General features: G+C 40.0%; 4 protein-coding genes across 6 annotated transcripts; 1 reads left to right on the top strand and 3 right to left on the bottom strand.

Moving 5' to 3' along the window:
* The first annotated feature begins 8,641 nt into the window (after positions 1-8,641).
* On the top strand, positions 8,642-73,320 carry elp2 (elongator acetyltransferase complex subunit 2). Of its 2 annotated transcripts, none has more exons than XM_041809732.1 (22): positions 8,642-8,786; positions 8,925-9,003; positions 10,281-10,351; positions 10,436-10,580; positions 14,336-14,413; positions 14,698-14,762; positions 15,309-15,375; positions 22,174-22,320; positions 22,601-22,696; positions 24,936-25,036; positions 41,249-41,380; positions 41,506-41,655; positions 42,091-42,282; positions 42,503-42,572; positions 42,756-42,848; positions 49,154-49,211; positions 50,699-50,771; positions 52,340-52,532; positions 65,010-65,131; positions 65,284-65,426; positions 67,353-67,466; positions 72,398-73,320. In XM_041809732.1, the coding sequence occupies exons 1-22, from the start codon at positions 8,655-8,657 to the stop codon at positions 72,591-72,593; spliced, it is 2,517 nt and encodes an 838-aa protein (XP_041665666.1). In that variant the 5' UTR covers positions 8,642-8,654; the 3' UTR covers positions 72,594-73,320. The 2 variants fall into 2 exon arrangements, with proteins under 2 accessions (XP_041665666.1, XP_041665667.1); XM_041809733.1 differs by having other exon boundaries at positions 65,369-65,426; positions 72,398-72,569.
* Positions 73,321-84,283: 10,963 nt separating this feature from the next.
* On the bottom strand, positions 84,284-400,289 carry gabbr2 (gamma-aminobutyric acid (GABA) B receptor, 2). Of its 2 annotated transcripts, XM_041807934.1 has the most exons (20): positions 400,223-400,289; positions 393,830-393,925; positions 308,826-308,963; positions 238,520-238,690; positions 218,243-218,344; positions 206,881-206,946; positions 204,921-205,109; positions 202,547-202,789; positions 191,734-191,794; positions 180,846-180,926; positions 179,854-180,004; positions 179,447-179,579; positions 176,312-176,419; positions 167,119-167,241; positions 107,924-108,034; positions 101,186-101,410; positions 100,848-101,030; positions 99,794-99,923; positions 91,803-91,920; positions 84,284-87,800 (listed from the first exon to the last, which is right to left on the bottom strand). In XM_041807934.1, the coding sequence occupies exons 3-20, from the start codon at positions 308,898-308,900 to the stop codon at positions 87,635-87,637; spliced, it is 2,436 nt and encodes an 811-aa protein (XP_041663868.1). In that variant the 5' UTR covers positions 308,901-308,963; positions 393,830-393,925; positions 400,223-400,289; the 3' UTR covers positions 84,284-87,634. The 2 variants fall into 2 exon arrangements, with proteins under 2 accessions (XP_041663868.1, XP_041663867.1); XM_041807933.1 differs by lacking the exons at positions 393,830-393,925; positions 400,223-400,289 and adding an exon at positions 387,224-388,228.
* A 33,835-nt stretch (positions 400,290-434,124) lies between these two features.
* On the bottom strand, positions 434,125-461,659 carry galnt12 (UDP-N-acetyl-alpha-D-galactosamine:polypeptide N-acetylgalactosaminyltransferase 12). Its single transcript, XM_041809970.1, has 10 exons — positions 460,708-461,659; positions 458,557-458,726; positions 454,998-455,187; positions 454,561-454,746; positions 449,090-449,207; positions 448,453-448,629; positions 444,793-444,924; positions 444,544-444,663; positions 441,870-442,025; positions 434,125-436,796 (listed from the first exon to the last, which is right to left on the bottom strand). The coding sequence occupies exons 1-10, from the start codon at positions 461,061-461,063 to the stop codon at positions 436,659-436,661; spliced, it is 1,743 nt and encodes a 580-aa protein (XP_041665904.1). The 5' UTR covers positions 461,064-461,659; the 3' UTR covers positions 434,125-436,658.
* A 7,275-nt stretch (positions 461,660-468,934) lies between these two features.
* On the bottom strand, positions 468,935-499,378 carry poc1bl (POC1 centriolar protein homolog B (Chlamydomonas), like). Its single transcript, XM_041809215.1, has 11 exons — positions 499,241-499,378; positions 492,085-492,540; positions 487,410-487,579; positions 484,984-485,173; positions 484,125-484,310; positions 482,028-482,145; positions 480,459-480,635; positions 479,254-479,385; positions 477,185-477,295; positions 472,713-472,865; positions 468,935-470,534 (listed from the first exon to the last, which is right to left on the bottom strand). The coding sequence occupies exons 2-11, from the start codon at positions 492,474-492,476 to the stop codon at positions 470,403-470,405; spliced, it is 1,761 nt and encodes a 586-aa protein (XP_041665149.1). The 5' UTR covers positions 492,477-492,540; positions 499,241-499,378; the 3' UTR covers positions 468,935-470,402.
* Between the last annotated feature and the right edge of the window lie 10,757 nt (positions 499,379-510,135).

Raw genomic sequence — 510,135 nt, 5'->3', positions numbered from 1 at the left:
CAGAAACCTGCAAATTATTTTTCACTTAAAGAAGTTTTTAAATAGTGGTGAAATAGATTTGAATTAAAATGCATGTCCCTACATGACCCACAACAGCAAATAAAAGCATCAGCGACAAGCCTGATCAGTGATGTTTTGTAGTTTTTTTATGATTTTTATCACTGCTACGGGGGTTGATGTCAGTCGAGATGATTTACTGCCTTTTTCTAACATTTTAAAAACAGCAAATTTTCACAATAACACATCAATGTGACCATTTAAAGAAAGCAAAATCCCTAAACCACTTCTCTGTTGTCTTGGCTGTGTGCTTAGGGTCACTGTCATGGTGGAAGGTGAACCTTCAGCCCAGTCTGAGATCCTGAGTGCTGTGGAACAGGTTTTCATCTCTGTACTTTGCTCCCTCTAACCAGTCCCTGCTGTTGAAAGCACCCCCACAGCATGATGCTGCCACCACCGTGCTTCACAGTTGGGATGGTATTAGGCAGGTGATGAGCTTTGCCTGGTTTCCTCCGGACATAATGTTTAGAACTGAGGCCTAAAAGTTCAATCTTGGTTTCATCAGACCAGAGAATCTTGTTTCTTAATGTCTGAGAGTCCTTAAAGTGCTTTTTGCAAACTCCAAGCAGACTTTCATGTGTTTTTCACTGAGGACAGGCTTCAGTCTAGCCACTCTGCCATAAAGCCCAGATCAGCGGAGGGCTGCAGTGATGGTTGTCCTTCTAGAACTTTGTCCCATCTCCACACAGGATCTCTGGCGCTCCTCTCCTCTGGTCTCCTCTCTTACTAAGGCCCGTCTCCCCTGATTGCTCAGTGTGGCCAGGCAACAAGCTCTTGAATGAGTCCTGGTTGTGCCATACCTTCAAGTGCAGCAGAAATGTTTTGTAGCCTTTCCCAGATCTGTGCCTGTCAACGATCCTGTCTCTGACCTCTGCAGGTAGTTCCTTTGACCTCATGGCTTGGTTTTTACTCTGATATGCATTGTCAGCTGTGAGGCCTTCCATAGAGAGGCATGTACCTTTCCAAATCAAGTCCTATCAATTTAATTTACCACAGGTGGACTCCAGTCAAGGTGTAGAAACATCTCAGCAATGATCCAGAGAAATGGGGGAAACCTGAGCTAAATTTCAACATAACAAAACCGGAAAAAAGTAAAGGGGGGCTGAATACTTACTGAAAGCACTGTACAAACTTATAATTAACCCTGATTATGAAATATCATGAAACAGTCTATCTGGCATGTCAGATTAATCCACAGTCAAGTGGTAAGAGATAAGGGATATCACATTGTCCACAGGGGGCGCCAAAGTCAACATAACCCCAAAGTTCCTCAAAGGAGCCTTAAACTTATAAAATGACTCCAAAGGCCTCTGTTTCTTGAAGGAGGTCATCTAGAGGTAATCTGTCTTCTCTGGACGTCTTTTACAGCCTGATTCTAAATAGTTAAAAATTTTAAACCTTCAGGAGTTGTTTGAAATGCTAAATCTGTTTAATCCTGGCTGGCTCACAGGTTTTATGCTAATATAGGCACTGGTGAGAAGGAACAATACAGCTGCATTTTAAAAATTATGCAAAGAATTGGAAACAGGATACAAATCAGACATTTCAATATGTTCAAATAAGAGGGAAAACTGCAGCGGTGCTAACAAGGCCCAGGTCATCTGTCAACTACCGCTCTCCTCCTGCCAAGCAGCCACCCTCAGGGACAAGGCTAATTTAATTGCCTGTAAACAAAACCAGGCGGCAGCAAAGTGCCATGTGGACAGCCGTCCCAGTAATCTTGGCATTTTTTTTTTACAACTCTGTCTCTGCTGTTACATAATCACAGACACCTTGCATTCACTCATTTTCATTCAGTTTTCATCCGGAGCTGCTTTGTCGGAGCGCTTCCTCATTGTCAGAGATGCAGGCTCTGCAGATTGAAATAAAAGCGCATAAAAACAGACAGAATATGTTGAGTGGACACATTATGTAAGAGCTGCTTTGCATGGTTAATCCAAAACATTGTGATGCTACCAAACAAATCAATGCACATAAAAATATAAAAACAATGTGTAAAGTTAAAGCTTGTGCATTCATATCAAACACATTAAAAGTGGAAAATTAAACATAAGCTATATTAAATAGGGGAGTTTTAATAGGTTGTTTGAAATCAGACATTTGTAATCAACCTAAGAATTGACCTGAATGTGATTTAAATCACTTTAAAGTGGATAAACTACTCATCCACATATCATATGTGCATCTTGAGTCCTAATCAACAAACCATCTTATTAAATCGTGTTCAGTTTTTATACTTGCAGGCCTACATGTATTACTTTTCAGCAGTTATTTCCACCCTCAACCTTTACTGAAAGATCAGAGAAATGTAGACTGCTGTAAAATCACTGCTGCTAGCCGAGATCTTAGACCCTAATGGTATAATTATGTCTTCATTACATGCACCAAAGAACCGTGACTAAATTATGCTTGTTTATAAGTGAGAAAAGGAATGATATGAGGAGGAAATGTTCAGCTTCTAAGGAATGCTTTAAAAGATAATAAAAATGTCTTTATATCTTCAGTAAGTCCCTAAATACAAAGCTCATGAAGTTATTTGGCTTCTCGGGCACATTAAGTTATTGTTGGAGTGTTTTCTAGAAAATTAATGATGAATGAAAAATAATTAAAGGACATCTGTAAAATATTTCTTATTCTGTTTTCATTAATTTTTAATGCATTCAGCAATTATAAGGAGAAGTCGGGGAATTTTCAGTTTCATGGTCAGGGTATTATTTTGCTCTCTTAATTATATGAAGAAGGAACTGGAAATACATAATATTTGAGGTGCATGCAGTGCTGTGAAAAAGTATTCTCCCCTTCCTGATTTATTGTTATTGCATATTTGTCAAACTTGTTTCAGATCATCAAACAAATATAATTACCTGCTTAACCACATTTTTTGAAAGGCTGAGCTCAATTTCACAATCCACACCCATTCCTGTTTACTCCCAGAAGCTGTCTGACAAAGTGAAGTAGGCTAAAAGATCTGAAAGAGCAACACATCATGGCACCATCTAAAGAAATTAAAGAACACATGAGAAACAAAGTCACTGACATCTATCAGTCTGGAAAGGTTACAAAGACATTTCTGAAGCTTTGGGACTCCAACCAGCCACGGTGAAAGCCATTATCCACAAATGGGGAAAACTTGGAACAGTGGTGGGCCTTTCCAGGAGTGGCTGGCCTACTAAAATGGCTCCAAGAGTGCACTGGTGACTCATCCAGGAGGTCCCAAAAGAACCCAGAACATCTAAAGACCTGCAGGACTCACTTGACTCAGTTCAGGTCAGTGTTCATGATTCAACTGTAAGAAAGAGACCGGGCAAAAATGGCATCATGGGAGAGTTCCAAGGCCAAAACCACTGCAGACCAAAAAAAGAACACAAACACTTGTCTCACATTTGACAAAAACGTCTTGATGATCCCTTTTGGGAAAACATTCTGTGGATTGACCAGCCAAAAGTTGAACTTTCTGGCAGATGTGTGTCCTGTGTGCTGTGGCATGACCGTAAACAGACCGTTCATGCTGAAAACCCTCCAATGTGGCTGAAATGAAACAATTCTTCAAAAAGGAGTGGGTCAAAATTCCACCACAGCAATGTGAAAGACATGTAAAAAGTGCTTGCAGTTGTTGCTGCCAAGGGTTGCATAGCCAATTACTAGGTTTAGGGGGCAAAGACTTTTCATAAAGGACCAGTTAGGTTTCATCATTTTAAAAAAGGAATTTTGTATTACTCAGGTAATTATTGTCTAATATTAAAATTCATTATACCAGCAGTCAAAAGTGTTCGGCTGCCTGCCTATTGCATCAACAGCGACTATAATGACTTTGAATTCAAATCCAGGTACTTTAATATGGAGTTGGCCCCCCTTTGGCAGGCACAACGGCCTCCACTCTTCTTTGAAGGCTTTCCACAGGAGTGTTTCTCCAAATCTGAGGCCATGGTCATCAGTCGGAAAAGGGTGGAATGCCTTCTCCAGGTTGGGAATGAGATCCTGCCCCAAGCAGAGGAGTTCAACAGTATCTCCAGTATCCAGTATCTTGGGGTCTTGTTCACGAGTGAGGGAAGAATGGAGCGGGAGATTGACAGGTGGATCGGTGCGGCGCCGGAAGTGATGCGGTCTCTGCATCGGTCTGTCATGGTGAAGAAAGAGCTGAGTCCACAGGCGAAGCTCTCGATTTACTGGTCGATCTACGTTCGTACCTTCACCTATGGTCACAAGCTGTGGGTTGTGACTGAAAGAACGAGATTGCGGATACAGGCGGCTGAAATGAGTTTCCTCTGCAGGGTGTCTGGGCTCTCCCTTAGAGATAGGGTGAGAAGCTCAGCCATCCGGGAGAGACTCGGAGTAGAGCCACTGCTCCTCCACGTTGAGAGGAGCCAGATGAGGTGGCTCGGGCATCTGGTCTGGATGCCTCCTGGACGCCTACCTGGTGAGGTGTTCCGGGCAGGTCCCACCGGGAGGAGGCCCAGAACACGCTGGAGAGACTATGTCTCCCGGCTGGCCTGGGAACGCCTTGGGATCCCCTGGGAAGAGCTGGACGAAGTGGCTGGGGAGGGGGAAGTCTGGGCTTCCCTGTTAGGTTGCTGCCTCTGCGACCTGACCTCGGATAAACAGAAGAAGATGGATGGATGTTTCTGTAGGAATTTGAGCCCATTCATTCTGGAGAGCATTTACGAGGTCAGGCACTGATGTTGAACCACAAGGCCTGGCTCACAGTCTCCATTCCAGTTCATCCCAAAGATGCTCCATGGGGTTGAGGTCAGGGTTTTTCACCAAGCTCATCAAGCCATGTCTTCATAGTCCTTGTTTTGTGCACTGTGGCATAGTCATGTTGGAATAGAAAAGGGCCTTCCACAAATGGTTGCCACAAAGCTGGAAACCTAGCAATGTCCAAAATGTCCTGGTATGCTTGAAGCATTAAGATTTGCTTTCACTGGGGATATAAGGGGCCAAGCCAAAACACTGAAAACAGCCCCATGCAGTGCTACAGTTGGCACAATGCTGTCAGGCAGGGGACATTCTAGTGACAACTAGAACCAAAGACACTTAGAACCAAACCCAGACTCAGCCATCTGACTGCCAAACAGAGAAGCATTATTCTGCACTCCGCAGAACATGTTTCCACTGCTCTACAGTCCAAATACTTTTGACCATATAATGTGTATGTATGAGTGCAGAAACATTTTAAAGATGATGCATAGAGTATGAACTAAAGCTTTGCTAATTCATGCTCACAGTTCTCAAAACACAACAAACACAAAAATGTGGCCTCACATGCTTTAGAGAAGATCATAGATCAGGATATGGCCCATGAAAACATTCTCTCTCTTCACTTCTCCTGCAGTGACCTGTTACTTTGATTAAACTAATCCTGGGTGTTGTAAGAAAGCTCACAGGATGATGAATCTGTTGTCAAAGCAGAGCAAAGATAATAGAGATGTTTTTTCAGACACAGCTGTTTGGCTACATTCCAGCTATCACCTAACCATGGCTACTGAAAACAGAGCAAAAGATGCATGAGTATCCTTAACTGAGAGGTCGTCACACCCCGTCAAATCTGTCTGAGTCCCATCTCCTCCAGACTGACAGAAGAGGGACAACAATAGAAAATGGTCACGATCTATTTTTACTCCAGTGTAGGTGACAGTGCGTCTGTTTCGTCTTGGTCACGCACATACACCACAAGTCAGCACAGTCAGCAGCTGGCCAAAAACAGAGAAAGAAAAAAGCCCCAGACAGCCTCCTCGGTTTCTTCTCACTTCCTGGTATTATTTGGCTCCATCCCTAGCTGTCTTTGCTACGTTGTCATCTATCATATCGTCTCAAGGGTTCACAGATGCCATCACATTTTCCTCCTGATCATGTCAAGAGGGGGCCCGGAAACTCTTTGTGACAAAAGCGTCTCCTCAACCTTTCAAATCCAAAAGGCCCAGGGGCTTTTTTTTTTAAACAAGCAGAGCTGTCGGGCTGGCAGCTAGCTCAGCTGTGACCAGTCACCCTCAATCACCCTTGTCAAGGAGGTAATCCCGTCTGACACTGCAGTGTGTGTGCACCGCGGCATCTTGATTGTTGACTCATGCCAAAATGTCATGACTGAGTGGGTTAATGTGCAGTGTAATTTAACAGGTTTTCTTTGAGACTGAACCTTATCTTTACTTACACAAGCTTGAATTACGGTGCAGTCTCTTGAACACAGGTAGGTACATCAGACACTTGTGTCAGAAATGTTTCCAACATGAATGATGTCTCCTATTTCTGAAAATGGATGAGTTATGCCCAGTGTAGTTTCTCCATGCGGAACTTATGGACCACGTTTGCTGAATAAAAGTTGGAGCCAACGACTTTCTGCTAAAATAAATATGTTAAAGTCTTCAACATCCAACTGAAAAGACACCTGCTGCAAGTGAGCCAAACTATTTAGAGCTCCCCCTGCTGGCTGGCTGCAGTTTAGAAATGGGTCATTGGTCAAGTTTAAGTGCTCAGTGAAGTAATCCCTTAACCCAATTATGCCCTTAATATTGACCCCCTAAAGTCAACTGTGCAGACCAGTGGGCACTGGGCGGCAAAAAGCATGGGTTTCTCCAGTGAAGAACCCACCATTTGCCAATGTTCCCTTTAGCTGGACCTCTCAGGAAGCCTTAACAGTGGACTCTGGTTTTCTTATAAATGGATCACTGCAAAAGACATCACTTTAGATGATGCACACTGGTCTTGTATGCATGTGTGTATTCAATTTTATTTATATGTTTTTACGACTTTGTTATAGATTTGTCATCTTTAACTATTAAATTTTACTATTAGAATTGGATTATGCTTATATAAGTGCACTTTTATAGTTACTTAATCGTATACATTCTTTTTTAACGTGTTATCATGACTATGTGTGTTTTATGTACTTTAGTTCCTTTTAATAATTTAATTCATTAAATTCTTGATATCAGTATTACTATCAATTTCCTTTTTCCTCTTACATGTTTACCCTTTTATTTATTTTTTATTTATTTTATTATTCTTAAATTTCATTTTATTATTTATATTTTTTATTATGTTTGTATTTATTTATTTATTTGTTTGTTTATTTATTCATTCATTCTTTGAACCATGCAAAAACTGTATATGTCATCAATGGATTTTGTATTTTGCAATTGCTAATAAAACAATCTTTAAAAAAAAACGACAACATTGGACTCTACCCCCTCCCCCATCCTCCATGCAAACTCTTTCTGCCAAAAAAGAAAAAAAAAAAAAAAAAACCCAGAGAGGGACCCAAAAAAGGAGCGCACTGCAACAGTAAACTTCTTAAGGTGCATGATAAAGACTTACAAAGCTAAGGAGTCAGCACTCAGAAGTTGTTCTTTTAAGCAGTTTTGTTTCCAGGCAAGGCAGTGGCCACAACCACAGGTTGTTCTGTTAGTTGTGGCCACTGCCTTGCCTTGAAATAAAACTACTTAAAATGACATTTTCTGAGTGCTGACTCCTCAGATTTGTGAAACTCTTGCTGCCTCCAAACCTGCATGCAGATGTGGACTTTACCATTAAGCAACAGTAGGCAATCACCAGGGGCTCCGCACTACTAGGGGTCCTATGAAGACATGATTAACACCCTTTCTCCTGCACCATCAGAGATTCTGGCTGTTTGAAATTTGAGGGCTTAATATAAATAAATATCACATTGACATAAGTATTCAGACTTATGCAACATCATTGTAAATTTAGCCCAGGTTCATCCTATTTCTCTGAATCTTTGCTGGGATATTTCTACACCTTGATTGGAGTCCACTTGTTGTAAATTAAATTGACATGACATGATTTGGACACCTTTCTATAGAAGGCCTCACAGCTGACAATGTATAACAGAGCAAAAAACAAGCCCTGAGGTCAAAGGAACTGCTGACATGATTTGGAAATAATCCAGTGTGAGGATTATTACCTGTGTTGAGGTGGGACAAAGTTCCAGAAGGACAACCATCACTGCAGTCCTCCACCAGTCAAGGCTTTATGGCAGATTGCTCAGTTTGGCCAGGCAAACAGCTCTTGGAAGAGTCCTGATTGTACCAAACTTCTTTCATTTGAGAATTATGGAGGCCACTGTGCTCTTGGGAACATGAGCTACAATTACAGTGATGTTGCAAAGGGACTGAATACTTATGTCAATGTGATATTTCATGTTTTTCTTTTCAATACATTTGCAGGAATGTTTAAAATTCTGTTTTCACTTTGTCATTATCGGATACTGCGTGTAGATAAACGTGAATAAAGATGAATTTAAACAATTGCAGCATCAGAAATACTTCCTGAATCAATGCAATGGACTTTGTGGTTAAGGAAACCTGTGTGGATTTAGTGATGGTTTGACTCCCTCTAGTGGACGTTACGCAGTCGTACACCCCAGTGATAAAAAAGCTGCTATTTTTCCGTATTATAGATTTTAAACCACTTAAAATACTTAAAAAAAACAATATAGAATTATATTAAAAATTTATTTTAAAAAAATCCTGTTTAATTTTCTGTCGTAAATGTGTCAAATGTGTAAAGGCGGAACTGTCACGAACACGGTGCGTTTTAGCTACAACTACATTTACTGCAACAACACAACTAGAGCATCAAAGATGGCGGCGCCCGTAATGGAAACATGCCATGTAGCTTGCTCTGCCAACAGGACTCCAAATGTGGTTTCTTGGAGTCGTGGAGGGATCATTGCTTTTGGGACGTGTAACTCCGTGGCTCTTTACGAACCTCAGGTAGAAGATTCAGGGTTATTTCCTCCATGAAAGGAGCTGCTGTGTCATTGCTAACGACAGCCGAGCAACCCACAACCGTAATCATGGGTATATTTTAATCACTGTCGAAGTTAACGCAGCTTTTTTCTCTTGCCTTAGGAGAGGAGAGTTGTTGATGTACTGAATGGACACACAGGCAGAGTGAATACAGTCCAGTGGGTTCACAGAGAGGACTGTGGTGAGTGAGGAACCTGATGGACCTGTCAAACACCTGATTATTTTACCTGTCTCCAACATTACATGAAGATTATAAAGTTACAGAAGTGTATGTGTAAGACAACAAGAGAGATGTCTGATCAAAATTTGATTTACTTTGATCTAAAATTAAATCTACAGTGTTAATGTTTGGACTTTAAACGTGTTCAGATTTGATCTGAGGGAAAAGGAGAAGTCCCACAGTGCTAGATCAGGTGAACAGGGAGGGTGATCAAGCACTGTGATTTATTTGGGGTCCAGAAACTGCTTTACTGAGAGGACAGTGTGAGCTGGAGCGTGATCTTGATGAAGAATGAGACAGTATTTCCACAGCTGTGGTCTCTTTCTTCTGACTTTGTCTCTCAGTTGTACTAGAACCTATTTGGAACCCACTCCTCCAAAATGATACTCTAAATGTCAACCAAAACAATTGACATGTCCTTTAATTCGGACTTGCTTTGTGGTGCTTTCATCATCCTTGGTGGCGATGGTGTTTTCCAATGCATTAACTGCTGTTTTGTGTCAGGATCGTATTGGAAGATACTAGGGCTTGGCAATTAATTGGATTTTAGATTAGTTCGCAGCATGTCCTACTGCAATTTTCAATCGCAAAAGGTGCAATATTACTTTGACCTAAAGTGTGTGTTAAAATACCAGTTTAATTAAGTTTCTGTGCAGCAGAGATATGGTCCACCCATCATGCAGTCATTAAAGTGTCATTTTTTTTAGAATAGTTTGTAGAAACCCTACTTTCCTTATTTTTAAAAGTTCTTTCTTATTCAAAATAAGAGTTGCATAAAAATGATCATTCCCTTTAATGCAACATTTAATATAGAATTTTCAATATAAGTCAAAATAGTTGCAAATTAGAAATTTTTACAAAATTGTTCTGCTCCAGTTTAATCTATTTAATATTGTTCTGGTCAAAATAAAGAATGATTTATTGCTTGTGTTGGAGGAAAAGCATTGGATGAGGAACTTAAAAATAATTGCACATTAAATGTAACCTCAATATTGGAAAAAATAATTGCAATTAGATTATTTTCTTAAATCGTTCAGCCCTAGAAGATGCAAGTTTCATCGCATATAATCAATCCTTCTAGAAAATGTGCATTGTTTTAATCTTATGATTGCATAACATGTAGTTAAAGACCATGGTAATTATGATGCTAAAACACAGACACCCCACTTCCTACCAAACATGCTAAAATCACTGTAATTTTTTTGTGTCTTTATCTTTCTGTGATTTTATTGCTGCAGCTCCAGAGCGCCATCTCGTCTCAGGAGCCTCAGACAATCAGATCATCATCTGGGAGGCCCAGGATGAGAAGGTAAGCCTCCACTTTGAAAGGGTTCTCTCTCATTTTCCATCTCTTGCCGTCGGCACAATCTAAAACATGGTCTGCTGTTTCTAGTTCTGTCAGTCAGTGCAGTGTAAGGGCCACACTGGTCCAGTCTGTGCTGTGGATGCTATTTATGAAGAGGACACAAAGATCCTGGTGGCCTCTGCAGCATCAGACTCTACAGTCAGGCTGTGGCTCTGCAATGACACCAAGGAAGGTGAGTGACTAAATAACACATGGAACAGGCAAAATCTGTTTTCAATGTTCGTCTGTGGAGTTGTTTTCATAGATAGACTGACTGATTGATGGGTTGATACTTTATTTATCCCAAGGGATATTCAGGCATTCAGCTTACAAGACACATGGCATTTAACTTCTGTCAAAGCTAAATACACAAGCTATTGCTTCTCTTTAAGTAAATGTTAACCTCTAAATTTTGATGAAGATTATAACTATACAAAAAAACTGAATCAGGAGAAATAGAAACTTTTGACAGAATAAAAATCAAATTAAATTTAGAAACCTGCTGTTTGCCATTAAGCTGTGGAGGAGCTTTTCTCATACTGTTATTGGCTGCCAAAACAAAACTGTCAATATGATAAAATAATGTGTATTTCAGTGAGTTAACTGTGTAGGATTGGTTAATCTTAACTTGGGAAATACTTAATACCTGTACCTGTACAGAGAGCTTTATAGGGTCAGGTGCTCAAAATGTAACTCTAACTACAACAAGTCAATTAATGGATAAGCCGATCAATAAATTGGTTGTTGCTGGTGTTTATGCATAAAGAAATCAGAAGGTGTCATTTTGTGCTCTTAGAAATTGCAATTGCATTTCCTAGTTTCATGTTCTTTTTTTGCTGCCATCAATCAAAGTAATATTCAGTCATTAAAACCAGATGGGGCACTAAATAGCTCTTATACTCTGGTATGTTGTTAAGGGTGGATTTTTAAAAAATGGGGTAAATCCTACAGAGCATGAGTGCTACACACACACACACACGCACACACACACACACACACACACACAGAGTAATGACGTCATTGTTTTCCATTAAAGATGCAGTGAGTCAAATGGGCATAATTGCCACATTGATTCTAGATTGCATTGTTCGCTGCTTGTGGTAACTGTGGCAATCAGTGGTATTAAGAGAAAACACGTGTCTGTTATTTGCTCCCTTCTGTAGTTCTATAGGAACATGCAAGATGCAGAGATCCAAGATGGTAGAGAAGGACCCTCTCTATGTATGAAGAAAAGCCTATCTAAAGTTGATAAAATAACTGTTTTTATTTAGGAGATTGAACACCTAAATGCTACTAAGTTAAATATTACATACTGCACCTTTAAGTCTGCTCTGTATTGCTCATCTAGAATATTTTCTTTCCTGTTAGTTTCTTTTTTATCTCTGGTGTTAAAACGACATTAAAGAAAAGCCATCATTCTAAGCTTTTCAGTGTTTGATCATCTCTGATGGGGGAAGGTGCAGAGCAGAGTCCTGCACAGGTTTTGCAAACCTGCATCCGTATGCTCAGAACTGAGACCCAACCTATTACCTGCAATTTTTCCCCCATAAACCTGGATCAATAATAGAGTGTGGCCTGGCCATAGATTAAACACACTGTACACATGCAGCCACTCACTTTCGATTAAAGTGCTTAATTCTTGAGCTGTTAAATCACTGTTCTAACAACGGGACAATATTCGTACTCTTGTGCATGTTACCCACGCAGATAGGCAGTGGTCAGTATGCCTGTTGCAGCACCTTTTCTTTCTCTCACACATAAATACGCACTCACATGCATACATCAATGAGTACATGCTTCTGTTAAAACAACTCAGTATAGTATAACCAAAGACCGTGAAAGAATAAAACTAAAAACTCGGGCTCCTACAATGCGTTTGCCAAAGAACACGTCCGCATATGAGTTAATAGAGAAGTAACACAGAGGGGAAATGGAACTAAAAGCTTCAAGGAGCTAACTGTGGTAATACTTAACAGTATTTGCTTATTTAGATGTAAAAGTAATGGTAATCATTGTCCTAAAGCCTATGATTTTTTCTTTTTCTCTTTTCTTTTTGTTTTTGCAAAATGCGTTTTTATGTCTACCCATGCCCACAAAGTTATAGAATAGTATTTTCTACCCATAAGTGAACATTTTCAGCATGTACCTGACGGGAACCCAACCTGGTGCAGGACTCTAGTGCAGCATGTCGCCCTCTCCTCTCTCTTTATATATTTTTCCTTTCTTTCCCTTCTTTCTTTACTTTTTCTCCAAACGGTAAAAAAGTAAAAAAATAACAAGAGGAAAGGAGTAAAAGTGGTAAATGGATTAACGAGGTTGGAGTTCATGCATAAAGGCAGTTTAATGCTTTACAGAATGCTTTAGGTGAGTGTTTGGCCACTAGAACAGAAGCTGTACTTCAAACTAAACGGCCCTGCTTCAACTATTTTAATTTTAGAACATCAAATGAGGAAACATAGCTGCTCTTCTGCAGCCTGGTTGTTATGAGTCAAAATCTTTCCTGCTGTGAGGAGGCAGGAGGGCGCTGCATTTTTAGAAAAGTTATAAACAAATAAAAATCATCGGTAAAGCTGCAAATACTTTAGAAACTCCCTATCACATAAAAACCCTCATCCATGTGTCAAACCTATCCCCAGTACACCAGATTACCTCATGTGAAACGTTATCTACCAACCTCTAGCTTGTTTTTATAGCTTTCTTTCTTTAAATCGATTTTCATTTTTTTGTTTTTCTTGTTTGGCTTTACTACCTGCCTTTTAAACTTAAAATCAATTTCAATTTAAAGAGAAGATCTATTGAGGGATAGGGACAAAGGGGCAGATGCCCAAGCACTCATGGCTCCCCCTGTGCACGTGTGTTGTCTACTTGAGACCCCTACTGTGCCTTCTCTGTGAGTTTGGAGCCTTTCAGTCCAGGATTTCCTTTCACAGACTTTTATTATTATTGTTTAAATCATTTAATAGAGGTGAAGAAGTAGAATGATCCACTATCTCTCTAGTGAACTGGAACAAAGGAAATTGGTTCTTCTTGTTCACTTCCCAACCTCATAAACTACTGACGATTTCAATGTTATCTACTGCAAAGTAATCTCATTGCTTTTTTGAAATATCTGCCTTACACAGCATATCAAACCACATTCATCCTCATGAGGTACATTAGTTTTGTTCCAGCACATGAAGCCACATCTATAAAAGAGCCTGCACTTCCATACCTCTTTGAAAAATGAATGTTTGTTGTTTTTCAGGCTCTTGCATTAAGAATAGCTGCTCTCTAGTGGTGGCTAGAGGGTATCACAATGTTTGCAAACAACATGATAATTCTCCTCACTTCTGCAGTGCTTCATAACTGCTTAGGTTTTATATCAACAGTAATTTTAAACACACTCACAGCTAATTCTGATTGTTTAAAATCAACCAGATTGTAAAGGGTGCTGCTGCTACAGTAAAAAGTCTCTCCTAACAGTGTTGACAGAATAACAGCTGTGTAATATTTCTTTTGTCCCTTCACATAAATAAATATATCAACGTAGTTTCAAGCAGAAATGATCTATTTCTTTTTTAAGCTATCAAAAATAACAGCTTCACTTTGTGGAAAGTTTTTGTCCATGTCAGTGCAGATGATCACTGATGCTGCTTGACAGTCATGCGTGTCTGCGTCTGTTAAGAGTGGGCATAACCTCGGGGTGAATTCCAAGACAAAAATAATATCTGTATTATTTTGGAGCTTGTATGTAGATTTCAGCAGCTTTAAATACCCTTGGCTTCCATGCATAACTAGAGGCAAAAAAAAACATGACACAGGATCAGTGAAGAGAAGAATTGGACTCGTTACTGAGTTCACACAAAAACCACTAGCCGTATTAAACATAAGATTTATTGTTCTTTATATGTGAAGCCGTATTACTAGAGCGTGAAGGTTTAATTCCATGTGCATGTGTGTGTTTCTCAGCCAAGTGCCTCCATACCTTGTCATTTGGGAGCCGTTTCATGATGGATGTCTCTCTGGCTCTGTTGCCAGGCAGCAGAGGTAAGCCTAAGCTGTTTCTACACAGACGTTATTTAAGTTGTGCTCCACACACACTTGCACACACAGATATTATTCCCCCTTATGTCATCTATCTCCGTTTGCACAGCTTGGGTTTGAAGTGTCTCACGTCATTTTGGCTCTTTAGCCTCCATGCCTATTGTGTGTTTGATGCTGTTCTTCATCTTTCTCTTCATGCCTCTAATCCCAAATATTTATGCAAGAATTGTGCCATTTGTGAGTGTTCTTCCTTAACTATGTGAGAAAGTGACCTCCTTTTCTTACAGTTCCCATACTGGCCTGTGGGGGGGACGACTCCCGAATTCATCTGTATGTGCAGTCCAGTGGAGAGGTGAGCCGACATTAATGCTTTATCTGGGGAAGCTTACTGTGTGCTTCTTACTTTTTGACTTACTGTGATGTGCAGAATTTTCAGGCATGTTTGGGCCAATGAACCAGTGAACAAAATGACCTCTAAAGTTACGTTTTTTTGTTTGAAAAAGACTATTTTGCATCTATACATGGTGTGCCTTGAGATTTTGGCTTGCTCTAAGGTGTGCCTTGGGTAAATAAAGTATGAAAACCACTGCTTTAGGGCAGAGTAAGGGGTGGATGTGGTGAGTAAGCAGGACCTTGGGTACCCTCTCGGTGGGTAGAAGGCTTGCCGCGCCCCCCAGTCATGCTTTGAATGTCCCAAGGCCCAAAAACCACCAGCGGGTGACAAGGCCCAAGCTTGACCTAGCAATACATGTGTGCAAATGTGCCAAGCTTGACTCTGGCCACCCTCTCCAGTAATGAATTCTTTGCACCCTACATGCCTTAAACGTATACACATGACTGTTTATCTCTATTTATGAAGTCTGATTGCAACTTTTTACATTTTGAAACTGTTCAACAGATGCAGAAAGCAATGTCACTGCAAGGGCACGAGGACTGGGTACGCAGTGTGGCATGGGCATCTTTAGGTGAGTGCTGCTGTTATAGTATCAGCATATTTGTACAAATAATTTAACTTAAAATCAGTTAAAAGCAGTGTCCTCAATAGAGAGAATGCTCTAACATAAAAAAGTCCCTTATCTAAGCCAAGCCAAGTCAAATCGATTGTAAAACAACAGGGGTTGCCCATGGTGCTTTACAGGCAGAGGTGAAATTAAGCTGTCTTCAAAGACAAAATACATAATGATGATCACCGCCACACATCATATAGCACATACATACTTAAAATACATGTAAGAAACACCTTAATAACTTTTAAAAGCTAAATAAAAGACATGAGGTTATCTTGAGGCAAAACCAAAAGTGGTGCAAAGTCTGAAAAACCCTCAGCATTCCTGAGCTATCAGATTGTCAAGCAAGGACCCTGACCTTTAACCTCTGAGCTCCAAAATCTAATCAGAGTGGGCATTTGTGCATCCCTCTGAGAGTTCATGAGATACTGGGTTCATAAGAATGACCTATGCTGACAACCCTAAAAGTGTTCCTGAATTTTTTCACCAGTCCAGCTTGTTCAACCTGCGTGCTTTTTCTGGGATTGGATCGCACATGGCATTGCATGGATTCAGTCCAAGCTCACTAATTGTGTAACCCTCTTGGAGAGCACTTCATTACGCACTATTCTGACTGTGTAAAAGCCATTTCATCTCCTCAACCAGCCCTCTCCACCAGAGTCTCCATCCCACTCACAGTGGATGACCCACTCCACGCTGCAGAGCTGCGAGCTAGCAAAGAGACAGAGAGAAGTTTGTTAGTGTGAAATATAGAAAAGACAAAAACTCTCTCCCTGTGATGTGACAGCAGTTAAATAAATCAGTCTTCTCTTTATGACTCAGCAGATGGAAAATAGCATCATTAGAGGTGGAGTTTATCATTCAAAGCAGGATGCTGGCTTTTGGCTTTCTGTCTTTGTTCTTTTTTCCAAATCATTCTGACAATCACTCTAGTGGCATAAAACTGACAGCAATATAAAATCAGCTGGTCATATTTGGTTTTGACGAGACCAGATTTTAAACCTTAGTACATTTTTTTTAATGTAAGGGGACATTGCCTATGAAAGGTATTCACCCCTTTGGATTTTTTTTTACCCTTTTATTGATTTTTTAAAATCAATTATGTTCAATGTAATTGAGATTTTTTATTTTTTTTTTACCAAAAAAAAAAAGCTTTTTAATGTCCAAGTGAAAACAGATTTCTACAAAGTAATGCCAGTTGAATAAAATATGTCAGTGTTTAGTAGAGTCACCTTTTGCTGCAATCACAGCATGGAGTCTGTGTGGATATGTCTCAATCAGGCTTGCAAATATGGAAACTGATATTTTACTTCATTCTTCTCTGCAAAACTGCTCAAGCTCTGTCAGCCCTTTTCAAGTTAGGCCACAAATTGTCTATTGGATTGAGGTCTGGGGTTTGACTCAGTCTTTAAGCCATTTCTGTGTAGCTTTCTCTGCATGCTTCGGCTCATTGTCTTGCTGGAAAGTAAATCTGCTCCCAAGCTGTAGTTCTCTTGCAGGCTGAAAACATTCTCCTCCGAGATTTCCCTATATTTTGCCGCGTTCATTTTGCCCTCTACCTTTACAAGGGGCCGGCTACCAAGAAGCATCCCCACAGCATGATGCTGCTACCACTGTGCTTCACATTGAGAATGGTGTGTTTATGGTGTCTGATGGCCAAAAAGCCCCATTTTGATCTCATCAAACCAAAGAACTTTCTCCCTCTTGACAATGGAGTCTCCCACATGCCTTTTGGTGAACTCTAGTCTAGATTTAATCTGAGTTTTCTTCAACAGTGGCTTTCTGTTTGCCACTCTCCCATAAAGCTTTGACTGGTGAAGAACCCGGCCAACAGTTGTTGTATGCAGAGTCTCTCCCATCTCAGCTGCTGAAACTTGTAACTCCTACAGAGTAGTCATAGGTGTCTTGGTGGCCTCTCGCACTAGTCTCCTTGCACGCTCACTCAGTTTGTGAGGACGATCTGATCTAGGCAAATTTACACCTGTGCCATATTCCTTCCATTTTTTGATGTTGGATTTAACTGAACTCTGGTGGATGTTCAGTGCTTTGGACATGTTTTTGTATGCATCCCCAGAGTTTGAGTGTTTTTTAAAGATTCAGTACTTTTTAATATACTGGTCTTTAAAATAAAAGAGATTTCATTATTTGAAGCACAAAAGGATCAACTCTGAACACTTTGACAGCCTTGGATCATATATTTTCACCTATGCATTTACTCAGTTTATAGCCCTTTTTGCACAGGATTTAGTATTGCCTGAGGACCCATGATGATTTTTAATAACTGGAGGGACGTCTATGAAATATAAAGTGTAAAGAATAAATCACGTTTCGAATTGAGTTCTAACTTCAGCGCTAGCATATGGGTTCTTTATTTAGTCCAAAGTATCAACAGGAGTGTTATCTAAAATAAATCTGAAAGGTTTTTTCAGGCCAACAGAAAAAGTTTAGTCTGTAGAACAAATCCCCATCACAGATGATATTAAAACATTAAAAATTCACAGCATATTGAGCCCAATAATTGGCTCTCTTCTCCCCCTCCCAGTTTTCAGGAGGCCCGAGGTGGCAGCAACATTATGTCTGTTTATCTTGGCAGGGGCCAAACTGGGCCAATGGCCATTGGACTAAACCTGAAACACATTAGGTGACAGCCAGGAGCTCTCAGAGGGTGGAATGTGTTTTGTTTTATACCTGTCTGTTTGTATATTTAGACTGGATCCCCGCTGTGCAACTGGCCGTGTGACCATATGCAGCTTTCATCAACAATGCCTTGTTATCCATTCAAACCAATAACTGGAGAAAATAATCCACTGAATATGGAGATAAGCTCCTGTTTTAAAGCCTGGACAGAAGTGATTGTACAGTAACCTATGAAGGATAAAGCTTTATATAACTGTTCTTAAAATACTGACAAATAATAAAAAATGTGATAAAATATATTTGAGAAAAACTTACTCTGAAAAACAAGTACAGAACACCTAAGTGGATGCATATGAGGAGGAAGTTTTTAGCCTCCCTATGAATTTTGGCTTTTAAGTATTTTCAAAGTGCTGTTAAACAGAGAAAGGAATTTTTAGCACAGCTTTACCAAATAGCCTAGTTTTTTTGGATAGTGCTAACATTATTTTACTTTGACAGTAGAGATGTTTATGTTTCGGGAAAGAAGGGAGAGGAGTATCACCAAAAGAACACCATCCCCACAGTGAAACACAGCAGTGGGAGTATTATGTATGCAGTGGGGAGGCTTCAATGTCTTCAATCTAGAACTGGGAATCTCATAAAGGTGGAAGGAATCATGAAGAAAGAGGGATATGTGAAGATTTAGAAAGAAAACCTCAAGCAGTCAGCAGCAAAACTGAGTCTGGGTCGTCTCTTTGTCTTCCAACACAACAACGACCCAAAACGTTTGTGGCTCCTGGTGAAGAACTACCTTCAGAAGACCAAAGTGAACCTTACTGACTGACCAAAGCTCTGACTTGAATCCCATTGAAAATCTGTGAGACTGGAGAAGAAGGTCCATGCCAGAAGACCATCAGGTCTGGAGGAGCTTGAGAGATTTGCCAAAGAAGAATGGCTTGGGATTCCTCAGGAGACGTGTCTGAGACTAGTTGAAAACTACAACAAATGACTGCAGGCTGTCATCCAGCAAGAAGGAGACACAGTTGACTATTAGCTTCAGGGAAATCATCATTTAGACTCTGGTAGCTTTTGGTTTTTGAGAGATAATTTTTTTGTGTGTGCAAAGTTGAATAATGTTAGCATCCAAAATAAACTAGGATGTTTGGAAAAGCTGTGTTAAAATTTCTTGCTTTGTTTAATAGCACTAAATAACTGAAATTTTCATGGGGGAGCTGATGATTTTGTCTAAATCTTTATGTTTTCCCATGATAAGAGTTAATTTCCTGGTTCTTATCAAGAGAACTGGACTTTTTTTCCCTTCATAATAACACATTAATTTCTCTTATTTTCTTAAGACAACACGTCTTTTTTTCTCATTAATAGATCTATTCATGCCATTGTTTCAGAATAACAAAACTTTTACCCTGTAATTACATAGTTATCTCATTATCTTGACATGACAACACTTTTCCCATATTACAGATTGATGCTACTCATTATATCATGATAACAGAGGTTTCATTTCCATAATAAAAGATATAATTTTCAAAGCTAATTAGATCTGTTATCTGGAGATAAAGCATCTTTTACCATAAAATTGATACATTTGCATTTTCATCTCAAAGTAAAGAAGCTTGTTTGATAAAACAGCTGATTATTTATGTCAATGTTTAGGATAGCAAAGCTTGTTTTCCTCATAGTTTCTCATAAGAACATAGTTCTCATGTCGTTATCTAAACATAATAAAGATTGGTTTCTCATAACAGATCAGCTTACGTATTTATCTCAACAGAATCAAGCTTGTGATCACAATAACAACCTACACTCCTGTAAAAACGTATTAGCTCCCTTCCTGGTTCCTTTTTTTGGCGTGTTTTCACACTTAAATGTTTTAGATCCTCAAAGAAATTTTAATGTAAGACAAAGATAAACCCAGTAAATACAAAATGCAGTTGCTGAATGAAGATTACATTTATTAGAGTTGTTAAATATCAGCATTTTAGTGTGTTGTTTAACAGCAAGGCTACCACGAGACGCGTCTTCACATTATAGACTAATAAAGAAACACGGTATATCAATAACTGAATGGCAGAAATAAGTCAAATTATCTGAAAAACTAAAAAGTCAGTCACTGATGCAGGGAGAGAGAGACAGGAAGAGTTACCATGCTTCAGTCAGAGTTAGGTTTTAAAACTTTTGAAGGTCTTTCTGGGTCTTTGGGGAAATTTGTGGATTATGCTGAATTTATGTAAGGTTAGCTGTAGATAGTCTTTACTTTTTAGGTGTTAAAGCAGTAAGCAGGGCTCTCTCGTGTGATTTATGTTTAATGTGAAACTAAGTAGTTTTAAAATGTTAAAAATTGCAAATTTACATTAACTTTAAAATGAGCTCTATAAAAAAATAGTGTTCTTATTGATTGATAACCTGTGTTTTTTCTATTTCTAACTGAATTTCCTCCTCAAGTTGTTGCATAAATATTCTCCAGATTTTAGTGAATTCAGTGTTAGAAGCTGTAAGTTTCCAGGGGGGAAGACCCCTCTACCCCTCTCTTATTTACTGTAACTTGGGGTCTTAGAGTAACCTTGTACTATCATGTTGCAGCTTAAACACTAGTGCAGCCCACCCTTAGTCTAACTCAGTGTTTCCTAGCCATTTTTCCTTGGAGCCCCCACCCCCCACATGTACCTAAGAGAAGCAGAGCCCCCCCAGGACCCAGGAGAGAAGAAAAAGTGACACACTGCCACCAAAAATCAACGCAGATTTTAATTGTTCCACTGATAAAACCCTAAAAAGGGCCTAAGCATGCTTTTCTTATCAAAAGACCTTTGTATAAACTACTTAATAACTGCTTTATCATGGTTTTAGTCAATATTTGCACATCTAGTTTTGGCAGCCTCAGAGCAGACAAAGCCTCGTACCCCCCCTAAGATCTTTGGCACCCCCCCGAGGGGTCCCAGACCCCAGGTTGGGAACCAATGTTCTAACTGGTCATCTTTGACAAGAAATGTCAATCTCCCCTTTGACAGTTTAATTGTTTCGAATCAAATTATAACAGCTGCTAAAATTAATGATGCATATCACCATATGGCAAAATGATAAAATAAAGGCATTTAAAGTGCCAGAAATCATCAAATTTGGGCATTTATCGAGAAAATATTTCTTTGCTCAGTCCATTAAATCAGAAAATTCAGGCCTGGTCTGTTGTTCCTAGAAATCTCATGTGCCTTTCATTTGTGACTGTTTGCCATGTAAAAAGTGGTTAAAAAATTCTCAATTCAGATCTTAAAAAGCCTTGAATTTGATTTTTTTTTTAAAGTGTGTAGGACCCCTTTAGACTGGTTCTATTTGTAAATGATTCATTTGGTTTTAAGTCTTTACAATGGGCAAGTACACCACTGTCTAACTCATGAATAAAAAGGCAGTCTTCTTACTTTGGAAGAAACTGTCTGTCTCAAAACCCTGGTGTAGAGCAGAGGGAATCCTAATTCCTAAGGAGAAGGGGTCCTCTGATCTTAGCCTGTTTTGTACCATCTCATTCCTGAGTGTAGAGGGGAAGATTTTCTTTAATATCATGACACAGAGGTTATCCAGTTATTTAGAGATGAACAGACTAATAAACGCAACAGTACAGAAAGCAGGGCTCCTAGGTTTTGCAGGGTGCAAAGTCTGTCGGTCTGCACTGTTGACTTATGAAGACGAATGGTAAAAGGATAGGTGTTTCTTTGCTACCTTGTGCTTTTTAAGAATCTAAAAAGTCATCACTGACTCTGTGATGACTAAAAAGTCATCACAGAGTTTCACTTTAAAACACCTCGTGAATTGAATACAACAGAGAAACTGGCACAGTTTAAACCTTAGTTTGATGACATTCTTAGTCCAGACTGAAGCCAGCTGGTGCAACAGTCCTCTCTTAAAATAAGGCTGCTGTGTGCCATTTCATGTATCTGCAGAGCATGGCTCCTCACATAAACAAATCAATCTAAAGAATTCAAACTTGATTGTAAATAAAGATTAAAGCTTCAAATTTGATATATGCATGTCTGAAAAGTGATTATCCTAACAGTAGCGTTGATAAATTGAGTGAGGTAGTTGTCTTTGAGTCCGTCAGGTTGTCAGGCTGTCCCTCTCTGCCTTGTTCAGGTGGCGAGCTGTTATTAGCCAGCTGTTCACAGGACTGTCTCATCCGAGTATGGAGGCTGTGCGCCAAGTCTGGGACGGACGCCCACGCAGAGGGCGATCACGGCATCATCAAAATGAAAGAGGACGTTTTTGAAGTGAAGGAGAGAGGTGAGAGGGCTGTTCAGGCTTCATAATATAAAGGGTGATAATTAACCAAATGAAGAGGCATGCTTTTTCATGGTTTAATGACATAGTGGTCCTAAACCTCCATAAAAAAACAACTCTTTACCTTTTATGGTTGTAACACGTATGTGATTGATTTTCTATTGCATGTTGTTGTCAGCCAAAGATATTTTTAGTTGCTCAGTTAATTAGCGTGCATCTTGTTCAAAGCATAAAACTGGTGTTTTGCCAGTCCTCATCTGGTCTCCTCTTCTCCCTGCTACAGATGTGTCCTCGGTGTTTGCTGTCTCTCTTGAGACAGTTTTGGCAGGCCATGAGAACTGGGTCTACGGAGTCCACTGGCAGCCTCCTTTCTACAAAGGTACCTTGATTAAAAACCTCTAAAGTGACAAGTCACTTATTTTGATAATTAGCAGCAGGTTTCACTCTTCAGATATCAGTGGTTTTTCTGTCTGCATCCTGTGAAAGTTAATGGATTGACTTTGGTGCTTAGATACACCATTCCCCTTACTTTGTCTTACAGTTTCCTGCAAAAAAGGCAGCTCAAGACGATAACAGTTTCAAAGAAGGAGGAAAAAATGGTGTTAAAGTTATTGGCTTAATTAGTACTCAGGAGAAAAGCTGATGGAGGTGCTAAACCTTCTCTTAAACTCTGCTATCCTCAAAAGCTTAGAACATCAAGATCACTTCACACCCAGCCCGGCTTTTGTGTACATCACAAGGCTATGTTTAGACGTACTGTAAGGAAAGTTTCCCACTTATTATACAGTTTAAAGCCACAGTAGTTGCTATCATTATTTTCAGTATAAAGATCACACTTTGAGATATATCTTCATCTTCTTTGCCCACTTCTCTTCATTATCTTAAGGTTTAAATGGTTATCATTTAGGATACAGTTTATCCTTATAGGTATATATATCCCCAAAGAAGCTTCAGTCTGAGCAGACCAGATGGTCAGACCAAAACAGATGTAGTTAAGGCTGACAAACTTCTGTGCTCAAGGCTTCTCTCTGTGCAAAACAAAGAATTTAATGGGTAAATTAGTACTTTATTCTTATTTTTAACCATCAGCCATTTAAGAAAACAACTTAATAACGGCACTTCAAACACATATTAGAGCCCAGGACAAAGACTAGGATAAGGAGACAAATGTGCCTCTGAAGGAGATGCAAATGGTTCAGATAAGAATGGATAATACTGAAAAACAGCTAACCAGCATGGAGAATAAGCTTTGTAGGTTACAAGAAAGGATCTGGAAAGGGCAACATCTGAAATGAGTTTTTGTTTATCTTTTGAATACAGCCTATAGCTCACAAAAATCCACTATTACAATATACTAGAATATTACAAAGCACTGAACCGAAATGATTTATAACACAGATATGTTGACCCTCTGGAACGTTATGTTAATTATACACTAAGTACTTGGTCGGGGCTCCTTTTGTATGAAATGCATCAATGCAATGTAGCATGGAGCTAATCAGCCTGTGGTCCTGCTAGGGTGTTATGAAGCCCAGGTTGCTCTGATAGCAGCATTCAGCTCATCTGGATTGTTGAGTCTGGTGTCTCATCTTCCCCTTGACATTTCCCCAGAGATTATCTGGGGCAGTGTTTCCCAAACTTTTTTCTGGTGACTCCCTTTTTTGAATGCAGAAGCTATAGTTACCCAACAATTTTGTATGTTATTGCTGATCAAGTCTTCCCTCCGTACTATCCCCTGCTGGTTGGTTGAGCTGATGGCCAGTGCCAGCTTGGATGACGTTTATTCTGGACCTAATCTGGTTCTGACCTGGCTCTTTCAGTTTTATGAGCCTGGAAGGGGCCACTACCTCCTTCACATAGGCTGTCTTTGAACTTACTACTTCCACAACTGTCTAGTCTGGAACAATCCAAACATCTATGACTCTCTTCCAATAAACACTGTTAAAAAAGCATTCTGAAAACTCAATTGATGACCCCAAAAAAAATCTCCTGTCAAATCCCGACCCAGGCTTTGGGAAAGAGTGCTATATAGGGTTCAGGTCAGACCAGTTGGCTGGCCAATCAAACAGAAATACCATGGTCAGCAAACCAGTTTCTGGTAGTTTTGGCTTCGCTGTGGACAGTAAAGCCATAAATCTTATTAGCAAATGGAAGCATGAAGGGCTCTAAAATCTCCTTGTAGACAGCTGACAGTGTTGACTTTGGACTTGATAAAGACTAGTGGACCAACAGCAGCAGATGACATGGCACCCCAAACCATCACTGACTATGGAAACTGGAAACACTGGACTTCAAGTTCCTCCACTGACTCCAGCCTCAGTCTACTCTTTGTGAAGCTCCCCAAAGTTCTTGAACCTGCTGAGCTCATCCCACACTTTTCCCTTCCAGTCGACTTTCCATGAATATGCTTTGATTTAGCTTTTGAGAACAGCTGAATACTTATGTCAGTGTGATGTTTCACTCATTTTACCTTCACAGGTATTAAATGAAACTAAAAAAAAAAAACTAATCATGGATGTACTTTTTCAGTAGCTGTAAAAGTTGAAAAAACATTGATTGTTGACTGTGTCTGCTGCACCTGTAAGGGTTATTTATCGTCTCTCTGTCTCCCCCTGCAGGTGGCGAGCTGCAACAACCACTGAGTCTGCTCTCTGCATCCATGGACAAAACTATGATCCTGTGGACTCCTGAGGAGGGTTCTGGAGTCTGGGTGGAGCAGGTGAGTGTTAGGAGAAGTGTGCATACAGACCAAGAGACTACACTGTATACGGTTTCAGTCTTTCTCCAAAGACTTTGCACAAATACCTAGCCATACTCCAATTTTCCCACTCCATTTCTGCGGGCTCTCCTTTGAGCTGCTCTTGACATGATCAGGAGCTCGAATCCTCCTCTAGTATTCTCTCTCCCGCTGTCAGTGCCCCTCTTGCTGACATTGAAGTGTCAGGAATAGAAGTGATGGACAGTGATGAAGAGCCGCCAAGCCCAGCACACCACTGTGAGTTTAGACAAGCCCAGGTTGTCCTCCCCCATCTTACCCTCTATCACTCACTCACACTGAACCCTCTTATTTTTTTAAGCTCATTCCCCCACAGAGGCTGGTGGAAGACTTGTCATAGCCTCTGCCTGTACTACCTTTCTCCTTATTGTATTTTTCCCTCTCCGTGATCTCTCTCCCTCACACTCCCCACTCCTGCCTTCTGTCATTTTCTGTCCTCCACCTCCTTTTTTTTCTACACTTGCCTCCTTTTTTTCCTCTCCCCTCTCCTACATTATCTCCCTCCTCCTCCTCCTCTTCTTTCTCAGCTCCCAACAGCTGTTGTTGTGCCAGAATGGGGCTAAATTTAAACACAAGTGTGGAAGGCGAAGAAAAAGCAGTTCTCTGCCCATCTGCCCCACAGCTCTTTCTTTTTTATTTTTTTTATTTTTTCTAAATAAGTCTGGCTAATTCTCAGGTGGTTCAGGACTACCTCGGATTAACTTCCCTGGTACCCTGCAGAAACACATGCGCAGAGCTGCAGACACAAACTACAAACACAGACAGGCTCACAAAGAGAATGTACCAACACACGCACGCATTCCTCTGCTCAAAGACGGCTTGCTTCACCACACCTGATCCTGCCGAGATGAGACAGATTCCACACTCGATCAGTTACATTCCTGCACCTTTGATCTCGTCATTTACATCCACAGCGATGAGCAGCAGAGACCAAAGCAAGGAGCAACCATGAAAGTGTTGATTCTCCTCTCACAAAGGGACGATGATTAATGCCTGAAGCCAGTACCGGTGTCACGTATTCTTCGTGTTAGACAAAAGGTGGTCAGTGGAAAAGAAAGCGGCGTTTGAAATCTAGTTTGGTGTCTCTCTGCAGCCCGAGCTTTTCTTCTTGATCCTCCCCTCAAAAAATAAGTGAACCTCCTACCTGAAATAACCTTCTTGCTGAAAGTGTATGCATAAAGCATGAGTCTTCTTTTCATTTCTTCCCCCTTCTATTTCTATTCTATCTGACCTTTTATATTTCAGACTTGAGAGCCAAAGCCTTTGAACTGAGAGCCGCCCCGCCAGCAAAGGAAGCTTATCCTTATACTCAGACGCATACGTGCAAAGAAGGAATCTCTGTGAATTATTAAGTATTTTTGATACTTTCATTATGTCATGCTTACAGACAATACTGTGTCTGCTGTATTTACAAAAGATTTAATCTGCAGCACACTGGATACAGCATGTGCAGCGTATTCATTCTCATCCATTTGTATGTTCCTGCAGATAACAGGTGCCTCAGTACATACAGTAGGGATGCTGTGCACAGAGAGTCCTGTTTATCATTTTATTTATCTGTTATACTGTATTTACACTTGATAACTCTGAGAACCAACTAAGTTATGAAAGAAGAAACTGATGCACAGTCATATTTAGACCCTTAGCTGCCGAGGAAAGGTTGTTGAGCAGGCACCACCAGTGACAACATGGTGATCCAGGGAACTGAAATGTGATTTTCCTGATACTGGTTTCACAGAGATTACACTCTAAGACATTAGACAACTTGACTCCTCTGCACAAATGTGCAGGAAAGGGAAGGATTTTGTTTGACTGCTGCTGAAGTCTCACTTCTTTCTGCCTGCTGCATGTGCCTCTTCTCCACCCTCCATCAGACACTGCTTACTGTTTTATTCACTAGTCAGTGCCCCATGTGCAGAGGCTCATGTGAAGCAGTTGACCTGGTTTCCATTTTTGCCATTTGACTCCTTTCCTACATGTCATTCCCTGTATGCTCTCCCTGGTTTTAGACTGTCCTGTCAAGTAAAGGAATGAAAACTATGGATGCACAATATTATTATATGGGTGTTGACAGATAGGAGAGATAGGATGCCACACCCTCAAGCAGGGAACTTGGGTCCTGAACTTTTTCAGTGAAGCCCCAAATGTAAAAAACCTACCAGAGTGCGTACAAGAGTTTCCGCTTGACTTTTTGTCCTCTGCCAAAATGACCCACAGTCCTCAACTATCTACTGGATATTTACTTTAGATGGCCATGTAACCAGTAACTCACATTTAACAGCAATAAAACTGTGAACCCAATTAATTATTAACCTGTCACTACAGCCTGCTTGTTTGTACATAGTACACAGGACCAGACCTTAGAAATGACTGCAAAGACATGCTTTTAGTTGGCTTTGTGTAAGACACCAGCTCTTGGCTTCACATTGGCACCGTTAGTTCTAAGTTAGTCTGTTAGCATGTTAGCTGCTACCATAACTTAACAGTCAAATACCATCCTGCACTGACAACACCAATAAACCGTCTAAACCGGCTCGCCAACCAGGGGGATCTTTATTGGACAAAAGCTTTTCAACCAAACGGTCGGCCAACTGAATGGAGGCTGTCAGCCCTAAAATACACTGCCTGGCCAAAAGAAAAGTCGCCACCTTGATTTAACTAAGCAAATAGGTATGAGCCTCCTATTGGATAATTACTGCATGGGTGATTATCTTTCAGCTGGCAACAAGTTATTTAACCCCAGCTAATGCACTGAGTAACTTCTCATTTCTTAAACAATGGATTTTTTCTTCCCTAATGGCACGGGCATATTCCAAGATGACAATGCCAGGATTCATCGGGCTCAAATTGTGAAAGAGTGGTTTAGGGAGCATGAGACATCATTTTCACGCATAGATTGGCCACCACAGAGTGCAGACCTTAACCCCATTGAGAATCTTTGGGATGTGCTGGAGAAGGCTTTGTGCAGTGGTCAGACTCTCCCATCATCAATATTAAAAATTAATGCAACACTGGATGGAAATAAATCTTGTGATATTGCAGAAGCTTATTGAAGCAATGCCACAGCAAATACGTGCTGTAATCAAAGCTACAGGCAGTCCAACAAAATATTTGAGTGTGTGACCTGTTTTTTTGGTGGCGACTTTTTTTTTGGCCAGGCACTGTATATACTAGTGCTACACTAACTAGCCACATTAAAACTCTGCATATCAAATGAAAATTAAGTCTCACCGTCATTGTCCCATATTAGTTCTCATAGACTGATGATCTCAACTGTAACCTCTGCCAGAACAGTAAAAGCCAACCGTCGTGATTTATTTGAAGTTGTCTTGATGAAAGAAAAAGACGTCCACTGTGGATAGTTCAGTACAGTCTCATTGATGACTTTTCCCACACTGCTGATGCTGATGAGCCAGGACAAACTCAGCTCCACCAATCCACGCCTTTCTGATGACATGATTCTGTGGTTAATACAGTTCCACTTCATCCTAGAGTTGTTAATAGGTAGAATTACCCTCATCGAAGTCCACTTCAACTCTGCTCTTGTCCCTGCCGCAGCATTGGCGTTCATACTGCTCAGTTATTTGCAGTTCTCTTTGTTTCAGCTTCTTTGTAATCAGAAGTCACAACTAATTCAAAATCCTTCCATAATGATTATTTCCTCTATAGTTTTCAGTAGCTCTAAAGTCCCCCAGATAGGCTTTATTTGACGTCATCCACACTGATCTCATGAATTAGTATCACTAATTAATCCTTGTTATGATGGTGTAGAAAAAGGCTGTTTCTGCATTGTGCTGCCTGTTTATGTGATCCCCATCTCACAGCAGTGTTCTCACAAGTTTAAGATAAATAAGACAATCAATCTTCAGCCTGTTTGGCTGGTTTGCTTTTGTATCAGCAACAATTTCAGTCTATTTCATAAGCACCTAAAAACTTTTTACAGTAGCTTTAATCTGAATTCGATTCAGTTCCTAACTTTAAAAGTTGGACAGGATTACAGGCCTTTATTAGTTCTGTCTGAGTGTTTTCCATGATCTGAACAGGCCTCACAAAGCCTCTTTCTACTGGATGATGAAATTTTTGGCAGAGCACATCCTGCATTGCTAAATGACCAGCCGTGTGTGTCTTAATTAGCTGATTTTTTACAAAGAAGTGCTTCACTTCTTCACGCTGATTAGAGTAATTGGTGAGATTTAAGAGAGAAGGGTTAGCAGTGGGGTGGCCGGGGCTCACTGCTGCGTAAAGCACATCTTTATAACGAGACGCATTGGTAATTAACATCTCAGACTGACCGCAGCGGGCCACTACCAAGCCTGGGGGGACTGTTGGTTTATGTTAGATAACCTGTTTTCTGACACCCTGGCTTGTGTACTGTCCTGAAGTTACATCTGACCTGATGATAAAAGAAAAAAAAAGCTTCTATAAACACCAACAGCGAGTAAATGTTTTTGAAAATGTGTTTACTCCTGTTTCAGTGGCTGTCATCAACGCTGTGTGGAGTGTTCAGCCCGAGTACTTGCTCTTGTAAACAGAAATGGTGCTGTGTTCAGCCCCCTACAGTGTATGGGCTTATTAACACACAGCTACTAATTGTCTAAAGTCTCTGATACAAGCCTTACACAAAATAAAACACATATCAAAGCCCTTTGAACATCAGGCAGGTTAGCAAAGACGAGATTTAAAGGGGATGTGAATTCACTCTTCAAATATGTAGTCTCACATAAAAAGATGGATTCTATACTGTGCTAAAATGAATGACTACAACCTGTTCTACATAATTTTCAGCATTTTCATATTGACTGAAGAACTTGCTTGATGCTGTTGGAGTATGACCAATCAGACCTTTACTAAGGTAGAGATGGAAAAAAAAGATTGATTTTATTTCTTCAAATGTTTGATAAGTTATCAGCTACTATATCAAAAGAGAGTCAGTGTCCTTTCTTGGGTTTATACTAGAGATGCACTGATTGTGAAAATCAGGGCAGACGTCGATACCCATGGTTTCTTTTTATTAACTGTTGTAACTTGTTTGATTTTTGTGACTTGGCTTCATCACCTTCATGAATTAATTTTTATTGTTGAACATCAGTTTAATTCTGTTCTTCATGACTTTACAGGGGGCAAATTGAATGATTGAATGCTTTATTTCGGTTTAAAAACAAAAATTAAATCATTTTATACATAAGAATTTACCAGACAGCAACCGAAAAAGGAATAGGCTGAAGCCCAGAGTTCCTGCAGATCAGTGAAGTCCTATATAGTCTTGAATTGCAAATTTGAAATTTAAAGGTCCCATATTTTACCATTTTAAGACAAGTTTGTATTGGTCTCAGAGGACTCCAAAACATGCCTGTGACGTTTGTTGCTGAAAAAACACTCCAGTATTGGATGTTTGTATGTCTGGAAAACCCTCTGTTTCAGTCCTGCTCAGCACGAGATGTTTCTGTGTCTGTAGCTTTAAATGTTAATGAGCTGTCTGACTCCACCCCTGACTCTGCCCCTCTCAGGAAATGGATGTGGCTTAATAGATGTGGCTTAGCTGAGAGGAAGATCAGGAACGGAGGGCAGACCATTTTTCCAACTGGTGAGGGGGCGGGGCTAACTCCTCACATGACATCATGAGGGGAATTCTGAGAATGGCTTGGAAAATGGTATTTTTCATAATATGTGACCTTTAAGGCCATAAAAAGTCTGATTTTTACCAGTGAGAGGTCTTAACTTTTAGGAGGTGCTTTAACTATGACATGTCTTTATCTTATATTTGTTGTCCAGCCAACCTTGTATGATTTTATAATCTTCCTACACAAATTGTTGCAAAAATATTCTCCATAATTCAGGGAATTCAGTTTTCGATGTTCTAAATTTCCTTGGGGAGCACCCCAGACCCTTCTTTGATTTTATATGACTTACTGTGATTTGATAAACTCTGTACTGTTGTGAAACTCTCGTCCAGTTCTCTAACTTCTGGGCTGCCAGGTGTCCCATTTAAAAATCAGCACAGGCCAACCATATTTTAACTGGTCTTCCCTGAAAAGACATTAATCTAACAGTTAAACTGTTTAGAATCAGGTTAGCATGCCATCAAAAATGTTATGATAGATATCAGTATGCCATATGATTGTGGTATAGAGGAATTAAATGTGCCAAAATTGATCAAATTCTGACGGTTATGACCAAAAAAATGGTTTTGCTAAATACACTTTAACAGTTCAGAAACAGTTCATTGAATCAGAAAAATCAGCCCTGGTCCGATGTACCAAGAAATCTCATGCCTTTCACTTTTGACCGTTTCCCGTGCAAAAAGTGGTTTTAATTTTTCTTAGTTCAGGTCTTTTAAAAGTCTTAAAACGTCTTTTATTCGATTATTTTAAATGTGTGTAGGGACCCTGCACAACCAATTCCAAAATATAGTGATATTATAATTAAAAAAAACAATATATATATATACACTTCCCAGCCCTACCTCATAGCTTAATTCTTGGTAAGGACCAATCAGCGACAAGGGGCAGTACTTTCGGGTGCGGCAGAGTCGTTATGTATGCAAGCAGCGAGAAGAGGCCGGCGCAAGTACTTGAGCAACTTGAGGACATTTCTTCAATAAAGGAAGAACAAAGAACAGCAGTGAGGCTTTTCTTTCAAAAACAACAACAGTTGTGTAATGACATGTCTGCAGTCACCATGGTTCGCGTTACGCTGCTCTCTACAGAGTTTAGCCTACTCGTTGGTGGGGGCACAGCTCGGTTTGGGGTTACGACGTCATGTGTTTTGTTGCTCTGATTGGCCCGTAAAGATGTGACAGAATGTTTATCCATTCAACCTCCAAGTTTTGTTTTGTTTTTTTAAAGGCTCTGCCCGTTTTCAAACGCTGTTTATGGAAGGTTTCCCAGATGGATCTGTGTAACAAATCCATTTGAAGTGTTTCTCTATTTTTTCTGTCAAATCCAAGAATGCCTCGCACCTCAAACCTGGCTGATCTGGACAGACAGCTGGAGGGTATGTGCAGTAAAAACTTGTCGGACACCTGTCTGTCATTGCTTTTTATCATATTTTAGCATTTTCTCTCACAGCAGCATGCATTAGACCCGTCTATTTTCCATGCTTGGCACACATCGTCTACTGCAATCATATTTTGCATATTTTGCGTCATTACTTTTGGGCCCATCTGAATTGATGTGCAGGTATCTCCTCTGCAATTTTTTAGATTTTCCTTCTGTACCTACACATCCAACAGTGACTTTTTGATGCCCCAAGTAGGCGAAGTTTCACAGCATCTTGAAATAGATGTAATGAACCAAGAAATGATGCCATTTACCATGTCAACATATTTGTAGTCACCATTTTTCCTTCTCTTAAATTGAACACACAGTTCCTTTTCAAGGTTGCTAAGCAGACTGTAAAAATGCAGCACTAAAGCTGGAAGGGGCAAACTGCTGGTTGTATCAAAATCACCAGGTAACTGGCCGCTGCTCCCAGAAGCATATCATCATCTGATATTATACCATAGCAAACCAGAACTTCAACAAGAAGTTTGCCTTTATTCAAAGAGAGCCTTTAATGCTTGTCACTGCTGCACCCTGCATTCCTTTGAGAGTGTTTAAAGCATTCAGAGAGGACTAGTCTGTTTACCTTGCCTTTATTTACAGCAAACTTTCACAGGGAGTTGTATATAAGTAGATTAAAAGAAAGCTGAGGCACATTTAGCATTCTGCAAAACAGGAAGGGATCAGAGGAGGAATAAAAGCTCCAGGTTTTTCCACGTGGGGCTGCCGAAAATGGACATCAAATTAAGAACCTCTCAGTGACCTTTTAATGACACTAATAAGCAGAATGTGGTATGAATTTTGCATTCAATCTTTCATTTGATGAAAAACTCAAGGGGACTATTAAATTCTGTAAAGCTTTTTGCACCTTTTAGCTCATTTCTTTGGAAACGAGAGCACATTTAACAATCTCTCTGTGTCAACCTTTGATAGTGATTATGTGTCTGTCTTGTCAATCCCTTTTCACAGTTTTTGCTCTATGTTGCACATTCAAAATACGAAGAATTAAAAGTGAAACAATCTCAGTTTGTGCTCCAATATTTGAGCCTGGAAAGTTGTTTAAAAAAGCAGCACTCTAAACTGTAAGGGTTTTCCCAACTAAACTAATCCCATTCAGCCCTCATCACCCTCTTCCTCGCCTTCTAAGAATGATATATGCCTCCTCTTCTTTGCTGCCCTTGTTTTATTCCTCCCCCACACTCCCGCCGGCCAGCGATAAGGCATGCCGTTCATCCGTATTGTTCGCCCCTCTCGTAAACAAGACAGATGACGGCTTTTCGCCCCTGTGAGTTTTTGCATGATTTACGGTCGGCTCTTATGAGCAGAATTTGAAAATTAATCTGCTTGATGTTGGATCTCGTTCTCTCTCAATCTCGCTATCTGTGTTTCTAGTTGACCATCTCTCTGTCCTCACTCCCTCTCCTCCGCTCTCTGTATGGCTGCAGGAGTGTGCCATTCAAAGGGAAGGCATGCCTTTATTGCTGTCATTAGTTCCGCTGTGTTTCAGCCTGCAGATAGATGTGATTTTGAAGGTCATTGACAACCAACACAAGCTAGGAGGCCCCATGATTGAGGACACCACTTAACTACAAAATGCAGCAGAGACATTGCATAAAGATGTGTTCCTGTGTAGTCTTATAGGATTTTTATTCAACTTTTAATTGATGCATGCACATTCATTTGTATGTTTCTCTGCAGGAATGGCTACAGAGAGACCTGCTCTATGAAATAATAACAAGCTAAGCAATACATTTTCCAGATTTTAATCATTCCAATATGAATTAGGCTCTTCTCATATTTCCTGTAGTCCTTATTATTTAATGCTCAAGCTAATTAAAGATGGAGCAGATATTCTGTGGCTGTGTATGTTAACAGAGGATGATGCTTCTTTTGGAGGAGTGTAGACTTCCCTCAGGATTATTCTATTCTGCTGTTATCGATTTGAATAGATCTTCCCTCTGGGCACCTGCAGGGCTTCAAGGCCTGATAAAGCTTTTAATTGTTGGAATTCCTCACAGCAGGGAGATGTTAGCCTGGCCAGCAGACGACTCGCAGAGCCCCGGAGTTTCTCTAGACTGGCTGTGTGTGGGATTTAAAAAGCCTGGTTGATGACAATAAATAATTCTGACTAGACTTTATAGGACATTTGTGAATCAGTATCCATGCAGTACAAGTACATATTGAGCTGTGTTATTACTGAGTAAAACACAAGATACTTGTGCCCTATAAACAGGATCAGCGCCCAGTGAAGAAATCCCTAATCCATTACTATTTGCCTCCAAAAGTCCACTGTGCAGACCGATGGGTAGTAACAAACCAGCACTTTACAAGTGTTGTCAAGTGGGAATTGATTTATAAAGTAGCGGAGACGTGAACCCCAGACCCCTGAGTGGTAGTCCACTACTTCACCTCTGAGCTAATAGATAAGCTGATGACATAGTCGAAGTTTACGTACAAAGCAAAACACGTATGTGTACAAAACAACACAACATCTACTACTGCACTGACAAATAAACCTGTTTAATCAATAGTTTGATTTAATAAAGCATCAGTGATTCAGTCAAACGGATTCAAAAATGATATCCTGCTGGTTTCCTTAAATTTCCCAGACATGAGCTGAACAACAACTTCCGGAGCATATGGAGTGACTGAGCCATCGCTCAAAAACTCATTGGCCAATAGGATACGCCCCAGGAAAGCCCGCCCACACGTGACATTTGTGTCAGAACTGAGAGCAAAAACTCAAGAAACTCAAACAAAGGATCAGGCAGCGCAAACGCAAAACTGAGAAGTGAGAGCAAAAGTCTGATCACTGAGAGAGAAAAACAGGAACTGTAAATGAAAAGATGTTCAAAATTAAAAGACATAATTTGGTTGCTATTTCAAATTTGTTCTCTTGATGTGAAGATTTTTTTTTGCTTGGATCACATTTTTTTGTTCTCAAATGCTAACTTTTGTTTGATACTGAAAAAGTTTGTTTGAGTCTTTTTGACACAAATTTCATTCCATTCAACGGCCAAGGCCACTCCACTGGACCACATTTTACCCCTTACTTTTGAATAGGATGTCTCATGAACCTTGAGGAATTACCTTTAACCTTTACAAACATCAGCTCTAATCAGGATGGACTGATTAGTGGCTGGTGGCCAAAGGTCAAGGTCACTGGGCTTCATGTTTCTCCCTTGCTTATAATGTTAAAAGCCCAATGTTAAAATGAATCACAATATCACAAAATCACCCCAGCCCTTCCTCTGGACCCACCAGTGTCACCTGACTGTTTGGCACTGTTTTTTTTTTTACCTCAGACATGTAACTGCCAGGTGAAAGTTTTTGTTCTTATACTAGCTGTAGTTTCTACATTTACTATAATATCTGTCCCATCCCATCCCGTCCCATTCGAGGCAGTGGCAGCAGGCCAAATACGTTGACCCAGACGTCCCTCTCCCCAGCAACATTTTCCTGTTCCTCCTGAAGGATTCCCAGGCATTCCCAGGCTAGATTGGATGTATAATCCCTCCAGTGAGTTCTGGGGTCTTCCCCCAGCTGGACACGTCCAGATAACCTCCACAGGGAGGTGACCAGGAGGCATCCTGAATCAGATGCCTGAACCACCTCAGCTTGCTCTTGTCGATGTGAAGGAGCAGCAGCTCCACTTCAAGATCCCCCCGGATGTCCGAGGTCCTCACCTTATCTCTAAGGCTCAGCCCAGACACCCTCCTGGGAAATTTCATCTCAACTGCTTGAACCCACGATTTCATTCCCTCAGTCACTACCCAGAGTTCATGACCGTGGGTCAGAGCACAACTAGAGATCAACTAGAAAACCGAGAGCCTTGCCGCCCAGCTCAGCCCCCTCAACAGTGCCTGCAAAAGTGCAGACACTGCACCAATCAGCCTGTCAATCCTGCGGTCCACTCCACCCCCACTCAGAAACAAGACCCCAAGACACCTGAACTCTACCACTTGGGGCAAAGACTCACTTCCCACCTGGAGGGAGCGACCATTCCCTGGCAAAGGACCATGGCCTCATACTTGGAGGTGCTTATTCTCATACCAGTTGTTTTGCCCTCAGGCACAAACCGTCCTAGTGCTTGCTGGAGGTCTCCAGCAGAGGAAGCCAATATCTTCTTTACTAAAAAGCAAAAACAGTAAAAAGATTACCTCATTGCTGTTTGAGTGATGTAACTTCCTCTAAGAGTTCCTGAGAGAAGATTTCATAGAGCGAGAGAATCCACAGATATCTGTAGGATACTCAGGGGCTTCCACTCCGATACTTGGTGCTCCTTATTTCAGTAAAAGTTGAAATGATCCACAGCTCATGGTTGGGAACTCTCACTATTGCAGAGGCATGCCCTCCTGTTCTTTCAGACTTTAAATATTAGGATTAATTTCTTCATTGTTTGAAGTTATTTCTGTCGGGTGCCATAATCCTGCATTGAATCCTCCCTGTTATGTAAGCCACAGGATGGGATATTAATGTTTTTACTGTATTTCAGCATGTAATTTCTGTTCTCTATGGTTATTAATGTCTGTTAAATATGAATGAAAACAGATCATAATTCAATGTTTACATTTTTAGAATTAATTAAAAGCCTTTTCTTTGACATTCAGGCTGAATTTTAAACATTTTTGGATATAATCCTCCTCTTTGCCTCCCACACTCTTATTCACATTTAAGCATTTCTTGCCTTTTTGTCCTCTGCTTAGAAAACACTTTAAAACTTATTTGTAGTTAGAATGACCTCAAATGGACTTTAAAAAGTCATTTGTAAATGTAATGTGTTGCTGCGCTTCAATCAAAATGGGTTTTCCGCCCTAGGTAGTGATTTGACTCTCCAAATATCACTACAGATTGTCCTGACACAAAAGCAAATTGCCTGAGATTAGACAGGTGGTAAGAATGTGTAAGGAGCTATTTTTGTTTATCATTTGGGCTGTTTTGACAGACAGTAATTGCAGATGAATTTAAATTGGAAGGTTTTCTTTTTTTTTTTTTGGGTGGAGTCTGATGCTCCTGCATCCTCCTCTGTGTGTTCTGCTGTATGATCATGACTCAGAGGTCACAGGCTCTCACCACAATCAAATTTCTGTGAATATTCTCTGTTTCCAAGCTTTGGCTTTTTTCATAATTAGCTGTTGATTTGATATGCTGCGCTGCAATCGCTCTCACTTTGCATTAGACAAATGTCTTTTGTCAGATAAAACACAACACAGTTTATTCAGCTCTAATAAGTCCCATTTTCCCTAATTTCTCATCTGACTTGTCAACTTAATTTGCTGTTTTTTTCTGCTTCTGTCATCCAAAATGGGAGCTGGAAGTTAATAAGACTTTGAGGGTGACTGGGAACAGTTTCTAATAACTTGTTGGCCCTTATTCTTCTGTCTTTTAAATCTGATCTTTTATCCTGTAGGTTTAAATTCAGATATTTGTCACAACAGTTTGACAAAAGGTCCAAATACACCACTTGCCTCTGCGTCTACAGTGCCTATAAAAAACAGTCACCCCCTTAGATGTTTTACCTTTTTATTGATTTTATGATTCAATCATGTTCAATATCATTTGGCTTTTTTTCAAAGTGAAAACCAGAATTCTACAAAGAAATGTCAAATAAATAGAAATATGTAAGGTTTAGTGAAATGGGGACCACTTGAGTTCAGTGAATGTCTCAGTGATTGTAATATAAAGACACCTGTGTCTGGAAGGCCCAGTCACTGGTTAATCAGTATTCCTGGCTACCATGACAACATGAAGACAAAAGAACACTCCAAGCAACTCTGAGAAAAAGTTATTGACAAGTATAAGTCAGGGGATGGACACACCTGATACCTGTGCAACCTGACAGAGCTTGAGCAGTTTAGCAAAGAAGAATGGAGTAAAATTCTAATGTTCTGCTATGGGTTGCACCAGCTGTGCGTAAGTTCAAACGTAGCCTAGTTTGAACACAAGTTCTTACTTACACCAGAGTTTACGCTCTCCTGACATTTAAGGTGTTGCTCCAGCCGTGATAGTTTCAATGCAGTTGCAGCTTAAATCTTACACCTACCCTGTACTAGTTGGGAAGTCCTCTGGAGAATATGGTTGTCATAGTGATAGTGCTTAGAGACGGGTTAAACCGGAGGGTGATGAGGAGTTGAGGATTTTACCAGCATTTTGGTGTCAACACTGCGTTTTCCATGATCAGTAATACTGTTGTTTTCACTGAGCGGAGATAATTTCCGCCGTCCACCGTTATATTATCTCACGTTATTAGCGATTTCACCTCCCAGTGTCAGTGTTGTTATTTTATACTGACTCAAGAGGTCATACTCACATATGCAAAATGCCTTGTCATATTTTTCGTCCACACTAGATGCTGTTTGAGGATTAATGGCAGTTAGCCTGCGTTATTTTTAGCTGTTTGTGTCTGTAGCAAATAGGGGGTTAAAAAAAAGCTTTCCAGTGATTGGTTAAAGCAAGAGAAAATGTCATATCTCAACAATATTTTGGTTAGTTTGGGCGTAAATCTCTACTAGTTAAGATCAACCTTCTGTCTCTGTGGTGCAACTGAACAATGGCACAACTTAAGTTAGAACTTGACTAGTTTCAGCGTAGGGTATAGTGTGGACTTTACACCATAACTTAAGGCAGAACTTACGTATAGCTGGTGGAATGGGCTGCTGATGTGCAAACCTGAGTGAGACCTATCCACACAGACTCAGTGCTTTGATTGCAGCCAAAGGTGACTCTACTAAACACTGACTTGAAGGGGTTTAATATTTATGCAGTCTCATATTTTATATATTTTTGTTTAATTGACATTACTTTGTAGAAATCTGTTTTTACTTGGACAAAGAGTTTTAAAACCATAATATATTGAACATGATTGATTTTATAAAATCAATAAAAGGGTAAAACATAGTGTTTTTGGTATACATCTAGAGATATGGTGTTCTAATTCTTGTGGTATGGAGGGCACAGTGAAGTGCCAGGGGTAAATGACCCTTCCCTCTGAGACTTTCCAAAAGCACACTACCCATTGACAATCTTATATCTTGATTTTCAAACACTGAAAAAATGTTATTGTGTCTATTTACTTAGATGCTGTCATTGACTACCAGTGGTGGGTAGAGTACACAGTTGCAGTACTCAAGTTAAAGTACTGTTACCCAACAATAATAATTACTCAAGGAGAAGTAAAAGTACTCATGAAAATAAGTACTTGAGTAAGAGTAAAAAAGTACCCTATTAAAAAACTACTCATGTAGTGAGTAACTTCATTTTGTGCAATTTATTAAAAAACATTATTCAGGGGTAGTAATGTAAACTGCACATTGTCATTAATAAAGTAGCATAACTTTCCAAAGTTAAAAAAAAAGAAAACTTAATAAAAAAAAGTAGCAGTCAAGTTATATCTGTTAATCACAATTATGGGATGAAAAAATTCAGTATAATGAGAAAAAAACACACTTTCTCTCTGATCTTATTTCTACATGATGATTTTAATCTCACATACATGAAATTATACCTTGTAGTTCTTACTTTTTAATCACATTATATTCATTTTATCATGTGTTAACGATTTTTGGCTCATATTTATGAAATTAATCTTATGAACTGGCCTCATTTCTGACTTTTTGCCCTTTTTAATTAATTTTTTTTAGCTTCAATTTATGAATTTTTATCCTGATTATCACTCAACAAATTTGGCCCACTAGCCCCACGTTATAACCCTGTTAGGTATAATCACTGATAGAAGAGATACGACACACACACATTATAATAGTATCACCTACAATGTAATGTTAAATGGTGTGTAAAATCACATTTGTGGCAGAGTTACATAGGTGGTTGGACACGTGACATCATTTATCATTGACACAAGGTGTCTTTGCAGTCTGCAAGTTAAAACAGAGATTTGAACTTATATGTTTAGCTGACTAGCAGTGCAGTCGTTAGCTTGTTTAGCTTACTTACCATAACATGCATTCTTAGACTTGACGTGCTATTTTTGAAGCTTGAGGTTTCCACCGTTTTAGGCAGACACAGTTGAGAAGGCATTATGTGGCTGTTGTTCCTCATCGTTTGAAAAGCAGAGTCTTGATGTTGGACCAAGGATAAACATGCTCCTCTGAAGGAGACACAGGTATTACATCTTCAGCCATTATCTCCAACTGTTGATAGTTAAGGGGGAGGAGCCACTCCTCTGTTTACTCTGTGGTGCTGAGGATTTTACCTCACTCTGATGTGAGAGCTCAGCTGAGTGTAAAAAAAATAGTTAATGAAAATAGATTATAGACAAGTGAAAGTAGCGACCAGTGCATGCCCAATGTAACGGAGTAGAGGTATCGTTTTTTTAATCACAAATATAACGGAGTAGGAGTAAAAAGTACTCTGCTCAAAAACTATTCTCAGAAGTAGGATTTTTCAAAAAACTACTCAAGTACATGTAACAGAGTAAATTTAACGTGTTACTAGGCAAGGCAAGGCAAGTTTATTTGTATAGCACATTTCAGCAACAAGGCAATTCAAAGTGCTTCACACAGGTCATTAAAATACATTGACAAAGGGAAAAAGAAACACAATGAAAACATTTTAAACAAAGCATGTAAAAGGTGATTAAAAACAGTAAATAAGACCCACACAAGATAGACACATCCCTAGTGTCATTTGTCTGAACTTTATATGTATAAAATCCAAAAAAGATAAAAACACACATAAAAAGTTTTTTAAAACACTGATGATATTTCAGGGACCTAAAGTTCTGCAAAGGAAGGTTTCATGCTAGCCCTTTATAAGTCAGTTTAGAGTGGCCAGGGGGAACTCAAAAACAAATAGTAAGGTTAAGGTAAAACTTGAAACAGTAATTGGACTGTCCTACTTGTTTTACATTATATTTACTGAGAGGTAACATTCACAGCATTTTATTAAAATAATCCCCTACTATACTAATTTCTATGCATACAAGAGCTGATGCACTTTGATGCTGGCACTTTTATCTTTGTGTGCAGAGAGTCAATGACTCTAACCCACAAATCCAAATGTACTTCAGCCATCTGATGTCATTAACAACAATGTTAAAAAAGCAAATAAGTGGACTCTTCCTCACCACTGTGCTTTTTTTAACTTTTCACACCAGGTGCGTGTAGGGGAGGTTGGTGGCAACACTCTGGGCTTCTACGGCTGCCAGATGAGTCCAGACGGCTCCATGATCATGGCTCACGCTTTCCATGGAGCGCTGCATCTCTGGCGCAAAGACCAGGAAGAGGAAGTGAGAGTTATGGCCTCAGTTACCCTTTAACATCCACACTAGTGGACCTTGTTTTAGGTTTTACTATCCTGTCACATGGATTTAAGTTGACTGATGTGCTTAAGATCACCCTCCTGCCTGTTTAGGGAGAGTGGAGGCCTGGGGTTGTGATCTCAGGTCACTTTAATGCTGTCCAGGACCTGAGCTGGGATCCTGAGGGTGAGTTTATTATAAGTGTGGGCTCAGACCAGACCGCCAGGCTCTTTACTCCATGGAGGAAACAGGATGCAAAACAGGTAAGATATGGCTAGGAACTGATTGATCAGCTACTGCAGGACTGCAGAAAACTCTTTTTTTCTTAAGGTTAATTGTTGAAAAGGTATATGGAGGAAAAACATAATCAAATTCTAAGTCTTGATTACATAATTTAAGATACTTTGGGTTGAGTATTTCCACCTCATGCTGATGCCAAAAGGAGTCCAGTTGCTGTGGCAGAGCTCTCGTGAAATCACTTTGCATCTTAAGCTTGAAATCTTTCATTTAGATTGGTGGTTCAGTGTTGCATTTGGCCAGGTTTCAGACTATGAGATGTAACGCCAAGAAATCAAATTCACTGACATCATAGATCTATTTAAACGCTGGCAGTTTCCTCCTGGCAACAACATGAGGCTGGTAGGGATCCCAGAGATCTCCATCTTTACGATATCCTTCAATGCTCCCACCCCCTGCAGACAACCTGGCATGAAATCTCCCGGCCTCAGATTCACGGATACGACATGCAGTGTCTGGCAATGGTGGGCAGGTTTCAGTTTGTGTCTGGAGCAGATGAGAAGGTGCTGCGGGTGTTTCAGGCACCTCGTAATTTTGTGGAGAACTTTGCAAACATCTCTGGGACCTCCAGGGAGATGCTGCTGACGTCTAGTGTGAGTAACTGAACACTTCACCAACTGGAAAAAAAGCCAAGTGATTAAATCCATGACCTTTGGAATAATAGGTTTGCCCTCTGATCCAGAGATCAGATATCACAAACTTTTGTTTTTAGTTTTTCTTTCACTTTATTTTCCAACCATCAAGTGTGTGGATTTGACTGCCAACATTGTTATTAATGTGTGTGAGTTCATTTATTTTTTATGCGTCTTGCAGGACTCTGCCAACCTTCCAGAAGGAGCCAGCACACCTGCCTTGGGGCTGTCCAACAAGGCTGTATTTCAAGGTATTCTGGCTGGCAAGACTATATTTCACATTCATGCTCGTCTCCTCTTTTGAGTGTTTCTGCACTCAAAGTTTGGGCCAAGTTTTGTTTGATATCAACTTCTATTGGATCAGGAAAGTTTTAATACATTTTTTAATATATACTGAAGTATACATCAATGAAAAGGATTTTTTTCTCTTACAGGTGATCTTGTCCCGAAAACCAAAGAAGAGGAGCAGTTCAACAGCGTTTCTGATCAGTACCAGGAGTCTTACTTTCACCCACTCATCATGAACGGTAATTACAAAATTAATAAAAGAAGCAATTTGTGTACAAATGGTTAACCTTAAGTAAACTAATGATAGACTATTGGTTAAGACTATTGATAAGTGTGTATAACCTAGAGTTAAAGTAATAAACAAATACTATCAAACTAGAGGTAAACTATTAGTTAACTAGTACTGTACTAATGGTAAAGATGTAGTAATCTAATCATAAACTAGAGTTAGAATTATGTCAAATTATTGGTGGCCTGATTTAACCTTGCAGAGCAGATAGATTTGCCAGTCTGTCATCAGGCAAATCCATCTTGAAAAGCTCCAGTTTACACTGTTTGTGCTGCATGGTTCCAGCCAATCAGCATCATTTGGGGTGAATGAGGCAGGTTGGTCAGGGGCTCATATTTTTGTTAGAAAAGCCTGAAAAGGGATTTTTGCATAATATGTCCCCTTTAAATAGAAATGTTTCCCTCTCAGTAAATTTCCAACTTTCGCACATTAAATTCTGCTGTTGTGAAAAATAGCCACTTACTTTGACCTTTAACAGTCAGTGGAAAATATATATACCTCATTCTGGTTCTGGCTTGAGTAATTGATGTCACTCCCCATCCCACAGTCGAGGTCCCCCCACTGTGGAGGTCTGTAGCTGAGTGTCCCACCATAGTGGTCTGCAGCCAGATTCTCTTAACATTATTTCATGAATGTAAGAGCAAAGAACCACACTGAAAGCTTTTTATGGCGGAAAATGTGCTTTTGCTCTTTTCCCAACCTGCTTCAGCAAGAGTTTGCGATCGTTGGGGAGATTGTATTCTACTGTAAACTGGTGTATACAATAGCTGCTACCACTGAAGTGAATAGCAGTAGAAAAGTAGAAGTTTTATCAGAATTGTGCTATATTTCTTCATTAAAACAAGAGTAAAGGGATACATCATAAGCTTTTCTTGGTGGAGAAGAAGTTTTTCACTCTTCTCCTGCAGCTTCAGCAGAAGTTTTATCCACATCGTTCGTAACTGTTTAAGCACTACAGCAGAGTTTGCCTCAAACTAATGTCACTCATGCAGCTGGGCGTATGTACAACCTTATTTTATCTTTCCACCCTGATTGGCCTGTCATGAATGTGACCAACAGAACATCTGTCCAAACAACTTCTGAGGTTTTTTTAAAGTCCTGCCTTTCCCAAACGTTCTCTTTAAGACTTTTCCCAGATGAATGTGAAATACGTCCATGTCTGTCTTGCTTGTCAGGTTAGGACTGATGAGTTTTTCTACATCTTTCGTTGAGATGAGGGATATTTCTGGGCTGGTAAAATAGGACTTGACTTTCTTTTTAGCATGCAGTTCAAAACATAAGTCCTGATTAAAATCACACCAAGATTTTTGCCAGAGGGCTTCAAATAATGACAGTAGTTGTCTAGCTGTGAGGCTATTTGATTTCTGGATGAGGGACCAGTGACATTGACTTCAGTTTTTGCTTTTTTAATAGTGGAAATTGTCTGACATTCAGGCTTTAGTTATGATAATAATGGTAAACTTACGGTTGAATTTGTGGTTAACTTAAAATATACTAATGGAAAGCCTGGGGTTATAAATCTTGTAAAATAAATCTGAGAAATAAAGGACATTTTAAATCAAACCAAAGAAAAATATACAATCAGCAACTTGTAGAAAAAAATATTCAAGAGATTAAGAGAATAAATCAATGATCTGAGAGGTATCAACAGAAAGGAGGATGATAACTTAAGGAAATTAATTTGTTAAAACAATCATTATAGAAAAGGAATTAAATGAGATAAAGACAAAAAGGATTAAGGAGGTATCACAAAGATTTTAGAGTGAGTTTAGAGGTGATCCTGTATGCCTTATCTCCACATTAAGGTAGATTAAAAGTTCTAGTTTTATTTCTAACAATACAATATTTTACTGCACACAGAAACAAAAATATTTAGCAAAAACAACCAAGATCTAAATTATTAGCCCCTTTTAGAACTGACCTTTTTGTTGAGCTGTAGCACAAGCCACTTTTGTTCAGTAATGGTCTTTAACTCTGTAATGCTCAAAGCTTGTAAAATCAAGTTAAACTGAAGGTTATTTTCACATTTACACACAGTCTTCAAACTTCAGTAAGGGTTTGAGCTGTCACTGGAGAAAGCATCATGGCAAAAACCAAAGAAACTAGTTTAGACTTGAGAAAAAGAATTGCTGATCCCCACAAAGCCGGAGAAGGATCTACAAAGTTATCATGGCGTTTCCAAGAGTAAAGAACTGGAGAGAGAAGTATCATCAAGAAATTCAAAGAGAGCTTGGCGATCCAGAACAAGCCTAGCAGAGGTAAAAAGAGAAAGACTTCGAAAGAAAACTAGTGAGAGATGTGTCTGAAGAGCCCAGAAAAAAACTGCCAAGTCATTAGTGAATGACTTAGAGGAGTCAGGAGTTTTAGTCTCAAAGAAGACCTTCACTAGTGCCCTGCACAGGAATGGGCCAAGAGCAAGTCCACTTCTGCAGAAGAGACACCTTCAAGCCAGACTGAAGTCTGCTAAGGACAACCTGGAGAAAGATTCTGATACTGGAAGCATGTCCTTTGGTCAGATGTGACCAAACTAGAGCTCTTTGGCCATAGAGACGTTTATGTTTGGAGAAAGAAGGGAGAGGTGTATAACCCGAAGTACACTGTCCCCACAGTGAAACAGCAGTGGGAATATTATGCTGTGGGGAGGCTTCAGTGAGTCTGGAGCTGGGAATCTCATAAAGGTGGAAGGAATCAGGGAAAAAGGTGGATATAAGAAGATTTAGAAAGAAAACCTCAAGCAGTCAGCAGCAAAACTGGGTCGTGGTCGTCTCTTGGTCTTCAACACGACCATGACCCCAAATATCCATGGCACTTGAAGATCTACCTTCAGAAGACCAAAGTGAACCTTAATTACTGGCCTGCACAAAGCCCAAGGTCCATGTCAGAAGACTATCAAATGTGGAGGAGCTTGAGAGATTGGCCAGAGAAGAATGGGAACGACTGAACGACTGCAGGCTGTTATCCAGCATAAAGGCGACACAACTGACTATTAGCATCAGGGGAGATCATCATTTAGACCCGGGCAGTTTTGTTTTCCAAAATAAAACTAGGATGTTTGGAAAAGCTGTGTTAAAAGTCCTTTCTTTGTTTAACAGCACCTGGGAAATACTTCAAAAATGAAATTTTCATAGGGCGGCTAATAATTTTGTCCCTATCGGTATACTGCTTTGGGCTTTTTCATAGAGAGTCAGTTGTTCTGTGAAGTACCTTGGATTTAGAACCATACAGGCTAAAAAGTGACCAGTGAAGTTTTAAAATTGGTTCTAAAATGATCTGGAAGCCTGTGTAGTGAAGTCAGTACTGATAGGATATGTATGGCTGCTGCTCTTTGGAGGTGAGAGAGCGCTTTGTAGTTAATTTTAGAAAGGAGGGAGGTGCATTTTAACCAACAAAACAACACTTTTAAGTAGTTCTCCAATACAAAATGCTCAAACCGAAAATTACAATGAGCCATTTAAACCTTCATTCAATTAATCCGCTGCCTGATAGAATAAAATTAGAGTCTAAATGCATCTCTGTCTCCTCTACAGTCTGAAAGCCTGATTCATATTCCTCATTGCGATCCACTCAGCAGCCTCGCTGCACATTTAAGAGTTCCTGTCTGCCCGTCGCTGAGTGTTCTTACAAGAGACGATGATATGTCGCCAGACGGACAGTTAGTTATTACCGCTCCTGACATGCTCTACACCCACGGTGCCTGAGGTCTGCTGGAGGCTGATGGTGTTACAGCAGGAAGGGGTGGTGGGTGACAGAAGAGGAGGAAGAAGAGGTGTCAGGAAGCAGAGAAGTCAGCAGAGGGAAAAAAGGACGGCAAACTTGGAGGCTCACTTTATAAGAAGAGACGAACATTTATGAAAATCTGAAATGTAAGCTGAGATTGATGGGTTTTTAGGCGGAAATATCATTGAGTTAATGTTTAGAGAGGCAACAGAGGTACACAGAAGAAGAAAACAGAGCGACTAATTGTAGAAAATTGTGCAGATGGGAAATGGATGCTAGTCAAATGAATACAAGTTAGCACCGAGCTCTGAAAGCTTGAGGCTAGAGGGCGTCAAGGGCTGTCATCAGCATGATTGAAGCCACTCCTTAATCTGCAATGCTAATTAGAAAGCAGGCTTATGTGATTGCCAAGTTTAAGTATCAATGACCCGGGGCTATGCAGGGAGCAACCAAGTGTGGAGACTGCTGTTAACAATGCATTTTCACTCATTTGATCGGCTCACATGCAAGTGGAGAGAGTAGAGAACAATTAAGAAAAACTAGAAGACGATGACCAATAAAAGACACATGAGAAGTGTAGCTTTCAGTAACATGCAGCTCGAAGACTTTGCAGGCTTTGATAGAGTCTGGAAAGAAAGCAAAAGGATCGTCATGGACTAGATGTGATCCCTCTTTAAGCCAGAAGCTGTTAAGAATCAGAGCTGAAAACTGCAGTTGTTTTGAAATAGCAGTTTTTAGGGGAAAGCTGGGAAGTTTTCAGACTTCTATGAAGCTTTGTCGCCTTCTCCGTCTCTCCTTATGGCACTCATCTTTTTATGTTTAGACTTGTATTCATTGCACATATACACAAGCACACTCATTATCTGTTGTTGTTTGGATTAATAGGCAAGGATTTAAAAAGAGAAATGATCCAGCACCTTGGTTGGAATTGTTATTAAAGCTCCTATGAGCTACTTTTGGTTTATGTTGATTATGGCGCTCTATGTCGACAGTTCATTGTATCTCTTTGTTAATTTTGTCCTGTACGTGAAAGCGCTTTTAATGAAAGTATCCTGCTGTTTTTGGGCAGTCAAATTATCCCTCAAGTTTTCAACCAAACAAAAGGTGACTCAGTCATCTGCCTTTTTAAGCCACAGAGGATTTATTTTCAGATTGGTTATCACTTGGTTTCTCCCTACACACTCTTCTAGTGTTCACTCTTTAAGTGCTCAGATACTATGTCCTTATTTAGATGTAAATAAAGGCAATAATTGTCATATAGCCCATGATTTTCTATGTTCTTATTTTTACAGGACAACTGCCTTCATTTTGTTTATTTTTATCTGTGATGAGAAGCTATAGAATTATATTTTCTTCACTTAGTTGAGAGTTTCTGGTCACCCGTCGACTCTACATGGGGGATCACAGACGTAAGAACAGTTTCAACCAATTTCTGACATTATAATACTCAAAAAGCACACACTTGATTATTCAGCTAAATCACACTCTTACTGTAGTTGTTATTTCAGGCTTGCGTAATCAGAAGCTACTTCGGAAGAAAACCAAATATGGGGGATCAGTCGTCAGCTGGCTTCTGGCTAAAACTATGGGTAAAATACTGGCTGAGAACATGGTATAGTCCTGTGTATGTTCTCTTGTTCTGTTCAAGGATGTAACATCCAGTTGTTCTTCTTGTTTTCATTGGCTATTTCAGGCTTTTGGCTTGAGGCAGCCTGATCTTCCAGATTAGGGAGGCCCCGACTCACGATACTTTGCAGCACACAGATATGCACAAAATACTTGATAACAAAAAACTTTCTCTTCAATTTAAAAGTAAAGCCACTGTTTATAAGACTATGTCTGCAGTTTGTGTAATGTGCTCACCGCTTAATCCCTCTGTGATGTGCTCAGCCACTTACTGCACTGTCAGCATGGGGACCAACACACTTTCTTTAATCTACAGTGTCAAACTCAGTGATGGAGCCCACAGGCCATGAGATTTTTTATAGATTTAATAACATCCTTGATAGGCCATGTGTGCAAAAACGAAAAGGTATGTACGGTTGTTTCCCATCCCCATCGTACACCCCTCAATTCTTTGGTGGGGGCTAAAAGCCAGGCTTTAAAATCATCTAGTGTGTGGCCAGTCTCAGTTGTATTGTTGCAGTGTTGGTACTCCTTAAAGGGCTGAAGGTTGGAGGGTAGGGATATACATGAAAAAACCTGTTTATGATATGATTGATCCATAAGTGACACATAAACAAGCTGAATTTCAGAAATGAGTCCTTGATCTTAGGGTTGTGAACAGAGAGCTGATAAGAACAAACCCAAAGGGAGTTTAACTTTACTGTCATAACTCCAAAGTATATTTACATAAATGAATTTAATATTTGCTCGATAAATATCTAGGATGCAGATTAAAACTTGAAGGAATTAGGGGACTTGTTGTATTTGAATCAGACAACAATTGTTGCTCAGTCCCCTACAAATTAAAACCGACATAAACAAAGATTTAAAAGTTGATGTTAAACTGTTTGTATGTTTTGTGTGTGAATATAGAGCCCCCACCAGAGGATCATCTCCTCCAGAACACACTCTGGCCTGAGGTCCAGAAACTGTGAGTATCCAAATCTTCTTTTCCTGTCTTCTGTTTTAACTTTCTCACTCATGTAAACAAAATCCAGAGTCCTACGTATTGATCAGTCACATTTGATACACCTCCTGTCCCCAGAAAGACTCTAGAGCAGGCCTATTCAATTAGTGGCCCGGGGGCAATATGCGGCCCAGAACCAGCCCTCAAGTAGCCCACCCTGTGGTAATGCCAGAGATGCAGAGGGCAACATGTTTCGCAAGTTTTTAAAAATTCCCACAGTATTTCAGACCATGAACTCAACATGCCGACAGAAGTAGCCCCAAAACACTCAGTATAAAACATGTCCTTTTCAACTGTAGCTACAACTGTACAAATTAAGTTTTTATGCACTTTAAATTTGCCTGGGTAAGATGTGAACAAAATTATTATTTACAGAATTTCATTTTATTTTTTCATTCTATTTATTTGATTTTTATTCAAGTGAATAAAACATTTCTACTACCTCAGGTTATGTTCAAATACAGCTCTGTTGTTGTTTTTTATGCACTTTTTGATGTGCTTTTGTCATGTTGCCAAATTTAAAAGAACTATGAATAAAAAAATGCATATTTTTCATCAAATTGATCTATATTGGTTTGAAATTTGACATTACCAGCTGCTTACTGGGTGCCAAACATGTCTGGCCCAGCTACATTTCTTGATTTTAAAATTTGTCTCAGTTGAATTTGTTAAAGAATAGCCCTGCTCTGGAGTTTCTATATTTCTCTTGATGAAGCAACATGCCATTGGAGGGTTTATGGTGTCTGAAATTGATGGACTCCCCAAAGCTGTGGTTGCCTCCCTTCTATGTGGTCATCAACCAATCAGGATCCAGCTTCCTGCCCGCCCATGAGACTCCTCTGCAGGCTGAATATATTGTCTCCATTTGCAGCCAATGTTAAATCCATTTACCTGTCAATCGGCCGTAAATATGACGTATGGCATTGTGTGTTTGAAAAGCGTTTTTCTAGCTCTGTTTGGCTTCCCTCCCCCTTTGAATCATTTAGTGCATAATAGAAACATTAAAATGAGTAAGTGGCCAAATTATTTTTGTGGCATAAATAATTCTCTGACTGTTGAAGCCAAATGGCAGCGGCGTTTGAAAGCTTCCTGGTAGGAGATGAATTTCTCTCCTTTTACTTTTTCTGACTCGTTTTTTGAACAACCAGGTGAGCGCTGGCGAGCGAGCAGTAATTAAGCTGTGAGTGATTAGCGGGAGCATCATCATTGTTTATCTCTGTCAGCGGGAGACGGACCAGTCATCACAGATCAGTGTTTTAATTTCACACTCTGTCTGCTTATTTACCTGGAAGCTTGTCTGGGTGACACTTTAGAAAAACAGACTACTTAATTTACTGTAGCACTGCCTTTGTCCCTGTCCACCCCCTTTACCTGTCTGTCTGTCCACATCATCGACACGGCTGTAATCTTGAGTCATCATGACTCATATCTGTGGGTTTGTTCTCCTCCAGGTATGGCCACGGCTTTGAGATGTTCTGCCTCGCTTCGGACAGCAGGAGGACGGTGGTGGCGTCTGCATGCAAGGTCAGTATGATGAGACCAAGTCATAGTTTGGTCGACAAAGGGCTTTAAAGCAGGCAGGAGTGGGCATCATGGCTTCTTACTGTGCATGCACATATTGAAATCAGAAGGGACTAATTCTTAAGTTTTTCAGACGGTGATATTTCTCTTTTTGAAGCATGTAATCACAGGTTATTACACATTTACTGAGGGTCAGGACTTTTTAAATCACCAAAACATCCAGTCATGTGCTCCAATAAGTCACTGGGGTGTCAATTTAGCTTCATAGTTGAAGTGTGCACTCCATGTGCAGAGGCAATAGTCCACATGACCCCTGGGTTAGTGTCTGACCTTTGACATTTTCTGCATTTCCCCCTTTCTACCTTCCTACCAACTTGATACCTGAGCTTTAGTTATATACCAACGCTGACACTCTCTGAAGTATGCAGGTTTGTTAATGTTGCAGCCTGATTCTACATTTGTTTACATTCATTATTTCTCTCATTGATCTACTCTCAGTAACCCATCCTGACAAAATGTTGATGTTTCCACACCTTGATTGGAGTCCACCGGTGGTAAATTAAATTGATTGGACATTATTTGGAAATGTATACACCCCTCTATTGCAGACAATGCATATCAGGGCAAAAACCAAGCCAAACCAAGGTCACAGATCTGGGGAAGGCTACAACAACACCTCTGCTGCACTGAAGGTTCCCAAGAGCACAGTGGCCTCCATATTTCTCAGATTAAAGAAGTTTGGCACAACCAGGACTCTTTCAAGAGGTGATGGCCAAGCCACACTGAGCTATTGGAGGTGAAAGGCCTTAGCAAGAGCGTTGACCAAGAACCTGATCGTCATACTGACTGAGTTCCAGAGATCCTGTGAGGAGATGGGACAAAGTTCCAGAAGGACAACCATCACTGCAGCCCTCCACTGATCTGGGTTTTAGATGGAAGCCTCTCCGCCGTGCAAAACAAAAGAAAGTCACCTGAAGGACTCTGACTGTGAGAAACAAGATTCTCTGGTCTGATGAAACCAAGACTGAACTGTTTGGCCTCAACTTTAAACATAATGACGTGAGGAAACCAGTCATGGCTTATCAGATGTTCAATACCATCCCTACAGTAAAGCATAGTGGTGGCAGCATCATGCTGTTGGGTTGTTTTTCAGCAGCAGGGATTTGGAGACTGGTCAGGGTTGGGGGAAAGCTGAATGGAGTAATGTAAAGAAATATCCCCAATGAAAACCTGTTCTGCAGCTCTCAGGACCTCAGACTGGGCTGAAGGTTCACCTTCCAACATGACAATGACCCTAAGCATACAGCCAAGACAACACAGGAGTGACTTAGGGATGACTCAGTGAATGTGCTAGAGTGGCCTAGCCAGAGTTATCCTCCTATCTATTCTCCTCCATTCATCTTGTGCTTTTCCCACTTTCCCTCTATTTTTTCCATACCTCTTTGTCCACATTCTTCTGAGTTATATTCCCTTATGTTCCATAACCCATCTCTCACCACCTCTCCATTCACATGCATTTAAGCTGGCTTTCTGTAGCATTTCTGTAAATAAAATAATTGTTTGTTTTTCAGGCATCTAAAGCAGAGCATGCAGGGATTCTGTTGTGGAATACAGCATCATGGCGTCAGCTGCAGACGCTGTCATGCCACACCCTCACCGTCACACAGATGGCCTTCTCCCCTGACTCACAGCTCCTTTTGGCCGTTTCCCGCGACCGCACGTGGTCTCTGTGGAGGCGAGACATTCCAACTCCAGAAAGTCCAGGTGAGAATAGGGGAAATGTTAGTTACTTGGATCCATTTGAAAGGATTGTTTTTTTCAGGTTGTCATTTATTAGTTTTCTGCTGCAGGATGAGTCACAGTCCTTCACGGTGCTTCACAAATAAATTAAGCTTAATTAAAATCAGGTTTGACTGAATTTTAAGACCAAAGAAGGGTATTTGAGCTTTACTGGCAGATTGCGCGAGATCCTCAAATTCAAATTAGTTTAAATTAGATAAATCCACAGAGCAGATTTGTTCCAAGTCAGGCTGGCCTGAAAGAAAGGACTCCCCTAATTAATACTGGGAACAGCCAAACAAGTGGTGCAGTGACTGAAACTTGTCCAAAATCAGCTTATAAAAGAGAGATTATTTATCAGTTCTTTTAATTAAAATAAAGCACATTTGCTCTGCATATTTGTCCAAATTTGACTTTCTACCACTAACTTCCTTTCCCATTTAATAAAAACCTTAATATTTCTGCTTCAGGTAATGCATAGGGGCCGCAGAGCTTTGATCTACCATAGAGCTTTGACAAAACAACACATTTTCAACACTTTGTACAAGAACTTTGCCAGAGTTGTACATGGTTTAACATTCATTCGAATCATTCCAGTATCAGGATGAGGAACTGAACTTTAAGTGCTCAAAAACATTGATCTGTGGAATCTAGAGCTGTCTTGTTTCTTGGCACATTTTGGTTGTTTCCACCAAGCGGTCGTGTTCAGTTTGGAAAGGGTCCCAGGTAACTGACCTATACGGTCCATGCCAAAATTGTGGCACTAAATACACAAAATGGGTTTTGCACTGACGTCACTTTCAGCATGCGACACGACTGCTCAGCTTGGCTGCAAAACAATGCTGTCTGCTCTACGAGGAGCGGGTGATAACAGGAGAATAACAGACAAATATTCACTTAAATTAGGGATACAGAAGCTCTATGCATTACCGTTACCGTCCACTCCCAGCCACATCCACAACAGGTGTTTCAAATCCTGCAAAGATTCTGACAATCCATGTTAAATATTCAGAATAACAGACAGTGTGTTTAGTTAATAGCAATACTGATCAGTGTTAATTTTGTCAACAAAAACTATGTTGAAAAATGTTTGTTTACAAACTTTTTCAACAAAGAAGATGGGCAAGGACAGGCTATAAATAGATTACTGATGATAAAAACTCTGATGAAAAGTTGATTACTTTTTGTAACAAAGACGAGACAAGACTACAAAGTCTGTAGCGTGACAGAGAGAGAGGCTGATAGGTAGATTAAACATGTAGCTCTTTGTGTTCTAGTGGTAGTCTTACAAGACATAACTAAAATGTAGCCAGCCTATTTTTGAATCGTTGAAAAACTCCATCAGCTGTTTAGTAGCATAGACTCCTAATATTAGCTTCTGTTGCTGCTGTACAGTAATTCTCCTCAGTCTTGGTCAGAGTAGCAGTGATTAAAAAAAAAACAAAAAAAACTCAAATACCTTGTACTAGGCCCCGTTAGTCAAAAATATCAATCCAAAATTGAAATATGCGTTAAAATCAACAAGACAAATGCTAATTAGCGAGTCAAAGAAAGCAATGTGCAGTTACATTTCGTTGTGTTGAAGACGGCTCAGACTTTTGGCAATTCCAGGAGAATAAAATTAACTTGTTGTGAAGTCACAGGAAGGGATTGAAATTTTAGTATTTAGTGATGAAATCTGAATAAATGTGATCCTTTAAAGGAGAAATGTTTAATGAGTAATCTAAAATAGATAAAAAGCACAAGTTCAGTTAAAAACATATTGTCTCGGGGAGCAGGTGGCCTAGTGGTTAAAGGCGCTCCCCATGTACGCAGGCGGCCCGGGTTCGAATCTAGCCTGAGGCCGTTTACTGCATGTCTCTCCCCCACTCTTGATCCTGTTTCTGACTCTATCCACTGTCCTCCTCTATCTAATAAAGACACAAAAATGCCCAAAAATAAATCTTAAAAAAAAACAAAAACAAAAAAAAAAATTGTCTCATTTGTCCACCCCAAATGCACCAATATTCCTATTAATATTACTGATATTATCAATTAAGAGTTTGATAATTAAGGTGCATTAGTAAGAACACCATTATGAATAAAAATCAATGACTCTCATCACAAAAGTCCATTATCCAATGTTTGTTAGTATTTTTATCAGTTTATTTAAGATTATTACATGTATTCTGTTGATTGTATGAAATAGGTGTTTATTTTTTTTACAATTTGGCTACATTTTTAAGAGAGAAAATATGATGTGACTTAAAGTAAAGACTAATATGTAAGGACTTTTTGTCAACTGACCAGGACTAAAATGTGACTAAAAAGTGTGTAACTATTTTTGTCTAAAGACTAAAACTACGACTTAATCCAAAATGGGCTTCCAAAATTAACACTGATATTGATGTGTTCCCATAAGCACCACCCTGATTAAGGGTGCTTTCACATTAGGGGCCCTGTACCGGATCCAAGTGCACTTGAGCCCAAAGTCTGGTTCGTTTTGGTAGTGTGAATGCAAATGAACCACACCAGGGCATCTGGCCCGGGCCCACTTGGGGAGCTGGTCTCGGGCGCGATTCAAGTGGACTCTGGCACGGTTCGGTAGAGATGTGAATGCAACTGCGCTCGGATACGGGACAAAGTGTCGTATGAGCTTTTTGACGTCATCGTAAAAACTAAAATTCTTTCAACAGCACAGCAACTTGTTCACATTTTTCCTCAATAAAGGGCGGAAATCATCAGAATCCAGTCAATAAATGGTCTGTTATGACTCACCTTACAGATGAATACTAGTTGGTGTAAGTGAGAGGAGGTGCAAAGGCGATAAAAATCTCCTGTCACCTCAAAAACTGATGTATCTGCGCAGCGTGAGCCCATTTAATCCTCTAAGCTGCACGTAGATGTACAGGTACAAAGAACGAAGTTGCTGGCATCTTGGAAGTTGCTGGTTGTAAGCCAGCTACGTACATACCGCCACCTACTGTTTCAGAATGAGTAAATACGCAAGTGAGCCTGGGCGCGGTTTGATTTTGCTAGTGTGAAAGCAAGCCAGCGGGGGAAGGGGAAGGGGGAGGAATCGCACCACGGTTTGAAACAACTGGGCGTAATGTGAAAGCACCCTAAGTTTCCTCTCTAAATGAAGGAAACGCTGAACTACATCCTTATCATTTGTAACGATGCCACATGGATTAATTGAGCAGCTGAGAGTCTCAGACTGACTTAACTCCTGGTTATGGCTTATTAATAGCAACCTTATTTACACATCATTTATCTTCACTTATTTTTCAGTCATTCAAAGGTGGAATTGTTTCCTGATCCCTGGAAAGTTCATGTGTCATGAAAAATGCAGAGTACTTCCATCAGCTCTAGCATCCGTCATCATCATTACATGCTCAATGCACTAAGGCCAGTTTGCATAGAAAGGGGTGTTTTTTCCCCCAAATAACTGTACCTCAACTCTTAGGCCCTTGGATGCTGTCTATAACTCCGACCTTAGATTTATAACTGGTGACGGATACAGTACTCATCATTGCATCCTGTATGAGAAGGTTGGTTGGCCCTCCCTTGAAAAGAGGCACAACAGACAGGTTTTTCTGTATTTTTAAGGCCCTCATTGGTACACTGCCACCTTACATCTCAAACTTGTTGCAATGAAGTTCAAGCACTCATATGACCTGCGCTCCAGATCGGTTAGTTCTTAAAGTCCCTGAGCTTGCACCAAACTAAGTAAAGCTCATGGAATGGAGTTCTTCCCTCTCGTGTAGAGTTTAGGACCTTTGTTTCTAGTCATTTTGTTTACATTTGTTCCTGATTGATTTTTAACTGGTTGATTTTGATTATTGTTTTGTCTTGCTTGTCCTAATGCACTTGTCCCATCAACGGCATTGGAAATGAGGGAAACCAGAATTTCCTTCCAAGAACAATAAAGGTTTGAACGGAGTTGAATATTAATCACTGACTAAAAGCTTGTTGTATCTACTGTAATAGCCGAGCTTTTTGTGGCTTTATTAACGTACCATTACACCTCCAAACATTTCTATGAACCTATTCCATCAGTTGAGGATCTGTACTGACCACAGTGAACAATATTAAGATGTAGTTATGAAAATGACGGCACTTTTCAGCTGAAATAATGCTGTTTACTGCTTATTCCCTCCTGAGCTCATGTGTTGTGTTGTCTGTGACGTCACAGGAAAACCCTCCACAGTCCACCCACAACATCTGTGGAAACGTAAACTGTTTTGGGTTTTACCACACCAAACCGTACCAATTAAACTGGACCTCCCGATGGAAACAATTAGTAGTGGTGTTTGGGCTTGTGCTTGCTTGGTTTGATTTCTGGCCTCCACAACAAAGCAACCTTTTTTTTATTTTGGCATATTGTAAACATGGATCTAAAAACTTCCTTTATATATCTTTATCATCTATTTTATCAGTTTTTTATTGACCTTGACATCTCTCCAGCTCCAATTGGTGCTGCTGACATTAACAGTTAGAGAAACATTTGTTTCTTAAAGGTCAGTGCTGTCAGTACTGTCCAAGTGATGACAGTGATGATTAAGCAGCGAGAAATATTCTCTGGACCTCGGTTCAAAATTCTCTAGTGTGAGTAAGCTCAGAAAGGAATGGAGTATAGTGGAGATGTTGTTTAAGAGAATGAAACCATAGCAGGGTGAGTAAGGCCCTGACCAGCTTCTCACACTGATAATTAAGGAGTATTTCATTGATTTCAAAATGATTTCAAAATCAGTATGTAGTAATCCAGGAGAATCTACTATTAATGTGTCTAGAGCAACAACTAAAAGGATATTTCTGTGTTTTTGAAGTTGGGTCATATGAGGTATTTGGCAGTAGTAGTGGCATTAGCCTCCCATGATTTCAGAACCAGTGGTTCTCGACCAAACTAGCCAAACTAGAAAAATCCATCCCCTCCCCGTCTCTCTTTCTCCACCTTTCAGAAAATGTGTGCTGAAACAAGCCATTCTCAGATTTTCCCTTCATGATGTTGTGTGGGGAGTTAGCACTGCCCCCGGTTCAGTTGGCCCTCCCCGCTTGGTAGAAAGTTCTGCCCTCCTCTCCTGATCCTCCTCTCAGCTGCCAGCTGTCAGACAGCTCATCATAGATTAAAGGACGGCTGAAACAGAGGGTTTTTTTAGACATGCAAAAATCCAATACTGGAGTGTTTTTTCAGCAACAAACTTATAGGCATGTTTCGAGGACCTCTGAGACCAATATAAACTTGTCTTAAAGGGGTAAAATATGTGACCTTTACTGTACTTGTTATCATGGAAGTAAAATAAAATGAATGGATGTGTTTTGGTTTTGGCCTTCCATACATCACACTTAGCTACAATGTTTTTTTTTTTTTCCACAAACGCCTTCATGACCACTGAGAACAGCTCTGAGACCCACTTTTGGTTCCCAATCCACCAGTTGATAACCACAGCCTTATGCACGGAATACAGAAATGTACCTTTAACTCTGTAATGGTCTTATATTTAACTACATATTTGCAGTAAATACATTCATAAGCAAGGAAAGTCGAGCTATGGCTATAGCTTAACTTTCTCCTTTTTTCCCCGGTAGCATAATTTCTCTCTGCTCTAGATTGTTTTAACCTTTTCACCCATGTCCTGGCAATTTCTGTCACATTTTATTTATCCTATGTTCATTTTCAAAACTAGAATAGATTGTCAGGTTTTTATGTATTTTTGCTTAGAAATTCAACATATCATACAGGCTAATGATAGCTTGTCAAAGTAATATGAACAGCATTAAAAATGAGGTAAAATTCAGGTTAACCCTGATTGGTTTTCACATCACTTGAAGTGAAACCTTCCCGAATGAGTAAAGGTGTGCGGTATCTTGGCACTCCTCTTGTTTTTCTGTCTTTAGAGCATCTTCAGTGAGATTCTTAAAAAGTTAGATTAATTCTCGTCCTGATCAGTTGTTAGTCAGCCGAAGAAGTCAACACTTACATCAAATCATTGTAGTCCTGACTCAGGAGAGAAAATACAGAGCAAGATCTGTGCTCCCCTCCTGCGGGGCCTCTGTGGTTGTAAACAAGCGTGTGCTCCTGCAGAGTTTGTTTATATGAGAGAATCTGAGCACCTCGACTCAGACAAATAACCTGATCCTGCATCCAAGGTGAGCAGAACATGACATTTAAGCCCAGAGGATTATCTCCGCCCTGCACCCGGTTACGCATCTCGTGGCTCTTTTGGCGGCTCAGTGTGGCCTTAAATGACTCTGACAGAGTTTAACCAGCCCTGCTCTCTCCCTCCTCTGTGTCTGTGTGTGGACTGCACACAGGCATGCAGGGAGGGAGGGAGGGTGTACGTACGAGAGAGGGGGGGCAGGGACTGAGGGAGGGGGGTCCCGTCTGTTCCGGTTGGCTGCTGAATCACTCAAGGTGATTGTGAAGAACGCACACATGCAGTCTCACAGGCCAGAGCGGAGAAGGTTAAACGAAGTCGAGGCTGATCAAACAAACTCACTCGCTCCATCCTCACCTTTTTGTGTCTCTCATTGTCCTCTTACCTGTTTTGTCCTCCCTCCTCCCTCCCTCCCAGACAGCTTCATTAAGGAGACACCCTTGTCTTTCTTCCTTTTTCATCTGTGCATACCTGATGTTTTTCCTTGCATCGCTTTTTTAACTTCGTCCAGTGCTGTTTGGTCCTCACACATCCTCAGAGAAGAGCCTTAATGGAAGAAAGTGAAACACACCTGCGCGTCCTAAACACACCCTCAAATATGTGTTTGTAGCTAGATTGCATGTTGTAAGGACACAGACACGACATGGTGGTTAACTCAGACTTCAGTGGCTATGCTGCGGTTTTACGCCAGTGTGTACATGCCAGCTCGGTTATTTGTGTGTGTGTGTGGGTGGGTGTGTGTGTGTGTGTGTGTCAGCGTGCAGACAGGCGGCTGCCAGCAGCATACAAACAAGCTCTCAGGGGAAAACCAATCTGGGCTCTGAAATGACTTAGGCCGGGGAAATAAACAGCAGCAGGTCAAAAAGCAAAGCTTAGTGAAACGGGGCTGTGATAAGGCGTGCTGTGTTGTTTGTTCATCACTCAGGAGACGTGTGGATCCAAACACGTTGATGACATGCATCTATGATCTTGACACAAAGCTCATCCGTCATCTGAGAGGAAGTGTCAGTTTGCTATAAAAACTTAGTCACAATGTAAGATGAACAGGGACTATGGTTATCACGGTACCAGAATTATAAACTTGGATTTTATATGTTCATGGTCTAAACTGCACAAATACAAGGTAGCATAGTCCTTTAATGCTGTGGACAGTTCACCGGAGTTTGCCTGCAGTTTTTGGAAGGACTCATTCCTCTCTAAGTCACTTTTCATATGCAGTGGACCTTGTATTTGTAAGACTTCTATCCTAGGTTTTGGATTTTTTTGATGGTGTCAATTATTTAAAAAATCATGACATTTTTAAAACATGTGCCATTGAAAGTATCAAAGTATTCATGGGTCAACTTGAGCTTCTCATCCAGAAGGCTTAGGTAAAATCCCCAGCTCCTGCAGTGCATGATGATGTGTCCTTCGGTAAGAATCTTAACCCTAAAATTCTCCCACTTCTGCATCAGTAGCATGTGAATTGTACATGGATTAAGGATGCATGGTATTGGACTTTTGTAGATATTCAATATGCCAATATTTTCACATTAGTTTTAATCAATACAGATACTGATACCAGTACTGTTATGTACCAGGGGTGATGCAGTGTTTGAGCACACGTAGTCGCACAATGAATTCCTTCTATAGTCTATGGTCGGAATAGAGAAAAACAGCAATCACACTTGACAATATTACCCACCAGTCTAGGTGGTAGTAACACTTGTAACTGTTTGCTTGCTTTTTTAAACCATCAACAAAGAAGAGGAAGAAGCAGGCATTAAAAAACATACAAAGATAAAAAGTTAGCTCTGCATGCAGTAGCATTAGAGCGGAGAAACCCACTGGCTTCTTCCCTTCATCAACTTCTCTGCACTGTTTTAAAAAAGCCCCTGGATAAAGAAGCAGAGAGCGTTGAGGACTAATGCTAATACATTTTAAAGGCCAAACACTGACGTGCAGAAGTAGAAAACAGAAGCTACAAGTTTCTATTAACGTCCCATCCTGTTTTTACAGCTATTTTGCAGTCGTTTACCGACAAACATGCCATGCTATTGCACAAGTAATACACACTTTAGCTGGTCTTCTCTACCTCTGTATATAGCCTTTAATATACTGTTTACTAACAACTGTATGACGGCATCAAGGCACATGACATAAATCATTATTAATATGATACCTTAAAAAGGCTCAAATACACACGTGGACAAAATTGTTGGTACCCCTCTGTTAATGAAAGAAGAACCCACAATGGTCACAGAAATAACTTGAATCTGACAAAAGTGATAATAAATAAAAATTCAATGAAAATTAACCAATGAAAATCAGACATTGCTTTTGAATTGTGGTTCAACAGAATTATTTTAAAAAACAAACTCCTGAAACAGGCCTGGACAAAAATGATGTTACCCCTAGAAAAGATTGAAAATAATGTGACCATAGGGACATGTTCAACCAAGGTGTGTCCTCTAATTAGCATCACAGGCGTCTACAAACTTGTAATCAGTCAGTTGGCCTATTTAAAGGGTGACAAGTAGTCACTGTGCTGTTTGGTGACATGGTGTGTACCACACCAAACATGGACCAGAGGAAGCGAAGGAGAGAGTTGTCTCAAGAGTTTAGAAAGAAAATTATAGACAAGCATGTTAAAGGTAAAGACTATAAGGCCATCTGCAAGCAGCTTGATGTTCCTGTGACTACAGTTGCACATATTATTCAGAAATTTAAGATCCACGGGACTCCCTGGACGTGGCCGCAGGAGGAAAATTGATGACAAATCAAAGAGACGGATAATACTAATAGTAACAAAAGAGCCCAGAACAACCTCCAAAGACATTAAAGGTGAACTCCAAGGTCAAGGTACATCAGTGTCAGATCGCACCATCGTCGTTGTGTGAGCCAAAGTGGACTTCATGGGAGACGACCAAGGAGGACACCGCTGTTGAAAACAAATCATAAAAAAGCGAGACTGGAATTAGCAAAACTGCATGTTGACAAGCCACAAAGCTTCTGGGAGAATGTCCTATGGACAGACAAAACAAAACTGGAACTTTTTGGCAAGGCACATCAGCTCTATGTTCACAGACACAAAAATGAAGCATACCAAGAAAAGAACACTGTCCCTACTGTGAAACATGGAGGAGGCTCTGTTATGTTCTGGAGCTGCTTTGCTGCATCTGGCACAGGGTGTCTTGAATCTGTGCAGGGTACAATGAAATCTCTAGACTATAAAGGTATTCTTGAGAGAAATGTGCAGCCCAGTGTCAGAAAGCTTGGTCTCAGTCGCAGGTCATGGATCTTGCAACAGGATAATGACCCAAAACACACAGCTAAAAACACCCAAGAGTGGCTAAGAGCAAAACATTGGACTATTCTGAAATGGCCTTCTATGAGCCCTGATCTAAATCCTGTTGAACATCAGTTCATGAGGAGTGGGCCAAAATACCTGCTGAGAGGTGCAGAAGTCTCATTGAAAGGTACAGAAATCGTTTGATTGCAGTGATTGCCTCAAAGAGTTGTGAAACAAAAAAATAAGTTAAGGGTACCATCATTTTTGTCCAGGCGTGTTTCGGGAGTTTGTTTTTTTAAATAATTCTGTTGAACCACAATTCAAAAGCAATGTCTGATTTTCATTGGTTAATTTTCATTGAATTTTTATTTATTATCACTTTTGTCAGATTCAAGTTATTTCTGTGACCATTGTGGGTTTTTCTTTCATTAACAGAGGGGTACCAACAATTTTGTCCACGTGTGTACATGCATTTTTATAGTCATCATTACATTGTTATCATTTTATCATTTTCAGGAGAGAATGGACTTCATTTCTGTATTGTTGTTTTCTTGCATCTTTTCTCATCGGTGTTCCTCTTTTTTCATGTTTAATACACCATAGGCTGTACCAACTATCACAGGTTGTTCTCAATAACATTAGAAGGATCATACAGAAGTTGTGCTGTTGTCAGATTGAAAGGAGTAAATGCGGGAAATTGTGAATTAGGGTTATAAATTTGGGACTTCATCCTTCTTTTTTATCGCTTAACTGAACCTGTACCAAACCTTGACTCCAAAACCAAAGTATGAACTGAACCGTGACCTTTGTGAATCATTACAACCCTTATACTATATATACACAACATTTTTATTGTCAAACACTTACCAGGTGTCTCTTTTGCAAAGAAAGGGTGAGTCAAGCAGAGGTGAGAGAGGATTGGGGAAGTAGACACTCTAGTAGTTTTTGGGGCTTCAATCAAGATGTTCAGGCCTCATGATGGGCCAAGAGGCAACCACCTACAGCAGAGGGTGCATTCATAAATTTTGCTGATATTTAAGGCTAATATATGATTTATTTTGCTGATTTACAACCAATATACAGGTGCTGTGGAAAAAGTATGTGCTCCCTTTCTGATTCCTGAGTTTTGCATATTTATCACACTTAAATATTTTGGATCATCAAACCAATTTTTATGTTTCACAAAGACAACCCAAGTAAATACAAAATGCAATGTTAGAATGATAATTTAATTTTTAAGGGGTAACTGCCACCCTTGTTAAATCATGAGTTAACTGTGATTAACCGCAGTTCTTGGAAAGCTGAGTTCAGTTTGACTGGCCTCACCCAGGCCTGATTACCACCAGATTTGTTGAATCAAGAAATCATTTAAATAGAAGCTGTCAGACAAAGTGAAGTAGGCTACAAGATCTCAGAAAGAAACGCATCATGTCACGACGGTCACAATCAGAGCCATTATCCACAAATGGAGAAAACTAGGAACAGTGATGAACCTGCCCAGGAGTGGTCGGCCTACCAAAATGACTCCAAGAGTGCAACAACGACTCATCCAGGAGGACACGAGAACCCAGAATGACATGCGAAGACATGTAGGCCACACTGGCCTCAGTTAAGGTCAGAGTTCATGACTCAACCATAAGAAAGACACTGGGCAAAAATGGCATCCATGGGAGAAATCCAAGGCCAAAACCACTGCTGACAAAAAAGAACACAAAGACTCATCTGAAGGCAACAGCATCAATAACTGCAGCACACATTTAACTTAATTAAACATCACAGATCTTTCAGGTCCCTCGTAGTTAAGGAAAGTCATATTGTTAGTTTTCTGAATGTTTTCCTTTTTTTCCTCCGCTACCAAGTTAATCCATTCAAGAAAACTGCAAGAAGCATCACTTATCAAAATTATCATCATTAAGCATAACGTTACATGAGATCTTGATTTTGGGGATAGACAATGATGGAATTTTGCTAATATTTACAAATTAATATTAACCAAAACCAATATTTAAATGTAGGTCAGACCTTAAACTTCAGTCCTTTAACCCTCAGCCTCCCCTTTAAAAAATCACACCTATCCTCTTGAGGCCCTTTAAGGCCACTGAATATATCTAAAAGTATTAAACATGAGAAAGAAAATTGTCATTAACTTCAGTCCTCATAATACATAGCAAATGTTAATTCATTATCATAATTTTAACCATCTAAATGCCAGTTTATTTACATAATGCCATTATTTTGTGTGGGGATTTTCAGTCTGGGATATGTCGATGATTAGCAAAAACACTGATTTTGATAGATTATTACTTTTTTGCAATTACAAAAATACAATAAAACCCCACACATGCACTTCCCCCCTGCAGCCCTAAAAAGGATACCTTAATTAAATAGCTGCTGCCAAGCCACGTTGATCAGAAAGCTTCAAACAGGAAGTCACAAGTGTAGACTATCCGGTTCATTCAAAATACAACACAATGCACGCACTCCTGATGGTAAATCATCACTGTATCAACATTATGTCTCATCCTGCAGCAAGAGCAAATGGTCACTGAGAGGTCAGTGGGTCACAGAGCTACAACGGCGCCATTGACGAGGAAAAGTTAATTTTTGAGGAAATTTAGCCAAAAAATATACATAAAACCACAGATCCTTTAAACAAACATTAATTGTTTAACTTCCTAATGTACTTACCCAATGGCATAGGCATCATGGACTTATACCAGAAAAGATGACAGTTAACCCCAAAAGGTAAAATAGTCTGCTGTTGACATACTATTCCTTTGTGAACTCGCATTTCTCCCGTGATCTCTGCCCGCTGATCAGGGCTGTGCGCCATAGTGCTCACAGCGCTCTAGCCCCGCTTGCAGTGGGCAAGGTCGCTCCTCTTCAGTTGTAGCAAACCCGCTGCGCTTCGGTGTGCTGCGCAGTTGTCATATGTGGATATTGCAGGTAAGGGTTTGAAAAAAAGAGTATTGCAGTGTGATTTCGAAAAATCAATTAAAAAATGTCCCTATCTTTATTGAATTTTTAAGTATACTGTTTGTGTTTATGTTGCAGAGCCGCAGTTCTCACTGCACACACACACAGGGAAGGAAACAGCCATACACACGCGCATCATCTGGTCATGTGACTGGAGCCCAGACAGCAAATACTTTGTGACATCTAGTCGGGACAAGAAGGTAATTCTGTGATGTCAGATGATGACTAACAAATATAAAGCAGTTCTTAGAGATAAGGTACCTCTTAGAAACATTTGGGGATAGTTATGTGATGAATGCATTTTCACAGCCGTCATGCCTTCTTTTCTGTGTTTGTGGATTTGTGTTTGTAGGTGATCGTGTGGGGTCCGTGCAGATTAGAGGTCTCTGGAGACATGGCACTTTCTCCTGAGATTAAACCGAGTTCTTCTGTCTTAGATGTTGGAGATTCGGCGACAGCTGTGGCTTTTTGTCCTGCGCTCTCCTCTGAAAACAGGTACAAGCACGCAAAGACAAACTCTGTCCTTTAAGGTATAATAGGTTTGTTTTGGTGGGAAATTTCTACATTACTTAAAAAATGACTACTCCTATGTTATATTTTAGTTGAGAAATAAAACCACTTCAAATATTTCCAAGGACTTCATTGTTATAGTTGTAGCAGCCATTGCTGCCACTATGACAGAGCTGCAGGGACATTAATGACATTTAATCATCACAGTGATGTTACACTAAGGACTGCTACAGAAGAAGGCATGAACTGCTACTGGAAGCTATCGTTCTGTTGCTGTATCTCATTTGTGTTTTTTGCTGCTTATTGTGATAGACCATGATTATTCTCTATCATATGCTGAGTGTCCTGTCACTCAAGACTCCAACCAAGTCCCCCCATCCACTAGACATTTCCAAGCCAAGTAGAGACACGCTGCTCAACTCAGCACAGCTAGGTCACCTATTTTTTATTCAGAATTGAGGACTCAGTAAAAAAAGACTGAAACCACCATTTGCATTTCCTGGATGAATTTTAGGGTGAAAATCTCATAAAAGTGGACTTCCTGGTTTCTGCTGAGAGTAATCCCAGAATGCAGCTCACAGCGCGAACATGGAAGGCAACTTTAAGCACCTTGTCTCGCTCGTTAATGTCAGATTTAATCACAAAACAACAAACTATTTAGTAAATATGTCCTACAGAGAGCAGTTTACTGTAAAGAGTCCTTAACTAAAAAAAGTAAGCAGCAGTTTGACTGAGTGGTGGAACTTCCACACTGTGTCCTGAAACCCGCAGACATTAATATAAATTTTAAAAAATGATGATTTGGTCATGACATCAATTTTAAGCAGGAAACAATGTACAGTACAAGATTAAAAAAACCTAGGTACACCTTTGTCCACAGGGGGCGCCAGAACTGACAGCTCCTCACAGGAGAAAATGAAACTGAGACTTTTTAGCTCTACTGTCTGTCTGTCTGTCTAACCTGACATGTCAGATGGATAAACCTCTCATACACAGCATTTGGGAAAGGGCAGAGGCATTGAAAAAAATCCTCGGATGGATTGGATGAACATTCTGTCTGTCACATCTTTACGGGCCAATCAGAGCAACAAAACACGTGACGTAGCCACTACCGAGGAGTAAATCCATGGAGAACTGCATAACGCGAATCATGGGGACTGTACATGTCAGTACACGACTTTTGTCGCGTTTGAAAGGAAAACAACTCAATGCTGTTCTTTGTTCTTCCTTTAATGAAGAAATGTCATCAAGTTCTGGTGAAACTTATGTTTTAGCAGCATCCACGCTAATGCCTTCTGTCATATCTGCAACTGCCTTTTGTTGCTGCTTGCTTACGTCACGACTCCGCCGTACCTGAAAGTACCCGAAAGTACTGCCCCTCGTCGCTGATTGGTCCTGTCACTTTATAACCGGGCCCAAATGGTTCAGACGGGAGCTTTGTGAGATGGATTCACCAGTGAGAAAAACTGGCGTATTCATCTGCTTTGCAAATTACTGTCTGTCATGACATACAAAAGATTTTTCTCTAGCAGTTTAAAATACAGTTATAGCATGACAGTTTTGCACAAAGATTCAGGATGAAGCTTAAAGCTCCAAGAGGTTCAAATTTTTGTGAGTGGATGTCGCTTTGGCGCATTCAACCGACACTCCCACACCATCCTAGAGCAGATTTTATTGCCTCATTTTTCATTAATTTGAGGCTTAATTTTATAAATCTAAGAGATGTTGTTCATGACTAAAACTTGGCCTGGTGGTTCATTACAGCTGCCTGTCTTAGGAAAAAACTAAAATAAAGGTTTTATTATCTCTTTACAGAGACTTTAAGGTACAAGCTGTAGAAATAGATGTGAACCGTCACTTTAATCTGCTTTAATACAAATGTGTGTGCGTGTGTGTTGTTGCCCTCCACAGTTACCTGCTTGCAGTGGGCCTGGAGTGCGGCAGGATCTTGTTGTACAGGTGGAGCCCCGGTCAGGAGCCTGCTGGAGGACACGACTGGAGCAGATGTGGAGAAACAGACCTATCGTATCCTTAAAAACTCTAACACTCACACGCACAGTCTATGGCCAGCAGCAGTAAAGATGGTGTGTCACAGTTCCATTAGTATGGCTCCAGTACGATGGCAGATGAGAGACAGACGCTCTCTGTTCCCTGTTACAGAACAACGCACCAGGCTGTGTGATTCACATGGCTGCACTTCTCTAACAGGGAGGAGGGAGGGATAGACTTTGGCTTGTGTGTATTTAAGGGTGTATCCAGCATATGAGTCAGCATCTATAGAGTCAAGGAAGTGAAGATATTTTTGAGTTAATGTAGAAAGCCTTTGAGTGCTGCTAATAAACTTAAATGTCAGTTTAGCAGCTATTGAAATCAAGTTTTTAAAGCTTTATGTACTTGTAAGCTCAATGTTCTGTGTTTATGATGGCATTGTTGAGTGTAGAATATTCAGGATGCAAAGTTTGTTTACTATTTTGTCTTGGATAGAAGATGGAAAAATCTTTTAATTAGGGTCATCTTATATTTTTTGAAACAGGGTTAACAGCACCCTTGAAGAGCAGATGTCACGTAATGCAACTTTAAAAAGGAAAAAGAGAAATTGTTAATAAAATATTAAATACAGACAGTCACATTAAAGCAGACATATTTAACAAAGGCAATTCAAAATGCTTTACAGAGTCAAAAATAGGGCATATGCAGGTGCATCTCAATAAATCATCATGTAAAAGTTCCTTTTTTACCATGATTTACTTCAGTAAGTAAAACATTTTTAAATTGTAGATGTGTTTTTATCTTGATGAATACTGCTTACAGCTCATGAAAATCAAATTCCAGTACCTCAAAATATTAGAATATTGTGGAAAGTCCAATCTGCAAAGGTTTCCTGAGCCTTCATTCTTTCTTTCTGGTTCAGTACACACAACCACAATCATGGGTAGGACTGCTGCCTTGACTATTGTCCAGAGGACAATTATTGACACCCTCCGCAACAGGGTCATGACCTCCATTTGCACAAGGGCCAGATTTCTCTTAACAGACACTGGGTGGTGCTGATGTTAAAGTAAACTACAATGAAATCAATATTTTGGTCTTTTAGCCTTTTGAGGTCAGCCCTTATCACCTATACTGCAGCCAGCCACAAGGGGGCGATTGAAATATTTTAGCTACATATTTCTGGGGCCTTCTTGATGTCAATGACTACGTTTGATAGTAATATACTATTTTGTGATTGGCCAAAACCGCACAGGGAAACAGGAAATTGCACTTTTAAAGAGACTAATGTGAGATTGTGAAAAACCACAACTTTGATCAACACTTACAATCATGGACGAAAGTATTGACACCCTTGGAATTTTTCCAGAAAATACACCATTTCTCCCAGAAATTGTTGCAATTACAAATGTTTTTGGTATACACATGTTTATTGCCTTTATGTGCATTGGAACAACACAGAAAATCAGAAGAAAAAAGCCAAAATTGACATAATTTTACACAAAACTCAAAAATGGGCTGGACAAAATTGTTGGCACCCTCAACTTAATATTTGGTTGCACACTCTTGGGAAAAAATAATTTAAACCAATCTCTTCCTATAACCAACAAGCTTCCTACACCTCTCAACTGGAATTTTGGACCACTCTCCTTTTGCAAACTGCTCCAGGTCTCTCAGATTTAAAGGGTGCTTCTTGCAACAGCAATTTTAAGATCTCTCCATAGGTGGTCAATGGGATTTAGATCTGGACTCATTGCTGACCACTTCAGAACTCTCCAGCGCTTTGTCTCCAACCATTTCTTGGTGCTTTTTTAGGTATGTTTGGGGTCATTGTCCTGCTGAAACACCCATGACCTCTGACACAGACCCAGCTTTCTGACACTAGGCCCTACATTGTGGCCCAAAATCTTTTGATAGTCTCCAGATTTCATGATTCCTTGCACACAGTCAAGGCTCCCTGTGCCAAAGGCAGCAAAACAATCCCAAAACATCTTTGAACTTCCACCATGTTTGACTGTAGGTTCTGTGTTCTTTTCTTTGTAGGCCTCATTCTGTTTTCTGTAAACAGTAGAATGACGTGCTTTTCCATAAAGCTCTAACTTAGTCTCATCTGTCCACAAAATGTTCTCCCAAGTACAAACTTCAGTCTGGCTTTTTTATGTCTCTCTGTCAGCAGTGGGGTTCTCCTCGGTCTCCTGCCATAGCGCTTCATCTCATTCAGATGACGACGTATGGTCCGAGCTGACACTTTTGCACCCTGAGTCTGCAGGACAGCCTGTATTTGTGTGGAAGTTGACTGAGGATGTTTATCCACCATTCCAACTATCCTGCGTTGCATTCTTTTGTCAATTTTTCTCTTCCATCCACGTCCAGGGAGATTAGCCATAGTGCCATGGGTTATAAACTAAAAATTATATTATGCACAGTGGACAAAGGAATTTCAGGATCTCTGGAGATGGTCTTGTAACCTTGAGACTGTTCATATTTTTCCACAATTTTGCTTCTTAAGTCCTCAGACAATTCTGGGCTCTTCTTTCTCTTCTCCATGCTTGCTGTGACACACACAGGCACACAACACAAAGGCTGAGTCAACTTTTATACATTCTAACTGGCTCAGGTGTGATTTCTGTCTTGCCAGCACCTGTTACTGCCACAGGTGAGTTTAAATGAGCATCACAAGCTTGAAATAAAATGATTTACCCACAGTTTTGAAAGGGTGCCAACAATTTTGTCCAGCCCATTTTGGATTTTTGTGTAAGATTATGTCAATTTTGGCTTTTTTCTTCTGATTTTTTTGTGTTGTTCCAATGTACATAAAGGAAAAAGACGTGTATACCAAAAACATTTGTAATTGCAACAATTTTTGGGAGAAATGGTGTATTTCCTGGAAAATTTCAGGGGTGCAAAGACTTTCATCCATGACTGTAAATATATTCAAGGAAATTCAAAAATATGTCTTAAAAAAATTGTATTTTATCCTCTTAAAATTTTTGAATTTTAGAATCTTCCAAGGGCTGGATTGGAAGCTGTGGGGAGCCTGATGTGGCCCCCTGGGCTGCCAGTTCATAATCTCTGCTCTACAAGGAGGGTAAGCCACAGAAAGACATTGTTAAAAGGCCTGGCTGTTCTCAGAGGCTGTATCAAAGCATATACATGGAAAGTTGACTGAAGCAAAAAGTGTGGTAAGAAAAGGAGTACAACCAACAGGGATTAGCTCAACCTTCAGAGGATTGTCAAACAAAACAGGTTCAAGAACTTAGGGGACCTTCAAGAGGAGTGGACTGAGGCTGGAGTCACAGACACACAGACAGGTCCAGGAAATGGACTATAAGTGTGGTGTTCTTAGAGTTAAGCCACTGCTGAACCAGAGATGTCAGAAGTGTGGAGATATGGAACTGGTTAGTTGCTCAGTGGTTCAGAGTCCTGTTTTCAGATGAAAGTCAATTTTGAATTTCATTTGGAAACCAAGGTCCCAGAGTCTGGGGAAAGATCAGAGAGACACAGATTTAAGATGTTTGAAGTCCAGTGTTTTCAGTTTCCACAGTAAAGGCTTGGTTATGCATTTCACATGGACGGCCACAAGGACACAATCTGGCACGGAACCTTGACACTGAAACTTCTGGTGCATTTATACCTGGTGCCGGCTTCCTCCTCGCCATAAACTGATATTTTTCTAATGATTCTTTCTTCAGAAAGAATCATTGTTTACAATATGGAGAACCATGAAGAGGAGCTGCTGTGTTTACTCTTGTTGCTAAAACAAAAAAGGAAGAGGAGATGGTCCATATGGCCACTGAGTAATGAGAGGTGGGACGATGGGTAATGTGAGAGATAGATAATGAAATACACAATTTTTCTTCCTACTGAGTGCAGTATTTTAGGACAGGAATGTTTAATCATCTGGGTGTCTCTGTGATCCTCCTAGGATGAATCGATCAGATGTTTGATTCTTCCTCAGAGGATCACAGAGACACCCAGATGATTAAACATTTCTATCTTGGAATACCACAATCAGTAACTTAAAGTTTTTCAAAATCAGCCATCTTGACATCTAGCGCGTCTGTGTCTATTACGGTTTTGGATATGCGTGAGGCCAGGCGAAAATTTGTCGAACATGGACCCCCCTGAAGGTCAGCTGTGCTTTATCAAGTCCAGGGTCAACACTGTCAGCTGTTAACCTAGAGATTTTAGAGCCCTTCATGCTTCCATCTGCAGACAAGCTTTATAAAGGTGCTGATTTCCTTTTTCAAGCAGGACTTGGCACCTGCCCACACTGCCAAAAGTGCCAAAAGTTGGTTAAATGACCATGATTTTCCTGTGCTTGATTGGCCAGCAAACTTGGTGGACCTGAAACCCACAGAGAATCTCTGGAGTATTGTTAAGAGGAAAATGAGAGACACCAGACCTAAAAACACAGCTGTAGGCTGCTATCAGAGTAACCTGGACTTCGGAACACCTCAGCAGTGCCACAGGCTGATTGCCTCCATGCACTGATGCAGTAATTCATGCAAAAGGAGCCCAGACCAAGTATAGAGTGCATATAAATGCAACATTTCTGTGTTAACATTGTGGGGGGGTTTGTCTTATGTAATATTCTAATTTTTGAGATATTGAAATTTTGGGTTTTCATTAACTGTAAGCCATAATCATCAAAATCTAAAGACAAAACACTTTTTTTAAACTCTGTGAGTAATGAATCTGTGTGAGTTTCACTTTTTGATTGAACCTTTTCATGATATTCTAAATTATTGAGATGCACCAATATAACATTAAGAAGTTGAAACAAATGGGTCCTTAGGTGCTTTTTAAATTGTCCCATTTTCAGTTTCATTGAGACATTTCTAAAATGTGAGAGCTTTGACCTCAAAGGCCCAGACTCCTTTTATATAGGCTAAAGGATGCTGAGGCTGTGTTTTTACCCAGACAGGTATAATGTTTTTTTGCCTTCATCATGCACGCTCTCTCAGACAAAGCCACTCTCTGGCAGTAAAGAGGCTCCGCTGGAGGCCCCGCGCTGGTCGAGCAGGTCGAGAGAATAACAGGAAGGACGGACGGACCGAGGGAGAGAGTGAGACCAAAGAGGAGAGCTCCTGGCTCCAGCTTGCCAGCGCCAGCGCAGACCACTCTGTCAAAATCTTCAACATCAACCGAGGGGCTCTTTAGCACCACCAACACTGACACTATGATGTCTGTGTGACACAGACAGACACTCGGACTGAGGGCCACAGGCCGCTCTGTGCCACCGAGGCCACAGCTGCTCGCTGGCAAGCCATCCCCTGTGTGTGACAGGCAGTTAAGTCACGGGTCAGTCTCAGGACAGACCCACAGCACTGTGCCCTGCAGTCTGTGTGAGCACAGCTGAACCGATGTGAAGGGTGGAGGAAAGATACTGAAAACATCACCACCCCGGGGAGGAGCTCTTCTTCGACACTTCAGAGTGTTTTAGATTCAGAGAAGACAGCACTGCTGGACATCTGCACACATCACACATTCAGCCTGAATATCCAAGTAAACATCACAGTGACGGATGCTTTTTAGTAACTAAACTGGTATAAAAACTCTCATGCTTTTTTTCTATTTAGGAATGTCAATTTACATTTGTATAATATGGATTTCTTTTATCAAAAATGTATTAAATTCTTTTGTATATCCAAAACTCGCTGTCACTGATTACTCAGAAGATTCATTACGATATAAGTAAGCTTTTAGCATATTTTAAATATAGTTTATTTGTTTCTGTATAAAAATTATTCTTCAGAATACACCAGTCAATCTTACAGGACTTGAAAGCTGTATTTTTTACTTTGTCTTAATTTTACTGTGCATGATCCACTATTTCTAAATGTAACTGATGATGGATAGGAACCTGTATTAATGTACTGCAGCAACCAATGAGAAATATACCTGATGTAAGTCTGTATGTAATGGATAATGGTAATGGATATAAGCATTGTAGGAGTTTCTTCTTAGGGGTAAAAGTCATCCTGTATAGAGTATGCTCAGGAAGTATTCAGACTCCCTAACTTTTTCAGTTTTATGTTGCAGCCTTAGGCTACAGTCGATTATTATTCTTTATTTTATCCCATCAGGACAAAGTGAAAACAGGATTTGAGATTTTTTGCAAATTTTGAAATAAGGGAAAATTGAAATAGCATGTCGACCTAAGTATTCAGACCCTTTACAACAAAACTGTGAATTTAGCTCAGGTTCCTCTAATTTCTCTAGATCGTTGATGAGATGTTTCTACACCTTGATTAGAGTCCACTTGTGCTAAATTAAATTGACTGGACATGATCTACAAAGGCGCACACATCCCTGTAGAAGGCCTTACAGCTGACAATGCAGATCAGAGCAGAAACCAAGCCATGAGGTCCAAGGAACTGCCTGCAGAGCTCAGAGACAGGATTGTTGACAGGTTTGGCACAACCAGGACTCTTCCAAGAGCTGGTCGCCCAGCCAAACTGAGCAATCAGGGCCTTAGAAAGAGAGGTGGGCAAGAACCTGGTGGTCACTGACTGAGCTCCAGAAACCCTGTGAGGAGATGGGACAAAGTTCACAAAGGGCAACCATCACTTCAGCCCCCCACTCATTTGGGCTTTATGGCAGAGTGGCTAGATGGAGACACTTCTGAGTGCAAAACACATGAAAGCCTGCTTAGAGTCTGCAAAAAATATTCTTTTGTGTTGGCTTCTTTTTCCAACATTGGAAGCTGCTGAAAATGTCAAGATACATAAGGAGCATACATTTAGTCAGTTTAGCAGTTATGCATACATTTATTCTGAGAAATCAAACCAACAGGAGCACTGCTATCTTTCTCTACAGGCAGCACTTGAAGCATTACAGAGGAGAAGGATCAATAAGCTCTGAACTGTCCAGTTATTGAACTCTGCAGCTTTAGATTAACGTTCACATGCTTTAGAAAAAGAGTGGGACCTTTACAGAATTCTCAAGGACAGGAGTCTATATGGTGGATTTACTTCAGTGTGGCTGCCATCGTTATATGTCGGCCATAAATTTCTCTGTAGGAGATTGTAACTAGTGTCCATAACTCTGGCTCTAATCACGTATCCTGGTATGTATGGAGGCATCAGTCTTCTCCCGCCCACACGCTCCTCCAGGAAACAGCTGTTTTTCAAACAGTTAAATGAGGCTTTGGGGACAGTACGCCCATACATCAGGGGATTTTCAACATCACACGTTACATAATGTAATTATTGAGTCATTATCAGTGATGTTTCAATTTAAACATGAATGATCATCCTGCTGTTGGATTTTCATCAACACATCAGTGAGAGGAGCTCTCTCTGCTCTTAGCTCTGACTAGCATACTAATACATGGAGCATATGCTCCTTTCTAAGACGCCCTCTCTGGTGTGTCCTTGACCGCTCATCCTGATGAGGTGAGACCGCCATAATGTGGTACTGAGGAGGGATTAGAAGCTCCGTCTAAAAATCCTTGAATGCTGCAGCTGAATGAGAAAAATGGGGACCAGTGGCACAGGTAATAACCCACTAACAAAGGTCACTGGGACCTCAGAGAGCAGCTGGAGAAAGGATTAAAAGGAGGGATACTGAATGTGAATGGATCGTTGGGCTGTTGTGTCAGTGTTTGATTTCCCTGCTGAACAGTAACAGGTTTAATAGAAAACAAAAGCCCCTTTTTTTCTGGCGTTAACATGCTGAAATTTCAGCGCTTGTTAAGCAGACAAAGACAAATGAAGTGTCAAAAACATGGCTTTGACTGATAGATTGTTGTTGCTTTACTGTGGATTGTGAATGAGTCATAACATCAGTGGGAGTTATTTTAGTCTGAGGGGGTGTATGTATTTCTCCGCAGTGTATAAAGACCTTTATGTTACAAATATTACTGGTGAGCCAACTTGGAATTAGGCCTCGCTGTTTAGGCAGGTATGAATGCAAATAAGGATCAGAGAAAAGTTCATAAACACTTCTGTTACTCCAGGCAGTTTATAACAAAACATTATTAATCACTAAACCCCATTAACAATGATCTAACAGATTAAAATCTGAGAGTGACTTCACATTATAAAGTGACTTTAAGCAGTAAAGTAATGCTTCATACTAGAGAAAGGTTGGGTTTAAAGTGATGACCGAGAAGGAAAAGTGATGAATGTTCAAGTAGCTTAGTTTGACACCACCTACATTCACACCTCCATACTTTATGACATCCTCTTCAGGGGAATGATCAAAATTCATACTATCCACATTTGTGTATGTGAGAAATTCTCAAATGTATACAGGCCTGAGCAGAAAATTTTGAAACAGGAACACACTAGTTACAATAAAAGGCCCCATAATGCATTGCAGCTCTCAGCAGATCTTGTCAGCAATAAAATTGTAAAACTATGTAGCTTAAATGAAAATGAATTGTTGATGAAGTCTGCTCACAGACCAAAGGTTGCACTAGCTTGATGCTAGCTTCGCAATGAAGCACAAATAGGAAATATAATTTAACAGGGTCTTCCATTTTTTTCAAAGGCTTCAGTCCCAAAGGTCAATTACCCGTTCAAAATCCTCCTAAAATATAAACAATATTTGATGCAGCACAAAGAGATACATGGCTGTGGACATATATGAGGCATACCAGCCAATACTCCTGTTTTTCCCGGGTTTCTACCACATTTTTGGGTCATCTCCCACCCACCTCCCATTTTGTCATTTCTCCCAGGAAACTGCCATAATTTTCATGGCTCAACTATAAATAGCCTAATCCATCAACACAGTTGTACCTTTTATACATTTGTCTGAGGACACCAGAGTTGCCAAATCGCGTATAAATTGCGTAACATACACACAATCCACATCAACATAAGACCTCAACTCCTCTGTCCCTGTAACCTGGCAACTCAAGACCTGAAACACCCCATCCTTTTCCCCTCCCTCCCTCTTCTCAGTACCAAACTGCCAATTTTTTGTGCATTTTTCAAAAATCTGAAGAGGGCAGAGTTAGCTCCGACCCGGAGGTTTACTTACACTTTAAAGTGCTAATGAACAAAAAAACAAACAAACAAAAGAAACAAATCAGTGAAAAAAATGAACAAGAAAAAAATGAATGACAAAAAAAAAGATTGAAAAAAACAAAAGAAAAAACGATAAACAAACCAAAAAAATGAACGGAAAAACAAACAAGAAAAAGAATAAAAAAGAAAGAAAAGATGATCGAAAAAGTAACAATGAAAAAATAATTTAAAAAACAACTGGAAAAAATGAACAAAAAAAATGGAAGAAAAAATGACCGAAAAACGAACGATAAAAAAGATAGAAAAACGCTAAAAAAAATGAACGAAAAAACGATCGAAAACAAATGATGAATAAACGATCGAAAAACTGGACAAAAACATGACCGTAAAAACAGACAAAAAGTCAAACGAAAAAGAGAGAACAAACAATCGAAAAAAAAAAACTTCGAAAAGAAACGATCGAAAAAACAACAAAAAACAAACAAAAAAAAAACGAACCAAAAAACGACAAAAAATGAAAAACGAACCAAAAAACGACCGAAAAAATGATTTAACATACGAAAGACAAAAACACTTTCAATGTTAAAAAATGACTGAAAAATTTACGACAAAAAACAATGAAAAAATGACCAAAAAAAAAAAAAAACTAAAGAAAAAGGAACGATAAAACAATTGAAAAAACGATTGAAAATTAAACAACAAGAAAACCAGTACCAAACTGCCCTTTTTTTGTGCATTCAATTTTCAAAAATCTGAAGTGGGTGGAGTTAGCTCTGAGGTGGGGGTTTACTTACAGTTTTAAGGGTTAAGAGTGGTCTCGGTGCTCTGTCAAATTACTGCTACTCAAACCAAACATCCTCTACACAGAGGAAATGCCTGGGTTTAGCATTTAAGTGCTCATCAAAAAGCATCTGGGCTACAGTGAAAACAGTGCACGTTTTAAGACAGTGGATCAATTAGAAATAAGTTGGGGAATTTTTAATCAGTCAGTAGTGTAACAAAAAAAAGCTCTTTATTATAAAAATCGGGGGCATTTCTGGGGATGGCACAAGCCATAGACAGGTCTCTCAAAACTGTGACTTTCCCTGTAAATCAGGGACATCAAAAGTCAGTAAAAAGGCTCTGTTTTAGGGTTTAGTTAACATTCATTTACAAGATACAACCTGTCTACCCCAGTGAAGACATAGCAAACGTGTATCCAAATCTGGACACTTCTGGTTCAAAGGAAATGAGATGTGACAGCCAACTTTAAAAAGAAGAGAGCCAGTAAGATTTGTCCTATGGACTCTGAATGTCTACATGTGAACTGCTAGTATGGCATTGAAGCCATTTGTTCAAACTGAAACTTCCACTTTACTGGATGAATTAAGATTAAATTCTACAAAGACATTCACAGATCTCAGAGGATGAATTATGAATGTCTGAGTGGAAACATCAAAAATGCTGTAAGTTCAGTTTTCATGGTGTGGCTGTGGCTCAGAGGAAGGTCAGGAAGTCCAGGACAGAGCGCAGAGGTTCAGTTCCCAGGGCTTCCATGTCAAAGTGTCCTCAAGTCAAGCTCCTGTTGGCATCTCGAGACTGTGTTAATAAAAATGCTGGATTTAAATGGCAGTATTAAATGCTGTGAGTGGCTGGCAAACTAGAAGGGCACTTTTTAAGTGGGACCATTTAACATGTGATGTTTTTAAGAGCCTCTCAGTAAAACTATGTCACTGTACTTATAGGTTAAGGCACCATCATAAAATTAAATTAGTGTTACATTAAAATGTCAAATAAAATTCATGTGTTTGTGTTCCTCTGTACCTCAGTCCTCAGATGAATGCAGGTTAATAACTACATGTGCTTGGGTTGGATAAACTGCATATAGAACCGTCTCCTGTGCTTCATTTCTCAGATGAAGCTTCACATGTGAAGGAGGATACACGGAGGCTTCCCTTCTTCTGACATCCAGGTCAGCTTAATCAACCCTCCTCCCATTTGCACAGCATGATCCTGCTGAGACGAGGGAGAAGGTCACGAAGCATTTACACACACTGAGGCTTTTCTTCCTGGGGAAACCTCCCTGCCAAATCTGTGGTGACTTTGAAACTGCAAGCATTAACAGAGGAGGAATCAGTTTACTTACTGAAGTGTGTAGGCCCAGACTGAGCAGAGAAGCCAAGTCTTCTCTCTTTCTTGTAAATTTCCTGATTTCTTTTCTTTTTTTTAGCATATTTGTCACGCTTAAATATTTCAGATCATCAAGCAAATTTTAATATTAGACAAAAATAACCTAGGTAAATACACAATGCAGTTTTAAAATAATGATTTTTATTTATTAAGGGAAAAAAGCCATCCAAACCTACCTGGTCCTGTGAGAAAAAGTCTTTGAGTCTTTTGCAGCACTGTGGAGGAATTTTGGCCCACTCTTCTTTGGAGGGTTTTCCAGCATGAACGGCTTGTTTAAGGTCATGCCACAGCATCATAACTGTGGACTTGCTGGTGTGTCTGGATCATTGTCCTGCTGCATAACCCAAGTGTGCCTGAGCTTGAGGGCATAAACTGATGGCCTCACATTGTCCTTCAGGATTTTCTGGTAGAGAGCAGAATTCATGATTCCATCAATTACAGCGTGTAGTCCAGGTCAGCAGCGAAGCAACCCCAGACCATCACACTAGCATCACCATGTTTAACTCTTAGAATGATGCTTTTTTGATGAAATGATGTGTTAGCTTTACTCAAGATGGAACTGGATGCACAACTTACAAAAAGTTCAACTTCTGTCTGGTCAGTCCACAGAATAATTTCCCAAAAGTCTTGGGGATCATCAGGATAGTTTAAGTAGTGAAATGTGAGACGAACCTTTTTGTTGTTTTTGGTCAGCAGTGGTTTTGGCCTTGGAACTCTCCCATGGATGCCATTTTTGCCCAGCGTTTTATTGTTGACACTGAACTTAACTGAGTCAAATGAGGCCTGCGGGTCTTTAGATGTTGTTCTGGGTTCTTTTGGGACCTCCTGGATGAGTCATCAATGCGCTCTTGGAGTCATTTTGGTAGGCCGGCTACTCCTGGGAAGGTTCACCACTGTTCCAAGTTTTCTCTATTTGTGGATAATGGCTCTCACTATAGATTGCTTTAGTCTTAAAGTCTTTAAAATGGCTTTGTAACCCTTTCCGGCCTGAAAGATGTCAGTGACTTTGTTTCTCATCTGTTCTTGAATTTCTTTCTAGATGGTGCCATGATGTGTTGATTTTTTTTAGATCATTTAGCCTACTTCACTTTGTCAGACAGGTTCTATTTAAGGGATTTCTGGATTCTACAGGTCTGGCAGTAATCAGGCCTGAATGTGGCTAGTGAAACTAAACCAAAAAAAGTGGTTAATCACACTATATTCATGGTGTAACAAAGAGGGGCAATAACATTTTCACATAGGACCAGGTAGGTTTGGATGTCTTTTTCCCTTAATAAATGAAATCATCATTTGAAAATGCATTTTGTATTTACTTTGGTTATTTTTCTCTAATATGTTGGGGCAGAGATAGCCTACTGCTTTGTTCCCAAACTTAAGTAGATTGCGGCCTAGTTTGAGGGCTGAATATCTTCTGGGGCCCACATAAATACCCTTGTACAACTGTAACATGAGACTTAAGGATTTACCTCTAATTTACAATATTTTTGCTCAGTGAACAGGAAATTTCAATGCAAATACTTTGCTTTCAGAGACATTAATGTTACTCAGAAAGCGTTTGCAGTGTCACAAAGCAAATTAATGAGTCTCTACCACTGATGTTTTAATCAGACATCTGCAAAGACACTTACCTTTTTTTTTTCTTAATATTCATTTCTTTAGACGTACGTTGTTGCACTGCTTTCCAAGAAGCATTAATGCCATCAAGGACACTGTTAAATTCTTAAAACCGGGGGGTGCTACGGTAGAATCTTAAAGTGTCACCTGTTAAACCAACACAAGTTAAACCACAACACTGACCAAATAAAAGATTGAAAGGTGACTAGAGTTAAAACCTCTGACAGTGTTTTGTGACTTCTGAAACTTTAGTAATGATATGCAATAAAGTATTTTATGATAACTTATTTTTATAATTAATTGTTTTGTATTTCTATGATTCTTAGTTTTTGTAAATTATCTCTAGTGGCTCACCTACAGTTCCTTTGTGACCCCCTGGTGGACCCCGGCCCATAGTTTAAGAAGCACTGGTCTAGCGGTTAGGTTGTGCCCCGTGTACGTGGGCTGATCTGAAACATTTAAGTGTGACAAGTATGCAAAACAATATAAAATCAGGGAGGGGGAAAACTGGGTTTCAAAAGGCCGTATATGAAATGAAGCCCACCTCGGGGTAGGAAAAATAAAAGGTGTGAGATTGTCTATGAGTCATCAAAAAAATGGCTTTGGACATTGAAAAGTGATCTGATGGACATAAAAATAAAGTTGTGAACTCTCGACTTTTGAAAAAGTTGTGGCGGGGAACTTTTAAGGTCAGATTTTTACGACCGTTTGCTCAGCTCTTTGATGTGTTAAATAGACCTCCCATCCTCACCTTCAATGTTTGCTTATTTCCTCTGTAAGTTTGTCTTTGTACCAAATATCTCCACCATAAGATATTTAACTGTTTACTTCATTAAGTGTATGGCCATGTTTGTCTTTATAAACAGAACAAGACATGGATAAAGGAGATACTTTGTAGTTTTTTAACTACATATTTAAAGAATCGTTTTAGGATGTTTTCGCCATGTCTGTCTCTCAGCCCAAAGACTGTTGAAGGTGTGGTTGTCCAGAGTTTCAGTAAACTGCTGACAGCTTCAAACTCAGTCCACAACCAAGTCTGGTTTCCACCAGCTAAATATTTGAAAGTGAGAACAAAGACAGGAAACCTGTACACACATATAAACGTCACAGACAGTAACACACTCAAACATACACTCATCCTGCCTGTCCTGTTTGCCACTGGGCTCCTCCTCACAGTTCAATTATTTATCCCCGTCCACATACAAGACTTTTCATTACACATTTATTTTTGCTTCCCAGTGACTGTCAGTGTGAGGTCTTCAGGCAGCCACAGCTCTGGATGTGTCTTTTGGTATAAAAGCCATAATGTTGACTGGCTGCACTTCATTGCTGTTTTACTTGGTAAACTTTGTTGATTCTAAATGTGCTTTATAAATATAGATTGGAATGGAAGGTTTTCTTTTAAAGTCCTGTTTTTATGTTTTTAAGATTTATCTTTTGCTTGGATATGATACCGAAAAGAAGCTCTTGCTGTCTCGCATTTGCACACTCACAAACACAGCATCTCAGTGACTATTCCCCATCAGCTATAGTGATTGGGATTTAAGCTCTTTTTAGTGACTAAGCTAAGAAAGAATCAGTTATTTCAGCTCACACTGCTCTTCATCTGGTGGCTACCATTTAAGCTTTTATTAAATCAACCAAATTCAGCAATGCTTTGACCCATGATCGATGTACATGCATTTATTGTAGTGAAATTGGTGGCGTGTCTGTGTTGATTTCTATGCTACACCTTTGCTCCAATTTTCCTTGGTACCTCTTAGAAGACTTCTTGAGTGGACTGGTTTGAAACTGGTGCCATGGAAAATCATAAATAGGTACAGATTTTAATAAAATCCCAAATTATTGCACAAAGTCAACATTCAAGAATTCTGCTGCATTTCATTTATCTCAGAAGTCAGTGCCAGGAATGATGTCCCAACTATTTTGTCAGCTGTAGTCGCTGGTGCAGCGTAAACATGATGCTTTGTTAAAGCTCCACATTAAAGTGCATGCACTAAAACTTTGTAAACAAGTCAAACAGCACAGCTTTAATGCTCCCATTATTGAGTTGTTCTATCACTGCACCAGCTTGCAGAGAAGCTGAGCCATTATGCAGTTATTTGGTGAAGAAACACCCCTCTTCATGCAAAATGGCCTTATTGCATTAAGCATTAAATGATGAGGATGCCAACAGCACAGCATTAAAAGAGTAAGGATCACTCTACTGTCCATGAGAGCTGATGGAAGTGTGCTGCAGTGTACATGGCACCTGAACTTTCCAGAGATCAGAAAACTCCATGACTCCATGACTGTAAATAAATGATGATGTGATGTTTAAATAAGGCTGGTAAATATTTCTTTGACATTGCTATAACTAAGATATAACCAAATATTCGGAATATTTAACATGGATTAAATTTGTTGCAGTTGTGAGCAGGGAAGTCTGGGAAAAGTTTCCCGTACAGAAAGACATGTGCATATTAGCACCAAACCATTCAAAACAACTGAAAACGGTGTAGCTTGAATGCCAACCATGTAAGTGGCGCTGTAACCCTGCCACGGAAATGCACCAGGCACAGAGAAGAAGATTATGAAGCAAGCATACCCAAAACTTTTCTCTTGTCCAAAACTTTCTTCTGGTTGCCTCTCTGGTTGCAGTTTGCAGTGGATCTAAGAACATGTCGTGTATGCTGTTCTCCATGACCATTTGTTGCTCACAGTGGTTGTAGAGGAGCAGAAGACGCATCCTGTGCTCTGCCATTATTGTTGTTGTTGGCCGGGATTGCGCATGCGGGTTAAGTGGGCTATGATGTAATCATTTCAAGAAAGATGCGCTTGGTTGTAGACATGGAGACGAAACAGTTGCTGTATAAAGATTAGGTCATTCTGGGATCCAGTTTCACAATGCTGATTTGATAAAAATTCTTTTGTGGATACTCCTAAACTCATCTCCATTAGGGGTGGGCGAAACCACATTTTTTGAATTCGATACAATACAGATACATTTTGATGTAATTTTATTGATAGTGATACCGGTATAGATACTTTTAAAGAAAGAATAAAATATTGGACTTTCAAACTTTCAAAAGGTACACATTTCAGGCAAATACACTGACGTATCCAGGTCATTCAGATCTTTCATTAAATTGAATTTTATAACTCAACTTTAAATTACTTCAATTTAAAATCTTCAATTACATTGAAATGTTTGTGCAAGCAGGTAAAAAAACTAAACAGATGAAAATGAATAATTATAACACAAAATTAAAAATAAAATTTAAATATCTACAACGTAAAAAATGCCCCATTTCTTTTCTTTTTTTAAAATTCAGGTACAGTAAATTACAGAATTTGAGAAATACAAGTCATCAATGATTTTCATAGAAATATTTATGTTTTTGTTTATGCGATTTGGTCTTCATACATTTTGTGGTCTTTACATGTGGCCCCAGATTAGTTTTAGTGATATTTTCTTATAATTTTGAAAGTGGAGCTGCTGAGATTTGTTACTTGTGTATGATCGGTCCCCAAATTCATATGACCTGGACAAGCAGAGAAGCCAACACAGTCTGGAGGAGAGAGACAGAGGCACTCGGGGTGAAGCAATGGCAAGACGTATTTTAAAGTACTCGTTTGGTATCGATACTCTGTTAGAGTAATAGAGTAATCGATACAACAACAAGTACTTTGTACTAAGTATCGATATATCGATACTTTAGAATCGATACTCCCACCATTAATCTCCATGTGGACAGCCCCTAAGCCAAGATCGGTCATTGCGTCCCCACAACCACTTAAAAATCAGGTCAGAATACGCTTGAAATTGCACAGTGTAGACCCCTCCCCAACACCCTGTCTCCAAGTAACAGTCAGTGACTCTGTGCTGATTTCTGTCTCTCTTTTGTAGGACTTAAGCTTCGAACTAGTGCTTTTTAAGGAGATAATTGTTAAGCATCTTAAAAAGCCTTGACAGTGGACCCTCTTGAGTCGCTGCCTTTAAATAAGAATCTAAACCCAAACATACTTGAGAGAAACTGTTAAATGATTCTACTACACCAGAGAGCTCGGTGAAGATGAAACAGACGGAGCCGTTTTTTCAGTCTCACTTTATTTAACGATGATGTGAAAAGTAAAGGCTGTCCATAACATTCAGACAATAAAAGAAGAATGTTATTCAAATCCCCCCCTTCCCCAATAACAACTAATGGCTTCAAAAATGTTCAGGTGTTCCAAGTGTGATACTTATTTATACAACTTTTTCATATCTATACCTCATCTGTACATAACATAGTTACAGATACTGTAAATTAAAAAAATGACTTCCAAGTATCCTTGTGGCGCATTTGTGAAATATCTCCTATGTAAAAATGAATGTACGTAAAGATCTTTTACATATACATATATATAGTTCTCTATTCTTTCTGTAATAAGAAAACAAGTTATTGCCCCTCTTGAAGATGTTGCATTTAACATAGGTTTTTTGTTCACCGTTTAAACTCTTAATTGAACTGAACTCCATGTGATACCACATATCAAACTGACAAAACAGTAACAGTATGGACCTGTGTGTGTTTTTCCACTAAATATATACGTCATATTGTTATACTTTTGGACATGTATGTTTCGTGTTCTCCAGAAACCCTGATGATGACACATACAAAGATATAATGTCACTTTTGATCTTTGAACAGAAAAGGTAGAAAGACCTGTGGCATGTACAAACCATCAGCGTGGAAATAATGAGCCCTTGACCCATCACAATTGCATTTAGACAACTTTTCATCCATGTTGGAACTCAAACGAGTTTAAAAGAAAGACAAATCAGGGCACATTTAAAAGAACAGAACCATACCTGATGATCTGCATTTGGCATTTTTGATGGACGAATAAAAAAAGTCATTTTTTAAATTTGGTAAATGCCACGCGCGGGTTGTTAGGATTGATCGTTTGCTACTACTTTCACTTTATTGCCCTCAGTGAAGAACTGCTAAACCAGTAGCATAGTTGATATGATGATGTTTGTCCACTGAGAATCTTGGCATTGACATGTGTGAGCTGATCAACAGGTTAAAAAAAATCTGTGTAAAGAAACAGAAACCAAATCGTAGTTGAGAATGACATGACGGAGTGGATTTGTCACGACAGTTGCAAAAACAGAGGTAACTCTGTGAATTATACATTTCATATCATGCCGTCTTGAGAAAGCCAAATACCAAATATCCATACATGGACACCATCATCAGGGTATCAGCAAATTGTACACAATCACATAGAATGTAATATATAAAATGTGCAGTTGGTTTTTTCTGTTCTCCTGAAGGAAGAACCAACCCTCTGACAAAGTCTCTCACTCACTTTGTTGGAGTGACCGTGATTCTCTGGTTGGCAAAAAAGGTGCGGGAGACGCCGTGACTCCTCGGAGGTCTGTGCTCAGGGTTTCCCTGCTCCTGTGTCCTCTGCAGGGGCTGGAAGGGGAGGAGCTCTCACAGGAAGTCCCCCCTGATATGTCCGATAGCAGGTGGACCTCTGCTAGTTAGTTTTCCAGTATCCTTGACTGGCCTTTAAACTGACAGTTTTTATGATAGGCGAAGAGGAAGTCCGTGCCTCTCCGAGTTCTCCCACACTTTCCCATGCATTGAGGCGTTAAATTGAAAAAAATCTATGACACGTTGTACAATATACAGATGTGTGGCCGATGTTTGTTTCAGTGCCATTTTCACCCTACGTTATGTACTGTGGCTCCTGCAGGCTACAATATAAGACAACAGGCACAGCGCTCAACAAACGCCTTAAAAACTAAAAACCAAGACACCAATGGTGAAACATATGCTGAGAACAAACTCTCTCACTCTATTTAAAGTCCAGTTTTCAGTCCAGAGTTATTCTTTTCTCCCACATGAGGACGGTTTTACAAAAAACACACGATGACACTGTGCTGATGACCGTTTAGCCCAGTGCGGCCTTCTCAGACTCAGTTCACAGCCCGTTTTCATTAGCAAGTGAGGTATGTTCCCCGCTGCTAAGTGTGGAGTGATTTCATTATGAAAGAAAGCCCTGTGTCTGTGCTTTATGATCTATCTCCGTGTATTAGAACTGAAAGCTACAGCCGGTTGGGGGCTCATGTGTGCATCGCCTTCATGGAAATTCAGGTCCACCATTTCAGCTGTGGATTTAGTAGGACCTACATCCTTTCCAAGCTCACTGCTTTTTATTCAGTTTCATTTTAAGCGTGACTTTTGTGCCCTTTTTTGCGCAACTCAGTCCTTTCTTGTCTGTGCTGGTTAGCTGTGAGGGCTAAAAACGGACATCTTAACAGTCTACGAAGACCACTCAGTGAGAAGCACAAGGTGCCCTCTTATGTGTACATCTGAATGTGTGCATTCTTGGCATTAAACACACATAACCTTGGAACACTCTTGTGGTGTCTTTTTAGCTCTATTTTCTAAAATATGCAGCCTTGGCGACCTGTTTAAAGGCATAGCATCAATATTCTGTATATCATGCTTTCTGAGCGCAAATTGTAAATTATGAAAGCCGGATGTGAAGTCTCTAAAGAAACCAGTGCTGCAAAATTTAGCAAAGTGGTACAAGAGCCATGTGCATCCCTCTCTTAGCATCTTATCTGCCAAACAATAAAACAAACCACTTTCGATCTCCTTCATATGTCTAATTCTCACAAGGGTGCCATGTTTTATAAACTTCAATTGGAAATTTTCCCACTTTACCTGCCTCTGTATCAAGCGCCGCACTTTAACCCCTTTACCTGTCCATTCACAGCATATACAAAGCTTACAGTACATCAAAGTCAGAAATGAAGATATTTACACGTCTCCATAAGTACGAGAAGGGGACAGGAGTAATTTCCATGATTTCCTTTGTTGGTTTTTGTAAATCCCTTGTCCCCACACTGGTATCCAGTCACCGAAGCAGTAAAATACTCAAGTTAGATGACAAGCTCACGTGTAGCAGCAAGCTGAACATATAACAGATAAAGAACAGTAAAAGACAACCCCGCCCCCCCGTTTGAAGCAGATAAGGCTACACGTCAGGTCAGGGCTGCTCCATCGCTGCTCTGCTATAGGGGTGTCACTGTGTTTGTGCATGTGTGTGTATTTGTGTACGTTCGTTTGTACCGTGCATATGTGTATATGCAAGGGGAGCAGCTAAACAAGGGGATGTTTGCTGTGAATCATGGGAGTTTCTATGGGTCATCCAGTGCCCACTCTATCTCCTCCCACCCCTTCCTGACTGAGGATGTCAGTTCTCAAGAGAAGCCGGGGTGAAGAGGTGTGAAGAGTGAAACTTTGCCCCTCCCCCCTCCCTCTCTCCTCTCCCCCTTGTCCTCCTTGTTCTGAGACAAAATACACACATACGCTGATGATATCAGTCTATTCGCAGTAGAAAAAAGGACCATATATGTCTCCTCTGCAAAGAGCCACGTGGGGGAGAGAATGAAGCTCACAGGCCAGAGACCATGACCCGGTAGGAGGGGGGCATGTGTCTGTGCCGGGGGCTGGAACCAGGGCTTCCGTTGGGGCTGGTGCAGCTGGCGTCGACCCCTCCTATGGAAGGTAAGTAGGCGTGATGCAGGATGGGCAGTTGCAAGGACAGTCGACGCTGTATGCTGCAGAGAGGGGAGAAAAATAATGTAAGACACAAAAGCTGAGAACGTACGTAACTATGCTAACATTCTTAAATTTTATAAAATTCCTTTTTTTTTATCTTAATTCAGTGTTAATCTTCAAAATGAGAAATGCTGAATCATCTCAGTTACAACTGGTGAGGTTTTTGGGTTTAATTCAGATTGGTTTAGCCACCATGGCATCCCTGCGGGAGGTTTCCAGGGCAGCTTAGGGCTGTGTCTGACACAGACGGAGCAAACTTTAAGCATAAATCTTTGGAGAGACATTCTAAGGTGGACTGTTATAGAGACTGAGGCAAGACCAGGAGGGTAGGACTCTGTGGTCAGGGACTTCAGAGCACTATAACACTGACAGGTACTCAGAGCAGATAACTTCATTTTATTCATATTTATTCTTATATCTAATGCCATATTTCTGCTTTATTTGATATGTGACTCCCAGTATGTCAGTATTTGTTAGAATCCAATATCTTATTTTGCTCAATGTAATGTCTTTTAAAGCTCATAGTGAAAAAATGTTTTGTTTTAATCCTCGAAAGCACTTTGAATAGCTCTATAACTGAACGATTCTCAATACTGTACATCATCTCATCTTTGGTACAACTCATCCTTTTATCTGAAAACATTTATTCACTATTACTATTTACATATTTAACCAACCCAGGTGACAAAACACAGCCTTCTGCTCTATTACAAATGGGTGAAAACAGGAGAAAAACAGACTCATTTCTGCTTAAATTAGGGACATTTGGACTCAACAGAGATCCATACCGTTCCTTAAACTGTTGACTACAAATCAGGTTTCCTGACATTTATGTGGACTTGAGAGCCTGGACTTCTAGAGCCTGGAGGTTCACATCAGCCTGGCTCATCACTGATGGATGTGAAACTGAATTAAAGTCCAAATTTTGTAATTACATAGCTTTAGATCATCTGTTTCTCAGTACTGCAGTACTGCTAATCCATATATAGATCGTTCTGTGGTTGTTAAATCTGTTTGCAAAACTTCAGGGTGTACTTTAAAACGAGGTTGACATACCCCAGTTGTCATACTATGTCTAGTCCAATTTTTAAAAATGTTGTAACAAATTCACACGGTACAACTCTCAACTTTTATTTCATGTCCTACAAACTTTTAAAGCGTTGGATATGTTCATGTCATGAAGCATTAACTGACATAACATTACTATCTTACCAAATATATAAATATATATTGGGGGGGGTTGTGCCTTTATTAATAGAGGTGGACAGTGGATAGAGTTTGAAACAAGGACAAGAGAGTGGGGAGAGACATGCGAGAAAAGGCCATAGGCTGGGTTTTAACCCAGGCCACCTGTGTACATGGGGCACACTTTAAACCATTAGGCCATCTGCGCCCCTCACTTCATATATTAAATAAAAAGGAATGTGGAATTAATCTAAACTCAGCACAAAATATTACAGAAGTTAGTGTTTGGTAGGATATGTCTTAGTTGTAACAATACTTCTTGGCAATACATTTTATACTACTGGAAAGCCAGTTAACTTCCCTTCTAAATGGTGACGTGTGAGGAACAAGGTTATAATAGTTTTGGATTTTTCATTAGTTTTTATTTTTATTTAGTTTTTAACCTTTTGTTTTAGATTTCAGTTTAGTTTTGATTTTGAAAAAAATGCTTTGTTTTAGTTCAGTTTTTATTAGTTTCATACCAGACAGTCTGCTGCTGTCAAAGACTAAAACTAAGAAGATTTTGTCTCCACTTTTATTTCATTTTAGTTAGCTTTGTCAGCACATAATTTAGGTTTAGTTAGTTTTTGTTTTTCCTATAAACCTTAGTTTTTATTTAGTTTAGTTAACTAAAATAATTTTTACCTTTGAGTTTTAATTAGTTTTAGTAAACTATAATAACCGTGGTGAGGAACATGCGTTTGCAGGATGAGAAGCAGAGCTCAGTATGTGGGTTGTGCCCATGAAAAATTTGCCAAATCTTTTCTGCCAGTGTCAAACAGCTTATTTTGCCACCGCTACTAACTCTTGTTTTAAGCTTCAGTAGTAAGTGGAAGAACTGCAAATAAGTAGAAGACAGCCTACGGTTCCTAAGTGCTGACAGGGTGAGGAATTGGTCACCTTGGGGTGCCATCTTCTTGGGATGCCCACTGTCCAGCCTGTCTTTAACATCCCCTGTTAGATGGAACTTGGCCTTTAGTTTGGACATGGTACTAGGCCTCCAAACAATGCCACAACTTTGTTTTGTAGAACAGTAGCTTGAAGTTGCCCTATGACACGGGTCCTATCCAGATCAGTCAAACATAACTGTGGGTACCAGAAGCTCAAAACAAGAGTCAGTAGTGATGGTAGAATAAGCTGTTTGACACTGGCAGAGAAGATTTGGGAAATTTTTTTATGGGCACAACCCACATACTCAGCTCTGCTGCTCATCCCACAAATACATGACCCTTACAAATATGACACCATTTAAAAGGGAAATAAACAGGCTTTCCATCAGTAAAAGATTATTGTCAAGAGGCATCGTTACAATAAATAAATGTAACAAAAATGTTCACATTTACAACATGAGATAAAATCCTAAAAAGGATAATGTGTTGCTATGAATTATAAAACCCTCTCTACTGTATGTAAAGTCAGTCCCAACCCCTGTGCATCCCTGGTTATCAACACTTAAACCCACCTTCTGTGTATTTATTTCAATGGAAAGTGCTAAGAAGGACAGCAGGGACAGTGATTGGTCGGTGCCAATGTATCACTCTCAAGAGGGGGCACATGTGGTGCACGCACTCATAATCCCGACTCACTGATGTAACTGAGAACTAACAGAATCTGGATCCTAACAAACAAAGTTCACATAAGCCCTGAGCGGTTCTTCTTATTGTCTCATTCCTCATTCCCCCCTTTCCTTCTCCTTCCTAAAGCCCTGATCCAGCGTGCCTCCCATCTTCTGGGATCATCTGACAAAAAGAACATTTCATGCTTCCCCCTGCTGCGACAGTTTCCACCCTACCTCGCCAGTGCTCGCGCCACTTCCAGCCGTTTGCAAGCGAATTACATAACCAAATGCCAGTTATGTAAAAAATTAAGAGGTGGGGAATAAAACTCAAGCTCATTCAGACATAGACCTAGAAAATGTCTTAATTAGGTGAACTCTGAAATATTAATCAGGCTGCTCTGTTTGTGATGGAAGCATTTTCCGATATTACACAGACACATTTAAAAGTAACTTGTGGCTTAACCTTCATCATGTCACAAACCATCTGCCATTTACCTCTTCTTCCTCTTCTTTATCTCCTCTGCCTCTTCATCTCTCTTCCCTTCATGTGATCAAACATTCATGCAGCATGGGAATAGCTCCGAGTGTTCCTTTACTTCTGTTCTCCTCCCTGTCTATTTTCAGAGCTGCTTCCCAATGCGAGCTGTAAATCACCGGTTACATAAGCCTCTGTGAGTCTCTACCTCCTTCCTTCTTTCTCTCTCTCCTTAATCTATGTTCTCTTTGTATCCAACTTCTTTTTAATATTTACCCCCTTTGTCTGCTGTCCCTTCCCTCTCCATCCCTCTGCGCTGCTCATTCCCTGCTGAGATCTTCAAATGATGCATGAGGTGTCCCCCCATTAATGAGGTCCCTCAGCTTTGCAGCCTTCTGTATAGCGATTGTGGGCCTGCATGAGAGTTTTGATCAACAAATCAACTAGCTGCATGTCCGCATGTGCAACATGTTTGTGTTGACATGTGCGGGTATATGACGAGAGACGCACATGTACTCTCTGTGGTTAAATGTGTGTTGGAGTGCGTGGGAGAGGAAAAAGTAGAGGGCTGGTCCATTCTTTCACAGAGCTCTGTTGCCAGAGCAACCGCCTGTGAGCTGCTGGTGGTTGTGATACATGTGACGTGTAGTCTGATGAGGAAGCTGACAAGACAGAGGGGAGGGGAGGGGAGAGGGAAAGGGAAAGGAAAAGGAAACAGGGGTGGAAGGAAATGGGAATTCTCACTGTTCAGGTGAGTTGATATCCTCGAGGGGACCTCTGTTTATTCTGGAAGGATCCATGGAACCCCATTGTGCCTGGGGCTTCTGCTCCAGATGGTTCTTTAGTATTGACTTCTCTCCATCTGTATCAGAAAAACACCAAAGCATCATAAAAATATGATCAGATCTGTCAGATGGGCAGTCACGTCACCTGTCTGGCACATGAGACGAGACATAAAGAGAGTTTTTTGCTCAGATTTAGATCCTAACTCCTCAGAATGAGTCCACATCCTTTTCCCTAGCAGCAGTTATGAGCATGAAAAACTCCTTCCTTGTCTTTCAAGGATGTGAATTCACTTCATATTTCCTTTATTTCAGGGGTGTCAAACTCAACCACAGCAGGGGCCGGATTCTGGATTCAGGTCAAACCTGAGGGCCTAACAGGGTCACCTTTAAAACCATAAACTGTCAACCTTATTTCACCAGAAATAAAATATGAAAAGAAACTTAGCACTGATGATAAATGATTTTGAAATGAAAAAAGTTAAAAAAGATAAATTTAAAGGCTCACAATCTGAAAAAGTGAATTTATTAGTTCAAAAAAGTCAAAACATGAAATTGAAATTGAAAAATAATGTTTTTAAAGGCAAATATATTAGAAATAAAGTAAAAACCATGAGTTTAAAAGGTCAAAATATAAAATAAATGTTTTAATCATTAAATTAAAAGTCAAAATATGATTCAAACTTTAAAATTGTGAGTCTAAAAAGTCAAACTATGGGATTATGAAGTCAGAGTCAGAAGTTGAAAATATGGTATAAAATACAAAATAATTAGTTAAAAAGGTCAAAATATGACTTAAATTTTAAAATTATGAATCTAAACACTTAAATATTATACAAGAAATCAAAATTATGACTTGAAATTGCTCAAAGTATAAAATAAGAAATATGAAATTAAAACACAAATTAATTTATTTTCCTGACTTTTTATCTAATTATTTTTGCTGACTAAAAAGGTTCTTTAGATCATCAAGGTAAAATTTACATTTTTATACTTGAGGAAATCTGCAGACCTCATATTGATGGGCCAGTTATAACAGAAATATCATATAATTTCGCAGGCTGGATTTAGTAACTGTTCCACGGGCCAGATTTAGCCCCCTGGCCTTGAGTTTGACAGCCCTGGACTAACATGTTTACATGTATTTTAAGAGCACAATAAATTCTCTACCAAAGTAAATGTCTGGAGTGTGACATTACAGAGTGTTTTGTAAATTCCCTTTTAAAGCTGTGATTTTGACATCAATGCCATCCCAGTCTTGTTTTTTGATGGGGGGTGGTCATGTTTGGATGACAGGGTGTACAATTATTCTACAGACAAAACACTTTTTGTTTTTTTCCCATAAACTTTTTGTTTTGTTTTTGGTGGATTTCACTCTGAAAAGGAATATTTTTAAAACCTGAAGTCAACCTTAAACTATGAAAGCCATCAACTAACAGGAAAAATGTTTACTGGGTGATCAACAGAGAAGTTTCATCTGGTTTAAAATAATAAACCTCTGCTTCGTTAGTTAAAATCTCATGAAGGTTTCAGACATTTCAGAGAGACTATGTCTGTCTGTTGTCAGTCTGTGGTTCAAGGAGAAAGCTGCTGCTGGTTACAGAAACAGAGACCTTTATAACTATGCTAAAAGTAAAAACCCATGAGGTCGACTCTTAGTCATAACCAGATCTGACAGTATGTCAACTGTGTCTGTCAACTGCCTGTTAACTAGTCAGTTATTATATTGCACAGATTGCATAATTGAATGCCGTCACATATTCATGGTAATATTTAAAGCAGCTGTGTGGGATAAATTCACAAAGTGGAGGCAGACACATGGAGGAAATAAGAAGTTAATAATGTAAGAACAAATGGTTCTCAGTCCATCCCAAGATAATACCAGCATACTCCAGCTGTGGAGAGTGAGGCGAGGCAGATGTTTATATAGAGGGAGAACTGCAGTAAATAAATGCAGAAGTGCTCAGTACTCCTCCATGAAGTGTACTGTGGTTTCCCTCTTTTGTCCCAGATTCCCCCCAAACTCTCTGACCTGATTCCCTAATCACAGCTCTGGCTGCCCTGATTGGACACCTGAGCTCACTGAACTCTTCAGGAGCAGAGAAGCTGTCTTTGTGTTCTGAAAAAGTCAAACCTTATAGCTTTCAGAGCACAGATATTTATACAGCACATTATGGATTCAGAATGTGAGTTCAAGCCAAGAAGTTGCTGGCGAGGTTAGTCCAAATGTCACTAGCTGCTAGGTAGGGCAAGTTTAAGAAAGTTTCAGAGCTGTTTCTACACTCCATATGCAAACTAGCCAAAGTGTAATCAATCATGTAAACGCACTGTACAGACAGTGAATACTATAACTGATTTACTCCAGTTCAATTTAGCAGCGAACCCAAAAAGGTTCAAAGTTTACCTGTTTAATGGGCTGATTATGACTTGTTGATCTGCATTAAAGCTTTAGAAATATGCATTCATTTTACCCTCTACCTTGCAAGCCTTCCAGGGCCGGCTGCTGAAAAGCATCCCCACAGCATGATGCTGCCACCACCATGCTTCGCAGTGTGTTTGTGGTGATGTGCAGTGTTTGATGTCTTGTCTGATGGCCAAAAGCTCCATTTTGGTCTCATCTTCCACTTGACCATGGAGTCTCCCACATGCCTTTTAGTGAACTGTAGTCCAGATTTAATCTGCAATCCATTACATATTTTTGTGACATTACTTTGTAGAAATCTATTTAACTTTGACATTAAAGAGGTTTTTTGGTCAAAAAGGCCAAATCATATTGACCATGACTCATTTATAGAATCAACAAAAGAGTAAAACATCCAAGGGAGTGAAAACTTTTTATAGTCACTGTATAAATAATATGGATTTGATTTATTAATGGCACAGTTTCAGTATATTTATTAATTCTGCTGCAGAGAATCAAGCGATGTGAGGTATGCGAACACACCTGACGAAAAGATTTCAAATGAGTCAAACAGCAATATAAGCAATGATGGACTCATTACTGCTGAGGAGGTCAAAGGTCGAGAGATTTCAATAGCACATCAGACACATTAAGACTGACTTCTGCGTGGTGTTAAAAGAGAGCTCAGACAGACTCTAACATAATATGAAATGCTGTTAATTAACAACCTCTGACTCCTCAGCCTAAAGTCAGGTCTCAGAGGCCGCAGTGTCAGAAATCCACACCTCATCTGTCATCCTGTGGTTGTTCTCCATGTGCTGGTGCATATTCATGAAGACAGGCAGAGAGATCAACACTCAGACTGTGTGAGTGAGCGTAATCGCTGTTGACACGGCGTTCTACTCTTATAACAGCCTCTCATTCACGGGCCCCCAACACATTAAGACCTGCTCTCCAATGAATACTGATGACTACAGTGTGGAGCCGGCCACAATGATGATGGTGATGATGATGATGACTGTCAAGCAGAGGCAGATTGAGGCTGGGAAGAGTTTATATGCTGGTGATCTTTAAAGGAGCTTTAACGACCTGTGATTTGATTTCCATAATGTGCGTCAGATTGACGTTTGTCAGCAGCACCTAATGATCTGTCTGAACTCTTTTTCTGCCTCCCTCCTCGCACCATCATTATCACGAACATCCGGACTACCTAGAGACTCATAAACTTCTCTCAGCATTAAAAAAGTATTAGCCAGGTCAGACTTTTGTTTAATGTGATACAAGCCTCTGATGATTTCCAAACTAAACTTAATGCATATGCAGCAGATACAAGAAGATTAATTTTTTTAACTTGAGTCATTCTCTAAAAACAGTTCTTGATGCCAGGATTGGGAATATGCCTGAAATATAACAGCCCATTTGTGATGCCTCTTCAATATAACACTTAAAAACTGGGTTATCTTACAAGTTAAACTCATAAAGAAGGATGATTTTATTACAGAAGCAGTATATGTTGTTCTTGTTTAGGGAAATATGATAAAAAAGACACTATTTCTAACAGAAAAATGTCTCAGTTTTGTATATTACACAGAAATATGACCTTTGGCTGCTTATACAAAATGTTGGCCACAGAAAGGTGCAGCTGTTCCTAACAAAGGTTTATAACTCTTACTGTTTACAGGGATCAGACACTTCATTATAGAGGAGGGATGCAATTTGTTGGTCTCGTTTTATTTCGTCTTTATAAATAAAGCTCAAAATGAATGTTAAAATGAGGCTGTATTTGTCGTTTTGTTGTTTGGATAAATTGCACTATTCAGGAAGAGTCATGCAAAGATTCAGCCTGGAAAGATTTATTGTCATGAGCCCACGCTTTTAGAATCTACTCCTCAAAGAGAGTCTGAAACCAGCTTCCAGTATCAGCCTGGACTTTACAGAGGTTACCCTTGTTAAAATGGAAAATTAGAATGTGGTTAACTTAAATATACTATATAAACTATATGAACAAAAGTATTGGCAGCATGCATTTATTATGGAGTTCAAGTGTTTTAATCAGACCTGTTGCCACAGGTGTATAAATCATCACCTAGCCATGCATCCATTTATGAACACTTGTGATCCTAAATGGGTCGTTCTGAAGAGCTCAGTGAGTTCAAGTGTGTTACTGTGATGGAGGCCACCTTTGCAATAATAGGTTTGGTGAAATTTTGCCCCCTGCTGGATATTACAAAGTCAACTGTAAGTGATATTATTAGAAAGTAGAAGCGTTTAGGAAAACAGCAACTCAGCCACACAGCGGAAAATCACACGTAAAATCACAGAAAGGGATCAACGACTGCTAAGATGTATGGTACGTCAAAGTCTCAAACGCTCTGCTGAATCTATAGCTGAAGAGTTCTGAACTTCCACTGGCACTAATGTAAGCACAAATACTATGCTGCAGGAGCTTCTGTGAACTTTGGTAGAGGAGGGATAATGGTATGGGGCTGTTTTTCAGGGTTTGGGCTAGGCCCCTTATCTCCAGTAAAGCCAATCTTAATGCTTCAGAATCCAAGACATTTTGGACAATGCTACGCTTCCAACTTTGTGGCAATAGTTTGGGGAAGGCTCTTTTCTACTTTAACATGACTGTGCCCCACATTAGATTAAGGAGTTGGTTGTGGAAGAACTTGACTGACCTGCACAGAGCTCTGACCTCAACCCCATCAAGCACCTTTGGGATGAACTGGAACGGAGGTTGCGAGCCAGGCCTTCCCGCCCTACATCAGCACCTGACCTGATGAGTTGCTGTTGTTCCTAAATGCTTCCACTTTCTAATATCGTTTACAGCTGACTGTGGAATATCCGGCATGAATTGTCTTATTGCAAAAGCGGCATCCATCACAGAATGACCCATTTAAGATCACAAATGTTTGTAAATGGAGACTGATTGGAGCACCTGAACTCAATAATTAACAGGTGTGGCCAATTACTTTTGTCCATATTGTGTATATATACTGATGACTATGATCTTAAGAGGCAAATATGTCACAAAAACATAGAAGTTCCTCAAAGGAGCTTTAAATAACAAAGATTCACAGTAGAATTCTACTTGTGCTTCTTCAAGAAAACAATAGATGGCAGCTGATTTTCCCCTAATGTGAGAGAAAAACACCTTTTACAGAGAAAGACTGCAGTAATTTCCCAATCAATCAAAATCTGGTGTTCCATAAAGACAGCAATAAGCTCTCCCATCAACAAACTATGTATAAAACTGGAAATGTTTTCATGCCTGTATGATTTCAAGTTTTCCTTGCAAAATTGCCATAACATAATATCTACCTCGTATCATTTAAAAGACAAATACTTCTCAGGTTTTCACAGGAGAGTGTGTCTGCAACGGCAGAGAAGGGGAGAAAAAGAAACAAAACAACAACAAACAAAACACTTTAGACACGTTGCTCTGTGAATGTACCCCCTAACTGCCATGCATTTGTTGTGTAACTGTGAACTTTCACAGATGAGGAAATTTCTCAAACAATCCCAGCACGCTCTGTTCCCAATCCGCCAAACGAGTGCAGCTGTTTTACTCCTTTACCGTCCCCAAATCAGACAGATCCATTAGACGCCCCTGAGAGCCGCTTTGTGCTGCCGTGTGCGTCAGAATGTGGCTGCTATACGTTCCCGTCACCCTGTGTCTATTAAAACAACAGTTAATATGAAGTGATGCTGCTGGAGTGGAACCATTCGCCAATTCAATTTTGAGAAACCCAGCTTTCATTATGTTTGAGGTACTGCTGTATCAATTTGAACTTTTGTATTGAGCAAATGTTGGGCGAGTAAACAGAAAAAGATGGATATAAAATGTATCTTTACCTTCCTTTTTCCATTTTTTTAAAAATCTTTTCTTAACTGTTTTCCGAAGTATACTGTTCAGAAAAACACAAAACACATCAGAAATCAGTGCAAAGTGAAGTCTTGACCTGCTTGGCTTCAACAATAAAGTTGTGAGCATTATTAAAAGTGTGATTACAATGTGTTGAACTTGCTAAGCAGCAGTGAAGTATGCAGGTACTGCAGCTCATCGTATGACTCATTCTCTGAGACGTCACAGACTGCCTGTCAGACAGATTGCTCTCGATTCCCTACTTCACCTGCAGCTGACAGGAGCTCCAGCAGTGAGAAAAAGCATCAAGATATTCCAGCAAGCTGCTGCTCTGTATGCAGCAAAAAATTCCTTGGCTGAAGATGCTACATATGCAAACGCATTAAATGCAAAGCAGAGAGTTAATTTACCCCCTTGAATGTTTTACCCTTTCATTGATTTTAGAAATCAGACATGGTCAATATAATTTGGCTTTTTCAATCAAAAGAATAGCAATAAAAACCTCTTTAATGTCAACGTAAAAATTGATTTCTACAAAGTAATGCCAATTAAATAAAAATATAAAAAATTACATGGTTGGATAATATGTCCTTTATATGGCTGAAAGTCATAATTGCAAAGCATTCAGGTCTATTCAGAAATGTTTAAACTGATCCTCTTGTACTGGATAGGCTATTAACGCTCACACACAGTTTATCTTATCTAACTCTGACTCAAACTGTACATTTTAATGCTTTTCAAATCAAAACTTTTATTTCAACAGTCTACTTAATCCTTGATTTACTGCACAATGCACCCACTGCTACAATTACAATGATAATAATAAAAGCATTTAGATTATTATGAAAGTACTTTAAGTACTTTTTTAACTAAATAAACACTATGCTCCCTTCACGAAGACTGCACAGTTTTCCAGCAGCAGCATTTCATCATTTTGGACCGTTACGATGAACTTATTATGCATTCGCGGATCATGTGCGGCCCAGAGTAGCACACGTGGAGGAGGAGGGGAGGGTTGCAGTGATCTTAATCGGTCACGGATCAGCTCTGTTACTTCATTAGCACTCTCACCAACAGTTTTAAAGAGTCAAGGGCATCTTTGTAATCTTTTATAATTTCCAGTTTGGATTTTTCCTCGATGAGAAATCTTGTGGCATTTTGATCTCGTCACACCCCTAGTAGCCAGGAATACTCATTAACCAGTGACTGGACCTTCCACACAAAGGTGTCTTTATACTAAAATAGCTTGAGACACATTCACTACACTCAGGTAATACCCATTTCAATAACTGTGAGACTACTAGCACCAATTAGCTGGACCTCTGTTTAATTAGGTCAGCCCCTTTAAAAGGGGTTGAATATTTATGAAGTCACCTATTTTACTCTACATAGTTGTCTACCTGGCATTACTCTGTAGAAATCTGATTTCTCGTTGAAATCAGTCAAAAAGCCAAATTATGTTGACCATCACTGATTTATAAAATCAACAAAAGAGTAAACCATCTAAGGGGTAAATAATTTTTATAGGCACTGTATGTCTGTATTAATTCAACCATTTTCCATGTGGCATTTTTAAATACTGAAAGCGTCAGATTAGTGGAGTTATGAAAATAACCATAGATGTCAGAAATAAAAAAACAATAAAAATAGACAGATTCACAGTAAAATACAGCTCTGAATGTCTCACCTTTTCCGTCCGTGAAGTTGCGTATGCTGAGAATGTTGTTGGCGTCTGGGTAATGGTTCTGTTTGATGTAGGGTGTTTTCTCGGGGGTATCCTGCAGCTGCATGGTCACCTCCTCTAGTTCCTTGTCCAACTTTATAGCAGAAAAACAAAGAGGCAAAAACATTAGTTATTGATTACGGCAAATGATGTAGAAGAGGGGTAAATTTAAACTCCCAAACTCTCAGAACAGCCTCCTAATCTATGCCAATATGCTCATGAATGCCCATCAGTGCCAGTCTACTAAGACGTTTTTCTATCATCATACTCCTTAAATGTTTTTAATTGACATCAGCAGCCGAAGGAGTGCTGAGTACTGGATACAGGCTGTAAAACCTGACAGGTGTCACTAATGGCAGTTCTATGTGTAGACTATTCTGCTGTCTCTAAAGTTCAGCATCCACATTGTGGTGTTGACATTGGGCATTAAAGCCACATATTCCACCTTTATGTAACACAGAGTGAAGTAAAGCTTCTCATCCTCCAGAATTTCATGTTTGACCCTGCTCAGTCATTTTACGTGGCCTACCACTTCGCGGCTGAGTTGCTGTCGTTCCCAATCGCTTCCTCTTTGCTTTAATACCACTGACATTTGACTGTGGAATATTTAGGAGCGAGGAAAGTTCACGACTGGACTTGTTGCACAGGTGGCATCCTATCACAGTACAACGCTGGAATTCACTGAGCTCCTGAGAGTGACCCATCCTTCACAAATGTTTGTAGAAACAGTCTGCAAGCCTAGGTGCTTGATTTTATACACCTGTGGCCATGGAAGTGATTGGAACATCTGATTTCAATTATTTTTATTGGTGAGTGTATACTTTTGCCATTACAGTGTATTTTAACATTTGTTAGATCTGTAGCAGGCTGTCCATGACTAATGAACTAGTGAAAAATCTCCCCTAATTCTTCTGTCATAGATCAAGGTTGCGTGAGTCATCTGTGAGCATCTGCAGCATCTTTGACTTCTGATTAACAGTAGACAGAGTTTTTAAATAACCGTGCCCTCCTCTGTTACCTCTGTTATCCTCATGCGGAGACGGTGGTTATCAGTTTGGAGCCCGTCTAGTCGGGATGTGTTGGCCTGGTTCACACTGGTGACTGAGGTGGATGTCTTGGAGTCTTCCTTCTTCTGGTTCTGGGTGAACTTTAGCCTTCGGTTCTGTGTGGCAGCATCAGGATTGGTCCTCATCGTGATAAACTGGAAGATGGGAGAATGAGCATTAGTCTCTACTGCAGACAGGAGTAAAACAATTTTGGCTTGATAGGCTACACATCATCTTAAAGACTTAGTGTGGGTGTTGTAATCAAGTTCTTGACTATACAAATGTTTTCCTTTCTCACGTAGAAACTGACCTTAGGAACAAAGACCAGACACAGAGTGATGGTGCTGCAAAAGATGATCACCAGTGCCACAATGCAGAACTGGACATTTGGCTGGTCCCTTGTTAGGAAAGAGACCGCAGCGCCGATGATGCACATGATGCCCACATTGTACACACTCATCCCAATGTATTTGCTGTCGTTGAGAGCGGGGATGCTCACATTCCTCGTCTCCCATGCCAGGAAACAACCGAATAACTGTCAGGGAAAAAATACAAATTTGAGCTTGTGTTAGCACTGATGGAAGGATTATACTGTGGTTACAAAAAGGACAGACAGTCAATGTAATATCAGTCTCTATGTGAAATCATTCTTTTGTTTTCTTCTTTCCCTTTAGATTTTTCAGACAAAGCAGGACTGATAAAATCTCACTGTTTTTGTTCTCACTGTTTTTCACACATCTTAATAAATGAAATCAAAGTGCAGGATATGATGAAACATTTAAATGTATTTAGCTTTAGCAATGATAATAAAAATGTTGAAGCGGTTTCATTCCTGTCAAATGTATATTTAGAGTGGACTGTTTGCAGGAGCATTAAAGTTGCAGTAGCAGCCGCCTGCTGAATAATTCACTGTGTGCTGGATCTGCTTATTGTAAAGCCTACATGAGTGTCCATGGAATGACAAGCTGCAGAATCATAAGAGCAGTCCTCAAGGATTAGTGAGCCTCAGGTGTGCGAGTTTGTGTAAATGAAAGTGAGTTGATGGTGATGTATGTACATGTTCATTCATATGCATGCCTCAATGCTTCCTTCTGCTGTGCTGAGCTTCTGAATACCACATTCATTTTTCCCTTTTTGCTCAACATTGAAATGCACACATATCTTAAATCACAGTTCTTCTAGCTTTACTCCTTTTGTCCATTACATTTTTTTCTCAGAGATCTCTTACAGCTCTGTCTCACTGCTCTTTCAATCCCATCACATATTGACAAACTGACACTCCAGGTTGACTGTGACTATTTCATATCCACTGCATGGATATATGTCACATTCATCTGGGAAAGCTCCCATATAAAATGTTTGTGAAGGGCGGAAATTTTCAAAAGAAATCTCATAAGGTGATTGGACAAATATTCTGTCACATTTATTACAAGCCAATCAAAGCATAAAGATAAAATGAGGTAGACATGTGAAGCTCCAGTACTAACCTGAGCTCTACAGGCTAGTGACATGCAAAAACATCACTGCTAAAGCCTCATATAGACCATGTGTTGTTTGCAATCTTATAAGTTTCTGACATGCTACACATGTATCTAATTCGACATCAAGTTTGATGTGTGCACTCTGTACGATGAGCACTCCCTCTAAATGTGGCTGGATCGCTACGATGTACACCGGTATGCAAGAAATAAAAGATGAAGCGATGTAACAACAATGCTGGTATGACTGTGCTGTTCATATCCTTATAAAAACATCTGAGATCAAGGTTATCCTCCTTGTTGAAATCCCACAAACTTCTGCTTTTTTAGATCTCCATTCTAATGCTAACTTGCTTGTTTGTTGGCACCAGTGTTGTGTTTATTGTTACATAATTTCTTTCTGCAATCATTGGTTACTTGGCATAGATTGCAGCAGCAGTCACATTGTGAAATGGTCATCCTAAATTTCTAACACTGTCGAAATTTTATCCCAGGCTATCTTTGCTAACAAGACCACGATGTCAGCCTGTCTCACACTGCAATGTAAGACCACCGTTTTAGAGCCGTGACCAAAGATATCGCCAAGGTTGGTCATCTTTCAACTGGTACATCCCAAAATCACACAGTGTATACCAGGTTTAAGAGAAGCTTTTGATGTGGCTCTTTACTCTTGTTTAAATAAAGAAATGTGGTTGAGGTTTGATTAAACCAATGCTTTTTACAGCTACATCAAAGCTTACCGCTACCCTGGCAGCAGCCATTGTAAACTCCAGTTTACAGTACTATTCAACCCTACATGTAATGATTGCAAACTCATGCTGAAGCAGGTAGGAGAGCAAAAACATATTTTTTTTTTTTTTTGGGGGTATGAAAAGCTTTAAGTGTGGCTGTTTGGTCCTTTTTAAATAAAGATGTGTGGTCCAGCTCTGACAAAACTGCCGCTGTGGCAACATACAAGCTAACTACTACATCAGTAGCCATTGTAAATGCCAACTCATGAACAACCCCCCAAGGAACTCTTGTAAAGTCATGCTAAAGCATGTCAGCAGAGGAGTGAAAACACATTCCTTGTCATGAAAAGCTTTTAGTGGGGCTCAGATATGTTAAAACTGCCACTATACTAAAGCTATATCCAAGCTAATCACTACACCAGCAACACCCATTGCTAAACTCCACCCGTAGCTGCCGCCTTATTTTCTTCAAAAGACGCGGATCAATTAGAGCCATTTTTGATTTGACACACGTTGTAGGTTGGAGCTTTGCACTATACATTTACCTGATAACAAAAAAGGAGTCTGTAAAATCCAGCTGCTTTGCTAGGTTAACATATTGAGGTGAGATGGAAAAAGGCTCTATACATATTGAGGTTTATAGTCAGTTTTCTAAATGAAGGTTTAAAACACTATGTGGTGGGTGAGTGGTTGATTTGAATGTATCTTGTAGTTTTTTTTAGAACCCTGCATTTCCTAGCCAAAGCCTCCTATGGGCTTTAGTCCTCAGATGCCCTTGTTAAATATGAATGAAATGAAGTAGACATATAGGTGAAAGTTAAATACCAACCTTAAGTACCATCCCTGCTACATATAAAAGTCTAAATAATGAATAACGTGCAAACAGTAAATGAGAACCACTGACCTAATTAGAAAAAAAGGCAAGCAGTTCATCGTAACTGTAAAAGCAGGTCATTCATTTTTAATTTGCAAGAAATTTGAGGGAATCAGAGCTTCAGCTCCTGTGAGGAACTTTGGGTTTGTATTGATGTGGCCTTCCATGTGGACAAAACCCCCTCTCGCTGTTTTCAACCTGTCATGTCCTGATAATGCACAATGGTTAGATGAGGGGCAGGAAGGGAAGAGCAGCTGTAGTGTTTTACCCGCGTGATGACTGATTGATGAAACAGGCTTTTAACAGAATCAATATTAACCAAATTAACCTTTGAGGAAAAGCAACAGAGTAATAATGTGTTGCTCACAAACAAAACAGTTCTATGAGCAGGCTCTTTTGTAAGAATGTCAGGAGCTGGTTCCCATTTTAGAGCCAGCCTCAAGCAGACCGTCTCTTCTTACTGGGCTGAGCAAAATGATTCTGATCTCTCTAAAGAATCTGCTTTTACGTCACAGCAAGGAAGCTGGACATCAGCTGTGCAAACACTGGCAAGATCAGGGTATACCATGACAAACCATGACAAACTGTGCTGAACCAAACCAGATGGCTTTGGTGAAATGGATCATAGATGACTATTGTCTGGCTCCGCCCCTCCATACAGGCTAGGCCTGTAATACACACCTCCTGCTGTTTCTCTGTGAGCTTCTTCCTGCCACCCATCTGGAGTTCACTGCTGTGACATGATGCCATCTGCAAACAACCTATTGTTCTTCAACAATGTCTGTCCTGGCCCAGCCTGGATGGCAATGGGAACATGTGTATTGGATGCCAGTGCTTAATAAATAGTCTTATTGTCCACAAATTCCCATTTTGTACGCATGTAGTTTAGAAGGATTGAAGGGTCAGTGTTAGATACCTGTAAACAGCATATACCTTAGATGTGCCACATTTGAAGCAAAGGCACTGAATGTGCTAACTCAGCAAACCCTTGTGTTATGGTTGAAAACATGACCCTTGTGACTTACAACTGAATGCTATTTTGAGGACAGAAAGAGTACTCACAAATGCCTCTTTTTCCTGTTAAATATATTTTAACATTTCAATGAAAAACTCGACAAAAGCTATTCAGCAGGACAGCTATGTGGACTAAAGGCTTTTGTATGCTGTGAGATGACTGTGTATAGAGAGACGCCTCATTTTGTTTGGTCTTCACAACTTTCTCTGTTTGTGAGCTTCCTTGAGGCGCCTCACTTAATTTAATAGTCACTGACATTTGTGCTAAGTAGGCTGATTCTATTCTGTTACTTCCTGCTACTTTTATGGCTCCTAAATAAGCATTAAACATAATTAGCAAGTTCATTTAAATGCAGAGCAGCCTAATGTTAACACTGGTACACCCATGTCCACTGTAGTGTGATATAATGGTCGTTATGAAGGCGGAAATAGTCAGTCTTTGGTGGTCTAGTTTGCTTAGTATCTCATAAAGAGGCATCAATATTCATTTTAGTTTGTTTAATAACCAGCTATAATCTTCTACTTCTTGAATTAGTATGAAGTGCACACGACAGCAAACATGATAATGTCATATCTATCTGTTAAATAATAAGCTAAAGGGAGGACCTGTTAGCTTTGCATTGCATGGCAAGTATCCTTGAATCTACAGTCCCCTCCAAAAGTATTGGAACAGTGAGGTGACTTCCTTTATTTTTGCTGTAGACTGAAAATATTTGGGTTGGACATCAAAAGATGAATATGTGACATGAGGTCAACATTTCAGCTTTTATTTTCAGGTATTTACATCTGGATCTGATACGCAACTTAGAAGATAGCGCCTTTTGTTTGAACCAACCCATTTTTCATGTGAGCAAAAGTATTGGAACATGTGACTGACAGGTGTGTTTGTTGCCCAGGTGTATCCTGTTACATTGATTATTCAAACAATAAGTAGCACTGAATGTCTACCCTCAGCTTCAGATTTGAGTTTTGCCTGTGTAGACTGCATTTATACTTAGAACATGAAAACCAGAGAGCTGTCTATGGATGAAAAACAAGCAACTGTGAAGCTGAGAGAAGATGGAAAATCAATCAGAGCCATTGCACAAACATTGGCTAAAGCCAGTACAACAATATGTAAAGTCCTAAAGACGAAAGAAAACACTGGTGTATTAAGTAACAGATGTTGAATGGGTAGACCAAGGAAAACATCAGCGGTTGAAGACAGAAACATTGTGAGAGCCGTAAAGAAAGACCTTAAACAACTGTTAGTGACATCAGCAACAACCTCCAGAGGACAGGAGTGAAGGTATCACCATCTACTGATCACAGAAGACTTCATAAACAATGGTACAGAGGCTACACCAGAAGATGCAAACTACTTATTAGCAAGAAGAACAGGAAGGCTAGGCTGGAGTTTACCAATAAGTACAAGCTCAACTGTGAAACACAGTGGAGGTAATGTCATGGCTTGGGCTGTCATGGTTTCTTCTGGGACAGGCTCATTAATCTTCATTGATGATGTAACACATGATGACAGCAGAAATGAACTCAGAAGTCTACAGAATCATTTAGTCTGCCAATTACAAGAAAGCTGCAACCACACTGATTGGAAGATCCTTCATCATGCAGCGAGATAATGACCCAAAACACACTGCCAAAACAACAAAGGAGTTCATCTGGGGCAAGAAGTGGAAGGTTTCAGACTGGCCAAGTCAGTCTCCAGATTTAAACCCTATAAAGCATGCATTTTATCTGCTAAAGAGGAGATTGAAGGGAGAAAACCCCAAAAACAAACAACAACTGAAAGAGGCTGGGGTGAAAGCCTGGAAAAGCATCATAAAAGAAGAATGTAAAAGTTTGATGATGTCAGAGGGTCAAAGTCTTGATGCAGTTACTGCAAGAAAAAGATTTGTAACTAAATATGAAGTCTTATTCACTTTAATCTGTTTAAAGTCTATCTGTCCCAATACATTTGCTTGCGTAAAAATTGTTGTGTTTCATTACAAATAATGCTATCTTCTAAGTTGTGTATCAGATCCAGATGTAAATACCTGGAAATAGCTGAAATGTTGTCTCATGTTCATCTTTTGATGTCAACCCCCAAGTGTTTCAGTCCATAGCAGAAAATAAAGGAATTTGCCTCACTGTTCCAATACTTTTTGAGGAAATTGTACATTTTTTAGTAGATAAAGTTTATTATTTGTGATTAATGAAAGCCCTGACAGTGCACACGTCTGTAGCGAATGTCATATGCACCACTGGACATTAATGTACCAGCCTCTGTTAGGGTGAAAACGATAAAAGTGTGCTGTTTTTTTTAATACAAGTATGATATATATGGTATCTTTATGTTTACACAGATCAGTCAAGACATTAGAATTCAAATCAGGATGGTGAAAAAGAGAGAGACATTATCAAGGTTTAGTTTGAAGGGACATTTAAATCAAATGCTACAGATTTTATTAGCTCCTTCAAAGCATGCATTGCTGATCATATTCTGCATGAAACGCAGCAGGAGGGAGATTTACAAGTGTGGGGCTGCAGGACTGTTGGCCTCCAGACGTCAAGCAGGTCTCTGATACACCAGCAAATGGCCAAGTGTTGTATTATATGATGGGCAGTGTGAGCTCACATCTTATGGGATGAGTTTATGGAAGCATCCCTGAGTTCAAGACAAGTAATAAAACTGTTTTATGTGTGGTAGCTTGTGTTTTACAAGGAGATAGAAAAGAGGAATTGTTATTAGAAAATAAACAGTGAATTCCTAATTAAGACAGGGGTATAGATCTGTCTTTGAATTAGTTTCTTGAGGAACACATGTTTCAAAATTATTGTTAGAGGGTTAGAGTAACGGGTTTAGAGATTGAGCGTTCCTGCACATTAATATGACTATAAAGAGTATTTTCAGCACATTTAATTGTACAGTACACGTGTAGAGTACATAACGAAAACTGCGTCTCTCCTCTTACCATCAGCAGTCCCTTGTACGCATAGACGATGCCCAGCCAAATGGTCATGTGGGTGTTCTCACAGTGCTCCAGGAAGGGGCGGATGGCAATGTCTCGACCTTGGGGGTCCGCCTGTTTACAACACAAAATCAGAGAGAAGAAAATTAAGTATTATACCCCCTGAAAGTACTTTTATTCTTTTTGGAAAACAAAATAAAAGATGGATGAACAAATCATCTAAATGTGCAGTACCATTGCAGCAGGTTTAATTTCCTTTAGGAACAATAAAATCCAAAGAGGAAACAAGAGAACCAGGCAAAAGAGGAAGAAATGAGCAAAAGTTTCTCTTTGCAGAGGCTCTAATTTCACATTCAGGGACAAAGGTACACAGTCTTTCTGCTGCTAATCAGAATAAAGGGTGTCAGCGATCAAACATCCAGGTGTGTAATCAAACTGCGTCCCATCATGGCCGCCGGGCCTCTCCAAAGTCGGCTGAAGTTAAATTAATCCGTGCTTAGGACGCTAATGGGCATGACTAATGAAGCTTATTCATTAATGTGATTTACACCTCCTCCTTTTCTTTCCTTTTTTCTCCTCCACGCCATCTCTCCATCCTCTCCCCATCCCTGGGTTTTTCTTCATCCCTCCTCTCGTTTCCACTTGTCTTTTGCCGCAGCTGGCGACACAGGTGACTTCCAGGGCAAATTAGCACCTGAGGTGGATATTAATACGCTCAAACACGTCAACTCTCCCTCTCTCGCACTTGCTCTATCCGTTAGCTGTGCTCAAAAAAAAAAAGAAAAAAAAAAAAAAGGCTGTTAATAAGAGCGTTAGCTCGGTCTGCCTCGATTCATCAGAGGCCAGGGCGATGCATCAACTCTGAGACACCTGAGGGCAAGGCTGGGCGTAGCGCCATCCTGCTCGCTAGGTGTGTCTCAAGGCTTGTTTACAGAGAGATATTTGAAATAGGACAGCTGACAGAGAGTGTGTAGATGCTGATAGTTGGATTCTGGTTTATAAACAAAATTCTTTAAGGCAAAACAGAAGAAAATGCAGAAATATCTTCCTTGTTTTTTCCTCTTATATCTATGCACACATTGAGTGTTTAGTGTGTTTCACATGCATGAGCTAAGCATGCATTCATCCCAAGGTGCTGCAAAACTCCTCCTTGACTAGTCATTTTGACCCTACTGTTCTCTATTCAGCTCCCATTATGGGAAATTGCAGCTACTCATGCTTTCCTCAATGGCCTTGATGGATTTACATTAATGGTTCTTTATAGAGAGATCACTTAGAGAGGAAAATAGGTGCTTAAAGTAGAGCACTGATTCACCCAGCAGAGAAGATCAGAGACGGTTATATCATTGAGCTTCAGCTGCATGTTAGTTACATTTTCTGGCTTGGATTTCTACGTATGGCAAATAAATACAGCTTACAGAAAGACAGAGCAACACCAAAGCAGGAGACAGCACCAATAACTGTACAAAATGTTCCTCCAGCTGCAAACGATCCCCCCTAACCTCTAATGTCTGCAAACGGAAACATTTCAAACAGCGAGGATCGCTCCGGTGGCAGTGAGTTCACACACTTTGTCAAAAGCACTCTGCCAACCCCTCCTGAGAGCTGCCGTGGCGAGTGTGTGGCTCACGTCACTCATATCTGTGAATATTGTAGGACTTGAATATTGGATTCTCCTTAACTTTAAGTGAACTGCCGGTAGAAGCCGGTTTCTGCTCTAAAAGCCTTCAAGGAGGTGGAAACAGAATGTGGGGCAGCTGGAGATGACGCACACACAGGCTGTTTTTTTTTCACTAAGAATCACGATGAGCTGGCACAGAACAGAGGAGAGATCCTGAGACTCCAGCATGACATTTTCACCACACAGCTACAGGTAAACTCTTCATGAAAAAAATACTTTAACCTATTTTCAGTCTCAGAAATGTGTTGGGGCTGAGGGAGGAGAAAATCATGTGTTATTCATGAGATGTCCCGGTTTGGATGAGTCTCTGGGCACCTGCCAGTGGCAGGAATCCTCTCTTGTCCCAGGAAGTGACACAGTTTTGTATTTCATGTAAACAGTAAAGGCAAATGTTCTGCAAGCTGATCACAACATTGGACTCTGACATTACCAGCTCCAGTCTGCTAAGATCACAGATTTTTTTAAAAGAGAGTCCCAGTGGACACTATCAAAAACCTATTTTACCATAGCAAAAATAGCAGGAACTTATAAGGGGAGTCGCACAATTTTATTCCCATTGATCTACACTCAATAATGACAAAGTAGAAACAGAATTTTAGTCATTTTTGCAAATCTTTAAAAAAGAAAAACCTTAAATATCATATTGAAGTATTCAGACATTTTTCAAAAACACTGTAAATTTAGCTCAGGTTCCTCCCATTTCTCTGGACCTTTGATGAGATGTTTCTACGCCTTGGTTGGAGTCAACATGTGGAAAATTAAATTGATTGGACATGATTTGCAAAGGCACACACCTCTCTATAGAAAGCCTCAGCTGACAATGCATATCAGAGCAGAACCCAAGGCATTAAGTCAAAGGAACTGCCTGCAGAGCTCAGAGACAGGATTGTTGACCGGCACAGATCTGGGGAAGGCTACAAAAAAAGTCGACTGCACTGATGGTTCCCAAGAGTACAGTGGCCTCCAGATACTCAAACGAAGAATTTCTTGCAAGAGCTGGTCACCTGGTCAAACTGAGCAATCAAGGGAGAACAGCCTTAGTAAAGGAGGTGACCAAGAACCTGATGGCTCTGACTGAGCTCCAGAGATCCTGTGTGGAGATGGGACAAAGTTCCAGAAGGACAACCATCACTGCAGCCCTTAACCGATGTAGACATTATGGCACACGGGCTAAACAGAAGCCTCTACTTGGTGCAAAACACATGAAAGTGCACCTGGAGTTTGCAAAAAAAAGCACCTGATGGATTATTTTCCGGGATGAAACCAGGATTAAACTGTTTGGCCTCAATTCTAAACATTATGTCTGGAGGAAACAAGGCACCACTCATCATCTGCCCAACACCATCCCACCAGTGAAGCACGGTGGTGGCACCATCATGCTGTGGGGATGGTTTTGCAGCAGCAGGGACTGGGAGACTGGTCAGGGTTTAGGAAAAGCTGAATGGAGCAGAGATATCCTCAATAAAAGCCTGCTCTGCAGTGTTCAGGACCTCAGACTGGTCTAAAGGTTCACCTTCCGTCATGGCAGTTACCCTAAGACCACAGCCAACACAACACAGGAGTGACTTACAGGTGTGGAAACGTCTTAGCAACGATCTGGAGAAATGGGAGGCACCTGAGCTAAATTTCAAGGGTTGTTGCAGATCACTTTTACCATCACCCTAGCCAAATCTGGCGAGATATTCTTAAGAAAGACTCAAAATAGGGACTTGACTAAGTTACATTAGAAGGGGTGAGTTAGGCCCAGTTATCTTGTCACCCTTACGTCACCTTAACTGTCCGTTCCTATAGCCTGAGGGAAAATGACCATCTGCTAGACTGTGTGTATATGTTGTACATTATTTATTCAGTGTAACTTCTGTGTTCACGACAAACAACAGAGGGTCAGAATGTCTTTCCGCTGAACAGCCAGTTCTTTGCACTGAGTTCAAACATCACTGCTCTACAAAGTCACACTTGTTGCGAATCATTTCGTTCGTTCAATATGAGAGACACATTCTGCATCAGTGCTCTTTGCTTGGTCGCAGCTGCAAGCAAACTTGTGTCACTAGCAACAAAATGATAAGACAAAATGAGATACAGTGCTTATTAGGCTCAGGACTCTATCACAGCGGAGCAGACAGGAGCTCTTGCCTTTCTCAGGGAAACTGTCTGGGGAGTTGCCAGGCAACAGGGATACAGGCAGCAGGCGGTCCCCAAAGCGGCGGTGGGATGGCGGGAAAAGTGTCGGTTCACTGTCATTTTTCACAGCATTAACCCTCTAACGGGATAACTGTGGGAGGGCCGGAGCAGAAACGTGACTGGCAGACTGTCCATGGAGAAGAGAGATGGAGGAAACAGGAGAAGAAATGGGTGGTGAGATGTAGAAAGACAGACGCTACAAATAAGGATGGACTCATGGAAGTTGATTTGAATGGTGATAAAAAAAGGATGTGGAGATAGATGTAAGGAAAGCACCGATGATATCAAGGGAAGGGGAGAAAAATGCACAGTGCCAGTCAAGTTTCCTCGAAGGAATCAGTGAAAAGTAACAAAAAGTGAAGGGAAGACGAATTTCTAAAAAGAAAAGAAAACTTGAGCAGTGAGGAGGAGATGTGAATAATTCAGGATGAGCTTTGGAGCATCCAGAGATGGAGGTAAAGATTGTGGAGAGGCAGACAGTACGTTCAAACTTTTCCTGTCTTTATGATGTATTCGTAGATACAGCTGCTGTCTGATCAGTTTAAATACTCAGAATGAGACAGATCTGTCCACACAGATAAACACAGGCATGGCTTAAGCAGACATACATGATAACAGAATAGTTGGTAATGTTGTTTTTGCGATGAGTACAGAGTAGAGTGACACACGGAGGGCAGAAGCAGCATCACTTCAGCAGCTATTACAACACATCAATACCTGCTATGCAGGTATTGATGTGTTGTTGAGATTTTTAGATTGTAACTGTGGTGGTATGGTTTCCATATTCTCATGCTGATTATGGGAAGTTCATATTTTATTGTACAACTCCTCACATAAACCAGTACCTTTACTTTTACTTAAGTAAAATGTAACCAGAGTAACTGCACTTTTACTTGTATAGTCATGCACTTTTTCCAGCCCTGGTCTTGGGAGTGCTTTCTTGTTCAAAGTAAGAATACAATGACTCTGCTGCAGCTGCCTAATATTTGTCTGCTTTGGTTATCCAAAATGTATGATTACATCACCAGCCTGTTGTTGTTTGTATTAACTTATTCATCTAAAATGACCCTACATGGGGTGCAGGTGGCCTAATGGTCTAAGGCGCACCCCATGTACACAGTCGGATTCGAATACTGCCTGTGACACTTTCCCGCATGTCTCTACCCGGCTCGCTCATCCCTGTTTCTGATTCTGTCCACTGTCCTCCACTGCCAATAAAGGCATGAAAAGCCAAAAAACAAATCTTTAAAATGACCCTACTGTGTCTGTTGATGATATTTTTGTTGAATGAATCAAAACTTTAAAAAGACAAAATGAGAAACAGTCATTCAGAGCCTTCTATTTTCCCACATCCACAGCTGGAGGCCCTTGTTACTGGATATGGATCTCACTCCGACCATATGACGGCCTCTGGCCTGCAGGAGAGACGAGCCAGGTGAGCAACAGGTGAGAGAGGAAATGAAGAGCTCACTCATTGTCACCCAGGGCTATTTTACTCAGAGGGGTGCCAGAGTTTGCACACTGTGTGAGCACGTGTGGTAGTAGTCCTGGGCCTGAGTGTGTATTTGTGATTGTGTGTGTGTTTGTGTGTGTATAGATGAGCTATCAGGCGATCTTTGACAGAAACACTCCATCACTCATGCTGGCTATTACAGCAGAGGAGATTCCAGCATGGTGGAGCGATGAGGACAAAAGATAGGTGCTGTGGGTGCTGTGGGTGGAGCTTTGGACTGTGTGGCAGCAATTTATGTTGGTGTAATGTTTCGGAAAAGCAGAGAAAATGACTGTGATGAAAAATGACGGAGGGTAGGCCTCTGAGAATATTGCAGAGGGGGAGAAAATGGAAAACACTCCACAATAGATTTTGGTCCAGAAGGAAGATCATAAAGTTTTATGATATAAACACTGCATAAAATTACCGTGTTGTGATTACTCCTGAGATTCCCTAATTTACATTTATGTGTGCTGAGGCTGTCTCTCACAACAGTAAGCAATAACATATGTTTTAAATCAAATTTAGATTCTTCTGATTGGTGTTTCAAATGTCAGCAGGCGGCTTCATGTTTGGTTGATGCCCAGGGTATCGGTCCCCGCCAACTGTTTTCCTGGGCATGGAAACAGGCAGAGAAAACACACAGAGCTGTCTGACTGATAGAGATGTCACACAAACACAAACTCATTATCCTGTGTGGCACCAACTGTTTTCATACATGCAAATAGAGATGGCTTTAGCATTTATGATATCCTTTTGGTCATTTTCAGCCTGTCGCCACTGCCTCAAGGCAATAACTGCTTTTAGGGCTGTATAGAAAATGAACTTTTGGAGGATCTTACGCGCACATTTCACAGTTTACTATCTTTAATCTTATTTTTCTTTAGGATGTAGGGAAAAATGAATGAGCAATGCTACAAGGCTGTAGTTATTTAAATTACTAAAGAGATTTGGAGAGGAAAGGGGGAGAAAAACACATCCAGATCTCAGAGGACACAGAGGTGGTTAGCTGAAAAGCATCCTGGTGCAGCTGCAATTTGTAGGAAAATCATTTGAAAAAGCAGCTTCTGAACGGCAGTAATGGCCTTTGGATGAGCAGATAGGAGAAGTGCATGGTGGGGGATTAGCTCAGCTGGCTAGACAGAGAGGTTGATGCCAAAAAAAGAAAGTGTTCACACCCTTTTAAAGCTCACTATAACAATCCTGATCATAAACAGCTAGAACCCAGGTAGTATTATTTAGAATTTAAAGCACTGTAATTAACACTTTTCTAGAATGCAGCCAATTTCCCCCTCAAATCCTTTATTTCAGCTGCAGCCAATAATGAGCCTTTGACACAGAGCAGTAAGGTCGGACAGTGCTGTCACACTGGCAGCAAGCAACTTCAATTTTTATTTTTGAATCACTGATTTAAAAAATGTACTCAAATTACTGTAATTGAGTTTTTTGGCACTTGAACTTTAGTAAATACATTTTGAAATCAGTACTTTTACTTCAGTAAGTTTTACCCTGTGTAACTGTCCTTTTACTTGAGTACTACCCTCATTTTTTTTCTACCTCTGTTGACTACACAGTAGCACACATTTAGAAAATGATTCCACATCACAACCCCAAAACAGCTTGAGTGTTGATATCTCAGGGTAAAACATTTCTGAATTGATTTTGACTCTCGAAGTGTCATTTTAACTCCACTCTAAGTAAAATGGTCTTCAGTGATGGAGTTATTCGACAGTGTTGATCCACCGCTCTATACAGAGTCAATTTATCTAAGCTCCGCCCACTGTGACTTCAAATCTGGGGGAACATGTTGGCTGAGTTTCCCATCATGCCAAAGGGTAGAGTTAAGATATGTTTCATAAATGTTTAGCTACGTTTTGGTGTTGCCTGGAGCACAGTGATCCCTGCTGGGGTTCTTTTACTCATGTTTCAAGTGGATTGATGTTTTTGTTGTAAGGCACATTTGCACCATGAGTGAAGTTATCCACTGAGTTAGAGAGCTCACCTGTGATGTTAGGTGTACCTAAAGGATGCATAGTGTGTATTCCTCATTACTTTGCAACGATATCAACTTCATTTACTAAAACTAAGACTAAAGTTGGTGGTTGATCACCTATTTTCCATGACAAAGACTGGCCAAAAATAGATCTTTGATGACTAAAACTGACTAAAAGTAAGTTCACTTTTCATCAAGATGACTAAAACTAGACTAAAATGTAATTTAGCTTTTGTCTGACATTAGAAATTCATCAAATAATGCATGTGTATCTCTTCTGCCTCTCTGCTGTAGAAAGGAAGGACCCCGGGTTTAGCAGGGTGCATAAAACACACTACCATGACTTGGTTCCAGATTTAGGAGGATAAATGTTTGGACTAAAAGTTAAGACTAAAATCAGAGGACTTGTTATGGACTAAAACTAGACCAAAATGTTTTTGAGTTTTCGTCTACTTAAACTATAACCAGTAGAAATGACTAAAATGTGACTAATACTAAAAGGCATTTAATTGACAGAAAACTGAGACTAAAATTAGAAATAGTTGTTCACATTAACACTGGTATGCACTGACTCTGCTTTGTTCTTGCCAGAGGAGATCCACCTTACCACAGATTTTCAAGAGTTTACTGCAGCTGTCATATTACAAAATATTGAACACTTTCAAAAGTGTAGTTTAAGTACATACAGTGTTGAACAATATATACAAATTTTAAGTGTTAAATCAAACTATATATGACGTGAATTAACATTGCCAATTTTGCTGTGTATTTGGTGTGACTTTACCTGAAAAACCTGATTGAAGATTTATTCTCTTGTTGTTCTTGCCACCAAGAACATTTTCATATTCAACTGTACAACCTTCCTCTGTTGCAACTCAGAAGTAAACTTTAACTTAAATACTTTTTAGTTTTACCTTACAGACCAGTACTTTTATTTCAGTAAATTTCAAGTAAATTTACTTCAGTAAATTTTCAAGTAATTTTAACCATAGTAAAATAATCCTGTACGTTTTCCAACTCTATGCTGAAGGCTGGATAGGCAAGACTTTAAGATTTAAAATAGCAATGGATAAAAAATGAAATACGTATAAACATTTAGTGGGCTGTTTTCAGAGTCCAGTTTTAATAAATGTTTTTTGGAAATCTAAATAAGCCATGGAGGGGTGAGTCAAAGCTTTTCTTGATGGGTGTCTTAGTGGAACAATAAAACAGCACCCAAGAGCACCATCATAAGATTTTACACAGTGATCTATTCATTAAAGGCCTGTCTGCCCTGAAATAATGCATAAAAGTGCAAGCGTCATGTTGGTCAAACACAGCGGGTAGCAGCAAGAAATGACTTTTATACAGAATGAATCATAAGTACAGGGGAGGCAGGTAGCGACTTTAGACTGTTGTGATTAAGCAAATTGCGTCATTCTCACTCATTGCATGCAGTCACCCACCTCTCACCTGCTGCAATAAATAGACTTGAACAATTTTCAGAGCCAGCTCTGGCTCCCAGTTTGACAACCACAGCCTAACAAGTGATGTGTGTGCAATAACAGCAAAGCAGCTGACAACATCACCTGACAAGGTGCAGATTATTACGCACACTGCAGTTCCAAGAGTCATATAAAGTTACATTTTAAAAAAGCAACGAGAACTTTCCGATTAAGAATACAATTTCTTAACATTTTAAATGACGCAGTGCGATTTCTATTCCTGCTCTCCACAGTGGCCGTGCCCCCTTTGAGTGATTACAAACAGACTGGCAATAGATCAGGAAAAAGTGGTAACAATGCAGAAACACTATTGTGTTGAGTTTTTTATGCTGCAAACCAGCGGTGAAGTGGATGTACTGCCACATTTATTAACGATAATTCTCTCTATTTCATTACCATCCTAGCTGCTAATGCTAATACTAATACTGTGTTGTTCTGTTTTCTGTCTGTCATAGGTGTTACTGCTATTTCAACCATCATTAATAAAGTTTTAGCAATTTCCTACAAAATGGGACATAATTTTATGGTCACAATTGCCACAAATTTGTCCTTTATTTGTCGTTTTGTTGTTTCTCTTGTCCTTCTCCTCTTCCTGCTTCTCTCCATCCCTAACCCTCTTTCTTGCCCTTTCCAACCCAGTGCTGTTTTGGCATAGAGGTGTTCAACATGAGTCTAGTCCATTGGCTCCCAACCTGGGGGGGCGCCAAAGATCTTAGGGAGGGTGCAAGGCTTTGTCTGCTCTGAGGCTGAGATTTGCATATATTGACTAAAATCAGGGTTGTCCCAATCCCGATCGTATTTATCGAATCGGAGCCGATATAAGCATTTTTAATTGATTGGAGATCTGCAATTTGATCCAATCAGCTCAGCCGATCATTTACATCAGCTGTTGTAGACGGAGCACAATTTAGGACAGGCCGTAAATGCACCAGTAGCGGTAGCAACATTAGCATTCCTGTGTTTAAAATGTCAGCAGTTATAAAATTGTTTATACAAAGGTCTTTTGATAAGAAAAGCATGAATAGGCCTGTTATACGGTATATAAGTGAAATGATTAAAATCTATGTTAATTTTTGACAACAGTGTCACTTTTTCTCTCTCTTGGGTCCTGGGCAGGCTCCACCTTTCTTAGGTACAAGTAGGGGGGGCTCCAAGGAAAAACTGTGGGGAAACACTGGTCTAGTCTGTTCCACAGTCCTGCCCAATAGTTAGGGAAGGTTTATACCACCATTTATAATATTAATGATTAATGCTGGTCTATTAAAGGCCACAACAGAGATTACGGTCTAGAACTGTCCTCTTTGTAAAGTGTCGTGAGATAACTTCAGTTATGAATTGGTGCTTTACAAACACTGATTGATTGATCAAAACAATACCAGTGTTGGTTCCGATAAATGTTTAGAAAATCAGCTTTTATATATTCATTTCTAACACTTTTATTTAATGAAGCTTGGCATAAGTTCAGTCAGGAAGACTATATTCTCCACTATTAATGCACTCCCTCACTCCTGCTCTCTCAAAGTCACGTCATAATCAGCTGTCCACATCACCTGCCCACGTCTACCCAATAGCACTGCTCCACTCCCTCACTGTGAGCCTGTCATACTGCTGCTGACCCTTTCAAATGTGGCGCTCTCCTCCACCACTTCATTCATGGCAGGGTCCCAAGCGACCCTCCACCTCCACTGCCAAATCTACAAGATACCATCATCATCAGCCATCAACTCTAGTATTGTCAGCCTTTTTACTCCAAGATCCTCAGACATCATGTCTTCAACTTCGGTCTTTATATGACCAATGTCCATCCAAGCAGCCTCAGATGACTTCATCAGCCAACACCACCGCCACTAGTGTCTGGACCCTACGGGGAGACAGATCTCGCCACTTAGGGCAGACACCCTTTGATCACGCTATGTCCTTGTGGAGTTCATGCCAAAGAGACTGACAATTTTCAACACATCTATGTTAGTAAATTTAGTTCAGTATCACATGTATGAAAAATAATCAGTCACTTGTTTCCTGATTGAAATAGATTTACAGGCAAGTTTCTGAAAGAATCATATTTCCTTGCAAGGCAGCTGGATTTACAGGATCACATTTGAGAATCAGAAGATTGCACACAACACAAGCCCTGTTTGCAGCATTGCGCCAAATATCTCCTAGATTGAAGCAGTACTGCTAAATCTCTATGGCAGCACTTGTTTCTATACTGTCTCAGCAGCTAATGGCCCTCATGAGCTGATAAAACTTTTCCTAAAAAGTTGTAAGATTCAGTCTTCTCCTTTCTATTTTTGAAAGCCAAATAAAGGCATGGTAAAAACAACGTATGGCAGCTTTAAAATTCACTTTACACATATGCTGAATGGTGGATTGACATTGATGGGTGTCAGGACGTATGCCATCCTAATTCTTAACCACTAAAAGAGAAAAATGATGAGATGAAGGAGAAGAAAAAGAGGCCCAGCAGGAATGATTGGAGGACATGAGGGAGGGAAGGAGCTGAGGAAGTGGGGGGGTGAAGGAGCGAGGGTAAGGGTGTTGTGCCCCTGGCTGAGGCTGACCTACATGCAGAGGGGCCATGGTGGCAAAGCAGCAAGACGCCGCTGGCACTGCGAGCCATGTGGGACTCAGACATGCTGCATACAGTGTGTGTGTGTATGAAAGACTTCCATCTCTATGCATGTATGTTTGTGTATGTATATGTGCGTGATGATGTGAGAGAGCTTGTGTGCATTTTACTGTAGCGACCAATTCACAGCGGATGGGTGACCAGGATATTCCACTCCAGTGAATCTCCACAGATATTATTATGGCTCTTTTTAAAGAGGGGGAATGAGGAAGAGATGGAAATGAAGAGAAAAACTACCAATCCTCTATAAAGAAGGATAATTCCTTAATGCCATTTCTCCATATACATTGACTCCTACAAATCTTTAAATCATCTTTAAATCATGCTCATTAAATGACATGATCCACATCTCACTATGCACTGTCCCTGTCTCTGTATAGATTCTCCTCCTTCCTTCCTAATGATGCTTAAACAATCACTACACTTAAATGTTTCTGTCTGCATTTGCTGCACTTGCTTCCTTTTTTAATACGAGCCTGTAATCCCATTTGAGTGCTAATCCGTCTGATAGGTCCACGGCCCAACGACCTTCCAGCCACCACTGGGCCAAACTGGCAGTGACGTGATGAAATTGCGAAAGGCTTCTTTTCTGTTACTCCTCTCCTCTCTGCAAGGAACTGGCACATGAAAGATTAGACAAAGGGTTGCCTTCATGTTGTTCAGATAACTGGCTGACCTTTCGGTGCTCAAAGACTGGAAACAAAGCAGAGCTTCATGCAGAGAAATTAACAACTGGCTTAGAGCCGGGTTTTGGCTTGTTTCACTTATGTTCGCCCGGCGGTTATCCTTTTCTGTTCTAATTTGAAGCTCCTGAAGAAACTTCCAGATTGTGCTAGTTTGATCACCCTTGTGGACAAAACAACACCTTCAACACTCTGCTGATTTTGTCCTGAACATGAAGACGCTATAATAGTGACAGAAGGTTATAGGTTATATTGAGGTACTGATTTTCTTGCATTTTATAACCAGCCAAAACATTCCTCAGAGGAGCTTTACTGTGAAACATGCAAATGTTCATGATGTTTCAGTATTTGTATAAGGCTGGCTACAAATTAGATTATTTAAAGCCTGAATTTAGTCCACATTCATCAAGTATTTGGAGTCAATGTGACTATTTTAATGCTCCCAATCAAGTCAGAGAGCCTTTGGGGAATGCTGCTGATGCCAATGAGAGCAGGCAGACAAAGCAGTGCCACTAACTGGGTATCATGTATTTTTAGAACTCACAAATGTAAACACAACTATACCTGTTTTCTTATGTTTTGCATATTTGCCTAACTTAAATGTTTATATTAGACAAAGATACCCCAAGTAAACTCAACATGCCATTTTCTAAGGCATTTCTAAGATTTTTGGACTCCAGGAGCCACGGTGAGAGCCATTAACCACAAATGGAGAAAACTTGGAACAGTGGTGAACCTTCCCAGGAGTTGCCGGCCTACCAAAATGACTCCAAGAGCGCATTGATGACACATCCAGCAGGTCACAAAAGAACCCAGAAGAACATCTAAAGACCTACAGGTCTCACTTGACTCAGTTAAGGTTAGTGTTCATGATTCAACAATGAGAAAGAGACTGGGCAAAAATGGCATCTTGAGAGAGTTCCAAGGCCAAAACCACTGCTGACCAAAGAGAACACAAAGGCTCGTCTCACATTTGACTAAAAAAAATCCAGATGATCCCCAAGACTTTTGGGAAAACATTCTTTGGCCTAATGAGATAAACATTGGAAGGTGGTGGTAGTGTGATAATCTTGGGCTTCTTTGCTGCTTCAGGACCTGAACCACTTGCTGTAATTAATGGAACCATCAATTCTGAAAGTAGTCTACCAGGAAATCTACCGGGAAATCCTGAAAGAGAATGTCCGGCCATCAGTTTGTGATGTCGAGCTCAAGCACACTTGGGTTATGGAGTAGGACAATGATCCAAAACACACCAGCAGGTCCACCTCTGAATGGCTGAAAAAAAAAAAAAAAAAAAAGGTTTTGGAGTGCCCCAGTCAGACTCTAACCTTGCAAAGCAGATGGATACACCCGTTTTTGGGTCACTGGGGTGTCTCACTGACGAATCCATCTTGCAAAGCTCCCGTCTGAATCGTTTGGGCCCAGTTAGAAAGTGACAGGAGCAATCAGCAACAAGGGGTAGTACTTTCAGGCGCGGTGGAGTCGTGACATAAGCAAGCAGCAAGAATAGGCCGGTGCAGTTATGGTGAAAGCATTAGTGTGGATGCTTCTAAAGCGCCAGTTTTATCAGAACTTGACGACATTTTTTTGTTAAAAGAAGAACAAAGAACAGCATTGTCTTGTTTTCAAAAACGACAAAAGTTGTGTACTGACATGTCTACAGTTGCCATCGTTCACGTTATGCAGTTCTCTATGGATTTACTCCTTCGGTAGCGGCTATGTCACATATATTGCTGCTATGATTGGCCTGAAAGATGTGACAGACAGAACGTTCATCCAATCACCCTCCGAGGTTTATTCAAAGCCTCTGCCCTTTCCAAAATGCTGTGTATGAGTGGTTTTCCAGATAGAGTATGAAACAAATCCATCTGGCGTGTCAGGTTAGTCAAATTCTAAAGTTACATCCGGTTAAGATGCTGTGATATGACCTTAAATCAGCCATTCATGCTGGAAAACCCTCTAATGTAGCTGAATTGAAACAATTCAGCAAAGAAGAGTGGGTCAACATTCCTCCACTGTGATGTGAAAGACTCATTGGGAAACGCTTGCCTGCAGTTGTTGCCGTCCAGGGTTTAACAACCAGCTATAAGGTTTAGGGGGCAATGACTTTCTCACATAGGGGCAAGTAGGTTTGGATGGCATTTTTCCCTTCATAAATGAAACCATCTTTTAAAAAGTGCCTGTTTCTAATAACTCAGGTTATATTTGTCTAATGTTAAAATGCGTTTGATGATCTGAAACATGCAAGTTTGATAAATACGCACAAAAAGGGAAGTCAGGAAACCAGTTGAAGGTGGTGATGCTCCTTTATGACTGATTTTCCCCTCAAGTCATGTTTTAATATTCTAGTTTCTGTCAGGTCTCAAGTGTGCAGATTGTCCATTCTAGAACTGTTAATGCAAACAGCAGGTGCATGGTCACACATTCTTCCTGAATCATCTAGACCAGTGGTTCTCAACTTGTTGGGTTGCAACCCAAATTCTGTAGCTTTTTTGGTCAATCAGATGCATTTAATAAAAAATAATAGAGCTTGTGCCTAAGACAGTGCAAAAGGCGTAACAAAACAATGAAACAGGACAAAATATGCATGTTTTATAGAGTCTCATATACAATTTGAAGCAATTTTTTTCCCAGGCCCACATCGGCAACTCACTTTTGGGTCCCAGCCCACCAGTTGAGAACCACTGGTCTAGACTCTTGTAAGGGTGTAAATCATCTGTTTTGGATAAAAATGCAGCAAGGTCGGCAAATCTGTCCACACAACCAATAGATGAATCTCTCAGATGCAAACTGCTAGCTTGTTGAGGACACTGCTGCTAGGTGGAAACTGTAAACGGACATGCGGGGGGACTTTCAAAATGAAAGCGTAGCTTAAAGGAGACTGTGTAGACTGATGTTTTGACTTTCTGTGGAACTGATTGGATCATTAATCAACCAATTAATGTATTGATACACATCAAGGGATCGTTACACCCCTAGACTCTAGTGTGTATGCATATCGAGAGATTTCCCAGGATCTTCTTCATCTCTTCAGGCATCTAAGTGTTGTCAAGCAAATGTTTCTGAAACTGTCAGAAAACAGCGGGTAATTCCCAGTTTAGAGATGAAATGTTAGCATGCTGCACCTATCAGCATAGTCAGCAAAGGTAGAAACCGCACAGGTCAGCAGAAAGAAGGGATTGAGTTATTTTCATAGTCAGATAATTCGTTTGAAACTTTCTGCCCTATATGTCAGTTGGGGCACAATACGAGAGTAATCAGTCAAAGACGTGACAAAATGAAACGTAAGAAACTCATACAATACATATAAGGATTTTATTTTCAGTACTAAAGGTGCAGAAACACTAAATGCTTTAGCTGTAGAAGTGTTTATACCACAACTTCAAAAGGAGAAACTTCAAAGTAACATAAGAACAGAAGCTAAGATCCCTTCTACATGTGCAAAACCACACAAAAGACCCAACAATCCATGCACACAACTGAAACACACACACACAGACACGCCAGCACCACCACTAAGATAGAAATGAGCAGATAAGCGCTTACAAACTTACTTATGCATTCCCACAAAATTACAGCATAATGACACACAAATACACAGAGCTACATTATAATGAAGTATGCACACAGAAAAACACACACCCCCACACACACACACATGCAGGAGGGTGCAGCTCCCTAGGCTCCAGCGGGGAGCTGCCTTAACTGATTTATTAAGAGCTAAACGCGTCATTAGTGTAAGCGGCTAACCCTGAACATGGGGCTCATTAGAATATGCTAATGCTGCCGTGTAGCCTGGCACTGAATGAGACTATGAGCCCAGCTTTCCTTATCATTCGCCCAAACTGCTTTTATAGCTGCTATTCTTTAGCATAACTCCCTGTCATGGCTTCATCAAAGCTCCCATCTGCTCGCTGTATAGCTCTGGGCCGTATACGGGCTGTAACAGTAACTGCCTTATGTCATTGTTGCCACAGATGCAGAGGGGGTGGGGGCATCATTATGGAACAATGTACAGTGCTGGAGGACAAGGTATATGTCTTGGGAGGTATTACAATGCAGGAGAAGTGAGAATACAGTTAATGAGATCCTGCTGGGAGGAGGGGGATTTCTTTAAAGAAGAGTCGTTGCAGAGGATGGCAAAGAAGTTTCTGTTCTGTTTGTACACAGCTGTGGGTTTCATTGGATGATTCAACTACGGGGCAATGCAAGTCTTTGAAGGAATGTCACAGACAGTCAATTAACTTTGATGGAAAGAGCGCTGACTAGTGCAAACTTCCATTGTCAAGAAACTCAAAAAATGTGGACTTAACTTGATTTTTGATTAGTAACCAACAGGAATGACTTAGTCATCTATAACAAGGATCTCAGATTTTAGGATGCCAGCGAGCCACAGTGAGGGCCATTATCCACAAATGGAGAAAACTACAAACAGGGGTGTGGCCAGCTTTCAAAAATGACTCCGACCCATCCAATAGGTCAGGAAACTCAAAATATGCAGACTCTACTTGATTTTTGATCAATTACCAACAGGAATGACTTAGTAGGAGGGGGGTGATACTGTATCTTTGTCCCAAAAAGGGGTTCGGGTTTTAGGAATCCAGCTAGCCACAGTGAGGACCATTATCCACAAACGGGGAAAATTTGGAACAATAGTGACCCTTCCCAGGATTGGCCAGCCTTTAGAAATGACTCCAAGAGTGCATCTGTGACACATCCAGGAGGTCAAGAAACTCAAAATATGCAACTTTACTTGATTTTTGATCAGTTACCAACAGGAATGACTTAGTGGGGGAATGATAATGTAACTTTGGCCCAACAAGGATTTCAGATTTAAGACCTCAGCGAGCCACAGTGAGTGCCATTATAAACAAATGGAGAAAACTTGGAACAGTGGTGAGCCTTCACAGGATTGGCCAGCCTTTAGAAATTACTCCAAGAGCGCATCTGTGACTCATCCAAAAGGTCAAGAACCTCAAAATATGCAGACTCTATTTGATTTTTGATCAGTTACCAACAGGAAGTACTTAGTGGGAGTGCTGATCGTTGGCCCAACAAGGATTTCAGGTTTTAGGACCCCTCAAGCTGGCCACAGTGAGGGCCATTACTCACAAATGGAGAAAACTTGGAACAGTGGTGAACCTTCACAGGATTGCCGAGCCTTTAGAAATGACTCCAAGAGCGTTTCTTGGACTCATCCAGGAGGTCATGAAACTCAAAATATGCAGACTTGATTTTTGATCATTAACCAACAGGAATGATTCAGTGGGGGATTATACTGTATCTTTGGCCCAACAAGAATTTCTGGTTTGAGACTCCAGCAAGCCACAGTGAGGGCCATTATCCACAAATGGAGAAAACCTGAAGCAGTGGTGAACCTCCCCACCTTCTACTGTAGAAAAAAAGGGAAAGCTTACTGGTTATTCTGCTTAATCTACCAGAGACATAGTGTATCAGCCCTGCAAGCCTAAATCTTACAATAATCCAGAGTTACAAGTCATCCTTATAGCATGAACTATGCACAAGTGAAAGAAGCAAAACAAACAGTTTATCTTCATTGACTTCTGTTGGCTGACCTCATCATTTAAGTGTATACAACATTCCTGTCTTGGTTTGAATGTCCTAAAACTCTTATCTGAACCATCCCTGGCTAAACTAGAAGCCTCATAAATATGCAGCTGCTCCTTGAAGCCACACTGGTGTCATATTTTTTGTTCCAGATTGCATTGTATTTCCATTCCTTTGCTGTTTACAAGTAGCTATTGCTTTGCCCAGTTTGCTAGTGCAGCCAGAAACTTTATTAAATGAATATCTTTCAAACAAACTCTTGCCACTACATTTATAATACAGTGATAGTAATGTTGCTTACTCACTAAAAACTAAGCAAATGAGAGGAGTAAGTCCATACAGAATATGAGGAACGGTACTAAAATCCCCACCCATTACTTGAGGAAAATTAAACCATCCATACCACACAAGCACCGTTCCTTAAGCACCTGACTGTCATTCTTTATCTGAAGGACCATAATCAGGATTTGTCGCTGTGAAAAAAGCTCATAAATCCTGGTTGACTCAGTGACAAATGGAAGGCACCAAGAAGCGGGGATAAGCCATCAGATATGACGAGTTACTCTCACACATCACCTCACCCTTAGCTATTTCTAACCCCTTTTTCTCTTTTCTCTATCTTTCTCACTCTGATTTTCCCTTGCAGCTATGTCTCTCTTAGCTGGTTGGCCTCCTCTTTGAGGGATTAAACAGGCCTTTTTCTGGTCCATTAGCAAGGTTCCAGACAGGCTGGAGGTTGATGACTCTGGAGCTCATCTGCAGGTGGATAGACAGCAGACTTCATGACAGTTGGACACCTGTGATGGAAATCTACCAAGTGGTTTGATTTGGTTTAGAACAGTTTGGTGCGTGCAGCCAATGTCCATCCGTCCTCTTTTGTAGTGACAGACTTCATCTCTTTCTTCTTCATTTGGCTCAGCTCGGTCATACCAGACATTTTTTAACTATTTATTTGGTACCTTGTTTTTGGCTTTTTATATTCCTCCAACAACAAAGATGGAAAAAATTACTCCAGCTATCAGACGGGAGCTAGCTCTTACTGTTCACATTTGTCTTGAATTGGATTGTCACTACAGCTCAAGGTTAATTTCCTAAATAATATATCACTGCCTCCTTAAGAAGCATTTTTATGACAGAATAAGGGAGAAAAACTGTTCAGCTCTGTATAAAACTAGGGTCGGGTGTTGTTTGTTTTTTTTTTTTCTTTACAATACCTGTGCTAAATCAGTATTTTTTTCAGGATAACCTGGACTTTAAGAATATGTGTGCTGCAGTAATGTAACTGGATTTTTTTTAAGTTATTGGACTATAAAACAAAAACAACTAAAACAAAAAACCTAAAAGGACATTAAAAGCTTTTCATGTATTGCACACAACAATAATAACTAAGACTTTTTCCACAAACTTGTTGTCCCATCTCATGGGGACTAAAAATGTAAAAAAAAAAATCATTCTGTGCTGGACAGTATGTCAGCTGACCACTATGTTACTTGACATAGAGTAAGATGTCAATTTGACATTAAAAGTGATATAATAACCATTTATGAGTGGACATGTAGGCCTATGTTTATGTCAGGTGTAACGTAATGTGTATGTAGGTGTTATGAATGCTTATGTATACACTCTTCAAATGAAGTGTTACTGAAAGTTGTTTTATTGGATTATGGTTGTTTTCATGAGGTAGTGATTTGTTGGAAATCTGTGAAGTGAAGAGGCATGTTTAGGGAAGAGTTACCTGGAGCCTCCAGTGCTGCACAGAAGCTTATCCGAGCTGGAATTCTGGTCTCCCAAGGAGGTAAGTCCATCACCCACTCAGTAAGACCAGGATGTAGTTGCATGTCCCTGAGTATTTGCACATGTGCATATGGCTGGATGGTACTCAAGGTCTGCAATTTACCCCAGTAGTCATTCTGTTGTTTCAAATCCAGTGTATATAACATTCTTAGATTCTTAAAACACAAAATGTAGAACTCTGAACTGAAAATGAACATATATATTACATTATCTGTGAAGTATTACATTATCAGTTTTAAAAAAAATGTTATTGCAATATCAGTCAGGATATTTTATTAGATTATTGGTGAATTTTTTACATTATTGGGTTTTATTACATTTTCAACTGAGTTAAGTGCAAATTTTATTACATTTTCAGGCGTTATTACATTTTCGGGAAATTATTACATTATAGGGTGCTACAGGCCTACATAAATGACTTTGATTCCACAAGGTATGTTTTGCTTTCAGTAGGACTGGCAGGGGTCACATTGGAGAGGTAGTGGAACAGTACCGAAATGTGTTATCAAAATCTTTGTTTTCATTTGGCTTGGTTGGTATTGGACATGTTGGCACCTTGGCTGCTGATTTTCTTACTCATCTCTATACAAAATACGACGTGTTTTTGTGCTTGTCCATTGTTACCGCAGTTGCAAGGGAAGTGAAGATTCTTCTAACTAATAAACAGGCAGCTGTGAGTCTGGCTCCACTCCTCAGGGTCGTAGCCCCATTAGAAGGGTGCCAAAAAAGGAGGATGGTATGGATCAGTTATTTTGGCACCATTCTCAGCTTTTGACTTGGCCAAACTGAACCAGACAGCTTGATGGAAGTGCAGCTTCATGTTCTCCTCTAAATAAAGTCACAGACATTCTGAGGACGGAAAAATCCTCAAAGAGCGCTGGGTTGATCACACACCTCCATGTCATCATCTCAGATCAGATATTATGCATGAATCTCATTTGAATTCCTCTCCAGCTTCTCAGAGAAGAGCTGAGGTGAACTTTCATCGATGACCTTTCTCATTTCATCATTCCTCTTGTGACACCCCCCCTACAACCCACTCTTTCCTCCACCTCTTTTCTCCTCCAGGTGATAATTTTCGATTTGGTTCAATACCAGAACGGCCTTTGGTGCCACTTTCCTTTATTACAAACCAGTCATTGTAATTATGGAGCACAAAGAGCCGAAACAAAAGACCGCTGTCATTATCTGTGATAGCTCTTTGAATTGTACCTGCTTCACTACATTTCCCATCATCCTTTGTCATACAAACAGTGCTGGAAATAAAGAAATATTTCAATTAATTTTGTCCTTTTGTCTGTTTACACTCTGATACAAGATCATCCTTTTATCAGAGAATATCTTCCTCAGGAAATTACCGGAAATGATCCGTCATGCTAAACATTAATTGAACAGGAAGACCTCCTGTATTTAAACCCGCCCTGAGCGAGTGCAATATGCTCACACAATGAATTAATTTGCTTGCAGACACTTCTCGCCTCACTACCTAATGACATCAAATGCTACAGTGATCCAACACAATAAGAATGCAGACTATGAATGACCTATTTCAACCCGTAAATATTAATCTTTCTCCTTTACGCAGGGAGGAAATAAGCAGAGGAAATCCCTGAAAGGCACAAAACAAATATCCTTACAGCATTATTCACTGGAAAACATGCTGCCATCATGATATTTGATTAGCCCTGTTGTTTTTGGACAGCATTAAGAATCAGTGCTTCAAGCAGAGGGAAACCATGCTATCCTCTTCTGAGAAATATTTCTCTGTGTGTCTCTTCGCCTCCACCTCTCCCTCTGTCCCTGCAAACCAAGAGCAGTAATTGAGTCCTTTGAGGCTGCTGGGTTGCCATGAGTCCAGTGTTGTGGATGCTTAATTGGCTCTGTTATTCACAAGCAAACCACTGTGTAGTGTACTGTGTTAGTGACACGGGCCTCTGAGTACTGTTTGTCTTCTTCTCTGTGGGACTACAAGGCAATATTTACCCTGACTGAGAGTCTGCATCTTACTATACATATATAATATGAATGTTGTGCTGTGTTTGAAAATGGGCCTTCTACAGGGCTTTATTTTTGTTATATAACATTCTTCTTGTACTCTACACCATTTTTAGCTCTCACAGCTCATCATCTAGCCTTAAAACTTCACAGTCCTCCTCTGTCCTTACCTTTTTTTATTAATTTCTTACATTTCAGTCAGGAACAGTATTGTCACATTTTGCCATTTTTGGGGGAAAATGGATTAACAGTTTTACTTGGCAGAGAAGGCTCTGCTCAGAAGAGGCTCCCTGGGTTAGCCAAGCAGCATGGTTTGACTCTCCAGGGAGCGCATGACCAGAATCCCTCATATAGATGGATAAATTTATGTCAATGCGTACAATTACAATTAAATTAGTTTAACAGCAATTCATCCATAGTAGCATGAATTTGAATATGGGGATACAACTAGCTTTATGCTATAAAGGAGGAGGCTGGGGTGGAGGAAGTGAAGCTTTGCCAGCAGCAGTAGTGTGGTACATCAGTATTAATGCAAACAGGGATTAGTGAGAAGTACTTTATCTTTAAATGCAGCTGTGAGAAAGAGCTGTGATTGGCTTTGGGAGCTGAGAGTCAATAACCATGCCCTGCATGAACTAACAAATTATCGACCCTTGCTCATACCTCATATTCATTCTCAAACCTTACTTTTTTGAGTGAAAATCCACCAAAGGGGGAAAAAGGTCCTGTTTCATCCTTTCATACTTAAAAAAAAGACTTAAAGCTCATATGAGGATGTTTTAGAAGGTTATGTAACAGACTGAAATCGATACTGATGTCTCTATGAGCTACATAAGCTAAGATGATTATCAGACTGAATGTCAATGTAACTTTCAATGCCTGTAAATGCTGCTGAGGGCAGGTGTCAGACAAGGTAACATTGTCAAAAGCCATTTTTTTTTACCTTTGGCAAAGATTCATGCTGCGTTGAGTTTATCTCACTTTAAAAATACAGCATCAGATGAGCCCTAAACTTTACTTACACATGTACAAAACAAAATCTGGACACTCTGCGTGAGTTAAAATTGGTTCTGGGTAGTTTCTTAAAAATACCATAGATTCTTGATTGGTAATTATTTGACTTTAAAGCTTCATATAGAGCAACTTCTAAAAAGTTAAAGTTGCAGCTGGGTTTTTTTTTTTCAGAAATAAGTCTTGTTTTCTTTTACTGCTAATAAAAGACTTGTTGCTGTCATGTTTATGCCCCTGATTGATTGTGGGGACATTTCTGGACAAAGTGCCAGAAGGGCAAACATCACTTCATGCATCCCTTCACCAATCTAGACTTACGGCGGAGAAGCCTCTTCTCAGTGCAACACACATGAAAGCCCACTTGGCTTTCATGTGGCCTGGCTCACAATCTCCATTCCAGTTCATCCTAAAAGTTCTCTTCTGAGGTCAGGGCTCTGTGCAGGCCGGTCAAATTCCTCAACATCAAACCATGTCTATATAGTCCTTGCTTTTTGCACTGAGGCACACTCATGTTGGAATAGAAAAGGGCCTTCACCAAACTGTGCAAATCAGTTGGAAGCATAGCATTGTCCAAAATGTCTTGGTATGCTGAAGCATCAAGACTGGCCTTCTCTGGAGATAAGGGGCCTAGCCCAAACCCTGAAAAACAGCCTAATACCATTGTACCTCCTCCACCAAACTTCACAGTTGGCACAATGCAGTTAGGCAGGTAACACTCTTTCAGCAGCAGCCAAACGGCTTGGCCTAACAGAGAAGTGTGATTGGTCACTCCATAGATCACATTTCCACTGCTCCACAGTCCAGTGTCAGTGTGCTATACACCACTCCATCCGATGCTTGGCATTGTACTTGGTGATGTGAGGCTTGCATGCAGCTGCTCTGCCATGGAAACCCATTCATGAAGCTCCCGCTGCACAGTTTTAGTGCTTATATTAATGCCAATGGAAGTTCAGAACTCTTCAGCTATGGAGTCAGCTGAGTGATGGTGACTTTTACACACCACAAGCCTTAGCAGTTTTATGTGGTCATACGATTGGTGGCTGAGTTGCTGCTGTTCCTAAATGCTTCAGCTTTATAATAATATCACTTACAGTTGACTGTGGAATAATATCCAGCAGGGACAAACAGTCTTATTGCAAAGGTGGCATCCATCACAGTCCCATGCTTGAAGTCTCTGGGCTCTTTAAAACAACCAAAATGGAGATTGCATGGCTGGGTGATGATTTTATACACTTATGGCAATGGCTCTGATTGAAACACTTGAACTCAATAATTAACAAAGGTAAACAACTACTTTTGTCCACATGATTTATATGGTGATGACTTTTTTGTACCTGTGTTGCTTTATGAGCTGGTTAATACAATATAAAAAAGTTCCTCTCTTGCTTGATCCAGGTAATATTTTTGCAGAATCATGGCAGATGCTCCATTTAGAATAGAGGGGGCTGTGTTAAAAGGATAAACAGGGGTATGGGAATGTTTTGGGCCATTTCTCTTCCCCAGTGTAAAGGCAGGACTGAGAGGTAAAAACAAGTACATCTTTGAGCCTCTGAGAGAGCCTCTCATTGATATAAACAGAGAGCTGAGAACAATAAATCCAGGTGGAGTTTGACTTCTTTTTAAGAGTCATTACTTAAATATACTTGAGTAAGTACATGCTATTTTGTTTAAAAAAGTCATGTTTTAAGTTTTAAACATGAATATATGGATATATCACAGTTCCTCACAGCTGCTGTAATTCAGTTGTTTGGGTACAGGCTTCAGTTCTCTGGTAGCTGACCTCAGCTGCAGGACTCTTATGTTTGGACGGCTACACCATCTGAAAAAATGTCAAATTGCCCCACATGCCTTTTGCCAGAATTAAGTAACACCATCATGACAACATCCTCTGTGGTCACTTGCTTCTTTAAAGGTCTCTCAGCATGTGAAAGGGCCATTAAACCTAATGAGATTATTCCACCTCACTGGCAGTTCAGTTGTTTTAGAAGGCTACATTTCGCAAGCGTAGATTAGATTAAAAGACTCATAAACAGAGTTTTTTTGCAGTATTAATAGGACCTCCTCTGGGCATTGCACTTTATTCTTTCTCAATTTTGCTCCTTGTTTGTCTTTCTCACCATGTACTTTTCATCTTTCATTCTGTTTCACACTTTGACTGACCGTTTCTCCGTACTCCTCTCATCTTTCTCCATGTGCTCCTTCAGTTAGTCCATCTCCATTTTCTTATCCCACCCAAATCTCTCTACTTTTATGAGCTCTCACTTTTCTTCCCAGTTAGCCATATTTCAGACCTCTCCTGGTTTCATCTTTAAGTCCTTAATTCACTATCTTGTTTAACTTCCTGCTTCACTCTTATCCTCTCTCTCTACACTTTTTGCTCTCTGGTCCCAGTCCATTGCTTGCTGGATTCCAGCTCCTCGTTCGACCCTAGGGAGAGACCTAATGATGCAGAAGTGCAGCAGGACTCTGTAGGAGTTTCTTGACATGCTGTGAGAGCAGGAAGGAAATGGAGACGCATGCACAAAAACCTGCACAATCAGACACAGCTGCAAAGGTGCAATTGCAAATGTACCGTGAAATGTACATGTCAGGAGTGAGCAGTGACAAGATTCTGGCCAGTGTGCCACTGAGGGCAAGGAAAGAGAGAGTTATATGATAGCAGCATCAATGGCAGCCTGCAGGAGCTGACACAATGAGTTCAACGCCAATGGCTTAATATGACAAGTCTGCCAACACCTCGCCGCCTCTGCATAGACGGCACAAACACACACAAACGCACGTATGCACATTTCCACACAAGCTGGGTGGGTGAGTCAGACACTCCCAGGGGCATCTCTCCACCTAGCTAAAGCTTGGCTCAGACAAACACAACACCTTATGTTTGGCTACTGATGCCTAAGGCAAAACAGCGACACAGACACCTTCCTAAATACATCCCTGTGATATATCTAACAGTAACACAACAGTATCCTAATGCACGGACTGCACAACAAACCAACAATGAAGTGGGCTCCAACTTAAGCCGGCTGAAGATTCACACCTTGCATTGTTTGTGTTTCTCACCATCTAAATGTGTCTAAGAGTGTGTTTAAACACCCCTGTGTTGGTGTGTGAGTGTACAGTACAGGCTGATCAGCCCTCTGCTACATCAGCAGCAGGCAGGAAATCCATACCAGCTTAACAGTCAATTACTTCAACTGTCACTGGTCTGGCATCACCTGCCTCCCCAAGGACAGCAACCAATCACAGCTGGGAATGATGCAGAGCCACCAATCACAGTGGAGTAGGATCCCACCTGAGTCATGGAGGTAAGGGAGGGGAAGAGAGGTCGGAAAGTTGCAGCCAACTGAAAACTGCAAAAGTACAATAGATGTTCTAGGAACAAAGACTTAAATAGACATCAAAATGGTCAGTGAATAACAAGGATGTACAAGCTCAACTGAAGATGCTACTTCTCCAAAAATTTGTGTTGGATGGAGATAACTTACATTCTTTCAGGAACACTTTTGTTATACATTTAAACATTTGATTTCAAAATGGATAAACAGTTTCCTTTACGGAGAAGACTATGCTCAAAAGATGCTCTTTGGGTTAGTTGCCAGCATGCTTTGACTTTTCAGAGAGTGCATAGTGAGAACCCCCATTTGCATAGATACATTTATGACAATGCACATTCAAAACAATAAAATTAGTTCAGAAGCAATTAATCAAAAGCATAATATGAAGGTGCAACAGCTTTGTGCTATAAAAGAGGAGACTGGGGTGGAGGAATTGAAGCTTTGCCAGAAGCAGCAGCAGCAGCAGCAGCGGAGTGCATCAGCACTGATGTAATAGGTATAGCTAAAAATCAATTAATTCATAGTTGCATAGAAACTTTGCCAGCAGCAGCAATCTGGTGCATCAGCACTGATACAATAAGATTAGTTCAGAAGCAATTCATCCATAGTAGCATGAATCTGAATATAAAGATGCAACAAGCTTTATGCTGTAAAAGAGGAGGCTGGGGTGGAGGAAGTGAAACTTTGCCAGCAGTAGCAGCAGCAGTGTGGTGCATCAGCATTAACACAAGCAGGGAAGTACATCAGCAATGAGAAGTACGTCATATTCAAATGGACTGCTGTGCTGAAAGAAAGAGCTGTGATTGGTTGTGTGAGCTGGGAGGTGATAATTGGGATTAGCTGGCTGCTAGCTGATTGTCGCTGGACGTATGACATCCGTGTCCTACATGAACTAACGCTGAGCTTCATTTTATGTGTGGCCTCATCTTCAAGCACCTTCCTGGTTGTTACAGTTTCTTGTTTTTGGTAATTTATTTGCTGTTTAAGTTTGGTCTGAGATCTCCTGTAGTTATTCTAGTTCAAATTGAAACATCAAGAATGTGGTTAATTTTTGTTTAAGTGAAGAGGCGGAAGCCTTGTTAAGAAGTTGGCTAAACTAAAAAAGAGCGGAACAGGCCAGGAAGGTCCAGTCACCGGTTAATCAGTATTCCTGGCAACCATTACACCATGACGACAAAAAACACTCCTAGCAAATCAGATAAAAGGTTATTTCAAAATATGAGTCAGAGGATTGGTACAAAAAAATATCCAAAGCACTGAACATCCCCCGGAGTTCAGTGTAATCCATCATCAAAACAAGGAAGGAACATGACACGTGTAAATCTGCCTAGATCAGGCCATCCTCACAAATTTAGTGAGCTGCAAGGAGACTAGTAAGAGAGGCCATCAAAACACCTATGACTACTCTGAAGAAGTTACAAGCTTCAGCAGCTGAAATGGGAGAGACTCCACAGATATCAACTGTTGGCCGGGTTTTTCACCAGTCAAAGCTTTAAGGAAAGACAAAGCCACTGTTGAAGAAAGCTCAGATGAAATCTGATGAGAAATGGAGTGTTTTGGCCATCAGACAAAACACCAAACACTGCACATCACCACAAGCATTGTGGTGGCAGCATCATGCTGTGGTAGTGCTTCTCAGCAGTCGGCCTTGAAAGGCTTGTATAGGTAGAGGGTAAAACAAATGTGGGAATCCTGGAGGACAATCTTATTCAGTCTGAAAGAGAATTACGGTTTAGGAGAAGATTTATTTTCCAGCAAGACAATGAGATGAAGCATACTGCGAAAGCTACACAGAAATGGTAGACAACAAGGTGAATGTTCTGGAGTAGGCGTGTCAAAGCCCAGAATTCAAATTCCCTGTCATTGTGTTTTTGAACCGTGTTTTCACACATTGCACATTCTCATATTTTGCAGGCCTGGACCACAATGGATATAACGTGCACTGTGGCCCAACAGGACCTCTCTGCTATAGCACATGATTGTCCAATCACAGACCCCTATTTGAAAATTTTAATTTAAAAATCAACCACAAACTAGACTGTAGATGTGAATTAGGTTCTGTGACTATACTCTTATTGAACGTTTATAGGAAAGCACTTTAGTAATATACAGATGTATTATTTAAGAGACAGCTGTTCTGTGCCCTGTATTAAATAGAGCTATTATATAGGAGACTGAGGCAGATATGATATGATAATGGAGGTAGATGAGGTCACATACATGTTCCGCTGAAGTGTGCTTGAAGATGAAATCATTGAAAAATGCCCAGTGTTTCATTTTCAAGTGATATGTGCTTTAGGCTGAGGCTGGTGAATTGAGCTACTTTTAGTCTTTGTTAAGTATGTCACACGCACACAACTCAGTGGTGGCCTCTGAAGCACAAAGGCTCTTTCTTGCACTCACAGACACGCAAACATTTTCCTTTTCATCCAATTTCAGCCCATTTCCTCACAAATACAATCTATGTGCTATAGCTCAGAAAAACAAGCCCATTGGATCTCTTTCAGTAATGGCCACCTTCCCTCCGGTGACGTTAAAAGGGTTAAAAGGATGCCAAGAAAGTGGCTCTTTAGAAAGCAGATCAAAGCATGGGACAAATGCTTTTTTGGACAAACAGTGCCTCATTTTGTTCCTGTTTTTAGCCAGAACATATGCTTTTCACAGTGATGGCTTGGATGCTGTTAAGAGTAACACAATATCTGTGTAGTGAGGTACAAGCTGTCAACACTGTGTCATCAGCTGTTTTGTAAGACGGATTCAAAGCATTGAAACAACACACGTTACTATCTGATGCACAAGGGGAAAAACTTTATCTCGCTCACAGTCGATGTTCACACAGGCCTGGCAGATTGTTTTGAACGCATATAAAACAATCAAGTCATGGAAACTTCAGCGCTGCTCAGTTATGCATGTCATTGCCGTTCTGATTACTGTCATGTGCCATCCGGATCCATCACAGAGAGAGACTCATGAAAAATTCAGGGATTCAGGTTGTGCTGGATGATAATCAGAGGTGGCTGAGAGGTCAGCTTGCTGTTGTTGCTTTTTGTGCATAAATTAGGAATTTTGGGGGTAATTTACTTTCCGTTTCTGTGCAGAGATTCTGGGCTGTATAGACATCTGGCAGTCATGGATATTTTTTCAAGTAGGGCAACTAATATGATAACAAAGCAGGGTTTAAACCGCTCCCTTGTTAAGCATTGTGGCTCACAGTTCAGCAGTGATTCTGCTTGGTAGGCAGCTCTATTGTGTGATTGACAGAACTGTAAAGATAGGGCTAGATGCAAGAAAAATGAAAAAAAAAAAAAAAAAGATGTGTTTGTTTCTTTTGTCACTTGTCAGGATAAGGTGGAAAATGGAGACTGCAGTTAAGTAAAGGTAGTAGATGCTATTTATACAAATTATTACGGTATTTATTTATTCATCAAACCCAAAGCAAACATCTACATGATGGGGTTGGGGACCGTTGGTGGACAGCATTTTCAGGTCTCTCCAGAGATATTCGATTGGGTTCTAGTCAGGGCTCTGGCTTGGTCACTCTTGGACATTCACAGAGTTGTCCTTAAGCCACTCCTGTGCTGTCTTGGCTGTGTGCTTAGGGCAGGGGTGTCCAAACTATGGCCTGGGGGCCAAATGCAGCCTGTGGCCCATTTTAGATTGGCCCACAGCAAATTTTTAATAGAAAATATGGCCCACATAAGAACATGAAGCTTTTGCCTGGCTGTTCCAGCACAAGGAAGTGCTACCATGCTAATTCTATGAACAAACACTATGACCAAGAATTTATTGATGTTTTTAACAATTTGTGACTACACTAAGATGACACCATAAATGGTAAACATATTGGCAACCAAAGTAATAATGTTATCTTGATTTATAATGCCCTAATTGATTACCCCACTAAATAGCAGCCCCAGTAGTGTTACAGGTGCGTAGCCAGTGGTAGGCAGCGTCAACTAGGTCCCCCTGAAACCTGACTGGCTCCCCAAATCCTTAAATTGATTGGCTATTTGCCTTGTCAACCACTAACTAGCCACGTGAGCACACTCAATCACTAAGAATATCTTAATGCACATTAGATTGTTTTATAACTTTAGAATCCTCAAGATGCAGAATATGAACGTGGCCCCACTGCTCTAATATATTTCAATATGTGGCCTTCAGTAGAAAAAGTTTGGACACCCTTGGGTTAGGGTCATGTTGGGAGGTGATCCCTCTGCCCAGTCTGAGGTCCTGAGCACTGTGGAACAGGTTGTCATTGAGGATAACCCTGTACTTTGCTATACTTAGCTTCCCCTCAACCCTGACCAGTCTCCCAGTCCCTGCTGCTGTACAACACCCCCACAGCATGATGCTGCCACCACCATGTGGTGCCTGGTTTCCTTCATACATAATGTTTAGAATTGATGACAACCAGTTCAGTCTTGGTTTCATCAGACCAGAGAATCTTGTTTCTCACAGTCTGAGTGACCTGCAGGTACTTTCATCTAATGTCCAAACTTCTACATTTTCCACTAAGTAACTGGAAATTTGGGTTGCCATTTCTCATTAAGGGGATGATGTTGGGTCCTGCAACTAGACCAGTTGGTGACTGTGACAGACTAAATCTTTTAATCCTTTTTTTTTTTTTTAATCTTTGAAAGCTTTCTTAAGAGCCGCTGAGGACAATATCCAAAATATCACACTCCTTGTGTGCAAACAGGCTCCCTTAAATCCAAATCCTTTTAATTCTTTACTCTAGTAGCTATTTTTCCCTACATTTTTCTTCTAGCTTTACTGTATTTCAAATAGAGACATAACATGATGATCAGACAGGAGAAAACCCTCTACATCTGCATCTACATCTTGAACTGGTAATTACTGAGAATAAAAGTAAACACCAGTAAAACAGTAACAGCTCTTCTAGCCTCATGGCGCTGGCAGACCGACAGAGAGATGATTATAATCGTCAGATGGTCAGATGGCTGTTCTCTGAGCTCAGCTGGATGACCACTGGGATCATCCCCAGGTGCTGCCACGTCCTCCCTGGGCACAGACCCACCATTGGAGGGCACTGCAGGGTTAGTGCATTCTCATCCTGCAAGGTTGTGCCTAGAATAATGCTGCAAACGCGGGACACTGCTGTTTTTATTCCTCTGTGCACTATAAAGAGGATGCCAGATTTAGATCATATCAGAGAAATGAAGAAAAGGAAGAAAAACACCTGGACAAGCAGAAGGGAATGTAAGGAGAACAAAGGGAAGAGACAGAGAAGAGTGCACAGCTTGAGCGTGCGTCCTTGAATCCATTTAGTCCAAAATGTAAGAATAGAATTTGTTCTCTGATTGAGGCAGATTAATTAAAAAAGCAAAGCCTTGTTAATTACACCCAGCTATCTGAGACAGATGAGCCCGATGCGTCGTCTGTCTCTCTCTGTGACGCTCACCTCAGCTCCTCTGGTGCTGTCTCACTTTATTTGCAGCTCCTGTGCTGCAAGAGCGTATATCCCTGATGTATAAATGTGCCAAAGACGGATAAAATCAACGGCACTTTGCCCTCTGTTGATCACTATTCCCACCTTACACGTACGCAGGTGGTGAGCAGTAGTGATTTGTACATTTCTACACATTTTTATTTGATTTCTCTCCTGCGTTGTAGGTGCAGAAGCAGGCGTTATGCAAAGTACTTCAGTGTTGAGTTGGGACTGCCACAAAATGCTACTACTCCCTCGCTGCCACTTCTCATTTTTTTCCTTTTATAGGTGTAATGAAGAACAGCAAATACATCTCTCTCCCTTGCTCTCTTGTCTCTCCATTTCTCTGCCACCTTATCGATCCCCCCCGATCCAATCAGGCTCTTGAGGCTACGTGAATCTCATTCTGAGGACGTGGCAGCACATTTAATCTGAGCACAAATCAATAGCACAGTGTCTTGTGGAAGAAGGGAAAGTGTATATGTATTTAGATGTTGGTAATGATTTAATGTTTGTGGGTGAAAAGGCTGTAAATCAAGGCAGACATGGCTGTATGCACAGTGGCAATATATCAGGTCAAATTAAAATTGGAGTTGTGCCTTTAATGAGACCTGAAGTGTTGTCACAAGCGTATTCTTTTAATTCATGCTTAAACTAGTTATAAAGGCCCTTCTCTGCAACATGCAGGTTAAAACCCTTCCTCTAAGTCATGCAAAGGAGATTTTTTAATTTGATAATCATGCAATACATGGTAAACACATGAAATGATGCAAATAAGGTAACAAGAAATGAATCTTTTCCATAAGAGCCTGCAACCTGACACCTCACTGCAGATGCACTACTCTCTATAGAAGAAATGCTGCACTGCTGTTATTGCTATTTTGAAACTGCAGAGCAACTCCTCCATCACTCATTCATGCATACACACACACATACACATGCTTTACGCCCCTCCCAAAGGTTTATAAGGTGCAGCGCAGGGTGAGTCTGCATTTCTGCGATCACTGAGAATGAAATATCGCTGTGCTGATGTCAGGTAGAGGCCAATATTGCTGTTTCACACCTTCAGTAGTAGAAAACAATCTTGCTCTTGTAGTTTCTCTCTGCATCGCTCTTTGTAACTGAATCCAGCTGTTGTTTTTTTTCATTGCTCCTGTCTACTTATAATGACTAATGCATGATTAAGCAGCCTCTTAAAGATGCATTTCCCCCCCATCCTGCACCAGAAATAAACACAAACACTCAGAGTTGCACATGGAGAGAAAATCCATGCACTAGGTGGATCAGAGTGCACACAGAGCAGTGAGATTTAAAGGCAGGTGGACAAAGACAGAAGAGCACACAGTGATTTGGTGAAGGGCAGTGGATGCTGCACAGTGTGTCAGCAGGTTAATTACAGGACAGATGGCTGTCAGTGTCATCAGGTGGGTGTGGTAGTGAGGTGGATGGGGGTGACATGTCTGTTATATAATGTCATCTCCTCTGTAAACATACATTGGTTTACATAGGCAGATGATCTGCACATACACACCCAGGCAAAGCCACATGCTAGGAATCTCCTGACTGCTTTCTAATCATCTCCCAGCTATTCTCTCTCTCTGCCATCACCTCTCTTTGCTCTTTCTCTTCCTGTCCCTTCCTCCCCAACACCTCTCTTTTCTGCACTGTGACACGTCTCGCCGTTCAGGCCTCATGCAGAGAGCGCATCCCTTACTGCAGCTGATAATGTGCAATGTGCTGCAGAGAAGCCATCAGACAATTTAACACTGAAATAAACAAGCGGTTCACACATGACAGGTAATTCATCATTAACGGCTGTTACTGCTTCTAATTCTTGTAATGTTACAGTTAAAGGCTTGTCAGCTACGGCTGCAGTGGGAAAATCATGCAGTATGTTAAAGCCAAAAGTGCTCAGACTCCATTTTTAGCATTATAAAATTAAATGAAGCAATAAAATGTTTGGTGCTCAATTATGGCAAAAATCCTAATCACGATTATTCTGATTGAAATTGAAATCACAATCATTAACCTCCTGAGACCTGAACTTTTGTTTCTAATGCATTTTTAGTTTTTCTCATTTATTTGTGAACAGTAGGAGCTGATAAGTTTAAAAGCTCAACCTTGTCTTTGAACAGGAAGTATGTTTTACCAAAAATAATATCCACTAATCTGCTGAAGGTCCCGTTTCTGCAGAAAACACAGACCTGGATTCGTTTCAGAGCAGAGGTTTTGGCTGAGTGTCGGCCAGTTTGTCAGTTATTGTCAGTCTGAAATGCTGTCTGTCATTTTGAGGTTGTTTTGATGATGGACCACAAGGACTTGTGAAGGCCAAGCATGACCAAATTTTTCACTAAAAGTTCTGAATTTATCGGAAATTTCCCTCTCCAAAATGAACAAGCATGCCCTAAAATTTCAACATTTTGAATAAATTTCTTGAAACATACTCTAAAATACTCCATGTAAAGAAGTCCTATGAAAGAAATATTTCAGTGAAACTTGATCTTAAAGCCTAAACGTTTCATCAATATGTCCCAAAAAAATCCCATTTAATTTTCTGAAAAATTTCAAGCAAATGCCCCAAAATTTCAAATCAAATTTCCCCTTAGATTACCTTAAAAAAAATTACAAGTACATCCCCCAAACTCCTATGAAACTGACAAAAAGAAGAAATGCCTAAAATTTTTAAACAAATCCCCCCAAAATGTCCCTAAAATGGAAAAAAATCCAATGAAAATAACAAAAAAATTCAAACCAAATTTTCCCAAATTTCCAACGAACTCTCCAAAATGGACAAGCATGCCCCCAAAGTTTTCAGGAAATGAATAAAAATTTTTATGTATATGCCCATAAAATATCCAAACAAGTACCCAAAAATGTCTCGTTTTAAAGTACCCCAATATATCCTCAAAAAAGCAAATACTTCAGTGAAACCTTATCATAAAGCAAAACAATCCATCAAAATGTCCCCCCAAAAAAATCCCATGTAAATTAAAAAATTTCCAGCAAAATCACCAAAATGTCTTTTCAAACTCCCAAAAACTCTATGAAATTCCCAGAAGATTCCCCCGAATAAACTCCAAGAAACTCTTGAATTTGAAATTCCTGAAAATTTCAGATCCCCACCCCCTCCAGAAATAACGAAAACGAGACTAAAAACGAGAATATACCCAAAATTTCCAAGCAATTCCACCAAAGTATCAAAATAGATTTGCTAACTGATGACAAGTCCTGAAATTTCATAGCAAATTCTCCAAGCAAATTACTCTGACTTCAAAGGACATCCTGGACAATTACCTCAAAAATTCTAACAGCTAATTCTAACTATTACCACGTCTCAGGAAAACCAAAATATAACTTCCTTGCAAGTACATGCAAGAATAAATGAATAGAAATCAGTGAAAAAAACATAAATGATATACAAATACAATAACTAAAGAAAGAGAATTACTTTCAAGGCCAAAATACCACAACAAACATTTACCTGATGACAGAACATCTGGACCAAACAAGAGTTATCATGATGATCTTGTTTTCATAATCGTTGGAAGTTAAAATTGTAATTGAATTAAAACTTGATTAAACGCCCAACACTAGTATGGTGTGCTTCTTTTTTGAGATTATACTAACAAATATCACTCATTCTCTCATGTGTAGCATGTGGCAAAACTCTCATCCTAATGCAGAAAGACACTGAATACCGTTGACCTCTGTCTGCCAAAAAAACTTAGGACATATTTTTAAAACAAGGAGACAGCATGTTTGCAAGTAGCTCTGCAAGAAAGGATATCAGAGCTAAGTGGATAGGGTGTAGTTCAAGTAGTGCCATATGGTTTACATCCTCCTCCTCCTGTGATGCACTTTCTGGAGTATTGATCCAGGACCTGCATAATCTGCCTCTGCTCTTTGTGTTTCCGGAGGTTTGCGGGTGGCAGAGGTGGCTGCAGACACCAGAGGGGGCAGCGAGGGGAGGGAGGGGAAATACGAGAGCCCAAGAACAGCTTGTTACAATCACTGGAGTGTAAAGAGGATCACAAATATGGGACATTTATAGGGACATTAAGAAACGATAACTATCACTTGTAATTTGATGATGTTGGGCACAGAGTTCTTGGCTGCACTGGTACATTAAAAGAAGCCAGGAGGAAATTATCAGCTGTGAAATATCCTGCAGATCTTCACCAGGATGAGGAGTTTCCTTAAAAATCAAGATATTGATGTCTTAACACGGTAACCTGTACTGTTATCCTGCCGTTAGCACTTAATTTGAACTATTTCCCCCTCTGAATGTTTTGTTCCCTTCACCTGCACCAACCCTTCTTTCTACTTAAAGAGCATTATTAATAAAGCCTGCAGCTACAGTCATGATTTTACTGCCAAGCCGACAGCAGAGAGTGTGCAGGCTGGCTTTAAAAAAGATTCAAGCTAGGATCAATCTATGAAGAAAAATCACAGGGGTCAAATCAAATCTCTCTGTGCTCCACTCTCGGTGCCAATAAAAACTCCTCCAGGGTCTTCATTTGGAAATGACAGAAGAAACAGATCCCTGATTGAACAGGAAGAACAGAGAGTTTAAACTGAGGGGAAATTCTCTGGCACATAAACACTTAACTACATCTGTCACATCACATCGTCAGACAGAAGAGAGGAAGGCGAGCACTCAACAGGTACTGTACAACTAAACATTTTTTATCCACATCCATCTGATATTTGCTCATCCCCTTCAAGGTCTCATGGGGCTAGAGCTGATCCCAGCTGTCACTGGGTGTGAGGCAGGTACATCCTGGACTGATTGCCAGTCAATCACAGAGCTGACCTATAGAAACAGACAACCAGCCAAACTCAACAACAGTCAATTTAGAGTCGCCAATTAACCTAACGATGGTGTGAACTGGAGGGAAGCCAGAGTAAACCTGGAAACTTGGAAAAAATGTCATGGAGAGCTGGGTTATACTTGTCTCCCTTCCCCCACTCTATTTTCCTGCTCTGGTAATCAGCTTGTATGGGTCTCTACTCACCTAAAGGGATATTTCTGATTTTTTTAAGTTGGATTGTATGAGGCAATTGGTGATAGTAGTGCCGTTAGCTTCTTTAATAAGAAATATGTGAGAAGTAAGCTTATACAGCGTCATTCATGGGTATAATTTCTTAGCGTAATCAATCAAATTTAAGGTAAAAATGGGCCAAAAAACAATGCTGGCTCAACTATACGCTATATATGGCATTTCTGTAGCGTAACGACTTACTTCAGCTCAGCTTTGCACTTCTGACACAAGTACTTTCTGGGTTTCATTTTTACCATTAACTGAATGTCAGTCAAATAGTCTACTTTGTAATGTCTTTATGAACATGGGAGTCTACAGACTGTGGTGGTGATGAAAGGAGTAGAGAAAGATGAGGAATGGACTTCTTAGGAGGTTGAACCAAACACTGATGAGATGCCTTGGAGGTGGCTGGGGTGGAGGAGGGTTGCAGCGATCATACTAAAATGACAGACTTACTGTGTAGGAGAGGAGAACAGATTTTTAAAACCCACTAAATTATGTGGATAAAATAAACCCATGAACAGCGCTATATAGCCTAGCTTCTCACTGCAATTTCTTATTAAAGGGAAACGCACACTGAAATCTCTGGAGGCTAATGGCCCTACCATCACTAAGTACCTCATAAAACCCAGCTTCAAAAAATTTGAACACAACATGTGCTTTTTTTCTGGAATTATTGCTACAACTCAATGCATGCTCAAGCTCTCACAATGATATATGCTCCTTGAATGATGGAACACTTCTCTGTAATCCTAGTGCAGCAAACAGTTAGACACTTCCCCTGCACATCCATCTTGCAAAGCTTGAACCTGAAAAGTTTATGCCTGGCCTGAGAATATACAGACTAATCAGTGCCATTTAAAGGGACAAAGCAGTGACTAAAGGTAAGGTTTAGTTAAGCTGCAAGTCGGTGAACAATGACTGCTAGTAAAGCTATTAGCTCAGATGTAGCAGCAAAACGGAGCAGGGTTTTTATCAGAACAAGAGAACATTTCTGTATCAAAAAACTCCTCTTCTCATGACCAATGGGGTTGAAATGAGCCAAAAAATAGTGTGACACTTTAATCCTTCTCTCTTTGCTTCCTCACGTGTGCAGGCTGTGCAGGTGCAGTTCGGAATGAAGCTAAAATGAATCCAGCAGGACGTCAGTATCGGTATCTGCATCTGTATTGACAAGAATGTTATTCTTAACATGGGCCCCGATTTTCACAATCAATGAATCGTTACTATCCATACAGACAAATGCTCCCACTTGTACATGACTGATGAACACTACTTCGGCTACAAATGGAAGCCAAAACACTTCTCACCCTAAAGTCTGGTCCCAATTGTACAGATTCAACATAGATAAATGCCTGCATGATCAGCAAAATCCCCCACATTAAGATTGTCTACTAGGTTTTCTGTCTGATGTGTGCTTTATCATCTCCATGTAAACTTTTACACACCTGCAAACACATCAGCATGTTTCAGTACAAAGGGCGTAAGCCAGAAACAAACATCAACAGTTTGTCCCATCCGACTCAGAAGATTTATGGGTGGAGGCACGACAGGCGTTGTGCCAGCTTTTTGCAGCAGCGTTGGGTTTAATTATCTGACCTTCCTGTCGACTCTCGCACAGGCGTCCTGCCGATGGTGAGTACTAATCAATGTCACCCTTGGCAGTGTGATGATAAGTAGCCATGACACCCCTTATTCTCCCCTTCTCCCTCGTCAGATATCTTCAGCTTCATCTCCTGTAACGGCTCTATCTCAGGAGTTAAAGATGCCTCTTTTCCTCCTGTAGCTTTCCTCTTTCCCTTGTCACCTCTTTTTCTTCCCTTGCCTCCCTCAAGTTTCCTCCAGTCCCCTATCACTCCTCCTTCCCTGTCCTCCTATCTCCAGCCCTCTGTACTGTAAGTGTGAAGTCTGCAGTGTGCCCGAGGCTCAAGGTCTTGTGTAAAAGAACTCTTCCACTTAGCTGGATGTATTTGTATTCCCGGGCTCAGAGTGCTGAGGCAGCGCCGGTACTTTGTTCAAGCAGTGGAGGCGAAGTGCTCTCATCTCCCCATTGCTGCACGACCTTGGTGGTCTCCTGTACCTGACGCTGAGGAGCTGTGCTGTGTGCGTGCTTACACTGTTTCTATATATGTGAGTGTATATGTGTGAGGTATCTGCTGTTAATCTTGCCCCCTCCCCTCGCACGTGTCATTGAAGTCTGGAGGTGATGTGCTCCTGTCCTTGAGGTGAATTCAGCTCTGCAGACTGTGGATTCACATAAATAGTGATTAATATGAGACTGAAATATCAATAGACGTCACATTAAAATGATCCTTTGCTCACATGGCTGCTCATCTATTTATGAATCCAGCATTCTTTGTGCTGTTTTAGGCTAAATATCTTCCCAAATCCCCCGCCAAAAGATCTGTACCTATGATCCATCACAGGATTTAAGATTGCACCCCTAACTGATAAAAAGTTGCAAAGTTTTCCTTATAGTTAAAGGCACAATTTTCTGCTGAGTCTGCACTAAACTCAGTCAACTTATCATTGATTGAGGCTCTTGTTTCCAAGAAAGAAAAGTCCACCTGGTTCAATCCCTGGCATCAGAACGTTCAGCTTTGCCAAGCGCTGCGTGCCAGGCCAGCAAAGGTCGTTCAGTCTGCTTGGCTCAGCACTGCTGACTACTTCTCGTTTCTGTCTACACAAACAGCAGTGATTAACAGCGATCAGGAAGGTGGTGGTTGGCCAGTAAGACTTGGAAGAGAATGAGAAAACAGTCTACAAGTCAATGGAAACTACTTTGCTAAAAGAAAAAAATGTCAAAGTGTTGTGGTTGTGCCATGATATGAATGGCTCCATGTTTTCTATTGTAGAACTAGTTACAGAGCTGGCTGGGAGATGCATGATGCCTGTTGCAAAAGATGTGAACACAAAGACTGGAACTATAATGTATCTGTTCTCTTCAACTGTCCTGTCCAAGTGTAAGTCATACAATTCTTTTGACAGTCAAATATCACCTATTGTGAATATTTACTGTGCAAAAATGTGCAAAAAAGGTTATTTCTTCAAATTGTCTCATCTTAACGGCTCATGTAAAGGAAATGCAGATCTATTCAGAAATGTCTGAACTAATCTTCTTGAACTGATTATCACTAATATATACTTTGTCTTGTCTAACTCTGACTTGGGCTGAAAAATACAGGAAAAACAGAGACTGCAAGAGTTTTTTCTCTATGTGATACATATATTGCCATTTTTAAAATAAAAAATGAAATAAAATCAGATGGATCAAGTGCCTTTTATGTCCATTTTTCAAATTTAATAAAATAAATTCTTATTTGGTCTTTATATCATACTGGGTTTCCAAATATCACACAGGCAGACTGAGACTAAGTATGTTCTGTAAATGTCATCAACAATTTCTAACGACTTTCAAAGTTAAGTTTAGTCGACATGATCAGGCCCACAAGTGCAACTGATGGTTAAATGAGTACCTGCACGGTGGATCTGTTGTGACTTTCAAGCCACAGTGCACACTGAAGCTCAAAAGCAAACGGTATTTTATTTTAATCGCTACGTCCGTGCCGTAAATGGTCCGGTTATTAGCGAGCACTGCAACATGATGCTTTTAACAGCGCGAATCAACTGACCTAGGATCAGCCTTGCGTAACTCATCTACATCTGCATGAAGCTTTATGCAGTGACGGCAGCAGCATCACCTGTTGCTTGACATAAGAGGAGACTCACAGATTTAGCTGCACTTTTCTGACTTCTGAAGGTGGTTTCAAGCAGACTTTAATGCACGTTCATCACAGCAACAAGAAAACATGCAATTCTGGCTGAAATCCAAAAGCACAAAAGAGGCAGCAGAATTTGCACCAGGTCCCCTGAATATCACACATCGGTGCAATGCCATTAAAGGGCATGCACATAACGCCATTGGGATAGAAATATGATACATCCCTCAGCCCTAACTCTGACTCATTTTAAAAGTGTGTAGGTTGTGGCTTAAAACCTGAGGTGACAGAGTGTTTGCGGAGGCCTGAGACTGTGGAACAGTTCAACTGAAAACGTGTTTTCTTTAAGCTCAATTTGAGCTTTGGCATCTTGACATTGTCTGTCCTTATTTGTACTTTTTTCTCTTGCAATTTGAATATTTTGTTATTTGTTTAGCACTTTACTGCCTTCTATGTCTAAAGCCTGTGTAGCACTTTGGTCAACTGTGTTTGTTTTATACGTGCTATAGAAATACATTTTGACTTGACTCTACCAGAGTGCCACATCTTTGATTTACTACGTTGCGCACTCATTGCTACAATTACAATAAAAATAGAAGCTTTTAGATTTTGGCTGTATCTTAGGGCAACCAATGCACTCTAGGGCGCTCAAACAGAGTTTGTTTTCTTAAGTTTAGAGCTGCTTTACATTCGTGAATTTTCTGACTGATGTTACATCCAACAGCTGATGGATGAGTGTCTGAGATAAGAATATGAGATAAGAACAAATCACATCGAAGCAGCAATTGAATCAAAGCATTCAAAGCTTTGCATGCTTCCGTGTTTGTGCAAGCATGCACAAACTAAATAAACTATTCTCCTGAAGAGAGTCCGCACAGGTATTTAGCAGTGTTATGATGAACTTCCTACGCATTTGCCATCATTAGCAGCTCCAAGGGGTGCACATGGAGGAGGAGGGGCCTGGGAGCAGTGATCCAAATGGGTGACAGCTCCATTTCTTCACTAGCTGCAACACCAACAGTTTAAAGCGTCAGCAGCATCTGTGATATTTGTAATTTCCAGTTTGGTATTTTTTCTGTAATGACAGCAGTAGGTCCTGTGGCATACAGATTTTCCGAGACAGATTTCACCTTGACAAAAAAAATCTTGTGACATGTTGATCTCGTGAGATCTTGTGGCACGAGACCTGTCACAGCCCCACTTCTTAATGTATTTGTACAAATAACTTGGGTTAGATAACTTTCTGCACCAGGTGGAGCTGTACAACATGAGACAGTGATGACACTGATGCATGCAGCCAAATGTTAAAACTCAGTCTAGTAAGAATCACAGTATATCTGCAGGTGTGTGCTTCAACTGTCTTCATCCTCTTAACTCTCTTTGTCTCAAAAGTTTCAAACAGAACTACTATGGCCTAACTGGCTTCTTTTTAGCTGACGGCTGGTGTTTGGACTGGTGTCACAGAGCCATGTACACTTCATGAGACAGAAACATGGCCCACTGCCAAAGAAAGTACATAGGAATGAAAGCAGGCTGAAATGGGATGGATGCTATTCTCCCTGATGAAAATTTATTTAGAAATTTAGATATTTATACTAGAACCATAGGGTCTAACCTTCACCCGCTCTCTTGAGTATTCCTAATTAGGCTCCATTTTTAAAAGATGAAAGAGGAAAATAAAACCTCAAGAAATAGTTTATGTGGGCTGCACTGGGACATCTAGCAGCTAGGAGGAAGCTGATTAGGTGTTGTCTGAGGTCTTGAGGTCAAGGGTCGCTGACTCACACATTCTTGTGAAATCAAGCAGCTTTCTGAATGTTAACAAGGTTAATGACGGTCAAATGGGAGGCTGGGCCGACAATAGTTTGAAACATTTCTGTCTAAGTGTACCTCATCACCACCTCGCTGCCTCTGGGAGCACTGTCATCATCATCATTATCATCGTTGTCATCGTCACTAGCAGTCATTGCCGTCATCAAGAGCTGCATCACTATTTCTAGTTTCTAACTAATCGTGCCCCAGCCTGCAGCTAGATGAGATAGAGCAGCCTTTGTGTAAACTGTGTGCGTGTTGAGCTGTAATGGAATCCTCTGGGCTGTGGATGAGCAGGGGAGGAGGATCATTGATGGATGTGTCTGGTCACTGATGGAGGGTGTCTCTAGTATGATAGGGGGACAAGGAAGGAGATGAAGGGAGGAAGAGGCCAAATTAATGAAGAAATGTGAGGATAGGAATAATGGAAAGATGGGGAGGAACAGAGGAATGCACAAAATGAAGGGGAGAAAATCACAGTCATTGAGACAAATTTCAGTACTACACTGTTTCTTATCACTTCCCAAAACAAAACCAAAAAAACATTTTATTTAATACTTTTTTTGTATTAATGTGTCCATGGGGCTGTTGGCACTCACCATGATGAGTCCTTATGTTTGGTCTGATGACAAAATTCAAGGAAACAAAGGAGGTCAGACATAAAGCTGATTTAAAAAGGAACATAAAAGAAGAAAAAAAATGAAATCAGGATAATGTTGAACAGCAATGAAGTTATGAGCTTGGTCATGATATGAAGGAACATTTGCACAAAAACTGCTGTTAATAAATGTCGGTTCTTTGAATATGACGTCGTGTAGTGGCTGAAAACTCCCCATGGGGGGCAAGAGGTGATTTCTGCATAGAAATGCTACTAAAAGGCCAGGTTCTGTGTTGTTTGAAAATAAAAACATGTTTCATTCTTAAGCTACTTTTGTGATCTGGAAGTAGTGAAATAATCAGTCAAAACAAAGTTTTAAAAACTTTACTGAGAAACGGCAATACACTGCTCTGGATGAGCAGTGTCACACAATGCTCGTGTACAGTCTATTTGTACAAAGCAGTCCAGTTTTGTCATGGTTTAATTCATTGAACTCTGATCTTACCCATGCTCCCTCAGCTGATGTCAGTCCAGTCTCTCTCGTTACGTCTCTCCAGATCATTTGGCACACCTCAGAGCTGGTTGTTTGGCTCCCAAATGGCTCTTCATTTGGTACCAGTTTGACTTTTTAAATGTGGATTCAATAGCAACAAAGGATGGAGGAAAGGAAACTGGCACTCAAATGGGAACTGGCTACCGTGACTCACATAAAAGAGCCGTTTCTAGAACAGGCTTATTTGTGAATGCCACATCATTACTCAGCCACTCATCCCACAACATTTATTTGGTTAATAGTACATCTATGTTACATGAAAAGTATGTTTGTGACAAAATTAAGATTTTTTAAAAAATATGTTAAAGGGTCTCCACTAGCCTTTTAGCTCAGTACAAGACTCCTTTAGACTCTTGTCTCCCTTTATTTGACTACATTTGAAGCCAGAAGGTCTGCAGGACTGAGACACTGGTTGCCTCAATGCCAGGTAGGTCTTGGGGAAAAGGGAAAAACACTTTTTCTGGAAAGTGCAGAGATCGTACTCAATGTATGTAGAAATTTCCTGATGATAGATGCAGTGTATGGGTCCATTTAGATTTTTAAGCACTAATTTTCCTTTTTTCTCATTCATACCTACTGGACACAGTTTAGACAGAATCAATGAAACCATAAAGTCATGTCAGCTAACTGTTATTCTGGAACAATCCACTCACTTTAAACTATCAGGAACTGAACAAACTTAAACTAAACAAATTCCTTGTGTGTTTAGGATCATGTTTGCTTGTATGTTTGAATACATTAAACACAGCCCATTATCTGGTGTCCACTCACTGCATATGTTAAATGTATGAGACCTTAGCTGTTACTGTGGGAACTCTTGACACCACTTTTCATTTGAAGACTTGTAATTGGTCAATTGCATACCCCTCAAGCTCAATCAGCTGTTGCCTAGCAACTGCAGTTAGGGGGAGCAGTTGGCAGAGGAGCAGGGGAACATGAGCAGAGTAAAAAATGTGAGAGAGGAGCAAAAAGGGAGGTGAGGGTGACGGTGGAGGTCTGGGATAATTTGGTGTGTTTGGGTTTATTTTGTTAGAGAGAAAAAGAGACGGAAAGATATACAGAGGAAAAAGTAAGGGAGGGAGGAATCAAACTGTGCAAAGAGATGAAGAGAAAGTAAATATTGCCACCCAATGCCGTTTTTGGACAGATTCACTTGTAGAGGCTCAGCCATGCACAGCCGCACGTCCAATTTACCCGCCAAAGTGCCAACAAACGGTGCACCTCTGCAGCAGTCCTCAGAGCCCCTTCCTGCAGGATTCACGGATAACACTGTCAGATACACATATCACTGCTGCCCCACACAAAGACAAATACAAGAGGGCTGCGAAAGCAGGGCAGAAATGATGAAATCATGTGCAAAATGAATCCTCTGCTGACTCGGCAGGTACAACTCATCTTCCCCTCTAAAAATGATGCATGCAGAAATGAGAACAAGATAAAACAAAACATGAAAATGCTTTCAGTGTTTTAACAACATTGAACACACTAGGTTGTTGAACCTTTGCTGGGGTAAAACACTACTTAACTGACTTAACACTAGACAAGTGTAGATACATCCAACTTTATTAGAAGAGGGGGCTGGACCACTCTGCTTCTGCTGTTGGCTTCAGTTATGATTGGATACATTTTTGAATCAGTAGCCATAAAGATGTACTCAAAACTCTAAAGGGCAAGTTAGTGACTGCTGGGACCTGCAGAGTAGAACACCACACAGAGAAAACCAAGAGTTTTAGGCCAGATTTGAATGTAAGTGGTTCAGTTTGACCATGAAAACAAAGATGACAACTGGTTGTTATCATTTAACCATAAAAAAGTCACTACATTTCTGTTTTGACCAGTATACCAATTAAATCAAAATGAAACAACAGAAGATGTATTTTACAAGCTGATTAACTGCTTTTGTGAGCCCACAGTAATTTTACTAACAAAAATGTGAGAAAACCTGCCAGTAGCACATTTCCTGAAGTAGCTCCTAAATATCCTCTGCTGTTGCCTGTGATGGTGCCCACAACCATGTTTGTCTTTCTCTTAGATGATTTGTCAGAGTTTGGCATTTCAGAAGAACAAAGAAAGATTATACTCTGCTGGTTTAACTGCTGCTAAAGAAATGATTTTGTTCTTCTTGGAAGTCTCCTCATTCTCTCGCCATCTGGTGCTGAATTCTGTCTTATCTCAGAGCGATTTGAAAGCTCACGCTGATGCTGCCATGGTAAACTCCCTATACTTTTTAAAGGCCTTCTTTATGTCAGCAAAGTAGACTTAGTTTCAACTAATTGCTAATGCAGCAGTTTTCTATGTAGGTCGAGTTATTTTGTCCTGTCCAGGTGGAGGGGAGTCACGACTCTTCGTGCTGGGCTGGGCATGTAAAAATAATGACAGGTCTTTGGGACAGCAGCGGTGATTCCCAGGGTAAAACCTGTGACACATTTACTGAGAGGAGCTCTGAGGACTTTATAAAAAGCAGGTCAATGTGACATCAGAGGCCACCATAATGGTTTGTCCTCATGGTAAGGTAAAGGAGAACCATGACAATGAAGGATAGTTAACTTATAGAGAAATATGAAACCATCAGGCTGTGATATAAACTATGGTTTCAAGGAAGCAAACTTTCTTATCTATTTTTATGTTTTTTATGCAAATCTTGAGCGAGAATATGCACCATATGTTGTGTATTTTCCAATAGTCTTTACTGGTTCTCGCCTCTGTTCGTATATGTATGATTATCTACTATTACTGTTTGTATATTTAACTATGTAGGGAGCTTAATATGTGGAGTCTGAGTTAAAAAAAAACAATTATAATAATCATAATGTATTATACTGCATTGCTTGTATCATTTTTTTGTCTCAGTGTATCTCATCATATTGTATCATACCTTAAAAGAGTTTACTTTAATGCAGGCTTTTGAAATTATCTAGAGTTTTATTTTACCATATTATCTCTCAACTCAACTGCATTGAATCATATCATGCCTTCAAACACAGAGTCTTCTTTTACGAAAGCTTCTAGTATTTGGAAGGAGTTTCTTTATCAAAGTATCATGTCTCACTCAGTCATATCCTATTGTATTATATTGTATCACATCATATCATATCTTGCAGTATATTTTATTGTTTTTTTATTGTTTTGTTTATTGTCTTACCGTATTGTATTGTACCCCCCCCCCCCCAAAAAAAAACAGTCTACTTTCATGCATGCTTTTAGAATTTGGAAGGGGTTTATTTACCAAAGTATCATGCCTCACTCAACCGTATCATATCTTAATGTATTCTGTACCTTGAGAACAGTCTACTTCAATGCGGGTTTTTAGAACTGGAAGGGGTTTATGTAGCAGAGTATCACATCTCACTCCATTGTATCGCATTGCATTCCATCATATCTTACATCGTACCGTACAGTCTTGTATCGTATCGTATTGTCTCTTAAGCAGTCTACCTTTATGAAGAATTCTAGCACTTCAGTTAGCATAATATCATGCCTTAACTCAGTTGGATTTTATTGTATCTTATATCTTACCATAAAAAAACCCAAAAACAAACAAACAAACAAACAAAAAAAACAATCTACCTTCATGCAGGCTTTTAGAACTTGGAAGGAGTTTATTTACAAAGTATCATGTCTCACTCAGTGGTATCCTATTGTGTTTTCATGCTGGCCTCCAAGATCTTGAAGGCGTTTATTGATCAAAATATCACCTAGCATGGGATAAGTGGTACAATTAATGGATAGATGAATGGTATTTGACCATGTCTTATTTTAATGTACTGCAATGCAAGTCTGTATCAGAAAGTACCCAACAGTACTATATGGTATTGTATTGCTTAGTATAGTATGATATTCTGTCTTGCAGTTTGTTTAGTATCATATCTCTTTGTATAATATTGTTCTGAACCAGGCTACTATTCTTCTATATAATTTTATATTACACTCAAATTACATGGTACCATATTGAAACTCTATTGTAAAGTCAGCCTAATGTGTGCAGAACTTAAGTCCAATACAGTTTTTCTCAGGGGGATATTAAATATCATAAAAAATAAACTGAATAGGTATCATATATTGTATTTGCTCAGATCCTCTCTTAATCTTTAATCTTTTCTTGTGCAGAAATTTAGATTTTGGGAAGGTTCGCCCGTCTTAGCAGAAGAGTTTGATGCAATGCATAACCATCCTTTTCTAAGATTCTCACTCAGCCACACAAATGACCAAGAAATGTGTGAGCTTTATGCACCGTTCCCTTTTGTTCCCTCTCGCTTCTTTCCTTCTTCCCTTCAGAGGTGGTCGATGAGAAGAGGCCTAGGTGGGAGGTGGTTATCCCTTAATGACCCAGTTTACTTTGAAATGGCATTGATCTTAGCCAGTGCTCAACTCAGTGCTAAGAAAAGAGCCTCAACATCCACATTAGCAGCACCTTATAACCATCAGTGCTGCATAGGACATTGTTCTTGGGTCGACAGAATAAATACTTAATGATTCTCAGTTCTTGTCGTGTCACATCTTCGTCTCTGTCATCAGGAATAAGATTACTCCAGGATAAATCTGCATTATTCAATTCAGGCTTTGCTAAATCTACCCAAATCTGGGATGAGATGTAAAAGGCTGGGGTGAATCTAATTTAAATGTTGTTTTTTTCCATAGAAAAACATCTATGTTTAATCTCCCTCAGAATGTAATGTTGGGGATGGAGAGCTAACAAGATTAAATGAAATGTAAAAAGGACTATCCTCTCCGCCTGCTTTCACAGAGCGCGGTGATAGTGAAACAGGAGCATTGTGTCCTTCAGATAACATTCACACAATCAAACTGTTGACTGCAGTGGAGATCCTGAGCAGGAGGGCGGGAGGAGGGGGAGCAACAACAATGAGGGCAGGTGAACGTGTGTGTAGGTGTATAACTGCAGCATGCTTAAGGATCAGAGGATAACCTAAATATCAGTGCAGTAGTGTTACCAAATACATAGAATTTGCACAGATTTGTTAAGAAGACGTTAACATATTTCACTGTTTTTGTCTTAGCAAAGCAAGTTATGGGTTAAACTGTAGAATGAGATAAAATTAAATGTGCTATCTTTAAGAGCTGTTTTCCCCCTGCAGTAAATCAAGAGCATACCATATTTACACACCACTACACCACAGGACATCCCAAATCAAGAGTGGAAGTATTCAGTGTGCGTTGCACTGTCTGCTTGCCCTGTAGCTTTGTTTCCCTTTCAGGAGAGCCACATAAAGTAAAAACTGGATCTTACCCCACTTTCTCCTATTGTATCCACTCATTATGCTACGTGAAGACAGCTGGCTACAGCCTTGCCTTACTGTAAAGAAGCAAAAAGGGATCACACTTATTTGGGATGAGTAAGCCCAGACAGGTATGAAGCCGCAGTCTTGTCTCTGAATAGGAACTAATTTTTACAAAAATAATGTCCACAAATCTCCTAAAGGTCCGGTTCCTGCAGGAAATACAGAACTAGACAGGTTTTTGATTAGATGTTTTGGGTTGGTGGTCTGCAGTCAGTCAGAAATGGTGTCAGCCAATCAGAGAGGGATGGTGGAGTCATTTTCTCACTATTTTGATGATGGACCACAAGGGCTTATTAAGGCTAAGTGGAAATAAAGTTTCAGCAAAAGTTCTAAATTTCATAGAAAATTTTCCTTCCCAAATTCCACCTAGAATTTCAAATTCCAGCATAAAAACTAAATATTCTAGTACAAAACTGCCCAAAAATTACACCTAAAAGTCCAGAAAATTTCCTCCTGATGGCTGTCCTCCAGGCCTGCACCAGGCCCTATCTCCCAGCTGACCCCTCTGTACATCTGGACCAGCCCACTGGGTCCTGGGCACCCAGTATGCAGTGAGCTGGATCAGGCCTGGGAATAAAGTGCCCATAAAAGCGCAGTTGCCGGTCACATTCAGGCAGCTTACCCTTCCCATCCTTGCTCTCCTGTCAGTATTAGACTCACGGTCTTGCCCATGTTACCTAAAGATGTGCGAAGAGAACTTGTCACAAAACAGTCCAGGCAGCATCTCTGGCCATCAGTCAACCAGGCTTCACAAGAGTATAGTAAGACTGGGAGGACCAAGGAATGGAAGGCTCTGACTTTCATCCACATGCTCAGATACCGGGAACACCAGACTGTCTTGCCTAGCAAACCCATCGCCCTGTGCACGGGTCAGAGTCTGTGGCTGATCTTAACCTTTGCGGTCAATGGATCAATGGTTTACACTGCCAAGGTAGTTGACCTGCTCTACAACGTCTACACTCACCATTTACAGACACAGATTCTTGGAAGCATGCAACAATTGCCTGGATCTTTGTTGTCAGTCAATGCAATCAGCAACTCAAATCAGCAACTTACAGGGATTAATACGATGGGTGAAACTGGGGTCTTGACAGCAGTAAAGAGGTCAGGTCTGGTTTGAGAGCTGTGGTGGTGAGGCGCAGTATGTCACACAGGTGAGAATCAGTGAATCTGGACCTCAAGCGGTTCTTGTTCAGGTTCATAAGAGAGAAGGTCTGCTCACACTGTAAGCGGACCCAAACAAGCTCAGCATTTTCTTTGCAAGTGCTCGTATTTCGGGGAAATGTTCTTTATCCAGCTGCTGCAAGAAGTCCACAAGACAGAGCTGCTGGTGTCAGCTGCGCAGCTCATCGTGACACTGCAGCTCAATCAGCTCCGGCTGCAGATGATGCCGAGCATCATCGGGGTCCACGGAGAAAGGAGATGAGAAAAGGGGCATCATCCATTGGTTGTTTCTTTTCAACCAAAAAACTGTTGAATCTCTCTCCTAAGAGAGAAAAACAGCGCAGAGCTGATCCGTGATTGAGCCAACTCACATCGTTGTGGTAAATCACATCTCCATACTCCGCCCCATCTCCAGCAGAAACATTTGAAACTGTTGGTGATACAGCGCCTTAGCGCAAATGTAGTTGATAACGTTCATGAATGGTTTCACAACATGTTCAAATTTAGAACATTTAGGGCACAGGACCTGTTGATGAATAATACAGTGGAGCTGAGCGGCACTGCCTCCTTGCTCGCTGACCTTGCTGCATATTAGTGAGGCTAATCCACGTCACTCACCAATTATTGCGGGAGCGCCGTCTGTTGCTATCCCTCTTAGTTTTCTCCATGGCAGGTTCACGTGCTCCACCACTGAGGCGACGGACTGAAATAAATCCACCCCACCCGTCTGGCCCTCAAGACTCTTGAGGTCAAGAAGTTCTTCAGTAATGTTCATTTTAGCATCAACTCCTTGCAAAAAAATCAGTAACTGAGCAGTGTCATCAGTGCTTTCATCGCAGGCAAGTGAAAAAAAGGCAAACATTTGCAAATTCTGTTTTTTTGTCAGGGCAGATGTTATCCACCATCTTCAGAAAACAGTCTTTAATAAATTCGCCCTCTGCAAAAGGTTTTCCATGTTTTGCAATAAGCATAGCCACTTTGTAACTAGCCCAGGTAGTGTGTTCCTTTGACACCTTCGCCCGCGTAAAAAGCCGCTGCTGTGAGGCCAGACTTGACTCAGCCTGCTTCACTTTTTCCTCCTGTTCACTGTAGGACAGCCGCTGGTACAAAGTATGCTTTGTCTCAATGTGTCTCTTAATATTAAACTCTTTCATAACAGCAACCATCTCTGACAAATGAGACAAACGCAGCTACTCCTGCTTTCAGTAAAAAAGTAGTCAGCTTTCCACTGCTCCTGAAAACGGCGACCCTTGCTATCAACTTTCTGCTTCTTTACAGTAGCCATGTTTGTTGTTGTTATCCTGCCGCTATCAAAGATGCTCTAACCTTGTCGGTCATGGGCACATTAGTTCTACCTGAAAGGTTCCTACTTGGTGCATAATAGCGCCGAATTCTTGAGGTGAAATGAAAAATTGCACACACAAAATAAAATACCTTGTTCAATAGACCAAGAATGTGTGGCAAGCCGCAAATAATATATTTTGAGAGACAAGCTGCGGGCTGTTTAAAATCAGCCCCTGGGCCGGAATTGGCCCATGGGCCGGACTTTGGGCATGCCTGACCTAGAGTAATTTAGCCGGCATGTTTCTCTCCCTCTGGCTGCATCTGCAACTTCTCCAAACAAACCCTCCATATAGCCAATCTTGAGTGGAACTGTGGACACTGCTGGGTCTCTATCCCACCCTTTGAACATTGAAACAGATAATTTACAAAGGGGGACAGGGTAAATTAGTAAAACAGGATAGCGTGAGGAAAGGAAAATGAGGCTGAAGTACAGAGAAAAAGCGGAGAGAACAAAAAGGTAAAGTTTCAGGTCAGCCTGAGTGTTGTGCACCTGTACTGCCATCACAAGCTTGTTTTTCAATTTTTTCTGCTTTTTCAGCGCTCCAAGGAGAGCCAGCTGGCCAAATGAGAAAAAGCAGGAGAAAATGGGTGCAAAGACTACAGTTCTGCAAATAGAAATGAAGACAGGCAGATGTATACATCAGTCCAGCATTGATCTCAGTCTTTAGCATGTTTACAGCAACTTTATCCCAACATTTATTTGGTGACAAATACATAACCTCATATGTGACCATAAAAATCTGTGATCATGCCATCACCTTGCCCTCGTCTTAACATCCCATAAAGAGGAATATTTCCCCATTAAATGCCACTAGAGAGAAACACATCTGCTTGCTACTGCAGGGATATGATAATGGGCAGAGATCACAGCACTGCTAAAGCACTGAGATAAACCTTCCCTCCCTCCTTTCTCTCTACTTGCCTCACTGCGGACAGGTGTTTACGTCAGAGGCAGGGAGGCAAAGGGAAATCTCTCCTGAACGTGCACAGAAATTCACACGAGTTTGTGCGTGTGTTTGCACACCTTGGTGCTTGAATTCCTTCATGGATGTTGCAGATCTTCTCTGCATGTGTCACCATGCAAAAGTGGGTGCCCTAACCTGCTATTTCTGTCTCACGGATCAACAGTGCCGCTCTCCGCGTTATGGATGTCAGAAAACCGTGGCCGTTACCATGGCGATGCCACACTGCAATATTCTTTTTTTTTTTTTGCAGGCTGCCTCCCTGCCGACGCTTGCAGCAGCTTCCAAGCTGGGATAAACGACAATGAAGGGAGGGGAGGGAAGAGGAGACAAGAGGACAGACCGGAGTAGAGGGGGTCTGCGGCAGGATCCAACTGAATGCTAATCACGCTTTCTTGACGGTTTGTCCTTCATTATGCAGGAGACAATGCAAAGGACAACAAGGGAGTGTGTTAATGTGTATGTAAACACAGGCATGCTTACTAAAATGCATCCATGCATGAGTGGGAGTGCACATTCTACATACACACGCAAGATCACACTTGTAAACACAATACAACAAACATAAAAAAGAACAATTCACACATATATCATGCTCTCATGCTCCTGCACACGTGTGGAAATTGACACGGCAGCATATGTCAGAACTTCAGAGCTTAATCTGATGTCAACCCTCAGTCTGCTCTGCAGCTCAAACATTCACGCCATTAACAAACGCTCAACTATTAATGAGCCACAAAATGGATCTAATTGCTCACTGCAGCCCAACGTCTCCATCAGCATTCCCAAGATGTTCCTGGATCAACCAGTTATTCCTGCTCTCATTGAGCTCTCAGGGAAAAAGGAGACACTGATACACAGAATACTTCCTGTGCTGTAGGGATTCAGGGACTGAGAAGGGGTTGCCAAGCTGCTTGAATCGTATCTGTGTTTTTAGTCAGCATATGCGGTTTTCGTTTTATGTGCAGTACATTAAAAAGTGCAGCTCAGAGGCCAGGCTTAGAGGTCGGCGACAACGTCAAGGTCGCAAACCCGCATATCATCAGAGTCGACTAATTAAAATAAGACTCTGGGGTCACTCTCCTCTCACTGAAGACACTCAAAGACTTCACTCTCCCATGTTCTCTGGCCCTTTCTCACTTGTATTTGGCAGGATATTAAATCAGTCATGTTTTATGAAGCCTTCCACAAGGATCTATTGTCAGCCCCTTCACGGTTTCATTTCCATGCTAATGTTAATAAAGGATGCAAAGGGGGATGCCCTAGTTTTGCTAATAGTGCCTCATTAAGCTTAGCTTGCTGGATTGGGAGCAGTGGGTGAGGCGGAGTGATGACTCCGTCCATGCTCAGACTGGGAAAATCCTGGTACCCAGAAATCTCTACTGTAGTCATTTTTAAACCAACAGTATTTACACCGATCAGTAAGGGTGGAAAATGCTTCACTTCACTTTCTCCTCCAAGCACACAATTGCACTGATGATCCTTCCGGAGTGTTTTCACCTTTTTCGCTACTCAAAAAAGCAACCACAGTACCATCCCTGCAAACAATGTGTGAGTGACCTTGTTGCTTCTGAGTCAGTAGGGAATCCCTCCCGTGTGATGGCTCAAACAACAACTGCGCTGGACTACCAAGCACTGTGGCAGTTCAATAACACCAAGTTGTCATGCTGCATACTCCTGGGTACAGCAGGTAGATACAGCCTTGTGAACCCAAGGTCAACATTACTACCAATCCTCCACAGGAAGAGTGGGGGGGCTGGTGGAGGTGGGGTGATTCTGACACATGGAAGGGGGAAAAAATAAAAAGACAACAGACAGAGGAGAGTCACAAGGGAGGGATGGCCCAGAATAATGTGGGCGCTCACAGGAAACTTGGCGACTAATGGGCCTTCTCCTTTCCCCAATTACTGTAAGTCAGTCAAAGCTGATCTCTGTGGCTTCTGAGGCCTGTGGAGGCGAGCCAACATGGTGCAATTCCCCACATACGAGTGGGTGTTGAGACCAAAAATAGACCTGGTTCAAAGGGGAAACAAGAAGGGACTATGGTGTAGACACTTTGTTACAGGTACTGGAAAGAATATGAGGTGTGACCTAAAGTCAGCTAATTGAGGCCTAGCCTTTTGGTGCAGTTTATTCCAATACTCTTTGATTTCAGGTCTTAAATACACAGTTTCCATACTAATTTTCCTTTATAAAAATCTCAAATGCACTGTGCAATGAGGCAGAAAAGCTGCAAAGCTGCTGATATTTTTACTAAAACATTAACTTGTAGTTTAAAACTTCAGATCTCAGAATAAAGATAATGGTGCTGTTTTGTTTGGCCCATGGGTTTGCATGATATTTAAAATAATGTGCTCCTGCTGTCCTAATTTTATGGCACCCTTCTGTATGGGTGCCAAGCTTACCTATCCATGCCGATAGAGGGTTTGCACTGACGTCACTTTCAGCACACAACACAACTACTAATCTGGGCTGCATAACACAGCTGTGTGGGTGAGAACGAGAGAAAAACAGACTAATCATAGACCTTGAGCTCATCATAGTGAACACATTAATGCTGACAGCTAGTGGTGGTCTGTTAACCGGTATCAATTCAGTCACCGGTGACATTTCTGCCACAGTACGGAGTTTTGCAATACTGTCATCACCGGTTTAAAGTTATCTTGTGTTGTGATGCATAAACGTAGTAGACAACTCAGTCTGAGTCCAGTCATCAGCATGTTTCCCTCTGACACTAAAAAGCAGTCAGACAGCAAGCCAAGTTTCAACCATTTGTGTTCATGTGATAATTATATAGCAAAGTAATGAAGTAAAATGTGTGGTCTCTCCTCCTGAAGTTTGATGTCTGTAATAGCAGCAACATGAAGTGAGTGTTCGCTTTGCACGGCGTCACTATCGTCCTGTCTGGGGCTTTAAAGCCAGCTTGGTTTTAAGATGGTTTGTTTGTATCCCAGCACTGCAGCAATTTTTATTACAACAGCTTAAAAAACTGTTTAAAGGTCTGTTTTAACTGATGATTTGTTTGTTTAAAGTCCATGATGACTCGAAGAAGTGGACTGTGGTGATAAATAAGGTCAAAGAAGCAGCTGTAGACTCTGCAATGTAAATTTTAACTGCAAATTTAACACCTTCAGGTTGAAATTTACACTCTGCCAGAGTTTTTATGGGAACCACTGATAAAGTGTTAATATTGCAATACTAGAAAAGTGTTAACTATCAATTCGTCAAGTGTAAAATATTAACTCTATCATAGCAAAATCATCAGTGTTAATTCAACCTTCATGGTGTTAATTTTTGACACTAAAAGTGTTGATTTTACATATTAAAGTGTTCTTTAAGCACAATTTTGTAATTTTTACTTCTTCCTGCGAAATGCTAACCTGACACGTCAGATGGATGTGTTTCACACATCCATCTGGGAAAGTTTCAATAGGAAACATCTGAGAAAAGGCAGAGGATTTGAAAAAAACTCTGAGTGTGACTGGGTGAACGTTCTGTCTGTCACATCTCTACGGGCCAATCAGAGCAACAAAACATGTGACGTAGCAGCTATCGAGCTGCGCGTGCGCAGCTACTGAGGAATAATGCAAAACATGGCGACTATAGACATGTAAGTACTCGACTTTTGTCGTTTTTGAAAAGAAAACAACTCACTGCTGTTGTGTTTTCTTCTTTTAACGAAGAAATGTCAAGTTCTGATAAAACTGGCGCTATAGCAGGATTCACCCTGATCACTTCCTCCATAACTGCACCAGCTCTTGCTGCTGCTTGTTTACGTCACGACTCTGCTGTGCCTGAAAGTACTGCCCCTCGTCGCTGATTGGTCCTGTCACTTTCTAACAAGGCCCAAACGGTTCAGATGGGAGCTTTGTAGGATGGATTCGCCAGTGAGAAACAAGGAAACGGGTGTATCCATCTGCTTTGCAAGGTTAGCGAAGTGCGAGTGCTGTCCCAATTCTCCCGTGAGTTGAGTTGAGGGGTTCCATTGGTATTGAGGGTTATCACTCAAAGAAAGATGGCGGCAAATGCGGGGAAGAAATCGAGCTACAAATGTAAGTATTTGTTAGTAGAGATCTAAAAATTACGAAAACCACTCCAGTATCTTACTTCAATGTTATTTTAAGGATTATTTGCCTTTTTGTAGCATAACATTTAGGCTACTTTTATTTTTACGTGCCGTCTCATTCTTCTTCTTCTTCCTCTGAATCGACAGACTACACAGTTTTGGAACGCTACTGCTCTCTACAGACTGAAATCGTAACTGCTATTAAGGGGTGTCCCATTTCTAAGTCATGAGATGGCCCTTACACTTGGTTTTGAGAGGCGAGTTAGGACTGAGGGTTGAGCTTGAGGGTAAGATTGAGGGTTAAGGGGAGAATTAGGAATCAGCCTTTGTCTGTGATCTTATGCTCTGACATGACTGCAGAATGCCATCACAGGTTTGTTTCACCTCTTTTGTGTTATATCTTTTGATTCTCTAATACTCTCATATAATACCATTACAAGAGAAGGCAACAAAATGATTTTAAGGCTATATCGCCCAGGCCTACTTATAGCTCTATTTCAGACCTGTTAATGCAAACATGTATGATAAGATCTTCATCTGTGTGTTCTAAAAACCAAACTGAGGTTTGCTGAGAGGGACAAAATCCTTCAATGTAGCTCAGAGATCTTTTAAATCAATTTCACATCTTTTAATGTACATGTTTTGTCAGGATTCTTGCTGAGCTCTTGTTCCTGTTATATTTTGTTGTTCTCTTATAACAGTTTGCAACTTGGATTTTGAAAAGTGTTCTATTAATAAAGATATTGAATAAAGATACATTGAGTCTGAAGGTGTTAAGAGCATAAGAGCCTGAGGGCTTTGACAAACACAACGCTGCAGGGAAACTGTCTCCAAGGTTGGAATTTTGGTGAATTTGACTCTGTTTTTTGTGTTTCTGCAGGATTGCTGCTATACTAACATACTAGACTGATTAAATAAATAAGTAGGTTGTATTATTGTATGCAGTGATTATAAAGGTCTAAACCAGGCCTCCTGTTCTCTGTCTGCAGTGCCTATGAAATGGCTCAGATCCTTTATTATTATAAACACTGTGTTTGTCCTTGCTGTGATTTTCCCTTGCCTCTCTCTCTCTCTCTCTCACCCCTTTTCTGGGTATTTGGGTTGCCTTCTGGTTTCTGGTCCCACTTGACAAGCCCCTGGGCTTCTGAGCACAGAGGAGCTCCGGGCTGCCTCTCCCCCAGCTGAACTCCCAGGGGCCACTGCTGCTGGTGCCTGAAATCTGGCAGAGCTGGGGTGGACATGTGGAGCCTCTGCCTCAGCGCAGGCATGCATATCTCCATCCCCAGGGAGGATGCAGACTCCCACACTGAGTGGGTAATACGTTCACACAAACACTCCCCAAGCCGGGGGCTTACAGACTGAGAATACTCCACGAGGACCCGACTGCACACACTGACAACATTCACAAATGAATATGTTAAGCATGGCTTTGCAACACCCTTTAGGCAGGCTTAAATATATAAGTGGCTATCATCACAAAGGAAATGGGACTTTGTCTAGAGTCTACAAATGTGCTAAGCATACCTTCAGAGAACGCCAAAAGCAGCACAAGAATGTAAATAAGTCTGGCAAGATATCATGCGACACATAACTGGTTTCTTCTCCCACAGGAATCTTTTCATCAAGGAATGAATAGGAAAAAAATCTGAGCCTGACCTGCTCCCGGTACTCTTAGATAAGTGCTATTTATTACATCACAGGGTTTTTTTATTTTATGGAAACATAAAAAAAGTCAGAACTGGGTGCAAAACAGTGTCAGCCTCCTTACCGTCGCCCCCGCAGAACCTTTGCAACAAGCAAGCAAAAAACATGAAAATCTATTTAACACGATCAAAGAAGCCGCCATAAAAACCCTTGGTTAGCCGTGCCTTTCACTGCCCTCACCTTCTGATAACCTCGGTTTAGTACAAGGGTCAACGAGGATCCAACCAATGGCATCAATTTAGAAGAACATGGTAGTCGTAAACAGTCTAGCTGACATACAGGACTAAAGAGAACTCATTAGGGAGAAAGCTCCTCTTAGCAGCATCCACGCTCCGTGGTCTTCAAAGATAAATGATTCAATCGGAGCTGCAGAGGAATAATTGCTCCTGTTGTTCTGTTGTTCAGCAACAGTGAAGTAATATAATGTCCCCTGTTTCATACAAATACTGCCAGCAAATAAAAGGAACCACATAAAGTCATGTAAAAGATTTTAAAACAATCACGCTAACATGTTCACTGAAACAGACAAATGTGGAAAAAGGCTGATTTAAATGTGCTATCAGACTGAACATCATTGCTGCCTCTCTTGAGGTTTTCTCTGTCGTGCACTGATCAGATTTAATGAGCTGTAACAATTCAGCTTAAAACACTGATACAGTAGCCACCCCAGTAGTACAGTATCCCATAATGCACCAGCTCTATAACCCATTTACCACTACACAGCATTAGCTGCCCCTCGGCTTAATGCGAGCCCATCTTTTTGTGCAACAACTTATTAGATTGAGGAACAAATGAATGCCGCAGCCTCTTGTGTTTAACCAGTGGAACACTGAAGCGTCAATTTACCGGCATGAGCTGATATCCTTAAAAACCAAACCAGAAAAAAAAAAGCCTTGACTTGAAGCTTTTTAATGTATGCAGCACAAAATCTCCTGATTCAAGAATTCAAGCAGCAGTCTGCTGAACACAGGAGTGTAAGGCTGCAAAGAAAGACAGGCATAAGACATACTGCATATTTTAGACTTCAAAATATGGAAACTCAATCTGGCATTTTAACCAAAGTGAGTAAATCATCTGAGAAAATAAATATGCTGCTGTGTCTTGGCTTTTCACCGTCTGCATTCCCTTAAAGCTGCTGACAGTTGTGTGCTAATAAGTCATGCCTTACCAACAAAACACAATTCACACACATCAAACTCTCACGCCAAGGCAGTAGTTAATTTATCTGAGCCAATTTGGTGCACAGCTATACTAATCCTGAACCAATCACAGAGAATCTAAGTCTGCTCTAGCCAATCACAGCGGAGCAGAGCTCATTACTATCCACACCCTGTCGTCTCTCCAGCAAAGCCATGCCAGGAGCCTCTTTCCCAACAAGCTTTGCCAATGTCTTGCATCCAAGCTGGCAAATATCCGGCCATGGGATGAGCGCAGGAGGCGGCGATGGCTCACTTCCTGACCCAAAAATAACTAACACAACAAAGATGCTCGAGCAGCAGCCTGAGGCCAAAATTTTGTTTGCCTAAACTCAGATAACACAGGAGTTGGGAATCTACCAGCTGAGGCACATCAAGATAAACACAATCAAGGCCAACTCAAGATGAGTTGTGAAGACGATGAGAAAATTCAGACTGACCTCCAAGCTGTACTCCTCCACCGTCCTCTTAAGCGGGTCGACGATCTGCCAGGTGATGAGGATGCACAGGTCGATTAGCAGCATCCCGCCGACGATAATCAACAACTTCTGGTCCTTTATGATCTGGAGAGGGAAAAGAAGATGAGATGCTTTTGTTAGCCCCATAGCAAACACCTGTTAGCATTATCTATTAGTGTGTGCGTCTGTGGAGCGGTGTTAAACAACATTCTTCACTGGCCGGTGTAATTAAGTGATTTTTATCCCATCTGAGGACAGAGAGCCCTGTTGGTTTATTCTAACTATCTAATCAACAATGCATTTGGATACAATTAACAGCCTATGAGGAGAGAACACCAGGAAAGGCTCCAAAACTGTGATGTGTTGTCAAAACCAAATGTGCTCCAGGCCGGCTCCTGTAGGGGAAAGGTTTTTAGTTTGACTCAGTTTGTAAAGTGAGACGTGACAGAATTCAAATCAGGAACAGTGATGCACACTGGGAAGTAGCACAGGGGTGTGTGGCAGGAGTGGACATGCAGTAATCAATATACCAGTTTAAAAACCAGTCAAAAATGCTGAGACATGTCCTGTCACTATGGCAAGTGCAGCTGTCATCTTCATGCAATGCTTGTGGCCTGACTCTGTCAAAAATTGGCTCCATAGCTCTTCATCAGGCTATTCATGCTGTTTTGTTTGCCATTCAAGGTAACAGACACGGTATTACAAAATTAAAAGAGTAATGTCTTTAAATGCATATTCAGGGGATTAAGCCCCAGTCTCCTCCTAAAAACAAACCTGTGATGACTTACTAAAGTCCCATCTGAGCCTAGGATCAGAGATCTTAAGGTTTTTATTGAACTTTTATTGAACTGTAGTTTTACACTGCAAGTGAAAACACCACATTTCCTGATGTGGGCCATCACAATAAAATCACTCAGGGAAAACCACACCTGCAGACTTTTATTGTGAAGGATTTGTCTGTGAAACCATGTCTACCATTGATTTGACTCAAAACAGCAGTGCCAGCGAGTTTAAGCTGCTACAGAGTCCACAGCTGCTTTTCTGACCTTATTCATTGCCACGGCTCACTTCTTTGAATCATCATGGACTCAAGACAAACAAATCACCAGTTTAACCTCCTGAGACCTGGGCCTTTTTTGGAATACAATTTTAGTTTCTCCAACTTATTTGGAATAAGTGGAACCTGATAAATCCTAAGCCTTGACTTTGAAAAGAAAGTAGTTTCCACAAAAAAAGAAGATGTTATCTGATGATGGACCAAAATATAATAATTATACTAAATGTCCACTAAATCCATATTTAATTCTTTGAATTAAATATGGATTAAAAGGCAAAAAAAATCTAAGACATTAAATGAAACTCAACTAAAAAATAAATAAATAAATAAATCTCATAAAACACTCCAAAATTAACTATCCCCAGACATTTCAGTGAAACTTTCTGCCTTAAGATAACTTCACTTTTTCCCCAAGTAAATCACTTGAATTTCAAAGTAAATTTCATCTAAAATTTCCAAATTCCCAAAAATGTATGAATTTCCCCCAATTTCTATGGATGATTATGAAGAATTCCCAAAGAAATTCCCTCAAACATCCAAAAAAATTCCTTCAAATTTCCATTAGAAAATCAGGAAATTTTCACAGGGAACTCCCCACGGAGTTTTAATTTAAATACCCAAAAAGTTGCAAATAAATCCCCAAATTCTCATTAAAGTAGCTGAAAATTTTGAAGCATCTCCTTATACCTTAAAATTAAACTCTCCAAAATATACAAGCATATCCTCAAGAACTTTCAGGAACATTTCAAAGCAAATTCTCCCATTTTTTTTTATCTGATTAATTAAAAATGCAAGGGAAACTTGAGACAAGGGTGGCAGTAGCTCAGCCTGTAAAGACTTTGACAGGGAATTGAACGGTCATACCCTGGTTGGACTATATCTGGACTTTGGCCTGGTAGTTGGAGAGGTGCCAGTTCACTTCCCAAGTACTGTCAAAGTGCCCTTGAGCAAGGCAGGAGCCTCCAACAGCTCCTGGAAGTGCTTAAGCGAGAGCAGCAAAGCAATCAAAATCAAAATCATGTGCAAGCAGGGTCTCAGGAGGTTAAACACACCTTTTAACAGTTGTTTAAGTCATTGTAATATGAGCCGCTGCAGTGCTGGTCCACAGATTAACTTAAATGAGCCCAGCTTGTATCAAAGCCCCAGATAGGCTGACTGAAATACTCCCTTTATGTTGCTGTTGTAACAGACATCAAACTTTGTCTGATTTAAGCGACCTCACTAATGCTCCACAGAGTAAATGGGCAAAAAAAATCCCACAGAACCACTCCAAAATCTCAGAAAGCCTTCCAAAAAGAGCGGAGGCTGTTACAGCAGCAAAAGGAGGCCAACTCCATATCAAAGTACATGGATTTGAATACAATGTCAGTACAGTCACTGTTGGTGTAATGGTCAGGCGGCTAAAAACGTTAGTCCATATACAGAGTATCTTGTATTACAGGTGGAACATCCTACTGCTTTGGGAGCTTTGGCCCTTATCTATTAATATCCTGTAACATTTTTCTGTGAATATGATCTGAAGAGATCTTACTTTATTAACATTAAAGAGTGTAGCTTTGTCAGACGTCTCTATGCTCTACAGGCTGCTAGGATACAACATTTAGTTCAATAAAATATGTTTGATGTTTTTACATTTCTTGACCTTGAAAATGATATTAAGTATATAATTATTAAGTTATAGACATTCGGTTAGTTTCCTGTTAAATTTGACTGAATTTAAAGCTGGAAACAGTCTTAATGAAACGCTCAAAAGCTGTTGAATTTCCAGTCACTCCTCATAAAGATCAACACCTGTTTTTGTAGGAACATTTTTTCATACTGTGGCACAAGTAGAATATTTGTCATATTTCCTCAGTGCCCTGTGCATAAAGATCCACTGGTAGGCATTCAGGGATGATTTTGTCAGAGAACGTTTAAAGATCCACTAAGCAGGATCCTATGCTGTGGATCACTAAAGCTCCTCTTTTGTACTGTGAACTTTAGAGGGATGAAAGCCGTGGCCCGTTTGTGATCTTTATTTTTAATAGCGTTTGACTGGCTGCAACGACACATCAAAGGAAAGGTCAGGCCGGTCTGTGTTTGGAGAGTATCACATGGTCCAGATGCAGCACAGTGGTCTCCATCCTCTGGTGGGCTCTAGACCAGATGCATGATTGGATTGTTTCTTTTTTGTTTTGTTATGTTTTTTGATGTACGGTCTTTGATGGTGTTAGTCCAGAGCAAATATAAGCAAGGCAAGAAGCGGGACACAGCGTTTCCAAATGCTGAGACGTTTCAGGGCAGTTTAGAGGAAGGCAGAAGAAGACAGGATCAAATGCTGGGTTCTGATAAAATGAAAGAAAGAAAAGATCCATAGATGAACATAAGTGAAAAATGCACGTTTAAAAAAAAGGCTGCAGTTATCCAAGAAAAAAATAACTTCTACCAAGATGCAAAATGTGTGATATTTTACTGAGCCTGCTAAACCAACAACTATATTATGACTCTAAATCACCTTAGTATTGTGTGCTATTATAACATGATATTATTGGTACTTATGTATTAGTTTGCTTCTTGAGTCTCTGTCTGCTGATGAGTTTGATTGAGGAAAACAGTGCTCAGGTAACCTAGATAGGACTGTGAACATTAAAGAAATTCTCTCTGGCTTTCTGTAACTAAGCTTAGCAAGCCCTACATGTGCACCAATTTATAGAAAATGTCAAGGCAGCCAGCCACCAAGTGGGGAGGACCAACCAATCCTGGGGGCGGGGCTGACTCCCCACATGATATCATGAGGGTAAAATCTGAGAATGGCTTGTTTCAGGACACCTTTTCTGTAAGGGGGAGAAAGAGAGTGGGGGAGGTAATGGATTTTTCTGGAACTTGGGGAGTTGTGGACAGGCCTGGGCCACATATTTTTATTTAAAATGCCTGAAAAGTATATTTTGCATAATATGTGACCTTTAATACATCTGTGAGGTAAAAGTAAAGAGGGTCTGAATACTTTCTAAATGCACTGTTTATACATCGCTTATCTAAATAAGAACAAGGAGACAAAAGTTTTTAGTATTCTACGTTTATATAAAATCTACTATCTAATTTAGACAGTAAATCTCAATCAAAAATTGTCTCAAGTTAGTGTAATTGGATACTTTTGACAAGAATCAGAGAAATACGTCTGCCTAGATTATGGTTGTTGCAGTATTCATACATACAGCATGTAAAGAGTCTGGTTGAAAAATTTGAAAGTCTGCGCACAAAAATGCAGCTCAATTGGACATTTTCAGGAAAGTTCTCGGAGTGAAGGGTCCATGTGAAAGGGGCTGATGAGATTTGGTGAGAATTGCTGAAAAACTTCAAAATAAAACAAGATAAAAGAATGGTTTTGTCAAGGTCAAAAATGACTGTCATCTCTTAGATCAAAGTTGCAAGAAGTAGTGTTGCACTGAACAGCTTGCTCATTATTTCATGACAATTTCAGCTGATGTAAACGTGTGCATATAATCCTTATCTGTGTGCAATCTTTGTATGCGTGCAAGTGTAATGAGCTTGTGTTTGTTAAGCTTCAGCCTCATGTGTGTTTGTGTTTGCATGCATGCATATCTTAACAATGTGTCATTAGGGAGTGCTCAGTAGATAGAGAGACGGACAAGTATCTGCTACAGAGGCTGGAGGGTGAGAGGGGTTATGTAAGGGTGGATTTTTAGTAAGTGTACATCTGTGGTGTGTGGTTGAGTGATTTTAGAGGCGGACATTGATTGACGGCACCCCCCTCCACCCACACATCCTCAGTGTATGTGAGCTCTTAAAGAAGTGAAGAAGTGCGAGTCGTTGTCCACTGAGAGGAACCGTTATTGAACCCCACCTCTGATTTACAATCTGCTCTCTCCTGGTGTGTACAGGGGGGAAAAGGAGGGAGGACGGGGGAGGGAGAGATAAATGAAGGGGCAACGCTGCAGTTTGAAGGAAAGATGGCTTACACTTGTGCTTTTCCTGTCAATGAAGGTGGTCGAAGGAATTTTAGGGCTTGAGAAGCAACTTTTTCTCTCCTGTACTCACTTTTGTGTGGAGTGGGTGTTCAGGTTTGTAAGAGGGCTTTTGTCGCTACAACTTTTAAATCATATCAGAGAGTTGGTGTTTAAGCATGGTTATAATTTCATCGCTCAGACAAGAAATTGATGTTTGTGACTGTTCACATTTACATTAATGGATCCAAAATATCCTGCGGTCTGTGTAGACATGGGAAAAATTCTAGCACCTATGCTTTGAGTAATTACAAAGTTCCTCAGACAAAAGAAGGGATGTTTTTATACTTAGAAAACCAGAGAAATACGCCTCCTGTCTGAGATGTCCCCTAGCCAGAGATAAATGGAAAGTCACACAGAGTCCGGCAGTACTACTGCCTCATAGCAATCTTTTGAGGTGGAGGATTCTTCTTCTTCCTCCAAAGTCCCCTGAAGCAGGCAGTAGTGTTGTGGCGGACTGTGGTGGTCCAGAGCACTACATGTTTGAGCCACTGGCTCAAGCACCAGCGTTACTAAAGTTGGAGCCGAGGTGCAGGAGAGGAAGGCAGTCTCTGAATGGTAACATAATTTTAGAGGTGATAAACATTCTACCTTTTATATAAAGTTTGTGACATAGAGCACTACCATCGGTGCCTTTTCAGAAATGATTTTACATTGCAGATGTCTGTTTGAGCTCTTTTCAAGCCATATAATGCAGATTTTTATCAGCTTGATTCAAATGTTAGAAATAACATCAGCACTGATGTGACTAAACTAAGGGGCTCTTTAATTTTGTGATATTATTAACAAGCAGCAACCTCCAGTCCTCAAAAAATGAAGCAAAAAAATTGCAATACCGTGAGTGTCCACTTGAGGCTGGCTGCAGGAGCACCAAAAGTTCCTGTATGCAACACTAGTTAAACAGCTGTTTTTTACACTAGAAATAAGCTGGTTTACAGCCTGGCTCAAAAAACATGCATGTCTCATTAGCTAGTGTCTTCATGTGCTCTCACTGTACGGGGGGTGAATTTTTTTGTCCCACAGTTGTTTGATTATATTAATGTAAAACCTCACTGTGAACTGATTGGTGCATCTCATTTGATTGACAGAGCAGGCAGAAGAGTTTCTGTCAACCAGAATGCTATCTAGCTAGCTGACAGGAAGCTGACTTAGTGGGCGGGCTGTTCGGTTGATTGAAGTTCAGTTGAGAGAACAATTTCAATATGGTAGCCTCTGCGGACTGGCTTCAAGAGCTGTTTGAGTCCGCCTGTTTTAAGCTGACATACTCACATACAGTCTGTGGTTATTAACCACGACATATTTATATAGTCACAAGTTAACATGGTCACTCGTTAAACCATAACACCAGGCTTTGATGTGTAAAGACGATACATCCTGTTATCTTTGTCGTCTGTATATCAGTCAGCAGCTGTCGACTGATGTTCCCTCCAAGTTGAACTTGTCTGTATGATGAGAATTCGAGCGTATGAATCGTTCCTGAAGTAGGCTTTATTAGGTCAGCACAGTAAGCAGATTCGACAGAATCAATGTAGAATCAATGAGTCTTAAAATCTTTTCTTTTGGGAAAGCAGGACAGCCTGAGTAACTCATGGCTCCACAGACAGTTCAGGCAGTATATAAGTATGTCAGACACAGTATTGTAAACATTACTGACACTAAAAGCTAGCACTGCTAATGCTAACAGCACAGATAACAGGCTCTACACCTCCTGCACCATCAGTGTCTGAGATGGCACACGGAGGAACATACTTGCAGAGGGTCTGCAGTCAAAAATACACTCAGGATGTAGCACAGTATGTTTGAAAATACTGTTTCTGTTACTGGTCTTTGAGGTTGTAGAACTGAAATATGCAGAAGGGGGAGACCTTAGTTCTTGAGAACCAAAAAGAAAAGATTGCAAGATAATTGGATAGGAAGGTTGAGAGAAATGCTACTGAGCTTGGAGTGACAGAAACATCCTGTTTTCCTTGAATAAATACACTGAAAAATACAAGAAATCAAAAGAAGTGTCACTCATTTTAGATGATGTCACGGGTAAGTAATGCAGAGAAACTCAAACAGTTCTGCCTCTTAACCTGTAATCTAGATCTTTCTGTCCTCTTTCCCAACTTGCTTTCACAGTGTCCAACCTACTTTCTCTGCCGTTCGTGCCACACAGTTTGTCTAGTCCCTTTTTCTCTGCCCTGCTTTGCCTTCCTCCTTCTGCCATCCCAACCCTCCCTTCTGCCACTACAGCCCTACACCCTTTCCAAACTCTTTGATCCGTCCCTCTCTTCCTGCTCTCTGTCTCTCTGGCAGGCCACCCACTCTTCCTCCAATATGCAAGAGGGTAAGAAAGAGAGACAAAGAGGGGTAGAGAGAGAGAGAGAGAGATCTATAAATACAAAAAAGGCTGAGTACCGTTACAACACTTGGTGTGCCCGGCACCACTTTATATAACTGTGCCAGTGAAACAGATTGTGTCAGATGTTTAAAAAGCCATTTCTGAATCTTTATTTTTTCTCATAGAGGAGGTTCCATGAGCAGGTGCCAGGATCTGCCAGTCTTTCAGTGTTCGTTAAAAAGCACGAGTGTGAATACAAGCACCCACACACCAGTGTTTGGCTCTCAAACGGCACATGTGAGGCTTCCTGGATACAACTGCTAGGTTTACATGACTTTTAATAGAGATTCTTTGGCTTATATGGACTTGTAGTCATAATATCTGACAGATGTACACAGAAGAAGAAGAAATGAGAGGTCATTGAGCAGATTATTACCAAAAAACATAATATAGGACTAAATTATTGGCCCCTCCTACAGAAATTTCATTTTTAAGTATTTCCTAAGTGCTGTTAAACAGAGCATAGAATTTTTACAGTTTTTCCAAACATCCTAGTTTTACTTTGGATGCTAACATTATTTTACTTTACACATAGAAACAAAATTATTTGACAAAAACCAGAAACTACCAGGGTCTAAATGATGATCCCTCTTTAGAACTGACCTTTATCTTGAGCCATAACACAAACCACTGTTGTTCAATGATGGTCTTAAACTTTGTCATGCTCAAAGCTTGTAAAATCAAGTTAAAATGAGGGTTATCTCCACATTTGCACAGTCTGAGAACTTCAATAAGGGTTTGAGCTGTCCCTGAAGAAAGCATCAGTTTAGACTGGAGAAAAAGAATTGTTGATGCTCACAAACCAGGAGAAGGATCTACAGGTATCACAGCGTTTCCAAGAGTTGAGAACTGGGGTGAGAAGGAACTACACCTCTCTGGCTATAGAGATGTTTTGAGAAAGAAGGGAGAGGAGTATCTCCCAAAGAACATCGTCCCCACAGTGAAAGATGGCAGTGGGAGTTATATGTTTTGGGGATGCAGCAGGAGTGACGTAAAGGTGGAAGGAAATATGAAGAAGGAAGGATATGTGAGGATTTGGAAAGAAACCTCAAGCAGTCAGCAGCTGGATATGGGTCGTCTCTTTGTCTTCCAACACGACAATGACCCAAATCATCCATAGCTCCTACTGAAGTATTACCTCCAGAAGACCAAAGTGAACTTTTTTGACTGGTCTGACCAAAGCCCTGACTTGAATCCCATTGAAAATCTGCGGGGTAAACTGAAGACCAAGTTCCATGCCAGAAGACATGATCCGGAGGAGCTTGAAGGATTGGCCAAAGGAGAATGGGCTGGGATTCCAGGAGTTGCGTCTGAAAAACTCCAACAAACCACTGCAGGCCGTTATCCAGCAAAAAGGAGGCACAACTGACTATCAGCATCAGGGGGATCATCATTTAGACCCTGGTAGTTTTTGTTTTTTGAGAAATAATTTTCTTTCTGAGTGCAAAGTAAAGTAATGTTAGCCTCCAAATAAAACTGGGATCTTTGACAGCTGTTAAAACTTTGTTGCTCAATTCAATACCACAGTTTTCATAGGCGGGCTTATAATTTTGTCCCCATCTCGAACATGTGTTCAACAAAAAAGTGCTAATTGTTGCAGCACACGTTTTATGTTATCAATCAGTGTATTAGAAAAGTGAATTTCTCTGTTACCTGTTAACCTCAGATATGGAAATTACATCTCCTACATCTCTCATGTGCTTGTAATGAATCATGCAATATTTTTCTTACCTTCTTCTTCATCTTCACATTTTTGAAGATGGCATGCACCCTCCAGGTCTTGGCGAACATGGCGCCGAAAGCCGTCGTGTATCCAACAATGAGGATCCATGTTCGAACCTATCAGAACAACAACAACACACATAACAGTGTCACGCCTTAAACTGGTGATCAAGGCTTGAAACAACATCACATCTGGCAGGTATTTGCATATTTCTCTCCAGAAGTTCATTGAAATAGCACCGCGAGGATATCTAAAATAAGACGCTGTCAGATTTATTCTTGATCTCAAAGTGTGGACTTCTGGGAGAATGGCGTTGACTGTTAGAGGCTGTCACACTCCTGAGAGCGTTTCATCTTAATGAGAGACAAAAAGAAGACCTCTTACCGCTGTGGCACAAAGGACACTGCTGATGTGTTTTAGAAGTGTACAATTTGAATATAGATGATAAATTCCAAAAATAGCCACACAGTGCTTTTATTCTGACTGCTAGCTTTGTTTTTATGTGTAACCACCCCTGCAGTACACTTACACACAGCTTACTCTCAGTCAAATCTAGAGAGCAGTAAAGCCAGGCAGGCAAAAAAACAATTACACCATCTATTCTGTAGGAAAGCAGCACATATTGATTGGTGATGAATGCATCAACCTCTGTGCCCCTCTGCTGTAGAGTCTCATCTGAAGCTTGGTTTCAGTCAGGTGGTGGCAGCTTGAGACGTGCCCTGCTTCACATTATTCTGCTGTGTGTGTCTCTGTGTCTGGGAGGGCGCTATCTCAGTGGAAAGTGGTTATCACTGTAATCAAAACTCTTTAATTAATCCAGCATCTACATAGTCACACAGTAATGCTACCTGAGGGGAGACACTTAATGTGCTCTATGTTAGCGAGAGAACCAGAGAGAGAGATTCAATCAGTCTTTCAGAGATCTCAGAGTGCATGTGAATAGCGTTCCTGCAGCGATCTCCATATTTTTGAGTCAATTAGAATTTACATAGTTAGAAAAAAACAGAACGCAAAATTAAACCAGAAGTTTGTATACAAATTTAATCCAAACATTTGACTCATACTGTCTGAATTGTTTTTAGATGACTTAAGAAGGCCTCAGCTACATCTTTACTCCAGCTCTCTTTTACATTTCAAGCCTTTAACAGATACATAAATAAGCTCTGCTGTCATTACAGTACAGGTATTTTACATTCAGCTTCAAATAAAGTTATATTTGATGTTTTTTCAGTGTTTCTCAACATTTTTCTGTAAAAGCACCCTTTAAAAACGTACAAAATCTCAAGTCATCCCAGTCAAATGCACACTCATCCCTATGACTTCCATGGGCTTTAATGTAGTGATAAGATAACAAGATAAATCCCCAAAATCCCAACAAAATGTCTATATGCTCATAAAATGGTTGTGTAGACCTTACTACAATTTGAGCCGATTTAGCACACCTGTTGAACTAAAAAATATACAAAGCATGATTCTTGTACCACTTGTGTGGATAAGCCACATAATTATTTTAATTATTGGATGATTTTAAAGCATTTTGAAGGCAAACTTGACAATGCCACAAAGTGTACCACAGCACCCTGGTTGAGAATGGCTGACTTAGTTTAACAGTGGCATAACAGAAGTATGAGAAGAAGAAGTTAATATTTTTCTTGATTTCAAGTTCAAAAACTTTGCAATCTAAAAAGGTTTTTTAACTTCTTTGACCATTTGATTTCCTCTTAAAGTCAGGTGGAAAGAGTACAGGTCGACTGTACTCAAGTAAAAGTTCAGTTACTTTGGTGAAAAAAGAACACTTAAGTGAAAGTCAAATTATTGGTCTATAAATCTAATCAAATAAAAGTAAAATGTATTAAATTTGAAGTTTACTTTAAGTAAATACTAAGGCTTGGCAATTTAAATTCATATTACATCGCAAAGTGCCAGACTACCCACATTTTTGCAAGTTAATTATAAATAAAAACTTAAGTATCACACTGACAGCAATATTCACACTCTTTGCAAAAACACTGTAAATTTATCTCAAGTAGCTCCCATTTCTCTTGATCACCTTGATTGGAGCCCACATGTGGTAAAATAAATTGACTGTACTTGATATGAACACACACCTCTCTATAGAAGGCCTCACAGCTGACAGTGCATATCAGAGCAAAAACCAAGCCATGAGGTCAAAAGAACTGGCCTTTGTAAGAGAGGTGACCAAGAATCCAGTGGTCACTGTGATTGAACTCCAGAGATCATGTGTTGAGATGCGACAAAGTTCCAGGAGGACAAACCTCACTGCATTATAATGTGGCTTGTCTGACAAGAAAAAAATTACAAATAACCTGCTTTAAATTTCAATATGAAAACCGATTTCTACAAAGTAATGTCAATTAAATAAATGTATGTAAGGTATAGTAAGTGACTGCGTAAAGATTCACCTCCTTCAAGTCAGTATTTAGTAGATTCACCTTTAGCTGCAATGACAGCACTGAGTCTGTGTGGATAGGTCTCAATCAGGCTTGCATATCTGGACACTGCAATTTTACTTCATTCTTCTTTCCAAAACTGTTCAACATCTGTCAGGTTGCACAGAGATCAGGTGTGATCAGCCCTTTTCAACTCCAGCCACAAATTCACTATTGGATTGAGGTCTTGGCTTTGACTCCAGAACATTCATGGTGTTGTCTTTAAACCATTTCTGTGTAGTTTTCTCTGTATACTTTAGCTCATTGTCTTGCTGGAAAAAAAATCTTCTCCCAAGCCATAGTTCTCTTGCAGACTAAATAAGATTGTCCTCCAGGATTTTCCTAGATTTTGCATTAAAATGCTTTTTTGGTGCAGGCTTCTACACACCTTCCAGGTCCGGTTGCCGAGAAGTATCCCAACAGCATGATGCTGCCACCATGCTTCACAATGGGGATGTTGTGTTTGCGTTGATGGGGCAGTGTCTTATGGCTAAAAAAGCAACATTTGGTCTCATCAGCCAAAATAACTTTCTTCCACTTGACCATGGAGTCTCCCACATGGCTTTTGGTGAACTCTAGTCAATATTCGATCTGAGTTTTCTTCAACAGTGGCCTTCTCAAACATGTCAGGCTTTCAACCTGACCTTCTAATCTCTACATAATGTTTTAGAAAGAACAGTTGAAAGGACTTACAGTGCAGAGGGTCTCAAATTCTTTGTCAGAGACAAATCCTCCATCCAGACCAAACAGGAAGATTGAGGCATAGGAGAGCAGACCCCCGAGGATAATCAGGTTGTTCATGTAGGGACTGGACATCTTGATAAGTCTGGAAAAAAAATGGAAAAATATTTTACTTTGGAATGAGGAAGACTGAAAGGGTGAAATAATAAAGTATCTGCAGATGTTTTAAGGTTAATCATTGCTCTTTCCTCTGCTTTTTCCAGGCTTTCATTTATCTCTCTCACTTCCTTCTCCTTGAACAGCGACTCATTTACTTTCACAGCACACCTTACATTTATCTAGTTCACCTTCACCACATCGCCTTCATCTAATCCCTTCATCCAGCCTCCTCTCCTCTAAGATGAATGCTGAATACTGACCTGTGGTTGCGGTTCTTGATGTTGAAGAAAAGGAAGGCTCCTGCCATGAGCATGCCCAGTATAGTGATGGTGGACAGGATGCTGTAGAGGGGCACGTTGATGTGACGTCGCTGCAGACGCACGAACGTTCGATCTTTTGGGGGCTCCACACCTGAGAGGAAAAGGAAGAAAAATAAGTCAGCCTCAAACCAACATATGCTTTATAAAATGTTGTTTTCACAGTGTACTTTGTCGTCTGAAATTACAGAGAATTTGAACAGCACTGGGTTTTTTAGTGCACTCAGAGAGGTTTTCTCTTTCTTACAGTTCAAGCCTGCCTCCTTCAAATCTTTACCTCCAACCAGACAAAAATAGTGACAATGCAGCATGCAGACATTCAGCTATTTGAGAGCCATTTCCTGGTCTGCAGCTTCCCCAGCTTGAGTGCAGGTCTCTCTCTCTATGCACCACAGTCAAGTTCTTGTGGTCAGATGCTGCACTTTCTTATCTTTTGCTCTATTTTTCTCCTGCCAGTGTGCCAATCAATAGCAATGGCATCATCTTACGCGTCTCCACTTACTGTGGTCAGGAATGTGGAAACAAGCGTCTTAGGTACCGTTCTTTATGTGGGGCAAAGTGGAGGGGATGGAGGCGAGGAGAGGACAGTAAAGGAGAGAAGAGCCAGGGGGATCGAACAAATTACAAAGTATGTCAACACAAGCAAACACGCAAAGGGTGAAAAATGGAATGGTAAATAATTTATTACGGCGAGGACAGTTCAGAACGGTAAAGCAGAGTGGGGTTCCCTATGCAGGGCAATGGTGGTGTGTCTCTGACTGTGTGTGGTTGTGTTAAAGTGTCTGTGTGCTGGAGGGACTTTGGGCTCAAGTGAACAGGAGAGAAGAGTGCTTAAGTGTTTAGTGATGGGCCCTAAATGCATATAGAAACTCTATTTCTTCTTCAGTGAGTTTTACATCACTCCCACAGTCGCACGTATGTCGACTTCCTCTTACCTTGGAACCTTATGGAGTTATTGATGAGGTCCAGCACATCAGCAATGGCATTGTATTCTCCAACCTTTACTTCCTGGCCCTCTGTTGGAAAAACACAAACATATGTAGATGTGAATTCAAAGATATTGACTAAAACTGCTTCCTGGATGACAACAACCTTTTTATTTCCAAATCTGAGCTGTTTAAACACTTTGGAAGCAACTACTGTATGTCTGCTGTGCAAAATGGACTTGGAACAAAAACGTGACCCTGCCGGTCAACAGCATAAACAGCTGTTTAAAGGTTGGTTTAAACTCATTACTTTTTTTTAAGTTCATGATGAGTCAAAGATCCTGGCTGTGGTGTTGAACAAGATTAGAGAAGTAGCTGTAAATCATAGCTGTGTAAACTTGCCAATATGGCAGCCAAAGCCAAGCTAAATCAATGGTAACATCAAGCTTTTCAAAATTAAAGTCTCTAGTTGTTAAGGTAGAGACAAAAAGTAAACCTATGAGTGCACGTAGAAAGAAGTGAGCATAAAGAGACTTAAAAAATAATTTTTCTGTGATCATATACTCAGACATGAGTTGAGTTTGCCATCACAGGCTTGTTTTAGGGTGAGAAGGGGGTTGTAACACAAGATGCATTCAAATGTATGATCTCTTTTTAATTAATAATTAATTTCATGCCATACTGTTACTAAGAAGGGCAGGAGAAATACCATAATATGACATTTAAGCCATAATGCCCAGGCTTACAGCACAGAAAGACTTGCCTCACCACACCATTTGGGAACCTTTGACAAAGATATTAGACATACATTTAACAAGTCCGCTTTTGAGTGTATGTTCTTGGTGCTGCAGTTGATCTTGTGAAATCCATTTACTGACAGGCTTTATAAACCAATAAAAAGATCAATAATCATTAATTATTGATAAAAAGTGGATTCATTGGTTTTAAACAGGGATCTCAAGCTCTCACTTCCATCCCTCCCTCCACCTCCCCCCTCCCACAGGGGCACACCTGATGTCAAAAAACACGTCTACATTTCTTGTAATAAAAACAGGATTCTATTACAATGAAATATCTTGTTAGGCCTAAAATAAATATGACATCCCTGGGCATGTCCAGCAGCTTCATCAAGCTTTTGGTGACCAGGAGCTTTGGCTGCTAAAGGGAGCGTGGATAAAGAACCCAGACGGTTTCAATAAGATGGGCACTGCAGTATTTTTGAAGTTTAGAGCCTTGGTTTCCAACCTGGGATACGGGCACCCCTGGGGAGGAGGGGCACCAAAGATGTCAGGGGGGTACTGGGCCCTCTCTGCTCTGACACAGTCAAAATTGGATGTGCATATACATTTTTTCAAACTATTATTAGAGACATAATTTACAACAGCATGTAAGGGCCAGCCAAATGGTCAAAAAGAGGATCTCTTAATGTTTGTGAAAAAGTCACATTTTTTGAGATTATAGTCATTTTTTACAAGAAACCAAACTCAGTATTTAGTGTTTCAAAGGCTGTAAATACACAGGGAAAAAACCTTGAAATTCATATCATCAAGTTTAAAGGGGTCATATATTTTGGCATCATAAACTCAAAAAGTTTTTAAAGTCATAAATCAAATTAAAATCATAAAACAACATTATACTGTTGCACATTTTCAAGAAACTAAACTGAAAACTGATAACAGTGGTTGGACAAACACAGTTTACAGAAATGTCTCTTCCAAGTCCAGATAATTACGATATTGTCATTATTCTGGGCTAAAATCACAAGTATATTCTTACTGATCAGTCCCAGTAAAGTATAATTTGATTAGGCTCTCAGCTGCAGCTGACTTCCATGCAATCGGCTATTTTTTACTTTGTAATGTCAGAAATTTTAAGTTTTGGTTAATGTGAAAATGCAACCATAAAGTAAAAAAATCCCTTTAATTTCTTGTAAATGTATCACTGTTTAAGCTTGAAAATTGAGTTTGTTTTAATAAGCAGACCCTCATTATTATGTTATTCTTAGACTGACCTTAATACAGCACTGTAATATTGCTTAGTTCATACATTGATCTTTGTAAAGATCGTTCAGTAAGTTGGTCCATTACGTTAGGATTTTTTAAAATAAAATAAATCAAAATTTTCCAAGTGGATCATAGCTGAGCTTTTCTTGGATATGGGGGGGGGAAGGAACCACTGGTTTGGGGCCTCATTACAAACATCCAGGGCTCAGTGTGGGCCTACCCTATAATGCCGATAATAACATGCATCCCTAGTTTTAATGGGAAATGATCTCAACAGTCATTACTGAGCTAAACATAGAGAAAAGTGTAAGAAGTACCAGGGAGGAGACAAGAGTTAAAGACAAACTAAAACCAATTCAGACAGTCTTTGGACACCATGAAGAAATGCCTGAATCTTGCACAGTCCAGCATAACGGTACAATTCATTCAGACTGTAAAATCACGGCAACTTCTAAAACCCATCAGCAATTTAACCCCATATTCCTGATGTATTACTTCAGGGCACTCGGTAGGATTATTATTCTAAGTTTTCCTATTGGAAGTTTTTAGATGGAGCATAATAAGGCCAGGAAATTGTGTTTTTTTTTTTTTTTTGTTTTACCTTCTGTCTCAATTATCAGTTTATTTCACCCTAAGGAAACATGGAGCGATAAAAAGCAGATATGACAAAAACAGCTGTGATAGCACCAAATACAAAAATCTGCAAATGACGCTGATTTTTGATGCATTCTATTAATCAATGTCAGAGGGAATAAAAATGCAACGGTACCTTTGTATTTCAACTATACTGTTTTTTTGAGAGACAGCATAGTGGTTGGTAAAAAACGCTGTCTGTGTTGTTGAACTCAAACATAGCTATTTTAGTATCGAGTGATTTCTCTTTTAGAAACAACCATGAGTCCCTCAGGTGTAATATTGGAGGAAGCATGACCTTGTCAGACAAACCTGGGCGTCTCTCTGCTTCACTCATCAAGATTACTCACTTAGAGAATACACCAGAGACAACAGCTGAGGAGAAGAAGACAACCGATTATTCTGGTTCTTTTTTAGACCAACTACAAACAACCTGCAATTTCTTCTGGCGTGCAAGCACAATTCTGTCCCTGTTACCACTCTCACAGGCCCGCTGAACTCCTCAGCAGCCCTGTCCTTGACGAGGAAAACGACAAATAGCATCAGATATTGTAGCATCACACAGCGTCATGTTTCCCTCACTGCTACGCTCCACCAATCACCTCATTTGATCTCCAAATCTGGCATCAAAGTGTCGGTGCTGAAAATGTTGGACAGGCTGTGTGAGACGATGTCAGAACAGTGGATTTTAATTGCATACAAAATCAGGGAAACAATGTAGGATCAATAACTGTATTTTCCTCGACCACATCCTTTGTTGGGATGTGAACAGCAGAAGAGATTCTTTTTCAGCTCTCTTCTTTTGAAATGCTAAAAGACTGCGTCTCCTGGGGGAATACAGACGGCTGTAGCAAACAGAAAAACTTAACCTGCCTGGCCAATGATGTTTTGTGCCTTTTTGTTTGATTAGTTGTTTTACACAACTCTGAAACCATTGGGGCACTGTCGCAACATTTTTCAGTACACATCTGACATGTTAAACTCAATCTGTCTTTGTCACTTCATAGTAAACATGGGCACTTAGGTATGTTGACCCATTTTTCAAACTCCTACTGCTGTAAATGCTCATTAGTGCACAAACCTGAAGCTGAAATTGCCCCTAAATAAATGGCCGGTTTAATCCTGATTAAATTACATACAGTTTAACAAAAAATGCTGTGCAAAACTACATTATTAAAATTCTTGGTGATTGCATATCAGAGCAAAAACCAAGCCATGAGGTCAAATGAACTGCCTGCAGAGCTCAGAGACAGGATTGTTGTCAGGAACAGATCTGAGGAAGGTCACAAAAACATTTCTGCTACACTGAAGGTTCCCAAGAGCCTACAGATTTCTCAAGAACTGATGGTCACTCTGACTAAGACTTCCAATGATCTGGGCTTTATGACAAAATGGCTCGACGAAAGCCTCTCCTCAGTGCAAAACACATGAAAATCCACTTGGAGTTGGTAAAAAAAAAAAAAAAAGCAACCAAAGACACTTAAACTGTGAGAAACAAGATTCTCTGGTCTGATAACACCAAGATTTAACTGTTTGGTCTCAGCTCTAAATGTTGTGTCTAGAGGAAACCAGGCACCCCTCATTACCTGTCCAATACCATCACATCACAAACATGGCCTTTGTATTTCATGGTGGCATTGGTATTTTTTGCAACATTTGTACATGATTCTAACTTGCTCATCTATTTTTCACTAGTATCTCATTTTAATTGTATTCCTGTGAAATTGCACTTCTTAATCTGTTTTGATTTTTACTGGGTTGTGTTGATCTGGTCATTATGTGCTTTCTTTTATTTTCAGTTTCAGGCATATTGCCATCTTGCACAACGGGAATGTGATATATATTTCAGCTGTGAGGTCGGTGCGATATTACTGGGCAGGTGCAATATAAATTTTTACCTGCAACACCCTAATTTATCTTTTGACACTGTGGACCATTGTCTGTCTCTGTGAATTGCCTGTTTGTTTTTTAGATGGATAGACTGTGAGCAACTAAGTTGCACTTTTGTCCATGGCAAATTCTACTCAGGGAAGAATACAGTTCATCCTAATCCTTAACATTGAAGCATGGTGGTGGCAGCATCATGCTGTGGGGGTGTTTTCAGCAGAAGGGGACTGGGAGTTTGGTCAGGGTTGAGGGAAAGCTGAATGGAGAAAATTACAAAGATATCCTCAATGAAAACCTGTTCTGCAGCTCTCAGGACCTCAGAGTGGGCCGGAGATTCACCTTCCAGCATGACATTGACTCTAAACATACAACCAAGACAACACAGAAGTGGCTTAGGGATGACTCCCTGGAAGACCTGATAATGGCTGTCCACTGGTCTTCATCTGACCTGACTGAGCTTGAGGGGATTTGAAAAGAAGAATGGCAGAAAATCCCCCAATCCAGGTATACAAAGCTTATTATGTGATATTCTAAAAGACTTGAGGTTGTAATCACTGCCAAAGGTGCTTCAACTAAGAACTGAGTAAATGGTGTGAATACTCATGTCAATGTGATATTTCAGGGGTTTTTCATGAATCTGTAAAAATGTCTGAAATTCTGTTTCATTGTGGTAAACCGAGAGTAGATTAATGAGAGAAAAACTGAAGATGGTAGCATCAGACTGCAACATAAACCTAAAAAAAAGGAAAGGGCTCTGAATGTACTGTATATCAATGAGAGCAGAGACTGAGGCTGGTTTCAAATCAGAAATATCAAAGCTGTAACTGCTAGTCCTCATTTGCAGACTCACTCATATCATGCTGAATAATAGGCATCCTTATTAACACAGTCTGTTCCACCTTAGCAGCATTAATTTTCAGTCTTTTTCCATGCTGTTAACATCAGTGTCTTAGCCAGCCACAATTTTTGTCATGCCTGATTAGTCAGAGTCTAACATGAAAAAAAACATCTGCTTCATCTAAAAACACAGGAGGTACAGCTGAGTGATTTTCTTTAAGTTAAAAGGACTGTCAGAAGATGTTTGCCTGGAAGTAAACCGACAGCTGTGAGGGTGTTGCTTGTTCAAACATCCACAGAAGAAGATAGGAAAGCAGGAAATTAATTCTCACTTGAGGGGTGCACTAGATAGTAAATCCTAACATTTATCTCCAAAGATCCCAAACATCTTAACCTTTTACCTACACATATCAAAACTGCAGTTTATGGATACAGTTATTCTCCCACAGAATGACACGGGCCATGTTTCCTTATCTAGTATGCCTGGAGGGTTGTTGATTCAAAATCTGTTCTCAGAGGGATGATGACATCGACAAGACCTCTGGTGGTGAGCTATCTCTTATCCTCATGAGAGACAGTGGGAATAAGAGCCATTGAGGCCTCTGACTAAGAACGTCTGACAGGGTAAAATGGAGGATCACAGATGATAGGGTCGTGTTGAGGATCAGTGCCTTTTGAAATATTCAAGCTGGGGTTGTCCCTCCTCTTCTCTCCATCCAGCTCAGGCTCTCGCTGTGTCAAAAGGGTGACAAATGTGAGATTCCCTGACAAGTGAGGAGGAAGTGATAGAGTGAAGGTTAAGGAGGGATGGAGGTGATATAATAATGCTGGGAGAAGATGGAGAGATAGCTGTGGTGCAAACCTTTCTCCATTTGACTGTTCCCATAGGAGTATTATGAGAGTACCCTGTCCCTGGTGGTGCTCCTCCTACTGCTGTTGAGTTTTATTCTTGTAGGTGACCTGTAGCCAAGACGATTCGATACACATCTCGATTCACAGGCTATGGTTTGATTCATGGACGATTCATTAAAATACAGAAAATTCAGTTCAATATGATCTGATTTGACGCAATCAAAATAATTTTTGCTGTATCAAAATTGAGGAAAAAATGGGAAACAAGATAATATCATAGTCGTCTAAAAGTCATAATAGTGGCTTTGAGTTTATTTATAAAAGAGAATTAAACCTCAGGAACTCGTGCAAAAATTCTGACATCAAGTTTCTGAAATTAGGTTTTCATCTCATACACCTGCCCAGGGGTGTCACTTTGACGGTGAATTGGGAGATGCATATTAAAATGAGTTTTACTGGTACATTAATCTTTGTCCCTCTGTACTTCACTGGCTTTATCAATACAGATAACAGTAAAAATGAAATATAACATTTGCAGCACAGATTAAAGCTAATTTAACAGCTGAAGGAGATTTGAGAGTGAGTGTAACGTCCCATGTCCTTGGAGCTGGGAGTGTTTTGTTTCCAACTTCAGCTGTGAGAAGAGCCATCGATAAGAGGAGGACTGTACAGGACTATCCACAGTGGATACCCCTGTCTTTCTCCGGGACTACTCCAAAGAAACCACGTTGATTAGATTTTACTGCTTTAATGGAGGTTACAGTTGAGATCATCAGGTTATGAGGACTAATCTGGGAGTTTTAATGTGGTATCTAGTTAGTGGAGCACCTGTAGATATTTGTTGGGATGATTTGCTGATGTTGTCAGGAGAGGATATTATCTGACTGTTTTAAGCTGCTAAGCTATAGTGGTAGCTAATGCGCTAATGGGCTAACTTGAAGCTAATGTTCTAATGTAAAGATAATTGCTGTTAACTTACACAAAGACAACTACAAGCATGTTTTTCTGCTGTTTTCCCTCCAACTTGGCTTCTACTGTCTCAGTCTCGGTTCAAGTTTGGAAAGAAAATGAGTCCCTGTGTTTCTGTTTTTATATGTTTTATTGCTGTTAAATGCAGCTTATAGGTCAAATATGGCTGTCTAGTGTTGACTTTAGAAAGGCTTCAGTACTGTGCTATGTCACATTTTCACTTTGATTACTTTATTCTTATATTTCATTCCTTCATTTCTCTCTTGAGGTTTCTTTCTTTTCTCTCCCTTGTTTCTTTCTTCCTTGCTTCCTTCCTTCCTTTCTGTCTTTAGCTTTCTTTCTTTGCTTCTTTCTCTATGACCCTTTCCTTCTTTTTGTCTCCATTTTTTCCTTTTATTCTTCCTATTGTACCATCCTTCTTTCCTTCCTTCTTTCTGAGTTCTTTTTCTTCGCTTCTCTCTTTCAAAACTCATTCCATCTTGTCTTCTTTCCCTTTATCCTTTCTTCTTGTCTGTCTCTCTCTTTCTTTGCTTTATTATTTCAATGAATTATTCTTTCTTTTTTCTGTTTATCCTTCCTTCCTTCCTCCTTCTTTACTTCATTCTGTGACTCTTTCCCTCTTATTTTTCTTCCTTTTGTTCCTTCCTTCCTACCTCTTTCTGTCTTTGTTTCTTTCCTCCTAAAACTCAATTCTTCTTTATCTAGCCCTTATATCTACTTGCCTTCCTTCCCCCCATCCTTCCTTACTCTTTCAGCCTGTCTTTTCTTTCTTTCTTAATATCTATCAGTCTGTCATTCTTTATTTCCTTTTAATATATTATACATATTGTCTTTTTTGCTCCCTTTTATCTCCTGTTTGTCTGTTTGCTTGTTCCTTCCATCCTTCCTTCTGTCTTCCTTTCATCTATCTTTCTTTTCTTCTTTTATTTTTCCTCCTTTTTTATTCATATGGTACCAAATCAGAACAAAGACAAACCCAATGATGGTCATAAAAATACATAACTGCTTCTTTGAATTGTTTTCCAGGACTCGTTTGCACATTTTAACTGTGTTAAAAAGGTATTAAACAAAAGACAGGATGTTACAAAAAGGGACATAAATATGGCATTTATTCTGCAGTCTTATTTACACACACTGAAGCAGCCAGAAGGATGGAGCCCTCTGCAGTGTGAAAGATAAGATGTTTAAGCAGAGCGGACTGAACCATGCAGTGAGCTGCATACAGTAGCTGGGATTCCCCTGAATCAAGATTCTATCTGTGGGTAATTCTTCCCCTCAGCACACCCTACAGGCTCAAAAACAACCTCAGGGTGATGCTGTGGGGACAGAGAGTACTGAGGCAGGGTTTTAAGTGGGAAAACTCAGCTGTCCAGACAGATGACTTATTAAACTGAGGAGATCGAGCATAGAAACGTGGCCTTGCAGAGTTTAAGACTCTCCCACAATGGTGTACACAAACAGAGAGGATTCTGGGGAGTTCTCTTACCAGGAAACTAACTGTCTCAAAGAATTTCATGCAGCAGCCACAAATTGCTTGTATCATTTTCCTAAGCCTGCTGAGAAGATGTCAGGTCAAAAGCAAGAGTTGATTCTTCTGATGTGATGAAGACTGAGGCCTCGTCCTCATGTATGTAGGGGTTTTCCCTCTCTTTTTTTTGAAAATAACCCTATCCACAAAAACCTTGTTCTCAAAAACATCTCCGTCCACGTGGAAACCAAAGAATGCCTGCTACATGCTGTGTGGAGCTCGCCATGCCAACATTAGTCAGTTCTTCACTGTGAGGCTGAAGCTCAGACACAACAAAATGTCCTTATGGAGAACTAGTTGTCTAGTGGGTTCCAGCTTTTTGTGATTGGAAGACGTAAGGGAATGGCAAACACGGACTTTACCAGATTAAGATTTTTTTGCAAGACCCTCCTGATATATTTTATGATCCAGTTACATTGATGACACAGCTATATGCATGCTGCGTGCATGTTTTAACAGAGGTGGGTAGTAACGCGTTACATTTACTGTTACATGTATTTGAGTGTTTTTTTTTTTAAATCCTACTTCTGAGAGTAGTTATTGAGTACTTTTTACTCCTACTCTGTTACATTTGTGATTAAATAAACAATACCTCTACTCCGTTACACTGGACATGCACTGGTCGCTACTTTTACTTGTCTATAATTCATTTTCATTCATCATTTTTTTACACTAAGCTGAGCTTTTACATTAGAGTGAGGTAAAATCCTCAGCACTTGCAGGCTGCAAAGACACATTTGTGTCAGTGATAAATGATGTCATGTGTCCAACCACCTATGTAACTCTGCCACAAATGTGATTTTACACGCCATTTAACGTTACATCAGTGAAACTATTATCGTGTGTGTGTGTGGCATATCTCTTATATCAGTGATTATACCTAACATGGTTATAACGTGGAGCTAGTAGGCCAAATTTGTTGAGTGATAATCAGGATTAAAATTCATAAATTGGAGCTGAAAAGTAAAAATTGAATAAAAAAAGGGCAAAAAGTCAGAAATGAGGCCAGTTCATAAGATTAATTTCATAAATATGAGCTAAAAATCATTAACACATGATAAAATGAATATAATGTGATTAAAAAGTAAGAACCACAAGGTATAAATTCATGTATGTGAGATTAAAATCATCATGTAGAAATAAGATAACTATTATGAGAGAAAGAGTGTTTTTTTCTCATTAAATTACATTTTTCATCCCATAATTGTGATTAACAAACATAACTTGACTGCCGCTTTATGTATTAAGTTTTTTATTTCTTTTACTTTTGGCATGTTATGATACTTTATTTCTGACAATGTGCAGTTTACATTACTACCCCTGAATAATATGTTGTAATGCAATATGTTTTAATAAATTGCACAAAATGAAGTTACTCATGAAGTTACTCACTACTTGAGTAGTCTTTTAATAAGGTACTTATTTACTCTTACTCAAGTACTTATTTTTATGTGTAATTTTCTTCGACTTGATTAATTATTATTGTTAAGTAACAGTACTTTTACTTGAGTACTGTAACTATGAACTCTACCACCACTAGATTTTAAGATAAAAATGTGATAGCATAGACGAGAAAATCCCAATATTATTTGTTATTGTAGTATGGAAAAGTGTTCTTCTAGATGCTGGCAGTGCAAATATTAACAGTCTCTGTTCTAGTGTTACACTAGGCCACTGGTTCCCAACCTGGGGTCTGGGACCTGGGGAGGGGGGGTGCAAGGCTTTGTCTGGTCTGAGGTTGTTGAAATTAGGTTTGCAAATATGAAGGAAAATAAACAGTTTATACAATGTTTTTTTGGTTAGATAAACCCGTGAAGAGCCACTTTTCTAAATAAAAAAATTAAAAGGATGTTGATTTTTGGCAACAATATGACGATCTAATTTTTTTGTTACCTGCATATTACAGTCACTTACATGCACACATCATTCGATCAAATTGTTAATTTGCTAGTTAGGGTATATCTCAAGTAAAACAGCAGGAAGTCTGGACCACAACCTCTTTTGCTGAATATATGAGAACATTTGTGGTCTGAAGTGAATTCAGCTGATATGTCAATACAGAAAAACAAAAACAGTATTGAAGTCTCAAAATGAGCTTTTCCATTCAAAATAGAATGATTCAAGATTACATGAGCATTTAAAACCTGATGAGGACAATCTAATCTGAGGGGTAGTGAGGTCTACTTACCTTGAAACTGGTTGAATTTTATCGTGCCCATCCTCTCCCCATTACGAAACATGACTTGGCCCTAAAAGAAACAAGATAACAAGAAATTTTACTTTAAACACAACATTAAACATTAAAAACATACTATAAATATATTAATTAATTCAAAATCCCATTCTACTGAGTCTGATGCAAGTACGCTTATTTCAATTATGCACAGAGTCTCTCTTGGCAGGGACAAGGTCGAGTCTCGGCTTCTGCACATGCTGTATCTCATTTGATTAGAAGTGGCCAAAATTGATCTGTTTATAGAGGTAAACAAAATTATCTTTGAGCCAATTCATTCGCTAATATCCTTGGAACAACATCAGATCAGTAAGACAGCCTGCTTTAACTGTTTACTGGCACAGATCTGGGCTCAGATGCACATTAAAGGCGACTGTTAAAGTGGAAACACAAGACTGCAAAGTTCCCTAACTGAAGGGGTTTTGAACTATATATACCAGAATTTTCCTTCTTGCCAAAAATGTCCTTTAATGGCAACAAATGACCAAAATGACAGTAGAAAGTATTTGATTTAAACTCCACAGGAAGAGCAGAAGCAATCTGAGCCAGGGAGAGTCTGGCAAGCGCCACCAGGGTAGACAAAAGCAATTCAACTTTATGGCAATATCGGACGACATATTCAAATCAATTTGGCTTCTGTCGCTTCATCTCTCCCGTGTTCTCATTTTTTTTCCTCTCTTGTTCTATTTTCTCCTCTCCTCTGTCTCTTTATCTCACTCTCCCCTCTTCATCTACCACGACTGTTCAATTAATTCAGGCCGCCATCTGCTTACACAGCTCCTTAATTACACATTTAACTGCGTTTACATATTACAGGCTGCCGAACAACGGTGAGAGATAGACAGATGGACAAATGGATGGACGAATAGATAGATAGATAGATAGACAGATAGATCGATAGACAAATAGATAGATAGATAGATAGATAGATAGATAGATCGATAGATCGATAGATAGATAGATAGATAGATAGATAGATAGATAGATAGATAGATAGATTGCATTTGCATTTTGTGATTAAAAGACAGCTGAGGGGGAAATGTGGTGAAGGAAGCTTCAGAGCCAATTTTGCCTCAAAAAGACTGCGAGCTTTGAAGTAGCAGCGCGGGATCCCTCCCCTCTGTTTGAATCCCACTCTTTGTGTGGCATCTTTGATGTTTATAAGAGTGTGCGCGTGGTGAGCGCGTCTACGTGTTTTGCACTTAATACGTCGTCACATTTTGCCAACGGGAATGCATACATTCATGTCCCCAGTGAAGGCAGAACGTGCGACTCCTGAGCCACAGAGTCTCTCATGTTGCTTTAACAAACCAGCTTCACACTGCAGTGTCAGTCTGACTTGTCATCTCTAACAAGTTCCTATCGTTACATGCTGCTCTCTCCCACAATGTGCTGTAATTATATCTGAAGTGAAAGTAGGACAGTGGAGAACACCTCAGTTCAGCTCATTAAGTATTACAATCACAGGACTTTGGAGTGCAAACAGGGTCAGGTAATGTAGGTTAACAAATGGGAGGACTTGTCTTGAACCTGTTATAGCTTGATGCATATTTCATTCTATCCATAGAGCCGAAAACTATCAAAGCTTCAAAAACTACTGATCTCCATCCTACACTAGTACACCAACATACTGCAATGTGTTACTATGTGTTTGTGCAGGCCGTGACTTGCACTTTTTGCTGCTATGCTGATGAAGCAGCTCTAAATTTCCTTTATTTTTACTGAACAGTCTTAAAACATACAAATTTGGCATCATTACCTAATCAAAGTAGCCTCAAAAGATCCTATTTTCAAGTTACATCACCTTCAGATTTGAGAAGTTTGGTAGGAGTTTGGCATGAAACAGGTAAATGAACAAAAAACCTTTCTTGTCTACCATGATTTCCAAATTCTCAATTTGGCTGGTTATTTTGCCAAGCTCTGAATAAAAGGACATAAAAAAATCAGGCTTTCTTTCTCGTTACATTTTCTATCTATCTGGTCGTAACTCCATCCAGATAAAAAATGACAGATTTTCTACTGTTATTGCTTTGAATTAATCAAAACATGGAATATACTAATACTTATACTTAAATATAATAAATGTTCTTCCTTTAAGTTAGAAACAAAATATGGACAATTTTGTTAAAACATATTGATTTTAAAACAGAAGTTATTTTCAGTACCAAACATTTTTTATTTCCTCATGTCTTCAGATCACTCTGAAGCAGCTGTTTTCAACAATGAAACCAACCTTTCAACCAAAATCTCAATGCACCCCATATCCATATGCATGCAAGAAAGCCTTTTCAAACGTGTTACCCTTACTTAATTTGTTGCATAGTTCACTAATAATATAAGGGTTTACAAGTTCCCATGGCACACCATGATTTGCATCAAGGCACACCAGTGTGCATGCCACACCATGTGAGAACTACTGCTCCAAAGCACCAATATCTACTTAAGGAGAGTAGTTTTTATTCATGAACCTCATACGGCCGTTGTATACAGAAAAGGAAAGCTGAAGTGCTCGGCAAAACTAAGCTAGAGACCTGCCCTGGTGTTGTGTCTCTCTGAAAAATGTTCATAGAGCTGAGAAAGGAGTGAAAATCATCTCTCCCTCAGCCACAAACCTAATGAAACTGCAGCTAATGCTAGCTTGTTTAGGATGCTCCCTGGCATGTCAACAGGCATGTGGGGGGGATTTCAAAATAAAAGTGTTGCATAAAGCATCAATGTAGATTGATGTTTTGACTTTCGATCAACCTGATTATATAATTAATCAACCAATCAATGTATTGATATACATCAATGGATCTTTACCACCCTAGTCGAAAGTCAGCAGGAGAAGAAAAGTTCACATGGTTCACAGAAGTATCTTTATAGGACTTCAGTCCAACATTGGGGTAGGAGAAGGAAACCAGTTTAACTTCACACATAAATAGCGCAAATTCCACGACACATTTCTTGCCTTTGATTGGGTGGCAGGGTATCAAAATGACATAATGACATCTGTGTGGTAGTTCCGTCCAGTAGGTATCAGATGTGTTGGTATCAGATTTTAATACTCATCCCTATTCAAATTTGTGTTGCCAGGGAGGACTCTTGCTTTGACTCTGTAAGACCCCTCTTACAGAGGAAGGGTCCTGGACTTTGAGAAACACCACCTGTCTGGTCTGGGAGTGCCCTGGAATCCACCAGAAGGATTTGGAAAGTGTCGCAGGGGGTCGTGACCTGGCCCCGGATAAGCGGAAGAAGATGGATAGAAAGACAATTAATGCGTGTCATTCCTATCAGGAATTTTCTAAATAGCAATGCTAACTGCTTTCTAATGGTAGCTTATGAGTTACTGCATGTTTTTTACTTGGCATGTTGCTGATATCTCTCTGTATATTCAGAATATATTATTTTGTAAGTATCTTATCAGTATTGCTATCGTTGTAAAACATGATAGCAACACCAGCATTAAAATGTTGACCAGCAGAAGCCTGCCTCATCCTAAGGGTATATCTAGTTAGGCATAATAAGTTCATAGATAACTAGGTAATCCAGGGTCAGACTTTAGATTCACATCACCCCCAAAATGTGGCTTTACACTACTATGAATGCACTTCACATCAGCAGAGTTATTCCACACTGAAACAATGTGCATTTATTTCATCAGCTCCCAGATTTCTTCCCACAAGTGAGTGCATGATTTGGAGAATATGCAGAGTGTATGAAAAATATGTCAAAGCACTGACTCTGAAAATCTCAACTGAAAATAAGTGTCTGTGAACTATTAACCTCTTTTAACCTTCGAGACCTGTGTAGAGGTATGATGCTCTTCTGCAGCCTGGTGCTACTTGACTGGAGTGTTCCGACCCAGACAGGTGTCCCTTGTCTGGAATTAAAGGACGTCCAGGCCTGAGTCACAATCCTGGCTTATGGAGCAATCACTGAGAGTGTGAGGTGTGTTTCTGAGGTGAGACAGTGGAGGCGGCCAAGTATCACTTTGTCTGTGGAGGTGAGAATGTCGCTGACACGATGGCTGAGGTCGAAGGAGATGTCGGTGAGTGGGCTGCAGGTGTGACATCCACCTGGTTTTAAGGTGGGAAGGCAATTGATGTCAATGAAAATGTGATGCACGCTAACATTAACAGTGGGGCAGCACACACACCCTGTTTGTCAAGAGGCAGTAAGAGCTACTCAAAATCACCCAGAGGATACAGAAACCAATGCAAAGACCACCAACCACAGATAAAAGAAAAAAACACAACAACAGCAAAACAAACCCACATGCTCGTCATGCCCAATCACAAGCTCCTGTGTCTATTTCCCTGGTGGATGTTAGTCTACACCATCCTGTGGTTCAAGGCAGCTATCTGCAATCCCCATGCCCTCAAAGTCACTCCCAGCTAACGTCAGACTTCTTCTCTGTGGCCCTGACAGCAACCAGATCGATACCGTGGAGCCCACCATGATCACACTCTTGCCGCCTCAGATTCAAAAGCGCAAAGCTGAGGCATCGCGAAGGCACCAGGCTCAAGTCAGGGTGTGATCCTGTACGATCAGGCACCAGCAGCATTTAAACAGCTGGTTTCACCAGCGCCACTAGATGAAATCATTTCAATGGAAAACCAGCAGAAGTTAAAGCAATTCATGAGCAAACTGAAATGTGTAATAGCTGTGTCTGAACTCTGAATACAAAAATAGCATAAATGATGAATGTAGTGTGGAAGGGAAATTGCTTTCCCATGTCTTTGATGGTCATGTGTGGGTGGAAGTTTTCATGTGCTAAATGTGGGCCACATATAGGAAACACGTTTGATCTCATTTCATGTCGTACCGTAAAGGAATAGATATAATAGAGGCGCATCCTTCATCTTTTTGTACAAAGGAGCCATTATCTGCAGAGCTATGGCTTTTAAACTACATTAATGTTTATTATATCAGAAACATTCTTTCTGGAATTGCTTTGTTTTTTAAAAGATTGTATTCTACATATTTGTCACTCTTAAATGTTTCAGATCACCAACCAAATTTTAATATTAGACAAAGTAAATGCAGTTATTTCCTTTATTAAGGGCAAAAAAGCCATCCAAACCTACCTAGATCTTGTTAAATCATGAATTATCTGTGATTAACCACAATTTTTTTAGAAAGCTGAGTTCAATTTCCCTATCCACACCCAGGCCTGATTACTTCCAGACCTGTTGAATCCAGAAATTCTTCTAATAAAACTTGCCTGACAAAATGAAGTAGGCTACAAGATCTGAAAAAGTAACACCTCATGGCGCCATCTAAAGAAATTCAAGTACAGTTGAGAAACAAAGTCACTGATCTCTACCAATCTGGAAAGAGTTACAAAGACATTTCTGAGGCTTTGGGGCTTCAGCAAACCATGATGAGAGCCATTATCCACAAATGGAAAAAACTTGGAACAGTGGTGAACCTTCCCAGGAGTGTCCGGTCTACTAAAATGACCACAAGAGTGCATCCATGACTTATCCAGGAGGTCACAAAAGAACCCAGATCATCTACCTAGTTTTTTTTTTTTTTTTTTTTTTTGCGACACTCACCTCTTTGTGTTAAGGTGAGCCTGAGAACAAGTCGTACACCGAAATATAGGGGATAAGGCTGTGTTACATAACTGGTCTTAAACCTGGAGTCTGTCATTATATTTATGTCAGTTAAGTGACGGTTCATGCCAGCCTGTAGGCTCTTTAGGCTGGCAATGCTGTACTCCCTTCTCAGAAAATATGACCGCCTCAGGTCATTATGGTTACTCCTATCATCTAATGGCTGCTGGACTCACTTGACTCAGTTAAGGTTGGTGTTCAACAATTAAAAATAGACGGGGCAAAAATTGCTTCATAGGAGATTTCCAAAGCCAAAGCCAAAACCACTGCTGCCAAAAAAAAACAAAAAAAAAAAGAAAACACAAAGACTTGTCTCACATTTGACTCGAAACATCTTGATGATCCCCAAGACTTTTGGGAAAATATTCTTTGGACTAGCCAACAAATGTTGTGGAAGGCGCAGCGTCCCGTTCTCAAGTAAAACTAACAGCATTTCATCAGAAGAACATCATGCCAACAGTCAAACATGGTAGTGGCAGTGTGATGGTCTGGGGCTGCTTTGACGACTTGCTCTGATTGATGGAACAATGAATTCTGCTGTCTACCAGAAAATCCTGAAGAACATCCAGCAATCAGTTCATGACCTCAAGTTCAAGCACACTTGGGTTATGGAGCAGGACAAAGATCCTAAACACAGCAGCAAGTCCACCTCTAAATGGCTTGGAAAAACAAAATGAAAGTTTTAGAGAGGCATAGTCAAAGTCTGGATTCAAATTTGATTGAGATGCTGTGGCATGACCTGAAACAGGCCCTTCCAATGTGGCTGACATTTTGTTTTTTATTTTACTCTTAAATGGACAGGAACAAAGACTGAATAATCAAAAATAAAAAAATGTGTTTGCCACCTTAATCTTACAATGGACTGATTGTAAACTCTGGTATTGTAACATTTATACAAATTAAATATTGAAGGACTTCTACCACAATTATGAAGGTCAATTTGGGACAAAACCGAAATGCAAGTATTGAAAATGAATGTTTTCAAGCCTATTCAGACAGCCAACCTGAACTTCATCATCTTTTCAGGCCTATGGTGAAAGTAAATGAAATGTTACATGGTTTTCAATATTCCTACGCTTCTGTAAGTCCATGTGTAGAAACTCAATACCAGTCTGCTGCTGATCACGGCCCTGTGAGGGTCTCTGCTGAGATGGGTGAAAGAGGTGTGCAATGTCAACCTAGAGGTTTAATATACCAATGCAACACACACAAGAGCATGCAATATCACAAATCAGTAGCCTGTTTAATAGTGTTTTCTTTTACCTCTTCTTTTTATTACACAGTTTATAATATGATAAGCAACTCTATCTCCTGTTTCAACACATTTCTCTACTTTTTTCCATCTGGATTTTCTCTCGATACTCCACATTTATTAAACGTCTCTTAGACACTCAAAAGAAAGTATGGAACTCGGTGCATCTGTTGTTTTTCAAGATTGAACCTCTCACCCATTTTCATGCTTGCATACATTATAGCCAAGTCTCTAAGCATTACATCACCAAGCCCAATGCCAAGCATTGGAGGAGTGGTGTAATACCAACACGGGACTGTGGAGCAGTGGAAACGTGTTCTGTGGAGTGATGAATCATGCTTTTCTGTAAGACAGTCAGATGGATGAGTCTGGATTTACTGGATGCCAGGAGAGTGTTACCTGCCTGACTGCACTGTGCCAAATGTGAAGTTTGGTGGAGTAGGGATAATGGTATGGGGTTTTTTGGGGGGTTTGGGCTAGACCACTTATCTCCAGTGAAGGCCAATCTTACTGCTCCAGCATACCAAGACATTTTGGACAATGCTGTGCTTCCAAATTTCTGCAACAGTTTGGGGAAGGCCTTTTTCTATTCCAACATGACTGTGCCCCAGTGCACAAAGCAAGGACTATAAAGACATGATTCAATGAGTTCTGTTTGGAAGAACTTGACTGCCCCACACAGAGCTCTGACCTCAACCTCATGGAGCACAAGAACTGGAACGGAGATTGCGAGCCAGGGCTTCTAATCCTGTATCAGTGTCTGACCTCATAACTCCTCCACAGAATGAATGGGCACAAATTCCCACAGACACTTCAAAATCTTGTGGAAAGCCTTCCAAGAAGAGTGGAGGCTATTAAAGCTGTAAAAGCAGGGCCAACTCCATACTGAAGTACTTGGGTTTGAACACAATGTCATTACAGTCCCTGTTGGTGTAATGGTCAGTCGGTCAAATACTTTTGTCCTTATAGTGTATTTCAGGCCATTTAAATATAGACCCTTTTAAGAGCATGATTAAAAACGCTGATGTTATTCTGTAATGTAAGGTCATTGATGCCCACTAGCTGTCTAGTCTGGTAGCTGCATGGTGTCCTCAAAGATTAGAATGGCCTTTACAAACGGGCAGGACATATGCTGACAGCGCAATAGAAAGTTAAAGTGAGTACAAAACCACACTGCTGATGGCAACTATTGCCACCAGGACTAATCCAGAATGCGCTGGAGTGAGTCGACAGCATCAAATAACATCACTTCAGGCGTCAAATGGAGACAGAACCATCTCCTCATAGGAGCTCTCAGCCCTGCAGAGCACTAATTAATAACTCCAACTTTTTCTGACATTTGAATAAATCCACACTGTCATGGAAAATTTAAAACAAACTAGACTATTGTACGTAACGATATGATACAACACAGTAATATGATATATATTATGTCCTTCAGGGAAACTTGTCTTGGGGTCAAAGTGCAGCACAAATTTCAGTGCCCCAAAAGAAGCAAAAATACATTAAAAAAAACAATAAAATCCCAAAACAATTCAAATATAAACAGTGAAGCAAATAATAATTCACTAACTTAAGGGCTGTTTACTGGCTAGCATCTTGTAATATACATACACTATACACATGGTAACATCTCAAACCTCAGCAAGAATGCAAGGGTTAATGCCCGACAAAGTGTCCAACTATCAGGGATTATTGGACGACCTGGAGGCCTGAACTATCCTACACGCAGTTGCCTTTGCTAAGTGTTAAAGTGAGCCAAGGAACAAGTCATATGCCGAAAAAAGGAGATAAGGCCGTGTTGTGTTACTGGTCTTAGACCTGGTGTCTGTCATTATATTTATGTCAGTTGAGGGAAGGTTCATGCCGGCCCGCAGGCTCCTTAGGCTGGCGGTGCTGTACTCCCTGCTCAGAAAATATGACCGCCTCAGGTTGCTATGGCTACTCCTATCATCTAATGGCTGCTGCGCATTCATTTGGAACAGTGTAATGATTTTTTTGACCAGAACTACCTGAGAAGATCGAAAGGTGTCCATATATCAGGAGTTAATGGACACCAATGGGATTTCCCGAGCTGATCAGAATCAAGTATTCACATTCTCTGTAAAGTCCAGACTAACATCTTTTTTTAAAAAGGCAAACTTTAAGGTCTGAAAAGCTTGTAACGAGTTGAAATATCTTCAAAGAGGCAAGCATATTTGACTTGTTCACTGCCTTCAAATAAGACTTAGAAAATGTAGACAGTACAGCTCATTCCAATACCCTTGAGTAAAATTTTCTTCCCACATATTCTTACTCATTACAAGTAAATCAGATCAGATTATTTACCATTTGCATATGTTTATCTGGACCAGTCAGACAGACGTAGCTTAAATTTGGAGTTCAGATATTTCCATGATAAAATTAGACAAATACACTTGTTAAGATTAGATGATATGATTTTAATGAACTAGTTCTATTAACATATTGTAAGCAGTGTTTTTAAATGACATGATCTTTATTGTTATGCTTGTATCTTACAAAAAAGGTATAAAACAGGGATCACTGACTACTTTTGCACAAGGGCCACAGTTTTTTCTTGGCAGACATTATGGGGGCCACGGGGGGGGGGGTTAGCCACATACTAGTATTTTAAGGCTGTCATGTTGTTCATCACTGGGTTGAATCAAATATGCCAAATCCTTATCGGTGAAAACCACAGGAATGAAACAGGTATTTTGTTTTTGATATCCAGGCAGGTAAAGAAAAAACATTCTCAAAGCACCTGAACTGGTAGGTTGATACTGTAACAAGCAGCTTTAATTTAAAAAATGTTTTAATCTGACTTAATTTTGGGGTTCCTTAAACAGCTGTGGGTATTTTTGAAATGAAAAGATACTGTAAATACCATTACACATTTTCCAAATTGAATAATCTTCTGGGGGCCAGATGGGAAGCTGTGGGGGGCATGATTTAGCCCCCAGGCCTGCAGTTGAGGCCCTCTTTTATAGATGTTATTATTAAGTTATTTAAGTCCAGGACAACATTAAAGAGACATTAATGGTTTTGGTCTTGATGACTCATCCTATACTTGGCCGTATGCTAATTTTGTTTTTAATGAAACGCTTTAATTGAAAGCTTTTTGTCTCTCTGTCAAACTAGAAACTCTTCTTGTTACCTCCAGTGCACACGAGCTAGCCAACAGGTCAGCAGTCAGCCTGGTTTGTCCCACTAAATGATAGCTTTCTGTGTTTATTAGAGGCAGCGTAAGGCAGCTTTTAGTGTCTACACTCTTCAAGAATGGAACAAGCTACCAGAGAACCTGAGGCATTCTCAGTCTGTCAGGTCTAAATAGGTCTTAAAACCGTTTTATTTACTGCTGCCTTCAAATAGATCAGTCAATTCTTATGTACAGGTTACTGGTTTACATTCATATATCATCTGATATCCAATATTTCTTTTAATTAGTGCTAGCGAGATTAATTGCAACTATCACAGTTAATTAAGGTCCATAATCAGTGCATTAACTTGTTGCTTTTTTCCCCTTTTAGCCCATTTTGTCTAAGCCACTGCAGCGTCTCCCTGTACCCAAAGTGATGTGAAATATGATCAACAATGCTCCTTAATGTCTCATTTCTGCTTCAAAAAACACTCACAGAAATCTCAGTGGACAAGTCAAAAGTCATCTGGACATTCTTATACTAGACATTTAACTTCAACCGTTCCCTTATTTCCTTTAAGATTCATAACAAGTGCCTTTTTCCGTAGCTGAATTCAAGTCATGATCTTTGATCTACCAATAAAAGCAGAGCTGCATTCAAACAAGAAGCACACTACCCTAAGTTTTTAACAGAATAAATCCACAGTGACAAAAAAAAAACAGTTTTAACCACAATAGTGATCACAATAAAGAAAGGAAATCAGCTCAGTAACTCACCGTCACACCAAAGAAGTTGGTCTCATTCATGACATCCAGCACCATTTTCCCCACTTCACGGTCGTCCACGGTGAAGTTGTGATACGTGTTCTGCCGTTGTTTTTTCCTGAGCAGCTCCATCACTCGAGTCAAAGTTTTAGCAATGACCCATATCCCATCGTAGGCGAAGCCGTGGAACTTGCTGGACTCCACGCCTTTCTGCTGAAGCTCTCGACTGTACTCCCGCTCATACTCCTTTGGGGTCTAAAAAAGAGGGAAAAAGATGTCACTTAAGAATAGGGGTCACACAAGACTAGAGATGACGTCCAGTCTGAGCGACCCGGTTGCTCATGCCTAATGAGCAGTGTAGCTTCTGCTGCATTCATAGGGAATATCTGGACTTATTTTGGCTTCCAAAACATTAAAGACAGTACAGACTTATACAGGAGTCAAGCCATTTGTAAGATATGACACCCCGAGTGAAATTCTTGGACCACACGATGGACCTAAGCAGGAGACATCATAACAATAGCTTAGCGGCTTACAGCTAACGTGAAAGAAGCCTGCTGTAGCTACCGCTGATTTTTACTCATCCCACTATAATTACCCAGTCAATATATATATATATATATTTTTTTTTTGTAAGGACCTGTGTCATCGTAGTGTCGTTAAAGGGATACTTAAACATTTTGGCAAATTCGCCCATTGCCATAATTCCTATAGTCTTAGTAATAGGTTTGTTACCTTTAGTTGTCAGTGCAAGCTGTTTCTAGATTGCTGGTGCCGAGTTCGGACCTGCTGGGCCAACTCAATGTAAACAGACGGTATTCTGGCTTTCCTTCATCAAACTCATCAAATACACAATCCAACAACTCCAAAACGCTCTCGTGGACAAGTTGTGACCTGTACATTCACCACGCTATGAAACAATAATGTATCATTATGTAACATTACACGTCATGCCCTCCTCACAACACAGTACATCAGTCCTTCAAGCTGAACATGAGGATCAGTCTTCCTCCACATGCACCTTGTCATTAAGTTGATGTACCATGATGTACCACTTTTCTTTTAGAAATCCTGAAAGCATTTTAATTATTTGTATACTATACATATAATTTTAATACATTTTTATTAATAGCTTGATTCTGTTCTCTTATATTCCATATTAACTTAAAATATATAGTTATTTATTTTTATAAATAAACATAAATATACACACCCACATATACATACAAATGAGTATATATACAGTGCTTAACAAATTTATTAGACCACCTGTCATGTTTGTCTCATAGACCATCCACCATCATGAAGTGCTTTTATGCAGACTCTTTCATTTTTAGTGAGCTCTCCACTTTTTACCATTTTGAACAGGAATGAGGAATTTCAAACTGAATTCACCTTTTTATACCCAAATTTGAGCCGGCTCACTGAGCTTCTCTGAGAAGTCAGAAATTAATCAAACACAACATTAAAGCACTAAAAATAATTTTTCTGTTCAGGAGTGCAAGTAAATAACTATAATTTGACATATTAATCAAGAAATAATAATGTGCTTTACTATTTTTTCAGTTTTTTGTAAATCAGTAAATTTGAAAAATTCATGGATAACAATAATAATGATTATATTTTAGCATTACAAATATCATTTTGGTCAAAGAGCCTCTACATATTAGTGTATTAACCATTGCAGAAACATAAAAAATGATTTTGGCCATTACCAGTGCTGTTAATTTAGGGCAGCTGTGGCATAAACCTTACTTTGGGTGGTGGTCTAATAAATTTGTTAAACACTGTATATATGTTAAATTACAAAAGTATTGCTATATATCGACTTGCTCATAGTATTGCAATATCGCGATACATATTGTATCTCCAGATTCTTGCCAATACTCACCCCTACTTAAGAAGGGTGCATTAGTGTTGGTTTAGGCTTTTTTATCAATGTAATCTTGTCCAAAAGAGAAGGGATTTTTTTCCCACACTATTGAGATACAAAGTTACTGGAAATGCTATTTTGGTATCCATGCTTCTGTGTAGGTTGGTACAAAAATATATTGATTTTGTTTGGGAGCTGCTAGAAAAACATCTGAGATTAGTTTTGGAGAAGAAAGTTCTCTCATAGCTCCACAGATTCTTTGTAACAGGATTAAAGGGGTATGTTCACCAAACATATACAGCTACAATAACATTAAAATCAAAGGAAAGTCCAGAAACTTTCAAGCCTGGGTCAAAAAATGAAAACTAAAGCCCTCCCCACAGAGAGAGCTATGTTGAGATCTAATACCACCAAATCTTTGGAAATAACTTCACAATAAAGATTAAATGTATCTGCAGTGGGTGATTAGGAACAGAGCTGCTTTTTTAAATTACAGTAGTAAGCGTCACTCACCCTCCCAGAGATACCCTTGATCTGGCGAGCACTGAGTGGCTCAAAGTCCACACTGATGTATCCCTCCATGGCTGTGAGCAGCTTCTTGGTGGTGCAGTTGGTGCTGTTGGCTTGCTCCCACCAGTTACCCTGATACCAACCAGGGATGATCCACTGGTATTTGCTGCCGTACATGTTTAGGTTATACGCCTGAGAGGAGAGAGAAGAAATTAAGGGTGAAAAAAGCTAACTGAGGGCAGAAACAGCATTGAGATTTAAATTCAGGTACTTCTTCCTAAGAAGTGGTCCTCATTTATCAGCAGGCGTGGAAATCAACTTACAACAAGGTCCATGTGTGATTAGTATCAAATGAGCAAATCTGGCCAATCACAGCATTTGAATAACCGAATGACTGAAAAGAACCATTGTTTAAATGCCATGTCCCTTTATGTCCAAGTTTCAGCCGGCCTCACCCCCAGAGTTTACAACATGGAAGTATGTAATATGGCAAAAGAATGTTCCTCTTCTTAAGGTGTCAATCTCCTGGTAAGCCAAATAAAATACATAAAAAATGTGTTGTTTGTCAGCCAGAAAAGAACTGTTATTCAAATATAATGCCCCTGTATATCCAGGGTTCAGCTGGCCTCACCCCCAGTGTTTACAACATGGAAGTACCTTGTATGGCAAAAGAATGTTCAACTTCTTAAAGTGTCAATCTCCAGGTAAGACAAGATAAAGACATTATATTATGTTGTTTTTCGGCCAGAAAATAACTATTATTCTAATTTTAATGCCACTATATACCCATGGTTAAGCCGGCCTCCCCTCCAGAGTTTATGACACAAAGGTATGTTATATGGCAAAAAGAAAATCTCTTTTGTTAAGGTGTCAATCTCAAGTTAAGAAAAGTGATAGACATGAAACTGTGTTGTTTTTCAGCCAGAAAAGAACCATTATTTAGATATAATTGCCTGTTTATATCCAAGGTTAAGCCGCCCTCACTCCCAGAGTTTACAATATTGAAGTACTTAGCATGGCAAAAGAATGTTCAACTTCTTAAGGTGACAGTCTCCAGGTAGGACAAGTTGAAGAGAGTAAACTATGTTGTTTGTCGGTCAAAAAAGACCCATTATTTTAATTTTGATGCCCCTATATATCCATGGTTCAGCCAGCCTCACCCCCAGAGTTCATGAAAAAAAGGTGTGTTATATAGCAAAAAGAATGTTCAACTTCTTAAGCTGTCAATCTCTAGGTAAGGAAAGTTAAAGACATCAAACTGTGTTGTCTTTCAGCCAGAAAAGAACCATTATTTTAATTTTGATGCCCCTATATATCCAAGGTTCAGCTGGCCTCATCCCAAGAGTTTATGACATAAAGGTATGTTACATAGCATAAAGAATATCTCTTTTGTGAAGGTGTCAATCTCCAGGTAAGGAAAGTTAAATACATTAAACTGTGCTGTTTTTCCAGCCAGAAAAGAACCATTACTTAAATATCATACCCCTTTATATCCATGGCTCAGCCAGCCTCAACCCCAAAGTTTATGACATAAAGGTACATTATATAGTGAAAGAATGTTCCCTTTTTTAAGGTGTTTTGTCTGGTGAATACCTCTGCCTGAATATCTGACCTTCTTGTTAACTGATCTCTAGTTTTGATTTAACAGACATTGTTTGATGCATCCTGTGTCACAGTTTGTGTCTGATCCTTGTCCTTGGTTTCGTTTTGACACTACTGACTGCACTCAACTGCAGGCGATGACTATTTTATTCCTAAATAGTCATACAAGCTTATTTAAGAGTGCTCATCCGTCCTTTTGAGATTCACAATAGAAAGGTATTCACGATCAGTAAAAAACAGATCACACTACATCCAAATCCTCCTTTCGCAGCAGCACTTTCTCATCTTTAGATCATACATAGGATCGTGTTTGCAGAAAGACACTGTTAGCATGATATTTGAGTGAAGACTGAGGACTCACACAGCAGAAGACTTTGGAGGCCAGGTTCTCGTCAAACTGGCCGATGATGATCCTCACATCATTGTCCTGAAAAAGAAAGGAAGACAGCATGAGTAAGATGGTAATTATAGCCCTTTTAGAGTGTGTGAGATTTGACATAAAATACTATCAAACATTTATAGAAACACAGTCAACATGCAGGTTATAACACACTCAGTGCCTTCTTTTATTGTGTTTTTTACCCCTGGCTGCACAGTTATGTTACAAAATTCATGCTAGGCGTTTGTACTTGTTGATCTGGAATTGCACCTCAGTCAGAACAACCAGTCAGGAGTACAAACACAAATATGAAGCACTGCTGTCATACTTATGTGCAAGACTACAAAACTGAAAAAGTACTTCCATTTGAACCTATAAACGTATCAATTTATTTGAATGAGAGATGGTTTCCATGCACTGTTGTGCACTTTTTAATAAACTATGAAAAATTTTTCCACACAAATTGATATCCGTAATCCAGTAGTGGCTGTGTTTACTGGAAATCACAGCTTCCGTCACAAAACTCAACACCTTTACAAACATATTTATCCTTGCAACCCCAAGCCAGTTTCTGCTGTTTTTGGTCCACTTGTATTTTTCATGCAAGAATGCATGTAGGAACGTTATAGGCGTCTATTTTTTTCAGGACAACCAGGACTATCAGAATGTGTGCTGTAAGGATGTCAGATAAATGTATCAAAAGTTATATAACCAGAAAGAACAAATTAGATGCTTAATCTCATAAAGATTCATCAAATTACACCCAGATCAACAATGAACAAGCCTTTTCACATCTGCATTTGCCATCAGCAGCAGCCATCTGTAAATTGGTCATAAGGTTAGCTTCAGATCACAATTCACCCCGTAGAGATCTGTCTTTACAGTTAAGATATTGTAAACAATGCATGCGCTACTGTTTGGGATCATTGGCAGTACAGCGGGGTTTGGAGGGTTAACTGTGATTCAAAAGCCACATATCAAATCTAAATCAGCCAAAATGTCTGTATGGGTGAGTAGTGCATCACAGTCATCAACATAAAATGAATTAAGAAAAATAAAGCTTTTGTAATAACGAGCAAAGGTGGACTCACTCTCACAAATATACTCCCAAAATCAATTCAAAGCCATCCACACATCTCCCTGAGCCACGGGGCTCACAGCTCTACTGCTCACCTGACAGGTATCAATCATTTTGGCTTGGGCTGATTTAAAACAACTGATTAGCCAGGGTTTGTATCAACAATTAGAGAGTGTAGCATTAGTTCAGGCAGGCAACAGAGTCAAGCGCTGCCGTATAGTTCAGATCAGCTGAACTCATGCAAGCTCCCATCAGTTGACGCCCAGCTGATTCGCTCTAAGCACGCTATTGACTAAATGCACTTATGCTGCCATAGTTAAACTGCTCTAGCCTGGCTAAGCTTTGCTGTTCCCTCTACAAGCTGCTATTTGCAACCCTCCTCCAACCCAGCATCTCTTTTATCCTGCTTCTGACTTAATGTCATTCTTTCTTCACTGATGTCTGGCCTGTTCTGACTTTTGTAGTCACAAGAAAGGCAGGAATGTGTGCTGTTCCTGCTCCAAGTAGGCTGGTCTCAGATCTCAGAACAACCACACCACCAACTCTAGATACCAGCAATCAGTGCAAATGAATAAGTGCTAATGAAGAAAAATATTTACAACCACAATGGTGTGTTTTTTGACTGAGTGATTCTGACTGAAATGCCATTTTCTCCATGCCATGGTACGATTAAACACTAGACTGTTGCCTCCACTGCACCCCACATTTTTAATATTTAATACTTTTAAACCAAGATCCAGGAAACAGAGTTAAAAAAAAACTGTTAATAACAGTTTTTGCTGACCTCCTGAAACACAGAAGGATCATGTCAACCCTTAGCACAGAGCTTGAGGAGACAAGATGGTCCACGTCAGGCTCCCAAACAAAAATACTGAACAAATTAAAAGCAGACAGACCTTAAATCTCACCAACTTGACTTCAGAGCGTTACAGGATGGAATTATTAATAAATCACTAAATTAAATCAGCATTGCTTGTTTAAAAGAAAACCGTTTACTGCAATTATTAATTATTACTTGCAGTGCCTGCTATCTAGATATTTTGGTCCAACTGATGGCCTGCCAATATGGCAACCCCAACAAGTCTCACACTGCACTGTGCAGCGATGTCAGTTTGCTGGCTCTTTACTAGGAACCAACATCTATTGTAAAGCCTGTTCTACATTTTCATCACTATTTCTATCAGTACCTACAAAGTACTGTTCATGTGATCTGAATGGCTAACAAGTTGGCGGGAGGCTGAGGCAACATTAATTCAGATCGTCTCCATCCATAACAACAGAGACATCAGTGTCAGAAGACAGAATTGACTTCTCTACAAACCAGAGAGCAGCGATTTACATGGGGATTCAGAGCACAAGGCCTTGTGATTGACTCTGTAAATAATTCAGACCACCCGGTTGGAAGTGCAGCATGTTTCACAGTGGGAAAAAAGATCAGGCTCTGGGGCCAACAGTCTGTCATTTAGTGCACAAAAGCATGCGTATATAACAACACAATCCTGGGCCTGCACACACACGTATACAACTTGTACACAAAGCAGATGTGTCAAAACACAAACACACATTGTAGGAAAAAATTGCCCCAAATCTAATCCAATAACACTGACACAGTTTTGATGAATCTACATCTGGTCCACAGGGCCGGAGGTGATGTGTGATGCATGAGGAGAAGTCTGACGCTGCAGCAGACACACTAGTGACTCTAGAAGGTCAGTTTCTCATTCAGCAATATAAAGGAAATCTAACGGCAGAAAGAATCGATGATGCTATTGAACACTGAGGTTATTGTTTTGGGGTTTGTTGCTGAAAGTCACCTTGAAATGGGATCTTATTCTTTTGGCAACAAACTTAAAGCTGAGTGTTTCCTCTGATAGTGTCGTGTACTCTACGAGCCACTTCAGTTATTAAGTGTTCATTTCTATCTTCAATCGATTGGGCTATACATTTCAAACAGCTGCATCCTTTACCTTCCTGCAACTTTATCTGAGACTTTTTTGAGATGCAGTTATAAAACGGAGCTCTCTGAATACATGTTTTATAGCCGATGTGGGCTGAACTCTAATGAAAAATTCAAAGGACGGCAGCTTTAAAAATAACAATGGAGTGACAAACGCACCAGCTGTAAATCCACTGAAACTCTGGTGTCCTGCCTTTCCTCTCTGGATAATGAGAAGCCATTATGAATACAGTTCATGAAGTCCTGCACCCGCAGGCAATCTCAACCATATGTCATGCATCCGCAGATCAGAGGGGGCAACCAATCACTGTCATCTTAATTCCAATTCCTTCAGGCGGTTAGAGAAACAGAGCTACCCAGGAGCCAAACATTGCAGATATTCCTCTGAATAGATGGAAGGGACTGAACAGAATAGATAGATCTTAAACCAATAAAGCAATTGGTCTTTGGGGATAGAAATTCCCTGGTCGATTTTAAGGTTGATAAAGCTGTTCTTTGTTTTTTCATCTGGGACTGCATACTTATGTGGCATCAATAGGCCTATGCAATGGAGATTAGAAGGATGCTATCTAAACAAAAAATAAATGTAACAACCTCATACAAAGTCAGCAATTATTCTTGTCTGAGATGTCATCTACTTAGCTCTAATGAATAGGCTTTTTCCATACTAAAAATGCCATTCATATTTTTTTTCATTGTGTGTTATACTGGTGAACATTGATAATACTGATCCACTGTGAAATACCAATATCGGCCCAATAATGAAAGTCAACCAAATATCATTTGAGCTCTATAACCAGTCATTTCAATATGGTCTGTGTACTTAGCATTCTGCTTGCTCCCACCAAGAGCACATGCCTTCACACACTGGATCTGCCTCCAAATTAGAGCAGAGCTGTTGGATCACAAGATCACTGGAGAACGACGCTACGTGGAAATTGCAAAACCATAATAACAACCATTAAAAACTAAGAAAAATGTGTAAACATTAGGTCACCTCATTTTGTCATAATTTTGCCTCTACCATTGCTGACATAAAATAATCCTAACATTTCCATACAAATGTAAACTCAGTGTCCTTTACAGAAGATTGAAACGGACACAAAAACAGAAACAAAGAAACACAAATGATTCAAGAAAAACAAAAAAATCCAGGCATAATAACTAAAGAGAGGGGACACACCTTGCACCAATCTCTTCAGCATTTTGCATTTATTAACGTTGATGTCTCCTACAAAGGAGCATATTTGAATTCATTCATTCATTAACATGCATGGGTTTGAGAGAAAAGCTGTGTTTTAAGGCTACTTTTGTGTTTCAGTAGACCTCAGGTGAGCAGAGGGCCGCACCACCAGATTCAGTCTTCATTTCAAGTTCATTCAGGAGGCCCACGCCTGATGATCTGAGGGTTCTGATTGGATGGTTGTCAATAAGGTCATAAGAGTCAGAGCTTCACAGAGAAGAAGTAATATTTTGAATTAAATTCTAAAGTGAACCTGAAGCCAATGAAGATTTTTCAGTACAGGTGTGATATGTTCTGTACCTCAGTTTAGAATTTTATTTATTTAATTTTTTTCTGGCAGATCCATTTCCTGTTTGAAACCACACTCAAAAATCTGGAAAAAGCCTTAGTTGTTCTTTTCGTTTTTTCCCCTTTTTTTGGGCAGAAAATGGAAAAAAACTGAAAAATGAGCTGTTTTCTCATTTTTAATTTTAACCTAAAATAGAAAAAAGGGAAAAACAAGCCATTTTCTTGCTTTTCATTTTGGTAAAAAAAATAAAAAAATAAATAAAAAAAATGGGAAAACAAATACTCATGATTTTGACTTTAATTTCATATTTCAATCTATAAACTTATAATTTGTAATCTTATCTCATTTATTAGAGATAAAATTCATAATATTGAATTTTTTCTCATATTTTTACCTTTGAAACTCATGATTTCAAATTTTTTCTCATATTTTGATGTTTAGAACTCACGATTTTGATTTTTTCTCACATCCTTACATTTAAAACTCAAGATTTTTAATTTTTTTCATATTTTTAACTTTGAAACTCATGATTTTGAATTTTTTCTCAAATATAACCTTTAGAACTTAAGATTTTGAATTTTTTCTCACATCTTTACATTCTGAACTCATGATTTTGACATTTTTCTCACATCTATATATCTAAAACTCATGATGTTGAATTTTATCTGATATTTGACCTATAAAACTCATGATTACAATTTTATTTCAATTATTTTTTAAGTGATCTTTAAGACTCACAATTTTGAACTTTAACTCAGATTTTGATCTTTAAAACTTAAGACTAAATTTAGACTCATATTTTTACCTTTAAAATTCAAGATTCTGACTTTCTGTCAGATCTTTACCGCATAAAAACGTTACTTTGACTTTAAATTCCATGTCTTGTCCTTTTGAACAAATAAATTTGACTTTTTATCTTTTTCTTTTTTATCTTTATCTTTTTATTTTGAGCCTTTAAACTTATCATTTTGACTTTGTTTTAATGTAAGACCATACTTCCAAATCTGGCCCCTGCTATGATTGAGTTTGACCCTCCTGCTTTAGAGTATTAAAGTAAGTAAAACCAACTCATTGTGAGTTAAGATCTGCTTAGTGATTGAAAATGCTCTGACCAGGATTTGAACCAGGAGCCCTCTTGCTGTGCGGCAGCACCATAACCCCCAAACATTGTGTTGTTTTTGAAATTGACCAGATGCTCTGGGCGTTCTTGTTCCTGTTTGGGTCCATCTGCTCCATGTAGACTGACACACGCTGGCAGTGGGTTTTGCTGAAAATAGACCCAGCACCTATGTCAGCGGAGGGCACTTCTGCTGTGAAAGATTGACTAGAAAAAGAGCCTTTTATTTCGAAGTGTGCGACACAGATGGACCCTTTACAATCAATGTTATTGTTTCACTGTATATATGACCAATACTCACACTTTCAAACAGCAGAGCAGTGCAGTCTGAAGGCTGATCTAGTTGTGTCAAAGCCACAAAGCATGCTGGGACATTGTAAGAGTATTGAATAGAGCACTTAGTGTTGCTAGCAGCTCTGGCATGTGTGTGAATATGTAAGAAAGGCAGTTAATGACTCTCATCTTTCCTGGGGTTCATTGTGGTGGTGTTTTGACTTTGTGTGGATGTGCCTCAGTGTGTTTATGTTTGTCACATGTCACTCAGGACTAAACTTCCCCTGAACCAGACTCACTCAACTTAAATAACTCCAGCTATGCCAAAGGACCCTGACCTGAGAATAAATCCTGTCCTGCGTGGAAACAACAGGAGGAGATTGTGTAGTTGTGAGGAAAGCCATGAGTTAGTGTTGTGTTAGCGCATCACGCTCCCGCTGTGGCACCACAGGGACTGCTTTGATGAAACTGGACCAATAATTGTTCTCATAAAGGGTGAGGTGTTAAGGGCAGCCTGGACTGCTTTAACTGTGACAGAGCTGTTGGTAATTTTATGACGGTGATTTATATGTGATAATGGTTTGAGTAATGTTGTTCCTCATAAGCCCAATCAGGCGCTGTTAAGGCTTATTAGGCGCACACACAAACACACTGAACTAATGATGGTCTTTTATGAGGCTGGGAGAGATGTGATATGTGCTGCTTCTACCTCTGAACCCTCCTCCTGTCGCTTTGTTGTGATTAATGCACGGTTAATGTGCTATCTTCAGGTGTGATCAAGTGCACACACTCACAGCATGTTTTATGGGAGCGTCTGAACACTAATTGATCCTTTGTGAGCAATAAATGATACGTACACTGACCAACATTTACCATCGTTATCTGAAATAGAATAATTAGGGCTCTGCCTGAAAAATACAAGTAAGACTTCACCACAAAATCAGAGGATCTTGTTATAAAACCAGGGTTTGTGGCAAATTAACAAGCGGTGTGTTTAAACCTTTGGAGTCTCACACTTCAAATTCAGCCTGGACTGGGATGTGTGTTGCTCGTCTACAGTGTGAGACTCTCGCTAAAATTTGTTGCTATTTGGGGAGCAGCAGAGGTGCTTTATCAGTCTGGAAATAGAGGCGAGAAAACAGCAGATTATAGGAACAGCAGCATTTGTTCTGATGATACTATCAATACCAGAATGTAGGAAATGGACAAACTTATAATGATAATATCAATGTAAACCATTTGTCCTGTTCTGGTCCTGAGTGTCCACGGTAAAATATAAAATATAGCATGCTAAATCAGTCTGTATCTGAGAGAAATGTGAGAGAGATTAATACAACATACAGTAGGGACCTCTGGAGGATATTTCTGGGCTGTCCCCTAAAACCTTTTTGATCTGTAACATACGTATTCAAAGGTCACATTCTACCTCTTTAAGACCATTTTATATTGGCCTCAGAGGTCCTATAAACATGCCTTTGAAGTTCGTTTCTTAAAGAACACTCCAGTATTGGATTTTTGCATGCCTAAAAGCCCCTCTGTTAAAGCCCTGCTCAGCCCTGTTTCTGTGTTTGTGGCTTTAAATGTTAATGAGCTGTCTGACTCCACCCCTGACCACGCCCCTCTCAGGAAATGGATGTGGCTCTCCTCTCCTCCTCTCAGCTGCTGAGAGGAGGATCAGGAGAGGAGGGCAAAACTTTCCCCCAAGCCCAGAGGGCAAAAGAACCTGGGGGCGGGGCTAACTCCCCACATGACATCATGAGTGGAAAATCTGTGCTTGTTTCAGCCTTTTGGGTCCCGACCCACAAGCTGAGAATCTGATGTGGTTTAAGATGTTTAACTGTTTGAGTTTATTTTGTAATGTCTCTTCTATATTTGTTATTGATTATGTTTATGAAAACATGGATGGTCTTGTAAATTTGCTAAAGCTTTAATGCTATAGTGGGTTGGTTCCCAACCTTAGGTCTAGCCCCCAGAGGGCAAGAGGCTTTATCTACACTGATACTTGGATTTATCCATTTAAATTATGCTAATATGGCTTTTCTTAAAGTTTAGAAATAATTTTTTGGAAGAACACAAATGTACCTAAGGGCTGTGACCACAGGTGTTTTTGTTCATCTTTATTGCTCTAAATTAATATGACAGATAGAGTTCTTTGAAAGGTTCTGCCTTTACTAGATCTGACTTTGGGCTATGGGCGAATGCCCAGATAGATGTGAGATAAACTTTATGGATAAAAGGATTCAGATGCTTGACCATTATACCAACAGAGACTTACATTACATTGTAATCAAATACATGTACTTTAATATAGGGCTGAACCCCTTGTGCAGCTCTAACAACCTCCACTCTTATTGGGAGGATTTCCACAAATTTTGGAGAGTTTCTGTGGGAATTTGTGTCCATTCATTTATGAGGTCAGGCACTGATGTTGGACCAGAAGGCCTGGCTCACAATCTCTGTTCCAGTTCATCCCAAAGGTGAGGTAAGGGCTCTGAACTCATCAAACCATGTCTTTATAGTCCAAGCTTTGTGCACTGGGGCACAGTCATGTTGGAATAGAAAAAGGCCTTCACAAAACTGCTGCCACACAGTTGGAATCATAGTGTAGTCCAAAATGTCGTCAAGATTGGCCTTTACTTGAGATAGGGGGTCAAGCCAAAACCCTGAAAAAACAGCCCCATACCATTATCCCTCCACCACCAAATGTCACAGTTGGAAAAATGTCAAAGGCAGGTCATGTTCTACTGGCATCTCCCATATCCAAACTTGCCAGATCTGACTGCAAAACAGAGAAACGTGATTTGTCACAACACGACACGTTTCCACTGCTCCACAGTCCAGTGTGGGTGTGCTTAACACCACTCCATCTAATGCTTGGCATTTTACTAGATGATGTCAGGCTTGCATGCAGCTACTCAGCAATGGAAACCAATTCATGAAGCTCCTGCCACACAGTTTTAGTGTTAATGCCAGTGCAAGTTCAGAACTCTTCAGCCATGGAGTTGCTGTTGTTCCTTAACTCTTCCACTTTCTAATAATTTCACTTATAATTGACTGTGGAATATCCAGCAGGGGTGAAATATCACCAACCATCTTATTGCAAAGGTGGCATCCATCACAGTGCCACTTTAGAACTCAGAACAACCCATTTAGGATAACAAATGGAGATGCATAGGTGATGACTTTATACACCTGTTGCAACAATCTTAATTCAATAGGTGTGGCTGAATCTTTGTCCATATAGTGTATATCTTATGCAGTGGATATTTAAGACAGTATATCTGGACATAAGGGACAAAAGGTCAGCGCAGGTCAGAAGACATGAGGGGATGAGGGGTGATGTAGAGATGAATTAGTAGTGAGTGATTTGAATAAAGGCCTGATCATGCAAACAAAAGCTGGGACCTGAAAAATTAATCCCAGACTTCATTGGAGGCCAGTAAATAAGATGGGAGTGCTACGAGTTGACCTGCTGGACCTAGTTACCGATCTTGCAGAATAATTTGTAGGTGTCTGAGAGAGAATTTACAAACAGAGGTGAAAAGGAAAGCATGAATTAGCATGACTTAGTGCTAATTTTTTGTGTGTGGGTTTCAGATTTTCCTTGGTTCATTCAGGGTGATCTCGAAAAAAAAAAGGTTGGGAACCACTGCTGGATGTGTAATTAGTTTACTGTCTTCTTGCTTGTCTCTATGCAAATTAACACAGGCATATTAGAAGTAAGACTTTTTCAATCAAACTCTTGTTGAAGGGAGATTTAAGAGCTTAGAGCACCAAGCATTTCAAACGATGGAAACCAGATTGAAATAAATAGTCCTGGGAATTTTAAAGCCTGATTAAAAATGAACAATGTTTAGGAATAAATGTTAAAGTGAAACATGAACTGAGGGACCTTTGCATCTTTGTGTGACAAAAAAGTTCAAAAAGAAATAGACCGTCCCCTCCTACGTCATATCTGAGGAGCAAGAACACCGAATGCACGATAAATAATTGAATTGTAATAAATAATAAAGTGTTTTGGACTTAATTTAGTTTCCAGGACGTTTCTCATGTGGCCTTCTATTGAGTGCAGCGTCCCTAAATCTCACAAAGCTCTGTTGTATAAAAACGGGTGCTTGCATTGTTCTCTTATGTTTGAACTGAGGAATAAATTTGATTGTTCTGAAGGCGTTCATACAAGAGGGTGTGTGAGTCTGCCTTTGTTTTCTGATGCTGTTTGCTTGTCTTGTCAGGGAAAATAAAGATGAGCGATTAAAAAGAAAAGAAAGCGTAGAAGGCTGCTTCACCAGCAGAGATTCCTGTCTGCTTTAAATATTCCAGCTGCATCACAGATGTGAGAGTGCTATTTGTGGATCCCACAGTGACGCCATGGCCCCCTTTTATCCCCACTGCCTCGGTGTTGCACACAGCACTGTGAGGAGGGAAACGACTCCATGATGAATTCCGTGTCCCCCTCTTTCCCAACATTTCAGTTGTGGAAAATGCAGGCAGACCATTGGGGTGTCATAGTCTCCACGCCCTCCTCACACCATCCAAACATGACAAGCGTTCCAGGCAACGCTGTGATTTGCATATTTAGAGTTGATCAAGGAAGGATGATGTCAGCTTATGATGAGCAACATGTATATTTTAGGAAGAGAGCGCTTATCTTCCTGCTTCTTCTCAATCCTTCTGTCTTGTCATCGCCCCTCTGTTGTTTTTTAACTGTCTCCATCTTACATGTGCTGCTTCCTCTTCAGCTGTCATCCTTTCCCTCCTGCTGCGCCATGTTTGCAACTTCCTTTCTAAAAATATGTACCCATAATCCCTACTGATGACACCTCATATCACATGTATGATTTACTTGTAGTTTTTCTACTGTAAACAGTCTGAGGTGCTAACTCACAGAGCTCATACAGTGGTTTAATGAGGCAAAACACATCTGTGATTGCTTTAGGAGATAGTTTGGATGATTTCGACATCGCACTTGACTGCATTTACATCACAACCTTCATGCTTTTTTACCTCATCCAAACAAGCGCTGATAAATCCATCAAAGCCAGAAAGAAATGGCATAAAGATGAACAGGTCTGGCATCTCAATATTGGCTAAATCATTTTGTTACATCTCATTTGACTCAGAAAAAAAGATGAGGAGAGGAGCAATAATAGCTTCCTCTTAGGGCTCCATCAGCCTCATTTAGAGCTGCTCAAGTCAAACATGGGAGACGATTCTTAATGAAAAATATTCATCAGCAAGGACTCATACTGGAAATACAAACACATTGGAGGAGACTTCCCGAAATGTAACACTAAAATCAATATGACCCTAGACAGTTGGTGTGTGATTGTCCCGGAATCACTCCTCTCTTCAAACTCGGTTAGATGGGATAATTGAGCGCAACTTACCTTTAGTTTCTTGACGTTGACACACGGGTCATTGGAGAAACTTTCCGTATCTGCAATTTGAATGTCTGCTTTCTCCAGCTCATTGGTCAGATCATTCCTCACCTGTTAGACAACAGAGGGGAGGAAAAAGGGAGATACTGATGAGCAAAGTCTATCCTTGCTTATTTCTGTGCAGGACAGTTATCCAATCTCCTTTAACAGACAGACCTCAATCCATCTGTCCACATGAAAATCCATACTTGGAGGTCTGGATTTTAAGCATACTAGAAGGTGTTTTAGTTTCTGTTTGTGGTAAGTTTGTAGTAAAAAAAAAATTCGGCTTTACTTTCCCGTCAGAAAAACACTTTTTCTGGCATTGCACCACAACAGGAAGTCATATCTGCTCCTCCAGAATAGCTGAAAATGTTCTCTGTATCATGTTCTATTACACTTACACTGACTTTAAGTTTGATTTTTCTTCTACTGTGACAAAAGCAGAGAAAATGCACACTCAAACAGTTCAACCTCATGAGGTGCACAACCAAAAAGACTTCAAAAAAACCCAAAGAGTTGGCACTGTGAAATATCCTTCAGGTTTATTTTATTACTGAGCTTTGGAAGCAACAACAGGCCACAACATTTCAGCACTTTGCTCAATGTCAAAATGTCAAAATGTAGCTTAAACTCCTAATATTGACTCATAAGGACTTAAAAAAAAAGAAACAATTTAAAAATTAAATAATAAAGGCAAGAACTAGAACTAACAGCTTTTGCAACATGAGATGTTTAAAATGACTATATCAAAATATAAAGTAGAAATTTTAAGCCATCAGCATGTAATTCTCTCTGGAGTTTCGCTTCTCATTGTCAAATAATGCTGCTCTCACAGAAGACAGCATGCTACCATGCTGCCCATCCAGAAAACTCTACTTCCTATATGTGCTTTTTTTTTTTTTTTTTTTTTTTTTTTTTTTTACAAAACGCAGTAATCTGTAAAATATGCTGCAAACTATGTTAGCAGTAGTGCTGTTGGAATGAATTTCAGGCATCAAATACAATTGGAATACTACAAACCATAAAAACCCTAAATATTTGAAAGCTAAAGTCACTACTCAAGGAGAGAGGAGGCACAGCAAAAGGGATGTAACTAGCCCATCACTGCACACACCATCAACGGCACGGCTCCACTAAGTGTTGTTGTAAAAACAAGGATTTAAAAATCTCAGAAAGACGCTCGACCCAAAGGATGATTTGATTGGGTGGACTTTTTTGCTGAAAACCCCCCTGCAAGAGTCAAACATGTCAGAGAAAAAGGTTGACCAGTGGCAATGTTCAGCAATGTGACCTACAAATTCAGAGCCTACCCTCAGCCCACAATTCATAACACCGACTGTGAGTTCAAAAGTTCATGCCTTCAAATGAGCTTTTCTCTCGATGACCACACAGGAAAGCTCTTTTACTGAGATCTAAAGATCCTCTCATGTCATGCAGCTTGTCAGAAACTGGTCCAGTCATCAGCACAGATGATGGACTAATGTAATCAAAGCTGTGAGTCTGAGCAGGAGGACTAGACTGCACCTAGCCACTGGTGAGTTTTTGTGTAGATTTGCCTCACCCTTAACCAGGAAAATAATTATTATTCTAATAATCAACAATAATAATCATACTATTGAAGGCCTGTGTTGCTGCATTTTTATTTGTAAAAGCTTATGAGAGAAGTCATTTTCAAAATAAAGTGTACTAAATTTACCTTGGTATTGATTTAACCCTTTCTGCATACAATTTGAAAAAAAAATCCAATAGAAGGGTCTATTTTAACCTTCATACTGGAGACATTTTATGCAACAAAGGGCTGAATCAAACAACAATGCACAATGTGCTTGCTTGCTATTTGGATTAAAATATTGCAGGGTATGGTACATATATTTGTAAAGGAGGTTTATTGAATGTAAAAGCAATTATTGTATATATTTTCTGTATGAGTAATGCATTGCATATTCACAGTACAGGTTTCAAAATTATTGATAAATCCAAGACAGTGTTATGATTACGGTTGTGAAGTATAGTAAAATTTAAGGGGGAGGATTTGATAAGTTTATACTTTCCTACTCCTTTTCACTCATGTAAACTGAGATGTTTAAGAACCTACAGTTGCAAGTTACTGTTTTCATTTGCTGATGTTCACTTATTTGTATTTTCCAGGTGAAATCATGTCCATGATGCTGCACTTCATCTTCCTTGTTTCTGCTTAAAGAGCTGCCAGGAACTCCATGTGTGTCAGTAGTGACATATGGTCTTCAACATGAGGACAGCAGGAGAGGAGAGAACTCTGGGGCATGGAGAATCAGCTTTAGGAATTCAGAAAACCAAGCTAAATGTAGAAAAGGCAGCCATATGATAAAACAAAGAGTGCATTGAAAGCCTTAATATGCTGAACTCCTTTAAGCCGGTGATTCTCAAATGTTGTGGTGAGGCACACTTGAGGAAAGTCCAGGTGTTCCTTGGGAATTTCTACAGCCATGATTAATCCTGTCACTGATTAATGTAATCATTGTCACAATAATATCATTTTAAAACTTGCAATTTCATAAAGTATCAAACAACTGCACAACCTCTTAAAAAGCTAACAGTTTTCTCTGGTATTGCTGGTATTTTCTAGATCTGCCTTTATTTCATACGTACATAACTTGGGTAATTAGGTGTAAAAATGCTAGATAACAGGTGCAAAATGTTTTGGATTTGTAACAGCCGATTGCTTTGATCAACACCTGTGAATAAGGCAGACACAGCTGAAATGTATGCTGCAAAAACATACATTTTAGAGTGTATTTGTGTACTCCAGTTGTTTCCAAATGGTGGAGACCAGAATTGTCTCTGTGTGTGTTGTGGATTTGAACAACCATGTATTATTACTACAACTGTACATCAAATAAGCCACAAATAAATGCATGTTAAAGAGAAAGTTTTGCATGAATATGGAGATGGTGTGCCTTGAGATTTTGCTTGCTTGACAAAATCCAAACATAACAGGCCTACAGACGCTTGTTCTTAAAAAAGATCTATGTGTAAGACTATCCATTTTTATGACAATGTCAGGGGTGGAAAGTAACTACTTACATTTACTCTGGTTACTGAATAACTTATTTCATTTTTTCATCTTTATGTACTTGTACTTCTTTTTTATTTTTTTTGAGATTTATTTTTGGCCCTTTTGCCTTTATTAGATAGGACAGTGGATAGAGTCGGAAACAGGGAAGAGAGCGGGGAGAGGCATGCAGGAAAAAGTGCCATGGGCTGGATTCGAACCCGGGTCGCCTGCGTACATGGCGCGCCCACCTACTTATACTTTTTAAAGTACTTTTTAAAATCACTACTTTTACATTTATTGCAGTATATTTTTTGGGGGGAAGCATGGTTATTAGTTACATTTTAAAAAGCATAAAGTACTGAGTAAAAATGAACAATAAAAGCCAAAACGATGAGGTCTAAGCTTTCTGCCAACAACAAAAAATGGATACAAGGATCACAAGTAGCTACTCAGTACTCGAAACTTTCAATGACTTACTTGTTATTTTTACTTGAGTAGATCTATAGAGCAGAACTTTGACTTCTACTTAAATATATTTTAACCAAACTGTACTTTTACTTGAGTACAATAGTCTGGTGCATTTTTTACCTATGACAGTGTATTAGGGCCACTCTAGAAAATAAAACAAAGAAGATTTGTTTATTTTCAAGAAAAATGAAAGTTTATAAAGTCATTAATTTACAAGAAAAACCCACCATTTTTTAGCTTTAAAAGTCCTAACTGTATGTCAGCCAAAACTTTGATTTTTTTTTTAAAGAGTGGAAATGTCAAAAATCCAAACACTGTTTTCAGTTTGATTTCATGCAAATTTTGAAATTTACAATGTTGTAAATTTATGATTTAAAAAACTTGACAAGTTTTAGATTCTAGTGTCAAAATTGAACACTTTTAAACTTTTATATTTTGATTTTTTTTCCTGTAAATTTATGACGTTTTAAACTCTGAAACTCCAAGTTTGTCTGCTTGTAAAGCAGACCTTATAATCCCCCCAAAATTCTATTTTTTCACCAATATTGTCTACCTTTGTTGCACAAAAAAATCAATGGCTCATCTTTGTGATTTTATCTTTTAAAATGGTCCCAATACACTGTTATGCATTATTTCTTTTTATCATGATTTAAAGAAAATTTGACAACATCAGACCCCAAACCCCAGTTGGAAACCACTGTTTTAGGTCATTATCAAATCATGTTTTCACATAAAGTTGAGTGACTGCGGGCTGACTGGCTAATTCAGATAAATAAAGTTTGATAAAACGGTAGCAGTCTCCAAAAGGCAAAAGCAAAATGAGAGGATCAGTTCATCAGAGAACATTCTGCTGGTAGTTTCCTTCAAATATGGTCATGTTTCCTTTTCATTGAAAGTTTTCAGTTCTATAAAAATTAAACTGTCAATGCAGTTTTCAAGAATGCATTTGAATTCAATGAACATACCTCAGTATATGCACAATGTACTAAAAATAACTCAGATAAATGAATGCAAAAGCCATGCACTAATGTGTGTCTTTTGTATCTTAAGCTGTGGTCAGAGAGGCAGAAAAATATCAGAAGTCTGATTTAACTCACACTGTTTAAGAAGAGTGGTGATTCAGTTTATATCTGCCACAGGGATATGACTTTTTTCCTGGAATAACACAATAAAGCACTAAGAAAAGTTTTGTTTCCACATTATCTTAGCTGGCAAACTGAAGCCTCTCAAGTAGCTGAGATGTTATTTTAATGTAAATATTTCTGCAGCAGCTGTACATCAGCTGTGATGTACTGATTCAGTGGGATGGCGGGTAATGGGATCAAAGGGGGGGGGGCACAGAGAAGGTATCCCACTGTGATGCTGAGCTGAAGGTGTTTTATCATACAGCTTCTTACTCCCTCTCATGCCTCAAAAACACACACATATGATTCATTGCTCTGACTCCTCTCCTTAGAGCTACAATTTTAGAGAAGACCTGTTTTTCTCACTGAAGACATTTTGACTTGTCAGAGTAGGAAAAAGCAAGAGTGTAGCAAATACCATTCTCGATGGCTGTGTTCCATTTATGTGCTCTGGACAGAAATGGAACATTATTTATGTCACACCTATGTGTAATAAGCCATGAATATCCACTGAGACAGAGTCTGAAATTCACAGATACACTGTTGATATCTCCTCTCTCACCGGCCAGGCCATTCCAATATCCTCCGGCCGTGCCCCGCAGCCATCGGCCCCTCTCCCCCCACCCGAGAGTTTGGCATTAGGGCCCTAGTTCAGACATCAGAGAGGGTGTGTGCTCAGATGGGCATGCCAGATTCAGTTGGCAGAGAGGACATTTAACAGCTAACAGATGAAGGCCCTGTTTGTTTGCCCTATATTTGTTTGAAAATGTGCATGTGTGCCATGGTTTCTATCCATATTCATGTGCCCTACATATCCCTTTAAATACATATTGGTATCCCACTTAGAAATTAATGGAATGCATTTATTTATATACATAAACACAACTGCACCAGATATCTTCAAACTTGGTTTTAGTTTTGATAGGGCAGGACGGCTTGGAACAGCTTGGATTCATATCTTTGATGAAGAAAGATTGCCAAGGCAGAGAAAAGGCATCAAAATATCCAAGAAACTTTCATGTGGCATATCCTTCTTGTTGAGTTTTAGGGTGTGGTAAGCTAAAACCAAAATAAAGTCAAGTTTCAACTCAAAATAAACAGTCAAGTCTTTCAGAGGACAGCAGGTTGGGGTCATTATGAAAAAATGATACCTGAGATGGTGGATTCCAAACATGGGACCTATTTAAAGATGTTTTAATCACACTTATGTCTTTAAATACTTATAACGGAGAAGTTGCAAAACCAATCATTAACTTTTCCATCTCTTTCAGCCTTAGAAGAAATTATCATCAAGAACTGCAATAGAAATGGTTTAATCTTTATACTAGAATTGGTGTTGTGCCTGTCTGTCTGTCTGTGTTGATTTGCATGCCACACGGTTGCTCCAATTGTCCTTGAACCCTCTCAGAAGACTTCCTGGGTGTTCTGGTTCAAAACTGGTGCCATGAAAAAAAATCTTAAATATGTACCTAAATATGTCCTATAAAATCCCAAAATGTTGCGCTGAGCCCCCATTCAGTGGATGTAGGAGCTGGGAATGATTTCACACCTAAGTTGAATGTGTTCCATTTGCCACAAGCTCATAAAAGCAAGGGACAGAGCCGGAAAACAACTGGACACGCCCACAAGGAGGAGATGTTACACCTGCTCCACGAAATCAAAGTAAGCTCTCTTTAAAGCACTCTTCATACAAACATTGAATATGGGCCTGTCCCCACGCAGCCAGCATCACTCACCAGTTGGGTCATGTGAGTCTAGCTGTCTTTCCATTACCCTTAGAAATGCGCAAAAAAACTAAACAGCGCAATAAAACACTGGTAATGGAAACACCTGAATTGTAAAAAACCTTTCAAATATTGCTAATAAGTTTTTGCTTTCATGAGGACGTTTTTCAGATGTTTCAATATAGAAATGTATTTCAAAAGTGCAATAGAAAAACACTTTTTCTGCATTTACACGTCACAGGACGTAACGTATGGTGTTACATCATTAGTCCACTCTGAGAAAACATGGCATGGTACGTGTGGACAGAGGAGGAGACCGAGACTTAATCATAACCCTACTAACACGCAACAGGTTTCCTTGCAGCGGAGTATTGTGAGATGAGATTTTAAGAGAATTGCGAGGCTTACACCCAAACTCCCTTCAATGAAAATGCATTCAAAGCGCAGTTGTACTTAGACAAAATTTAAGAAATATTGCTTTTATTTAGCAAAAAATTGTAAAGGAAACCCAGCTCCAGAAAAAATTGTGTGCTCTTAAACTTTGTAAACAAGTCTAAAGGCACCACTTTAACGCTTCCCTTATTGTGTTGTTGGCCCATTACTACAAGTGCACTGGTGCCCAGAGATGCTGAGCCATCATGCAGTTGTAATAACCCCTTTCCAAATCAGCCTTATTGCATCTAACATCTAATGATGCGGATGACATAAATAGAGCAAAGATTAGCCTTCTGTCTGTGAGAGCTGATGGAAGTGTGCTTCAGCTTTTATGACCCATGAACTTTCCACAGATCAGGAAACAATTTCACCTCTTTATGAGTTTAAAATAAGTGAAGTTTAAATAAGGCTGGTAAATATAACTTTGACATTGCTATTACCAAGCAATAATTAGGAGTAAAATGAAAGTGTGGATGCGGTAAGTCCCATTGTTAAGAATTAATACGTTTGCGGTGAATGACCCTCATGATAAACCCTGGGGTCAAAGGATATTCATTTTATTCTTATTGACCTAAAACATCTTTTGAGGATGAGCTACGACAACATTATCAGTGATACTGCCTCAGGAAGCTGCTGTGGAGGGGGTTTTTACGACTCTAGTGAAGTTAATCATGGTGTACGCTGTGACTGCTGTTGTGCCACTGTGCAAACCAAACATCACCACCCATTCTAACCCACTTGACCAGAACTAAAACCCTTGCCCAGCACTTACACTAACCCTTACTGGAAGTGTAATCTCCTTTATTTTGAAGGTTTTTGCATGTGTTTCCATCCTGACAGTGGTAGAGGCTGGCAGCAGTGGACTGCAGGGGCAGGCATGCTTTCTCCTCTAAAAGGGCACCCTTGAGGGCACTCTATAAATATTTTTCAGATGGAAGGGAATCCTAGATCCTAAGATGGAATCTCTAAGGTACCTTTTACCACGTTTTCTCCACAGAAAGGGAAGCCAAGTGGGCGTCTTATCAAGCCTGCTCCACTGGAATGGCACCCTGGAGGGAGCTTGTTGTTTTTTTTTTCCAACAGAGGAGAAATATACATTTGGTGATTTCTTTATCAACTTGAAGGGTAACTTCGAGGGCATTGAATCAAGTTGTCCACTCCGGATGGCCATCATAAGGTACCTCGTATCAAGTATTCCCCACTCAGCCAACTTGGCATGTTTTCAAGTACTCTCCAATGAAATGGCACCACAGGGCGCTTATCATGTCTTATCTGTTTCTCCACTGGAGGGCAACCCTGGAGGGCACTTTATGTTCTTTTCTAACTGGGCAGCAGGGTTCATGGTCTAATTTTGCTATTGGCAGTAGCTAGGAAGAGACAAGAGTCCCCTGAATATTAAGGGGGGCTTTATGATGTCCAATTAACTATAGGAGCATCTTAAAAAGAACTTTTTTTTTACACAGAAAGAAAGTCGAGGTCAGATAACTTTTGATAAGAGCATTTCTAAGACACTGGAAAAAAGGGAAAGTATCGCTGCACAAATGGCCAACAGACGTTGAGGTTGGGAAAACCAACTACAGGAACCACTAATACCAAAGTAACACAATTAAAACTGCGTCTGCTGTTAGAGTGAGTTATTACAACTATTTCATGTAATCAAATGGAGGATTGCTGCCTCTAAAAATCAATAAGTCTGAACAAGCTCAACTTTATTTCCCTCATGTCTGCTGTCATAATCGCCTCCTTCCTTGGTACTCCAGAGGGAACTCTAAATCATTCTGAACATCACTCACTCCTGTAAACATTCCCTCCAATGAACTGCTTGCTGAGCTGAAACAACAGGGAGGCAGGACTGGATCAACACAACCAGGTTTTGCTCTTGAGGAACAATCGGCGTGCTGGCCTGAACAAGGTTTAATGTCCTGTTGTTTTTTGGAGTTGATCTAAAAAGGCTGGCTGCCGGGATGCAAAAAGGAAAGAAGCTAACAGCTCGGTGTTTGAGGAGGCGTGTTGGAGGCAGTTCACAGGCGGAAGGAATAACAACCTAGAATCCCATGCAAGACGAGACCTACAGATGCCGTGCAGACACAGAAACAAGCACAAAAGCGAACAACATAAAGGCTGACCGACACAGCTATTCAGGGCTGAATTAAAAAGCCCTTCTCACATGAGGATTGTTTTTTTTTGTTTGTTTGTTTGATTCGCTGTTTTGTCCGATGAGATGGGAAAGGACAAATCCATCTGTGTTCTGTTGGATTGAATGTGTTAGATAGAACAGGGGAGATGGAGGGCAGGGAAGGGAGACAGATGGATGGAGGGGAGGTAGGAGTTAGAAAGTGAGCAGCTTTACTGTGTAGTGAAAACATTCCTTCATTGTTGGGGGCAGCCTGGGAATCCCCGGCAGTGAAAACAGAGGAGAAATAATCCTGCTGCCCTTGTAGGCATAGTAATATACAGATTCACAAGAACACACCCACATGTCGTGGATGAAATGTTAATTGCACTCTGTAGGATGACTTTAATGTGAAAGAATGATAATATTATTAAATCATTCTGCTAGTGTGCAGGTATAATGTATTTACCTGAATCATAAAAAAAGGAATGTGAAATAATGAGATAGGACACTGATATTTTTGGTCTCTTTTTTGCTCTAAAATCAAGATAAATAATAAAAAGCAACCTTAAAACTCATCTGCAATTGTGTGAATAAGCCAAAGCCTCTGGCTAACTTTCAGGGTTCTGGATTTAGCCAACTGTTACCATTTAAGGACACCTGGAAGGACACCTGGCGAAGACTTCCTTCCCAGTGAGCTGCCTTTGTTTTCCTCTCCAACTAGCTGCTTATGAGTTGGAAATGGGGTTTGGATTTTTAGCCGCAGTTGCATGCAGTTTGCAGACATTTTTTAACAAATGTACAGTGCTTAACAAATCTATTAGACCACCTGTCATATTTGTCTCAGAGACCATCCAGCATCATGAAGTGCTTTAATGCGGACTCTTTCATTTTCAGTGAGCTCTCCACGTTTTACCATTTTGAACAGGAATGGGGAATTTCAAACTGAATTCCCCTTTTTATACCCAAATTTGAGCCGGCTCACTGGGCTTCTCTGAGAAGTCAGAAATTAATCAAGCATAACATTCAAGCACTAAAACTATTTTTTTTCTGTTCAGGAATGCAAGTAAATAACTATAATTTGACATATTAATCAAGAAATAATAATCTGCTTTACTATTTTTTCAGTTTTTTTGTAAATCAGTAAATTTGAAAATTTATGGATAACAATAATAATGATATTTTAGCATTACAAATATCATTTGGGTTAAAGAGCTTCTATATATTGGTGTATTAACCATTGCAGAAACATAAAAAATGACTTTGGTAATTACCAATGCTGTCAATTTAGGACAGATGTGGCATAAACCTTACTTTGGGTGGTGGTCTAATAAATTTGTTAAGCACTGTATCTATTGAATTTTCAGCATCATTACCAATATTTGTGGTGCAAGGCAGTAGACTAATGGCCAGTATCAGTATGACAGGACATCACACTGAGTTCCACTGATGTCTAATATGAAGATACTGTAAGTCTAGATTTATTTTTGCCAAAGCTGGATTCAAAACTGATAGACATGTGGCCAAAATTGTTGGTACCCCCTGTTAAAGAAAAAAAAAAAACTCACAATAGTCACCAAAATAACTTGAAACCAACAAAAGTTATAAACTCAAACTCATAAAACTGGCCTGGACAAAACTGATGGTATCCCTAGAAAAGCTGTAAAAAATTGGTTCTAGTGGCATGTTAAACTAAGGTGTATCCAGTAGTTTGCATCAAAGGTGTCTTCAAATGTGTAATCAGTCAGTCTGCCCATTTAAAGGGTGAAAAGTAGTCACTGTGCTGTTGTTGTATCATGGTGCACCACACTTAGCATGGACCACAGAAAGCTAAGGAGACAGTATTCCCATGAGATTAGAAAGAAAGTTATAGACCAGAATGTTAAAGGTAAAGGCTATAAGACCATCTCCAAGCAGTTTGGTGTTCCTGTGACTACAGCTGCACATATTATTCAGAAGTTTAAGGTCCACAGAACTGTAGCCAACCTCCCCTGACGAGGTCGCTAGAGGAAAATTGATGACAAATTGAAGAGACGGATAATAGGAAACCAAAGAGCCCAGAACCAAAGAGATTAGAGGTGAACTCCAAGGTCAAGGTCCATCAGTGTCAGAACTGTTTGAGCCATAGTGGACTTACTGGAAGAGGACTGAGGAAGACTCCACTGCTGAAAGCGAATCATAAAAAATCCAGACTAGAATTTGCCAAAATCCATACTGAGAGGCCACAAAACTTGGAAAACGTCCTTTGGACAGATGAGACAAAACTGGAGCTTTTTGGCGAGTCACATCAGCTCTATGTTCCCAGATGCAAAAAAATGAAAAACAAAGAAGACTGTAGCTACTGTTAAACATGGAGGAGGTTCGGTTATGTTCTGGGGCTGTTTTGCTGCATTTGGCACAGATAGTCTGGAATCTGTGCAGGGTACAACAAAATCTCAAGACTGTCGAGGCGTTCTGGAGTGAAATGTGCTGCCCAGTGTCAGAAAGCTTGGTTCTCCAACAGGATAATGACCCAAAACCCACAGGAAAAAAATGCCAAGAATGTCTAAGAAGAAAACATTGGACTATTTTGAAATGGCCTTCTATGAGCCCTGATCTAAATCCTATTGAAACATAAAGTCTGGAGAAGGCACCTCTCAACCCTGAGCCAGCTGGAGCAGTTTGCTCATGAGGAGTTGGCCAAAATACCTGTGGACAGGGGCGGAAGTCTCACTGAGAGTTACTGAAATTGCTTGATTGCCTCAAAAGGTTGGGCTACAACATTAGCGTGCTTTTAAAATGATTCTGTTGAACCAAAATTCAAAAGCAATGTCGGATATTCATTAGTTAATTTTCAGTAAATTCTTAATTATTATTACTTTTGTCAGTTTCAAGTTATTTCAGTGATCATTGTGGGGTTTTCTTTCTTTAATGGAAGGGTACCAACAGTTTGTGTGTACAAGGTTCTATCAAAATCTCCACAAATAAAATGCTCCCCCTGTAAGGTGAAGTAAGGCAGTGGTTCCCAACCTTTTTTCCTATGAGGCCTCCTTACTTGAATCGTAGAGGAGCTGAGGACCCACATAAACAAGAGTTTATATAAAATAGCCCAAAACAAAGGTTTTCTTATCAAGAGAACTACTCATAAGGGTTTTATCATTTATTTAGGTAGTACAGGTAAATACCATTTTGGCAACCTCAAAGCAGACAGAGCCTTGTCCCCCCCCCCTGAAATCTCTGACTATTTGTGGAGAAATTTTATCATCAGTACCAGTAACCCTTTTGTCTCTACCTTTAAGAAAATAAATAAAGGAAATGTTTTATATTTCTGCTTGAAAAGTTTATGAAAGAATTAGTATGTGATTAAAATAAAAGCTGCTTTTAATCAGCAAACTGCTCCAGTCTTTTATTTTGCAAGATTAAACCAAAGTAATTACAGCTGTGATTAGTGATTTCCATATGAGATAGGACTTTCTTTCAAAGCATATGTGCTGACCCAAACAATTCAAATAACTGCTGGCTAAGCTTGGCATTAAAAATAAAAAAATACTTTCCCCTAAAAACTTGACTCATGTCCTACAGGCAAAAGAAGAGCGACTGCAGAGAGTATTCTTCTGCGGTGTAACTGGGGGGTCTCTGGTGATTCACATGGTACCACTGTATGATACGGTGAGACAGACGGTGGCTGTCCATCATCAAATCATTAACGCATCATTTTCCAGGCGAGTCTGCTTGTTGCAGGTGTGACAGCATGTGTTTATTATGGTCACACATAGTTGAATGATAGCAGGTGCTTTTTATCACTCCATCAGTCTGTTTGGGTTGTTTTTCCTATGTTTAATTGCTCTTCATGCATGCACTAGTAGATTAACAACAGAGAGGATGCACATTCTTATGTAATTTGGGGGTTTACAAATGTGGAAATGTGATTGATTCATGCACACATCTGTCTCTTCTACTGAGTGCTATTCAAATCGGCATGCAAATCCCGGAGTTCAAGCCATGATGCCAGTCATGAAAAAAAAAAAAAAAAAGTAGCGTGGCAAATGATGGCGCCTCATGACAAGCTCTGGAACGGCTTTCTCCCATGGCCTTACATGCCCCGCACCATGGCATTCTGGAAAGGAATTCACACAACGTTACATGGATATCTGTTATGAGCAGCAGCCGGACATAAATGTGAAAAAGAAGAAGACAAAAACATGAAATTTGATATTTTAGGATGTCGGTTAAGGGGGGAGGAGGTTTTGGGAGTGACTTAAATTTATCAGTGGTCGTGGTGGGATGAAATACTCGAGGACACGGTCCTAATCCTCCTCTCAGTCAGGTCTGTCATCTGACTAACTGCTGATGGCTGCTCTGTTCCTGGGTGAGCCTTGTTTGTCTGCCAATCTCAATAATGTTGATTGCTTTGGGTGTGGGTGTGACATTTGTGTGTGTCTATGGCTTGAACACACAGCTCAACACTACTAAATATGGTGCTTTTACTCTTTTTCTAACACAAAACATGCCCATTAATGCAGCAGTCCATCTACACCGTCGGGGTGTGTGTCGGTCCATGCATGTGTGTTTCAATGGGGTCTAAAAATAGAAATGGCATGCTGGCTTTAGCTTACAGGTTACACTCCTAGGGGACACCAAACTCTATGTGTGTATGTGGCGTGTGTTCCCCTGACTGAATCCTTAACAAGAGTTATGTAACATTAAACTTGCAAGCAGTCTCCCTGGGAGAGAGAGGAGAGAGAGATGGCAGCACTGTCAATAGCATCCTCCTAATTATGAGCACATATGCATCTATGTGTGTATTCATATGCAACACTGTGTACACATACATATTAATGATGTCCTAAATCCAAATCTAATTCCTCAACAAGGCTATGTAGCTGATGTAATTCTATTTTCTTTTAATTTTTAAGCCTCTGCATCATTCATAAAGATAATCCACAAACAATTACTCTGTTTGTTTTTCTGAAAACAAATCAAATACCAGCAAACATTATTTTGACATTTAATAATGCTGCACTTCGTCCTCCCCTAAAGGCAACCGCTGGTTTACATTTATTTTAACATAATTTAAAGATGAAATTGCAGACACATGATTAATCTTCAAACGGGTCATTTTGGTCAGTGCACAGTTCTGTTTATGTTTGGTTTTGTTGTTTTTTAAAAAGGGGATGTAGTTTCAAATCCAGACTTTTGGAACTGATTCTCTCAAGATTTATGACGTGTTTTATTTTGCAGTGATTTACCACATTTATTAATTTAAATTTATAGTGCATTCAGAACATGGACGGGCAACACATAGCCCTCCACCTCACTCAATGCAGCTCCTCAAGTCAACTTAAAATACCAAAAATGTGAAACTTTAAGACAAAAAGGAAAATATTTCCCATGAAAAAATGCAAAAACAGAAACATTTCATTTATTTTCAATTTCTGTTCCCTTTTTTAATGTAATTAAAAACAAATCTGTAATTTTTTTCTACTTCTTTGATTGTGCTTTTTGATTTATCTTTATCTTTTATTCTAAGTAGATTTTAAATTGATTTGCAAAAATATATATAAGTAAAATATCAAGTAACTCAATGGCAATCAAAAAGCTGCTTGAAATTGATTTACTTCTGCTTTTCTCATCAAATTAACTATTTTTATTTGCACTTGAGTTTAAAAACATAAATGCTGGTTTGCTGAATGATCATGTTAGCAACATATTCTTCTTCTATTTGAATTATTAGTAATCACAGGGTTCAAATCAGAATATGCAACTATCTGTAATAATGTGGCCCTTTGGTATGGGCAGTAAAATTATTGTGGCCCTCTTGGTAACCAAAGTTGCCCATCTCTGACTCAGAAAGTATTCAGACCCCTTACAATTCTGTTATGCTGCGGCCTGAAGCCACACACGTTTAAATTATTTTTTTTTCTCTATTAATCTACACTCAGTACCCCATAATGACAAATTGAAAACATAATGATTTTTTTTTTTTTTTGCAAATCTATTAAAAATAAAACCTGAAATGTTCCATTGACCTAAGAATAGAAAACCTCTACTTAATTCTTAATTGAAGCACCTTTGCAGCAACTACAGCCTCAAGTCTTTCGGAATATTGAGGGATTATCTGTCATCAGGGGGCCATCGTTCCACAACCATTTTCAGGTCTCTTCAGAGATGTTGGACACGGTTCAAATCAGGGTTCTGGCCGGGCCATTCAACTTGATGGCCCAATCTGAGGTCCTGAACACTGTGGAACTTGTTTTCCTGGAGGATATCTCTGTACTTTGCTCTATACAGCTTTCCCTCAACCCTGACTAGCCTCCCAGTCCCTGCTGCTGAAAAACACCCCCACAACGTGATGCTGCCACCACCATGCTTCAGTGATTGGAAGTGATGAAGGGTGCCTGGTTGCCTCCAGACATAACGTTTAGACTTGAGGCTAAACAGTTCAACATTGGTTTCATCAGACCAGATAATCTTGTTTTAGAGATTGTCAAGATTGTCAACCTCTGTAGCACAAAAGAAGTGTACATACAATCCTGGTCTGAATACATATGTCAGGAGTCTGAAATTGTTTAAGACCACGGATATTTAAAAGCTTTTGGAAGGCTTCCCGAAGGCTGAGAAAAAACAGTATAATGAGAAATACATCAGATTAAAAAAATTTTTGAAATATACGTGAACAGAAGGGGACATGTGCAAACAGGATGTCCCAACAGCATGTGAGATGAGTGAGTAGCATTGACAAAACCAGCCTGATTGTCCTGTTTGTGCCCTCATATCCTGCAACTGACACGGTGCAAAGCAATGCAGCGCCACACACCATTTTTGACCTCAACACCTTGCATCTATTTTTAATTCCTGTTGTTCGCATGGACATGAAAAAAGCATGAAGAATGAGGGAGATCAACAAGGTGCTGGGAGAATTCAACAGATTTGTTTTTCATGATTTTCTTCAGCTGTTTTCCTCAGCAGAGCTTGTTAGCTTGTTTTTCAAGGAGTGTTGAATTACTAATATCATAATCAGTGTTTTATATGCTGTGCCTCGACTTCTGTTACCACTGGGGCAACGCTTCATTCAATGGCTCATCAATACAAAGCAGCACATTTCCTTTTCTCCACCTTTAAAATACAAGTACCACACATTGGTACTGTGCCGTATCTGATACTGCCCCCAGACACAGCAAGGATGCAACAATAAAGAAGTCATTTCTTTTTTATTCTTTGGAATGTCCAAACAATATCAACTTCTTTGCATCTTATCAAACACTTGTCTCACTATACGCTACCATAATTTCCAGACTGCACTGAAAGCAGACGTTCTCTGAACTTGACAGAGGATTGAACAAATCATGAGGTATGGTAGTGATGCTTGCATATTTGTAAATCAGGATTAGAGGCCAATCTTGTGGCAGGTTGATTGAATCGGGCCGCTCGTTTTTCTCCCGTCCTAAGCCCCTTGGCGCTTTCAGGAGGGGAGAGATAAAGGGATTTGGGCTCTCTGAGATTTGCAGTGAGACTTCTTATACATTTCCCTCCCACTCCCCCTCTCTGCTCCCCCACCTCCACCTAGCATTCCTCGCTGCTGAGCAGATTGTTTCTAACCAGCGCCGTGAGGCAGGGGCTTACAGTGTCTTGTCCCCAAGACTTCTGGAATGGCTTTTTAATAATATTCCTCTATAGCAGATGTGATATCATGTTCGTCTGAACTGTCCTAACAAATGGGAATGTTTGCTCATCCATCCACAGCAGGCTTTGTTCAGTTTTATCCAAATATGGGTGTAAAAATGTGCTCCAGACAGAATTATGTTAATAAATGATCCAGCAAAATATCTAATGTAAATATGTATTTGTTGAACATAAGATCCATCCTAACATCTGCTCTGATCTGTTTCTCTAACACAATAATGAAAGTGCTACCATCAGGAAAATCATTTTAATACCTTTCTAAAGACATAAAACACTCAGTGAGTGGTCGGATTAAGCCTCATTATAAATTTCAAAAATGTTAATCTTCACATTTACACAAAATCATTAAAAAATCCATTAATGGAGTTTCAAGTACATGGAAAAATATGATTCAGTCAACTAGTGGAGAATAGATTGGATGTGATTGATTGCCACCCACTTCAGTCACGGTGGCATCATCTGAATGATAATAATAAAAAAAAATGACAGTCATTGTTCAGCCCTGATACGACTTACAGTTTGTTCATCAGGATGTGACAAGATAAAAAATCACCCGGATTGGAAATATTTTTGGAGTTTTATGATGGTGATGTTAACCTTCACCTTCAGGAAAGTTTCATCCACCAAACTAAGGGTTTGAAGACCCAGAGACTGGAACGAATTAGAGCACATCAACTTTAAAAATCTCTGTACAGACTCACACTATGACAGACACTCACATACTGTCCTGTCTGTAATGCTGAAAGTGTTCGTACTGTCATGGCTCCCCCCTTCTGCTTTTGATATCCTGCTCTTAGATGATACATTTTTATTTCCGGGGAGGAGAATGGGGGAGGTGGGTGTTTATCCCTGCCTCTGCACAGACTGAATGCATCCAACTCTTTAACAGTGGTGGTCTAATGTCAGCATTTGCTGTGTGGCTTATATGTGGGCTACTCTATGGGTCCCATGTGGGTTTGTCCATGGGTTCCATGGTGGCCCCACCTGTGTTGCACATGTGAACTGCAAGTCTGCATCAGACCATAAGAGACCCAAATAGGCCCCACCTGGAGACCCTTGCAATCGCCCATGTTTACTACAAGTAGGATCTCTCTTGGATCTCTAGAGATGGGGCCCATATGGGCTGATTCACACTTGCAGTTCACATGGGCAATCACAGATGGGGTCACCACAGACAACCCCACATGGGACCCATACTGTAGCCCACATATAACCCATGTGGGGTTCACATGGACATGCTGGCTGGCTGAAAGTCCCGCGGTATCTCAAGAAAATCCAGCTAAGCAGTTAAATAATCAAAATTCGCCAGAATTACCGCCAGCATAGTGGTGAGCTTAAGCACTTTTTAGTGATCTACTGTAGATCAGTGGTGCTCAGCTTTTGAGTTGGGACCCAAAAGTGGGCTGTGATGCTCTTTCTAGTGGGCCTTAAATAAGTGCAAGTGCAAAAAACATGACAAAAACTACAAACACAAGCCCTGTGTGAGTATAGAGTAAATTCAAACTTGTGTTCTTAGTTTTTCCTTTGATAACCAACATATTCCAGTATTTGCCTTCGGATTTCTACTTATTTATCTAATTTTCTTTGGCTTATACAGCTAAGATAACAAGGAAATTTCCTTGAGAAATTGCTAATTGCATGCTAAGTAAAGTAAAATTAGATGCATGTATGTCCTTCTGTTCAAACTGCAACATTTTCCATTAAATCAACTCTAGTGGTCTGATATTTTTTTATAAATTTCGTTCTCAACTTCTTAAAGCCTTAAAGCCTGTTGTATTTGCTACACAGTTTTGTGAAACCTCTGTCTAATAAACATGATCAGTTCTTTCCTTAAAAACTTCTTCTTGACAATCTGATAAATGACAAATTGCCCTCAGTGGATCATCAATGTCAGAAATGACTAATGCATCAAAGGTGATACAAAAAATATGTGACCAAAGCTGGTAAAAACTCCTGCAAGTCGTCCGAGGTCATTTTTGATTTTTTTTTTACACATTATGAAAGCGTAGATTCCAAGCTTTCAAAAGGTGTATCATACACCTTAATCTGAGCATATTTTACAAAGATATGCTCATTTGAATGTTAACTTCTAGTTCCTGCTTCTTCTGAGAAAACCAGGCTCAAAGTTTCAGGTCTTCTCCTACCTTCAGGCAGGCCGGGTGATGGGCGTGAACAACAGGGCCACATTTACATAAAGTCCACCCAAACCAAGCTTCTGAATCGGACTGGTGACGCTCATCAAAATATTCCCATAGGAAATCCGTCTTCATCAAACTTTCACTGTCAAGTGATCTTGAAGTTGTCCGAAGTCTGTTGATAATTCTTGCTGCTTCTTCATGTCTCTTCTACTTTTCTTTGCTGCAGGGTGCATCTTGAGGCTTGTTGATAAAGGTGATAACTAGAAACAGCTGTATACGTGCCAAGGGGGTTGGCGTTTGAGCCATGCGGTGTTTGTTATTGTCCATCTCAATGGGCGAAATTGGGAACAATGGCAGACTGAGTGGCCAATCATCACCCCGCAGTTTCGCTTTCCCCTCCCCTCAATATCCTTGCAGCAACTGCGAGAATAAGGCATTCTTAAACACAAAATTAGCGCTTTTAAATATCACATTTGTGTTACCTTTTTCATCGAATGAGTAGTTTAAATGTCGGACTTGCATAAAATGAGAAAAAACGAAAAATGATCATTTTGAAGAAAACGACTTTGTATCAATTTTTCTCAACCACTGGAATGCCGACTTGCAGGAACTTTATCTGGCTTCGGTCACATATGTGAAATTTTAAGGCAATTTTTTTCGGTAGAAGGCTAAATAAAGATCTCAGTTCCGAAAAATGAGAATTTTCTGGCTTTTACTTGAGGTATCACACTTTAAAGGGTTAAGGGGTTGGCGGTGGGTCAAGTTGAGACGCACTGATCTAGATTATTTGACTCAGTTCAGTAAGAGTCAGCTCTTTCAGCTATCAAACATCTCTTCATCTAGCAGACTTTTATCAAATCTACCAAATATAGCAGGTTTTGGCCCATGATTGATGTATGTGCATTAATGATACCCTATTATTCAGTAAAATCAAAGCAAACCAAAGACAGGTTCACAGCTCTTTAAACCAACTGGTCTGCAAATTGTACACAATTACTTCATGCTGCATGGTTGTGAATATTTCCCGCTCTTTCCTTTGTTCGAGATGTAAAAAGGCGCTTCAGAGAGGCCTTCCTGTAGTGGTCATAGTTATTTCAGATGTTGTGTAAAAGTTTGCATAGGAAAAATGCCCCGATGTTTGAGAATCTGCTCATGACTCTGCCCTCACTGTTTGAGAGTGTGCAGCCAATTTATCAGACATAGCAGAAAATCATCCGAGTCAGGTTGAGCTTTAAAGCCAAGGTTGGCCGTTGTGTCCTCACAAATGCACAGCAAACCAGCTGCACTACTCAGGTCAGAATAGGCTTGAAAGTGAACAGAGTACACTATGGATTATAGGCAAGTTACAAGATGTGACAAGATGCACCTTGCAAATTGTTGGATGACAGTTTAGGTGCATCCATAGACCACAAGAAAGAAACCAATTAGAGACCATTTTCATTGCATATCAAACGTTTTTGTCTGCTTGTAAATGCCTCCATATGAACACAGATCAAAGTTGGTGTAATCATGCAACACCCTTAAAGGATAGATGAGTAGCACTGACCTCTGAGAACCTCTGGACGTCCTGTGTTAGGGTCCCCACGCGGCTCCAGTTGTAGTAGTTGAGGAACTTCACTACAGCTGGGTTCACTGCGTTATCAGACGGGACAGTGCGGAAGAAGTTGGGGTACTTTTTCTTGTCTGCCAGGACTGGGGTTGTGGCTGCAAAGGACAGCTGAAACGACAAAAACGGAGGGTAAAGTGAGTCATGTATAATCCAATCTGAAACAAATGTGGCTTCCATCATTTCAGGGATTAAGCTACAGAGCTGCAGCCATGACAAAATGCCCATTTAGACACTGAAGATAGACTCTTTCAAATTACTTCAAATGTCAGAGAAAACAGCCCCTTCAAAGTGTTACTGCAAATACATCTGTAAATATTGGATGGCTATTGATGACCCCATGTATGCATGACCTTTCATGCTGCCTTTACTGTGTCCCTGAGTGTGTGTTGGTGTTGGAGTGTTTATAGGTGAGTAATTCCTGTTTTATGGTGAGAGAAAAGCAGCTTAGAAACATGATTCATCTCTGCGCTGAAAAATAAAAGTGTTTCCGTTCTTCACATGCAAGCAGGTTGAATCGATTCCTCACACAGGCCATCCCACCCACACTAACACCGCAACGCCTCAGAACAACCTCAAACACTAATTGCCTTTCTGACAGGCTCCTATTATCCAGTTTGACCTCAGCATACTTTTAAAAAATGTCACCTGCGAATCCAATCAGGTAGAAAAAATGGAGTTTACTAAACTTTAAAAGCCAAACTCTGTCACTACGTTTCCACAGCATTAGCACGCTAATGAGCTAAACAGGATGCAGTGAGCATAAACCCAAACTGAATGCTATATAGCTGGAAAAGGAGTGAGTAGCTTAACTGGTCTACTGAAAGCAGCAGAGATTTATTGAGCAATTAATATAGTGCAAGCACACTCATGGAGCATAATGAGAATGTCTACATATGTAATCCTCTGGTGTTCTGTTATGTTGGGAGCTAAAATATATAAAGCTCTCTCTCTCTCTATAGCTATCACACAGACACTTACACCACCCACAGTCACAGCTGTCCTCATTTCAACCCACCCCACCTGTCCATGCAAATCAAGCTTTACTCTTCCACAATTCATAGCACATTTTCAACAATAGGTCACTAATTTTCTCCAGAGGCAAAACGGCCATCAGTATGCTCTTAAAGAGACAAAGACATGCCATTTTAATGTTCAGTTTTGCACTGCTTCTATTCATTATGCACATTCAGTTTGTAAAGCAGTAAAATACATATTTGCAATTTAAAAAATACCTATCATAACCTTTTAACGCTGAAAAAGATTCAGAAAATATACAGGTGCATCTCAATAAGTCAGAATATTGTGGAAAAATTAATTTATTTCAGTTCAGTTAGGAACATTTCTTGCAAAATGGATATACAGTGGCATAGAAGGCTCTGCTCTGAAGATGCTTCCTGGGTTACTCAAGCAGCATGCTTTGACTTTCAAGGGAGTGCATGGCTAGAAACCCCCAAATGGAAAGAAACATTTATGACAATAAGTATTGAGTTGGGTTCAGAAGCAGTTCATCCATAGTAGCATAGTAGCATGAGGGTGCTTAATGCTATAAAGGAGGAGGCTGGGGTGGAGGAGGTTAAGCTTTGCCAGCAACAAGCAACAGCGGCAGCGTTGTGCATCAACATGAATGCCAGCAGGGATTAGTGAAAAGTAAGTCATCTTTAAATATACAGCTTCATTGAGAGAAAGCGCTGTGATTGGCTGTGGGAGCTGGGTGGCGACAACTAGGATCAGCTGGCTGTGAGCTGATCCATTAATCCATCAAAATGAAAATTATGATTAAAATGCCAAGTTATGAGAAAATAACTTAGTGGAAAGTTATCATTGAGATCAAACATATAAATGGATGGCCACATACCTTTGCTCAGTCAGTTATGTTGATAGACAAAGACTGACTGTGTCACCTGTGTGTCACCTGTGTCACCACCAAAAAGGTTCCTGACCCCTGCTCTAGACCATACTCCAGAGATTCTCTATGCGGTTCAGGTTCAGGTCCAGCTAGTTTGCTACCCAGTGGAGTACAGGAATATCATGCTCTTTTAACCAGGTATTGGTACTTTTGGCAGTGTGGGCAGGAGCCTAGTCCTGCTGGAAAATGAAATTAGTATCTTCATAAAGCTGGTCAGCAGAAGGAGGTATGAAGTGCTCTAAAATTCCTGGTAAACAGCCACATCGACTTTAGACCTCAATGAAAACACAGAAGACCAACAGCAACAGATCACTGACTGAACTATCACTGACTGTGGAAGCTACACTGGACCTCAAGCATCTTGGATTCTGTGCCTCTCCGATCTTCCTCCAGACTCCGGGTCCTTGATTTCCAAATGAAATGCAAAATTTACTTTCATCTGAAAAGAGTTGATTGGCTGATTAGCATGTGACACCATCGGTCTCCATTATTTATTTATTTTTTCAGAATATTCTCTTTTTGAATTGAACTACTGAAATTAAATGATCTCCTCCATAATATTAAAATTCACTGAGATGCATCTGTAGACATATATTTGTATTTCCATAAAGTTATGTTTCTGAAATAACCCAATATCCCACAATGCTCATTGATATTACTTCAACTTGTACTGTAAATTATCATCCACCAGATGAGATAATAACACACCGTTGCCCCATTTTTGCTGTCCTAATAAAATGAAGTGATATGAATCAGTGCAGGGTTAATTACATACTTTGTAAAGATTAAGCACAACTTGTGCTTCATGATAGCGATCAACACGAGGATATTATCATTCTGACTGAGACCAAGAGGTATACCACTAGATTTCCTAAAAGTGTGCTGAAGCCTTGGGTAGTTCAGGACCCTTCTTACTTCAGGGATGTCTATGATGTTCTCATTAAGCCTCTATCCACTTCTAGACTTCTTAACTAAGCATTAATTGCTGTACTGCTAATGAAGCTGTACACTTGTTGGAAGCTGTATTAACACGAAGAATACACTGAAGTATGAGAGGAGATAGAAGGACTTAGAAATGTGTCAACTATGAGGAACTTTTTTTTTTATTGATTTTGGTAATCAGTGTTTTTATGTACATGTGTGTTAAGTGTTCTTAACCTAAATAGTCCTGCTGTCTTTTTTCCAAACCTAAGTGGCAACTGTAGTTGAAAACAAGGCCAGCAATTCCACCAGTGTCGACTTGAGACTGGTTGTAAAAGCCTCAGATGTAATCACCCATTATCACCCAAAAATGCCTGTTTTACATAGGAGAAAGAATCATAGTTACAGTCTGTCTTAAAAGCCAAATCCCTTTTTATCTCTATTAAGGCTAAAGCCCAGTAGGACCAAAGATTCACAATGCAACAAGACCACGTCAGAACATTGCAGGGGACAGTTGCAGTTTTACAAACTGAGCTGTTGCAGCTCCAGTCAAGTTCAGCTGCTGGTGCTGCCTCTGATTCGGTGTGTCAAATTATGTAATCCCGAATGTCAGTTGGGGGCAGGAAATGGGGGAAAGCCATTAGGAATGAATGGGAACAGAAGAAGTTGATACTTTAAAGCTCTAAATGGAGCTGTACGCTACATTTATCCTCAGTGTCATCAATGTTTATCCACATGTATTGAGTATGATCCCTATACTTTACAAAAAGTGATTTTTACCACAGTTTAACCAAATCACCTATCACAAATTACTCAGCCCTGAAAACCTCCTAGCATCATCAAGTCAAATGAAAGGAGACAAGAGCCTTGAGGGTCTCGTACTGAGCCAAGAGGCTATAGTTAAGCCCCTTATAATAAAAAAAAAAAATCATTTTGTCACAAACGTGCTTTGAATCCAAAAAGTGATGTACTATCTGAATAATAAACCTTGTTAGGTGGGCGACTGAGAAGTGATGAAATGTCTACAGAAAGCCTAGGCTTTGAAATGGATCTGAAATTTGAGCCACAGCAGCTTGCTCCCATCTGAGTGCCAGTTTCCTTTCCTCCATCCTTTGTTGTTATTTAATTAAAAATTAAAAAGCCAAATTGGTACTAAGCTTGGCCAAATGACCTGGATCTCTCAAATGAGACAGATTTCCCATCACAGTGAGAGACACTGGACTGACATCAGCAGAAGAAACACGGGTAAGATCAGGGTTTAATGAGCTAAAGCATGACAAAACTAGACTGAACCAAACCAGACCGTTTTGTGGAAACAGAAAATACATGAGCATGGCTGAGCTTCATTCAACTGTCAAATGTAAGGAGGATTTTCCACAGGTGTTGCTCAGCAGTAACCCCGTGTATGAAAAGAAGGAGCTTTTTATACAGTCTATGGTTGGACCTTGAGCTTTGAAGTTTTTCTGTGAAAATATAAAAAGGCCCTGCTGGCCTTCAACGTATAAATAGCTACCAAAAAGCAGTGGTAGCAGGTGCTGAATATACCTTTATAAAAATCTTTATAAATATACAGTATAAGCCTTTTAGCGCCTTTGTGAGTCATAAAGAGATCTGTAATAATATCTACCTTTTTCAAAACCAGACAAAGACTCCTCACTGTAGCTTTAAGGGAAGAATAGGGGCATTCAAAAGACAAATTTCATTCAGGAGAAAATTACATTTTAAGGAATGCACGATGTGGCTGTCTCTGTGTTAGAGTATGACTGCGATACAGTTGTACATCAGGAGAAGTATGTAAGTCAATCAGCTGATCTGGTTCAAAAGATCCAGAATCTGCCAAATGTCCTCACCCAAAAGTGGGAAACCCCTTAATCTGACCCACTAAACCACCACTTCCTGCATGGACCCACAGAGGCTTGTGGTCCCACATCAACGAGGCAGGCTTCTTAAAACAACACACGGATTACAGCCATCAATTAAGCAGGAAGAAAAGGCCTTTATCTCGCTACCACCGCTAAATCCAAAATCACCCACCAGTCTTAGAGGGCTTCAAGGGGTCTTTCCAACATTGCCTTAATCTCCTTTTAGCTAAGGCTGTTTGCTACACCCACTCTGGGAGACGCTTCTGTTGAAGTCTAATAAGAGTGAGTGATCTCTTCAAACCAAATTGATTGCTCCGTCCTCTCATGACTGAGCGGGAAGAGATGTCATGGTCAGAGGGAACTCCACAGCCAGGCCTGGCTCAAGACACAGTAAAATGTGTGTCATGCTATAGAGGAGTGCTAGCTTATGTCTCCAGTGTTTAAATGTGATAATACTGAGAGTAGAGTTTGACAGGAACCTAGCGGATGTTTGCAGGGGGTTTTCAATTAAAACCTGTTCTTTAAAGCTAATTAAGCACCATAGTTTATAGAATAGCTTCAAAACAGTTTTCTTTTAAGAAAATCCCATTAAAACACATGGTGGAGCCAAAAAAGATCCACTATGTCCTATGCACATTTCAGCAAGCTGGATCTTTCTTTAAATATACTGTACTGTGCAGAATTTAAAGGCATGTTGGGCCAAAAACTGAGGCTGAAGAAAGGCATGTAATGGCAAGTAAGCCCGCCTGAGGCTACCATCGGGCAGGAAAGAGGATCGACACAACCCAGGTTGTTATCTGGATTTCCTCACATTTTACCAGGGGCACTGGAAAATAATCTGTTGGGAAAAATAACAAAGTCCACATCTTTAGGGTGGAGTAAGAGATGGATGTGTTGAATACATGGAAAAATGGCAAATGGACTTGAGCTTGTATGGCGCTTTTCTAGTCATCTGACTACTCAAAACGCCTTTACACTGTAGGTCACACCTACCAGTTCACATCCTTTCCCTCCATTCGTTCAAGGATGGAGCATCGGCCATCAGTATTAGCTAGTAATCCCATTCATACCCATGGATCTACACACCAAAGCAGTGAGAGCAAATTTCATGCTGTGGATGCCACCAGTAGTCTCTAGGCATATCGCCATGGGAGAAATAATCGGGACAAAAGAAATGCTATCAAGCTTGACCTTGGCTACAGAGTGACACACATTAAGTTGTAAATCAAGTTGAGTCATTGTTAGTTTACTCCGCAGGGGCAATAGACCCACGGTAACCAGTAGAGCCAAGCATCCAAACTAACTCTATTGTTGCAGAAATTATGTTTTCTATTCATGTGACCAATCAGTGGAAAGTATTTTATCATAATGCATTTACGATTAGTTTCCATAGGCTCTTTGCAGATGACATCACACTGCAGCAGAGAACTCCTGATGGGTGTCAAGTAGTGATTTCTACATGGCGTAAAGCTACCAAAAAGCCATATTTTGGCTGTTCCCGACTATGCCAAGCTTTCAAAGCATCAAAATAATAACATTCTTCATTTTTAAGCTACTTTTGTGTCCTGACAGTGGTGAAATATTCAGGCAGAAAAGTTTAAAACTCACAGAGAAACACCATTAGGCAGAAATGTAAAAAGCCTCAGTGTAAAGCCTGAACAAGCAGGGTCACACAACGCTTATCTATGGTCTATTTCAACAAAGCTGTTGACAAAGTACACTTTGCCAGGTTTAGCACGTTAAATCTGATCTTGCTCGTATTTCCTGAGCTGGTGTCTGTCCAGTCTCACTCACTGTGACAGGAAATCTATCTTTCTTCAGAGATCCAGGTCATTTGGCTCAGCTCAGTAGAGCTGGTTGTTTGGCTCCCAAACGGCTCTTCATTTGGTTCCAGTTTGGCTTTTTAAAAGTGGATTATACAACAACAAAAACTAGAGGAAATAGAAATGGCACTCAAAGCATGTTTGTGATAAAATGAGAAGGGGTTCAGCTAGGCTCTTAGCTCAGTTCAAGACTACACGAGGCTCATATCTCCCCTCGTCTTTCTAGACGAGGCTAGACACTTGGAGACCTGCAGGGCTGTGTAAATTGTGATGGAAATCTACATCTTTGTAGGCTGTTGCCATGTAAACCTATTAAATTGTGGAAAAAAATCACTTTTTTTGTGAAATGTAGGGATCATACACAACAGGTGTGGACATTTTCTGATGATAATTGCAGCGTACAGGTCCAGTTCCAGCATGTACAGCTAGGTGACACTGATATATGTTCAAGCACTGGTAAAGAGAAGCCAATGGAGGCAGAGTGCATTAGGAGCTCACACATGAGCTTGGATAGAAGTTTAACATAAAAAAAATCAAGCATAATAAAGTCATGAAATGACCTGAAAGACAAGTGCTATATTGGCCAAAAGCTTTGAGGACATCCTATGTAGCCTACATTATGTTTTTAAATTCGAAAAACCTGCCCAGGCCATAAAAAAACATATTAACGCCACCCTAATTACAAACATGCTGATTTGCAAAGGATTACCTGCTGAAAAAAAGTCTGCAATTTGCCCTGGAATTTTCACTCTGCAAATTACAGACATGGTCAATTCAAACTGGATTAAAAACACAGGCGTTTTGCTTGATTATTACAAATTACCAAAGGTTCCCAGGTAATACTATGCGAATAAGGCATTAGGCTGGAGATATACTTGCTATTAACTATGCATATGCAGATGCATCATGACTGTCCCAGCTCAGATTAAAGTCAATTGAAATTGATCAGTTGGTTTGTTTAAGTAACACAAATGATGATGATGGAGACCAACACAACTGAGACTAAAATATTCATTTTCTTCATTAGGTCAGTCCATTTTAATTCCCCGAGACACAAATAAACTGCGTCGTCTGATTTTGTTCACCTCCCAAAAAAACCCAATAAAAATATCCAGGCACTTTAAAGAATCAATTTCTCATTTCACACAGGTAAAAAGGGGACACGCAGTCACCCTTCAGGGTCACTGAACAAGATGCCTCAAGACGTTTGTGAGTAAAGGCCTTGCCATTTGACTATTTTATATCGCATTTATTGACTGAACTGTGGACCTGAGATCAATTGGCCCCTTCTTTGTGGATCAAAAGGACGCAGAGAAAGCAGAAATAATATGCATTGTGGGTATTAATGTCCTGTTATAACACCAGGAAAGATTCCTCCATCTGTTTCATGTCGGAACAAAATCTGGGACAGGGACGAAGGAAAAAAGTCTTGTTTGGCGACTGAATCCAGGTCAGCTGATGTGAAGGGCTAAAGTTTCCTTCCTAAGATGAAACTGCATGGTTTTTTTTCTGACATTAAATCCTTTCAGCTGAAGCACAATTTTGCGAGGACAGTGTACTTAGACGGCCAAGGAGCGAGGAAGCTCCGATGTATTATTTAAAGAATAGGCTAGTTTTTATCTAACTGTGAACAGCCTTTTTCAGAGGAAGAGACCAAAATAGTTCCATGATATCGCACATCTGAGAGTAGTGGCTTATGTAAGAGGGTTTTAAGAGGGCCAGCCCAAATAGGATGGTTTTTTGGTGGAGAGGCTCTTCACTGGTGTCAGATTTACACATGCAACGTGCACATCGACACACACAGATCACTCACAGGTTAAGGCTCATGCGTTCACACACTCTCTGAGCAGAGATCTCTCCAGCAGCTCTTCTTTGCTGGTATTAATTAAAACTGTGGCGATGTGCTACGAGCAGCTTCTCCCTCTCATCTCACCGCAAGGTCACAGAGGCTCTGGGTAATACGACTGAGGATCTGTCTGGCCCTGCTGAGACATGACGTTTTTGTGAAGACTGGAGGTGAATTACTGATACCATCGCGGTGGTGATCTATTCAGACATTCTGTACACACAGTCTCTTATCAGACTCTATTTGAAGTCAGTACAAAAGCTCTGCATCCTTTCCATTTGGGCCTATTCACGTCACAATCAAACCTGTTTTGTGTTTATGATTGGACCAAAAAGGGAGAGAGGGGCCTAGAATAGAAAATATGAAATACAAACAGACAAAGTCAGAGAGAGAGGTGAGATGTTTTATGCTGATTCACCATCATGCCACTGGTAAATTACAGCAGATTTTAATGAATCAGATCTTAATACAGTTTGAATTCAACCAAAAAATATCTGTCTCTGAAGCGAAGCATAGCCCAGAGCCACTGGAGACAAGAGATCACATGATCACAGGAGAATTGCTAATTTGTGTTGGAGTCGCCCCATTTTGAGTAAAGTTCATCCAGACAAAGGAGAGAGACAAGATTTAAGTCAACTAGATGGCGTCACTCGTGCCCGGGCTGCAGCCGATGGTGAACAAGAACAGCAATGGCATGTGAAAACTCCAGCAGCAGATAGCATGGTTATTCTCACTGCAAGAAGCTCCACATTCAGACTGCAAACAGTCCTTCACGGTTATATGTCCAGGATTATACCATCAGCGTTAATAAAAAAAGGCAAGACCTCCTCTTTTCTTCTTACCTTCTTCTCACAAAATTAACACTGACCACAATATAATATTGTCAACATCAAGGGCAAAATAAATAATTCTTATGATAAAAAGGCCATATTGCAACAGCCTAAACTGTATAAAACATGCTGTCACACAACAGGGTGGCTGAATCTTTGGCACTGTCATCACTGGACTATATTTACAGTTATTTGTCCAGTGTCTGTGGTTTGTTTTGGTTAGTTTTATCCTTGGTGAGGGAATCTAGTCTTTAGTAGATAAATATTTGAAGGATTTGACATCAGAGTGTATGCCTCTGCTGTGTTTTCTGCTATTTATTGCTAAATTTAGAGATATCATGTCTAAAACCATACCAGTACCCTCTGAGACTGGGCTAAATAAAAGTTGAAAAGAATGCTAATTTAAACCCATTACAAAAAAATGCCACGTTTACCTGAAGTGATGTTTTCCATTTAACTATCTTTGCTAATTAGCTGCAAACACAAAGTGCACCTGAGTTCCAGTTCATGTCATTAGCTATGCAGGTATTTAGTGACTAACTAAAGCGTTGAGTATGGTTACATATGAACTTAGTGACTACACAGAAGCTAAGATGCTTGAGAAGTACATAGAAAGACTGACACGTAGTGAGTGATTGGAGGAGATCATAATGTTTCCATCTGACTAGGTTAAAACAAAGGATTGTGGTAGCTAAAGACTGAAATAATCTTGTTAAAGCCCTTATTACCAACATCCCCTGCAAAATAACCTAATGTTTATTTCTCTTGCAGTATACCTGCCTGATTTAGCATGAGATTGGGAATCAATGGTGCTTAAATTAAAGGCAACAAGCCTTATAACCTATCCTAGCACAAGCAGTAGGAAGGAGGAATGAGGAGGAGGCAGGAGTGTGTCTAATCACGTTGACGGATCTAATAGCATTGATTGGTCCTAGCGGGACTGCCTAGCAATGAGATCTGCTGCTGCTAATTGTGTGGTTGGCCTTTGAATAATGAAGAGGCTATCACAGAGAGCACAGATAAAAAATGGATGGTAGGTAAATATCAGCTCACTCAGTGCTCTGCTCATGCCTTTCAAGTTTGTAATACCATGGTGTTCCATGTCTTTCTTATCAGAGATTTGGATTTAGGATCCGAGAATTTATAATGTTTGCAAAAATAAAGACAGAATTCACCATTATTCACCACTCATTCAACCACAACAAGCTGTCTCTTTGATAAAGTACACAGATTCATTGATCAATAAAGACACAAGTTTAAGCAAAAGCATGATCAATATTCCAACAAAACACAAACATCCAGAAAAACTCCCATAATTAAACACCAACCCCTTTTTAGAAATCACCTCCACATTCTTTAAACTACATTGAACAGATTTCAATATTAATTTTAAAATGTCTTGAGGTTGTTTTCTTATAATTTCCATCCATCAGTTATCGATATTACTCAAGTGTGCTGCAGAAAACACTTATGGGTTATCAATAAGACATGATCCAAGCGTCACACTTAAGGTCACACACAGAGTGATGAGCGACTATGCTGAATCTTGAAAATCAAAATTTTGCTGGAGGAAGGAGGAAGCACTCAAGAGAAACGCTCCAACCCTGCAAATAAATGAGCAGGAAGAAAAGCATCATCCATCCATCCATTTTCTATACCGCTTATCCTGTCCGGTTCTCCGCACAGAAAGGCCCTGACCGGGAAGCGAACCAGAGACCTTCTTGCTGTGAGGCAGGAGCGCTAGCCCCTGCCCTGCCATGCAGCACGGAAGAAAAACTTTTGAAAAAAGAGGAGTTAAGTGGAGTTGCCCCCCTCTTTTGTAGCTAAACTAGCCTCCACTCTTCTTGGAAGGCTTTCCACAAGATTTCCACAAGGGTTTCTGTGGGACTGTGTGCCCAATTATTCTGTAAAGCATTTCTGAGTTCAGGCACTGTTGTGGGACAAGAAGGCCTGGCACACAACCTCCTTCTATTAGTTCATCCCAAAGGTGCTCGATGAGGTTGAGGTCAGGGCTCTGAACTAGAGCCCTGCGTGGGACTGTTGTCTTCATCCCGCTCCTGCCCGCTCCCGCTGAATTTCTGACCATTACCGCCTGCACCCACAACATGTGTGTTACACTCCTGCCCACACCCACAATGTGTATGTCCACTCCCACCCACACCCGCGAAACCCTAAGAATTCATGCCCGCACAAAAATAGAGATGCATTGATTTTGTGTCTTCTCCCATCCTGCAGGAGGAAACACGTCATTTTATAGGCTATTAATAGAGATTCATGGGCAGTGCTTAATTTGTAAATCTTCAGGACCCGTAACGCAGACCGGGTGTTGTTCCGGTGGTAAAGGGGAAACAAAAGTGTCACAGAATACATCAAAAACCAAAAACAGCGCCTTGTGGAAAAAATGGGCCAAGAAGATCATGTGAGCGCAAACAACCTATTAATCTAAATGATTAAGAAAAAGAATCAGCTGCAGAAAAGTACGTACAATCGCCCATCGACGGAGAGCATCTCTCTTCCTCACTCTCTCTCTGAGCGGCAGCTGTCAGTCAAATCTGCCGAGTTTCAGCACCAAGGCCAGCTCATTTAGCCACTCTCAGCATCGTCACTAAACTTTCACAACACAAAAACCTGTTTTTTTTCAGTTGAAATGATTATTTATGAAACTGTACTTTTCTCCCCATTTAGTATTCAGTAGTAGATATTAATCTGTTATTCCATCAGAGCTTGTCTGCATTAATAAAACTTGTCAGACTTGCCATGTTTTCTTTTTCTGTTGGAAAGACCTTGTTTAAGCTTCTTTTCTACATCATTTGTTGACTCCATCATCCTGTTGCTAGGCTACACCCTGATCCCGCAGTGTTTTTTTTTTTTTTTTAGCCGCCCGGAGCAAAGTTCAAACCGCTCGCTCCCCCTGATTTGTGTTGGGTCCCGCGGGGCCTCGGCGGGACCCAATCCCAATGCAGTCCTCTACTCTGAACTCATCAGATCATGTTTTTAGTCCTTGCTTTGTGCACTGGGGCACAATCATGTTGGAATAGAAAAGCACCTTCACCAAGACTGTTGCCACAAAGTTGGAAGCGTAGCATTGTCCAAAATGTCTCAGTATGCTGAATCATTAAGATTGGCCTTCACTGAAGATAGGGGGTCTAGCCCAAACCCTGAACAACAGCCTCATACTGTTATCCATCCTCTGCTAAACTTTAAAGTTGGCACAATGCGGTCTGTCAGGTAACATTCTTCCAGGATCTGTCAAACCCAGACTCATTCATCTGCCAAACAGAGGTGCACAACTGGTCACTCGACAGAGCACATTTCCACTGTTCCACAGTCCAGTGTCAGTGTGCTTTACTCCACTCCATTTGACGCTTTACACTGGACCAGGCGATGTGAGGCTTGCATGCGGCTGCTCTGCCATGGAAAACCATTCATGAAGCTCCTGCTCTACAGTTTTTGGGCTTACACTAATGCAGGTGGAAGTTAAGAATTCTTCAGCTATGGAATAAGAGTTGCTGTTGTTCCTAAATGCTTCCACTTTCAAATAATATCACTCACAGTTGACTGTGGAATATCCAGCAAGGATGAAATTTCATGAGCTGTGTTAGTGCAAAGGTGACATCTATGACAGTACCACGCTTAAAGTCACTGAGCTCTTCACAACAACCCATTCTGTACCACCAATGTTGGAGATGGACTGTTGCATGGCTCAGTGCTTGGTTTTATCCACCTGTGGCAACAGGTCTGAGTGAAACATCTGAATTCAATAATGAACAGGTATGGCAAAATACTTTTGCCCATATAGGGTGTTATATAATGGTTATCCATCCACTTATTGTACACTTTGGGTGGGGTGAGGCTTGGGCCAATCCCAGCTATCACTGGAGAAGAAGTGAGGTTAGTGGCTGGTGGTCACATTGCCAAAGCGTCAGATCAAGACCTGATGTATCTAGAAATAACTAACTTTTGAAGCACTACTTTTGAGGCAAACTCAGCCATTTCTGAAAAGAAAATTCTCAAAACTACAAAGGATGGTAGCAGAAAACTTCAAATGCTCAACCCCCCCATGCCTATTATGTCTACCTTTGCCCACGTCATGAGGGATTCAAAGCCCATCCATCCATCCTGACTGAGCCCCGGGACCCCAGGTTGAGTAATAGCCAGGTAATAGTAGAGCTGTAGATCAGGAAGCACAGAGGTGGTCCCGAGCTTTATTTAATATTCAAGAGAGACATTTGGCTCACGGTGGGAGCACCCAGCTGGAGAGGCGGCAGTGAGGGAGAGGCTTTGGACCCCACACCGACCACATCCAGGACTCATTAGCAGCAGAGAGGAAGAGATAAATATTGTGTGGTGATTCAGGAGGAAATGATTGAGAGACTGGTGGTGTTAAAAGAGTCAAATATGGAGGTGGGGAGACAATGGAGAGTCCAGACAAAGAGGCAATCTGAAGAAGGAAAAAACATGAAATAGGAATTATGGGCCAGTCATCAAGTAAAATGTGTAATTATTGATCTCATGCTGCACAGTGAATGTGTGTGTGGGCTGCTAAGTGTAAGCAGTTTCTGCACACATACAGTATTTATGCAGATCTACACATCACAGCGGATCATAATGTGGCTCAGTCGAGCATGTGTTGGTGGAAAACTGCAAACCATTGCCTCCGATTGTAGAAACAGATGGGAGGCAGTTCATTGCAGTCATCTCATTTTAAAGTTGGGGGTTAAATGGAGGGAAGTGAATCTGCTCGACTCGGCTGCAATTTAGCTCTGCAAAGTGAGAGCGATGGAGAGCATATTGCAACATGGATTGACTACTCGGGGAGAGATCAGACGCACTAATAGCTCACAGAGAACACAGCGGCTTCAGGTTCATAACAAGAACAGCAGGATGGAGATATTACAGCCTCCCACAGTGTACAATCACTCTGGTAAAGGTATATTTAACAGGTCTGCATTCATATATCAAAGCATTAACACTTGCATGGAGTTAATACCTACCACAGCTCACAAACAGGGGTGCATAGTAAGGTGAAAGAATCATATTAGTGGCTTTATTTCTCAAAACATGCATTCAACAGCATGCAAAGTAAAATGAGGTAATGTTTACAGACATTTAATTTGGCTGGATTATGATAGAAATGTGCTCATAATGACTAAAAGCCCAAACGTGATCAGATTCTTCCCCGGTATACGATCGTCATGTAAGAGGAAGTTTCAAGCTTTTACTGGATGCACAAATAAACACTTTATATCTGGCATCACAATTGATTTTCCAAGGTATGGGCTTTTCTTTTTTTTCCAAATGGCTTTGAGCTATTTGAGATGAGACACATTAGCTCTGTGTGTGTGGGTGTGTGTGTGTATCAAAGGGAGCTGTGTGTGAGCCGGAGGACAGGAAGTGGAGGCTGATAGCGGTGGTGCTGGTAAACACATGATGTGATGCAGATATGACTAGAAGCCAGAGTTATAATTGAGACCTTCTGACTCCCATTATAGTAATAATGGCTGTCAATTAAACAAGGAAACATGACAAGAAGTTTTATAATGCTGTTCTGATTCCTGTGTTAATAATAGATGAGAGGGAAATCACCTTTAGCAAAGGAAGGACGTTATTATTGATACTGGAGTATCTAATATAACATAACTATACTCTATGTCATGAATAATGCAGAAGACTTTCAAATCAGTGCAGCACTCATTGAATTGCTTTTTATAAGGCATAAATGCTGCAATAATGATAACTTATGAACGTTTTATTATACTTTATAAGGGCATGACTGGTTTATGATGGAGTAAAAAAACTGCACTAAAAAATGATTAGTTTTAGAATCAAATGCTGTCATCTTTTTGCACTGAACTATGAACTAAAGACATTGCTGGGGAATTTCTCTGAATTCATACTGTATTGATTTCTTCATAAAGATAACTGTCAAGATAACCTTATCTGTGGGGAACTTTTAAAAACACAGGTTTACCTTGGCACAAAAGAACACAGCACTAAAACGCCAACAGCAAAAGGACCTATGAAAAATTAAATCATAAGAACACAAGAAAGAAACACACCATAAGAACCCAGAATAACGACACATGAGACAAGGAGCTTTCGTAGGGAAATATGGTCTTTCCTTATTTTAAAAGCGCTTCAAGAGAATATCAAATCCTACCAGACTGGTTATTAAAAAGTGTGACTTAACCTAAATTTAATCCCAACAGCTGTTTTGGGATAAAATGTACAATCATTGGGCATTTAGCTGATTATTGGTATCGCATTTTATTTTACCAATAATCAGCCACAATCAGTTTTTTCAAAGGCGTGCTACTTTAGATCCACTTTGTCTTCCTGTCTGTTTTTTTTTTCTCATGCACCACAATCACATGCATTACTAAAGATGTAACGGTATTGTTAAGACCACGGTATTGCTGTGACAGAAGTGCCTCACTGTCATCCCGGACATGGGAGGTCTAAAGCAGTGGTTCTCAACTGGTGGGTCGGGACCCAAAAGTGGGTTGCGGAGCAGTTTCCAGAAGTGTCTATTAAAAAAAATGGTTTGTCATATGAGAGACTGGTGGGTCCTGAGGCTAGACCAGTTGAGAACCACTGGTCAAAGGACAAAAAAGATAATTTTTTAGTGTAAGGAAGTGAGAACTGCAGTTGCCATCGGCTCGTGCAACTATCCTTTGCACATCACTCGCTCACAGTAAACACTGGAGTGTTGATTTCTCAGGGTGAATTGATCAATTTCCAAAGTGTAATTTTAACCTTATTCTGAGTTAAATAACCTTCAGAGTTAGAGTTACTTCATAATTATTTTTTTTTTAAAGATTTATTTTTGGGCTTTTTCGTTCCTTTATTTGACAGAGGAGGACAGTGGATAGATTCGGAAACAGGGACAAGAGTGGGGCGAGACATGCGGCAAAGGGCCACAGGCTGGATTCGAACCCAGGCTGCCTGCGCACATGGGTCTTACCTCAGACCACTAGGCCATCTGCGTGCCCCCAAATCCATTCAGTATTAATCCAACTCTGTAGAGTCAAATGATCTAAGCTCCACCTACTGCCATTTCAAATCTGCATTATTTTCTTTATATGTGTTCTAGTTTTGAACTGTGTTTACTTAGGGCCCCACTGCTTCTATCCAAGGACAGCTAAAAGTTAAAGTGTTTAGAGGAAACAAAACTTAAGCGTGAAAGAGATCGTCTGGATGTGCAAATAAACATCAAATTCTAAAGAAATAATTAAATCAGGATGCTGCAAAAATTGCGATGACTCTCCAGTTCCTACACTAGACGGTGAATTTATCACCAAAGACCTACAGCTATGTTCAGTGGTGGACAACAAGGTTTTAAAAGGTTAGTGAACACGCTGGAGATAGTATAACTCTCTAACTTTCAAGCACTAAAGCACACCTACGGCATGTTTTGCACATAACGTAATATTCAAAGAGCAGTTTTTGTTCAATCAATGCTGACATCACATTTTTCCTAGTCTTCATTTGTTTTTGTTTTTTTCTTCTTTTTCATTGACACTGCAATAAATATCATAGCATGGACTTGCTACCAAGGTATGACTGTACCATGAGATTTTGATACCATTACATCCCCCAGTACCGAACAATATGATCCAGAAGAACACTTCAGGATCATATCTGGAAATTTGACTTGGACTCAAGTGCTGCACACATTGCAGAATAATCAAACAATACAAACAACAGTCATAAACAATAAAGCACATGTAGACAAAAAAGCATAAACCACAACTGGCATGTGCCACTTGTACTGGCACATATACATTTGAAATTCTTAAAAAAAAAAAAAAACCAGCAAAATCCTTCTTCATTTGACAAAAATCCTGGACCCTGGTATTTTATTGCACTGTAGCAGGATCCAGCACATCGACCCAAACTGCCGACTAACTGAGCTCCAGACAGGTGAGTGATGTGGTTGTCGCCTCCTCTCTAATAGCTTATGGCCTTCTGAAGCCCCTGCTCTCACACGTCAATCATCTCACAGCTAATGCCAACAGGTACACACCCACCCATGCACACAGGCTGAGTGATGTTGTGTTTATGATTGTCAGCCTTGCACAACAGCCAAGCACATCACTCTTATCTCAGGTCAATCATTTGGACCTGGTTATCAGGCTCTTAGCCTCTTCTTTCAGACTGAGTCATCCCAGCTGTTTTCATTTCTGTATTAAGCTTTCCTGCAAAAATGAGGCACCAGTATCAAACAGAATGAATCCTTTCGAAATCTTAGTGTTCTACTTCGATTTACAACAGCAAATCTTGTGCACACCCACATCCTTTCACCTGCAGTCTGCCATGCCTTTAAACCAGCACACCCTGTTATGTTTGCACCTGCCTTGTTTGAGAGCTTGACTGCACATCCTCATTGCCACTAAACCTGTGCTGTGCAAGCATTCAACCTTTCCTGTGCTGTGTTCAACATTTGGCTTCCTTGCAAGAGAATTCAATCACACACGCACTGCTGCTGAAACTGCTGCCGTGCAATGTGGAGGCTTTCATTTACTCTCCATGCATGGATGTCTCACCCACACTAGCACACGCAACGCCTCCTCCCTTCGAAGGTCCCGCTTCTTCAGTTTTTGTCCACACAGCACTGACAAGTGTGGCAAGCAGAAGAACAAAAAGTACTGAAGAGACAGAGAGGAAAATGGGTGGACGACGTAATCTGATCTGCAGCAACTTTTTCTCAAGTCATCCATTGATGAACATTTTTACCGTAAATAATTAACAATTCAGGATATAATTCCCAAGCTTCAGGGTTTAGGCTCCATCTTACTTGGCAATGCTGTGCTAAGGAGTTTGAGCTCAGATTAAGATACTTGGAGATGTAGCTAAGTGGTCATCTTGAAAGCCTGGCTCTGGATGCATGTGGAGTACATCTGTAGAGTTTATCTTAAAGGTGACCCTGCTGCTTAGCTTTCCTGAAACATCAACAGTATTTAAACAAAAGTAGGTTAAAACCTAATATATGGCTGACTGCAACTACCTGGGATGCCTGCTGAAAGGCCTGACTGCTTATGCAAAAATGCCTGTAAAATCTCAACCCTTTTAAGCAAAATCAAGACACTTATCTTTCCAGGACAGCCTGGATAATCAGAATATGTGTGCTGCAAAAACATCAGATCAGGAAAAAAGTTTATGGTATTCTTTGGAGCAGCATGTGAGAGGTCATGAAGCAAAAACAAAAATCGGTTTCATCTTTTAAGCTCTAAAAACACAGTATAGTCATGTTAACAGATTTAAATGCAAATCAGCTTTTGTGGAAAGTTCCAGTGCTGGTAGGCTCTATATCAGCACTCATGCAATACCTCTTGTCCAATCAAATTCCTTGGTCAGAACAAACCGCTGTTTAATTGCTATTATGCTGTTATATAAAGCAGCAAATTAAAGGAGACATGAATATGAAAGCAGGAAGCAGTCACCTTCTCCTCCTCTGCTCCTTCGTACGTCACCAAATAAATCACAGAGGCCCATTTGTCAAACAGTATAGTGTGTGCCTAGCATGTTAGATGTGACGGTTCCATGGGTCATTAATCAATAGAAGGTGTCGCTTGTCAGCTCAGTATCTCTGTGAGAGAGAAAGGCCGGAAAGACAGGGCAGCCCCCTCTCATCCACTCTGCAATGAGATGAGCTTTTAGGACTTAGCTGTTCTCCACGTGGTCGCCTGTCAACACGTTGTCCTTGAAAGACGGAGACGAATGGCAGTGAAGCATTGCTATCACAAACAGGATCAGGCTGGAGGTATTCTCTTATCGATCCAGAAGATGTAAGGCCCCCTTAAGAAACACCTTGAATGTTAAAGACAGACGTATTTACATAAATTTTCTCTGGCAAGTTGCCAACCATAAATCCAAGTGACGTCAGACAATTAAAGAGGTTATTTAAGTCTTATTTCATCACTCTGTGTGTGACTGATTTTCATATTTAAGGCCACTTTTTCAGGTCTGACTCCCTGTTGCTGCATAGTAAGTGATGCCAAGATACAGAGAAATCAGTGAATACTAAGGGGGAGGTGGGAGGTGTGGGCTGTGAGTGATGGTATTCTGCCGCCTGGCTCCATAACTGTTCTATTTATAAATTGAGATTTGATACCGTAACCTGAAATCTCACTGTGCGCCCTGCTGCTGCCACTTGGCTGCCTATGAATGATTAATGAGCAGATGCTGAACTGTGGAGACCATTATTGTTCTTTCCTCCTCTCGCTCTCTCTCTCTCCTCTCCATCCATCGCTCTTTACACTGATTCCTTCAGGGATGCAGGGGATTACATTGCATGAGCTAGTGTTTTTCAGTTTTTTTTTTTCCTCCGCTTACTTGGACAGGTTCAAGTGAGCACACTGCAAAATATATTCATGACCTTATGCTTAGAATTAAAGTGATACTCCTTTCTACAAATCCAAGCACCAAATACCCTCCATAGACTTTGAAGGTAGCAGTGATAGCCATGGCTATCCTGATTTAATTTTTTTTCCATACAAAAACACAGTCAGACATTTTTAAATACCCCCCAACACATAAACACACACATACACCCCCTGGTAAATAAGAAGATAGCAATAACAACATCAGGTCTGATCTTCATACAAAAAATAATGCAAAAAAAAAAGTGGTGAAAAATGAATGTAAAGTTTTTCATTTTTTTCTTTCTTGTTTTTTGCTATTTATGCATGGCAGCCATGAACAATTACAATAAAATCTTTTTAAAATATAAAATAATAATGATGCATAAAAATCAGAGTTGTTACTCGTTATGAACATACTCAAGACTGGTAATTCCCTTCAAGGAAATCCAATTTGAACGTAGTACATAAAAACATTTACATTTTTTGGAGTTTCTTTAAATTATAGAGATGGGGGGGGTCTAGATTGGTTAAATTATATAATTTCTAAAAAAAAGATAGATTTTTATATCTATGATAAGGTCTGATCTTGATTAAAAGACAGATAAAAAAACATTGGATTTTTGGAAAAAAAAATTATCTAAAAAAAATAAAATAAAATAAAATATATATATATAATTTTTTTGCTGTTTTTTTTAAATGGTGTCCTGTTGCTTTCAGGAACACCCTGACAGTTAATAAAAATGTGAAAAAAGAAAATAATGCATTAAGTTATATAAATTAATTATATATATAATTGATTACACATACACTATATATATATATATATATATATATATATATATATATATATATATATATATATATATATATATATATATATATATATATATATATATATATATATATACACAGCATCATGAAGTGCTTTAAAGCAGACTCTTTCATTTTCAGTGAGCTCTCCATGTTTTACCATTTTGAACAGGAATGAGGAATTTCAAACTAAATTCACCTTTTCATACCCAAATTTGAGCTGGCTCACTGGGCTTCTCTGAGGAGTCAGAAATTAATCAAGCATAACAGTCAACCACTCAAACTAACTGTTTTTGTTCAGGAATGCAAGTAAATAACTATAATTTGACATATTAATCAAGAAATACTTGTGCTTTCCTATTTTTTCAGTTTTTTGTAAATCAGTAAATTCGAAAATTCATGGATAACAATAATAATGATGTTTTAGCATTAAAAATATCATTGGGTTGAAGAGCTTCTACATATTGGTGAAATAACCTTTGCAGAAAAATAAAAAATGATTTTGGTAATTACTTAGGCTGTTAATTTAGGGCAGCTGTGGCATAAACCTTACTTTGGTTAGGGTGGTCTAATAAATATGTTAAGCACTGTATAAATATATATATATATATATATATATATATATATATATATATATATATATCAGCCTCACATGGGGGGGAACAAAGGCTCACAGAAACATCCCTTTACACCAGGAGGACTCACAACAGGATGATACAAAAAAGAGAGACTAAATACAGTTTGAGAACTACACTGCAAATCGCTGGGAGAAGTCAAGTCTCCAGTGAGAGCTCAGCAGTGGCACAGACACATCTAATAGTGTTTTCAGTGTTTTGATGTGGTCAGAGGTGAGTAAGGTGGGCACATCTGCACTACTCATGAGAAAAAACAAGTAATTTTTTTTAAAAAAATGTCTGCTATTATTTATCATCTTTTTATTTTCAAATTTAAAAAAATGTCCAAATGTAACATAAATACTGACAGTAAGAATTTACTGCCATCAGTCCAGCAGATTTACTGGACTGATGTCAATAAACACATTTGAAGCTGCTTTTCAAAAGTCACGAACACACAAAATAAAAGAAGTCTCAATGGAGAACTTTTAAGGTGTAGTAAGAGGACTTAACCATCTTTTCATTCTTCAGATCATACAAGAGCTACAGATTTAGTGTCAAACATTTTTTCTTCATAAAGGGGACCCAGCAAATAACTTCAGTCTTATCTGGCATGAGCTGAAAGCTGAACATGCCATTCAAAAGTCTCTGTCTTTTATCCATTTCTGATTGCTTGCACTGCATCACGACAGCACCGCTTCCTGATCTGGCAAACTGTGGGATGGGTTGAGGGCCACACGGAACGCATGCGTTAATTGTGCAACAAAAAAATTAGTGGTGTTAACTTGAGTTAACACGATATTAACGCATTGACTATGACAGCCCTAATATATATATATGGGGAAAAATCAATATGTCTTTTTAAAAATTTTTACTATTCATGTGATGATGACCATTTGTGGCCACGTACACCATAATGTAACAATTTATTGAAATCTTAAAATAAAAAAAGAATAAAAATCAAAGTTGTTGTTCATAATTAACATATTCAAGGTTGTGATTGTCACTTTCAAGGAAATCAAATTTTGCATGTAGCATTTATAGAAAAATCAGGATATGTTTGCACTTAAAGGGTATTGCATGGGTTAAATTCCTAAAAAATTGCACAAATCTTTTTGATGATTTCAGAATGACGAAGATCAGCAACTTTGTAAAGCTGATACCAGCTGCTTGTCTCTTATGTTGTTTAATCCTCAGCAGCAGTGCATGTCTACTATGTTTTGTTACTCTTATTGGCCCAAATTCATGTGACAGAATGTTCCTTCATTCACTCTCCCAGATTTTATTAAAAGGTTCTGCCCTTTTTCATCGCCTCCCAAAATTCCTCCCACACCAAGGTTTTGGCTTAAGCAACAGCTGTTACCTGGTACCTGTCAGCTGATTCCCTAGACTAACCAAGCCTGAGAGGCCTCCTTCTTCAGCCTGATGGCCTTCCTTAGTGTGGCCCAGCCTCTTCAAGTATCCTTTTATTCCCTACTACATTTGCACATGCAGACACTTTTCACTGCCTGGATTCTATCTTTTTTCTCCACAAGTTTAAAAATAAAAACAAATGTAGTAAAATGTTAATGCAAAATCCAACTGATTTAAAATGTCAAAGCCTTTCTCTGCTCCCACACTTGTTCAAGCCCAAGAAAATAAACTCAGTGGAACCTGCAAAATTTGTTTCTGTGGCTTAGAGAAGAATTAAAACATCTGACAAATCTCCCCGTGCTACGTTCAAGTTATGTATGGGCAGTGCAGGGAAACCCACACACAGTAGATTCATGTTGTGAGTGGGCAAACATTTCACTGGAGACAGCCAGCATTTGCAAATTACTATCTTTTAAGTTGGCAGACATCTCTCTCTCTCTCCCTCTCTCCTTAATGTGCTGAGGAGAGAGTGGTTACAGCTCACTCCTACAGGAACCTATCCATCCTTTTTGCACTAATAAAACTCATATATGACTCTTCTTGCTATTCAGTAATGGCAACAATTAAAGAAAGGATGGGCAATGGTTTCAGAGGCAACATTATCTCTGTTCTTCTATGCTTTGTCTCTCTCTTTATTTCAGTGATCTGCAGGAACGGTATTATGGTGTTTTCATGCACAACCACAATAGCATGGCCAAAGGAAGGGATGCACGCTGAAAGCTCAGCAGGTGTCTGTGTATTTGAATTACTTGAAATAGATAAAATAGAGGCTTCTTGAGGATAAAGTATTGCTATTTCATAGTTTGTCCACTAGAGACTGCACCTGTTTATTTTTCATCTCTATCATTTTCTCTTTAGCTTTTTTCCTCCTGCATAAATTGATTTTAAGCCCTCCTTTGGTATCATATTTTCTAAACTCTCAAATATCAGTATTAGCCTCATAAATCCATCATTTCTCTGGCTCTGATATCTGTCCCTATGTGAGCATCTGTAAGTGTGCGTCACTACCGGACTTCCTTGATCGCTCAAGCGGAGGATTCCATTACAGACGTCAGGCGATATTGAATCTAATACAGCCCTGCAGCTCTGCAGGAGTTCCAGTGACGCGTCCCAAGTCTGAAAAAGAAAGGTTGTGGTGGGAGGGATGGCTGTAATTGGTTCTACATCCTTGAAAAGGCTCCCCTGATGTCAATACTACCCAGACCACCAAGCCCATTTCCCCCTTTACACTCTCTCTCTCCCTTCCATTCACAAAAAAGACAATAACGTAATCCTGCAGATTCATCACGACAGCTCTCACCCTCTCCTCTCCCTCCGTCTCCCATCTTTCCTTCTCTCTTCATCTCTCTCCATTAGACGGCTAATTTCATTTGCAGGCTATCTGTTCTCTCCTGACAGCGAGGGAAGAGACAGACTGTGGAAATCAGGCGAGAGATAAAGAGAAATAAGATGCTTTTACATACCAGGGTTTTCCTATGACTGGAACATCTATAGCAGGCCTGCGCTCCAAAAATATTGATATGGCAATGTATTCATATGCATTACTTGAAAATACATGCAATGAAATAGATGTTCAATAAGACCACAAATGAGGTGATGGCAGTTTTTAAAGTCTCATCAGCTGCAGTTCATCTCACAAAACGACAAATGGGCAGCAGGAAAAGGCAAACTACATGACGTGTGGAATCAAAACAGGTACGATGAAAGATTATAGGGACATTTAATTTTTGTAAAGACTAGAAAGTCTGGATTTGGGATCATGCATGCAAGCCATGCAAAAACAAGGTAAAATACTGCAGCAACCCCCATCTACACAGGCAAAACACCAGTGACAGCAGACTCACTACACTGAGCCACTGTGGGCCATCCCAGATAGCAATGAACAACACTTTTGAGTCAAAATTTCCCTCAACTTTGAAGAAGATAACAAAAGCACTTTTATGCTTTATGTATGTAGGCTAATGCCGTACAGCACACCTAACAGCAAAGACTTCAAACATCTGCTTTAAGACTGAGTCATGCTGTCCAACGCCCTCAGACTTGGTGCGTGTTTGCTAAATATGGCTCACAGCTTTCATACCAGGCATGTGTTACGAATAAAAGCATTTTGTAAAAAAAGGTGTGTCCTCCTCAGAAACTGACCCAGGCTTTTGCTGTGAAAACTACGGACCAGAGTAATCCTCCCGTGTTTATCTTGCCTGAGACATATTTGATCAGTATGGATCCAGAGAGCTCCAGCAACAGTTTATGTTAAAAGAACAAACTTATCCATCCAGTGCTTTCGGCTTGTGGTCTTCATCAGTATCATCAGGAAAAATTTGCAAATGTGGACATCCGTGTCTGCTAAAACAAGGTTAATATGGCTCTCTATTCATTTACTCTCCATGTGTGAGACTTCCATATCACTGTTCAACGAGGCGGTCTGAAAGCCCTGACTTGTTAACATGCAAAGCAAAATGAAGATCAAGCTGTGTTGCTGAGACTTAGCCACCACGTGGCCATTCTGAAATGTCCATAATCCCCACTCATTGGTCCATGTCAGAGACAGTGGTGCCACTTTGTCAAGAAACACACATGACTTGCAGCTATTTTTTTTATATTAGCAGTTATCAATTTTGCACTTATTGCCATTATTTATATTTGGCAGTGTGGCTGTCCTGGGATCCCCCTTTCCTTTCCATGAGCCAAGTAGAGGCAACAAGCAGGAACAGCGCTCAATCCAGCTTCTCCCATGCCTACAAGGAAAGCCTGAGGCAGGGAGAGAAGCAACAAAAATTAAAAAAAAAAAAAAATCCTGGCGCAAAGCAAGCATCAGTGATAACAGAATGACACTAATCAAGTTAGAGGCAGAATAAAGGAGGAGCAGGTTAAATGTCTACTGTAAAACCAACCAAACTAGATCGGCTCTAAATTTTAGTTGAAACTGATTACATCTAAATGTTTAAGTATTTGAAACAGATTTTTTGAGTTATCATTCCTCATACATTTATGATGTGTTAAATTGGCTTTTATAAGCTAAAATACACAGTGGAAACTTTCCCACACTTAAAAATTCTGTTTAAATCCAACTCAAAACAACAATTTTAAGTAGCTTTCATAAATCTACGTGGTCTACATCCACTGCAACTATCCTTTATTTCTATCACAAACTTGACACTCAAGGTAGGCCCACCTAACGGACTACAGGTGACTGTAACTAAAAGGTGCACACTGAACCAGGAAGTCCTATTCCACCATGTCCAGTATACCATTCATTGTATATTATAGTTGTTCACAACACATGGGACATCCCTCACTGAGTCAATTACTTCACTCATGGTGCAAAAGTGTCTAATGCCTAAAGGCATTGTGGGAAAACTGCAGATTAAGGTATGATTGTCAGATAATTTGAGTACAATGACAAAGCTAAAGTAGCTGTTTTGGATTTTTAAGTAAACGCAACCTATTTTTAACAACCTTTTACTCATCAGTCTTACAGTGCACAATACACAGGGACTTTGCTAAAACTGGCAAGCACTATTAGTGCAGTTTACCCACTCAAAGTTGGACATTTATCCACTTTATTGTGATAAAGTGGCACAGCAGTACCTGAAAAGCCTGAAACAGTTTGTTTCTATCAAGTTTAAGCCATGACGTTTGCCTTTAGGACATCCTGGAATGAGGATGACAACACTCATGGTGAGGCTGCAACTGGGTTAAAAATATTCCCATGACTCACAGCTTTTCACCTTGTAAGGTACTGAACTGAAACACGGAGACAAGCAGCATTCACATCAGATAATGAACCTGCTTCTGTGAGAATTTTAACACAATTTTTTGGAATCCATAACTTAATGAGTCACTGTCATAGTTAGAAAGAAAAAGACTTGTTATACTACAGTGATGTTATTTTAAGCATTTGTTTTACATTCCTTTAATACAGCATTCATTGAATCCTACAGTCATCACTTACTACTCAATAGTGACGCACAGATAGTGGAAATCAGGATCAATACTGCTTTTAAAAATAACATTATATGCACTCTCTGATTCAGATACCTAAGTATGCTTTTTTGAGGAGTTTTCTTCTTCTTGCCTGTTTTTCAAAAGAGCTACCAGATTTGATGTATTTGTACTGGAGATGGTGCAACACTCCCACATTGCTGACATTTTCTCTCGCTTGACCATGAAAACAGATGAGTTTGTCCAACAAGTGGCTTCTGCTGCCCAATAAAAAATCTTTGCTGAATTTCCCAGCATTAAATTGATGCAATGCATAAACAGACTACCGACACCAGTGCATGCTGCTTAGTTTGTCTAAAGGGTCTATAATCATCAGATCTGATGTTCATCCAATACATCCCTGATACTGAACACTTGAAATCCTTGATAAATGTGCAACTCTGAGAGGGTTGTATAAGTGGAAATGAATGAATAATTAAAAGAAATATGAAGGAGTAAACATTAAACTTTCAGAATAAGGAAGCAGATTTAAATCTGTTGACTTCATCCTCCATCATATTCCATTTATCAGGAAACAGGCGCAGAGCTGACGCCTCTACTTTAGAAGTAACGCTATCACTCCCCTGATCTGAGATGAGCCTCTGCATGGAAGTGCATTATGCATTATTCTATTAAGATGTTCATAGATATGACATGAATGAGATATATACCTGCACATGCTGAGTGGAGCATCTAAGACCTGTAGTAAAATGTACATTAGTATGCCCTTACAGAGAAAATTTAGGTCTAATTTTGAAGAAATCCAAAGTGAAACGTGGGTGAGAGATCAGACACAGCAGAGGACTCAGGAAGAGGTGGAAAAAATATATATCAAACTCAAAAACAAGGTGCATGATTGTGACAGCCCAACTATTTTTAACACCTGAGAACTATTTTTGTGAACACACATCGATTCTGCAATGACTCGGTAAAAGGGAAACAGTGAAAATAGCCTCTTTAAAACGCAACACGCCCTGTAATCTGCTTACATTCTTATTTTCGTCAGCAGCAAATGTGTAAAGATGAGACAAACAGTGTATTTTAATAAACCACAGGGGAACTGAATTGAATAATCAAACGTGGCTCTTTGCTCGGCCCTCATTTTCAAACATGTGACCTGCTGTGGGCTCGCTGGATTACTGCTAACAGATTATTCCTCCAGAAACAAGAGGGGGGCCTTGGCCTATGGCTCCACTCGGCCAGGGACAGCGCTCCCAGCTGAGATGGAAATGAGGGTAGAGCTAGACACTAGGCTGAGAGAAAACATGTTTTTATTTTTTTTAATTGTTATGATTGTCATCATAATAACTGGAAAAAAATAATAGGAAACATGCCCCCTGCTTTTAGTCAAAAATGGATGAGTCCAGTTCCTCTCTGCCTCCTGTCCTGTGTCTGATATGGCACACATCTGAGCAAAAAGGGCACACATATATCCACCTAACAAAAACCCTACATATTTGTCATAAACTATTCATTCCAACTCTACAGCACACACACAAACTCTCATCCGAAGGATTAGGTCAAATATCCCATGGTTTGTCAAGTCTATCTGATCTTTTAAAACATGTAATAAGACTCACAATCTCTCTGTGTGATTAATTATTCAGATCACTCAAAGATAGGCGAGACTTTAATCAGCACCTATTTTAACTAATCCATATTGAGAGAGTCTGTCTACTAGGGCTGAACAATAAAAAAAAAAAAGATCTAATTAGGACTATTTTGACTAATATTGTGAGTAAGATCCCAGAGGTACTTATAGGAGCAGGCCTGAGTGATGAGTTTACTGTGGATGACCACAGGCGGATAATCACCCACTCCCTTGGGGTCAAACCATCATCTCCTTTGTTTTTGTTTTTTACCTTGTTTTCCCAGCATTCACAGCTCCCTTTCCTTCTGCCTTCTGTTCTATTCTGGTTTTAAAAAAACAAAGATTTATTAATTCAAGTTTCCTTTCAAAACTCAAATTTCCATTTATTGAAGTTGGAGGTGATCAAAATGACTCAGTCCTGCAGACCGTCTAGAGTCGTCTAGATAGAAAAAGGGACACAAGAGTCTAGAGCAGTGGTTCTTAACAGGTGGGTTGGGACCCAAAAGTGGGTCACGAAGCTCTTTCTAGTGGGTCGCGAATGTGTGCCAGGGAAAGAAAATGTGACAAAAACTCCTACTACCTATATCTCCCTTTTGTTGGGAAGTAAAGCTGGTTTACCCAAGATAACAAGGAAATTATTCGAAAATTCACCAAACTTCCATGCTATCTCAGGAAAACAGAGTAAAATAAGATGTACGTATGCGTGCAAATCCTTCTGTAATGATGTGCTTTTCTAACGCCCTTTGTTCCATAAATTTTTCTATCTAGAGTCCAAATATCAACATTTTTTGGAGTGTTCTTATGTCTTCATGCTGTAATGGTGGCCAAGAATACTGATTAACCAGTGACGACTGATTAACCAACATTTATAGAATAAGTGAAGATTATTTTTTTAAATGTAAGTCGTGATTTCTCTTAAGGAGGAGGTGCTGGGTCCTGATGCCTGACCAGCTGAGAACCACTGATCTAGAGGAGTCCCTAAGAGGCTAGCTAAGTCCTTTTAATATTTAAAGAAAATATGCATTTTGTCACAAATGTGCTCTTTATCAAACCGGTGATGTACTATAAACCAAATAAACCTTGTGGCATAAATGACCAAGTAATGATGAGCCCATTCTACTGAACACCTCTTTAATGTGAGCCACTGTGGCTAGCTCCCATTTGAGTGCCAGTTTCCTTTCCTCCATCCTTTATTGTAATCGAATCCACATTTAAAAAGCCAAACTGGTACCAAATGAAGAGCCATTGGGAAGACATTGGGAAGCCATTTCCCATCACAATGAATTAGACTTGACAGGCATCAGCTAAGGAAACACGGGCTAGATCAGGGTTTGATGTGCTAAACCATGACAAAACTGGGCTGAACCAAACTGGACTGAAACAGACTACACACCAGCGTTGTGGGACACCACTCTTCCAGGCTTTAGACAGTGGTTTTCAATTACCATCTCGCTAATGAAAAAAAAAAAGCAGACAAGGCAAAAGAAAGTACAATTTAAGACACAGAAAATGTTTAACTTAAAGAGTGCATGTGCTGGAGTTAAATGAAATCCAATACAAAACAAAACAGCTCTCATAATAGGATGCTTTGGACCATATTATAAAATCTAACAATATGTTTATTTAAAAGACCTTTTAAAAATGAGAGGTTTTGATAATGAACATAATGAACATGTTTCTGTCATGTATCTTCAAAGCCTGTTTAAGGTGTTACCACTGCTAAGCCTTCTTTTATACCCCTTTCTACGCACCTTAGAACATGTAGTTTTGGATGGACCTCTATTGGCAATCAAACATAATATACAAAAAAATGCAGAATCTATGCAAGAGTTTATTTGTTTTTATCCAAAGCCCTGCATAATCCATCATTTACTTCTGTTGTAGAAATGATTGATAGGTGTCACTGCTTGATTTGCTGATCTCATTCATTTTGCCTACAGGCCACTAACTTCTGACCATTCATTATTGGCTGAGGAGACACTGAGAGCCGAACTTAGATTCCATCAACTTAAAAACAAACCTCTTTCTAACTTTGTCATGTGAACAAGACCAGTGGTTCCCAACCTGGGGTCATGGCACCCCTAGGGGGAGCACTAAAGTTCTCAGCGGGGGATGCAGACCTCTGTCTTTTCTAGTGGGGTCAGAATTATATATGTATACATTTTTTATTATCTCATGATTGAAAACATGATGTATGATGGGGTATTAAGGGCACCTTAAAAGATTTAAGATAAAGAGGTTCTGGTAATTTTTTGGTAAAAAAAGGTGTATATTTACAGGAAACCAAACAAAGGACTTCTAGGTTTAAAAAGTTATAAATCAATTCAAATGTTTTTTAAAGTCATTAATTTACAACAGTGTAAAGTCCAAAATGTACTTGAAACCCTCATTAAAACAGTGGCTGGAGAGCCCCATTTACAGTGCTTAATAAATCTAATCAGACCATCACTCAAAGAAAGGTTTGTGCCACAGATAATTTGGGATTTAGTAGATTCCAAGATTGATCGCACAAAAGTTTCATCTAGAGTAAGTCTGTGGGAACAGCTAGAAACTATTTGGAACTCAATAACAAAAGACAATGTTGAAAGTACATAAAAACAATGCCAGCAAGAATGCAAGCTGTTATCAAGGCCAAAGGAGGCCATTCAAAACATTAAGTTTTTTGGTTATTATGTGTGAAAAAGGACTATTTAGTTGTTTCAGTTTCTTATTTGCCAAATAAATAACAATAACATTTGTAGTTTTAAACAATTTTTCGAAAGATTTCTAAAATATTAATGTTTTCTCGTTTTTATGACAGGTGGTCTAATAAATTTGTTTAGCACTGTATGTGAACCAAGTTTTGGTTCACATAAGTTTGAAACTATTAAAGTGTGAAAATATAGTTTTTCTCATGGATTAAGGACTGTTAAACTTAAAAGTTTCAGGTTTGTTTTTTTTTTTCAAAAACAACCTGTTACTTCGGGATTTTGTCAATGAAAGCAAAATTGATTTTAGATATTTACAAGTGGGTTCTGGGGGGCTTCACTTTTCTTAGATATAAGTAAAAAAGATTTGGAACCACTGAACTAGACCAATCCTTAAGTTATATTTACTTGGACTGTGATGCTAATTCTGTATATCTTCATACCTCAGTGGAAGCAGCCTGTCTCCTGTATCTTAATAATATGAAGCACGAAAGGCACATACAAAGGGTAGTTTAAGTTAAAAGGGAAAGACAATAGAGGGAAGCACTGAGCCAGATGATGGTGGACAGTCTCATGAATTTTCCCCATGTAAAGGATGTCTTCTGGGGCCACAAGGCTGCTAAGACTGGCCCAGGTGTACCATTCATTGCAGCCATCTGCTTCAGCCAACACATTGTGATTGCACTTTGCAGTCGTATTGACTTTGTGTTCAATCCTGGTCTGTCACTGGAACTCACAGCAAGCACTTCCAACATCGCTCTCGCCTGCTCCACCCTCATCCACATCCCCATGTCTAATCTTCTCACAGTGATGGATACACTGTGGCTCTAAGGGGCCTAGTAGCCCTAAAATAACTTGAGGTAATGCAGACCTGCAGACAACAAGAGAAGTCCTGCAAAAACTGACAAGCTACTAACTAAAGAAGAAATGTTTTAAGCTGAATATTTGGAAGACCTTTCTGATTGTCATTGATTCAAAGTCCAAGACACTGTCTTCTTACTAAAATCTCTCTCTTTTGGCAGTACATGAACATGTTGTTCCAAGCAGTCGGACTCCCCTCCCTCTGTTTCAATCTTCATGTACGGTCCTCTGGAGATCACACGAAGGAGCGTGCGTTGGTTTGCAAACATTCAAGCACCCACCTGCTCCTCCAGCGGTCGCTCTATCTGATCACAGATTGGTTTCTGATGATCAGCTGATCTCCCAAAGTGCCACCTACACACTCATTCACATAACAATATATCTTTTTTTGAGACATCCAGCCTCAAAGATTTTTCTTCCTCTGATGGATTCTCTCCAGTTTTATTCTGTATAGGGTGCCATATTTCCTGATTTTCAATCGAATATATCGTATAAAGTCCTCCCTGACACATTCATATATCTAATGTATGAAAACAGGCGGCAAGCTCTCATTCACTCCTCTCTCTTCAGCAGACTTTTTCCCTCATTCCAGCTCTTTCCCTCGCTTTCTCACTGTATTAGTACCTTTATTTGATATTCACAAAATGCATTACCGTGCTGTTCAGTGTTCCCCTCCCTCAGGGGAGGCTGCACTTGCCGGTTTCTCCCGAGAAAAACAGGAGAGGGAATAGCAGATTCCTCACCACTGCTCAACAGCCGTCCAGTCCTCTGGGCAACAAACTCCACCGCCTCCCTCCCTGCTTGTCAGAACACCTCTTTGCCATGCAAATTGCTTTGTTTTTTTATGCTCAAGCATCCTCTCTGAGCAAAAAGGCAGTTTGGAAGGAGAAAGAAAGGTCTTTCTACATGGCTTCAAAACGCTGCCTTTGCAACACTTTGAGCTCCTGCTGTTACAGGAAATGTTATGTAGTGGTAGATTTATGACTGAAGGGTCAAAGGCTTTTCCAACTGGGGCTTTTTGTAGCTGCTGGATAGACTGTGACAAGCTGCATTGCTTATAGCTACGAATGGAACTGGCAGAACTGGAAGGTTTCAATAATGAGTGCTCCATAAGGTCATTGAGTGTTATGTTTTTAGGTGGAAGTGTGATTCCATGTTCTGTCAGCAGAATACTGGTGTGCTGTAGGGGAATATTAGACCATTTCCTCAGCAGCAGTGCCTTGAGCTCATGATGGTAAGTTCTTCAAATGGAAACTCACAGAGAGGTACTACGTACATAAAGGACCTTTTCTTTTAAGGATTTATTTTTGGGGCTTTTTTGTTTTTAGTGGGGGATATGGCAGCAGATAGAGGCAGAAACTGGGAGGAGAGAAAGTGGGGAATGACATGTGGGAAAAGGAGCCAAAGGCCAGATTACCCTGGGCCACCCACTTGAAGATTACAGCATCTGTACATGGGACACATGGACAAAAACCACTAGACTTTGGCACCCCCACGGGACCAAACTAAATTTATTTTAACTGTTTCCTACCTCCGCCAAGGAGGTTATGTGATTGGCAGGGTTTGTTAGTTTGTTAGTTTTTTGTTAGCACCATAACTCAAAAAGTTACAGATGGCTTTTGATGAAATTTTCAGGAAATATCAGAATGGCATAAAAAAGAACTGATTAGATTTTGGGAGTGATCCAGATCACTGTCTGGATCCAGGAATTTTTTAAAGGATTCTTTACTATTGGGAGATAGACACCACTGGTTAAGAGTGGCAAAAATTTGATGAAAGTGGCAAAAAATAACAAAAATTGGTAAAAATGGGTTTAAGTGGCAAAAACGTGCATAAATAGTGGTAAAAGGAGCTTTAAAAAAGTGTCTGAAACAGCTTTAAATTGGCAGAAATAAATTTGAAATTTGGTGAAATGGATGAAAAATTGATATAAACTGGCAAAGAAGGGTTAACTGAGACAGATAATTAGGCAGAAATTGGTTAAACTGGCAAAAATGGGCATATTAAATAGTCAAGTGTGGTTACAATGGGCAAAAATAGTCATATAAAGTGGTTAACAGTGGCAATAATGGGTCAACAGAGACTTCTAAGTTTAGAAGTGGCAAAAAAGGCAGAAAAAGTGGTGGAAAGGGTTAAAAATGGACAAATATGGGTTTTAAGTGGCAAAAATGTGTTAAAATTGGCAAAATTGGTGTAATGTGGCAACAGTGTAATCTGAAAAATATTATTAGGTTTTTTTAAGGCATCTGGACACCTCCTTTCAGAGTCTGCTTTGCAAGATGGATTTGCCTGATGACAGACATGGAATGACCTGTCCGTTTGCAAGGTTAACACATCCCTGATGTTATAAGTGTGTTGCTGTACGATTTCTTTTTCTTGGTCTGTTTTGTTGATTGTGCATCATTTGTGGAATGGTGGCAAGTTTGCTATTACTGATGCACCTTTTCCCCATTGCAGTCTAGTACATTTCTGTTACTGATTTCCATTAGAAACAAAAGTTGGGCTCTGGAAACACAACTTACTTTTAATCAACATTAATATCTTTCTTCTGTCTCTGACCACAGTCTTCCTCATTTACCCTGTCCCCCTGGCTCTCTCTTCTTGGTTTATTTTATTCAGCCGCCTCCACACACTTCTTTTCTGTGTGGATTTGTGTGACTGATGGAGCTTTGAGAGGAGTGGAAGCAGCATTCACCTCCCTGGAGCGAGGCTGGAGGCTGGTTAGAACCTCCCCTCTGCTCCACATTGATACACAACCTGAAAAAAACAAAACAGTGGCCAGGTTTTCTCTGGCATGTTTTAACCCAGGAGGAGCCCTACAGTGAGGTTCACATCAATGAGATTCTTTTGCACAGATGCCACAGAGACACACTTTCTAAAATGAGAGAAGAACTTCTTTAAGGTGTTCTCAACTCAGCTAATAAAAAGTTGGTTTGGAGTGGTACAAACACCAACTTTTACTTTTAAGCCTGAAAAGACATGAGAAAGACTGCTGCTCAAAAGTTCAAGTGTTCTGTGTGCCAATAAGAACAGCAGGTTGGGTATCGTTGTTTTTTTTTTCAATACCACTTAAATACTGTTTAAAGTTCCTGCATGGGCTGATTGTTCAAAAATTATATTATCATTTGAGACGAGCTCGTGGATAGACCGCACTCTCCTTCATTAAAGGCCATTGCTCAGCGATGATCCCTCCCTCCCTCGGCCATCAAAATAAACCAATAACGATTCATCCAAATCATCAAAAAGAGAGATTTCTTCTGATGATCGGCACCATCAGAACATCTTGCCACTCTCATAGCAGTATGCTGTAGTGCACTGTTGTAAGTCAATTAAAACATAGAAGACTGCATGTGAAGCCATACCAAAGGCCTAAATAAATAAGGCAAATATCTTTTAGAAATAGCTGTTGGACATGGGATAAGAAGCACAAACAGTTGTGACTTCTTTAGCTAAATTCATTTACTGGCATGGCGTCAGGGACAACTCATTAAGTAAATAATCTAAAGAGCCACACAGACAGAGCAGACATTACTCCCCAGCATTGAAATGAATACAGGACGTCCATGCTCTGCTGAAATAAAATGCGCATAGGCAGACATATATTACATCAATACCAGATGGTATAGGCTGTTTGCTATCACATGATCCAGAATGTCCGATGGGGTTCAGGTAGTGGGGGACAGCCATAAGTAATGAATGAGAACAGAGGAAAGTTAGTATTTTACAGCTGCAATTATCATCGGAAAACTTCAGTACGATCCCCACACTTTACAAAAGCTTAAACAGTTTAAATGCTTTACCTGAGTGGAAGCGGTGAAAATGACATATTACTCAGTCTTACAGGCCTCCTAGTGTCTAACGTCATCTAGCCAGATGAAGGGAAACACGAGTCTTGAGGAGTCTTGTACTGAGCTAAGAGGCTAGTTGAGCCCCTTTAAGTTATAAGAAAATCACTGTTTCGTCACAAACATGCTTTTAAAGGGGAGCTATTATGCAAAAATCATTTTTTCAGGCTTTTAGAAAAATTTGTGCCCCTGGTCTGTCCACAATCCCCTCAAGTACTAGAAAAATACACCCCTTTCCTTCTCCACCTTTCAGAAAATGTGTGTTAAAACAAGCTGTTCTCAGATTTCCCCTCATGATGTCATGTGGGGTGTTAGCACCGCCCCCAAGATTGGTTGGAACTCCCCGCTTGGAAGAAAGTTCTGCTCTTCTCTCCTGATCCTCCTCTCAGCTACTCCAGAGGTGGATCAGGAGAACCACATCCATTAAGCCACATCCATTTCCGGAGAGGGGCGGGGTAAGGGGTGGAGTCAGACAGCTCAGTAACATTTAAAGCCACGGACACAGAAACAGCTTGTTCTGAGAAGGGCTGAAACAGAGGGGTTTTAAGACATATGAAAATCCAATACTGGAGTGTTTCTTCAGCAACAGACTTCACAGGCATGTTTTGAGGACCTCTGAAACCAATATAAACTTGTCTTGAAAGGGTAAAATATGTCACCTTTAATTGAAACAGTGCTGTGCTATCAACTGAATAAACCTTGTGGGTAAGCTACGCAGTGATGATGTGTTGTTCACCAACAAGCCTGTTCCACTACAAGGCTCTTTAATGTGAGCCACTGTAGCTTGCTCCTGTTTGAGTGCCAGTTTCCTTTCCTCCATCCTTTGTCGAAATCTGCCGTCTTAAGACATGTTTATAAATTCCTGCCTGCTGCCACTTCTCTGTGACTTTTTAAAAACTTTTTACATTTTTGCCTGAATATTTCACTACCTGTGGAACACAAAAGTATCTTAAGAATTTAGAATGTTTTTATTTGCACACTTTGAATGTTTGGCATAGTTGTAAACAGCTCAAAACATGGCCTTTTTGGAAGTATTTCTCTATGTAGAAAAAACTTCCTGCCCCCAAGGGGATTCTCTGCTACTAGCGTGAAATCATCTGCAAAGAACCTATTCTATGTCTTTCATTTCGAGTTGCAGAGGCTCATGTTGGAGTGATAAAGTACTGAAAAGAAACACCAAAATCTGTGTTTTGATTCAGTTCAGTTGGTACTAGGCATGTTGGCACCGTTGCCATGCTGGTACCTGATTTTGGCGCTCATGCCTAAAGAACACATTGACAATACTGGTTAAAAAATTTTGTTTTTTTTTTAAAGAGAAAAATTTGAATTTTTCAAGTGATTTTGAAAAATTATGAAACCAAAAACTAAGCTCCATGAAATCCAAGGTGTCTGCGTTTATGAAGCAAATGTTTTCTGACAAAGTTTTATAACCTAAAAAAGACAACAGAATCAAACTGCACCATTCAACACACTTTTTGCAGCACAATGCAAAAATTCTTATAACGTCATCAGACTTGATGAATGCTCATTTGGATTCCTGATTATGCCACAAAAATAAAACTAAGTCCTTCTGCACAAAAATGGTTTGACACAGAAGTGAAACCATGACAGAACCATCTCATCTATATGTGATCACAATGAACACAATTAAATGTCATCCCAGCATGAAGCTAATCAGGAAAAAGCCTTTAATCCTACCAGAGGAGTTGTTTTGAAGACCTTCAGTGAAGCTACCTGCCCCACACACCTCCTCCCTCTCCCCTATAGTACGACCATGATTATAGTGCCATACAGCGCTCTGCTGCAAATGTGACCGGGGTATCAATGCTGTCTGTTCCCACACTCAGCATGCTGGGTATATATCAGCAACTCATCTCCAAGACACAGGCTCCAAGGTCCTTCAATGTGAGACATGCCATTAGGTCTCTCTCCCCCTTTCCTCCTTTTTTCTTCTTCTTTCTTTGAATTGTCACTCGCCGTTACTGTAGCTCCACTCGGGTTTCCTGTATAAATGCCTTTTTCCTTTGATGTTGTTCAGTAGGGAGCACAGCGGTGGACCTGATGACCCACATGCTGTCTGTCTCGTGCAGGTATCATGTTTGGCCCTGGAGCATCAGGGCTGCTTTTATTCAAAAATACCTGCATGAGACCTAGACCATTAACATAACCCCACACTCCACATTTATCTGATTTAGACACCATTAGAGAAGCATAGAATAATACTTAAATACAGTTATTCACCTAGATGCCCTTCCACTAAGATGTGAAACAGGTGGATGAATGCCAACACTCTAAAATGATTAACAGTTCAGCTAAGGAGATGCAATAAAGGAAAAGGCACCTTGAGCAGCTATGCTATCACTTACTGTAGTATTGGCACTTATAAAAAGATGAGTTAGACACCATGCAACAGGACACAAACACAACCAAGGTTTCAGCCTCTGTAAGGGCTTTACTACCCACAGACCTTTAAGTTGTTAGCTGACTTTTTGCATCTGCAAGTAATAATTCCTATCGATAAAGCAGAGGATACAAGCAGGAAGGGAAGAAAGCTTTACAGCTCCACCGATGTCAGCGTTACAGTATGCTGCCCCATGTAAGCAGGCGGAAAAGAAAGGTTTACTATACGGTAAACACACGCCAAAACGGACGTTCTTTTCTTCTCTATTTTCTACTTTTGTCATTTTTAGGTCATTTTATGGGTGTCTGAGTGTTTGAGCATGGCTGTCATCAGGCTGCAGGTCTGCATGTACAGGAACTTTTAGGGACATCAAACAGGGACCAGGAGAGAGAAAGCAATGCCTCTCTATCTGTCTGCAACACACTCTTATGGCAGCATTTGCATCTTTAAGAGACACTAAAGTGACTTAGTAAAACTTATTAGCTGAATGGTGAATCAAACAGCAGTAGGGATGGACGATATTAACGGCATGATATGGGTATAGGCAAGTATGAACATTTAAATCTGATATTTTTAGTTATAACACTCTGCCTGTATCAGCTATACTGGCCGTATGAACACATTAGTTTGTAGAGTTTTAGGCTTGACCAGCAGACTTATGTCAGCTGAAGTCTTTTTCTTTATTCATCCTCATTCCTTACACTTTAAAGTCTGTTTAAAACAGTGGTTCTCAATATCGGGGTTGGGACCCCCTTTGGGGTTGTGAAACACTTAGAGGGGGGTCACCAGATGCCTTGAAAAACAAAGAATATTTTTCAAATGATTTCAAACTATATTTTTTAGCCATTTTAATTATAAAAGTCATGTTAAAAAAATCTGTCAGTCTATGCACAGAGTTGGCTAGCCCCACGATATATCCAGGGAATGGGCCCTTTCCTATTGTGATTTATTGATTATGTCACTACATGTGTGCTGGATCACTAGCATTAGTGCTAGCCCCTTGGCAAACAGTTCATTCATTTTTGGAGCTCAAAAGCGTGTCAGATTATTATTTGGTTCTAATGTTGCCTGCTTTTGCTTCTGTTAACCCATTTTTGCGACTTTACACCAATTTTGCCACATTATAACCTGTTTTCATTTTGTTTCCCCACCACTTTTTGACACTTTTAACACATTTTTGCCACTTAAAACCCATTTCACCACCTTTTCTGCCAATGTCTTCCACTTTTAAGACATTTCACTTTTAAACATCACCATGTCACTCACCATGGGCTTAATCTCTGCCCCCTCAGACACCACCTCCTCCTCCAACACTTTTTATGCCGATATTTACCCATTTTGACAACCTTACACTAGTTGCTTTGCCCATTTTGCCAGTTTAACACATTTCTGGCACTCCCTGCCAATTTTCTACCTGTAGGACCATTTTTGCCAGATTAAACCCACCTTTCTCACTTTTTAATCCCCTTTCGTCAACTTTACCACCCATTTCTGCCACTTTTAAGCCAATATTGCCACTGTTAACCCCTTTTACTACTTTGTAAGCCCGTTTTTACTACTTAAACATATTTTTGCCACTATTTATATCCCATTTTACCCCTGTTGTCACCACTTTTTTTTCCATTTTGCACCACACATGACTATTCTTGAATATGTATGGCAGTGTTCAACCACCCTCAGGAATAGTGGGGGTCCCTGGTCTCTGGTACCTTTATTTTGGGGGTCCCAGGCTGTTGCTTGAGAACCCCTGATTTAAACTGGACTGCAATTTGTTGACTTTTTCATTCTCAAACTCTAGATTTTGTGTTTTAAGGAGTGAACTTTTAGGTCTGATCAACAGTTATATAGCAGCATCGATATCGGCTGAAATTATTAGTAACTAGAACAATCAAGTATAACCCCAACAGCACAAAACACCCCAATTATTGCACATTTATTATTATTATAATATAATAATTATAATTATTTTTTAAATTTTCTGTTGGAGTCAGGGTTTTGCTCCAGGAGACTTTTTGTTGACTTCCCTAACTCAAATCTGCACACCAAATTTCATATCTCTAGATGGAAGTCACTTTTGGGTTGTCCCACTGGAGCACTGCCTCCAAACTTTGCTGCTGCAGTGTGTTTTTAATTGTCTTCTTTGTTTCAGATGTAGAATCGTTGTGCTCCTCTGCATGACGCATCTTTCAGTGCATAAAAATGTATTGAGAACCGGTTTGATAGCTGCTGAGATATTTCTTGGTGGATCAGAGTGGGGGACCAGCAATCGATCACACAGACAGACCAGTGGTCATCAGGTAGCTACTGTTACTTAGCAAGTGTCTGACTGACTCTAATTATTCATTATGTCTATATATGTATGTACATATGTGGTTTAAACTGCAGTTACACGTAAGCCATCCAAGTGTGAAGCTGACAGAAACTGTCCATACCCCCTTAGAGCAGCACATCAACCTCCACACAGCTCAGATGTGAGTGTGGGTCTTAGCCCTGCAACTGAAGGAAAATTAATTACCAAGGGACTGAGTCAATCAGCCATGGATTTTCAATTATCCTTCGAACGGTGGCCATGAAGCAGTTTCAGCTGTGAAATACGCCGTACAGACCCGAGTAGGGATTCATTTCAATGAACTGCCCTCAACACAAGTTAAATTTTTCAGTGATGGCATCTGAAAGCATCTGGCCTTTACCGTGGAGAGTCACTCCACTGAGCGGGCACAGAGAAAGAAAGAGAAACAAGAAGTGGCTGACAGGTTGCCATAGGGGTAATGCAAAGTCAGTCCAGTTCTACAGAAACCTCTCTCCCTCCCTCCATCTTACCTTCTTTACTCGCTCTGACTTTTCAATTTCCAGAGACCTGCAGGGGCCACAAGGCGAGCTCAAAGAGGACTGTAAATTTTTAAAATTCCATCTTCTTTTGCGACGGAGACATGGCCAGGGTCTGAGGTGGGCTGGCAGTCAGACAAGTAACATGAAAGACCCCTGAGCCTGATGACACTGAAGACTGAACGCCACTCAAAGCTATCTGCAGGACCGCCCTACACAGAGAGGGATGAAACCAAACTGTGCTTAAAAGGAGATTGGAATATTACAGGAGCTAAAATCAGTTTCAAACCAGTTTTCTAATACGGTGAAAGTTTGTCTAGGTACAAAAACATACATTTGTATAAAGTGAGATAATGGAAAATGCATTTAGAAAAATTAACTTAAACAGCATGCATCATTTAAACACAAATCACTTATATAACTGTAATTAACCTATCATGACTCCTAAAACATTGTTAAACTAAACGCTAAAAAACTTTTCTGAGAATCGTTATGACACTTTTTATTTAAATTAAATAAGGGGATTATGTTCTATAAGCATCTCTCAGGTTTCCTATTGTTGAGGAAATAATTTGCAGAAATGTCCACTCCTGGAGACACAACTATCTTGTACCATATTTTAATTGGTATGCTGAATATTCCTCCAAACCCAAATCATATCATACAAAAGAAAGCATAATTAAACATTTTAAAAGTTCTGTTTGGGAACCCAGAACATTTACATTTAGGTTAATGTTAACATAAACCACAAAAAAATGTTTCTTTTTATTTTATCTCTTTATCATTTATAATATAGGCTAATGTAATAAAATATGACTTTATTAGCAGCATCCAATTTATAAAGCACCCTTTTCTTAACTTATATTTTATATAAGTAACAATCATTGAAGATAAAATAGCAAAGGTCTTTCAGTAGTCTGCATTGTCGAATGCTGTGAGAGAGCCCACAGGCTATGAGAGGATTTTTTTTTTATCAGAGAATAACCTCTTTGATGGGCCATGTGTGCAAATAGAAAGTTTTGCTGTTCTCAACTTTGTGTCCACACAAATGGGAAGACACTTTCAGGCTTAAAAAAATTTGTGAATATTAAGTGTATAAAAATGTAATCCTTCTTATATATATTGGAGAGTTACGACTTCCTGGCAAGACAGTATAGTCAAATTCCCTTTGGGTTTGTTGTTCTCAGCTCTGTGTTCACACCAATGTGATGGCACTCTCAGGCTTGAAATGGCAAATTTATAAATATTAAGTACAAAAAAATCAAATTCCATAGAAACATATTGTGGAGTAGTGACTTCCTTAAAGGACAGTTAAGTTAAACCCCCTCTGAGTTTGTTGTTCTCAGCTCTGTGTTTACACTAATGTGGTGGCACTTCCAGGCTTGAAATAGCAAATTTATGAATAGTAAGTGTCTAAAAATCAAATCCTGCTGAAATTTATCATGGAGTAATGACCTCCTGAAAAGAGCAAAATCAAACTCCCTCTAGGTTTGCTGTTCTCAGCTCTGTTGTCACACTTACAGAGGGCATTTCCAGGCTTAAAATGGCAAATTTATGAATATTGAGTGTCTAAAATTCAAATCCTGCTGAAATATATTGTGGACTAATGACTTCCTCAAAAAAACAAAAAAAAAAACAGAGTTAGTCATACCCCTCTGGGTTTGTTGTTCTTAGCTCTGTGCTCACACTAATCAGGAAACATTTCCTTCAGCTAGTTTCAGTGCCACTCAGAAGCTTAAAGATGTTATATGCATGTTTAACATCTACATTATTTCTCTCCCTCTGCCACCACTTGGGGAAAGAAAGACTGCCTATTAGTTTAAACACTCTGTGTCTAGGGGTAGAGTGATTGGTTATTGTTGCTGAAGTACAGCTGAAGGAGATTACACAATAGCTACTTTAATTGAATTATATTTCCAAACTTTAATAACTGTAATTCAGTTGCTTTTACTGGCTAACCTGTGCAAAATCATATCTCAGAATGTGATCATTAGTCTCTTTGTGTAGATCCTATATCTGGATTTGGTCAATAAAACTGAAGATTCATTCATTTTATGTCTCTGTTTTAAAAGGGGGAATTCTGCAGCAACTTCAAGACCACACACAGGATTTTTTACCCCTAAAAAAGTCTTGTCTGTGGACTGGATGAGTTTTTTTTGTTGTGTAAATGTTAAAAACAAAGGCGCCCTAGCTTACTGTATGCTGATGAGGGGAACTTTACCCCCATAATCTGCAAATATCCGTTTAGAAAAGCGGAGGCGTGTGTTTGAGGGTTCACCACTTACCCCATAATTATTCCAATTAGGCTCATTACTCCCACTGTTCTCTGCCGGTGGGGGAAAAGGAAGCCATGCCACAACAGAGGCTGAATTTAAAGTTTACCTCTGCAGGATAAACACCCGGTCTAGGTTAAATATCTACCCAGCTCCCATGTGTGCTCCATCTCTCTCAGCCTGACGGATCAATGGCAGCAGGCAGAACGAGGGGGGTCACTATTGGATGATTGGGGGGGTGAAGGGGATGTTGTTCAGGAAACCGATCAATAGACAAAATAAATATTTCACACTCTCTTCTCATTGTTGTCTTTTAATAACCTCTATGGATTTAAGTCTCACTCTCTTCCCAGCGCTATGAAAATCACTCTGGAGTTAATATGAGGCATAAATCTGCTCTGTTTCAGCTGCCCATAATTGTGTTCGTTTTCACATTTTCATGCACCATGAAAGCCTCGCCTCTCTGTGGTTTCTGCAAGTGTCTCTTAATGACACCACAGTAAATGTCAAGATTATTATTGGCCAGGTAGTGAGCCAGATAATGTGTGGTTGGCTCTAGATCTTCCAAAGTGTTAGAGTGAGTGTGTGCTGCTGCAAAAAGAAGAAAGTGCCAGTGGTTACTTTCAATTATGTCCTTATTCATTTTTAATGGTGTTTATTGGAGCTTAAGGTCAATGCTGGTGTGTTTATGTGTGTTTCCTATCACTGAGGGAGGCAGCTGGCATCCTGCTGGTTAAGTCTGCACTGTCTCTTTAAAAATGCACGCTGTTTCACAGCAGGAAGCTGCGACCCCCCATAGGCTTTAACCTATTGAGCGGTAAATATCAGGTAACACGGCCAATCACTTTCTTCATCTTGCACTCTTCCATCCTTGTAACTTTCTACAGTGATCCTCGAGAGTAAAAATGACAGTGTTTGCTTTATTTAATGAAAAGAATCCATTTAGGATCTCTGAACGTCAGAGCGCTGGATCGATTTTCTTTGCATCGGTTGTAGCCCTGGATAAATATATATCTTACTGTATATCTACACAGCTTGGCAGTGATGGATCTTGTTTCAACAAAGAGATCCTCAGGAAGTGGCTTGACAGGCCGAGTGCTCCAATGTGTGAAGGGAACTTGATCCTGTATTAGCAACGTGAACCATATAGTAGTAATGGAATTCCAAGGTAGCTGTTATTTCATGCCTGATTTCTTCCGAGTAAGACTTCATCAGTTCGTGTTCAGATGAGCACCACAGGAAACCTTTGAACTGAAAATTAAGTATCAGCCTCTCACCTGCAGGAGACCATATTAAAATCTGGAATGAAGTGACTGAATATGAAGCTCTCACTGTGCAGAAGAAACTATCAATATGCAGCTCACGAAACATCTGAGAGTACAATGTAAATGTTTTTTTTCAACAGAAGAGTGATGCACAATTGTTTGTGATTGTTTTATATTGTATTCAGCCTCAAGATGTATCGTCTGTGTTTTGTTTAATCTGGAAAATAAATAAAAATGAGCAGAGGCAGGTAATTTATTCATCATTAAAAATAGCAGAGCTGTTCAGGGAGGTTTGAACAGCCTTACAGAGAGCCAGACTACATCTGGCAAGATCCATTTTCTCTGTAAAAGATTTCAGTGTGGGAAACAAACAACAGTTTAATTAGTCTGGTCAGGCCAATCAGTGGATGTGACAACATCGATAACAGTCATTAAAACTAGATGCTGGAAATACACAAAAATTAAAGCTTGATTCTGCAGCTGTATGGATGCAATTTCCACATCCTTTCGACTTATTTTTAGAAAGTGAGTTTCCCAGGTTGGCATGTTTTTAGGTTATCATAGAAGAGAAATGGCCTGTTCGTTTAATCAGTCTCATGGCAGGTTGCTCATCCTGTCTATCAATCATGTCTAGGGGGATGATTCCTGCTTTTCTCCTCCCCACCCCTTTATCTAGTCCTTTCCAACCCCAGCACAGCTTCAACACAGGACTGTCAACCTGAGTCTGGTCTGCAGGACAGTCCTGCCCTTTAATAAGGAAGGTTTTCGTCACCACTATAATGGGGCTAAATACTGCTAGTGCTATACTCATGGTCTTAATTATATTAGGGTATAGTCTTTATTACAATATTAATGATTAAAAAAACCCTGTGTTTTAGGTTTTCTGTATGAAAGGTGGCTGTGTAATGAACAACCAGGCCAAATTTCAGTCATGAAAATCTTCCTTAAGTTTATAAAATCAAGCTTCAAAATCATGGTTAATGAGGCAGCAGTATCTTCTCTAGTATGTGGGTGTGTCCATTGAATGAGCCAAAGCCACACCCACTCATGAGAATCAATTACTTTTTAAAAATGCTACAACCTTGAGGAATCACCTGTCTGCTCTACTGGACCTGCTCTTCGTGACAGCCACCAGAGAAACAATCACATTTATGTATGTCATGATAGACAGACAGTATGTTTCTCTCACGATTATGAGACATCTTTGTTGTTAAACTGCTGCTGATGGCACTCCATTTCCTGATGTTGTACTTCAAAATAAAAGTCTTCAATGAGGATTATTATTAAAGGCTACTGTTGTGACAGCCTTAGCAGGAAGTGACCATGTCTATCATCAGATACCTTATAAAACTTTTGCACTGCAATGCTACCAGATGGGAGGGATTAAACTGTGGCTGCTTTGAGAGAGACAAAGCCACAGTCTGTGTCTTTTGATCATCCAGTACTATAGACAAGCAAAATATGGATTAAAAACACACCTTCAGAAGGTAAAATGGTTCCTGCTGCATCTGGTTCAAGTGATAGATAGACAAGCACTCCAGCAATTAGCCTGTTCACAGTGAACAAAACCCAGAATGTAGCTAACTGTTGATATTCAATGAAGGCAATAACATCAGCTAATGACAGACTGTATTGAGATGAACAGCTAGGTGACTCTATATGGCTGTAGCGTTAGGGGGGCGGGGCCATTCCCCATCAAGACTGGTGATGTCGTAGGCTTAGATATTTGCCCTGCTCAAATAAAACCAAGCAAGAAAACCACTTTCTAACGGTCTCAGTCCAAAATTCAGTCACACATAGATCTCAGCGTTTTCACACATTTACAGAAACCTTATTCCAACATATCTAGTGTATTAAGACACAAATTTTGTAATAACAGGGAGCCTAACGCTGGTCTTTATTATCATAGGCCACGGCAGAGGGTACAGTAGACCTGTCCCCTTTGTAAAGTGTCTTGAGATAACAGTGTTTATGAACTGGTGCCATACAAACAAAGATGGACTGATTATTTGACTGATTTTATCATGCCACAACAGCTGTTTCTTTATGGTTTTTGGCATTTTTAAAGCCTTTGTGGAGAGAGAATAGTAGATAGAGGTAGAAAGAGGTGGAGAGAGTTGGGAATGATGCACCAAAGGCCCAAGGGTCGCTGCATCTCCCTCTCTCCCTTCACACCCCTGACAAAGACCCATTAGATGGCTGTTCAACATGAGTCTGGTTCTGCTCAAGAAAGACTGAGGTTTTTCTTTGTCACAGCAGATTAATGTTGGGTCTTTGTAAATATTGAGTCTGGTCTAGTGCCTTGGGATAGCATTTGTTATGAATTCATGGCATACAAATAAAGATAAATTGATTGACTGACTACAGCATCTGCACATGGGGTGTGCAGTTTACTGATCAAAGGTGCCACCCCACAATACCTCTTTATCTAAGCAAGAAAAGGCAGTACTTACCTCTAAATCTTTTTGAGCAGGCAGAGGCTGCTGTATCACACGGTGAGAGTGGGTTTTATTATGAACATGCTCTTCATTTCACAAACGCACTAAGAAATGTAAAGGTTGGTACAATTTAAGAATTCATCAAGCAAAATAAAAAGTGTGCGAGTGAGTATTTTGTAGTGAAAGCAGATCAGACCATATGCACGCTCTGTGTTCATTATTATGCTCCACTTTCCTTTTCCCTTCCGCTCTGACTGGAGCTCAGTGTTGGTCAGATAAGTGTAGAACTAAGCATGTGTCTGTGTGTATATATGTGTATGTTTCTGCACATATGATGCTCTCTGTTTTCCATGTGGAACCCATATGTGAGTTTTAGTCCGTGTCCATGAATCTATTCACACCTGCTCGTGTCTTTGTGTGATTATCCGTCTGCTGTCTACGGTGTGTGCCTTTGTCTTGTGTGCGTGATGGATGGACACATTCAGGGATGAACACGCTTCTCTCTGTTCTAATGAGCTGGCTCTCTGTCTCAAAGGCCCTCCTGCTTACGAACCACTAAAAGGTTTAAATTAAAATTTTAAACAGAGGTTTGCTTTGCTGCCTGCAGAACTCAAAGCAGCTGCATTCATACTGTATATTGTCTGTGTGGAGCCGTCCTCTAAAAGATAACATAGACAGCTGTAAACTTGCATTCACAAAGTTTTAAAAGGTTAGTTTAAAAGAAACAGTGCAATAAATAATATTCAAATATTGACTATATTTTCACCTCTTCAGTGCTTCAAATCCTGATGAAGGGCTTGAATTGAAACTAAAAACACATTCTTCTCAACTGCATGAAATTAAATTAAATTGCTCAACCCAGATTCACTGTTTACTTCTTTTTTTTGCATTTGCACCGTGTCCACTGGCTGTACATACTAATAAGTGACTGACATCTGGTGTTAATTGATGGATTTTGCATAATCTGTTAAAAGTGGACGTTCTGGTTCCTGCTGAATGCTACTTGCAAACAAGTCGTGTGTGCTTCCACCATGACAGCAATAGTAACACAGTAAATGTCTGGAGCAGTGATACTCAACATATGGCTCTTTTGTGATGATTTGTGGCTCTTTTATAGCTTAATTTGAAGTATTATCCCCACAGAAAACCTTAAAAAAGGGAAACTTTGACCTCAGAAATAATCCATTGCAAGTCGCATTAATCAGTTTGTTTCCCACACTTGGATTTATTTGTCAACCTTTACTTTTTGTATGCATTTCCATTGCCCTTATTTGCAATTTTTTGCCACTTTTAATCCATTTTTACTGCTTTAAGGCTAATATCATCACTTCTTTTTGCCACTTTTTGCCCATTCTTGCCACTATAATCAAATTTTTGCCCAATTTTCCGCAGTTTTTGACTCTTTTTTCCTGTTTTTGATATTTTTGCCACTTTCCACTCATTTAAGCTGCCTTTTTGCAGTTGAATGACACATTTTTTCCCCAAATTTTGCCACTCTTTGCCCATTCTCCCTTTCGCTGCATGCCTTTTACCCATGTAAGTCACTTTTCACTCATTTTTGTCGTGTTTTTGCCACTCTTTGACCATTTTTGCCACCTGCAACCAATTTTTGTGTCACTTCTTACACAAATCTTGCCAGTTTCTGCCCTTTTTGCCACCTTTTCTCTCCATTTGTGTCACTTTTCACCCAGTTTTTGGCATTGTATGCCCACTGTACCCTGTTTAGCTGCCTTTTGACCAATTTTCCCCATTAACTTATTTTTATTGCCACTTTTCACCACTTATATTATGGCTCTTGCAAAGGTATTTTTCAACAATTTGGCTCTTTGGTTGTCCAGGTTTGAGTAACGCTGGTCTGGAGTAAAAGTTAAGAGTAAAATGAAAGAACTTTTTATGACCAAAACTGGACTGAAATGAGTTTTGTCTAAAACTTTGAAATTTAAAAAAAGACTTAAATGTGACTAAAATTAAAATTCATTTTCTTCTAAAGACTAAGACTAAATATAAAACCAGGTACCAACAATAACACTGGTCAACAGCCCCTCAGGGAATAAAAATGCTGTAAAGATAATATAACCTGTCTCATCCATGTTTCATCCTTGTTCTTTAGTATTGTTTAGAAATATTAGGAATGGTGATTTTATAATTCTAAAGTTCAGTGGCACCATGTGACTTACAAAGTGACTTTCTAGCAGGTAGTCTCATATAAAGACTGTAATGTTAGTCAAACAGTTCCTGAAGTAGCAGATTTGCTGATCAGAGTGCATACTGTCTGGCCTGATGCTTGTAGTGCTTCCTAAAATGTTCTGTTTTATGTCACACCAGATAACGGCGTGTTTCCAGCAGCTGCTGTGTTACAAATATATATTTAAAATATTCTCTGTGTGAAAACAAGCTACACTCTGGCAGATTCAATGTATACAACTAAAGCGACAGATCCTGATTTAGAGCTGAACATTACAGAGAAATGGCCTGCTTTACATCATACAGTGTAACAGTATCAGATAGAGATTGAAAAGCCTTAAAGGTGGCCACTGAAAATGTCCATTTTTATATTACACATGGAAACTGCTCTGTCATTTTCAATATGCACATCAACTTAGCAATTTAAATGTAAATGTGATGTCAAAGCTACAAAACAAAGATAAATCTTTGGAAAAATGTCACATCATAAACATATTATAACACGGCAGAGCGTTATGACTGTTCATGAAAGCACTTTCAGCCACGTTGTTTGAGCTCTGAAACAGTAGAGGTCCATATCTCTGCCAGCAGAAAGAGAATATGGGACTTCCTCGTGCCAAACGCATTGCCACGTCTTCACCAATTATAGGCATTCCTACATTGTGTGCCCCGGGGTTTCTGGGCTCCTTTGAAAAGGAAAAACCCTTTTGTTACAGGAGAGATTGAGAGGAAGAAAGAGGGTTAGAAAAAAGAGGGAGATTTGACACGGAGTGAGAGAACGACTTAGGAAGTGCTCAGCTACAACAGGCTGCATGCATAAACTCTGCTGCTGCACGTGTGCATGTATGAACACGTTCATTTATCCATCTGAACAATTGTTTGTCTGCCTGAGTCTGAGCCTGAGTGGCACAGCTGTTCAAAGATGACACCAACTGGCTGAGGGATTTGTGTTTTTGAGAAGAGTGATGCTGTTTGCCTGTTGGAGGCGGTCTTTGAAAGCAAAATAAGTCTCAGATATCAAACCGCATGGCAAAATCCAGGAAGTCAATGTAACCTACTTTACTGTTTTCTGTTTAAAGTACATTTTAGGGGTCAACCTAGATGTACGGGATTCACAACAAGGGCTCAGTCCCATTGCACCCCTGACCACTTATCCCTACCCCAACATTTTTGTTCACCCATGAGGGTGGGATATCCTAGTACATGGCCTCTCAAACAGAGATTTGGCGAGCGCCCATGGACATCACCAAATTCAGAGTTCCCTCCCTCAGGACGCTTTGCCAGGCCTCACTGAAGCCAGCTTGTGGGCTTTTCCACCTTGTCTTGAGTAACTCAACAGCATCCCCTAACAGCTTGAGATCAGGCGACTGACTTTTCCGTTTCTTTGCCTCTTGGGTTGCTTTCGCAGTATGTTTTGGGTCGTTATTCATCAGCACTGTAAAGCGCTGTCCAAACAGTTTAGCAACATTTGGCTGAATGTGAGCACAGAGTATAACTCCATACACTCCAGAATTCATCTTTCTCCTTCCATTAGCCGTCACATCGTCAATAAGCACCAGTGTGTTCCACTGGCAGCCACGCATGTCCATGCCAGAACAGTGCTCCCACCATGTTTGACAGAGGAGGTGGTATGCTTGGGATCCTTTGCTTCTCCTTACTTTTCTCTTCCCATCATTCTGGTACAAATTTATCTTTGCTTCATCTGTCCAAAGAATCTGACAGCAGGTCTGGTAAAATCCAATCTGGCTTTCCTGTTCTTGAATGTTGCCCGTGGTTTGTACCTTGTTATAAAGCCTCTGTGTTTAGATTCATGAAGGCAGCTCTTGACCGTTGACTTTGACAACAATACTTTAATGCCTCCAGAGTATTTCTAACATCTCTAGATATTCTGAAGAGGTTTTTCTTCACCATGGAGACGATGATGCAATCATTTCATTGTTTTAAGTGGTCATCCAGGCCTTTGGTGTTACTGAGCCTGTCAATGCTTTCTTTCTGTCTAAGAATGTACCAAATTGTTGATTTGGCCACTCCTCAAGTTTTTGCTGTCTCTCTGATAGATTTGTTTTATTTTCTTATCCAAACTGTGCTCTCCTTCACTTGCATTGATGTGCCCTTCATATTGATAGCTTTAGTCAAACAGTTAGAAAAAGGGGAAGTAAGGGGACCGCTGTTAGGAATAAATGAGAATGGAGGAAAGTTAGTACGTTACAGCTCTAAAAGGACAAAAATGTGATTTCTTCCCACAGTTTAACTGATTTACCTGGATTGGAGGAGACAATATCACAAATTACAGACCTCCTAACATATAGCATTATCTAGCCAGATGAAGGGAGCCAAGAGTCTTGAGAAGTTTTCAGTTGAGCTAAGAGGCTAGCTGAGCTCCTTTAGCACAGTGGTTCTCAACTGATCCGACCTCAGGACCCACCAGTCTGTCTTATGACAGATCGCAACCCAAGTTTCTAAAAAAATTGACACATTTTATACCCTCTCTCCCATCATTGTATGTCAATTTTTGCCAGGTTCCAGAGAACTAGTGAAATTACTTCATATCATGTGAAAAGTAGCCTTTCATTGCAAGAAGAGGATGTAAATTAGTTGAAATATTGATCAAACATTTAAATGTACCCAATTTCACAGTAAACCAGGGTAAAATAAAAGGTATCAATGCATGTCCAATAAGGACTTCAGGACTTTTGCCACCATTTTTTTTCAGACACCTGGTCCTGACCCACTGAAAACTGCTCCGTTGTTTTTCCGTTGGCTACGGCCACTTTTGGGTCCCGACCCACCACTTGAGAACTTAATAATCTGCATCTCTTACACAGGTGATTTCCTGTCACAACGAGCAAGGCTGGATGGACATCAGCTGAGGAAATACGGAAAAGACCAGAGTTTAATGAGCTAAACCATGACAGAACTGTACTGAACCAAACCGGACTGCTTTATGGAAGCAGACCATTCAGACAGAGGACACAGAATGAAGAATGTTTTTTTTTTTGCTTGGCTAAGTCATATACATCTCAAAACATGGCATTTTTGATAGAGTTTGGAGCATGTTTTGCCCACTGTGCATGTGCATACATTCAAGCAATTTAAATGTATACATTTTTTCCCCTCTTGAAATAATAAAATCAAGGACCTAGGTGCCAAAAATGTGATCTTCCAATAGCTTTCTGACTGTACAAAAGTGGAATGAAGTTGAGTGACTTAAGGGCATCAAAGCACTTTAAGTAAGCTATGGTTACTGCTCTGTCACACTGGAATTATGAATCATGAAAATATGCACATACTGTATGTACAGACTTGAAAACAGAATTTTCATTCTCTTCTCGTGTGTATGTGAAATTCTGTTGTGATTAAGTCTTAAGAGATTATGCTGTTGTTGCCTGAAGCTAAAGACATTATCATTTCTCACCACTTATCAAACTGGAATCCATTTGCAGCCGCAGACTAAAAAGAGAGGTATTGAATGACTGCACCAGCGGGGAATGAAAATAGCATTGTGCTCCGTATCAACCTCAAGGAAGCTTAAAGCTTCCGCATTCTGATGCCCCAATAAAAAGGAAGGGGATGATGTGAGGAAGGAGAGAAAGAAATGAGCGACGGTACGGAAAAGGAATTTCATTACAGACAGAGATGAAGACAGCATTCTGAAAATGGTCTCTGTCAGATTAGAAAGTTTGATCAGTTTAAAAATAGCTGCAATCTAATCTAAGAGACAATTTTGTCAACTGTAGTGTTTTATTAAGGGGGACAGACAGACGTCAGTCTAAAGTGGCAGAAATCTCAGAGTACAACAAAAGTAAGGATCGAGGCAGCAGGAAACAATGTGAATTGGTGATAAGACATCACAAATTCAAGCTTAGTGTTTGATTCAATTCAAGGACCTACGATCAATACAGAAAGATATCATAGGCCCATTACATTAAATCAGGGTCATTTATCTACTCAAAAGCTCTGAAATCTAACATTTTTAACTAAACATTTAAGTCAGAAAATCATTAAGATCTGAAAATGATTATTTCTCTTTGAATAGATGATATTCAGCAGTTTTCATTGAGTGAATATCTCTCCTTTCACACTCTTTTTTGTGCATGCAGGGTTTCAATTACTTCATTCAGTGGTGTTTAGGTGGACTCATTTCATGTCTCCTGTACAGCAGGAAGAGGTGAAGGAAAGTTCAGTAATGATCTCAAGTCTTTCCTTCCATTTCCTCTCTTTCCTCCCCTAAGTTTGTCCTCATCTCCTCTCTCCCTGTGAAGACGAGTGGATGTTTCAGATATTAGTGAGCTGTGTCAGACAGTTAAACTGCCCTTTATCGATCCTCCAAGCTTCACTCTTTCCAAGCAGCCGTTATGGTTTTAATGGCTTGTAATGGAGCCGAGGCCTCTTTGATGTCCAATTGCTCTGCAAGTCTGCCCTTGTTTTTTGATATCGTTTCAAAAAGATCCTCCTAATGCCGGCCTCAGAGAAGCCTGTTTCCGACATGAATTTTCAGGTCGATGAGGTACCCGGCCCTGTGATTCTTAAATGTCCCTGTATTGGAGAAAATCAGAGGAGATGAGGGTGGGCGGGGAGGGAGCGGTGTATTGGGATTTTGTCAGAGCTCACTTGCAACATGGTGCTAAGATGTAGAATAGATTGAGCTTGTTCAGACAACGATCCACTTCCTTTTTGAAGCTGTACTCATGTTTAAATATTTAAAATGTAATGTGCAGCTATGATCAGAAAGGAGCTCATTTAATTGCATTTGTGATGTGAACTTAATTGTAACCTCTATCATACTGAAACTAATTATGCCAAGAAACTCAGATCCAGGTTTCTTAATTACTTACTTAAGCCTCTTGCTATGAATTGCAATATCTATTCTACATGGAGCATAATCCAAAATTATCAAAATTACATTATATTTTTACACTTTCTTAATGTTATTTCAGTGCAAGGAACAGTGCCTCTATCCATATGAGTTTTTCTCATGTCTTCTGCATCTTATATTATTGCTGACAGAGGATGGAAACCAATTGGTATACTGGTATTGGTATACTGGTATACCACAAGAAATCACAACATTAGTGTTCTAATATTCAGGGGAGGGATTTTTTTGGTACCACAATCATTTTAACTATATTTAGGTGAAACTTCACTGTGCACTGATTAGCACATCTTTAGCTTTAGTGATAGCTTAGGCCGGCCACACACTTGACGATTTTTTAATCTGAAACGATTATAAAACCAAGGGAGACCACAGACTTCAGGACAATTTCCAAAGATTTTTCATCTTTAATCCTCTGAACGCACACACTAGACGACTCAGCCAGACCATCAGATCACTGGAGAACACACACCTGCCGACCTGCCTATGACCTCACGTGATCATGTGACATCAGACAAAAAAAAAGACACTGATGTCTGTCAATACCGTCTTGCTGTCTCCCCACAACATGCTGTCCTGGCATGCATTACAGGTGCAGCAAAAATCATAAAACATGGAAAAGACTCGGGATGAAATCATGGCTGAGATTAAGGTACAGTTGTGTTTATGGTTGTGAGCAGTGAAAGTCCGTATGATCCGTCTGGTGATGCTACCCGGTGTGCTTGCTCTCATTGGTTGTTGTGGGTACTCTGTCAGTGCCACTATGACCTAGAATCGTAAATATCGATTCAGGGTCTGGTATGCTACGCCGCAATTTGGAGCAGTAAATTAATCGCGTTGACACCACACACATGCAGACTACTCAGACAAATAATTGTTTGCGACAAGGCTCCAGTCAGTATACGCCCCCACAATCGTCAGGGGGTAAAATCTTGCCTAAAATCAGACTTAAAATCCTGTAGTGTGTGGCCGGCCTTAGCTGACAAGAAGTCAAGCTCAGTGGACAGGCCCTTGTCTGCTGTTAAACCGATCTGAAGTTCATATTGGCTTCAAAGGCTGTTTGAATCCACCTATTGAAATCAAATGGCTTTGTCCAATTCTTTTTACAGTCTATGTTTGTAGATTATTGTAGGTGCTTGCAAGTGAAGATCATGTGTCTGTTTCAAGTCACCCTCTGACCTCTGAATGACCTCTGTTCCCTTCGTGCACCATATATGATCAGTCCTGTTTCACTGTTTCGAGATTCCACCATACCTCTTAAAAGAGTGTCCCTGCTTGAACCTGACAATGTTTAGGCCCCCTTAACTCTGTCACCACTGTCCAAACATGGCCTGTACAGTTTCCCAGTTTCAAGACCCCTAAAACCAACATTTTTCACGGTTTGACCCACGCTGGATCTAAAAACCATCTCAATAGACAGTTGGGGTGGGAGAAATAATCAATACAGCAAATTATCGCAATATTTTGTCTGGTGATATATCATATCATCTTGTCCACCAAGTATTGATTTTTTCAAATAAATTGCTAATATGAACTGAAGTCTATGTTAATGGAGAAATACAATCAATTGTTTGGACAATTATTTGTCCAGTGAGGTCAGCAGAGGTGACGCTCATAGAGCAGAAGAAAGGTAGTACAACAAACATGGCAACCGGGGGAAGGACATTAGGAATGCTGCAGCACAAATGAGATGGGCATGACACATGAGGTTTGCAAGGAGTGCCTCATGAAAATAAAATACAGCAGAAATACAACCAATATAAGGGAAAGGCTAATGCTAAATCAGCTTAACAGTTGAAAAAACGGTATAGATCGCAATATATAGTATCACAATACTCACTGTATTGCAAAAAGTTTAAAATCGCAACAATATTGAATAATGCCCAAGTATCGTGATAATATTGTATCGTGGGGCCACTTGTGATTCCCACCCCTAATAGATAGGGGTCAAATTTGACCCTTAACAGCCTCAGTGTACAAAAATTTGCAGCACCTGTTCAAAAGCATAAAATCTTAATGTATTTTTATTTTTGTGTGTTTTGGGTCAATTTAGGAAAAGTCAACAGATTCCAGGCTAAAAGAATGACATTTGGGGTATTTTCTACTGCTGTCAAATGTCAAACAGGTCAAATGTGTCCCAAATAGTATGTAATGTTTAACTTGTGAATCAGCTTTGGTTTCAAACCACCTCATCTAGATACTAAAAATATAGTTGAAAAGTGCTTTATAAATTGAATACTATTAATTAGATCATCTTTCATAATATTTATTAATAATAAAAAGAGGAAATTTAAATGACAGATTATTAAATGGTATGACAGATTTTTATGACCTTGTCTATTTAATGATGGCCAGCAAGAAAGTTCCTCCTCTACTATCAATGGAAGTGCTAGTGCCTAAGACAAGCTTCAAACACAAGCAACAGTTGGTAAGAGGTGCTCTGAAACAAGCTGACAGATGACCGAGTCCTACTCCTGCAGCTTGTTTCTCTTCCCTGCTCCTTAACATGCCTTTGATTTCTGCTGACATTTCCACATTACAACATTGCAGTTAAGCTAGCTGCTTTGGTTACAAGCATGCTTCAAGGCCGCAGAATTACAGGCAAGCTGACCTCCACATGTGCTGAGATCCATTCTTTATTGCAGCAAAATTTAAGGTTAAGATTAATTGTAAAATCAATCTATGGTGTTTTTTTGTCTAAGGCTATTTTCATGAAAAAAAAAATCTCAGGCAGCACCTACTAGGCTAACTCTTCAAAGGACATCGGACTCCACGGCCCAAATAAAGGATTTCAAAGCCTGGAAAACCCCCAAAGAGAAAACCTGAAAAGAACCACAGTTTTGGCGTTGAAGGAAAACTTTCATATCTCACAGTCTTCCAAAGATGGATGTGGATGATAAAGTCCATGAGGGAAACATCAAAATCAAGCATGAACTTTTAATGGATGTGGTTTGTTTATTGTTGCCTGTGGCTGACTGGTCCTCCTCCATCATTAGTGCTGTTAGTATGATGCACTCATACTCTTAACTCTCAGAAGACTGCAGAGGAAGTTCTTGCGTAATCCTTGATTGCCAGCATGTGTTCATCTTGTATTCCTTTATAAAAGTCTCACAGACCTTTGTGTCAAAGAGACGTGTCGTTGTAAAAAAGACAGAATAAGAAACAGCCTCCATTTGTCTTCTTTTTTCTAGGTAGGAACACAAATATACAGATGCACTGTCAGAGCTCTTGTTCCTAGTGAGCGTCTATGAACTGGTGTTAATTCACTAAGTGTTATTGGCAATTGCAACCTGTGAGCTCCTTTTATCCTACAAATGTTGCTAATAAGCTAATTACTATGTTTCCTGTCAAATGGTGTGCATCCACAGCTGCATATAGGTACAACAGCTCGCCTTAGCTCGGCTTTATGGTGCTGCTGAGGAACGCAGGAAGCATTCATGATCAAAACAGCCTGAGTGCTGCGTATTATTCAGATTTTCCTTTGCCTCTTTCTGCCTCTTTCTTTGCCATAGGCAATAAAGAAGAGAGATGTTGTGATAGGCTCAATATGGAAGCATTCTTCCTATTTTTACTTCAGTGCAGCAGCTCATTTGTCCCAGAATTAGCTCTGGTTTAAATGTCAACACTCGCTTAGTTTAACTTCATCAGCAGTCTGAGCGAGAAATCTGGGATGCAATTTATAACCCATAAAAAAGGATTTTGAATAGTCCTCCCACTCGCTCTCCAAATGGTTCCTCAACTAGCACGGATAACAGAAGAGAATCAAGGGTCTGCCCGTTAAAAAAGCAACACTGACATCAAGTAGTTTCTGACCAGTTTGTGGAATAATATTACCCAGTGTGGGACTGGTTTAGGTTCTCTATCTTTCTCTATTAGGTAACGCCCCCTCCTCTCCCCTTTTGACTACATGCTTCCCTTGCCCCCCTCTTCTTGTGTCTGTGACAGAGCTATAACTACAGACAGTGCAGACTCTGTAGCTACACTGGGGCCCATGCTGTGCTGGGACCACTAACGCAAGCAGGGCCCATCTGAATGAAAGTGGGCTCCAGCAGATTTCTCTTTTTGACAGATTGGGGTGGAACTGGAGTTAATAGCAATACTATTGTTACCTCTCAGATGTTCTCCCACTGTGTGTCTGTGCTCAAATTTGACCACTGTGGTGTTGGTAGTAAAAAAGAAGTCTGCATGTGAATGTATGAGTTGCTGTCTTCCATAATGTTAGTGCATGATTTGGTAATAATGTGTGTTTGCAAATATAATGGATAAAATTGCAGTTGTGATTATGATATAATACATAAATGGTATCATGGGTCTACTTGCTAGTTTATCAAGAAAATGAAGAGAATAATGGTAGTTTTATAGTGTGTATTACTCTAATAAAAACATACAAATATTTAGTAGCTTAAAAAATGAAGTTTTTACAGGACTGCTTTCAAAACAACTTGATGTTTTCAAATAGATATTCTTTAAATAAAGGTACTCTTAAAAAGTGAAATATTGGCATGATTGAAAACAAACTCTGCAGGCATTTTTTGTGAACCTTTTAAGTACCATCTAATAATTGCTAAAAAAAATATTGCAGGCTTTTATACAATTATGTAATCACACAGCTTCAAATCGCAACTGTTACTGTGATTAGATTGAGTCTGCAGCACTACATAATGTGTATGCTATTTTTAACTATTTTGTCTCACCTGGACTTATTGTATTAAGGCTTGTAAAACATCAACCCTGTGGTGCAGTCACACTCTGAAGGTCCCTTTTTTTCAGGACAACCTGGGCTTTAAGAATCTGTGTGTTGCAGTAATGTCACTGGGATTTTAAAAAAGTTATGGGACTACAAAGACAAAAGAAAAAGCTAAACAGAGAGTAAAACTTAAACATTAATGACTCAGATTTATCTTGCACAAACTTGTTCTCCAGTCTCTTGGGGACCAAAAAGCGAAAAAGTAATCATTCTGTCAAAAAAAGCCTTAAAAATATTTGCATATACACAAACAAGTCTGTGCACTTTATTGATTGGCTCCATTTTGATTTAAAAATGGCTTAAAAAATTGATTAAAGGATGTTTAATGTTGTATTTCCTGCTCTTTAATCTGTAAAAACTAAAGTTCCAGGCTCATTAGTGCAGCTTCTGTGGCTACAAAGGTATGGATAGCATCATTGGAATGGAAAAACAGCTGCAAGAGGGAAAAAAAGTAAGAGGCTGTGATTTATGGTTCAAAAGTTTTGACTACAGATATTATGTAGTTTATTGAAACCAGGCTGAGTCGGCTAGAGTTGCATGGATCAATATACTGTTTGGCTGCTGTCTGTGGTGCTGATCAGAGGCTGCTTTGCATGAAAACGGCCCCCGGTGGGCAAGAAAGGCTTCCTGCTGCTGTACACTCTACATTAGTTCATCTAACAAGATAGATGTAGTTCAGCTGGATGCAGTAGCCCAGTGGTTCCAAAACTTTATCTGTCAGGCCCCCTTTTGGTAACCTGACACGCCAGATGGATTTGTTTCAAACATCCATCTGGAAAACCTTCAATATATAGCGTTTGGGAAAGGGCAGAGTCTTTGAAAAAAACTTTGAGGGGTGATTGGATGAAAGTTCTGTCTGTCACATCTTTACGGGCCAATCAGAGCAACAAAACACGTGCTCGCTGCTACCATGGTGGTGGGGTGTTACAGCCCACTTTTGGAACCTGTGCACTACCCAACGAGGACACAAGCCCAGGTTATCTCTCTAAAGAACATTATCTAAGAAAGAAAAGCCAGAAAGCAGCAAATGCTGTTAGATGCTGACTTGCCCCTGTAGGTTACAATAGACGGTAGCACTAAACAGACTTCTCCTAATCCTGCCATCAAATATTGTATTCACTTGAGTACGTTTTTAATAACGTTACAGCAGCAGCCTTGGTCACCAAGACACAGTTTAGATACATGAAACAGTCCATATATTTGTAGACGTTTATCTTGGTAGCAGTGTAAGGAGAATAATTATCCACTAGTGTAGATTTAACAGTATGCAATCATCACCAAATCTAAGTTCTGCCTCTCTTATGTCACTAATTTAAATAGTGTCCCTGTGCTCTATAAGGGTCCAACATGACAAAGGTAAACAGTTAAATTAATATCTTAATTATTTCAGTGTTTGCCCGGCAGTGTAAACATGCCACTTGAAAGGGAACACAGTTGAGTAGAACAAACTCAGAGAATTTGGCTTTATTCTCTTTAGGCCATCCTTACTCCATAATATATTTGCATGGGACGTGTTGATTGTTGCTGTATCTTCAGCATGTTGCACATAAAGGCTTAAAGCTTTAAAAGACAGAACAAAAATCAGGCCTAGCTGTGTTTGCATGTCCTATTTCCTTTTAAGCCTGTCCTGAGTCACACTTAGAGACAAACAGAGCTAGAAGGGGGTTAGAAAATAATCCAATGGAATTCACCTTGTCTTAAGAAAGAGCCATAAAATATGCAGATGTTTTGGGAAGTGATTCAAAATTTAGAAGCTAGTTTGTACTACCTTTCAGTTACCTTCTTGGCCAAACAAGCACACAGTCACGTTCACAGGATCCCAAATTGAGTCCAAACTTTCCTCATAAAGTTAATATATGATGATCTATTGTGATGCTCACACCATCCTACCCCCTGCACTCCCAGATTTTAGCCTAAACTTTGAGAGTCATGAAATATTGATACGGTACACAGGAGGATTTGATGCAAGTGAGGCAGAATACTGCAGCGCTCGGCATCGCATGTTTTATTGAAGCATCCAGTGTAGCACTCAGGGAGAGTGAGAGAAAAGAAAAACTGGGGGGAAAAAGAGGACCCTAAAGAGTTGGAGGAGGCTTCAGAAAGAAGAGATCTGGAAGGAGGCGGGGATGCAACTCTGCTGTCCTCAATTTGCCTGCTTTAATGAAGCACTGACGATCGATACTGCAAGTGCAGAAGAAAAATGGGCTTCATATGGAGGTAAACATTAGCTCAGAGTTCAGGTCTTGGTTGTGCAAAGGGTCCATACACTTTTTCCTTTGGAAGGTTTGGTTTCCCAAGTTTTGCCTGCTTAATGTAGAGGAACAGGACAAGTATAGATATAAAAACTATGATACAAAAATAACAGAAGACAGAGGAGTATGTTTTTCTAGTCTGAATTTTAAAAAAGAAGCATTGAGTACCTGGAAATAGCCTCAACCTACATTATCCCCACAACAATAAAATCCATGAAGCTCAAATTCACTTCATTTTTCACACAAACTGAAAGGGATGAAATACATTTCTGCATTTTTTCCACATTTTAAGAGTGGAAAAAATGCTATTGTGACACTAAAAGCCTTCTACAGTCTTCAAGTGATCTCTCGTCTTCTCTAACAAGAGGCAAAAAGGATCAGGAAGCATAATTTTTCATTACACCCCCGATGTTGCTGAAATGAACTGCACCATCACTGATCTGCCTAATTGGTGAGTGAGAAGAAGGCCAGCAACTGGTGAAAGGATGGGCTTGGACTATTTCCTGGCACTCAATGAGCCATTTACAGAAAATATACCCCGATGCTGTAATGGAGAGGAAAAAGGACTTCTCGTAAGTTGGGAATAAATGGTTGAAGAGGGTGCAGCATGTTGACTGGTTTACAAATACCTGTGCCAGCGCCTATTTAAAAAGCTCGCAAATGCTTTCTAGAATTATATGTCATCATGGTGAGGAGAACACAAGATTAATCACAGAGCAAGATGGCTGCCAAGAGGCTGACTTCAACATTCATTGTCTTGCAAGAATAAAAAAAAAAACACAGCAATCAGAGGCATTTGTGGCTGATGGCAGCTCACACACACAGCTGTGTCTCGCCCTGGTACTTTGAATTTTACTTTTCATGCTCTCACAGAGGAAGTGTGCCGCCGCCTGTTTATTCCTCCATCATTCCCTCAATCCGCTCCTCGCCATCTGTCCGTTGGCCCTGGAAGCGTTCTTATCCACCATTTTAATTTGCTCGAGCGGTCATTTTAGCACATGTACAGTGCTGATTTACAAAATGTGGCTGTGAGGTCGACAAAGGAGACATTTCTGCAGCAACGCCAGACATGAGATGGAACCAGAGAGTGTCACACATGGGTCAATCCTTACGTTAGCTGCACATGCAGAGATTAACAATATGCTGTGGGCAATCTAAGAGATGCCATCTGTGCACACGGCTGATCACTATTGTTAGAGGGTTATCTTATACTCCACACTGAGGCTGCCCTCAAAGAGTTGTTTTAGGAGGATTCTCCTTACAACAACAGACACATGTTATTACAATGTGACAATGCTCTCTTCATTATTGGAGATTTCTCCTTACAGATATTCTCAACAGAAACTTTCACAACAAAAATCACTTAAGGAAGATTATTCTTTGAAAATTAAAAGGAGGATATGTGTCTCACAAAGCTGGGTGGAAACTGTCAACAGGAATTTCAAAATAAAAGCCTTGCTTTAAGGTGATGATGCAGGTTGATGTTTTGACTCTCTATCAATCTGACTGGATCATTAAGCATCTAATCAATGTATCAATACACACTGATGGATCATTACACCTCTAGTATACATATTACTGACCTCCAATTTCCCCACAGAGTGGCTGCGCCATGATCCAATGGCAAATCATACTGTGGAGCAAATCGCTTCCTTTCTAGTCAACCAGAGCAGTCCCACTACCCGCACCTCCAGTCCAGCACTGGTGCGTCCCTGAAGTGCCACTCCAATCCACTTCATTGGAGAAAAGGCATCAATTCCCGTCGATCAGAAAGTTCCAAACAGGAAGTCAAAAGCGTAGAGTATTCAGGACTTTTGAAATACTACACGATGCAAAGACTCTCATAAACCATCATTTTAAGGAAAAGTTAACTTTTTAGGTAAAAAGCCACAGAATTTTACAATAAAAAACATAAATCCTCTGAGCAAATATTGACCTTCTAATGTACTCACCCATGGCAGAAGCAATAATATCAAGGAATCATGTCAAAATGAATGACAAATCAAGCCCAAAAAGGTAAAGGTGATGGTACGTTTCCAGTGTGCAAGGTCGCTTGCCTTTCGCCTGAGTACAGCGGTGGTGCTGTGGAGCACGGCGCAGCCATTGTATGTGGAAATTGTTGGTTAGTCCTGCAGACCTACTACTACTATTCCTATGTCTGGCCAGATAAAGGGAGACAAGAGTCTTGAGGAGTATTTTTCTGAGCTAAGAGGCCACCGGTGCCTAAATAACAGCCTTATTTTGTCATAAACATGCTTTTACCTGTTCATCATAGCCTGCAATCCCTCTTAACCCCCCACCCAAACATCCTTCACTTGTTTCCTAGTCAGCTAATGTTTTTCCTTGTGTTGTTTCTTGTCTTCTGTTGTTTCCTTTCTTATATTTTTGTCCTTACTTAATCTACAACTATGACAATCATACCTTCTGCACATTCAAACTCTATCTCCAAGCAATACATGTTTACATTCTAATACCTGTTGCAGTAAAACCAGTGATCACAGATTTGCAGTGTTATTCTTAAATTTATTATTCTTTTTCACCCATCTGACACTATTTTATATAATGCATGTAAATATGTTTATACCTCTTATTTACTTAATTTGCAATTTAAGGTCAAGTTTTGAATGTTTATTTATGTGTTTATTTACTGTGTATTATATTTTCTTCTACTGCTTACATGCTGATTTTGAGCATCTGTACCACCGAAATTTCCCAGTTTGTGATCAATAAAGTACATCTATCTATCTATCTATCTATCTATCTATCTATCTATCTATCTATCTATCTATCTAGATTTAAAAAGCCAGATTGGTACCAAATGAGGAGCTGTCTGGAGGACAGACACTGTCACTGATTCTAAGCTGAGCTAACAGATCCTAGAGAGAGATAATTTTCTATCAGGACAAGCTAGGCTGGGCAGACATCTGCTGTGGAAACAGGCAAGATCCAGTTTGACCATGCCAAACTGTAACAAACTAAAACAGACCACTTGTGAGTGTTGTCCAGCTCCACTTATCCAGGCTTTAGATGGAGGCTTTTAATCTATGTCAAAAGTAGCTCAAGATTGTTTTTCCCCTGCAATTTGAACAGTTGGTACAGTTGTAAACGGGACAAAACTTCCTCTATACAGAAATCACTTCCTGTCCTCCATCTGGAGTTCTTTGCTGTGACAAGGTTTCATCTGCAAACAACCTATAGCAAAATAGCATGCCTTTAGCAGAAGGCTCATTTCCGTCTGTAGAGCTGGGGGACAGCAGATCGGATCTCATCTAAACTGTGGACATATAGTCAAAGCACTGTTATGCAGCCTGAGTTTATTATGTAAGTCTTTCAAAGCTGACTTCATCAGGCATCAACACTGACTGAAAGCTACAGTGGTTTTAAGAGTGTATGATCTTTTTTTGTTCTCTCAGCTATCCTTATAGTCTCTGTCTGCTCACAGTTTTGAAGTGGAAATGATGAGCTTGCTGAGCCTGGCCCTGAAAATCACCATGAAAAATTCTCTTTTTCCTTTCACACCATCTAAAGTCTTCAACAAGGTGCCAGGGTTGAATAAAAAAAGGAAAACCTCACAGGTAGGTATGGAGTATCAAGTATAACGTGTCATTATCTATCATATCTTATATCCCATTTAGACATGTAACTCTATCAAATATTCATATCATGACAATCATGACCTAAAAGAATGTTATTAGTATTATCACGGCATTGTTATAATTTGCTGAAAATCTAAAAATGAACTGATTTATATTTTCAGATCATTTCATCAAGTTTCACTTAGAATTCCAGGTGAAATGAGTCAAAAAACTCCTACCCAGATACACCCAAAATAAATTGAATGCTGTGTTTGAACTATTTGGAGTACAAGCACAAACAAGATGTCTTTAGAAGTACCATCCCATGCTGTAAGACTCACTAGCTGCTACTGATAGTTAGCAATAAAACAAAAAACAAAATTGTTTTTTCCTGTCTTTCCTTTCCTGTATTTTGAAACATAGGCCTGTAGATGACTGTAGCTGGGAGGTATTAGCCGGAAAACTCAACTGGACCAACTGAAGCTAGTTCAGGTTCAAAGATGGTAACAATAGAACAGAAAGTGAGTATTTAACACCTATTTTTGTGAGGAGAAGTCCAGGTGTTTCAAACTGGAGACTCCAAAAAGGACAGAGGTTGGCATAGCAGTGCTAATGCTATGCAATAACTGCTTGGAAAAAAAACATCATTACACCAAATACAGTGGAGCATTGAGATCAATAGGAGCAAATTCAAAATGATAGAAAACCAACCCATTGATCTTTACAGATGTAATCCTGTTTTTGGACCAAAAATTGAACTGGATTTGAGGCGCAGGTGGCCTGGTGGTTTAAGGCATGCCCCATGTAAGCAGTCAGCCCAGGTTCAAATCTGGCCTGTGACACTTTCCTACATGCCCCCCCCATCCCTGTTGCTGATTCTGTCCACTATCCTCCGCTTTCAATAAAGGCATAAAAAGCCAAAAATTAATCTAAAAAAAAAGAAAAACTAACCTGATTTAGATTGTGGGTACTCTTTTTTGATGCAGCAGGACTGTTTTCATGAAATATTATGATGGGGAGAGAACAGTAGAGCCTCTAATGGTGAGCTGTGTCACTTTTATTATTGTTTGTTTGTTGTCTGACACATGCATTAATTGTGGCAGCTGTTGAGGTGTTATCCTGCTGCGGTTTACATGGTCAGAATCCTGAGAATCTGAGCTTTCTGCTGGTGAAAAACATGTTATATTTAAATTTTTTTAATAACTGAATAGTTGCAAAAATAAGCTGCCTGCCTGCAGTCAAGCCCTTTGAATTTTATGGAGTTAAAAAACAACTGTCAATCAAATTAACAACACAGGGTCTAGCTTTTACACTTTAAGTTTGTATAAACATTGAAAGTTAACATGAAAACTTTATCAAACATGTATTAACAAAGGCACTCTGTTAATGAGGTTGTCAAAATGTTTCATATTTTGACACTTTCTTAATACCGCTCGCTTTATTGACATATTATTCATTATTTTGACATTTAAAAAGACAGGAAAGTAACAGAAGAAAAACAGATAAACAAGTCACATTTTCAACCTCTGCCCCTTATCAATCTGGGACCTTATCAATAACACTATGGATAATTTCATTATCATTGAAAATTCAAGCAGGAAGACTGTTTCCACTCTTTCCTTAGTCATCATTTCCTCTTCCCTCTTCCATCCTTTCTTTCTTCCCACCCTGGTGATCAGCTGATTATGGGCGTTCACTCTCGTTAGTACTCAGCTAATCAGATTATGCATTACCATCCTTCGACCAATCATCATAAATCTGTCATTCTCTCATTTACAGTCAGCCAGTCCTGTCAGTTTGGACGCTGCATCCTTCCTCCACCCCAGCTACCTCCATTCAGTTAATCAGCATCTAGTCCAGATCCTCACAGGTCTTCTGCTCATCCTGCATACCTCAGTCTCCTCCTAGCCACCTCACTGGGTCCTTCATCCAGATAGGTTCATCACAGTGAATGAACCTATCTGGATGAAGACATCTGGACAATTAACAGGATCTTAAAGCACTGTGAAAACAAGAGCTATTCATGATAGTTAGAACATGAACTGTATAATGACCACAATGAAATTTTTACCATGGTTTTCATTAATACCTTTAACCTTTTTACCTCTAATCCAATTTATGACATGCATGTATTATCATGTCACACATAAAGACTTAAGAAAAAGCCATTCACAGTAGGTGATATGAGGACACTCAAACCAGTTCAGGGTGTACTCCACCTCTCACAAATGAGAGCTGGGATAGGCTGAGGCAATGACTCTGATTGGACCAGGAGGCAGAGACAGAGGCAGTGGGAGTTTTGAGGTCATTAAAAGCAATGGTAATTTGTTTCCTAGTTCAACTGTTCACTGGTCATCTTTGCATCAAACGACTTTCATTTTTTCGCTTGCAAGTCAGAGAGTCACTTTACACAGCACACTTGATACCTGCTACAACGCTGCTCTCATTTCTGAAACAGCTTCCTGCTGCTGATGTGGCACAGTTTGTGGTGCAGGATTAGAAAAAAATTCAATCACCCCCTCTCGACATCTTCATTCCCACCTTCAGACTTCAACCTTTCCATACACACGTGTCTACACATGCACGGGGGATAAACAAACACACGGAGCAGGAACACATGAAAGTCAATGGGCTCAGAGATGGAGCAGAGAGGATCAAGCTGAACTGCGTGGTGCCATCTTAGTGCACATTTGTGCTCCATAGAACACCTGAAAGCTGTCTGGGTTGTTGTTTACATTCCCTGACGTGTCTTTCTGAGGCTTTCCAGTGTACATTATGGCTGCTTAGTGAGTCATACACTGAGGAGGATGCAGCTCAGGACTGTGAAGACATCTTGCTTCTCAGAGTAGTAACCTGAGCTTCAAAGTATAACAACACAGGTATAAACATTAACATGAATCTACAGTGACTGAACAGATATAAAGAGCTGTTCACTGAAGTTGTTTGGTGAACAGAATCTGTTTGTAGCTCATGAACAAGAAAATGAGCATAAATTACTCCAAAGACAGAGAGCAACCACTCATGTTAAGAACAATACAGAGAGATGCAGAGCACAATGTTTTACAGCAGCTGGTATGCAGCTCTGATGAACTTCTGAAGGTGTTGTCTGAGAAAATTAGCACGAATTCAAGCAAAATTCTCATTTTTAGACAAACTGTGTCCACCAGATCTATGAAAAATAAATCCAAAGGCAGTTACATCAGCAAGAAATTTGAAGTGACTCATTGAGTTGAAGCATCCAGCCAGACCTGGGAAATATCTGCAAGTGCATGATGATGACACAAGCATAGGTGGCTTTCCTGAAATAGAGTGGCTAGGGGAAGGTGCAGATAGAAATACAATAAATTAGCATCACCTAGTTCTTTTATTGACAGTTTAAAGCAGTCTTTCTCAACCGATGGGCTGGTGTAGTGGGGGGATTGTGGCATAAAGTCTATGATGTGAGGAAGCCCTAAGTCAGGGGTGTCCAAACTTTTTCCACTAAGGCCCACACATGAAAATATGTAAGGATGGTGAGGTAACTTTCATATGTCTCACCCTGAGGACTGAAAAGTAATCTTATGATGGTTAAGATATGCTTAGTGATTAGGTATGTTTAAATAGCTAGTTAATGGCTGACAAGGCAAATAGCCAATCATTTTAAGGGGTCAGATTTCATGGAGCCCTGGTCAGCCCTGGCAACTTCTGGTTCTGCCTTTAAAACACCATTGGTACCGCCATAAGCCTTCGTAATCCACAAGGGCATTATAAATCAAAATATTGTTATTATGTTGGTTGCCAATATGTTTTCCACTTACAGTGTTGTCTTTGTTTAGTTGCAAAAAAAACCTAAAATCAATAAATTCTTCTTGTCAAAATGTTTGTTTACAGAAATAGCATGGTAGCACTGCCTTGTACTGAAACCAAGAAGTACAATAAAATCAAGCACAAGCTTCTAGTTCAAATGTGGACCATATTTTATTTAATGTTTAGAATTTGCTGCGAGCCAATCAAAAATGGACCATGGGCCGCATTTGGCCCCTAGGCCAGAGTTGGGACACCCCTGCCCTAGGTGAACATACATCCAAATATTTTATTTTACTTAATTTTGCTGTAGACAGGAAGACATTTTGGTGTTTTTTTTAAGGATCTTTGCTTATTCTAGAGATGTTCCAATACCATTTCCTCCTTCCCGATTCTGATACTAGAGTGCTGCATACCTGCCAATACCAAGTGCAGGTCCAACACCGGTGTAAACATTCTGGACTGACTCTGTTGTAGAAAGCTGGCGGGTCATTTTAACCCTACAGTGAACTCAGAACATGGCTCAACAAATGCAAAAGTAATGCATGGCCTCTCTGTGACATTTAAAGATGTTTATCCTGTTCATTATAGTGAGTTCAACTGCTAAATATGAAAATAACAATGGTACAGAGAACAAATTACAGCCTCTTTATCTCTTTTTCACTATAGTATGCTCTATTCAGGCTGTCTCTGCATGTTTAAGCTTGTGTAGTTTGACACAGCATGACTTGATGATAGAACAGCCTGCCATTGGTTGACAGAGACGGCAAAGGCTGGGTTCACCAGAACACCAGACCAACTAATTATTAAACTCAGGAGGCTGAAGAAGGAATACCAGGACATGAGGAAAGATTGGGGCAAAAGTGGAGCTGGGCGTGGTGATACATGTCCATCATGTCTTCCCACTTTGGTTCCACTTAAACTGGTGTGAACACGACTGGTTCACCAGAAAGCGCCATGGTTCTGAGACTTCAGAGCAGAGCCAGAGCCAGAACCATAGCCATGTCTGTCTGAAAGCACTATCAGTGTGACTTTGAACAACATAGTTTTATCCTTAGAAGAACAGTGTCATTATTTAATAGCCATACCTCGTACTTGGCCAATAAAGCTGATTCTGATTCTGGCTCAGTAGCTTCATCATTTAGCGAGGGGTATGATCTGTATAAACTGTCATAGATTGGTTGGTGTTAGTTTCTTATATTGACTGGAAAAAATCCTTTTTATTCAAATTCAACTCTTGCTTGAAGATCTTTTTCCTAACTGAGATCATTAAAACCCAAGGGAAGTGAACACAGAAACAAAAAATTAGACCTCTTTTCATTCCCTCATCCTGCCCCACTTTTCAATCTTTAGTGACCTCAACAAGACGGCGAGAAAAGAAGGACATAAAAAGCATCCGATTCACAGTAATTGCAAGCTGGAGAAATATGCAGCGTAATCTGACATTTGGTTCAAAATGCAGCCTCTTGAATTTTTGCTATCTTTCACACACAAGCTTCACTCCATTTTATCTGCGTCTGATAACCTTTGTGGAGTTCACAGCAAATGGAATGTATTCTTTGGATGAGGTATTTCCCTCTTTAGTAAAGCAGAACAGTACTTGGTCAAAGAAACTGTGTGTGTTAAATTACAGGGTCAAGAGTTGACCAGATGCAGGAAGGAGTGGTATTCAATGCCTGCAGAGGAAATCATAAACCTTTAGTGAGCTGAAGGCAGCAGATGTCACTGCAAAAGTCTAATTAAATTATAAAATCTATTTCATAAACCATGCCTGGATTACTGGACTGAGTGAAAGCTTTATTTGTTCCTACAAACACCCCAAAAATACAGCAGCTGAACAGAATGATGGGAAGAACCCTCTTGGACGGGCTAATGATCTTATTCATATTGCAGTCTGATTTTTTTTAGGAAGTTTGGCTCAAATTTGTCACAAGTTTAAGCCGGACCAAGAGCTTGAGTCCATCTAAATCTGGTTGTAAAATGAGGGAGGATTCCACGTATTAAAGCAATGCCAATTAGAAACTCACCCCGACAAGGTTAATAAAGGATTAATCCATGAGTTGGAACCCCCTTTAAATCCTGGATTATATCTGCACACTGCATTTCTAGCAGAGAATGAGAAGCTATCAAGAAGCAAATTCAGTTTTTCTGATACCAAAACAAAACCAAACTTTATACCATTTATACATTAGTATCCCCTGAAGGGCTTGGCTTTACTACAGCGTAGGCTTCACACAAAAACACACAATGATGTAAGCAGTGCAAACCCTACCTGGACCAGGTTCCAGCCCTCTAAGGACTCTGCAATGATGGAGGTCACAGAAGGGCAGACTCCGCCAAAGATCATCAGGTGTTTAGGGCCATAGCATATGGCATCGAAGAAGGCCCTCAGCCCCTTGGCGTTGTCACACTGCAGGCAGAGAGAGAGAGAAAGAGATGTTAGTTTTGTTTACAACCTTTAAAACAGGGAGAAATAGAAGTGCTGGGAAAAGTTGACTCTCGTCAGAATTGTTAAGTCAAATGTTGGACCATGAATCAATTCAAAGCATCCAGAAAAGGATATTTGAAACACTTTTTTCACTCCAAATACATTTTCAACAGCAGCCAATTTGAGCACTGCAAAGCTGCTGATATTTCCCTCTATGCTCCGTCTCCAGCTTCCCTGTTACACAGATGCAGCAGCAGGTGTATCACTCCTGGCTCATTAGCAGCACTAGCTCTCAGCGTCAGATATGTCTAAGTCTGACATCTGATCTACTGTCTGTACTGTTCACAGCTCATCCTGTTTTCACTAAAGAAAAGTGTTTAGACTAATCTACAACTCCCAGAGTAAGGGGAAGAATAACCAGACTTATTCAATATGCTAAGTCTGTTGAATGAAAATAAGACATTTTGATTCAACAAGGCCCAAGCTCACATCACACACCACCACCCTGAGTTTAAATAAGCAGAACAACAGCCTACAACTGATGACTATCACTTTAAATATCTGCCAGACAATTCTAAAGGGACATGCGCTCCTACAGTGTCATTACCAATCATTCATTTGCCAGTTTCTGATAAATACCCTCCTGTTTAAATTCACATTTACAACATTGTATTCAGCTGATCAAAACAATAAAAAGGCTAGGAGCTGCATTTTCTTGAACATATTTTAAAAGCCTTTGAAAGTCAAATGATAATTAGCCACTCTTTAATGCACATCAGACTGGATCAGATCCTAAAATAAAGCACTTATCTGTAATCAAAAACTAATTCATCCCCCACTCCTCCCCCAAGAATCAGAATCAGATACTAAACGATTCTCATCCCTTGGTAGAAACACATTATTTAGGCAGGGATATAAGAAATGAAAAGGTAGCAAATGTTGTAGGCCTGAGCTGAAACATGGTAGCCATTTGTGTCATTAAAATGATTTTTATATCGACTCAAAATATTGTGACTTTAAGGGAACATTGTCGGCAGGTTGTTTAATTGTGTAAGGATTGTAGTAAATCAATCACAGTGGGCTATTGTATTTGTTGTATGTATGTATTTTTTGTCTTATAGTAATGTTTAAACATTACCGCACTAAACGATCTCAACGGTACATAAACATACGAGACACACTGGTGTTAAACAGTTGGTGGGGAAAATAAACATATAAGCGTCTGTTCATTCTTGATTTAAACATCTTGATTCGATGTCTTCATTGTAATCCTCCCTGATTCGCTGGTGTCTCTGCCAGCAGACTGCACTAAGAGTATTTCCAGGTTGACGGCCCAGCATACTCAGAATACAGGAGATGACTGGTAGTGTACCGCAAGGTAGTGGAAAAGCTGCGCCATTTAAAATAGACTACCGCTGAAATGCATTGAAGCAGCTCAGTTTGGAAGGGAAACTGGACATTTATGGTAGATCCAGCTGAAGGGGGGAAAATACAAATGCAGCGTCCACCGGCATCGGTTATGGGCTGCTTCTGCATCGATTCACAATCGTCCATGTCTGAATCTCAATGTATCATGGAAAAGATTGTTTTCAATGCCACTACTGCAAACCTCAAAAAATAATTTTGGGCTTTTTAGGCCTTTACTGATTGAGGAGAACAGTGGATAGATTTGGAAATAGGGATGAGAGATTGGGGGAAAATGGTGCCACGGGCCGTCTCAAACCCGGGCCACCCCTGGGAAGCCTAAACCACCGGGGCATCTGCGCCCCACAGCTGATTGTAGAATCATATGTTGCCTTATTTTTGGTTTGTTTTACATGGAATGTCCTAATTAGAGTAACAGGGTTTGGGAATGTTAGTCTAGGAGAAACCTGCTATTTTTTACAATAAAAAAAGTCTGCATATATTGGTATCAGTTTGGAAATATCAAGATATTGACAAAAAATCATGTATTCCTAATCACATTTTGGAATGCTGTGATAGATGCACTACAAAGACAGCACGGTTCACTGTAATTTCCACTTTCTATAACAAAAAGTTAAACTTCATATACAAGTTTTCTGGCACGTGCCGACATGTTGTAATTGAATCCTTGTGTGTTTTCAAAGCATCATGTAAAACTATGTATTGCATGAGCAAGCCCCTACTCTGATCCAGTGCTGCAGCCATTTCATGTCGCCATAGCAACCAAAGGAAAAGAGTGCGTGAAAGGAGAGAGAGAGGAAGATGAAGAAAAAACAGTGTAGATTTCTATTGATTGCTACGAGAGCTGGCTAACTGGTTTTGCTGTGATTTCCACAGTTTGTAATGATATTCCTATCAGTGGTAAACACTTCCAGCTTCAGTCTATTAATCGACACTCAATTCAGGATGTGATTCCACAGATAGATGGACTGGCTGACTGACTGGCTGGCTGAATGGCAGGTGGTGTGTGTGTTGGCGCCTTCCGACAGAGTCCATCTCATCTGGAGAGTTATTTGACCTTGTTAGCCATCAGGCGGCGACTGAATGAGATTTCTCACTGAAGAACAAGCACAGCCAGGCCTGCACGGTGCAGACTGAAAGGCTGGAGGAATCAGACCTTTAACCAGACATGTGTGCAGCCTTTTGTAACTATTGAAAGAGCTGGGCATTTGTCACGGCTGATACATGTCATGATACATGTCAATCATGAGCTACCAATAGTCAAGTTTTAGTGTGGGTGCCTTTCAGAGTTCAAGCATTGAACAGCAATTACTGATCTAAATAGGCTGTGTCCTATGCACATGCAGGGAACATACAGAGAACAATGTATGCTGCATTGTCAGTCAAAAATAGACTAGATTGTGGATATGCCTCAAGTGAAATTAGAGGCAGAAGATGTGATTAGACACAGTGGGGATTCCTTATCCCATCCACACAGCTGAATAAAGCAGCAGGCTATTACAGAATATATCCCATTTGCATACTCTTACCATTCATTTCTCTCAAGCTGGCCATAACAAGGTGGGCTGCGAGGATTGCCACTCTCACTTTGTTACCATGCAACAGGGAAGAAATGTGGGCAACTCATCTCGACAATGTGAGCACAACCAAGGCTGGTGATACTGCAGGCTTAAGATGATTTTTTACAGAGAGTGACAATGTAGTGTAGGTGGCAAAGAAGGGACATGTTCCTAATGTCTTCTGCAGCTAAAGAAGAGTTTTACAGTTGTTCAGTGTGTTTGTGCACGTGTGTTTGTGTGACTGTGCTGCTTAGAAAAGGTGTTGCTGTATTTCTGGATGTGTTGAACAAAAATTTAACCTTAAAATTTTAACAGATTACTCATTTAAGAAATGCAGTGAAGCTTCTAATAGCTGGTTATCATAGGGACTTAAACATTAAGGTCACACATAGAGATAGGACTAAAAGATTCTTCAGAAAATTAGCACTGATGACAAAGTTGTCTTGAAGAAAGTTGTTGGACTAAAGCAGCATCTTTCAATTTTTTTGTCGAGTAAACACTCCAAAGAGTTCTTGCAAAGATCAACAATTATGCACAACGCCCCAAAGTATGCACCACTCTTAGCCCTAACGTCATTGAAAAGGACGAGTTTTAGAAAAGTCACTCCTTGCAAAACATGTCAGTCATACTGTAATAATGTGTATTTCAACATAGATGTTAATGGGGACTCATCTTTTTTTGCAGCCAGCCCCAAGTGGTTACTGGAGGGACTGCAGGTTTTTGCACTTGAGCATTGCACCATAGTTGGTGGTGGGCGTCCCATGGAGAAAGTTACTCCTAACACACGGCTTTTAAACTCTGATGCTAATGCTAACTAGCTGTAATGTCCAACATTAAGTCATTATGATAAACTTACAAAGGACAATATAACAATATCTTATCAGAACACTGTTTGACTGTTGTACACGTGACTAAACAACTGATTGCACTCAATGGCCAAACAGACCACTCCCAGTTATTTTTTACTGCTTGGTTGAAGTGACGTGTCAGTGTTTTGCAAACAGAGACACTGTAGATTTACATGGCATGAAGAAGCCTGACAAACAGAACAGAGCAGCAGGGTCAGTGAACAAGGTCAGCAACACATGACCAAAGCCCCAGCCAGACATGAGAAAATGCTACAGATGCGGTGGAGAACACCATCTGGTCAAAAACGGCAGGTTTGCCAATGACAAATGTCCCAACTGTGGAAAAGTGGGACACAAAAAGAGCTTGAAGAAACAAAACGGAGGTAAAGAAAAAGAAGTATGAAAAGAGAGCTATTTCATAGAAGAGGAAGGGGGAGATAGTAGCAGTAAGGAAGTTTTCATTAAGGTCCACACACACTGGGTCCATTATTTTCAGAAGTGTGTTTTTCAGATCCGTAATCTGAAAAAATGTCAAGCACTCAAACCTTGAGCACTGCAGCTGTTGCTTTCTTTTTGACATATTGTTTCATACTGCAAGCCTGTGGCCCTGTCAGTCCTTTAAAATTACACTGGATCCATCCATCCTGACCGAGATCTTCATACAGCACAAGCTCATGTGTCATTGCGCCAAGGTGGAGAGGTGGAGAATAACTTTCCATTTTAGTCTCTGCTGTTGCTCTGCTGCTGTTAAGCTCAGAACATACGGTGGCCCTAAAGTGCCAGTTTAAAGAACAGCTAAAGTTACAGTGGAATAGGAAGGCATCACCGAGATTTTAGTCATGGTGGTAGTGAAAAGCTCAAAAACCAGTCTCACATTGTTGTCTAATTATGTAATTTTGTCTTGTGAAGTGTTCTTTCCATTATAAAAAGTGTCAAAAAAATCCGTTTTTTTTAAAGCACAGAAGGAGAAGTTCATATTTCTAGCATCTTAAGCTGATCAGTGATGAGCTATTGATTATCAATATACCTGCAGAAGTACAAATTTGTTGGGGGTTAATCGAGTCATCCACTAAATCAGTGCCTCCTAAAAGCTTCTTCTTCTTCTGCTCTTTCTCACGTTGTCTCCTCATCCCTCCTGCTTCATTCATCCTGTCCTACTTGTGCCGGCCACACATGCACACAATCTGTTGTGACTGCTCACAGAGCCTTGACTGTTGTGTTGTCATGCCAACGGTGTAACTATCCACACTTTGAGCCAAGATGAGGGAGGAGGGGGTGACTGCAGGGCCGGTGTAGAGATGGTTATATTTAGCCTGTCATTAGGTAGCACAACCAGTTGGACATTAATCAATACTTATTCAGCTGCGGAGGCTCCGTGGAGTTTAATGTTGGAGAGATGGAGCAGGTTCGAGGGGAGTATAAAAAAGGCATAAAGAGAAGAGGGAGATGGAGATAGTAGAGGTGATGGGGCGAGCAACAAAAGGATAAATGGGGGAGAGAAAGTGAAGACGAATTAGCCTGACATTAAGAGTGTGTTAATAAAGCAGAGTCCAGCAGCATTATAAACCTGCCCTCTATTATAACCTCACAACGGAGTCATTCATGAACTAAACAATGATACAATGATTCCTCAGCTGCCGGTTCACCTACAGTCCATTAGATATGGAATTTTAATATCAGAATGGAAGGTAATTTTTCATTGATCCAAATCTTCTTCTGCCTTTCCATTTATTCATTTCTTGCGCACATTTCCGTACTCAACCATTCTTAGGCAGCTGTGTATATCTCAAGGTCTCCTGAGCAGTTTCTCGAGAGATTTCAGTCTTGCATCCTAATTTTCCAGGAGAAATATGCTCCCAACAAGCTATAAAGTGAGACAAATATAACACAAAGAAGTTCTGAGGAAAAACGGTACATGGAGAGAGGCATAGCAGCACTTAACTCTCGAGTCGAGCAGCAAGAAATACTACAGCACTTTATTTCTCTCCTCCCCAGTCTGAAATCTAATTCCTGGCATTTGGAGCAGATCGATGGGGTTAACGCCCGTAGTAATCTGTTTGACCGCCTTGGGAGGAAGCCAAGAAAGGTGTGTGTGTGCATGTGTGTGTGGAAGAGTGGCGGGGTGAGCGCTGATGGCGGAAGAACCTGGAGATGGAAAGTTCAGGAAAGTACATATAACCCTATTTAATGTTGGTGATCATACACATCTAGGAACATTTGTTACAATATTTAAGCACTATAACGCAAGATGTCTCTCCCTCAGCTTGACATTTCAGCTCACTGAGTTAGCACAAAATGTTTAAAGATATTACTGATGAGACAGCTGGCCAAGGAGGAATAAATTACATACGCTCCTAAATGCATTGTCTCCATTTCCTTTCCTTTACCCTGACCTTTACACAAAGCCTCTAACTCCCATCCTTACTGATTTATCATTATAAGAATACATTACATTGCTGTTTTTTTGCCGACGATAAATCACACTCAATTAGGCTAAATGTTAGGAAACAGCTACCCTGTAATATCTTAGTGAAACTCATTTCGAACCTTATAACTAATCAATAAGATATTTGCTACTGTAATGCTCTAAGGCAGTGTTAGAATGGTAGATTTCTGCAAGGTCTAAGAGAACATGGCATATTTAAAATGGACAGAATGGGAAAATGCTTGTTTATTCAACCAGAATAGCTTCACCAATGAAGCTTTTCTGATTAAATTTGATAAAACTCAATGCTTTTAAAGAGAAACGGTGCTTAAAATGATCTAAAACATTACAAAATTTATTTAAAACAGTTAATTTGTCATCATTACAAGTTATTCAAACCCATCCACTTACAAATAATTTGACCTTTTATCTGCCCTGACCTGGATTCTACTTTGGTTAAACCATTCATTAAATAATCAAACATTTTGGTGTTAAATTACTTGTCAAAGCATTTATTTTCAAGGACAACAGAGATTAAATCCCAGGGTTAAAAAAAAAAACTTCATTTCAATGAGCAGTTTGCCTTAGGTATATTAACATACTTCAATAAAGATTAAAATTTTGATTTACTTATCAATAACTGACTATAACCAATATTAATAATAATCAAATAAAGTATATAATCAAGAATAATCTCTTTGTACTTTCTCCTTTTCTATGATGTCTTCCAGGGCTGGCTGCCAAGAAGCATCCCCACGGCATGATGCTGCCACCACCGTGCTTCACAGTGGGGATGGTGTGTTTGTGACGGCCAAAAGACACCAGACTGTTCTCATAAGACCAAAGAACTTTCTTCCACTTGATCGTAGAGTTTCCCATATGCCTTTGGATGAACTCTAGTCAAGATATAGTCTGAGTTTTCTTCAACACTGGCTCTCTCTTTGCCACTTTCTCATAAAGCTTTGACTGGTGTATGCAGAGTCTCTCCAATCTCAGCAGCTGAAGCTTGTAACTCCCTCAGAGTAGTCATAGGTGTCTTGGTGGCCTCTCTCATTAGTCTCATTCTTGCATGCTCACTCAGTTTGTGAGGAAGACCTGATCTAGGCAGATTTACACATGAGCCATATACCTTCTGTTTCTTGATGATGGAGTTAACTGAACTCTGGGGGAGGTTCAGTGCCTTGGAAATGTTTTTATACCTATCCCCTGACTCATGTTTTTAATAACCTTTTGTCTGAGTTGCTTGGAGTGTTCTTTTGTTTCAATGGTGTAGTGGTAGCCAGGAATACTGATTAACCAGTGACTGGATCTTCCAGACCCTTTAAGAGGGTGAATATTTATGCAGTTGCTTATTATACCTTACATGTTTATCTAAGTGACATTACTTTGTGGAATTCAGTTGTCTGTTGGCTCAATCAGCATGATAATAAGAATGAAATGACAGACAGTAAATTCATTTATATATTTTGATTTTATAGTTGTCTCATCTGTTCACATGGAGGAGGTGGTGCTTATGCTCAGGCTTCACTCTTGGGTAGCTGTCATATCTTTAAATTTTCCAAGTCTATGGTCACAACAAACCTTAAAATCAACCTTAGGCTCAGATGGCAATTCTAACAATGGTGCAGCTCCTGGATGTCACTGAAAGACCTCTTTTTTTCTAAATGCCCCATGTACACTTCAACAATCAACTCTCCTATTGACTTAAATATGCTCTATCCAGGCTGCAGTATTGATTATTGCCTAGGTAAATTAACCCACTCTATACACACAGAAGAAGCCAGCATACTGAACCTATCTCTCATCTATGAGGTATTGTTAGACATGAAGCTGAACCCTCTATTTTAAACATCTACAGGGTGGAAAGACCCTATAGAGACCATCAGAGTGTGTCTCTTTACTTTGTCCATATGTGTATATCCATGTGTGCATGCACATGTGTGCTATTGTGACAAGAATAAGAGCTGATCAGAGAGCCCGGCTGGAGCTAACCATGATGAAATGCCTTGTTAGCGCTGCAAACAGAGGCAGCTGCACCTGTCCCTTATCTAATGGCAAATTACTGCACCCAAATCAGCAACCTGAGGCCCAATGCTGCACACACAAACATGTGTGAGTATGAGGGGGTAGAAAACAACAGAGAAACTGGGCGGGGGGAGTCTGATCTGATGTCAGGAGTAATATGCTTATGCTCTTCACACAGGGCATTTATTTATGACATGGCCAACAGCACAGGTGATGTCTAAGAACAAAATCTTGAAGAAATCCCCACAGAATATGACTTCTCTGGTTTCATGTTGTGTACATGTTAATGGTAAGGTAAACTGGTGCCATTTATGAACACTCTAACATGTATTTATTTACTGAGTTATTGGTTTGAGTGAATAAGATGTCTGCGGAGAGAAAATATCTCACACTATACTGTAGGCAATGGAAATAAAACAACAAAAACCCTTGATTCCAAACCAGACAATTGATCTCAAATCAAGAAAACACTCTCCAGATAAAGAGTAACAGTTTTACTGTGTGCCAAAGATGGCTTCCTCTAGCAGTGCCAGCACCTCTAACCTACGGTTGTTATTGAAGGTTATAGGAATCACACACTTGTGCTGAATACGATTACACTTTGCTCCAGTTGAATGGATTAATACTACACAGATTACATACAACTTAATCTGTATTTTCAAGATCAAACTATTGTCAAACCCAATGGCTGCTGGGATGCAGATAGCCTACGGTTTAGGTCACACCTAGAGGTGCTGGATAAGAATTAGAAATATTGTATTCAATGATTCTGGATCAGTTCAAAGTGTCCCAAAATACTGAATACATTTAAAACAACAGCATTAGCAGTGCTAGCATTAGCAGTGCTAGCTCTCAGTGTCTGTAATGCTTGGGGATAGGAATTTGACTTTATTAATTAGCACTTACTGCTGTTATTCAAATTTGGCCTTGTGGCTGTTCTGGGATCCCATTTTCCCTTCTACGTGGAAAATATCAAGCAGGAACAGCACACCTTCCTGCTCTTTCTTTGCGGATAAGGAAAGCATACAGCAGGAAGAGAAGCAGCAAAACAGGCATAAACAACAACAGAATGACAATGATATAGTCAGTAGCAGAATAAAGGAGGAGCTGGGGTGGAGGAGGGTTGCAAGAGCAGTTTACAGAGAGCGGCAGAGCGTAGCCAGGTAAGAGGAGTTTAAATATGGCAGCATGACAGCAATTAGCCAATAGCGTGCCTAGAGCAAATCAGCTGGCCATCAGCTGATGCGGCTTTGTGTGAGATCAGCTGATCTAAACTCTGGCAGCGATCAAATCAGCGTTAGTTCACTTCTGCCTGAACTAACACTATATTTTTGATTTGTATGTTAGATTCATATCTTCTAAGGGTATTTTATACATAACAGAAGATGTTCAGTTTTTAACATGTGCTGTATCTACGACAACCACTGATACTTTCAGCTGAAAAGTCACCAGTTAACATGGTCACTTGTTAAACTGTAACACCTGCTCACCTATTGTATTTTCAACAGTAAAAGTGTTAGAGTTATGATTGTTTTTTCACCAACAAGTTTCTGATAAAAGCTTTTTGATTAAACTCAAGCATTTTATTCATATTCATATCAACAAACAGGCTAAAAAAGTCATTGACTTGAACACATTTATGAAGTACTTTAATGTCTAATGATAATTTACAGCTCACAGCAGACTGGGGTAGAGGCTAAAATAATCTCCTCTTTAGAAAAAAAAAAAAAAGGAAATGTTTTGAGAACCAGGAATTGGCTAGAATTGAAAATCCATTCTGAATTGAAGCGTTACTCCCAGAATCAGAATCTAAATTGAATCATGCGCAGAAGTTGAAGTCCTCCAAATCCAACCCGTGGCTCCTTTCTTACCTGTCTTTATAAAAGTCTCTTTAACTTCATTTCTATCCACTCTTCTCTCTAATAAAGGAATAAACACCCAAGAAAAAAATGTCACAAATTAATTTCAAACAGCTGTTTGAAACAGCTTAAACACAAACTCTGACTGATTTTGCAGGCATGAAATGAAATAATCATTACTGTTTTAGCTGAATTCTCTGGTCACCAAGTTAATTAGCGTAGTCTGCCAATCTTGCATATCCCTAATTAAGATCTGATGCTGCTTTCGTATGCTTTGTTGAAAGCTTTTCCAGTACCTGTATGAGTACAAGAACATCTGTAACTATTAACATCCACGCACACTCATTGGAAACTTGCATGCATGTTCCTCCCTCCATGAGGAGGCATTACAGCGGATGCAGAGCCAAGTCCCAAAGCCTGCATCGAACCACTTTCACATCTCGGAGCCAGGAGAGGAAAAGTGAGCCATGCTGAATCAAGCCTTTGCTAAAACATATGCTTGGCATTATAAAGCCCTATAGAGTTAGCAGGGTACAGCCAATAGGTCAGATCTAAAGGAGATTATCTATTTCCCCATGTAACAACCCAACTAATCCTCTAAACTCTGTCATGGCTGTCAATATCAACTACAGTGTGCTGAGGAAGAATGAGGAAGAGGCAGAGCATAAGTGTGTACAACAATTTAGTAAAGATTCACTATTTCAGCGAACAAGAAATGTAGTTGCAGTACACTGTATTTGATTATCTGTGTTGTACATCGATAGTAATTTGATGAAGAGGGCTCCCTTGCATTCTTGAGGGTCATTCATTGCCATTAAGGGTCAACACTCATTGCTGACTAAATTCTCACACGGCAGCAGTAGCCTCCCGCCATCATTATACACACAGAGACATAAGATCTTTAAGAAGCCAGAGCTATTTGTTCCCCATCGATGATCCCCAAGGCAATTCAGAGGTCCACTGGGATGTAACATATCGCCCACCCGGCGCTCTCTTTTTCTCTCTAAATGACCAGGAAGACATGGCTGACAGGTAATTCACTGACTTAAGGAAGTGATGTAAAAAAAAATAGTCAATGGAGAAAAAGGAAAAGGGAGACAGAGAGGGAAAAGAGGAGAGGGGGAATGCATATGCAGCAAGCATTGAGGCTCCTTGTAACATTTAGACAGCAGGCTCCAGAGAAATGGAGGAGGGTACACATTGACTTGAGGAGCTAAGTGGATGGAGCAAAATTGAGACCAAGATGGAGTGAAGGAGTTGTTTTTTCAATCTGTTTCTATCACATTGCATGCCTGAGACACAGAGAGGAAAAAACTGAAAAACCTGCTACTTGTCTGGGGAGAGGCTGGCCTTTCAAATCCACAGCGACAGACTGACTGGGCTGCTCAAACTGATGCCTGTTTACCCTCTGCTGCCTCCTCTCTCCCTGCAGTCTGGCTCTTGTTATTGCTCTCAATCTATCCCTCGCTCTCTGGAGCGCTCAGATGGCCACCAGAATAACCACGATGGCATGTTGGAAGCCTCTTCGGTGGTGACAAGTCTTTTTCTCCCACTTTATACACACACAAGTCTCCCCCTGTCAAACACAGACATTCACTAGAGAAATAATCATCCGCAGAACTGTACCCACACACAGGCTCACTCACGAAGCAGAGATAAGCTCACTTTGGCCAGTTGTGCTAAAATCGCAGAGAAAACATCGCATCTTTATTAGCAATCTGTGCCGTGCAGGAAGTAGACACTGTGTTAAGCCTATTACAGGTTGTTCGACACGTCATGACAACAGCTGGAGCATGTCACGCTAACCAGTGACGGGGGCGGACCAAGATGTAATCCCGCTGAAACGAGCCAATCGGTCTTTCTGGACAGAGTGGAGAGAAGTGGTGACTGCATTTAAACTGATACACTACAACTACCAAAAAAGTTGGGTTGCATTGTAAAATTTAAATAAACACAGAATGCAATGCGACTGACATTTTATTCACAAAAGAACATAAAAAAAAAAAATATCAGATGTTGAAGTTGAGACATTTTATCATTTCATGAAAACTATTAGCCCATTTTGAATTTGATGGCAGCAACACATCTCAAAAAATAAGGGACAGGGCAACAAAAGGCTGGAAAAGTAATGTACAACAGTTGGAGGAACATTTTGCAACTAATAAGGTTAACTGTCAACTGGTCAGTAACATGACTGGATATTAAAGGAACATTTTAGAGAGGCACAGTCCCTCAGAAGTAAAGCAGAAGTTTATAATCTGCACAAAGCTGTTTCTAAAAGTTGTGGAACAATTTAAAAAAAATGTCCCTCTATGTAAAACTGTGAAGACGGAATATTCCACCATCTACAGTCCATAATAACATCAATAGATTGGAGAATCTGGAGAATTCTGAGTGCCCAAGGGATACGGCTGAAGGTCAGTATTGGAGGTTGGTGATTCTTGGGTCCTCAGGGGCCACTGCATCAAAAGCAGGCATGATTCTGTAGTGGAAATCACTGCATGGGCTCAGAACACTCCCATAAATCACCATCTGTGAAAACTGTTCACTCTACCATCCACAAATGCTGGTTAAAATTGTATCATGTAAAGAAGAAGCCACATGTGAACAGGATCAAAACACACCTCGGTCTCCTCTGGGCCATTTAAGATGGACTGAGGCTACATGGAAAACTGTGGTCATAAGAGTCAAAATTTGAAATCCCTTTTGGAAACTATAGGATGCTATGTCCTTTGGACTCAAAAGGGGAGGGACCATCCAGCTTGGTATCCTGGCAAAGTTTGAAGCCTGCATCTCTGAAGGTACAGGGTTACATTAGTGCCTATGTTGTGGGGAGCTTACACATCTGAAAAGGCACTGTCAATGCTGAAAAGTAGATGAAGGTTTTGCAGCAACATATCTTCCCAACCAGATGTCTCTTTCAGGGAAGGCCTTGACTATTTCAGCTAGACAATGCTAAACCACATACCACATCCATCACAACATCATGGCTTCACAGTAAAAGAGTCCAGGTGTTCAGAAGAAGCACAGAAGTATGCGATTCAGAACACAATACTCTGATTTTGGACATAGCCCTTGTAAGCTGGGCAAGAGTCCCAAGTTCTTTTAGTTTGATTTTACAGTCTGAAACTGTGTTCATGTAAACTGTGTTTTGTAAATCTATTGCATTAAACACTGGGAGAGTGAATTCTTTGTGAATTATAACTGAGAGCTGAAAAAGGACTGTGTTTGCTTACATGAATTTCAACACAAAGAGAGAGAAAATCAACTTTTTTACTCTCAGTGACTTTAAGTACCACAGCTGGATGAAAGCGAAGATAACACTGACAAAGAAACAGAGAGCTCATGATAAAGTTGTTTTTTGAAGGTCCTTCACTCTCTCTGCCATGAATGCATCCCATAGAAAGGGGAATGAGGTAGACAAATGAATTTAGTTAAATGTAGTTATAAGTGCTGGAGAGTTTGGTGGTGCTACTGCATATTCTGTTAGTATTCCTGACAGAGAAGTCGTGATTCCAGCTGCTAAAAAAATGCACCGCTGTCGATTTTGTCTGGAGGCAATCTGCATTAAAATTTGGTCTGCTAAATCCCTGACAGCACAACCTCGAATGAACTCCAAATGAAAAATTGCTGCCTTTCAAGACACTTGTAAGATTATGTTCTTTTACAGAAGCAGGCCATAAACTGAATAACGAGGCTCCACATAAAATCAACTAATATTTTTCTTTTCAATTAGAGAGACTAAAGCTTTCAGCAAACAAATGAGGGAAAGTTTCATACCAATCAACACTTTTTATATGATTTCCCTTCTCTTCTTAGTCTTTGTGAAAGTCCTGCTGGGTATTACTGACCTACATGATCAAATACATCACATTTAAAAGTCCCTATCTGTAAGTATGTATTTTAAATGAACTCTAGATGAAGCCAGCATCCATTGGGCAATAACCCCCACATGTGAACTCGCTTTGTATATGTTATTCTGTCTTCTTATGTGTCAACCTGGCTCCAGACTGTCTCAACCCTCAAACTTTCTGTCAACTGAAGGAGTTCTATGTTAAGGTGAAGCAGATGTTAAAGAGGTATCAATGTAGAGTGTACAAGCTCTGTTCTTTGTTCTGTTCTTGCTGCATGCAAGGTCTGAACCAGAGATATTTCTTATATTAAACAGCCTAAGAACGAACAATGTGTCATCTCTTCACTACTCTCAAAGAAAGCATCATTTCACTAACTGTCCCTTTTATTAGTCCTGTACAGTCTGTTTAACTCAATAATGTCATCTGCTAGGCAGGAGACTATCAGTCATGTCTAAGTTAGGAGAGAGAAATGAGAATTATACTCAAACAAGACCTTGAAGGTCTGAATAAACCCAGTTGCCCAGTACAGTACAGACATGGGGACAATTGACCCAGACTGATGATCTGAATGCAGGAGCTGTGTAAGTTTGTGTTCTTGTTATTTCTGTGTAGATCTAAGTTGTCATTGGCAGTAAATTCACAGAAACATGTCTACAGGTAACATGATTATTCAAAGGTAAAACTTCTGTACATTAGTAGGATACTCTTTTGTCATAGCCAGAGGAGAACTGCAGAGAAAACCCAGTTATTGTCTGCTCAGTATAGATGGACATAAAAGCCCAAACAACATCACTCAAGCTGAATAACAGCATCTCACCTTCAGAAGTGTGAACACCATTATTTGATGTTTCAAAAGGTTTAGAACTATTTCTCTGTGACTTCCTGAACACTTGTTGTCATTGTGACAGCTCTGGAGTGGCTAATCCGGGGAATTAGAAATCCCGGTGGGCTGGGGTGTTTTCCGGGAGGGCCGATGCACAGTGGTGTTAAACAGGCTGAGCTTGCAAGGGATAGAAGAGGAGCCGGAGCTCTCATTATTCAAGTTGCATTTCCCCGCACAAATCTCTTTCTCCCTACGCTTGGGCGGGCGGGAAGGCCCATGAGTGTCTATCTGAGTGGAAACACTCCTATAAAATTGGTTCCATGTGTATCGAAATGGTTGACCCTGAGACAGGCAGAGGGTAGATGAGCATGGGAATAATAAACAACTCCTTATATGGACATCCTGGAGGTTCGGTTTATAGGTTACATCTTCAGGTTTTACAAACACGCTTTTTTATCTTCTTATGTGTTGTAGAGCCAAAGTTGTGAGGACTGTATATCTTTTTTTTATTACTCCAAGAGTGGTGTTGTATACAACAAGAAGAGATGTGTTTTTCCAAGGTTTAATAACCTTTGAACCATAAATTGTAGGCACATACTTGTTTTTTCTTCTGTAAGCTCTATGTTTTCTATTCTAATGACACTATACTCTCCTTTGTAGCTCTTATAGAACGTTTTGTCGCAAGCCGGGAAAACGGCTGACTTTCTGGGGTTTTTACAGATTAAATCCACACCAGTAACTCCAACATTGGATGTCTTTTATCCATTTATAACCTATTTTTTGATCATTCCTGCAGCTAGCCGGTTAGCTCACCGCCATATTGTCTGTTTGTATCCCAGAGTGCATTGCAACTGGGATGAGACAACCAATGGCAGGCTGTGCTGTCGTCACGTCATGCTTTACTGAACAACACAAGTGCACAGACTTAGAAACTGAAGGAGAGAGTCTGAATGACTCTTAATAGAGAGAAAGTGACACAAAGAGGCTATGATGTGTCCTTCAGAGTTGCTGCACTTTAAATAATGATTCAAACTCCCAAAAGCGCAAGGACTTTTTTTTTGCACAAATTTGATGTTTTGTCACAGAATGATTATCTTTTTAATTCTTCAGTCCCAAAGAGATGGGAGAACAAGTTTGTGCAAAAAAGAAAAAAAAAAAACCTTAGTCATTAATGTTTACCTCCTGTGCTAAATACCTAAAAATCTTTGCATTTGAATTAATTTATTTTGTCTTTATAGACCCACAACTTTTTAAAAAATTTGAGTGACATTACTGACACACACATATTCTTAAAGCCCAGACTGTCCTGAAGAAAAGGATGTTTAGAGCTTGACTGTGCACCACAGGGTTGATGTGTTACAAACTTTTAAGACAAAAAGTCCAGGTGAGCCACAATGGTTCAAAAACAGCTGAGAGCTCTGAGGTTAATCCCTCCAACCCAAGACAGTAAAGGTGTTAATCCTGAGAGAAAGATGGATAATACCATGAGCAAAGTTGTGCTTTTAGAGGCTTACTGGGCCAAATAGGCAAACTGGCTGCACCTCCACCAGGTGGAGAGAACACAGGTAGGCTAGCAGTGCCAAATGTCCAGCACACAACATAGCATAAATTGTGCAAACTACGGTCCAAGATCAATTCCTGGTCTCAGTGCATGTTTGGTGCATGTCTTCTCCCATTCTCTCTCCCCATATTTCCTTAGCTGTCCTATCAAATAAAGGCAAAATTCCTTGAACAGATTGAACAAGTTGTGTAGTCGTACGCAAGTCGCAATGTCTGATAAAAGAAAATCATCTCATTCAAGTTTAAAGTTGCATTGAAAGCAATGTTAAAAGAAAACAGAAGATACTGCACGTGCCCCACATTGTTTTGCTATGCCTTCACTTGTCAATAATTTGGAGGAATTTTTTCCATTAATTTCTAATGTATAACAACATCATGAAATTGTGGTAGAATTACTTTGACTTTGCCTCTTGGAAGGGCACTTGGCCCACCACAATCATCACGCAAGTCACGTTTGCACTCTTGTTTTCAGATGACATTGCCGGCAGTCCTTTCTACTATTGGTTATCTAATAACATCCATTTAGAGAGTGGAAAACGAGTGCAGATATTGCTGTTGACATTTAGTCAGGTCTGTAAAGGACAAACGCCAGCACATTACTCATCCTTCTCCAAATGAGGATGACCATCTATAGACAACTTTTGTGTAAAGGCAGGAAAGGAGAGAGGCACCTGCGCTCAGTCCTCACAAGCCAGATGGGAGTCTGGGAAGTGTAGGCATTTGTAAGTACATTCAAAAGACTGCCTGTTTTAGTTGGTGAGTGGGTGCCTGCATGGAGGTCTGTGCATGTGTGTGTGCACTTGGTAGGATAGAGCAGACCTCAGATCAGGCAGTCCCTCTGTGCAGCCTCAGGATGCTTCTGTCCATGCACATCAATCTTGTAACAGCAGAACGCCGCCCCCCAGGAATCCCGTCTAGTCCCTGTTTGGAGTTAGGACCCCTACTTCATTCTTTAAAATTCTCTCTCTCCCGGTGCATGACTCTCGGCTTCTTCAACGTCATCATTCTCCTCTCTTTTCTTTCAGCTGCTCTCTCTCTGTCTCACAGGTAACTTCTCATCTCTCTTCCCCTCTCTCTGTAACTTATTGAGGGTCATGGCTGTGAGCGCTGCATCATTAACACATCTTCTGTGGATGTTAACGTTGCAGTTTTCTGCTCTATCCAATTAATGTCTCAGTTAATCACCTAAGCATATTTTTTCAAAGGATGCTTTGAAAAGAGTGGACTTACATAACACGGCAAGCAAATGTGCTTATCAATCATTAACGTTAGCTGAAATTGATTAAATAGTCAGTGACAGGAGAGCACAGAGGACTGCAGAATAGCTGCTGGAGATGAATGGATAATGACAGCCAAGTCAAATGAAAATATAGAAGGAAAATGTGTACATTTAGGGTGGGAGAGTTGAGGTCTTCAGTAGGCCAAAGTAATGGAGAGTAGCAGAGCAAGACTTTTTTTTACTGAGATTGCCCAACTAAAGCGAGGGCTCGCCATTTATAATGTCAGACCAGGCAGACTGACAATCCTAGCTTAGGGTGTTTTTTGGCTTATCAGATTTTTTGGTTGACCCCGTGGTTCCATCCTTGATGAAGAATCTGGAATATTCTAAGATCCCATCAGGTCCTTTAAGAGTTTATATAAACCTAACTTGAACAGACATCCAGTACATGTACAGTTAAGTGACTAAGTTTTAAGCATAGGGGGTTAAGGATTCATGGGGGGGTGACACGTCAACACACGTATGTTGCTCAGCAGCTAAGGTCATGATCAATGGCATCTCTTTGGAGCTTAAGAGACATCCACAGGATGACAAGGGGCTTGTGGCAACCCTACTACCCGCCCGGCCAGTACCCTGGGCTGTGCTTACTTGCCACTAGTGATGGGTCGTTCATGGACGAGCTGGTTCAAAGAGCCGGCTCTTTCATGTGAACGATAAGAGCCAGATCCTGTGAGAGAGAGGGTTTATATTACAGTATATTATTATTATCATTTCTATATAGATTGTGTGTGTCGGCGTGTTATTTGATTAATTAGTAGCATTAAGGTCTCATGTTTGATGATGTAGCATTAAGGGTTTCAGTCAGTTGTGTCACACATCCCAGCGAGTGAGCAGATTTCATCTCACCCACAAGGTGTTTTGGGGTGACAGTAGATTTTAAAAAGTTATGATATTTTCATTCATTTTAAAAATTGAGCGGAGTTGGAGTAAAATATCTGCCAAAATATCAATCATATGTTATAAAATTGCTCAAATTGGCAGGTCAAAGGGGGCCAAACTGGTACCATAATGAAGAGTCGTTTGGGAGTGCTGAAAAAGCCGGCTCTTTTTACTGAGCCGAGCAAAATGAGACGGATCACTGAAAAGAGCAGAAGTTCCCATCACTACTTGCCACATAAACTCCTTACTCCACAATAAAGGTGTAGACTTTATTTTTTTCAACATATTATTCTACCGTGCCCCTTACCAGGGGCATCCAGAGCATGACCTGGGTTGTGTCAATCCTCCTTCCTAGCTCCACCCCTTATACCACGCAAAACTGTTTAGACTGCTCATGGGTGGCTCATTTTTGACTAAAGGAGGAAAGTCACATCTTTGGCTCTCATAAATAATTGTGTACCACTTTAACCTGTTGCCTTGACTGAATTCCCAAAACAACCTCACAACTCATTCTCTATGCACAGGGCATTCTGGGTAATAATAACTCCATGTGAGCTCACCTGCTTTGCACCAGCTGTGCTTCACTTCTGCCACCAGCACAAATGCACCGACTGTCAGACATTAACCATGCACTCTGGGAGTCAACTGGCACATATTTAACCAGGCCGGGGGCCATGCCAACAGTGTCCACAAACAATCATCAGTCACCAAGCGCTTCAAGCACACCACACACACACAAACACACACACCATGAAACCAGGTGGTCGCCTCTTGTCTCACAATGGCTAGTATCCTGGCCAAATAGACACTCCAGCTGAAGGCACTGACGGTGAGTGCTTGTCGTGTCTAATGAATCGCTTATTGACCGTCCCATATTGAGGTGACTAGAAAGACACAGGAGCAATAAGAGAGTCAGTGTCCCCCTCTCGCCCGACAGGGTGACAGTAAAGCTGGAATGTGACAGCCCCGGCAATCGGACAATACCGTCTCGTTTGAGAAGCTGACGTACAACACTGTGTTGCCATAGCTACAGAGATAGAGAGAGGGAGAAGTGGATGGAGAGGGGAGGGAGAGAGAGGGGGCTAGACTGCAAAGGAAAATTAATTTGTGTACAAGGCCATGTCGCAGAGAAAATTGCATTTTTTCCCCTTAAATGGGGACAGAGGGAGACGCCATTGTTAGTTCAGGGTTTGTGTGGATAAAAGTGAATACATGTGTGCACGCTGGATGTCATCTCAGTGGATTGTGGTCAGAAGTGAGCAGGATGTCGGAAGGCTGTTCAGTACAGAGGCTTTTAAATAAAACAGGCTGAAAGGTTTTTAAATAAGACACAGGACACATGCAGTAATGCAAAGTAAAGAAATGAAACACACTGATGAACTCCCTGACTGTGTGTGACACTTCTCTCGTGCGGGAACACCAGCAGGCAGAAAAGAACATGCGAAAAGGCTCACTTTGCATACATCTCTCTGACACAAACGTACAGAGAGTGAGAGGAAGATTTTTTTTCTCTCTCTCTTTTTTGTGGCATGACGAGTCGTCTGAATTCCACGGCTCTCTAAGTAGGTCATGCAGCCTTTTCAGAGTTCCACTCCTCCCCACGCTGCATCAAAAATGCATAAATCCCTGCACATTCTCCCTGCTAGCAGCTTCCCAGGCCTGCTGAAGCACATCTTTAGTGATTCTAATCCCATCAAAGGTGGTTCTGCTGGTATGTAAACACAACATGGGATAAAAACGCCTTCTGTTATGTTCATGACTGCTCCTCATTTTTTTTTTTTTCCTTTCTTTTTTTTTTTTTGGAGGAATGCACATAAAGGAGGGACCACTTACAGAAAAGCTGGGGGCGAGTTGTATTGTTTAAAATACACAGAGGCGATTTCTGGCTTGAGTTAGCTCATAATAAAAGCCAGCAAAGAAAGGCTAGTTTGCGATGCTATCTCTAAGAAACCCTCCACAGTCAGATGGGGGAGGAACAAAGCGAACACAGGTGAGATAAGCTCTGACATGACTCCTGACAATGGAGGAAGAATAAGAGATGGTACCTCTGCACAGTGTTGGAATTGTTACCACTGATGTTCCCAGGCTTTTCCAAAGAGCTTTAGTGGGGTTATCTTTCCACTTTTTTGCAGACTTAAATTAAAGTCAATCAAAAATAAGACACTGTTCATATCTTGAACCTAATAATTAAATCAAAGGCTTCAAAACTTTTGACTTGTTTCCTTTTAAATGTGCTTATATTTACAGGAGCGTCACATTAAAATAAAGACATTTTATCTGTGCTTTGGCAGATGACAGCTGTGTTTCATGTCAACCCAAAGTCCTCCCTCTCTCTCTCTCTCCTGGGGTATTGAGTTCCTTCATGGATGAATAATTGAGTGGATCACAATAATAGTCTTCCTCTGTTACATCCCAATCTCTGACCACTGAGCCACCCATGGGACCACAAGTGACAGTCATCACCAGTGACTCTCTGCGACTGCATCACCTATCATGATGCTCCTGTGTGTGTGTGTGTGTGTGTGTGTGTGTAGGTTCCTTGTGTGCATTTGTGTGCGCCTGAATAATTTAGAAGAGAGCAAAGAACACGTTCTAAATTACATGTAAGGAGCCAACATAAGGAGAAGACGCTCTGAAATGTGTGACTAAATATGCATTACTTTATGTTGGCCAATTAAACCCAGACCTAATTCTACACTTTACTCTATGAAATCAAAAGACTTCCCAGGTTCCTGCAACATATGGTGCATCGAAGTATTCAGACCCTTTGCATTACTTTATTTAGCTCAGGTTTCTCCCAATTCTCTTGATTGTTGCAAAAAAACTCCAAATAAAGCCAAGTGGGCTTTCATGTGTTTTGCACTGGTGAGAGGCATCCTTCTAGCCACTTTGCCACAAAGCCCAGATCAGTGAAGGGATTCAGTGGTGGTTTTCCTTCTGGAACTTGTCCCATCTCCACACAGGAATTCTGGAGCACAGTCAGAGTGACCATCAGGTTCTTTTACTAGGGCCTTTTTCCCATGATTGCTCCAGACAACCAGCTCTTGGAAAAGTCCTGGTTGTGCCAAACTTCTTCCATTTGAGAATTCTAAAGGCCAGAGTGCTCTTGGGAATGTTCAGTGCAGCAGAACTTTTTTGTATCCTTCCTTAAATCTGTGCCTGTCAGCAATCCTGTCTCTGAGCTCTGCAGGCTGTTCCTTTGACCTCTGGCTTTGTTCTTTAAGATGTGAGGCCTTCTATAGAGAGGTGTGTGCCTTTCCAAATTAGGTCCAATCAGTTTAATTTACCACAGGTGGACTGCAATCAAGATGTAGAAACATCTCAGCAAAGATCCAGAGAAATGGGAGAGAATGGAGAGGAACCCAAGATAAATTTACAGGGTTGTTGCAAAATGCCTTCATACTTATGTCTATGTGATGTTTCAGTTATTTCTTTTTAATACATTTGCAGAATTCTTTAAAATTCTGTTATCAATCTGTCATGATGGGGTACTTAGCATAGATCAATGTAAATAAAAAAAAATTTTTCAGCTGTATCAGGTTGCAACATAACAAAATTGAAAGAAAAGTTAAGGGGGTCTGAATACTTTATGGATGCACTTTTGTTAAAGACCAAGCTTTTGACTATTGGTGTCTTCACCTGAGTTGGACTTTTGGCTCGACTCATTAGATCAAACTAAATCAAAGCTAATCTCAGGATTTACCTTAAACAAAACCAATTCAGCTCATTTTTATGCACCAAGGACAAAGCAATGCAAACTGTAACCATAAAAACTTTCACTCTTTAGCCACTCTAGGTAGGAAGTAGTGATGTTCCGCTATCATTTTTCCAACCTGATACTGATATCAAGGCCTTCAGGAACCAGACAATACTGAGTGCTGGTACTGTTATGTGCTGCCCCTCTGTGACATTTGGAGTTGTTTTTCCTGTTAATTATTGAGTTTTAGTGCTAAATATTAAACTAACAATGACACAGAGGGATACATCACAGACTCTCTATCTATTTTTCTCTCCATTATGCTCTATTCAGGCCGTCTCCATAATGATGTGCATGATGTGATGATGGAACAGCCTGCCATTGGTTGACAGCCCCCCACAAAGCATTCTGGGAAAACATTATGACCCTTAGAATTCAAGCTATAAATGATCAACAAAGGATTAAAAAATGGCTAAAAAGGCATTCAAATTGGATCAACCAAAACCCTTAAAGTCCCAGAAAAGTCACCCGAGTTCCATAAGGGCTACAAAGGCACGGCGAGCGTCAAAACAACGAGTCTACTCATTTTTTAAACTAAAGCAAAACGCATCATATTTTTCAAAACTCTAAGCAGAAACAATCTCTGTCATCTTGTCAGAAGTTTATCTGAAAGTACTGGGGATGTTCCCATGAAGTTGAAAACTTACTTTCCTGCAACCCAATGGGGATGCGAAACTGTCAGAATGCCCAAATTTAATATTAATAACAACCATGCTGTCAGTAGGAACAGACTATAAGAGGTGAGCCTTAAAGCCAGCATCAAACCCCTACTCATGAATAAATCAAGCAGTGCTAGTCATCTTATGTATTTTAGAGTCAACAGGACTGTATGGAGGAGACAGGAAAGATGCTCGAGTGTCTGCATGTGTGGAGCGGGGTCATATATTCTACTGTCACTGAGAGACAGTCAACACAAAGGATGCTGGGCTTAGTGGAAAAGGCAGCACACCACAGTCCAACACACTTTTATTCCTTAAAATCATGTTCATGTTTAAAAATGTGCAACATAAACTGATTTCTGTTATGACTGTAAAGTTTAAGCATCAGGTTCATCTCTAAGAAGATTTGTAAAAGGGGTGAATTAAAAGAAGAAACAGGGACACTTTAATGAACATAAACATCAACGGGAAAATGACTCTGCAGTGTTAAAACTACAGAACAGACCACAAATTCTGGATTATGTCCTCCTCTAACCAACACACATCTTTCTTCTTAATCTATAATATTTTTCAACCTTTAATGAAATATGCTTTTAAATAGGGATCACAGCCCCCCTTTTTGCTGTGCCATACGATGAAGCAAAAACCTGATCTGGTATCTATTTTCCTAAATTCTGATGTTCAACCTGATTTAAATGTGTTTCTTCTAAAAATTTTATACCACCCATCTTTTATAACCCTTGCAAAATTCTTTTTTCTTTTTAATCACATTATTAAACCCATTTATGTTCTGAAGCAATTTTCCATTAGTAACAAGAAAAACAAGAAAAAGAAAGAAGAACATAACAAAGAGTGAAGAGAAAAGAAGAAAAAAACAGATGTTTCTGCAAAAAGCTGAAGATAAATGATGAAATATCAACATAATTTTCAACATGAGAGCGTCAAACTGTTCATTAAGGAGGGATCCACATGTGGATATCTCCCTAGAGCACCTTGAATAAGATAACATACACATATTTATTTATTTAAAGGGTAGGCAAATATTCTTGGGTGGCTGTAAACCTGGATACCAACCAAGTATAGTTTATGTGTGGAGAACACTGCTCTCTATACTAGAGCATAACTTTAACCTGTCCTTGCCCCTCATCTCTGACTTTAGCTTATACTCTCCCAGAACTCTCTGAATTAATGCTGATACAACATTACTCTTTGAGCAGTTAGCTCAGACTTCCTGCCTTTTTTTAATGAATAAGGGTCTGTGTCCATGGCTGCAGTGTTTTGTGCTGGCAGCGCTTATTTTCAACACAAAAACCAATGTCCTCCAACATTATCATTGCTCAGCATCCTGAGCACCCACGGCCTCAGCTGTTTTTTGTCACTGAGGTCACAGTGCTTTCAGGCAGAGAAAGTTCACCTTCTTGAACAGCAACACAGTTTTCAACCCCATCTCTCCCTCACTGACCAATCAAAACCAAGAAGGGGCAGGGCATTCCATAACAGCCTTTTCAACAACAATGGTGGTATTTCACTTCTACTTCTGTAAAATTCAATTGAATTGTACACTGTAAACCAAACATGTTTAACATACTTAATTTATTTGTTAAAATAAACCAAAGTTTATAAGTAGTGGAGACATTCTTAAGTAGACTCAAGTTAAATTATACAATTTACACTACAATCACTGATAAGTTAATAGAACTCTGAGCATCTGCGGTAACTGATTATGTAAAAATTTTAAGTTACTTAAAAAATCTGTGTTAGTTTTGCAGCAGGTTTTTAGCCATCTTAATTGTACATTTATGTTGGGTTTATTTATTTAAATTAACCTAAATAATGGAAACTTTCCTCCACATACAAATTCTGTTTGAATCCAACTCAGAACAACATGTTTAAGTATTTCATGTTCTTTATCAACTATGATTTTCCCTTTCTTCTATCTTTATCTTAAACATTGATGTCATTCGGGGTTAGCCAACTTAAGACATGACAGTAACTGATAGGTGAGCACTGAGCTAGGAAGTCCTCCTTCATAATCTGTACTGTTGTTGCTTCTCACTGGCGGGACTTCTCTAACTGAGTTAGAAATTTCACTCATGGTGCAAAAGTGCCAGTGGCATTCTGGAAAGACAGATAAAGGCAAGATTGTCAAATAACTTGAGTGCAAATTTCAAACTAATATATTTTTTTTATTTATTCATTCAACCTTTATTTAGCAAGGTTAGTCCCACTGAGATTAAATATCTCTTTTTCAAGGGAGATCTGGCCTAGAATGGCAGCAACACACAGTTTCATCAAACATTACACTCAAACTCCTACAGAACACATGAACTGATAGAAAACAATAATAAGTCATCTATTAAAACAGTGAATTCTGAAAAGTCTGGATTAAAGGTTGTCACTACAGATTTAAAAACCTTCAGAGAAACCAAGATTTGCAGTTAAAGTTCAGTCTGCAGATTGTTTCAACCAAATGGTGCAAAGAACCTTAAAGCCTTCCTTCCTAACTCAGTTTTGACTCTGGGAAAAAATTAATTGTTCAAAGTTCAATGATCCCAGGTTGTATAATCCATCCTTCAGGTTAAAAAATAGGAAAGATGATCCAGACTTTGGCCCACAATAGTCAAGAACAGGTGACAAAGTAGACTCAACAAGTCTCTTTATGACCATAAAAGGGAAACAGAACTTGTAAAGATCAAGTAAAAGTTTCAGCTTTTTACTGAATGTGCTCTTTAAAAGACAACTTTTCATCAAGTAAAACCCAAGATATTTAAAAGAAGATACCAGCTTTCCTTGTGTTGCTCTTGAAGATGTAAAGAACATGAGTTTGTTTTTTCTATATTCAGATGCTGCTGACAAAGCTGATCTTGGACTAAATCAAAAGCATGCTGAAGATTTACAAAAGCTTGTGCAGGCGTAGGTGCATGGCAATAAATAGCTGCATCATCAGTATAAAAGTGAAAGTGTTTGGAATGTTCCATCCTAGGCAATTGATGTAAATACTGTAGTAAATAAGAGTGGTCCTAAAACTGAACCTTGAGGTACCCCCTTGTGGATTTGTAGTATCTTTGATGTTACACCCTCTGACTGAACAGCCTGGTTTCTGCCAGTAAGATAGTCTGCAAACCACCCGACAGCGTGCTCTGATAACCCAATAGCTTTAAGACGATCTGTGATCCACAGTGTTGAAAGGCTTAGAAAAAACATACTCCATTAATACAGAAAAATATAACTGAAATAACTGTTATGGATTTTAATGAACAAATCATTTTTCTAAACAACCTCCAAACTGTTTAGTCTCACAGTGAAATAGTGAAAGGGGCACTTTAAATCTGAATCTGAGTTCAGTTACTTATCATTATCATGTTTCAGGATGGTCGAAGGCATTCTGGGAAAACTTGAAAATGTGCTCAGTCAACTCAAAAATAGAGCTGAAATAGCTATTTATGATTTTTTTTTAACAACCCTTTACTATTAAGACTTACAGTGTACTTAAACTTGAGTGTTTACTCTTTCATTGCTGATATTTACATACTGATGCTGGCTTTATACCTCAACAACAATAAATATAAAAATCTCAAACATTTGACTTTTCTATTCGGAAGAGAGGATGATGAACATCTGTGTCTGAGGCAGAATAACAAAACTAAAAACTCCCTGGTTTGCCTTCACAGGAGGAGTCTGAGATGATTGTCAAAACATCCCTGAAACCAGAAAGAACCCAGATGCTTTTGAGCGATAATCAGGTCAAAATGACCTTAACAACTGAGTGCATGAATATTGAAAGACATTTTAAGATGGGGTAAGAGTTGCTTGCTTCCTTCTTCCACATTACAGCTCAGAACCCTGTTGAGCATTACCTTGAAACATGGCCACAGACCAGTTTGATGCCCCCTGAAGCCAGACCACCATGAGGGCAAATCATAACTTATTTCCATCCCAGGACAAACCCATGGAGATAAGAGTCTAAATCAGAGGTTGTTTTGGCCTGCAGGAGGAAGGATACATGTCCTCTTGGACTACTTTCTGTTTGAATCCCCCAAACTTTTACAGCACAGGCTGCTGAGCTTAATGGGTGTTGTTGAGCTGCTTTAAGCATGGTCTACCAGGCAGATATTCTCTCTCCTTACCTTCCTCTCTTGGCTCCAAAATGCCTAATGGCTTTGTTTCTTTCCCAGCAAACCAACAACCTTTCACACGCAACGTGTCATAGAAAAGCCCAAGAAGCAACATTGAAATAACTAGTGCTGCAGGGCCTGAGCGCAGTGCTCTGTTGCCCTTTGTGCTTCCCACCTTTGACTCTGTGTGCCTCGGTTTGTGTATTTTCAACCCACTACTGTTTACTCAAGTGATACAGTCCTGAAATCCTCAACAGCAACTGCCCAAGGGTTGGCTCCTAATTGCCCCCCGCCACAAGTAAGCCAAAGCGGTTCATCGTAAATTGACAAAACAAAAGGCAAACACAAAGAAGAAGAGCATCACCGCGGGCTACCAGGCTTCTTATATCTTCATTTAATCCTCAGAAGGCTTCAGAGTTACTATTTAAAGATGTGTTTAAAAGCCTCAGGCAACTGTAATGAGCCTGGGTGACATGCCATATGAATAGGGAGCATATGGAGAGGATAAACAAGAATAACCATTATGAGACAAAAATAATGAACAGAGAAATAAATAAAAGGTGAGGAGAAAAGGAAAGAAGATAAGAGGGAAAAACAAAGCTGTGAAAAAAAATGTGTGTGCTCCTGCTTACCTTCCCACCTGATTGCCTGTGTTTGTGTGTGTTTGCGTGCCTGCGCTGTGTCTGTTCCCCTCTCTGACAGGCAGTAATGAATAAAATAACAGCAGAGGAAGATGAACTGCTTCCTCTGTGAACTCATCAGGCAGACATTGGCATGCACCAGTGCTTCCAAGATGGCTGCATCTGTGCCCCCCTCTCAATCCTCATGCACACTGTCTACTACAGCTGGAAGAAGAAAAGCAGGTAATGACATGGAGGAATATGTAACAGTGCTTAAAGGATGACCAGCTGCATGGCTGAAATCTAAAGCTCTTACTACATAATCATTCCATCAAAATGAAGAGCAGTGAATGGGAAAGACTGGATCATTTGTGATTTAAAAGCTAAAAACATGAAAACAATGTAACACTTACTGAGAGCCCAAATAACATATTACCAAAATAACAAAAATATCTTGTTTTCCTGCTGCCTGATGAGTTTCGGCATCAAATAGCAGTACCAATAATATTCCAGGAGCTGAGCCAGTGGCAGCTAGGGCCAAACACGGCCCCCTGAAATCTGATTGGCATCCCCAAAACGTGGAAATAATGGTCTTTTTGCCTTGTCAGCCATTTATTTGAGCATTTAGCATTAGTTCAGACCGGCCATGGAGTCGAGCTCTGTCCAGATCAGCTGATCTAATGCAAGCCCTCATCAGCTGACAGCCTGCTGATTTGCTTTAAGCACGCTCCTAGCCAATCACTCTCATGCTGCCTTATTGAAACTGCTCTTGCCTGGCCATGCTCTGCTGCTCTCCTCCAACCCTCCTCCACCCAAGCTCCTCCTTCCATCTGCTCTGACCTGATCAATGCTGTTCAGTTGACACTGATGCCTGCTCTGCTCTGATTATTTTTCTGCTTCTCCCCCTGCCTTTTGCATTCCTAACTGCTAACAAAGAAATATTTATGGCTGCAAATCTTGTGTGTTTCCTAAACGAACTAGCCATTTAGGCATACTTCGGGATTAAGCATACCTTAAACTATTTTGTATTGGTTTTTCAAACTTTCATACATCTCACCTTGTGGATATTAAAGTGGTCCCAACATCCTTATATATTTCTGTATGTGGACCTCGGTGAAAAAGTTTGAACATCCCTGCACAAAAGTGTCACATTACTCGATGACAACTGGCATCAGACTATTATAAAATAGAGTAATAGGTGTGTAGAGTGTATTTTAACCACATTTTAGGTCTTGAGTTGTATTCAGATTTATAATTTGAATAAAATAAATGAAAGTGAAGAATAGCCTGTTAGACTATATCTTCAAAGTCCATGTAAAGTTTATAAAAAAATGTTTTTTAGGTTTGTTGTATGGCAGGCCATTGTGTTATGAACCACCAGGCCAAATTTCAGTCATGAAAATCAACTCTAAGTTTACAAAATTGTGACATAGCCACAAAATTTAGGGTGGGGATAGCTACTTTTTGATTTACGGATTTATATGGAAAAAACCCTTGCAAGGTCAGACCCCTAGCTTTCCTTACCTGAGTTTATTTTTCCTGTTCAATATACGTAGTCTGTTTAGCTGCATGTCTGCCTGGTCAGGTGACCTGCTGCAACCAGGTTTGACTCAGGTGTGAAGTGGGGCAGGAGCTGTGGCAGAACAAAAGGCTGAGATGAAATGTTTGTTGAGAGAAGAGTCTGGGGCCTCCTGAATGAGACTGTGGATCTGTGTAAGGACTGTGGTTTTCCCAGTAAAGGATAACTTCTGTCAACTCCATTGTTATGGTGAGGCCTCCTCGAGGGCACGAGGGCCATGAATATTGGAGATCCCAGAGAAAGAACCTGCAAGAGTAAGTCTGGAAGAAGAACGATCCCAGGACTGGTGAGTCAGCTTCATGTGGATTATTTTTGGATTTTTGGCAATGGATTGCTTTTGATTTTGGTTTTGGACTGGAAGATTCCTTTTTTTGCTTTGGAAGGACTATTTTTGGACATTTAGGGAGCTACTTGATAATCAATAGAACTGAAGCACTCAGGAGGAAGCCAAAATAATTAAAGGACCTTGTTTTCTATTTATGTTTTTTGGGGGGCCTGATCTGCAGACTTAAAGGGGACTGTAGCTAAAGGAAGGAGACCCTTTCATTGATTATTTTCCAGTTATTAAATGGACATGTAAGCTTACATCTGAGTTCTCTGTGGTGATTTTTCTAGAGTTATTGGCTGTTTATTTGAGTTTTCAGGACTTTTTGATCACTTGCCTCTTTAATTGAGTAACTGACCAAAATCAAATTATAATCTACAGTAGTTTTGAACCTGTGATGTATAACTAAGCTTTAGAAAAGTAAGCTGATTGTTATAAAAATTAAGCTTCAAAATCATGAAAAATGAGGCAGTAAAATCTGTTCTAGGACAGTGTTGGTGGAATGAGCTGAAGCCACGGCCACTCACAAGAAATACGATCCTCAAAACTTAAATTATGCTACATCCTGACTGGAGGAATCATCTGTCTGCTCTGCTGAACTCATCAGCTCTCTGTGTCAGCCACCAGAGAAACAATCACATTCATGTCATGTTGGGCAGACTTTAGTGCTAGATAGTCTCAGTTCCATTTTCTCATCCTGTATTTAACTCTTCAGGTATTCCTTGTATCTCATTTTCTGAGTTATGGGAAGTTAAATCTCTCTTGTTTATGAGATGTCTTTGATGATAAGTTGCTGCTGAAAACTCTACATTTCATTATGTTGCTCTCCAAAATAAAAGTCATCAGTGATGATTTGTACTAAAGGCTTTTATTGTGACAGATTTGGCAGGAATAGACCGTGTCTTTTAAATGATACTCTACTGAACTTTAGCATGGCGATGCTAACAGAGAGAAGGGATTGAGCTGTGGTTGCTTTGAGAGAGACAGTCACAGCCTGCTTAATTTAATCATTCAGAACTAAAGACAAGTAAGACATGGATTAAAACACACCTTCAGCAGGTAAAGTGTTTGTTTCTGCTGCATTTGGCTCAAGTGAAAAATAGACAAGCACTCACGCTATTAGCCTGCCCCTTGACCTTATGGTGAACTCTGGTTAGAGCACAGCTGCCTGGCTCTGTGACAGAAATTGGGGATTAAATTTACTGTTTTCTGGCACAAATCTCTATATTATGATATGTCAAATGAGCTGCAGGCCACCGTGGCTGATAGATTTGAGAAATGTACCACACAAGGCACAAAAACACAGCATTTAGCTGGCTGTTAACTTTCAGTGAAGCCAGTGACACCAGCTAGCAACAGACTGTATTGGGATGAACTGCTCTGTGTTTTATATCGATGTAGTGTTGGGGGAGGGGTAATTCCCCACAGTGATGTGCTGGGTCACTATATTTGCCCTAGCCAAATTAAACCAAGCCGGGAAAGAGGTGAAAGAAGTTCAAAAGGTCTAAATCCAAAATTCTGTCACACAGAGATATCAGTGTTTCACACTTACAGCAACCTTATTCCACCATTTCTAGGGGTGTTAAGACACAAATTTGGATTTCATTTTGAAGGCATGTCAAAATATGCCTCCTAATTATTTGCATATTCATGCTGTTTATTTGTGTCGCCCTTGATGTACAAAGGCCTTAAAATTAAACCTAAACAAGAAAGACAAATTTTTCACTAAATGACTAAACTAAATGAACAAAATTTTAGTAAAAGCAAAAAGTTCAAATAAAATACAAATTTAAAAAAATGGAACATCTAAATCTATCATAACCCAATACCAGTCTCACATTTAACTTCTAAAATCCTCTCTAGTTTCAGTCCAAAGCCACAGAGCTCTCGTTTTACACTCCTTCGTCTATTAACGATTAAAAAAAAAAACACAGGGCAAATGATGGCTTTTTCAATTATTTGATGAACAAAACGAAACACAATGTTTTTAAATCGCGTCGCTACTGTTGTGCCCTAGTCTACTACCATTCAGTTTCAGGGCTTATTTTCATCTAAACAGGGGCTCGGAAAAACAGCTTTAAAAACTGAGCATGAATGATATTCTTTGTAGCATTTCCTTTGTTGAATGGCTACTGATTCAAACAAGGTGTTGATCTGATCAAATTTGAAACCTCTCAAACTTTAACTATGTTTTTGTGTTTAAAAGCAGCTCAAGAAGGCGGATCAAACCAAACAGAACCGACAGAATCTGAGGCAATTTCAGGAAGCCTCACTGCAGGGCTTCGTGGGGAATAACTGGCAGTCAGGTATGATGATAAACGCGCAGTGCTGTGATGGAGCCAAAGGAGTGTGACTCTTAAGCTTTTTTTTTTTTTTCTTTGCTGTGTTTGATGTGTCTCCTGGAGGATGGCAGAGCCCCACCGCTAAAGAGCAGGCCGGGGCAGAAGGCCTTTGATGAGGCACCTCTGCTGGCTGTGATTGCAAAAACTGCTCCCCTCTTGTTCACCTGCCCCTGGGGAGGATGCTGGAACTGTAAAGGTGCAATGAATTAAACAGGAACTCAGTGATAATGTAGAAGGTTCAGCTTACTGCATTGTGGGAATATTGCAAAAATTCAAAGCGATTTGTCACAATGCTTAATTTGGAGTCTGCAAATGCTGATGAATTACATGTACACTCTGTTACTGGCTAAGTTACAATGCAATAAGTGTGAATCTCCCACTCCAACTTTTTTGCTAATCTTCAATCAAATTTACAGAGAGGCATTACGAAACTTAGAGCAATTATTGGGCTTCTTTTATGAAATCAAAATGACAGGAGAAAATCTTCACAAATCAAGCACGACTCCAGTTTGAATGGAGGCACACGGCTGCTGCACACACTCACAGAAGGCAGAGAAATTATTTAAAATGTGCTTTCTGACAGAAAAGACAGCACGAAGGCAGCATGAAGGGACAGAAATAAAGCAAAAATGGCACAGGGAAGAAGGTAAAGTTCAGGAATGACAAACGAAGAGCACGACAGAGAGGGAGACACAAATTGCGGAAGGAAGCGTGACAGATAGAGAAGGGATGAGAGCGTGTGAATGGGAGGGAGAGAAGGAGCAGAGAGTGAGAAAACGAGCGAGGGAGGAGGTAGAGAGAGAGAAAAAAGTTCCATCACTGCTGCGATGATGTGGGTGGAAGGCAGCGCGTGGGCAGATTCATGGGAGAGAAGAATGCAAAGGGAACTGGCTCATGACTCTCTCACTCTCTCTCTCTCTCTCGTTCGCTCTCTCGCATCAGCTCATCCGAGCAGGAGATGCAGAATGAGCAGGAGACTGTTCTCTTTTCATGTCTCCACGTTCCCGCACGTGGAGCCGCAAACCGCTGCTAGATAATGAGAGCTGCAGTCATTAGGAGGAACAAGAGAAACTTTGCCTGTTTTCGTTTTTTGTGTACGTGTGCTTTCACAGAAAAGCATCATGTCAATCATCATCGCAGAATCCCCGCCCCTTTACTTACAGCCTGTTTCATCATTGGTGGGAATGATGAGATGCAAAGCTGTGTGACAGAAGCACTGATGAGATCATGCCACAGAAACACACATCAGCTCATTCACCTCTACACACAAACACCATTTGATGTTTCCACATGTCTCCGATGGTCGCCAAGGAAATGGGCTTTTCAGTTGCATCCCGCTCGGTCAGCCTGCAGCACGTTTCCATGGCAACAGAAAAACCTGTTGAAGGGGTTAACTGCCTCACCGGTGTTCCGGGGGGGGAAAGGTTTTTTCCATGTGACGGTATTTGCAGCCAAAATTGTGTGTGTTTGAGCATGGGTGTAGCTGTTTAGATTCAGTGAGAGAGAGAGAGAGAGAGAGAGAGAGAAAAGCAGAGGCTGATGATGGGAAGATGGAGAAAATGAGTGAGAATGAATGAGAACTAAATCACTGACTGCTATTGTCTCCATGGTTGCAGGAAAAGTTCAACCTATTTTATAAACGAAACCAATTCATCATAAATCTGTGTTGAGTGTGTCACACATGCTCCCACTGAGCTCACTGCAAACAAGCAGAGAGCTTTCCAACGCTTGGAGGCGCTCTAATTAGATGCATGATTAAGCAGCACACTCCAAACACACACACACACTTTTTACAAACAGACACATATGCAAACATGGATCAATAAAATGCTTTGTGCCCGTGCTTAATACACCAAATAGTAAAGTTAATTTGGCTGACACAGGTTTTAACAGTGACTGTCACAGAATAAAAAGCCTGATTGTAAGACTTTAAAAAACATTTCAATGCAGGTTGCAGTGTTTTCATGGATTGTTTTTGTTCTTTCACAAATAAACCACCAGTTACTAGAGCACGTGCTCCAAGAAAAGCCAAGTATCGACTGAAGTGTCTGTGTGGCATTAGTGTTAGTCCATTTCCATGTCAAAATGCAAAAATTAAGTCCAAATCAGAATCAGCTTTTATTTCATTATTAATCTAGCATCAAACAGTGGACTCCAATCATTAAAGGCGGCATTAGACAGCAGACGTTTCCCTCTCTGTTTATCTGTAGAGCCTGTATCAGTCACCACTTACACTACTTCAGGTGGTTGTATACAGGTAAAAAATGCAGAAATAGTCTTCAAAATAAGGCAGGACGCCGTTTCAGGTGTAGTCTCTAGCTGCGTTTCTGTTACAGTTTTGCACAAAACAAAAGCAATGTTTCTAAAATTTCGACTAAGTACAATTGCCCTTTGTTTCCATCGAAGGGTGTTTTGGGCATGAGCCTCGTAATTCTCGCAAAATCTCATCTCGCAAGACTCCTACGCAAGGAAGATGGACGCTCAAAACCTGCTGCGTGTTGGTACAGTTATGATTACAGCTACAGCAGTTGCCTTGATAATTTCGAACAAAAGACAAAGGCAACGGATGATAGTTCAGAGGCAAAGTCCGAATGTATGGCAAAGGACACACATAAGGGTGTAAGCATGATGTTAAGAAAAGGCTTGGTCTCTTCTTCTGTCCACTCGATCGCTCATAGACTGTAGAAAGAATTGTACAAAGTCTGTGTGACATCAGCTGTTTCATTACTATAGGTGGAGTCAAACAGCTTTTGAAGCCAATCTGTGCTGGGTTCCATATTAAAATCACTCTCTCAACCAAACTTTGGATCAACTGAACAGCTCGCCCACTGACATCTACCAGCTACCTAGCTAGCATTCTGGTTGACAGAAACATAGCTTCTGCCTGTGAAGCTATCTGTCAATAAAATAAGATGCACCAATCAGTCCACAGTGAAGTTTTTCCTAAATATTATCTAAACCATGGTGGTTCAAAAAAATTCACCCCCTGTACAGTGAGAGCACATGGAGACATGAGCTAATGAGAGACGTTTGGTTCTTTTGAGCCAGGCTGTAAACCAGTTTATTTCTAGTATAAAAAACGGCTTTTAACACGTGTTGTGTGCGTGTTTTCCAGTGTTTCCACAGCCAGCCTCAAGTGGACTCTCGTGGTATTGCAATTTTTTGCACTTTTGCACTGGCTTCATTTTTTCAGGACCAGAGGTTGCCGCTTGGTACCGTGCCGTGTTGTCGCCGAGTGGACTGTTCATGTGATACTGTCCTGTGATGTGTAAAAGTGTTTCCATTGCACTTTTGCTGTATATTTCTATATCGAAATTTCTGAAAATTCACTTTCCAAGAGCATAGAAACTCATTCGCAATATTTGAGTGATTTTTTGAAATTCAGGTGCTTCCATTAGCAGTTTTTTATGAGCTATCTAGATTTTGTACATTTCTAAGGGTAATGGAAACGCAGTCTGCAGTATGTCAACAAAGCCGAGAGAGGAGTGAACATCCTCTTTATCTCAGCTGCCGCCGCGAGCTTGATGAGGAGTGCAGATGGGTAGAAACAGGCAGGTTGGGGGGATTTCAAAATAAAAGCATAGCTTTAAGGTGCTGGTGTAGATTGATGTTTTGACTTTCTATCCATCCAGTTGTATAATTAATCAACAAATTAATTCATCCATTTATATTGATGGAATGTTACACCCCTAACAGACAATGTGACAACATAATTGGCTGTCACTGGCATGGAGGCATAAAAACAGCTTTGTCATAGTGGAGTTTCACGATCGACATCTTAATTTTATTCAAAATAAAAATAAACCCTCCAGTAAATGTACTGAGACAGGAGACTCAGGAATAACTTAGGAAGTCAGAGACACTTTAGAGATAATCACAATTACAATCATGATTCACCAGCTCTACCCAGCCAAAGATTTTCCACAGAAACACAAAAAACAACGCTTCATGGGACCTGGTTTCCCTATGACAAAACACTCAAAGGGAAGGTGATGACTTTTCAACAGCTATTATTTAATTGCCTTTGATTTTGAGGTATGATTTCAACAACAGTTATTTTAAGATGAATCCTCTCAGTCTGTCAGTCAAAGCGGTTTTATCTATCCTAGCCAAACAGAGAACGTGCCCCAATGTTCAAACAGCTCTACCTCACTGCTGTCCAAGCCCAGCAAGTACAAAACAGCATGTCAGCCAACAATAGCTGTAAACACACTCTGCCAGCTGACTATTTGTTAGAAAGCCCCAACAGCTTTTACTCTTAAACCCCTTCATTTATGAGGGATCCATTTAATGTTTCCGATCTTTGGGTCTCAAATCAAACACGCTTTAAAGTTAATTCTGCTTTCTACTCCATGCCTCATTTGCAGCAGTGCAGGGGAGCCTGTCCTGAGGATAAAAGATGTTTGTGATTCCTGTGTGGTTGTTCGCTCTAGTTGCAGGGTGAGGTGCTGGAAAATGCTGATATTGAGGTTTGCTGCTGAGAAATAAAATATAAGTCACACGCAGAGAAGTTTACTGGTCTTCAGGGGATGACTGTAAGCACTTCTTTAGGACTACTGCTGACGGTCTGCATGCCCACATTATGACGCAGTAGAGATCTTTTTCTGATCGTCCTCACCCATCCCACTGTTTCTTACTTCACTTCTTAGATTCATTTTCATAACAATAGTATCAAGTGAGCTAAGGAATCCATGGATTCAGACAGCTCTTAGAAACTTGCATGCATAATGCTAGAGAACCATGTGACTACATGACTCATGTGATGCCCTTTGCAAAAAAGCAGATTCTCATTAATGTAATGCAGCTCAAGCTGTATGCTAGGGCAAACATTGCTAAACTAACACTGAATATTCCCATGAAATACATTTCTAAAACAAATCAGACATAAATTTAACTAATTTTTAGTCCACAAGCATTAATTTGACAGCAAGCTAACCCTACGTACTGTTACTTCATTTCCACCTGTTATCGTATAAACTCAAAAACATAAAATTCAAGTCATAGAATTTGTGTGCTAGAGCTTAAATGTGTCCTGTTTTTATGTAAATGTGCTCTAAATTATCAGACGATCAGACAATGCCTAACTCGGCGCTCACAGGCTCTCCTTCTGGTTCATTGAGTTTTCCTGCTCTCCAGCCTCCTTCCCTGTTCTCTAGCATCATCAAGGCCAGAACCGGCGAAGAGTAGAGTCCACCCCAGGCGCTTCTGCACAGCAGATCTGACCCAATCAGGCACATGAAGTGCGGACACTGGAAGAGGCTGTCTGATAGCTGATCTGGTTGGTGGATCTGATGAATTCATCAAGGCAATGATGATATGTGCTAAGACACAGTGATCCATTATACCAGGCTGGAGGTCACCACAGGAAGAACAGCATACAGCAGATAGGGTGTTCAACCAATGCTGATCCAGAGCTAAATGAGATGTCATCAAAAATGCCCACAGCACGCTCATACCTCATTAAGTGTGTCAAACGTGGCTGCTGCAGCAGAGGTCTTCAAACCTTTTCTCAGGGGGGCACCAATTAGATGCAGAAGTCGTTAACCTGAACAAGCACACCAGACTGGGACATCAAAAGGGATCAATACAGTTTCCTTACATATCATGATAAATGTGAGTGTGCAATGTCATGTTTGTCAGAGGAATAGCAAATACACAGATCTCCTTCTACAGTGCATTCATGCCAACAAAGGATGTTTTTTTGGCAAAAGTTGACATTTTTGTCAACTACACTTGTATTTTAAATGGCAATTCTTGGCATGGCAGACGATATTACCACACATGTAGCACCAAACCTGCAAACCAGTTAAGACCAGTGGTCATTTTTTACTGCCATGCAGTGAATTCTTTAAAAAATAAAATAACAGTCCACATTAGAACATGAAGCTTGAGCTTGACTCACATTTTGACAAAAAGATTCCAATTAAGTGTTTTCTGCCATGACTAAATTTAGACGACATTAACAGTCAACATATTTAAAATGAAAAAAAATAAAGGTATCTCCATTCATAGCCCCCTGATAGACAAAGACAAAAGAAGCAAATATACATCCATACATACGTCCATCCAACCAACCATCCAACTACCCATCCATCCATCTATCCATCCATCCAGTCTCTTATTTACACTGATCTTAAAACGCCAACACTGCTGTAAAGTTTGGCTGCCTTTTTGGGACTTTTTGCCTTTATTTGACAGGACAGCTGAAGGGAGGCTAGAAATATCAGGAGAGAGATTAAGGAAAAACATGCCCCAAATAGTGCCAGGACCAGGATTCAATGCTATGCCTCTGTATGGGCATCTGCCCTACTAACTGATGTAAACTGGCACCAAAGCTTTGTATGAGCTTTGAGCATTGTTCTCAGTGGTAACCGGTGTGTCGGCCCAGCGGTAGCCAAGGCCAGCCAAGGCCTCCCTAAATTCTGATTGGGCCACTGACTTTGGGTTAAATCACACTTCATAATAAACCAACTGGTTAGTAATTCATATTGTCTTGTTCCTGCACACGTTAAGGAAAGGAGAAATCTTCCACACCGATGTTATTGTGCATTAAGATGTGACACTGTGAAACTTAATATTTGTCTGATATACAATATTGCTCTAAATACTGTGATCCCTCTACCTGCATGCTATTTACACTGCTTAACAAACCCAAAATGAGGGTCTATCTGTGAATAGTGTGCCCAGATATAAATAGTTAAATCCTGCAGTTTGTCCTTAGTGTAGCTGAGAGGCTACTTTAACTTTATGAAAAAATAACAACTAATAAACTCTAGCAGACTTTGTTTACTGATCAGTTTCAGGACTGAAAAACCTTCACCAATCCATAATAAGGTTCATGATCCATTGTACCCCCAGCGTTTAGTCAATAAACATAAAAAATAGTCTTCCTCTGTGCTTCCTATGAGACAACACATCAACAACAAAAAAATCCTGGCATCTAGTGGATAATATTGCAGAAATATACTGCAGACATTGAGTTACAGCACTGATAAATGAGTCATAGTCGACACTCCAGATGTTTCTTGTAAATATGACAGAATGGCTTTTAGGATTTTGACAGCAGGAAATGTACACAGAGAAAGAAAAATCTTCTTGTTGTCTGGAGATGAATGAAACTTCTGCTGAGTTGATGAAAAATTGGAGGGGAATCCACGGTACTTTAAAAAGACTGTCCACATGTAAACACTAGAAATAGAGCTATTTATTGCTGTACAAACATGACAGAGAGTGTTAATCAAAATATGGACCAGGTTTGAAAGGAAAAGTGGAATCTATCTTCTTCATCTCTCTACATAAGGACAGAAATACAGCTGTGACCTTGATGCATCCTGACGTTACCCAAAATATAACCTGTGTCAGTCTGTAAGCTCACATCTGTGTGTGTCAGCCTGCGAGTGTATCTGTGTGCTCACTTTAATCATTTTGTGGTGAATCACCAAGCTCTGGGGGTCCCTGCTGACTTACTCTCACTGGTCTGACTCCCACTGATCTTTACCTCCCCTCTCTCTCTATCCCTCCCTTCTTGCTGCCCTCTGTCTCTGTCCTCTCTCTGCTGACACACAAAACTAACCCAGTTCAACAAAGCTGGACTACTTTTTTAATACAGTATCATATTCATCATTCATTTTTTCCTAAAATGCACTACTGGTGAGTACTGCAGTCACTTTGAAAAAGTCTAAAAAATTAAGAATTTGACATGAACAAGCTTGTGTAGGTATTATTTCTAATATAAACAAGTCTGTGCGCATTGATAGGTTGCAAGATATGAAAACGTGCATATCTATGCAGGTAGGTAAGATAATTTAAGATAAATGATTAGTGCACTGTGCATAAGGCATTTTACCACAGTGAGCTTTCTTACAGCATCTGAGTAACAGTGAATATATTAAAATGGTACCATGGTTAAAGATTAAATATGTTCTTAGTATGGTAAGTAGATCAATTAGTGAAAATGTGCATACGAGATAAGGCGTTTTACCACAGAGAGACTTCTTAAAGCATTTGAGTTAAAGTGAGTAGATTAATTACTTGCAGCATTTCAGTACAGTAAATAGATAAATAATAATTAGCATGGTAATGAGATTAATTAGTGCAAATATGTGTACGAAGTGAGGAATTTTACCATGGAGAACCTTCATACATCATTTGAGTTACAGTAAATGGATTAAATGCTTGCAGCTTTTGAGTATGGTCAATAGATTAGTACAGTGAGTAGATTAATAATTTGCCGCATTTGAGTACAGTTAATAGATTAAATTAGTTATATATACAGTCAGTAGATTAATTAGTGCAAATATGCATAACAAGTGAGGGATTTTACCACAGTGAGACTTTTGACAGCATTTGAGTTATAGTGAATAGAAGTGTTGTACTAAAGACCACACTATACGACACCAAGAATTGTCGGAGACCAGAGTACACCAAGACTAAGCCAAGACCAAGACTTTCTGAGGTTGAGACCAAGTCAAGACTGAGACCAAGACAAAACCAAGACCATAAAAATCCATTTAAAAAAAAACCCATGAAAACAGTTAAAGAGTATTTTCTCTTTAATTTTAGTTTTCCTTTTAATAAATTTGACCGATAAAAACAAGGTGTCTGCAACTCAAAGCACAACATGCAAAAATCTCAGATCTTAACAAATTTGTTCAACTAACCTCTTGTAAAAAACAAAGCCTTATTTTTATTTAATAGCCACTGACAAGTCAGGAATTATCTTAAATATCTGAAAATGAATTTGTGTCAAGATTTGTCAGGTGAATGAGGCCTAAAGTAAGTGTTCAGAGGTATTTCTGACAAGAAAAATGATGGACTGATGTCTGAGTTTTTGCAGGTGAGGCTATTTGCTGTTTTAACAAGTGCTTTTCCTTATTATCACATTAATGAAGTGGAAGAATGGCAGATCAGTGCTGGTCTCGACTGGTCTTGACGGAAAATCCCGATTCCGGCCAGTCCGAGACCGAGACATTCAAAGTGTGGTACTGAGATCGGTCTCAAGACCAAGAACATTCTAGAGTACTACAACACTAGTGAATAGATCGATTACTTGCTGCATTTGAGAACGATAAATAGACTAAATTAGTTATTAGTATAGTTATTAGATAAATTAGGGCAAATATGAATAAGAAGTGAGGGATTTTGCCACAGAAAGCCTTCTAGCATTTGAGTAAGAGTGAATAGATTAATTACTTACAGCTTTTGAGTATGGTAAAAAGACAATCTGTTAAGAATATGCTTGTATCAATGATTGTATAAAAACAGCCAATGTTCATGTCTAAATGAAAAAATCGTTCTCAAGAAGAAATAAAAAACACAAATGTTGGGGAGTATGTGGCCTAGTACATGGGGCCTAGTGGCCACCATGTACGCCGGTGGCCCGGGTTCGAATCTGGCCTGAGGCCCTTTACCGCATGTCTCTCCCCCACTCTTGACCCTGTTTCCGACTGAACCCACTGTCCTCCTCTATCTAATAAAGGCACAAGCCCCGAAAAAAACCCCACAAATGTTGAAAAGCCAGGAAGAATGCAGAGAATGCACATTGATGGACACTGGAAACTATAAAACTAAGTGCATTTAGTTGTAACTGCCAGTAAAGCAGCAGTAATGAGTGTTTGTCTTTTTGCAGTCCTCCACTGTTGTCAGCCAAACCTAAAAATCTGCATAGAAAACATTTCTCATCCCTCTGCACCCCACATGACCAGCCTTTTTGTGTATGTGTGGCTTCATCACGGCCCAGTGACGGCTCCATTCCGACGTTGCTGGTGAAACAGGATGTTTTATCAGGCAGGGCCAGTGGGGACTTGTACTGTCTGCCCTCTGATCTGTGTTCCCATCAGCTGGGCCAAGCTGCTGGACTAATGGGCATCTGGGTGGATATTAGAGTGTTGTGCTCTACAGTTTCATGCTAACTTAATGAGAAAACACTTGCTCTCCTATACTGCTTCTGAAAGAGGAGGCAGAGAGGAAGCAAAAAGACGTGAAGCAAGAAAAAAAGAAGGAAGGACATTTTTGAAAACAACAAGATCATCTATAATTCTCTTCCACTTAAACTCAGCTTTGATAAACTCCACCCAAACCCAATATCTCCCTTGGTGTCCTTGAATCTGAGTATCCTCTTTCAACTTAGTTGGCTGGGTCTGATAAATAAACCAGTGCTATGACTCCAAGCCCAGGAGAGGGCCATGCATTACTGCTATTAAATGTTAAATGCCTCGCAAAAGTGGCCTGGACCATAAAAGCAGCAGCAGCACTTGGAAGAGAAGAGGAGGAGAGAGCAAAAGAGGAGGGGGAGCTGGCTGCGTTTGCTCTTCCTCTCCTCGGCACAAGTGTCAGCTGCGCTCCCCGTCTTTTCAGCTACTGGTGTGGAACGGTGGCCTGCTTGTTCAGGGTTTGAGCAGGGTGGTAAAGATAGGAAGTTTGTGTTTGTGTGCTGAGGTGGGATGGGTTTGAGGGGTGAATGTCTCATCCTGACTACAGCCTCAGCTGCCAGAGAAAGGCCCCTCTGGCTGGGTTCAGGTGCACATTCGATCACTCAAACCCTTTTGCTGACTTTATTTGTAACTTTTTTTCTGCTCCATGTTGCCCTTCTCTTTCCTTTTCTCTGGGCAACTTAATGGGCGCTTTAGCTCGGATACTGGCTTCCCTCCTGATAACAGTCATGTGCACTCTCTGCAGGAGAAACCTACAGTCTTTCACACTCACAAATGCACAGCAAGGAAAACAAGGAGTCGCGCAATGTTTATGGATGCATGTGCACACACACACAAGTACACTTTAGTGGGGATCCCAGCTCATTAAAGCTTTCCTCTCTGTTAGCCCTGCAGGTTAAAAACACTTCATATTAGCTGTGCTTCAAACAGAGAGGGATAGGGGAGAAAACTTACAGATTTCCATAATTCATGCTTTCATACATGCTACAATTTGCACATCTACCACATTGTGCTGAGAGGGAAAATTCATTGTATGTTTCTTAAACACACACAGGAGTTCAGATGAAAGAGGAAGTCAAGTGAAGCTACAAATATAGGAGGTATTACTTTACAGGACATGTAAAAGGAAAGCTCAATTAGATAGCAGTGTTGCTACAGGATGCACGTATGAGTGCTCCTGTTACAGGGTCGAGGTTAAAGCACAGAGAATTAAGGGATGAAGGGTGAAACAGAATAGACGCTTCATACACACCGTGCGCTGAAGGATGAGCTTTGAATCATGGCTATAAATAAACCGGACCACTCTTCTACTTATGCTACTGTGAGCCATAAGAATAACCCTGACCAGGCAAGACAAATAGGGCTGTCAAATGAGGAGGGGGGAAGACCCTTAGCTGCGTGTTCTTCAAGCTGCACATCCCAGCAGGGGAAAACCCAGAGAATATCCTTTCATGTTGCATTTGTGTAAAGCAAGTCCCACAGATAGCCGATGAAAAATAGAGTCCTTCATCATTCTTTGTGGACTTGAAAGCAGAGAAGAGGTGCATGAACTCTAACCCACCATCCGCTATTGTTTGGATGAGGGATAAGTAATGAGTAATAGTCATATTTAAAGACCCTGAGCTCACTTTAGATAAGGAGAGTGAAATCCATCACAGGGCAGCAAGGTCAATTGTTAACAGCCCAAGGATAAATCTGAGGATGATGTGTTTTATTCAGGATGAGAAAAAAGGCGCTGGGGCCTGTCAGAAAAATGAGTTGTGATAGTAGTATCTTGGAAAGCACTAAAAAAAGGAAGCATCGTGTACACTTAATCTGAGTTTTAATCATAAATAACACAGGTAATTGACAGAAGATCAAGAACTTCAAAGTCTGCTTTGAAAGTCTGCTTCCCCTCAAATGTCAACATTAAACCATCGATCAACAAGAAAAGAGCTGCAAACAAACACTTTTTAGGTTGAGTTGTCATCACTGTGATTTTGCAGTGGCATCATTTTACAAAGAGCATTGCAGATTCATCATCAGGGAAGCTTTATAACACCAGTGTCCAAATGCTTTAGAAATATGAAGTGTTGACATGACTTCCTTTTAAAGCAGTTACATGTTAACCTCCTGAAGCCCCAGCTTTTATTTGGTGGGCATTATTGATTTCTCAGAGTTGTTTGAGATCAGTAGGACTGGATAAAAACAAAACATTTTATTCTAATAAGTAGTTTTCAAAAGAAAAAAAGTCCTCATATGTGGATAGTGGGTGTATTTTTACTGGATAGCACAGTAAAGACTCCATTGTGTAATAAAATATGGGCCATTCACCCAATAACCTGGCAAAAGCATTGATTTGGTAGAATGGTGGGGAAGCACTTAAACTCACTTTTACTCTACAACTCCAAAATATTCCCAGTTTATACTGGTCGATAAAACAATAACCAAGTCTCAATGTCCTCATATGAGTATTTGCTGTTAAACAGTGCTGTAGGTCTTTACTTTGGATAAAATGTGTCAAATTTGCATGCCACATCACACTACAAACTTCCAGGTTTGTATTTTGTTCCAAAGCTTTTGTGCGACCAAGATCACCCTGGACCACTTTTCAGTGGCCCTCAAAAGGTATAAATATTTAGGTATCACTTTCCTGATCTTCAGTCCTTAGTTAAAGTAAAGTTTGAACCCTGTCTAAAAAGGGTCAAAGCAGACATTAGCAGGTGGCCGCACCTCTATCTCTCTCTGTGGGGGAAGACTAATGTTATCAAAATGATTAGTGTCCCTAAATTCCGATACTTGCTTCAACCTCTGCTATTAGCAATCCCAAGTGGATTTTTAAACAATTTGATGACTTATGTAAAACACTATTATGGGGGAGTCACTGCCCCAGAATAAACCTAAAAAAGCTTCAGAGACCAGTGGATAAGGGGGGCATGAGCTTTCTAAATTTGTTGTTATACCACTACACCTTTAGCCTTAGACATCTAGCACACTGATCCCCTCTGCCGGAGAAGGCTCCACCCTGGCTGTCAATCAAGTCCTCTGTCATTGATGCTTTACCTCCACTATTCCTGATTTCTGTTCAACTACCTCAGAGAGTTAAAACCCACCCAATTATTAGACATTTACAGCGAATTTGGAAGAAAGTATCAGCAGCCTATAGGTCTGACGCTTTCTTGTTTCCCTCAGCGAGGTTATGGCTTAATCCAAAGCTGTCTATGGGTAAAGAACCCTTTCACTGGAAAGTATGGGGGCGCATGGTGAGAGCAGATCATGAAAAAGGGTATCAAGACCAAATTCTCTTTTAAACTGTAAATGTGTTAACTATATGACCTTTGGTTGTGCTTTGGACTTTTAGAGCTTTTGCAACCAGCTTCGGGTGGACACTTAAGGAACTGCAGTTTTTTGCACATTGACTGTAATTTTCAACACCAGAGATGGGTACAGCCTTTTTTTATTTTTTTATTATAGCAACTGACAGCAAAGTAACATACAGTATGTACCATGTGCCTCCTTTCCTTCACTCTCGTCTGCAGCAGATTCCACTCCAGGATGTGAAAGTCTAGTTAAAACAATGTAAGCCGAGTGGCAGTGATAGCCTGTAGAAAAGTCACATCTGAGCTGTTTGAACCGGAGCTGTGAGTAATTGCGTTGTCAACAGCATCATCAGACGAGAGCATGACCTCTGCTAACATACCAGGCTGGCCCATGAGCAAAACCAACTGAAACCCCACCTCAAATTAATCAACAAATCTGCTTTTTTACCAAACAATAACAACAAAACTTTCTTTTAATTCCCATGTTTGGCTGCATTTTTAAATCTTTTCCACTCCTGCTATTCTTCCTTTTCCTCTCGTCTTCCTGTCTCAATCCGCTCTTTCCCGTCATCTCATCTCTTCAGCCATTCTCTCTCACCCTCTCCCTTTCACTCTAAACCATAACCCTTAATCTCGCCGAGAGCCAAATCAGCAGATTAGATAGAGAGTGACTCTCGTTCAGACTTTCCCCTCGCAGTATAATGTTCCGTTCAGAGAAAGTTAGAAGCAGATTAAATCCAAGAAATCTCTTTCTCTCCTCCCTTCTTTTAATCTGGGCACGGAAGTGCAGACATGCAACAAGCGACAACAAATCTTCTGTTGACTTTTTACTGATTAAAATATCAGAAGGACTTTTCACACATATATTTCCTACTTTTAAATCCTTATTGCAAGTTGAATGAGTTGTCCATTTAATAAGGAAAATGTCACCAATCCACTGTGAATGAGTGCAAACACGTGAAAGCCTATTACAATTCAAGTTTTTCTGTTAAGTTTTTTTTTTTTTTTGTTGTCAATAAATAATGCTATGGCTTGATAATTGATGCACTGTTTGTAGAATATCCTCACAGTCAACTCATGCAAACATATTCTGGCAAACCTATTAAAGCAATCGTCCCCTGCAGCTGCAGCACATGTGAATAAAAGAAGCATTACCTTAAAGGTATTGATTTGATGAGTGTGTTAATCAATAGTGCAACAAGTGTAATTGCTGATGGAACAAGCGAGGAAGACAAATATTTACAAAGTGACACCCCAGAGAGCCGTAGCGGCCTGCCACCGTGATGAAAAGGGTTGCTTCCACTCGAGGGTTAATCAATCTGTTACACAATAATCAGGGGACATGACAGCACCAGGGTCCCTGGCTTAAACACAAGCCGTCCTTGGGCGCATAATGATGATGCGTGACAGAATGTTTCCTCCAGGCCGCCGTACACTGAGCACAGCAGACATCCATCATAACTGAGCAAAGGGTGGAGGTGGTGGAGACAGGAAGAAGAGAAGAAGAAGTGATGGGGAGGAAGAAATTAAAGAGGGAATGAGGGATGTTGTAATACAAGTGTGGGGGTGTGGATTATTGGCTGCCTTGAGGATCAAACGGCAGGAATGAAGGGCGATGGGGAAACGGACGTTTCAAAGTAATGTGGCCTGTGAGGCAAGTCTTCATCACTGTGGGTAAAAAGGAAGGTGTTCCTATGGGAACCTTGTCTTTTTTTCTATATGCTACTGCATGCACAGAGCTCCTTGACATATGCTGTACATTAAAATCACAAGAGCATTGACACGTTTGCTCTAGAAATAAAATTGCTTCTTATTTTAAATTCTCCTCTCCTTACTCTGTTGTGTCTCTCTTGTGCTTTCTCCTGCTCTATTTTTAAAACCCACTTTTCTGAAATGCAGAAATAATTCATTTGCATACTGAATGTATTCCTCCTTTTCTGTGACATGGAGCCTGGGTGGTTCTGCTTTCCTTTGATCTTTCTTAAGGTGTCTCCTGATCCAAATGAGGATGGACATCTTTTAGTGAATGACCACACCTGTCCAGCACCCAAACTGCTCAGGTCCAAAGCTCTAAAGCTCATATGTCAAACTGAAGGCCTGGGGGCCAAAGCCGGTCTGGCACATTCTTTAAGAGCTTCCACATAATATTCCTATAAGACAATTAAAAACCACAGACAAGATGGGACAAGATTTTTGTCATATAGTTTGGCATGGTGCCATTGTGGAGGACCAAGAAAATTGAGAAGTCTGAGCCAGACTTGAGTCAACCCAGACCCTCTCTCCAGCAACGTTTTCCAGTTCCTCAGGAGAGATTCAGAGGCGCTTCCAGGCCAGATATATATAATTTTACCAGCAAGTTCTGGGTCTGCCCAGGGGTGTCTTCCTAGTGGGATGTACCTGAAATACCACAGGGAGGCGACCAGGAGGCCTCCTGGTCAGATACATGAACCACTTCAAGTGGATCCTTTTGAGGCAAAGGAGCAGCAACTCTACTTCAAAAGCCCTCTGGATGTCTGAGCTCCTAACCCTATTTGTAAGGCTAAGCCCAGACACCCTCCTCATTTTGACTACTTGGACCCATGATCCCATTCTTTAGGTCATAGCCCAGAGTTCATGACCTTAGGTAAGGGTAGGACAAAAATTGACCTTTAAAGCTTTGCCGTCCAGCTCAGCTCCAATGGTTCTGCACAACTGCTGATGGTGCACCAATCCACTTGTCAACCTAATGGTCCATTCTACCCTCACTTGTGTTCAAGACCCTGAGATACATGAGCTTCTTCACTCTGGACCAAAGCTCACTCTCCACCTAGAGGGAGAAAACCATGTACGGTGTTCTTGCATTTTAAAACAAGCATTTGTTTTGCTATTTGCTATTAATAATCGCTATCATATTTAAAGGCTATGTTCTGCTGCTATTGCAAGCCTCCTCCTCCACCCCAGCTCCTCCTTTACTCTCCTTCTGACTTAATCAATGTCCTTCTGTTGTCACTGAAGCCTGCCTCTGGGGATTTTGTCGCTTCTCTCTATTCCTTATGCTCTCCTTACTGGAAGAGTAAGAGTGCTTAATGGTCTCCACATAGTCTTGTGGAAGGGTAGGGGGATCCCAGAACAGCCACAGTAATTACACAGTAATTGTACACTATAATGTCTGTTTTTCCATTATTTTTCATCCGCTTGCAGTTCTTATTATAAATATATATATCACTAAAACCAATAATCAAACAGAGTCAAACAAGTTGTTGATTTTTTTAAGTCTTACAGTGACAACCAAACCCTTCAAGGACACTATTAATGCTGATGTGGCCCAGGTTGAAATTGAGTTTGAAACCCATGCTCTAAAATGTACACATTACAATAAGACAACAGGAAATATCACACAGTAGCTAAACGAAGGAGACTAGCCAGTGAACTGCCCTGATAAATTATTTTAATCAGCTTGGAATCCTTGAAACAAAGTCAATCTGTCCTAAACAATGATTAATATATCCTTGTCTTAACATTTACAATTTTTAAAATTGGCTCACATATCAACAAATGTAAAATGTGCATTTCTTTGTGTCTACTTTTATCAGATGCACCCAATGTGACTCACTTAAAATAAACTACAATTCTCAACCTTACAAAAAATATACCCACTGCACCAGTTCAGTCTATATTCTAAAATTCTATCTGATAAAATTTTGGCTTATTCCAGGGAGTAATATAGTATTGTAGGAGTATTTCTGTTTTGGTAGCTGTTCTTTTAGTGACAGTATGACAACTAACAGAGAATCCATTGACCAGCTCTAGTATTCCTCTGCAGGGATGGCATTAGGCTCCAGTAGAACAGCAAATGTTAATCCGCCTTTTCATTCAACCCTTCCAGTTTCTAAACGTCATTGAAATGACCTTGAGAGAAAAAGAAAATCTCCTCTAGCCTTTGAAATTGACAAACATCTGCTCCAGACTACACAGGACTTCTGAATGTAACACCAAAACAATGCAGGGAGGCCCATTAGCATTCGGTGGCGGAGAATCCTGCAGATCAAAGTCCTGAGATGCCTCTAATTCCATCTGACGCAGCTTGAGAGGGTGTGAAATGAAAGATCGACCCTATACCGAAGGTCAGATTCAGTTGTAACCTTAGTGATGTTATCTCAACACAAAGCCTCAGACTGTATCAAAGAATTAGAGAAAGCCACAGGGTCTGGTGAGTGGAGCCTGCGCATTTAAAGCACTGCAGAGTCTTTAACCACCTTTCTCTAAGCCAGTCACTGGTGCAATCCCATTAATATCTATAGGGAAACAGACATATTTCTTGCTTTGCTCCCAAGTACATGTCTTGATTGCCAGTTTGCTTGGCACTTACAAGCTCTTGACACTAACATTTTACAAGCCACATGAACAATAAAGCATAGTATGCATTTTGGATCATGTGTACAATAAAACAGTCTCACTGTCCAAATACTTACAGACATAACTGTATACACATAACTGACAAATGACTGTGCAGAGATATGTAATGGGGTGCAAAGAAGCTGATTGCTCCGAAGAGTAGTAAGGAGCACATTAAGACCTAAACATAGCTTTACTGGGCTCCAAAACTACAATATCCTTCTGTGAATCAGGCCCTCAGCTATTAGAAGGCATCACACTGTTAGACTACAGCAGAGCCAACAGACACTCTTTAACATATATGCCCATCACTGGCTCTTTGAAATGACAAAGAGTGAGAGCATTTTAACCCAAATGTTTTAGCAAATGTGTGTAGCAGCAGAGTGTGACACGTCTCTGTAGTGTTTTTAATATGTAGGAAAGAAGGGAAAGTGCTTTATGGAAGGATAGCTTTCTTTTATGCCTACTTTCATGAACAGAGCATGCATTTTGTCTCATCCCATTTGGACTCAAACCAGATTTGTGCAGTTTTTTACACAGCCACCCAAGCCAACAAGCCAGCCACCACCTTGACTACCAGATTTTCTGCAGAAAAACAGCTCCGTTCCACCATTAGCATGCTCAACAGTTGAAATCAGATTCCTTTGTAGTCTGCACCAGTATTACCAGTTAAACTAATTATTAATTTTGTTTTTTAATCAGTTCAGGCCCACAAACCCAGTCAAATGCACCAGTGTACTTGTTGTTAATGAGTACTGCTGTGCTGCCACAGTGCTCATTACTCATTTCATGTGTGGTTTAGTATTATTTTGATCTATAAAACGGAGATAAAGTTGCCCAGAGGCTGTCAGGTTATTCTACATATAACCATCCAGTCTCAGTCCAGTTTGGATACACATGTAACAATACCCAACATAGAATCTGATATTTTTTAATAATCATTATTAATATTCTTATTATTTTTGGTGATATTATGTGTGCAGACATGGGTGAAGTAGGGGAAAAAGGGTGCTGATTAACCGGGCCCACAGCAGGGGCTCTTGAAGGCCTGCAATGAAAAGTGTGTTTTTATTTAATTATTCCTTAGCAATTGGTGTCATTATTTTAATATTCATGTCTGCTGCCCTTCTAAGCCTCTTGTCTCAGAATTTTTAACATTAATCAATTCTTTTAATTTTACACAGCATCTTTCTGGCCCAACTCATAAACACGGGCATACACTTGATCTGCTTCGGTCTACTGGCCTACCTGTTTCTCATTTGGAAATAATAGACCCTTGCCTTTCAGACCACAGTGCCATTGTATGAAATGTTTTTGTTCCTGATTTGCCATCAAACTCTCTTTTCACCCTTTGTCGGTCTTGAACTTTTAACCCCTCAACTGTCAGCGCCTTTTCTCCTGCAATCTTGGCTGCTCCAAATATTCAGACTGTTGAGGCTTATCTTCCTGAACTAAACACAGATGATCTCATCTTGTTATTTAACTCCACCTGCACCTCAAGTCTTGATAATATTGCTCCTCTTAGGTCTAAAAAACTCAAAGCTAGAACCCAGCCTTGGCTCAATGACTCTGTAAGGGCTCTAAGAAGAAACCGTAGAAAAGCAGAGCGAACATGGAAGCAAGACAAGCTCCAAATCTCTTATGAGATCATGACAGACCAGCTACTAAAGTATCAACAAGTAGTTAAAGCAGCAAGAACTAAATACTAACCCATCTCAAAGCACCACCATAAGCCAAAGGTCCTCTTTAGCATTATAAAACCTGCACTTTCCTCCAATGATTTGGAAATAGTTATCCACGCCTTCATTTCATCCCGGTTAGACTATTGCAACTCTCTTTACTTTGGTGTCAGTCAAGGCCATGCATTACCAGCAGACCACTTAAATCTTCTCATATGAGCCTTCTGGAAGTCCCTCACTCTAATTATAAACTTAGAGGTGATCGGGCTTTCTCAGTGATGGCCCCTCGACTGTGGAACAGCCTTCCTTTCACAATCAGGGCTGCCCCGTCAGTTGACACATTTAAGTCATGTCTCAAGACTTACCTTTATATGCTCACATTCGAATCTTCTAATCCCCCATAGTTTGGTCCTTGTTATGGGCCTGTGGATCTGTGATTGCAGTATGTACTCTCATATAGGTGTATGCCTATGTGGTTGTTATGTGTGTCTACATTTGTGTATATTTGTTCATTTACATTTTGGTACTTTTCTTCATATCTGTGCTTGTGCATTCTTTTTTTTGTGATTGTCCATATTGATCTGTATTTATTTCCCTTAATGTGCAGCACTTCGGTCAGCTGCTGCTGTTTTTAAATGTGCTATATAAATAAACTTTGATTGATTGATTGATTGATTGAATCAAAAGTGACTCAATTAATCAGTCAACAGGCTTAATTTTTTATTTTAAATAGAATAAAATAAAAGACCGGGTGGCCCTGCTTTCCCTTAAAAATGTCCAAATGGAGCAGACTAGCACTGCAACACAATGCAAGCAGTTTTAATTTAACCCTAGTGAAAAAATATTGCTCATAAATAGGAAAATGATGGTTCAAAAAATACATTAGAATGCGTAAATATTCATAGACATGACACAACATTTGTTGCTTGGCTAGCCAGTTTAGGGGGGCCGTGTTGAATATTCTTTCTGGGGTTCTCAAATCCCTAGCTACGCCCCTATGTAAGGTTAAACAAAGCTCTAGTAAACTTGAAACAGGATTTCTTATTCAAAGACCCAAAAATATTTTAAAATGCATAAAACTTTGCCCCACTAAGTTCATTCAAACTTTGAGCTGGCTTCACATAGAAACAGGCAGCAGCATTAAATGTAATGTTTTCAAAATGAATATCTGAAACTACAGAGCATTGTAAAAAAAAGTAGTAACAACTGTAGACAACCAACATCAGCACAGAGCTACAGCTACAAACTGAATATTTAAATAAAAGACAAACACTGCATAAAAAGTAAATAAGTAGAAATAATATCTACCAAAAAACTATTCAAAAACAAAGATTTAACTAAACAGGATATATTGAGGAACTACAACAAGAAGCAAAAGATGTAAATTTTGAAACTAAAAGCTGACATAAAAGCAAGCTGCTACTAAAACACTCATTTCCTGTTGTGAGCATTCACAATAAAAGCACTCAACAACAGACAGGGCTGGGCAAAAATCAAAATAATAAATATTTGAACTTTTTACCTCAACTACAGTTGATGTACAAATATCCCACTCGCACCCCTGACTCTGTTTGTGTTGTAAATATTTATATAATTTCAAAACAAATAACTGAACAGAGCATCTACAGACGAACAATTTATGGTTATTTGTTGAAATCAAAACAAACGTCAGCTGCAATGATGCTTTTTTTAAGTCATATTTTTCTCAAAAAGTAAAAAATATTTCTCGCTAAATTATTTTTATAATATTGTATAAAAAGTAGAAAAAAACTTTGCAGCTCACGCCGTGCAGTCGTCTCCGTGTTTGAGCTTTAGCGGACTGGAGTGTCATGTGACTACTACTCCTCCTTTTGGGTTTGTGGCAGGCTACATGCTTTGTGACATCTGGCTGCCTATAATGTGACTACACAGCCAGTGGTGTGTTTTTAAGGGGGTTGTACATTGGTAGAGAGAGAATTACAAGGAAAAATTTTTAAAAATTGACAGGGCAGGTTTACGTCGGTTAGAGACTCCAAATGTCAGTTTTGATTATTTTTAGATTAATTGCCCAGCTCTAACAACAGACTTTTATTGTGAAGGATTTATCTGAAGCACCATGTTTATAATCAATTTAAGTTATTGGGTAAATTCCAATATAGGACATCCTTACTTTGCCCCACCAGTTCATCTTTGCGTGTTACACAATGCAGTCGAGGACTAACCGGGGAATATTAACTAGTAACACATGAGCCCACCTGTCCAGCTCCTATACTGAATAAGGTCATTTCAGACTTCATATTTGACAGTAGTGGCTGCAAAAATGACAAGGCCTGTCAAGGTGTAGACAACAAACTGATCAGGTCACTTCATGATCAGTATGACAATTCAAAATTTCCATGGAGCACCGAAGGAGAGAACAGACGAGATGTTTCTAGTAGAATAATTGTTTGAATAGATTTGAAACAAAAGAGGAAAATGTGGCGATCACTTCAACTCCAGGTTACTGTACTCATACTGTACCTTCGAAAGCTTGCAGACATCTCCCACTCTCTCTTTGTGACACACACAGTGAATGTGCTACTGCTCTGATTGTTGGTGGCAGATCTATCTCACTGCATTTTATTTTTTCCCTTTGATAAAGCCTGGGGAACAAGCGCCAGCTCCAGAGCCATCCTGCTCACCCAGCCCCCACACCCACAGATCCCGGTGGGTGGTGTTTTCCGCGCCCGCTACTGTGCCAAGCGCGACATGTGACAGTGGCAGCACATGGCCTCCCAGCACCCCGCTTCTCCACCCCTCCCACCCCAATCCTCTGCAGGGCGGCCCCCCCGCTTCTCCCTCCCCGACTGTCTGAGAACACCCCGCAACAAGCTCGGCACACTTGTCATGTTCCTCCTCGCTCCGTAAGCCAGCAACCCCAAATGACTAGCTGGAAGGCACGCACATGCACACAACCTTAGCATCCACACAGATGCATATCAGCGCAATTAAAGTCATGAAACGGCACATGGAGACAGCGATGTAGGTACAGGAACAAGAAGCCACGTGCCTGAGAAGCTTAAGCTAGGTCTGCAGAGATCAAACCTTTAACAGATGCCGAGATGATGTGCTGCTGTCTGACTTTCACAGCACACACCTTTTTATCACATCATGAAAGGGGGCCAACATGCCAGGTTGTGTTTGTACCAGTCACACTCAGCTGTCGTTGAACTCTGCTGCATTACTCCTTAAAAAAAAAATCCTATTTTTGTTTCCTGGAACCTCTTCTCCTCCTTCCTTTCTTGTTTTTTCCTGCTTATTTCTGCACAAGATTGTTTATTTTGCCCTCCATCTGTTCACTACAATCTCATCCTCTTATTCAACCTTTCAATTATTTGGGTGCATTTCCAAAAACATGTCAGATCTCTTTTACTGCTGGTAATTTACACACAGAACAAATATCTCTACGTATCCATCGTCTCCAGTGTCTAACCGGATGTGTTAATATTTCAATTATCCTCATTATAGTTGAGCTGAAAACATGCTAACATTATTCTTGGTCTACCTTTGTTGAGGTGAGAGGAAGTGTTGACATGACACTTTTGCTGAGCTGAGAGGCCACAGGGGTTTCCGAGATTTGGATGAAAATATTCTCTCCAAGAGTTTCAGTTTATTTTAAGCAGTGTGTATTATGAGGGAAACCCATGTGCTGCTTTAGATCCGAAATCAAGAGAAATGATAACTGAAATATTTTTGTCATCATTGTTTACCTTATGCCTTTACTTGAACAATTTTTGGTCATGACAACGGACTAAATGCGTCAAAAATGGCCTTAAACTTCAAATATAGATCTTCAGTCATAATTTCACCAACAGCAACCATGAGCAAAAGCAAGAAGAACTGAGCAGGTATGCTTGCAAGTTTCTGTAAGCAGGGGTCTGCTTGGAATTATAGTAATTGTGGACACAAAGGGTGCACGGCCCTCAGGGGTTAGTGCTGTTGCCTCACAGCAAGAAGCTTCCTGGTTCATTTCCCAGTCAGGGCCTTTCTGTGTGGAGGTTGCATGATCTCCCCGTGATGTGTGGGTTCTTTCCAGGTATTCCGGCTTCCTCCCACCACCAAAGACATGCTCGTTAGGTTAATTGACTAGATTGGCCATGAGTGTCAGTGTGCCTGGGTGTCTGTCTGTCTGTAAATGTCAGCCCTGTGTCCAGTCCAGTCCTAGGTGTACCCTGCCTTTCACCCATTGACAGCTAGGATAGGCCCCTGCAACTCCCAACGGGATAAGCGGTGTCGAAAATAGATGGATGTAAACATGAAAAATGAAATTAAGGGTCTCTTGGACTTCTATTTTTGTATCCAAACAGGTTTCCATTTTTTTTACTGTAGCTAGATGTGTACTGAAGTCAAGAACAGGTAACATAAACCAAAGCCTTAAAGCAAAACCATTCTTTATTGAAGGAATTTAGGAGAAAACAATGGCTGGCACAGCTATCAGAAAAAGAGACCGGATAGTTTAACAAGAGTTTACATCAATGAACTTCAAGGTATTTTTCTTAAACTTAAAGTTATCCTGAGTAAAGTAGCTCTATTTTGTGTGCATCTTTCAAAATCTCAGGATTTTATTCTGATCCTGTAGTCATGCCTCAAAACTTTTGTTTCTAAAAAATCAGAAATCTAAATCCTCCAGTGTTGGCAGCTGCAGTGTGAACACAGGTGTCATGGTTTATTAAGTGAACTTGTTAACTGGTGGCTTTCAGCAAATATGTCAGTGGTTGTTGTCATTACACGCTAAATACTGAACAATTTTCTTTATCTACTTAAAGGATATGTTTTCAATTCTTTGAGTTTTAATAGAGCTGAGTATCTTTACTGGTCTAACGATTGGATTACGATTATTTCTTTACAAATCCACTTTAACTTATATCATTTAACTGTGATATAATATTAACAATGAAATAATATTCGATTAATATTCTCCCTTTTTTTCAAGTAAAATGTCTGCATGAACAATATCGGCTTTTGGAAAAGGCATTATGAACTAGGCTTAGTAGCTAAAAGAATAATTAAAGGTTTAGTTTGGTTTTCCTTTTTTCTCTAGTTATAGGTTAACTAGTTTTCCTAAACATTTTAATAAACAATATTACATATTTAAATTTAACAGCTTTATTACCACTTCTCTGATTCCTTCTCTCACTTTCACATCTCTGATTTAATGACAGATGTGAACTTCAGACAGTTAAGATTTTATATCTGAGCTGAATAGCTAACAGCCTCCTGTGTCATTAGACTTTAAACTTTGAGAGAACATTGTTGGCAGGTTGTTGGGCTGTGTTTAACTGTGTAGCATTGTGGTAAATTCATCATATTGAGCTTTTGGTTCTTTTATTTTCCATATCATGGTACAGTATGTTAACAAAGAACGCTAGTTTTAAACTGTGTGGACAGCAAACATGTAAGCGTCTGTTTATTCTCAGTTGAAACTTTTTTATTTGTTGTCTTCTTTTCTGATCCTCCGTAACTCCCTCTGTCTCCATTTCAGCTGACTGCACTTATAGTATTTCCAGGTTGACATGCCAGCGCACTCATAACAGGAGTTGATTGGTCGAGCAGTATCATCACTAGTGGTACTGCAAAGACAGGAAGAGCTGCACCATTTAAAACAGACTACTGTTGAAATGCATTAAAAGCAGCCCCGTCTGGAAATGAACAGGTCATTTAAAATAGAATAAAAGAAAAAGAAAGAAAGCGATGCTGTTTGCATGGATGCAGAATTGTCCATGTCTGAATCATGATTTATCATGGAAAAGATTATTTTCAACACCACTAGTTCTTGATATCTATTGCAAGCAAAGACATATTTGTGTAACACGGTAACTTGATAAACCGTTACACCGGTCAGATGATGGATATCTTATCTTTATTGTCCGTTCAAAATTGATCGGCAGTTAGTTAGAAGGATGCCTTGTGTTCCCTCATTCTTTATCTCCTGGTGGTGTTGTATGATGTGATGTGGGTTTGACTCGTTCCTGAAGTGGGCTACATTACTTTGTTTAGCACACTTAGCATACAACTGAACTGAGCAGCTCAGTGCTCCGTAGATGGAGCAGGCAGTACATGTGTATCTCAGACACAACCATGTTAACATTACCAACACTTAGCTAAAGCTAACAGCACAGCTACACCTCCCTGCTACAACTGTATAACAGAGACAGTGTACCGTAGAGGGACAGGCTGCTTTAGAAATCATTCAAAATGAAATAGAGTTTAAAAATATCGATTGGAGTCTAATCAGAATTCTGCTTACTAGTATTGTATATCTGAGGTGGACTGATTCATTTCAACACCTCTACTAAATGTGTTTTACATTAAATACATTAAATTACTTGTGTAACATGACATACTGCCTTTGGTAGTTTCAGCTCCAGGATTCCTCATCCCTCTAGAGTTCTCATCCTCTCATTTTCCATCCATAACTTGCAGCTTGCAACCCTTTCTCCATCTGTCACAGCTTATTCCGTGTGGCATCAGCTACAAGAAGACCTTTCTTTTTCAGACGGCACTGACATTTACATTTGCCCCTCTATCAAAGAAAGAGGAAAGGTTGTGACCCTGTGGCCCTTTTTCCATCGTTGTCACACATTCTGCCTGGAGGAGCAAGTGAGCTAACACCGATTCCCCCGCTGATGCAACACCATAGACAGCATATGTGGAGGGAAAAATATGTCACTGACATTATTATACAGGGAAATATAGATACATATTTTAAAAAATGTTCTTTTCCTTTAATTGCACATCTCTATTTTGGCTCTCCACTCTTGTATGATCAAGAAAATGTGAACATTAAAGGGGACATATTATGCAACAACCAATTTTTCAGGCTTTTCTATCAAAAATCTGTGCCCCTGGCCTGTCCACAGTCCCCTCGAGTACCAGAAAAATCCTCCCCCCTCTCTTCCTCCACATTTCAGAAAATGTGTGCTGAAATAAGCCATTTTCAGGTTTTCCCCTCATGATGTCATGTGGGGAGTTAGCCCCGCCCGCAGGTTCAGTTGGTCCTCCCCACTTGGGAAAAGTTCAGCCCTGCTTTCCTCCTCTCAGCTGCCAGTTGAGAGCAGGATCAGGAGAGCCACATCCATTAAGCGACATCCATTTCTTGAGAGGGGTGGAGTCAGGGGCGGAGTTTGACAGCTCAGCAACATTTAAAGCTACATGCACAGAACCAGCTCGCTCTGAGCAAGGCTGAAACAGAGGGGTTTTTAACATGCAAAAATCCAATACTGGAGTGTTTTAGCAGCAACAGACTTCACAGGTATGATTTGGGGATCTCTGAGACCAAAAAAAACTTGTCTTAAAAGGATAAAATATTTCCCCTTTAACTGCTACATAAATTGTTTAAAATGCAGGGTTATTTCTAATGTTTAACCCAAATAAAATGCTTTTTTAAACCCTTTCCCCTACTGATTCTCACTTTGTAAAATTATATAAAATCTCTGAAGAAAAAAACTGCAACAAATTCAGCAACAATCTCCAACAAATTGCAAATCCCCATGAGTCCTAGAATGGAAAATGTAGAAAAAAGCGAGGAGAAAACAAACCAGAAAAACTGTGATGCTGCATGCAGTGAGAGATGGAAGACCCAGCCCCGAAAATGTGATTTCAGTGAGCTGAAGAAGCCGGTGTGACGGCCTTGTAGAAATCAATAGAAGCTCCCCCGTGTGTAAGAGCAAGTCAACAGAGCATGGAGTAGCACAGAGTCGGGGCATGTGGATAATATTTATGTAGAGGGAGGCTGTCAACGACCGCCAGGGACCATGTATTATTCTGATTCATACATCTTAAAAGCAGTGATCTGGTAAATAGGAAGCATGCTCATTTATGCCATAAGAAAACATGCAGCAACAGGTCAGCACAGGAGAACTGTTTGCTATGCCAGTTTTAAATATTCATGCATGTGTCCATGAGACTGAGTGACTTTTTCTTATTTATGTTCAGAGGATGTTTCACACAAAACCACATCTGTGTCTTACTGTGTGCTACGGCTTCCATTGTGTGTTATATACTGTGAGCAACCATGTTGTTAGTTGTGTTTACATTTATCCAGCCAGCAACATCTCCGATAGAATTCTATGGTACATATAATTAGCAGGTTTACCAACCTCATGAATAAATGCACAGCGTGTGCACACAGCCAACTCTAATTGATGTCCCCTTTCCGCACAATTTACATACATTACAAACACTGCAGAGTCAAAGCAGCCTTTAAACGTTAGTCTGGCAAGGCCGAAAGGTGGAAACGCAATTGCTCTAACAAAGCCATGTAAAAATGGCTTAAAACGTGCATTTTAGCCTCATTTTTGTTTTTCTTTCCTGTTTTCCCCCCTCAGGAGCTCCTTATGCTTTTAATGGCTATGCTAATTGCTAATGTTCCACTAGAATACTAATAAGGGTGGTAATTAGTGTAACATGGACTGCTGCTCAGTGTGGACAGGAGTTAGTTTTTGTTTTTAAAGAGCTTGTAAGATAGAAGTGAAGCCCCTGGCAGAGAGTGGACCTTTTAAATTAGCATTTGGGCTTTTATGGCAGATGCTTAAAGCTGACAAACTTTACACTCTTACAAGTACTGTGACACTTTTCTGTGCATCCATACACCCCTTTTCTAGCACTATCCTCATCAATAGACGACTCCAGTGCTGCAGCATCAGCACAGAGTTGTAATCGCTCCGTGTATAAATGTTGATATGAATACGCCTTGGGAGTAAATGCCCTCCTTTGGTCCAGATGGCCCTTGGAATCATCTGCTTTACGTGGGATAATGAAATTTCACTTACTACCCGCCTGCTTTCTATTGAATTAACGTGATAGGCATCGTTCCTCTTCACAGCTCAGGGTGTCATCAGTCCAACCAGTGCTCTCTGTTCACTGGGCACATCAATCACACACAACAGAAGCAATAAAAGCATACGAAAGCCCAATAACCACGACAGTATGAAAAGAAGGAATGACAGATGGCTGATACTATCTTTTGTTACTGTAAAACGGAGGTCTCCACCTAAACCCGTGCTGCCATTTCAAAGACAAACTGCCCGTCACTCTCTGTCACTGCAAGACTGAACAAATTGCTTTGGCGATTTAATTGCTTTGTCTTCCTTTTATTGCCTGTTGAAGTGGCTGAATATGGCTTGTGACGTTCAGTCCCTGGCGATTTTTCTACCTTGGAAATTTAAGCATAATGGAAGGGTTTAATAAAAGATGGTTGGCAGGGGAAGTGGTCGACAGTAGCAATGAAAACCCCAGAAGTGTAATCCTCAAGCATCCCAAGGTGGCCATAAAATGTCACATTACCCAAAAAAATCAAGTAAAACATGATTTACCTAACAGTGTTTCAATTCAGGTGCAGTTTTTTAACATTGCTAGTTGAAAAAGCAGCAATAGTGTGGCATTGGTTGTTCTTGGAGAGTTCCCAAATGGGAAAATAAAACAGGCTCTCTGTCGTCATCACCCTGATTTAAGTCATGAATCAATACACGCATTTGGGCTGCATGAGCAGAGGAGCTGCTTTCTGGCAAAGACTGTTGTGCATTTGGACGGAGGCAAGAAACTAGCATGAAAGTAAGAGCATCTAATCATGTCAATAGTGTTATCCAGAGATAAGACCGTCTGAGATGAGGATTATTAGATTATACTAAATATATCCCCAAAAGTCTCCATTCAATGTGCCAATTATGATCGCAGATTTTGAGATTTCATGTTTGAAAAATTCCTCTGAAATCAAGCTGCATTTCAGGTCTTTCTTTTTACATTTCTACAAGATTTTTAGTGTCAGAATCCGGTTTAACTTTTTTATGTTGCTTAGAAAGTTTACAAATCTTCTCATTGATTTCTGGTCAATATTTCTTGACTTATCTGTCAGGGTTTCTTCCTTTCAAATACACATAGAGACAATATTGGTTGCAAGTGTCGCCATGAAGTGATAAGGAATTAATTACAGACCGCCTCCTTAAGCTTACCTTGTGAAATCCTGTCATGTCTCTAGATATTAATCTATTTCTGACACGTAAAAAAGAGATTTCATATCATTAATATGTTAGTTCACATACTGAATATCTGATCAAGTGGGCCCAAGAGCCCACGCTGATGGCGCTTTAATGACACAGCTCCAGATGGCTGATCGATGGGAACTCCAGGAGGAAATAAAGGAAGAGAGTCACCTGTTGACTAGGGCTGCAACAAATGATTATTTTTTATGTCGACTAATCTGGTGATTATTTTTGCGATTGGTCGACTAATCGTGGCTAATTGGCATACTATTTTGGATCCCCGTTTTACCTTGCCTTCTTATGCATACACACCTGTGAAAACTTAATGGTTTAGCAAATTGACATGACATGTTAAGTTTCTACATCGTCAAGGTTTGTTATTCCTCTAATATAAAAGTATTGAACTGATAACTAAAGTAAATTGCACACTAAATAGCGTTACTGAAAAAAACGTTACCCTAACAAATATCAAAGATGGTTTTCCGACTGATTAACGTACGGCACCAACGTTAAAGGTAGGCTACTGGACTTAATCCTCGTGCCTGAAGCACAAAGGGCTCAGTAACTAAATGCAAAAGATCTACAAGATATTCATGCAACTTGCAAACTTGCCCACTCGCGGTATTTGAAGAAGCGGCAGCTACAGTGTGTTTACGTTTTCAGGTGTTCGTGCCTTGCCGTAGTGCTGCCATGGTACGAGAGTTTGACTTGACACAGTTTGCAGTTGACTTGTTTCGCCAGTTTGTTTTCTGTAAAATGTTCCCAAACTTTAGAAGCTCTGGGTCGGCTTTTTGGTGTGTTCTCCGTGCTTTCGGCCATGCTTCACTTCTTCCTCTCAGTTTCTGTGAATAATGTAAACAGTGGGAGCGATACTGCCCCCACCACTTCCTGTAGTGAACTGCAAGTACAGATGAGTCCTTACCGGCTGGTACTAGATTTTACCAATATAAAAAACAATAATACGACGCGTCAACACTTGAATTCCCGCGTCGACAAATGTTTATAGTCGACACAAACGATTATGTCGACGAATCGTTGCAGCCCTACTGTTGACTGTGACTGATGATAAAGCAGGAAGGGTGAAGCACATGTAGAAAATTCAGTCCTTTTCCAGTCATGCAAACTGGACAACTTTTGTTTTGGAGAGTAACCAAATCCTCACTGCATTTTAGCTGATACTCTGGGGTTTAGTTACTCTTAAAGTTCATGGCAGACCGTTCAAAAGCAAATCCAAGAATTTTTTTGCTTTAAGCTTCACCATATTAAATCAAATTTCAACACTTTTGTACAGAATTGATGCAGCCACTTAACTTTCAATCATGATAATAAAATAATACTGAATCTAATGCTTTACTGTCGATGTGCCTAACATACCAAGCCCAGACAAGCCAGTTCCAGAAGTTTCCTGCCTGGTCATCAGATTAGTTGCCTCTTGTTTTCTGACCCACCGGCCCGCTATCAGGCCTTTAATGAATAAAATATAAACGATATAATGTTCCCTCAGGGGAAACCAGGCTGTGATGTATGTAGGTACACACATGTGCTTAATGCGTGTGCTTATTCGTGTGTGTACATAGCAAGAAATTGGCTAGTTAGAGGAGACAGTCATAAGTGTACCCTCTTCTGCCTATAAAGAAGGCAATAAAAGGCTGCTGCTGTACAGTAACAGTTCATTAGTCAGACAGGCAGCCTCGGGTCCCTCCAATCAGGACCCCACACCATCTATCAGCCGCAGTGTGACACAGCCTCTGTAACCACTCTTTACAGCCGCAATCAGCGCTCTATAGCCTATAACATGGTTTGTTTAGAGGTGTATTAACCAAAGAGAAATAACTTGGTTGCTGCATGTAGAGCAGCTGAGAGCAATATTTACGGTCGAGCTACTTCGGTGTGATGAACTGAGTGGAAGTGTGTACAGTATGTGGCATTTGCACATGTGGTTGTTTGTTTGGGGCTGTGGACTGTGTTTTCTTCCCAAATGAAGCTGGAAAGCAAAACGCAACCTGGTTGTTACTATTTTTCCCACTGAAATACACAATTCCATCAATACAGCACAAGAAAGCTCAATTTAATCTATTTGCTTCCCATTCATCCAGTTATCCATCCATGACAACACACATAGAAGCACAAAGATTAGGACTGAGCCACAGCAGATAGAGCATGGTTGCAAATGATCTCTTATCATCATTGCACAGGCTTTAGTGATCGCATGTGGCATGATTGCCTCCTTTGGATGGGCATGACAGATGTGTATACCACCGCTGCTGTGCATGGGCACTCGGGGAGTGTTGCAGGGAGTGTGTGCGTGTAGGTTACATCTGCAATTCTACTGTCTGTTGTTATCGCTTTTGGCGCACAATGGGCTCACCAACTGCTCTCCGCTAACAGCCCCCAGCAATCATGGATGGGGAAGCGGGAGCCACTACAAGGGGCGACAAACGGACAAAAGGTCCGATGTGTATCAGAGACTGCAGGAGCAGAGAGCCGCGTATGGACACACGGTCCACTACCAGCAGCAAATCACAACAGTTGCACGATCAGATAATCTCTGTTCATACGGTCAGAAAAACGCACAGAGGATTGACGACCACAAAATCTAAATGGCATACACAGGAAGAAGGAAAGCAAAACATGAAGTGACAGTCTGTTTCCTCACAGCTGGATGAGCATATAGCATGAGATATTGCTCAAGGATGATTACTGTATTAAATACAACTGCATATTTCTGTGAAATAACAACTGTGAAGGCTAGGCTTCCGGCAGGTGCTTCATGAAGGTGCTTATCGACAAGAGTGAAACTATGATGGCTCCTTTAATCAAGCATCTCTCTCTAGATGAGGGTAGAAGAACAGCAGTGACGATAACATGATCTGACATCCTCAAGGAATGTTGTTGGTTAAATAATGCAGTTTGCTGCACAAGAACTTGTGAGGAGGATATTTTTAAGATTTGTTGACAAAGACAAAGACAGCTGCAAGAATGAGTTCATGTTTACAGTAATTTATGCACAGTATGTAAATCCTGCTCTCAATCAAAACAATAACAAAAGATGATGAATAGAGATGCACTGCTCAGCTCCTTCCACCTCTGATGCTTCAGTCTCATTATGAATTTGAGGCTCTGTGGAATAAAAAGTTGCACTCCATATGACAGCATATTAGAGCCAGCCCAGGAAAATAAATAAAGAGGGTATGCTGATTTTCAAGGAAAACTTGAATTTCTCAAATTTAAAGTAGTTAATTTATGAGGGGCGAAAAGAGTTTTAGAGATAACAAAGTCCAAAAGTTAAAAAATCCAACAGCGGTTTTAAAATCTTTTTTGCACATTGTTTTTTACTTTACACAATATTTAAAAAAATACAATTTTTGAGTTTCTAATGTTTAAATTAATGACTTGTAGTTTTGAATTTGTTTTCCTTTAAATATACGAATTTGTCTTTATAGCTTAAAAATCAACCATTTACTTTTATTTATTTTTTTCTTAAACATGGCCACCTATGTACATTATGTTTTTAATCATGATTTTTTAAATATATGGACATCTAATTTTGACATCAGAGCAGACAGGACCTCCCACCCAACTTGGGGTGCCTAAAATACTTAGAAAACAGTCAAATACATCTTAGGGTGCTTGTGTTAGTTGGTATGATGTGAGTCTGATATACTGTGTAGACAGCGCTAACATTAGCAGCTAGCTTCACCAGCCTTTGTTCCTCTTTGCAGATAAATATCGTGTTTGATATGTGGCCCTTTTCAGTTGAGTAGTAATTAGGGCTGGGCAATTAATCGCAAATTAGATTAAATCGCAATATGGCCTGCTGCAATTTTCAAATCGAAGAAGGTGCAGTATTTCTTTAACCTGAAATTTGTGTCAAAATACCGGGTTAAAACTTTTTTTTGCAGCAGAGATCCCATGCATTACATATCATGCAATCATTCTAGTGGCATATTTTAAGAAAAGTGTGCCAAAAAAAAATTTTTTTTTTAAATTTTTTTTATGTTTTTCTAGTTAATTATGGGAATTATATAAAATTATCATTCCCTTTAACGCAACATGTGAAAAGCCTCCTCTAGCTGCAACATTTCTCCTTATTGGACAGACTGTTCATGAAATTTCATGCAAAAGTTTCTTGTGTTAAAATACAACCCACTGTGGCAGATTGAAACAGTAGCGGCATGACAGTAAATGTCTACATAAACTATAATAAAGCACCATAGACAGAACAAGATTGTGCTTCTTTGAAGAACAACCTTGACTGTTAAAGTGTAATTGTTATCAATAGAAAACAAAAACTGTCTGTTCGTCACCATCTGTTTCTGTGTTTTTCTAACAAATAACGCTAGTACAGATGAAACAAGTGACTTCTCTGGGGTAATTTGGCAAAAAAGAACAAATTATGTAAACATATTCCTTTTAAAACCAGGCAGTGTGTGTGTAAAGCTGAAAAAAACGAAACCTAATTCTATGCCATGATTTGAAAGACGGACACCAAGCAAGAAATGGCGATGTTCCTCGGCGACACCTGCCCTGAGTTTCCACACATCCCCCTGCTGTGCCCATGACAACTAACCTGCCCTCTGGGAATACGTGTTAAGTGCCACTGGCCCCTGGGAATACAATTCACACATGCTAGCATCATGCATGCAGCATGCTGCAGGAATCACCCAAACACAGAAGGGTCACCGCCGGTGCAGGCAGCAGCATAACGCCACTTACTCCTGATTAGAGCGTGCAGGACACACGAGTGCCCAAAAGCACTCACACCGGACATCCATTTTCAAGAAGCAGACGATGGCTGCCTCCTCTTTGTTTTTTGGGCCAAGAATTACATGAGCTTTAATGTAATTACAGGACTGACAAGGACACAGACTCTCTCTGCTTATTGCTCTGTGCCGGGCCCCCCCTGAGAGCAACAGTCAGGAGCATGCTCAGAGTACTTGTCCAATCTCTAATGACAACGGCACACCCTTTCCACCATAATCCTTTCATTTCTGTCCACTCATGGGAGAGCGACAGGGAGGCATGTGGTGCGGAGGACGGATGAGCAGTGAAAAGAGCAGACAGTGATGGAGTGAGCGGGGATGGCAGAATTTGAAGGATTGAGGTGTAATAATCTCTGACAAAGTGGATTTTGGGCAGAAAACAAGTCATCCTTTGAAAAGGTCATCCGGTGCAGTGGGGGGGATTGTGGTGAGAATCTGCTTTGTTTAAAGGTTAAAGGTCAAAAAAGGAGCAATAGAAAACATTTTTAAACCCATTTCACACATTCAACCTCATTCACTCAGTCACACTCACACAGCCTTCTGGTGATGGAAATTCTCCAGACGTGCAACAGCAGGGCACCTCTCCTGGGTCTCGTAACCATAAACACACAAACCCATATTCTCCTGGATCTCGTCCGCATGAAAGAGAGCTCAGTAAACAAACTACAAATTCATGAATATCATTCTACAACTATTTACCAACCAAAAACAAAAACACTGACAGAATCCTAATGCTCACACCCCATTTGGGATTTAGAGAGAGTGATTTTTCTGTAGTTTTGCAGAGGAACAAGCTATAGCTGCAGATAAACATTTGCTGTGCTAATTGTCTGTGCAAATGGCTTGGCTGGGGATCAATGGCAGCTTTATAGATGCACCAGCAGAAGCAGCCAGACGGAGTGACTTAGCGATACACTCGACGTGGCAGCAGCCATCTTGTCAGGATTGTCAGCAGCACGGAATAAAGATGGGAGACTTTTCATCACACTGCTACTTTAAAGTTGCAATACTTTCTTCATCATCCATCTTTCAACCTCTTCCGTGTGCCTTCTCACCCTCTACCCGTCTCCCAGGTGACTGAGGGTCCATCCCTCAGTACAGCCATGTGAAACACAGACTGTTTAATGCTAATGCCAGCCAGATGCCTGCCTTGCTTTTGCCACCTTTTCTAGTCATTGTGTATCGTGATGACAGCGGAGTCTTTGAGAAAAGAAAGGAAGAAGAAGAGGAGGGGGCATGCCAACAGATGTCTCATCATAGCATCTGCTGGGAGAACACAATAGGACGGCACGAAGAAAAGGAAGATTAAAACTTCACAATGACAAATTCATTTGAAGGCTAATTGATTATCACAAACTGAATTCATTAAAGCTCTCACTACAGACGCATGCTGCCTGGTTGTAATTAAGATACAATGAATTCAGAGTGAACATATGTGGAGCTGTACATACTGAATCAATCTTTCCAGGTGCTAGAAAATATCTAAGTCAAGTGTTTTACTACTATCAGTATTAATGTCCTTTTTAACAAGGTTGCACTCTTTCTGGCACTGATGTATTCTCTTTTTCTGCTAGTTTTCATCCATTTAACAGCACCTATGTGATGGAGCTGACAATAGGGTACTTGACTGAATATTATTAAGTTCAATGAGCGAACAAAGAGCTAAATTGCAGTCCAGCCCGTCACTGTGAGGCAGATTATAGATGCAGGAAAAAATTCATTGACAGTCAGTGAGCAAAAAGATGTACTGTAATGATAGTGGTGCCCTTAAAAACAGCATGTTACATTTTAGCTTGAGGCCCCTGAGCAATCGCCTGGTTTTTAACAACATCAGTGTGGGGTGATTGGGTCCATCTTGAAGAATTACATCCACCAGCCTCTGAGATATTCACATAAAGACTTCCACCCACACAAACAGTGTACAGACTATTTCCCCTCACTCCCTAACTTCCAGCAGCGCTCAAGCAGAAATGCACATTTTGACTGCTTTGCGAGCAACCAAAGGGACTCGCTTAAGGTGCTTTTGAAATTGAATTTAGCAGTTGCCCCTCTCATGCGATTAGCCCCTGACTTGGTCAGCACATCAGACCCTGCAGGGGTTACTGCAGAGATGATACTCTTTTATTGGTTTATTAAATGAGCGACAAACATGATATCCAACCAAACATACGGTTTATCTACTCCAGGAAAACTGAAGGTGCAGAGTGGAAAGGGCCAAAGAGTTTAATACATTTGTCACACTTGATCTCAGAAACTGAAATTCAGTTCACAATATCAAATAAAGAGATGCACAGGAATCATTTGATCTCAATTTAACCTCTATAATCCTGCTTTCATGATCATCAGGAGCCAAAATCCTGATTGAAACTGACGCTTAATTTCCCAGCTCAAATAAAGATACAGGAAAAACAGTACATTTGCAGCGCTGCCCTTCTTGTGGAGACAGATGTCTTGCACAGTAACTTGTGACAGTTCCATTGCTGTGGAAACATTGGATCACCACCTCCAGTCACAGCGGTGTAAACTGACAGGCTTTTACCATGTTTCAGAGCTGGACAATGTTAACTCAACTTATCGTGAATCTTTGGTTTGAACTTGGCTTAAAAGTGTGAAAAAAAAACTTCAAAAACAAAGAGGAGAAAAACATGCAGTCTCAAGAGAAAGGGACTTTTCATGATGTTGCATTGCTTTCACATAATTAGTATAAGTATTTTTTCTGAATTTAACCCCCTGAGTCCTGAGCTGTAGTTCTGAATCAGTCAGTCAGTAATTCCCGGTGTCAGAGATGTGTAGTTTAGTCCTTTTTCTGATAGACCACAAGAACCTCAACCAAATGTCCACTGAAAGTTCTGAAGATCCTGGAAAATTCCCTTTAAAAAAATGCGATTTCCAAAACACAAAAAAATTCCACAAAAGTCTCTGTCAGCTTTTCTGACAAAGTCTAAAGATTTACATTAAATGGTCACAAAAAAGTTCATGAAAACCTCCTGAAAAATTTCAAGTAAATTCCCCCAAATTTCTAATCAAATTCACAAAAATATACCCCCAAATTCCATGGAAAATTAGGGGAAATTTCCAAACATATTCCCCCCCAAAAATCCAAACAAAGTCCTCACTCAAAATTCCAATCAAATGCCCAAAGGTATACAAATTAATTTTTGAATTTCCCATTAAAAAGCACCAAAAGATTTTAAGGCACAACACCCACTGCAAAAAAAAGAAAAAAAAAGAAAAAAAAATCAAACTCTACAAATATTCAAACATATTACAAAAAATATTCAAGAAAATTTCCAAGCAAATTCTCTGGATATTCCAAGACAATCATTTTAAATTTTATGGAAATTCTGAACAATTATCTCTAAAATTCTACCAGCAGAAGTCATGGCTATGTTTTAGGAGAGTCAAATGTACAAATGTACATACCTGCATGCAGGGTCTGAGGAGGACATTCATCGATAGCTGAAGGTGCAAAAGTTCCAATAAAAATGAAGACAACACATCATCACATTCCTACATACACTTCACACTAGCTGTTCTGCTGACCACATTGTCCTGACCTCAGGCAGTGCTGCAGGGTGGCCTATTGATATCAGCCATGAGCAAATGTGGGAGCATATGTGCTGTGTGTAAGGGGTGGGAACGTGTCTGTGTGTGCAGGTGTGTGAGTGCATGCACGTGCAGGATGCGCATGAACATAAGTGCATGTATTAATAAGCATTATTACAATTATGCTTGTGTGTCTCAGTATCAGTTTTAAAGCCAGCTTCAGGGAATGCATCAGCCTCTTATCAGGAAAGTTCACATTACTTGTTATCTTGCTCGAGCCCTGCAGGCGTCTGGCAGCCTGACTCACACAAAGGTCAGCAATTATTGCTCAAATTTAGCAACTTCATTTAACTGTGACCCGTGTTTCCTTAAACTTGTGTTTATCAGTGAGAAAGACATTAAATTACATAATAAAAAAAATCCCATGAACATGTAAAATCAGATCATTGACACAACTGCACACAATCTGGGAAGCCTTTAACTGATCTAATGTGGATACCTCATTGCATGCAGTAATTGCCTTTCCACACATGGCCATTAAACGATGTAGCCTGAGAGAAACAACGCAAATGGCATTACATTAGGATGCAATGAGAATTAAGAGGCTGGCCATTTCCTCTTCCTGCACAGAAGATGATATAATCCTATTTCAGGATCTCCATCTCTTTGCCTCCTGCCTCTCTCTCTCTCCCTCTCTGATTCTCCCCTGAGATGCTGTTCATTCTATGAGAAGGGCTGCTGCACATTGATCCCCACTATCTGTGTCGGGTCAGTGGATACAGCCACACTCAGCACTTTCTGTATGCCTGGAGAGTACCCGGGCTGTCACAGGCTGCTTTCCCCTACTAGCCCTGAATATTCACCCTCCTCTAAGGACAGTGACAGGCAATCTTTGTTGAACCCCCCTGGGTCACCGCCCCTGCGCTCCATGGATGTCAGATATTTAGATAAAACGTGGCGTACAATATGAGACCCTGACATATAAGATGTCCAAAGGAGCTGCTTTCCCGTGGCCTGCGTCAGATGTTTTTACACAGAGGTGAGATGGAGTGTGGGAATCAGTGAGGTCAGTAAAAAGGCACTCAAGCATGCTCTCTTTAAAGAAATATATAAATGGCTCACACTATATACAAAAAAACACTTTGCTACAACAAATTCTCCTCAAAGCCTAAAACACCAACAGCTCAGTGTGACTTAAGACCTATGCTTAGCAGCATCCTGACCTCCATTATGGTAATGCTTTCCAACACAAACCTAACTTCTGCTGACAAAATGACAGAATGCCTTATACACGCTCAGAGGGGCGCTCTCTCTCCTGTAAAAGAGTCTAAGTACGCTGGTTTCATGCCTGCCAACACGTGCACGGATGTGACACGTTGCATCTAGTCCGTGGTGGAGAGCTGGGGAAGTTGTATATATTTGTATGTCTGTGTGCAGTATCTCTGAACACAGGTCACTGCTAGCATAGTCTCGGGAGGCCTGTAGTACTGCATGGATGGACAGTTGAATGCTATAAATACCTATCTGCATACTGTATCTGGTGCACTGCAGACTCTGTGTCTTTGTGGAGGTATTGATTTGCTTTTAAAAATACATGTGTTCACTCTTCTCTGACAAGAAAACAGGAAATATGATAGCAAGGAAGTACACTCTCTGATAGTATAGAAATTAAATGTATTATTTCTCGCTAGCAGGGTGTTTTTAACTGAACGCAGAAATCAAGATGTGTAGGTATGCACAGCATTATCGAAATGATTTCAGTATCACTAGTGGATCGAGACCTAGAAGTGAGTTGTAAAGCCATTTTTTGTGGGTTACAGTTGTGTGCCAAGAAAAAAAAGTCTATGGTGTGCTTTTATTTTGAAGGATATGTCTCTATCTCCTTATTCCATCATTGCTTTTGTCCCATCTCAAATCCAAACGGCCCTTATCACAATGAAATCAGACTATGATTGAAGCATTTAAAGATCCAATATGTAGTATTTCCACACTGAAATATCTATGTTAATTTAAAAGGTGACCATTCTTCTGTTTTTTATTGAGATCTTGCAGAAACTTAAATATTTCCTACAGTTTTCAAAGACTGAGAAATTTATGTTTTTTATAAATATAACAGGATGTGTCTTGTCATGGAGGTTGTGAGTTCAATCACCCATACTGCCCTTAGTTCATGTGCACTGGAAGTGACATGAAGAGTGCACGTGTGTTGCTCCCACAGGGAACAGGAAGTACTTTTCGATGCATTTCTCCCTCGTTATGAGAAATTTATGAATGAAAACATAATGATGGTTTTCTGTTTAGAGAATAAGCTTTGTGAGGCGTTATTTAATAGAACAGAGTCCTCAATTCAAAACTAAAACTTAGCAGCAGAGCTGGGCAGCACTGGTCTGACTTATCATGTAGTGTTACTGTTTTGGTTGAGAGCCCCCCTGGTGGTGGAATTTTACATGCTGTTTAAAGGTCACATATTTTAACCCTTTAAGACAAGTTTATATTGGTCTCAGAGGTCCCCAAAACATGCCTGTGAAGTCTGTTGCTGAAAAAGTATTGGATTTTTGCATGTCTAAAACCCCTCTGTTAGAGCCCCGCATAAAATGAGCTGTTTCTATATATGTAGCTTTAAATGTTAATTAGCTGTCTGAGTCCGCCTCTGACTCCGCCCCTCTCAGGAAAGGGATGTGGCTTAATGGATCTGGCTCTCCTGATCCTCCTCTCAGTAGGATTTCTCCAAGTGGGGGGGGGCCAACCAAACCCTGGGGTGGGGCTTACTCCCCACATGACATCATGAGGGGAAAATCTGCAAACATCAAAATGTCAGTACACATTTTCTGAAAGGTGGAGAAAGAGAGGGAGGAGGAAATGAATTTTTCTGATTCTTGGGGGACAGCCCCTACCGACTAGGCTAAACTCCATAAAGAACTACCTAACGCGAACCATGGCTACTGTCGACATGTCGGTACACAACTTTTGTCGTTTTTGAAAAGAAAACTACTCACTGCTGTTCTCAGTTCTTCTTTTGATGAAGAAATATTGCCGACTTCTAATAAAAATTACGCTTTAGCAGCATCCACACTAATGTCTTCCGCCATAATTGCACCGGCCTCTTCTCGCTGCTTGCATACGTCACGACTCTGCCGCACCCAAAAGTACTGCCCCTCAAAGCTGATTGGTCCTGCCACTTTCTAACTGGGCCCAAACGGTTCAGATGGGAGCTTTGCAAGATGGATTTGCCAGTAAAAAACATTGAAACGGGCGTATCCATCTGCTTTGCAAGGTTACTGAAAAATTATATTTTGCATAAAATGTGACCTTTAAGAAATTTGGGTTGCTATTTGTTGCTATCAAGATAGTGGTGAGTCTTGATTCAGGCTGGGTAATTAATTCAAATTAAATTCCAAAATGGCCAACTGCAATTTTCAAATTAGTTTGGTTAGAATTTTTCAGCCTTGTTTAATCTACTGAATATTGTGTTGTTATAATGTAAAATGATAACATGTTTAAAATAACTGCAGTTTTAGATCTAACAACATTTATATATTGTATCAGTTTGATATTGGCATCAATCCTATACTGTGTCAGCATTTTCCATATGTTAACAAAACATATATATTGATGTTATGTGCTGATAGTATGACAACAATGTTACAACAGAGAAAAGAAAATGACAGTATTTCTAAATATTACTGATGCACTTTCAAAAAGTACTATTTCTTTCAATTTCTATCATTTTATGACATGTGCTGCTGACCTCTTGGCCAGCTCACCCTTGTAAAAGAGATCTCGATCTCAATGGGTTTTATCTGGTTAAATAAAGGTTAACTAAAAATCTTAAAAATAGAATATTTTGTGCAATTCAGTCTTTCTTGAAGAAGTTTTAGACTAGACTATGAGAAAAAACTGATACCATAAGGCATCTGATAATGGAAGGTCTTATGTTTTCCTTAAGCTGCCTAAAAGTGATTGAACCAAAATCTTCCAGTTTTGCACAGCAGTTAAAGCTAAAAAGTAGAACAGCATACATTCAGGTTTTCAGAGGAAAAATACAAGGTTTAATTGCTCATTTTAGGATACCTACTATACTCTATAACTCTAATTTTCAAGCATTTTAAAGCCTAGAACCTCTTTAGATTACTCTAAAATAAAAAATTAAAAAAACATGTATTTAAGGCCTACAAGTCTTGCATTTAAGAGTTTTTAATACTTTTTAAGATGTTCCAGACACCCTGCAATAGCATCCTCATTCATTTCATCAATATGATTTCAGTGCCATGAAATCTCTGCCATTTTCATGATCAAGAGTATTTAAAAGTACAGAAGCTAATTTTGATTTAATCAGGAGACGTGTGCGTTGGAGAGTAACGAATGAAAGATTGACAGCAAACTCCTTCAGACTATCTTAATTTGGACAAATACACCGGCAACATTTCAGTGCTGAAACAATGGTGATGTATTTCTGCAATGCAGACAGTGTGAGGGAGTTAAGGATGCCATTTTTGTTCATTAAAACCAAGGAACTTCCAAATATTGAGGGCCTGAGAGTAGGACTTCTGTTGTTGCTGTTATATCAAAAAGGGATCTTTATTGTCTTTTCAAGATGCGTATCAACATTTATTTATTTATTCATTTTTAAACATGGGGTGCCTGAGGCTGTTGTCCTTGAAGCAGGCCTGTGGCTCCTTTCCTGCATGTCATCCCCCACTCGCTCTGGTTTCCTACTCCATTCACTTTCCTGTCTCACCAATAAAAGTACAAAAAATAAATCTCAAAAAATAAAATTCCTGTATGGTGACAACTGTAGTCCTCAAACTATTTATACTACAGAGTCTGGCTTCGACTGTGCTGCACTGAGAGCAAACATCCTGCAACTGTACACAGAACGAGGAGCACATGTAAATCTAAGTCAGTGGTTTCCTAGTTCTTTCCTTTTTGAACTGTAAAATATTGCAATTGTTTAAAAAAAAATCCTCTTTTAAGATTTAGCAGGTTACCAAAAGTGATCCTCCCTTGAGTGGCTCCTCTCGAGGGCCTGTCACACATCCTTTAAGCTGGTGAACTAGCGTAGCTTAGCCTAGAACGCTCTCATTGCCCAAAGTCTCCCTTCCATCCTCTTCCAGTGCTTCCTGTCCTCTCCAAAGCTTTGATCAGCTAAGCCTGCAGAGTTACAGTATCAGTGCTCGGTTACACTAAGACCCACAATCACACAGCCAGAGCTGTGGTGGAGGACCAACTCCAGCTCCAGCACTAAGCCTCCCAGTTGATATAATCCACCCAGCTTCATTCCTACCTGCAATGAAAATCAAGCATTGTCTCTCAGCCTACAGCTACTCACAATGTTGAAACACTTGAGGAGTTGGCTTGATCATACTGATTTCACGCCTTTTAAGGAATCAAAACTTCTGCGTTCTTCATAAACTGCTTCTACGCTCTTTCTACAACCACCTGCCTCATTCGAGCAGCAAGCCTTCTCTTCTTGGGCCTTCTGCTGTGGGACAGTCCCAGTATTAACACCACTACTTTCATCAGGAGCAGCACCACCCAGCTCCACACCACCAGGGGATGGACCGGGCCTGCCCTGTCAACCCCTGGCTCCATCGACAGAGGATAAAGGGATAAAGAGCCTCTGCTCAGGGACTGATTACTTACATCTGCCAGGATAAATCCCAGCGTGCACACATACACACACATGTGAACAAACACTACACAGAGGCACACTCTTGGCCTGCTGCTAGCTGCTGCAGCAAACGCACTGATGCGTGTATTGTTTTCTGACATAAGCATGTGGAATGTGAGGAGGCTGGCTCCACGAGTGTATGTGTGGACTTTTATTCATGTGAAAGTAAAAGATTACAGGTCAATAAACATGTTTGAACACATGTATGATAAACTGTTACCAGTACAGCCATCACTAACTTCACATTATTGGGTCTATAAACATGTCAGAGGCTTTAAAAGCAATACAGTCAACACACCAGCAATAACCCTGAGCAGAGCTCTGCTCCTACCTGTGAGAGTTTAGAGCACCTCAGACCGCTTCATCTGATAAACAAACAATAAAAGTTTCATATCTTAAGGTGTTATTGCAGTCTCCTGCTTGTGTCTCTTTGTTATTCTCTGTAAACATATGATAACAATATTCCGCTGCAGTGGTATAACGCCATTTGCTCCTCACATTACTCCCTGTGGTCTCTTGTTGACTTAAACCATGCCAGGCTGTGCCAAATGATTTCCAATAGCTTGCAAATAATCTCCAAGCTGTTGGCAAGGCACTTTTTCTGATGAAGTGCCATGGGCAAACGTCTACCCAAACACAATTCTTCTACAGTACAAATGCATGTCTTCAAGGGTCTGCTGCCACCAGTATGATAAAAGGGAACAGTGATTTAAAATTCAGCATGCACGTGTGCACTCAAAGAAACATATGTATGTGAAATATGAAGAACTTGCATGGGATGTTATTTTGCCATTTCTAAAGGCATGGTCAGAGATTTTATCTTAGGTTGGCATGTTAACAAATCAAGCTGCAAAAAAGCAAAACAAAACTGTCCTTCTACATTGCCATTGATTGCCAGTATTAGAAAGCTGGCATCATGATCAGGCGTACCCAGTGAGCACACATCAGGCTGGCCCACTGACCTCTCGCTTCCAGCTCATCTTCCGCTCCCAGGGAGTAGATGTGGAAAAATCATAACTCTCATAAGAGCACATTAATCCCGTGGTCTGAGCGCATGCTGCCTGTGAAGGCTTACCTCTGTCAGCAGAGATGTGTGTGCTCTTTCACACAGACACACCTGTGAATATACAGGTGCCCAGACGAGAATTACAGCTACCTCAGGCAGCAGTCTCATAATACAGTTAAAAAGAATAATTTACAAACACTAAATAAATCCTAAAAATAAATTACCATAAAATACTTTATTACATATGATTATTTTAAGTTTCAGAAATAATAAAAAAATGTAAAAGTTTTAACACGTCACCTTTTTATCATTTATTCTGTTGGTGTCATGGTTTAACTGGTGTTGGATTAACTGGTGACTCTTAAAAGATTCTACAGTAGCACTCGCCCGATTTTAAGAATTTATCAGTGTCTTTGATGGCATTAATGCTACTTGGGAAGAGTTTGTTGAGCAACAAAGTATGTTTACAGAGTTAAAATATTATAAAAGAAAATTTCAGTGTCTTTTCAGATGCTTGATTAAAACAAATCAGTGGCAGCGACTCATTAATTGTGCTTTGTTACACCACAAACACTTAATGAGTATCACTGATGTGTCTGTAAGCAACGTATTTGCATTGAAATTTCCTGTTCACAAAACAAAAATATTATAAATAAAAGGTAAATCTTTAAGTCTCATGTTATGGATGTACAAGGGTTTTCATGTGGGCTCCAGAAGACTTTCAGGTCTAAAATGAGGCCACAGCTGAAGTTTGGGAAAGGCTCATCTAGAGCATTGGTTCCCAACCTGGGGTCTGGGACCCCCTTGGGGGGGGGGGGTTGCCTGAGATACCTGGGGGGGGGGGGGGCGGCGGCGGCGGCGGCGGCAAGAGGCTTTGTCTGCTTTAAGGTTGCCAAAATAAGATGACCTACTAACTAAAAGCATAATTAAACACTTATGAATGGTTAATGCAAAGGTTTCTAGGTATTAAAAAAACACTGTGTGGGGCTATTTTATTCAGATTTAAAAAATGAAAACTATTAAATTTGATAATTTGATATACATTTTGATATCCACGTAGCACCTTTTGATTAAATGGGTTGTGAGGGTCCTCAGCCCTTCTTCTTTACAAGTAGGGGGGCTCAAAGGAAACAAGTTTGGGAACCACCGGTCCAGAGGAACAGAAATCTCTGATTCCTAAAGGCCACGAATGCTGATAATAAAATAATTCTGTTGTAATAGCTCACACAAGGCACGCCTAGACTCTCCAAAGTTTACAGAGATGACTAAACTTTAATAAAACTTCTGCAGGAGTGGTTGAATGCCATTGTTATTAACAGATTTAAGTTTGGAAGCCTGATTCTGTAGGATGCATCCCCCATCAGGGGTGCAAGGAGTAACAAGAAATCGTGCATCCAATTACTGCCATCTTCAGGCACCAGGAGAGGCAGCCCTTTAATCTGTGAAAGACACTACATCGTGACTAAAAATCTTCACAGTACAAGCTTAACTCACACACACATATCCTATCAAGTGATGATTGCAAAAAAAAAAAAAAAAAATGAATACAGAGTTGTGATTAAAATCCAACTGAGTGGCAGCGCTGCATGACAGTTACATCATCAAACAGCCTCGAGATTGCGGTAACCATTTAAAACGTCCAGTGTAGGGAGAGCACGAGAGTGTGCCTTTGGAGTGCCCGGGTGATGCAGTGTCTCATGATGCCAGGTTGCATTTAAATTCAACACCAAAGACAGGCGACAGCAGGGGCACGGAGGAAGATGGGAAATAACATCGTGATGTCATCTAGTAAAAAAGTGAAAGCAGCTGACTTTTGCGCAATGAAACCACGCGCAACAGCGAGCCTGCACACGTACCAAACATAACAGAACCCAGCGTTTCCCCTTGGACGCACAATGTGTGGAGCGCTGCGGGGCAATGCGCGCGACATAAACAGACACGCGCGCACAGGCACACACGTACACATGTCACACACAACAGTTTTAACACGCCTGAGCCAACCAGCGGCAGCTTAGTGCGGGGATTTAGCCTGAATGTTTACCTCGGTGTCGTAGATTTTGGTGATGAGAGAGAACGAGTACTTCCCGGACTCCCGTATGTGCTGGATGGCCAGCTGCACCGCTGGCTCGATCCCCTGGCTGATGCTGCTCATCAGGGCCGACTCGTTCATGGGCATTAGAACCATGATGGGCAAGTTTTCTCCGTCCCTGGCGAACCAGCTGTTGTCCTGTCCGTGTTTGGTGCGGTCGTTGCACACTTTGGCCAGAGCAGGGTGAAGCAGCAAAACAGAAAGCAGCAGGCATCCCGTCGGGAGGAACATCTCCCAGCCGCTGCAGTCCCTCCGGGCTGGAGCCATGCGACCGCGCAGGGTGACCAAACGAGATCCCACCGTGCCCGTCACTGTTTGGGCATCGCAAATTCGGGCTCGTCCAGGATGCTCAGACGCCCGTCCGTCAAGGAAACCGTAGTTCAAAACAGAGCAGACAGGAAAACCGCAGAAGCCCCTGCAGTGGGCAAACTCGTCGTTTGGATTATCACTGCAAACTAAGAAAAATATTTCTACTGTATAACAGCCTCTGTGAGAATATTCCAAGGGCGCAGATTCGCGCTATTGCGTCTCGGTGTCCGTCATCCAAACGATCTCCTGTCAAAAGAGCCTTCTTATTCAGCCTTCTCTGTCCACCTTCACTTATCTCAGAGGCGCAGGAATGTCCTGAAGGATGCCCCGAAAACAAGAAGATCCCTGCACATGAGGACAGGAATGAATCACTTTCTCGTTGACAGTTGTTGCGGGTACACAATCACCTCCGAAGTAAATTCCCAGACGATGGCAACTGTGGGCATCCCAGCCAAACGCAGAGCGGAATGTGACAGGTTACGAAGCGAAACGGAGCGCAGACGAGAAATAAACAGAGCCGATGCTGAGAGCTTGACCGCTGTGATTCGAGGAGGAGATGTCGAGAGAGTCTACCCTGACAGCCCGTGGGACCGGGATGCTCATCTCTGATGGTGCGTCAGAGAAGCGCCCGAGCCTCTGCTGCTGCTGCTGCTGCTGCTCGCCGTGCGCGCAAGAGGGAGCACTGAATGTGGAGGAGGAGAGGAAACGAGGGAAGGGAGGGGAGGAGGAGGAGAGGAGGGCTACAACAGCCTGGTGGAAAGGCTGCAGAGGCTTTATGCAGGGCAGACTCATCAACGGCTTGACAGCCAAGAGTGATTTACTGAGCTTTTATGTTATGGGAGACGGACGGCGGTGTAGACATGCATGGAGCTGGCTATTTAAAATACAACAGGCTCGTATACACGTGTAAAGCTCAACAGCAGCATCGAAAACACTTCTCAGAGCTTTATTTTTAGTGACTCATTATACATGCTTATCCCAGGGGATGGGGAGATTGTTCCCACAGGCAGCTGAGCTTTGATTCCGCATGGAGCTACCTGCTTCACCTGCCTGCTGAAGCGTCCTTGAGCACGATAAGACACAACAGCTGCCTGTTCAGTTCACTTCAATATCTTCATTGGCACCGGCCTTATAAAGACAATATTGTCAAATCTTCAAGAAATAATAAAAAAGAAGGTTTAAGTCATACAACAAGAGAGGCAAGGAATAGCCGTTCATCCACCCCAGGGATGAGAATGCCAATATCACAGTCAATAAATAAATAACTGGAATCTATAGGGCATAGGGACAAAATCAATGGGATATGGAACTGTTTTAGTTGTCTAACAAACACAGCCAATAAGACAGGTAGTGCATTTCAGACCATTTCCAGGCATGGCTATAGGGGGTTCACTTTAAAATGTGAACATCAAAATAAACCTGGGGGAGAGAATTACAAATGCTATGATTAAAATCAATTTAGTTCACTACATTCTGACATAATAAAATACTTCTAAAGGACTGGGTCTCTGCTTTGAGTCCAGCTGAAATTCAGCACCATGGACAGTGAACTCTGTGACGCCTTGGCACTGTCCGTGGTGCTGAAATCAACAACAGTAGCTCTCTGCGCCCTCTAAACTTGTCCTCTGCTCCTGTTGACATGTGTACATTTGCTTGTTAGCTCCTCTCCCCTAGGGCCAGGGTTTCCATTCATGTCTTTGTGTATGTGCAATGCCTTCTCTTGCATGCCTCCAGGTCCAAAATACAGCAATCACTGCAATAGTTTGCAACGCAATTGTTAAACAGGCGTGGGATGTAAACAGAAAATGCTGCCAGGGGGTAACTGCTCTCTGCATGTGGGAAATAAATAAACACCTTTCAAGTTATTAGCTGCATCTGTATTTCAAAACAGAGGCACATACAGTCTGACAATAGAGGTAAATTACATATACAATACTGTACAGGGGGCTCCTTTAAAAGACGTCTGAATAAAAGCACTAATTGGATTTGGTGTTCTTAAATCAGGTTTAGGGCAAATGTTGAAAAAAGAATCTTTATCATAATTACTGTGAGCATAGAGCTGTGTACTTCTGCAGCATTAGAACACATTTTAAAGGTGCTGTATAAATAAAGTTATTATTATTATCATTATATTCCCCATAAGAGAAATGAACCTCCATGATGTTGCCATTGAGAGAACAATGGCAACATATGCAAGACAACTAGACTATAAAAATGTACTATTTGCAAGTGGAGTGGAGTGTCAGCGTTGATGCATTAATCGTGATATATGAAGTTCATCAGTGCATTTTTTAAAATCATCCTTAATTATATACTTCAGTGTCCCTTTCAGCACACTTTAGTAAAACACTGCAATGTCTCCCTGCAGCTACAGTAAAGTAAAAGAAGTCAACTACTGCTCCACTGCTCATTATTATTATTTTTGGACTTGTATTTTATCCATCTTGAATATTTTAATTCTGATGTATTAGCTAATGTACTGAGTTTTTTGATATCTCTGTTATTTCGTAATCTTTCCCTGTTTTTTTACAACTATAATCTTTAAAAGCCTCCCATGGACAAGTGTTGAAAATTAGCACTTTGCTATAAACACTTAAAGCAGTGCATCTGGGACCTGTGTATGATCAAATATCACAGCATCAATGTTACTGTGTGTCCATGTCAAATAAATGTTAAATAAAATGTCTCACTTTATTTCTAGAAACTCACAGACAGCTCAGTGGACAAACCAAAAGTCATCTGCACTTTATGTTATCAAAAAGGGGGTGTTTAATCTGTTAAAGGCCACACATTGTGCAAAACACACTTTTTTCAAGCTTTTGTAACAAAAATGTGTACCCCTGGCCTTTCCACAATCCCAAGAATCAGAACACCCCCCCAACCCCCCTTTCTCTAGCTTTCAAAAAATGTGTGCTGAAACAAGCCGTTCTCAGATTTTTCCCCTGATGATGTCATGTGAGGAGTTATTACCGCCCCCCAGGTTCAGTTGGCCCTCCCTGCTTGGAAGAAAGTTCTGCCCTCCCCTCCTGATCCTCCTCTCAGCTTGCAGCTGAGCCACATCCACTTCCTGAGAGGGGCGGAGTCAGACAGCTCATTAACATTTAAAACTACAGACGCAGAAACAGCTCAGTATGAGCAGGCCTAACACAGAGGGGGTTATTCAGACATGGAAAAATCCTATACTGGGGTGTTTTTCAGCAACAAACTTCACAGTAATGTTTTGGGGACCTCTGAGACCAATATAAACTTGTCTTTAAAGATCACATATTTTACCCTTTTAAGTTCCTGTAGTGAAGTGTGATTAATAGAACTATTTTGAAATTCCTTCATTTGCAATTTAAAGTGTTTCTGTTTCATTTTGGATTTTCTTCTGTGTTAAACTACATGTAATTGACTTACTCGCTGTTCCCATACAGACCTGCTTTAATTTAGAAAGAAAATAAGTTACCCCAAGTAGACTAAAGATTATAAAATAGTCCTAACCAGAGAAAAAGGAATTATTTATGGATTGTAAAGAGAATAAGGCAATAATAAAAAGGTAAATGTTTGATAACTAGGCATTTATCTTTTTAGGGTCGACTGATAGCGTTTTTTCAAGGTCAACATAGATACCAATTATTAGTGGTGCATGTGACCACTTGCAGATGTTTGGAACCAATATGCATCTGTTATGATAAACAAAATATACTTAAAGTGGCAAAAGAAAAATTGCATGTTAAAAGCCAGTCAGAGGTGAGACAAGAACAAAACCAGAGGGGAAGACACACCTTGCAGTGAAGCCCACAGATTAGTTGATTCATTTTGGCCAACAATTAGGAAAATAAAATGCCGACATGGATAATCAACTTAATTCCAAATATTGACATCAATTATTAGCCAGGCTGATAATCCCTCTACCCCTACTTTTTTACTGTTACTGTTATTTACTTTACAGTCCATTTAGGTTTGTGTGATAATCTTTGATCCCTATCTACTACAAGTAACTAATCTATTAACTGTAACTCAAATGCTGTAAGAAATCTCTCTGTGGTAAAAAGCCTTACGTCACATGCACATTTGCACTTATCAGCCGTCTTAAATTACATTACCTTCCTCATGTAAATCTTCCAACATCCTTGCAAGTTTTATCTAGTCACTCTGATCTAGTCAAGTCAGCATCTTCAGAATCCTTTGAACATCTTGCAACCATACTATCAACGCATACGGACTTGTATATACTCTAAATAATACCTACAAGAGGTTGTAGCCTTGTATATCTAAATCTTAATTTTAATGCTTTTTCCGTTAATTTTTTTTGTATTCAATGTTTAGATTCCATACTCTGAAAGCAAAGCTAACCGAAGTCAAATTTCATGTTAAATAGGCCACTAAAGCTGATTCTGATCCAATTTTCTATCAAAATAAAAGCCTGTCTCTATCCAAACTAGATGTCAGATTAAAGTTCACATATTTTACCCCTTTAAGACAAGTTTATATTGGTCTCAGAGATCCCCAAAACATGCCTGTGAAGTTTATTGCTGAAAAAAACATTCCAGTATAGGATTTTTGCATGTCTTAAAACCCCTCTCTTTCCAGCCTGCCCAGAATGGATGTGACTCTTCTGATCAGGATTAGGAAAGGAGGGCGGAACTTTCATCCAAATGGGGAGGTCCAACAGAACCTGGGGGCGGGTCTAACTCCTCACATGACATCATGAGGGGAAAATCTGAGATGGCTTGTTTCAGCACACATTTTCTGAAAGCTGGAGAAAGAGTGGGGATGAGCTAAAGGATTTTTTTGATTCTTGGGGGGACTGTGGACAGGTCAGGGGCACATGTTTTTGCTAGAAAAGCCTGAAAAAGTGTATTTTGCATAATATTTGAGCTTTAAGACAGTAAAAAAAATCCAAAATGAAACCAAAATAGTTTTTTATCATGGAATTTCAAATTGGGTAGTTGATTTCAGTTAACTAAATAAATTCTGAGATTAACTGCGATTCAAACTTTAGGTCTTTGACAGACATTTCTTGTAAGCCTTTTCATTTTCCAGATGTATTCATACAGTCAGCTTTCTTTTTGAACAGGCCATTATAAAAGAACTTTCACTCAACAAATGCTCAAAATCAGAAATGATTTTCATCCTGCCTCAAACACCGGCAATTTCTCCATTTTTCATTAGGGCTGTAAAGCATAAAAATGTCACGGCTTAACATCGCAGAGCTGACCCTCCTGGCTTCTTAAAACACAGGTCATTTATCATGAAGCCAAGCAGCTCGATGCACACATCACAAGGAAACTGGGTACAGCCCTGGAGGATTGTTATCTAGGTCTTTCTCTCTCTCCAGCAAACACATTCTTTATTTGAGTTATTCTCCCAAGTCAGACATCTGAGCTCATAAAAGAACACAATGTGGTAGGGTCTTGTTATTCCAGTTTATATACTGTTCTGACCCACGTTTTGATCTGTGAAGCCTGTGAATCCGCTGACTTAAATAACTGGCTGAGGAATCTAGAAAACTGAGAGCTTCCTTGTGAGTAAGGAGCAGAATCTATGTAAATATAGCTAGCAAAAGAAAAAAAACAGAAAGTAATCAAAAATAAATAAGTAGCTGTATTCATCTGGAAAACGAACTCATCAAGCAACTCTATTTTCCCTCTCTTCCCTGAGATCTTCCTTTTTATTCAGAGTGGTCCAGATGAAGAAGTAGGTCAGGTTTATCGTCCCATCTGTTTCTTTCACACAAGACAACAACCCTCCCTCTCAAAACATTCCTCAAACAACAAGAACATAGTGAGATATAGAGGATGAAGACAGCATCAAACACAAAATTGATATTCTTCAAAATGTAAGAGGAGAAAATTTAAATTTTATCTGCCATGAATAACTCTGACATGTTTTTATTACTACTTTTCTTGTTAAAGAGCAGCACCAACATTCCCAGGAACAACCAATCAATACTTCAAAATTGACTCCGTTTGTCTTTTCCTAACATTGGGATGTTCCATGTCCACCTAATCATTGTTTCAGATGTCCAAATGAAAATGTCCATTTCATTTCAGATTATGACTCATTCATTAAGATTTCAATCATGGCTCTGCAATCTGCCGTCCACACTAAACGAGATGTCAGGCCAATATATCACCACTAATTGGAACAAACTTGTGTGCTATGGAGGGCACACACTGATGTAATTATGCAGACGTTGGTGCCTGAGTAATCAGAGATTGACTTATATCATGACGCACAACACAGTGATTCATGGTGCTGTACCTGGATTCATGGGCGGGGTTTTTCAGGGTGTAGAAGCAGTCGATGACAGTTTCAGGAAAGCTGTTTCTCTTTTACCATGAAGAAGTGATGTGTCCCCTGTTAAAGCAAAAACACGTTACTTTAGCAATGAGCCTTTTTGGTTCCTTAACTCCACCAATTTCCCAAGACATCCTAAAGTATTTCAGTTAGGTTCAGGAGACAGAGATTTAGTCTTCTAAACTCAGTCATGAACCATGAGAGTAGATTTTCAATCAATAAATCCACACTTACACTCTTTATCATATTATTTACAAATATCCACTATTAATCCACCATGAGCAAACACTTGGCAACATTTAGCAAGGTTACAGCAGCAGGAACCTTGAACAGACTCATGGAACACAACTGCTGTCATGACACTGGGTTTACACAGACATAGAGACAAAAAATGGGAGAACCAACAACAACAGTTCCAGATTTATGGGTACGATGTCAGTAATAATGGTAAAAGTATGTTTGATAATTGCAGGAACAGCTGAGTATGAAAATAAGTATTGATGTTTCTAGTCAGGCATTATCAAACAGAGCTGAATCTCCAAAATGATTCATTGTCCTGAAACTTAAAGAGGCAAATCCACTAACGAATAGTGCAGTAAAAACGGCAAAAAAGATTGCACCAGATCCACAGAGCACACACAAAGGGGAAACCTTTTCTAACTGCACACAAAATGCAAGCAAACTGCTCAATTGCATGAACAGTGCCCTCTCCCATTTCCATGGATATAAATGAGGAGTAAAGGGAGGAATATTCCCTATTCAGTGCAAACTTGCCCCTCTGACATGCAAATCAGCCTCATTATGAAAAGCACCTAATCCACAAAGGCCAGCGCTAACTGCAACATGCACTAAAAGTGATGCAAAATAACACCAAATGAATCCAGGTATTAAAATCTGCACTATTTCTGTCTCTCCCTCTCCTTTCTCCTCTTTACACCTAAATCAGTCGTTACTATGTACCCCAAAATATTAAAAACAATGCGCTGTGGAACCAGTAGGAACTCTGCATGAGCCACTTTTGGACAAAACATGTTCAACAAAAGAACACCTAAAGGTGATACATAGACATGACAATGCCCCCCACAAGCATACAATAAGGAAATCATACATACAGAAAAGAACATCCACCTGAGTGAAGGGTGTATTAATTCTCCTCTCTCAGAGAGTTTACCAGGAGCCAACCAGGAGGGCCACTTTTCTCTTTCACTGTGTGAAATTCATTCATGAAACAAAAAACACACCTTATCAAACACACCTTGTGAAATGTGGTTTGGTTTAAAGTCTCCTCTGTTTAAAAAATAGGAAAAAAACAAGTTGGGTGGATGAAGCTGAGCTCTCATATGTGGCTTATAAAAGCTGAGAGGATGAAGCAATGCAAAACGTGCAGCTGATGGCAGATAATGATTATGGTTTGTCCCAGAGAGAAGCCTAAAACATGAATGAAATACAGCAACAGAACAACAGCTTGCAGTAGCAGTTCCCGCTTCCTTATGTAGCAGTCTTTCAAATTAGCATCCACCATTTTCATGGCAGGTGAGGGGTTAGGAAGAATGACCCTGGTTTGAATACCAGTTGAACAGAGTCTTTATGTGTGGCGCTTGTATGTTCTCCCCCTGCATGCATGGGTTCTCTCCAGAAAGCAAAAGACATACTTCTTAGGTTAACTGGTGACTCTAAATTGCCCTTGGATGTGAGTGTGAGCATGCCTGGTTGTTTGTCTGTCTGTGTCGAACCTGCGATTGACCGGCAACCAGTCCAGGTCTTACCCTGCCTCTCGGTCAGTGACGGCTGGGGTTGTACACAGTAAATTTACCTGAGCAGATTTTACTCAAATTTAGTAAAATTTTACACTGAAAAATACAACATTTGGTCCCAGTCTATTTGGAGTAAAATTCACTCTACTTGTAGAGTAATGTTTTCAGAGTTGTCTTTACTCTCAAAAGTGTTTTTATTTAACTCTAAATGATGATTATGTACTCCACAATGAACAAAATAAAAACAACTCCACAGAAATTTTACTCACTAGAGTAATTCAGACCATAGTTTATTCATTATAGAGCTGTTTTTTTCTCAATACAGTGTTGTATTTAGTCCTTTCTGAGCTGTTTTTCATTCCTTATAGAAATGGTTCTACTCATTACGGAACAATTTCTACTCCATATAGAATTGGGTAATGGTTATGTGGAGCTGTATCTTACTCTAAATAGACTGATCTTCCTCTTTCTATAGAGCTACATTTTTCTCTTAATAGATATTTCTGCCTTTCCACCTATAAAAGGTGTAACAACAAAAGAGGTGTTTTTGCCTATACATATTAGACAGTGTTCTAATATTATGAGACAATTGTGATGAACATATGACAAGAACTCGTGAGCAGAGCACGAGACAAGGTGGTAAAGTAAAAGAAGTTTATTTGACAACAATAGTGCAAAACGATGGTGAGTGTACTGGCTGGTGGTTGGAAATAGCACTGGCAGAGAGACAGGGACACTGCAAAAAAAACGAAATGGAGTTAGACAAGGCAAAAGAAAACTCACTGAAAAATCACTTGATTATCAAAGTTTGAAGAGGAGTTACCTGACTAGAAGCTGTAGTACACAGGTGTCTGAAGGTTCATCACCTGGTGAGGTGATCTTGATTGCCAAGGATAATCTGCAGACGGGACACCTAACAAGCTGCAGCTGTGACCGTCCGTGAGTGACGCCAGCTGAGTTGAAACTTAAGTGGGTGTGGTTAAAAGTTTTACTCCAGCAGAATTTACTCTGTGATTTTACCCCAACTCTCATGGTGGCTGGTAATAAATATACTCAATAAAGAGTAAATTTTACTATTTTTGAGTAAAATACTTTTACCTCTGGAAAAATTACTCCTCAGATTTTCCTGTGTACCTTTGAATTTTAACACCATGATGGATTTTTTTACCGTCAAGTAAAAGTGATTTTAAAATCTGTAGAGGAGTCTGTTCACTGTGCAGCTTTGATCACATTACAAAGAGTTATCTGCTTCCTCCTGTCATGATGCCCACAAAAAAAAGACCTATAAAGTCACTTCTGTTTGAAGTTACAATTGAGCCTGAGGTCTCCTTTGGGCTCAATCTTGATGTTTTGCAAGAATTGGCTGATAAACCTTTCATTTGCACAAGTCAATTCATTAAGCAACAAGATAGTCAAACACAGAAAATAACAATGAGACACAAGAGTGTGTGTGTGTGTGAGTGGGTGTGTGTGTGTGTGTGGGGGAGGGGGGGGTAGGACCATGTTCATGTTAGTTATGATGCAGCATGCATGTACATTTCCTCTCAGGTGGGGTAACTGAGTCTTTTTTGCAGGTGGTCTCTGTAATCAGACAGAGAAGCAACTTGAGATCTGATTTAAGCAACTGTTCAGCCAGCTGAAACTCAGTGCTGAAATGAATAACAGATGCATTTTCCAATCCACACATACTTGGGTGCACAGAGAGAGAAAGAGAGCTGCTGAGATGTCCCTGCTTAATAGAGATTGATAGGGTTGCCTGAGGACATCCCTGACCAAAACTCTGACAATACGCCACAAGGTGCTCTATAAATTTTAAATGCCAGGTATTCAGAGAAGCATGAATGAAAAATGAAAAATGATTTTTCCAACGCTCTCATATTTCAAAGTTCAGATGGTTTTGCTCACAAAAGGGAAAGCTGTGCAGATCTTTTGAGGCTTTCTATGAAAATAAGTTAATGTCTGAATCCCCTGATGGATGATTAATCAACTTCATATCCCTTTCCTGAAAACTCAATCTGTTTCTTTTCTTCTTTTCATCGAATAAGGAAAGGAGCCACAGGCTGGATTTACCCTGGGACAATAGCCTCTGAACAAAGAATGCACTGATACAAGCACCGGCTACCAGCGCCCTTAAAACAAAGGATTTAAAGAGAGATAGCTGATTTATCCATCATTTCTGCTAAATCAACAGCTACCACCTATTGGGATCTTTATGAGGGGGGGTTCCTTAATGGGTAGGATAGCTGAAGAGAGACAGGAAATATGGGAAGAGAGAGTGGGAAAACAAATGCACCAAACAAGTGCCATGATCAGGATTTGATCATGCAACCAGTGTGTTGAGGACTGCCACAGGACACAGTCGCCTGCTGTGCAAATCAAGCTAAACCAGCACCCAGGGGTCGTCGTGCTAAGGTCGGTTTATATTTACACCAGGAAACAACAGTGAGGCTAGATTTGATCTAAACATAAAAAGATGCAGCATCAAAAGGCACTATGATGGTGTCAGCAAAAAGACATGCACTGCAGGTAAGTAAGACTAGATTTTCCAGAGCAATACCCTTAGATCAGAGTTAGCTCACACATGATTGATCTCAAAGCTCCAACCAAAAGGACATCTGACTCTATCTTTCCTGAAATGGTGCATACAAGTAACTCTACAATACAGCAGGGGACGTTTTATTATGGATCTCTGAGATGCTCCTTCCCCTTGTTCTTGACACGCTTGCCCTGCAAGTTAAAGTGGCAGCTATTTGAATAATTGGTTTCAGAATCTAGAGTCACAGTTCTGCGAATCCCATGCATACCAACAAGTAGAGGAGTGATTCTTCAACAGGGCGTGTTCCATGCATGGCATCGGGGGAATGAATTTTTTATGAGCTTGAAAAACATGAAAATCTGCAGACTGTCAACTGGGAAATATCCCTTTGTGGTAATGGAGATGGATAACTAACTCTGGCTTTTGTTGGGGATGCTTTGCAGTTACATTTTTAAAGGAGGGAAAACTCTTGTGGTTGTGATCAGAATATGTCTGTTTTTAAATGAAGAAAATAACTGGACTTGAATTTTGCTACTTAGGTCAGGTCAGGTGTAGGGGCATATGCCGTTTCACCACATCAACCTTGGCCCTGTACTGGTCCAGCTTTGCTACTTAGATTGGTCCAAACGTGTTCTGTTGCATAGATGAGGCTTTATGTGTTAAGAATGATCTATTTTATATTTCATTTGACGGCATAAAAATTAGTTTTTATGTTTTCTTCCTGCTTATGAAGACTTGAACAAGTCTTTTGCTTCTACCAGGAGTGAGAACATTTTGTAATTTAAAGGCTCTTTGTCAGGTTTAATGTTCATTATTTTAATTCACACACAGAAGCAAAATGCCACAAAAATTAAAACCTACCAGGGTCTAAATGATGATCCCCCTGATGCTAATAGTCAGTTTCACTTGATTTTTGCTGGATAACAGCCTGCCATCATTTGTTGTAGTTTTAGTCTCAGACACATCTCCTGAGAAATCCCAGCCCATTCTTTTTTGGCCAATCTCTCAAGATCTTTCAGATTTGATGGTCCTCTGGCATGGACCTCGGTCTTCGGTTCACCCTTTATATTTTCAATGGGATACAAGTCAGGGCTTTGGTCAGGCCAGTCAATGAGGTTCCCTTTGGTCTTCACCAGGGGCCACAGATGTTATGGGTTGTTGTGGTGGAAGACAAGGCAAAGACACTAACCCAGTTTTGCTGCAGGCTGCAAGAGGTTTTCTTTCCAATCCTTCTTTCTTTTTGTTTTCTACCACTTTTATATGTTCCCCAGTTCCAGACTCACTGAAGCATCCTCACAGCATAATACTCCCACTGCCGTGATTCACTGTGGCTGTTTCACTGTGGGGACGGTGTCTTTTGGGTTATACGCCTCTCCTTTCTTTCTCCAAACATCACCAACGTCTTCTATGGCTAAAGAGCTCTAGTTTGGTCTCATCTGACCAAAGCACATGCTTCCAGTATCAGAATATTTCTCTCAGTTGTCCTTAGCAGACTTCAGTCTGGCTTGAAGGTGTCTCTTCTGCAGAAGTGGAAATCGTTTTTGACATCACTCAGACTGTCATCATAGTCTTGCCATGAAACTGATTCCATCCTTCTTCCTATCTTCGAGACCATGATAACAATAAAGTCACATGACCGACTCTAGGAGGCTGGCCCCAGAGCATATTGTGCATGCAGGACAGATGCCTCTTTCTTACCTCATCTTAAACCAGTAAAAGTGCATTTCAGAACCAGTAATCAATCACATTATTTGCAGGTGCCTTGTGTCCCTGAGGAAACCTAGCTGGTGTTTCATTAATGCTGGCAGAGTTTTTACGATGTTTACTCACATTCTCCCCTACTTGTTGCATGCAGCTACGATAACACACGATGCACACACCTGTTGACATTTCCCCATAGCCTTTTGCCGTTTGGATGAGTACCCTAGTAGGGTTGATTTTCTTTCAAAAACTTCACATATTCTTCTTTCTTCATGATTCCTTCCAGCTCCAAGATTCCCCGAACACTGTGCAGACAGACTACGTGGAAATGGAAAGTAGAGAGCTTATCCAATTAAAGAAACTCACCTGAAATGCACGAGTAGACAAAAGGACAGCCTCCTGGCATCTCCATCACTTCATCATTAACTGGCTCAAATACAAATACAAGAACAGCTTCATTTAAAGATGAGTGCATAATGGGGTTTTAAGACACAGTCTTCTTATAGAGTTGAGAGAATGTTGGGACTTTAAGAAAAAGTACTAAGCCAACATGTAGAGCGAGAACGCCACTCTCACAAAATGCAAAGTAAGACCAAGAAGTGGGTTTCATCATTACACTAATTCCAACAGTGCATTTTATTGGAGATATAAATCAGTTTTATTAATTAAAGTTAAGATAGTGGTAGTTTAGTGCATAAAAACACAGACACAAGGATTTTCTAACAAATAAATGAAGATGAAAGACACAAGTGTAAGTTGATAGACATGAAAAGTTCAGAGACTAGGAGGAAATTACAGAAATGTTTGATGTCAACTACATTAGAGTATGTAAGGGGTCTAATCAGGGACGTAAAGTGAAAACACCTGTGTGATTGCTGGACCAAAGCGGTCAACAACTTTAGCACAGCAATGAGCAAAACATTACTCTGAATAAAGTAATTAAGTTTTTAATATTTATATCATAACTGGAGGTTCAAGCATTTTCTGGGTTCAAAAAAGTCTGCAAGTCCCTGTGTCTCTGTTACTCCTATTTCTGCTTTTACATCATTGAAAACTAGTATACTTGTGTTTACACAAAGGTTAAAGTCGGCTTTATCAGCTTAAAACAAGACCTCATATAAAATTTAGTACAAAGTACACGAATGACGTGTCTAATTAAATAAAGAGTTTGCGTTTTAGAGACGTTTGTCTTAAATTCAGGTACCATTGGTGTCCTTTTGTGTTCAGAGCTAACTTCTGTTCAGGTTCAACTTTAAGCTAGCTGTCAAAGATAAGTGTTTAGGAAATCCTTTCAGAAAAATTTTGTTAACAAAACTTACCTATCAGTAAGAATATGCTTACTATTCATAGACTTCACCGTCAAAAAATATCCCAAGAACAGCCCCCATACGGAATGTTTCTCCCCACCAACTACTGCTGCTAGCTTAGAATCAGTCTAACATTTTTGGACCGTTTTTGTTTCCGTAGACACACACGGGGGTCTGCGATGTAGCTTTGCGTATCTGACTCCGTAGCCTTCACACACACTCACTAAACAGTTAGCATAAATACATATACTTATTCTTTTTATGCATATTTTTATGCTTTATGCTATTTATTTACATATAAATAAATAATTTTTAAAGAACGGCACTGACATTATAACGTCAAACAGGCAATGACAAACAGGTACACGTGCATAGGCTCCATACTGCCTTAGAGGATGTGTAGCACTGAAAACATAGAGAAGCAATTTTTTCTATTCTGTGTTTGAAGGCAGAATTCTGATTTTGCCTGATAATTTTGATGTTAAACCCAGAAATCTGAGATTATAATCAGGATTCTGGAAATAAAGTCAGAAATTTTATTTTTAAAATGATGACAATAAATTCAGAATTTTGAGTTTAAAGTCAGAATTAACAGAAAAAAGCCAAAAAAATTGGAGGGAAAAAATTATGAATTCTTGCAAAGTGGTCCTACTCCTCCAAACTATGAATTCTAAGATTATAGTCTGAAATATGAGAATATGATCTGAGATTATTGTTAAAATTCTGACTTCTTCTCCAGAATTTTAAATTTGAACTCAGAATTCTGACTTTTCCCCCCCTTATTTCTCAGAATACAGTTATTTTTAACAGAATAATGACTTTTTTTCTCAGAATTCTGACACTTTCTCAAAATTCTGACGTTTTTACTCAGAATTTTGACTTCTTTATAATTCTGACTTAATTCTCAGAATTCTTAGATTAAATCAGAATTCTGAGACAAAAAAACACTCAGACTTCTGAGAAAAAATAAGAATCTGAAGTTTAAAGTCAGAATTTTGACTTTTTCTCAGAATTATGTTATTTTTCTCAGAATTTTTACTTTTCCACAGAATACTCTGATACTGATTAAATCAGAAAACTGAGGAAAAACGTCAGAATTCTGAAAACAAAGGTCAAAATTGTTTTCAAGAAGACTTTTTTTTTCTCAGAATTTAGATTTTTTTATACTCAGAATTCTAGTTTTCTTCTCAGAATAAGGAAGAGCAGTCTGCTAGCTAGTTCTTCAAGCTTTATGAGTCACAGCTGACATGCACCATAATTAAATCACATTGCACGCATCCTTCTTCATCACTGCTCTGTTAAAGCTGCAGGATTCCCATCCTCGTCCTCTGCTCTGCAGCACCTCTGCCCTGAATCATTACTGCGTTCACGCTTTCAATCCAACTCCACCCCAGCATCCACCTGAAGGCTCTGATGGGAGGTTAAGATGTTATCTCATCACTCCTCCAGTCCTGTATGTAAAATAATTGGAGGAGTGAGGAAGTCGGAGCCTGATGCCAAACATGTTCTGCTACTATAAAAGATGCTGGAACAATCAAACATGTGAGTTGACTGACTGAACTGAGCTATTCTAAAAATTCTGACTTAATTCTCAGAAATGGAAAAAGGAGCCTTTTTGAAATTGCAATAAATGAATCTTAAAAATGTTTTTCTATGGCCTTATTTCCCTTCTGTACACACAAAGCCAGATCACAATGCCATAAAAGACCAAAAAAGACAGTGTTTAATAAGTTTCATGAAATAAAAGGGAGAGCATGGAGGATAGAGGTTATCTGTTTGTAAGTTATGCAGGGATTTTCATCACTCAAAGTTGAACAGGCTACTGCTTCAAACTGACTTGCTATCAAATTAATTCATATCTATGTTTGTTTGTTTTGACTTGTTTTTTTGCATATTTTATTTATGATCTTGTATAAAACTTTGTTTCAAGAGGATGACGGGGAGAGAACGTAGCATATCTATGTTATCTACTTTTTATCTCTCAGTTTCTGGGTAATTTTTAACATCTTGTTTTTCTTGTATCGTCATCCAGATGTCAAAATGTCATCACTGCAAAAAAAAAAAATCCTCCAGGGGCTTAATAAAGTAAGCTCTCTGTCCAGTCAACTTAAGAAATCTGCACAGGCTACTTCAAAAAAGACTTGAATCGACTTTATTGTGCTTCAAATATATTTCTGCAATGAAGTGAGATGAAAGCTTCTTTGAGAAATCTGTAAATGTATTCTAAACAGCGTTGTGTTGTCCATGACCTACAGGGCTTTCTGAGTGTGGCGTCCATTTATCTGTAAGAAAAACAGATGCTATTGCTGTGTGACTTGAATTTAATCAAAACACAGAAAAACCAACAAACTGTGGACACTTGACAGATGGATGGACATCCAGCATAAAATAATCAATCTTTATCAGCCTCTTTATTTGTACAGCACTGTCCATATAAAACAATGTAGCACAAAGTGATTTACAACCCTGCCCCCCACAATGAACACCAAGTCCTGCCTTGCCATTCCATTTAGTAACAACCTAATTTCACAAATACATGATAAATTAATGTTTTGCAGCATATGTTTAAAGTATATCAGCCTTATTCACAGTTGTTGGTTAACAGCAATCTGCTTTAGAAAATCCAAAACTTTTTGTAGCTACTATTTGCCATTATTACATCAAATTATCATTATCCATATGGTTGCACAAACTCCCAAGGCACACCAGTGTGCCTCGCTACACTGTTTGAGAACCACTGTCCTAGAGGGGAAAAATAAAGATTAAAAGTGTAGGGCCCAAAATTGAACCTTTGGGAACACCACAAGTAATTTAATAAAAATTTGGATGAGAATTCCTCAAGATTCACACAAAGCATTCCATCAGTAAGATAAAATATAAAACATTTAAAAACAGCAACAAAGATGCCAAGAAAATTATGAAGTCTATTTAAGAAGATTTCATGGTCTCAGTGGTTCCCAATCTTTTTTCCTAAGGCTTTTAGCCTAGTTTTAGTCCATTAAAAAGTCCTCACATTTTAGTCTTTACTTTTAGTCCAAGCATATATTTTCTTGCCTGAATCTGGTACCAAATCATGGGCGGGGGGGGGGTGTTTTCTGCACCCTGCTAAATCTGGGGTCCCTACTTTCTACAGCTGAGAGGCAGAAGAGCTATAGATGCATTGCATTTTGACAGATTTACCCACAGTAGAGAAATATCACAGATGCTGAATGTCCGACGAAACCTCAATTACATTTTAGTCTAGTTTTAGTCATCTTGACGAAAACTAAACTTGTTCCATTTTAGAGCTGAGGTCATTAACACTTCTAACTAGTGCTGTCTGTGGTTGTAAAACTAGAGTGATACATTTCATAAATGTTGCTAGAATTTATAAAATCATTGAACATCTTTTCTCAAATTTACTTAATAATGGCAAATATGATACGTGTGTAGTTATCAGGTGCTGATGCATCTATGTTTTTCTCTTCAGAAGAGGTTAAAAAAAGAGTTTCTAAGACTGCAGCATTACAGCAGGCTGTACCCAGTAACAGTGTCAGAACAGACAGAAGATGTTGACTGCACGTTTCTGATCTAAAGGATGTCCTCTGCCTTGCACTCCGGAGAGATATTCTCGACCGGGCATGCTACATTTGTCCTGGTCAGAACAGGTTATCATAGCCTTTCTTATTCCATTCTGAAATTAAATCACGAATATGAGAGGAGACTGTGTAAAGTAGGCCACTGTCTTCAAAGGAGCTTCAGTTGCGGCTGTGCTGTGGGAGGACACTATTTTGATTACTGTCAAGTCTTAGTAACAGCAAGAACTATGTGTTACATAATCACACTTACAATGAATGTTTCCTACGTCACGTACGGCGGAGCTGCTCAAGAGCAGGGCTGATCGTTTTAACGGCAGCTCCACATGCCTGCAGGTTGAATATAACAAGGTTAAAAAAATGCAGCCTGTGAATGTCAAATGCATCGCTACATATCATAGCCTAATGTTGTAGAATTGTTTGGGAATAGATAATTACATGCTGGATGCTTGTGTGATCTGTTGAGATAAAAGAGGGATGAATGTATCTCCTCTCTGACAAGGAACAGAGCTGAAAATAGATCTACAAACAGGCATCCTTTTGATCCTCACATGCTAATTTTTCCCATATAGCAGAAAGAGCTGCTGTTTCTGACTAATCCTCCATACATGCTTGACCCTACCTGCTATAACAACAACAAAAAAAATCAACTATAGTGAAATTAGAGACCCAAACTTTAAAGCAGATCACCATCTGTTGTTATGTTTAACTTGAATAATCAGTCCTTGCATGAAGGGTCATGTGCACACATGCTGTAGTAGCTTAATTTTAAGTAGGTCCTCCAAACACAGTCAGTTTTAAATGATGCATTTAGTCATGCTAAGAGAAAACAAACATAATGGAGTAAGTCAGTGGTATGCAGTGTAACCTCAGGTTTTAAGAGGTTCAGTCCAAAGTGACAGCATGTCAATGTGTCGTCTCTGTTTTACTGCTCGGATGTCAGATCGCCAGCTTGATAATTAAGGCCCGGGGTGGCGGGAGAGCAGGGTAAACGAGCTAGTAGAGAAGCTAGTCACGCTATTGCACATTAGCCCCCAACTATTAATAAAAACTGTCAGTCTAATTACTGGGTATGAAGAGAAACATACACACAAAGGCAGGCACCAACATACTGACTTTACAAACATGATCACAGGCACGTGCACTCACACTCCAGGAGATTCTCACATGCACATCATCTGTGCAGAAAATCCTGCCACTCAAAGTGATAACATAGAGCCTTTCAGGAAAGTGAAAGGAAAATAGAAAGAAGGTCAGAGGGATTGGAGGAGGAAATGAGGGGAAATAGAGATGGAGAAGAAAGGCTCTCCAGGCTTCTTTCCAGGTCAAACTTAATGATGGTTGTTGATGCATGCGCATATGGGCACCTGCAGCGCACATGCCTGGACATAGGAGGGTACGGTGGTTTTCCAAGACCTTCTACCCCACCAGCATTAATTATACAAAACCCCCTTCCATCCACGAGGACAAAGAGATCCACGCTAAGAGGTTCAAAGCAGTTGGTTTATGATTCATGTTGGTTCGACTCTCCATGAGAAACACGGCTCCACTTGGTGATTTCGTTTCTGTTTCCTTTGCTAATGGACACAGGAGGTACAGCTTCTCTGCACTCCAACACGTGTATTGATCACTGATTGCTCCTAGACTGCTGACATCTTTGTGGCTCAGCAGTGTGAACTGTAGAGTGCAGTGTCAAGTCCATGAGCGTCTGTGCAGAAATACAGCTCGGTTGTAGCTGATTCTTGTGTGTGCTTTTTTGTCAAATCCAGAGCAGAGCTTGTGATCTGAGCAGGCACAGCTTTCACCCAAAGCGAGGCCTCAGAAAGCTGCACTCAGATCTGGGTTATCATCATGACGCCAAACCCAGGAACTGTTCCTAGACAGTGAAACAGAGGCTTTCTAGGAAGAATTTCAGTTTCTAGTGTAACTTCAGCGTTAGTTTTTAGATTAAAAAATGAAATTCTTCTCTATCTGAAGTTTGATACTCGCTTCTTATGACACCACTATTTAAAGTATACAGTGCTTATAAAAAGTATTCACCTCCTTGGAGGTTTTACCCTTTTATTGATTTTATAAATCAATCATTGTCAATTTAATTTGGCTTTTTTCACAATTTTTGACTTTTTTTAATGTCAAAATGAAAATAGATTTCTGCCAAGTAATGTCAATTAAAACAAAATATGTGATGTGAAATAAATGCATAAATATTCACCCCCTTGTAGTCAGTATTTAGAAGAGTGACCTTTGGCTAAAGCCCTGTCAATCCTCTGAGTTTTACCTCCCTACAAGTGACGTGATTCAGTGTATAGTGCAAGCATGCCGGTGTCTTTTAAAAATAAAAGCATTATGTACAAACGAAGGGGGTTTCTTCAAAGAAATGCTGATGTGGGCTTTTGCTTTGAAAAGTGCAAATTGGAAGTGTTTTCGTACTGTTTTTATCTTTACCTGCAACATTTTGAACTGTGTGAAAACAGAAATCTTCATAAAAAGTAAAACTTTTGGGAACAACTTTATTAAACAGATGCATTTTAGCTCGTGGCCTTCATCTGGTTCAACAAGAAACAGATTTCAAACATATTCTACCGATGTCAACGTACACATTTGCTACAACAAGATAAATATGACTCTCTATTTATAATTTTCCTGTCTAGTTTAATAGATAATTGCTCATGATGCAAGAAAAAAGTAGAAGAGACCTCAAATCTTAAAATTATCTGTGTGTGAGATGTGCAGCGTCTCTGGCTGCCAGTTTGAAACAGCGGTTACTGCATAGGAACGATGTGAAGCGCTGCAGCACAGTGATGTCACAGTGCCAGAGCGGACCAAAACATGGCAACCCCCTGGTGAGTTTATAAACTCAAAGTACCCAAACTGCAGATATCTAGTGAGTCTTTTTTTTAGTTTAATATACATACAGGAGACACAAATATCCATCCAGCAAGATGAACTTGTCTGATCATGCGGGGTTCCTTTTAACTTTGCCAGTCCACAACATTCACCTTATTGCCTTTAAACCATTTCTGTGTAGCTTTTGCTGTATGCCTCGGCTCATTGTCTTGCTGGAAAATAAATCTTCTCCCAAGTCATAGTTCTCTTCTGAATTAGACTGTCTGCCAGGGCCTCCTAGATTTTGCCATGTTCATTTTACCCTCTACCTTTACAAGCCTTCCAGGGTTAGCTGCTGAGAGGCATCCCCACAGCATGATGCTGCCACCATCGTGCTTTACAGTGGGGATGGTGTGTTTGCGGTGATGTGTAGTGTTTGAGGTCTGATGGCCAAAAAGCACTGTTTTTTTCTCATCAGGCCAAAGAACTTTCTTCCACTTGACCATGGAGTCTTCAACATGCCTTTTAGAGAACTCTAGTCCAGAGATTTCTTTCTTTGCTATTCTCCCATAAGGCTTTGACTGGTGAAGAACCCAGCCGGTGAAGAGTCTCTCCCATCTCAGCAGAGTAGTCCTAGGTATTTTTTTGATGTCCTCTGTCACTAGTCTCATTCTTGCACACTCCCTCAGTTTGTGAGGATGGCCTAACAGGCAGATTGCACATGTGTAATATTCCTTCAATTTCTTGATGATGGATTTAACTGAACACTGGGGGATGTTAAGTGACTTGGAGTTTTTTTGTATCCAGCCTTTGACTTATAATTTTCAATAACCTTTCTCTGAGTTGCCTGGAGTGTGTTTTTTTTGTCAACATGATGTAATGGTTGCCAGGAATACTGAACAACCAGTGGCTGGACCTTCCAGACACAGGTGTCTTTATGGACATCTGCTGAATTATGTCAGCCACTTTAAAAGGAGTGAACAGATATATTTTTATTTGAATTTACTTTGTTGAAATCTGTTTTCCCTTTTACATAACAACAAAAAAGCCAAACTATATTGAACATGGTTGATTTATAGAATCAACAAAGGGGTGCAACATCCAAGAGGGTGAATACTTTCTATATGTACTGTATATCAAACTCTAAAAGCATGGTATTTATGTATGCGCATGTTGATAAGTTTATCTTAGGCCTCTTAATAGAGGGAGCTATTACTTTGCATGCAATATGTATATTTTTATTCCCACTTATTTATGCATAATAGGAAAAATGCATGCACATAAAACATAAAAATACATAGGCTTACATATACGGCGCGCACAAACACAATATTGAGCATATGAAATAAATTACACTGCCTAACACAGCCTTGAGTTGTATATGTATTATGCAACTCAGTCATAAAATCACACAAACCATAAAATGAACACTTCTAATATCATCTACAATCATAAAGCTCCTCCTGGTTAATATTTTAACTGATTCCCATCTGAACAACAAAATTAAACAGGCCAGAATGTAATGTTTCCTAATAGACCTGCTCCCGAAGCTCATAATACGTTGTACTAAGTGAACATGCTTAATATTTTTGCAGGCAAAAGGCTTAACAAATGAAAGGCATGAAAGATGAATGAGGAAGTCAGTGCTTTATTCATATTTGATAACCCGGCCTTAGATGCATTACCCAGCACACAAAACAGGCCGCAAGCTGGCAGTCCCCAAAATAATGAGCCTGAAGGAGCATCTGTGGTGGCAGAGGTGCATGTGTGTGTGAGTGTGTGTGAGTAGATTATGCTGGACAGTGGCTCAGAAATGCTGAGTTACTGCGTGACAGGCAGACAGCTGTTGTTTCTTCCGCCTCTGCTTTTCATGTGCTGCACCGCAAGAGAAGAAAGCGGCTCCATATTAAAGAGAGCTGACTCATACCTATATATTTATATTCACCCACACACACACAAACAAAGCTGTATGTGTAATGTTTCAAAGTACTCTTTAGCACCACATTAAACCACAAACAAGTTACTCACTTCTCTGAACACAAACACTCTCATATAAATGCTTTGACTTAGCAGTTAAGATGTTTTTATGCATCTGCACTTGACTTGGGTGGTTATTTACTTGTCACTGTTAACATTTAATGCTTATCCACACATTTTAAAAACAAAGATTTGCACCTTTCACTTGTTACAGCTCCTCCAAGAACATTTCGGATTGCCTTGGTTTTAGCAACCCCTCACACTATTTTATGGTGAAGCCATGCTGTTGTAACTTGAGCAGAATGTGGCTTGGAATCTATTCCTGAAAAATCAGGGAAGCCCTGAGAAAAACACATAATTTTGATGGAAGCATATATTGCTCCAAAACCTGTATTAATGGTGCCTTCACAGATGTGCAAGTGACCCATGCTATATATACTAATACACCCCCACATCATCACAGATTTCTCCAGAGTTTCTCCAAAACCAGCGTTGTAATATCCTACACGGATGATATCCTTGCAATGGCACATCAAGGGTCATAAACTGTTGATTTTTCCACAGTCTTCCACAAAGCAGAATGTGGAATGTCATGTGTTTTTTGAGTGCACCAAAGTTTCCAAGTCTTATCTTGCTTTTGTCCCAACTTTTTTGGAACACACAGCCATGTGCATACATTTTAGGGATGCATAGTCCTAATGATTTATGACATGGCCCTATGTGCCACAACCCAGTGCTGAACAGGGGCCATAGGGTGGCCAGAGTAAAGCTCGACACATGCTGACACGTGTTTCCCTCAGTAGCCAAGGTCAAGCTCGACAGCCTCTCTTTTGTCCGGTCTTTTTCAACCCAGCTGATAAGCCCAGAGACCACTGCTGGTTTTCAGACCCTTGGGACATCCACAGCACATGGCAACCCTACTACTCAACAAGACCGTAGGCTGTGCTTACTCGCTCATAACATCCACCCCTAATTTTTTCAACAGATTATTTTCGCATGTCCCTGGTAATATGCAAGTACATCCAGAGCACGTACTGGGTTGTGTCAATCCTTCTTCTTGCCTGATGGTGCCCTCAAGCAGGCTAAACTTGCCATTACACGCCTTACTTCAGCCTCAATTTTTGGCCCAAACATGCCTTAAAGTCTGCTCAGTACTGTAGTTAAATGCCTAATTTGTACATACAAAAAAAAAAAAAAGAGGAACATGTTGGTGGCTAAAATTTATTCCAAAGCCCATGGAGAGACGTGCAAAAACATTTCTGCCAAGAGAAGCTTTTGACGTGATTTTTTCTCTTGTTATGATGAAGAAATGTGGTCTCAGTCTGATTAAACTGCTGCTTTTCTACAGCTACATGCAAGCTAAAAGCTTCAGCAGTAGCAGCTATGGGATACACCTGCTATGGTTGCCAACCATTCCTTAAAATTAGGATCCATTCCTTATTTGGAAGCTCAAGTGCATGTCTTTCTAGGTTTTTATACAAATGAAATGATCACAGCAGCTGCTATCTTTCTGCTTGGACTGTGCAGTTCTTTCCATTGACCAGTGAGAAGAATCAAGTTTCCAGTATGCCTTTCTCATTGACCAATGAAAAATGTTTTTAGTGGTGTTTCCCCCGTAGTTGCAAAGATACTGCAGTGACATCGCTTTTGAAAAACATGGATGACCACTCCACCAACAGCCAAGAAGAGAAGGCTGCAACAGTACTGCAAAGATTAGGAAAAGACACTGATGACTAGAAAATTAATAGAGAATATTATAAAGCAAACACTGCATGGCAATGATGACTTTGCTTATTGTTGTTTAACTCTAGAAACTGCACTTTTCTTGTTAAGTACATAAGTTGTACCAGTTTCTCAGTTTTATAGTAGTTTATTATACAAGTATTCAATCTTCAGGCTACATCCACTCTGAACACGCACTGTTCAGCCCAAGGTTCCCATCCTGTTTGTGTGGAGTTTATGTGTGTTTGTGCTGCCCTAGGTGCCCATTAAGTCCCCCTCCTCTTCCTCTCCAGCTCCTAGCCTGCCAGTCAGCCAGGCCTCAGATCAGCTGATGTGGCCGGATCGATAAGCAGGCAGGCCGACTCTCTTCATTAGGAGTCCCTGGGGCCAGGCCACCTGCCACTCACTCACTCACTTGCCCGCTCCGCTCTGGCAGCATCTTCACAGTCCCAAAGTCCACCTCTGGCTCTGCAAACTCCCCACGGATTTAGTTTCTCCATGTCTTTCTTTGCAACATTTGTGTGTTTGCTCCATGAGAGCATGCTGGCACAGAAGAAAACAACTTACTGCATCTGCCAAAGACAGTGCTGACACCCATCAAGACTAAATCATGGCTCCCGGAGGAGCAGCAGCAGGTACCAGAGGTGGGTGTGATGCAGTGCTCTGAAGATATGAGTGTGCAAACAGTGCTGATTATAGTCATTTGGTTCAAATTCAGAGATCAAAATGAGTTAAGGTGCAATTTGAGATTCAATTCAGAAAGATGAGTAACACTGAGGACAGAAACTGAGACTATAATGTGAAAGCATCCACAGACAGAAGGCAGGTATGTGTTTTTATGCACATTCTTTCACTTCTATTTGCCTGCACAATAAATCAGAGCAAACTATGATTTTATCATTGAGGGTTTAAATATCTATAATGTGCTGAAAGCAATTTTCTTGTAGTTTTAGCATGTTAATATATGTTGTAAATGGGATAATCTATTCATTTCTTATACAATGATTTTTTTGTGCAAAAGCATAACAAAATATCAAAACAGGGCGTCATTTATTCATGCAGTATTTTTAAGAAATGAAAATGCTTACGGCTGATAATAATTTCAGCAGTTAATCAAAGAACCGTTGTGCCGCTGAAAGCAGTTTGCAAGTAACCTAGCCAACCGGCCTGGCACATTCAGCTTCCCCTCCTTCAGCAGCGCACAAAGGTCTAATAGCCGAGGCACTCGAGCCTGATGAAAGCAGGGCGATGAAAGCAGAGTTAGGCCCTAAGAGGAGTTGGCCCTGCTCACTGCCACTCCTCCACATGTCTGCAGGCTCAGAACCAGCACTGAGCGAGCTTCTACATGCACCGTTTTCCACACTGCTGCCCGCTGAGCATTGCTCACCTGTCACTTTTGGGTGAAATTATTCAAAGAAGTGGGTATTTATACAGAACAGTGTTAGCACTTGGCAGTTGAAATTTTGAGGTTGAATAGAGGCTGCCATGTAGATTTTTGGTGCATTTAGCAGATGTTCTTATCCAGCAAAGCTTATGTTCTGTGTGTTTTCTCATATATCAAATCATTTTATGAGTGAAGGGGCTTAAAACACAAGTAAGATTGGAGTTGCGTAACACATTTCATCAAGCCTGTACAACAGATGTCCACCACAGTAAACAGAGCACTTATATGAGCTGTGTCCCCTCTGGTATCATATGTACATCATTATATGTCTATCTTATGTATTTATTTTTGTACTTTAGCCTTGTGCATTTGGATTTTGTTTATTTTAAACAAGTTAACATAATTTTAGCTAAGACTGTACCACAGACTGGAGCTGTGTCTCATTTCAGGGGTAGCATCCTCCAAGAACCCAGCCTTTGAAGCCTTTGAATACCACAGGCCATACTGAAATGAGACAATCTGGTCTGGTCTATGTAGGATTCTTTGTTTGGATCATGTGATGGGACTGGCTAACAAAACTCACATTGCATACCTTAGGCACCTTTTTTGGACAGGGAAAAGAGGACTCATTTGGTGGATTTTAACAGGAACACTGCAATATGATGCTGTATAGATCTTCAAATTGGCAGGAAACATAAGAAAGGCCTAATTTTGAACTCAAGCACTGGCCAAATCATGATAGCATAGTGCCTTTCTCCAAGCTGAAGTAACTTATAGTTGATTTTTACATTTTTAATTTACCCCACCAGCAGAAACAAGTAATAGACCTGCATATTTATCAGATATTAAGCTTTAACATATACATTCCAGTAGGCCTGCCCACAGATATTGCTGGACCCCTCACAGGCCCAATAATGCAGCCCTCCTCAGATGCAATTTAAAGGTACAGTGTGTAATATTTAGCCTTAGATCAGTTTACTAAACAACTACAAGGAAACCCGTTGCTTTAACCCTTTTAACCCTTTGATGCAACTTCAAATAGTTACGTATATTAACGTCCCTTTGCACAAAATTGTGCTCAGAAAAAATGAAGCAATAAAATTGATAATTTTTAAAAAATTTATTCTCTTATTTCTCAAATCAACATCCATCCTAATCATACAAATAAAGGGTTAATAAATTTCAATATTTTTAATACTTAAAGTGCCAAGTTTTTGTCATGGTGTAACTCCATTCTAAGGTCTAAAAAACACAATAAATGATTTATTGTGTCCCTTCACACAAAAATATGCTCATCAAAATCAAGCTGTGCAATATTCTAAATCAATATGGTTTTCTACTTTCTTTGAATTTATTTTTTAAACTGCTTCATTCCTAATTGTAGCTATCAAATATTCATTATTTTTTGTACTTTAACAAAGAATCTCACCTATTGCCCATGCAAGTGTTGGTAATGAGTCTACCAAGAACAAATCTCCTTCTACTCCATTGTACATTTTCGGTGCAGGTAGCTTTAAACACTTACTAAACTAGCGTGGGCTTTCTTTTGTGGAACATTGTGTATCTTTGGCCCAAAAATACGTTACTCTGCATTTTTCAGGATTCAGTTCAGAAAGCGTGCTGTCAGCTGTGAGTCACGCTCTCTCACCGTCTCTCCCATCGTATCAGTAGTGCTGAAATACAGGTAAGTTCTGCAGAGTGGGTGGAGTGGAACGGGGGGGCAAGGGGGTTCATTGGGGGGGCGTGGCCTTCAAATGCCCCCATTAATGAACCACCCCCATGATGCTGACATTATGGTGGAGGATGAGCCAGCCCCCTGGGAGGTACTCCTCATCCTCATCGGCTGTGTCGGTGTCCAAATCCGAGGCCATGGACTCATGCTGCATGGGCTCAGGATCGGGCTCCATGACAATATTGAGCACCTCCTCTGCAGTGTAGTACCTCACCATTATGCGAGATAAGAAATGAGAAGCTGTCCTCCTCTGTACTCCCGTGCGCTGCAGCTGCAGCTGTGTAAACAAAGTCAGGGTCTGTTTTGGTTCTGTAATGACTAACTTTCATTTGCTGAAAAGGTCCTGTGCTTTTTTTATTTTAAAGCTGTGCAGGTTCCTGGTGTAGAAGTGTTTTATGTACTTAAAAATAAAAATGTTGTGGTACTTTGAACATTTGCATTAAAGTTACACATGAAACAGAGGATACAGAAAAGGCGCCACTTGAAAGCCACCTGCGCTTTCACGCATTTGGTCTTACGGTAATGCAATGTGCATGCTGTAGACACGTGCATGCATGCACACATGCACTTACAAACCAGGGCCAACCTCTGTTTCTTTTACTTCTTTTTAAGCAGCAAGTTGTAGCAGACGTTAGGTAATTATAATTGAAATTTGACTGCTATTTTCACTCACTATTAGATTCATGTAATTCTCATTTTGAGTTCACATTATTCATTTAAATAAAAATAACATTTTGCCTTAAAGGTCACATATTGTGCCCTTTTAAGACAAGTTAATATTGGTCTCAGAGGTCCTTAAAACATGCCTGTGAAGTTTGTTTCTGACAAAACATTCTGGTATTGGATTTCTGAGAGTCTAAAAACTCCTCTGGTTTAGCCCTGCTCAGAGGGAGCTGTTTCTGTGTCTGTAGCTCAAAATGTTAATGAGCTGCCCGACTCTGCCCCTCTCAGGAAATGGATGTGGCTTTATGGATGGAGCCATAGATATATTTAGAAGAGTAGATACGACACGCCCCTTTGAGCTGCATGCCCACAGCGCGGCTAAGCTAGTGGGGGGCAAAGTGACAGGTCATTCCATGGTTGTAGGTGGCACAAAAACTAAAACAACAAGGATGCCTGCACATTGTGCTGCATACGGTTGCACACTACACTGTATGGTTGAAACAAGGAAACTGGGAATAACCTTTCATAGGAAAAAGTTGTTTTTGGCTCTTTTTGCATTATTAAATCTTGTTGAGAGCTTCAGTAACTACCTGGCTACTAGCAAAACACTAACGCGAGCCAGCAGCTTGACAGCCAAATACCAGACGATTAATAGTAGCTGTAGTATAGTTGTACAAGCAGTAGTAGTAGTACTAGAAGTACAAGCAGCAGTAGTAGTATAAATAGCCGTTAGAGTTGTAGAAGTAGTATCAGCATTTGTAATAGTATTACCAGTTGTAGTAGCAGTGCCAGTATCAGCACTAGTAGTTGGTACTACCACTACTACTAGTAGTAGTTATAGAAGTTATATACGTTATAGTTATGTGTAAAGTTATTTAAGTCCAAGGTGAAGTGTTACTATTTACTCAGTGACAAGTAAAACAATTTCAATGTACCTGTTTCTAACTTGTACAAATGGCAATAAACTGTAATCTATTCTGTCTCCACAGAGTGTGTTTGTTTCTATAAACATAGAGAGTGAGAGAGAGATAAGGAGGGAGAGAGAGACAAATAAATTTATATCAATTATTATTTGATTACCTTTACAATTAAATCTTTCTATCTAAAAACATACTTTCTAAATATGTATATCTTTACCTTTCTATTTTTATACATACAACTATATGTCTATGTATATACATTTATATATATATAATGGCTGAACATAAAAGATTCCCAGACCTCTGGACTTAAAGAGTAAAATAACTAAAGTTGTAGGCTACATTGGTAGAAAGCCCTTTTCTGTTTTTTTTTTTTTTGGTCAATCAAATGTTCTGTATTAATAGCACATGTTGTGACGTTGACAATAAAGCAAACCGGATGAAAATCGGTTGAGAAATGAGCAAGTTATGATTTATTTTCAATGTACATGCATTGCCTTTAATGAGAACGTCGCCCCCGCCAAGATGGCTGCCACGTAGGCACATCGCTTAGCAGGCTGCCACAGCGCGCTGGCATATCTGGTGTTCTATATATATCCGTGGATGGAGCTCTCCTGAGAGTAGGATCAGTGGAGGAGGGCGGAACTTTCTTCCAAGCGGGGAGGGATAACCAAACCTGGGGGCGGTGCTAACTCCTCACATGACATCATGAGGGGAAAATCTGAGAATGGCTTGCCTCAGCACACATTTTCTGAAAGGTGGAGAAAGAAAGGGAGGGAGAGAATGGAAATCTGCTGACATTGCTAATTACATGTTAGCTAGCTAGTGGCTGCTAAAGTTAGCTAGAGCGCTAGCATGCTAACAGTGCAATTTTCACCAAGGCTGCACTTTGTACATTTATAAAACTCAAAATGTTTAGGATTTAGCCGGCAGTATGAGATTTAGGTCACGCTTAAAGTTTTTTCCTCATACATAGGAAGGAACCCGTCTCAGGACTCTGCCATCTTGGATTTTTTTCAGCTTTGAAGCTGAAGTTGTAAAAGTTTGTTGAGTTATTAGTGGTGTTTCCATCCATCCGTTTTAATTTACCTTTTTTATTTGGGCATAAGAAAAGTTCTGACTGGATTCCAGTTTAGCTTAGTTGGTAGAGCAGGCATAATGCACTGGTCACCAGGTTGATTCTTGGCGCATATTTGGTGCATGTCTTTCCCCACTCTCTCCCTATATTTCCTGTCTGACTCGGAGTCCTTTTTTCCACATTTTTTAAAACTTTTATTCATGGGTAGTGCTACCTACTGCCCATCCTGTTGACTCCAAATACTGAAATTACAGCAGTGGATGGAAACACACACGAAGTTGCAGCTTCTTTTGCTAAACCCTGAACTACTGTTGTCAGGCTCATTTTTCTTTTCACCTTATTTCTTTTCCAGTATTGCCAATTTTTTTCTAAGTCCCGGAAGGACAGTTCAATGTCCAAAATCAACTGAAAACTTGAACTGCATGGGCAATTCCATGAAGTTTACAAAAAAGAATATGTCAAATTAGAAAGCTCAATTTACACTTTGAAACAGTTAGCATTGTCTGAAGTAATAAAATGTTTATTTGTGTCACTTTAATAAGAAATCTGAGTATTTATATTGAGGAAATTTCATTATCATTGCTTAAATTAGGAGGAACTATGTTTTTGCTAACCTTCACACACTCCTCATGAGGCTGAGCCCCTGAAAAATTCCTCCTGTATCCACTTTTAGCAGCGAGGACCCTCATCCTTTTTTATTGATAGCTATCAAAATGGCATTGTAAAAGCATAAATGCTATTTGTTATTTGTAAAAATTATTGGTGATCATGAAATCATAAATAATTATTTAGCTCTCAAAGAACCTTGGTGATTGCAGTGTTTAGACGGATAGCTGTTATTTATCTCAGTTCTTCACATGCAGTTTTTTACACACTGTATGTATGCCTGCCACCTTATGTGACCCAGCAGATGCACAGCAACCTGCTCCACAGTCCCCGGTGCATTGTGGGCGCACACTCCACAGAAGGTCCCAGGCGCAGGGGGAGCAGGATGGTTCCACTGAGATCATCACAGCAGGGGGCAGGTGAGGTTAGCAACCACAAGCAATTAGCGTATCATCTGACAGCGTGAGTCTTCTGCTCCTTGTCTCTCTGCTGAGAGATTTCCGGAGCCCTGCGATGTTGAGCCTTATCGATCGGTAAGCAGGGAAAGGTCGGGGGCTTGGCACGTTGCCGGATACCCCCCCCACCACCCCACTTCGTGCGCTGGCATTCACTGGAACTGTGCACCCACAATGCTCTGCTGCCCAACCAGCGCCAAAAGAGGCTGCATATGTGGTGAAGGAATCTTCTGCAACTTGTGATGGATAACTCTGGTAACTTTTCAATCATTACTTGGGTTTATTAGTCAACACAGTCCCTTGAAAGCTGTTTGAATTGTACTAGTAAAAACCTTTATCGTTTTAATTATCCACCTTAGTTTAAAGCAAAGGGAGACATGATTGTAGGTTCAGTCTTGAAGAAAAAAAACACTTTTATCATCCTACCCTCATTTGCTTCCTTCTGCAAAGTTACAGGAAAACAATCTTTTAATCAAGCACACACCGAGTCAATTAATGAATGCATTTTCCAAAAACTGAACTCACTGAAACACAATCTGGAACAGAAGCCAACTACTGCTACATTTGTACTTACATAATAAAGAAACACGACTTGGAAAGATGGACCCTGTAGGGCAGTGTACCCAAATTTAGAGATGAATATGTTTTATCAAAACTGAATAAGGCATCAGCTCAATGATTTAGATGATTAATATCACTTATGTGCTGCATCAATCTAAGTTACATTTCCATTGCTAGAGTAGCTGGATGCCTGTCTGACCGAGTACATCATCATCATCACATAGGTAATGAATTATGCACAGGCAGGGATGTTTTTTCCCCCCCTCAGACTTGGCGACTGCTAAAGAACTCTAAGTGCTGCCTCTCTCTTAAAAGAACATTAGCCAGTCCTCAGATGTTCAAGCTTGGAGCTTGACTGCTTCCTGCTATTTTTTTTCCTCCGCAGTTTCTTATCCTCTGCTTCTGCACCAACAGATAAGATTAATAGACTACAGTAATTAATTCTCTGGCAGGAAAATGATGTTTAAAAACACGTTTTTACTCCAAATATGTTGCTGATTGGAGCAGAAAATGGACAATGGACTCTTAAGACTGGTGTGCCATGTTGAATTTGTTTCACAGACCCAAGCCTGTGTGCATGTTGTTAATGTGCAAGAGCATCACAATTAACTTACACCGCTGACATTGCTTCTGCGAAGTGATGAGGCGTTTAATTCACACATGACTACACCCAGACAGCAAGGGATCTGTTCATTTGACCTGCATCACTGCCCCCCTAAAGTGAAAAATCCCCTCAAGAGAAGGCAGGATTCAATTTAATCGTATGCTGTGAAAAGCAATGTCAATGTCTTTAGCACTTCAATTCAGGAGCACGTCGAGGTGTGGGGCATATTTCATCTCCTGGGAGAGGGATAAGGAAACAGCATCAGAAAAGGAAGGATCTTCATACATTCTACAGACATGCACTATATGGACGAAAGTATTTGGCCACACTGTTTATTGTTGAATTCAAGTGTTTCAATCAGACTCATTGTTACAGGTGTATAAAATCACGCACCAAATCAGGCAAACATTTGTGATCCTAAATGTCTCGTTCTGATGAGCTCAGTGACTTCAAGCTTGGTTTGACAAAAAAATGAATAAAAAAACTGTAATGACACAAAGAAAACAGATTTCTACAAAGTAATGCCAGTTAAATGAAAATATGTAATGCAAAATACGTGACTGCATAAATATTCACCTCTTCCAGTCAGTATTTAGTAGAGTCACCTTTGGCTGCAATCACAGTGCTGGGTCTGTGTGGATAGGTCTCAATCAGGCTTGCACATCTGGACACTTCAGTTTTACTCCATCCCTTTTCAAGCACATCCACAAATCCTCTATTGGATCGAGGTCTTTGACTTTGACTCCAGAACATTCCCCTTGTCTTTAAACCATTTCTGTTCAGATTTCGCTGTATGCTTTGGCTCATTGTCTTGGTGGACAATAAATCTTCTCCCAAGCTGTAGTTCTCTTGCAGACTGAATAAGACTGTGCTCCAGGATTTTCCTATATTTTGCCACATTCATTTTACCCTCTACCTTTTACAAGCCTTCCAGGGTTAGCTGCTGAGAAGCATCCCCACAGCATGATGCTGCCACCACGGTGCTTCACAGTGGGGATGGTTTGTTTGTGGTGATGTGCAGTGTTTGGCGTCTTGTCTAATCTCCAAAAATCTTCATTATGGCCCCATCAGACCAAAGAACTTTCTTCCACATGCCTTTTGGTGAACTCTCATCCAGATTTAATCTGAGTTTTCTTCAACAGTGGCTTTCTCTTTGCCACTCTCCCATAAAGCTTTGACTGGTGAAGAACCCAGCCAACAGTTATTGTGTGCAGAGTCCCTCCCATCTCAGCTGCTGAAGCTTGTAACTCCTTCTGTGTAGTCATAGGTGTCATGGTGGCCTCTCTCACTAGTCTCCTTTAAGTAAGTCACTTTTAAGGGAGTGAATAAATATGCATTCACTTATTTTACCTTATTAATTTTTATTAGCACTGTTAATTGATTAAAAAAATAATTAAGTTAATCACATCACTATGCTGTGATTAATCATGATTATTCACAGCATTTCTTTAGTTTTAGTAATTTTTAGATTTTTAAACATTCTTATTATCAAGTGTTTATTTTCACTATTTTAACTTTATGGACAGCACTTTGAAAGTGCTTTTTACTAAAAATGCATTTTTATTATTATTATTACCATTATCTATAAATCAACATTTAAAATGCTACCATTTTCTAGTATTTTTGTTTGTGATAAATTAGTACAAGTATGGTGTTTAAATGAAGAAATATTAAATATTTGTGGTTTGTAAATCAGAGTCTCTTAATCACTGAGCAATAATATTTATAAACTGCAAAGGAGCCCAGCAGACAAACACACCAGGTACAAAATAACTTCTTCTGTGACGTGACTGATCAGGTGTGCTGTTACCCCGAGGTAGCTGAAGTTGCTGACTGATGTCCAGTGGTCTCTCGTCAGTGTAATAAATGTAGCGTGTGTTTAGTTGCCTTTTTAGCTGTCATACAGTTCATGGGTTCTTGTGACAGTAGTTCTCGTAGGTGTTCTGTGGTACGGGCCATCCGAGGCGACCCGGATGATGTCTTGAAGCCCCTTGTCATCAAGATGTTGATGGTCTGCAGCGACCCATTAGCGATCGCACCCGTTAGCTTAGATGTCATTTTGGGGACAAATCTGGGTCTGCTGGACTGCCCTGGTGTAGCTAGCTGTTATGGCTTGTTGTTGTTAGCGTCTTTGCTAAGATTATAGCAACATTAGCTATCATGGCTTGATCTCATGTTGTTGTTAGCGTCTTTGCTAACATAAGCAACATTAGCTATCATGGCTTGATCCCGTGTTGTTGTTAGCGTCTTTGCTAACATTAGCAAAGATGCGTTTTTCCTGGAGGTGGTACTTCAAACTCGTTGTACTTCGGAGTAAAGACAGTTCATCACCGCAGTATGTACACACAACTTTTGTTTCATCCAGACTTCCTGTAGGCAGCTTTTTAGCTTGAATGTTGCCGTGAAGCAGACCTGGGTCTGTCTCCTCACTCATCACTGCTGGCTGCGTTTGACCTGCCTCTAACCTTTTCACCCCAGGGATGTAAACATATCATATGATTAAATTGCATTATTGTTTTTTAATGCATTAAGCTACCAGATTAATCACGAGCGTTAACGTGTTAATATTAACAGGCCTAATTTTTATCTAATTATCTGTGCCTTCTAATTATCAGAAGAATATGACGGTGATATTGATTTTCACAACTTGGTCTTAGCATGACAGCAAAAAAAGCCAAACATTGCCAAAATGGATCAGCTCTTCCTTTAAAGCATGTATTGAATTTAGGTCAGGCTAGTAGTCTTTAGAGAGTCTCTGTAAGGCAAGAGGAAATATGCAACACCTGAAGAGAAACCCCTTTTTAATTCACTCTACATCATTTGTAAACTACACTGATACTTTTCCAATTTCACTATTCACAGCCTGAAAGTCTAAAACAGCTCAGGGCCACCATGAAGACCTGAATGTAAAACATGTTTTGGAAAGGATTAGTAATATCTTCTCTACCTGAGGTACACCTGACTGAACCAAACCAAGGCTGATCGAATGTCTTTAAAAAACAGACTGTGAGGAGAAATAAATAAGCACATCTCATTTTTGTCCAAAGAAATACATACAGAGTATTTCCCTGGAGGGGAGAGGCAGTCCATTTAGCAAGCAATCAAGTAATCTGATGGAGTGAAATGAATGGGAGAGGGGTGGAATGGTTAATCGCCTGTGGAAGCATTTTATCTCGTAGGAACACATTAAAGAGGAATTCTGTCAATGTAGGCTATGCTGGGGGAGGCTGTGAAAAATCGCAGTCTGCCGTGGTGTGAATCAATGTGACTCTCGTGTTCTCTTCTGCAAACCAAAGTACAGAATCTCTGCCAAATCTGACTCGCTTGTCGACAGGTTTTCAACACGGCATCTGACAGGGAAAGCAAATAAAGTATGGAGGATCTGCAGTGGAAAAACATCAGAATCTGAAGGAGACATATTTGAACAGACCTTAGCAAATATAACCGTGTTGTTTCCTATCTGCATCCGACTTCATGTAATCAACATCAGGAATAACACAGTCTCAAATTTCTTTGGCTCTGTCAGGTCCATTCGCTATGGACGAGGAAAGAGTGACAGACTGTGGTTTTGGAGGATAAGTGCAATATGTGCTGTGACTGTTCTCCTTCTCTCTTTGCATAAAAATACTCTTCACCATTAAGTACACTGGCTAGTTGACTGTGCATGTCACAGGAGGCCTGCAGCTCTGCAGATCTGGTGTGGAAAACAGCGACAAGAAGTCTTAAAATGCACTTCAAATGAAGCTATTTAAAGTCAAATGTGACAAGCACCAAAGCAGATTTTTTTGTCTAGATTTTGTCACAAAATTATGATCATCGTCTTAAAAATAGACTCTTTGTTCTTCTAGCTTGCAAGAAAGTTGATGGAATGATTCAGCAGCACAGCAGAAGATGCTCCCTTGTAAATGCACTTTGTTCGTGCCTCAGATTTTGCCTCCCAAGGTCTTTTATTTCTCATCATCAGAGACTTGTGCACACAAGCCTCCACACTCCCAAAAAAAAAGGAATTATGATTCACATTTAAATTCCAAGTTTCTGACAAATTATACTGTTATCCAAATAGAGGGACATTTCAGAATTTTTGACGCTGGGTTACACAAGGTACTTGGTGAAAGTAGTGGCATTAGCCTCCAGAGATTTCAGTGAGCACTGACCCCTCAAACAAGACTCTCTAGGGGAAGCTAGCCTATACAGTGTAGGTGATGGATACAGCTGCACTGTATAATTTAATGAGTTTAAAGTAAAAATGGGCCAAAAAATCTACACTGGATCAATTGCATGTTATATCAGTGTTGTTTTTTATTGTATTCTTCACCCAGAAAGCTTCTGCGTTTGGCACTATTTTGCAATGTGAGCTTCGGCTACTAAATATGTGCTCTTCCGCCTCAGCGTATTGGAACAGCTGTTTTTCTATGAGCATTGTCAGAGGGATAAAACAATCTAAAACTAGTTATTTCAGCTCAGTTTTTCCACTTCAACAGCTGACACATTGTTTTCATAAAGTAAATATATCGTACTGACTTTAGGTTGTCTAATTAGGCCACAGACTTACCTGGATGACAAATTTTGTTGTATTGGTGAGGGTCTGTTTCTCCAGTTATCTTCAAAAAGTTGAAGAAGGTGTAACACTAGCGTTCAGCAAGGCAGGGAACTCTGGATGGGGAGTGATGCATCTCTGATCAGAAGTGATGGAAATAAGTCCCATTCATGAAAACAGTAGCTCCTATGGACATGAGCTCACAGTTTCCACACCTACACCCAGGCCCACCCACGGAACTGGCTGGGCCCCTAAAAACACCAAGAGAAAGGGCCCTCCCTAGCTTTTATGGATGATATTAATGCATGTGTCTCCGACCATTGGTGCTAGCATTCTGACAAACAGTTACTTCATTTTGGAGCTGAAAAGTGTGTCAAGTCATTATTGGGTCCTGAAGTTGAAATCATTTTCTTGTGCGACTTCTTGGCAACTTTTTAACCCCTTTGGCACAGTGTCTGCTCATATTTTGCCAACCTTTTCCCCTTCACCTATTATTGCCATTTTAACCTGTTTTCACCACTTAATCTAGCCATTTTTCATCTTCTTTGCCTTTATTAACCCATGATTGCCAGTTTTGGTCCGTGTTTACCACTTTTAGCCATTTTCGCCTTTTTTCATCCATCCTTTATCCAGACATTTCTGCAGCTGGCCCCTGGTCACTAATTCAAGCTATTTTGGAAAGCCACTTTGAACTTTAATGTCCCATTTTTTTCCACTTTATAACCAATTTATGACACTTTTTGACCCTTTTTTATCACTGTTTCTGCTCATTTCCCCATTTTTTTCCACTTGAACCCATCATTGCCACTCTTAACCCATTTTCACTTCTTTATCCTGCCATTCATGAAGTCATGACTCTCAAAACTCCGAATTTTGCGTGGTCAAACTCAGCTCTGAAGTAAACATGGTAATGTAAAAATGGGCTGAAAAACAATGCTGACTCAGCAATAAGCTTGATCGGAAGTTTTGGAGTGGTTTCTCTGTTGTCGTCTCTGACGAAGCCCACAGATACAAACAGCTGTGACAGATACAAACACTGAGGATGGCTCTCAGCTGGTTTGGTTTCACTGCTCTGTTGAACTTGATTCTGACACAAAATCTGAAAATGACTTTTGACATGAGCAGGACTCGAGCACTGATGACTTAGACTTGGACTCTACCACTGGCTGCCTTTAGACTTGGAAGACGGAGAGAAGGACTGGGATTTATTTAATGATAAATAGGGTTTTTCATGTAAAGCCCTCATTAGTTTTATAGGCTCAAGCACAGACTGAAATTGTTCACATGCATGTGCATTCACATGCCAACTTGCTCAGTCCAAGTGGTGAAATTTGAGTCAATGCTGGGGCGCAAACAACAACAGTTCCTGAAGTTTCACTGGCTGCAAAAGCAAAGGAATCCTCTTCAAAACCTAGATTAAAATGTCAACAACATAACTACAGCCAATCCAAAAATGTACTTGTTACACTGTACAAAGGTTTTGGGGGGCTGTGGTTTGGACCCTTTCTCATGGAAATTTTCAGGATAAAACCACAGACTTATGTCAAGGGAAAAAAAAATACTATTGTGGCAGGAAGTAAGCCTCATCCATGCTTCAGTGAGTCTGTTTTCTTTGGTTTTCAGCCTATCCTCTCCTTCACCTCTATAAAAGGAGGCGGTGTCTGTCTCCTCTCGTCACTCATTGGCTTGCCCGCCCACTTCCTGGTTGCCTCACTTACTCACTGTTGCTGGCAGGTATGTTGGCAGCAGTGTTGGGCTAGTTACTCAAAAAAAGTAATCCATTACTCATCACTAGTTACTTTCTGAAAAAATAGATTACTTAGTCACTCACAGCAAAAAGTAACTAGTTACATTACTTTTGTGTTACTCTGTGCAACCTGAGTTCTGTAACTTAATTGCCAATAAAAATACATTATATAATATATTAAATTAATGTAATATAATGTCATGGCACTATTTAATGCAGTAAATGGCGTAGGGATATATGAGTGATGTTGACACATGAAGTGATACTACAAGACAGCACTTCCCTTATCCCATTTTGACCCCTTAGCCCTCCTCTTAGGCTTTGCACGTTCACGTCAAGTGAAGGGGTAACCCAGTTCTCTTTTGAATTAAAGGCTCAGGCCAAGGGCAAAGGGCTGAATAGCCAATGAAACAAAGATTTTTCAGGACCATTTTAGATAGATATTTTCAGACACTCTGTTTTTGGATGTGTCACTGACGTGCGTAACGTTCACGCAGATCCAGGCTGGTCATCAGCACTGCAGACGCGTCGCTCTTCCTCTCGGTTGTGCACACACAACCTGATCTATGTGTGCCTCATGGCAGCTTTTAAAGCTGTTTATTATAACTGACAGGGTTGTGGTTCTGCTGGGAGCTCTGGTCACCAATGTTTTTTTTTTGTTTTTTTTTTGGTTTTGGTTTTTTTGTAAAGATTTATTTCTGGGTTTTTTATGCCTTTACTCTACAGAGGAGGACAATGGATAGAGTTGGAAATGGGAGAGAGAGTGGGGAGAGACACGCAGTAAAGGGCCGCAGGCAGGGGTGAACTGGCCATCTGGCATACCGGGCATCGTCCCGGTGGGTTGTTGACCCATTGTGGGCCGGTCCAGTCTGCTACGTTTTTGTTTTGTAGTTTTTTTTTTGTTTGTTTGCTTTTTCTTGACATGACCTATCAGACAGCCTATGTGGGGCAGTGCAAGTTTCTTCATTTTCTATATTCCGTCCAGTTGGGCCTGCCAGCCACTTATCATTTGCTACAGAAAGCTAGCAGTGTGTTGCCAGCAGCCATTGACACATATTATTGGTCCATTGTTTGTCATTATCAATAAATCATGGGCTGACAGGATCAGAGAGCCCTGACAGTGCTGTCAATCACTACACGAGCCAGACTGAGGCGGGACCTCATGGGCGGGACGGGCAAACTTCGCTAACTTTGCTAACTAGCCAGGAAAAATCAAAATGGACTGGAAGAAAAAATGCCCAGGTGGCGCTGAGAAACAGCAGACCATAAAGCTAAAATCTCTTGAGGTTGAGGCTGCTAAATGTGCAAAATTGACAGACCTATTTGGGGCAGTTGTCTGCACCAGGAGAGGGGTGAGGAGGGTGTCAGGCTCAGCAGCGGGATCCGGTGGTGATGAAGTCATTTTGACATTGAATGTGATGTTACCTTTATTGGTAAAGTCAAGCAGTCATTTCTTCATGCAGTGCTTTACCTGCAAAGTGGCCCATGAAGCTTTCTGAGAACAGAGTGTAGTATTTAGTCTGTTCTTACTCTTGTTAATGAAGAAAATACATTTACAGCCATTCAGTAAAGTATCCAGTTACATAAAACAGGAAAAAACATGAACTGTTTTGGATGTAAAGACTAAAGCATTAGTTTTGCCTGATGATTTTGAATTATTAAGGGTCAAGCACCTTTAAAGTATAATGGCTGCACAGAAAATGTTAATAAAGGTATACACATTTTGATCTGGAGTTCAAGACAAAGAGAGATATGATAGGAAAGGATGGTTATTGTCAGAAATTGTCCAATTTGAGGCTTCAATAAAAGTGCTCAGGCTATTCTAAAGCTCTCAAATATATTTTTTCTCAGTTGTTTTGGTGCATTTCTCTGATCAGATTTAAAAGTCTTATAACTGTTAGTTCAACCTCCACAACATTGAGTCATTTGTGCACATCATAGCAGCAGTTTGACATTCCTTCTAACAAATTGCAAATGCTTTTGGGCATGCATTAATTGCTTTCATACAATTCTCTGCTGTTTTGCAACATTATAATTTGCTTATGTCATGTCAGTCAAAATGAACTATACTCATGAATGCTGAATAGTCATTCCCTATAAAACTAATAGTCCTCATTTAGTTGCTTGAGTCATTACATACAAAAATGTTCAACTAATTGCCAAAATCTGTCAAGCAAATTGTATATATTTCTTTATCACTTTTTTCCCAGACAGTGTTGCCGAAATTGAACAGTTCCAGTGAACTATAATATTGTTTGTGCACAGCTCTATCCAAAGGTTGTATTTTTCTTTCACACAATGCTGTGAAGAAATTAAAATTGCAAAGAGCATTATGCAGTAAAAATGTGAATTGTATGTATTCAGTGTCTTGTACTCAGTTACCTCATTAAATGCAGTGATTTGTCATTTTCACTGTAGTTTTCAAATTGCTGTGCAAATAGTGCTGTCTTGGGCATTTTCAGGTAGTGTCACAAAAATCTGACTTTTTGCATTGGAAAACACTAGTAAAGTGTCAAAATGAAAACATGACAAAGCCATTTGACTATCTTGTTCATAAATGATGGTGTCAGGACGTTTTTTAATAAAATGCACACTTTCATTGACATGAATACTTGCTTTTGAGGAATGACCTCTCCATTCTGAGCATGTGACCTGCTTTTGCAGGTTATCAACGAGGTTTTGCAGTTTGTGCTAATTGTTTTTAGAAATGCACCAGCTGATGTGCAAATGTTAATAGTGATGTGAGAAATGCTCCAAAGCCACGGAGAAAAACTGTAAAACAAAAACATTGGGTAGAATTGGACGCTGAGCTCTATACAAGGCATAATAATAGCTTTTATCTATACTGTCAAATTTTTTGAATTTCGAGTGCAGAGGCACTTCAGCCAAAACCTGGGGCTTAGTCACACTTTAACTAAGGGTTCTTCCCGTTAGTCTTGTCTCACCCCTAGTCATGACATAACTTCTGTTGTGATTTGACACTATAATGAATAAAGATTGATTGATTGATTGCTATAACTGTCAATTTTAGTCCTTGAGTTCATAGTTATGTGCTTTATTTGTTAACTGCTATCAAGAAATATGACTCTCCTTTGTAGTTTGCATGAGAGAAGATGCAGCGAGATTTGTGGACTTCTACATGGTGTCCACTGATAATGTAGTGGGCTGGTCTGGACAGAAAATGCCAGGGCTGAATTTTTGTCTCAGTCCACCTCTGGCCGCAGGCCGGATTCAGACCCGGGCAGCCTGCGGACATAGGTGGCGCCTTAGACTGCTACACTATGTGTGCGCCTAGGTCATCAGGGTTTAATGTAAGGAACTACTGCTGCTTTGCCTTTGCTTTGTTCAAGCTCCTACCTCTGTTAAGATTCAACTTGCTGTAACTGTGCTGCGCACTGCCCCTGCCCTGCATCACTCTGTGGAGCTTTCTCTACGGTGTCTCTCTCACCACTTTACAGGGCACGTTCCCCCCTCTCACTCTGAAATGACGGGGGTTTTTTAATTAAAAATTGAAATATAATTTTGTAATAAAAATTTGCTCATTTCGTTGAATATGTATCACATCTCCTGCCTCATTGGTAAACTAACCTGAGTGCATTATTATTATTGGTATTGTCATTTAACCATTTCCTTTGGTGAAATTCCCAAGGTGGTGTTGTCTGGCTGTTCAAAACTGTATGCTAAGGTTCATTTTAAACAAACATTAATACACGTAGAACAATACCAAATCACACTGGTGTTTGACACACCATGCCTGATATGATCTGATCTGATACGATACAATACGATACGATACACTTTATGGTCCTCTTAGGGCAGTGGTTCCTAACCTTTCTTTCCTTTGAGCCCCCCTACTTGTATCTAAGAAAACTTGAGCCCCCGCATGACCAGCACAAAAAATAGTGATACTTTGTGGCCAAAATTAACATAAATTTTATTTTTTGTGTAAATCCAAACAAAGTAGCCCTAACACAAATTCATTTACCCAAAAACCGCTGTATGAATGATTTATAAGTGTTTTACAATGATTTCTGGTCATTTGTGCAAATTTAATTTTAACAACCTTAGTGCAGACAGAGCCTTGCATCCCCACTGAGATCTCTGGCGCCCCCCTAAGGGGTTCCCAGACCCCAGGTTGGGAACCAAGGCCTTAGGGAAATTTGACTTGGACTCCAAGTGCTGCACAAAATAAGTTACCATAAACAGCTCATAATTAATAAATAGAACAATAGATCTGTGATGTTAGTATTGGGGGCCATAGAGCCCCAGATTTAATCACGTCTTTGCCAAGTAGGAGGTGCATATTGACTGTTAGGTAAGCACATTATAGCTGTGCCTATAATAAGAAGCCAGCTGGCTTTCATCTCACCTCAGCTCAACCTCTTTTGCTGTTTCTACAAGGATCTAAAGCTATGTTGAAATGGCATTTAAAATTAGGGCTGGCGATTATAGCAAAAATCAAAATCACGATTAATTGGGCTTTTTACCTTGATTACGATTAATGAATGATTATTCCACCCCCAACCTCCGACTCTGTTTGTTCTGTAAATATTTGTTTTATTTTATAATGAATAACTGGGGAAAAAAATTGAAATAATTGACATGGCAGGTTTTCTTCGCTGATAGGCTCTAAACGTCAGCTTCGATTATTTTTCGATTATTTTTCGATTAATTGCCCAGCTCTATTTCAAATATGACCTTGCTTCAAAATACCTCTTTGGAAACCAATGGGTGACATCACTGAGACTACGCCTATGTTTAATACAGCAACAGTTTCTGCAAGGATGCTTAAATAGCTTCCAAATATTCTGTTTTGCTTTCAAAGATTTTAAAGCAAATGCAGTTTAGAGGACTTGGTTGTGGGCATGTGATGAGTATTTCACTTCAACTCTACTCAGATTGTTGTAGGTGACTCAAACTGACTTTAACACTCAAGGCTCGGTGACTTAACAACAATCAATACTGCTGCTCTAAAAACTGCAAAATTTGTTGTTGTTTTATCTTCTTCCACATCACTACCCTGCTTTGTATGTCCAAAGCTAAAAAGGTGAACTTTTTCTACTTCCTAGAAAAACTGAATCCTCTGAGAGGAAATGGCACACACGATCCAGCAAATAAAACCTGCGATACAGCTCAGACACAACCACTGAACTGTGATAGCTATGGTTATTCTAGCACATTTACCGAGTCACTGAGTGACTTCAGAAAAGCATTGCTGCTCTCTCCTCAACATGATCCACCTCATCGGATGCCAGGCTGTGGCGCTGCATGTGAAAAGTGATGCTATCTGCGTATCTAGGCCTCACATGTTTACTGCACCGTCTGGAGTCCCTCCTGAAAGTAAAAAGTGTGTCATCTAATGTATGCAGCCAACAGCCACTGCTCCTGAGCTGTTCTGGGTATTGGGGATTACATAAACTGAACAGACATGCAGTGTAGCAATGGCCTCCTGTTAAGAGCGTTTGTTTGTGTGCTCCTCCTCTCGTTCCCTGACAACTGAAGCCTGAGCATCTCCAAAGACTTGCGCCGTGGGGAGTCTTGTTTTGCATTATCATTAAAGACACATATGGGCTGAGGGAGAAAGAAGTGCTGCATGTATGCCACAGCAGATCAAAAACTGGCAGCACACTGTGTGCACAGATTGCGGCAGCGTTTCTGTGGACACATTTTCTCAATTTGGGGGTATTTTATGTTGCTGTTTTGTTGTGCATATCTCACAGGGAAGCATGCGAAAGATTAGGATGAGCAGTTTTTGAGACAGCAGCATCACAGCCTTCTGCAGCGCTTCTCATTTTCTTAGGAAGCAGCCGAGCAGCGTTTGTCTGAATGTGAAGATTTCTGACAAGTTTTCTATCAGAGCATGACAGAGAAACCAGCTGTGTCGTCATTCTCAACACTGCAGTACACTGCTCAAATTTTAAGATGCACTCCAAAGGGATTTTATATTTTAAAGAAATTTGTTTAGTAGTTCTACTATACTGTAAAAGGGCCACATAGTCAGGATCATCAGTAAGTAATTGAAAAAGACTGCAGGGCTGAGTACAGCACCAGGGGGAACAGAGAGACTTGGTGCTGCAGCGACATTTCAACATCTAACTCAGCAGCTGGTGATCAAACCAATCAGATACGCTTGGAAAGCTCTCTCCCCCCTCTATTTCTCCTTTTCTTCTTTCATTACCCCCTGAACATCTTGATTCACGTCTCCAGCGTAGTTAAATGTGCATGATAAACCCTTTTTTTAACATTTTGAGTCACAGTTTAACAGATAAGCAATGATGAAGTGAGATCAAAGCGTTTTATTCGAGATATGACTTTTTTGCTGTAGGAGAGCAGGTGTTGTGGTCTAACATCTAGCCATGTTAACTGTGGACTGAATATGTTGGTGGAGAACAGGGAGCCAGTGAAAGGCTAAAACAGGGGAAATGTGCTCATATTTACATTAACAGTGATAAGATGAGCTGCAGCATTCTTACAAGATAAAACACTGAGAGGCTTTGCCAGCACCAACAAAAAAATGCAGTACGGTAATCAAGAGATACAGTAATAAAAGTCTGCATAACCTTTTTAAACAAGGATTAAGCCTTAGATAAAAGCTGGAGCTAGAAGAAGCTGACTCTTTTTTAACTGCTGATCCATTTCAAACTCTTTGTCCCCTGGTTTTTTGCAGGGAACCTAAGAAAGAGTTCAAGAGAGGACAGGGTTGGTGCAGCCTCCATGAGGTCGAGAACAATGACCCCAGTATTGCTTTCATTAAGCTTGAAAAAATTCAAAGCCATGGAAGCTTTTAATGTCTGTGAAATGGTCTAAAAGTGAGCCCAGAGGATTGGAAACTTTGATTTTTCAAGGGCAAGTACAGCAGTGTGTCTTCAGCATAAAAATGCAATAAAATGCCATACTTTTTCAAATTGACCCAAGAAGGAGCATGTACAGAGAGGAGGAGTATGAAGCCCTCAAGGACTCTGCATAGAAGAGGATGTGACATCACCAAGGCAGCCACATAAGATTAAAACCACCCAGTGCTCTAGACGAAAAATTAAAAAAAAAGATGAAAACAAAAGACAATGAGGCAAAAATACATATGCAATAGATTTTATTTACTCATTTTGACAATTAAACAGGTACATCAACCTCAGACTTGGTCCCTTTTCTGGATTCACACATACAAAAATAGTTTAAGTCACATCCTTCATTCGCCTCTGGCAACATAAGGCAACTTGAGCTAGCATTAATACACTAAATACAGTATTAAAATTCCAGCATGATTATTTGGGCATCCTAGCACTTGAATATCTGCACTGGTTTGGGGTTGTGTGACGCAGAAATCAGACACACTTCAGGCTCAAGTGCTTTAACACATCCCTGAAATATCACAAGTTTATGACCAGACATAAAACCCCCAAATGACTTGCCAGACAGTTATGATGCCTGGCTATCAATTTTACTACAGCTGAATGTACCTGTGCACATTAGCATACAGGATAAAGCCAGCATACAACGGTGTTGCTGTGTTGGACATGCCTGGAAAAACACACTGAATTAAAACTTTAAATAGCAGACTGGAGTTTTTAAACAGCCTTCTAAAGGCACACCGCGAGAGCTGTCACTTCTTTTAGTGTTTCAGACATAAAGCAAACTCACATTAAAAGGGCAACTTCAGCTGATTCTGGTGGGACAAATCTCCTACAGATGATTGGCATTAAAGCAGCTTTTTTGTCATCATAAGTAATGAAATGAAACTGCAGGGTTGCCAAGGAACATAAAAGCATGTTTCCTTTCTATGAAGACAAATAGGTCGTTTCCACTGAGCGGTCCAGTTCAGCTTAGTACAGTACAGTACGTACTTATTAGCCATTACAAAAGTTGGAAAAGCTCCTAAATAATTGATCCGTACTGTCCCACTTTTTTGGCAACCTGCTGTTGGTGTGCCAAGCTTACCTATGACTGCTCAGCCGGGCTGAATGACAAAACACAGCTATCCGCTCTATGAGGAGTGGGTGAAAACAGGAGAAAAACAGATTAATATCTGCTCAAATAAGAAATATTTGGACTCGACAGAGATCCATACTTTTTCCTACAGATGCAGTAGACCATAGACATTGATATGTGGCCAGAAGAATCAGGTTTCCTGACATTTATGTGGACCTGATTTTGCACACAAAGCAAAACCTGAATTAATGTCAAAGTTTTGTAATTACAAAGCTTAAGATCAGCTGTTTCTCCATATTTTAGTGATTCATTTACTTTAGGTAATCTGTGAAAAGATTGCTTTCTGGTTGTTAAATCTGTTTGCAAAGCTTTAGGATGTATTTTCATACTGGGCTGACGTACCCCAGCTGTCTTACTTAACCAAGTTCAATTTTACCAATGTACCATGCTGCTGCTACTGGTAATGCTTAACCTCCTCCAGCCCAGCCTCCTCCTTTATAGCATAAAGCTTGTTGCTTATTCAGATTCATGCTACTATAGATTAATTGCTTTTAAACTAATTCTATATATTCAATATGCATTGTCATAAAAGGATCTATCCATATGGAGGATTTCTAGCCATGCACTCCCTGGAAAGTCAAAGTATGCTGCTTGACTTACCCAGGGAGCATCTTTAGAGCAGAGCCTTCTCTGCCAGCTTAAACTGTATCTCCATTTTGCAATTAAATGGTTAAATATATGTCGAGAGCGTTCCTGAAGAGTGTGGTGAACATCATTAAGATGTCGATATTGAAATGACAACACTTTTCAAGCTGAAATAAAGCTATTTACTTCTTATTCCCTACCAATTTCTCTCATTCACTAGAGAGACCCACACTGCCTGTGACGTCACATGCATACCTTCTACAGTCCACCCACCAAGTGAGGGTACTGGTGTGTGTGGAACACAAACTATTTTGGGGTTTACCGTACCAAACCGCTCTCAAACTGGACCACCTGGTGGAAACGCAGCTAAAGTGAAGCCGCACATTTCAACCTTGTCACTTAAGGTAGTCTTTCAATCCTGAGAGAGGTTCCCTTACTACTGTATGCACAATCACAAAGCACGGTTCTTTTTGACTGTTGGGAATGTTTACCATTTAACTTTTGGTCTGATTCGACTTTTTCGACAATATTTTGCACCTTGTTCAATAGTACATGTATGCCATATTGCTGTTAAAGTAGTGCACTCTCCTCTGTTCTATTAAGATTGTCTTGTATCTCATTATGTAGCAGCACTACCATCAACTTTACAATCTATGATATGCTTTTGTTATTTGGCAAATAAAGGAATACTGATACCTAACTACTGTGCCAGCAATATGGTCCCTTTTCATTATCCATTCATCTTATTGAGTTTACATTCTGAATCAATAGCAAAAATCTATACCAGCACGATCATCTACCAACATCAATTCCTAACAGAGCTCCTACGGGACAGATGAGCCAACAGACTGTGAAGGTTAATGGTAAGGAAGAGGTCACAAATTGCTTCATTCAGTCTCCTCCATTATCTCCTTCTGCTGTCAAAAACTGTACTCTCGTAGACTTCAATCCATAAATCAAACCCAGAGCCCACGAGTTACAAGTGCTCATGTGAGGAGGATTTGGCTGGCAAGAGTCCAAAAGATAAGTCCTCCTCTGCACACCTCTGACACTGAGAGGAAGAGAGGTGCTGATAAAGAATTGGGAGAGGACCAGAAAATCAATCAGGAGGCCATCTGGCATCCCAGCGCTCTGGAGACACCGACAACTGTCGACGCCTTCGCTGCGTTTCCCTCAGCAACTCTGCATAGCCTCTGGGACAGCCACAAGTGACCGCAGCTCGAATAGAAGGATCTATAGTTGTCTGGTTCTGATGAATGGAAACAGAGTCTCGGGCCCAATCAGCACAACCCACAAGAGTAATACATGGGGACTCTAGGGATCACCGTCTTGGCTGTGCATGCGGGAATGTGAACAGAAGAGCATGCGTTTTTCTAAGTGTGCAGATATTTTGTTGGAACAGCTCAATTCTGCATCCTTGTTTGACAAAATATACATTCATTACAAAAACAGCAGAGTTTTTCCTTTGTCAGGCACTTTCCATGGCTTTTAGTGGAAAATATGATCTCATACTAATGATGTCAGTGTTTAAGCTTTTGCAAATAACCATTATTGAGAGAAAATGTCCAAATTATGGATGAAAATGAGACATGTCTGCACTGGAATTGTGAAAAATGTATTATTATGAGGAAATGAAATTGTTTGACTATCTATATTTGACATCCTATGAGGTAAATCCCTTAATATGGCTATAGTTTAGTCCTATGCAGTTTAAAATCATTCAAAGAGCATAACTAAGAAGGGAAAAAAAATCTCACAAAAAGTAGTAAAAAACTTGCAGACTGACCCATTTAGTTTTACCTCGGTCAAATTTGCATTGCAAAATGACTTCACTCGAGGAAGAATGGAATAAGACTGGAGTTTCTGCTGTTATCAGTAGTTCTGTGATTAAGTTGAAGAGGTATGAGGTACTTGCATAATGCCTGTGATCTAAGGCTTTTTTTATAAGCCACTGTGCATAAGAGGAGCGAGCGCTCCTGAAATATTCTTTACAAAACACATTAAGATTCGTCCCACTTTCCACAGACAAATAGAGAGAACAGTGAAAGGAGGGAAAGCCTGCATAAAGGAGTGTTAGCCCCCTCTAGAGGAGGAGAAGTAAACATTCTGTGGCTCTGTGAATCTCTGAGATGTCAGCCACTTACTGCACATGGTTCAGGATCTTTGTAGGAGCGCATGAACCTGGCACAGTCTTATTCTGAGAGATTGCACAAGTTTCAAAGAAAGAAAATGGAAAAAAGAGTATCACACATGCTGGTTTCCAATGAAATTCAGCATGTTTTTCTAATAAAAAAGTGTACATACTATATTCCTGTCTTCCAGCAACAGCTTCCAAGGAAAGAAAATCCCCAAATATATATTTACAAAGTATTTCATTATTGGTCCATTTAACCAAGCTGGCACAAAATTCGAAGTTTGGAGGAAATTTCCTCCTCCCTTAAAGACAAAATCTAGATCCTCCATCCTCTAAATCCCTCCTCAGGATGTTGAAACCTGAATGAAAAATAAACCAGTGTGTTTTTACTTTGTTGAAATCATTATGACCTCTCTTTGAAAAGCCACTTTTGGAGTGGGGTGCCAGAGCAGGGTTGGAGTGAGGGTACTTGGACCCCATTGACTGCTTTTTCTGACGCCTGAACACACTTGTCGCTCGCCACATGGTACAGCACCCCGTCCTGTGAACAGACAGAAAAAATACAGCATTAAAAAGTCAATATCACTGTTATGGAGCAGATCAGCGATGTGCATGTTAATCCCCATGATACTTAATGTAAAATTCAGAATTAAGTTTATAATGTGTAGCCTAGATTTTGGGGGCCTCCCACAGTGAAAAAATGTTTCAACAGTTTTCCTATGTGCTGATTTCTTTTGTGTTTAGTGAACATAGGGTTCCTACACACTTAAAAAAATCATATTTAAGAATTTTGAACCCATTTAGACCTAAGGACGCCGAACAAAAACTCTTTGAAGTATTTTTTAGAACAACCTCCCAAAACTCAAGGGTTTTCTGAAACATCTAGTAGTATAGAGGGAATACATTTTAGGTCATAAATGCCCAAATTTGATGAATTCTGGCATATTTTTTGCCTCTAATCTTTAAATATGCCATGTGGTAATATTTATAACACATTTTAGCCGGTGTCCTGAGCTCATTCTCAACAGTTTAACAATTGAAAAGCAGGATAACTTTCTTTTGTCAGGTTAAACTCCTGTTAAAACAAGGGTGGGGTGCATGGAAGTTTTGGGGCTGGGGGGGCTTGGTGGACCAGATATCAGTGAACTGGACTAGTGTTTTACAACAGTAGAGTTCATTTGATCACAGCAAGTATTACACAGAATACTACCAAACTTTTTCCATTGGGGGTCACAAACACAAATATAAAAGGATGGTGGGACCAGTTTTATAAACCTCACGTTGATACTAAAGTAAGTAAAACCTATCTAATGTAGGTTAAGATATGCTCAGTGGTTGGGTATGCTTAAACGGCTAGTTGATGGCTGATAAGGCAAATAGTCAACCATTTTAAGGATTTTGGCTCCGCCCACGGAACATAATTGGTGCTTTAGGGCATTATAAATCATGATATCTTTACTATTTTGGTTTCCAATATGTTAATATTATAGTGTCTCAATTTCGTCCTTAAAAAATGGCATTAAAATGTGTTGTAAAAATGTTTGTTTACAGTGTGAGCATGGTAGCACTGCCTTGTGCTGAAATTAAGAACAATAATACAGTCTGGTACCAGTGTCCGGCTCTATTTAGGGCCATATTTTATTTAATTTAAAGAATTTTTCAAGGGCTATTCAGAAATGGGCTGTGGGCCACAATTGGCCCCCAGGCCATAGTTTGGACAAACCTGCAATGTGACGTCATCCTGGGCAATTTTTGTCAGGTGAAAGCATGAAAACAAAGCCACATTTTACATTACAATCACTTTGAGTGGAGAGTGTGACTTTAAAGCTCTCTTGAAGTTTTAAAGGCCAGGTAAAACAGGATATTTGATCATTTGAATTGGATATACAAATTCATGTTACATGCAAGATTTTCATATTGTACAGGACTGGGGCAGGTCATTTCCTTCTAAGTTAGCATTTTACATCCTGTTTTAAAAAGGAAAAAAAATCTCCTTGTCTTTTAACTATCTGCTAATCATTAATTCTGTAAAAATGCAGCCCATGTTTAAATTCATTTTTCTTGATATTGTCTTTATAAAATATTTTATATTTATATTTATATTTTTATTTTTGTTGTTTAATATTAGAATTACTATGTTTATCAATTGGTGTTTTTCCAATAAAACACTAAAATGCTGATTTGTTAACATGAGGCCACTATTTTCTCTAAAACAACAAACTACAGTGCTAATTATCAACTTAAGAAATACTGTTCTGGCTCACTCTTCTACAGAGAGATTCTACTGTCCTTTCTTCAAAAAGGATAGTTTTCATCCAGGTTATTGGAAAGTAATCCTTCACTGTTTCACAAAAGGCGTTACCCCTTTTTGAAATTCAGTCTTGTTACAGGGGATTAGTTAAATAAGCGTAGAAACTCATCCGTGTTTCTTAAAGAGGTGAGTCAAAGTTGTCTGTGTTTTCAGTTCAACCCTCTAGAGGGCAGTAACGAGGTCTTACAGCACGTTAGCTGGGTTAATTCTACTGCGTTCTGTTTAATACTACAATTGAAGGGAAGCCTTTTTATTTTGTAGGAGCCTTTTCAAAAATAGTGTTTTGTATATAATTGACCGTGTTAATGAAGAGGGAAAACTTATGAGCTATAACCAATTCATTGACGTGTACAGCTCTACTTGTTCTCTCCAATCATTTAACCATTGGGTTTCAGCTCTCAAAATGCCCCTAAACCGAAAAAATAATAATTAAATTCTAAGTTGTTAGTCAGCCAGCCAGCTATGAAATACTAGAAACAGTGACAAAACAAAAAAAGATTAACCCAGATATCTACTGTTTTCATTTATCTAAAGTAAATGTGCCTTCTGCTACCGTCAAAAAATGGGAGGATATTTTAGACTGTCTCACATCATGGAAATCCGTATTCAGTTTGATTTATAAATCAACTGTTGACTCATTTACATGATTCTTTCAATTAGAAATAATCTACGACTTTTCAGCTGGTTTTGTTGTGTAGAACCCAAGTCATTAGTTCATTTATTTTGGTACTGTCATATTGTATTTGAATTTCGAGAGAGGTTTAAATAATGTGCTCAGATAGGAAATTACTGTGATTCATTTATAAGGCGACCAGAGCTGGGTCTTTAAACATTAACAAAATGAAACACTTTCTTGTTGAAGCTGAGGGCTGGTGACAGGATGATAGACAGTCTTCCTGATTAAAAAGGCTCTTTTCTTTCTTGACAATTTGTACTAGTGCTTGGATTAAAAAAAGGAAAACAAAGGAAAAAAAAACAGCTTCCTGCATACCACTACCTACTGTATTGAACAAAGTACATACACAAGTGTGCTTGGGCACATAATAATACTAAACTGTCAAAGCTGACCAGCGGGAGTGAAAAGTATTCAGCCCCTTGGATGTTTTACCTTTTACTGATACCTTTTTATAAGTCAATCAAGGTCAATATCATTTTGCTTTTTCACTAAAAAATACAAAAAATACAAAAAACTCCTATACATCAAAGTGAAAACATATTTTTACAAAGTTACGTATCTAGAAGGTTCAGTCACTAGTTAGTCAGTATTCCTGGCCACAATTACGCCATGAAGAAAAAACAACCCTCCAAACAACTCAGAGAAAATGTTATTGAAAAGTATGTCAGAGGATGGATGCAAAAACATTTTCAAGGCCCTAAACATTCCCCAGGATTCAGTTAAATCCATCCTCAAGAAATGGAAGGAACATGGCACATGTATAAATCTGCCTAGATCAGGCCGTCCTCACAAACTGAGTGAGCGTGCAAGACAGAGACTAGTGAGAGAGGCTACCATGACACCTATGACTACTCTGAAGGAGTTACAAGCTTCAGAGACTGCATAGAATAACTGTTGCCCGGGTTCTTCATCAGTCAAAGCTTTATGGGAGAGTGGCAAAGAGAAAAACACTGTTGAAGAAAACTCAGATTAAATCTGGACTAGAGTTCACCAAAAGGCATGTGAGAGACTCCACGGTCAAGTGGAAAGAAGTTTTTTGGTCTGATGAGCCAACAAAAACAGTGCTTTTTGCCATCAGACAAGACGCTATGTTTGGTGAACACTAAACACTGCACATAATCATGAACACAACATTCCCAATTTGTGAAGCACAATGGTGGGAGCATCATGCTGTTGGGGTGCTTCTCGGCAGCCAGCCCTGTAGAACTCGTAAAGGTAGAGGGTAAAATGAATGCGGCAAAATATAGGAAAATCCTGGAGGACAATCTTATTCAGTCTGCAAGAGTACTTCGACTTTGGGGAAGAACTTTTTTTCAGCAAGACAATGAGCCGAAGCATAAAGAGAGAGCTACACAAAAATGGTTTAAATACAACAAGGGGGGTGTTCTGGAGTCAAAGCCCAGACCTCAATCCAATAGAGAATTTTTGGCTGCACTTCAAAAGAGTTGTTCACACCTGATCTAGGGGTGCGCGGTATATGCGGTAGATGGTATAAATGATATGAATTTGGCCTACGGTAGAGATTTGGACTCTACCGACCAATTGCGATAACGCTTGTTAATGATGTCATCGTATCTGCCTCAGTGTGAGTTAGCAGGCAAAAACATGTGTTCTTTCCTCACAAAGTCTGCCGGCTGTAACGCAACTAAGTCAATGTGCTGTCTCTGTCAGCCTGCCTGGGGCTGTAACACAAGCTAAGAGCTGCTTTGGCTGGTCTCAGAGCCCAGCGCTGCAGCTCTTCCTCTTACAACGGCATAAACAACCGTTTAAAAGTCTATTTTAACTTATGTCTTTCTTTTCTAAGTCCAGAGTGAGTCAAAGATCCAGGCTGCGATGTTAAATGAGGTCAGAAAAGCTGCTGTAAACTAGTCGTATTCTCCGGCAGCCAAAGCTAAGCTAACTCAATGCTAAACACAATACTTCCGTCAAGCTCTTCAAAATAAAAGTCTGCGGAGTGCAGACAGACAGAAGTAAACCTAGAGAGACTTAAAAAAAAAAAAAAAAAACATGTTTTCTGTGTTCCTGTACTTAGAGATAAATTGAGAATGCCATCAAAGGCTTCTTTAGGAAGAGGGGGGTTAATAACACTTGAATTTGGATTAAAAAGCATGATCTCTTTTTAATTTTGTAATATACTTGTTGGAACCACTCTGTCCCTCTTGTCTCCATTTACATTTAGATAGTGTGGCTGACATTAGTGTGGTGTGCCTGCACTGAACACATGCTAAGCACCATGTGGCACTGTGTGCTGAATACCCAGCTAGCTAATTCACTCTGATTTACATTTTAGTATTAGTCAGGTGTGACCTGAATGCTCTGTAGCTTCTTCACTGCCATAGTGATTGACTTCTGAATCAATAATCCAAAGCTGAGTGGTTTCTTTGATGTGATCTAATTCATTAGAATTATACATGCATACCCCTATTGGGGGGGGGGGGACAAATACAGATGCACAAACTGGGTCTTGTAGGCTTTACTGTAACTTGATGAGCACTAAAAAGCAGATGTGAAGCTAACTTGATCTTTATGCTATCTTCTCCAGCAGAGAATGCCAATCTATGTCAAACAAACACTATACTTTTTATTTTGTTGGATTAAATCTCGTAACAACAAAAAATGCTCCTTACCGACCGGAGAACGAATTTCTGGTCTTCAGGTACAGGTTGCCCCACCTTTTTACAACGCTGGACCATCAGGTACGTGCTAATGTTGTCACCCACGACACATCCAACAGGCTGCCGTATGTTAAAGCGGATCTCATTATCGCTGGTGTATTCAAAGAACTGCAGGAGGAGACAAAAATGTCATGTTTGCTGATAACAAGGGTGTCAAACTAAAGTATTTAATGTATTTAAAATCAATCAAGTGTCATTTTTTAAACTTTACCTGAACTAATGAACAGAAAACTTTAAAACACTTCAGAGAATTGTCATTTAAGTCAGTGGCAGAGAACCCGTGCATGCATATGTATGCATGTATATGTGTGACTCAGAGGAAAAGCGATATGCAGCATCAAAGCAAAAGGACACAGTGTTCTGAGGGGATGCGTGTGCATGTTTGTGTACACCCACACACAAACAGGCTCCTGATGTGTGCACAGACTATGAATCAAAGTGTGAGGTGAATATTTTTCCTGCAACATGCATAACAATCCCTTAAGGCCCGAAACACAAACACTGCTGAGCCAACTTCCTTCAGAGACAACATCAGTGTGCGCCCACAGAGGGCTGCTGGAATCACAGTGGTAAATTTCACAGAGCTTTGTGTCAACCACCGAGGATAAAGGTGGTGGAAAACACACTTCTTTGTATCAACTAGGCAAGAGGATCATTTTGCAGCCACTGCTCTGAGATTTGTACGATTACAATCACAAAACCTTTTGGTGGACTGTGAATGAAGATCATTGTACTGCTATGAATGACTGCTGATCACGATAACTGCTGTCTAAGGTGAATAGAAACACTTTCTTGGTAGTAAAGGGATTAACAAAAAATAAGTAAAGAGTTAAGGTACTGGAGAAATCCAAGAAGCAGAAATCACAGAGTAATAAGGGGCCAGAAAAGGAATGATGCAAGTGTTTCCTGCAGAAATAAAGAGCCTGGTGTTAAGCGTTGGACAGTAAAATACCATGCAATACAATATAAATATGTTACAATATGCTCCTAAGAACCTGCATAAACATATGAGGACATAGGCTTTCCTATGGTGTAATTACTGCTATTGGAGTTTTTGAGATAATGACCCATGGCATATCAGTAATTTGCTTGAAATGTTGGGACAACCTGCTTCAGGAATTTTCATGGAAATCTTTGGAAATTTGTTTAGATATTTTGGAGGAGTTGCTTGGATGTATTTTCATGTAGATTTGGGGGATATGTTTGGAGGTTAATTGGAAGTTTTGGAGATAGCTGCTTTGAAATTGTTGATGACGAGCCAACAGGTCTCTGTATAACAAAAGTGAGAGCTGTGTTGGCATCCTAAGCCCAAAAGGACACATTCCCAGAGGGTGTTGGCCTCTACCTCATCTATTATGGACGGGATCTCGAGGCACAGTTGGGGGGAGGAGGGTTTTTGGTTTGGGGACTTCAGAATTGTATCTCAGCTTTTTGCAGATCTTGCAGTTCTGTTGGCTACTTCAGCCAGGGACCTCAAGCAGGCATGTGGGCAGTTTGTAGCTGAGTGCAAAGCGGCGAGGATGAGGGTCAGCACCTCGGAAAATTAACCTCCGCTGGAAAACAATGGCTTGCTCCTTTTAGGTGGGGAATGAATCTTTGTCCCTGGTGAAGTAGTTCAAGTATCTCCGGGACTTGTTCATGAGTGAAGGAGTGAAGGATTGACAAGCGGATTGGTGCAGCATTGCAGACGTGGTACCAGACTGTTGTGGTGAAGAGGGAGCTGAGCCAGGAGGCAAAGCTCTCAATTTACCAGTTGCTCTTCGTTCCAACCCCCAGCTATGGTCATGAGGTCTGGGTAATGAAAGAATAAAATTGCGCGTTCAAGCGGTCAAAATGGGACTGCTCAGGAGGGTGTCTGGGCTTAGACTTAGAGATAGGGTGAGGAGGTCTGACATCAAGAGGGAGCTCAAAGTAGAGCCGCTGCTCCTTCCCCTCGAAAGGAGCCAGTTGAGGTGGCTCGGGCTTCTGATTGCCAACTGGGTGCCTTCTTGTGGGGGTCTTCCGGTTGGGTCCAAGCAGTAGGAGATCCGGGGGCAGACCCAGGACGCGCTGAAGGGATATATCTCACTTGGCCAGAGAATGCCTCAAAATCCCCCAGGAAGAGCTGATGTAAGAAGAGCTGGGTAGAGGGATGTCTGGGCTGACTTGCTTTGCCTGCTGCACCACGACACAGCCTGGGTCCCAGAATGGATGGATGGATTTCCTCACTGGTTTGTTTTGTTTTGTTCTGTCTTCAGCTAAGGGAATTTCACTTCTTTCTTTTATTTTGAAAGAAAAAAACCTTTTGGTTAAGATTAACAGTGAAAGGAAATGATAAAAATTGAAAGGGGCTCAAAATAGCTAAAGGGAGTTGGGAAAAAGCCAATATTTTTTCATTACAAGGTTCAGATTGCCTCTAAAGGGGCAAATAGCTCTGATGAATGCCATTTGGATAAGAAAAGTTAACTTTGGACCTTAATCCCACTGTGATTAGCAATTAAATGCTGACAGCCCTATATAAAATGCATACAGTATTTGATGACACACTAGTACTTCAGAAAATTGAATTAAGCATGTTCATATGTATTACAACCAACTGAAGGGATCATGAAGACACATTTAAGGCTAAGCCACCAACTTCCATTACCTGGCTATTACCCAAGCCGTGACACGGGTAAAGGATGATCCTCTCTCCGTACATTTTATCAGGATGGTCATCTTTGGGGTTATAGTCAAAGCAGTAGTCCTTTGTCCCCTGATTCTTCAGCTAGAAAACAACACATTTTAAGGTTATCGATAAAGTAAACCTTAAAGAGGCTCTTATGCGGGAGAGGATGTCAGTGTTGATCTGAATTACGTTTACTGAGAATCAGCCAGGCCAAGCGGTGTTTCTTACCATTCCAAACATGCCAGGGCGATCCTCTGGGATGTGAATTTCCGGGTAGATATTTTCTAGATACCACTTGAAGCTCTTACAGCCGAGCCTCTCTTTGAGCTTCAACCGCTCGCTCACGTCTCCAAAGTCCGTCTAGAAACAAAGTACACAAAGTCAACCCTAACCTTTCTGTTTTGATTCAACCTTCTAACTTCATACCTGTGAATTTGAAACAACAGTAGGCAGAACTTAACCAATAATACTATCAATCAATGGCATCTTACAGTATGCGTAGTTCTCCCATTAAAACAATCACATTTCAATACACATACGAGCAAACAGGACCACTCCTACATCCTTGTCAGACAAGATCAAGAGGATGCACCTTGGTGTTTAAGACGGGACTGTGTTTGTACATTGGAGGAACTGTAAAAAATACACATGCTTGTTTAAGTGCTTTGTGGTCATTCCATAGACATGAAAGTGACTATTAGGGAGTTACAAGTCAGGTAATGGCTCTAGTTTGAGCTACTGGGGCCCAGGCTCAGCAGCATTGCAGGATAATTGATAATGGTAAACTTGAATTAAACAAAGCTTTAACTGGCCCTTCATCTGTTCATTCTGTAAAGGGAGGAAGAGCATTATCAATGGAAAGGAACAGAAAGGACCCACAATGGATGACTTGTGTGCCACCACAGTGAATGAGGCCAACTAATGAAAATCAGAAGTAACTGAAAGCCCAATTATAGTTCTAGTATGTGGATAAATGAGGTCACTAAAGGTGCTTATGGGGCAACTAGAGGCCAATCTGAAGAGCATAGAAGACCAGAGAGGTGCCATTAAGTTAGGGCAGCTTGACATAAAAGCACTGCGATTAAATACGATCTACAATTAGTGCACTAATATTTTTAATCCTGATTAATTGCATGCTCTTTTGTCCCTTTCAACAAATTTGGTTAAGCCACTGCAGCATCTCCCTGCAGCCACAGTGATGTTGTTGTTCCATGGCCAAGTTAATGCTAAAGTCTTCAATCTACCAATAAAGTAGGTCTGTATCTAAACTGGAAGTAAATGACCTTTAGTTTAAGACAGTAGAAAAATCTAAAAATGACACAATATTAGAAAAGATAAAAAGGGTGCGATTAATCACGATTAACAACAGAATTCCTACGTTTCATGGTGATTAGAGATTTTAATCTTTTGACAGCTCAAATATCAGTATATAAGCTGCTTTACGCTAATAGCTCCTTGTGGTTTGAATAAGGTTTGACTGCTAAGAAGAGAAGGGTTAAAAACAACAGAGACATGCTTACAGACAGACTTTTTTGCCCTAAAAATGATGCTTTTGAATCAGAAGACTTTACAAAACATGGGCATGGACATAGTATTGTGACCTGAAGAGGCATCATCAAGCCAAACGGGTAGAAAAATAGATCAAAATCTTTAACATTTGATTAAATGAATAATTAAAGAATAGGTTAACTTGTCACATCTTAAAAGACAAACACTTTAAAATAATTTAAGGCTACTGGTTTAAAAGGTTATGTAGTATCAGCAGTAGAACATTGGTTTTCTTAAAGTGGAAAACGAATGTAGAGGTTTTGGCAGTGATTGTTCTTATTTCCTCATCAATGTCTGAAGCTATGTTCTACTACTTTTCTGCACTGAATGCATGTCCATATATATAGTACATTCAGACCCCTTCACGTTTTTCCTTTTTGTAATGTTGCAGTCTTGATGCTACAGTTTCATTTATTTTTTCTCTCATTTATCTACACTCAGCACCCCATCATGATAAAGTGAAAACCAAATTGTAGTCATTTTTTCAGGGTTATATAAAGAAATAAACAAAATATCACATTTACATAAGTATTCAGACTCTTTGCAGCAATCTTGGCTATTAGCTCAGGTTCCTCCCATTTCTCTGAATCTTTGCTGAGCTTTTTTTTACAGCTTGATTGGAGTCCACCTGTGGTAAATTAAACTAATTTGATATGATTTAGGAAGGCACACACTTCTCCATAGAAGACCTCACAGCTGACAATGCATACTAGAGCAAAAAACAAGCCATGAGGTCAAAGAAACTGCCTGAAGAGCTCAGAGTTGGTCGCCAAGCCAAACTGAGCAATCCAGGGAGAAAGGCCTTAGTAGGAGAGGTAATCAAGAACCCAATGATCACTGACTGAGCTTTGGAGATCCTGTTCAAAGTTCAAGAAGGGCAGCCATCACTGAAGCCCTCCACTGATCTGAGCTTAATGGCAGAGTGGCTGGACAGAAGTCTCTCCTCAGTGCAAAACACATGAAAGTCCACTTTGAGTTTTCAACAAAGCACTTGGAGGACTCTTAGACTGTGAGAAACAAGATTCTCTGGTCTGACGAAACCAAGACTGAACTGTTTGGCCTTAATTCTAAATGTTATGTCTGCAGGAAACCAGGCACCGCTCATCACCTGCCCACTAGCATCTCAACAGTGAAGCAGGGTGGTGGCAGCATCATGCTGTGGGAGTGCTTTTCAGCAGCAGGGACTGGGAGATAAACAGGGTTGAGGGAAAGTTGTATGGAGCACAGTAAAGTGATAAAGTCAATTAATACTATGAATACCACAGACGGTCCCCAGTCCAGGTGTGCAAAGATTGTTGCATCATTTCAAAAAGACTGGAGGCTGTAATTGATGCCAAAGTATAATGACTAACCAAGAATTAACTCACATTAACTGCCAGGATATTGAAAAACCAGGCAGTGCTAGACATCCACAATTGCACCAGCCCCAATTTTTTTTCAAACACCCAAAGTAAATTCTCAAAGCAGCCATCAATAGATACGTGCATATAATCAAATTCTTTCACCAACTGTGTTTGTCTCTAGTGAAGAAAATAAGAGATCTGAAGGGACAAAATGCTTTTATCACTCCGAGAGAACTATTCAGAGTCTGTAAAGAATATCTTGGCAAACTAATGGCTAAAACAGCTACAGAGGTTGTAAATATCTGCACACAGAGCAAAATCTGTCTGCACACCAAGGTTTCTACTGCCTGGTTCAGATTCCTAAAATGAGGCTTATGTGAAGTCTGGCATGCTGCAGCGAGATTGGCAGCGCTGCCTCCTCTCATGGAGATGAGCGCCACCTGATCTGTGTTTAGAGAGCTTCTCCTCTTAACTACATTGTCGCACAACAGCCTGGTCCTTTCCATGCTAACATACACGCATACGTACACAAAGGAAGGGCACCCCACGGGTTAGCACTGCTCTCACCCTAATCGAGAACAGGTGGGTGACACCCGTTGGCAGCAACAGACACGGAAAGGTGGTAATCGCACACCGGAACGCCCTGACACCCATCACCTCGGGTGTCTGCTGCTCATGTATCCCGAGCGTCACTTAATCAGGGGAGCTTTTACATCACAGTGGGGGTGCAGTCGGTGTGTATGTGTAGTTTGTGGAGAAAGAAGTGTGTGGTTTTTGTGCTTCTGTGTATTTCAGACTGAGAGTGTTTACACTGTGTAAAATCAAATGACTAATCAGTCTTACAGTGTCGTGATGACTGCAGCTGTTGGTTAAAAAAAAATACTGCATTATAGAAAACAGATCATGGAGTCATCACTTGCTTTAAAATGTATTTCAGTGTGTTTGATCAATTCTGCACATACACATGCACACATATTTACTATCTCTGATGACTCACCTGCTTAGCGTGGGGGTTCCGGTGGTAGTAGATGTGTTTGTAGTCATCCATCCAGACCTCTGCAGCTCTCACACAGTTTGCAAGAGCTTTAACTCGTGAGTAAGGGGCCCCTTTGGGGAACACATGACCCACATGGGAGCATGGGTGGACCTCCAAGCTGCCTCCACACTGCCAAATCTAAAAGACATTAAAAACGCCGCACAACCATGAGGATTTGGTTAGTGTTAGTCATGATTTAATCACTCAGTCTGGCAAAACAAAGCACAGCTTTGTTGTTTGAGCTTGGAAACAGAAAAGGTTTTTTTTTTTTTTTTTTTTACTGGAAATATCTTTGGTTCCTTCCCTTTGGGGATTTGCTGCGGGATATTTTTAATTCTTTGGTTCAATTAAAATATCAGGATCTTTGCCTTTTCCCCACTGGCTGTTTAGTAAGAATTCTTCCGCTGTGGTTTTCAAGGCGTCAAATGATGTGGCTCTAGATAAATGTGAAACAGATCTGTTGGCATGTTAAGCGCTGGTGTGAAAAGCTATGCCAATATCAAGTAAACATGGAGCCAAATTGTGCAAAATTTTCAGAGAGCAAGGACTTTATTTAGAATACATTAATATGCAAATTAGTTTACATGTTTTTATTTACCCTGAAGGAAAATTCCAGGTTTTCTCCCCCCCAAACCTCCATGCCAGTGTCATAGGTCCCCAGGTGAAGGAAGTAATTCCTGCCTACGGCAAATAGACCACCTGCCATAGTGGGAGACCTGAGGAGAAAGAATAGATGCTATCTTATAAGGGATGTGATCAGCAACTGACAGAAAAACAGGAACCATCCCCAAACACAAAAGAAACACAAAAAGAAAAAAATCTTATGGAATACTGATTAACTCTGCCATTAAATGGGTTTCTGAGCAGCTGCAAGCAAGCCTTACATCACCAAGTCCAATGCCAAGAGTCGGATGGAGTGGTATAAAGTACACCAACACTGGAATGTGGAACAGTCAGTTTGGCAGATGCTGGGAAAACTGTACCTGCCTGACTGCACTGTGCCAACTGTGAAGGTTGGTGGCGGAGGGATAATAGTATAGGGTTGATTTTAAGCGTTTGGGCTAGGCCGCTTATCTCTAGTGAAGGACAATCTGAATGCTTCAGCATACCAAGACATTTTGGACAATGCTATGCTTCCAACTGTGTGGCAACAGTTTATGGAAGGCCCTTTTCTATTCCAACATGACTGTGCCCCAGTGCACAAAGCAAGGACTATAAAGACATGGTTTGATGAGTTCAGTGTGAAAGAACTTGACTGACCTGCACAGAGCCCTGACAACAACTCCAATCAAGCAGCTTTGGGATGAACTGGAATGGAGATTGTGAGCCAGGCCTTCCCATCCAACGACAGTGCTGACCTCATAAATGCTCTTCAGAAGTGGAATGAGTGAGCACAAATTCCCACAGAAACACTCCAAAATCTTAAGGAAAGCCTCCAGAGAAGAGTGGAAGCTGTTATAGCTGCTAAAGGGAAGCAGTGTGGGGATGCTCTTCTATTAATGACCAAGCAAAATAAAAAGAGTGCAGAATAACACCGGCAGCAATCAGCTGCAAACACCCATTAAGACAAGCAGACATCTCTCTGTGATCACCTGCAGAGCATGAATCACAGGCTACGTGTTCATACATACGGAATAGGGTGTGGAGTCTTTTAATGATAATTAATGCAAACTTGTTGACAAATATGCTTGAGCCACAGCATGTGTAAATGTGCCTGTTGTCCCACACAGCACAGTACCTCTAAAATTATTCACCCCCTTGGAAGTTTTACCTTTCTGCTAATTTTATAAATGAATTATGGTCAATATAATTTGGCTTTTTTGACCCCAAAAAACACAAAACATAAAAACCCTCCAAAATATGTTATATAAAATAGGTGACTGCATAAATATCCTCCCCCATTAAGATGACTGACCTAATTCAACAGAGGTCCAGCCAATTGGTACTAGTAGTCTCACAATAAGTGAAATGTGATCACCTGAGTGCAGTGGCTGTGTCTTAGTGATTGTAGCATAAAAATACCTGTGTCTGGAAGGTCCAGCCACTGGTCAATCAATATGGATAAGAGCAAATCATCCAGGTACTTTGCCCAAACAATGCCTGTCCCTCTCCTTTCAGGGGGAAAACATTCATTAAAAATGAACTACAGGGAAAGATTTGGTCACTAGCGATTTAAAAGCTTAAAATATGAAAACCTTACAAATAAACAGTTATTGAGAACCAAAATCCAATGGCCAGTGGCTTTTAATCGCATTGTTACCAATGTTTTCCAACCTACCACCACTCTATGTGAGACTTGTTTTCCCCCAAATGTGAGGATGGTGTGGTCACATTGCACTGCACATCACCACACCATCCTCACTATGTAGCACAGTGGTGGCAGCATCATGCAGTGGGGATGCTTCTTGGCAGCCGGCCCAGGAGCTCTGTCAAGGTAGAGGGTAAAATGTGTTAAGTGGTATATCCTATTCTGATTATGAGACAAAGGGGGCGCTCTGTCAGAAAGGAGAAGTTGTTGTGACCACTGTTTGTAAAGTAGAACAAGGGGGTCATTAAAAAAGTATGTTGAATGAAAAGTCGTCGTCGTCGTAGTTAATGAGCTAACATTAGTAGCAGAGGATGGCCGCTGGCAATTATAAAGTTCCACCACCATTTGACGAGAAAAAGTCCTACGAAAGCTGGAAAAATAAGGTCGAAGTTCGGAAGCTAGTCACAGACTTAGATAAGAAGACGCAGGCGTTAGCAGTAGCACTGTCGCTAATGGGACGAGCGAGGGACAGCGCACTGGAAATAGCCACGGAGGACTTAAACAAGGATGATGGAATAAATAAACTGTTTACGAAAGTGGACTCAGTGTTCTTAAAAGAGGAAAAAGATCGTCAACACGAAGCACACACGGTTTTGACAGGATCAGAAGGGCCCTCTGTAAACAGCTACGGCCTATGGAGGATCAGTACAACACAGAGGACAAAGTCTACTACAAGCAGATAAATTGTACTGAATGGAAAGGTCCCGGTGTAGTCATCGGCCAAGATGGAGCGGTAATATTTGTGCGGCATGGGGGAACCTATGTCCGAGTTCATCACTCCAGGCTTCGTAAGGCAGATGCTCCCTAAGAAATGCTGAATGATGTGGACAATCAGACAGAGAGGACTGAAAATCAGAATTCTCTACCAGGAACTGAACTCAGTGATAATACTGATACTGAAAATGACAGTCAGTAGAAAACTACTGCAAATAATGAACCCCTTGGTGAAGAGGAAAGCAGTGAACCTTCTCAGGAAACAGAACAACCAAGAGGGGATCAGCATGGAGCCTCTGATACAATACTAACACCTCCAATGAAAACATCTTCAAGCCTGAAGCTGAAAGCTGGACAAGTAGTGACTTTCACAGACAGTGATAGTGGCCAAATGCACACTGGAAAAATCCTCAGCAGAGCAGGAAAAGCAACAGGAACACACAAAGATTGGTACAATCTTCAATACACAGATCCTGAGGAAATTGCTGGGACAACAGGATCGGCTAACCTGAAACAAGTGAGTGATCTTCAGGTTGTTACAACTGAGCAGGCAGAGTTGTGCATTGATAACCAAAAAGATGAAATACTTGCAGTAAATGATGACGTGTTCATGGCTGCCAAACGTACTGAACTCAACAACTGGAAAAAGAATGAGGTGTTTGAAGAGGTGAGGGATGAAGGCCAGAAATGCATCTCTACAAGGTGGGTGTGCACACTCAAGGAAACATCTGATGGTGTTGTACCCAAAGCTAGGTTAGTTGCAAGAGGCTTTGAAGAGATGAATACCGAGGGGCTCCAAAAAGACTCACCTACCTGTGCCTCAGAGTCCCTGAAACTGATAATGACTGTAATATGCCAAAAGGAGTGGCAGCTAAACTCCATGGACATTAAAGCAGCCTTTCTACAAGGTAAAGAATTGACTCGAATTGTGTACATCAGGCCTCCCCAAGAAGCCCAAAGGCAGGGCTACCTATGGAAGTTAAAAAAGTGTGTTTATGGCCTTGCAGATGCTTCTCTGTATTGGTATAACAGAGTAAAAGACACCATGCTGAAGTTGGGAGCCACTGTGTCAAAAGTTGATCCAGCAGTGTTCTATTGGCTGGATGACCCCTGTAATGTGATGGGGGTTCTTGCTTGTCACGTGGATGACTTTATTTGGGCTGGTACAAAGAAATTCTCCATAACAGTCATCCCTCACTTGAAAGTTGTTTTCCAGGTTGAACGTGAAGAAAACAGCAGCTTCGGTTATATTGGAATGGAGACTGACTCTCTGAAGGATGAGATACAAGTACAGCAAAATATGTACATTAAGAATCTTTAGCCGATTCCTGTGGACCCCACAAGAGCAACAGAGAGAGAGGCACCTTTGACAGAAACCGAAACTGAGATGCTCAAGTCAAAGACAGGCCAAATACTGTGGGTGGCAAGACAGAGCAGGCCAGACATGATGTGTGACATCTCCATGTTGGCATCCGGTACAAAGCATGCTACTGTTCAGACCTTGCACTGTGCAAGGTATCAGAAAACTGAAATCAGAAGAAGTGACCTTGAGGTTTCAGCACCTAGGAGACGATAGCTCTCTAAAACTAGTTGTGTTTAGTGACTCATCAATGGGAAATCTTCCTGATGGAGGGACTCAAGGTAGACACCTCATCTTGCTGAGGGGAGACAACGGAAGGTTCTCACCTCTATCCTGGCAGTCGAAGAGAATCAGGAGAGTTGTTCGCAATACACTGGCTGGAGAGACTTTTGCACTTGAAGATGGCATTGACAGTGCTGTTTTCTTAACCACACTTTTCTCAGAGCTTACCACAGGTGACTGCACACGAAAAAGCTTGCCCATTGTGTGTGTAACAGATAATCACTCTCTACTGGATGCTATCAAATCCACCAAATCAGTCACAGAGAAAAGACTCCGCCTAGAAATCAGCAGCATCAAAGAGCTCATCCACTCAAATGTTGTCCAACGTGTCATGTGGTCCACCACAAAGGAGCAGCTTGCAGACTGTTTAACAAAAAAGGGGACCTCTGCACTCACTCTGCTGAAGGCTCTCCGTGAAGGTGTATGGCTACTTAAAGGCGAAATGGACTAAACAACACAGACTTCTCCCCCCACAAGTGATTGTTATTAAAGTTAGAGCTTTAAATTGATGTTCATCTGTTTATTATTTAGGGAACAGTAATGTGTGGCTCTTTTGAAATGTTTTAGATCTTTTTCTTTAAAGAGTAAGAGGAGTTTGTTAAGTGGTATATCCTATTCTGATTAGGGGAGTTTGTTAAGTGGTATATCCTATTCTGATTATGGGACAAAGGGGGCACTCTGTCAGGAAGGAGAAGTTGTTGTGACCACTGTTTGTAAAGTAGAACAAGGGGGTCATTAAAAAAGTATGTTGAACGAAAAGTTATCGTCGTCGTAGTTAATGAGCTAACAAAATGAATGCTGCAACCATAGGAGCACAATCTTATTCAGTCTGCAAGAGAACTACAGCTTTTGGAGTTGATTTATTTTCCAGAAAGACAATGACCTGAAGCATACAGAGAAATCCACACAGAAATGGTTTAAAGACAACAAGGGGGATGTTCTGGAGTAGCTGAGTCGAAGCCCAGACCTCAGTCCAATGGAGAATTTGGGTCTGGACTAGGAAAGGGCTGTTCACGCCCGATCCCTGTGCAACCTGACAGATATTGAGCAGTTTATCAAAGAAGAATGGAGTCAAATTGCAGTGTCCAGATGTGCGACTTCAAAGGGGGTAAATATTTATGCAGACGCTTATTGAACCTCACATATTTTCATTAAATTGATGTTATTTTGTAATCAATAAAAGGGTAAAACATCCAAAGGGGTCAATACCTTTTATAGGCACTGTATGTGTGGGAAACATGAATAACTTGTCCTTTTTTCAGGTCAGAAAACTCTAAATGTCAGATAAATCCTGAGGAATCCCATCACTGTCTTATGATTGATATGTGATAACTTGTGGTACAAATATTAGTTTAAGACCTATTTTGTGAACTTCATGTTGAAAACGCTACATCTACATACTCACCTGATGACATCAGTGGCAGATCGACGGCGTCTCTGTTCATGCTCAGGGACAGAGTGCCAGGTAAAGGCCAACCTCCAATCGAACCCCCCGATCTGAGGTTCTCCAGGATTCCCCATGTACTCAAAAGTGTTCCAGTCGATCACGTCAATGACAGGACACACCACGGACGATGGATTTTCTTTGATCCTAGAGAGGAAAAGACATGAAGTGTATCGAGATTTCTCAAGAACAAGAGAAAGAAATCAAAAGTCTCTTTTATTGGTGCACTCGCTGGATAAGATTTATAATAGCAGTCCTTTAGCAGGGCTGGTAGAGATTCAATACCTCACACAATTACACTTCAGCAGGGATAAAAAGTGTCTTTAAAAGCACAAGGTCACACTTTAAGAAAAAGTACTTAAAGAGTTCTCATGCTCTCCTCTTTGTAGCTCTCTAACCTGTAGAGGAGCGGCTCTAACCAGTCTTCATGACATTCACAGTGACAGTCCAGGAAAGTCAGCACGTCACCCTTGGTAATGGATGCCCCTAGTACCCGGGCCCGCACCAAGCCCTCCCTCTTGGTTGTGCGGATGAGACGCACCTTTTTCAGACCTGCAAGATACCTCTCCAATGGCTCTTTAAGATGTTCTGTAGAAAATGAAACAATGAAGCAGAATAACATAATTTAATCTGGTACTTTGCACATCCTCTCAACTCTTACTAAGACTGGCTTGTTTTTGTTTTGTCTATCTCCTCCCCTTAAACAAAAGCTGTTGCAATATAATAATAGCCTAACTGGTTGATCTTCATGTTAACCACAATTAACAATTAACGTAATTGCAGCCAGTTCAAGGAAAAAGGGAGAGGCAGGTGTGCTTAATTTTTATGGTTAGGTGCCTTAAGGTTAGAACTCCTTTCAGCTGTCATGGCTAGTCACATTCATTCTTAGCATAGTCTTTTTAGCCTGAACATCAGATGGAGTGTTCTTCTAGACACACCCTTGAGGAATAAAAGGGGTCATCTTGTATTTATAGTCTAAATCTTCAGATGCCAGTATACTTGGAGCTGCTTATCCGTTAAGAGTCTGCTACTCATGACTGAGGCCAGTTGTAAATCCCAGCTGCAGTGCGGTAGGTAGTAGGTGAAGGTAAACAGACAAATGAGGAGGAGTTATTGGGGCATAGGTGGCCTAGTGGTAGAAGGCACACCCCATGTAAGCAGTCTGCCCAGGTTTGAATCCGGCTTGTGGCACTTTCCTGCATGTCTCTACCCAGCTCTCTCATCCCTGTGTCCGATTCTGTCCACTATCCTCCTTTGTCAATAGTATTTACAGCCGTTCTGACTGCTGAAACTGCTTTTCTTTGGTTGACAACAAACATGAAATCTAAAGCTGGGTGCACACAATGCGATCTCCAGTCAACTCTCAGCCTGGTCATGATTAATGAGTCGTTTGTTGTGTATTGTAACAGGGGACACAACATCCAACTATGGCCAGATCAGCTACTCCTGACTGGTGAAATTAATTTCTAGCATATTTGATATTTGGGTTGTACAGCTGCACAAACTCACACTTCGGGGCATAACTTGTCAGAACTGACATTATCTTAAATCTAGGGGTAGACCAACCATCTGCCTAGGGGAGTATTGATGCCAATATCAAGCATTAAGCTGATTATCCTTATTGGCATTTTATTTGACTAATAATCAGCCAAAATCAGTGACTTCAAATGTGCGCTACTTTAGCTCCACTGCAAGGTGCATCTTCCCCTCCGGCTTTGTTTTCAGCCCCTGCAGTGTCACCTAATGTCCTGCACACAACACTATCCAACTGGCTTGATGTCACACAACAGTCAGCCAGTCAACACTGAGGACTGGGTGGCACTGACACACAGAGTGTATGGCATTATTTCCTGCTGATGTGTTGCTCTGTGCTGTTTCTCATGTTAATAGAGATAGTGCTAATTTACCTTTATATTTTATTTACCTAAACTTACAAACATATAAAATGCATATTGATTCCAAATATCCATTATTGTTCAAATGCCCAATAAATGATCTTGTGAAAAACCAATATCGGTCAACCCTTACTAAAGTCACTGTGAAAACAGCAGGAACAACTTTTTGATTTTCCTTCCCCAACTAAAAAAAAGGAAATAAACAAGCAGAAAAATAAGCCTACCTGCAGAATCCTAGCCGAGACATAATATTTGTTATTATTTAGCTACTAGCTGTGTTTGCTGGCAATGCTGTTCATGTGTGTACAGGAGAGCATTTTATTGCTGTATTTGAGTCATGCAAATGGGACCATAGAAATGGCTTCAATATCCATCAGGGAGACTCTTCAAAAGAAACTCCACTGAACTACAATTTGCTCAGACTTTATTCATGCAGTCTGAGCACTCAGGTTGTGCACTGCCATCAGGGAGCTGCAGTACAGTATGAGCACATAAATCCTGTATGATTACTGTGCATCGTAATGATCCAGTCAAGCAGTGTGAGCCGACATCCCACCTAGACTGTTGTAGAGTTGCATGAAATGGCACAGTGCACCTAGCTTAGAAGTCTTTTCAGAATCCTGGTGAGTCCCTACAATGATACCTGCCACTCCCCTGGTATCTTCAACCACAGTTACAGAAGCATTCAGCTGTTCTTGTGTCAACACTTCCACAGAAGAGGAGCAGGATGAGAAGGATTATTTGTATTTCAAAAGGAGCAAATACCAAAAGTGAACTTCTGAGAAAAGCAGTTAAGAGTGGGTTTATACAGTACCTAGAAAAGTATTCACCCCCTTGGATGGTTCACCCTTTTATTGATTTTTAAAATCAATCATGGTCAATATAATTTGGCTTTTTGACAAAAAGAATTACAACCTTTAAGTTGTAAAGGTAAAGGGTAAAATGAATGCAATGAAATGCAGAAAAATAGGGGGACAACCTTATTCAGTCTGCAAAAGAATTACAGCATGGGAGAAGATTTATCTGCCAGCAAGACATTGAGCCAAGTAAACAGAGAAAGCTACACAGAAATTGTTTAAAAGACAACAAGAGGAATGTTCTGGAGTGGCCGAGTCAAAGACCAGAACTCAATCCAAGAAAGAATTTGTTGCTAGACTAGAAAAGGGCTGTTCACTCCTGATCCCTGTGCAACCTGACTGAGCTTAAGCAGTTTTGCAAAGAAGAATGGAGTCAAATTGCAGCGTCAATTGAATATTTATGCCATCATTTAGTTTAACATTTCATACTTTTATTAAATAGACATTACTTTGTAGAAATCCCTTTTCTTATGACATTAAAAATGCCTTTTTTGTCATTCCAAATTATATGGATCGTGATTGATCTATAAAATCCATCAATGGGTTAAACATCCAAGAAAGTGAATATTTTTATAAGCACTGTACATGGCAATAAACCTCCTCTGGTGATAGATATCACATTTTGACCGGAGCACAGCACAGACGCTTCATTTGGACCACAAGTGGACTGTGCTGCGGGTAGAAAAAGGGAGTATGATACATCACCTTTAAGAACAAAAATCTCTCTTGCTAAAAGCCATGCATTTTATTTGCATTACTTACAAATAAATTATTTTTCTTTAAAATCAAGTCAGTCATTTAAAAAAACATCAGTCTTGAAAAGAAGGGGAGCTGAGTTGTCTTATGAGTAGTGCTGTTCTTGCAAAATGTACCATCCATGCAGTGTACCGTTATTAATTAGTATTCTGGCCAATGCAAGAAGCTTGTATCATCAGAGTGAGTCTATCTGAATGTGTATCAAGTTCCCCTTTGTCTAAATCTTGGTTTCAACGCCTTTCATTACCTCCCTGTACCTCTAATACTCTCCTAATTGCAAACATGTCAGTCCCTCCTCCCTGATTTCTCTCAGGCTGCCACCTGCCAGCATATGCCTCCTTGTGTGTCAACCTCTCTGTCCATCCTGACTGTCAATCTGCTGAGCTCGGCTGCCTGCCTGCCTACATGTCCCCTCTGCCTGTCCATCAGCATGTCGGTTTCATGGATACCTCTGTCGCTAAAGTCATCCACCAGCACCACCTCCTTCAGTAGGATGTCAGGGGACGTCTCCAGCACGCTGTGGACCGTCCTCAGGAGGGTTGACCAGGCCTCGTTGTAGAAGGTGATGACCACAGAGGTGGTAGGCAGGGACAGGTAGTCATACGCCAGCTCCCTGCAGCTGTAATGAAACGAGAACACTTTTAGTCTACACAGTGATATGCTACTCATGAAACCACCTGACCAGCTCATAACTGCCTGAAGACTTTCCCATTCCTCCTGTCTGTTAACCTGAGCTGTGTTAAAAAACAAAAACAAAAACAAAAAAAAAAACAAAACAAGCACAGCCTGCCTGGTCACAAATTACAAAGAGATGTATTACTACAGACAAACCAAAACAAGGAACAGCATTTTTTTATATGTTTCCCCTGCCTAGAAAAACATGCAACAGGCCTAAAACTGTCACAGCAGATTACTACGGGGAAAATTCAAGTCAGTTTGAAAGGTAGAGAAAAGGGTAGTCTTGGTTTATACTTCTAAAGAATATGTACGCATCTCTTTGGCTTTGTGAGTCAAATTAGTTATGATATAATAAAGCTACAGGTGCAGCTCAATACATTTGAATATTATGAAAAACTTCACTTTTCCTGTGATTCAGTTAAAGAAGTGAAACTTCCATATATTCTAAATGCATCTCACACAAGTGACATATTTCATGACTTCTTTTGTTCTAATGCTGATGATTACAGCTTACAGCTCATAACAATACAAAAAAAATCCATTATCTCAGGAGTTTAACACTTAACACTAAGGACACAACACTTGTAGTCCATTTCCTGGACCAGTCTGTATGGTGGCTTCTGATCCACTGACACCAGTCTCAGTCCACTCCTTGTGAAGCTCCCCTGAGTTCTTGAATCTGCTTTGTCTGACAATCCTCTGAAGGTTGAGCTCATCCCTGTTGCTTGTGCTCCTTTTCTAACACACTTTTCCCTTCTAGACAACTTCCCAAGAATATGCTTTGATACATCCTCTGAGAACAGCCTGGCCTTTCACCAATGACCTATGTGGTTTACCCTCTGTGAATATGCTTTGCTTATGCACTCTGAGAACAGCCTGTCCTTTCAGCAGTGACCTTCCGTGGCTTACCCTTCTTCTTGTGAAGGATAACAATGATTGTCGTCTGAGCATTCATCAAGTCAGCAGACTTCCCCATGATTGTGGTTGTGTGTATTGAGCCAGAGCGAGAGAACAGACATAGGGATGCACAATATTATCGGCTTGATATCCGTATCGGCAGATAAGAAGATTTCTGCTGATGTTTACAATCAATATTTTGGCAATAAAATCTGCCTTCGTGAGCTGTAAATATGGCCATATGAACCAATAAATTAGTGAAGTTTTAGTCTGGACCAGAGGATCTACCTCAGCTGAGGTCTTTGTCTTTATTCATCACTACTCCTCACACTTTGAAGTATGTTTTAAGGGCTAAAGATTTAGGTATGAGCTACATTTAAATATCTGCATCAATATTGGTATTGGCTAGAATTAATAAGTAAATATCGGCATATCAGATATCAGCAAAACCCCAACATCATGCATCCCTAAATAAAGGCTCTGGCAACTTTTGCAAATTGGTAATTTCCACAATATTGTAGCACTATGAGATAGATTTTTTTCTGTAAGCCGCAATCATCAGTAATAAAACTGAGATGGCACGGAATGTTTCAGTCTTTATAAGATGAATCTAGAATTTATGATAATGTAACTTTCTGAAGCAAGGAAAAATGTACATTATTCTTTTTTTTTTTTTTTTTTTGATGCCCTGTATCTGGATCATTTTCTACAGCAATGTCCTTGCTCCACTCTTGGCTGAGAGACATCTTAATTAGAGGTGTTATAGAGACAAAGGAAGGCGCTTAGACTGGTTTTAACCTGCACAATGATGATCTGGCAAATGGTGGTTGCTTGAGCTTAATCTTGTTTGACAAATCAGCAGCAAACACGATAAAACAGATCCAGACACGACAAAAGCCATTATATAGCATTTAAGTACTTGACATCATGAAAGGTGACACTGCGAGTGGAATTATAGAAACAGTTTCATCTATAGAGTGATAATAAGGGGTTCCCTGGTTGACATATCTCATTTAGTTACTTACAGTGGGTTCCATTTTTCAGGCAGCCTGCGGTGCAGCGATATTCTATCACTGACAACAGTGTTAATTTGATGCTTTTTGATGTGTTCCTCCTCCTCTCTTTTCGCATCTCCTTTCAGATTGAGCCTGACAGCTCTCCCCATTTCACCCAGGGCGTTCAGATCCAGCGGAGGCTTCTCGTAGACGGGCTTTTTAAGCTCGTCATTCCCTAACGGTCTTCCTCTGGGGGCCTCCCGTTCAAACGTAATGGTCGCGTCATCCCTGGAGTTGTGTCTGGAAAGTATGAGATATCCCACCAGAGTCACTCCAAAGATGAGGAACAGTAGCTTGGGTTGGCTTCTTCTCCTGCACACTGCCATCGTGTCGCTTCCTTACCCCGGTGAGAGAAAAAAAAAAGGGTTGAGGTTTCATGCCCAGAGGAGCTGCACTCCTCTGACACCTCCTGCTGAAGAAGAAGTGGCCCTTTCTACTTCCCCAGCCTGCTCCAGTTTCCATTGGTCGGCTTTTAGTTTTCTCTGCATGCTTCTAGACGTTACTATCCCGACCTAATGTTCAGTTTTTACCCAAAGTTGTTAGATTTTCCTCACTTGTTTAGCGGAACCTTAAAAAACTCGACCGTTGGAGTAACGTCAGGACACTCCTCCGTTTGCTGGACTTTCCCCGAGAGCGTTTAAAAGAAGTGTGAACAGATTAACACCCTCGGATTACCCTTTTCCCATCGGATTAGCCGTCGATAGCTCACTAATACGAGCTCACCTTTGGGCTACCAGTAGTCCCCCCCTTAAAAGTAATCTGGGTCAAATCAGAAACCCCTTCCTCTACTTCGTCGAGGCTGTTTTTTCCGTGCTAAAAAGTAACGTTGCTGCTATATAAACGCATGCTAACTCTCCCAAAGTGTCATTATTTTAAAACGTCACTTAGCCACAGCTGTCGAAAACAGGCTGAAGTTTGCCTCACGGTCATCCCAACTTCTTTAGAAGTTTTATCATGCTGTGAAGCTAGAAAAGGTATGGAACTACACTTCCGGTTTATGCAGTAAAATACTTCAGCCTGTCTAATATATCATTCAAATGTACTTAAAATGTCTTAATATAGAGAAGGTTCATAGAGAGACTGATATATGCCAAAGACTGATTAATTTTTTAAAGAAACTAATAGATTCGGATACAAAATATGCACATATGAGGACATTACATGCTGGCTCTCCTACATCATAGCGATAATTTTCTTTTAATTTTGGGATAGTTGTCTGGATTGTCCACTGAAGTTGAGATAACTCACTTGACAAACTGGTAGAATTTGCGCCAAATTTTTAATGAATTTTCATGAATATTTTTGAGAATATAACTTAGACATTTTCAAGTACTTTCATGGAAGTTTTGGAAATGTATTTTTTGAGCATTTTCATAGGAATTTGGATTATTTTTGATGTATGGAGGAGTTTGTTTGGAATTTTTAGGCACTGTTGTGTAAATTTGGAAAATATATTTATAACTTTTGGGATTTTATTTGAAATTTTCTGAGGGGAAATTGCTTTGAAGTTTTGGGGTATTCTCAAGGAATCCCGGGATTTTTTTTTTCAATTTTGATTGTGAATTGAGAGGGGGATTTTTTTGGAAATTACAGGGAATTTGTTAGGATATTTGGGGGATTTTTTAAAATAATTTTTATGGAATTATTGGGGTTTATCCTCCTAAAACCAGAGTTTTGTTATGAATGCATTTTTGTACCCCAAAAATTCTTCAAACATTCATTGTTTCAGTGAAACCCTATCATATATTTAATTTTAATTCCTAAACAAGTTAAAAATCCTCCAAAATTTTCAAAGCAAATTCATCAAAACATGCAAATACTGTTTATAACCCAAGATTACATGAAAACGTTCCCTCAAAAACCCTAACAAAGTCCCTGTAATTTCCTAAGAATTTTAGAAATCTCAAAGATCATCCCCACTCCAATCCCAATCAAATCCAGAAAACTGAAAGATATAACATAAAATGAATCCCAAATTCCCAAGAAAATACTCAAAATGTTGTTCAAAAGACTTCAAATGAAACTCTCAAAATGACAAAAAATATTTTAAACATACATGAAAATACTTGAAAATTTCATAGCAACGTTTTACAGTTCTTCCAAGTGAATTACTTTACCATTTAGCGCCTTATACATCAAATAAAAGCCAGATAATTTTTTGATTTCTTTTTATTGAGATGTTTGTTCAATCTTCTACCGGAATCATTAAAAAATGCCATCAAATTTCACATATATATATTTTTTTAATCACATCTGATGTTTTAGGCATTTCTGGGAATTGATAATCCTCTGGAGGGCATTTTTAAACAATTTATCAGCTTGTATACACAAGGGTTTTAAGAAAATTATTGATCATGTTTATTAGACAGAGGTCTCACAAAACTGTGTATCAAATATGATACGATAGGCTTTAAAGGGGGTAACTTCAGTGGACATTCCAGACAACTGTCTCAATAATTCTTAAAAAAATACTATGTTGTAGGAAAGCCAGAATGTAATGCCTTATGTGCATGGTTTAATTTAAAAATAGGTGTCCAGTTTCTTACAAGAACAAAAGAAACAACTTATGTCGTGGGTATTTGCCTGTTTAATTTAAAATCAGCAGATGTCAGGTGGTGCAACCAGTATGGCAGTTGGTGAAACTGCAACAAGTGTCACTATATGACATAAATAATAATATTTAAAGCTCTAAGAATATTTCTTTACCAATAAGGTCAATGAGGTATCACATATTTGAAAAAGAAAGTATTATGTAGCTTAGGTGCGGGTACACTTTCCATGCTAAAATGTATTTTACCATAAAATTCTTAATTTATTTTTTTATAAAATATGTAACAATAATAAAAGAAACAACATTTGCTTAAGTATTTGCCTGTTTAATGTGAAATGTCACTGGCTCAAAAATAAAAATTAAAAATGGCACAAACTGCATTTATACAATGGAGAGCATTAATAGACATACGGTTAATGTAATGTGAATGTGACAGTGGTTGCTAGAAGGTTTTTGTGATCATTTCAATAGAATAAGATGAGATACATAGTTTGTTTTCAAGTATTGTTCTCGAGCTATCGTGGTTGCTCCTGATTTTTTTAAGTTGCACTTTTTATCTCATCACAGCATATTGCGGAAAAACAATCCAAACTAGAAAAACCAATTGAACCGGAAGTGCAACGTATTTGTCTTCTGTAACTTGATAAATTAAACTTTAAGTAGCGGCTTTACGTCTCTTTCTGCCAAGCTCATAACAACCTTTGAAACCACCACCAACATACTCTTAAATCAGGTCGTGCTTTTTCTCGAAGTATCACACATAAAAACTAATTTAGTGTTCTTTACTGTGTATAATAAAAGCTGAAAAAAGAAGCGTTGCTGCCATGGAAAAAGTGCCCAAGTCTTATATAAGATTATTAGTCAATCGATAACCATAAACTGTTTGGCTAGAGTCATAGAGACCATATTTAACCACATAAATCCACTTTAAATGCTTTTGTTTGAAGACACGGAGTGATTGATGCGTTTCCAGATTACCATAAAACTTTAATGAATGGCGCAGGCTTTATTTCCTTAGGTCAACGAAGTTCTACTTGGGGAATCCTCTCAACAAGACAGCACTTGAAGTATCGAAATAATATTTATCTGTTTACAAAATTACAATAATAATAGATTAATTTGAAAATCACTAATTCGACGTGGCTTTGTGAGACACTGTATTCAGAAGTTCAGACCCCCTTCGCTTTTTTTTAACTTTCGTTATGTTGCAGCCTGATGCTAAAGTCGAAAAATATGCATTTTTTTCACATTAATCTACACTCAGTACCCCATCATGACAAAGTGAAAACAGAATTTTAGAATTTGTTGCAAATTTATTAAAAATAAAACACAATATTACAGTGATCTAAGTATTCAGACCTTTTGCAAAAACACTAAACTTAGCTCAGGTTCCTCCCATTTCTCTGGATCTTTGCTTAGCTGTTTCCACTGTGATTGGAGTCCACCTGTGGTAAATTAAATCGTTTTTACACGATTTGGAAAGGTAAAAACTCTCACTGTGTGGGACAAAAAGTCTTATATTATTTCGTCTTAACCCTATTTTTGGACAGATGTTTCTCTTTTTTGCATCTTACAGCTTTTTATCCCTTTTCATTTTATTTTTACTATATCAACACTTATTTATTTGTCAAACTGCGCAGCAGCATGAGCAAAGGGATGGATGTGGCCTTAAATTGGGATGATTAATATGCCATTTTACTGTATTCCAAGATCTGATCATGTCACTACCCCAGCCTTGGTTTCCACTTTGGAAAACAACAGAAATTTAAGAAAAATGTAGACAAAAAACAAGCAAACAAAAAACAAAATTCTATTTCAATTCTCTCTCTTTCCTAGAAATATCATGTCATGTTTTACACTCTCTTTAAGCTGCAGATTGCTAGTAGCATTTTTTCCTCTTTGTAGCAGTTTCACATTTTGGTATTTGGTTCAAACAGTGAACTTGTAATGCAACTTTGAGCTTAAAAGTGGCACCAGTATCTTTTAGACACTCAGAAATAGAGTTGTAATCCCACAACATGTCGCTGTCAATTAACAGGACTATAACAGATACTCATTTAAATATTCTAATAAAAGCTGACATGCTCTGGTCCAGGTGTCCCCTGCCTTGGTGGTCCTCATTCATACTCAGCCAGTTGTCACTCATATGAAACTGATCTGAAAACCCCCGACACCACAGATGAAATGTGACACAAAATGTATGTTTGAGCAAATTAAAATGCTAAATAATTTAAGTAATTATTCAAGGCGAGAAGGTAATCTGAGTGGCATGGTGTTTGATCGAGCACCCATATTGTGAAAACTACAAAGAGACATGGGAAGGCAACAAGTCAGCCTGAGTGTTGTAATATACCACGCTAGGCCGAGCTTGTCATGTCTTGTCAGGGACACAATATTAGTGTTAATGCATGAGGGCGTTTTTTATCCCGGACTGGATGACGGATGACTTTTTCCATCTAACAGATATTGGGTGGGAAAATGAAACAACTGTGAGCAGCATGTGTAGCCTATCTTAATGTGATGCTGATAAAAAAGAACTGTAACAAGGTTTTAACAGTTTAAGATATCACGACTTAAAAAAAGGATCACTTATTTCTATTTCCAATCTCTAAAAAGTAAAAAAAAGTTGTCATTAGTAATAAAATTATTGTATAAAGCTAAAGTAACTGGGCATTGAAAGACATATTTTAGCACCTTTCACACAGGCACCTTACTCTGGGAAATCCACAAAGTATCTGGTCTATGCTGCATGTGTATGAAGCTATTATTGTCGCAAAATTATTCACAAATATGTAATTAGATCCACAAATACGTACATAGATCTGCAAATATGTAGATAGATTTGTGATATAATTTTAAAGAAAAAAGTCGTCACTCTTTCAGTTCAAATATGGAAAAATAAACAGACTAACACCAGAATGTTTTTCCCCTGTCATGCTGACACTATATCTTAAATTAGGTCTAGACTGCTGCCTGGGTCTGCAATGTCTGCTGGTACATGTGATGCATGAGCTAAGAGGCAGGCAGCCTTGCCTGTGTGTCTGCGCAAAGGGCAGCAAAACCCAGCGCTTTTACACTTACAGATCTGAGTTTGCAGATCGTGTGTGGCAGAGGTGTTGCAAAAGTCATGTGTGTACATACAGCCAGTTTAGAGGCTCTGTACAGTTGTAAATGATTTATCTGTATTTTCAAAACTTGAATAAAAAATATGGAAGCCTTTTTAGTTATTACCTTAGTCCACAATTACAAATTGGTCTACACATTTGCAGATCTGTGCACACATTGTGGATCTATGCAGGCATCTGTGGATCTGTGCAGGAATTTGCAGATCTATCCATACATTTACAGATCTTTGCACATATCTGTGCACACATTTGTGGCTCTAGATGCAAATAGTTTTGCAACAATAATAGCTCCATACATGTGAAAATAAAAACAGTAGAACTTTTCACCCAGACTATGACCAAATTTACATCACAATGACCTAACCTGACAAATGTATCCTACAAGTTGCATTTTGTCAGAGTGCAGACTCTTGGAAAAGCCATCATTCTCACCATCATGTAATCTGGCGATGCAGTTTCCTCTGAATGTGGAAACTTTCCCACGTCCTTTAAGCCCAGTTCAAACCAAAGATTACTGAGGCAGTTGTAGAACGTGGCTACTGACAATCACAGCAGTCTGAACTGAGCCAATGCACCTCGAATTAAGCCGTTTGATACAGAATCAGCTTGTGAAGTCACAGACAGCTGGGTGCAGGATGCTGCAAGCAGATAAATGTGAAAAAGGGGGAATATGAAGTCTCATTTGAAAGACTATAAATGACAGTTTATTTGGATAAAGTTATGATATGAATTTTGGAAATGATTACATCTATTTTTTTGTTTCAAGTTTTCACATGGAAACTTTTCCTGCTGGCACCCAAGTAAATGTCTACGAGACATCAGGGTAAGCTGATGTGGGAAAACAGTTGGCAGCATTCAAGAAGAAATGTAACTTGAAGTTAAATGGCATTGTTTTATTCTTGTGTGACATGATTTTTTTTAACTACATTTTACTTTCTTAATTTGTGATATCGTTTATAATGTTAAAAAGAGGAAAGAAACTTCTATCAGAGACTTCCTGTATTTCTGTTTTCTAAAGTCCCACAGCCAGAAAGAACTATGTAAACGCTTCAGCACAAGAGAACTCAGTAGTTAACACTTACCACAACAACTATTTTTAGCATGAATACACATTTACTTCCCCTCAAGAGCAATTGAAGCTGTGAATATACTTCAGGCAAATACTGATGGCTCTTCTAATGTATTACAGAAAAAAAACAGTCCCTTACTTCTTTGTTAGCATGCTCCATTTTTTGTGTTGTTCTCACACTATGCACACTGGACTTGATCTTTTCTGTTTACAGCTGCACACAATCATTACATTAGATATTTGCATTATGACTAATCACTAATATGTCTGCAAATATCTGCAAATAGAGTGCATTTCAAAACTATTTCGACCCCTACCACGTTTTTAATTTTGAGATGTTGCAGGCTGAAGATACAGTCATGTTTGCAAACTTGATAAAAAATGAACAACTTAAATATCACATTGAAATAAGTTATTCACCAGACCCTTTGCAACAACAGTTTAATATGAGCTCAGGTTCCTCCCATTTCTCTGGATCTTTGCTGATGTTTCTACACCTTGATTGGAGTCCACCTGAGGTGGATAAAACTGTTTGGGTGTGATTTGAAAAGGCGCACACCCCCTTATAGAAGACCTCACATCTGACAATGCATGTCAGAGCAAAAACCAAGCCATGAGGTCAAAGGAACTGCCTGAAGAGCTCAGAGACAGCACAGTGGCCTTTTGGGATGTGGTGGAACGGGAGGTTGGCATTGTCGATGTGCAGCTGACAAATCTGCAGCAACTGTGTGATGCTAATATGTCAATATGCACCAAAATCTCTTAGGAATGTTTCCAACACCTTGTTGAATCTATGGCATGAAGAATTAAGGCAGTTTTGAAAGCAAAAGGGTGCATGGTGTACCTAATAAAATGGCTGGTGAGTGTATATTTAAACTCGTGAGCAACACTCTTAGAATGAGGTAAGTGCTGTCCAGAGTCAAAAGTAAAGAATGATGTGTCATGTCTGTGTGAAATAAAGGGTTTTACACCACCTCAGAAGCCTATTACTTTCAGTTTAGACCGCCCTTTATCACAATGGACTTTGTTTGCACATAACCAGGACAGTCCTTCATTTATTTGCACATTATCTGCACTCATCAGCCTATCACCCTCTATGCTAAGCACCAAGGTTAAGCCTCATGACCATGACGCTGTCTCAACTTAAGCCTGCCACATGTAGAGTGTAGCATGCTCTTCTCCCAGAAGGTGGAGCCATATCACTGTGAATACTGTAATCCCTGTCTGCATGGATCTAGTGATGGCAGGATTTAGCAGCTCTTTCACCTTTATGTTTTTATTCAAGATGAGTCATTTTTGAAATCCAGAAGAATGCATCTGCTATGCTTGGTTTGGTCTTTTGCTGCATGTTTCACAGTTTATAAAGCAAACAGCGATACACAAACACTCTGAGGAGGTATTTTAGACTAAAAAGCTGAGGCAAACTCAAAGAAATGACAAAGCACGCTCGTGTTAGTTTTTTATTCTTTCAATCATCCAAAAAGCTTTAATCTTCTTAAAATATCCATCCCATTTTAGCTCCCTGCTCCTTCATATCAAGTAATCACCATCATCCCTTTGTCATTATCAGTAGTTTCAGAGCTCCTTTACAAGAGCACACCGTCCCACTCTGGCCCCTTAAACTGAACATTTAAAAAAAGGTAACGCTAAACATGATTCCTCTTACGTCCATTCACTACCACGAATATCTCATATTCATCACTCTACACAAACGGCGCTCAGTAATAAGCAGTCTTCGGCAAAATACAGCTGCTACATTTCCACACTTCTCTTGGTCCTTAAATAGAAACACAAAGAGGATCTTCAGTGGAAAAAAGAAACCCACAGGAGTGTTTCTGATGCCGTTTCAAGTACAGTCTACACAAAGGCATCTTTAAACAAACTTGCACGACAAACTGAAGGATTAAATTAAACAGGTGTTACCTCTAAGGCTGTTCTGTGTTTGTATAAAAATCGAGTGCATCAAGCCAGTGTTGTTTTTGAACATTTTAAATGTCCTGTGAGACATCCACTGGCACGTTTCATTTAGGCACAGAAGGACGATGATCCTTCAAAAAGCAGTGGCATACGAGTCTGGAGGGTATGCTTAATTTTACACAACAGGGAAGAATAGATTACAACATTCCTGTTAACTCTCTAAGCCCTCTTGGGCAAATTGCACTTAGCACAAAACCGTAATGAATGCTTCAGGTCTTGTTCGGGCAGCATTCTACCGTGAAACCAGCTCGGCAGACGAGAGATAGAATTGAGAGGCAGTCTAGTATGACCGCTGCGCTCTCTACCCTGTTATCCTCTCACATGATGGAGCATGTCAGGGAGCAGCTGGTGTGGGGCAAAAGCAGCTGACCCTACATTGCTGACATTGTCGTCGAGCCACAACACTTTTACACTTTCACAATAACAATTAGAATTAATCGCACATTTAGGTAACTTTTTTAGTGCAGCAGGATTTCTTTTAGAGATTACTTTGTCTTCATCCTCTCTCAAAGGCACTTCGTGGTTTTCTGGATATTCAGATCTCTTCTGCTGGTTTCAAGTTCTTGCATTCGTTTAAAAAAAGAGACAATAATGATACTCTGGATGTCCACTTGGCTCCATTTTGGTTGCTGAGGCACTTAGATGAAGCAACACCAAAGTCAAAAGTCTCAAGTTCAGCTGCTCTCCCTTTGAAAAAGCCTTGAAATTGTAATTCAGTCCATCTCGATCTGCTCTTCTTTAGACATTCACGCTGGAATAAAAAGGGTGAATCATTGGCTTAAAGTGAGTGACTTTTTCACCACCTTTGTATTTCCTCGTCGTTCCCATCCAAATGGAGTGCGGACTTGGAGAGCGATAGAAGAACTTCAATGTAGTAATTGCACTATGGTAGAGAAAAAAGGTCACTTGAGGTTTTCTGCTACTTTCTATCACCGTCGTCCTCCTACCACTCAAACTTCCACTGCTGGTTTCTGTCTCCTGGGCTACACTGCTGCATCTGGGTGTCTGTGCGGCCTTCAGGTGTGCGGTAGGCTGTCACACACATGTTGGAGTGAGGGTGGTAGATGGTCCCATCCTGAGGGAAGTTAAAGACAATTTCAACGAGAATACAGGGGCATCCAAAAAAATTTGAATATCATGTAAATTTCACTTTTCCTGTGATTTACGTTAAAAATTCCATATGTTCTGAATTTACCTCATACAAAGTGAAACATTTCAAGACATTTTTTGTTTCAATCTTGATGATGACAGCTCACATGAATCAAAAACCCACTATCTCAGTTTATTAGAATGCTGTGGAAAAGTCTAATTCTCAGAGGTTTCCTGAGCCTTCAGTACACACAACCACAATCATCGGGAAGACTGCTGACTCATCCAGAAAACAATTACTGACACCTTCCACAAGGAGGGTAAGCCACAGAAGGTCACTGCTGAAAGGCCAGGCAGTCATCAGAGGCTGTATGGAAGCAACAGGGATGAGCTCACCCCACAGAGGATTTTCAAACAAAGCAAATTAAAGAACTTAAGGGAGCTTCACAAGGAGTGGACAAGTGCTGTGTTCCTAGTCTCGAGCCAATCCTGAACCAGAGATGTTATACATTTCTCACCTGGGCTAAGGAAGCTGTAATCATCAAGATTAAAACAAAAAAGTCTTGAAATATTTCTTCTTTGTGAGATGAATCTAGAACAGGGGTCACCAAACGGCAGACCACAGTCTGGGTCCAGACCCAGATGCCATCCGATACGGACCTGGACCCGGGCCTACAATCATTAGAAAGACAAAGAGTAGACGAAAAGACGAGTGAGCTGAGACAAGGAGTCTAGGGCCCTATGGTTTCCGCATTAGTGGAATCACAGACAGAATTGCAGAATTGGCCAATAACGACGGAACCTACTATTTAATGTGGACATCGTAAAAATTTGAATGAATTTGACTAAAATGTTGTGTTTTTTTATTAAGAGGAATGTATATCTGAGGAATATGTTCTAGGGAGACACTAAAGCGTAGCACAACTTGTGCCTCACGTAACAAACACTCACCCCGCCCCCTCCTAAACAATGACAGCATGTCAGAGCAGCTGCACGAAACACCGGCAAAAATTAGCTCAACGCGGGGCAGTACGGGACGACATAATGTTGAACCCTCAAGACAACTCATCTGTGCAATGAGTTATTTTACCTCACCACACCTGAGAATCATGGAGAGAGACTCTGCGCGAGGATCAGACACACATCTCACCTACTCACTCCTCAAGGGCTTCAAACCCAAGTCGGACAGATTCGAAGTCCCACAGTCTAAATGATGTTCCATTCGAGTATCAATTAGCTTAATAATGCCCCCTGTAGATACTGTAGTTCACTCTGGTTGCTTAACGAGCCAATATGTGTATGCATTCAAGCAGTCTAATATGAAGCAGACAGACGGACAGCGAGGATAGAGGGAGATGAGAGAAAAGTTACAGACAGGAGTAAACTGCATGCACTGTTACAGACTGTGAGAGTAAAGAAAAGTTAAGGTAACAGGTTTACTTTAAACCATTTAACTTTAATGTGACCTTCTTATTAAGTTACTATCTTTCTGTGTTTGGAGAACAGAAGGATTTCTTCATTTACATTAGAAACATCAGTTAGGATGTGATTATACACATGGATGTGTCTAATGTTGAAAGTATCTTACTGTTACACTGGTTATAGTTATTTTATGTCAGGGTTATCAAAACTGTGGCTCATGGGCCAACTGTGGCCCTTTTTCAATAAATTTAAGGTTTCTATTTAATTAGTGAACATTTTATTCATTTACATAAACAGGGCACTCTTTTTTATGGTAAAATTAGTGGAAAGGTTAAAAATGGAATTCCAAAATATCAAAATGGAATTTGGCAAAAAATAAAACAGATTTCATAGGGCCCTAAAGGAGAGATTCAAAGATGCAGAAACAGGTGAGCTGTAGACAAATTTTCATACTTCATCAGCGCAACAAGTCCCTGAAATCACACCCAGATCCACATATCACACTAACTCTAGTTAGACATTATGATGTTCCAGACCTTTCGTTTAATATATTTTCTCTGACTGGACCTCTTTGAATTTTAACTGATTACCCCGATCTAGAATATATGGATGTTTCACGTCTTGAATTGAATCACAGGAATAAACTTTGTCATGATATTCTAATTTCTTGAGATGCATCTGTATGTGTGAATAAGATCCTGCAGGATAACTGGGGTATAAATGTCAATAGTAGAGTGTTTACCGTTCTGAACTCCCAGATGATACCAGGGGGTTTGGGGTCTGTGTCGCCGGGGCAGTGCTTCATCCCAACGGAGGTCTTTCCCTCAGCTACTTCAGCACACAGCTCCGTCACTGAGTTGAACCGGATCTCCTTTTGAGACGTGTATTCAAAGTACTAGAGCAAAAGAGAAACTTTATTGGAAAAAAGCATACTTTATAACCATAGTATTAAAAATTAGTTTGAAAAAAGAGCTGGAAGTATGCATTGTGATTAAAACACTTCTTCGCTTCATTTTTTCCTTATTCTAACTGCTTTTCATGCTTTCTAGTATTTCTAGTTTGCTACAATGACTGTGTAAATATTGTGTAAGGTTGCTTTTATACTTGTAGTTCATTTCCTTTGTTCCAAATCAGATAATAAAACCAAACATTGTTGCACTTTTTCCTGTAAACCAGTACAATTACAGAAGGTCATGCATGTATGCATACATACACTTATTTTACACAATTTTGCCAAGACAGCAAGGAAATTTGATAATTTCTCAAGAAATGTCACCATCATCTTGGAAAACTAGCACTGATATCCAAAGGAAATTAGATTAGTAAGTAAAAATCTTGAGATAAATACTGACATTTATTCGTCATCACAGAAAAACCTCCAAAAGAAATGTGTGACTTTCATGTATGTCTACTTAGGGCTTCCATACACAGACTTCTTGCCCCATTTTTCCTGGCACACATTCATGACCCAATGCAAAGAGCTTTGCAACTCATTTTTGGGTCTTGACCCACCAGTTGAGAACCACTAGCCTCACGCATACAGCAATAAAGGGCTGTCCTTGCATATTTATGTCTCAGCCTCCTTTCCCCACTGTTCACTGAGGAACAGTTTCAACATGCATACCAAGGTTATAATAGCTTTGGATTTTTATTAGTTTGTATTTCTATTTCGTTTTCCCTATCTGTGGTCAATTTCAGTTTAGTTTTTATTAGTTTTGACTGTTGGTTTGTTAGTTTAGTTTAGTTTGTATTTGGCAAAAATGCTTCATTTAATTTGGTTTTTATTAGTTTTAGTTTTTTATGGATGGATGTCGGGGCTGAGTGAGCATCATACATCTTTTAAAACTTATTAAAACAGGCTACTCTTCACTTATCATTTTATTTACTTAATGATGATGTTTGAATACAACTTCAGACATAAAACTACCATTGTGTGAAGTCTTAACCAATCAGATTGGACAATTTTACACTCCCCAGAACTGTGTCTAGGTGCCCGTCAGTATGGTTGTGTCAAAGACTAAAACTAAGGATATTTTGTCTCCATTTTTATTTTAGTTTAGTTTTGTAAGCGCACTATACAGTTTTTGTTAGTTTTCATTCTTTGGTAAAGCTTAGTTTTGATTTATTTTCAGTTAACTAAAATGATTTTTTGAATTTTAGTTTTAGTTATTTAGTTACTTTTAGTTAGTTTTAGTTAACTCTAATAACCTTGATGCTGACTAACCAGCAAAAGAAGACCTACCACTAACATGTTGTAATTGAGTAGGAGCAGCGATAAAGTCAAATATCTTATAAACATTTGGACAGGTGACCATTATTCATCAAATGTTTGATGCTGAAAGTGAACAAACTCCTGAACCAGCTCATGAGTGAGAGAGGCCTTCAATTCTCTGACCGTGTGAAGGTTTAAATGAGCTAAGAAGAGCCGAATGCCTCTGTGGTCTCTGACAACAGCTGTTAGAAATGAAGAGTTTCTGCAAATGTGTCTTTGTTTAGTGTTTCATCAAAGATATTTCTGATGAGTAAACGAAGCGGCATGTGAGCACTCGGTTGTTTTCAACATTTGTTGTAACTACAGAAATAACAAACTCATAAGGGTTGCCAGTTAGCATGGTAACTATCTAAACCGTAACACTGAGCATGGTTGGCAAAATAAAGGTAGAAGACCAGCTTTTAAAAGCAGAGGTCCCAGTTAAATCCCATGCTTTGATGAGATGGACAGAAAGGATGCTCTGCTGAAGCTGAAACATCAGCCTTTCACTATTTATGCTGATTTTAAGTCGTAATCAAAATTACCTATGAGGAAAATTGCTGTATCTAGTACACAGAGGTCACCAACATGATGTTTAGCATACAGATGTGCATTGAGTCCGACTGATTTTCCTTCTCCATTTTGGATTTCAGTATAAATAAGATAAAGAATATTAACCATGTGGTTTATACTTGTAGAGGTCAGTCAGAAAGCATTCAGCCCCCCTAAGCTTTTCAATTCTGTTATGCTGCAGTCTGATGCTACAGTAGTTTAAATTCTTTTATTCTCATCATCTACACTCAGTACCCCAAAATGACAAAGTGAAAACAGAATTTTAGAAATTTTTGCAGATTTGAAGAAAGAATTAAACCATCTCTGCATCAACACTGTAAATTTAGCTCAGGTTCCTCCCATTTCTCTGGATCTTTGCTGAGATATTTCTACACCTTGACTGGAGTCCACCTGTGGTAAATTAAATTGATTGGACATGATTTAGAAAGTCACACACATCCCTATAGAAGGCCTCACATCTGACTATGCATATCAGAGCAAAAACCAAGCCATGAGGTCAAAGGAACTGCCTGTAGAGCTCAGAAGACAGGATTGTTGACAGGCACAGATCTAAGGAAGGCTACAAAAAAGTTCTGCTGCACTAAAGGTTCCCAAGACCACCGTGGCCTCCAGAATTCTCAAATGGAAGAAGTTTGGCACAACCTGGACTGTTCTAAGAGCTGGTTGCTCAGCCAAACTGAGCAACTGGGGGAAAAGGGCCATAGTAAGAGAGGTGACCAAGAACCTGATGGCAACTTAGCTCCAGAGATCCTGTCTGGAGATGGGGCAAAGTTCCACACGGACAACCATCACTGCAACCCTCCGCTGATCTGGGCTTTATCGCAGAGCGGATGAACAGAAGCCTCTCCACATTGCAACACATGAGAGACTGCTTAAAGTTTGAAAAAAACAAAGCACCTGAAGGACTCTCAGACTGTAAAACAAGATTCTCTGGTATGATGAAACCAAGACTGAACTGTTTAGTATCAATTCTAAACGTTATGTTTGGAGGAAACCAGGCATCTCCTGCCCAATAGTGAAGCATGGTGGTGGCAGCATCATGCTGTGGGGGTGTTTTTCAACATCAGGGTTGGGAGACTGGTCAGGGTTGAGGGAAAGCTGAATGGAGCAAAGTATCTTCACTGGGAACCTGTTCTGCAGCAGTCAGGATCTGACTAGGCTGAAGCTGAGGTCCTGAGTGCCTGAGAACCAGTTATTATTCTGATTGCTTGGTTAAATTATTGAAACAAGCAGAGACCACATACTCTAGGCATTCTTGGCTCACTTGCTTTATTCTGCATCCAACTGCTGTGTTCAAGTATGTTTAAATGAAGTGGAACTAGGGGGAAACACCACCTTTTTGATTTGTCTCTGTGCATTAGTTTTTCCAACTTAATCTAATAGAAATCCTTTTAAAATCTTTTTTTTTTCTGGTGTTGTCTTCTAGGATTGCAGGATGTTTTCCTCTTACTCAGCTCTGAGATCATCACCGGAAAAAGCTCGACCTGTCTATCAAGGTATCTCATCAGACGAGGCCTTGGCCCTTTCAATCAAGCAGACGTAAACACAAACCAAACTCTCCTCCCACTGGTGTCATTTCAGCAATCATGCCCATCAGGACAAAAGATGCAACACTCCCTGGCCAGACCATTAAACGCAGGGTCAGCTAATCAGTCTTCAAACTCCCCTCTGTTAACATCTCATGCATCTTTCAAGTGCATCGGGGCCCGTAATAGTTGTTGCTGATGAAAGCGTCACTCTGGGCCACTATAAACTTATTTACCCAGGCCGTGCCATTCATCCTGCCAGTGAGGCTCATGTATATTTTAGATGGAACGTGGTTCTTATGTGGTCCAGGGGAAAAGGGGGAGAGGTGGTGAAGGGCCCTCAGGTTTTTGTTTCAGCTGGGAGCCATTTAAACATTGATTTTCAGTCACACATGGTGCTTTTTGTGGCCTAGGACACCTGATGCGCTGCTTCAGTGGGGTAATCAGAGATATCAAGCAGGTTAGAGATTCACAGAGAGGAGCTGTGCCTATTATCTGACTGCAACATTAAATATACATCCTCACAGACAAATAATCTGCACCATCCATCACTGGAGCTGGCAGGCATTCAGCTTAAAATCACTTTGATTCAACAGCATGGTATTTCTTTTGGCATTTGTGTATAAAATACCAAACTTAGCTTTTCATTTCATTACATTTCACTCATGCTGGGCAAACTGGCAGAGAGCAATTTTCTGCTGTAAATCAACTGTGGCAGCTCGTTTAAGGGGTTTGCAGAAAGTGTTGACATTTCAAGATGTGCCTCCCACCGAGTTTAGAGAGGTTGCAAGATTGTGACGAGTGAGAATACGTGCACGAGAGATGGAAACAGAAAATCACAGAATTGAAAGAACGTTGCTGTACCTGGTTGCCGCCCTGGCCATGGCAGCCAAACAGAGAAAGGTGGGCGCCGGTAGGGTTGTGCTCTGGAGAGTTGTAGTCCAGACACTCTGAGTGGAAGCCCAAACTGCGAACCTGACAGAAAGTCAACAATAATGATGATGGAATTTCATTTACTGTGCTTTACTGATTTCTCTGACGAGATTTTTTCTTGTTTTCATTTTCTACAGGCAGGTTGGACCCTAAAGTCAAAGACACAAGAACTCTGATTAAATATCAGTCACTGAAAATCATTCTGGAAAAAAAAAAAAAAGTTTTCCCTGCAAAATAAACAGTCAGTATTTATCCAGGTGAGCAAACATGCCAACATTTATTTGTATTCCAGATGCATATTACACGTTTCTAATTTTAGAATAGGTGGGGTAGTTGCAGGGCAAATTTGGATGCAGTACGATAAAATATTTTTCAGTATAATTCAATAGGGTGGGATTTCATACGATACAATACAATGAAAGAAGATCAGATGAGATGAGATCGTCTAGTATGGGACATGATTTAGGGTCAATCCCATCTCTATCCCTTAGCCCTTATCTTAGCCCTTCTCCTTGGTTTTGCCGATTCACGTCTCATTTGAATCGAGGGCTAGGGCTACATAGCCCTTAAAACAAAAATTTTTCAGGACCACACTTGAAACCAAGGGGCACGATGGACTTCACACCATGCACTTACGAAATGGCACGACGGACTATGAACTATGCATAAATGTAAATATTTACGTCATTTATCAATGATTATAGAAAATACAACAGTTCTGATTTCTTATATAGTCAATCTTTAGCGACTGGGGATGGGAGTTTATTGTATTTTTGTTAAGTACAAATCTAAAACAGGGCTTTTAACTGTGTAAATATATGGAGAAGATCAACACGAAGATCCATGGCATGAACGAGATGGTCGAAACTTTATTGTCACCTCTGATGACGCACAAGTTATTGGCAATGTGTGATGATGAACAGCAATCAAGTGCTGTCCTGTTTCTTAAGGGAAGGTCTCACTCCAAACAATGCAGCAACTTGGTTTTGCGGAACACCAGCTTGAAGTTGCCCTATCGCACAGGCCCTATCCAGATCAGTCAAAAGTGGCATGCCGATTCTTGGAGCAGACACCCACTGACCACTGTAGCAGGGCCCATGCTCACAGGTGATTGGCAGTACCTGGGGGTACCAGAAGCTCAAAACAAGAGTCAATAGCAACACCAAACCAAGCTGTTTGGCAATGGCAGAGAAGATTTGGAAAATTTTTCATGGGTGCAACCCACATACTCAGCTCTGCTGCTCATCCCACAAATGCATATTCCTTACAAATGTGGCACCATTTAAAAGGGCAATAAACAGTCTTTCCAACGGTACAAGATCTATTGCCAAGAAGCATTGTTACAACAAAGAAATAATCTACCAAACACAAATTTACTTACTTTTTGTGCTAAGTTTATTTGTAAGACAAGCATAGAGAATAGGGATATAAAATAAAATATGATAAAATGCAAAATATGAAATACCTCTAAAAAGTAAGCTGAAGGATCAGTTTCTTTTTGTTAAGTTTAATTTTATTCTAGACAATAACATCATTTCAGATTTATGGACAGCAGCTTTGTTACATAAAAACAAGCTCCTTCTTTGCAATCAGAGAGAAACAAACAACAGAATAAAAGGTGACTGGTATTTGGGTGCTTACACCAACAATCCTCTGAAAACATTTTTTGGAGCAAAGCATTTTACAGTGAAATCTTGCCCCGTGTGTTCAGAAAAAAAATGGTCTTGATCCCAGTCCAAATGGGTATCAAAGCCTTTTGTTTGTCTCAGAGCAGCCTTCTCACTTTCAGCAGGATATTTTTTCTCTTACCTTGCCCTGGCAAAAACTCTCCCACTCAAAAAAAGATCAAGTTCAGAAAACAAGACACGATGGCAAAACCAATCCCTTTCGGTTCTAATAACTGTGCTGCTGCAAATCAGCACAAGATCTGGGATTTGTGTGAATGAATAGTTTGTTATTGTAGAAATTGTGGAATGCAGATATAGACAGAAGACACTCACAGCTCCATGCCAGCCTGGCCTATCCTCTGGCACATGTAGGTCAGGGTAGATATTTTTCAGATACCAGTCAAAGCTGTTGCATTCCAGCCTCTTCCTCAGCTCTAGTCGCTCTGAAATATCCCCATAGTTCTCCTGAAAAGAAAGAAATCAATTAATGAGAGAATCCTGGCTAAATTCCACTGGAGTATACTAACATTTACACAAAAAAAAACCAGTCACGTAGTATGAAATCAAATATTTACATCCTGGATTTGACACCTTCCCTGTTGCAAAGATAACAGGAAACATAACGTCAAATTTCCAGGATGCGAACTGGAAGCTGACAGCCATGTCTTATGTACATAGGATGGGTAACTGTGTTTGCTGAGGCGGGGAGCTTGGCTATGATTAACTCAAAGTCCACAACGTTAACACACAGTTTACATAAACTGACTTAAGGTGGAATTTTACTGCTGGTTCTGCTAGAGCCATTACACTATCCATTAACATGCATGATAATCCAGGGTTTCAATGTATGATTGAGCAGAAAATATTTCAGGAATAAAAAAGGAAGACTGTAAAATAAGCAAAAAGACATCTAAAAATAAATGTCTTTATCTAAGATGCATGTATTAAATCATTGATAAACCACTGGAGGTTATGATGCTAAGCCTGCAGAGCCTTTTAGTAATAATTAGACTGATAACTAGTAGATATGAGAGCAACATAATAGATTGGAAGCTTGTTATCTGGCAGTGCTGTGTTCAATCTCCCCCTGACCAGCTAATTTATTGTTTGATCAAAGATCCCCGACATTAATAATGTACTTTTTTTTTCAGAGAGGTGAAACTGAGATACATGAATGTTTGATGGTGACGGTGGTACACAGAACCTGAGAGGCACGACACACACGCAGGTGCACACACATGCCAGACTGACCCAGTCAGATGGACAGTGTTTCATCATATGTTGACATGCGGACAGGAGAATCATATATAAAACATCCAAGTCTTACATCAAGGGTTAGCCACTCTGAGCCATATTAACAAGTTGCTGCTGGGCTTAACCTGGCATCACCACAGGGCTTCAATTTTAATGAATGAAAACAAAGCCACACCAATGCATATTGAATATCCCAATCTGATTGAAGGAGTATATTTTTAAACTTTTATGACTAGTAACTAAGACATGCTGTTTGAAAATATTGGTACTTTAATTTGTCCTGCCTTTCTGGCGGGGGGATTCCTCTTGTAGAAGTGCTGTTTATAAACGTCCATCCATACTTCTGCAGCTCGGACCGTGTTCTGCAGGAAGTTGGGCCGCGCGTAGGGGGCCTTCTTAGGGAACACGTGGCCCACATGAGAGCAGGGGTGAATCTCCAGGCTTCCCCCACACTGCCACACCTGGAGAGGTCAGAAAAATGGCATCTTTAGTTTCCCTTTATCTCTACACACTGGTTAATATTTTCCATGTACACTACAATTTCTTTGGGTTATGTTGATTTTATTAAACCTTCTATGAAATAATCCAGATGTGAAGCCAGAAGCTGTCATAATAAAGTACACAAATAATAAAAGACGTTCAGCGGTTACACGGTCATGTTTATCATTGACCAGGACTGTTGTTTATTGCACAACACGTGCAGATATTACACGTGACTTCAACTGTTGACCTTTGACGCTTGTATTTACCAGTGGTATCTAAAACACTGTTTGAAGTTTGACTACCTGCAAATAAGCTCGCAATTTTAACATGTATTACACTAAATTATTCAGATCTGAAAAGCAATAGAAGTTTAGAATAGAAGTATAGAAGTTTAACTTTTTGAAGTTAATCACAGGGAACAATGAACTTTTACACGATATTCAAATTTTTTTGGATGCACCTTCATTTGAAAAAGCTGTCTCTTGATAAATAAAACATTTAATCCTCAATGTCTCATTAGTAAAGGAGCATACACCTGAAGACAAATAGAGTGACGGTGCAAAAATCCTCTCTGAATAACAAACAAAGATGCAAACTATTCACCTTTAATGTCACCAGGATAATTCATTCAACCTCTTCTTCCTCTTCTTCCTCATACAACGACATTGAAAAACACCCCTGATTGATGTCAGAAATTAGCATCTTAAAATTGCTAGACCTTCCACCAAGTATAAACAAAAAGGAAATAAAAAACATCCTTAAAGACTGAAAGGTTGTTAACAAGGTCCTTCTTAATACTAGGCTGAGTTATGTTCCAATTACACTCAGAGAAATCATTATCATATATCCATAGCCAAACAGCCATTAAATGACAGCCCCTTCCTCTTAATTCAGCAGGAGTTTTAGCCTGTGACATATTTTTTAGCATAGTTGAAAATCAATTCACTGAGCATAAATTATGTATGGCAATGAGTCCCAGTGAGGGGCATTTTTATTTCCACATGCATAACACATCACTCAGGGGACGAGCCTCTTCACGGTGAAACCTCATACACGCTATCAATCATACGCACTTAATTTACATCGACAACCCTTGCTGCAGCAAACTCACACGTAGCTGAAAATCTGTGCCAATATGATTGACGCAAACAAGTGAAAAGCGACACCGACGTCACAACAAGGTGTTAGCCAATATCAGGATGAAGGCTCAGATGCCGTGGCTGACTGTGATCTGACACTGACACTTGTCGCCCTCACATTAACTCACCACTGAAAGTTAGACAGATGAATCAAAAGATCTGAGCTGTACACTATGGGGATTCTTATAAAACACTGGTGCTGTTTCCTCACTGAAGGGGAACTAAACTCACCCTGAAGGAGAGCTCCAGGTTTTCTCCTCCCCACACCTCCATGCCCATGTCATACGTTCCCAAGTGTTCAAAGTACCTCCTGCTTACAGCAAATAAGCCGCCTGCCATGGTTGGAGACCTAGGAGAGACAGCACAAAATAAATTAATAAATGCATAAATGATAGAATGCACGGTGATGCAGTGGTCTGCAGCAGCAAAACAGGTTCCTGATTTAAATCCCCACCAGAGGGGCTTTTCTGTGTAGAGTTTACTTGTCTTAGGTACTACACCTTCCCCCCATGGACCAAAGACATTCTTTTAGGTAAACTGGTGACTCTACATTGCCCATAGGTATAAACGTGAGCTTGTTTATCTCTGTTCATCAGCCCCATGACTGCCTGGCAACCAGTCTTGGGTGTATGTGTATCCCATTTCAGAGTCCAGCACAGGCCCAATTATACAAACCCGCATACGCCTGCTTGACCCGTTATCCACAATTTTCCCCATTTATTACCTAGATCCGCCTAGACCCATGAGTAATAAAGGGTGACCCGATCTGACCTGACCCGTGCTTAAACACCATGCATGTATACAGCCACTCACTTTTGTTTAAAGTGCTTCATGTTTTAGCTGCTATGCAATCAGTCTCTTATCAACAAGGGCCCTACTGCACATTCCCTGATATTCACAGGCTTGTGCACATTGTGCACACAGATAAGCATTGGTAAGTAAGCCTACCATGGTGCTTTTTCTTCCCCACACTTGAAAACGCTTGCATTAATCAATAAATTCATGCTTCTGTTAAAACTACTGCCCACTTGTATATAGAATAACAAAAGACTGTAAAAGAAAATAACTCAAAACTTACAATAGTGTGTTCTGTGTAATTCCCTCAAGCTCCTACAGAGCTACATCTGAGATACTAATCTGAGATAGCACAGAAAAAACTGTGCCCAAAATTAACTCAAAGCTTCGAGGAGCTAAGTCTGCTCATACTTGACAGTATTTGTTTATTTAAATGTAAAAATAATTGTATTCATTGACATAAACATTATGATTTTCTCTTTCTTATTGTTGTCACCTGACACCCGCCTGTCCGTACACATGAAATTCTATAATTTTATTTTCTACCAGTAGCTAGCAGGACTCTACCCCAACTCTACCCAATAGCAGCCCCCTCCACCAAGAGGCATAAATAATGAATGGATGGCTTCTTTATCCTAAATCCTCCAAGGCAGGGCAAGTCTAAAAGCAAGCCAAAAAGTAAAACAATAATGACATTTGCAGAGCTGAGTAGCAGTTGCTACACTTGATTTCCACAGCCTTTGTGGTGCAAGAACCCACAATAGATAATTGCAAAATTCTGCCTAACAATTGGTTGTAACAACAAGCACAGCAACATTTTAAGGTAAGTAGTAATCCCATGAACTTCATGTAAGTTTTTGTGTGAAGAGGCAGGAAAATTCAGCTTCAGGCAACTTGGATATAGAATTTATGTATATTTTGGATGGTTTTCCTAAACTAAAAGCAACTTCTTTATACTAGCATTAAAGGAAACAAAAACTTAGGGAGCACTTGAAGCGGGTGTTAAGTAAAAGAATAATGAAAAAAACAAAGAGTGAAAAATAAGCACTGAGAGGAGTGTAACATTTTTGGAGCAGCTATAGGGTGTAAAAGCTATGTGCAAGATTAAAAATAGCCTAGTTTGACAGAGTTTAGCCTCTACTAACATGCAAGGTGTTGCACCAGCTGAAATACACATTTTGGACAAAAGTATTCAGCTGCCTGGACATAACACCCACAGGTACTGTAATGATGCTGTATTCAAATAAATTCACTTTAATATGGAGTACATTATAATATGGAGATTACAAGCCAGGCACAATTTCACACAAAACACTCCAAAGTCTTGTGGAAAGCCTCAAGAAGAGTGGAGGCTGTTATAGCCGCAAACAGGGGGCTGACTCCATATTAAACTACATGTATTTGAATAACCCAAATACTTTTGTCTATATAGTGTAGCTGGTGCAACAGGCTGCAGATCTCTAACCCTGGTCTCTGCTCACTTATAATGTGATCATCTATGAGAGTAGCCCTTCAAAAATATCAGACTGTCACCTGATGGGGTCAATGCGAGAATTGCGCCTCTTGCGTTCCACTTCTGGGACTGAGTGCCACTGAAAGGTGAGTCTCCAGTCAAAACCTCCGATCATTGGCTCGTCTGTTTGCATGTAATACTCAAAGGTGTTCCAGTCTATTGTGTCGATCACAGGGCACACAATGGTACTTTCATTCTCACTGATCCTAAACACACACACAAAAGAAAAAAAAACACAGGTCTGTTATTGTGCTGTTTTAAAGGGGACATATTATGCAAAAATCACTTTTTCAGGCCTTTCTAACAAAATATGTGCCCCTGGCCTGTCCACAATCACCTCAAGTACCAGAAAAATCCAGTCCCTCCCCACTTTCTTTCTCCACCTTTCAGAAAATGTGTGCTGAAACAAGCCATTCTCAGATTTTCCCCTCATGATGTCATGTGGGGAGTTAGCCCCACCCCCAGGTTCAGTTGGCCCCCTCGCTTGGAAGAAAGTTCGACCATCCTCTCCTGATCAAGAGAGAATCAGGATAGCCACAGCCACTAAGCCACATCCATTTCCTGAGGTCGGGGGGGGGAGTCAGACAGCTCATTAACATTTAAAGCCACAGACACAGATACAACTCGTTCAGTGCAGGGCTGAAACAGGGGTTTTTTTAGACATGAAAAAATCCAATACTAGAGTGTTTTTTATCAGCAACAGACTTCACAGGCATGTTTTGGGGACCTCTAAGACCAGTATAAACTTGTCTTAAAAGGGTAAAATATGTCCCCTTTAATTTTTTGTTTTGTATTCAGGTTTATAGAAAGATTTACATTTATATTTATTATTTATATTATAGTTTCATTGGCTTTTAGTTTCAAAAAAGCTTATCTCACCTTTCTAGCAGAGGCTCGATCCAGCCAGAGACGCACTCACAGTGACAATCAAGGAACGTCAGAACTGTTCCCGTGGCATAGATTGCACCAATGAGACGTGCTCGGACCAAGCCTTCCCTTTTCCTGGTGCGAACTAGCCGCACACGTTCAAGATTACTGACGTATTCAGCAAGTCTGGCTTTCAGGTAACCTGTAATTGTTTACAACACAAAAAAACAACAACACAGAATTAAAAAACTCATTGTAGCATTTATGTTTCATTTCTTCTTTCTGCAATCACTATAGATTTCTCTGGCAATGTTCTGCAAATGGAGAACAGCGTAGGTTACATACAGCGACATTAATGTTTTAGCTTAAAACAGTGACCCAGTAAATGAAATAATGTCATATAACCTCAGGGAATACATGAACTCATGGAATTAATAGCTTTTAAAGACCTTTACTGGTCTAAAGCAGTGGTTCCTGAATCCCAAATAGTGTGACTAGTGACAATGATGTCCCCTGAGGTAAGTCTAGGTGTGTCATGAGAATTTGTACATTACATAATAACAGCATACAACAATTAAAGACACCATAGCACATGTTACAGAGGCTATGTTGTATGGATATGAATGTGAGTTTGGCTTGATCTTAGATGTGTCCTGGACAAATTGCTGATCTAAATGACAATTAATCTAGGTCAATCCAAAGCCCTGTATTTAGGTCATATTTAACCAAGTTGGAGAAAATGAGAGAACTCTATCCATCTGCAATAACTATCCTGGTCTGGGAGCGGCATGTCTAGCATTCCAGTTGGCCAGAATGGTTAGAGGAGAGGAAATGATGTCATGGCAGCTTACTGCACACTGACGTAACCATGATGTAACGTCTCTGACACACAAACACTTATTCCACGGGGACAAATGGACATTGAGCTACTCCTATACTCAGTTTCTGTGACCATGCAACGTCAGACACTAGTCTAGGGTCTGCAGAAATCATTTAACATTTTATGTAGTCATGGGGACTGTTAGTGGGGTTTAATGCTCAAAAAATAAAGTAATAGGGAATATTAGTTCAGGCTAGTTTTACTGGAATTTTAAGCTTAGATTCTGTAGACGCTCTAAGCCTAAGAGATGTCTTTTAAATTTTATACTCAGGAAGAGTTTAAAGTTAAAGGAAATTTGCATTAGGTCACTTACATAAAGGACAAGAAGGAGATGGTTTAATATACAGTATATTGTAATAACAAACCATATCTGGGAAGGAGAAAGTACAAGACATATTTTCCCAACTTCATTTAACCTTGCAAAGCAGGAGGACTGGACAAATTCCATGTCTGTCAGTAGGCAAATCCATCTTGCAAAGCTCCAATCTATAACGACTGTGCCAAACTGAAAATGGTTCAGACTAGATGAAGGTCCAAGAAAATTCTGGCATGCTAGTCTTGTTGAATCGTTGTTGTAGGGCATCTTTGACGCCTTGTTAATTATGTCACACATCAAGAGCATTTGTTGCTCCTGGCACGAACAATCGAGCTTGACCTTTTAACGATGGGCTGTGATGTTGAAGTCAAGTCAAAATGTAGTACAAATTTAGTTGTGTACTCTAAGCCAGCCTTAAAGAACATCTTCTCCGACCTTTTTTAGCATGAGTTTGCAATTATTACGGATGGGGTATCCCGGTGTATCTGATGGCTGCTGCCATGATAGCATTAGCTCAAATGTAGCTGTAGTATAGCAGCAGTTTAATCAGAACTGGACCACATTTCTTGATCAAAAGAAGAGCAAAGAGCCACACCGAAAGCTTGCCTTGGCAAAGATGTTTTTGCATGTCTCACCAATACTCACCAATAAGGTATGCTGTTCACATACTCCAGTAGCGTTAGCCTGTATAGCTCAGGTTAGCACAGGAGCTGTGCATGTCTACTACCTCATTTTGTCTTGTCACTCTGATTGGCCCATCAGGAATGTGACAGACCAATCAACTTTGAAGGATTTTTTTGAAAAGTCCTACCCTTCCCAAACGCTTTGTATGGGAGTGAATGTGAATGGATATATGGCACAGTCTATCCAACATGTCAGGTCAAAAATTTTTGTCAATGCTATGGAAAACTATATCTGCTGTTTTAACTGTGGTCCTCTGCTATTGACTTGTCTCGTCTCATTCTGCGAGTTTTTCAGTTTTAAAACAATGCTTTATTTTGGTAAATTACTTGTTAATATCAATGGTGTTTTATTACATCTGAGCTAATTGCTACATCAATGGCAGCCGTTGCTATCACCTTTGAAATTCATCGAAACCCCGCCAGTAGCTACCGCCTCATTCTCACCAAATGACACAGATTGGTCCGAACCACGTTATAGATTGGAGCTTTGCAAGCGGGAGGTTCATAACTGTAGTTTCACCAACTTTCCAGCATTATTTATCAAAGTGGTGGATCAGACCTCTGTCGCTGTAGTCATCAACCAGGATGATGTCTTTCAACAGAACAGCAGGCACTGTCTCCAGGACACTGTGAATGGTCCTCAGCAGCGTGGACCAGGCCTCGTTGTAGAAGGCGATGATCACCGAGGTGGTCGGTAAACGCCGGTAGTCAAACTTCTTACTTCGGCATCTAAGGTATGTGTGAGCATGTTTGGGTTGTTGGACAGGAGGAGGGGGGTAGAGAAACAGGAAGCGTTGACATAAGCAAACACACACAATTACAGTACATATTTATTAAAAAAGCTACATCATCCTAAATGGACTCATACAGCAAAGAGATTACTTTACATGTGGCCAGAGTGGCTTCAGCAGCTATGGGGGCAGGAGGAGGTATCTGCTCTTAATCCAGATGGCAGTCATTAAAACAATAAAGAACTGCAGAAATATGGACGGGGGTGGGGAGGGTATCACACCAGTGAGCAACATACCACAGCAGTGCTGTGAAAGAGACCACAGAAACTTGAACAAACAGAGACGAGGAGAGCAGAGCAGGGAGAGAGAGAGAGAAAGGGGATAGGAAGCGGGGGGGGGGGGGACTAAGTTAAGACATAGAAACTTGAGATAATGAGGAGAAATGACATAGCAAAAGGGCAAGCCATTTCTCATTAGCTATATCATGATTAAGTGGTGTCCAGGGAAAAAAGTGGACCCTTTGGAACAGCACTAGAACCACCACCACTGTGGAAAGTAAGGTTGTAAATATGAAATACACTATACAGACAAAAGTATTCGGCTGCCTTACCATTACACTAGCAGGGACTGTAATAAAATGTATTCAAATACATATTCTTTAATATGGAGTTGACTCCCACTCATCTTGGAAGGATTCCCACAAGATTTTGGAGTGTTTCTGTGGGAATCTATGCCCATTCATTCTGTAGAGCATTTATGAGGCCAGGCACTGATGTTGGACCAGAAGGCCTGGCTCGCAATCTTGCTGTTGTTCCTAAACGCTTCCACAGGGATGAAATATTACCAGCCATCTTATTACAAAGGTGGCTTCCATCACAGTAGTCAAATACTTGTGTACATATAGTGTATGCCAAACATTTTCCCAGCAGAGAAAAAGGGAAACTGATGCATCTATTACAGAAAGGATGTTAAGATACCATTCATCCATCATCCACACCACTTATCCCATTTGAAGTGGCAGGGGGCTGGAGCCTATCCCAGCTGTCATTGGGTGAGAGGCAGGGGACACTCGACTGGTCAGCAGTCAATCACTGACATTCAGAGACAAACAACCAGGCACTCTCACACTCACACCTGTGGCCAAAATGGCCAAGTGCAGGGTTAATGTATTTCTTCCACTGCAATACGGTGTCAGTTTCAATTTCTTCTCCTCACTTCTTTTCCCCAGACATTTCCCTACTGTCTTTTTTGTCACTTTAGCATGCTTTCCACTTCCTCTTTGGCCCATTTGACATCACCCTCATACAAGCTTTAAGCCTCGCTGTGAGGAGTCATGGACCACTGATGCAATGAGTCAATGTGCCAGCCAGGAAAATCTGTGTGCTGTTGTACTTCAGTTAAAACATTTAGAAAATCAATATTTGGCTGCCAAATACACTGCCTTATTGATATTTTGTCCCACCCCTCATGATGAGGGGAGGCAGCAGGTGCAGAACTACAGCAACCATAGCGTTGGAGGACATTGCAAATGTGGTTTCAATGCTGCTGAAGGCAAAATGTAAATGAAGTCCACTCAGGATCAAAATGTCAGATTGCCCATCAAGACAATTCAAAGCACCATTATTAAAGTGACAGTTTGTCAACTACAGCAGCTCCATTGTTAAATTCCCTCAACCTACTGCCACAGAACACTTCAATAGAGAATTTTCACACAGTATTACTACCAACCTCTTCTAAATGGATTGTGGCCAAAATTAGCATCAAAATAAATTTCCAAAAATGCTCATACAACTATGTTTTCAGACCTTCTAGATCAAGTATATTTTTCAAATCACGTTGCATGCTTGCACCAACCCCCTGGTGGGCAAAAAAGGCCTCCTGCTCCTGCAGGGTTGCCACCACTATGTTGCAATGACTTGTAATTTTATTTTTTAAATGAAAGGGTTGTTTTTCAATTGGAGACACTAATTGATGAGGGGAAAAGCCCAAGTTGTTTGCACAGAGTCCCATTTGAGAAAGAAAGGAAACAAACAGCAGGAAGAAAGGAGCAAACAGCAGATTAAAGCTGGATGCTTCACTGTCCCTGTGGCTTACAACAGGCAATATCACCGAACAGACCTCTCCTAATCCTGCCATCAAATACAGGATTATTTGATTTAAATATGATGGCCTTTTAACTAACATTGCTGCCTAAAGACACTGACTGTAAGTGACAGCTCACAGTGATCCTGATACTATTATTAAATGTTTACTAGCTATTGTCTTGCCTTTCACTCCCATAACGGCAGCCATATCAAAGATAAATGAATACATCTGTATTTTTGTGGACTTTTATCCTGTTGGCAGTGTAAGAGAAAGTGTAGACTGGTATCTTGATTCTGAGGTTTCCAAGCGACAGAAATGTGCACCCTTTTGAAAAAAAAAAAAAAAAAAAAAAGGAAAATCAAAAGCCTGCTGCTGCTCAACAAAGTGGTCAATGGTTGCTGAAATTTTCCTGTAACTTTCCTAAGCTCTTTTTCCCCTCCTGGGCTCTGGGCCGGTCACTTGACTGAAAGGCACGAGTCCAGCATCTTATTATCTCCTTCATCCAGGTGCCCATTAAAGCTCCAGGTGCCCATAAAAGCGCAGTCGCCATTCCCGTATCAGGCAGCTGACCCTTGCAATCCTTGCTCTCCTGAGTGCTTCAGTATTAGACACACGGTCTAACAAGGACACCTAAAAATGCGCCAAAGAGAAGTCGCAAAGGAGTCCACTGGCGTTTCTGCCCTCAGTCAATACCCAGGCCTCACAAGAGTAGAGTAAGACCGGAAGGACCAAGGACCGAAAGGCTCAGGCACAGGGAATGCCAAACTGTCTTGATCAGCGGACCCACTGCCGCATGCATGAGTCCAAGTCTGCAGTTAATCACAGCCTCGCTGTCAGGTGATCGATGGATTATGCTGCCAAGGTAGGTGAACTGCTCTACAACTTCCACGCTCTCACCATTCACAGACAGACTCGATGGCAGCATCCAAGGCATGCCCAAATACCGGCATCTTTGTTTTGGCCCAGTAGACATGTATTCCCAATACTTCAGCCTCCTAAGTTAGCAAGTTAAGAGCCCCCGCAAGGACATCTAAAGTCTCCACAAGGATCCCAGCATCACCGGTAAAATCCACATCAGTATTTTGAACATTGCCAAATGACACTCCACAGTTCACTGTCCCTGCTACCCGCCCCCTTAATCCAGGCCACGCAGGTTCTGAAGAATGTAGTGGCTAAGACACACCCCTGCCTCACCCCAGAATCAACTAGGAAGCGGAGCCACCACAATTCACATGACTCTCTGTACAAGAATATAGGGCAGAGATCAGCTGGAGGAGCAGACATGAGCTCCAGAATCCTCAGCATAGGCTGCAAGCAACTCTCTATTGAATTCCCACATTAATAAATGCTGAAGAATTCCTTCTAGATTCGTGAAGTTCCATCTTATCTTGTCTTATTGCAATATCCCAACCTCAGTTAATGATTTCATGAAAAAACACTTGTTAAAAAGTGAAAAAAAGCCCATTGACATCTGTAGCTAGGGATGTTTGGGCATAACAAAGGCGAGGTTGGTTGTCCTACAGTTGAACTCTTAACCAAATGTAATGAAATGTCATTGCAAGAAAAGAAAACAAAACTGGTTTTCTTATGATGATGTTAATGTCCAAAGATTTTGAGGAAAACAACCAAAATCTATATTTTATCATGAAAAATGTGGTAAGATCCATGTCTGTTTTATGCTGTCGTTTTTTAATCATGTTGTGTTCCATCTGAGGTTCTAACTGCAACATTTTTCATCAAAAATGTTAAAGTGGTCAATAATTACGATAAATTTGGGTGGTGATTCGTCATTAAGGATGTGGAGGCTGGTCTTTTGGATGTCATGTTGAGATCCACTAGTTTAGATGACTTAGAGAATAAACATTGCATGTTTTATGCCTGCAAAGTAGCATACATATGTTTTATCCTTGTCCAGTGCTACAAGGCATTCATGCTTCACTTCAGTGCAAATAAAACAAACAACTTGGCTTTCACTGATGGACACTACATTTGGTTTTCATTAGGACAGGAGCCAGTAACAGATAAGGAAAAAGCAGAAGGAGAAACTAATAAAAAGCATCATCCTCTGTGCTTGAGCTGGGAATATCTGTGGAAGAACACTCTGGATGGAATAAATCCATTCAAGCAGAGAGCGGCTTACAGCAGCTTCAATAAGCCCTGCATTGCATCATGAGAGCCTTCATTATTGTTTCAAACTGTCAGTGGAAAAACTGATTCCAGTAAGGAGCTCAACTTAATCTCTATTGAGTAATATATCCCTGACACAGTGTAGCATAGCTATCAACCAGGTGCAGCCTTCAAGGCAAGAGATACATTTATGTTTCAGAAAATAGAAAATAGCGAGCACTAAAGATGAGAGCTGGGAAAGAATATGAGCCCCTCTCTGAGTAATGGGTCTCTCCTATTTGGTCTACTCACTCACTCATCCTGTGGTCCCTGATGTGCCGATGGAGGGAGATCTTGTCACTGACGTAGATATTGATGGCGTAGCGCTCCACACTGTCCTGCTCCTCCTTCTTTTCTTCAGGGCTGAGGCTGAGGTGCGTGGCTCGACCCCACTCCCCATGTGCACCGTTGTCTGGCGGGGGCTTAACGTAGAGGGGCCTTGCAAGTTGCTCATCAGACGCACCTTCTTCTGGGGTGAACTGTCTCGCACGGATGTCGCGTTCCTCCTCACCTTCCTCTGCAGGGGAAGAGGGGAAAGAGGGGAAAGAGGAGCGTGCTAACACAAGGTAGCCCAGCCAGAGAATCCAGAGCAGGAAGCCAGCTTTGGCCAGCGTGCCCAATTTTCGAGAGCAACGCACCCTCATGGCGGAAAGCCGTCGGGGGGCACCCTGGCTGGCTGAGTTGGGGTGCCCTGCAGGACACAAATCTCTGTAAAATAGAAAGAGACACAGAATTCAATAAAACAAGGTTGGTTAGATATGTACAAAACAGAAGAATAGAATTAAAAGTGAAGTGACAATATGAAAAAAATCCAAGTTACTACCACTGAAAGGATGAAATTTAAAAGACTGAACTCTTTAAGCAAAGCTCTACCTATTAGAACAAGGTTTAATCAAGCAACAAACCCAGAAACAATTAAACAAACGTAATCCCTAAAGCACTTATACCCAAGAAAGCCCACACCAGGCTTTAAATTCACAAGCGCCCTTAGGAAATGGCTCCAATCGACCAGACCTGCAGTAATCAGCCCCAACATCATAAATATAATCGCAGGCTCGGGCCTGCATTAAGATGCTCATTAAAAACAAATTGTAAAGATGGACGAGGCTGAATCATGGCTCATGGTACAGTAATGTGCTGCATAAATTGAGACTGTGATTCACTCCAATGAGAGATGTGTTAACCTGATGAACCTCATTACAATATTGTGCAGTTTAAGTCACGCTGCATCACAATAAATCTCATTTAAAGGAGGGTTTTTATCCAAAATGCAGTTAAGAGTGTTTATACTAAGCACAAGCCTGTAGTCTATACAGATGCTTTATCCTATGGACTGTGCAACCATAATATTTCAAACACTGATATGTATATATTTAATACACAACTATATTGTATGGACAAAAGTATTTAGCCTCAGCTGTTGATAGTGTTTCAATCAGACCTGTTGCCACAGGTGTATAAAATCAAGCCCCTAGCCCAGCAGTCACCATTTGCAAACATTTTGATCCTCAGTGGGCCGTTGTGAAGAGTGCAGTAAATTCAAGCCTGATACTGTAATGGATGCCACCTTTGCAATAAGACAGTTCCTGAAATTTCACTCTTGATGGATACTCAACATTCAAGTGGTATTATTAGAAAGTGGAAGCATTTAGGAACAACAGCAACTCAGCCATGAAGCAAAAAAAACAGGTAAACTCATAGAATGGGGTCAACGGCTGCTAAGGATATGGGGCTTTGCTTAGGGGCTGTAAGTATACTACAATAGGAAACGATGTAGTGCAAGTTAATTTTGTCACCAGCGCTTTCTTGGATTGCATGCTGTCAAGCAAATCTATGAATTACTCTTCGGCTTACAAAAACAAAGCAGATGAATTACAACCTCCCCTCCTCCGCAATACCAATAAATAAATAGACCATTATTATTACCATCTTTGTTTTCTGTAGCAGGATAACAACATGTTTATTCTGCTGTAAAAATTGGCATTTTAATACGGGATCTTATTGAAATTCACTGTCTTTTGCATGCATGCCCCGCTCTTTCACAACTTTACAGCAAAGACTACACTTTTACAAACGGGCCCGAGCTTGTCTGTTATTTGTATAAACATTAGTAATCAGTTCCTCAGTTAGAGATTAATATGCCCTTTGTTTAGCCTATGCCAAACTAAACCACACAAAAAAACAGGTTGTTCAAAAATCTGTGTGCAAAATTTGCACAAGACCAGACCCTTTTATCCCTGCTTTAAAAATCAAGATTAGCTTGCGTTTGAAGACACACAATGACAGCAATTTAGACATTCATGCCTGACAGATCAGATTAGCCTGCCAGCATTTTGAAAGAGGGCTGCGGTAAAAACGAACCACTTAGCTATGTTGACACTGATCTGAATGTAATCACATAATTGTGTTGCATTAATATTAGAGCAGGGTGCCTTTTACAACAGTGCCAAACAGTGCCAGACAGCCTAAGCAACTATACTGATACACGCACACTTATAAATAGAGCTTCCCCTTCCTTGCACTGCTGCATTATGATGGTTATTTCCCTGTTCTAGTGAAGACTGTTAATTGGTGAACAGCTTGACTTCAAGGGGGTGAAAAATACAGTTAAATTCAAGGGGGTATGTGTGTGCAAATAGCTATGTGAGAGTGTGTATTTCTATGGTACAGAGTCCACTGTGAGTCCTTAAAGGCAGCAGTAACGCAGCCCTTTCACTCCAGCCTGGGCCCTGGCCAGAACTCGGGAGTCCTGGGGTTACAAAATGGAGACGCCTGCAGACAAAACCCCCCTTTATTAGCTGTCCATCACACCTTCCACTCCCTCTGAATCTGATAGCCTTTCTGGGGAACGATTTGGAACAAGCAGGAGGGGAGCCAGGCCCAAGACACAGCTTAAATCCTGCCCCACTTTTTCGGCTAAAAAGAGGTAATGAAACAAAATGCCAAAGAAAAAAGTGGGTGAGGGATAACATTTGCTTCTTGAGCTGCAATCAGTTGTGTATTTTTCACCCAGTCATGCTAACAAACTCATAAGAAACAAAATGAAACAGATGAGTCAATGACTGGTGAGTAATTCTTTCTCAGATGTCGTCACTGAAGTAAACTGTAGCATATGAGGAAGATCACTCCACGGTCAGGCTGGAATGACTGGTCTGCACAGCATACTGTACTAAGGGCTCATCATTTACCTGTCAGAGAAACAATAGAGAAGAAGTAGTTGAGGCGTCTACACACCAGTTTAACAGGTTAAAAAACAGCCCTTTCTCCCATCACTGCTTGTATTTTTCTTTTGTGTTTGTGTTTGTCCTTTAATTTAGGACCAGCAACTCCTGTTATCACAAATCTCTCTTTGCTGACTACAGCCTGTGTACACAACTTTGTTGCAACTGTTTTCAAAGGAACTAGGCTGTGATGAATGATGGCTGAATGGCCATATTTAAAGCTCAAGTGGTTATGAAACAGGCTAATATTAATACTGATGACTCTTAGTGATCTAAAAAAGCAAACAAGAATGTCAGAGACATCAGTGATTTTTTCTGTTTTTATTCCTTAATGCCTTAAACTGCAAACAGATGTAGGTGTCAGATAAAGTGACAAATTCTTGCAGCAATAGGTTAATATTTTATAAGTAACCTCCAGGCAAAATCACCAAGAAATAAAGGTATGATAGTCTACAACAGCAGAGCCATTACAGCGTCTTACACAGTGATGTAAAATAGATCCACCGCTGCTACTTAAATGTCTCATTTCACTTTAAAAAACCCCACAGACAACTCAGTGATCAAGTCATCACATTATCAAATATTTATCTTTTTACTGTCCCTTTATAGCCTTATCAATCCATAACAAGTTCCTTTTTCTGTTGTTCTACCTATAAAAAAGGTCTGAATCCAAATAGGAAATCAGTAACCTCAAGTTACAACAGTCGAAAAATCTAAAATGACAAAGACTCAGTTTCAAATGCAAAATAGTGGAATTTTAAATTTTGCAAAAAGGGCACGATTAACTACTGAAATTCTGAGATAAATCACGATTAAATATGCTTGACAGCCCCAGTACGTTTCACCTTCCATTTCCTTAAATTCCCCTTTATCTTTAGACAATTAAGATAATAATTTGGGTTCAAAAGATAGTTTAAGCCGTTACTTTTTATCCATATTGTCAACTCTGCCAGATAATAGTGAACTCAGAGGATTGATTTGTTAATTTTACAAAAAAATGCATTATTCTCAGTTCATTTTATGCAGCTAGTATGTTAAAAACCAGCCTATCTACATGCAATATTAACTAATTTATTTTTAAAAATATTAGTTTAATGTGTTTTATATTAAAGATAAAGTTAGAAAATCATGGAATTCAGAGATAAGATAATTCAGATGAGTAAAAAAAATAAGTGAAAATAATCCATTTCATTTCAAATATTAGTACTGAAATCCAGTATTAGTTATCTGAAAACTTGACATTCTTTTTGAATAAATAAAATAAAAATTTTAGTGAGTCTGATGTGTTCCCTTATTTTGAAAAACAAATGTTGAATGAAAAATCATTTTTACCTAAACACAACTGCTAAGCTGACTTCAACTCACACAAATCTCCACTTCAAACTGTTGTAGTAAAACAAGAATACACTGCAAAATTTAGGTGTTAAATATAAGAGTTTAGATAATCCTCACAGTTAAATTTACACTCTGAAGAGTGAATTCGTTGGTAGTGTAAATTTCCAGCCCTCACAGTATTAGTTTTTACTAGGGTTCTTAACGTTAATGTGTTAACCCTAGTGATTAATCTTGAAACCTTAACGCATTAAAAATTTACTTAATTTAATCATATGACCAAGTTTGAGCACAGCTTCCTCCCGTAGTCCTCCAGAGTGGATGTGTATGTGCCTGGGGTTGAAGAGGTGACAGGCAGGTCAAACAGCCAGCAGTGATGAGTGAGGAGACAGACCCAGGTCTGCTTCATAGCAATTTTCCTTTTAAAAAGTAGGCAAATGCAAGTTAATTTAAAACCAAAGCTGTGTGTACATGCTGCAATGATGAAGTGTCTATTTCCACCGAAGCACGAGTCTTAAGTACCACCTTTGGGCAAAGCACATCTTTGCTTATGTTAGCAAAGATGCTAACAACAACACAGGATCAAGCCATGGTGGTCGAGGTACACCGGCGGAGTCCAGCAGACCCGGATTAGTCCTCAAAACGGGAGACGACTGGACATCAGTCAGCAACCATGACTACCTCAGGGTAACAGCACACCTGATCATTCACTTTACAGAAGAAGTTATTTGGTACCTAACGTGTTTGTCTGCTGGGCTTGTTTACAGTTTATGAATAGTATCGCTCAGTGAATGAAGACATTCTGATTTACAAACCGTTACGCTGAGATGTTAAATAAAGATTGAAAACTATAGTTTGTTGAATATTTCTTAATTCAAACACCATACTTGTACTTCTTTATCTCAAATAAAGAATGCCAGTAAATGGTAGTATTTTAAATGTATGATTTATAAATAATAATAACAATAACATTTTTATAAAGCGTTTTCAAAGTGCTGTACACAGAATTAAAAGAACGAAAATAAAACATTTGACAATAAGAACGTTTAAAAATCTAAAAACATAAAAATATGCTAAAACTATAAAAATATGCTGTGAGCAGCCATGATAATCATTCTGTTTTACTGTAGGTATAAATTTGAGGCATTTACAGTCTTAATAATTGACACACTGCTATGTGCATTTCTCATCAGGTGACATCTTTTACACTTAGTAAAAGTTGAGAACTTGAATTAAACACCTGAAGCAAAGTCAGCTGTCTTCTAGCAAGCGTGTAGCAGAGAGACAAAAGAAAAAGGACTTCGATTGAAAAACGGGTGAGACATTGAGTAATTTCTGATAAAACAGCTAAATCCTCATTGTTTTGCAGTTGTTTTAATAGCTGTAAGAGTTTATAAAAACACCACCTGAACTACCACAGCATATTTTTTCCTCTGCACATTTTCTAAATTTAATAATGTGTTGGCCAGATGGGAAGATGTTGGGAGCCTTGACAATCACTACTGTAGACTATCCATTGCCCTAGGCCAGAAGTGACTAATTCAGTGGATAACTTCACTTATGGTGCAGAAGTGTTTGACATGAAAAACAAAAATCCACCAGAGAGAAGAGTGAAGGTTTTACAGCAGTTTTCACCATGCAACAGACATCTTAACACATAGAATTACAACTTAACCATCTAAAACAATCTAAATGCCATGCCCAAGGGCATGATGGGAAAACTCCACTCCTGAGATTTGAAACAGCAGTGGGCAGAGCTTCAATCAACTGACACTCAACAGAGTTGGATTAACAATGAATGGATTTACACTGTCATACTCAGAATGGAGTTAAATTACACGCTGGGAGTAAAAATCAACTCTAAAATGTACAAAGTCAAGTTCAGAACATGTTTTGTTCCCTTCCTCAAAAAACAGTGATATTTATCCTGCATGTTCTGTCTTACTGATGGAAATATACAAACAAAAAACAATTAAAATGGATAATTAAAGCTTACTGTATAAGTCCAGGAAACAAAGTCATTTGTGTGACTTGCAGTGGATAATTTCTGAGGTCAAAATATCCCTTATTGAAGGTTTTCTAGAGGATTTTTTCCCCCCAAGTATGACTAAAAAGAGCCATAAGTCACAAAAGAGCCATGCGTTTAGTATCACAAGTCTACACAGTAATACCGTTTCCTTTAAAGGTTGTTTAGTTTTCCTTTTTTTAACACAGACTGAAACTAAACAAAATAGCATGACAAAAGTTTCCTCTTTCATCACATGATATGCCCAAGCCTTTCACATTCAGCCTACATCGAATGTTAGCCTCTGTCTTTACTTTGTTATGCCTCCATTTTTAATCCTTTGATGTAGATTCCTACGTGTTAAAGACAGAGGGTTAAACAGGTGTTAGGAGGAGGAAGAGCAAGAGATAAGCAGTCACGAGTATAGCTCCAGACAGCCACAACAAACAGTTCAGCAACAGGTCTCCTCGTCTGTCAATTCAAACTAATGTCAGGGTTGTACTTAGTTTTATAGGCTAGTCAGCCGGGAGTGTGATATTTGAGCTAATCTCCAAATGAATGACGCATTAAAAATGCAGATTACCGCAGCCGTGACTCGGAGGAATAGTGGCAAATCTCAACTTTTCACAGAGGCATTGGTATCAGCTACGTGGGCCATTTTAATTCTCTATTGTCAAGCAATCTAATCGGCTAAGTCCATCACTGTAGTTGTAAATAACCAAACATAGTCAGAAATGCAAATTAGGTTGCCAACAACACACTAAGCAAACAATACTTTGGACGTTACGGACATGATAGTTTCAAACGCGCATTTCTCTGAGTAAAGTCAAAGTTTAGTTTGTGAGTTTACCTTCACATTAAGTTACATGTCTCGGGGTGTCTTCGACGTTGCCAAGCCAGTTGTTAGTCAGCCCGACTGCGGTCGTCTTCCAGTTAAACCTCTGGCTTGCAGATGTCAGCATACCCACATCCTCTCTCCTCCACGTTGATCCACTGACCAGCTTCAAAGCGCAAATGATTACGACGCAACTTCCGGTAAAAGCCTTCACAATAACAGCACGGCTAGACTACCTAAGCCCTCTAATTTTAAATATTTTATTAATTTATTATGAAAGGTGTTTTTGTTTTATTTTTATAGTTTTGTCGTACTTTGTAAGATCGTTTTACAAAAGTGCTGTATACATAGAGAATTTGTTTTTTATTTTCACCACAAGTGACAAAATCATTGTCAACAAATGATAAATAAATATTAGGGCTGTCAAAATATTACAGTTTTTATTACAGTTGATCCCAGAATGTCTGTTGTTAATCGCCATTAATCACCCCCTTTTTAGAATTTCCCTATCTGACATTTTTAACTGTTTTTGTGTCATTTTGCATTGTTCTACTGTCTTACATAAAGGATAATTGACTTCCTGTTTGGATACAGAACTTGTTATGGACTGAGAACGAAATACAAGGACTTTTAAAAGAATTCGATGTCTTCTGACCTGACCACTTTGCTGTTTGTGACGGGTTTTTTTTTTTTTTTTTTAAGTGAAATGAGACAATAGGGATCAGTGTTGGATTTATTTGATGCCTCTGTGGCTGAGGTCCTCAGCTGCATCCAGGTACTCTTGGCAGGAGGCGCTGACGTGCCCTAATCAGTGTTCTAAAAGGGTTAATAGCATGTGATTAATCTCGATTTTTCTGTGTGTGTGTACTCATTGTGAAACTTAATCAATAACAATTAACTCGATTAATCTTGACAACCCTAAAATACAATAGATGGCTGTTGGCAGTTATTTTTTTTTTAAGTAAATAGGCCATTTTATCTATTTCTGTGCAGTTATTAAGGTCATATTATGCAGATTAACCTTTATACAATAGCTGTTCACTCCCTACCCATGCTCTGCTTTATTCAAGATCTTCAAACCGGAAAGAAAAAAACCTTTATTGCACCTACTTCCGCTGTCGATGGCGTCGCCTTCAGTTAGCTTGACTCAGCCCTTCATGCTAACCACATTAGCTGTCATGTGTCTCTGCTGCGATTTTACCTCGGGCTGTCCAAAGGATTTTTTTTTACGACTTGTCAGTATTAAACGATTTTGTACGCTTCTTATGCCAAATGGCGAAGTGAAAAACACATTTTATGTCTAGTTGAGGTCCTTTAGCTTTAAAGCTTTAGTTTTTGAGAAGTTTGATAAAAGATCTGTAGATAAATGTAGATAAATTAAGCATATCCATATGACTAATGGGGCATGTGTTTCATGGTGTGGCCTTTCGCGAGCTTTAACTTGCTCGCTTGTTACGGTCTGTTAAAGTTTTAATAAAAAGTCTGTATAGTATTTTAAACTCTTATTTTTAATAGAGCTGCTTTTGTACAGCGCAATATCTGTTGCATGATGAGCTTCAAACAACTATGCAGAATGCCATTGAACAACCAGTGGACAGGTGGATTGTCAATATATTAATTTTACACAATACATCACAAAAGGCTACATCTGTGACCTTGATTGGAGTCCACCTGTGGTAAATTAAATAGTTTAGACATTATTTGGAAAGGCACACACCTTTCTATAGAATGCCTCACAGCTAATAATGCATATCAGAGGAAAAAAAAAGTCATGAAGCTGCAAAAAATTCTGCTGCACTGAAGGTTCCCAAGGACACAGTGGCCTCCATAATTCTTCATCCAGCCACACTGAGCAATCGGGGAGAAGGGATTTAGGAAGAGAGGTGACCAAGGACCTGATGGCCACTCTGACTGAGCTCCAGAGATCCTGTGTGGAGATGGGACAAAGTTCCAGAAGGACAACCATCACTGCAGCCCTCTGCTGACCTGGGCTTTATGACAGAGTGGCTGGATGGAAGACTCTACTCAGCGCAAAACATGAGAGCTGCTGGGAGTTTGCACAAACAAGCAAAAAAAAAAAACTTCAAATGCAATTACATTTTTAATAAAGTTGCAAATTTTTAAAATTTTGTTTAACTTTTTCATGCTGGGGTACTGAGTGTAGACTATGACAATATTTTTTTTTGACTGAAGCATCAGGCTGCAACATAAGACAAGTGAAAAAAGTGAAGGAGTGCTATTACTTTCTTATTGCACTATTCACCGGTCATAGCTCTAAAGTCTTAAATCTGGCCTGTGCAATAATTTTACTAATATGAGACATAATAGGCAGATAAAGCATTTGTATTTTTTTTTCTCTTTCAAGAAAGCAAATTTAGTTTTGGTAAATATATGCTTAGATGTATTTCATTTTTTAACTCTCAATATTTGTGTTTCAGGGGTGCGATTGTATCATGCATCTATATTTGAGCTCATGGGCCAAGCTACGGGGGGTCCTACAGGACTACAGCCTCTCATGTATTCTCCACAGCCCCCAGTCTTTCAGGTAAGTGAAAAACTAGAAAATTAGATGATCACAATTGAATGGATCTTGTTGATGCATCACATAACAACGAAATTTAATTTTGCAGCTAAATTGATATTTAAATTTTTATTCCGCTAAGCTCTTCAGTATGGAATTCATTGTATATGAATAAATATTAACATACAAAAAGGTAGCCATAGAAAAGAAATGGGCAGTTTTGGCCCATTTTTAGAATTATTTTCAGATTGACTAAGATAGTTTTAGTCTAATTAGATGTTAAAAAATAATGTTGGTTTATTTATTTATTTAATTTTATTTAACCAGGAAAACCTCATTGAGATCAAAAGTCTCATTTACAAGAGTGTCCTGGTTTGAAAGAATGTTGTAATTTAGTCAAGCTGTCATTATCGTCCAGCTAATGTCCTTTCCTGGCATCAAAAAACTAATATTTTTTTTTCTAAAATGTCTTGAAAAATTGAAATTTTACATTTAACCACCAGTGAGGCCTTTGTGCTTGGGCTTAGCCCTGGATATTTATGATTTTTTAACTCTACAAAAATATCAAATTTCAGCTCCCAGAATGCCTTAAATCCTGCCTTGATGTTGTCAAAAGCACTGAAAGGATCTTTTTGTCCCCTGCATGAATGGACAATGCACCTTACACAAACACGTACTCATGCACACGCACAAACAGCCCTTCGATCTGTGTTTGCCATTATAGGCTGAGTTTGTTTTCCCATAATCTTTAGGTCCTGCTCAGGCCGGACTCCGCTTGCAGCGCACCAGTGCAGCCTGTTGTTCAGCAAACACCTGCACTAGTTGGTAACTTGCCAACATCTTTTATTCCTCCCTCTCTCTCTCTCTCTCTCTCTCTCTCTCTCTTTCTTCCCTCCTCCTTTTCTTTTCAGTTGACACCTCTCGCTCTGTGAGGCTGATGTGCCCCCATCCAGTACTGAAAAGGTTCTCGTTTCTGTGATAGGGATCTGAAGCTTTTACAAATACAACAGAGGGTCCTGTACAGGTCAACCTTTCACCCCATTCATACCATTAGTTACTGTTCTGACACATATCTCTGCTGCTCTTTATTAAAAATTGGTTTTAAAACATGCATGATAATATAAAGTGTTTGTTTACTCTCTCTACTGACAGCAGATTTGAGCCAGATTTTTGTTGCAGCAAGTTGGTGAAACGTCTCTGTCCCGGAGGAAACAGTCATTTGACAGGCTGTGGGCTGGAGGTGAATTTAGTGGTTGCACTTATTTTCTTGGAAAAACGCTGAGAGGAAGATTTGCATGACGTCCATTCGTCATATGACTTTATGCCAACATTCAAATAAATCCAAACTGTTGGTATCAAAATCAAAAATAGAATGCCTTGAAAAAGGCATGCAATTTAAGAGGGCATGAACTGCTGTTATTTTCCATGTTTTTGAAACTGTAAGAGTTCTTTAAAGGACATTTTTAAGTTCTGTATAGTAAGGCAGTTAATGCTTGTATCCTGGAGCAATTAATAAAATTAGTTTTACTCATTGTGATTGACAAAATGACAACACAATGGCTCTGAATACTGTGTTTCTCTACCAGAAGTCCATTGTAACCATCCATTTAATGTGTCATTCATATTTTCACCAGAAGCAAATCTAATTTTAAAAAACCTCAGAGCAGAGAAAGCCCCACACCCCCCCAAAGATCATTGGTGCCTCCTCTAGGGATGCACAGACCCCAGGTTGGGAACCAATGTCCTGGGGGACAAATCATCCAGATAGGTTTTTGAAACAGACATTCACCCACATTGGCATTTGCAGACCCTTTTCTCACTTCTTAGTTGAAGCATCTTTGGCAGCAACTACAGCCTCGAGTTTTTTAGATATGACACAACAAGTTTTGCACACCTGGACTGGGGGATTTCCTGCCATTTTTCTTTGCACAAGTTCAGTCAGGTTGGATGGGAACTGTGGACAGCCATTTTCACGTCTCTCCAGAGATGTTTGATAGGGTTCTAGTCAGGCCTTTGGCTGGGGCACTTTAGGATATTCACAGAGTTGTCCCTAAGCAAGTCCTGTGTTATCTCTGCTCCTGTCATGTTTGAAGGTGAACCTTTGGCCCAGTCTGAAGACCTGAGATGGCAAAACAGGTTTTCACTGAGGATATTTCTGGACATTGCTCCATTCAGCTTTCCCTTAACCCTGATCAGTCTCCCAGCCCCTGCTGCTGAAAAACATCCCCACTGCATGATGCTGCCACCACTATCCTTCACTGTTGGGATGGTGTTGGGTAGGTGATGACCGGTGCCTTGTTTCCTCCTGACATAACATTCAGAATTGAGGCCAAAGAGTTCAATCTTGGTTTCATCAGACCGGAGAATCTTGTTTCTTGCAGTCTGAGAGTCCTTCATGTGTTTTGCACTGAGGGCTTCCATCTAGCCACTCTGCCATTAAAACTTCCAAAATGCACTGTATAAACTTGTCTTTTATGGCCTTAATCTGAACATGATTAATGCACCAGTGTACACATATTTAATGGACAGATTTCTATCATTTGTAGAAGTGGAAAGTGAAGTTTTGTATTATCTCTGGTCATAACAGTTGCAAAATACTCATACAAGCTCACCACGAGGTTGCTAGTATAAAAACAGAATGATACTTGGTCAATAATGGATAAATTTTAAGCATTTAAGCACATTTTAAACATTATAATCATTTTTCTCTTTTTAAAACTTTGTAAGCAAAGCATGGAAAGATGAAGCCAGTAAGTTCTTTATAAAACCATTTTAAAAAGGGGATGAAAATTATTGATTTTACCCCAATCAAGGAAAGAGTCCTGGAGGGTACAGACCATAAACTGCTCTTTAAAAATCGTAATGGAAAAAGGGAAAAAAATGTTATTTTGGATTAATAATGTCAGCAACTATGAGCTTTTTTTCCCAAATATTTATTCATGTATACCCATTTCATGGTTAAACAAAAGACCCTCTCTTCTTCATGGGTTTTATTAGTTGGTTTTCCCCCTTCAAACAGGTCTGTAAAGACTCTTTGTGTTGGTCAGCGGCCGACTAAGCCTGCCAGCAACCTTCCTGATAATCTGCAGCTGGACTCGGCTCAGTGGCTGCAGAGCTTACGATTGAGATCACTCTCATCTGACTGAACTGAAGAGCGTATGTGAGGCTGATTTCAAGTGTTTGATGTGCAAAAGCATGTGAGAGCACAGTTCAAGTAAAGAGCTCTATCTAGTGGTTACATTAGGTACAACATATCTAATGCAGGGGAGATTTTACCTCTCACAGCTACTCATTGTACCTCTCCTGCATGATAGAAAAATAAGTTAAGTCTGTGTGTAGAGTTTGTCAAAGGAGTCACATGAAAGGAGCATGTGCTCAGGTGTTTTACCTCTAAAACTATTCCATTACCGCTCCATTCACATCTGAACTGCCTTAACTTTTGGGCCGGTGCTTTCATTATCTGTATGTCCTTTGAGCCTGATGTTCATTTACCCCGTTCGTGCAGTAAATCATAGTGAGTCGAGGTCACATTGTGGGACCAGGAGCCTTTAATTTAATGGAGATGGATTCAGGCCCACGCTCCCCCTTAGCTTATTAGCTCCCCATAAGGCAGTAGGGACAATGACCTTCAACCATAAGGAATGAGTGCGGTTATCAATTAGGGATTCTGGAAGTAAAGGTTGGGACTATGTGTGACCTTGTTCCAATTTGAATTAATGTCCTTTTATTGCATAGGCTAGTCAAATTTGATTCATTAAATCATGTGGGGTAAGTAAATGCATTATAAGGGGTTTAATATTTTACATGCTTTAAGAGTGGGTGTGCACAAAGGGAAAGATAAAGACTCTGATGAAGAATATGTTCGAGACAGGAGGGTGAAAAGCTTATTTCACCTTTACAGCAGGGAAGGACATGATAGATAAGAGATGCTGTAAGATATCTACATCCATTCTGCTCACATTCTGTTGTCGATCTGACACGTTTCACCTTGTACAGAGTTGTGTTGAATGGCCAGAGATAAGACATTTGGCCCGTCCCCTTTTGATTCTGTGCCAGAGGCTGCTTCAGTGTAGTCTGTGGGAAATCTCAATCAGTCAGTTCTCTAGGAGAGAAACGCTTCTTCAGTATGATGTATTTGTAAAATTTGGCTAATGAATTATAGCACACAAAGCAGCTGATGACATTTTTATTCACAAAATTGGCATAAAGAAACATAAAAGGCAGCATAAAAGCTGATATTAACTTAGTGGTGTATACTGTATTATAATTTCAATTTTATTTTTGGATGGCCCCTTGGGATGAACCATTTTTTTAGAGGGGGTCAAACACAAAAATATACAGCACAAAACAATAGTTTCAAACACACATGTACAAAGAGGGCTCCCATGCACCCACGCACATCACTCCCACACTGACCCACTACTCCTGCATAGAATGAATGAACACTGGATATACCATAGGGCACATGGAACTACACTGTGTTCCAAATTACTATTCAAATATGATTCCAATTAAACCAACATTTGATTTTTGAATTTCAGTTTCGAATTGTGCTGCTACTCCTGTCAGTTTCCATCACTGGCATTAATCTCTGACAGGTTTGGTCATTAGTTTGCCAGGTGTGCCTAATTAAAGGGACAGTTGGCTGGCCAAGCAAACACAATAACACCATGGCAGTTACAAAAGTTTGTTTATAATGGACTCTATGGATACTGAAAGACAGCGCTGGGTCAATCCAGAGGTCCAGGTATTTAAAGGAACTTGCTTTCTCCAGTGACGTTCCATCTGCAAAAGAAATGTAATACTGGGCAGTTGCTGAGACCTGGTCTTTCAAGCATCATGCTACAAGACTTTTCTTTGTTTAACATTTTTTTTTGTGCTTGAAACACTTCTGAACAGAGGCAAACACACTTTGGCGAGATCTTTCAGTTACTGATCTATTAAAGGCAGTTAAATAAATTATGGTGTCGTCAGCATACAAATGTGAGATACCAACAAAATGAAGTTTATCCAGGAGCAAATAATGGTCCACTAACCTGGCAAACCACTCATAGACAGCGACTGGAAAAGGGCAGAGCATTTGAAAAAAATTCGGAGGGGGATTGGATGAACGTTTTGTCTGTCACATTTTTACGGGCCAATCAGAGCAATAAAACACGTGACGTAGCCGTTACCGAGCTGCGCCCCTACCGAAGGAGTAAACTCCATAAAGAACTGTATAATGCGAACCATGGCAACTGTAGACATGTTAGTACACGACTTTTGTCATTTTTGAAAAGAAAACAATGCTGTTCTTTGTTCTTCTTTTTAACAAAGAAATATCAAGTTCTGATAAAACTGGCGCTTTAGCAGCATCCATGCTAATGGTTTCCACCATTATCATCGATCTCTTGTTGCTACTTAATTACGTCACATTTCCGCTGCACCTTGTATTACCCCTCGTCACCGATTGATGCTGTCACTTTCTAACCGGGCCCAAACGGTTCAGAGGGGAGCTTTGGAAGATGGATTCACCAGTGAGAAACACAGAAACGGGCGTATCCATCTGCTTTGCAAGGTTAATGGTCCACAGTATTGAATGCCTTAGTTAGATAGAGGAATATTGCACCAGTGAGCTTGCCATTCTCAGAAACATTACATTTGCAGGTTAATAGAAATACATGGATATCAGTATCATATGGTTGCATCATACAGTTTTCTTGTTGAGGGGAAAAGCATGCTTAAAGTGGAAATATGACAAACACAAAAAAAAAGCAAGATGAAACGTGCCTCAATCACTTATTTTGATGTGACATTTAAGTTGCTGTTTTCCTGCCACATACCAGTCTGCGGGTTTAAATTAACAATGCCTATTCCCTGTTGTTCTCACATATTGCAACGCTATTCGTCGTCTCTTGACAACAAAGTGCTGCTGACAGATCTTGTGTGGCCGACCAGAGCTGTTAATGAGCATCGAGCCCTGCAGAATTTTCTGTAATTGGCCTTTTGTTCTGTAGACATTTTGACATGTCAAATTTGGAAAAGCACAACTGTAGACAATACAATTAATGACAGCTGAATTAAATTACCCTCTGTTGTATGAGGGTGTTTTGCATGCATGTTCACGGTCACATTCCTAATCCGTGACTAGCTTCTAGGTTCAGCATCAAGGTCCTCCTCATCAGTGTCCGAGTCCGTTTCTTTAGATTGCAACCCTGCATCATATCCAGCATTCTTCTCTACCAATCCCAGCAGTGTCCAGATTCCATAAAGGTTTTCTGTCCTTCTGCTGGCCTCACTATCCATTTGAAGTCACAACAAAATGAAGCAAATGAAGTCCCCTGAAGTTCTTTGGCATGCACGTTCTTTACAATCATGTGATGTTGATGACATGGAAGTGTCTGTTGGGGTCAGAAAGTGGGAGACAGTTATAAGGAATGAATGGGAATGGAGGAACCAGTGTGCTACATTTACCATAAAATTTCTACATACAGTGCTTAACAAATTTATTAGACCACCTGTCATATTTGTCTCAAAGACCATCCAGCATCATTCAAGTGCTTTAATGCGGACTCTTTCATCTTCAGTGAGTTCTCCACGTTTGACCATTTTGAACAGGAATGAGGGATTTCAAACTGAATTCACCCAAATTTGAGCCAGCTCACTGGGCTTCTCTGAGAAGTCTTAATCAAGCATAACATTCAACCACTAAAACTCATTTTTATGTTCAGGAATGCAAGTAAATAACTATAATTTGACATTTTAATCAAGAAATATTGATGTGATTTACTATTTTTTCAGGTTTTTTGTAAATCAGTAAATTTGAAAATTCATGGATAACAATGATTATTATATTTTAGCGTTAAAAATATTATTTCGGTTAGAGAGCTTCTACATTGGTGTATTAACTATTGCAGAAACATAAAAAATGATTTTGGTAATTACCAATGCTGTTAATTTAGGGCAGCTGTGGCATAAACCTTACTTTGGTTAGAGTTAGGGTGGTCTAATAAATTTGTTAAGCACTGTACATACAGCAGTGGTTTTGGCCTTAGAACTCTCCCATGATGCCATTTTTGCCCAGTGTCTTTCCTATGGCTGAGTCATGAACTCTGACCTTAACTAAGGCCAGTGAGGCCTGCAGTTCTTTGGATGTCGTTCTGGGTTCTCTTGTGACCTCCTGGATGAGTCGTCGTTGCACTCTTGAAGTAATTTTGGTTGGCCAACCACTCCTGGGAAGGTTCACCATTGTTCCCAGTTTTCTCCATTTGTGGATAATGGCTCTGACCATGGTTTGTTGGAGTCCCAAAGCCTTGGAAATGGCTTTGTAACCTTCAAGAAATCTGGAGGTAATAAGGCCTGGGTGTGGTCAGTGAAATTGAACTCAGCTTTCCAAAAACTGTGGTTAATCACAGTTAACTTATGATTTAACAAGGGCAGCAATTACTTTTTCACACAGGGCCAGATAAGTTTGGATTTTTTTCCCCCCTTAAAAAATGTAATAATCATTGAAACACAGCATTTTCTATTTACTTGGGTTGTCTTTGTGAAATATAAAAATTGGTTTAATGATACGAAACATTTAAGTGTGATAAATATGCAAAAAACTCAGGAATCAGAAAGGGGGCAAATACTTTTTCACAGCACTGTAGTTTTGTGTTGCCTTACTGGACGAGCCCCCAAGGATACACAAAAAAATACCCATCTAAATAAGAAAGCACAGATAGAATAAATTCTACAGTCAAGCATTAGCTTGATGTTCTAATGTGGGCCATTTTCATTTATGTTTTAGAATTTGCAGCCCGCGGGCTATAAAATATGGGCCAAGGGCCACATTTGGCCCCCGGGCTACAATTTTGACACCCCTGGTGAAAATTGTCACACTGGAATTGGTTTGGTAGAAGAAAGGTAACAGAGTGTTGTCAGAGGAAAAGGTGATGTGATGCAATGGTTAACATGCTCCTGTCCCAACTTTTCTGAACATGTTGCATGCATGCATGTTTTGTATATTTCCAAAAAAACGTGTATCAGATTGAACATTAAATCAACTGTCATTCTGCAAAATTCATTTAAGAACAGGTTGAAAAATATTTGCAAATGCATGTTTTTGTCATGCAATGTCTCAACTTTTTTGGGAATTAGGGTCTGCACATTGACAGTGTTGTGCAACTATCCTGTCTTGTGTAAGCAATTAAAAAGGGCTCTGGTGAGTTAAATATGTGCTGTGAAGGCCATTTGTCACAAATGAGGTCAGACGGTTTGCAAAAACAGTGAAGATGCTGACTTTAAATTAAACCAAAATAAAGATGACTTCTTTGAGGACTCTCTGCTCTAAACAAAGGATTTTGCTTGTTGAGGTCAGTGTTTAGAGCTGCCTCCTCTCTGCATGTTAATTGTGTACGGAGAGGAG

Source organism: Cheilinus undulatus, linkage group 16 (assembly GCF_018320785.1).
Source record: "Cheilinus undulatus linkage group 16, ASM1832078v1, whole genome shotgun sequence".
NCBI lineage: Eukaryota > Metazoa > Chordata > Actinopteri > Labriformes > Labridae > Cheilinus > Cheilinus undulatus.
Note: the sequence above shows the minus strand (reverse complement) of the source record. Positions and strands in the feature narration are given on the sequence as shown.

Excerpts from the sequence above, each read along its gene's own strand:
- galnt12 (XM_041809970.1), bottom strand. The coding sequence starts at position 461,063 with ATGGCAGTGTGCAGGAGAAGAAGCCAACCCAAGCTACTGTTCCTCATC. Across the intron at positions 455,188-458,556 it reads GGATGACTTTAGCGACAGAG|AACATCTTAAAGAGCCATTG; the intron begins GTATCCATGAAA and ends CATTTTCTACAG. Across the intron at positions 444,925-448,452 it reads GGAACCCCCACGCTAAGCAG|ACGGACTTTGGAGACGTGAG; the intron begins GTGAGTCATCAG and ends CTTTGTTTCTAG.
- gabbr2 (XM_041807933.1), bottom strand. The coding sequence starts at position 387,538 with ATGGCTCCAGCCCGGAGGGACTGCAGCGGCTGGGAGATGTTCCTCCCG. Across the intron at positions 205,110-206,880 it reads CCTCCAAAGTCTTCTGCTGT|GCGTATAACCTAAACATGTA; the intron begins GTGAGTCCTCAG and ends CTCTCCTCTCAG. Across the intron at positions 101,411-107,923 it reads CGTACAAGGGACTGCTGATG|TTATTCGGTTGTTTCCTGGC; the intron begins GTAAGAGGAGAG and ends TTTCCCTGACAG.
- poc1bl (XM_041809215.1), bottom strand. The coding sequence starts at position 492,476 with ATGAGGGTGCGTTGCTCTCGAAAATTGGGCACGCTGGCCAAAGCTGGC. Across the intron at positions 482,146-484,124 it reads TCTCGCATTGACCCCATCAG|GTCTCCAACCATGGCAGGCG; the intron begins GTGACAGTCTGA and ends TGTCTCTCCTAG. Across the intron at positions 470,535-472,712 it reads TCATCTGGGAGTTCAGAACG|GATGGGACCATCTACCACCC; the intron begins GTAAACACTCTA and ends AACTTCCCTCAG.
- elp2 (XM_041809732.1), top strand. The coding sequence starts at position 8,655 with ATGGCGGCGCCCGTAATGGAAACATGCCATGTAGCTTGCTCTGCCAAC. Across the intron at positions 50,772-52,339 it reads TGGTGGCGTCTGCATGCAAG|GCATCTAAAGCAGAGCATGC; the intron begins GTCAGTATGATG and ends TTTGTTTTTCAG. Across the intron at positions 65,132-65,283 it reads CATCTAGTCGGGACAAGAAG|GTGATCGTGTGGGGTCCGTG; the intron begins GTAATTCTGTGA and ends TTGTGTTTGTAG.